The sequence below is a fragment of the Diabrotica undecimpunctata genome, chromosome 1, assembly GCF_040954645.1.
Source record: "Diabrotica undecimpunctata isolate CICGRU chromosome 1, icDiaUnde3, whole genome shotgun sequence".
Lineage (NCBI taxonomy): Eukaryota > Metazoa > Arthropoda > Insecta > Coleoptera > Chrysomelidae > Diabrotica > Diabrotica undecimpunctata.
This window is the reverse complement of record NC_092803.1, coordinates 137,362,432-137,833,514: the sequence shown is the minus strand read 5'-3', so window position 1 is coordinate 137,833,514 and position 471,083 is coordinate 137,362,432. Positions and strand designations below refer to the sequence as shown.

General features: G+C 33.6%; 9 protein-coding genes across 16 annotated transcripts; 4 read left to right on the top strand and 5 right to left on the bottom strand.

The window, feature by feature from the left end:
* Positions 1–467: 467 nt before the first annotated feature.
* On the bottom strand, positions 468–53,751 carry nes (lysophosphatidylcholine acyltransferase 3 protein nessy). Of its 2 annotated transcripts, XM_072520098.1 has the most exons (7): positions 53,469–53,749; positions 49,622–49,924; positions 37,764–37,841; positions 28,923–29,125; positions 26,366–26,600; positions 25,967–26,259; positions 468–8,597 (listed from the first exon to the last, which is right to left on the bottom strand). In XM_072520098.1, exons 1-7 carry the CDS (start codon positions 53,557–53,559, stop codon positions 8,325–8,327), a joined length of 1,476 nt encoding a protein of 491 aa, XP_072376199.1. In that variant the 5' UTR covers positions 53,560–53,749; the 3' UTR covers positions 468–8,324. The 2 variants fall into 2 exon arrangements, with proteins under 2 accessions (XP_072376199.1, XP_072376200.1); XM_072520099.1 differs by lacking the exon at positions 49,622–49,924 and having other exon boundaries at positions 53,469–53,751.
* Positions 53,752–79,216: 25,465 nt separating this feature from the next.
* Positions 79,217–257,154, top strand: ATPCL (ATP-citrate synthase). Of its 6 annotated transcripts, none has more exons than XM_072520092.1 (16): positions 79,217–79,365; positions 204,209–204,422; positions 213,876–214,168; positions 228,161–228,404; positions 231,553–231,732; positions 231,789–232,058; positions 232,363–232,571; positions 236,334–236,384; positions 247,428–247,475; positions 249,384–249,825; positions 250,316–250,529; positions 250,588–250,715; positions 251,007–251,150; positions 251,209–251,394; positions 252,001–252,291; positions 255,714–257,154. In XM_072520092.1, the coding sequence occupies exons 2-16, from the start codon at positions 204,218–204,220 to the stop codon at positions 256,166–256,168; spliced, it is 3,360 nt and encodes a 1,119-aa protein (XP_072376193.1). In that variant the 5' UTR covers positions 79,217–79,365; positions 204,209–204,217; the 3' UTR covers positions 256,169–257,154. The 6 variants fall into 6 exon arrangements, with proteins under 6 accessions (XP_072376193.1, XP_072376191.1, XP_072376197.1 ...); XM_072520090.1 differs by lacking the exon at positions 79,217–79,365 and adding an exon at positions 177,234–177,464; XM_072520094.1 differs by lacking the exon at positions 79,217–79,365 and adding an exon at positions 177,288–177,306.
* LOC140435422 (uncharacterized) lies at positions 151,615–151,938 on the bottom strand. The gene has a single exon (XM_072524164.1). The coding sequence runs from the start codon at positions 151,936–151,938 to the stop codon at positions 151,615–151,617; it is 324 nt and encodes a 107-aa protein (XP_072380265.1).
* An 11,561-nt stretch (positions 257,155–268,715) lies between the features above and the next one.
* Positions 268,716–350,043, bottom strand: LOC140432267 (nose resistant to fluoxetine protein 6-like). The gene is made up of 13 exons (XM_072520084.1): positions 349,744–350,043; positions 324,329–324,504; positions 317,054–317,286; positions 313,910–313,986; positions 308,519–308,727; positions 305,186–305,352; positions 299,853–300,021; positions 288,836–289,020; positions 279,215–279,335; positions 278,915–279,101; positions 277,274–277,416; positions 271,248–271,359; positions 268,716–268,871 (listed from the first exon to the last, which is right to left on the bottom strand). The coding sequence occupies exons 1-13, from the start codon at positions 349,964–349,966 to the stop codon at positions 268,801–268,803; spliced, it is 2,073 nt and encodes a 690-aa protein (XP_072376185.1). The 5' UTR covers positions 349,967–350,043; the 3' UTR covers positions 268,716–268,800.
* Positions 350,044–378,742: 28,699 nt separating this feature from the next.
* On the top strand, positions 378,743–420,599 carry Mnn1 (menin 1). Of its 2 annotated transcripts, XR_011949780.1 has the most exons (6): positions 378,743–379,542; positions 379,682–379,919; positions 381,430–381,697; positions 384,731–384,983; positions 397,330–397,708; positions 415,257–420,599. XR_011949780.1 is itself a non-coding variant. In XM_072520075.1 (5 exons), exons 1-5 carry the CDS (start codon positions 378,768–378,770, stop codon positions 397,647–397,649), a joined length of 1,854 nt encoding a protein of 617 aa, XP_072376176.1. In that variant the 5' UTR covers positions 378,743–378,767; the 3' UTR covers positions 397,650–401,864. The 2 variants fall into 2 exon arrangements, 1 of the variants encoding a protein (XP_072376176.1); XM_072520075.1 differs by lacking the exon at positions 415,257–420,599 and having other exon boundaries at positions 397,330–401,864.
* Positions 420,600–431,921: 11,322 nt separating this feature from the next.
* Positions 431,922–435,920, bottom strand: LOC140435406 (uncharacterized). Its single transcript, XM_072524163.1, has one exon. The coding sequence runs from the start codon at positions 435,918–435,920 to the stop codon at positions 431,922–431,924; it is 3,999 nt and encodes a 1,332-aa protein (XP_072380264.1).
* Positions 435,921–442,809: 6,889 nt separating this feature from the next.
* Positions 442,810–448,513, bottom strand: ND-B14.5B (NADH dehydrogenase (ubiquinone) B14.5 B subunit). Its single transcript, XM_072520068.1, has 3 exons — positions 448,313–448,513; positions 448,105–448,248; positions 442,810–442,917 (listed from the first exon to the last, which is right to left on the bottom strand). Exons 1-3 carry the CDS (start codon positions 448,473–448,475, stop codon positions 442,868–442,870), a joined length of 357 nt encoding a protein of 118 aa, XP_072376169.1. The 5' UTR covers positions 448,476–448,513; the 3' UTR covers positions 442,810–442,867.
* Positions 448,514–448,901: 388 nt separating this feature from the next.
* On the top strand, positions 448,902–449,728 carry LOC140440358 (coiled-coil domain-containing protein 134-like). Its single transcript, XM_072530813.1, has 2 exons — positions 448,902–449,066; positions 449,145–449,728. Exons 1-2 carry the CDS (start codon positions 448,946–448,948, stop codon positions 449,690–449,692), a joined length of 669 nt encoding a protein of 222 aa, XP_072386914.1. The 5' UTR covers positions 448,902–448,945; the 3' UTR covers positions 449,693–449,728.
* Positions 449,729–453,046: 3,318 nt separating this feature from the next.
* LOC140440348 (uncharacterized) lies at positions 453,047–462,332 on the top strand. The gene is made up of 5 exons (XM_072530801.1): positions 453,047–453,232; positions 453,321–453,463; positions 453,731–453,763; positions 454,241–454,342; positions 461,018–462,332. Exons 1-5 carry the CDS (start codon positions 453,191–453,193, stop codon positions 461,238–461,240), a joined length of 543 nt encoding a protein of 180 aa, XP_072386902.1. The 5' UTR covers positions 453,047–453,190; the 3' UTR covers positions 461,241–462,332.
* The last annotated feature ends 8,751 nt before the right edge of the window (positions 462,333–471,083 follow it).

Below are 471,083 nucleotides of genomic sequence, written 5' to 3'. Positions count from 1 at the left end.
ATTCTATTTTGTTAAGCTGAACTCTATTCGGGATTAAATTTGATGAATGACAGTAGTTATTTTTTAAAACTTCATTAACTTAGTTTTCTGACTAGAAAACTGTAAGCCAGTCAGTCAGACCAGACCATTCACTTAGTTGCTTAATACTCTCTTGGACAATGTTGCATGTAGTTTGCATATTTGACAGGGGGATTGATGAAAGACGCTATACCGTTTATGACAAAAATAAAGAGAATGGGACTCAGTACTGACTCCTAAGGGACTCCATCTTTTTGTAATTTTGATTTAGATATTTTCCCGTTGGCTAAACTTTTGAATGGTCTATTCGACAAGAAGCTTTTTATGAAATTATATATATTTGCAGATATATTATATTTGGTTAACTTACTTAGGACAACTGTACTAGATAGAGTATCGAACATTTATTATTTTTGAAACTTCCAGTTTTTTAGGAAAAAATAAACACATATCAGTAACAATTTATTAAATACAATATAAAAATCACCAGAACAATAATAACAAAGTCCTATTTTAAGCCGTTCCGCAATAAATAAGCCATAAATAAATTATGCTATTTTGTGTGATCACTTTGTGCATAGCTAAGTACAACAAAATATTACAATATAAAAAAACTGTATAAAAAGACACCATCGTACAATCTTGAATCACACATTATTGGTATGTTTAAATGTATAAAGCTGACACTGGCACTTATATACTTCTTTAAAGACTTAGTATTTATAATCCATACACGGGTCTGCACCTAGGCAAAATTAAGATAATATAAGGGGTATTAAAAAGACATACAAGAAGTTGATTATTAATTAGAGGTTCAGCTGTAATGGGAATGTAACACCTTAAAAAGAATGGAGCACTTCCCTACATTGTATACATAGAGAATAAGAGGATCCTGAAGTGAAACTCAGATCTGGGACTCCTTATTGGAATCTCGGACAAATCGCTGAGATGTAGAACTCTATAAACCTGTATTAATCCCACGACAATGAGCTGTTTTAAGCCCAACAGAACGCCTGAGACATGAGACATGATGTGTACCATTTTACCGTGCCTAATACTTGCGACAGCCACCTATTACCAAACGTGGGGCATGCGCCAACGAAATTATACAGAAGCGAGGCAGCTGTAATGACTGTGGATGTGCCTTAGAGAAAATTCAACTTAGTCTGGAATTGTGTACAGCAGATCAAGCAGCTCCGCACAAACAGATGTGGGTACCAAACCAAAAAGATAATTGAAGGACATGAGAAAGAACTAAAAGAACAGAATAATATATATATATATATATATATATATATATATATATATATATATATATATATATATATATATATATATATATATATATATAGGTTGGAACTTGTGAAATGACTATTTGCCAAAGGTTTTACGTCTCACCTAAGGACAAAATAAAACCAGGAATAGAATAGGATATCTCTCCAACACATATCAATCTACTATGGGTGAATAAGTTAAGCACCAATAACGAGATGATCTAAAGATTGCAGTCTAAAAGACGAGTCTGAGAAACAATATCAAAAAGTATGTACAGGTCAAAAAAGCCTTTGTAGTACAAAAAGTAGAAGAATGACCAAAACAACTAACAAACTCAGAGATATAAATCTATTAGTTTTAAATTAACGATCATGGAATCATAAACACGACAAGGAAAAAAGAAAGTTGTGTGATTAATGACTTCAAGCACATACTGGATTAAAATAGATAGAATTTGCTAAGGATACAGAGATATAAAAGAATTTACGGATGTTTATATATGAATCTGTACAGAAAATTATATAACATAATATTGTTAAAAGTAAAAATAATTATTCGATTCAATTTTTGGCTCGACTAAACTTTATAAAGCAATTTAGCAAAATTTATTTGGCAAGTTAAAATCGTCAAAGGTGTTCTATTTAAATAATGGCAAAGGTTACGAATTTTTTTATTGACAGCATTGGATCTAAATACGACAATTTGTCCGCTACTTACGTTTACATTAATCTGTAATCGTTTTTTTAAGCTTAAGTAATATGTTATTGGTTAAGCAATCTGAGCACTGTATGCAAACATGGTTATAATTCACAAAGTTCACTTAGTATGCTCTTGGGATATACGTTTCCTTCGTAGTAAAATTTTATATGTGGTTTATTAAATTATGAATTAACTAAAAAGTGGAATTAGGTTCAAAATATATATATATATATATATATATATATATATATATATATATATATATATATATATATATATATATATATATATATATATATATATATATTAAATGGATAAGTGAACGAGACGTTACCACGAGTAGGGTACCATCTATTCCTCTAGAACAAAGAACTGAAAATTAGTAGTTAAATGTTTATCTGAAATAAGTCGTTATTTTTCTTATTCTTGTTTTTTTTGTCTATCTTCAACAATTCATAGAGTTAACTTTTGGAGATAATTCTTGTATTGCATCAGCAATAAATATTTCCATATATATATAGGTAAAACAAATAAAATAAGACTTACTCACAATCAATTTCCATATATATCATCTGTTTATATTAAGTCGAATAAGTTCTAATCACTTTTCTACAAGTATTTTTTCTAAATATTAGTAAAAGAAACGTAACACAGGTATAAATTTTTCCTGTTCGTGTGTAGACTCAAAGCAAACACATCAAAAATATTACCAACGGAAATAATAAAAAATATCAGAATTTAAATTTTCTGTAGACGATTTTTTTGGGGAAAACGTTCGAACATAATTTCACTAATTCGGATGTAACCATTCATAATATTTTTTAGAATCCAAACCAGATTTTGATCCTTCGGGCCAGGAAATATGCTCCATAAAATGATGAAATGGTTGCCGATGTGAGTTCATCTAAATGATGCGGAAAGAAAAGTCTCTATTCACAGTAGTTTATGTTCATTTAAGTATGTCATCAAGCCTAAGATACTAACAAACGCAAAAAATAAAAATCATGTATTACCTATGTCTTAATATTAATGTCCATCGTTATTGTCGTATTGACTGATAAATGACTCTACAATACATCGGTTTTACCACACCCTGATGGAATATGTGCTCAGTACAGTAGGGTAATGTTATTAGAAATCTTATTGTTAGCAATTTGAAACATAAACTTAAACCTCCCGTCATAATCAAGCTAAGATTTTTGCCAACACACCACAGCAGTATTATACCTATAACAAAATTTTATTTTTAAATAATTACATATTTTGGCAAAAGATATTATATTTTAATTATTTTAATGTTAATTTTAACTTGTCTTATAAAAAGTGTTATTTGTCTAAGAAATAATTTTAACAATAATTCTAAAATTTCAACGTCTTTCTGGCACTAGTGGAGGCACCTCCAACTAATACCACTAATCAACAGGAGGTTAGAACACAAAAATTACATTCTTTAAAAATAAAAATATATACCTGGTCGTTGAAGGATTTTATGATAGATCAACTAACTGTAATGTAAGTATCTCTACATGTTACTTCCTTTTCTAATATCATTATTATACTGTACTGGCCACAAATTCCATCATACTCTGATAAAACCGATGTATCGTGGATTTATTTGTTAGTCGATATTACAATAGCCATGGAATATTAATATTAAGACATAGGTTATTACCTATGTATTGATGATGATAATGATTTTTATTTTCAGCCTTTCTTAGTTTCATAAGGCTGATGATGGAGTACTTATTGAAAACTCTAAAACCGGTCGAATAAACACAACATCATTTAATATTTTAAAAAACATAAAGGATTGTGAATAGAGACTTTTTCCACATCATGCTCCATAAATTTAATAAGAGACAGTTTTTAGTTAACAATCTACAAAGGTTAATTTACTGTCACCCGGGATAAAAGATTAGTGAACTAATCCTGCTAGTCAACTTTATTAGTCAACGCGGTACAATATTGTTGCGAAATTTGTTTCTTTCCTACAAAACCATCAGGTTGTTGCTGAACTTCGTGAAAAAAGTAAGGAAAAAGACCCGTATTGTGAAAATGGAAGTCGTGAGTTCCGCAACAAGAAAATGTAGCACTTAATTTCGCATTGTCTCTCAAAAAGTTTCTAGGGAGTGTTAATTCAAGCGGCTTCTTTGCTAGATTCTGCACCTTATAACTTCTATCATTTTCTAAGGTGAAATTTGGAATAAAAGGAACGATATATGAGTCCTTTGAAGCTGTAAAATAAAAAGCAGCACGCGCGCGCTAAGAATCTTGACCGTCTAGAAACCCCTTTACTTAATTTCGCATTGTCTCTCAAAAAGTGTCTAGGGAGTGTTAATTCAAGCGGCTTCTTTGCTAGATTCTGCACCTTATAACTTCTATCATTTTCTAAGGTGAAATTTGGAATAAAAGGAACGATATTTGAGTACTTTGAAGCTGTAAAATAAAAAGCAGCACGCGCGCGCTAAGAATCTTGACCGTCTAGAAACCCCTTTACTGTTTAGTCCAACATCTCCCAGTTCTTAATTGATGAACATTTTTTAAATTAATAAATATTCACGTTCTCACGAATATTTTATGTGAAATCACCTGCGCATTCATAGATTCCATCAAATTGTACAGTAAATACCATACTCCGATGATACAATATATTTCACAATATTTCAAAATAATCTATTCTATTTATTAGATTCTATTAACTCCTAGGCTTGCTTTCACGTTGTCTGCTTCAATGGATAAAAAGCGTATAATCAACAATTATTGCAGTTTTCGAAGCAACTTAACCAACATAAAGGGTGTCTCAAGACTCACGCTGTATTTGAATTTGCCGCCATTTATGCAGTTAAGTGTTGGAAACAAAAAAAAAACAAAAACTGTTTTGACTGCTGATAGTTTAGTCTTAGTACAAATGGATCGTTACACGAGAGAACAACGCATTTTCTTTTTTGAACAATTTTTTAAAAAATAATGATAGTTTGGCGGCGACGGTTTTTACAAAAATTTAGTACAAAATATGGTCGGAATATTGATTAAACTTTACTTTACAAGCATACTTGTAAAGTTCAATTGACACGTGAACTAAAGCCTAAGGACCATGCAGAGCGAAGAAAATTCGTTGAACGGATTATTGAACATCAACAAGTGGATGTCGACTTTTCGAGCAAAATCATCTTAAGCGATGAAGCACATTGTCACCTTGATGGCTTTGTTAATCATCAAAATTGTCCCATTTGGGGTTCTGAGAACCCACATGTGACTGTCGAAAAAAAATGCATCAACAACGTGTCACTGTTTGGTGCGGATTTTGGGTTGGAGTTTTTCTGCCTAAATTGGATAATATTGATGTGGTCGACATGTGGTTTTAACAAGACGGTGCCACATGCCAGACAGCCCGTGAAACAGTTCAATTTCTGTTGACATTTGCTGGTCGTGTACTCTCTCGTTTCGATGATCAGAACTAGCCCCCTAAATCGCCTGATTTAACACCATTGGATTTCTTTTTATGGGGTTATTTGGAGTCAAAGATCTATGCTAATAAGCCTACAACCACCCATGCATTGAAAGAGGACATTCAACAAAGCTGCATCAGCGAAATTCAGCCATATTTATGCAAAATAGTCGTGAAAAATTTCGACAAAAGAATGCGTATGTGCCAGTAAACCGTGGAGGTCATTTGCCTGATATGCTATTCCATACATAACCCTATCTTATATACTTTATGATTCAATAGCAAAATTACAATCTAAAAAGAAACAGAGTTGTCTATTTAATTCAAATCTTGCGTACATTTTGTGACACCCTATATTTATGAATAAGGCTCATAATTGTATTATTAATATATGCATATAGTGAAACATGAACATTTCACATTGTAACCTTCCCCATTTTTACTAAAATTATTTGTATCTCACTTATTTTTCTAAATATATCGTAAATTTTTTAAGATTTAATAAAAACTGTAATAAAAGTGACAGTTTTTAAAGCATAAATTTTAAGAAGTCTCTAGTGTTCCAGTCATTAAAGTACATTAGCAGCCAAAAAGTAAAATTACGCTGGACTTTTATTTCTAGAAAATTGCGGCTCTTATTATCAATCCAACTGGTAGATTTGTTTATTTTATATGTTAAATGGTCACGAAATAGCTTTGTAGAATCATTAATTTTAGCAAGAGGCAGAAAGAGTTTACGCAGGAAGTAAGCAATGAAAACAATTTGAAACAAAATACTACTTCATTCCAATTAGCCCTGAAAGTAGGTGAATCAATATAAAATTAAAAAAGTGGTACAATCAACAACACTAACAATACTGAGATTTTCAATAGACAGTTTAATTATCACTGGTTTCGTATTTTGAAAAAAAAACATACTGAAAATTTGAATTGTCTTTAACAGGTTTTGCTTTATCTCGTTAAGTTATTGTTCCGTATCTCTACGACCACTTTTAGTCTAGCAGAAAACTCAATAAAGTTTACAGTTCATTTTAATAACAAGGACTTACACTCAATTAACAAGAGTTTTATAATAAACTATGTATTAATATTGTATATTACAATCTTAGATAGCTTCTAAATATTTTTCTATAAAGTGAATGGCACTTTTATCGCCATTTTCATCTGCTGCACTGTGTACTAGGATGAAGTATATAACAGAATTCAATAGAAAGGAAAAATATCAAAAAATTAATCAACCAACACTCTAAAACACCACGCATCTTTAAGGATTATGTAGCGTTAAATAGTGAGCAAAAGGAAATGGTTTCATATTTGAAATGGAAGACTAAAACACAATTAAAAAAAGGAAATGAGTCCATATGCCAGATACTAAATAAGAAAGTACTATAGCTTTAGTTATTATACTTTGAGTATCTGCCTCACTACATACTTTTTTAAATGGACTAAACTATTTGGCAACTTATAATTTTGGCAATTTTAACCCAATCCTGAAAAATTAAAAGTTAGACAACTGGGTGGTTCAAAAAGTAGGCTTTTGGACACGTGACTAGTTATATATTTTCTAAAAATCTAAAAGCAATCACAGTTGATGTGAAACAATGAGTTTAACATTTTAGTAGATCCATTGTATTCGAAAGCTTTGATGTTAATATAATCGTGAATAGCTCAAAGTTACAAAACGTCGCTGCTACACTTTTCTTAAAAAGCGATATTATAACCTTCCACAGTAAACGAACCGTACTGAGCTTAAGATTTTAACAGCACTCTATTTTTAGCTTAAAAATTTTAGTTCTTCATTGTATGAAAAGCTTCACTTTTAATAAAATAAATCATGAGCTCAAATAGTGAAATAACAGCGTGAATCCAAGATTTTAGCAGCTTCAGTTTATACAATACTTTTACTTTTAATACAATATTGAAAAAAAGGTTGGGCAAACGGTTGAGCACTTTTTAAAACATTACTAGATGTAATGTTTTAGATGTAATGGATCAGATAACCGCACTTTTTCAAGATTTTAACAGCTAGAAGTTTAATATACCTCGAAAAAGGATAGCTGACCACGAAACTGCTCCCTGTGCAGATGTTTTAAAAACATTGCTATACAATCAAGTAACAGCGCAGGATTCGAGATTTTCACAATATCACTTTTTAACAGCTTCACGTTTAATATAGTTCACAAAAAAGAAGAACTGTGCACGAGGTTCTTTTCAAGGAAACCACTTTTGCGAGTCACACAGTTAACTGAAAGCAAAAGTTAATGATTTTAGCAACTTTAGCTTATTCATCAACTTCAGTGTTAATAAAATTTTGAACAAGGAAGAGTTGGGAGAGTATTTTTAAAAACGTTGCTATGTCTCTTACAACCAAGTCACAGCACACGTTCAAGATTTGAACATCAATTTATTGAATAGGTTCAATTTTTACATAATTCCCAAAAAAGGAGAGTTAGGCAAGAAGGTAATTTACTATTTAAAAAAAATATATTGTTATGACCTTTTTGGTAGTGAGTGATAACCAATTTCAAGACAAGAATCCTGTGGTCATATATGTGACTGTTATTTGTCGCAAAATTATACAGGGACAGCATAATGTAGTATTTTTTGAGTTTCAAAAAGAAAGCAAACAATAATTTTAAAAAATTCTGCAAAACACATTTGCCAACATGCTAAACTGATGAACGGAAGCCAAAGGAAGCACGAGAAACAGTTAAAAATTTACATTGTTCTGGAATCATTCTACTTTTAAATTTTCAAGCTATTTTGTGTCACATTTTATTTTGAGGGCTTTGAGCGATTAATTGTTCCTTAAACTATAAAAAAATTACTTTTCCTTTATCACAAACTTGTACAAACACACCACCTAAGTCTATATAAACCTACGTTACTCAGTCCTTTTGGTTCGCATCTTTTTAAGCACAAATCTAATTAGAGGTGAATATACAAAAGGCCACAATACGAATAATATTATGCCCACATAACTAGCGTTTGCCATAGCATGCCAGTACTTGTTAAACTTCAAAAGGCCAAACGGTATTAGACACCAGCCCATAAAGACGAATGTGTAGATCCTGAGGATTATCTCAAGAGGTAACTGAAGTTGTGGCAAAGCGAAGAAGTTCTTGAGGCTGTCGTTCGAATTCACTATTGATTTTATCTAAAATATAAAATATATTAGAAAATAAAAAAATAAGCCTAAAAAAATAGAGTTGGTGCGGGACTCTAGTATAGATCGCATAGCTATATAGCATCCTCTCTGCACTAAGATTTATCGGATCTTTTGTGTAAACTTTTGTGTGTGTTTGTGTGTGCATATGTGTATGTATGTGTGTATATAGTACCGAAAAGAATTAAACCTGAGTATTCAAACGTGGGTAACGGCATAGGATTATTAGGTCCCCAAAAAACCTTGCCGGAACTTGAATAGAGGAAGCAATTCGAGATGCGAGGTTCAATATTGTTGCCATACTTATTGTTTTTATTTTACCTATCGTCTTTTTAGCATTTGAAAAATGTGCTAAGATAATAAATTTAAGAAGCCACAATTTTACTTAAAAATAAGTTTATTTTATTTAATTTGCCTTTCGGAAATCAGTTCGGAAATCGAAATGACAAAATAAACTTATTTTAAAATAAAATTGTGGCTAATTTCAAAGTCAATTTGTGGCTTATTCCAAATAAAAATAGAAAATTGTGTTTCACTCTCTTAGTGGGACATTGGTTTGTAGGCGTGGTATTAGGTCATTTTCCACATAATATCTTTCAAACCATATTTTTGTTTGGATATTTTAGAAGTAGAGGGTGTGAATATAAAATTAGTTCTATAAAAATGAAATAAAATAAAAATTAATTCCAAAACTACTGCTTAAATTAAAAATGATTTCAAACAATTAAAAATTCTAAACCAAAACAAACAGAAATCAAATCTATTATACTACGAATTTCTCATGGGTTGAGTTTATTTTTGTTTTGGCTATGTTCGATTATCTTTTGTCCCAGATGCTCCAAGTTGGGGGATCGCTCGAATTCATGCCTATACAACGTGATCTTTACCATCATATAAATAAAAACCTAGAGGAAGTAAGTCGGGTGATCAAGAGGGCCATTTTATTGTACCTTGTGTACTAATCACACGTTCACGAAAAATAAAGCTAAAAAGTCTCTAACGGCCTGCGCATTATGTGAAGGCCAGCCGTCTTATTGAAAGCAAAATTCGTAAGTTGATTTTAAGATGTTGAAGTGCACGAATAATTTGATTTCGCAGTAATTCAAGATATTTTACTGCGTTTAGATTCCTTCCATGAAAAAAGGACCAATAATGTGATGTCCCAAAATTCCAATCCAAACAATCAACTTTTGAGGATACTGCCTATGCATAGACACACTCAAATGCTTATTTTCCTAAGACCAATAACGTACAACGAATGTATTATGTTTCTTGTGTATTGTGAAGGAGTACCTGTCTGTAAACAAAATATTCTTAAAAAAATTATTATTTGCATTGCATTTCTCCATCATTATTTGACAAAATTGCATCGTTAAAATGAACATCAGGAAATATTTCTTGGATGGTCTGCACTTTAAAACAATGGTAGTTGTTTCTTTTCAAAATATTCCCCACTTTTTTTCATTTAAGTCAACTTCATTGGCAATTTGTTTATTAAACACGGTGTCGCTTCTGCCAATGCACAGACCTGGGTTTCTCCAATTTCCCATTCTTAACTAATTTTCTTTTCCCGAGATTAATCTGATGGGAAGCAGTTTTTACATCTGCCACTAGTGCAGCCAAACTTTTCAAATGTATGAACAATGGACAATGCAGTTTTTCTACAAGTTATTTGGCCTATGTTCAAAATCTGTAATAAATAAGTTAATAGTTTCTTGTACAGAATGGCCCCCTAAAGTACCATTTTATTATTTGCACTCTTTTTGCAGTTGTGTAAACAGTCTGCATATTGAATTTTGATTATCACACCTTGCTACTTCTAAAATAAATGAGAGGTACACTTGAGGCTTGAAACGGTGTAATGGGATCAGAAACAATCGGTTTTAGGCATCGTAGGATGGGCGTTCATCCACAATGTGGAGGGGAGACTAGGGGAAATACGATTGTGATATTTGTCTATTAAATAAAAAGATAATGAAATATTTTTGTTAGATATGTCGCTGATATTTGTAATACCCAGCATAATTTTTTTCCGAACCTGTATATGTGCGCGTTTGTCTATATCATGGATGCACAGACCGCCGAATACTGGTGGCCCGCTGACAGCAAAAATAATACTCTTGTACATTCGAAAACTATTGAATTCTATTCCAGAATAAAACCAAAAAAAAATATGTTCGAAAAGTAATTTGAATCTCGCGAGCGCTATTTGAATCTAGTGCCCAAAAATGCTAAGTCAAGTAACATCGCTTGCTATAAAGTTTAAAATAGTAGAGAAATCAAGAATGTTCTAGCGCGGTGCGAGCAAGCGAGATAGCAGTAGTCCCGAATTCCCGATTGCTCGCGTAGGAATACGAAGCTTCCACAGTCGTATGCACAGAGTACAGTTACACGTCGATTTACTATTGCAGTGTTAACCCGTCAAGTGCCGTGTATAATTGTGTTGTGAAATCGTAAGTAAAACTCTGTTATTAATAAGTGTTTCCCTACCTATTTAATCAAATTTAGCTTTAATGTTGGCCAAATATTAAAATAAAACAAAGAAATTACTATTTTTATCAGAATTTCTCTAATTGTAATAATTACGTCATTATTTCAGATATAAAATCTGTATAAAAATCTTAAAATTTCTTAGGAATAATATTCAATCAATTATTTTTGATAATTTAAAAAAGGATGGGTAATTTAAGTAGGCCCTGTAATTGTTTTCAGGTGCTGTGTTAATCCTAGCCAGGATTAGAACGCAACATGTAGAAGCCAGGACCTAGTAAAAAACGTAAGGTTAAAGATGAAAATCGGCAGTTTCAAGAAATTTGGACTGAGAAATACTTTTTTGTATGGTCGCATAACAAAGTCGTTTGTTTAATTTGCAAGAATTCTGTTGCGATTACAAAGGAATATAATGTAAAAAGGCACTATGAAACGCAGCATCCTTCTTTTACCAAGTTTACAGGCGAATTAAGAAAGCAAAAAATGTTGTCTTTAAAACGGGAGTTTATTGGTCAGCAAGCTATGTTTACAAAACCCATTCAAGATTCAGAAACAGCTACAGAAGTTAGTTATGAAATTTCTCGAATGATACAAAGCGAAGTCGCCCCTTTAATGATGGCGATTTTGTAAAAGAATGCATAGAAAATGCCGCTAAGAAAATATGTCCAGAAGCATCAAAAAAGTTTGAGAAAATTCAACTGAATCGTATCCAAATGACTATCCAAAGACGAATAATATCTTTGTCAGGTAATATTGCGGAACAATTAATTGAAAAAACTAAGATCATTGAATTTTTTTCATTAGCACTCGACGAATCCACTGATATTAGTTCCACAGCTCAACTTCTCATATTCATACGAGGTGTTATTCAAGATTTTGAAGTCTTAGAAGAGTTATTAGGAATGTGTTCATTGAAAGGTCAAACCAAAGGAGTTGATATACTCAATGTTCTTTTGGATGAGTGTTCAAAAACTGATTTGGACTTAAAAATAAACGCTGAAGATCTTATGCAGTTTCACTGCATTATACACCAAGAAGCCCTCTGTTCTAAAAAAATTGAATTTCAAAATGTCATGAAAGTGGTAATTTCGATTGTAAATTTCATAAAATCACGAGGACTCAATCACAGAAAATTCAAACAATTTCTTGATGACATCGAAAGCGAATACGGAGATTTACTGTATTATACAGAAGTAAGGTGGCTAAGTCGTGGATTGACACTGGAACGATTTCTAAATTTAATACAAGAAATTGGAATATTTCTGGCGGAAAAGCAAAGGGATGTCCCGGAACTTAAAAATCCTGATTGGTTGTGTGATTTGGCTTTTTTAGTTGACAGTACAAATCATTTGAATGTCTTGAACACACGGCTTCAAGGTAAAAATCAACTGATATCCCAGCTATACGCTCATGTATCATCCTTTCAATGCAAGCTGACACTTTTCAGATCACAGTTGAATTCTGGAAATTACAATCATTTTCCGAATTATAAGAAAATGGCTGAAAAATTCAACAAAACTGCGATTAATTTCAGTTATGTAGAAAAGCTAGATATTTTGATTCAATCTTTTCAAGAAAGATTTTCGGAGTTTAAAAAAGTGAAACCTCTGTTGGACATATTCGGCAATCCTTTCACGATTTCAGTTGAAAATGCGCCAGAGTCAATGCAGTTAGAAATTATCGACATTCAAAACGACCAAGATTTACGCAACAAATTCAACGAAGGAGACTTGCTGAACTTTTACCGCTGCATTGATAAAAATATGTACGAAGAGTTGCGCATAAACGCTCTGAAATGTGCCAGCTTCTTTGGTTCTACCTATATATGTGAACAAACTTTTTCAATACTAAATAATAATAAAACAAAAAATCGAAACCGCCTTGCAAATGAAAGTTTGGAAGCAGTTTTACGTGTTGCTACAAGTAAATTTGAGCCAAATATAAAAAAGATTGTAAGCACTATGCAGTGCCACGCTTCAAATTAATAAATTATTTTTCAATTTTAATAAATTATTATCAATTCTTTATTGTCTTTAATTACCTATACTTCTGGCGGCCGGCCCGCCATCAATTCATGATTTGCCCGAGTGGCCCCTAGTCTTAATAAGTCTGTGCATCCCTGGTCTATATATTGGGTAAATGTTTTTTTTCTATGTAAACACCTGTTCAGTCTTCAAGTACTGATACAAAGGGGGCGAGATATAAATCACTAAACACCGTTCATTTCCAAAATAAGCTCGAGATCACACCCATCGCTAGTTATGTCCAAAGCTGCGACGACACTACAAAACCACCGATGGGTATGATCTCGATCTTGGGAATGAACAGAGTTTAGGTATACATCTGCACAACTGTGATGTGACAAATTGCTGGGAATACTAAAAACAACTGGATTAGACGATGTATTTTCAATTAAAATGGTGCTGTCTTTCCATTAAACATAGTAGATAACAGAAATGTTACGTTATGTTATGAAAAAATACTTTCAGAACCATAGTATCTATTTATTCTTTTCATTTGTTTCAACGTTTTGTTTTGTCTACAGTCATGATATCTGTTTTATTTTTGTCTTGTCCCCTAATACACAACATTTTGTTGTTTTAAACTACACAATACATATAACAATTAGGAAGAAGCTGGAAGAAAGCATAACTTGTAATTACAGTCAAATATTGCAACATACTTTTTACGTATAAAATTTAATTTTATTTCATATTTTAATCATAAAGTTTTTCCCCGAAATCAATAATTTTGGAGATACATGAGAAAATATTAGGAAAAACGTACATATTTTCCACCCCTTTCAATCCTATAAGGAGGGATGCACACAAAAAAATTATTTACCCCTTAATGACCGTTCTAGTCATTACGACATAATATAGATGTCATAGACTACGTCTATCAATAAAACCGCAAGTATGAATTATTTTCTTGTCTATTATTTAGAAAGCAAGTTTATATTATAGGTATCATTAAAATTTTAAAAATTTATTACTTTGGAAAATAGTTAAAGTTGTTTTTAAAACTTTTCGAAAGTATCAGTAAATACAATTTTTATGTGTATTATTAAATATAGGAGATAAAGTTAAATAAATAGTTTCGTAACTTTTGATGTTCTTTATGATGATATACGATAAGATAAAATTAACGACTATTACGGCTTGTCAAATTTAAGGTGATACTTGACAAATTTGTCCACTTGCGTAGAAAATTAAGTGAGAACGCATTCGGAGAAAAAAGATACATAATGCGCTCGGTCTCTTCGCCTCATCGGTACACTCCATACTACAAGTTTACAGAGAGTGACCTTATTTATTAATGGAACTTCTATTATATGTCTATATTGCATGTTATTTTGACGTTTCAATTTTTCCTTCGGAAATTTTTCTCAAAATACAAAATATTTTGTTTTTGTTACTTGCTAAAAAATTCTTTTAATAATTATATTTTATTTGACTCATTAATATTGACCATTCAGTCATGTTGAAGCGGCAGTTTTTTTGAACACTTCTATAAATGTCTCGTTCTGTAATTTTATAAGAGGAATATTGGCAGAGATGAAAGCTTTACATTTGCGTTACAGTAAACTGTATAAGAATAAAAGAACAGTAGTTAATCTTATACCTGGAACATACCGCCGAAACATTTATTACTTAATTTTTATACTAGAATTGTAATATTTTATATTATAGTCATATATTTTTATTCTTCGGATTTTTGGCATTTTAGCATTTTAGTAAGTCATAAATATTTAATCTGTTATAATAGAAAGAAAGAAATAATTCTTTACAATAGAATAATACCAGCCCCGTTGGGATGGCTGTCAACATCCGGTATTTAGGTACTAAACTGTATAACTTTATTAACTTTCCCGAATATTTTATTTTTGTAAGGAGATTTTGTAGAAATATATCGTATAAAATATATCTCAAATAGTGACTGAGTTGTTAATTTATAACTCACCGCAAAAGACACGATTAGAATTAAAGTTCGTCTTCTGTCTCCGAACTACTATTTTCTAGAGAATCCACATTATCAGTGTCACTATATGTCTGCAAATGTATTATTAAATCGTCTACAATTAAGTCTAGAGCTGGTTCCTTTTCCATATAATAACGCTCATAAGAAATAGCATGCTCGCAATATTTTTTCCACTCATCTTGGGAAAATTTGCAGAAAAACTCATCACAATATGTTTCAACATTTTAAATTTAAAATCTACATTTTTATTTGCCACATATTGTTTTAGAGCAGCCCACACTAACTCAATTTGATTTAAGTCCGGGTGGTAGGGAGGTAGTCTTAAGACAAGGTGACCTGCATTTTTCATAATTTGATCTATTTTATTTTATTTCTTGTGAATTTTTATTAGATTATATAATTCTGCTTTTATCATTTCGTCTAAAAAGGAAATGTTCTTTTGTCTTAACCATTTCTTCATTTGTCCAGACAAGACTTTGCCTTCTAATTTTGAATGAAAATCCATGTTTATAATTTAAAATACTTAACAATAATTATTTAAAAAGTCAAATCTATTGTAATACGATATTTCTTCAACACACAGTAACTTTAAACATAAGTAAAATAAAAAAAAAACTTTGTCGCAGACTATACAAGTATCTTGCACTTCGAAGAGCAAAGAAATAAGGACGAATTGTGTTGTGGTCGAATGCGCATCGTGGGTGGAGCCTAATTTTAAATCGGCCAAGTATCACGTTAAATTTGACAAGCAATACATAAAAACTATTTATCAACCAATTCCTCAAATACTGATGTGGGGTTATATACTGAATGTTTCGTTCTTTACAAAAAAAACTGGTACAGCAGGCGGTACTGTAGACTAGTGCGAAGCATCATTCTATGTTTTCTGTATTTTTAAAATTTAAATAATATTTTTAAAATTGAATAAAGTAATTTTATTATTTATTTAAATTTTTTATATATTTTTTTATTGATTTCTTATAGATTTTAATAAAATTGAAACAGTTTACATGTTGTATAATGGACTCTCTAGTCGCGTAAATGGACTCTTCCAACTGTTTACTGTGACTTCGAACCACGCAAGGAAATTTTTCTTCTTAAAGTGCCATATCAGAGTTATCTGACATTGGCGATCACCATTGCGAAGACTTCTCGATCTTCTGCCACATGGAATAATTTTCCTACATCTGATATCGTGAGTCTATTCATGAATGTTTTTAACCAAGAAAACCTGTTTTCTTCCTACACCTCTACGGCCTTCTATTTAAGGATCACTTGTAATATTCCATATCAATTTCCCCTCACTATATGTCCCAGATAAGACATTTTCCGGTGTTTCCCAGTCTTTAGCAATTCTCTATATTTGTTGACCTTCCTGACTACTTTTTTTTGCTGTTCAAGGTATCTTCAGCAGCCGATTCATATTTCAAGTGCTTCAATTCTGTTCATACTTGATACTTGTAGTGTAAACACTTCTGCTCCATACGAAAGTACAGACCAACTATAGCACTTAACCATTCTTTGCCGTTGACAAAGAATGAGATGATTTTTGCAAAGAAATGCCTTTATTTTCATAAAAGTAGTTTTAGTAATTGCTATTCTTCGTTTTATTTCCGTCTGTATCTAGTTGGTCCGTTATGACAGTACCCAAATATGTAATTTTGTGAACTTCTTCAACTTACACCCCATTTAATTAAAGCTCTGCATCTGGATGTGGGTAACGACTAAAGACTTGCGAACTACGAACCGCTATTTCCTTTCGTGGCGCTACTTTCGGGACGCTCGCCTCAGCATTTTGCTGTAGAGAAAAAGTAATAGAACGCCAGAATAGAAACTTCGCTTTAAAAAAAATGAGTAAAATTAGAATAATATCATCTCATTCAGTTTTATTTCATTTTTCAAGGTGTCTGTAAATAGTGTTGGTGATCGTGCTCAATTTGCTTGTCATTATTCTCACCGCGTTGGAAGCGGGCAAAAGGATTAATTACCAAGCTTAGGCTCAGTCACTCGCGGGTTAAAATTTTATAGGTTAAAAGGAGACAAGGATAAATCTTATTACCAATACTCTTTAACATATACTCCAAACATATATTTAAGACAGGAGGATTGAGTAAAAATCAACCATAGGATACTAAATGAGATCCACTACTCGAACGATACAGTTGTTAGACAGACAGTCCAGAAGTTCTTCAACGTCATTTTAATAAAATTGTAGACGCAAGCGATCAATTTAGCATGAAAACAAAGCAATTCGTCGACAGTCAAAAACAAAAGTCGTGGTACCGTTCGCGTCATAAAAAACTGGTACAACTCTTATTACCGAAAATCATGTTTTTCAAGTTGTGTAAGTTGATCTTGTCACATGTGTCATTCTAATTTCTAGGGCACTGTTGCCAGTTCAACGAAAATATTATATGAAATCAGCTAAAAGCAGGGCTGTGTGATAGACCGCCAGTTTTGAGTATTCTAAAAACTAAAACATCGAGCATTCTCGATCAGTCAGTCACATTAAATTTGTTTAAGCATGCATCCTAAAAAATTCTCATATTAATTTTGTAATTTTTCATTATCTCAATTAAGTACTCATACCTTGATTTGTGTTTTATTATGATTTATGAAAATATTGCAATTCAAATATAGTGATAGATAAAATCAATCTAGACATAACTTTAAATTATTATAATAAAACATTACAGCGATGTATTAGATTGTAACTGTCACTTTATAATCTACGTAGGATAAAGTATAATGTTAGTTTTTGTTAATGTTATCGTTCATATAATAAATAATAAATTAATCTTGGTAGTTGGCCTGTGACTAAACTTATTGATACAAAATACAGTTCGTGTTCGGTAGCTAATTGAAGTAAAAAATTAGGTACAGTAGATGCATTCCAATGTTCCCTGTGCCAATAATCTAGGTTTAAAGATTCTTCAAATATTTTGGATATTAGCTGAACCCTATCTCTGGTTATTAAATTTATTAAATACGGTTTTTTGTTGTTAATGATAAAAATAATACCTATCTAATAATAACTTTATTTTTTTTTAATTAGATTTAGTGCAATTCCGTTATCTGTGATGGCAACAGCGAATTAATTCACGAACCACTGTATCCAGTCTGAACCCAGGTTTACATTGGGAAAAAAAAGTGTACCAATTTTATATGACGGGAAGTGTACTAAGAAAACCACCACACCAATTATAACTACTATGGATCAAACGTGTACATGTAACCAAATATAACTCTATATATGAGTCGATATTAAAATATTCATGTATCTTGGTTATTAAATCACGAAAAATGTTTCATACTGATCTTGAATTTAGACCACAATTTATACAGAACAAAGCGATATTTAAAAAATGCAGAACTTATATGTAATTCGACTCTGGATTTAAACATAAGATACCGATTTGTTACAAAATGTATATACTAAATTCTGTTATTTGGACGTAGAAGCGTCGACTTTAAAACTAGGAATCATCAACAGACTTAAAAGATTTGGAAACGTTTAGAAGATCGCTAAAAATTCCATGGACACAACACGTAACAAATGAACAAGTTCTGAGTAAAACATGACGAGGAAGAGAACTTAACAATTAAAAGAAAAAGACAACATATCTGGGACATGCGTATCGTAACCGTAAGTATTAAGTATTCTCCTCTTCCTTTGTACCATCTCTACTAAGGCTGGCGACCAGTATTGCAGTCTTGTCTATTGCAGGCTTGGTGTATGAAAGCGTTTACTTCTATTTTGGTAGTCTCGTATATTCCTCAGTCATGATTTCTTCTTTCTTCCCATACCAACTTTTCCTTTAATTTTCCCCTCGATTTGTAGTTGGTCGTATTGCTTGTTGCGCATTATATGACATATAAGGTTTTCCTAACTCCTAAGATCTTCAACAGATGTTGGCAAGTATTCATCATTGACAACACTTCGTTGTTTGTTCATTTGGTCCAACTTATTTGCAACATTCTTCTGTACAGCCACATTTCAAATTCGCATAACTTGTTGATGTCGCCTTGTTTGAGTATCCATGTTTCGCAGTTGTACAGAAAGAGGGACCATATATAACATTTTGGTGTTCGCAGTCTTATTGGTATGGCCAATTTTGGGTTATATATATATATATATATATATATATATATATATATATATATATATATATATATATATATATACAGTAGAACCTGCTTAATTCGAACTTCGTTAATTCGAAATCTTCTTTAATTCGAATTTTTATTCTGGTCCCTAGCATTTCCTATATAAGTAATGTTAAAAAGTCGTGAATAATTCGAATTATATTTTGGATAATTCGAACTTTTCTACAAGTTAAAAAGTTAAAAATGCCAATTTCATGCTGGAAATTTCCGCTAAAAGAGGTAGTATTCTTTTCTGTTCTAACGTGCCACTTGTTTTCAAGGCATTCAAGGCCATTGTACATTGTACCCGTACCTGTCACCGAGGTTCTACCCCATCTGGCACGCCCCTTCAGTTGAGATGAGTTGGCGTTGCAATTGCAATCACCGCAAATCACGTCAAGTCACTTCGTATTGAGTAAAGATGTCGTCGCATGGTAATACGAAAACATACAAAACTTTAACGTTATCGGAAAAAATAGCGGCAATTAGAGAAGTAGAAAAGGGGACGAAGAAAAAATCTGAGATTGCCAGGGACTTTGGAATTCCTCCTAACACATTATCCACCTACTTGAAGAATAAAGAAAAAATTCTCAACAGTGAAAGTGAGTGCGGTAAAGATCGAAAAAGATTAAGGGAGCCAGAAAATCCAAATTTAGACAGTTGTGTGTTAAAATGGTTCAAACAAGCTAGGGATAAGAAGATTCCCGTGAGTGGTCCCCTTATAAGAAGCAAAGCTGAACAATTTGCTATTGAAATGGGGAAAAATAATTTTAAGGCGAGTACAGGGTGGCTCGACGGCTTTAAAGAACGCAACAAAATTTCTTTCAAATCCATTTGTGGAGAAAGTGGGACCGTTAATCAGCAAGAAGCCAACCAGTGGAAAAAAAATTTGGAAGAGATGATTCAGGGTATAGATGAAAGAGATATCTTTAATGTTGACGAGACGGGTCTCTTTTTTAAATGCACTCCTGACAAAACGCTAGCATTTAAAAACGAAAAATGTCACGGTGGAAAACTAAGTAAAGAAAGAGTAACTCTCCTAATTGGTGCAAACATGGACGGATCGGAAAGACTGCCTCTACTGATGATTGGCAAGTCGGCTAATCCGCGTTGTTTTAAGAACGTCAAGTCAAAACCAGTGGAATATGTGAGCAGCGCAAGAGCTTGGATGACTAGTGATCTTTTCGAGAACTGGCTGAAAAAATTAGACAAAAAGTTCATAAAAGAAAAAAGAAAAGTTATTTTGTTTATTGACAATTGTACGGCACACACCACTATCCCACTCATGGAAAATGTAAAAGTTATTTTTTTCCTGCTAACATGACTTCAGTTCTCCAGCCTATGGACCAGGGTGTAATAAAAAATTTTAAACATTTTTACAGACGTTTTTTGGTTGAAAACATATTGATGGAAGATTGCGACACCCTTAAAATAAAGTTAGACATTCTACAAGCATCTCGAATGTGTAAGAAAGCTTGGGACCAAGTAACACCTGAAACGATCAAACACTGTTTCAAAAGAGCTGGTTTTATAAAAAAGAAGGAGAACACAGACGACAATTTAACAGAAGAGCTGCTTTCAGTTGACTGCTGGGGGGACATCATTTCTGATCCTGCCATCTCTTATGAAGATTTTGTCAACGTGGATGAAGATGTTGTAGTATGTGGTGAAATAACCGATACAGAGATCATCGCTGAAGTGCTTAAGGACAATGATGAAAAACAAGAGAGTGATGAAGACGACGCATCATCAGTGGCGGGAGAAATACATGTTCCGAGTGCGGCCGAAGCAACACACCATATTACGCAACTTAAACGGTACTTGGAAAGTAAAAATGATGTAAGTCACTCTATTTTTAGTTCACTGAACATCTTAGAATCGTTTGTCATTACCGAGAAGTTAAATTCTAAAAAGCAGCTAAAAATTTCGGATTTCTTTGGAAAAAAGTAGTCTATTTTCATTAATTGTAACAAATATGTATTCTTATTTTCAATAAATTTTTTGAGACAAAATGTTTTATTGTTTTACTGATGCGTTCTCACTGGGAATTTTTTATCTGCCGATTGTTTCGGCCAAGATTTGGCCAAAAATACCAATGAGAAAACCTGCAAATGATAAAAATCGACAATAATTGACCATTTGTTATAGCTTGCAAATGCTTTAATTGGTATTCTGGCCGAATTTTGTTGGCCCATTTTTTTCGGTTGACAAAATTCGGGCAAAAATTGTAACGAAAACATCTGCAATCGATAAAAATGGTCAACTATTGTTGATTTTTATCGTTTGCAAATGTTTTTGTAGGCATCTGTGAATAGACTCTTTTCTGTGAATATATTCATTAGTATCTGGAGCTATTCATTATTTTCTGCTATGATCACCGTATCATCTGCATACCTTATAATTCAGTAATTCAGGGTAATAAGGCAAAATATACCCTGTTCGTGACACTCAAAAAGCCAGAACACTGAAGGGTTTTTTTGATCTATAATACTTATACAAACATATTCTAACTATTTCCTGCGTGAGATTTATTGATAATTTTTATTTATAAACAAATTAGTGTGAAAAAATGTATTTTTTGGCATGTTTATTTTATCATTAAAAAACAAGGTTTTAAGGTTTATTGGAGTAACCATCTTTTCTAGGATGCAAAAAGCTTAAAAACGATGATTTGTAAAAATGTCTATACTTATTTTCGTTGTTAGGTAAATGCGAACAAATAGCAAAATTTCCAAAAAAATTAATTGATTTATAACTTTCGCAAAAATTGTTCTAAGCCTTTGAAATTTTGCTCAAAGTTGGGTCTTGTAGTGTACAATTTCAAAGCGATTTGTTGAATTGTTTTAATTTAACTCCATTTGTTTATCCCAGAAAGCTATTTTTTGCAATATATTTTTAGATATTATTTAATCGTTTTCGTTCATGGTCACCAAAGTAGATTGCACCTCTGTACGCTAACCACTGCAGTGGTAAAGTTTTAGGAGACATTCGTTGAACTTTCCAAGTTTGAATTTGTATCAACCCGAGTGCCTGATGAAGCAGGGATGCTGAAATGAGTCATAACACTCTTTTAATGCCGATTCGAGCACGGGAAGTTTAACGAATTTGTCCTCCAAGACCTTATATTTGGCCATTTATTTCAACAAAGCGATAGCAGCTTTTGCTATATTCTTTTACCTATATACACCTATATTACCTATATACCTACATATATTACCTATATATATATATATATATATATATATATATATATATATATATATATATATATATATATATATATATGGTTGAAAGTTGTCCAAGGCTGAGAACAATATCTTATTCTTATAAAACAGGATATAATACTTTAACTTGGGGATGTAGAAAATTGGGGTTATATTGTACAAACTTGGCGTACAATGCACGCAAGAAACTTGCGATAATTGAGACGTAATTGACGATATTGAAGATGATCTTGAAGGTGTAGATGGATCAATAGAACAATTTTATTTTTTATTATTGTAAATGTGTCTTCTAAAAAAGACGAACATAATTAAATCCGTTAAAATATTTTAGTTTAGTTGAATATTTTTAGAAATGAATTAACAATTGTGTTGTTATATATAAAAAATAAAGTATTAATACAATAATATTAAGCATAATAACTTTTATCACATATTAAGCACTATAAGACCCAACTTTGAGCAAAATTTATAAAGCCTTAGAACTATTTCTGCAATAGTTAAAAATCAATTAATTTTTTCGAAATTTTGGTCTTTGTTGGCATTTATCTAAACAATAAATAGGTATAAAAATTTTACAAATCGTATTTTGAAGCTTTTTGCATGTTCTAAAAGATGGTTACCCCAATAAACCTTCAAAACCTTATGTTTTTCTATGATAAAATAATAACGTGAAAAACCCAAAAACACCAATTTATTTATAAATAAAAATTATCAGTACATCTCACACAAGAAAGAATTAGAATATGTTTGTATAAGTATTGTACATCAAAAAATCCTTTTTAAGTACCCTGAATTTTTAAGTGTCACGACAAAAACTTTATTGCCCTGGACTATTATGTTACTTATCACAATGCTATTGCTTTTTACACCCTCCGGGCGTTCTTCTAGCGAAGACCGAATTATATATTCAGCATATATACACTAAAAAGAATTGGGGACCGAACACGCCCTTGACGTACTCCCCGTTCAATGTTTACCAATTTAGTGTTACCATTGTTTGCTCGAGTGCATCCTCTGTGAGTCCAATACGTGTTACAAATGATAGTGATATCACATCCGTAAAATGTAATTTGTAGAATCTTTCGATTTGCTGTCAGTTATACCATGATTTTTTTCCAAAAATTTTGAAACAATTTTTCCGATAAGAAAAAAAATTTTGAAAAACTTTAAAAATTTCGTCATTTTTCTCACTCTCATTGATGGCATCACATTCGTCATCTTCGTCACTTTCACTTTCAGTAATATCACATTTATTATCTGCTTCATTTTCAATCACTACTTCTCCAACTGATTCTGTTTATATGTTTATGTTTCTGTTATATGTTTCATCTTCAATCTCCCAACCATGTTCTTCAACAATCAATTCTGTTGGTACTTTTTTATGAGCATTTGTCCAAATATTTGAAATATAATGAGCTCGCAGTATATGTTGGTGTAATTCATCTTGACATGGTGGTAAGCTTGAAGCATCGAAATATTTTAGTTTTTTTTTAAAAGGCTCGTTCACATCATGCAACTTATACTGCCGGTTAAATAGTGAAAATCTGACATCGTTTACTTTTCTTTTTGGAATTGTTATCTTCAATCCTGTTCCATATAAGTGACATATGAAAGTTTCTAAGGTTTCAAAAACTTCATTACAATCGAAGTCAGTTTCACCAAGTTGGATAAAAGCATCTTGATACTTATTACATTTAGCGCATGCGTCTAGAATTACTGATCTAAATGGAACGCGCATCATTATTATTTTAATATTTTAAAATAATAATGATGCAAAATTAATGTCCAATCAGAATTTGTAAAATTATAATTAACTAATGAAAAAAAATTCAATCAATTTGAAAGTTAAAAAAACATATTGAAAATATCTACAAAGTAAATTTCAAAACTCAAAAAATTGATAATTCCACTATTAAATTGATTTTTATTAATAATTATTTGTAAAATGTTAAAGGAATTCTACAAATTGAATTTTACCTATTGATAAATAGAAATAATATATTTTGTATTTGATTATTAATGTAATAATAAATCAAATTTTTCTTATATCTGAACAACCATTATTTATGCAATATAAATTTAAAAACCTTTTTATTGTAATAAAAAATAAGTAAAATTACTATTTGTTATACCGAAAATATTCAATAGTTAACATTATAAAATTACTTTCATTTAATAAAATTACTTAACCGGTTTCATAATTAATTTTTATCAATCATCAGATAATTTCAATTGATTATTATATTTTTTATTTATTATATTATATTTTTTTGTTTTTCATTCTAATATCAAACATTTATTCAATTAAAAATTAATTCGTAAAATATTTATATTTAAGAAAAAAATGTGATTTGTAAAGTAAATATGACTTTAGTTTGAAAAAAAAATTATCATAATATTATTTTAAAACTACAAAATATTCTATAAAAGATTCAGACGATGACGTAGAGTTTTATCAAATGTTTTAGAAAAGTTTTTTTAATTTTTTTTTTCTTATCGGAAAAATCGTTTGAAATTTTTTGGAAAAAAATCATGGTATAATTTACAGAAAATCGAAAGGATTCTTAAATTAGATTTTACCTCAAAAAATTACGAAAATTTTCATTTACGGAAATTTTTTTGGAAAATTTTGAGGAAAACTCTACTTGACGCTTGTCAGAATAGTAACAGAAGTGAGCATACAAATTTTCAAATCAATCGGTATAAAAATATCATAATAAAATCAGTTTGAAAATTGTTCTAACCACACAAAAATTGTTGTTTTTCTTTTCCTTGTTGTACTTTCTGCATAGCAATTTTCAACTGTTAATAGTAAGATTAAATTTTGTGTATACACAATCGCATCAATCGTGATCAATATGACATAATTCGTATACTATATAGTACTTACTTTAATCAGTTACATATTGTTGTAATCAATTATATTCAGATTCTAAAAGCTACGAAACATTTATGTGTAATCCAAATCCTAATAGGATTAAGGAGAAGAATATGGTGTAGATAGCATAAGCGATTTGGATCCCTTTTAGGACTCCAGTGAAAAGATGTTACATGACATGGTGATGGACATTTGATGATATGTTTTGTTGCTTACTGTCTAAAACTTTGAGGAAATCGTGTATACCTACTTAAATTTTATCTTAAGTTTTCTTAAGATTTACTTAAATTGCGATTTGAATTTTACTTGAATTTAACTTAAAATTTGATTAATGTTTTATCTAACAATAAAACAATGAAAACTTTTGTCTTCAAAACTTCCACAAAATTTATTATAATTTATTAGCACACTGCTGTTTCGGAAGAGTAAATTTCTCAAGTGCCTTTCGCAAGAGCTGTAGTGAAATAAATTATAATAAATTTTGTGGAAGGTTTGAAGACAAAAGTTTTCAATGTTTTATTGTTAGATAAAATAAAGTTCCATCAAGTAACGGTCGAATCCATCACTTGATTAATATTTTACTTAAATTTTTGAAATAAAAATTATTTTCCTCCTATCCAAATGTTAACAAATATACTTACATCTCTTTCCATATATATCACCATAAATTCGAAGAGGAAACAGATATAATATCCATCGTGGAAACCGTGCCAGACGGCTAAGAATACGAGTGAAGCCAACTGACTTAACTGTCTGTTTCCCAAGAATTTTAGTCTTTTATAAATATAGTGTGCGATCCAGTTATTGGTGTTTACATTGAAAGACTTGATGTAGTGGTTAAATTCAGTTGTGTTTTCAAAAATATTTAGTTTTATATTTTCTACTCCATCCCATTTGAGATGTCCTTTTTCGTCTTTTCCGTTGTATGCAATGCCTAAAAAAATATTATAAAACTGATGTCTTATATAAATTATAGATCTATATGTAGATATAAACCATATTAATTTAGCTCAATGTAATACGAGAAATAATAAACTTACCAAACAGAATACATGCTCCTTCTGTCAATACCCAGCAAGATATGTACTTGTAGAGGGTATATCTACCCCAGAGACCCAGTAAAAACATTCGTTTGAAAAAGCAAGTTTGTGCAAATTCGTCAGAGAGTAAATAATCATCCGACACGAAAGATCCAAGTGTTTGGAATATTATTAGATATGCAACTCCAGTAGCACCTCGCTTTATCGCAGGTAAGACGCTGTCTGGAGGTCCGTCCTGCAAGAACAATATATAAATTAACTATGCGACAATATTAATGTTCATCATAATAAAAGTTTATGAATGGGAATAAGCTATATGAAACAGCATAAAGATAGAAAATATGTGAATATTTTGTTCAATACCCTAGTCGCTAACCGGAGATTGTTTAAATTCGTGTAAAAATTGTCAGCTTTTGAAATATGAACAAATATTTCGTCTACGAGTAATACTTATGCTAATTGTTTATAAGTTAAATATAACAGTAACTTTGCAAATCGATTTTAGAGAATATCCGTAGAATTACCGTATATTCATTATTTTATGTATTATTTTATTACCTATCATAAAAATATGACATCTGCGATAAACAGTTTAAATGACTTTTAAACTAAATGATGGGCCGAAAATTTTGAGGGTTTGTTATGCACTACAAGACCCCGGTGAGAGCAATCACAAAACATAAGTTATTACAAACAATTAACGATTTCACCTTATTTTGCTGTTTTTGGAGCAACAAATTAATTTAAAAAGTTTTAGAATACGCCATTTTGAAGGTTTTTCTATCTCTCAACAGATATGTTTATATTTAATACATTTAGCGCCACGCTGTAATTGGGTATTCATTCCTTCATCATCATCCTCATCATCATCATCATCATCATCCTCATCATCATCATCATCCAGCCTTCATTTATCACGTCCACTGCTGGACATAGGCCTCCCTTAAACTCCTTCATTCTTTGCGATTTTGTGCTCTTTGTTGCTAATTTTTGGTGATACGCCTGATGTCGTCAGCCCAACGTGTAGGTGGTCTTCCTCTACTACGTTTGTCTGCTCTTGGCCTCCAATGTGTAATTTTGTTCGCCCATCGTGAGTCATGCATTCTCGCTACATGGCCTGCCCAATTCCATTTTAGTTCTTCTATGCGTTCCACAACATCAGCAATACTCGTTCTTCTTCACAGATCTTCGTTTCTTAATCGGTCCCGCAACGTCACTCCCAGCATAGACCGTTGCATTAGTCTCTGTGCCACTCTCAATTTCGACGCCGTAGTCTTGGTTGGAGCGATAATACGCATTGATCAAATAATTTTCCTTTGAGGCTAATTGGTATGTTGACCCTAAGTGTGTCTCGCAGTTTTCCAAAGGCTGCCCACGCTGAAGTAATTAATAGTTAAATGGTTATTGGAGACCATATTTGTCATGAACTTAGTTTTGGTCAAGTTCATTCTGAGGCCCACCTTCGAACATGCAAAGTCCAATTCATTTAACTTATCTGTGGCTTCTCCTAAATTATCTGTGATAAGGACAATGTCAATATTTTTACTCCTCTGTGGTCCCAATTGACCATCTTAAAGGCATACAATGTATCTCCTTGTCTTATCCCACTTTTTATTTTTGTTGGTCGGGTTTTATCGTGTGTCTTAACAGTCATCGTGGCATTTTAGTAAGTATTGTAAATAAGTTCACTATACCTATGGTCAATCCTGCTGTCATTAATTGCTTCTATAAGGCTGTCTATTTCGATCGTGTCGAACACTTTATTTTTGTTGTATTCTACAGATTTTTCAATGTATTTTTCTAATATATGAAATGCTTTTTTTTCTATAAATCTATTTTTTAAATATTTATTATTATATTTTAAACCACCCTTTTTGATGGTAATAGTATAATTTTTTTAGAGCCCACCGGTGGTCACGTGGTCCCAGGTTGTAATTTTACATTGTGGGACCAAATGTCCACCAGTGGTCACGCATTTGATTATTTTAATAATATTAATAATTTCATTATTTTATAACAATAATGACAGGAAGAGGTCGTACAAAAGAAGAATTGGTTCGGGAGTTAGAAAATTTGTCTGAGGTTGAAGCAGCAGACTATCGAGATTATTACTGATATGAAGGAAACTCCGATTCAAATGAGGATAGATTAGCTACATCTGATGTCGAGAACGAAGCTGCTGAAGTTATTCCTCTTGCCGATATTATACCCCAGACCAAGTGGGAAACTGTCGCAGGGGACAGATTGAAATTTAATTGTTTTGGTGCCCACACCGGTGTACCCGAAGATATAATCTAAAAACTCCATGAGGCATTTCCTATAAGTTACTTTGAACACTTGATAGAAGATGAGATTATCTAATTGTTTGTGGAAGAAACCAATATATTTGCTGCACAAAGAAATACTGAAAATGAAGCCGGCCCAGCAAGAAGTTGAATTTCTAGACTTAATAAATGGGTTGACACAGATCGTACAAGAATGCAGAAGTTTTTATATATAGAAGAATATAATAAATAAAATATTAAACTAACAAATATTGTTATTATAAGATACTCACCGTCACCTTGTTATTATAATCCCCGTCTACAAATTCTAAGTATCTCTTCATAGAAAACTGCGGTCCAATTAAAAATGCTGACGGAAAGAACGAATGACCAAATATTTCTAATATACTGGGTGTCTGTACTAGGGCAAGTTTCTTACTATCGGACGATAATGTTTCCTCTGGCTGGTGACCGTCGTATAAATCAAATGCAACCCCTAAAAAATATAGTAATATTATATATAAAAGATTTGAATAAACTGAATTCAATTTTAAAAAAGTCATACCACCTGAATGCGAAACAGCATTACGGGCTGTTACGAAAAGTTACATAATAATGGTAGAAATATATTCCTTCTGAAAATACCCTCTATAAAGTGATATAAAATGATTACCAGGTGCAAAATCAAATTTCTTTTCAGAAAAAAGTTATATCTTGTCTGCCGTTCAATCCCTGTATCGAAAAGGTTGGAAGAAAGTTTAAATGAGAACCGGTTAGCTGTTGCAATATAAAAATAAAATTTTAAAATTATCACAATTCTGTCACTTTCAGCCATCTCTTCCCCATAACTTACATCAACTTGATATGACGTCAAGTAAAGGGCATTAAAACATCCACAATTCTACATAATTGATATAAGCAGTAAACCGATTTTCTTACTCCTGTAAAATTTACTGTTTTTATTAAAAATAAGCCACAATTTTACTTTAAAATTAGTTTATTTATATATATAGTTTATTTATATATACATCATATATATGATAATCATCATTATCAACCTGTATGTGTCCACTGCTGGACATAGGTCTCCCTCAGCTCCTTCTATCTGTCTCTGTCTTGTGCGGCTTGCATCCAGTTATTGCTAACACGCTTCAGGTCGTCCATCCATCTAGTTGGTGGGCGTCCTCTCCATATTGCTGCTTGCCTTGATCTTCACTCTAAAATACGTTTTGTCCATCGGTTGTTTGATAATCTGGCGACGTGTCCTGTCCAATTCCATTTTAACGACGCGATTTTTTCGACAGCGTCTGTTGTTTTTGTTTTACGACGTATTTCTTCGTTTGGGATTCGATCTCTCAGAGAGATACCCAACATCTGGCGCTCCATAGCCATCTGAGGCACGCGAATCTTATTAACTACCTTTTTTGTGAGTGTTAATGTTTCCGCTCCATAAGTGAGTACAGGTAACACACATTGGTCAAAGATTTTCCTTTTGAGGCATATGGGTAAATCCGATTTAAATACATAGTTTAATTTACCAAACGCTGCCTAGGCTAATCCTATGCGACGTGAGAGCTCACATGTCTGGTTATCTCTGCCCAACCAAATTTCATGTCCTAGGTACTTATACGATGTAGTCTGTACAATATCCCTTCCATTAACAGCAATATTTCGATTTAGCACAAGATTAGTCATTATTTGTGTCTTGTTCATATTAATCTTTAGTTCGACCTCCAAGAAAGCGTGATATAATTTTTCAAACATTATTATTGCATCATCCATACGATCGGCTATAAGGACGATGTCATATACAAATCTCAAATGACAGATATCTCTCCATTTATGTTGATACCATGCTCGTTCTGATGTACCTTCTTACAAGTATGTTCTAGAAGCGTCGTGTATAGTTTTGGAGAAACTGTCTCCTTGCCGTACTCCTCGCTGTATACAGAATTACAAAACAGTAATAATTTAAACAAATTATGTTTTGGTCTGTAATATCCAATACCATCTGATTCTGAAAATAAAGATCCCGAAGCGATTAAAACTGCAACGGCGGTTGTCGAGGAAATTTATAGCATATGAGGTGAAGAGTCTGAGACTGGTTTTCCACTAGAGGTGGCAACAGATACGGCTAGAGCTCCTAGACCGAAAAATTACACTTCTGCTTATACATCTTCAACATGTCAACTAAACATAGACCCGTCTCTCCAGAAAACTTTACACATTCTTCTGAAGTACCAGACTTTATTCAAGACCTTAATAATTCAACCCCATATAAATTGATGGAGGAATTGAAGAGACACAACAACCCTACAGTAGGTACTGTCTCACCGAAATCTGTCTACTTTTAAGACTGATAAAAAACTGAATCGAGAAGAATATCAGTGTATTGGTAGCAGCAAAATAGAAGGATAAGAGAGCAGTACATATTCTTTTTAACTTCCACAACTCTGAGGGAGTCAGTGAAGTGTAGATTTTGGCCCTTTACAAGATGATGAACTTGTCTCAAAATAACATCAAAAGATTTTCGCCGTGCTGTTATTAATGGATTATTGGCAGTACAAATTGTATCTAAAAAGAGGCTATTTAATGGGATGCCACCAGACACAATACAAATCAAAATACCAAAGCTATTTGCTAGTCGCAAAGGTGCGACTACATACTTCAGAACATCAGCCACAGCGAAGTTTAAGAAGATGTCCTTTATGCAGCATCAAAGACAAACAAGTTAGGAGTGAATGGATTTGTTCTACGAGGGTGGATTGATATAAAACTAGCCTTTGATAGAAAAAACAAGTTTTTTGGAATTAAATCGATTTATTTCTCAACATAGTCCCCTTTTAGCTCGATACACTTAGTAAAACGATGTTCAAAATAGGCTGAAGTTTCATAGACGACTTCATCATTTCATCACTAGGGCATCTTTTGCATGGAAACTTTTTCTCCTCAACAAAGGAAGAGAATTTAACAATGATAACAGAGAGATAGTGAGGATTTGAGATAAATCTCCGATGAGCCGTAGAAGTAATGTACGTTCGAGAAAAAATAGTGATAACATAATATATTAAGAGCAACAAGAAAAAAACTGATAACAAAATCTAAGGATGCAAGAAGAAAAAGAGCTTGCGGTTCCAATACCATTGTTTATATTTTGAAATATGTCATAGCAATAGTACACTTTCTACCTTGTCTAATTGTGACTAACAGCAAAAATATTATCGCGCGACATTCACGTGTTTATGTGACTTGAAATAATACTATAACAGTCATTAGATTACATAACAAGTATGCTATGTAGATAATTAAGTAGTAAAGCGTGCCTACGCGCAAGTTTTCAGTAACGTGACTTCAGTTATTGTTTTCGTTTGCTGAAAGGTATTTAGTTTTTTACAAGAAATAGCTAACACTGACACTAATGACACGGTAATAATAGTGGATAATTTAAAAAATCTGGAAACATAATGAATGTAATATTAGGTAATATAGAAATTATGGACTCTCCCTCAACATCATTAGAAGTTCATTAAAACGAGTAAGAACAACAATACTAACAAAACTCGAACGGCAGGAGACCAGTAAATCTAAAGAGTAAAGAAGTACATGTACCTGAGAATTTTATCAGAAAAAATGACTTCTTATGGTGCCTTGTTCGGTTAATGAAAGTTTGCGATTACTTCAGCAAATTTTTCTCTATTATCTGCTGTTCTTATTAGTTCTTCATAATGTAAACCCGTCCAATGTATATTTCGGATCCAAGAGAGTTCTTTCCTCCTGACTAAGCGTTCTCCTTCAATTTTGGAGTTGAGGGAGGAAATATTTGTGATTCGTTAATAGGTATCCAAGGTATGAAGTATTGCAGACTTTGATGGCGTGGTGTAACTCTCTTTTTTTTTGCTTCAACGATCGAGAACCCGTCTATTAGTTATATAGTCAGTTCAGTGAATTTTGAATATTCTCTTGTAAGTCCACATATCAAATGCCCCTTATCTTGCTGATAATGGTTGGAATTGTGGGCGTCCATGATTCTGTTCCGTATTGCATAGTTGGACAGACATAGCATTGAAGTAGTCGTATCTTAAGTCCTAAGTTGATTGTGGGCTGCATAGTAGTCCTTTCATTAGTATGAATGTGCCCCTTGCTTGTTCAATTTAGCATTTAATCCCGAGATTCGGGTAAAGTTGGTTGTTTATCGGGTCCAGTTGGTTATTTATCCAGAAACACAGGTACTTTATTTTGTTTACTTGTTCCAAGATTTTACCATTCGATGTGATACGCGTTGGAATATTCTGAGATCGAGAAAAGGTCGCTACTTTGGTTTTATCACTGTTTATTTTGATATTTAATTCTGTTAGAGTAAGAGTGAGTCTATCGACAACCCTTTGAAGCACTATGTCTGAGTCTGTCATCAAAATTGTACCATCTGCATATATGATGGTTGATATGTTAATTCCATTCACGTTTATACCTTTGCTGAACATTCCTTCAGAGTATAAAATGAATAATACAGGCGACAACATACAGCCCTGTCGTAGTCCTCTATTACTAGGTATTTGTTCTGACAGATTTTTATCAATTCTGGTATTTTATGTTTGCTTCCAGTGGAGGCTTTAATTATTAGCCTTATGTCTTTATTGTCTAATCCTTTTAGTAGTTGTAAAAGTTTTTTTCGAGGCTGACTTTATCAAACGTCTTCTAAAAATCAATGAAACATATACGTATTAACATCTTTATTTTATGATGGCATTTTCACAATAGTATTTGTACTGTAAAAAGAGCTTCCCCGTGCCCAAGCCATTTCTGAAACCCAACTGATGTGCACTTAAATGTGATTCACACTTCTGAAATATTCGGTTATAAATTATTTTTAAAAGTATTTTGAGAGCGTGACTCATTAGACTTACCAATCTAAAATCCTTAACAATTGCGAGGATTGACTTTTTTAGGTAGTGGAATGAAGAAAAATTCCAGTCATTCTTGTGGGATCTCTCCCGTTTCATAAAGGAAATTGAAGACAATATAGATTTATTCAGTTATATATCTCTCTGTTTCTTTAAACGACCTACTCCTTGAGCACGGAGACAGTCATCAACGTAACCAAATTTTCTTGATCTGGTTCCCAGAATGTCCGCGATGTACAGGCTAAAGAGCAGAGGAGCTAGGACAGATCGCTGAGGTAGGTCATTCTTCAGTTTTCTTGGTGTGCTGATGTCGGTTCCCATTATGACTTGGAGCGTTCGGTCGTTCGACCTATTAGGTCTATATTTTAGGTTTGCTCTGAAATAAATCTGAGAAGTAAATGATCTCTGCGCAACATGCTCTTTTGCCGGAATCCTGCCTGTTTAAGTGACATTGCTTTAAGTAGTTTTGTGCTAATTCTATTCTATACGAGTCGTTCTAGTAACTTAAATGTCGATGATAGCAGGTACATTGCCCTTTAATTTTTAGGGTTGTCATCATTTGGCTTGCCAGGTTTTAATGTGGCAATTATTTTCGAGCTTTAAGTTGTGGTATCTTCGTGATATCTGTGAAAAAGTAAGCCATCCAGTTTCTTGCATATTTGCTGCTATTTATTAACAATTCGGACTAGATATTGTCAAAACCTGAAGCTTTTAATTCATCTTGATTGTCTTGTCTTTTGGTACTATAGATGACGATGTCAGATGTGATACGATGGTCTCTTCTTCTTCGTCTTTTTGTGTAGACATGACTCTGTCTGATTTTCAATGTGCCTGCAATAAGTTGTCGTTCCATCGTTTTCGTGGTCTTCCCACTGATGTCGTCCTATTGGGGAACCCTCCCTCGCCGTCTTTACTAGTCTATTTGTTGTCATTCGACTTATATAATCGTTTCATTCTACTCTTTTATCTTTTATCCAGTCCTTGATGTTTTCCACCTTGTATCTCCGTCTTATATATGTACTTCTAGCTCTATCCCATAGTGTCTTGCCATCGATTTTTCTAAGGGTTTTCATCTCTGGTGTTTCTAGCATTCTTTTTGTCCTCTCTGCGTCAGGTCGTGTTTCTGCCGCGTATCTCATTATTAGTCTGATGACTGTTTTGTTAATTCGGCTTTTCATATCTTTCCCGATATTTTTGTTTCTCCATATTGTTTTATTCATGCAAACTGCGGCTTTGTTAGCTCTATTCACTTGATCTTCCACTTTTTTTTCGAGCTCTCCGTAGCTAGATGGTCTGATGCCTACACATTTAAACTACATCACTTATTCTACATATTATTGTCTGACCTTCCAGCTCTAATTTAGATCTTAGTAGATTTGCTGTTATATCTATGCATTTTGTCTTTTTTGGGGGAAATTAACTTAAATGGTTAAATTTTCTAGCGGTTATCTTAAATTCGTACAACATACGTTGTAAATCATCTTTACTTTGAGAGATTAGTATTGCGTCGTCTGCATAGCAGATTATTTTAAGTTGTTTTTCTCCCATTTGGTATCATTTATTAGTCCTTACTTTTTTTATTTTTTTGTCCATGATCTGATTGAACAACAGAGGACTCAGAGAATCGCCCTGTCTTATCCAATAGCCAGCTTCAATTGGATCAGTTAGGTCTGCTTCTACTTTTACTTTTATTGTGTTGTTCTAGTAGTAATTTTGATCGTTTTGATTATTCCTAGAGTTATCTCTCGTGCGTACAATAAGTGGATACTTACTTACTTAATCAGTAGACCCATTTGTACCTTTCGGTGTTGGGCCCAAGTGGATAACGTCATTTAATTTGACCCTGTCAACTGCGTTCTTAAGGTCCACGAAATAGATATGCCGGTTTGTTTTATTCTAATGATTTCTCTTGCACTTGTCTCATTATAAATATAGCGTCGGTGCATGATCTTCCCCACCTAAAACCTTGTTCTTCTTCTAGTGTTATAATTCCATTCAATTATTTGTTATCACTTTGGTTGTTAATTTTAGAGTTGCGTTAATTAATTAATCTGTAATTCTCCGATTTGTCTCCCTTTTTGAAGAGAGGTATCAAGATGCTTGATGTCCATTCTTGTGGTATTCTGTTTTGTTCAATTATTTTTTGGATTAGCTTTAACGGTTATTTGGTGAAATCTGGTCCTCCGTACTTTAGGAATTGATTCGATATTTTATTATCTCCTGCCGTTTTTCTATTTTTTAATCTCCTTAATGCTTCCTTTACTTCTCGCTCTTCAATGTTTATTTCTTCGTTTGTCGTCACCTCTGATGTTGATAGTTCATTATCGTCACCTTTAGCAAATAGGGATCGAAAGTAGTCTGCCCATGTTTTCTTCTGATGATGTGTTTCGTTTTTATTAGTTCGTTAATCTCTTTTCTTTGTCCTCTGATCATTCTCCATATGTATTTTTATGTTCCGTAGAAGTCGTGTTCCATCTGTTTTGAGAAGCTCTGTCAATAATTCCTTTTTGTTTGTCTGAGTAAAGTATTCGTTTCATTTCTGATTCGTTTATAGTGATTTTATGCCTGTTTTATATACATATGTTGTGTTCTGTATTGTAAAAAAGCTTTCTTCTTTTCTTCATATTTTGTCTTCACTTCCTATCTAAACCATGCAGTTTTCTTGTTTAATACCTTAGTATTCGTTACTTTCCTATCTCAAGTGATGTTGCTGCGTTATTTATATTATTTTTGAGTTTTTTCCAGCTTTCCTGGATGTTATCGTTTATTTAGTCCTTCGACTCTGATTTTTGTTTGTTGGTGCCGCTTTCTTGGGTGTGAAGTATTTCATGATGATTCTTACGTCCATTATTTTTAATGGATGTATTGATCTCTGTTGGTTATAACATAATCTATCATAGATCTTTGTCTAGTGTTATTGAATGTATATTTGTAATGGTCTTTGTGGTCAAAAATGTGTTTATTCTCTTCGTTATTCGTGTAGAAGTTTATCATCAATTCTCCATTTTCGTTTGCAACCTTCTCGTTATGTTTTTACGATTCATAATATGGTGTTTGGGTCAATTGTTCTTTTGTTGCTTGTTATGGGAGTCCCGCTTCCTAATTTTCTTACTAACGTACATGCTTCTGGGCTTGATATTTGGAAGTTCCGATTTTTTAGCACTTCATTGATTTTTATAGTCTCGCTAAGAAAGATTTGGATAGTTCTTCACTGTTATGGGAGTGGCCAGGAATGTATTCTCTTCGATAGCGTCTTGGTATATACATAAGAACAACAGAACAACGACTGAAAAGTATTGTGATGCGGTGTTAGTGCCGGATAATAAAGATGGGCCGATAAAGTCACAAATATGTAACCGATGCGACTGATAGAGAAGAACCAGAAGTTGCATCCACTTGACTGGAAGAAAGCTCGAATATTTCGGCAACTTTATGAGAAGATAAAAATACATATTACATCATAATTCAATCAATTAATAAAATGGATAAAAGCAAGAATCCGGTTCGTAGACCAACAACATAGAAATAGGATGATTTTCTAAAATTAAACAAAAAAATATAATGTATCAAGAGATGAAAAAGTGGCTCTGCGTATAGTGTGTCACATACTCGAATGGTATTCAGTTGAAATGTCGTTTACACTGAAATTTTGATTATATAGGTTTAATCTCGAACCTCGTCCTTACATTAAAAATCGTTGTCAGAAAATGCAAATAAATACCTAAATATTTATGCTGTCTGTAGTTTCTGTTTTCCACTTGGTTGCAATGCATATCGTTATTATTAGTAATTTTAATGAGATTACTTCAGGTGTTTCTGAAGCGAATAACAATTGATTTTAAAATGCTCATATGAACAAATATATCCAGAACGTTTAAACGCATTAATTGGTATATTTTCTGAAAATGAATCAGAAAATATAGTATTTAAAACGGAAAATGCCCAAAAAATTTTAAAACCATTTTACAAGCATCAGTGTCAGTTTTAACTTGACTTTTACCGACTTTTTAAATAATTGATTACCTTTAATTTTATATAAAAATATTTAATCGAAATACAAACAATATGGGACAGCTAATGCTTCAATTTGAAAAGTTTACTGAAAAGAGAAAGAACCTAAGTCACACTCTACTAACCATAATCATATAATGTATAAAATAATTCAAATCTTAAATAATAAAAAATGTATTGTCGTTATTATAAGAATTATATTGATAATTTATAAAACATTACCTATTAGCCTCAAAGTTACAATACATTGCGGCATCGTCCAAGTTATATCATAACTTTCTGTAGTGGTGTAAAAGTAGCCTAAAAATGTTTTAAAGTTAAACGCAAAAAATATATATATAGATAGTAACAGTGGTACGATTCAATTCTAACTAAGTAGCGGCAATTAAAAATAAGTGAATGTTACAGTTATCCCATGATCTGCGCTACAAAGCATTTGTTGGAATTCTTCGCCACTTGATTAGAATTTGTACCTACATGATTGCAAGATGTTTTAGTCAATTGCCACAATTATTTAAAGACCTGGATAGTTATATATAAATGCAATATTTTTGACTTCGGCTTAAGTTGATTACATCAGTTCAGTTACAACAATATTTATAACAATATTCTAACCATTCGCACCTGAAAGAGTAAACTCAAAAGTATTTGAAGTACCACGGCAACTTAAGAGAATTGCAAATATATGGATCTTTTTTTTTTTTTGTTTTATTGGAGTGTCATAGAAACAGAAACAGTGAACTTAAGCCGCCATAAATTATTTGTGTTACCTTTGTGTTCGATTTATTAGGGTAACTATTTATTTATTAGCTAATGACGAGAAATAATATATTCTAATCCCGAAACTGACATTTAGTTATTGAAATCTGGCTAAAACCACGTCAAAGGAGTGATATGAAATATTTTTTAATGGATTTTATTTTTAGAATATGCCTGGTAAACCATTCAATTCTCAAGTACAATAACTTGTATAAAATATTTTGAAGTAATTCGAATTAGAAAAAGATAATTGAAGAACTTTGGCGCCATTGTCATCTGTTCAACAAGTAATATATTGGAATGTATGTATGTAATAACTGTTGAATTAAAAATATCACAACGGACAGTACGTATATTTCTAAAAAAGGAAAGAAAATAATCATATTCTTTCGAAGCCAGGCAAAAGTATTCGTCGTCTGAAAAATAAGACAACAGATCTGAGGGATCAAGAATGGCAGTACTGGATAATTGAACAATGAATTCCGAATTTAGAAGAGTCATCATTAACTGTGATGAATAATGATCCATATCACAGTGTTCTTTTAGAATAGGAACCTTCCACTGTTTCAACTAGAATGGAAATTATTATCTGGTTAACAACATCAACTATGGTGCAAAACTCACAAAACCTGAATTATTACAAATTTTCAAAACGATCAGAAAAGAGAATGTGTATATAATTGATGAGCTACTAACGGAAACCGGCCTTGAAGTAATGAGACTACCTCCTGATCACTGCGATTTCAACGCTATTGAATTAATTTTGACAATCTTCAAGACATATTTTAATCAGTATATTGGTAGACATGAACATTCTAATAGTGCTAGTGTTATAAACATGTGCAAAAAGGCTCTAAAATAATGAAACACAGAAATTTGGGGAATATATATTTCATACTCATGAAATTATTAAAAATTTTATATCCGAAAAAAAAATTGTTGACATTAACATTCAACCAATAATAATAGACACTGGTAATATGAGTAGCTCAGATTCTAACAGTGAAGAAATTGTAAATTTATAATTGTATAGGATGCTTAAATAAATATTGAAAATAAATTGTTTTTTTTTTATCCAGTTCAAAAGCTTTTCAACTTTTCAATTTATTATACATAGGTTTCTTTATTTGAATTTTGTTATTGTGTTCATTTTTGTAGTACATTTTTTTCAATTTAGTTTGATAACGTATGTAACCTGCATCTAGTTTTTTATGTTTATTGCAGTTTTAGTCATATTGATGAATAATACCATTAAGATGCTCAAAGTTCTTCGATCTTAAATCCATAAACACATTTTAACCCCACTCCATTAGAAATACAGACAATTGCAAGATAGCAAAAAAAAGTCTCTCTCTTGCCCGTTACCTATCGCTTGGTACAGACGTACGGCTCTCTTGCCTGTTGTCTATCGATGAGAACGGACGCTCTCTCTCCCCTGTTGACTGTCGTTTGGTGACAAGGGTTTTTCTCTCTTGATTGTTGACTGCCGCTAGGGACAGTCGTTCGCTCTTTCGTCTGCTGAGTCTCGCTAGGCAGCCGAATAATCTCTCTTGCCTGTTACCTATAGCTTGGTACAGACGTACCTCTCTTGCCTGTTGTCTATCGATGAGAACGGACGCTCTCTCTCCCCTGTTGACTGTCGTTTGGTGACAAGGGTGTTCTCTCTACTGATGACTGCCGCTAACTAATTATCTTTCTCCTGCTTTTAGTTACGCGAAAAATACCGCAAATACTGTTTTAAATCGTGTACAGACGCAAAATGTGCTCTATCTCGTGATCTCAGTGTTAGTACCGCGAAACACGTATTCAGAAACCGGTACCCGGACAGATTCCGCGTATGAAAAACAACCACGAGTCAATACCACGAGTTTGTGGAGCAAAAATATTGGTAAGACTTTGTATAAACTTAATTTGCTATAATCTGTATAACCTTTTACCACATATCCTAATTTATTTGAACCAGCCTTATGTAATACAGTCCTCATTAACTTAAATTATATTCATAATTTCACATATGTACACCCTTTTTGTACTAATTAATTCTGAAAACCATGGTTAACACTGAATAAATAGATCAAGATGATGGAGCCCTAAAGTAGATTTCCATTCAGTTTTTTTAAATCATAGGTCATCTATTTGCTTATGTGCAATGAAAACAGTTTTATTCCTGATTACAATCCGACAAGCGAAAGCTGGCGGGTTGCGCGTAGAAGAAATTGAAAAATGGAAGGGATTGCTCATTTCTAATGCTATCGGCTAGGACTTCACATAGTAGTGATTAGTGCTAGATTTCTGACAGTGTTGACAGTCAAGCATTTAAATTTTTTTTGGAGTAGCCCTATTCGCTCCGTGCGTGACTGACGCGACATATACCGCATTCATTTGATAGTTTTGGACCTCCCAATTTGAGGTTAAATGTTAAATAGATACGAAATTGACAAGTATTAATAATTAGTTTTTTAATTATACTTTTTTAGTTTATGTACAAGATCAATTTAGTATTAAAAACTGAGTTTATAAAAATTCATCAACTTTATCTTTTCAACCCCAAAACGGAAAAGAAAGGGAAAAATCTAGTACTGGCAAATCAAGTTTTTGCATGTGGAAGAGCATGTAATTAAAAACAATAATAGTAAAAATTATAATATAAAAGCTAAAGTCATCAGGCAGGCTGCAGTTAGCTTGAAGCCTTATGAAATATCATTTAAGGTAAATTATTTAAATTTTTCCTATTTCAATTGCATAAAAATGAAATTATGTAATATTTACTTTTTCATATTTAAATTTATATGTAATCTTTGGAAAACCATAAAAACTACACTCACTATTTTTGCTATTATTAGCACAATTAAATACGCAATATGTATTTGCACCCATTTTTAATCAAATTTATGCGTAAAAAGATCCAAAAGGTCCAATTTTGTCATATTTCGCCGCTACGCACGCTGGCATCGTTTCAAGGTACCCCTACCATGGTCACACACGGAGCGAATATTATAAACTATTATTTATATTTATTAAAATGGCAAGTGTATTGTTGTAGTGTACGATAAATATTACGGCGTATAAAACTGTAAATATTTTATTACTAATTCTTTTCTATTTCTAGTAATTTCGGCGCTCGGTTGAAAGACCTGTTTACCTGAATGATGATGAGTCACCCACGATTCGAAATTTCCAGAGGCAGGCCGAATAAAACTAGCATGGGTGACTTTCTCGGCTCTTCGATGGGGGATCGCCGCGATTCTCGAATAACGGGATTTTATATTTAAAGAGGAATTTTGTTGTAAACTGTTAGTTAGTTTTTGGACATCGCGCCGAGTTTTTAAAATGTAACACACGTAGATAAATTATATAATTATTAGTGTAAAATAAATTAGTTATATTGTACAAATAAAAACTTTAAATAAACTTATAAGTTTTATACGTGTAGAACCTTTAATAATAAATAAAAACATTAAATAAGAATTAATAAAAACATAACAGTATTAAAGGGCAAACCTTTGGGATCTCATGAGAAATAATTTTCAATGTTTTTAAGTTTACAACCGAAGAAGCTAATGCAGATAAAGTTTTAGTTGATTTAAAAGAGGTACAAGAACGTGTAGCTCACTTAACTGGTAATTACAATACTCATTTTCAAAATAAATTGTTTTCTGTCAGGCATAAACTTAAGATCAGTTCAACGAATAGTCAGGGAAGGTCGGGTAACAGATAAAGCCTGCACGAGCAGAAATCTGTTCAATTCACCGTCTACAAAAAGCACAGAGTTTCCAAACTAACAATGGATGTAGTTGACGAAGGCTTGTTACGTCGATTTATAATAAACTTCCATATTCAGGAGAAAATTCTACCGACAATTAAAAGATCGCATCAAAAAATTGTTGTAGAATTGCAGTACACCGGAAGCAGAGAAACTATTCCAAAAGAGATTCATAATTAAGGATTTGGAGAAGAACAAAAAATAATCGACATATTTTAATGGAAAAACATGAAATAAGGAAATTAAGACTAGATTATCTTAGAAAAATTAAACAATTTCGCAGCGAAAAGCGAACAATTGTTTTTACGGAAGGGACATACTTGCACTCCGATTATTTAAAAGAATATAATTGGAGTGGTAACTGTTCCGACGGTCTACAACAAACGAGAGGATAAACTTCCAACTTCGGCATCTCGAAAAGCAGATACGCAAATGTGGCTTAGAGAACGAAATATACCGTATACCGAGGATATGCTTCGGACACATCTCTACGAATCAATTAAATTACATATTGTTAAATATTTCATTGATTCTGTGATTAGAAGTTTTGGACACGAGGTATTAAGACTGTCACCGAATTATGCGATGAGTTTTTTGACAAATTTCCTGCAGAAGAATGGAAAAAAGTTTGTGATATAATTATTTCGATTGAGGATAATTTTGTGACAAAAGAACCACAATTCGATGTGGTTTTTGATCAAATAATAATCAACTTGGGTGAGGATTCTGACGACGATCCGATTGATTGCTCGGGCAATGATCTTTCGTGTGACGAACTATGTATCGACTAAGATCAATGACAGTAACATTTCGAAGGCAGGGGGGGATATGTGGTGTATCTGAGGAGTTTCGCGGACTGTATGTATGTGTGTGTGTGTGTGTGTGTGTGTGTGTGTGTGTGTGTGTGTGTGTGTGTGTGTGTGTGTGTGTGTGTGTGTGTGTGTGTGTGTGTGTGTGTGTGTGTGTGTGTGTGTGTGTGTGTGTGTGTGTGTGTGTGTGTGTGTGTGTGTGTGTGTGTGTGTGTGTGTGTGTGTGTGTGTGTGTGTGTGTGTGTGTGTGTGTGTGTGTGTGTGTGTGTGTGTGTGTGTGTGTGTGTGTGTGTGTGTGTGTGTGTGTGTGTGTGTGTGTGTGTGTGTGTGTGTGTGTGTGTGTGTGTGTGTGTGTGTGTGTGTGTGTGTGTGTGTGTGTGTGTGTGTGTGTGTGTGTGTGTGTGTGTGTGTGTGTGTGTGTGTGTGTGTGTGTGTGTGTGTGTGTGTGTGTGTGTGTGTGTGTGTGTGTGTGTGTGTGTGTGTGTGTGTGTGTGTGTGTGTGTGTGTGTGTGTGTGTGTGTGTGTGTGTGTGTGTGTGTGTGTGTGTGTGTGTGTGTGTGTGTGTGTGTGTGTGTGTGTGTGTGTGTGTGTGTGTGTGTGTGTGTGTGTGTGTGTGTGTGTGTGTGTGTGTGTGTGTGTGTGTGTGTGTGTGTGTGTGTGTGTGTGTGTGTGTGTGTGTGTGTGTGTGTGTGTGTGTGTGTGTGTGTGTGTGTGTGTGTGTGTGTGTGTGTGTGTGTGTGTGTGTGTGTGTGTGTGTGTGTGTGTGTGTGTGTGTGTGTGTGTGTGTGTGTGTGTGTGTGTGTGTGTGTGTGTGTGTGTGTGTGTGTGTGTGTGTGTGTGTGTGTGTGTGTGTGTGTGTGTGTGTGTGTGTGTGTGTGTGTGTGTGTGTGTGTGTGTGTGTGTGTGTGTGTGTGTGTGTGTGTGTGTGTGTGTGTGTGTGTGTGTGTGTGTGTGTGTGTGTGTGTGTGTGTGTGTGTGTGTGTGTGTGTGTGTGTGTGTGTGTGTGTGTGTGTGTGTGTGTGTGTGTGTGTGTGTGTGTGTGTGTGTGTGTGTGTGTGTGTGTGTGTGTGTGTGTGTGTGTGTGTGTGTGTGTGTGTGTGTGTGTGTGTGTGTGTGTGTGTGTGTGTGTGTGTGTGTGTGTGTGTGTGTGTGTGTGTGTGTGTGTGTGTGTGTGTGTGTGTGTGTGTGTGTGTGTGTGTGTGTGTGTGTGTGTGTGTGTGTGTGTGTGTGTGTGTGTGTGTGTGTGTGTGTGTGTGTGTGTGTGTGTGTGTGTGTGTGTGTGTGTGTGTGTGTGTGTGTGTGTGTGTGTGTGTGTGTGTGTGTGTGTGTGTGTGTGTGTGTGTGTGTGTGTGTGTGTGTGTGTGTGTGTGTGTGTGTGTGTGTGTGTGTGTGTGTGTGTGTGTGTGTGTGTGTGTCGACCTCGATTTCTATCACAAACTTGGAAAGTAGTTAGAGATTACAAAAACTTTATACCTGAAATTAACTGAACCTATTGGAAAATAACGAAATTTAATTCAAAGATTGGTCAAAACTATTGCATCAATAATCTAACATAATAATATGATAAGTATACAACGTATATCTACTAACGTAATTTTCAGATCCCAACTAAATTTTTGATACGGCAACTACGCATTTGTGACACCCGCGATTTAGTACCTCTCATATCTCTCTTAGAATAATTCCTTTTCTATTTTCGCGCAGCTCACCCGCCAGTTCTCGCTTGTCGGATTGTACTATGGTTTAAATATTTATTTACTGTAGATGTTATTGGACAATCTGTAGTTGTATTGTAGTTGTGTTATTGTAGCCATCGTAATATTAGCCATTTTCTAATTTTTATAACCTACATAAGTTTGGTTCACATGTTTTGGTTATTATTCGATTGACTGTCGGACGGTAAGCACGTGCGTGTGACTGAGTTCGGTAGTGAAGAGAATAAACCAGTATAGAAGCGGTAAGCCGTTCAGTTAATTAAATATAATTTATTAGTATTTATACTCATTGTTAATATAAAATAAAGAAACGATAACAACAGACGTTCAGAGCAGGTTTGTCTTCGAAGAGTAGATCTGGACAGATCTGCTATCGCAATGTTTGTTTTTGTTTTTTATCGCTTGTGCCATAAATAAAAATAAAATAGGCCAGGCCTTAAACAAAAATTATTAGACTATTTAAATTTATTTATTTATATTAGTTACATGGTGTCAGTCAGAAGAAAATGTTAAGACACTTAATATGGATAATCAACGGTTGAGTCAAATAATCGCCGATATGGAAAAGAGATTAGCGCAGCTGGAAAAAGCCGAACAACATACAGGGTTAACCGCAAGTGCTGATGAATCACAAAAGAAATTAAAAACAGATAAACTTGAATACTGCACCGTTGAAGAAGATTTAGTGTATGAAACGGGCTGTATAAGAACCGAAAACAGGAAAACTAACAAAAAACGTAAAATGGATACCTCATTATCTCCTCCCTCTCCGCAAGAATCAAGTGCAGAAACACAAATTGAAAAACCAATAAAAAAACCAAAATCACCACCTCCGGTTGTAGTAAAAGGTTTTCAAAGTGCTGTTGACGTAAGCAAGCTTCTGACTGAGGCTGGTATTACCTTCACTATGAAAATCATAAACAGTGAAGTTATAAAAATTAATACAGCCAATAGCGATCATTATAGAGCTTTAATAGACAAATTAAATACAAGTAACCTTCCGTACCACACTTATGAAAATAAGCAAGAGAGGCCAATTAGAGTTGTTGTTAAGAAATTACATCACACATGGCAGAGGAAATAGTAAAAGACCTACAAAAACGACAATATAAAGCCATTAAAGCTGACAAGAAATTCAAATGGAAAACTAAAAAACCACTAGATATGTTCATCCTAACATTTAGACAGAATGAAGATATAAATAGAATTTACGGCATAACAGACATACTTAGTACGAGAGTTGAAATCGAGCCATTAAGGAGTTCCAGATTAGTCCCACATTGTAAAAGATGCCAGGCTTACGGACACACGTGGAAATACTGTAAAAAGGAGCCAAGATGTGTAAAATGTATTGGTAAACACCTTATTAAAAATTGCCAAAAACCACCAGAAGATAAACCAAAATGTGTTCATTGTGGAGAAAACCATCCTGCAAAATACCGCTGATGTTATGTAGCTAAAAAATTACAAACAATAAAAAACGAGAGAACAAACAAAGACAATGTTATAAAAGCGCCCCATAGAGTTATTGAAAGCAAAAAACTAAAAACGGCAGAGGTCACTGAAAATAGAAGTTACAGCGATGTAACAAAAAATGCAAGGAGACATGCATCATCACAAGAAGAAAAAGAAACTGATATTACATTAAAAATGATATTGGAAAAGCTCACCAAGATTGATGACAAAATAACTCAAATCGATATCAGAGTTACCCGACTAGAGCATAGCGCTAAAGGAGCTATTCCGAAAATCAGAAATGGCTAAAGACCTCCGAATAATGGCGTGGAACGCAAATGGAATGTTACAACATCAGATCGAGTTGCAAGCAGTACTAGATATTGAGAAAATTGATCTGTGTCTCGTTTCTGAAACACACTTCACTAAACAGTCGTATGTAAAATTTAGGGTGTATAGAGTATATTCTACTGTACACCCAGATAATGCAGCTAAAGGAGGAAGCGCTATTATAATTAAATATAACATCTTGCATCTAGAGGAATTAAAATATGCAACTGAGCACATACAAGCTACAACAGTCTGTGTGAAGATGAAAACACATACCTTAAATATAAGTTCAATATATTGTCCTCCTAGACACTCCATTAAAAGAGAGCAATATAAAGAGTTTATGAACACTTTAGGAAAAAGATACATCATTGGTGGCGACTTTAATGCAAAAAATACCCACTGGAGCTCTAGGTTAACTACAACTAAAGGAAAAGAACTATTGTCAGCTGTTAAGGAACAAAAGGGTGAAGTAATCTCTAATGGTAGACCAACATACTGGCCTACAGATAGCAACAAAATTCCAGACCTGATAGATTTCTTTATTTACAAAAATATCTCAGCTAACTATCTGGATATCAATGACAGCTGGGACATGAACTCTGATCACTCACCGATAATTTTAACTATGAGTGATACAATGATTAAAAAAGAGTTTAATCCAATATTGACTAATAAAAAAACTGACTGGGAGAGCTTCAAAATAAACCTAGAGCACAAAATTAATCTTGCTGTGCCATTGAGAAACACGAGGCAACTTGATGACGAATTAGAAGTCTTTATAAAAAATATCCAACAGGCAGCTTGGGAAAATACCCCCACGATAACTACTAGAACAAAAGGGAACAACTATCCAAAAGAAATCCGAGAACTCATAGTAGAAAAAAGGAAGTTAAGGAAAAAATGGCAGCAATATAGAGCTCCACGAGACAAAACTAGTCTAAATAATGCTACACAAAAACTAAAAAGGGAGATACATAATATAAAAAATTCAACAATTAATTCTTTTTTAAGTAATTTAACAGCTGACCAGAACACAGATTATTCTTTATGGAAGGCAACAAAAATAATGAAGAGACCAATTATTCATTCTCCTCCTATCAAGTTGGAAAACGGCAACTGGGCTAGAAGTAACGAACAGAAAGCAGAACGATTTGCAGATCATTTAGAAAGCACGTTCAAACCCAACCACAATGATGGTGAAGAACTGAGATGGGAAGAACCATTTCAAACTGAAGAAAGAATAACGTTAACATCACTTAGAGAAGTATCAACAGAGATAAAAGAGAATATAAATCTTAAGAAAGCTCCAGGATATGATCTCATAACAGGCGAATTATTAAAAAATCTACCAAGAAAAGCCATAGTTAAGCTGACACACCTAATAAATGTAGCTTTTAGATTGAGATATGTTCCCAAACTCTGGAAAATAGCCGAAGTAATTATGATCGCCAAACCAGGTAAATCTCCTAATGAAGTGACATCCTATCGACCAATATCACTCCTTCCAGTTATGTCAAAACTATATGAAAAACTATTGAAAAGATTAAAACCAATAATAGAAAGAAAAAATCTTATACCAAATCATCAATTTGGTTTCAGAAATCAACATTCCACTATAGATCAAGTTCACAGAATAACGAATATAATAGAAAAAACATTAGAAGAAAATAAAGTCTGCTCTACAATCTTCTTGGATGTAGCACAGGCGTTTGATAAAGTCTGGCATGATGGTTTAAAATATAAACTAAGAACGTTCATGCCTAAACAGTATTCAGAAATCTTGAAATCATACATTGCGAATAGATATTTCAGAGTAAAACAAGAAGAAGTTTACACCGACTTAAGAGAGATCAAAGCTGGCGTGCACAAGGGAGTGTCTTAGGTCCGGTCCTGTACCTATTGTATACGTGTGACATTCAGAAAATGGCGAATAAAATTAAATGAGACTAAATCTGCACACGTTAACTTTACAAATAAAAAAATAGAAAATTTACCAGTTATAATAAATAATACTCAAATTCCTTATGCAACATCAGCAAAATACTTGGGCATCACCCTAGATGCGAAGCTGCGCTGGAAAGTCCATATCAAAAAGAAAAGAGGGGAGCTTGATATTAGATATAAGAAATTGTATTGGCTGATTGGAAAAAAATCAACATTATCAATTTATAATAAATTCTAAATATCTAAATTTATAATAAATCTACAAGCAAGTACTGTGACCAGTATGGGTATATGGGTGCCAACTCTGGGGCTGTACCAAAGCTAGTAATATACATATTATCCAGAGATTTCAAAACAAAGTTCTGAGAAACATTGTTGATGCTCCTTGGTATATCCGTAACAGCAACCTCCACCAGGATCTGGGTATGGAAACTGTGATCGAAATAATCAAGAGAACAGCAGCAAGTCACGAGCAGAGGCTGCATAGTCATGTGAATGTCGAGGCAATACAGTTCTTGACAACACTGAATTAAAGAGAAGACTCATAAGGACAAAACCATTTGAGCTAGTGTAAATGTGTAACAGTTTAGTGTAAAAAGCAGAGTATAGTGCTGTGAAATTATTGCATGTTAGTTATAGTGCATTAGTTAATAGATAAAATAAGAGTAAGCCATAGGGTAAGCCTTAGATTTAAGCACTTGCTGTTATTATGTTAGGCCAGAAAATAACTGATAATTGGTCATTTGTGACCAGATAGCAGTATACAAACACCGCACAGGTGTTAATAAAAAAAAACATGTTTTGGTTTAATTCCTATAATAGGAATGATGACAATGTGCAAAGATCCTGCAAACATTACATTGTAAGATTGTTGAGGTTTAATATGTAACTCAGAAGGCAGTGTTGTCATGCCATTTGTAGGTCACATATATATTATACTTGTTTAGTATATTTATAAACGTTGTAAATTGTTTTTAGTGATTTATATTAATGTTTTACCTATTGTACCCCATTTATGCAGCCTCAACTGGTGTAGGCTTGATCATGAGACGAAATAATTTCTATTTACTGTACTAAATAATAAAATGTGTATTGTAAAAATAAATTGCTGGGGACAAAATTGCTTCGGCAGGCAACACTAATGCATGCTCCTCTCTCAGCACCCGTTTGCTGATGTGTGATGCTAGTATACCTTGATGCATGGTCGTACATAGTCCATTTTGGCTTGGGACCTTTAACTGATTATAATTGCTTGGATTGCACCAACATCTCACAATAATCTATTACTAGTCTTTAACTTACCAATAAGAAGATATCCTATGTTAAAAAGAAATACAATTGCAACGCTAAGGCTTGTTCCTTTGAGAATACACAGTGTACAATGTGTAAAAAAGACAGCCAAAACACTATGGAAAATAGCACCTCCATAATTCCAGTAGCCTAATAGGAATCCTGCCGTTATAAAAAATAGATGTTGTTGATTTCTTTGAGTACTCCGGTAGTCTTTATTTAGAAATAAGAATACTGGCATTATTGACAAAACAGGAATAGGAATTCGATCATTTTTGTACAAATACTTTCTGTGAATTAAAGCTAGAGGATAACCTAAAAAAATGTTTAAAAACATTATTTATTAGAAAACTAAATAGAATTTTAAAATTTTAAAATTAAATCATCTTAACGCTTTCCCTGCTGTGAATGTCGCATGACGAGCATTTTGAAATGCATTTTTAACTGATAGTACTATCACTCATGTAATAAGCTATTTAAGGAAATATTTTCAAAGGGTATTGGTCAAATTTTGATCAAACCATATATTACATCACCGAATATATTTGTCAGTAGCAGTGGAAAAGTTTGTGGCAGGCAACAAATTCGTCAAACCTCTCAATAATTGCGATTCCTACTTATTTTCGGTTAACTTTAATAAATATCTGGTGTAATTTATCCTGCTTTGAAAGATAAAGACAAGTTCATTTTTTTCAAAAAATATACAATGCAGATTTTATTTTGCATCTTTTGATAGCGAGAACAGCGAGAAAAATAGTTTGAGCCATCGGGTGAAGACAGCAACCCAGAAAATGAGGTGATTAATGGAATAATTTAAAGTGAAAGTGAAATAGATGAAGCAGCTGTTTCTTTTTTTATTAAATAGATGGGATCACCCCATTACAGCATTATAATCACATTATATTTTTTAATATAATTTATCTTATAACTACACTCTAAAATACAATACTTAGAAATAATTCTAGAGTTTACTATAAATCATGGTTTTAAATTGATTTAAACTTAAATTAAAAGTATTGTTTACTTAAAAGTTCCGGACATTGAATTAAATTATTTAATAATTTATAAATAAATACAGAATCAAACTGAATTCGTCTGTTATAAAGTGTTGTTATCTAAAATTACTTTTTTGTCTAGGTATATTTGCAACTGGAATTCCCATTGTGTAATCACAATACCTAAGAAACTTATTCTGAACTTTCTCAATGGAATTGATATACTGGCCATGCATAGGAGACCAGACTAGCATGCCATATTCTAGTTGAGAGCGTACAAGAGAACAATACACAACTTTCGTTACATCAATTGAGAACTCACTACAGTTTCTTTGTAAATCCAAGAAATTTAAGACCTTTTAATGTAATATGTGAAATATGGTCATTGAAATTAATGCTTTGATTAAAAGTGATGCCTAGGTCTCTAACTTGATTTTTATATCTTAAGATAACATTATTCGTAAGATATATTCAAAGGTAAACAAAAAACTACTTTTTAAAAAAATGTATTAGTACAAAATGTAGTACAAGATAAAAGCATCAAAAAAACGTGAATAATGGGGGAGATCACCTATCCCCAAAAGGATATTCAAGAAAAAGATGCCACAACTGTAACCACAATAAACTTGAAACCAGATCAAATCAATTTGCATAGTATGTAATTAACTTCTATGTCTTCTTGCAATTTCATTCATAATAAATGTTTTGCTTAAAAATGAATACTTATTTTATTTGTCTCTTATTACTTACTAATTATACTATTGGGACAATACATCCCATTCAAAACTAGTATTGGGAGAAATGATCCCATAGGTATATCTTTTTTCAAAATTATTCAAAAACGATTTACCAATATTTCTGATATCACTACTATTATTGATTAATTTATGAAACACTTTCATTAATTTATAAAAGAAACAAATTCTTTGGTGAAAGGGTTCAAGAATTGTTTTAGTTCATTTTTTGATATTTCATTGTATCATTCAACTAATGACATATAAGTAATTTGGTGAAATTAAAACTGTTGGTTTTCTGTTGACAGACTTAGCACGAATTTCAATAAAAGAAGAGGCACTAACATGGATATAATTTTTGTTATTTCTTTTGTTTCCACATCTACACATTTTTGTGTTAAGTTATTTACTATCTTCAATGGGAATTAGCCTGAATTTCAGTTGAAAAGTTTCTTTTTGATGTTTCCAGTTGAAATTGTGGCTAATTCCGAGTAAAGATAGTAAATAATATTAAAAAACAATAGCTTCCAAACAATACTTGTCTTAAGTTGTTATAGATATTTTTTCTTGGTCATCTATTACATGCAGAAACCTGCAATATATTACATACTATTACATACTCCTTTTTACTATATTTTTTTTCATTCCATTGTTTTATTATATATACTAACTCTTGTATACTTTTCTAAATATCTGTATTAAGTATATCCCCTAAACATTTGTTATCAATATAATTTACTTATATTATTCTAGAAATATCTTTGATGTAATACTATATAGTATTGTCTATAATTACTGTATTGTATTTATATATATCTTTTGGAAGGGCATTAATATTATTTTAATGGGGAAATAATTAACTTTCATAATAATTTTTTACAGGTCTTTTCCTTAGTGTGTGTGTGTAGTGTTGGACTCCTTTGACTGTGGACTTAATCCATTAGCAGCTGTAGTCCTTAGTGGTAAATATATTTTATAATAGCTGTAAAAAAAGTACATACTTAAAGCTAGTGAAAGCAAATGTATGAACAAAAATACATAAAAAAATAAATAAACACACTTCAAATAATTGAAAACAGAAATATATCCCTAATAAGTAATAACCACTAAGGAAATTTACTACTAGGGAAAATATATTTTATTATTACTGTTGATTACTGTTGCCAATTAAGTATTTGAAGTGTGTTTATCTGGTTTTTTATTTATTTATTTTTTTTTTTTTCATACATTAGCTGTAACTACCATTATATACTTCTTTACTGCTATTATGTATTTGTTCTTGTATTTTATTATTAAATTTTATAAGAAAAAGATTAGTTTTCTTGAAAATTATAGTAACAGCTTCTCTAAGCTGGTGTATTTAGTCCTACTTGATTTTTCTGATTCAAGTCTCACCATTTTTTAGAATTGTATTAATATTCACTATACTTTCTCCCTTCTAACAAGCTCTGTATCTTTTTGTTGTATTCTTTTCATACTTTTATTAGAAGGTACTTAACGTATTATAAGATTTTCATGTGATTTTGGTTTTAACTACAAAGCATATACCAAAGAATATAGACACATATGCATCTATATTCTTTGCATATACCTTCAATATTGATCTAAGAATATAAATTCCAACTAAATAGGTCCATGAGTGTAGGATGATTTATAGTAAGATAAGCTGATTAGCATTTTATCTTAGATAAAAATATATTGAGAATTCAACATCCAAGTTATATTTTTTAATTCATAGATTACATCTGGTGAATGAGTAGTACTAGTAAAACACACAAAAATATAATATTTTATCTCTATGACTGCATGACAAATCAAATTTTATCAACAAGCAAATAAAATGATCAAAAACATAAATTGACACTTATATTTTAAACAATTACAAATGTCATTTATGTAATTATTTGTATTCTTAGAAAGAAATGTACATTGGATATTCAAAAATAGAGTATGATGTAAAGGTTAGAGATCCATGTAATATAAGTTTCATTAAAGCTCATTTTCAAAGTCATCAATTAAAATGTTAAAATATGTGAACCGCATGACGGTCCAGTATTAATGTTTATTGGACGTTAATAGAAACTTTACTTTTCTAATTTAATACTATTAATTAGAGTAAATCAAACTCACCAGCTAAAAGAGTTAATACTAATTTTAAAGCAGGTTCTGTAGTGCCTACTAGAGCACTTAATCCTGAAAGAATACCTCCAGATCCTTCCATTTTAAGACACTGTTAACAATAGGAGTACTTAAGGTGATCTGTGACTACCGATTCACTACCATTTAGAATTTAGAATACGACCTTATTTCAAAAATTTTACAGAAGTGTGTTGTGTTACCATAGAATTAGCATTCGCTTGAATTCAGAAATTGACAGTAATGACAGTACACAGCCTCGTATTCCTATATTTTGACACTTTGTGTTTATACGGCGCACTTTTCTAATGTGAGTTGCCAGCAGCACACTGACAGAAGTTTCTAAAATAATTTGCTTGCATAGTCCTCACTGAATATTTTTTATAGATGATTGATAAACAATAATTAATTGTACAATTAATTATTTTTTATAGATGATTGATAAACAATAATTAATTGTACAATTAATTATTATGATGAAAAAAAAATATTTTTCTTTTGACCTTACGATTTCCAATACGGAAATCGTTTTCAAATAATTCTCAAATAGAATTGAGAAAATTTATTTGTAACATAAAAGTTATTTATGATTGGTGGTGAAATATATAAATTTCATTACTATTAACAACAAATTTTCATTACAATTATTGTTCTTATTTTTGTTTACAATTTGAGTTATTGGTTATATGGCTGATTACCGTGTATTGTGTATTCTTGATATATAATAAATATATGGATTTGAGATTTGATAATTATTTTATTAAAAGTAAAGCATGAGGCGTTGCAAATTCTAGGAGATGAGAAAACGCAAATCTTTACGCAGTCTATCTTCATTATAAAGTGAATTGAAAGAAATTAAGAATAAGCTTTTACCACAGTATAGATAACAGTTGTTGTCTATACTGTGCTTTTACGATGTCCAACATGACAATATTTTCTTCATTGAGTTTTTTGCGAGAGATAGTTTTCTATTTAGGTACGTAAGTACAATTTGCGAAAAATTTATAATTTCTGACAGGTTCGAAAAATCGAAATGAGGGATATTGATATAATCTAAGAATTATTTACTATGTGAGATATACAGTCCATCTAATTTACAAACCGTTGGACGTCATCGGCGTCATAGCCCGTGACGTCACATGATACCAACACGAAATATTTAGGAGGTAGGTGTGTTCTTTTTTAGAATCATTTTGCCGACTACACTGGCATTACAGCCGCTAGACATATTTTATTATATACGCGTAGAACAAATATTTAAAGATTTCTATTAATGTTAACTTAAAGAAATAGACAACAATATGTTTAATTTAATTTGTATAAATGCATTATAAACGTTTTTATGAAGAACATTTGTTCGGAACACACTGTAACTGTAATCGAACGAAGGTGAAATTTTGGCATAAATTGGTAACACTTATTTGACAGTTGCGGTGTTGACACTTTTTGTACTTTATTATTTTAATGTTCGGTATGCCGAATATGTCGACCTAAATTGCTCTAAGCGCACGAAACATTTCTCACAGAACTCCCATTTTCAAAATACAACTTAATAATTTCTAGACGCTGTGCCGGGCTAAGTCTTTCCATCATGAAATGTCAAACAATACTGAACAAAAGCGAAATATCAGTTTGACAGTATTCATGCACAATCTCCAATCAAATCTCCACCAAAAAAGTACCTCTAAATGAATCACCCTTTATATGCGTCTACAGTCCATCTAATTTACAAACCGTTACACATCATTATCTACGTCAGAGATCGAAGTTGACATAGTTGCCAAAGTATAAAAAAATCCATTTTAAATAAAATGGGTCACATAATTATTATTATACTCTTTACAACGACTATTTAAATTCTTAGGTGACATTTTTGAAATAAAACACACTAATTTTTCTCTAAAAAGAACAGATTTTATTAAATAGGTGAAAATATTAAAACAAGAGGTACTCACTTTAAAATTCAAAATAAAGTACAAAAAGTGTCAACAACGCAACTGTCAAATAAGTGTTGCCAATTTATGCCAAAATTTCACCTTCGTTCGATTACAGTTACAGTGTGTTCCGAACAAATGTTCTTCATAAAAACGCTTTATAATGCATTTATACAAATTAAATTAAACATATTGTTGTCTATTTCTTTAAGTTAACATTAATAGAAATCTTTAAATATTAGTTCTACGCGTATATAATAAAATATGTCTAGCGGCTGTAATGCCAGTGTAGTCGGCAAAATGATTCTAAAAAAGAACACACCTACCGCCTAAATATTTCGTGTTGGTATCATGTGACGTCACGGGCTATGACGCCGATGACGTGTAACGGTTTGTAAATTAGATGGACTGTACATTATTTTGTATAGATTTCTGCTTTTGACAATCAAAAAAATATAGACAGTAGTTTATTTGAAACATTGTTAGATTACTGAATTATTACCCAAATTGGGAGCTATCAATTTTATTGTATTGAACATTTCCATTTCAGTGACTTTTTCTTCAGATAATAATGTTCTGGCATTGTAGGTACAGATAAAGAGTGTTAAAGGTTTTTTCGTCTTTCGCGTCGTCAGTGTTTTGTCCCCCCCTTCCTCTCCCAGAATCCTTGACAGACTGATAAATTAGTGTGAGACTTTCGATTTTTCGACATACTCACCTGGGGGTACATCCGTTTTTGTTTTAAATCTGACATTTTATTGGGAGGTATTTGCCTTAAAACACCACGCAGGCATGCTGGGTTGGTGAGTTTTTAATTAAGCCTCTCATTGTGAGTACTGACGCTGTTTGAAGCCGCCCGCTTTGGTGAACACAATAAGCTCTACTAGGAACACAGAAAACTGACCACAATGCGACGATCTTCTCTCTGAAATATTTAAATTAGGTGGCGAACCAAGCACTCATAAGCAGGATGTAGAATAAAGAAAAAGTTCTTAGTGATTGGAAAACGTGAAAAACCCTCTTGTACCCAGCTTATAAAATGTTTACACCCATCTTACAATATTATAGAGTAAGAGCAAACCGATTTTCGGTACGGAAGATCGACAATAAATCAGCTCTTTACTGTACAACAAATTTTAAATAACTCTTGGGATGGGAACACGATATTAATGTTCGTAGTATATTGGCTGGCTCCAAAATTGTTCGGTGTGGTCCTAGAATATTTCATAAAGCAGCTAAATGGGAAGAGCCAACATCCTAACAAACAAATCAATACAACTTGCCGCCTACGTGGACGACATTAACATCATGTCAGAGGATTGGAAGTAAAATAAACATACAAAAGATAAAAACATCCATGTGTGTAATGGTCCACTAAGTAGAATATCCACACTGACTTCCTAATTGCCTATTTTCCCAGCACCCCGCTTGTTTAGAGAACCCTTTAACCGTAAAAGTAAGTGATAAACAGTCTGTGTGCGGGGAAGTAAGTTATGTATATATATATATATATATATATATATATATATATATATATATATATATATATATATATATATATATATATATATATATATATATATATATATATATATATTATATATATAACAACCCGATAACTACCCACAGAATCTTGATACTAAACGAACATTCCTTCTAACCCCGAAAGAAGAAAACATTCGCTTTCCGCTCATTGGATAAACTCTGAGTAGGGTTGAAACGAACAGCTAGCGACCCATTTTTCAGAAAAAAAAAACAACATGCTAAAAGTTTTGATCAAGAGCGTCGAAAACCAGATTGAATAAAAGAGATGAATGGTACGAAAAAGGACGATGAGACTGGCCACATAAAGTATTCAATGTTTACAAGCAAACAGAGGTCATAAAAAAACTGAAACGATACAATATAGATATGTAAATATATATATATATATATATATATATATACATACATATATACATGTATATATATATATATATATATACATGTATATATATATATATATACCTATATATATATATATATATATATATATATATATATATATATATATATATATATATATATATATATAGCATCTTTTATGCAATTCAAGATTTACGACGTCAGAACCCCACAGCGTTGCCAAAACATCAGAATAGTTAGTAAGTGAGGAATTTTTAAAATGTCAACTATTTGTCAAACTATTATATTAACAGTAAATACACTTAGTTTTAAGACTACTACAACACACTAAAATCTATTAGAAAACATTTTAATACAAAATTATATATTCTAAATTTTAAACTTACCTCTTTTAGGGCTTTAATAGTAAAAACGTCCCTTCATTATTTCTTGTTCAAAATAATCTATCTTATATGAAAGATTATCAGCTTTCTACAGACTATTTATTTGTTTTGGCATAGTACAATCACAATACACAACAATAATTAGTTTTTAAAACTATTAATCTAAATTTAATATGTATTTATAAATACAATTTATTAATATATATTATATTATGATCAAATTGTGCAAGAAATCAAAACATAAACAAAATTCTTACTCTAAAAAAGCGGCAACACTTTATACAGTTTCGCCACACGCTGAACTGTCAATAAAACTTGAAGTATGAAGTATCAGTTGCGTACAATTGTCTAATCTATTTAATTAAAATTATTAATTTGTGGAATATTAGACTTAAAGACTTATTTCATAAAATTTTTATTATTAATAATAACAAATGTTGTTGGTTATTTAATCAATATAATTCTAAAATTTCCAATATAATGATGATTTTATTTTTCTGATTATTACACCATGTTGACGCCTATGAAAGATCGAGCAGTTCCGTAAGGGTTTGGTATTATTAGCTGTGTTAGGAAAATTTGAACTCTAAGGTTGACGTTCTGGAAATTTTAAATATAAGTGACGTCACTTTATATAAATTATGACGTGCAAGCATTTTTATATGAAAAATGCTATATATATATATATATATATATATATATATATATATATATATATATATATATATATATATATATATATATATATATATATATAAATTAAGGATCACTCGGAAGAGTGGTGGGTTTTTTTCGGTCAAAAGGTGGAGAAAAAAAGACAAAGTTGATGGCTACTTCATCTATTTATTGAAGACGTTTCGCTTTCTTAATCAGAAAGCATCATCAGTTCATCTAAAAAGAACACTATGAAAAACAAACCACACAAGCACACCATTTTCATATTGTTCTTTTTAGATGAACTGATGATGCTTTCTGATTAAGAAAGCGAAACGTCTTCAATAAATAGATGAAGTAGCCATCAACTTTGTCTTTTTTCTCCACCTTTTGACCGAAAAAAACCCACCACTCTTCCGAGTGATCCTTAATTTATATTGGATTGACGGTCGTACTCCTTTTCTCGATATATATATATATATATATATATATATATATATATATATATAAAAGGGGTTGAGGTTAATTGGGTATACAGCTGATTGAAAGCCAAGTGTACTCTGTTCAACAGTTCATTATATTTCGCCAATTTTCATTGGCATCATCAGATGAAAGCTACAATTATTTAAAACATGGTAAAATACAATTTAATAATAGTTTGTTGTTTATACTTACTTGATTGAGGTTAATGGCAGTGTGATTTATTTATATATATATATATATATATATATATATATATATATATATATATATATATATATATTATTGTGATCTACTTTGACTCTATTGATGTTTATAGATGTAATCTACTTCAATTAATTAATCAATTAATTATTTCATTAATTAATTAAATCAAAACATAAATAAAATATAAATCTCAGGGCTGAATGATCCTATCACTACTTACTTTTGTGGCTTCAAATATTTCTCAGTGGTTTCCTTATAGGGATAGATAAAAGAGAATCAAAATAATACACATAGGGATTTCAATTAGAAATTATAAAAATCGTTTATTTTATCAAAACGGAAGTCGATTTTCAATATTACAAATTTTTTTTATTCTCCTATCTTTATTATTTCGTATAAACATTTACAAAAAAAAAAATGTTATTTCTTTTTGTCTCCAAAAATTTTTTTTTAAATCAATAACTGTGAATCTCTCTACTTCTGCTTTACAGAATGTTCTCGATGTTCAATTTTCTTGATATATAAAAAAAATTTTATTTATCAGTATTGTTGTCTCTTGAAAAAAAAGTCAACTACAATGATTTATAATAAAAAAACTGATTGAAGTTTGATGATTTTATAATAGTGAAATATGTAGTTCCATATGCCCTGTGGTATTTAACACGAACAACAATACATTCATATCATAACAGGAAACGACTGACCTTTGCTGATGATTCTACCATGTCTTCACCCATAACACGTTTCCTTACTTGCTGATGTTGCGATCAAAGGAAAACTCGTCCACGTTTCCCCAGAATGTCTCTGCTCCTCTGCTAAATTTTGTTCTCCTTTCCTTTTACTGCTTCGTACCGTACTCGTTCCGGCTTTCTCCTGATGCAATTTTTCAACTCTTTTTGAATCACTTAACACAATACTGGATAATTTAGACTCAAGGATTTATATCATCTCTCGACTTGGCATATTACTCGTTCCACGATTTGTTTGATGATGCTTGTAATTTTTCAAACACAAACCGGCCTTTTCCTTTTTTTAGTACAATGCACTCCAAACTGGACTTCTCCTTTCGATCGAACAAAACACACTGCCACACTTTCCCCATTCATTCTCCGACTTCCAAATCGTTCCCCCACAATTAATTTTCCATCCAATCAAAACCAATCCCAAAACTACCTCTCTCTTTAATCTAAACAAATTTTCAAATTTACGTATCTTTTTGTCTTTATTGAGTTTCAAGAAAGAAATAAAATTCCATATCCTTATTATCATCATCATCATCACTGGCTCGACAACCCTTTTTGGGTCTTGGCCTGTTCCAGGATTCTTCTCCATTCTGATCTGTTTCGTGCTTTTTTTCTCCAGTTTTTTATTTTTAAGGTTGTTATATCATTTTCTATTTGTTCTAAGTATCTCAGTTTCGGTCTTCCTCTTGTTCTTTTTCCTACTGGCATCTGTTTGAATATTTTGTTTGATATTTCGCCTTCTTCAATTCTTTCTACATGTCCTATCCAACGCAGCCGTCCTATTTTAATGAATGTTATAATATCCGGATCATGGTATATTTTGTATAGTTCAGAGTTGTATCGTCTTCGCCATATTCCGTTTTCTTTTTTGCCCTTATATATGTGTCGCAAGATTTTTCTTTCGAAGGTGGCTAACAACGTTTCCTCTCTTTTAGTGAGCGTCCAGGCTTCTGAGCCATATGTGAGTACCGGTCTTATTAGCGTTTTATATATTTGGCATTTTGTCTTTCTTGCGACGTTATCTGATCTTAGGTGTCTAATTAAGCCATGGTAACATTTATTTGCAATAAATATTCGCCTCTTCACTTCCTCCGTAACGTTATTATCAGACGTGACTAGGGATCCCAAGTATATAAAGTTTTTTACCCCCTCTATGTTGTATTCTCCTATTGTTATATTTTGTGGCTGATTTATTTCTGCGTTTTTACTTACGTGCATATATTTTGTTTTGGTCTGATTGATTTTAAGACCACTATTTTGTGCAGCTCGTTCTATTTGGTTGTATGCCTCTATCATTTCTCTTCTTGATCTTACGATTATGTCAACATCATCTGCAAATGCTAGTATTTGCACGCTTTTATTAATGATTGTTTCTCGTGTATTGACTGTTGTGTCCCTCAGTATTTTCTCGAGTACGATGTTAAACAAGATGCATGATAGAGCGTCTCCCTGGCGTAGTCCCTTTTTCACATCTATTGTTTCCGTTAATTCATTTTGTATCCGGATTCTACTTTCTACTTTTAGAGATTCTTTTACCAGTTCTATTAGTTGTGTTTGTATATTAAATTCTTTCATTGTTTTTATTAAGAATTCTCTGTTTATATTGTCATATGCGCTTTCAAAGTCTATAAAGAGATGATGTGTGTCGATGTTATATTCACTTGTTTTTTCGAGGATCTGTCGCAGAACAAATATCTGGTCTATTGTTGATTTCTGTCTACAGAAGCCACTTTGGTATTTGCCAACTATTTTTTCAGCGTGTGGTCTAAGTCTTTCATAAATGACATTGGACATTATTTTGTATGCTGCATTCAGTAGCGTGATTCCACGGTAGTTTCCACATTCTAACTGATTTCCTTTTTTATATAATGGTACAATAATACCGCTATTCCACTCCGTTGGTAGCTGTTTATTCGACCATATCTTTGTTATCAATTCATGTATTGTTTTTTGTAGTGCGTCTCCTCCTTCCTTTAGTAACTCCGATGCTATTTGATCCGATCCCGGTGCTTTATTGTTCTTTAATTTTTCTACTGCTGCTCTAATCTCAGCTATTGTTGGTGGAGTCTTTTCTCTGTTGTCTGCTTGGTCTAATGGTATGTCAGGGGTCGTCTCTCTCCGATCTCCTTCAAACTTTTTCGTAAAATGTTCTGTCCATCTACTTAGTATCTCTTGCTGTTCTGCCAATATATTATCTTCCTTATCTCTACACATCGTTGTTCTCGGTTTGAAGTCTTTTCTGCTTTTGTTTAGTCTCTGATAAAATTTTCTTGTCTCTGTTGATTTACTTAGTTCTTGTAGCTCTTGAAGTTCTTTGTTCATATATTCTCTCTTTTTTCTTCGGTGAGTTTTCTTTTCTTCTTTGCGTAGTCGTTTATATTCTTCCTCTGCTTGTCGGGTTCTGTGCCCCTGTTGCATCAGTAAATATGCTCTGTTTTTTTTGTCTGTGATGATCTGACCTTCTTTGTCAAACCAGTCATTCGTTCTTGTTTTTCTTTCTCTATTCATGTGTTTTCTCTGTTTTCATGTGTTATTCTGTTTTCTAGTTTGTTGTTTATCTTTTCTTTATACTCTTTATTTTTGTTTGTTTCTTTGAGTCTTTCTACCTTGTATCGTTCATGTTTAGAGCCTATTTCCTTTTTGATGTTTGAAATTTTAGCCCTTACCCTACTTTCGACCAGGTAGTGATCAGAATCCGCATTTGCCCCTCTTCTGGTGCGGACGTTTATTATATCCTTATTATATTTTCTACAAATAATCAAATTCTTATCTATTTTTGAGAATCTTAATACAAAGGTAGATTTTAACTATCTACTATGTACCGTACGGGTTAATGAGTTTCCTACCCTCATATCTCGAAAACTTAATGGTCTTTCCTTTGTTTAACTAAAACATATTGTCCGTGGTTTTAATAAACATTTCGACAAACATTTTCTTCAACTATCAACCCTAATCGTTTTTAATTGTTTGCTTGAAATACATTGTTCATGGGGCTAGTAAACAATTCTCCGAAACACTCTCTTAAACCTAGCTATAATTCTTTTTACAAAATTTGTCATATACAGAGCGTTGAAAATTTATATGCTCGTGGTTGAGAAACATGAATTTTTTTTATTTTAATTTAAATTTTAAATAGGAATATAGTTTTTATTTCTCATGTCAAATAGGAATATAACAAATCCCCGCCTTTGCATTCGATAAAAATTATCTGCATCTGCAACTCATTTTTCTCGAGGCAAACCAATCTCCCTGTATATTGCCTTCTCTTAATCTACGTCTTATACTCTAGCTTACTATCTACTTTATGCAGTTCCGTCTTTTATTCGTGATATTTGTACACATCGTGAATATTGTAAATTCCTCGGATCTTTTCCGAGTCCATATACCTCAACGCATAACTGTTTATCCCATTTTCATTATTCACGATGTATGGGCCTTCAAAAACAGGCATTAACTTTGCGCAAATGCCACCAGGCAGATTTGATACTCGTAATGCCCTCACAAGTACTTTTTCACCCCTTTGGAAAGTCACTGGTCTTCGTTTTCTATTACGATCGTGTCTTTGGATATACTTCTCATTACTTCGCCGCAATCTTCTCTGTACTGTTTCAATTACCTGTTGATATTCTTTTGGCTCTGGGTCTTCCCATGGCCTTATTGGCATTACACCCTTCATGATGTATTCCGGGGTCTCTTTTGTTACTGTACTCGGAATGGTATTTATATACATTTCTATTTCCGCCATTTTCCTGTCCCATCGTCGATGTTGACCATCCGTTGCAATGCGAAGAAATTTCGTCACTTCCTGTATAAATCGCTCCGAAGGATTACTTTGGGGATGCCTGATGCTGACAAAATTTGTCTCTATTCCCCGTTCTCCAAGTTGTCCCTTGAACCGATCATTCCGGAAATACGTTGCATTGTCTAGTAGAATCTTTCTTGGTGTTCCTACTGTGGCTATAAAACTGTCGATTTTTCTTAATATTTCTTCCCCCTTTGTGGTGTGGCAACTGTATAATTTTACGTATTTTGAAAACACATCCACCATCACCAGAATATGTTTGTTTCTTTGAGTGGTCATAATTAGATTGCTTAACATATCTATTGCTACAATGTCCAGTTTGTTCCGGGATACAGTATTTTTTGCAATATTTTCGTTTTTGAAATTCCTACTTTTATATTTTTGACATACTTCGCACTTCTGGGTAATTTCCTTTGCAATGCGGTAATCTTGTCGGCTGATGTAATTTTCCCTAAAAACGAGCCACACCTTTCTGCTACCGATATGTCCATTGTCTTCATGTAATTTCTTTATGATCCTTTCTGCCAATGTCTGTGTCACTAAATATAGTTCCTTTCCGTCGATTCTCTTAAAAAATATGTCATTTTCTATCTCCGCTCTTCTTTTTTCTCTTTCCTCTAGGTCTTCCTGGTTTATCCTTATCTCATTTAACGAAAATACACATTCTTCTTGTGTTAATATATTTAGTCCCACATGTAAAGTAATTGCTTCCTTTTTTCCGGTGTCTTCATCCCGTGTTAGAGCGTCGGCTATGATCTTGTCTTTTCCTTTGATATACCGGAATTCAGAATCATACTCCTGTAATAATAAAATGCCTCTATATATTCGATTATTCACCAATCGATTCTTCATGATATGTACCAAAGCTGCATGATCCGTCTCGATTGTGAATTTAGCTCCCAATAGGTAAAACCTCAATTTGTTCACGCAAAATAGTACACTGGCAAACTCCAATTCTGTTACACTATATTTTCTCTCATGTGTTTTAGTCACTCGAGATATAAAACATATCGGCACTTCTTGGTCGTTTTGTATTTGTGACAAAACTCTGCAAATTTTTGTATGGATGCATCATTTCGGAGTATAAAAGGTAAATTATAAATGGAGTGATATATTTTCGTTCCTTTTGTGAATTCTTGTTTTAATATTTTGAAAGCTTCCTCCTGTTCTTCTTTCCAATTCCATTTTATCCCTTTCTTCAGCAATTTTATTAGAGGAATTTACTTTTGGCTTAAATCGGGAATTAGCTTTATAAAATAATTGATCGTGCCAAGAAAACCTCTCAATGTTTTCAAATTTGTTGGCCTTGGGTATTCATCTATAAGCTTGACTCTGTCTTCGGCTAAGCTTACTGTTTTGGTGTCCAATTTAAAACCCAAATAAATTACCTCCTTTTTAATTTTAAATAAATTTAAATTTTAATCCCGGGGTGTCCAATTCCTCCAGAATTATTTTTATGTGTTCCAAATGTCTCTGTGTATCTTGTGAAAAAATTAATAAATCATCGATGTAATGAACTATAAAATCCTCATGGCGATTTAAAATGGTATGTAGAGCTCGTACGAGTGCTGCACAAGCGCTCTGCAATCCAAATGGCACTACCTTAAACCGGTAGACAATACCATCAATTGAGAAAGCGGTATAGTTTCTACACTTTTCAGATAAAGGTATCAACCAAAAACTGTGCTTTAAATCAATTTTAGAAAATATGTGTGATCCCGTAATTCTTCCAAAAATGACCTCGATATTTAGAGGTGATTCATATTGTGATACAGTGTGCTGGTTAATATTCCTGGCATCTAAACATAATCTCAATTCTCCAAAGCTTTTCTTTACTATCACAATTGGGTTAACATACGGTGACTCACATCTTTCGATGATTTGATCTTTCAACATTTTATTAATTTCTTCTTTTACCTCTTGTCGATACTTATATGGAATCGGGTACGTCTTCGATCGAAAATTTCCCAAGTTTTTAACCTCAAATGAATGTTCGTACTTTTTAGCCACTCTGTTTTCCTCATTTATTAAAGTTTCATAGTCTCTTAACATCAAACGCACTTCATTTTCTTTTCCTTCTCCACATATCAATTTTCTGTCTTTTTCCTCAGATTCTTAACACATGTTTACCGTGCATTCTGCATCCTCGTTTTCATATACCTCCTCTTCAAATACCACTGTTTCAATTATATCCTTTTCGTTTTCATTTGTTAACTTTATTTCTTCTTCCTCTTTTGGGCTTATCTCTTCTGTTGAGGAATCCCAAGTTTCGTTTTCTTTTGTTGTTAATATTCTTCTCTCATTTGATCTTTAATTCTCATTTCTTGTTGTCCCATCTCGTTCTTCATCATTGTCAAACATCCTTTTCAAACATTTCCTTTTTATACTTTTCTATGCGTTCCTCCATTTTCTTGTTATTCTCTTCTATGGCTTGTTTTGTGTCTTGTTGATTTCTATCCATTTTATCCATTTTTTGTGATTGTATTTGCAACAGTTGTAATAATTTCTCTATTCCTGATTCTTCCTGTTTTTCTGTTTCCATGATTGTTGCTTCTAAAACGTCTTCTTGTTCTGAATGTTCTTCTTGTTCCAACTGTTCTTCCTGTTTTTTGTTTTCTTTGCTTCTGCTTCTTGTGATCGACATATTTTTAGACTTTTATCCCCGCCAAATATGAAATTCGACTAGTATGTTGCAAAGACGAAACTTTTCTCACCCAAATGTAATAAATTGTCCATAAAATATATGAAATGTAAATATCAATCAAATAAATACAATTATGGGAAATTTATAACTAAAGAGATCTAAAATTTTATGTCATCAAATGCAAATATCTCACTTTCAACCACGGGCCGATAAATTTTCAATTACCGGTTTTTTCTTTTTCTATCCTTCCAAATTTGCCACTAGAAATACTTTTCAATGCCTTTACACGTTGGGGGCCATGTTATTGTGATCTACTTTGACTCTATTGATGTTTATAGATGTAATCTACTTCAATTAATAAATCAATTAATTATTTCATTAATTAATTAAATCAAAACATAAATAAAATATAAATCTCAGGGCTAAATGATCCTATCACTTCTTACTTTTGTGGCTTCAAATATTTCTCAGTGGTTTCCTTATAGGGATAGATAAAAGAGAATCAAAATAATACACATAGGGATTTCAATTAGAAATTATAAAAATCGTTTATTTTATCAAAACGGAAATCAAACGGAATATATATATATATATATATATATAGTTATAGTCTTGCAGATTTCCCCAATATTTAAGAGTTTACTATATATATATATATATATATATATATATATATATATATATATATATATATATCCACATCATCATCATCATCATTCTGGCTTTACAACCCTGCGTGGGCCCTAGCCTCCTCAAGAATTTCTCTCCAGTCGTTCCTATCCATCGCCTTTCTCCGCCAAGCACGTATTCCCATATTTCTTATGTCTTCATCGATGTTATCAAGGAACCTTGTTCTGGGTCTTCCTTTTCTTCTCTGGCCAATGGGTCTATCAAGGAGCGTTTTTCTAGCTGGGTCATTTTGTTCCATCCGCATTACATGTCCTATCCACCTCAGACGTCCTATCTTAATATGTTTTACGATATTAGGTTCCTGGTATATCCTATAAAGTTCGAAGTTGTATCGTCTTCTCCACACTCCATTGTCATTCGCCTTAGTACTTTTCTTTCGAAACATCCTAACATGTTTTCATTATTTTTTGTTAGAGCCCAGGTCTCTTAACCATATGTTAGGACTGTGCATATTATGGTTTTGTAGAGTTTTATTTTTGTCGATATATTTCTCGATATAATTGTGGATTTAAGGGGGAGATTGAGCCCAAAATAGTATCTGTTGGCCGTGCAAATTCTGAGCTTTATCTCTGCGGTAGTATTATTTTCAGTGTTAAGGAGCGCTTCCAGGTATACAAATTCGTTCACTGCTTCGTAGGATTTGTGGTTGCGTGCTTATTTTCATATGCTTCGTTTTGTTAGTGTTTATTATTAAAGGATATTAAGAATAAGTTGGGTGGATAGAGTCACGAATCACGAGGTGTTGAGAAGAATGGAAACAGATAAAGAGGTTTTAAATACCATTTAAGTCAGAAAACTGCAATATCTGGGACATGTCATGAGGGGCGAGCGTTATAACTTGTTGCAATTAATAATGCAAGGAAGAATACAGGGTAGAAGGAGTCGCGGAAGAAGACGGATCTCCTGGTTAAACAATTTGAGAGCTTGGTTTAACTGCACTTCTGCTGACCTCTTTAGAGCAGCGGTATCGAAAGTGCGAATTGCCATGATAGTTGCCAACCTTCTTAGAGGAGATGGCACATGAGGAAGAAGATTATTAAACCCATTTTTGTAGCCGATTCTTCCGTGCTCCCAACAATATTGATATCATCAGCATAGGCCAGGATTTGCACTGATTTATTATATCTTGAATCAGTGGTTGTGATTTGTGGCATGCGTATTACTTTTTCTAGAGCCAGATTGAATAGTATACAGGAGAGAGGGTCTCCCTGGCGCAGCCCATAATTTGTTTTACAAGGTTCAGACAGTTCCCCCTGAATTCGTACCCTACATTCAACTTTTTCAAGAGTTAGTTTTGTTAAATTTACCAACTGATTTGGTATTCCTAGCTCTTTCATCGCTTTGAACATTTCTCTTCTATTCACAGAGTCGCAGGCTGCTTTGTAGTTTATAAATATGTGATGAGTATCAATGCCATATTCCAGTGGTTTTTCCAAAATTTGTTTCAGGGTTGCAATCTGATGAATTATAGATTTACAGTTGTTCTAGTTCGTCGGGTAAGCATCTTTCCGTAGGCTTAATTTTTTTCTTTTGCTGCGTTCATCGTCAAACCAATGATTTTTACGGGCACAAATTTCTGTTCCTATTTTATCTTTCGCTGCTGCTTCAATGTCTTCCTTTATTCTGGTCCAATAGGAATCTATATCTGTCTGGCCTTCTTCATTTACATTTTGATTCCTTGGCCTGTTGGTAGTTTTCCGAGTACCGTTCTACAATTGTTGCATCTCTCAGCTTTTACACATTCCATTTTTTTGTATCCATTTTATTTTCTTTACTGTTGTTTGAAATTCTAGCCCTCAATGTTGAGATCACTAGTCAATGATCTGACTCTATGTTTTTCTCCAAAGACACCAACAAATTGACAAATATGTTAAAAATGTACTAATATTGGAGAGAATGCTTCTCATTCTTGTTGTTATTACTAGAAAGCGGAATATATGCAACATGTTGAGTAAATACTTAATGTTTATTTAAGAAATTCCCTAATCAGCATATCGTCTCTCCGGCTGAGGGCTGGTGTTAGCCAATTAAATTTTACGACGTTTTCGTCTGAGAATGTAGGTAGTATCGAATATCATAAGAATATATACAATTGCGTATATATAGTTAGAGTTAGTCAGTCGAATTTGTACCACCGAAACAAACTGAATTAAATAAAACTTTAGTCACACTTGTGTATTTTAATACAAAAGTAATTTTTTTGTAATAGAAATTTAATTTTGTATTTTTTCGAACCAGGAGTCTCTTACGAAAATTAACCGTAGGACATTCCTAACGTAATGTTTGGCGACTGTGACAGGACTATGTGTTTTCGGTGCTGCTGTATGGGGTGGAGGCCTGGACCTTAAAGAAAGAGGTGAGCGATCGACTTGAAGTATTCGAGATGTGGACCTAACGAAAAATATTAAAAATAAGTTGAGTAGACCGAATAAGAAATGTTGAGGTGCTCAGAAAGATGACAAAGGAAATGGAAATCATAAATACGATTAATCTAAGAAAGTTACAATATTTCGGCCACGTTATAACAGGGGATAAATATGTGTTGCTACAAACCATAATGCAGGGAAAAATACAGTGAAGACGAAGTATTGGAAGAAGACGCATCTCCTGGCTCAACAATCTGAGAAAGTGGTATAATTGCAGTTCCGTACTTGTTCAGAGCTGCAATCTCAAAAGTGAAAATAGCTGTGATGATTACCAACCTCCTTAGAGGAGACGGTACCTAAAGAAGAAGAAGAACTGACAGGACTTATATACGGGTGTGCTTAAAAGTTAGTTATTGTCGCTTATTTTAGTGCAAACTTTTTTCCGGCGAATAATTTTGTTTTTGTCGTGAGGCTCGGCCAAAGTTAACCTCTTTAAGCGAAAAATGGAATCAGATAAAAAACGCAGAACGGTGCTCCGAAGTGCATTTACGAAAGTTGCTACTGTTTTGGACAGTTTGTTAGCTGAACCGGTAGACACTCGACCCTGGCAGAAAATTAGCGTAGAGTGTGAACTTTTACAAGTAAAGTACAATGAGCTTTGTGAAGTGGAAAGTGCGGTACTTAAAAGTATATTGGAAGAAGCTTCTGAAGAAGAGTTAATCAGTGAGATGGAGGCAAAAGATAAATATAGTGCAAGGTACTTTGAACTTAAGTACAAATATGATGACAGATCAGGTTCAGAAAGTTCAGAGTCATCAAGTATAAAAGGTCAGCGCAAGTTTAAATTACCTCCAATCGAGTTCAAGAAATTTAATGGAGACTTGAAAGATTAGCTTCCTTTTTGGTCACAGTTCAAAGTAGTGCATGACGATCCATTAATTAATTTGACTGATAAGATAGCGTATTTGAGACAAGCCACTGGAGAGGTTAGTAAGGCCAGACGATTAGTGGAGAGTTTTCCTGCAGTAGCCGACAATTACTCAAAAATTACGCAGAGTTTGCAGTCTAGGTTTGCAGAGAGGATCTCCAGATTGAAGTTTACATTAGAGAGCTCTTAAAGTTAATTTTGAGTCGAGTTTCTAGTAGTTCTTGTAATATTTCTGCCCTTTATGATATGATTGAGAGTCAACTTCGTTCACTTGAGACCTTAGGCATAACTGCTGACAAGTATGCGGCGATATTGTATCCTCTTATTGAGTCATGTTTGCCAGAAGATATGATTCGACTTTGGCATAGATCTTCACAGTTTTTAAGGCCTTATGTTTCCGTGTCCATGGAAAATATCGGAGAAACTGCAGTAGTTACAACTTTAGAAACAAGATTCAGTGGGTTAATGAGCTTTTTACATAGTGAAGTTCAAAATGAACAAAAAATTGAATTAGCAACTTGAAGGTTTTGGTTTACCGACTGAAAATAAATATAAATTCATTAGCCTCGTTGTCAAGAAAAATGTAAAATTACCTAAGCAAGGAACTGATTAGCCCTTAGGGATCGCTGCTGGGTTAGTAAATTATGAGTTTTACAGGTGTGTATTTTGTGAAGGGCAGCATGACAGTAAAAATTGTTTTAAAGCACAAAAATTTACTATGGAGCAGAAAACTTCAAACATTGTCAGAAAAGAAATATTTGTTTGGAGCTGATATTGTAGGCAAATTGTATACAGGGAAAAAAATATCAGTTACAGTGTGGTCTTTTAGCAGTTGAAACTTTGTTAGGTTGGACTCTTATGGGCAAGGTGCCGGCAGTTGCTTCTAATTTTAGTACAAGTGTGATTACATTTTCGTTGTTTGTTGATAATTCTTCTGTAGCGAAACTCTGGGAGGTTGATGTTATTGGGATAAACGACCCTGTAGAAAAAATGACAAGAACGGTGGTGGCCAAAGAGGCTAAGAATTTTTTCTATAAGACTGTACGATGTGACAGTGAAGGCAGGTATGAAAGTTATGTTATCTTGGTTGAACGAGCATGCTTTAATTTCAGATAATTTAGTTGTCGCTAGGAGAGGGTTAGATAATACTTTAAATAAGTTGAAAAGGTCTAATTTGTTTGAATCGTATAACTTTATATTCAATGAGTGGTTGAACGAGGGTGTGATTGAAATAGTGAATAATCCCGAAGAGAATAATTGCGTGCATTATTTACCACACAGGCCCGTTATTAGGTAGGGCCTAATCTTATTGAACTTATTCCTTCTGTTCTATTACAATTCAGACAACAAAAGATAGGAGTTGTGTCGGATATTCGAAAGGCTTTTCTTTAAATTTCTATATATTCAAAGGATAGAGATTTTTTGAGGTTCTTATAAGTAAACGATGAAGGAAAGGAATTTGTATTTCGACACAAGAGGATTGTTTTTGGAGTCAATTGTAGTCCATTTTTTCTGGGTGTCACTATAGAGTTTCATTTAACAAAGGCGCTGGAGAAATGTATTGATAATCCGTATTTTAAAAACACAATTGAAAAGCTTATGACTGGACATACCATAAGACAAAAATATGACAGATGGAATAAGATGATTATACACTGGAGACCATATAGTTACAAATGAAAAAGAGGAAGGCCACAAATGAGATGGTCAGATAACTTGAAGAAACACGCAGGCCCGAAGTGGATACAAACTGACTACAATAGAGAGACGTGGACGAAGGAAGAGGAGGCCTATGTCGAAAATTGGACAGCAAGGGCTGTATAGATAGATATATAGATGACTGGATTTTATGTGAGTAATTGTGTAACCAATGTGACTGATGAAAATAAGTTGAGAGTGTTTGTATCAGAAGCAACCGCCCTTATGAAGTAAGCTAAGATAGACAAGAGGGTGGGAGGCCTCTGGTAATACAAAAACAGTTGTCCCTGTTCTTGGTTTTCTCTGGGACTCTTCAAGAGACACTCTGAAAATAAAAATCTTTAAAATTCCAATCTGCAGAAACCGAATACTCTTGCCCTTTCACTTGCGAAGAAGTCACTATAGCTCTCTAGCTATAGTGACTTCTTCGATTGATTCTTAATTAACAGCGGCAAATATGCGAGAGAATGGATGGCTCACTTTTTCACAGATATTATGAAGACCGGTACCATACCACAGGAACTCAAACGCTCAAAGATTATTCATCATCATCATCATCCAGCCTCAAGAGTCCACTGCTGAACATAGGCCTCTTCCTCATGTTTCCGACCCCGTCTATCTTGCGCCGCTCTCATCCAGTTTTTATTGAGTCTTCTTAAATCGTCAGTCCATCTTGTAGGTGGTCGACCGACGCTTCTCTTGTCTTCCCTTGGCCTCCATTCCAATAACCTCTTTGTCCATCGCCCATCTGTCATTCTGGCTATGTGTCCTGCCCATCTCCATTTTAGTCTGGCTATCTTCTCGATGATGTAGTCACTCCGGTTCTTCTCCTGATGTCTTCGTTGGTTATTCTATCTCGCAGAGTTATTCCTAACATGGACCGTTCCATTCTTCTCTGCGTGACTCTCAGTTTGGTAGCTGCTGCTTTTGTTAAGATAAGTGTTTCTGCTCCGTACTTCAAGACTGGGAGGACGCACTGATCAAATACCTTTCTCTTTAGGCATGTGGGCAGCTCACTTTTAAAAGTTTCTGTCAATTTTCCAAATGCTGCCCACCCAAGGCCGATTCTTCTCTTCAGTTCATGAGTCTGGTTATCCCTGCCAATCATAATTTCATGTCCCAGGTATTTATATCTATCTACGAGTTCTATTTCTTTCCCACCAATACTGATGTTCTGGTTGGGTACCAAATTGGTCATGATTTTTTTTTATTGCCATATCATAATCAAAGATTATTGCCATATTAAAACCAGGGAAGCCAAATGATAACAACCCTAAGAACTACAGACCAATAGCCCTACTATCGGCAACGTTCAAGCTACTAGAACGACTTATCTATAACAGAATTAGTCCAAAGCTACTTGAATCAATACCGGTTGATCAGGCAGGTTTCCGACCGAAAAGAAGCTGCGCAGATCAGGTTCTTTCACTTACCACATTTATTGAGGCAGGGTTCCAGAGAAAACTTAAAACTGCTGCCGCATTCATAGATCTAACAGCGGCCTACGATATAGTCTGGAGAGAAGGCATGATATACAAGCTCCTCCGTACAATCTCCTGTAAATCCACCGCTCGAATAATCAACAGCATGCTAGCCGACCGAACGATTCAAGTAGTCATGGGAACCGACATCAGCACTCCAAGAAAACTGAAGAATGGACTGCCTCAGGGATCTGTCCTAGCTCCTCTTCTCTTTAGCCTGTATATCGCTGATATACCAGAAACCAGATCAAGGAAGTTTGGTTATGCCGACGACTGGGTACTTGCAACAAGGTGTAAGTCATTTGAACAAACAGAAGAAATCCTTACGGCAGACTTACACACAGTGGGAAAGTATTGGAGGCTCCAACCAAACGCTACCAAAACAGAGGTTTCCAGTTTTCATCTAAATAACAAGCTTGCAGGAACAACACTGAACATCCATTTCGAAAACACCACACTCGCTTACAATAAAACACCAAAGTACCTTGGGGTGACTCTTGACAGAACCCTATCTTTCAAGGAACATCTGTCAAAAACAGCGGAAAAACTTAAATCCAGAAACAACATCATCCAGAAGCTGTACGGCACAACATGGGGAGCATAGGCTTCCACCTTGCGATCATCTGCCCTGGGCCTTGTTTTCTCGACCGCAGAGTACTGCTCTTCAGCCTGGCTTAACAGCCAACATATACACAAAGTAGATGCCCAATTGAACAGTACAATGAGAATGATTGCTGGTGTTATCAAATCCACCCCTACACAATGGCTCTCAGTACTGAGCCACATTCCACCACCCAAACTACGACGCATACACTCCCTCACTAGTGAGTACAAAAAGATATTTAGTAACGAGATCCTGCCAATTCATCAAGATATAGATGCTGCCAACGGTAACCGTTTACGCTCCAGACGACCGCCAATAAAAACAGCACTGCTTGCTGTGGAAAATGAGTTCAACTTAACGACCACTTGGACTAGAGAATAGATGGAACAACAAAATAGCAGCTTACCCTGCATCATACAAAAACTACCAGGTTTTGACTTACCACGCAACACATGGACTATGCTGAACCGAATCAGAACCCAACACGGCAGATGCGGTTACATGATGCACAAATGGGGTAAACGACCACCTACACTCTATGACTGCGGACAACCCCAAACCATCTGTCACATTACAGAACAGTGTTCCACAAGATCCTATCAAGGCAGGTCAGAGGATTTCCTAATGGCGACTCCAGAGTCGATAGAATATATAAATAAGTTAGATGTTCGTTTGTAAACATATATGTAATGTTTTATACAAAATATATAATTAAATTTAAATGTAAATGTGTCAAGTGCCATACGATAAATAAATAAATCTGAAAATAAATAGTGAAACTTTTCAAGGAATGGAATTGAAACGTCCCATAACTAAGAGACTGATGCTTTCCATAGCTCAGAGTATATTTGACCCTGTTGGTTTTACCTGTCCAGTATTCCTATTCCCCAAACTGTTGCTACAGAAACTTTGGGAGATGCGCCTGGGATGGGATGCTCCAGTTGAGAATGATATGGCTGAAGAATTTTGTAATTGGGTTACTCATCTTCCTGAACTGTCCAGTATTGAGATTCCATGCTGGATTCAAGATGGACCCATGGAAGCTGATCATTGAAGCTTGCACATATTTTCAGATGCAAGTAAGAGCACTTATGCGGCTGTAGTATTTTTAAGAGTTGTTCGGAATAATGTTGTCTCAATTTTCCTTGTAGCAGCTAAGAGTCGTGTGGCCCCTTTGAAGAAGATTTCTGTACCCAGATTGGAACTGTTGGCAGCCACTATTGGTGTTAGACTTTATCAGTCAGTAAAAAGACAATTTTCTCAATATGTTGAGTCTTATTTTTGGAGTGATTCCACTACTGTTCTTTCTTGGATTCAACATAAGGATGACTGGTCTGTTTTTATTTTTAATAGAGTTCAGGAGATTAGAAATTTAGACAATCCTGAGTGTTGGAAATATGTACCTGGTTCTTTCAATACTGCCGATCTTCTATCAAGAGGCTATGCTGTCGGCAATTGTTCGACTCTCGATGGTGCGAGGGCCCGGAATGGTTGTACAGAAAAGAAAATTATTGGCCCCAACAAAAATTAGAAGTTGATGAAGAAGAAGTCTGTACCGAGAAAAAGAAAAATGCCAGTTCGTCACTATTGAATATGACGTCTGACGATTGGCATCTGCATTACTTTTCTCAGTACATAAAACTTTAAATAATGATAGCTTGGGCGCTAAGATTTTGTTATAATGCAAAAAATTCAAACGAAAAACGTACAGGTGAATTGGTCGGAAATCGATAAACTCGAAATATTTGTGCTGAAGCTAGTGCAGAACGAAGCGTTCGGTTCAGATACGAAACGAATTTCCTCGCTTAACACGTTTGTCGATGAATTTGGACTTATATGTTTAAAAACTCGCGTTACTAAGAGACTTGAGATTGAAGATTTTCGTCTGCCTATCTTACTTCCGGGTGAACATTTTATAGTGCTTAAGTTAATTTTAAGCCTACACAAAAGCTCTTGTCATGTAGGCACACAAGGACTACTTAGTTTGCTTCGCGAAAAATATTGAACTTTAGGGGGTAGATGGATTATGCGGTCCATTTTAAAAGAATGTGGTGTGTGCAAGAGACAAGAAGGGAAATCGTTCGAAGTATAAACACCTTCGTTGCCGGCTGATAAAGTTCGGGATACTACAGCTTTTGAAATTTTCGGAGTGAACTTAGCGGGACCTCTTTACTTGAAATCGGGTGAGAAAGCATGGATTTGCTTGTTCACTTGTGCCGTTTATCGTGCAGTTCATCTGAAACTCGTTACCTCGTTGTCAACAAATGCCTTTATTCAAGCATCTCGTCGCTTTGTTGTAAGGCGAGGACGACCGAGAATAGTTTATAGTGACAATGGAACAAATTTTACGGGATTCGAGAATGCGCTTAAGCAATTGGACTGGAATACTATCGCGGAATATAGTTCTACACAACATATTAAGTGGCGTTTCAACCCCACACATCCATGGTGGGGTGGATTTTGGGAGCGATTAGTAGGTATTGTAAAAGGACTTTTGCAAAAAGTTTTAGGTCGAGCGTCTCTCAATTATGAAGACTTATTGACATTATTGTGTAATTGTGAGAGTATAGTCAACTCGCGTCCGTTAACGTATCTTTCGGACGATCCTACTGAGTTAACCGCGTTAACCCCAAGAGAACGTTGGTCGACTCCAGGTTGAGGAAGAACCCAGTGAAAAGAGTGCGGGAGTGATTATAAACAGAGCACCCGACTTAAATGAAAGATATACGCGTTGTGGCCGGGTGGTGAAAACTCCTTTAAGATTTAAGTGATATTTTCATGACTTTTTCGTAACTCTCTGCATTTTTTGAGAAATTATGTAAAATTTCTCAAGGTGGGAGAGTGTCCAATAAATACTTAATGTTTATTTAAGAAATTCCCTAATCAGCGTATATATACAATTGCGTAGATTTAGTTAGAGTTAGTCAGTCGAATTTGTACCACCGAAACATACAGAATTAAATAAAACTTTAAGTCACATTTGTGTATTTTAATACAAATGTAATTTTTTTGTAATAGAAATTTAATTTTGTATTTTTTCGAACCAGGAGTCTCTTGCGAAAATTAACCGTAGGACATTCCTAACGTAATACAACACATCATTATCAAAAATATGCGCATACGTATGAATTACTTTTACCAAAAATATGCATAAGTGACACAAAAACTGGTACTATAAGTAAGCATCTAAAACATTATAGCATAACTTTATAATTAATTATTTTTTAAAATTTTCAACTATAATTTAAAGCTTTATAACTTATATATTATTACTTATATATTTATAGTTTACACCTTTAATTTTTTTATAAATTTGCACAAGTAAAGATGCTTTCAAAATTACTTTTTCAACGTTTGAAATTAATTTATTGACTAAATCAAATTTACTTCTAAGAACTTCTGCTACTCTGTTTATTCAATTTTATACCATGTAAAAGACAAGTGACGTGTACCATATTTCGATAAAATAGTTTCAAATTTTCTCCTACCTTTACCATATACGGAGCGGCATCTGATCAAAATATTAAAAAAATTTCATTTTTTATTTCTTTTGGCAAAAGGTTTGTCAAAGTTTTGGTCTGTAGGATTTGTATTGGAGTAATTAAGAGCAATTTGGGAGAGAGTAGAGTGCGTAACTGGATCGCCTTTCTGTTTCTTCCCTGTATATTTTTATTTGTACACTCAGAAGAGTGACTCATTTCCAAGTCATCTCTGGGCCATTTTTTTTTGTCTCTGTGTCTTGCTCCCATTCTTGTCGAAGTTGGGACAGAATGCTTATGGCCAGAATGGTGTTGATACAAGCATGCTATTTAGGGTGGCAGTGAATAAAATTAAGATAGGTCTGATGGTAACCAACGTTCTGAAAGGACATGGTACATGAAGAAGATTCACATGCGCTTGAAAAGAAAAATCTTCGATCAATTTGTACTTTCAGTTCTAACGCACGGAACATAAATATTGACCGTTAACAGAAAAGTAATCAATAAGTGGCACAGGGAGCAATGAAGAGGTCAATGTTGAATATATCGCTCAGAAACAGAGTTTCAGATCAAATAGTTAAAAGAAAAACTGCTGTTACGGACGCAGTTAAAAGAATTACAACGCTGAAAGGGAACCGGGCAGAAAATTTTAGAATGGAGACCTAGATACGATGCTTATCGTAATCGAGAACGTCCTCCAACAAGGTGGTCAGACGACATCAAGCGCATTCATCACAACTGGAGTCAGGGTGGTCAAGATCGGATGGAATTATTTACGGAAGGCCTATGTTCAGCAATGGACGCAAAACGGCTAATGAGTATGATGATGATAAAATGTACATGTACATTAAATATGACTGACGATTATATGATATGATTTTATTAAATAGCAGTTGCCGGTCAGAAGCCTAGATAAAGGAAAAGAATCCTTTGGATGATACTAGCAATCTGTCTAGAAGTAGAAAGACCCAAAGAATTAAAAATAAAGCCTCGGACGGGCTAATATTGGCAACAATGTATAAAATATTCTAATGAGAAATCTTCTACGCGTTAGGCAATTTAGTTTACAGATTTGTGAAACACAATAGCGCATATTATGAGTTTGGAATGTTTTTGGTACAAGTTTATATATTGGTTCATGAATATGCATTTGCATTTATCCATTAAATTTAAATATTCATTTTAACGACTTGTTAATTTATATCTTTGAATAGGTAATAGGTACGAAAATTTCGTAGTCTATACCACGTATTTTATTGGTAGATATTTTCAGCTAATATATTGCATATACCTATGTGATAATATTCGTCTTAAAGATTAATAATTATTTATATTTTATGGAAGGTCATTTAGCCTTGTACTTCCATATTTTCTAACTGTAAATATTCGATTTTAATTAAATCTAAGGAAAAAGAATTTATTAGGAACAAAAATGACATTTTTCCAATTATAGCATTTGAACTATTTGAATTTCATTATTACTTTTACCGAATAAATTTATTGTCTCTAAACTAAACTATGTAAGATATTTTTATTTTAAAATTTTAATTTTATAAATTAAAATTACTTTAAAATATAAAATATATTGGATTTTTGTATATTACATAAATAAAGTAAATTATTTATTTATTCAAAAATAGGCATTGCAATTTTGTTACAAGCTACCGCCATCTGCATGCGACACTCATAACTGTAATAGGGCCAAATAAAACATTTCCTACCATTGCAACGTCATAAAAGACAACATGTCATGTCAAAAATTTGTCAGCAGAAGAATCGTATGATTTGAAAGTGAACTCCGAAAGCAATTTATAGTTTTTATTGTAATAAAATAGTGAATTGTTATTAACTACCTTTAATTCCTATTCAGTCTCTTCTTATTTGTCAGCCCAGGTAAGTAATTTTATGTTAACATAATCATGTCGGCTTTTTCATCACAATACAAATTTATGACGTTAGGCTTTTAGTAATCTGCTGATTTTTCTTTCTAATTATGAAAAAATATGTAAGATTTAGTTTTGGTGAAACAATTAATGTAGCGTTTCTGTCACCCTATGGGATATTTATATATCGGTCCTAAAAGTCTCATCAATTGCAAGGAATATCAAAATGTACAGAAGTAGGTAATTACAAAAGTAAGATGAAATATTGTATATTGTATATTTTATTTAAATCTTAAATATTGTTTTATGTGGAATATATTTATAGTTTATGAAAGAGTTGTGAAGGTTTTACTAAAATATTTAGAAAAATGTTGACAGTATATGATAAAATATTTTTACTGGTGTACCACCAATATCAGTAACATTCTCTAGGTCTATCTAGCTTTTGAAAAATTTAAACATATGAAAGGACTTAAATATATATAAATTTAGATCAGATTCCAAAATAATCATCCAAACAACAATGCGAATGTAAGACTGCAATGAAAGGACCACATAATAAGATGATACATAAATTCATAACAATACTGAAGTAATACATGAAAACTTTATAATACTTCATCCAGGAAAATATCTGATAGTTCTGAAGGCAACTCAACTATACTTGAAAAATTGATAAAACATAAGTGTGAGCTCTAATGTAAAAAGAGTAGAATGTTTAGATTTATCCCTTTCTGCACTGTTAGAAACATTATGGAAGCTAATGTATAGATAGATAAAACACTTTTTTTCTTTGTATATGGTCACTAATTTTTATTTGAAAATCGTCACTTATTTTTTGATACTTTGTTTCTTTCATTTTATTTAATATTTAGACTCTTTATTATTATTAATATTTTAACATTTACATTAATAACATTTTTTATTTATATATAAAAAGATACATAAATCTTTAAAAAACTAATATGGTTAGGAAATTGTATTAAATAAATTTAGGCATAAGAAGTGAAGTGTAAAGTTATGTGAAGTGAAAAAGGGGATGTAAATTTAAGGTTTAACAGAACTTAGTTTAGTAGGAACCACATTTAGTTACTGTAAAGCATTAATTAGGTACTGTTAAGATATGTCAAAATATTATATGGCAAATATTTAATTTGATTGAATTTCTATGACTGACTGACAAAAATATACAGAAACAAAGAAGGTATTTACAAACTCCTGAGTACTAGAAAATACTGAATCTCTGGTAGAAAGTCCAAGATAGATTGACTAATTCCCTTAACAATGAAACATGAATTTAGATGAAATAAAGAATGTAAATATCCGAAAAACATAATGAGTGGTTTCAATTGCACCTTCCTAAATATTACATAACACCAAGTAACCATTTTTACCTAAAAGTAACAATTACATTACGAAAACTTCCAGAAAGTCAGTAAAATAACTTTGTTATTTTTTAATCGCATTTACAGTAATAATAAATAAAACAAAAGATTTCTAATCACTTAATAAACTTTTACTGCTAATTTTTTACATTTTCCTTACTTGGCCCCATTCTTACATACATTTTTGGTTTCATCTCTTATTGTTATTCTCAAGCATTCTTCTATTTTAATTTTTTTTAATAATAACTCTTTATATTTATTTATGTACCAAGGGCATTAAGTAGATGTTTATGCCTCAGGTGAAATGAATCATAGTAGAGTGAGCAATACTATCGTTAGGATAATGATCTCATATAATATGATCATAAATGAAAATCTGTGGCTGTCAAACCTAAAAAGTTAAAAAAATGTCAAATCTATCTATTACCGGATCTTCCCAGAATTGCCAGTTTTCTGTGAATTCTACTAAATAATGTTATGTACTTGGTTATAATAATTTAATTCCATATTTTGTAACTTTAATAATGAATATTATTAAGAAGTTATCAATTTTTTTTTGTCTTTATACCTTTGTGGGCTATAAAATACAGTTTATGCCCGCACAGGCATAAAGTATAGGTACTATTATGTAGTCGGTAACTAAGCATTAAAAACACAATAATGAACTACCATGCCCTAAAATAAAATAATATTGCTTTCTACATTTGGCAATACAATGAGAAAAAGAAACCTAACTGAAATAATAATAACTGAGATATCATGGACCGAACATGTAACAAACAACAAAGTCATGAGAATAGTCAACAAAAGAATGGAAATATTGGAAACTATCAAGACATGAAAGCCGCAATACCTAGAGCATGTTATGCATAATGAAAGATACAACATACTTCAATTAATTATACAAGGGAAAATCCAGGACAAGAGAAGTGTATGAAGGAGAAGCACATCAATCAAACGATTCAGAGCGGCAGCATCTAAGATCAGAATAGCCATGATGATTGCCAACCTCCGTTACAGAGATTGCATGTAAAGAAGATCTGAAATAAGACATTTTATTCAAAATTCTTATCAAAAATTAAAAATAAAATCACAAGGAAGATATCTTCTTCTTTAGGTGCCATATTAGGTCCCCTAACATTGACAATTACAGCGGAAAATTTTTTATGGTCTTCAGCTAATTGAAATATTTGTTTGGCAGTGCATATTCCCTTCCAATCGCGAATGTTCTTGAGCCATCACATCTTCCTTCCACTTCCTCTGTAGCCCTCGAATTTACCCTTATAAGATAACATTGTCCTACATAAGATAATACTGTCGTCAGCGTATCTAAGATTATTAATCAGTTCACCATTGATTTTCACACCAAAGCCTTTATATTGCAAGGCCTGTTTGAAAGTTATGTCTGAGTATATATTAAATAACATCAAAGATAGAATAGATCCATGTCTGACGCCCCTTTGAATATAACATTCCTTAGTTAGTCTCCCATCGCCTAGTATGACTGAATCCAGTGTAAGTTTTCTTTGATACAGAGATCTCTACCATCAATGTATTTGGCTCTTAATATGTTGGTAAACACTTGCATGATCGTTTTATCTAACTGACTAGGTACCACATTTAATCGCTTATTAGAAATATAATATTCTGCAAGCGATCTTCAGGCTTTTATATTCCACCGAAATATTATAGTTGTCAATTTTCACGTTTTTTTTTTAATTTTAAAATTTACGGTATGAACATGAGACATTACAGTATGAATTCATTTTAATATCACTGACTACAGCAATGGGTTTCTATATATTGCTGACAACAAAAACAAAATTAAAAGAACATACATTACAGTTAAGGGATTCCCCATAAAATATAATCAAAAAAGAACAAAATAACAATATTGTACAATATAATCGAGGGACTCCTTGTAAAACATAAATAAAAAGGATTGCCAATCTGGTAGATTTTAATTCCATTTTTTTATTTAAGTCAAAAAACAATGTTATGAAACACATTGTTCTAACCCACCTCCTATCCTTGTAATAAACGATAAAGTTTTAAAAGATCCCCTCCACCCAAATTGCGTTACACAATACTTAAATGGCCCTGATGAATAGAATTCAAATAAAGTAAATATGGTAAGAAAAGGAGAAGAAGGTTGGTTCTTAGTTAAGATAAAAAAGTTCAATTTTGATGGTAGAAAAAATAAGGCATCGAAAAGAAAAAAAGTAGTTCAGTAGTTGTTTTTTAATTGTAAAGGAACGGATTGTTTGTGATCCTTGGGGAAGTTATTTAATTTTGCATTTGGTCTCAATATCAAATAGAAATTTTGAGATTTTGAGCAAAAGCAGAACAGATTATCAGTAGTTGAAAAGTTTTAGAGGGTTTTAGTTTATGTTTTGATCAAATCATGTGAGGTCAGCAATAAATAAATGTATTTGTTGCATCTATTAAAATTGATCTCGCATTCTGTGGAATTTGACATGGTTTAAACAGTTTATTTTGCTTTAATTGAATCTAAGACACATCTAAGATAATATGGTATAACCTTTTGGGTGGGTGTTTGTTCTTGGATATTTTAAATCTATTCCAGCTCTTAAATATGCGTGTATTAAAATCAGCACTCATTGCTTCTTCATCTATGTTTAACTAAATAAAACACTTTTAATGTCAAAATGTTAAAGTAGATTACGTGAATTCTTTAATGATCAGTTTATCTGATTACCTTGTATATGTGCCCTATTTCTCTTTTAATTATGATTTTATTTTCATAAAATGTAAATAAACAGAAAACATAAAACAATAACAACTAAAAAAAAAACAGAAAATCATGACAATGTGTAATATTCTTTTTCCCTCATTCCTATTCCCCTCTCATTTCAAAGGTTTAGAATTTTGTCTCTGTTTTATTCAATTAGCGGTGATACCTGTATATATCATCAATTTCAGCTTTTCCATTGTTTTCTTGAGGCATTTCAATTAATTTACTATTTTGATTGGGAATTTACGATTTTAGTTTGAAATATGTTTATTTTGATGTTTCGATTTTCACTTTGGAATTCGTTCCGAAGTGGAAATTGAAAAAACAAAATAAACATATTTTAACCTAAAATGTTGAGGTTAATTCCTAATAAAAATAGTAATTGGTTGTAAATATAAATAGGTAATAGTTGGTCCCAGATTTGTAGGGTAGAGTGCTTCAAGAATGCGCACTTAAGGTTTAATCAAGTGTAAAATCCAAACCAATTGCGTTGAAAGTATATTTATTTTTATTTAAGCCTGTTGATACATAAACAACAAAATCAATTATAATTTGCGAACTAAACAGTATTACCTTAATAGAAAAAGTGAAACTAAAAAAAAGTGCTTTTGCGCACTCTTATAAATCCGCTTTTTAAAAGTACGCGTTTAGGATTGTAAGATTGCGCACGTAATTTTATGAACATATGTCACATTTATAAGATCCAAAACCTGCATAGGCACTGTACTTTTCATGCCACCATTCAGCACATGATATGCACTTAATCCAGTTTTCTGTGATAGGTTCTTTAAATGTTTCGTTGCACCCTGGACAGCTCCAAATTTTCTTAGGAGGCGTTGTTTTTGGCTTTGTGAAAATAGATTTTTCATTTGATGAATATTTTTCTTAGTAATGGAATTCTCAAGAACAATAGTTGGACTGTCAAGAACATTGGGAGTATTTTCAGAGGCTGATTCAGACATTTGATGTGATTGAATATCGATTTCAGACGTAGAGTTTTTAGCGACTTCTGATTGTACGTTAAACGCTTCTAGTTCCGTAGTTACTGCAGCTGTAGCAAGTTCTTCTCGTTCTGTGACAAAAGTGGTCATGAAGTCAGCGTCAGTAAATATGTCATTATTAAAGGGACATATCCCCGTCACTTTAAAACCTTCAATTGCATTCGTTATAGTAGCAGCTTTAAAGTATGCAGGAGCAAATATTGAAGCAATTTGGTAAACCGTAATTACCCGCCCTGGATGGTTCGTCAGCCATTTTTCACATTCGTTGGAATAAAGCTTTTTTAGCGGGCTAAAAAAATCTGTCAAGTGACTGCATACGGTGACTACTATGAGGAGAAAGTGTTTATGCGATAATGTTTTATTGTCGAAAAAAATGTATTGCAATGCTGCAATGAAACAATGGGAAGTGTGATTATCCATTATCAATAGGAATGGTTGTTCCTTTGTCAGCTTAGCGCGATCTCTAAAATGTGTAACATAATCAACAAACAGGTCCTAATTGATGAAACTACTGTCGGATACTATTCCAACTGATGATGGTGGAGCTCCATCCAAAAGTTCTGTCTTCATTCTTTTACGTGGATATATAAATGCGGGAGGAATATATTGTCCACCAGCACTCATTGTGCATACAACAGTAACATTGGTTCCCGGTTCTGCGCTACATGTTTTATTGACACACCTTTTTCCTTTTGTAGAGAAAACTTTAGGAGGCCTGTTTGGGACAGTGGAAAATCCGATTCATCCATATTGTAAATTGCATGTGGCGGAAATTTATATGCATTCATTAACTGCGAGAGATTTTCATAAAACCGCTTACACTGTGGTTCATTAAACCCAATAGCCCTGGCGACGCTAGTAGCGGTGGGTTGCCTCAAACTAACATCTTTGTGTCGTTTCAAAAATCCACGTAGCCAGCCCTTGCCTGCCATTTTTGAAGTTCTATCAAAACGATGTTCTAATTTATTTATTTCAGCGAACTCAAACGCTAGACTTCTTAGAGCTCTAGAAGTTAACCCATAAAACATGTCTATTGTTTTTATATAGTTGCCCAACTCTTCTTCCATTTCTGCTGTTAAAGTAATGTCGTATCTTCCCAGCTTTGTAGCTAAAGTTGTTCTTTTTAGCCTTTTTCTTAACGTACTTTCCGCCATTCCTATAGATTTTGCCACGCACCTCTTACCTTCTCCATTTTCAACCCTTTTTCTTGCTGGCTTCATAACCACCGGTGAGCATAATGCACGCTGAGAAGTTCGTTTTCTGCCAGACATGCTTAAACAAAAGAAAAAATACGGTTAATCCGTATAAAAAACCTGGTTTATGTGCGCGCGTACTCTTACAATATTAATGACTGCGCACTTTTAGAAAACGAGCATGTTTTAACAAATGCCAGTGCTGTCTCCATCTTGGTGCAAAATTGTAAACAACGGTATGATACATACGATTCTTCAAAGTTTATTGGTATTACTGGTATAAGTATTGTAAAATATTACCGCGAAATTCTTACAAACTACAGTTGTGTACAATATCAAAAATTTCAAAATATAAGAAAATAGATAAAACTAATTAAAGTTACCTAATAACGTTATTATCGGTGTTTATATGCCTAAAATGCTCAAGACACATACAAACACAAAGCTTAATCGGTACGAACTAAACTAAACTTTGTTCCTGTTTCCTGTCGACGACACACTCCGAAAATCGACGAGTGCGCACTCTTATTGACCGCGCCCTCTACCCTATTATTTTTTTAATGTTCTGATTTCTGATTTATTTTACATTGCTTTTGGATCCAGAGCTTTCAACATTTAAGCAGTGTTTTACTTACTGATAAGTTTGAAATCGCTAATGCCGGTTGTGTGCGTTTAAAGCATGTGTGGATAGACAATGTTACTGTAAATGCCACATAGACAGATCCAACATCGCGCATGTGTCGTGTGCCGACTGTATCCGAAGAGGTATACAGTGGCGTGATTATTCTTTTTATATAATTAATGGCACCAAATAGTTACCGTTACGTTACTGACAGTGTGGATAAATATGTAAACAAGGCGCTCGGATCGAATCGGTAGGAAAATAAGGATTTGCTCTGGATCATCGTAACTGGCGCCTACTGCATAATATACAGTTGTTACAGTATAAATCCCGATTCACATCATTATCTACGTCAGATTTTCAAATGTTAATCAATCTTTTTTCTTCGGCTTTATTTAAGTTTTACTTTTGTGATCGATATATTACTATTATTCATATGATGGTTTTATATAATTTGTGAACAATGTAAAAAAAGTGTGATGCTTAAAAGTTACACACTAGTACATGCTTCTTTTTACAGATTTTAGTCTTTCTTATACTTTTTTCATCCATCTTATGTTTTTTTAGTCCTCGCCTTGGATCATCTTTTAGCCATTTGAAACCAGTGTCTTTAGTACACCAGTGAATATTAGTACAATATTGAGTGATATACGACAACCACTAAACACTATTTTTCCTTCAATGGAATCCATAAAGAGTTCAAAGTGTTCCTCTGAAAAGAATTAAATTTGATTTCGTACTTCGCTTGTATTTATTATTGCAGTATTGGTAACTTTCTTAGGGCTAGTAGGTTTTTTGGTAGGTGTATTAGGTTTTACGGCCTGAGAGATAGAACTCACACTTGAAATATGTAAATTTAAAGCTGCAGCTACACGCTAAAACAAGAATGTTTATTTTAAGCATCTACATAAACATATAAAAAATACAATACATACGTCCCTAACAACAGTCAACGGTAGAATGGGACCGTTATTATCACGCTGCTGTTCAAAATAATGATTCAAAGAACTATTACTGACTATTTTAACTTCTTATGTGACATTTTGGAATTCACACTAATTTTGTCCTAAAAAGAACAGAGTTTAATTATTAATAAATAATAAACAAAAAAATAGAAGTGTCAAAACTGCAACTGTCAAATACGTGTTACCAATTTATGCCAAAATGTTATGATCCGTACAAGTTAAAGTAAATTGTAGTTAAAGTGTGATCCGTACAAGTGTGCTTCATTAAAATGCTACCTATCTTATATACTAAAACGCTAAGCCCTTTTCTTGTCCACCACTTTACTCAAAAACCATATTAGATAATTAAAATATTTTTTCGGAATATTATTAGTATTACGTATGAGATTGTCAAGATATACTTTTGGTACAAAAATTCACTTCCGGTTTTGAGATGACCGGAAGTTAAAATTTACTTAAGTTTTAGATCCCACAATGTATATATGGATCGAAAGGTCTCGTCGAGACGAATCTAAATATGTACTTCCGGTTGCGATCCGACACCGGAAGTGACCCGAAACGCGCATAAAACGTCAAGATAGAGCAAATCTTACACCGGATTCTTGATCAGCATGCAAAATTAACTGCTAAATGATATCCATGTCGACATTTGATGAACTAAAAATTGCATTCCGGTTTTGTGGTCGACTTCCGGTTTCGTTTTTATTAGTCAAATCAATAGAGAATTCAACGTAGAGTTCAAAAATGTAAGTTCACGAAATTATCATTTATAGTTTTTGAGTTATTGATAAAAATATTTTTACTTCCGGTCATTTTATATATTGCATATTTTTCTCGCAAAATAAAAATTTCATTTAAAAAACTCGATGTAGAGTTGGTCCGCTAGTATAATGTACTTATACAAATTAAATGAAACAAGTTATAGTGTATTTCTTTAAGTTTACATTAATAGAAATCTTCAAATAATGTTTTTACGTGTATATAATGAAATATGCTTAGTGGCTGTAATTCCAGTGTACTTGGCTAAAAGATTCTAAGAAGGAACATATCTACGACTTAAATATTTTTTGTTGGTAATATGTGACGTTACTTACTATGCCGCGGTTGACGTGTATCGGGATTTATACTGTACAAACTGCACATATTATCACTTGTCAAACGAGTGACGTTGCGCGCTAACTCCATTTTACTTTATCTTTCATTCTTCGCGTTTTTAACAGCTGGCAACCCTAATTTGCGATCATTTTTTCTCAGGCAACCTCAGATCATCATATTAAAAAAATAGCTTTAATTTGATATAAAAAACATGCATATACTTCATGAGCAACGTATTTTATTTAACAAATAAATGAACAAAATTAAAATTTTATTCAACAATTAATTGCTATTAATTACATTAAAAATATTTGTGGCCATTTTTGACTGGCAACCGATTGATTAATGTATTCTCATAATTTTAAATGCATAAAAAAATGTGAGTTTGAGTAACTACGTTAAGAACGTAGTGATCTTGCGGTGGGATCTTGTACTATGAGTATATTAAGAATTGAAGGCAAATTCAAGTTATATCACAGTATTCAATTTGTTTTTTAGAAATATAGTTTCTAGTTTTTGTTTAGTTGTGTTTGCATTATTTTAATGATCGAAATTAAATTATGGTTTGCATACTATTATTGTATTTTTTTGTTAAATAAGAACATCATATCTTTTAATGGGCTACAGCCCTTTCTGGGTCTTGGCCTGTTTGACAACGTTCTTCCATTCTGCCTTGTCCGATACTTTCCTTCGCCACTGCCTAATGTTAATGGTTTTAAGACCTTCCTCTACATCGTTTATCCACTTTCTACGGGACCTTCCTCTTGTCCTATTTCCTTGGGGTTTCCATCTCTGGATTACTTTGACAGCTCGATTATCTTGCATTCTTTCTTAATGGCCAAACCAGTTTAGTCTTTCCGACTTTACCAATCTAACGATATCTGCGCTCTGTGTTAATTCATCCAACACATAGTTCATTTTTATTCTCCACGAACCATCGCTACAATGGGTTGGTCCAAATATCTTTCTTAATATTTTGCGCCCAAATATTCTAATTTGATTTTCATCAGTTGTTGAGAGGGTACACGTTTCAGATCCATATGTGATCACTGGTCTAATTACTATTTTGTAGTCAAGAACATCATATAAATAAATAAAATCATTTTAACCGTTTTTAAACTAATTTTTTGTATATATTGTAAATTTACAGTAAATAGAGTTATCAGACTAACATTTTAAGCAAACGCTATGTTTATTCACTGTACCACAATTTGCATGTCTGTTTTTATTTAATAAAACTAATTTAATAATACGCCACCTTGGTGTGACATCACTAATTATTAAATTGCTTTTATTGCCTGTAAATAATAAGGTAGAATGGCAACCAGTACATACGATGCACATCAATTTTTAATGTTTACTTATAACATATAAATATATTTATTGAAATATTGTATCAAAGGACAAAATAGAATTCTTGGATTTAACATTAAGAGGATACATAATAAAGCTCCAAATTCTAATAGCAAGAAACAGGTTATGATGACTGATTACGGTGTAACAACGTTTTTTCGATCTTAGTATATTAAAGCCTGACTTATATAATAGTGTTAATCTCAATAAACCTACAGTTAAAACCTTCGAAATGGATGAAATTTTAACACAACATTGGCATGCGTTTTGCGATTACCTCCTTATCACCCAGACTTAAATCCAATTGAGTCAGTATGGGAATCAAAACACTATGTGACACAAAAAAATAGATATTTTAATATTAGAAATGTTGAACAGTTATGCCACAACCCTCTCGATGAATTTGGTGCTGATAAATGAAACACACGTGATCATCCAATAAACTAGAAAAATAAGTTTTTGGAAGCAGAATCTTTCATGACGCAATAACAGATAATTTTTTAATTAATTTAGGTGATGATTCTGAATCGGAAAATGAAGAGGAAATCGACGATATTGAAATAAATGTCATATAATATATTCTTCAGTATTATAGATAAGTCTCTTTAATAGTAGCAAATAATTTAAGTTGTCACAAATAAATAAAAAATTGTATTCTTATTGGCGAATATATGTGAAATTTAATAAAATCGTATTACAATATAACCAAGGATAACTGGTTATGCGTTAACACTTGTATCAATTTTCTATTGTTTGCTAACTTAGTTAATTAAAGCTTTAAAAAAGTGGTAATGTTCCTTTAGTAACTTGTGTACTCTTCGTTTATACGATATAACTAAGTAAAGTAAAAATTCTTGTTTGAGTGACAAAATGTAATTAATTGAAAATTTAATCTATAACCTACTTTAGTATATAACTTAAATGGTATGTCTACATTTTTATGGTCTATTAATATTCATATATGTTAATGAACGTATAGAAACATCTATGAAATGGTTGTAGTAAAAATTCCTTCAAACATACGTATCATATTCGTAATTACAGACAGGTAGTTTTGAAAAATTAAATACTAAAACAAATAAAGTTATCGACTTAAAAATAGGGACTTAAAATTGATATCATGTATGTCTGCGGAAATATCTTACAGTGGAAGATGTAGAAATTATTAAACATTGTGTACATATAAGTACTTCATTTTCTTCTTAGCCTTCTCTCGTTCATTTTTGGACATAGTCCTCTGCCAACTCCTTCCATCGATCTGTATCCTGAGCAACATACTTTCAATTTGTTCCGACTATTCTTTTAATGTCGTCCACCCAACTCATCTGTGGGCTTCCTCTTGGTCGTCTGCCTTTGTAAAGTCTCCAATGTTGTATTATGGCGTTCCAACGTTGGTCTTTTTGTCTAGCAGTGTGACCTGCGAAGCTCCATTTGAGTTTGGCAATTTTTGTTGTGATATCCCTCAACTTTTGTTTTTGATCTTACCCATTCGTTCCCCTTTTTATCTGACAGTCGTATACCTAACATTGCTCTTTCTGTTGTGACTAGTTTATTCATATTTGACTTGGTTAGGGTCCAGGTTTGACATCCATATGTCGTGATAGGAAGGATACATTGGTTGAAAACTTTGCTCCTCAAGTATTGAGGTATTTTGCGGTTCTTCAGTATCCAACAGAGTTTTCCAAATTCTGCCCATGCCAGTCTTGCTCTTCTAACACATAAGTTTACTTATGTGTAGACATAAGTACAGTATATCTACACGAAATTGAATTCAAAGACTTCGTCGCTTCCAATAAAAATATTTTATAATCAATCAACACATATAAGTGCACTCCATAACGTTTCATATACAATTCGTGAGTTTTGTCATTATCATAACATTTAACAGATATAGGTACATTTTACATTACGAATATCGTGCAAAGAATAATTTTTGTAGAAGCCGTATCTTTTTATTTCTTGTACATAAAGAGATCTAATAAACATGTACGCTATAAACGACAACATAGCTGACTATAAAGATAAATGGAGACAACATATTCACAGGATGAAAAATAAAAGACTATACAAAGAATAATTAATTACGATCCAAAAGAAGAGATGTACCAAGACCTCGAAAAAGGTAGTCATAGCCTTGTGAAGACGAAACAGACAAAGTCTAGTCCCTGTAGTGAAGATGAAAAGTTAAATTCTGATCAAGATTTTCTCGTTCTTCTTGCAATACATTACATAGTTTTTATAGGATCTCGGAATGAACAGGTACTTTCAGTCGTCTCTCTAATTGATCACACACATGTTATATTGAAATATGGATTTTACTAGACCATTATAAACGCTAAATTCCGACTCCCCCTAAATATTGAAGTAAACACATAGCTACAGCTGGCCTTGCATTAACAAGAAATATAGACGAATAAAATTGGCGTAATGACGACATAACTTTGGACAATGTTCCTCATGCAAGAGTTAATTTAACTTTCTTCCTTATTTATTATAAACAGGATAACCTGATTGGTGCTACCTTGGTTACCATTATGTCATCTATTTGGCTGATATGCTTGTTCCATTCTTTTTTTCTGTTTAACACCCATTCTTTTATAGTTTTGACGTCCCATAATTGTTCTGTCTTTACTCTTTTCCCTATCGATTAATTTTTTTTTTGCTATTCTCGCCTTGATTTCTGTTGTTTCCAGTATCTGTGTAGATCTTGATGTTTCGGCTCGTGCTTTCACTATGCATGTGCTGCTATTTAAGCACGTACTACTTATGTGGCTCTTGTGGTTTGTTTTCTCAGATCCTATTCAATATTGGTGCAGCAAATCTCAATACCTACATATCTGAACGTCATTTTTTGTATCTAAAATATTTCACAGTCCTTCAAAGTTCTAAATACTAAGTAGGCTTTTTTCTTTGCACATTTCTTTAATTTCTCTGCTGCTAAGCGTTTTATTTAGATTTAGCTTTGTTGACTTTTTTACTCGAGTATAGAAAGATACTCCTTCTAAAAAATACCACCCTTAATCATTACTGAACCAGTCGAAAACTTCCTGTGCTGAACAAAATTATCTGGAGCAATGTTTCATTTCGCCTTCTCCAAACTCTCTGGCGCGTTCATCAGGTTAACGTGGTTTAAATTTAGATTCATCCTAGAAAATAACTCACCTCCAATTATTTTCATTCCAAGCGTAGTGAGTTTGAGCAATGTGAAGTAGCAGTTGCCTGTTTCGCAGATTTAGCTAAGTACAATAGCGCTGTTCCTCCAATCGTCGTCTAACTATTTAAACAGTTTTGTTATTTCTTCTATTGTCTATTGTCACTAATAACAGATGCCAGTAAAATCTTGTTACTTATCATCCAAAACAGATTAAAAACTTGCCTACATCATCAAATACCGCAGTAACAAGCGGGGTTTGTAAAGGGAAAAGGTACACGTGAGAAAATCCTGAACCTGAAGCCTGGCGGTAAGAAAGGCTCTTTTCAATGTTAAGTAGCTAAGGGAGAATGAAACTCATCTTGTCTGATATAAACCCCAGCTTATTTTGTTCTCTAATTCTTTTCTTTTCAAATATCAAAATGTGTTCTTGCAATCACACACTGCAAAATCAAAATAGGAAGTGATAAATCACCAATCGGTAAAGGAGGTATCGGACGACCGCGCAAAAGATAAAGTGACAAACTGCCATAGAGTTATCAATTCTCCAATGAACAAACAGAATTGCTTGTAAAGAGGCAGAAGTTTTTCTTATGTCCAAATCTTGCACTTAACGTCAAATAACTTAGTTGTAATGAAAAAAGTACATCCTCTAGTAGCTATAACTGGAAAAGCTTTTTTCTACAGCATTAATTGCTTTAAATAAACTTTAAAATCAATTATACGTCATCGCTTTTTGTCTGATAGCAAGGAATGTACAACAGGAAAGATATTTGTTTTTTTTTCGTGTACTACCGATGTTCACGTGAATTGTATATAATTAGCAAAACAGTGAATTATAGCCATTGAAAGTACCACCGAATAGTTATGTCGACTTTACACTACATGATTTATCATGTGATTTGTCATATTATTTGGTCATAAAGTCAAATTTCCATGTTAACACTGTGTGATTTGTCATATGATTTTGTCATAAGCGCTGTCCGCATGATAAAATCATATGATTTTCGATAATAATACCGGTAATACCAACATATTTAAATATCGCGCTTTATTCTTATGTCAATTCAGCGACATTCACGCTGACATTCACTTACCGAGAGACAGCATCCTTTATTTATTTATTTTTTGTTTGTTGCATTGATATTGAACCTATTATCTAATGTGTGCTATTGCGTCGTATTTTTCTTTTATTATTTACCTATTTAGTTTATTTTATTCTTAGTTTAGTGGTTTATAGTCTTCTTAGTCATAATTTTAGTTTAGTTTCTTCATTCATTAATTATTTTTAATTTGGTATAATATCAACACTAAATTTGATATACCCTGTCCACGATTTCTTCGTAAGAGCCACCTATCTGATCTTTTTCTTCTTTAATAGTTTAAAAATCTAACAGTTGATACCTATACTGTGTCTAATATCTCTATGACCATAAACAAAAAGAAAAATCAATAAAACCTCACTCATTGTCACTCATATCATAAGTCATAACTTATCATGCAGTGTAAACACGATTTTTTAAAACATCATAGAAACGAGGAATCATAACAAATCTCATATGATATTGTCATGATAAAATCATGTAGTGTAAAGTCTACTTTAGAAAATCCTTCAGCCTATAAACTATCACCGTCCATTGTTAATACAACAGTTCTATCTTTCATCTAATCGTTAATAATCACAAATTCTTTCATAAACTCTGAAACTTCTATATCTTCTCGTTATTTCGAGTGCAAGTTAATGCTTAGATATTTGTGTCGCTCATTGTACAGCGCGTTCATAACGTTTAGCAACGGTCTATTACCTGATGAGTCTTAACAACTTTACAAGATATGACGTCATGGATATTCTTTTAAATACGAGGATAGATTGATATTAAATTAGCCTTTGATAGATGGCGCTACTTGATGCCGAATTGGTTTCGGTGTTGACATTTGCCATTCATGACATGACGTCTGTCAAAATTTTAAGTTTTAAAAACAATTAGTTTGGTTTTTACAGCCGTCACAAGCAAGCAAATTTTGTGTTTTCGGAGAAATGGACAAAGTCGAGTATCGTTCGGTGATTAAGTTCCTCCACAAAAAGGGTAAAACGAATGTGCAAATGAAAGCCGACCTGGACGAAGTTTATGGTGAGGTTGCACCTTAGCAACAGTAAAATTTTGGAAAGCTGAATTGGTTCGTGGTCGTACGAATGTTTTTGATGATGAGCGTCCCGGGAGGCCAAATGAAGTCACCACGCCGGAAATGATCAACAAAGTCCATGACATGATTATGGCAGATCGTCGAATTAAGCTCCGCGAGTTAATGGAGGTCCTAAACATTTTCTACGAACGCGTACACAACATAATTCACCATCATTTGGACATGAAAAAGCTATCCGCGCGATGGGTGCCACGTTTGCTGACAATCGATCAAATGCAAAAACGTGTGACCAATTCTGAGACGTTTTTGGCGATGATACGGCGCGATCCGAAGGATTTTTTTCGCCAATTTATCACCTTTGATGAAGCCTGGGTGCATTACTACACACCGGAAACCAAAGAACAGTCGAAATAGTGGCGCAAACGCGGCGAAGGGTCGCCGAAGAAGGCAAAGAGTGCACATTCGGCCGGCAAAGTGATGGCGACTGTTTTCTGGAATGCTTAGGGCATCATCCTCATCGACTACTTGGAAAAAGGAAAAACTATCAATGGTGAGTACTACGCAGCATTATTGGATCGATTCGATGCCGAATTGCGTCGAAAACGCCCCGGTTTGGAACGCAAAAAAATGCTCTTTCACCAATACAATGCACCGGCTCACCGATGGGCCGTCGCCATGACAAAATTACACGAATTGGGCTATGAATTGGTTGAACACCCACCTTATTCCCCAGATCTTGCCGCCCGAGATTTTTTCCTGTTTCCAATCTTAAAAAAATGGCTCGGAGGACGCCGTTTTGCAACAAATGATGAAGTCGTCGCTGAAACTTCGGCTCATTTTAAAGAGCTCGAGCAAAAGTACTATTCGGATGGGATAAAAAAATTGAAACGTCGTCTTACTAAGTGTATATCGAGCTAGAAGGGGACTATGTTGAGAAATAAATCGATTTAATTCCAAAAAACTTGTTTTTTCTATCAAAGGCTAGTTTTATATAAATCCACCCTCGTAGGAAGGATGTTTTTTGTATTAAATGTTAATAGCACATATTTTTTTGAATTTAGCTATATCTCATTTCCTTGGCATTAAAGGAGTTTACGATTGTATAGACACACTGATATTAAAAAAAATACTTAAGATAGATATCCCACCCAGAATTTACAATATAATATGCCAAATGTTAATGCATTCTTCTTCTTCTTCCCCAAATCAATCCAGTGTTTTCTATTTTGCGCCACTTGCTTCCAGTTGTGTCCTCCGATGTCATCAGTCCATCTCATTTGTGGTTTTCCTTTGCTTCTCTTTCCTAACCATGGACTTCATTATTGTATTTCGTGGTTCCATCTTTTATCCTTTAGTCGGGCATTGTTTTCTGTGAAGCTCCATTTTAATTGGCAGTATGTTCTCCTGCGTCTTCTACTTTGGTTTTGCTTCTAATCCATTTGTTTGTTTTTTTTGTCTATAAGTCGCACCCCGAGCATTGATCTTTCCATCGCTCTTTGTGCCTTTACTATTTTATCTATATTGGACTTGGTGAGTCTCCACGTCTGTGAACCATACGTGAGTATAGAGAGGATACACTGATCATAAATTCTGGTTTTCAAATATTGTTCTATTTTAGTGCTTTTCAAGCTCCAACTAAGTTTTCCAAATTCTGCCCACGCTAACCTTATTCTTCTGGTAATTTCTTCAGTTTGATTTTCGTTGTTAACTTTCATTATCTGTCCCAGGTAGATGTATTCGCTTAATGTTTCTAAATTTATGTCGTTCAACGTTATTTCTCTAATGTTCGGTGTATTTGTCATTATTTTTGTTTTTTTAAAGTTCATCTTGAGACCTACTTTCTCCGGAGCTTGAAATATTTGCGTCATCATGGTCTGTAGTTCTTCGAAACTTGTAGCGAATATTACAATGTCATCAGCTTATCTCAAATGACTCAGTTTTCTTCCATTAATATTTATTCCTTTATTTGCCCAGTTAATGTTTTTGTACACATCTTCCAGTCCAAGTGTGAATAGCTTTGGTGAGATGATATCTCCCTGGTGAACTCCTCTGTTGATTGGTATAGCTTTGGTTGATTGGTTCATGCATAGAAAAGTATATATATGATCTGTCAATAATTCGATAATAGGTCTCTGCCTATGTTCAGTGGGTTTACAACAGGGTTTAGATATTTCGCCTCTCCTTTTTAATATATATACCAGGGAAGTTCACGAAAAAAATAACAAATATAGTATCATACAATATGCATTGATATATTTTGGCATATATAGCATTGATAAAACTTTGAGAGCTGTACAATAAACTCAAGATTTAATATAAATTCTCTTATTTCTAATTTTAATTTAATTGGTTTTTCTTTATCACCAGAAACATCAAATATAGTATTTTTTTAAAGGCATATACCGCCTTTAGATAGTATTTTTGTCAATGAAATGCAATTTCCCATAACAAATATAGTAACATATCTTGGCATAACGCTGGACAAAAAGCTTAGTTGGAGACGATTCATCCATAAAATAGAAACATGTTATTAAACATTCTAAAACTTCGGAAATCTTGGTGGGCAGCAGTTTCATGTGTTGGCCAGTAATTAAATTTTAAAACGGTTAGAAGTGATACAAAACGCTGCTTTAAAACTATGTTTGAGAGCAATATGTTCTACCCCCTGTGGACATTTTCCTGTTGAAGCTTTGGAACCTCTCTTGGATCTTCGAAGCCAATTTTTATCTGAAAAGTTTATTCTGATATCCTATATAAAAGATCCCATTGTAGGTAATAAAAATTCTGTATTAAACTGCTTCTATTTAACAATAAAATATTGGTTTAAAAATCTTAATTTTTATCTGACTTGGCCTATTGTTAAGACCGGTCCGGAGCGATAAGCAAACGAGGTAGACAGAGTTGGTCTTTTAACAATTAACATTGACTAGACGGTACTCCTATAATAAAGCAAAGGATCCACAAAATTTACAATAATTCTTCTTCTTCACGTGCCATCTCCGCGACGGAGGTTGGCAATCATCATGGCTATTCTGATCTTAGATGCTGCTGCTCTGAATAGTTCAATTGATGTGCATCCGTACCATTCCCTCAAGTTACGCAACCATGAGATTCTTCTTCTTCCTACACTTCTCTTGCCCTGGATTTTCCCTTGTATAATCAATTGAAGTAGGTTGTATCCCTCATTACGCATAACATGCCCCAGGTATTGCAGCTTTCGTGTCTTGATGGTTTCCAATACTTCCATTCTTTTGTTGATTCTTCTCATGACTTCGTTGTTTGTTACATGCTCGGTCCATGATATCTTCAAGATTCTTCTATACACCCACATTTCAAATGCTTCCAACTTTTTAGCAGTCGACGCGTTAAGTGTCCATGCTTCTATCCCATAAAGCAGAGTCGAGAAAATATAGCACCTTGCCAGCCTAACTCTCAAGTCCAATTTTAGTTCTCTTGCACAAAGTACCTTTCTCATTTTATTGAAGTTTGTACGTGCTTTCTCTATTCGAACTTTGATTTCTTTGGAGTAATCGTTTGTGTGATTAATTATTGTGCCAAGATAGTGGTAGTTTTCAACTTGTTCTAGGGAGATGATTAACATGAAGCTACCTTTGAACGATCACGTAAGCCAAATGAAAATAACCATGAAAACTAAATGGCAAGAAAAAGACGAAAAATCCAACTCTGGGAAAAAGTTTAAATTGTTGCTTCCAAAATTAAACATAAAACCATGGTTTTTTAATGTACAAAATAGAAATTTTATAAAAACAATTTCACGAATCAGAAGTAACCATGCAATGTATCCGGAATATAAACACCGTTTAGGTATCCATAACGAAGATTATTGCGAATGCGGAAAACATGGTAGTTTAGAACATATTATATTAGAATGCCCTTCTATTCAACAAGAGATCTCTACACTACTTAGTAATCTATATAAATTAAAAATAGACACACCTTTTAACTTATCGAGCTTACTTGCAACTGAAGATATACGAGTATATGAGGTTATTTATGTACATACAGTTAAATGTAAATTTAAATTATAAGCACACTAACATAAATCCCACTCTGTTGTATCCATTCCAGGGGTCCCCTCCCCCGTGTTATAAAACCCCGCCGAGGCGACCCTTCGGCAAATTAGCGGCAAAAAAAAAAAATCAAAAACCAAACAATATAGTTAAAAAAAAAACAGTTACATTATAAGGATAATCAATAATCTAATTTTGAGTATTATGTATAATAGTATGTGTTGTTCATTAAATATAAGATAATATTAGATACGCATTAAGTGAAAATTAATACTTAACTGAAGAATTTTCCTTATAACTTTCACACATTTGTTCTGGCTAATTGGCTTAGTTCCAGTGCCATAAAACAAAACACACACACACACACACAACTTGTTCTAAAGCATTACCGTTAATTGTCAGGCTTTCACCATTATTTTGGGTTTTTGATATCCTCATAAATTTGGTTTTCTTGGTGTTTATTGATAATCCATATTCCTCTCCGTACTCAACTATCTTGTTCATTAGCTTTTGGAGGTGTCGGAGGTTGTCTGTTATTATGATAGTATCGTCCGCATATCTAATGTTGTTAATTGGTGTTCCATTGACCTTGATTCCTGCTGTTTCTCCCTCAAGAGCTCTTTTCATAATTTCTTCAGAGTATGCATTGAATAGTAGTGGTGACAATACACACCCCTGTCACACTCCTCTTTTAACTTCGAACTCTTCTGATGTGTGTTCATTAATGGGTACGTGTGCCTGCTGTTTATAATATAGATTTGTTATAATTCGAAGGTCATTGTGTTGTATTTGTTTTGCTTTGAGGATGTCCATTAGCTCTTTGTGGCGGACTTTGTCGAAAGCTTTGTTGTAGTCTATGAAACAGACGTACATATCTTGGTTCACATCCAAGCATCTCTGGATTAGTACGTTGAATGCAAATAGAGCTTCACGGGTACCTACGCCATTACGGAATCCAAATTGAGTTTCTTCAATATCCATATCAAGTGTTTTGTAAATGCGTTTATGAATGATCTTTAAAAACAATTTAAGTGAGTGAGACATCAGGCTTATGGTACGGTGGTCAGTGCATTCTCTAGCATTTTTCTTTTTTGGGAGACAAATGAATGTTGAGGTCAACCATTCGTTGGGTATGTCACCCGATTGATAAATTTTATTAAAAAGCTTTAAGAGGACATCAATGTACTCATTTTCTATTATTTTAAGGATATCAATAGGCAGTTGATCTGGCCCCGGGCTTTTTCCGTTTCTGGTGTTCTTTAGTGCATACATTATTTCTTCCTTTGTAATTTCTGCACTTGTTTCTCTGTCCTCAAAAGACAAGTCTTGTGGGTTTCCTCTTTCGTCGTCGAAGAGCTCTTCCATATACTCTTCCCATCGTTTTAGTTTTTCATTAGTCGTTATCAAAGTATTTCCATTTTTATCTAAAAGAGTTGTATTGTGGTTTCTTTTTTGCAGTCCTGCCATTTCTTTAACCTTTTTATGTATGTTGAATAGGTCGTATTTATTCTGAAGATCCTCTATCTCTTTACATTTTTCCTCATAGTAAGTTTGTTTTGTCTCTCTTATCTTTTTTCTGATTTCGTTGTTAATGATTTTGTAATTGTGACTGTCTTTGTTCTTGGCTTGTCTTCGTTGTTCCATCATGCCGAGTATCTCGTCGGTCATCCAATTGTCTTTCTTTCATGTCGGTTCTTTTAATATCTCTTTGCATGGAGCGAGGAGGCAGTTTTTTAGTGTTTCCCATTGTTCGTTTATCTCGTAAGGGTTAGTATCTAATAAATCTTACAATAATTACGACGACACAAACAAAAAAAACGGATGTAAAATATATTGCCTTGCCTTATATACCCTAAATTAATGTTTTCAAATGAATTTTAAAATAAATATATTTTAATTGCTAAGATTATAGCAAAACAAACATTAATAATAATTTGTGATTCTGAAAAGAACAGTTTTTTTAATCGTAACATTTGTAGATTTGTAGAACTTTGTTTGTAGAAAATTGTTTGTATGTAGAACATATGAATTTTCTTTACTTAATACGTGTCGGTCTGAATTTCTCCAACTACTTGGAAGAATATCATTGACACATTTATTAACTCTACAACAGCACTACTTAACGTTGGAGAAGACTTCAATTCGTGCCACATATGTTCTATGGGATTAAACATACAATAATAGGGTGAAGCCGCAGCACTGTATGTCCCATTTCCTCTACCAATGTATCACAAATATATACTTTTTTTTATAGAAAATGCCTTTAAAACTTATAAAAGCTCTTGTTTGATGTAACATTCTTCAAAATACATTTTATTCGTCTCCATGTAATTTTGAATTTCCAATTTAGTATTATTCGAGTTTGGAGCCTTACTTAGTTGGCGACTGTGATAGCTTGCATTGTCCATTACTATCACGCTATTCTGAGGAATGTTTGGCATAAGATTATTTTTGAACCATTCTTCAAAAAGTTCTGCCGTTGTATGTTCATGGTAGTCGACGCAGGAGTCTTTAATATTCTTTGCAGAAAGCCACAGGGCATTTGGAACCCAACTATTTTCTGATTCAGTATGTAAAATCGTTATTCTTTTCCCTTTATTTGACGGAGCTTTTGTCTTACATTTACCATAGGAATCGGCAAATCCTTTAGGTCGCGTTGAATGTGTGTCAAACCATCTCTCGTCGAGGTAAATTATCGGACGATTTTCAGAACGGAATTTTTTTATCGAAGTTATATACACATAACGCCATTTATGTAATCTATGAGATTCCATAATTACTTGTTTTTTGTCAATTATACGATTCAAAAGCGCATACTTTTCAAAATTTTCCGTAAGCTGGTGAGACTACAGCTTATTTGGGTTTCGTCAACATTGAGCCTTTGCTTCAGAGCTCTTAATGTAGGTATGCGTTGCTCTTCGTACATGGTATAGACTTTTCGACGTATCAAGTCCTTATCGGCTTCGTCCATACATTTGGTGGAACTGGAATCTTGTGCCGATGTGATTTATCTTGTTGCGATCTGTCTGTAATAAATCTTTAGTTTGGTTTCGACTGTGGTAGAGTAAGCTTGCGCTTAGTGATTTTTTTCTTAAATCTCGTGGGTTAAACGATGGATACTGGTGAATATAGCAAAAACATATGTAGTGTGGAGGGAGGAAGAAAACTACGTTCTTCTAAAAAAGCGCCAAAAAGCAACCGTTATAGTAAGGAGAAGTTAAGGGATGCTGATGTTGGCTGCAATCATGTTGACAGTAATAAAAGAGGAGTAGTTTGTCATGCGGGAGAATGAAGTAGGAATGATATCTTGGGTAATACTATTTTAAAGTTAGATAATTACATATTATGTAACAAAAATATTTTAGCTTTTAGAGAACTGATATACTCGCGTAACTGCAAAAAGATTGAACAAGATCAAATAATAGTAAAGTTTATGGAGATTTGTATTCCCAAACGAAGAGTGATGGTCGATGATTCTAACAAGAAGCGGAATAGAAAGGTTTCTGCCAAATATTATGTTAAAACTTCTAACGGAAACATTCCCGTTTGCGCACCCACTTTTCGAAAAGTTACTGGTAGGTTGTTAAGAGTTACATTATTTGTTATTAGACATAAATACTAAGCACATTTTAGGAGCAAGTAAGGATCGACTGGCTGGTATTTCAAAGAAGTTTTTATCGGGAGAGCTGTTAGTTGAAAAATGGGGCGGACGCATACACAAACAAATTGATAAAGACATAACAAATGCAATAAAAGAGCTTCTTCTTCAAGTGCCATCTTCGTTCCGAAGGTTGGCGATCATCAGGGCTATACGTATTTTCGAAACTGCTGACCGAAACAATTCGTTTTTAAAAGAGCACAAAGTCATTATTCTCGCGCTAAATGTAAAAGAAATTACTTACCTCCGGAAATAAATGTACAAACAATGTTTAATGCATTTATTGCTCACACAAATTTTAAGTGTTCTTTGTCAAAATATAAAAAAATCTTTTATGATTAATGTCACATTCTGACACAGGCTTTATTTGGAAAGAATTTTTGGTAAACACAAAAAAAACTAAGATATTAGAGCAAAAAAATGATTTACGCACAAGGTATAGACTCCACAAAATGAGGGCAAAAGCCTTTTTTAAACATTTAAACAACCACAAGGAACACAACACAACACAATAAAAGTTTGCTTTGATTGTCAACAGAATCAGCCATTGCCGAAAATGTCTGTTGGAGAAGTTTTCTACTCGCGACAAGTTTGGTTATACAATTTAGGCATCGTACGTCACCAACGTCAAAAACAAACTCATGAGAACATAAGCTTCTTTGTTTGGCTAGAAACACAGTCAGGACGTGGTTGCAATGAGGTATCTTCTGGACAGCTGCAGTATCTTTTTCAATTTGAAAAAAAAAAATGGCTGAAGAAGGCAAAAGCGGGTTAAATTTGGAGCTATTTTCCGACTCATGCAGTTCCCAAAACAAAAACAGCATCTTTTTTACCGTTCTTATTCATTTTTTGTAAAAATCAAAGGTTTTTAGTAACATTCAACACTTTTATCCCATAAGAGGTCATAGTTTCATGCCCGCTGACAGAGTTTTTGGCAGGGTAGAAAAGGAATATAGGAAAAAAGAAGAAATTAATCATAGTACCACGAGAGTACTATGAAATCCTGAACAAACATGGAAACGTTAATATTTTGGGCAAAGATTGGAAAGTTTTTGATTATAAATCTTCTTCACAACAGATAATAAAGAAAAAACTCCCATTCAAGATTTCTGAGGTTCGAGTGCTGGTCTATGAAAAAATAAACAACAAAGTAGTTTGTAAGGTACGTACTACCTATGCTGGTAGTGACGTATAAGTGAATGTTTTCAAAAACAATGTCACATATGCAAACATCATTGGAACTTCCGTTGAAGTACCAGCGATAAATCGTGCCAGCGATCTGAAGAAAAATTATGTGAAAAAACTACTGGGGGCTATCGATATGACAGACGAAGCAAGATTGTTTTATGAGGTTGTCATTGGTGGAGTTCTTAACAATGGCATTCTTGAAGAGTCCGTTGAAGAACATGATGATCCATGTGATGATACAGAGGTAGATCTTTGAGAACAGCTACATAATTACATATATATACATCTTTTATTTTATATTTATTAGAATTTTGTCTACCGAATATTAAAAGATATTTTTTGGTAAACTTAAGCTGTTGTTATCGAGTTTTGAAAAAAACTGCATTTTTCTTTTATTTCTTTTGGATTAATACAGAATGTTATTAAGTATGTTTTTGCGTGTATTTATTCTTGCTTATGCCCTTTTGCAACTTTTAATGTTAGTTTTCCATTTTAGCGATAAACGTTCTTCTGAAACAGAAAAAATGCTCTCCTGAAAAAAATGATTTTCGCAGATATCGAGTTTTAAAAAAACGGTCCTCAATTTGCTTTGCATCTACAGATAAATGTTACTTCTTTACCGGCACACTAGAAGAAGCCCCATTATTATTATCCCACAGACGCCACATAATTAAAGAAAACGTAATGAATAAAATGAGTAATCCTACTTAACACTTCTCGTGATACATAAAGACAAACAAATTTTATCAAGAACTCGTATTTAAATACTGGTTGGTGTTCAGTTTCATAAACTTATATAAATACCTGAAAACCACTTAAAAGGTGATTAGCAAACCCGTCGCGCACTATCATCGAAATTCAAATTCGATAAATCGAATTATCAATACAGTTTCGTCAATATAAGCGCTTTATCTGCATTAATGAAATTATAATGAGTTTGGATTGTAAGCAATTAAATTGTTACGTTCCAAATTTAAAGTAGAAAGTCCCACCTCTATTTTATCAAAATTTAAATAATTCAGGACGTGTAAGAGCGGTTGCCTATAATATATTATAAGCAAGGTGGCGAAAATAAAATTAGTAATTTTTAAATAGGGGTAATGTCTGGCAAATTGTGCTGAAGTTAAGGGAACACGTCCTCTTTTTTGTGAAGAAACTAATTTAGATCGTTCTTTCTAGAGTTATCTTGGAAGAATTGGGATCATAAAATTGAAATTTTTGAATCTCGGTATTATTCGGTGACCTCCGTGTGTCAAGTTGTCAAGTGTTCGGAAAGACGACGGAAAGAAAGTGATTCCAGATTTGACGGTGTTACTGAAAGGTTGGGCTAGATTAAAAACGGCATTTTGTTTTTTTGCTTTTGCTGCTGTTCCATGTGGGATCTGGACTAGTCCGAACCGTGTGGATATTCAAGGGGATTTGCTGCCTTCGTGGAAGGGTTTTTTTGGAATATCCACAATTTCGCTAAAAAAAGCGGATCTACAGTACACGTGAATACCGGGAGTCGTATTTAGATCAAGAAATTAGCCTTAATCACGAGTCCAAATAGCCGGCTACGCTTCGGTCCAATTTGGGATATTTCAAACCCCTAATCTGGCTAAGAAGGGTGAGTGTTAGAACATTTCGTTTTTAATTAATTAAAAAGTTGTAGTTATTTTTTTATCCCATCTCTAAAAAGCTATTCACATTTTTATCAGTTTTCATACATTCAAGTTCGGAGACAAGTTTTTTTTTGTATTGCTCCATTATCGCCAAAAGGCAGATAAACAAAGTGTTAAAATCAATATATTTATTTCCAAATAATTATTTTAGACACAGATGGTAATTAATGTTTTCTTGCTTCAGGGTTGGTTGGTTTGTTTGTTTTTTTCTGCTTCTTCTTCTTCGTATTTTTCCGTCTGGCTGTAATTTTTAACTTTTCAACATTGTCACACAAGTCTATGTACAGCGACAAGCGTATGGGATTTTGGATTGAAGACACGCTGAACTATAACTGGAATTCCACGCGGTGAAGTATATGAAAATTCGAGGTATGGATCGATAATTAATTTTCAACGGAAGATTTAAGCGCCGTCTAATTTGGTTTGCGGAATACAATAGTTTTTTTAAAGATTATTTGCTGTTAGTTTTTATTTTCATATTTACAAATACTTTACAGATTTTTTTTTAAAGATAATTTGCGGTTTATTTTATTAATTCAATATTTACACATACCTATTTTAATTTTGTAAACTGCGTCTAAGGGGGGGTTATATATTTGAGATTTATTTTTTTTATATTATTTTCTGCGCACGCACTTGAGCTCACGTGGTGTCCTATTTGCGTTAATTATTTTTTTTGGTTGGTATTGAACCGCACACCCCTTAGCGTCCGGTACTTTTGATACGTCTTACCTTTCATTTTGTTCTGTTAAATAGAAATAACTTATGAATTTTTGTTAGGCAAGTAGAAGCCGCATTTTTATATTATTTTTTTATTAAGCCTATGGTAAAGTTAAATAATATTGTAATATGTAGTATGTATGTATTTATTTTCAACTATTTTGGGAATCTATTTATTAAAATTGACTAAATTCTAATCTGACAATTTCATTTAATTTTTTTTTATTTATTCAGGTTGTATACTGTTACTTAGTATTTTAGTAGTAAACCTATTGGTAAGTTGGTGGTTTATTGAATAGTAACGTAGGGAAGGCTGTGGGCCAATTTACCTGGCGCCCCTGATATAACTTCGGATTTTTTTTGTTTTGTGGACCGCACGACCATCTCCACTGTTTTGTCTAGCCGCGAGCCATTCCCAGACTGTCACCGTATAGTACTTTTCTTTCCGGGTGTACGTCTGATTTATATTTGGTACATTTTATAATTTTTTTTATATAGATTCGGTTTTGTACGCCACATATTTTGGCGCCCAACGTGGGGCCCTTAATTAATTAACCGTTTTTTTGTCAACCCCTTGTGTAGATTCCTTTTAATTAGTTAACCTAACGTGTTTGGGCTTTAATTGACTAACTTTGATTTATTTACTTTACCACTGGTTTTGCACTTAGTAGTAGTCTTAGAACTTCGTGTTTAGTGGAAGTGTATGCCAAGAAGTGCTTACTAGTTTTTTTTTTGTGTGACGTGAAGTTGGAAGAAGCCAAAAATGGAACTTAAAAGAAGATACTTTGAAGTGGTGTTGTGGAACTTAGAAGAATTATGGATATATTAGGACTTTGAAATATTTCTATTTCAGTTGGAGTTCCAATTTATTTTTTTTGAGAAGTTGGACTTCGAAATTCTACATTGTGGTTTAACTTACTTATGTTAGGGAATGTAAAATCTTTTTTTGAGATTATGTTGTGACTTGTAATTTGTTCTGAAACAATGAAATTTTGAAAATCTTTTGTGAAATTTTATAGATTGAATAAAGCGACTATTACTTTTATTTTGCTTTTGGTTTGCTCCCATTAATAAAGTAAACTGTACCTGTGTGTTAATATTTTTACTTATATCTTGATTTTGTTTGAATATTTGCTCCTTTCGGTTGATACAGTTTTTTTTTTAAATTTTGAACTTTGACAAGATGGTGCGAAAACTTGTACCCAACTACTTAAGGAAAGAGGAACTGGAATATGAACTCAAAATTCGTGGAGTGTCTACTGGCACTGTTGAGTCTATGAGGTCTAGTCTGTCTGATGCACTTAGTCGTGAGGCAGCAAATGAAAGCTTTAGATATCCTGAGCACCCATTCACCTTTTCACAGGATAAAACTGCAATCGAGACTAAACTTGCGGAGCTGAATACGGCTGTTGGAAAGTTTGCCGGAACTCCTACTTGTGCTGAGTCCTTGAGATTGCGGACACAGATTAACCATGTCTTGGGGAGAATTGATCTTATGGTATTGCCAACAGGTGACGATGCAGACGCAGCCCAGGTTGTTAAGTCAGACTTTCTTGCTGAGATTTTGAAGTTGTCACAGGATTTACATGATAAGCAGCATCCAATCGGATCTGGTTCGGTACCAGTAGCGCTCGATGTGATTTCGGTTTTAAATCAGTCTTTTCAGGCAGGGGTAGGACAAGTTCATGCTTCTTCTCCTGGAGCGATGTCACAAGCTGGTAATAATGTTTTTTCAGGGTCTGTCTCTAGTTTTTCTTCTGGGATGATACTTCCTCATAAATGGGGAATAGAAAAGTTTTCAGGTTCTGCTAGGGGTATGTCTATTTCTGCATTTTTTGAGATGGTGAATGAATTGAGTCTCGCTCGTCATGTACCAGATAGTATACTTTTGGAATCAGGTATAGATTTATTTTCGGATAAAGCCTATCAGTTTTATAAAGATGTTCGTCTACGTGTAGGGAGTTGGGCTGAATTAGTTGAAGAGTTTCGTAGGGAGTACCTGTCAGCTCACCATGGGGAAGCGCTTTTTGAAGAGCTTCGGAGGAGAACTCAGCATTCGTCTGAGACTATTGGAGTTTACTTGGCAATAATGAATAGTTACTTTAATCGCTTGCGTTGTCATGTTCCAGAGGAAGTTAAATTGTCTATAGTTATTAGGAATTTGCATCCGTTCTATCAAGATAGATTACGTGATCCTTTGCCAGCTACCTTGGAGGAACTTCGTGTTCTATGTCGCAGTATGGAGGAAAGACGTGATTGTATTAGGAACTATGTTGAACCGAATAGTAGGAAAATGAATACTTTGGAAAAGGACCTAGCTTATATCAGTGTGGATGCTGAAAGTTGTAGTAGTGTTGGTGAGGGTCCTGTTGCTTCATCCGAATCGGAGTCCGCTAGAGGAAAGTTTAGGACTTTAGTCTGTTATCGTTGTAATCAGTCAGGCCATAAGGCAGTAGGGTGTTTAATGAAGAAGGAGGCTGTTCACTGTTTTAAGTGTAAGAAAGAAGGGTTTACAGTCAGAACTTGTCCTTCGTGTAATTCGGGAAACGGAAGGAAGCGCACCTAACTGGTCGAAGAGGTGTTGCCGACGTTGACTCGACCAACCTACGTCCTATTTTAGACTTTATTTTACATCATTCCGAAGGAGATGAACGTCCATATTTGAAAGTTAAAGTCTTAGGAAAGGAAATTTTGGGATTATTGGATTCTGGTGCTTCAAAGACCATTGTAGGAAGAACTGGTTGGAAATTTTTACAAAACTTGGGTTTAGAGTTGGATACTTCGAAGAAGACCGTTTGTAGAGTGGCGAATGGTCAGATGTGTGAATCGTTGGGGGAATGTTTAGTACCTTTCATGGTTAGGGATCGCTTGCGTGTCTTGCCAGTATTAGTTATTTTGGACGTACCGCACATTCTGATTTTAGGATCTGATTTTTGGCGTGTTATGGGTATCGTTCCAGATTTGAGGCATAACGAATGGTATTTTTCGGACGCTCCAGCAATGGTAGGTTCAGTGGATCATCTCCGAGGTCAAACTATTTTGACCGATGCAGAGAAGTCGCAATTGGAGGAAGTTATTAATAGAAGTCGTGAACTAATGGGCACTTCTCTTGGTTGTACTGATGTCACTGAGCATGTGATTGTTTGTAAATCTGCACCCATAAAACAACGTTACTATCCTGTATCCCCAGTAATCCAAAGCCATATTGATAAAGAGCTAGAAGATATGTTGGCGAAAGGAGTAGTGGAGCGATCGAATAGTGCTTGGTCGTCCCCGATTCTCTTGGTGAAAAAAAAGGTTCCAGAAGGTGAAGAACCAAAATGGAGGTTCTGCGTAGACTATCGAAAGCTTAATGCCGTAACAGAGAGGGATGGCTACCCATTACCGTACATCTCTAATATTTTAAATAAATTAAAGAACGCGCATTATCTTTCCACCATAGACATTAAGTCGGCGTATTGGCAGGTACCTGTTGCTAAGGCTTCCAGGCCTTATACTGCTTTTACGGTTCCTGGTCGAGGTCTTTTTCAGTTTTGCAGAATGCCTTTTGGATTACATAATGCCCCGGCTACATGGCAGAGGTTGATAGATCGTGTCCTCGGTCCGGAGTTGGAACCCTATGTTTTTACTTACTTGGATGACGTGGTCATCGTGACAAAGTCTATTGAAGAACATGTAAGGATCTTAGAGGAAGTCTTTAGACGCTTGAGAGAAGCTAAGTTAACCGTTAGCTGGGATAAATGTCAATTTTGTAGACCGGAACTAAAGTATTTGGGTCATGTGGTTGATAGGAATGGACTACATGTTGATGGTGATAAGGTCAAGGCTATGCTACGTATCCCAACACCCACATCCGTCAAGGAAGTTCGTAGCATCATAGGCACATTTTCCTGGTATCGAAGATTTATTCCTTCCTTTGCGACACTACTAGCTCCAATTACAGCGATATTGAAGAAAGGAAGAAAATTCAATTGGACCCCGAGTTGTGAAGAATCTTTTCAGAAAATAAAAGAATGTCTAGTTTCTGCTCCGATACTTAATTGTCCTGACTACAATTTGCCTTTTGTTGTCCAATGTGATGCCTCAGGATATGGAGTGGGCGCCGTGTTATTGCAGCCAGGCCCGGATGGTGACGAAGTAATTAGTTTCCTGAGCAGATCACTAACGCGTCAAGAAAGGAATTTTTCCACGACGGAACGGGAATGTTTAGCTGTGTTATGGGCAGTCGAAAAACTGCGTCCTTATTTGGAGGGTGTTCCGTTTACGGTCGTGACTGATCACGCATCCCTCGTATGGCTTCAAAATTTGAAGGATCCTACTGGAAGATTAGCTCGATGGGCGGTAAGATTGCAACAATATGACTTTAAGATTGTGCATCGGAAAGGAAAAGAACATGTTGTCCCCGATTTGTTATCTCGGTCAGTTCCCGTGCTTGATATGGTTGAAGAGGTTGTACCGCTTCCTAGTGGTGATAGTTGGTATGATAAACTTTGTAGAAAAATCGAGTCTAATCCCTTGAAGTATCCTCAGTGGAGAATGTCTGGTGGCAAACTTTATAAATACATCCGTCCCAGTCATGGATTTTTGGTCGAGGAAGTGGACAATTGGAAGGAAGTCGTTCCTAAGGGTCAACGATTGGAAGTGCTGAAGTTGTGTCATGATAGTCCTTTAGCAGGTCATATGGGGATCCTGAAAACTTATAAGCGTATTAACGAGAAGTATTTTTGGCCGAAACTGCGGAGTGATGTATCTCGTTACGTTGGACGTTGCTCACTGTGTGCCATGCATAAGGTGGAACAAGGTAAGCCCAAAGGCTTTATGACTCCTCAACCTAAAGCTACTCAACCATGGGAGATAGTAGCAACCGATCTTATGGGACCTTTCCCAAGATCAACTCAAGGCTATAAGTTTATCTTAGTGGTAATGGATGTGTTTAGTAAATTTTCTTTGGTATTTCCGTTGCGATCCTCAAAAGCCGTGCATGTCGTTAAGAAAATAGAAGAAGAAGTTTTTCTCGTATTTGGAGTTCCACGTCTGTTACTATGTGATAATGGTGTCCAGTATACTTCGGGTATTTTCAAGAAAATGATGGAAACCTATGGTGTCTCAGTTCGTTATAATGCGTTGTATCATCCACAGTGCAATCCATCTGAACGCTATAACCGAACCCTTAAAACAATGATGGCAACTTATATAGCTGACAACCATAGGAAGTGGGATGAAAATTTGGCCAAACTAGCATGTGCTACGCGCACTGCATACCACGAGTCGACTGGTCAAGATCCCTACTTCATAAATTTCGGTCGGAAGATGGTAGTGGATGGACGAGATTTTTCCCGAAAGGACAAACTCGGAGACCCGGAGGACGAAGTAGCTAAAATGGGATATAATCGATCGCGTGGACTCCAGGAATTATTTGTTGATGTTAGAAAACGTTTAGATAAAGCTTCGGCTAAGTGTGAGAAGACCTATAATCTACGGAGACGTCCAGAGGAATTTCAGCCCCATCAGTCAGTATGGCGGAGAAATTTTGTGTTGTCAGATGCCGCTAAATATTTCACGAAAAAGTTAGCTCCTAGATGGATAGGACCCTACTTCGTGAAGAAGAAAGTTTCCCCCTGGACATATAGTTTAGAGGATGAAAATGGCAAGGATCAAGGTATTTGGAATATTAAGGATTTAAGGATTAGTAACCCGACTGGTGATCCCGATAGGATTTAGGTCGGAGTAGAACGGACTAGCAAAAGTTTTGTCTAGTCTAAGTAAATTTAGTTAGTCTTTTGAAATTGGTTGTATTTATTTTTTTTGTTGTGTCCGTGAAGGATGACTGAGTGTTGGCTATGATCTGTTCTTAGGATGTATTTGGATGGTCAACCGATTCGTTTTTTTTTGTGTTAGGTAGCCAATACGAAGTCGTAGGGTTGCGGTAGCCTTAATTTCTTTTGATTTATGGAATTGAATGTCACTTAGGTTTGGTCAGAAATATGTTGTCTTCGATGATATGGCGTTGGGATTTGTTTTGATGTTAGTAAGCCATTCTATTTAATTGGGATTTTTTCGAAGCCACATAATTATGTTTTGGTGAATCTTGTTGGATAATAGCTTAGTTTTGGATGATTCACTAAATTTCGTTGTATACGGATTTAAATTCTGAAAGACCTATCTCATTTTTATTTTAATGAACAATTGGAATTACACTACTGTTTCGGTAGATGTTCCTCGCAGTATCAGTAAGAGTGGAATGGTGGAGAGTTTCTTATGGACTCATGTTATGCGAGGTATAGTGAAGTACTAGCGATGCCCCAGAGCTGGGAGGTCGCGAATAAGGGCAACATCCAGTAACCGACCTAATCAGTGTTGTCAGATTGACGTTGGAATTTGAAACTATTCTACTTGATCTCATACGATGAGAGATGACTGTTGTGTGGAAGTGGAGTAAGTGTTGTAAGTAAGTTGTTGCTTTGTGCGTGTGGTTTGAGATTGGTATGTCTTTCGTTGTCCAAGTACTTGCGCACGGTGAAGACGGTGTGGATGATGATTGTGTTGTGGACTTCGCTCGGAGTTTAGGTAGTGCGTCGCTAGCGCGAGGGAAAATTTTCTTCGTCTAGTTTTTCCTCGTAAATTTTCCTCTGGGAAAGGGAGGTGTTGTTACGTTCCAAATTTAAAGTAGAAAGTCCCACCTCTATTTTATCAAAATTTAAATAATTCAGGACGTGTAAGAGCGGTTGCCTATAATATATTATAAGCAAGGTGGCGAAAATAAAATTAGTAATTTTTAAATAGGGGTAATGTCTGGCAAATTGTGCTGAAGTTAAGGGAACACGTCCTCTTTTTTGTGAAGAAACTAATTTAGATCGTTCTTTCTAGAGTTATCTTGGAAGAATTGGGATCATAAAATTGAAATTTTTGAATCTCGGTATTATTCGGTGACCTCCGTGTGTCAAGTTGTCAAGTGTTCGGAAAGACGACGGAAAGAAAGTGATTCCAGATTTGACGGTGTTACTGAAAGGTTGGGCTAGATTAAAAACGGCATTTTGTTTTTTTGCTTTTGCTGCTGTTCCATGTGGGATCTGGACTAGTCCGAACCGTGTGGATATTCAAGGGGATTTGCTGCCTTCGTGGAAGGGTTTTTTTGGAATATCCACAATTTCGCTAAAAAAAGCGGATCTACAGTACACGTGAATACCGGGAGTCGTATTTAGATCAAGAAATTAGCCTTAATCACGAGTCCAAATAGCCGGCTACGCTTCGGTCCAATTTGGGATATTTCAAACCCCTAATCTGGCTAAGAAGGGTGAGTGTTAGAACATTTCGTTTTTAATTAATTAAAAAGTTGTAGTTATTTTTTTATCCCATCTCTAAAAAGCTATTCACATTTTTATCAGTTTTCATACATTCAAGTTCGGAGACAAGTTTTTTTTTGTATTGCTCCATTATCGCCAAAAGGCAGATAAACAAAGTGTTAAAATCAATATATTTATTTCCAAATAATTATTTTAGACACAGATGGTAATTAATGTTTTCTTGCTTCAGGGTTGGTTGGTTTGTTTGTTTTTTTTCTGCTTCTTCTTCTTCGTATTTTTCCGTCTGGCTGTAATTTTTAACTTTTCAACATTGTCACACAAGTCTATGTACAGCGACAAGCGTATGGGATTTTGGATTGAAGACACGCTGAACTATAACTGGAATTCCACGCGGTGAAGTATATGAAAATTCGAGGTATGGATCGATAATTAATTTTCAACGGAAGATTTAAGCGCCGTCTAATTTGGTTTGCGGAATACAATAGTTTTTTTAAAGATTATTTGCTGTTAGTTTTTATTTTCATATTTACAAATACTTTACAGATTTTTTTTAAAGATAATTTGCGGTTTATTTTATTAATTCAATATTTACACATACCTATTTTAATTTTGTAAACTGCGTCTAAGGGGGGGTTATATATTTGAGATTTATTTTTTTTATATTATTTTCTGCGCACGCACTTGAGCTCACGTGGTGTCCTATTTGCGTTAATTATTTTTTTTGGTTGGTATTGAACCGCACACCCCTTAGCGTCCGGTACTTTTGATACGTCTTACCTTTCATTTTGTTCTGTTAAATAGAAATAACTTATGAATTTTTGTTAGGCAAGTAGAAGCCGCATTTTTATATTATTTTTTTATTAAGCCTATGGTAAAGTTAAATAATATTGTAATATGTAGTATGTATGTATTTATTTTCAACTATTTTGGGAATCTATTTATTAAAATTGACTAAATTCTAATCTGACAATTTCATTTAATTTTTTTTTATTTATTCAGGTTGTATACTGTTACTTAGTATTTTAGTAGTAAACCTATTGGTAAGTTGGTGGTTTATTGAATAGTAACGTAGGGAAGGCTGTGGGCCAATTTACCTGGCGCCCCTGATATAACTTCGGATTTTTTTTTGTTTTGTGGACCGCACGACCATCTCCACTGTTTTGTCTAGCCGCGAGCCATTCCCAGACTGTCACCGTATAGTACTTTTCTTTCCGGGTGTACGTCTGATTTATATTTGGTACATTTTATAATTTTTTTTATATAGATTCGGTTTTGTACGCCACAAAATCAATATTAAGAAATGAAGATTGACAAATTTTACCAGGAAACATATTTAAATTTTACCTGAAACCGGGCCTTTTATACTATTATCGGTTAACCCAGGATGTTTATAGTCGGTACTAAATGAAGTCAAATATTTACTGCTAAACAAACTTTACCTACAGCTTTACAGTACTTGTAATATTAGTAAAATTATTAAAAAACCACCTCAATCGGACTTCTTTCAGTCTTTAGAAACATCGATAATTCAAACCCCCTCATATTCCGAACTTTTCACACTTCGCAAAACCATCCTTAATTATTATACCGTCAAATACCCTAATTAACTACAAATATATACCGATGCTTCAAAATAAAATAATGGTATGGGCTGTGCCTTTTATAATACCAACATTAGACGTTAAACAAAATCACATAAGTATCTTTTAATAATAATATTAGGCCGTCGTCCAGTTAGTTCTTTCAGGGAGTCACGTTTACTCCGGATTTTATGCACCTTTAAATCCAATGCAAACTATTAAGTTAATAACATCTACTACCGCCATCTGCTTGAACTTCTGATTTTTGTTTCAGTGACGTCATCGTTAAAAAATATAGATGGCCACCATCTTGTAATATTTTAAATGGGATCATATGGAAAGTAATACATCATTTGAAAGCTCCTTTTAGGTTGTTTCCAACGACAGCGCAAAATTCATGTTTCACTTGTGCAAGCTATGAGATATTTGTAACGAAATCTCAGCGTCTATCCCTATTATCTATTATGTCTTGCCGATATATTAGCTATTTGCTGTATCTTTTTTGCTCTTTAGTCTCTTGGTACACCGCTTATATTAAGTTATAATATCCAATTGGCGCTTGTTCTTTTCTATTCTTCTTTGTCTCATGTAAGGCACATAATATGTCAACGTTCTACGCTATGTTACGCTTTTTTTATATTTCCTGGTCTGTTATTTGATAATTTAATATTCCTTGTCCTTTTTTCGCCTCAATCTTATGCATAGTTTTCTTTAAGATCCGATGTTTTTGGCCTCGCGAGAACATGAGTGTTGTTTGACCTTCTCTGATCCAGTCTAGATGTTATTAAAAAATCCTAATTAGCAAATGTTTTAAATTATAATTTTGTACATTTATACTTAAATTGGCAAAAAAAGGAAATTGTCATCTATTATTATTATTAACTTTTAGTAAAATATCAATATAATTAAATATTTGTAATCGATAAACAAATTTAGTTGAATCAGCAATTTTTAATGTTTTAATTTTATGTATGAGTAATCAAAAATAGTTTTTTAATTTTCTAATAAAGAGTATTTTACAATCAAATGATCTTGCTGAAACGATAACTATAATAACGATAATTATAATCTTTATTTTATAGAAAATGTCATCTTCTGCACATTTTAATGATCAATTTTTTCTAATTTCTTTAGTTTATCTGTATTTTATTATATACAAATATTTTGTTTAGGAATAAATAAATTACGTACTCCGAATACTGAATAGCCGGTCCGAAGATCCCTTAGGGTGAAATACGTATAAGCGGATACACAGACGCACTATACGTGAAATCAAATCTTAACTGTCTTTTTTCTTTTTATTCCGATTTACTCTTTATGAGTACGAGAAACCAATTAGCTAAGGATTTTTGCTTAGTTGAGGAGATATGTTGTGGAATGTAATTTTAGATTCCCCATGTCTCTAATAACAATCAAAAATATTTTGGAAAAGCTACAGCTTCCATGGTACAGATGATCGAAGAATAGAATGACAAAGGATCTCTGAGATACAAGTTTTTCGTTGATAAATTTACTAGTACAAACTTGTTAAGTACTCTAAAAGCTAATGTGTTCGAGGTTACGGTTACTGTGAGGAATACAATTCCTAGAAATTGTCCACTTGTTTCCAAAAAGACGATGGAAAGGAGGGCACGACGGGAATATTGTTCGATATTGAATAAGGAAAATGGTATTCAATACGTTCGTTGTATTGACACAAAATTGTAACAGTCGCAAACACATGTTTTGTTGTTTAGCCGGTCAAAAATGTAGAAAGATATTCTAAAATAGATACCAAGACTATACAAGTACCTAGACCATATCTTCTTTCGCATTATAATAACAGCATGGAAGGAACTAATCTCATGGACAGTAAGATATCTTGGTACGAAATAAAGAGCAATATTTCTATAAATGAAAATATAGTCCGTCTAGAAAGTATCCGGAAAAAAGAAACCAGAATGATAATTTTACGGTATTTATTTCTATCATTTAAAATATAAAATTTCAACAAATAATGAATCTCATTTACTTATACAACCTCCATTTAAATCTAAACATTTAACTAAACGTCCAGGTACACCTGAAACTAGGTCAAGGCCATAATTTTCGATAATGGTGTTCCAGGCCTGTAAAACTAACCGAATCAAACCTTCTTTATCTCGTGGCGCTGCTCGTTCCACTTTAATCTTCATCAGTCCCCATATTTTTTTCAATGGGGCTAAGATCTGAAGATGCTGCTGGACACGGAATTGTTGCCAATTCGTGCATCCAAGCTTGAGTATAAGCAGAAGTATATCATCTTGCATTATCTTGCTGAAAACACCACCCCTTTGGATATAAAACATGAGCCGTGTCAAGAAGGAAACCATTTAGGATGTCACAATATTTCGCACTATCAATAGTACCATTAACTATACAGAGAGGTGTGGCACCATGCTGAGATATTGCTTCCGAAACCATTATTTTACTGGGAAATTTGGAAATTTGAACGGTCACATTTTCTCTTGATAGGACTTTTAGATGATTTGTACTAAGCTGGAAACAACTTTCATCAGATATAAAGACATTATTAAAATTCTTCAAATTATTTCTTCGTTGATTTCCAAATCCGTTCGCTAATTTTCGAAACCCTAGGCGCGAATTTTGTCGTCCTAAAGCCACTAGAGCATTTAAATTGTTTCTGCGAATCTTACGCAGTCTACCCGAAACTGGTCGATGTCTCATATCTATGCCATTTTTTATCTTCTTTTGCACTTTTGCACTTTTTCCGAGTTCAGTCAATTGCACTAATTTTTTAACGTTTCGGACACCCTTTCTATACAAATATTCCACCACTTTTCTTTTTTCTACTTGTGACATTATTTCACAAATCTTAAGTCTATTTACAAACAACAATATTTGACAGATGGTGTTGTCATGCGGTTTTATCCATAACCTACTATCGGCATAATCTACTTGATGCATTACTTTTGTCTTTAAATGTTACAAAAAGGAAATCTATTAAAATTAGGAAAAATATAAAATTCCGGATACTTTCTAGACGGACTATATATGGGTAATTTTTTTCAGTTATCGAGTCGGCATACGTTCCAAAAAATTGTTCCTTTCCAATATTTACGTAGGTACCTCATCGACGCAGCTCCCCAAAATGCTTGGACTTGGACAAAATGAAACGTTGAGCGTTGTATTTCATGTTTTTAACTATTTCATACAAATGAAACAAATTAAGGAACTTTTTCCATATTTGACCTTGTCAAACGCCTAGTGGCCCCATATGGGACCTCCTTTTTTCCAAAAAAAGAAAGATTTTTTTTTTATTTCGGCTTAAATTTAAGAAAAATAATTTTAAATAAAATTATTGCATATAAAAAGACTTTTCTTTTCTCGGTACTAATGGGTTAATAGTCTTTCTTTCTTGGTAATTTTTCGAATAATGCTTGCTTTTCGAGTTATTTGCAATTTTTGTTGAAAAATGCCTTAATTAATGATTTTCAGAATTTTTTCCTAAAAAACTACTAAATGAATTACAATTCTACAAAAAGCTTTATAATCTTTAAACCTACACGTACAAGTAACAATATTTTGACTAGAAGAAGTGGTTTCTATATTGTTAACATAGTTTTAAATTTAAACAAAGATTTCTAAGCGTCGCGTGCCTGTATCCCCGCAACCGTACACTCTTATTATCGTATAAAGTGATAGATTGCTCGAAATGCATATTCGATATATATTTGGTTGCCGTTTTAAGCAAGTTATAAACCATTTATTCTTGTCAAAATATTCTTTCTTGTAGATGAAGTTTTAAAGATTATAAAGCTTTTTATAGAATTGCAATTCATTCAGTAGCTTTTTAGAAAAATAATTCCAAAAATTACTAATTAAGGCATTTTTTCAACAAAAAATTGCAAATAATTCGAAAAGGTAGCATTTTTCGAAAAATTACCAAGAACTATCAAGAGAGAAAAAGTATACGCCTAAAATAATTTTACTCGAAGAGACTCGAAAAATTGTTTCTTTGTTAGTTATTTGTTAATAACGATTTCCGGCCCACTTGGAAAAATAAAAAAAAAATACATTTGAACTTAAAAAAATATATAGGATCGAACAAAAAAGGTTTGGTGCAGTAGAAATGCAAAAAATTAGTCGGTTTATACTCTGCTTATAGGGGTAAACTGTTCGCCTAATAGGCGATTATCCTTAAATCATTAACTTTTTCTTTCTGAGATGTTTCTCTATAAACATTTTTTGTTATCAAAATATTTATAACATATATTATAACCATCGGTATTGCACGTGAAAAGAACAAAAAATAATAGGTTGAAGAAAATTTAATTCCAAAGTTCAAAGTCGGTATACGTAAAAAAGTATTTTCTTTGCTTCCATTGAAGAGATTTTCTTCATTCGTTTTTTAATCCGATATAAATTGAATAGAGACCCCTAAAAATGCATCACCAAACCCCAAAGATGCTTTAGTATGTTTTTTTAAATAAATCAGTCGTCAGAGACGAAAATGCCATCAAAACTCTAAAAATAATACCAATGAGCTGCATTTTGCTGAGAATGTTAATCTATACCTCGTAGAAAAATATTTCAAATAAAAAATGTAGCTGAGATAATATTAAACAAAATTGTTTATTAGCACTTTTATTGTAACGTGAACCGTTCTCTCAGAAACAACGCTTAAAGCGACCGGGGAATGACCAACGCGCCCGAAATCAATTTTAATTAAATTTGTATCAATTCGACGGTAAAACCCCGATATATTTTGATCAGAGTGTCCTATCTGCAAAAGTCAAAAAAAACCTTTTAAAGGTGATGATGAGTGGAGCTTTTTTATGCAATTTTTGTATTTCGCCAAAATTGAAGTCGGTTTCTATAACAGTGTTAAATAAATAAACGATGCGCGATTTTTGCCACTTTTTAGAATTCTCATGAGATCATTAAAATTTATCACTTCCGTTAACCAGTCACTATAGAATTTCTATTGCTAAAGTAGAATCTTCAAGATCCATGGCATGAAATTGAGGTTTTGATTTTTGGCAACAAATGTGGCCTAAAAACGCATAATTTAAACTTTTACATTACAAACGATCTAAAACTGCTTCTTTTCGATTTCACAAGTACTTTTTTCTGAACTACACAACTTTAGCCACAAATTTCACCCAATAAAGTATTTTCCGTGACGTGCTTTCTTCTTAGGATGCCTGTCCGTTCCGAACGTTGGCGATCATCCTGGCTATGATGACTTTGTTGGTTGCTATACGAAATAGCTGTGTTAAGGTCTTTCTATACCATGCTCTCAGGTTAGCAAGCCAGGATATTCTTCTTCGTCCTGGGGCCCTTTTTCCTTCAATTTTACCTTGCAAAATGCATTGAAGTAGCTCGTATCTGCCTTGATTTCTCATTATATGTCCCAAGTACTGCAGCTTACGGCTCTTCACGATGTTGACCAAATCCGCAGTTGTGTTGATCCTCCGCAGTACTTCTTCATTGGTGACTTTGTCTGTCCATGGTATCTTCAGGATCCTTCTGTATGACCATAGCTCAAAAGCCTGAAGTTTTGATAGAGTTTCCGCCTTCAATGTCCACGTTTCTACTCCGTACAGAAGTACTGAGTACACATAACATTTAAGGAGCCTTATTTTTGTGTCTAGGGTGAGGTAATGGCTCTTGAACACAGAACTTATAGTCAAGAATGCACTTTTTGCCTTTCCGATGCGACATTTAATCTCTTGGGTATTGTCCCACGACTCATTAATTATAGTTCCCAAGTAGTCGTATTGTGAGACACGTTCAATTCTCATTTGGTTCACATACAGATTTGTTCCAGTTATGTTTTCCTTGCTGATGATCATTAGCTTGGTTTTGCTGGTGTTTATATCCAGTCCATATTTTCTACGTGTTTCCTTTATTTTGTTCATTATGTTTTGCAGCCCTTCTATGGTATTGGAAAGCACTATTGTATCATCTGCATACCGCAAGTTATTGAGCTTGACTCCGTTTATTGAGATGCCTTCATTAATATCTTTTAGAGCCTCTTCAAAAATGTGCTCCGAGTACAGATTGAATATCAGTGGTGAAATTATGCACCCCTGTCTCACTCCCCTTAAGATTTTGACCTGATCTGTATATTCTCCATCTATTCGGAGTAGGGCTGATTGATTCCAATACAGGTTAGCTATTATTTTTAAGTCTTTTCCGCCAATCCCAGTCCTCTTCAGCACTTCCATCATTTGTTCATGTCTGACTCTATCGAAAGCCTTCTTGTAGTCAATCAGGCATGCAAAAACATTACAGCTGACATCTCTACATTTCTGAAACAATACCTGCACGCTAAATAAAGCTTCCCTCGTACCAACAGCGTTCACAAATCCAAACTGATTGGGCGCAATTTGTTCCTCGCATTTCCGGTAAATTCTTTTGTGGATGACTTTTAAAAACAGCTTCAGCACATGGCTCATTAGGCTTATGGTCCTATAATCTTCACAAACTTTTGCTCCTGTTTTTTTGGGCAATGGTACGAACTCCGATTTGAGCCACTCTACTGGTATTTTCCTGCCTTGTATATTTCATTAAATATTTCAGTTATTATTTTTATTTGTTCTGCTTCAACAGTTCTGCAGGAATTTCAACAAGTCCCGGTGCCTTTCCATCTTTCATTTGTCTGACGGCTGCCGTTATTTCTTCTGGTAGGATTTCGGGACTTGAATTTTCTTCAATGATAAGCTCTTGTATTGTTCTAGGGTCATGGAAAAGCTTCTCCAAGTATTCTTCTCATACTTTCTTTTTATCTTCTTTGGTTATGGCAAAATTGCCTTCATCATCTGTTATTTTTCTGCTGTTGCGTTTTCGGAACTTTCCAGCTATTTCCTTCACCTTTCGATGAACATTGAAGTTATCATATCGACTCTGATGATCCTCTATTTCTTGGCATTGTTCTGTTTTTTGTTTCTCTTTGGCTTCTCTTATTTTTCTTCTGACGATGGTATGTATTCTCTTATATTCTTGGAGATTTTCTTTGTTTTTTTTTCTCTGATTCGTGACGTGCAATCGTTTATAATGTAAAAGTTTAAATTCTGTATGTTTTCGACATATTTCAATTGCCTCACATTTGTTGCCAAAAATCAAAACCTAAATTTCATGCCATAAATTTTTAAGATTTGACTTTAACAATAGAAATTCCATAGTGACCGGTTAACGGAAGTGATAAATTTTAATGAGCTGATGAGAATTCTAAAAAATGGTTTATTTATTTAACATTTTTATAGTAACTCGACTTCAATTGCGGTAAAAGGTAAAAATTGCATCAAAAAGCTGCACGCCTCACCTTTAAAACGTTTTTTGGCTTTTGTCGATAGGACACTCTGATCAAAAGATATCGAAGTTTTACGGTCGAATTGATAAAAATATTTAAAATTGATTTCGCGCGCGTAGCTGACATACGGGGTCGCTTCAACTTCTAGCGTTGTTTCTGACAGAACGGTTCATTTTACAACAAAGTTACTACTAAACAATGTTGTTTAAAATTATCTCAGCTACATTTTTTATTTAAAATATTTTTTTCTACGACGTATAGATTCTTGGTAAATCGATTTTTTCCGTTTTTCTATCCTAAGAGAAGTCGGGGGTAGTTGTAGTAACTTTTTTGCCTATTTTTGAGGTCCCAAAATTAACATTCTCGGCAAAGTTCCGCTCATTCGTATTATTTTTAGAGGTTCAGTGGCATTTTCGTTTCTGACGACTGGCTTATAAATAAATTAACTTATTTATAACAAAACTACAGCATCTTTGGGATTTGGTGATGCATTTTTAGTGTCTCTATTCAAGTTACAACGGATTAAAAAAAATTAAGAAAATCGCTTCATTGTAAGCTAAGAAAATACATTTTTTTTACGTATACCGATTTTAAACTTTGAAATTCAATTTTCTTCGACCTATTTTTTTTTTATATTTTTCACGCGCAATACCGATGGTTTTTATTATTATTATAATATATGTTATAAATATCCTGTCTCAAATTTGTCAAAATATTGCAAACAATATTGTAACTTTATAGTACAGAGAAATAAGATATTCCCGTGAGTTTGATCCGGCCGGGTATCATGACAATTTTTTTTTCAGTTTTATTGACTTCGCTAACCCAAACCTCTATGTTTCCTGCAGTGGATTCGGTGGACTTTTTAAATTATTAACAATTTAAAGCCGAACTAATTTGGATGTAATTATTATAATAAATATTTATATAATAAATAATTATTATTTAATAAAACGCATTTATTATTTAAAATTATTTAATAAATAATTAAAAAAAAACTTTATATTTAAAGTTTAAATGGCGATCTATTAATATTAATTTACTAATTTGTTGCTTACAAAACTATAAAAAACCTTAAAAGTATTCTTAATTTCCATGTTTATAACTATTATAAACTTTATTATATAATAGTTATAAACACAGTTTATAACTATTATATAATAAAGTTCATCAGGTGCAACAAATTCGATCCTCGCTTATTTTATAGAGAAGGCACATTTTTAGAAATTCTTATTCCTTCTGAACTATGTTTGGTTGTAACACAGTTTACTAACGGATTGCTTGAATAAAACAACGTTTTTGTTCTTCCTTCATACCTTATTGAAAGTATCTAATGAAAATAAACAATTTTCCTTTGATATACGAGTACTAAATATTGAAAAAAGGCAATTTTAATTTGATGTGCTTTTTGTTGAAACAAAATACTTTACACAAGTAACGAACGAGTATTTTCTCGTCTGGCAGTAATAACAGCTTGCAAACGACCAAACAAAAAAACTTTATATTTAAAGTTTAAAGCTTTAGTCCAGTCGTCAGAGAGTTGAACCCCAAAAATCAGACGAACAAGCTGAATTTTGACAAGAAGATTAATTTTGGAACCTCAAAATGATGCAAAAAAGTTTACCACTTTTACCTCCGACCTTCCCCCTAAAACCGCCCACGTAGGGGGGTAAGAACGCAACAAAATCGATTTACACAGAATCTGTACGCCGAAGAAAAAATGTTTCAGATAAAAAATGTAGCTAAGATAATTTTAAACAAAAATGTTTATTAGCACTTTTTGTGTCGACTAATCCGTTTTCTTAGAAACAACTCTGTCGATTTTAAATGTCAGTTACGTGCAGCTCGGCGGTAAAAATTCTATATCTTTTGATTAAAGTATCCTATCGACAAAAATCAAGATGCGTTTTAAAGGTAAAGAGTGAAGCTTTCGTATACAGTTTTTGTATTTTGCCGCGAATAAACTTAAATTTTATAAAGGTGTTAAATATATAAACGTGCTGCGATTTTTGCCATTTTTTACGATTTTCGTGAAATCAATAAAATTGATCACTTTCATTGACCAGTCGTAGTAAAATTTCCATTTTTAGATATCAATCTTTAAAAACTATGACATGAAATTTAAATTTTGAGTTGTGGCAACAAAGATGAGGCATTTGAAATATGAATAAAAAACGCAGAATTTAATGCTTTACATTTCAAAAGATCGCACGTTACGGAAAATACCTCAAAGAAGACAGTTTTGGGTGTAGTTTATAGCAAAAGTTTGGTTCTTTTGTTTTGTTTGTTCTCAAATTTGTTATGTGAAAGTTTAAATCCAGCGCTCTTTAACTCTTTCGGTCCTGATTTATTTTGCGGTATTACTATTTTTTCGTAAGTTTTTGAAGTTTTGTCCAAAAGCCTAAGTTTAATAGTTTTTAAGTTATGATGTGTGCACCACAGTGCACACGGGGATCCAACGGTACAATTGGTAACGGGTACATATTTGATCAAATATTTATATTTTTTTATTTTTTTGGGAAATAATAACACAAAAAACTTCTATTAAATATGATTTAATTTACAACAATTCTGGTCTTTACCAATACATAGGTGAACATTATCGATTATTATAGATTAATTCGCATAATATTCTGTCTCTCTGAAAACAAGTTTAGAAATTAGTTTTACGTTAATTCTCTCAATGGTTGTACGTTTAAAAAAATTAATTCTCGCAAACTTAACGCAATAATTGTATTACTCCAAGAAGAGGAGGAAGAAGAAGAGTTGATAACGTTAAATCTAAATAAAAGAAACAAAAATGTTAACGAAATTTTTTCATGTCTTAATACAAAAGGTGCTTTTAAATTAATAGTCGAAGAAACATTGTTTTAAAACGAGGAAAACTTTCGAGAATATTTTAGACTCCAGGGATTTATTTGAAACTGTCTTACAATTTGTACTAGATCCACTAGTCTTTTATCTTCCTCGGAAGAAAATTTAGTAGGCATCACTTAATTATTACAATAATAATAACTATATAAAAATACAATTATAATTTCGGTATAGATGTGTACGCTGTGAGCTCAGCTGAACGTTTGCGTCCAAATCAAATCGCAGTTGATTCCAGCGCATACCGTCGACGTACACGGCTATCGCTCTGCAGTGAAAGACAAGCGTCTATTCATACCTTGTTACAATTCGTCTTCGATGCTCGCGCATCCATGTAATGTCAAATATTTTATTAGGTTATACTTACCAGATTTGATTTGTTAATATTTTGAAATTACAGGCTACTTAATGATTTCATTCGTTTAAATCAGAGTTAGAACGATAATGATAGAAAATATGCGATTAAAAATATTGCCTAGATTTTACTAGAAAAGTTCAATTGCGATTTCCGCAATTTTTGATATTACATTTTTACGTTGTTTTTTTTTCTGAATGTTTCCTATGGTTTTGTGTTCGATTTTTTTTATCGCTGACTTGGGAAATCATGAAAATAAAATCGCAATTGTTCTAACATGAACTCGGCTTATTGTGCCCTCTGTACGGTACAAATATTTAAAATTTAAATTAAGACTGATTAGTACTATATTCTATCCCTTTGGTTAAAATTTTAAACTAAAATTCTAAACTAAATTCTTAACTTTAACAATAAAGTTTATTAAAATTAAACTTTAACAATAAATTTTAATTACAATAATTACAAAACACAAAAACGAATTAAATCATATATCAGAACCTTATCTAGGAATAAATCCTATGAACAACAAACCTCTGACAGGTATAACCTAATAAAATTTTTGACATTACATGGATGCGCGAGCATCGAAGGCGAATTGTAATAAGGTATGAATAGACGCTTGTCACTCTTGTCAGTGAAAGCAGCTCAGCAGAACCTATCAAACCGTTATCATAGAGAACCATTACTTTGATTTTGACGAACGTACGCGGCGTTCGACTGACTGTGAGTTATGCGTCGCTCACTGTTCTAACAAACCATAGCTTACGGGTGCTTGCTCTTGTCGTTCTCTGTTTGTGGACGGTGTACCAATGCTTTTAACCTATATTCAAGCCAGGCATTTGTATATGCATGATTCATAAATGTGCTTTTCACATTTATGAGTCAAAAGTTTCATAGTTTGGAGAGGATTATAATTTAACAAATTGTTGTCAAAAAATAATCTGCCGTTATTTTCTTTTATTCGCGCACACAAATTCAGAACTACTACAGCCCCCTGTCCGTAAGCATCTTTTTCTTGGGGATTGAGCTCTGTAGAAAAACCTTGGTATATCAAGAAGTCATACATTCTGCCACTGGGGCCACATAGCGCAAATATTTTTATCCCCCAAGGATATGATTCCTTCTTGACGTACTATTTCACGTCTAGACATCCTTTGAAAGAGACAATTTGTTCATCAACGCTTAATGTGTTTTCCAAAGGCAATTGTAGCATTTTGGAGCGAATAATACCGTACAGTGGCCGCACCTTCCAAAATATCTGTCTGTGCTATTGATCTGCTTCTCTTCTACGTTCACAAAATGTAAATTTTGTCGTAATTTGAAGAACCGGTCTCGAGTCATATTATCTGCTACCATCGGAATAAGCAACTCGAAGTAACATTTAATGCGTGGTCAGCTCAAATTTCTCATTATGATGAGCAAATCTACAAACTTTTCTAATTCTGTTATTGTTGTTGGCACAAATCGGGAATTTTGTTGGACTGCATAAAGATTAGTATTTTCTGCCATTATAGTAAAAAGTTCTTGAGTAAAATATTGTCTCATGAAATGCATAGGACTATTCAACTCAGTAAGGCACTCGCTCTCTGGTTCGAACCAATTTACGTTTGGAGGTTCATAGAGCATATTCTTTCGCCATGATATATTTTCTACATAATAGTCATCGAGAAGAGAGGCTTTACTACTTTTAATGTTTTTTTAAGAGACAGTAGAGGACACGGGTTGTTACTTCATTGATTACTTCAACATTTAGTACCTCTGAAGAATTTACTTGCTCGTCTTCATTTCCTTGTTCAGACTGCACTTCCTTTGACGTTATGGCAATTGTTTCGTCAGCGCTATCACGAACGTCTAAATATACAAAAATATTATAAATTAATTACATTACTGATATTGTCTTATAAACATTACCATTTTCTTTCTTGAAAATCTGTTACCCATGCATCATCTCCGTCATCACTAAGAAATTAAATGTCTGATAAGTCGTTTATTAATTCAACAAGTTCGTCGTGCGTCAACGGCTTTTTTCGATTCATTGGACGCATTGTTATCCACAAAAATATGTTTTTAAAAAAATTAACAAAAAGTGAGGCTAGACTTACCTAGTTCAATTTGACAGTTTAAACCCAGTGTACACCACAGTGCACGCGTTTTTAACTCACTCAAAGAACAAAACCAAGTCAAAATGCACTAAATCAACACTTTGTACACCACAAAGGCATCTTTATCTATAACAATGAAGATTTATAACCGGTTGGTAAAATCTGTAGTACAACAAAACAACGATTATTTAAAGTACTGCATTGCCAATAGAAGTCATTCATGTTTTCTATAAGATTTTATTTAATTTAATCTTTTTGGCGCTAGATCACAGCACCTGCTTATGATATATCTATGGTATGTTTGTACACTCACATGTACACCGGGACTATACGGCCAAATCAAACTAAAATTTTGGTTGGAATGTCTTGAAAATGTTGTACATTCTAGTGTACGCTGGGACCGAAAGGGTTAAGCATATTTCAAATGCCTCACATTTGTTGTGCTTTGCCTCACAAGCCATCGAAATATTGAGAAAACTGTATCGCTGAATTGGAAATCTTTTATTCTATTTGGAGGTAAAGACATCAAGCCAACTATGAGTAGGACTTGGAAGAGAAGAGATACAAGTGCCCCTGTTCTACAGTGTCAGACTGTTAGTTGAATTTGTTATGATTTTGGATGGGTAGTGGTATAGCTCATAAATAATGCTTTAATGTAAACTGCTGCGTTTTACGTTATTATAAACTACAGTGTTTTTAAGAAGAGTTCGTTTTGTTTCTTTGCGGAATACGAAGCCAGTGATAGAGGATTTTCTGCTAATGCTAATGCTAATTTTTTTTCTAAATAATCTAATATTCTGTTAGATGAAAATAGTAGAAATAAATTTATACGTCAAACCTTATTCTATCTGTTTTTGGACATACACCATATCTTTGTCTTTTCTACTGGCTGTAAGCCAGTGATGTAATTACAGTGAAAGCCAAATAAAGTTGCGGTCACGTCATCATTGTGAACATTTGCAGCGTTGTCAGATAGTTTATGAAGTATGAATATTAACAGAAAAGAACTGAAGTAAACAAAAAAAGTAAAGGTAGCAAATTTTACACTATATTAAATGTAATTTGAAAGTGAGTGTTTTTTTTTCATTTGTTTTTTGTTAATGTTTTGTTAAAGTGTTACGGTTATTACTGAGTTACTAAACAATAAACATAATCAAAATAAAACCACAAGCAATAAAATAAAATATTTTTGAATAATGAACGTAGACAAAACATGACATTAAAAAAAAACAACATCAACGAACTAAACATTTTCTGAATCTGATGCCACATTAGTGCCTCTCTCCACTATTAACATTTATTACTATTGGACTAATTTCTTGACGATCAAAATATTCTTTCTCCCTGATACCATTTAAATATTTCTCTTTCAGTATGATTGATAGAGTTTTTCCACATATCAGGAGTAATCATGTAAAGTGCCTCATGCCACATGTCTAGGCAGTTGTTAACGCTGTTACCATCTCTCACAATGTGCCTATTGTAATAATTTTTTGCTGTGCCCCAAATTAATTCAATAGGGTTAAAGATACAATGGTAAGGAGAAAGACGTAAAACTTTGTGTCCATACCGTTCTGCCATATCGTCCACTATATACTTGGTTTGTGGTTTATTTCTAAAAAAATGTTTAAAATAAATGACATTGTTATTAAGATTATATCTGTATATTTACTGAGAAACGATGCGCAACAGTTCTGTTTTGAACATTACATGGGAATAGGGAATGTTTTTTTCTGTCAACCACTCCTCAATAGCACTTTTTGACCATCCTGTATTCGGAGTTGTATGCAATAACATACTGTGATAAGGTGCATTATCAAGTACAATTAGAGAAGGATTCTCTAAGTTTTGCAGCAACTGATATTCAAACCATTTCAAGAAATTTGCCTGGTTCATTTCCCCATGATAATCACTAAGTTGGGTTTTTTTACAAAATATTGCTTCAGCACCCTCTATAAATCCGGTTTCATTTCCAGCATTGAGTATAATATATCTGCAATGATATTATTTACATGTTCATATAACAACCTATGTTAATAAAACAAACCTTTTGCCATCCGTTTTAGTGGTTTTAACACTCTTTATATTTTCATTTTGCCAAGAATGACCAATGATCCCATTTTAAAATATCCAAGTTTCATCGAGAAACGCGAATTGGTATATACCTTCATCCTTCGCTTCTTTATAAGTTCTCAAGAATTGTACTCTTTTATAAACAACGTTAGGTAAGTCCTCCAAACCCAAGTTCTTTGAGCAATCTTTTTAAAGAAGTGGTATTACCATTAAATAATTCTTTATCTTTCAGTTGGGACCACAATGATTGAACCGTTACGTGCTGTTCTAAAAGCATACAGAAATAAATTTATGTTAAATGTATATTTGTTATAATCATACTTACTTCTCTGGTACATATTGTAAATGGTATCACGAATAGAGCTTGTATTGATTGTTGTTGTACATATATGTTACTCGTTTATTAGGGCAACGCTTTTTCTTTGGTAACTCGAACTGTTCACCTTTTTTCTGCATTTGACATGTGCTGCTAACTGTTCTTACGCTGATTTTTAAAGCAGCAGCTACACGCTAAATTATACAAATTTTTGTATAGTAAAGTAATGATATTTTATTCGCATATTACCTCTTGCACAGCGTTTAAGGGTAACAAAGGGCCATTATTATTCATTTCTTCTTCAAAATAGTTGACTAATGAAGCCACAAGTTCTTTGCATCGACTATTCAGCTGTTTGGGCATTTTGACAAATTAATAAATGTTTTTCACAAGATAACCTCAAAAATAGACGATACCACGAGTACAAAAGTCACAGAACACTGATTGAAAACTCAACAAACGACGCGGCAACATGACAATATTTCTGGTAGTGACTAATACTCCGTCATTAATTGGTGGTTTCTTCATGAACATTTCAACACAAAATTTTACAATGAGGGACGTCTAAATCCAAAAAAGCTATATTGTATATACATTATTTGTTACAAAAGTTTTTTTATTGATCGGGTTATTTTTAGAAGAGATTGTTTAGCAAACTACAGTAACATACACTTTTCCATAGAAAAGTAGCCACACGTACAATATAATTGCGACCTTGGTGAAGTGCACGCAACTTTATTTGACTTTTACTGTATAAGATTTTTTTTCAAATTTTTTGATTATACACAGTAAATGGGTATTAAGTTATGCATGTGCTAGTGATTATCAGTTAAAATTAAATACGTGACCTAAAAGATTGCTATCACCAGACGCTTATATTTAGTTAAAAATATACTCAAAAGGTCGTGTTTTTGTTAGATTTGGGAAATTATGAATATTGATAGCAGCTGCTTTTGTTTTGCTAATATTGACGTCACATGTCGGAAATTTTAAACAAAATGTTAATAAGCTATTACATAAGAAAGTGAAGTAAATAAGAACATCTATTTTAGACTTATCGTCTTACAAATTTGTTATGATCACTTTCTGCATTAATACAAATATATTACTTTTACGATAGCGTTGTAATGGGATATTTTAACGCAAAAATTGTAAGAAATACCGTAGATTCTGAAAACAAGATTGTAAATTTCGGATTCGGTACAAGAAACTCAAGAGGAGGAAAACTTATGGAATTCCTGGAACGAGAAAACATGTATGCTATGAATACTTTTTACGAAAAGAAACCTAACAAATTTGACATGGATCGCGCCTAACGGAACTACCAAAAATGAAATAGACTATTTTCTCTCCAACAACAAAAGAATATTTGAAGATCTCACAACAATAAACAGCGTAATAACTGGTACTGGTAACAACTAACTATACTGATCGTATAGTTAGAGCGAAAATAAATATTAACATGAAAAGACAGAGAATACAGAAAAAGGATCTTTAAAAAAACAATGCCGATAGATGCCTTCAAAGTAAGAACAAATGGAGAGAAATTCCAGAAGGTCTTAGTAAGTATGTTCGAATTAAGTCCTTCACATAATCAACACCGAATTGACGATATTAACAAAAACATAAATAAAAACCTCGAAGTCGGACTACAGGTCGCAAAGAAGACTGGAACTAATGAAGACAAAATAAGCAATGAAACTAAACAATTAATGAAGGAAAGAAGACAACCACTAGTGGAAAGCAAACGTCATACTCAATCATACGTAGAACTTAATAAAATAATTAGAAGAGAACTAAGACGCGACATAAAAAGAAGCAACTGAGCAAGCCATTGAAATCAACAGACGCCTAAAATGTAAGACCAACACTGTGTGCCCAAAAAATTATCAAAAAAAAGGCACCAATAATAAGGAAGAGACAAATATAAAATATCAAATATAGTCGAAGACTTACGCAACACCTTGTATAGCTCGCAAAGCCAGCTGATTGAATTAACAAAAGAGATCGTCCAAAGGATAATAAAAAACGTGGGATCAGAGGTACTATCAAATATAGAGGATTTCGAAATATAGACAGCTTTAAAAAATAGCTAAAAAAAAGTTTCAGGACACGATGGTATAATTGTCGAGCTCTTGAAAACAAGCAAGACAGTAACAATCCCTATACTAACAGAGCTATATAATATATGTCTCCATAATCCATAATAGCAAAATCCCTAAGACTGGAACGAGAGTCTAGTAATACTCTTACACAAAAAAGGGGACAAGTGTGACCTAAAGAATTATAGACCTATATCATTGCTCAGTCAAGTATACAAACTATTTATGGGAGCTATTGACAATCGGTTGACTTGCAAAATGGATAATTACCAGCCGGTTGAACAGGCTGGCTTTCGCAAAGGATATAGTACATCAGACCATGGCAACGATGAGAACGCTGATAGAGAAGGCAAATGAGTACCAACTAACCGTATTTATTGCCTTCGTAGACTATGAAAAGGCATTTGATAGTATCGAGATGTGGGCCTTAGAACAAGCTATTAATAATAATTGTAGAATAGATTCGAGATATAGGCAACTAATACATAATATATATGAAAACGCAACTATGATAGTACAACTAGACGAAAAATCAAATCATATCCCCATTAAGAGAAGAGTTAGACAAGGCGACGTAATATCTTCAAAACTACAATATGGCATTAACGTTAACGGCAATAAGTTAAACCACCTCAGATTCGCTGACTATATCGTGATTATAGGGACCATATTCCAGGAACTACATCTTATGATGGAATAACTGGCAGACAGCTCCTAATACGTCGGCATAAAAATGAATATGACAAAAACAAAAAGAATGACAAACACAGACACGATCACAGACGTATAACTATAAATGGCAGTCAGATAGAAAAAGTCCAGGCATATATCTACCTACGCCAAATTCTGAAACTTTATAAAGAGAACCAAAGTGCGGAAATGACTAGATGAGCAAAATTGACATGGGCAGGACTTGGAAAATTCAGTTGGATACTTAAGAACAGTGAAATACCTCAATAATTGAGGAGCAAAAATTTTCAACCAGTATACTCTTCCTATCATGGCATATGGACGTCAAACCTGGACCCTAACCAAGGCACATATGAATAATCGAGCCATAATAGAAACTGCAATGGAAAGAGCAATGTTAGGTATACGACTGTCAGGAACGACTGGGTAAGATCAAAAACAAAAATCGGGGATATCGCAACAAAAATTTCCAAACTCAAATGGAGCTTCGCAGGTCACACTGTCAAACAAAAAACCCAATGTTGGAACGCCACAATACACCATTGAAGACCTTATAAAGGTAGACGACAAAAGAGTTGGGAGAGAGTATACGTAGATACTGACGAAAATATTAACAATGACGAAGCTATAACTAGTGAAGAGATACAAATAGCAATCAAGAAATTGGAAAAATATCACAATAACAGTATACAAAAAAGAATTAAAAACCGACCCACATAATTACAGAAAAATAACGATCCCCAGTCTACATCAAAATTGCTACAAAATGAGAAACTTAGCTTTGAGTATCCTCTGCTATGTGCATGATGCAGTAATCATGGCGGAAAATGAAGATGCCCCAGCTCCTACTTTTCAGATTCAACGTAACAGCACACTAGTCAAACAAACATTTCACGAAAAGTTCTAGCCAATAGTTATAGTCAAGGGACCCATCAGAAGTAAACTGGTGATTAACGAACACATAGTAGAACAAGTCATGAATTTCAACTACCTCAAAATAGATATATCGTATGGTAGATATACTGCAGAGGAAGTGAAAACAAGTCAACAAGGCAGCGAGAATATCGGGATACTGGAGGCATATAATATGGAAGAACAAATATGAGCCTAGAGAGCAAAATGCTGACATATAAAGCATTTTTAAGGCCAGTACTAACATACGCAGCGGAAACAAGAGCTGAAATACCGCTTACAAAAATATTGATGAGGACTACAGAAGTGAAGGTGTTAAGAACCATAAGAGAAATTTCTCTCAGAGATAGAATAAGGAATGAGGATACATTAAAAGAAACTGGAGTCCCGGATATGTTGAGATACGAGCACGAGGTCGCAAGTGGAGAGATCATGTCGACAGAATGAACCCAGGAATAATCACGAAATGAGCAAAAACACAAACCTAATACAAAAAGAACACTAGGAAGTCTCCCGAAAAGGTGGTATGACAGTTGGACATCATCACAAGAGCTAGGATGATAGAATAAACAGCACCATGTCCTACAATAAGAAGAAGAAGACAATAGAACAACTCTCTCAGATGAATCCTTACGTCAGTGCCCAGGGTGTGCGACAATCTTTAGCGAAGGCTTGCATTCTTGAGTGTCATGGGAGTCATGAAAACTGCTTCAACTTGTTACCTATGCAAGTATATGTGAAGGGGGAGGCTGGGTCTACAGTACATAGGCTGCTACATGGTCGTCGTTAGAAGCATAATGCAAGGATGAGCACGATTATATCAGCAAATAAAAGCGGATTTTTAAAATGCCAGAAGAATGGTTCCGAGATATAAATTTAACAACAATTTTAAAATTCCGGTCTTCCTCTTATGTGATATCTTTGTCAACTGTACAGTCAATAGTAATTAGTCGATGTAGATATATACGAGTAGTATTTCGCAAGTTAGCGTAGGTCGATGTATTCTTTATATGTTCCGGCTGGTACTGTAAACAGTCGTTCACCTATTTGTACAGAAATAAATAGTGTTAAATGGAAGTGGTGACAAATAGTTAATGAACCCTCTAACATCCTTTCGATTTCACATGACGACTTTTTTTGTAATACTTACCCGGGAAAGAGATATTACCCCACTGGTAGGACCCGAATCCTTCGTCGGAATTACGAACACACAAAAATGAGCGACCATTGGATAATATATTCGTGGGACTGTTTATTGAACATGGTAAGCTCAGAAAGCATTTTAGTCCTATGGGCTTTATAGAAGAGGCTTTTTCCCGGTTCTGTCTAAAGGATGATGAAACAGCGTTGCACGTTTTATGCTACTGCGAATGTCTTACAAGACTGCAGTACCATCAGGCTATATGCAGAAACCATTCTCAAGGCTGTGAAACCGCATCAAGGGGATCAGGCTAGATGAATAGCTTTAATGAGAAGTGTAAGCACAATAAATCTGCCAAGGTGGCAGTGAATTAGGTCCGTGCAACCTTTTTTTATATCTATTTGTAGACATATGATATAATGTATGGAAAATCATAACAGAAAATTCATCGGATATAACCAAAGTTGATATCCAGTTTTTTTCAGATAATCTGCACTTTATTGTAATGATTTCATTCATTCGTTTGTATTCTATTGGGTTTGTTTTACTCTTCTATCTTTGTTATTTTCGTTTTTAGAGCAGTCCAATTTACTTCAACGTCCGTATGTACCAAGTTATCTATCGTTTGCATTTCGTTCTCAACCTTGATACTTATTTCTTTTTTATTTTCAAGGTTCTTCGGTTGTGAGTTGTCTATTTTTCGTGTCAGGGTATGTTTTCTAGATTTTATGTATTTCTTGTTGTGATCGAGCAAAATGAAGCCAATTCTACTGAGGCCGTAAGCTTCTATGTTGTCTTCTTCAGCACCACGACCAATTTTGGCGTTAAAGTCATCCATAGTCATGGTTATCTCGCCTCTTTTTGTCAGTTGCATTATTTCATGTATGTTATAAAAATTTTCGATTTATTGCTCTGACTTGTCACTTGTTGGAGCATAGACCTGAATCATTTTTAGGCTTTTATGGGTTGTTCGTAATTTCAACACTCATCTAGCTTCTATAATTGGATGCTATTCACACATAAATAGGATCCAGTACTCATTATTGCACTGAGTATTCGTTTTAAGAAAATGCAGTAACGTTTTGCGATTTTTTAGAAGGCGAGGAACTTTAACCGGGCGCCTTTGTGTTAAAACCTACCTCTTTTAATAGTCTTCTTATGAATTTAGAACTAAAATAAACTTGTTTTAAATCGAGCACTTAATTATTGATATGCGAGGCTCTAGTAAAAGTTAGAATAAAAAAACAGTGCTCAATTCTTGACCTTCGAAGATTTACAACTTCACAGTCTCCTACTACAAAAACGGTCCCTTTTTTATCTGTCGAGTATAATGTAACGTTTTAATGCTTTTTATGAAGCATTCGTGAGGAAATTGGACTGCCGCCTATAATTTAATTAATAGTAGAGAAATTAACATATTGGCTTCCGACCAGCTTAATAGCCAACATTGTTGTTCAACATCTTATTTGTGTTTTTTACTTATTATCTTTTAATCAGACGTAATCATTCAGCTGTTCATCATATTCGTGATAATTGCCAAACTGAAGCTATTTACAGTGTATCAAAGGACAACGGTCCAGATTTATATTTTCCAACTATAAAAAATTTGTCTTTTGCGACGTTTTCAAGTAATTAACAAAGTTACAGCTTACTGTTTTCTTTGATTCGTTAGGTTATCAGATATCCTCCAAGATACATAGATCACGTACGTTTTTTCTCCTTGCCCTATTTCAAATTTTTCTGAAAATCACCATTTTTTATATAAAAATGTGGATGTAGAAAGAATGACTTGGTTTGCAATTTGATATGTAAAACAAGTACTGGACCCAATTGCATGAATATGGAGAACTATGAAGAAAATCAATTATATGATGTAGAAGATGAGGAAGAAATAAATTTGAATTGTACGATTTATTTGTTAACCACCTTTTTTTAATTTCCTAATATTTTTTTGTATTTATATTCAAGAAATCATATTTGAACTCTTATTTGATACCACACTTTTATAAAAACCTTAAATAACAAATTAACATAAAACTTCAGGAGACGAAGTCCACTCTGAGCACCTGATACCTTGAAGACCATCGCCGTCATAATATTTGTGTTCAACGACCTCGAAAATCCCCGACTAATGACTTTCGACTGATTTCGAATATAAATAATAACACTCCAGGAGACCAGGTCCACCCTTTGCACCAGGTAGTTTTAAGACCATTGTCGTTATCATATTAGTGTTCACCAACCTGGAAAATCACTCATTTCTCTCGATATTTTCCGAGTTGCAAATTTTTCATTTACTATGGTCTTTGAAAATGCATTTTCCTTATGCACAAGATGCAATTTTCATTTTACCACCACGTATTTTTTTCACAAACTTTCGTGGCATTTCCCGAATCAAATTCAATAGCAATTCATCTTGCTGCGGAAAATTTTTCATTCCATATGACGCACCAGCTTAAATGATAAATGAAAGTCATGAACTTTTGTACATTTTTGATTTTATATTGAAGATGTTAATATATTTTGGACAGTATAATTGAATTTAAAGTAAACAATATCATTAAAACATCCCTGTATGGATATATCTAATTTAGGTTTTTATTAAAATACACTATAATATTTATTGCTTCACGTGGGTGAATAAAATAATCGTATCAGAAAAGAACAATCAGCGAGACCCTTTTCGTTATCAATAGTTAATATTAAGAAGACTAATTATTATCCCCTCCCATATCGTGCCACAGACCTGGCCAATTGCAGGTACCGTTTATGGTGTTCCTCGACAATGGTACCACTTTCGAATCAGTTAGAATTCAGCGGCAGAGGCGGTTGACCTTATAATCTTGACCCAGTGATATTGACTCTTGAAATTCTGTTAGCGCAGATCAAAAAACTTATACGTTCGTATGAAGGTCATCTCGTGATTTTGTACTACTCTGAATGTCATGAAAGGTGCCTTCAATGACGTGTTCACGCTCACTACACGGCTTATCAGTTGCAAATAACCAACAGTATAATTAATTTTATCGTTTTTTTTTATATTGTCGTAGAAGCATACAGATAGCTCTATTGTAATTTAATTACATTTGATCGATTTAGTAGACTCAAGTTTCTTTTGAAGCTATATTTTGTATTATGATTATATTAATATCGTCTAAAATTTAGGATTTCTAGAACAACCGTTTGATCAATAATGATACCGGAAATGTGGAGGACTAAACAAATACTAGATACTGAAATCAAATGATTTCATTAAATAACTAGAAAAAAGTGAAGGAAAATACCCAATTGACAATATCATATACCACTTGATATATGGAAATTGAAATCATAATTTAGCAGGAAAAAAAGTAATAATGAGCTTATTAACAGACAAGGCGTAATGATGTAAGCAGGTCATGATCACAACTCTTATAAAGCATCCTACTGCTTGCTTTGGTACTATTACCGTGTAGAATGCTAAAAAATGACATTTATGAATTGAGAAAAAGAATGAGTATCTACCATGATTAAAACCAAAGATATCGTCAAAAAACGAAAAAACACGTTTAAATTTTTTTAGGTTATGTTTGGGTCTAAGGGTCTAAAAAATTTTTTGGCCAAGTACTTTTTGATGTAGAACAACATGGTAACTATCTTAACAGCTAGACCCTTTATATCAAATATAATGAAACATGAGAACTAAACTGTGCATATATGTATATATATATATATATATATATATATATATATATATATATATATATATATATATATATATATATATATGAAGGGAGTGAACATTTTGTATCCGTTTAGGATTGGATGATCCTCTTCGGGCTTGATTTGTATGTATTTTTGTGTGGCAGTACAAAGGCAAGACAGTCCTAGAACCCACTGGGGTTTAGCATAACTTATGTGGGAGCATCTTGGAGGCTGTTGAGATGGAGTCGCTATTTGAATCAGAGGCGAAAGGCTTGTCTGTATTTAGATGTTCTTTCCAAAGTAAATGTGTGTTCCAAAGTTGGGTCTCTAGTGACCATTGTTCCTGGGTTATTCCCGAGAATATACTCGTCCACGCAACCAGTGTATTGCACTGTAATTTTGTGCTCAGAAATAGAGGGATCCCGGTGATGAGGAGGCATCGGTAGCAGAAAGAGGACCCCTTTCACTGTTGCGTTAGAGTGTGTGTGATCTTTGTAAGTATGTTTGAGTGTTGAATGTGTGCGAGTCTGAGTCGGCAAGGACCATAAACCGTGTTCTCTAGTAACCATTGTTCCTGCAACCGTTTATGCGTTTGCAATCGACTTCAGAACTAGTGTAATGCACTAAAATTCTGTCATCGGTTGCTCTCGCTAACGGCCAGGCCTCGTCGGAGTTCGATAGATGGTTCCAGCAACTGTCGATTCAGGTGAGAAAATAGTTGCAGCTATTTTCTCAGGGACGGACAGGTATCTTTTAGTAGTGAGATTGGGAAACTGCAAAAAACCAATCTCCCTCTGTCCGGGGTAGGGAAAGAGGTATGTGCGGTAGGCTATTGGAGTAGCCTCGATGATGTCAGCGTAATCTACCGGAAGTTCGTCAATGCATGACTGCATTAGGACATACGAGATGTGAAGTTTTTTTATTTTTGGGCTTCCGGGATTTTACGTGGCCGCGGAAAGAGCAAGAACTTTTTAGGGTGTTTTGGGGGGCCGTTGATTGTTCTGAGAGTGAAATTTTTGTTGAGTATTAATTCTCTCAAATATTGGGGCGACGTTAGCTGTTTAATGGATTTCACGGGATGGGAAGTACCAAAGTTTTCTGCAAGCACTACGCAGAATTTTTCGCTCCGTAGTGATTAGCTTTTTCTTTTGATAATCTTTTAGAAGGCAATATAAGTTATTATCATAAGAAGACTTATACTCTATAACGGGTCGAATGAATGTTTTGTAGGTATGGATGAGAGTTTTTGTATTTGTTTTTCCGAATGTTCCTGTAAGTGGTACTAAGAGTCTGGCTCAGTTCCTGACCCTATCTAAAGTTGCCTTTAGAGCAGGTTCCCAGCTGAGTGTCCTAGTGAATAGGACGCCCAGATAGGAAGCTGTTGGGCTAGTAGCGAGCCTTTGTCCCATCAAGTACAGGGGAAATTGATAGTCGCCTTTTTTAATGACTCCGGTCTATGATGTTGGGCTGCGAAACACAATTGTTTGTGTTTTGGCAGCGTTTAAGGTAACTCTCCACTTATTACATCATTCTTCGACGCCGTTTAGTAGAGTTTGTGCTCTTCTAAAAGTTCTCTCGGGAAAATAGCCATCCGCTGTGAAACTAAATCAAGAAATATTCCTTTTTATAGAAATAAATAATCAAAGAGGGAGTTCTTTGCGTGTGGCCCTAAATCAGATGGTAACGTTAGGGTATATTTTTCGGTCAAACTTCTAAAGAATATTTACTTGCAAACAAAAAAGTGCCCGGACTGGATTAGCAGCGTTTAGAAAAACACTCGCAGAAAGGGCAATAAAGATTTAAACGTTACCAATCGGTACTTGAAGTACTACATCGGTAACTTACCTAACTGTTGTATTCGTAAAGATCATTTATAATATAATAATAAACAGGACAAAATTACGAACATTTAGAATTAAGAACGAATTACTGTGAGAGTTTTCTTACGGTGTTTTATTGGCACGGCCTAAAATATTTTCTTGGGAACTTTGATTGAATTTAAAATTCTGCACGGGGCGTTTTTTTGACACGTTACACTATGAGATAAACCACAAATACAAACAGATATCTGGTGATAAACACATGATATCTCTCTTAAAAATAGGAAGACTAAGATGGGCAGGACATCTAGCAAGATCACAGCAGAACTACCCTCCTAAACCCTCCTTATGTCACAAGGAGACTGGGAAGTAGATGGAGAGGCATGGAAGGATGACTGACGAAATAGACTTGAAAAAGTCGAGGCTCTACCATAATGCTGTAGCACCATTGATGATGATGATGATGATGATACAAAAGTTAGTAAAAACCTAACTTTTACAGTAAAATACTACTTAAAATTCCATAACAAGCAACATTTGGTTCATACAATTCTGACAGATATCAGATTTGTCTCGAATTGCATGCAATAATTTTCGAAATGACTAAAACACAACAATACGTTACGACTGAAAGAAAAACTACAAGAATTATATGCAACATTTGCATAAAATGTTCACTCTTCACTCATGAAATTGTCGTACTCTACTCTCGGCTCATGCTGTCAATTTTTGCATTCGTGAAAGTACTTTCTCACTGTTCGATTAATGTTAGTTCAAGTTCATATACTATAATAACATTTAAATAATGTAATGCATATTTTCCTTTCAGTAGAATGAAAACACTTTTATTTGTTTATTTTACATATACATCACTGCTGCTTGGAAACATTGGGTATTCTTTCCAAAACCATTTTTAAAGTTCTTTTATTTCTTACTAAAATACATGCATACTAAAATTGTTAATAAAAAGTTTTAATTGCTCTTTTATTATCTTCTAAAGCGATTATGATCTAATCGGCAAATTAGTAGGAATATTTTTCAACACCAAAAAGTAAAAATCTGAAAAGATTTATTTTTTTCATAGAAACGTCAAGACTTAAATAAAATCAAAAAAATATTGAAAACAGATGGTCACCTGGACGTAACTATCAACGCCCAACAAATACATAAACAAGAAATCTGCTTAAGCTGAAGACTGTAAGTAAAAATAATGTAGTAACAAAAATGGAATATAAAGATTTTTTTAGGGGTATAGAAATGTAAGTTGGTAACACTTTTTTAACTGTTGGCCATTTTAACAGCTGTCAAGTGATTTATGCTAAGTTTGGTTTGGCATTTCAGCATAAATAGACTGGACGCTGGAACAACGCTTTTAAATTGTACAAATTTATTTTGAAAATTGTCCATTTCATGGTCAACATAATAGTCCATCAGAGCAAGTAATTCGATTAACCATGGAACGTTTTTGCACGACAATTACTCTAAATGATAATATGCATCCACAGACACATCGTACAGTTCGTACAGAAGAAGTTGTTGCTGCTGTAGAGCGTAGCATACAGGAAGACCCGAATCAGTCTACCTGCCCGTGCACAGCGGTTGAATAGTGCCCATCGACTTTATGGAAGAGTTTGCGGAAATATCTTACTTTGCGTGCTTACAAAATCCAACTCATGCAAGAATTGAAGGTACTATTGAAGTTGAATAATAGTACTAATAGTACTAATTGAAGGTTGAATGGCTACGTCAACAAACAAAGCTACCCTATGTGGAGTTAAGATAACCCTCAAATGTATGTTAAGAAACCATTACATTCAGAAAAACTGACTGTTTGGTGTGCTTTATGGTCTGGTGGTTAAAGTGGTTAAAGTCAATGGTTACCGCTGTAGAGCCATGATGACTGCGTTTTTATTCCGCGATTGAACAACCATGATTTGCAGGAGCTGTCGTTTCAATCAGACGGCGCAACATGTCACACAGCTCGTGCTACAATTGTTTTATTGAAGGAAACGTTTGGTAACCGCATAGTTTCACGGTTCGAACGTGCGACTAGACTATTTTATGTAGGGATATGTAAACGTGCTAGTCTACGCCAATAAACATGAATCGATTGACCACTTGAAGGACAACATTCGCCGCGTTATTGTCGATATACGGCGACAAATATTGGAAAAAGTTATCAAAAATTGGACCTCCAGATTATACTACGTCAGAGCCAGCCATGAAGGTCATATGCAAGAAATCATCTTTAAATTATAATACCAAATGATCATCTTTCGAATAAAGTCAATTTAATGGCAATTGATAAAAATCATCTTTGTTTTATTCCATTTTCAAGTTCTATACCTCTAAAAAAAACACCCATTACAAACCATATTCTTCCATCTCACGGCAGCGAAACCTCAAAACAATCTTTTAGCGGCCTATCAAGCGTAAGATTAATAATCCTCCCTCTGAACTGAAGTTTACTGGTCAGTGGCAGACTAGATAGAGACTGCAGCTCCTTAGATCATTACATGAAAGTTTACATTGTCGCTTTGGCTCGGATTTTGTTTTGTAATCGTTGGTAAATTTTCATCGACTTGCTCTTTGAATTATCTCTTGGATATTTTAATATACCTAAAAAATAATTAGAATTAAAGTTTACAATACTTCTTCACCTTTACAAGGACATATTGCAATTTCCTTTCTTTTATTGTATTTTCCATTTCCCTCTCTCTCCTCTCCTTAACACTTCTGTATTCGTGACTCTATCTACCCATGGAATCCTTAACAATCTTCTTAATGTCCACATTTCAAACGCGTTAAGTCGATTTATTGTATTCTCGTTTAATGTCCATGATTCAGCTCCATAGTAGAGTACACTGTGTACATAGCATTTAATTAGCCTTATTCTGAGGGCCAATGTCAGATCTTTGCTGCATAAAATCGTTTTCTTTTTCACGAAGTTGGCACGTGCTTTTTCAATTCTGACTCTTATTTCTGCAGTATAATCGTTATTTTCTGTAATTATCGTTTCCAAGTAAGTATATCTTTTTACTCTTTCAATCTGCTGGCCGTCTACCGTTAATATTTAGTTTGTATTGTTGTTCTTGCTAATTTTCATGAATTTGGTTTTTTTGATGGTAAGAGAGAGTCCGTATTCTCCCCTATATCTTAATATTTTGTTCATTATTCTTACTAAGTCTTCCAAGTTGTCGGCTATTATGACTGTATCGTCGGCATGCCTAATGTTGTTAATTAAACTTCCGTTCACTTTTATGCCGACTGTCTCATTTACCAAAGCTCTTGTATGATTTCTTCAGAATAAGCATTAAACAATAACGGCGACAGTATGCAACCTTACCTGACCCCTTTCCTTATCTCCACTTCTTCTGACACTTCTCTTCCAATTTTCACATTTGATCGTTGGCTGTAGTATAAATTTGATATCAATGTTACATCCTTCACATCCAGATTCTTGTTTTTGAGTACTTCTATAAGTCGGTCATGTTTTACTTTATCGAATGCCTTGTTGTAGTCTATAAAGCATACATAAAGTGCCTCTCTTGTGCCCACTCCATTCCGAAATCCAAACTGGGAATCACTGATATCCATCTCCAGCTTAGCGTGTATTCTATTATGGATGATTTTTAGCAGGGTTTTTAAGGTATGTGACATTAGACTGATCGTTCAATAATCACTACATTATTTGGCATTTACTTTCTTTGGTTGACAAATAAATGTTGATGTCAGCATTTCACGTGGAATGATTCCTGTGGAATAGATTGTGTTCACTAGTTGGACTAAAAGATCTATGTTTTTTCATTGGCCAGTTTTAGCAATTCACTTGGTATTTCATCTGGACCAGCAGCTTTATTATTTTTCATGGACTTTCCTGTATGCATAACTTCTGACTTTATTTCAGGTCCCTCGTTTTTACCCTGATTATTTTCATATATATTTTCCTGGTTCTGATCATGGAATAATTACTCTATATATTCTTTCCATCTTCCTAATTTTTGTTCTGTCTCCACTAAAATGTTTCCTTGTTTGTCCAATAGTATGCTTGAGGTTTTTTGTTTTGCTACCCCAGCTAATTCTTTAACGTTCTTATGCAGATTGAAGTTATCATATTTGTTTTGTAAGTCTTCTATTTCTTGGCATTTTCCAGCGAAATAAGTCTCTTTAGCTTCTCTTATTTTCCTTCCTATGAGTTATGTTGATATTCTTTTGCTTTCTTCTGTCCTCCATCATTTCCAAGATTTCTTCTGTCATCCAATCTCCTTTCTTGCATCTGGTTGTTGTGCCTTCTCTGCGACTTGGTTCGATAATTGCATTTTTAAAGAATTGCCACTGTTGTTCTACATCTACATCACCATCAATTGATTCCGGTGTGGATTCTAGGTTTGCATTAATTTCTTGTTTCAGTTTTTCTTTTACGTCTTCTGATTCTAATTTTTGTATGTTTAGTTTATCACTTTTGTAGCTTTTTTGTATCTTTTTTAAGTGAAGTTGGAATTTTTCTACAAGAGGATTGTGGTCTGACGCCACGTCTGCACCTGGGTACGCTTTCACCGATTGTATTGCATTGCGTTTCGGTATCTGTGGTTTATTAAAATATAGTCAATTTGGTGTCTAACGATTTTATCGACCTTGTCAGCTGGCGATTTCCAAGTGTAAAGGCGTCGTTTAGGTAATTTGAAGAAAGTATTCATTACCGCAAGATTATGTTCTAGGCAGAATTCTATAAGACGTTCTCCTCTCTCATTTCGAACACCGAGTCCGTATGGTCCTATAGTACACTCACATCTTCCTTCTCCAACATTGGCTTTAAAATCACCCTTTACTACATCTCTAGATGTATTTTGTAGGGTTTTTTGAAGCTCATCTTAAAATTTTTCAATTTCTTCCTCTGTTTTATCGGCGCGGCGGTTGGCGCATAAATCTGAATAAGTCTTAATTTCCCATGTTTTGTCATCATTTATATTAGCATAATTCTTTCCGATATTGGTATAAAGCCTAACAACTGATTTTGCAACTTTTTTACTGACATTAATTGCTACTCCATACCGATGTTGGCTGTCGGTATTACTAGAGTAAAAAAGTCGACCATTGGTTGTATTTAGTTCGCCGGAGTGGAGCCATCTTGTGTCCCTTATTCCCAATATGTCGATCTTAAGTCGCATCATTTCTTGTTCTATGTTCCTTAGTTTACCAGACTCATACATGCTTCTAACATTCCATGTCGCTATTTTAAAAGTTGAATTTTGTATTTTTAGTACGCAGGGATTTCGTTGGTTAACGACCTGAGGAGCCCTGTCATCATTGTTATTTCTCCCCCTGCCGAATCTTGGCATCCGAGAACTATGATTAGTACGGTTATGCTTGTCACTAACTGCCATGACGATTTCTAGGGATACTATACGAGTCTTTAATTCAGTGGTTCTCCGTTGCCTTCCTTGGTTCATCCGCCTTCGAGATAGGTTTCTCTATCTCAGGACAAAAGAGTGGCCTTACATCTACCAGCTCCTCCGCCCGAAACCGTTGGCCAGTATTTGACTTGATTCTATATCAACCCTAAAATCGAGGGTTGCCATTTACGCCATCCGCACCGTACCGAAGTTTTGCTTCTTCGCCGTGGCTGCCGTTGTGGACTTCATCCGTAACCCTAGACAAGGCACCCTAAACAGGTACTAGTTTCCCGCGTCAGGAAACCCCCGGAATTGATTCATTTTCCCCGATAGGACTATTTTCAAGAATTTAAAGAGTTCCTACCCGCTACTTGACTAGTATGACTTGATACTACTTGTCCTTTTTCTCGGTGGTAAATAATATGCTTTTAATTGACCAGAAATAAATAATTAGTCAGAAATCAAAGTCGGTTTTTAAATTTGTTAGTCACCCTTCGAATTAAAGTTCATTCTGCTATATGTTTCGTCAGCATCCTCATTGGTACTACGGATCAAGTTAACCCTCGATCATCCTAAGCTTATTCCTCCATTCGATTGTATTCCCTGCAGTTTGATGTCAGTTGTCAACACCGATCTTTGTGGCACCTCATCTGCACAACTCCTCTCTCAAAATCTTCATCCCCTTTTACTTTTTTAAGCACATTATTAAAAAGGATGTACGCCAACGTCTCAGTAATATGTTTGTATGGAATTGCAAAATAACCCTTCTTCAGATTAGCTATTTTATATTTTTACTTTATATGTAACTTTTGAAGAAGCTTATCAGTTTGACACAAAGTCCGGAGTGTTTTAATCCGGAGTTTTTTCACAAATCTCTCTTAATACGAACATCTGGTGTGTTGTTTATCGTCCAGGTGTTAAGTTCTGTAGGGATTTTAAGAACAAGGTTGAATTGTACGGGAGAATCAACATTATCGTTATTAGTGCATATCATATCCTTGGAGTGCTCCATCTACTCCTAAGGATAGTCTCCTTCCTAACTACTGTGTTTCTTTCATTATCTTTACATAGATTTAATTTAAATTATTTCCTTGCCGCTGATATTTCTTTAAAATAATCTTGTTTTGTTTTGGTTCCTAGATTTCGTGTCCGGTGTATGTAGCTTTGGATTTTATAACAATGCTCCCAGGACGGGTTAAAAACGTTCTGACGTTCTCCGTTCACGACTTGGTACACACCTGATGGGAAATTCCCACGGGCTATGTACTTCGCATTTCGAGAAATATCTTCGCGCTAGACTAACTATTTGAGAATAACTACAAGTATAGTCCAAAATACCAAAGAGGCGCGAAGTACGCAGATAATAAAAAAGGAAGTACAAGACGGAGATGCACGTTTAGCAAAGTGAGAGCATAGTTACCAAGTCTTATCCGACAGTTTTTTATCTTATGTATGTTAGGTATGTTAACTATTTTATTTACAATGAGAATATAATTTCTGATTACTCATTATTATTTGTTATAGACTTTTAACTTTCAATGAACAAAGTACGTTGAACAAAAAGGACGGAATCAAAGTCAATTGGAAAATGAAAAAAATTCGATCTCGGATCGAATGGTCTTTTATTCCAATCTTTTTTTAACTTACCACTTTTCTGACGTAAAAATGCATTAAACAAAGTACCTAGCCTACCGAATTACACAACGACTAAAAATATTAAATTGCATTAATTAATATATAGTTTTGAATTATTCAACCAGTTTTATGTCTGTTTAAATTGTAAGAACTTCTTAATCACACTTAATAATATGAGTATTTACTGTTTCTTTTTAGCAAATATTTTTTTAGTTGAGACTTAAACCTTAAAATTAAATTAGGTTAAAAATATAATTATTCAGTGGTACCTACATAAATCCATTTTCTGCTTCATTTTTTGTAAATTTTAAAACGCTATAAATTACTTCTTCCGCTTGATGACTTAAAACTGGTCGTTTTCGCACATTTTCCATATTTATATCACAACGGTACATCACTGTACAAAAGTAACCAGAAAATTATACGAAGCTTTCCCCACTTTTTCGAATTTTGCCACAGCGCACCCAGAACTCGCGTCTCTTCACTGTCTTGGATACATTAATTACTTTTAACTGCTGTTTTTAACTGTATTTTTCGGATTTTTCGTAAAGTGTTGTCACTAAAAAATTGTGGCTTATCCAAAAGAATTATTAAATTGTAGATGCCCAGAGTACACTTTAAGCTGATACGGGTATTCCACTTTTGTATACAGCTTATACAACTTAAAATCGCATTTAAGTCTTTTGTTTTTACTGAGCTGTTTGAGTGATTTACGTCCTCTAAGTAGAATCAGTGTCTCATTTATGAAAACTTCACGTTTTGGTATATTATGCTTCTTTGATATATTCGATCAGTAATTATATAAGACGATTTAATTTATTCAATGGATGGTTGGTTATATTTTCATTATTATATATTATGTACATCAAGCACCCGAAAGGGTAACACAAAACGATTTCTCGAAATAAATAAAATTGTTGAAGTATTCATACTTTTTCAGTTTAATAAGTTTCATAATAATGAAACGTAAATGAACTAACTCACTTCCCCTTTTTTACCAATAATGTTTCCCCATCTGAAGAATTGATTTCTTTCTCAGGAAAAATTACCCATCAAGAACCACCTTCATAACATTCACTAGAACTATAAACATGAGCTATGTCTATATATGACTAATTCCTCTACAGAAAGTAATTCATTTCACCGATTTTTAATTTTTTGTCTTGCTCCGGTGTGTAGGTACTCATTTTTATGTCGGAAACTGCAAAATACGAGTTTATATTCTGAATGATTCTTAGAAAGAAATGTATTCCACATTTTTTTCTTGTGTACTATTTTCATGTCGAAAAATATGTCTAATACAAGTCCCTGTATACAGAAAGTACCAAACTTGAAAAATAGAGAGCCGCTCTGTGTACCACGGGGCGAAGAACTACGCAGATCTGATTTTAATTTAGCATATTTCATTTTGTGTATCTTTTTTTCTAAAAAAGTTGTCCGTTGACATCAAATTTCTAAATAGATTTCAAAGTTTTTAAGTTGTGACCAAAATAATGAGTTTGAGTTTGTCAAACCCGTCTATACAGTTATGACGAAATAAATCTTATTTTTTACCAACTTGATTGGTCTAATATTCAATTTGTATGTTAAAAATCTAATATTGTAGTAAAAAAACTGTTTTATAATAAAAGTAGAAAATTACTAAGTCCGACATATGTATATAGTATGTAGAAAAATGTATATAGGCCTGATCAACCCACAAAATTATTTCTTTTTGGTCGCTTAACGTGTTAATCGATTGTATTTGTGAGACAACTATAGACATAGCTCTGATAGAGGGGCTCTGTTATAGACAGAGATTACACAACTTTGTAAAACTAATAAGAGTTTATGGTTAATATTCAATACCTTTACATAAATAATATTTTGGACACATTCTAACCTTTGCCCTCTCGGAGAAATGTCCTTGAAAACGTTGTTGGTAATCTATTTAAATTACTTTTGTTTTGCTAATCATTGTCTAGGTGAAATTTAAAATCAAAATTTGCATTTGGGCGACGATATGTTCCACACATTTTAAGGTAAAACGTTTTTAACACCCATTGAAAATGTGTAAATTATGGCTCAATTACACGACGCTACTAAAACCGAATACTGACGCAAAATGATTTTCAAGACAGTTGAATTTATAGATTTTAGTAGGTCGAAATGTGACGAAAATGTTTAAAAAATATTCAAAAGAACTCAAAATTTTTATGTGAGAATAGAATATATAATCACCAACAGAATTCTCTTTGTTGCTTGAAAAAACGTTACCTGCTTAGATAAGTTACGATACGTATGCTTGTAAAGAATACTCGTAACGAAAAGTAAGTGCAATTAGCTTGTCTTCCTCCAACCTCTGCTTCTACTCATTTCTTTCACTCTTTCTTTCTCTTCTTACCTTTACCCTATCAGGGTGTCTGATTTGGGCTAGCTATTTTAATTTCCATTCACCCACCTCTTCCATTATTTTCTATTTCCTGCCATTATTTTCAATGTCTGTTATTATATTTAATTCTTCTAGTGATTTTTGTTTAACTTTTCCCGCCTTTACTACTTGCTGTATCCATTTTTTCCTTGGTTTTCTTTTTACAATGTTCTTTGCTTCGTGGACGTTTCTTGTAATTATGTTAAGTTGCATCCGCATCAGATGACCAGTTCATTTGTGTCTTTGCTATTTTATTCATTATTAGTTCTAGGTTGGCCATACTCGATACTTGTATTTATCCTGTACTGATGTTTTTCCAGAATTGTCCAGTTTTCACTTGCGCTTCTACTCATCAACACATATTTCAGGTATTATTATCAAATTCAAGTGTGACATTGTAATCAACTAGAGACCAAAAGACTCGAGTTGGAAGTTAATACACAACACATTGGAACTAATCCAGACTTTACTTCTACCTTCTCCTCAACACGATTGTCTGTCAAAAGAACTCAAAATTTTTATTTGAGAAGACATATATGTTTTGGGAGATGTGTTAATAAACTCTCCGAAGATTGTAGATAAAGAAGTGGCTTGCACAAAGAGGCGCTACAAGTTTATCTCTTATCAAGCAGCTTGCTGTAGAAGATGCTGAAGAATATACTAATTATATCACTCAGTACTTAGTTCCGGTCATGTCATCTCCAATATTTATAGCTCGGTCAAGTTAGCTCAAAGAATAGTGGTATGGTTACAAAAATTCACGTAGAGCTGAAAATTGGTACGAACGTTCGGAACAACATTATAAATGAAGAAAATAAATAAGAAGTCCCCAAAAAGTTGCAAATATGGGTTTTTGGCGTTTTTTAGCCAAACGGTAAGTTTTATCATAAAAATGGATTAGACAAAAATTGTAGATCATGCAATTATCTATAAAAATTGTCTCTACACTTTTTCTTCTAGGAAGCACCATTTCGGAGATATAATTATTAAATCTGTTGTTCATGATATGCCTAAGTGTGTAGCGTACATAAATCACTTTAGCTATAATACAAGCTATAATATAAGTAATATACAAGTAATAATATTTTATCGGACTGTATAAGTTATTATCGCCATCGCAGCTCGTTATGGGCCAAAGCCTTCTTCAGAACAATCCTCCATTCACCCCTGTTTCTGACATCTATTCTACATGCTCGAACTCACAATAGATTTTAAGTCGTCCTTTAGGTTGTCTTGATACTAAGTGTCGGTCTTTCTCTGGTTCGTTGTCCCATCGGCCATCTTCTGGCAAGCGCTCACTTAGTGGCAAGCATTATTCTTCTTTTAATTTCTTTGCTAACGTTATCCTTAGTCAACAGCGAGCCTAGGTATATGAAGGTGTCCACAAGTTCCAGCTCTAAATCGACAATCATTCTTATTCTAGGGGTCAGGTTGTTTGATCTTGTACAACACATATATTTGGTCTTGTGGGCATTTATTTTTTGCCCAATTCTCTTTGCAGATGTCCTTAACGACCAGAATGCATCGGTTAGAGACTGTGAACCTAGCTATGATGTCGATGTCATCTGAATATCCGACAACTTATACAGATTTGTACAGGTAGTGCCGTTTGTGTTAATTACAGTTAAATAGTGTTGTGATTTGAGTTCAGTTAGTTGAATAAGATGAACGGTATTTGGAATTCCACCATAGTCAGGAGAAGTTTATATCTATTAACAGTGTAGTATGCGGCTTTGGAATCCACGAATATGTGGTGAGTGTCGACTCCGAACTCTAGGGTTGTTTCAAAAATCTGCCTCACTGCAAAGATTTGGTCCATTGTTGATTTATTAGGCCAGAAGCCGTACTGATATCCTCCCACTATTTGTACGGTGTAGGGGAGCATTCTTTGGTACAACGCGTTGGCCAGTACTTTATATGCTATATTAAGTAAAGTGTTGCCTCTATAATTATCACACACCACCATGTCTTCCATTTTGTGAATTGGACACTTCTTCTTTTTCTTCAGCCTTAAGTAATCCAACTTTGGACATAGGCCTCCCCCAAATCAATCCAGTGTTTTCTATTTTGCACTACTTGCTTCTAGTTGTGTCCTCCGATCTTCTAATTTCATCAGCCCATCTCCTTTGTGGTCTTCCTCTGCTTATTTTCAGTCTGCGGGCGTTTCTTTCTATTGTCAGATTTCGGTTAATAATTGGTGCATATGTTTCAAAAGGATGTCGCGCCGTTTTTAAAAAGTTTGGCTAGGAAATTTTTCGAACCGGGGGCTTTGCCTTTTTTCATTTTTAAAATGACTTGTCTAGTTTCTTCTTAGGAGGGATGGGCTGCCGATCATTTTCATTAATTTGAATCACGGAAGCCCCCATCTCATGTGAGATATCATTAAGGTTTTCTTCAAAGTGATTCGTCCATCTGTTAAGTATCCACTCCTTGTCACTAATTAGAGAACCATCCCTATCTTTACATATTATTATTCTGGGTTTGAATTCCTTTCTACAGTTGTTTATCTGTTGGCAGAATCTCCGTGAGTTTTTTCTATTATGGTGGTTAACAATCTCGTTTAGAACGTTTTGGTATTGCTCTTTTCTTTTTTCTTCTAACCGTTCTTTTTTCGTCTCGTCGAAGGTTTTCATAATCTTCCAGTGTTAATCTCGTTCTGCGCTGTTGGAGCCTCTTATACGCTGAATTTTTGTTGTTGGTTCGATTATTTGTCGAACTTAGTTTTTTCTGGCCTTGTTACGTGACCACGTGGTCTTGTTAGATTTTAAAACGTCTTTAGCCGCTGTGTGCGTAGCTTCTTTACATTAGTCCAGTGTTCTTCTATGCTTAGGTTTTCTACGATTTTTGATAATGCTTCGTTTAAACTTTGCATTTAACTATCTCTAGCGGCTTCAGATTTTAACACCTCAGTATTATATTTCGTAGATTTTGTGTTGTGACCTTTTTTAGCATTAGATATACGTGATCTCAGTTTTGCTCTTACAAGGTAGTGGTCAGAGTCTATGTCCATTATCAATAAGTACATAGTCAATTTGGTTTTTTGACTGACCGTCTGGTGATGACCACGTGGCTTCATTAATTTTGTGGGGGAAACACGTACTTACTTACTACCACCATTCCCAATTATGCTGTGAGTTCAATCAAACGCAGATCATTTTGGTTAACCACAATTTTTATGTCGTTATTCTCACATTCCCTATAAGTGCTTTCCAGTTCCTCATAAAATAGGTCCTCCTCCTCGTTTTCTTTATCTTCAGTGGAAGCAAGGATATTGATGACACTATAGTTGATGAACCTGCCCCTTATTTGGATTCTACATATCCTTGAACTTATTGGGTCGAAAGCTATCACTATTGATTTCACACGTTTGATCAGCATGAAACTCACACAAAAAATATGATTGCTTTTATCTCCGCTATAGTATAAAGTGTAGCCCTTTTTCCAGGCTGCCACTACCTGTCCACCTGAATTCTTGAAGTGCTATGATATCTGCTGAGTATTCATTAGGCGTATTCATTTGGCATATTCATAAAGCGTACGAACATTCCAAGTAAATAAACCAATATCATTAACCCTATTTTGTTGCGACGACCAAGTCGTCGACAAAAAGACCGATCGGCTGGTTGCTCGGAAGTTTTCGTAACGGAATATTTTCTACGGGAGGGTTTATTAACCCACTGTCCAACCCCCAACTTGGAGTTTATTCCCTTAGCCGATTTGTTCCAGATTTAAGGCGCTGGAAAGTCGCCTTTTACTCTCTCTCTCCTCTGCTACATAACGCACACCCATTGTATGCCATGCAGCCAGTGGTTACGCGACGTGAGATAGGATTTGTTGGCAAAAGCTGAGGTCTATTTCTAGAACCTCTGATTCTTTCGTTGGAAACTGCAACCCATACTGCTAAAGTTCATTTACCAACCTCAGACCTTCTTCTTAAAGTGTCCTCTTCTCAATGGCAGTTGACTACTACAATTGCAAACTCTTCTTTGTCTTCAGCTGTTCTTATTAGCTGTTCAAAATTTAACCCTGGCCATTGCCGGATGTTTCTTAGCCACGATAGTCTTTTCCTTCCTAGTCCTTTGTTTTCCTCGATCTTTCCTTTTACTATTGGTTGAGCATAACCTTAGACCACCACTGTACAAGTTATACGTATTTAATATACGAAAGAAACACAATCCTCATTTTATACTCCAGAGTAACCTTGAGCAACATCTATCTGCTATAATCAATTGTACTCATGGTAAGAGTTGGTTACCTGCTCTTTTTTTAAAGTCCTCAAACGAAAGACCTTGAATCCTTCCAATAGGAAGTAATAGCCTTGACTATTACTTCCTATTGAAAACAGATGTTTATTAAAAATATTTCCTATCTTTGTTTGTGCTGTTTCTCGTTTAAAAAAATGTCGCAATTTTGTTTTATTTGTAGTGATCCTTTAACTCAAAGTGAAATAGTTTCTGTTAATAGTGGCATGGAGACATTATTTGATACAAGTACTAAAAAAGATGATGAATTTTCGGAGTGACAATTTATGTGCAGTGTCGTAAAATGTACACTCGAAAGAGTTGTAATGCTGCAGCTAAAAGACAATACGAAGAAGAAGAAGCCAGTAAATTTAAAATCAATCCTCCGTGTGTACGTGAATCAGCCTTTTTAAAAAATATTCTTTTTTTTTCGGCAATGAATCGAATGAAGAATCTATTCTGAAAGTAGCTTGGACTCGTTCCGATGATCTGAACAGTGCAGTTACCTCTCGAATTTAATTTAAATATGATTTAGTTGCTACTGGGGCTAAGTATCAATGATTGTTAGAATTATCTTGAGACCGACCACTGGATGTAAAGTCGTTCGTCATTAAGATGAAGCTACGAATCTTGGAACGAATAAAATATTTACATTTATTGAAAATAGCGATGACTATCAGTTTACATTAAACGAAATAAAAAATATTTGCAATCAAAAATACGGCAAGAGATAACAGGCCAATTAAGATACAATTAAAGCTAAGTTATGCCATTAAAATTATCATTACTGAAAAATCAGGAACATCAACATTCACATTTTCTGTAGACAATCATCATGATATTTTAAATCAAGCTAGGTACGAGAAAAAAATTAAATGAAAAATAGCAACGATTTAAGCAATCATCCAGCAAGAATCCGAGAAGATATTCAATCTGCATATTCGAAAATTCTAATTACCCTCCACTAGGTCCTATGTATGAAAACAGTGAAATTCCAGAGCAGCTGACGCATTTTTTGGAGAAAGTTATTTTAAAAGATTAAATATAAATCATTTAAAATTGATGGGCAAAATTGATTTTTAAAAAGGGTAACTTTACTCTAGATTATATAATCACCAACAGAATTCTCTTTGTTCTTGAAAAAAACGTTACCTGCTTAGATAAGTTACGATACGTATGCTTGTAAAGAATACTTATAACGAAAAACGAGTGCAATTAGCTTGTCTTCCTCCAACCTCTGCTTTTACTCATTTCTTTCACTCTTTCTTTTTCTTCTTACCTTTACCCTATCAGGGTGTCGGATTTGGGCTAGCTATTTTAATTTCCATTCACACACCTCTTCCATTATTTTCTATTTCCTGCCATTATTTTCAATTCCTGTCATTATATTTAATTCCTCTAGTGATTTTTGTTTAATTTTTCCCGCCTTACTTGCTGGATCCATTTTTTCCTTAGTTTTGCTTGGTTTTCTTTTTACAATGTTCTTTGCTTCGTGGACGTTTCTTGTAATTATGTTAAGTTGCATCCGCATCAGATGACCAGTTCATTTGTCTCTTTGCTATTTTATCCATTATTATTTCTTGGTTGGCCATACTCCTAATAGTCTTGTTGCTTAATCTATCTCATTTTGTCTTTCCAACTATCCTTTTTAGGTGTCTCATCACCATTGCATTTATCCTTTTCTGATGTTTTTCCAAAATTGTCCAGTTTTCACTTGCGCTTCTACTCATCAACACATATTTCGGGTATTATTATTAAATTCAAGTGTGACTTGGTAATCAACTAGAACCAAAAGACTCGAGTTGGGAGTTAATACACAACACATTGGAACCAATCCATACTTTACTTCCACCTTCTCCTCAACACGATTGTCTGTCATTGTAAAAACGGATGTACCTAAGGTAAAATGTGACTGCAAAGAATTGGATTGTTTTGCTGATCAGCGTGTACTAATAGTCAAGATTAGTTGTGCTGCAATGTCGAATAGCCATAAGACGAGGGTTCATACGATATCAGCGAGGAGACATCTGATAAATCGCTATTAGGACAATTTACTTGAATCCAGCAGGAAGAAGAGCAAGAAGAAGTCGCAGAAGTATTACATGAGTACGAATCAGGGGAATAATTTTCAAATTTCCCAAATTTTTTAGAATAACGCTTTCGTTATTTCCACTAGTACCGTTTGTTGTTACTGAATAGTTAAAACGTTAAAAAAAAAGAGCGTGGCACTTAATAAGTGCCGACAGAAGTGAATACGTCTTATAACGTGTTATTGCTATAAATGTAGGTTAATAAAATTCTTTGTCTGCTTTTTTTTTAATTTTGTTTCAGGACTAATCATTAAAAACTTTCCATTTGTAAATACTTATTTATAAACGACTATAAAATTTCTAATATAAAGCTTTGTTTATTTTAATTGATTTTTTTTAAATGACATTTTAATTAGTTGCCATCTAGAACCCAGTCAGCAGCAACCCCTAGTGGGAATCTTAAGGTGGGTACACATATGCGAGCCAAACGGTATACGTACCGTACGCGTACAGATCCTTGAAAAATCTTCTACATCGTACTGATCGCATACTTATCTCGATCCATGGAAAGCGACAAACCAACAACGAACACACATGTGCGAAATGATTCATTTTATTTATAATTTGGGTACTGATTTATGTTTCTGTTTTTGCTTGTTTAACAAAAATAAAAATATGTACAATAATCAGTTTACTGTTTTCTCACGTCTCTCTAGGAAGGAACACGTCATTCACACAATGTCGATTTGATGAGACAATAAAAATGTTCGCTGCGTCTAGTAAGCGCCGTCCAAACTGAAAGACGAGCTTCCTTTGAAGTCGTGGAATAAACCGCAACAATTTGGTTCGCGACGAGTCACGATGAAACAGTACGCAAGCGGTTTTTTCTGCCGTACACATTAACGAATATAGCGTTCGCATACCGTATGCATACCGTTTGGCTCGTATATGTGTACCGACCTTTACGTTACCATACAGGTTATCTTAGACATACTCAAACATCACAACATACTTTTAAATAAAATGTAAGACATTAAATTTTTGTACCATCTAAAGGGTTTTTGCAAAGGTAGTGGCTTGACTCATGTGCACCTAGTAACAAAACACTGACGAGAGGCTTTTACCCCGAAAACGTGCTGTGATGTAGCCCTAATGGAATTTTAAATTATATACCTTTTATAAATTTTATATAAACTTTTGTGATTGATGGTATACAACTAACTACAGGAATTTTATTTTCTTTGTGGATTTTAATTTTATTTATTTTTATTTAACTTTATTTACTTAATTTTATTTATTTTATTTAATGTTATTAAATTTTTTATTTTTTAAATTATAATAAATTTCAAAAATTTATTATAATTTTTTATGATTTTTATAATTTTTTTATAATTTTTTATAATTTTTAAAATTTTTTATCATTTTATTAAAATTTGTTGAATTTTATTTAATTTTATTTCATACAAATATTTAAAAAAAAATAGTCAAACCGATCCAGTCGTTCTCGATTTATAATATATAAACTTTTAATGAGTGTATCTGTAGGTATATGTAACTATATAATGTATATTACGGTACACCGCAAGGATACTACACCCGTCTCGATTTTTCGAGTCACGCTAAATAGGATTTCGGTCCTGTCAAAACATCATACCGAGTGATAAGAAATAAGTTCAGAAATACGCACAAGACTATCGCCTCACAAGTGGCTTGAAAACGTATCCATATTATGAAGAACAATGATTTTTCAACTTTTTTAATCATTATATCCCCGAAACAGTGAATCTTAGGAGAAAATGCATAAAAGACAATTGTTACAGATAATTGCTTGATCTTTAATTTTTGTTTGATTGTGTTTTCATGATAACATTTAATGGACTACCTAAGCTCTGAGGTCACAATGGATGGGGTTTTTAAAAACCTTTCCAAACATTGCATATGTCCCATAAGAAATTGGAAATATTGGTTTTTTAAATTATTTTAAGAATAAATAAGGACTTTTGGTTATGGTCATTCATTCTGTGCGATTGTTATGTTTTGTTGTGAATTTGTGAGGTAAGAATATCAAAGTATTAAGATATTTACTATGAATGTTTATATTTTTAGGTTATGTTATTGTTTGATTAAAACTTTAATTATTTTTTATTGTATTACAAGGTATTTTATTGTTGCTTTTATCGGACTTATTTCAAAATTAATCAATAAATCATTAAATTTATTTACGAAGGTAAAAAATATTTAAATTAATGTTTTATTCGTTTTTAAGTGCTGGTGATTTTATCCCCTAAAAGACTAAATATATTAGTTTTCTCTTAGTTAAATAGTTAATAGTAGTTTTGTTGTCATTACTGAAAAAATCAATAATACCGGATATCTTGAACACGTGCTAGCCTAACTAGCCATTATATGCCCAGATCTAAAAAATAAACTCAAAAACTATTAAAACATTCAAAAAACATTTTTTTAAACACTCGTTATGGAAATTGATAGAAAGGTTCCCACAGAATGTTATATTACATTAACTTCGTAAATAAATTCAATGATTTATTGATTTATTTTGAAATAACTCTGTTAAAAACAACAATGAAATACAGTAAAAAATAATATCAAACAACAACATAACCTTAAAATAAGAACATTCATAGTAAATATCTTAATACTTTGATATTCTTACCTCACAAATTCACAAATAATACCAATCGCACAGAATGAATGTTCATAACCAAAAATCCTTATTTATTTTTCAAACAATTAAAAAAACTAATATTTCCAACTTCTTAGGGAACAAATACACACAAACTAGAAATGCTTGGAAAGGTTTTTAAAACCCCCGCCCATTGTAATGTCAGACTTAGGTAGTCCATTATAGAACTTAAATTGACTATTTACAATTTTTGTAAGTGTGGGATTAATGGAGTCTTCTCACATTTCTAAAAATAATGATGTCCCTAACATGCGAGCCAATTTTGAATGAGTTTCTCTGAGTACTCTGAGTTTTATCAATTTTGTCAGTACACCTATGACAACAATGACTTCTTATGTTAAGATCGATGTAAATTTACCACCTACCATAATATAAAAACCATCACTATAATTGTTTTAGAATTTGGTTGTTTTATGTAACTGTATAATTAAGAAGTTTACTTCAACAATAGGCTAAGTGCTAAAAGAAATATTAATATAAAAGGCGATTCGTGTAACCTCTTGGTGGTCTGTTTTGAAATCGTCTACTTGGAAATCAGCTCTTTAGTTCATTTTAGAATTCTTTTCAATTTTCTGTTATTATATTCTCTATTACTACTATAGATCAATATACTGATAGTTCTTCGCGATTCATTCCTTCGCTTTGTATTGGTTGTTTCGTTATTTTGGATATTGCGATTCGAGATTCAGATCTACACGTGTTGTTTAGATAAATATAATCAATAAAAAAAATCCCCAGGAACTACTAACGGGAAAATAATAAGTGCCTAATTAAGGATTTTTAATGTCTTTAATAAAAAAGAAATTAGGCCACCAAACCTGTCTCATATTATTACTATAATGATCATTAAAGATTTGATATCCTACAATGTCTAATCAGCGTATTAAAAGTAGCACACCTTGCCTCCATAAGATTGATTTTTAATCGGAATATTTTTAAATATCACCTACTTATTCATCAGCCGCAAATTTTAAGATTCGAGTTATTGGTTATTTGGTCATTCCTTTCCTTACAGTTTTCTCTGCTTTCCAATATTTTTTGGCTTAACTGCCGTTTTAAAGTAAATTCTAAGGTTTTATAGGCGACATATTATACACCAGGAGAAAAATAATGTCTGTTGTTTCTATAATAAGAAACTTCCGAAACTGTTCACTACGCTTTTGGAATATATATGTAAAAGGGCAAAACTGACCGACAAGGGCATAAACATAAACGGAGAAAAGCTTAGCCATCTAAGGTTTGCAGATGATATTGTACTAATAGCTGATAGGATAGATGAGGCCAAAGAACTTTTAAATCAGCTCTACCTTTCCTCGCTAGAAGGGGGATTGAAAATAAATATATTTAAAACCCAGATGATGACAAATCTTGTAGTCAGCGAAGATATATGCGTAGGAACAAGATCCATAGACCAGGTAATGGCCTATAAATACCTAGGTCATGAGATTCGCATAGGAAAAGATAACCAAACCGTTGAGCTTCTCCGTCGTATAAGACTGACTTGGGCAGCCTTCGGCAAGCTGAACCATATTTTCAAATCGTCTGATATACCAATATGCCTTAAAAGAAAAACGTTTAATCAGTGTGTTTTGCCAGTGTTAACTTACGGTGCCGAAACGTTGACCATGACAAGGAGAACAGTTCAAAAGATCCGTGTGTGTCAAAGGGCGATGGAGCGTGCTATGTTGGGCGTTTCACTACGAGACAAGATCCCAAATCGCCAGCTACGACAAAGAACAGGAGTGGCTGATGCAGTAGAGAGAGTAGCAACACTAAAATGGAACTGGGCAGGTCACGTGGCTCGAATGACAGACAATAGATGGACAAAGCAGATACTGGAATGGAGACCAAGAGATGATGCCTACCGAAGTAGAGGTCGTCCACCAACACGTTGGACTGACGATCTAAAACGTTGTCATAGGAATTGGATGCAAGAGGCACAAGATCGAAATAGATGGAAAATTATGAGGGAGATCTATGTCCAGCAGTGGATAAGCGAAGATTGAATGATGATGATGATGTTTCTATAATAAAAATCTATTTTTTGTTCACACTACGTTTATCATAATTTAAATGAATCCAATTGAGTCGCAAATTTCTCCACAGACTGCAGTAGGATGTGATTACCCATGTCATTAAAAGAGGAAATTAATAGAAAGAAAATACCACCATCAGTAAGTCAACAACACATTAAGGATACATCATTTATGTTTTAAAATAACATACATATAAAACCAGAGCTTGGTATTAATATTGAGAATAAAATAAATTAAGACCAATTACTTACCATGTTGGAATAGTATCATGAGGTTTTTATCGGTTGTTTTTTCATGGTTTACTATGGGATCAGTAACAAGAGAATTTTACTGTCACCATTGCATGTGGTTGTCTTTTTAAAGATGGATCACCTGCGATGATTTTTTCTGACGAATATTCTTCTTAAGTTAAAGTTGATTTCATATAATCGAATGATATAAATATATGATATAACTATATACAATAAAGTCATCCCTGAACGCACCTCAGCAATATTAGAACCTCCGGACCATAAATAAAAAGTTGTTTAAGAACAAAATTTATTAACATTTTAAAGCGGTCGTTTGTTATTGCACATGAGTGTACAATAGATAATACACCTTACGAAAGAGGTAAGAAAGTATAAATATTTGGACATCCGGACAACCGAGACTCTAGACCAATCGGTGAAAGTTAAAGTACATTATTTCACAGCATTTCTTCATAGCAAAAATTTTTAACTTAAAGTTGTGGCTATAAAGTCACAACTTTAAGTTCATCAGATGCTAGACATTTTCAAATACGGTTTTATTTGTGCCTGCAAAGAGTTGTATAAGTAGGTTTTGGTGGTTTTCTATTTTTCTGTGGTATTTCTTATATTTGCGTAACATTAACTCATTCATAAAGCTAAACTTTTGTTGTGGTGAATTGGTTGAGTTCGATTAGTACAAAGGTGCTTTTGTGATCATGCATATTTTGGATTGGCTCATTTAAATATTAGATATGCTTGTATATCCCCGATTTTAACTCCATATACGTCGATTTAATTTGTTTTCCAATCTTTATACTAGTAGCATAAATCGTTGCACTTTTATGTCGATCTATTTTCTCTTTTGGGCTATGTATACTTTTCAAGTACGTTTGGAACGAAGTTCTATGTATTAGGGAGTTCCTCTAGTAGGGAGGAAGAATTCTGAGCTGAGCAGAGGTTCTTCAGCACTCCGAAAAGACAGACTGGGCAATCCTGACACGGCGTGTCCCAATGGCTGATCGGGAACGTCCTGTATATTATATACAGGACAGGTGCGGATAAGGTTAAACAAATAAGCACCCGCGGATGAACTGAGGAACTGGTATGCTGTTTTTCTCACAACTTTCTTCACTTCTTCTATTTTTATTCTGAAAAAGGTCTAAGTAATTCAAAGATAGATTGCAACAGGTCTCACTGATTATTGTTTAAAGTATTTATACCCCCATTTTCAGTACGATATGTAGTTAAACAACGTCTCAAATGAAGTAGAAGACTTTTTTAACATGTAGAAAGTGGAGATCCACCGTGTTTTTACATTTTGAATAATTTTTTTCTGGTCAATATTCAAATCTTGTTGTATATCCCTTAATTTGCTGCATGCTAAATACCAGAGATTGAAATTCTTTGAGAATTTATACTTTTATTGATTATTAATTTCAGTTTTTATGAAAAACGCCCATGACTGTTTATCTCTACTCTGCTTGTCAATGTTGCAATTTTGTCAGCGATTGCAAGTCCAGTATTACTTCCTGTAAATGTATCACAACACAAAAGTTGCAATTTTGTCAGCTATTGCAAGTTTGCTATGACTTCCTGTAAATTAATTACAACACAAAATAGCATTGCGTTTTCCAGTGGCCTGTCACACTTTCATTCGTATTTGAACATGTCCAAATATCTGATGTTAAAGTAATAGATACCGCTTTTTTTCAAGCTTCGGAAATTTTTTACCTAATCCTATTGTAAATGTCAGGGATTATTTTTCACATATATATTTTCTGGAGGGTGTTTTATATTGACGAACAATAGTATTTAGCAGTCTCTTAAACCCATCATTTTCTACCAAGGACAATAGTTGATTATCAATACAAATCTTTCTTTCTTTCTCCCCTTCCTTTTACCCTTACCGGGGATGTCGGATTTGGGCTAGCTATTTTAATTTCCATTTACCCACCTCTTCCATTCTTTTCTGTTTTCTGCCATTATTTTCAATGGCAGAAAGTGTGCATTCGAGTGATTTTTGTTTAAGTTTTCCTGCCTCTATTACTTGCTGTATCCATTTTTTTCTTGGTCTGCCTCTTTTTCTTTTTCCGATGTTTTTTGCTTCATAAATTTTTCTTGTTATTCTATTGGATTGCATCCTCATCAGATGCCCATACCAGTTCATTTGTCTCTTTGCTATTTTGTTCATTATCGGTTCCTGGTTGGCCATTCTCCTAATAGTCTCGTTGCTTAATCTATCCCATTTTGTCTTTCCAACTATCCTTCTTAGGTGTCTCATCTCCATTGCGTTTATCCTTCTCTTATGTTTTTCCAGAATTGTCCAGTTTTCACTTGCATAGAGCACAGTCGGTATCACTATTGTGTTATATATTTTTATTCTTGTTTCTCGTGCAAGTTCTCTTTTTCCCATTATTGGGGCTAACGCATAATATAACTTGTTTGATTTCTTTGCTCTATTTGTTATTTCCCAGTCTATTTTTCCGTCATTAGTTATTATACTTCCCAGCTATTCGTAAGTTGTTACTATTTCCAATTCTGAGTTTTTACATTTTATCTTTATTTGATTATCTTCCTAATCTCCATTTTTAGTTCTTCTATTTGTTCTACCCATATATCCATTAGTTTCTGCATTTTATTCTCGGAATCTGCTATTAGTACTATGTCGTCTGCATACATTAAGGACTCTATTGTTACCGGTTGTAATCTGTGGTAACCTATTATTGTCTGTAGTTGATTGGTTCTGACTCTAGTGTTTCTTATCAATTCGTTCATTACTATTATGAATAGCAAAGGGCTGAGACTATCTCCTTGTTTAATACCTCTCTTCCAATTAAATGCTTCCGATCTTTCCTCTGTTATTTGTACCCTTCCTTTTACCTCTTTGTAAGTACTTTCTATAATTTTTATCAATGCATTAGGTACGTTTATTTTTCTCAAGCATTTCCCTATAATATGTCTTTCTATCGTTTCAAATGCTGCTCTTAGGTCTATGAATGCTAATACTAGTTTTCCCCCGTATCTATGCTTCTTTCTATTAGGTTTCTAATGATATATATGTTGTCATTTGTTTGTCTTCCCGGTCTAAATGCCATTTGTTCTTCTCCCAATACCATTTCTACTTCTTGTCTCAGTCTTTTCTCTATCATTTTCGTATAAATTTTAAAGCATATCGATGACAGACATATTGCTCTATAGTTGTCGCAGTTTACATGTTCTCCTTTTTTGTATATTGGCACGATGATATTGTTCTGCCAGTCTTTAGGGATTGTTTGTTTTTCCCACGCCTCTTTATATATTTTCCATAGCCAGTTTATTCCTTCTTCTCCCATGCATTTTACCATTTCCGGTTCAATTTCGTCATCTCCACCTGCCTTGCCTATTTTTATATTTGATAATCCTTCTATTACTTCTTCTCTACTTATTTGCTCTGGCTCTGTGTTTTCTTCGCCTTCATTGATTATATTGACTTCCTTTATCACTTCGGTATCAAATTTTTTCTCATAATATTCTTTCCATACCCTAGCTACTTGTTCTGGGCTTATTTGTATTTGGTTTGAAGTATCTCTTACTGCGTTTATTTCCTTTCGTTTTCCCTGCTTTATGTGTCGTATTGTCATCCAAAAGTTTCTATTATTTGTTATATATTCTTCCTGAAGTTCTTCTCCAAATTCTTTCCATGTTTTTGCTTTTGCTTGTGTGACTGTCTTTTTTACCAATCGTCTCTGCCTATAGTATTTTTCTTTATCTTCTTCTAATCCCGGATGGAATGTCATGGAAAAAATACATTTCGATGTATTTTTTTAAATGCTATTTTCTTCTTTTTTATTTCTGTCTTCACTTCTTTATTCCACCATCTTGTCCTTTTCAACTGTTTATTATATTTTTTGATTCCACACACTTCAGTTGCTGCTGTCTTTAATACTTCACTGTATGTATTCCATCTTTCTTCCATTGTCCATGTTTCTTTTTGGCACTCTATTTGTCTCAGTCTTTTGTTAGTTTCCTCCGTGTAAAATTCTCGCACACTTTCTATCTTTAGTTTGTTTACATTTACTTTCTTAATTACTATTTAAATGGGAATAAGCCACAATTAAAGGTTAAAATACGTTTATTGACGTTTCAATTTCCACTTCGGAAATCGTTCTCAAAATACAAACATTAGTAAATTAAACAATTTTTTTTTTTTTGTTTAATTTACTAATGTTTGTATTTTGAGAACGATTTCCGAAGTGGAAATTGAAACGTCAATAAACGTATTTTAACCTTTAATTGTGGCTTATTCCCATTTAAATAGTAATTAATTTAAAATGCCACAAGAAAATAGCTTCAGAACAATATTTACTTTCTTGTACTCTTTTCTTTCCACTTCCTCAATTTTTTCATCCTCCAGTTTTGCAGTGACCATCCTGTGTTGTGTAGACAGTTCCGGTTCTTCCTTTTCCGTTAAGATGTTTTTTATATTTTGTTTTAGGTTTCTCGTATAGACTATATAGTCGATTAAGCTTTTCGCATTTCTCTTTTCAGCTCAATACAAATCATTTCCGCAATTTTATAATGAATTCTCTCCGGTACATCCCTATTAGTGAGTTCTTCTGGAACAGTTTTTATACCAGTAGAACCTTTCGTTAGATATTTCCGCGATATGAGAATTAACATTTGGTAGATACTTATATAATACGTTTTCTACAAATATAAAAAATGTTGATAATTAGTTTATTTTTCGCAATACTAGTTCTCATAAATTTACTGTCATTTTTCATCCTTTGATATAGACCGCTTAAATTAGATATGAAGTATTTAAAATTAGTGTTAAAATTATGCGATTCAAAATACAAAAAAAAATAGAAGAAAATATTGATGATTCTTAGATGGGCTATAGAAATGATCCCGGGTCACGAAGTACACTATATAAACTTAAAAGGTCTTTATGTGTCTTAGTAGTTTTGAAGTTTGGCCATCATCATAGCTATTTGATGTTCGATTATAACTGCATAAAATAGTTAATTGGAATTGTATTTAGAACGGTTTCATTTAGCGAGATCTAGAAGTTCTCTTTGGATATTAGCTCTTATTAGCACCTCTTCGTGGTCCACTCTTGGAATTTTAACAATCTTCTGAGACACTACATTTCAAAAGCTTCCACACGTTTCAGAAATCTTACTGTAAGTGACCAGATCTTTTTTTCGTTTATCAAGATGGGCCGTGTATAGCATTTTAAGACCCGGATTCGAAGGTTTAAAAGAACTAGCTGAAATGTATACATAGTTATTCTTCATCTACGTCCCAATCCCATTTGCTATTCAAAGTAGCACCACGGTACTTAAATTTTTCAACTTGTTCTATGGTTTGATTATTTTCAACTGAGCCCCAACATGTGGGGCTGCGTACTGATTATCATCAACTTGGTCTGTGCGATGTTGATATGAAGTATGTATTCCTCTTACACCCTATTAACGATACTTATCTCTTGTAGTTCATTCTGTTGTGCATACTGAAATATATGTTTTTTGCATAAATGCGGAACAAAAGTATACTGGGAGGACCCTGTCTCATGTCTTTGCTTAGTTCAGTTTGTTCTGTACACAGATCGTTGGCGATCTTTAGTTCTGCTTGTTGATTCCTGTATAGTTGACGTACCAGTCTAATGTCGTTGCCATAGAGCCCAATTTCGTCTATTCGGCTCGCGGAGATAAGAATACGGCCGAGGCAAGAAGGCCCTGCCTGTCGTAAGAGGCGACTAATGGGTAGGAATCGAGTGGTGGAGAGCCGCCGCTTGAGGTGTCGGGTTTGTAGAAACGCACTCGAGACGTTTAGGCGTCACGGTCACCGGTCTACACTCCTAGTATCCGAGACGAGACTCTCGGGGACCACTCTACTCTCATTCCAAGAGAACCAGGAGAGGTTGAACGAGCTGAGCCCGTACACACTTCTTTTGGCCTTACACCACCAATCGTGATGTCGGTGTCCCGGCACGTACCCGCCTGGAGATTTAAGAGTGGTAGAGAAGAGATCCTCGGCGGGGACCTGTCTACGTGCGAGGTGGAAATTCCTCTGCCTGCTTCTTCTGTCCGCCTGTGGGAGGGGATCACGGATAGGTGAGGTAATCACAACACAGGTACTACGGGGGAGGTGGAGCCCCACGACACGTGCCTTGTGTACGTGGCGTGCCACCTTCATTTTGATGTCAGACTCGTAGGGGCAGTAGTATCACTAATGGTCGTATGCCGAAAGGTAGGAAGACCGGGGTCCTGCCAAGTTTTATATTTGGAGGGCACAAAGCTTTAGCAATGTATCAATAGCTCATACCTAACATTGTCAAATGTCTTTAGTAATCAATGAAACAAATTAAAACATATTTCCTTTGATCATAACATTTTTGAATCAGCAGTTTCATTCAAAATAACCCCTCTAGTCTTCCCAAGCCGTTTTTGAATTTTTGAAAAAAATTTACTATATTTATTTATAAATAACATAAATATACATGGTATATTTAATCTCACTGTGACTTTTTTAGACCTTAGGTAGGAAGGAACAATTAATTTGAATAATTACATATTAATAACAGTAAGATACCGCTTGATGTGAGTACAAGGTCATAAATGGATCAGGAGGATAAATGAGGCAGCGGACAAGTGGCAAAAATAAGGAGATATTCACCTTTGTAACCCTGTAGAACTAACACTGTTGTGTAACTGACTGAAGTACCTAGAATGGATTATTCTTACACCCTCGGATATAAGGAAGAAGCGTCCTCGAAAGCTGGTTAAGTTTATAGAGTTTTAAAAGTGTTGAACTGAATAGCTAGACTTTCATTCTAATAGAAAAAAGAAAAAACGTTGTAGGGACGATAAGTTAGATAGTAAATGGCAACATTCGGATATATACATTAGGTGTTTACAAGTCACAATAAAAAATCTTGACATTTTAAACATTATCCGTTTACTTCCGGTATATATTTCTTGTGCCTGTCTTATAATTAGCTTCGGCAGGTGAATAATAGGAACAATACACGCATCAGTATAGTAAAACGTAAATTTAAACAATTACCTTTGACTTCTAAAGGTCATCACGTTTCTACCACTTTTTCTTATCATCATCGACATTATATCAACTTAACATTTTGAAGGTTGAATGATAATTTGGAGTATTTCTAAACAACTAGCGTCAGAAATTATTTACGACGTTGTTCAATCATACGTTTTTAGCGGAGAATTATTTGTAGTATCCTTTTTTATATTGGTTTATTTTTCGTTTAATGGTCTAGAACGCAATTTTAGGAGCAATATAGAAATTAAGTAGAATGTGATCGGTTGTCTAATTTTTTTGATGCCTTTTGACGTCAGATCTTCTCCCTATTAAGTAATAATTTTTCTTATTCATGAAGTGCTCCTTCCTCTATAATTTGCTGTAAATTTGCTTCCGTAACTAGACACTTTCTGTCTTTGATTTGTTATAATTTGCTTCCATTTATGACTGCGCTTTTTATGATTCTTTCTAAGCTTTTCCAATTTGTATAATAGAACATTTTATCACAAAATCAGTTCGGCTTTTTATCTAATAAATGTATCAGTGATGCTATGTTTTCTGTACTACATGAGGTGTATCAAGCACTAAACAATAATCTTAAAAAAGCCACTGTTTTTTGTGACTATGTCAAAGCTTTTGATTGTGTAAATCACGTCATTTTGATAAAAAAAAAACTACATTTCTATGAAATTCGAGGTATTTCTTTGAATTGGTTCCAATCTTACTTGAGGAATAGGAAACAACTAGTTAGAGCAAATGATATTTTCTCTAGTCACAAAAGCATTGTATGTGGAGTACCACAAGGTTCAGTATTGGGTCCTCTACTTTTCCTTATCATTATAAATGACATCACTAACTTAAAAATCGATGGAAAATTTTTTTTGCTGATGATACCAGTATCACCTGGAGGAACTCTAGTATTGCAACTCTTCATGCATCTATAACTTCTGATCTACTTAAAATAAAAACGTGGTCCGACCCTAATTTACTCTCTTTTAACGTGTATAAGACAGTAGCATTATCACCTGCATGTTTTTCCAGCCAGACCTAATCATGACTTCTCCACCAGAAATTCAACCTTTTATGTGTATTTACCGATCCCTTCCACTGAGTTAGTAAATAAATCTATATATTATATTCGGCAAAAAAATTATACAACCATCTCCCTTTGCAACTTAAATCTACAACTTTTTTCCTTAAGTTTCGTAAAATGACAAAAACCTATCAATCTGAAAGACCATATTATTCAGTGGAAGTGTTTCTTAATGAATAACTAAGAAATTACTATACCTTTAAGTATAAGTAACTAAAGTATTTTTATATGTATTTGGGTATCACATACAGCAACTTAAACTTACTGGTTCGTAAAGTTTCATTATGCAATTTGCAGTTTATTTAAATTTTGCGATGAATTGTGTATTTTATTAACTTTTATTTTGTGATATTGACGATTTATGTAATTTCAGTAAATTTTAAATTGTTATTGTTATTTTTCTGACTTGTAAGCTTTGTCCATAAAATTGTACGATTTTCAGTGACAATAAAGCATATTTCTATTCTAAAATATGAGAATCCCACAACGTAGTTACCAAAACTCTTCTGACAAAACCAGTTTTCCATTGCTCCAAGACTTTGTTTCCATTGCTTAGATTTTCCTTTGGTTTAAGGTAAATTTAATACTGTCGCATTCTGAGATAGACGCGAGATATTCCTCTCTCATTGGTCACTTTCAGAAATGCCACCTTTCAAATAAAAATTAATCGGTACATTAAAAAGAGAGTTCAGCTATGAACAGGAGTGAGGCAAAATTATCTTATCCCACCATGACTTTTTACATTAGCCCTAGAAAATATTTTCAGACAACCAGAAAAGGGGAGGGAAAAGCCCTTCATCGCCGAAAGCGTTTTCAATTACTTTCGGTAAGCAGATGGCATTGTTTTGATAAGTACAAACATACTGTGGGAATCCTTGATAAGCGAACTAAATGAAGTACCAAAGCATTAGTACTACAAATGTTGCAATGCCAATGTAAGTAAAATCAAAATATTAAGCAATTGTCCGAATAATACCATCGTTGACGATAGAAAATGTTGAATGTTGTTGGGCACGTTAAGTGAGGTAAGGAAATTCAGTGCTGAAGTTGTTCGGAGAGTTCAACGAACACCTTTGGTAAATAATTGACCTTTTGTCCAGGCGCGATCTGTTTTGAATTGGACATTTTCCATAGGAGTCTATTTTTTGCTAGAATCACTTCAGAGTGTACCTTGTATCAATAATCACGATATGCGGCAGTCGCAAACATGTGTGTTTAATTTTTTATTTGTGATATTCACGTTTTTTGTCACTAAAAAAAAAAATACGGACCAACCTTATTTTTGTCATAACTCACTTATGATTAGTGCTAGAGACTTTTATTATAAAAAAAATAAAAATAAAGATATTTTAAAGCACTATAAAAAAGGTTCTATGAGTTTTCCACGAATAATGCATTGGTTTCTTCATTTTTCACATTGAAACTTTTTACGTTTCACGAAGAAGAACCAACTTTCAATAAGCTATTTCGCCGCTTGCATTGACTCCATAAACCTACTATTCATTTTGTGTTTTTTATATAAGCTACATTTTTTATAATAATGATTCTTTGAAAAAATAAACACATCAATAATGTCTAAAAAACACAAAAGTTTTTTCTCATATATAAATCAATTTTGATTTAATTTTAAAAACTGACATGCCGTTAAAATTCTTGATAAGTCAGCAATGAATTCAGCTTAATTTTAGTGTAGTGTGATTTTTTTATGATGATATTATGATGATTTAATTATAAAAAATTTTTTAACACAAAAGTCAGTATAAAACATCAAAATCTAGAAAAAATGTGTTTAATAATCTGTGTTTCCTTCAGAAGCATTTAATTACAGTTTGACAGCTGCGTGGCATGCTTAAAATTAAATTATCAATTTCGTTTTGAGGCAATAGGACCCATTCCTCTTTACGAAGATCTTGAAGACCTTGTCTATTATATGTATATACATATATATATATATATATATATATATATATATATATATATATATATATATATATATATATATATATATATCCCCTTTATGTACCCTCGCGTTGCCCACTGTCCTGCCCGAAATAATTTTACAGCAGCATTTAAGGCAAATGATCATACAGCTATTACAGTGCTGCATCAGTGTACCATCTGACAGTTACCAAAGTTCGCATTATTTATTTAAAGTATCATCACCAGCAATTCGCTGATTGTGCCGGAAGTTTGTAAAGCAATTAATATCGTTTTAAAGGAACAATTTTAAATTTAAAGGCAAACCGCATCGGGTACATTGTGTTTTTTTTGTGGTCTTTATTGAAGAATGCCACAATAATCTCTTACTAGCATAAAGCTCTAAACACCTCAGCACTTGGTCATTGCTCCACTAAACCATAGTTAATGAAAAATTTACCAGACAATAAACAAATAAGTCCGTGCACCGACAAGACAGCGAGCAGCATGTAAACAGTCACTGTCACTCGCACTGCAAGTCCTTTGATTTCCGTTAAAAAACCGCCAACGAAGGGAGCGTACGTACACATGCCGGGCAGTGGCATGAATAATGGCAGCGCGAGCGACTTATTTACATAGTCAAGCTGCCAACTTTTCTGCTCAATTCCCTCCTTACTGCCGCGGAAGTAAGCTGCATGTAAAGGGGCATATGAGGAGCAATCTGTCTCTAAAGCATATCCCATACGTGCTCAATGGGATTAAGATCTGCCGATTGTCCTGGCCACGGTAAAAGTGTAATATTCTCATTACGAAACCAATCTCTTACTGTTGCTACAGTATGTGGCCTTGCATTATCCTGCATGTAACGCAAATTAGGACCTACAGCACTAGCAAATGAAAGGTCAACAGGTTCTAAGATACGATCAATATATTGAGATTGATTCAAAGCGCCTTCTGCAAAAACGGGAACAGTTCGATGTTGAAAAATTATTCCAGTCCACATCATAACTTGTAGATCACTAATTGGACGAACACCCTGTACATGCCTGAGTCTCTCTTTTCGACCAAGTCCTCTCCAAACTACCACTCTTCTTTAATAAGGTTAAAGACAAAACCAAGCTTCATCTGTGAATAACACTCCTTTCTTTTAAGCCTCACTGTACATGTTCTTATGCCCACCTTAATCTAAATCCACGATTTTCATGACGTAACATCGGAACTCTCGATAGGCGTCTGGCGTTCAGGTCAGTTTCATGTAATATATTCCTCAAAGTTTGGTCACATAGAGAAATGTTGTGAGTTCACGTGCAGTTATATGCACATTTCGAGCTAATCCTGCCACATATCGATCCAGTCGAGGAGTAGTTTCATGCTTCATGTTCAGTTTCATGTTGACGACCCCCATGTCTTTCAGCGCCATTACCAAATTGTTCATATCGCCGCTAAAATCGCGAAATCACGCTCTGAGACACGTCAAAATGACGTAAAACATCAGCTTGTGACAGACCAGCCTTAATCATATTCACAGCACTTACCATTTGAACATGTGACTATCTTTAAAATTTAAAGTACTACTTCTTTAAAATTTGAAGCAATTAATCGTACGAATTTGAGCGCTGTCACTTTTGCCTCGGCTTCTGCATCTGCCAGTGCAATTGGCAGATTAATTTACATTGCATATCGTGATTTGTAGAGAACAAGTTTTCAAATCGAATGGTATATATTAACAAAAAAGTTTTCAAGTTTTCATTGAAAAAAGTGGAATAATAATGGGATTCCTTAGACATGTTTGATTTGTGTACATACTTTTTGAGTAAAAAATTGACATTTTCACTTGCGAATAAGTCGAAAAGAACTTTCAGAAAAAAAATGTATAGGACAAAAGTTGCTTGCAATTGGTTAATATATTCATTCCCAATATTATTTTTAATAAAAAAAATGTTAACCCCGAAAAGGGGTGGCATACTCCCAGGTAAAAGCACCCTACGGCACAGGGTCAATTTAGAAGTAGAGAGTAAAGAGAACCTATAACCAAATTTTGATGTAAATCGGAGCAGGCTCAGATAATTATAAAATTACGTTGTATTTTACTTTCATTGACTGGTGTGTGTCAAAAGTGTGTCAGTAAATTATATCAATTGTAAATAACAATTCACATGGTGGCGGCTTAAATACGCAAAATCCATGTTTGGATATCGGCACTGATAAAAACTGGATTTTGTATATCGTTATTTTTAATTTCTGTATTCAGTTTTTGTTTTTTGTTGTGTATTTAGCCTTTTAGGTTGCTTAAAAAGTAGCAGCTTTTTACTAGAATTATCCTTTCTATGATTTATTTTTTGATAGAGATTTCATTGGTTACAAGTAAGCCTAAATACGTGAATTTGTCCAGTACTTTAGAGATAGAGGTGTCGGCAGTGAAACTATGATATATGAATGTGTACTAAGTATGCATTTCTTTTTTTAAACTGGTTTTTTATACTATAAATGGTATATTTATATAGTCCCGAGATTCCTAAAACGAACATAATAATTGCTTCCACGAAATGCCCCCAGCGAAGTTTATTGCTCTCTAGTGCTTTGATTTCCAGCCAGGATTTTCCCATTTTTTCGCTTCGTACAGTACTGTCTTTTTCGAAGTTTTTTAGGTCTGTATTTTCCGTCGACCCTGAAGATTCCAATCTAGCGCAGCCATCTCCATTGTCATCGCCTTCTTTGCTTTATGACATTTTCTTGCTTTGTTGGGTTCCATAAATTTTCATTCGAGATTCAATTCGGTCAAAATATTCGAAGAATTTTTCGCTCTATTGATAAAAACCTGTAATTTGTGTACTATGAGTGCTGATATCTTCCAAGTTTTTTGACAGCCATATAATAATACAGCTTTTACATTTGTTTTGAAGATTTTTAATTTCGTTTTAGTTGAGTAAATCCTTAATTTGCATGTTATTAAACATATTGTACGCATTACGATTCTTAGTGATTATTTCCTACACACCACGTTTTGTACCATCGTTACAGTCAATTATGCCGCCCAGGTATACAAATTCCACGACTCTCTCAATTTTCTGGTTGTTGATTACAATAGGCTGGTGGTTTCTGGTGCCAAATCGCATTTCTTTGGCTTTGTTGATATTTATTTTTAGACCATTCTTCTTTCATTCTTCTTGTAATCTATTTATTTTAAGTTGCATGTTCTATTTTGTATATGATAAGAGGCATATATTATCAGCGTAATCTAGATCTTCTCGTCTGTTCGTTAATCCCTAGTTAATTCCAGTACAATGTGAAATAGTAGAGGTAGATAAACCACAACCCTGTTTTACTCCGTTTAGCACAGCTATTGCGTCAGATGTTATGCCATTGTGTAGAACTAGGCTTTCTGTATCACTGTAGAGTTCTTCATTGAATTATTTTTTTTGGTATTACCATTTCCCTTATTGCTTTCCATATGCCCATATATGTGAGCGTGTCGAAGACTCTCTTGAAATTCACAAAGCACATGAATAGTGGAGAGTTGAATTTCTGCGACTGTTCTACGATTATTCTAAGTGAATTAATTTGATCTACTTATGTACGATCGGTTGGAATGAAACCGGCTTGTTCCTGCCTTAACATTGGTTTGTCAATCGTTTGTTTATAATTATTGCTGTTAATTTATTTATTGTATTCAGAACTGTGATTCCTCTCCAGTTTTAGCAATAGCTTTTGTCACCATTTTTTGGTATCTTTAAGTCCCGCTTTTCATTCTTTGGAATTTTTCCTCCAAGCTCTTTTTAAGGGTTTAACGACTCTGGTGAAATATTGTCAGGGTAGCCAGCTTTGTGCGCTTTCAGTTTTTCTATGGCCATTTCTATTTCTTGCGTTGTTGGTCCATCGGTGTTAATTCTTAGTTTGTTGATATTGGGTCTTCCACTTAGAGACTGAAATATTTGTATATCTTCGCCTGTATTACTTTTTACAATTGGTTGGTGGCATATCTATTGGTGGCTAATCTGAGAGACCGAATCCCAAACGAAGAAATACGTCGTAGAACAAAAACAACAGAGTCCATCAAAAAATCGCGTCGCTAAAATGGAATTGGGTAGGACACGTCACCAGATTATCAGACAACTGAGGGACAAAATGTATTGTCGAGAGGAGACCAAGACAAGAAGCAATACGGAGCAGAGGACGCCCACCAACTAGATGGACTGACCTGAAGAGTGTTAGCAATAACTGGATGCAATCCGCACAAGACAGAGACAGATGTAAATAGCTGAGAGAGACCTATGTCCAGCAGTGGATGCATACAGGTTGACGATGATGATGATTATATAATTGTCTCATGTTTTGATGTTCATCTGTGACACACGCTTCTTCAGCAAGATTTTCTTTCCACTTTTTTTTGCCTTTCTTTGCTGACTTCGTGACAACTTTATTCACTTCTCTGTAACTTTCTCTGATTCGTTTTTTCTCTGCTTGTCTTCTGGAATTTAGTAGTTCTAGATTAATTTGTTTGTGGCGTTCTATTTTGTACCATGTTTCTCTGGTGATCCACTCTTTCTTTAGGTATTTCTTTAGACCCAAAATGTTTTCATTTGTTTCCACAAGGGCAATTGCTAATGGTTTCCCCAATTTTTGTCAGGCCTTTCGCTTGTTTTGGCTCGTGGTTCTCGTACGAATTCTATTTTTGTCTCGTTGTTTTGTTTACCGTTAGGTCTGTTCGGTTCTTTCTTATTCCTAGCTGTCTTTAATCTAATTTCAACCAACATCAGGTAGTGAACACTGGCCGCATTTGCGCCTCTCCATGATGTTCTCCACTGCTTACTTATTGCGATGTGGTCGATTTGATTGAAAGTGCGGTGGCAGTTAAATATAAATTGTTATATATATTAGTGTTTCAAACGTATTCGAACGTTTGCCTGTATTTGTGCTTTCTAGATAGCTTTATGCATCACCAGTGTTAACAATTAAATGGGGGTGTTCCCGTTGCTTCCATTGCTTCATGCAATTTATTTTTTAAGCTATCTTGTTGCTGATATTACGAGTAATTATTTTTTCTAGTTTTTGACAGCACAAAAATTTGATCTTAATATATCAAAGGCAAAGTATATAAAATGGGGAATTACACAGCTTTTAGCATCCATTGCTAAAGATAGAAATCCACCACTCGTCTCCAATGCTTCCGATTTTGTTCCGTGTAAACTCCTTTCCGTGTAAAGGTTCTGCACCATAGTCAATATTGGGAGCACATATTGTTAAAACCTCTTTATTTAAGACATATCGGTATATTGGTTTTAAATACGGTACTTCCTAGTCTGTCGAAAACCATCCTGCTAATTTTATTCGTCTTTTAATTTCGCAGGTTGGTTATCTCGACCTATTCCTAGTTTGTGGCCAAAATATTTATAAGATATTACGTATTCGATGTATGCATCGTTAATGGATACGTTGCTGTTAGGGACTAAGTTTGTCATATACTGAGTCTTTTTAAAGTTAATTTTTAAACCTACCTCGGTTGATTCAGAGTTTAGTGTACTTTATAACTCTTGTGCTTCTTTGAAACTGTCTGAAATATCGTCTATATAGTCACCGTAGCGTAATAAATTTAATATATTTTATTTTCCGTGTAAAGTAAATATTTTATTTGTATTCCTATTGAGATTGAGCTTGTTCCTTTTGGACAAAATGAAGACTTACACCAAACCTTTTTCTTTATATTTAATAGACAGCAGAAATCTGTTCAAAATGTATTCGTAATAAACAGGAAAAATGTACATCAATTGCAGATAAACAAGTGAAGGAGGGTCCGATGCAGTACCTGTTAATGAACATATCGGGAATATACAAAATTTGATTCTAGTTCATCTAGGAGGTACATCTCGTAGGAGGTACCTTAATCTGACAACGTTGTGGAATTATTTCTGACCGCGGTTATCGAAAACACGTAAACAATTAGATGTTCACTCCATGTGCACTCTATCGCGTATGATATATTATCGGTGAAAACGAATTCCGAGTTCCACTTGGTGTACCGTTTTTGCGCGGTGACAGGACAGTCCTCTTGCGGCATTTACCAAGGTAGGTCCTACTCGATCGCTCCGTTCCTCGTTCAAACCGTTCGCTGCAGGCTGTGAAAGTTTTTTGACACACACATACACCTTTAGATTTTTACGCGTTCGAAAGTGCCATCGCATCGCGCTACATAAACTTTCTGTGATATCGTTAAAAAGTAGAAAGTAAGTGAAAACCAAAATTATACAAATAGTGATAATTATTTATTAGATATTTAATAAAATTGTTTAAGGTAAGGGATTGACACTGAAAATGATACTTATTAATATTTCAAACGGTTAAGAATATAATTACAAAGGAAAAGTGGGTTAAGCTATTTTATCTCTTTTGTGTCTGTTCCTATTATTATAGAAAAATACCTCTTGTTGTCGACTAAGCCATCATTTATGCTGTCTGAACCGGTGGAAGAACTTGAAGGTTATGGTCACTTTTGGCATTTAAAGTAAGCACCTTTTACTTCGGATATCAGTGAGAGTGTTAGTAACGAGGAATATTTAAAATGTTAAATATTTTGCAATGGTTAAATACTATGTTTATAAGGGATTAAGCCACAATTTGATTGTAGTTAAAATAACATTTTTAACTAATGCTTTACGTTTTCCAAAAAAATATTATTTTAAACAATTCTGCCAAAATTTATAACCAACAAAGTTCTTCTTATTCATCAGCTTTTCCTGTCCATCGTATCTTCTTCACCTAAACTTTCCCTTTTAAGTCTTTTGACACACAGTCCTTATATATTTTCCTCGGTTTTCCTCTACCTCTCTTTCCATTAACGTCTAACAGCTATATCCTTCGTCTCACATAATTTTCATTTCTACGTCTGACCAAACCCTGTCTGTCCCTTCTAGCTTTACTTAACACCCACCGTAACATTTTCATTTCAGCTACCTTCATCTTCTTTTCCTGAATCTTCTTTACGTTCCACACTTCACCGCCGTAAATCAACATAGGCCTCACGACACTATTATATATCTTTCCTGGCAGCTCTTCCCCTATTTTTCGATCGCAGAGTATCTCGCTCATTCGCTTTCAGTTAAATTAGCCAGCCTGTATCCTGTGAGCAATTTCTCGATATATTGTCCCTGTTCCTCCCAACGACATATACTCCGTTTTTACCTGCTAAAAGTCCTCCCTCTTCAATAGCCCGTCCTCAACACTTTGCTCTCCTCTACTAACACGATATTGTCAGCAAACAGCATTGACCAAGGAGCCATCCCCCTTACCTTCTGTGTCAGTACATCCATAACAAAATTGAACAGGTAGGGACTCAATGAAGATCCTTGATGCAAACCAACCGTCACTGAAAAACTTTTGGTCAATCCAACACAAGTCCTTACTTTGGTGTACGCTCCTTTATACATATTCTTCACGAGCCTTTTGTACTTCTCTACTTGTACTATGTGTACCAACAAAATAGTTAGCAGGTTATAAAAACTGTGTTGGTTATGCATTTTGGCAGAATTTTTAAAATAATCTTTTTTTGAAAACGACGGGAGTGGAAATCGAAACATCAAACATTAGTTAAAATTGCAATTTTTATTACGATCAAATTGTCACTTAATCCCATATAAACATAGTATTCAACTTGCCAGAAGAAAACACAGAACCGTTTTCAAATTGAAGACACAAAAATGGTATGCAATTTAAAAAATATCGTTGGGAAGAGTTTCTAGAAGTAGTTCGTTTATACGAAATTGATGCAAAACTTTAGCAGACAAAATGCAAGAAAATCTTTTTATTTGTTTTATTAAAAAAAACCCTCTTAAAACCTAATAAGGTTATTAGCAGAACGATAACAGTTAATTACACTTTGCTTAGTAAACTAAAGTCTTTTAAAAACAAAAGTAGGTTTTCCATAGTGTTTCTTGAGTTTAGCATGTCTAAGATTGTTTGGTAAATGGTATTTAACTTTGTGACGATTGAACTTTTCGCACTTTTCCACTAACACGTGTTTTAACGTAAGAGATGAACCGCACTCATCAAAATTGGTCGTTCTACTTTCTTAAACAGATGTTCATGAGAAAACTGGGTATGTCCAAGTCGTAAACGGGAAATAATTATCTGCTTTCGTCTAGATACCTCGGGTGGTTGTCATGGTCCAATCTTATTTTTTATCTCCTGAAGATTTGAAGGTGTAGATTTCCATTTATTGTTCCAGTTATCGAACAGGTGCTTTATGAAGTAGCTTTTTAGATCCGTACTTACAGATTGGGGTGATAATGGGGATATTGTTGTCGTGTATAGCTTCTTTGGCATTTTTGTCTGCTGCTTCGTTACCTGCTATTCCAACATGTGATGGGATGTGAAGAGCAGGGGATGCAATTTATCTAGTTATTCCTTTATTACTAAAGCTAATGGATGCTGCGTGTATATTTTCCTGATTATTTGTAGTGTTGACATAGAATCTGTCACGATTAATATTTTGTTTATCTTATTTCCATTTGCGTATTCATATATTCAGATACAACACAGAACCACAGTGTGGCGAAACATCTCATGTAAAAAAAAGTGCAGTATATTACTTAATATTTAGGATGACTAATAATTTATATGTTAGGTTAGGTTCTGTATGAAATTTAAACCTGACTTTAGAGACCTCCTTTAGCATTTTGTATATTCGGCAAGGCTATAATTTTTTTCTCCCTTTTGTTTTATATTTATTATTCTCTGTTAATAATGCCCTCAGCCAATTATCCTATTATCAAAGATTGTAGGAATAAGACACATTATTAAGTAAATTCTTTATTTCTGAACAATTGGAATTACCAGTATAAAGTATAGAACAATACACGTATAGTTAAGTACCTTTTTTCCGAACGGGGGGTACAATTGCACCTCACTGCCAGTACCCATGTAGCTAAGGTGAATGTACCATGGTGCAGAAAATGCAAAATAGAAAAAGAGACACATCCTATGCAATTGTAATGTGCTGAATGATATGAGGCGGGACTACACTGGTGATTTGAAGCTTAAACCAGAAGATATCCTTAAACTACCAATGAAAAAACTATTGACCTGGAGGGGGTCATAGGACGTATTGGAATTTAACGAAAAAAAAACAGGGTTTGGTACAAGGATCTTATGACTAGGTACCAGAGATTAAAGTGTCTCGCCAGAACTAAGAAGAAGAGAACGTATTTGAGAAATATTTATTATATGGGAGATGGTTGGAAGTTGCAAACGTCTATATCTACAGGTATGGATGGTTCAGGTAGTTTTTGATTACCTGATTTAAAAAGGTAAACAGAAACTCCTTCGTTTCGGTACCATCCTTCTAATGACAGTCAATAGTATTCGCTGTATTGTCGACAAAATCCTAGTAAACTCATTGAGATATAGCCCATGGCACGTCTTCCCATCCAGATGAGATTTTTTTCCTTAATTCAATAGCGCATGCAAATTTCTCCTTCGCTCAATGAAAACAATAATATAACATCTACTACGTTAATTGCACAATGTAAAGTAGATATCTCCGATTACTTCTGACAATAGGTTCTTAAATTATTAGCAACCCGTTTTTCTAACTGTTAACTGATCAACTGATCTAGATACCTTGATAATGTTGTTCTCTCGATTACACAGCTAGGACACTGCTGGTGTGCCCTTGTGGGAAGTGTTTTTGTTATGCTCGAATGTCTAGCAAAGCATGGAACATGCATCCGCTTTTAATGTATATATTAAACAATTTTCTTTTGTTATTAAGAAAATTTGTTTTGAAAGCAGTTTCCGGTAGGGAAACTGAAACATGAATTAAGCAATTTACTTTATGATTTGTGTTTTTTTCCATACGAGATATTTTATATTTGATAAAGACTCCTCAAGAAAGCAATTTTAGATATAATTTTCTTCAGAAAAGAAATCAACTACGCAATTTATTTGTTAGGGTAAATTATATCTGAATTTCATAAAATAAATTCGCAATTTGCGTAATTAGCAATTAACAAGAACAAACTAAAATAGAAAATAAATTAGTGGGTAACAATAATTGCAAATTAGTGATTGATTCAAATAGTGAAGTAACAACTGGAGAAGGTTGAAGACTGTTTAGCACTCTTCTATGAGTTCTTGATTAAAAAGTTTTTCAGTGGGCGTATAACAGACGTATAACATAAAAACACACTTAGGAAAGAGTATTATTTATTGCATTTGAAAGCGAATTTTCATTACAAACCAATCAAGGTCGAATGTTTATAGCTCATCCGAGATTAGACTAAAGTCTATTTAGTTTTCATTAACATTTTTCTTGGGCGATCTTTTAGGCATTAGTTTTTGAATTTTTTTATTTCTCATCTGAATTTTCATAACGAAGTGTTTAATATTTGTCCTTTGTTGTCATGTTGACTATTTTGACGTGCAATTGAACAATTGGGCAAAGGATTTTTATCACTGCTTTACTATTTATTTATTAAGCTCAACAGGCCTTGAAGGCCTAGGGCTGAAAGATTTAATTTTTCCTTACAATTAGGTACTATTACATATTATATATAGGTAATGCTATATCCTATACTACTATAATATATACAATATTACATGTGTTTATATAAAACACTTAATACTACACTTAATATTCCTTATAGTCTTTCCATACATTTCTTCACCACTCCCTTCCATTGTTTTCTGTCCAAAGCTTTTTCTTTCCAGTTTACAATATTACTTTTTTTTAGTCTTCATATAGGCTGTCCTTCCATCTCCTTCTTGGTCTTCCTATTCTTCTTTTTTGTATTGGTTTACATAATGGAACCATTTTTGGCATTCTCGCCTTTCCCATTCTTTCGATGTGTCCCAAGTATCGGATTCTCTGTGCTTTGATTGCCGTCGTTATTTTTGGTTCATTATATAGTTCTTCAAGTTCCGTATTATTTCTTCTTCTCCATTGTCCATCTATTTTCACGCCTCCATATATTGCTCGTTGCATTTTCCTCTCCCATCTTTCTAAAAGGTATATTTCTGATTTTTTAAGCACCCATGTTTCACATGCATATCTAGCTGTTGGTCTGATAACTGTTTTGTAGATTCTTATTTTTGTTTTTTTTTAGACATATTTGGATTTCATTAATGGACGCAATGCACCATACTTTTTGTTTGCTTTTGCTATTCTTGCTTTTATCTTCCCTTCCCCATGTCCCTTTGCATCTACTTTTACACCCAGGTAAGTAAATTCTGAAACTCTTTTAAACGCGCATATATTTTCTCCTTCTACATCCAATGTGGAATTGTCTTCTTTTTCTTTATCTGTTTCTCCCATTATCACGTATTTTGCCTTTTCCTTATTTATGAGAAGACCAAAAATTTTTGCTTCTTTTATTATATTATTCATTAATTTTTTAGCTCTTTCTTACTTGTTGTTAATAGTGTTAGATCATCTGCGAATGCTATACATTGATTGGCATTTTTAAAAATCGTTTCCTGTGTATTTATTTTACTTTTTCTAATTATTCCTTCCAGTATTACATTAAAAAGAGTCGGTGATAGTGGGTCTCCTTGTCTTAATCCTTCCTTTGTTTCAAAATTATTTGAGGCCCATTTCTTTCATTAGTGCGTACATCTGTTGCCGCTTTACCGTATCGTAGGCCTGTTTAAAGTCGACGAACACTGCTATTTTATGTGCGTACCACGTAGTCTGGATTTCTTTTAACGCAAATGTTTGGTCTGTCGTCGACCTATTACTTTTGAATCCTGCCTGATATTCGCCCAATATCTTTTCCGTGTATTGATTCAGCTTTTTTCTTATGATGTTTGTCAATATTTTGTACACGACTTCTGTAATACCTCTATAATTTTCACATCTCATTTTGTCACCTTTTTTATGTATAGGGCATATCCTTGCCCTGGCCCATTCTCCTGGCATTCTTTCTGTTTCCCATATACTTTTTATCAGGCTATGTATCTCCTTGTGTAGTCTTTTTCCTCCTGCCTTTATCATTTCCGCCGTTATTTCTGTTATTCCTGGGCTTTTATTGTTTTTTAGTCCTCTTATTTCATTTTCTATTTCTTCCCTCGTAGGTGTTTCTATTACTATACGATCATCTTCAATTTCCTGGATTGTTCCCCTTTCTTCTTCGTTTTTGTTTAAAAGTTGTGTAAAGTAAGTTTGCCAATTTCTCATTATTTCTTCAGGTTCATTTAATAATATTCCTTCCTCGAATTCGAACAACTTGCCCTATAATCAGCAGATAAAAAAGCTATGGTGCTGCCACAGCTATATAAACTAGACCTTTGGGATCAGGAAGTATGGAGGGATGAACTTACAAATTCCATTTTCTCTTAATACTAAGTTTCCTAAACCCTAAAATTCAGATTACAACGGAAATAGTGAATATCGAATAGATCGCATTTTTAGACGATTTTAGTTGAGCGAACACCCAACGTAGATTTTGGGCACAGAGTATACCACCGTTAGTTGAACTTCTTAGTATATCGAAATCTATTGGTCAATATTGTCAAATATCAGCGCTGTTTGTACTGGGTTCACCGCCTTTCTGAACAATTATTCTATGTTCGTTCCATACCATTGCCATGTTCTTCAGCCAAAACGTGCTACGACGATCATCACGCTTTTTATCATCAATATTACCTTGTATCATAAGCTGTTTAGTTGAACACAAATTTAAATATTTATCTTAGACAAAAGAAAGAGTCCTAAAAACATTAAAGAATAGTGCTACTCGAGTATATGAACGAAACAAGAGAAATGTACCAAAGGAGGCTAGCACAGAAGATACAGCTGAAACAAATAGACGACATCGAAGATATAAACGCGAGCTGGGGGTAAATTAAAAACAACATTGAAGAAGCAGCATCAGAAGCTCTAGGAAAACGCAAAGTCATACTGAATAAAAGACACAACAATACACCGTGGTTCAGAAAATAAATAAAAGGAAAATGTAAAGAGAAACGAGAGGCCTACACGAAATACAAAACATTTAATACTCCAGAATCCCGAGACACCTATAGAAGAATACGAAATGAAACAAAGCAGTTGGTAAGAAGAACAAAAAATGAACACTGGAACAGTTTAAAAAAAGGATGGAAAGCGACTTCTACGGTACGCAAAAAGAAATATGGAGATTCATAAGAAACCAACGGAAAGAAATGGCAGAATTGAAGGAATACAATAACATACCAGCAAACGAATAGTAAAAAATACCTGATGGAACTGTTTAAAGGAAAGGAAAATAATAATCAACACAATAACGTACCTGAATTAAGACACGAAATAGAAATCAATTCTCAAGAAGTAGAAATAGCCATAAATTCACTCAAAAATAGAAAGTCACCAGGACCAGACGGAATAACCAACGAGCTTCTAAAACACGGAGGAGAAAGTATAACCCTAGAGATGACAAAACTTATACAAAAACTAATATTGCACTGCAAGATACCAGACCCATGGAGAAACAGCATAATGATACCAATGTTCAAGAAAGGAGATAAAGAAGACCCCAACAATTATAGAGGTATAAATCTACTGAACACCGCACTTAAGCTTTCCACAAAAGTCCTAACCAACAAAATCAATAAACTAACAAAGCACGTGGTTTTAGTGTGTATTAAGGTATAAAAAATGCTTATTAAAAGCTTAAAAATTTTTTTATCTTAAAGAAGATCTTTTCGGAATTAAATCATTCCATCATCAGTTTACTAAAAGAGAGTAAAAATACCAATATTAAAAAACAAGTAAGTTAAAATTTAAATATATAGAAATAACACGTTGGTTTTTTACTACTTACATAAAAAGTTGTTAAAAACATTGTATGGCCACATAAAAACATTGGAAGGACATCCGTATTAAAAAATAATCCTCATGGTATTTATCAAGGTAAATGCAATAGACTGTTAACTTGTTGATTATTAAAAACTGAAAATGGGGGCATCTTACATTACCTCTGATCTGTTCTGGAGTCTTGGGCTAACTGATAGAAAGATGGTATGAAAAATCAGTTAGTACCCGTCAATGCCAAGTGGAATAATGTAGTAGAAGCAAAAGTCATTGTGCTTAAGTTTGTGAATAGGCAGTTTTTAGTGAAGAATTTTGTTTTGTGTGTAGTAGGATCAATAGCAATTTTTGGTATTTTAAAAAGGTGGTAGAATGTAAAACAATGAGTGACTGCGATGTAAAATAAATTTGGTATACTAGGGTAAGGCAAAATTTAAGTTAGGTAGTTATTGACTCCTTGTATGAAGTAAGTATAGATAAAAGTTGGTTTGAAATTTATGGAAGATGAATCGAGGAAAAAGAAATAAAAGAAAAAGAAAGAAAAGGAAATTGGAGATGAATGTAAAGATGTAAGCTGGGGATACTGAAACTGATTGTGATAAGAGATTGATAGATGTAAAGTGAGTATTTATAAGAAAACCTGTGTGATTAGTTAGATGGTAGTTATTGGAGAGGATGGGAAATTGGATATTGGAAAAGGGGATGTTAGTGTTTTAATGGTGACACGAATAGAGTTAAGTATGGCGGATTATATAAGGTGATATTAAGCTATGAGAAAATAGAAAGAAATGTAGAAGTAAGTAAAACTGGATGTGTAGTTAACAGAAAGAAAGTTAGATCAGGAGAATAATTGTCGATGAAGTGGAACAAAGTCTCTGTTGACTGTTTTTCTTTTCCTTGACTATTTCCAAATCCTCAAAAAGGTCAAGTTTGAGATAATCTCTACCTGGGATGTTATGAAGAAGAGAAATATCATCTGGTACCTTGATTGTGTGATTGTGATATTTGAGATGATGGGAAAAAGAAGAAGTGTTCTCTAACTTAGAATGTTCCATGGCCCTGGTTACTAGAGATCTACAAGTTCTACCAATATAAGTGGCATCACAGTCAGAACATTGAAGTTTATAAACTCCACTGCGTTTGCTGAAGTCAATAGAGTCCTTACTATTGCATAATGATCTACTCAATTTATTGTTAACTTTAAAGGAAATCTTAATATTTTCAACAGAATTCAGGATAGTGTTTTTGATTGATTCGGAGAGTGTTGGACAGTGAAATGGTAATGAGAAGTAAGATGGGGAATCTGAAGTAATGTTATGGTAAGCTGATTGTTGAAGCAATTTACGTTTCTTTTTATAAATGAGTTTATGGATGATATCAGGGTTGTAGCCATTATTGAAAGCAATCTGTTTGATTATGTTTAGTTCTTGGTTGTAGTTAATGTTGGATAATGGGATGGTTTCTAAACGATGAATGAAACTGTTGAATGCAGATAATTTGTGTGAAATGGGATGGTTAGAATTGAAATGTATGACATGATCTGTTTGTGTGGGTTTTCTGTAGATGCTATAATAAAAGACATTATTAATTCTATTGATGGAAAGGTCCAAGAAATTGATGGAGAAGTTGGATTCTAATTCCATAGTGAATTTAATATTGGGGTGAATATTATTGATAGTGTTTAGTAAGGAAGAAGCTGTATTTGAGTTACCTCTAATGAACACTAAGCAATCATCAACGTAACGGAACCAGTGTAGAATTGTATTGTTAGTCATGATTTGAGTGGATTCTAGATGATTCATGAAGAGGTCAGCTAAAAAGGGGGAAAGACAACTTCCCATGGCCAAGCCATCAGGTTGTTTATAAAAAATATTATTAAAAGAAAAATAATCTTGTGATAAACAAAAGGAAAGTATCTCTATTATTGGTGTGATGATTGAGGGATTAGTTTATGTAGATGTGAGAAGGTCGTGGACTAACTGAATAGTTTCAAGTTTAGGTACAGAAGTAAAGAGATTGCTAACGTCAAATGAAAGCATGGTCATATCTGGTAGGAGATTTATGTGATTGAGTTTGGATATTAGTTGTGATGAATTTTTGATGGAATAAGTGGGAGAAAAACCTGTTATGTCTTTGATTACCCTGAGTATGAATTTAGAAATTATGGAGACAGGGGTGTTGATGAAACTGACTACTGGACGGATTGGAATGCCCTCTTTGTGGATTTTTGGAAGACCATACAGTCTAGGAATTAAGGCTTTTTGTTTATTAATGAATCTGTTCAGTGGGTCATGTGGAAGTACTATGAAGCCATTATTATTCAAAAAGGTGGAAACTTTGTTGATGTATTCAGTGTGATCCAGAATTACTAAGCAATTTCCTTTGTCTGATTTGGATATTATTAGATTATGGTTTTTTATTTTCTTTTTTATTGAATTTAGAGTTTTTAAACTATTATGATGTGGATGATGAAAATGTGACTTGGAAGTTAAGTTTTTGTATGCAGCATGAAGTTTTTTGAAACAATTATTTCTAATGACATTTTTTTGTTGTAAAGAAGTTGAAAGTTTTTCTATAATTATGTCTATTTCTATGGAAAGTTCTTGTAGGTCTATTTCAGAGATGTCTGTGGGAATAGAAAATTGGAGGCCATGATTCAAGAGGTCTAATTCATCTTGTGAGAAATTTATATTGGATAAATTTTTGATTCTAGGGTGAAATTTGAAGTTAGAAAATTTGGATCTATTATTGGAAGAATTGGTGGACACTAAATGTGACTTCTGTTGAATGAGATTGTGAAGTTTATTATTAAGTTTGAAAAATTTTACTGAAGCACAATGGTTAACTTTGTCCTGTACATCATGCAAAAAAGAGGTTAAGTCTAGATTATCAAAATGTTGTAAAAGTCTATTTTACACTACCTTCATATTACAATTGATGTTATCTAACTTGGAATAATGTTTGCCTATTTCTTTCCTGAGGAGTTTGGTTTGTAGTTGATTAACATATGTACTGGGTACATTTTTTGATGTTTTAACTCTAGCGAATACAGGAACTACTTTATTATTAATACATTGGTGAATAAACCATATGTCCAACTCTAATTGTTTCCTCCTTGTAGCCAGACGAATGTATTGGTTAGCCCAAATGACCATATCGTCAATTTAAAATTAAAAGTGAAACTGGAACAAACCATGAAGTGGAGATATCCAGGAGTGGCTAGTATACCTGTTGAATACAAAGCACGTGGTGTTCGTGTGTATTAAGGTATAAAAAATGCTTATTAAAAGCTTAAAATTTTTTTTATTTTAAAGAAGATCTTTTCGGAATTAAATCATTCCATCATCAGTTTACTAAAAGAGAGAGTAAAAATACCAATATTAGAAAACAAGTAAGTTAAAATTTAAATATATAGAAATAACAGGTTGGTTTTTTACTACTTACATAAAAAGTTGTTAAAAACATTGTATGGCCACATAAAAACATTGGAAGGACATCCGTATTAAAAAATAATCCTCATGGTATTTATCAAGGTAAATGCAATAGACTGTTAACTTGTTGATTATTAAAATCTGAAAATGGGGGCATCTTACATGACCCCTTGTAGCTGGTGAGGTTTTATCGACTTACATTACCTCTGATCTGTTCTGGAGTCTTGGGCTAACTGATAGAAAGATGGTATGAAAAATCAGTTAGTACCCGTCAATGTCAAGTGGAATGATGTAGTAGGAGCAAAATAAACTAACAACTTTATCAGATGAACAACAACGGATTCAGATCCGGAAGATCCTGCGTAGACGCCGTATTTGTACTAAGACAAATCACAGAAAAGGCCATCGAGTACAATAAACCAGCATATCTATGTTTTATAGACCTGACAAAGGCTTTCGATCGCATCCAAGTCGAAGATGTCTTACACCTACTGTATAAAAGAAACATACCAATTAATATTATACAAACCATCGAAAACATCTACTTCCATAATCGAATACAGGCAAAGGTAAATGGAAAACTAACACAGTGTATACCAGTACAAAGCGGAGTCAGTCAGGGTGACTCGTTAAGCCCACTTCTCTTTAATATAATAATGGACGAAATAATACAACCAGTATGTAAAGGTCATGGCTACAGAATGAGGAACAAAGAAATCCAAATATTATGTTATGCAGACGACGCCGCATTAATCGTCGAGACAGAAGACGAACTCCAAAGATTAACAGACATCTTCAATACAACAGCCAAGAAATACAATATGATAATATCAGCAGAAAAAACCAAATGTATGACAACATCTAAATACCCACTACGATGTAAAATCGAAATTGATGGAAAAATAATAAAGCAGGAAGCAAGGTTTAGATATCTAGGAATAGATATAACTAGTTACGGAGATGTTGAAGAAGTACGACAACAAAGCTTAAAAGCAAGTAAAGCGGCGGGATCTCTTAATGACACAATCTGGAAGATCAAACACCTAAGACAAGACACAAAAACAAGAATCTATAAATCAGCAATTAGACCTATATTCACATACACGGCGTAGACAAGACCTGACACATCTAAAACGAGACGACTACTAGAAACAACAGAGATGAAAATACTTCGACGAATATCAGGGAAAAGGCTGTTGCATAGGGAGAGAAGCGAAAACATAAGAAGAGCATGCAATATAGAAGACGTAAATGGATGGGTGACAAAGCGGAAACAGGAGTGGAACGAACACATTGGTAGAATGGCAGAGGATAGGATAGTACGAATAGCACGAGATGAGTCACCAAATGGATGAAGAAGTATTGACAGACCAAAAAAAAGATGGTGCGATAATTTCAACAATTTAGGAGGCTAATATTGAAGAAGAAACAGGCTTTAAAGCCTACATACAAGAAGGAAGAAGAATAAGAGTACAAGAACCTAAATATTTAGATAAGGCATTGAAACATAAAGAAAAAACTCCCTCTATCTCTAGTGACTTATCATCGATCTGTATTGCTTGCTCGTGCCTCGAGTCTCCGCTGTGGGCTACTGGACTGAGTTTCGTCATGACCCAGCTGTATCCATAATCTCTCATCCTGAATGTAAGTCCCTCATGCCACACTCTGTTGAAGGCTTTGCTTGCATCCAAAAAGGCCGCTCTTGTACATTGCTTGTCGTTGAATTCAGCGGCCATGTAATCTGTAAGTATGAGTACTTGTAGTTCGCTGGAATGTTGAGCTCTGAATCCGAGTTGTGCTTCTGGGATTAACTCTAGCCTGTCTCTCTCTGATTGGAGTCTGGTTTGGATGACTCGCTATACTATCTTACTGACTGCTGGAAGTAACCCAATCGGCCTGTAATTTTACGGAAATGTGTAGTTCTTTCGGGGCTTTGATATCATGATTATATGGGCTTACTTCTATCGGTTTGGAAAAACCCTGTATCTTTGTATTGCGTTTGATATTTTTGTCAAGCTTACAACTGGCAATTATGGCATTAGAAAGAATATACTTTATATATTCGACATAGTAGCGCACATATTCGACAAGCATCCATCGTTAGAGGCAGATAGGTCCTACCATGGCCGTATCGTTTTTGATAATACCTGCCGTCACATACGAAATGTCAGGAAGAAATAATTCCATACCACGACCTATATGTAAGTCCTGAAAAACAATATATCATTAAAACAAATTAGGTATACCGTTTGCACTTTTATATTGAAACTTCGTTGTAATTATATTCTCACAATTATGCACAATATGTTAAAAATTGGTATTTCTATACTATTCGTATTTGCGATAAATATTGTAGCTATAATTACCATTTTTAATTAATGAGTTTGTTACAGACCTACATTTTAATCTGATAAAAGTGCATGGACCGATAACTAACTTCCTTTCTGGTCATTACTCCGCTATTTCGAATATACGAATTTAATTAAGGTATAGTTTTATTATACAACTTAAGGTTGACCTCCAAACATACATTTCGGTAAATGCGAAAGGAGAAAATCATTAACGATCGATAGAAAAAATATCTAACTTTGAAATTAGAATAGAATAAATTTTAAAATCATTTAAATGTAACTTTATTGCTTTTTGGGCCAGTTTTATTAGCTTAAATAATGAGGTGTGGCTATCCAATAACGGGGCTTATTTCATATCTGACGAAAATTTTCCCTTGTTCAAAACTGCACCGAAAGTTTTCTCTTAGCACATTAAAATTGCAGATCAATTTTGTTTAATGCAGATCCTCCCAAGGGATCAGAATAAGTTACGCGGCGTGAAATTTCTTGAAACACTGAATGAGCCGGCGCAGTGTCTTGGCGAAGAACCAATAGTTTACCTACCCTTTCATAATTTGACTCGTTTGTGATATTATTTTAACGCAGTTGAGCAAAATCATGAAGGTAGTAGCAATGTTGATAGTTTCATCTTTACAAACCTAGTGAAAGGTGCAATCATTGTTTTGAGTTTCTATTTTCCCGTTCAAACTCTTTTGGTTCTCAGTGAACTTGGGCACTTTCCATGCGTGGACTAGGGCTTCCTTTCAGAATCATACATAAAAAACTACGATTCTTCATATATTTTTGTTCTTCATCTTGTATCATGTGCTTTCAGAACGTTGGTTACCATCCTAGCTATCTTAATTTTATTCACTGCCACTCTAAATAGCATGCTTGCATCAATACCTACCATTCACAACAAGTAAGAGTTACTTTCAATGGTATTTAAAATCTTAGTATATTTTTGCGATCTGTTTAATATTTAATAGTGAGAATCTTAGGCACTATTTCTCTACACATTTTTTTATCAAATTTGTTATGTAAAATTTGGTGTACACATTTACAATAAATAAACCCGGCTAGAAATTTGACAGAAGAGGATTGATTCATGTGCTAGCTACAGACGAAATCAGCTAACCCTAATTCTCAATTCAATTCAAGTAAGTTCAATGTGTTTCAGGTCTTCTCTTTCATAATCGAAAAGTTCGTTTCTTTTCGTTCATTTTTCTTCAAAGTCTTTTTGTCTGCTTTATCATCTTCCTGATCTCGTGGTTAATCTCCCTTATTTATTGTTATCTTTTTTCTTACATTGTTTCTGGTGTTCCATCATATCGACTATCACGCCATTCATGCATTTCTCTTTTCTCCTTGCAGAAGATATTTCTTTACACAGTTCCACTCGACAATATTTTAATCAATCTTATTGTTCGTTAATGTCTTTGATATATATGTTCAGTTTGCTACAGTACATATGCAGTTCGTGTTGGAGGCATTTGTTTACGTTGGGTTCTTTAAGCTTGCTCTTGTCCATTGTAGTAATTCTCTGATGTGTTTTAATATTTTAAGTGTGAGTAATCCTGGCGATAAGTGAATTGTGATCTGAGGCCACGTCTGGTTCGGGATATGCTTTCACGGCTTTAACAGCATCTCGGTATCTTTAATTTATCATAATGTAGTCTATCTGGTTCCTAACTACTTTCTCTGATGAATCTGCTAACGATCGTCATGTATACAGTCGTTGGTAGGTTGAAAAATGAGTTTGTAAGAATCAATTTATGCTCTTGGCAAAATTGTAATTGACGGTCCCCTCTATCGTTGCGATTTCTCAGACCATAGTTTCCTACACACAGTCTTATTCTCTCGCCTCCGTTCTTCTGACAAAGAATTCGCTGATTAACGACCTGAGAGTCCTTGTCTTTTCCTCCCCTGCCGCATCTTGGCTTCCGAAGGCCATGATCAGTAACGCCGTTGTTTGTTTCTATCACCATGATGATTGTACTAGGGAAATCCATAGGGATATTTATTTAATGTAGTGGTTTCCCCTTGCCTTCTACATCTTTATGCCGTTGACCATGATTTTGGTTCATCCACCTTCGGGGCCGATTTCTCAACCTCACGACAAAAGGGTTCCCTACAGCTTTCCAACTCATCCACCCAAAGCCGTTGGTCAGTAAGTGGGGGAATGCATACACCGTCAATCATTCGGTGAATTACCTGTTGGTACCTTCTGTCCTACCCACCGGTAAACCGGGTTGGACATTTCCCTATCCGCCACCTGGGAACGCGCTCTCTAGGGGTTATAGGTTCCTTCGAGAGAGTTTCTTTATCAATCGGTTGTCATTAATTCTTCCTATATGTCCAGTTTATTTTTACTTTAAGATGATACTTTTTTGAATTACATGTTCCCTTTGATCTTAGTCTTGCCGTATTAGATATGTGATCTTGGCGGCTTGATGAGTATTCAGCGTTCCATGGCATGCTCAGTCATCTGAAGTTTGTAGATTATGCTATTATGATGATCTATGACACTATGTACTGATCGAAAGTTTTTGCCTTGAAAGTGTTTGGTATGTGCAATATGTTTTTAGTCGTTTAAATACTTTCTAGAATAAGAAATGTTTTAACAGTTCGATTTTTATCCTATATATAGTAGCTATCAAGCATTCATTGTGATTCAATTGTGTTTCATTGACTTTTTCTAACCATTCATGGAGTGAGTATGTTAACGATCATTTTTAATATTTGTGATATGCAATTTGTGTGTGTGTGTGTGTGAGAGATATTAATAAAAGTGTAAAATATTTTTAGTAATTTATAAAAGTGTGATCAACACTTCGTTGTGGAGCACCACCATTTATTGAATGAAGAGTTGAGTATTCTTCATAATATTTAACACTATATTGAGACCATTCAGGATAAGGTAGTAGGATTTTTTTAATGCATAATAAGTCATAGTGGCAATACTTTATCTAAAGTTTGGCTTATATTTAGTAACATAACATAGTAGTACTTTTTGTCTCCTATGGCTTACATTGGTTTATTGGTAACTCAAACAGAGGTTGTGGTTGGTACGGAGATTCGAGATACTCCTTTACATTACTTGCATCGTCATTGATATCTGATGGATTTGGTTGAAAAACTTTGACTAGATACTTTGAACATGCTTCAGTGTTTACTTTATTTTTTAAGCCCTGGCCCTCGCCAAAGCGCCTTGGCCTATTGATTAGTTGAAAGACGATCTGCGACATGACCATAATCATCGCAATTAATCAGATGCTCATGTCGCAGAGATAACTTTGCGAAAGGGCTATTCACTTCCGTATACATTTCTATACTTTAGAAACGTTTTAAAAACAATAATGGGCATATATGATATTAGGTAATCTATTAAAATTTTATTCTAATGAGCTTCCTATTTTTGTTCTACGAAAACTTCTAGATATATGTACTTGATTCTAAGAGTTTAATTATCAGATAATTTTCAAGAATAATTGTCTACTGAACTTTTATCTTTAAGCACTTATACGAAGTCCTTTAAAAGGTAAAAGAGGATATCGGCTTTGATCTAATGCTACGAATATATTTATTACTACGAACACAAATTAAATTAATAATATAACAATCGTCTTTTTGAATCATGTACACATGTCTACTGATATTTCGTCCTTGATACTACCGTTTTTGCAACTCATGATTTGAAATATAAGTGGTATTTTGTATTGTGTGTGCGAGTTTAACTTTGTTCCAGTTCATTTGGATAACGTTATATAAAAGTTATTGCTTCATGTGAGGGGTCAACTGTTTGCGTAAAAATTAAATTTTTGTACGTCCAAAATATACGGGTACAATAACATTATAAGTATCTATTATTACAAATAAATTCTACGTTTTCAAAAATATAAAGTAGGCTTTCACAAATTTTTACCAAGTTATATTAGACAAAATATACTTTTGAAATAATGACCATATTAGAGCAAATTAAAATGTCAATAGAAGCGTATTGAGCGGAACACTCTTGTGGACAAGGACACATAGAGAAAAGTTACAAGAACAACAAAGAAAAATCGAACAGAAACAAGATTAAAGTACACTCTTTTTACTTCTTTTCAAACTTTCTCTTGCAGGGCAAGGGGCATGTGCCCAACCCAAACAAGATGAGATTGATACCACAATTCTCTATCCTTCCCGAACTCTACACAAATCAGGAAAATGTTCTCTGGGCTAGTCGGCTTCATCGTCTAGTTCATCATCATCACATATGACTTTCTCGTCATATTCCGATTCCACAGTTTCACTTTCTTGAAATTTAATCTTCTTAACATGGGTTGATTTTTGATGTCTTTGCCAAACATTTTTCATTTTGTAGCAGCTACCTTCTTCTCGTTTCTCTCTTTCCTCTTCGAAAAAATCAGCTTCTTCGAAAATATTCTTTCATCTTCGTGGATGTCAGGATTTCAGAACTGTGTGGACTTTTGGTAGTGTAATACATCCGAAAAAGGCACATTGGTTTTTGATGCTCCAGGATCTATTTCAGAATTTACTTGTGGGACTACCTCTGGAGTAATGTTGCCGTTGATCGGTATCAGATGTTCTATGTTCTACTTCATTTTCTACAACTTGTAGAAACTGTTGAGCAGGCAAAAAATCTTCATCTTTAAATTTCTCTGGATCGAATGCATAAATACCAGCAGATCAAAAGGCAATCTATTTCTTCATTATAGCAACTTTTAGATAGGCTTTGTTAAAAATCTCAGCTAACTAAAAGTTACTTATTCTCTGATGTGGATATGTTCTGAGATATAATTCACATTCTACATTATAGGATTCCCTAAGAGAGCTAAAAAATGAAAGGTCGAGGGGCTGTAGCCTATGGGAAGTGTGCGGAGGATAGATATGAGGTGAATTGAATTAGCTTTACAAAATGAATATATCTCCAGTAAAATATGATTGGTGTGATTGTCAAGTATTAATAAAACAGGGGACTCTGGATTAGAATGGACATGATATTTAATGTGTTTTAACCACTCGTAAAACAGCTCGTTATTTATCCAGCCATTGTCGAAGCAGTGATATACTGCACCTATCGGGCCATTGTTTTCAACGTAAGCATTGATCCTTTTCCTGGGAAGATGAACATCTCTGAATGTATCCCAGATGTACTCATCCCACAAACTATTGAAAACAGTCTTTTCTTTTTCAAACGAGATTGAAGAACCTACTTGTTTCTGTCCCTTTAAGCTTAAAATTCTTGAAGGTCTTTGTACCGTCATTATGTCAATCTCGTTAACATTATACATTCGATCTGCAGGAAATTCAAATTCACCTGGTATTGAAGCAATATTTGAATAAAATCTCTTGACCTCGATTTTATTAAAGTCTATTATTCGATTAATTCTTGTCCCTTCTGGTTTTTTTAGACTTACTCTTTTGTTTCTCTTTAGGAACAAAGTTACCCAGAAAGTTTAGTCTCTTTACAACAATTGAGCCTGATTTCATTTGTATCTGCATATTTATATAATATATAATTGCATTAGTTCTCTTATAATGATATCATAAAACATTTTAGCTATCTCCAAGATATTTTTTGTGAATTGTTTCTCCTGTTTCTCCGTAAAGATGAACTTTCGACCTAGTTTAGACATTGATCTCTGATTCATCCTTATTTTGTAACGAAGAGTTGCTTCGGAGATGTTGAAACCGTCCAACTTCTCTAATTTTTCGGCCTGAGTTAATAGCAACTAGAGCTGTTTGAAGGACCTCATCTGCAATATTGCCACGAGTAGGCACTGCACGAAAATATGTTCTAGGCATCTGCAATTAAATAATCAGCCTTAGGTACTTATATCTACACTTGTTTTTTATTTTTGTAGCAAGCAAGACACTGACAGAATATAGGGTAATTTTACGTAGCGTAAAATTGCCCTCATTTTTGCGCAATATTACCCCATATGACAGTAACTACTTAATGTCATGAAATATTAGAAAGATCATTCTAATAACAAGCAAATTCCCAGTAAGAATCACGTTTTCATTTAATAAAATAAAAACGATAGTACAAGAAAAATTAACGCTTATCTTCTTACACTTTGCACGGCTATTTCTTATAGTAATCTATGTATTATCGTCTCAATAACAACTGAAATTCGTAAGTACTTGTAGCAATATCTCTACCCGCTTACTCATATGCTGTAGACATTTAGACGTGCTCACACGACACCAGCTACGACCGATAAATTTGAATCGACTTTGCGTATAATTACCCGCTTCGTAAAATTTCCCCAGCCTCTCTTATACAAACTACACTTGTTAAAACTTGAGATTGAATTGACAGCTGTCAAAGATATAGGTATTCTTAACCACAGTCTAAAACACAGATTACAGATAGTTAAAAAGTGAAAACCGTAAGAGATAATGAAATTGAAATGAATTTAGATATATTGAAATGGGCGTATGCATAAGATTTTTTTACATTTATAAATCTTAAGACTGTGTACAGATTGATACATACTTGACTTGTTACTAAATTTGTGAAATTTCCTAGAATACAGAAAAGAATCACAAGTTAGTCAAATAATAATTGTAAATCGATGTCATATCTGAAGGATCTATTTACTTCAGTAAAAAAACTTCATTGTAGAAGGAATAATTAACAATACTCCGTTGGAAAATTATTGATAGCACAGGTCCATTTGCATTTTGTTGGATTGTATTCGTAGTTTGTCGGGGTAGTCATACTATTTTTATAAATTCTTAAAGAGAGACAAGAAACTATCGATATTTTAAATTTTCATCTTTTTAACCGTTCTGTATAAAGACCGCTGTAATCTTCTGCCATAAAAACTGCTATCATGCATTTCCGAATTAAGTATATCAATTATTTCCAACATATAGCAACCTGTGCTTTATAACCACGGAGTCACTGTTACCGCATAGGGATGTGCTGAACATACTCTATAATTAAAACCGTAAATCATCGAACGAAACTTGTACATTTTGTAATAGTTTGACGTACTTAACTATTGACGGTTAATTTTATATTGCATTGTGGATCTTATACGTAAAGAACCCATTATTCTATTATAGTGACATTCCGTGTTCTATTCAATGCTACGACCAAGTACTTCATTGTATATGCTCGCCATTAACATACATAAAAATAAGTTGGTGAACTATAACTATAATACAGAGTGCTCCAATTTAACAACATCAATAAAATATTATTGAGCTTTTTACTATCTACATATTTTATTTTCTCAAATTGATAGAAAGTTTGTGGCACTTGGTGACCATGTGGTTGAAATATCTGAACATTATTACAAAAGCTCTTAGTGATTGCTTTCCAAAGGAAACTGTCCAATATGTTGAATATAGTGTACGCATTTCTTAATTTTACATTTATGCTATTTATTAATACGCTATCCCAGTAGCGACATTACTTATTCAGAAGGAGAACGATACAGAGTGATCCTCATAATTTTAAACATTCTAATTCCAAACTAGATAGATGTAAATATTTTCTAGATGTATCTATTGAATAAACAATCATCAGAGACAATCAGTTTGGATTCAGAGCCGGCATGGGAACGAAAGAAGCCCTGTTCAGAATTAGGATCGTTCCACGAACGATTAGGAACATTCCACGTCCGCAGAAGTAGAAAGTAGAGGAGAAATTAGGCAAGGATGTGTTTTGTCACCTTTGCTATTTAATCTTTATTCCGAGTTTCAACATATCAACAGCATCAGATACACCGATGATACGGTGTTGATTCAACGACTCATCGACAAACCAACTCGATGTGCGGGCAATTTGGCATGAAAATAACATCAAGAAAACCACAGCGATGTCAATCCGAAAAAACCAAAATGTACCTCAACCTTGTCAATAAAGGGGAACATTTTAGAACAGGTCAACAAGTTCAAATAGCTGGGATGTTGGATCAATAGCAGCCTAAATCCTCATCTAGAAATAAGATCGAGATTAAAACATATCTCGAAAAAATCACAAGACTGCTATGTGATTCTCGAATAAAACTCAAAATTCGGCTACGTTTATCAAAATGCTACGTCTGGTCGACTCTTCTCTAAGCAGTTGAAACGTGTACGCTTAAAACGGTAAATAAATTGGAGGTCTTTGAAATGTGGATATATCGGAGAATCCTCAAGATTTTATGGACATCGCATACCTCAAACAAAGATGTGCTGCAGAGAATAGGCAAGGAACTAGAAATTTTCAACACAGTGAAAGTTAGAAAAACACCATACCTCGGCCACATACTGAGAAATCATAAGTGTCAATATGCTCAACTAATATTGAAAGGAAAGATCGAGGGAAAAAGTGAACTAAGAAGGAAAAGACTATCGTTGCGTAACATCCGACAATCGACTGGCTAAATTTTGAACAGCTAATAAGAACAGCTGAAGACAGAGAAGAGTTTTGCAATTGTAGTAACCAACCTCCATTGAGGAGAAGGCACTTTAAGAAGAACAATTTTTTTGTACTTTTGATCTTAAAATAGCTTTAAAACATTGATTTTCAGTGTGCGTTATCTCCAAATGATACCTATATCATCAATGATACCTAATATCAGATTTTCTATGACAGATTGATGAAGTATAACGATTGCGACATATTCTGAAATTTACTTAATTTCTATAAAACATCTAACATTTTTTATTGGAGGTTTTTAACTGAAAGTCTAGCAAAGCTCGTTTAAGAAACCCTTTATCGGATGCCATAATATGTATTATTAGACTCATTAATTACTGTCATATTGGCACATGCTGATACAATATTTTAAACAGCATGCTCATTTAACTGTGAGTATGTGATGGTTGTGAGAGACTGATGAATTTTATGTAAAAATAGGATTGCATCAGACTTATTTATTTTCACACATAACAGAGTAACATTCTCCTTTTCTTAAGTGGGCGCTCATAACGAGGCGCCGACCATCGACCCTCGCTCCGACCATAGGATCGTGTCGATCGCCAGGTAAAATAAATGCAATATTTTAAATGCGAGCGTTCACTGTCAGTGCTATGATCTAGGCGAGGATACGATGCTATGGTCTCCGTTATGAACGTAGCTTAAGGAAAAGACTTAAATCTTCGTAGGACAAAAAAAGAGAATATTTAGAATGTTATAAATAGATATAAAGGTAAAGAAAATGATGGTAATGCACATTTAACAGTAGCATCTTCGTTTGTAAATAAAGCAAATTGTTTTATACTCAATATACAAAATAACTAAATTTAGATTTAATTAAATATTAATTTATTTAGTAAACAAAAGAACTAAATTTACATTTAGTTTTTTTAGTTGTGTTGTAATATTTGTGAGACTTGCGAGAATTGACATGCTTTTAATTTCTCAAATTAGGCGAAGCAATGAAGCAGTAAAAACCGAAAACCTACCAATTTTTTGCAATTGGATTTATCTCAATGAAACGTGTTGCATTCGATTCGTAAGAGCATTTCTTTTGTAAATTCGATACAAAATCAGTGCAAACTCGTTACTCGGAGGTTTTTGGGATCGTTAAAAACGAATATCATCCACAATGGTCTCAAAGACACCTGGTGCCAAGAACGAGCATCATCTTTAGGGGTTATGTGAAAATTCGATACCAAATCAGTGCAAAATCGTTACCCGGGGGGTTCTAGATCGCTAAACACGAATATCATCGGCGATGATTTTAAAAGCACCTAGTGTCAAGGACGAGTCTCGTCTTCAAAGGTTTTGTTAAAATTCGATACAAAATCATTGCAAAGTCGTTACTTATGGGGTTTTTTCGGTTGTTGAACACGAATATCAGGACGGAGATAGTCTTCGATGTACCTGATGACCAGGACGAACTAATTTTTGTATCTAATTTCCACAAAACTCCAGGCGACGAGTCCTGGTCCTGGTGTATCGGAGACCATTGCTGAAGTTCCGAGTACAGAGTTTGCACTGATTTTGTATCCATTTTCATAAAACTCCAGACGATATCCATACCGGGCACCAGGTGCCACGGAGACACTGGCCATCCTTTGGATACCGCAAAAGACAGACGTCTGGCCTTAAGATAATTCGCCAACGCACTATAGGTGCACGATACTATAAAGAAGAAGAATTTCCGAATTACAAATTTCATTTATCAATTTAATTATCATCATAAGACAAGTTTCATTTCGACATCATCATCAAGTTCACAAAATTTCCTAACGCTCGTACGAATCGAATGCAACATGTTTCATTATGATCTAACTAATATTCAGTCAGTACAATTGCCAAAATAATTGAGTAAATAAAATTCTTTAGTAAACTGTGCACACTTCTGATTTACTACCTGACGTTTCGCTCTGCCAAATATAACGAAATAAGTACGTTATAGATATTTGGCTTGAATATTATATCCTCAATTCTAGCAAATTTTAAGTCGTTATTGTTTATACTATTCTTCATACACCAGCGGGAAAAACGAAGATAACAGTATGTCTTCTTGAGAAATCAATACAAAATATTATGTTTTTATCGCCAATTGCCCATTTATTATAATGTACTTATATAATGTAAAATCTATAAAAAATATTGCCTTTGTTTTGCAAATATGTATATGATACGCTATCGTTGACACTGTATATTCAAGGTCTAGGGTTCCCTGCAGCATAAAATAAACAACTAAGATATGGGTTGAACAAGAATAACTGTACAACATAATTTATTTATCGATGCTGAAGAATGGAAACCTCATGTAAATTTTTACTACAATTCTGTTGTTGCATTATAATCAGTTAGCCATTCATCATGCTTCAAAATTTTAATTAACCAAAACCGCATTGCCTTTTAAAGTAAATATCGACAGGGGAGGTGTTTGAATCATGTAGAATGGCTAACTGATTATAACGTAACAAAAAACATAATTCCAGAAAAAAATTGGCGTAGGTTTCCATTCTTTACCATCGTTACAATGTCGAAATAATTTTGCAAATCAAATAAAGTTCGAGCAATTTCAAGTTCGAGCAACAGGAGAACAAAGTCCTCCTGTTAAATGTTAATTGTTCAAGGAAAGAACTGCTGCGGCTTGATGTTGGGTGGTCTCCTTCGCTTGATGTTTGTTGCTTGAGAAGGGGGTAATCACCTCGTTCGAAAGCTCCTTCGGCCTATTCTAGATGTCCGTGATTGCTCAAATAAAAAAGAGCCCTCGTGTATAGTTGAAGTATTAGACTTCCACTATTTTCATCAGTGAATTTGGAGTTAAAACCTCGATACTATAAAAAAAACTACAAGAAATATTGTTAAAATGTTAAAAAAATGTACTGGTGTAACATTGTTGATTTTGTGGTATTAGAGGTGAAATAGGCCAGTCAATTCCAGAATTAATAAGAAAAATACTATTTAGAAATGGGAACAAATGGTAGTAGAAGAGTTGGAAAAGAGAAAGAAAACTGATAAGATAAATAATAATATGTATCGTTTGTAACAACATTTTTCATACCCTCAAAGTTTTTCGCGCTTGTACTGTAACGATATATTTTGCCTACCACACGGCGCATTAATACAAGAGGTAGAAAATTGGGGGAAGAAACTACTGGGGGTGGAGAAGGGCAAGCAAAATAATCGAAACATATGCGAACGGCACTCAGATTTTGGTAGGAGAGCTGGGGTCGTGGATAAGTAAAAGACAAGGGGGTTGGATTGGGGCAACTACAAAAAAATGAAATAAAGAGGTAACAAATCTCTTGGGACAAACAAAACAGAAAGAAATTACCTCTAGTAATTTATATAGAGCGCCACTTCGAGGTGCCTAATTATAACCATCACAACAGCTAGTTGTAACTGGAGATATAATTATTAAACATAAAAACATATCTTTTTCAAATAAGACTCAAAAAGGGTTAGTTAAAAAGGAATAAACAAAATGTTAAAAAACAAAATTTTACATTTATTGTGTATTACCACAAACAGTTACAAAACATAGAGAACACAAGAATGCTCAAAAAAGACAATACAAAAATATTACCACAATAGTCACAAAATACAAAGAACTTACATGTCATCTACTGATTTACAAACTCAGGAGATGCTACAAAAACTTACAAAGTAGCATGCAGGTTAACCTTTTTTTAAAAATAAAACAAATAAAATCAAAATAATAATAAAACGAGCTGTCATAAGTTAACAATAAATTAAAAAAAAAAACGGAACACACAAATTGACAGCTAAATTCAAACTCTAAAATTTTACAATTAAAAAAAACAAAAATTTAAATTGTTACGAAAGCAATTATTTCTCTAAAAAATGTCTGTCTTTACTTGAAAATTAAACACAGAAAAAGTTACCTGAACCTCACTAAGCTTCATTCTGCATGTCTGGGGTCGAGAACTGGAAACATGCTGGAACTATACTGGGGCAGATCCGGGATGACGATCAGGGATAAGAAGATGATGGAGGAAGCCAGCACCGGCTGGATCACAACCTTGAAAACCCGACTCCTTCAAAGACAGGAATAGGCACAGCACAATGGCAACATGAGGCCATCTTCAAAAACTATCGTAAAACTGCTACTATCACTTCATGCTATATTTCCATGAAAAGGGGCCAAAAACAAGAAAACACAAATTCGACGGTGAATTTGTGGATCCATACTTGTGATCCACACAGCGAACCAAGTAAGAATTAATCTACACCTGCACCTACGGCGACCCAAGTACGAATGACGAATTTAAAAATTCGTTCATATAAGTTGAAAATACACAAACACTTGACAGGAAGTAAAACGCAGAAGATTCCATTTCTACGACGTACCAAAATTATAAGGCGACTTCGAATAAAACATTAAAAGAAAATGCTGAGAAAGTACACATTTTAAAATAATAAACAACTCTAAAATGATTTATATCACTTTTCGACGCTAAGAAAGAATTGAAAACATTTGGGTTCCAACACGTACGATATGAACAAAATTACATCAAAAACATTCTTAGATCTCTCAAACATATATGAGGGGACCTCAATATATCACATATACGAGGGGACTTCAATATAAAATGCTACAGTACAACAAGCAATTGATTTCGTACGAGTAACTGACATTTAAAATCGGCGGTGGCTTCAAGCGTTGTTTCTTAGAAAACGATTAATTCTACACAAAAAATGATAAATAACATTTTGTTTAAAATTATCTCAGCTACATTTCTTGTTTGAAAAAGTTTTTTCTACGGCTTACAGATTCTTGGTAAATCGATATCCCCCCCCCCCCCACGAGGGTGGGTTTTATTTAGGGGAAAGCCCGGGGATAGGAGTGGTAAACGTTTTGAATCTTTTTCGGGTTTCGAATTTATTTGAATAATGTTTAAAAAAGTGTAATTTGTTAAAAATAAGGAAAAATTTGTTATATTCTATTAATTTTATAAAATATATAAAAGTTTTCTTTTTTTTTTTTCAGTTTTAAAAAATGTCGGCAAAAGCTATACGAGAGGCGACGGGGAAACACCTCATTAACAAATACCTCGGCGGTAACACAGCGGCTGTGCAATGCAGATTTGCTTCAGTCGAGGCGGACACTAAATTCTCTGAATTAGTAAGCAACAACCCATGGTTGAAAACTGAAAAACTAGTCGTTAAACCTGATCAACTAATCAAAAGGAGAGGAAAATTAGGTAAGTCATATAATGATCATCAGTTCTCATCAAATTTTTTCTTTCCCTTTTTATCGGAAGTTCCGAGAAAGCGGATTTATGAGAAGCGAAAGTAAAAGTTTGATGACAATTGATCAGCATTGCAATACTAAAACATATAACAAACTCGGAACATATCAAACTACCAGTAACATTTAATTCTATGTATGGAACTATTACTGTGTAGAATGCTAAAAACTGACACATTTTCAACAATTGTTTTTGTATCTTGTCTATTGTAGATGGCAGCCAAACTTTTCTTGTCATCAGTATCAATCTTAGTACTACATATACCTAATATTTTTGTGGATACATAAATTTTGTTTCGATATATTTTTGTTTTGCTTTTTTATTCTTTTATTATCCTCTTGTTTTTTTGTTTTCTTTTCTTTTTTTTGTTTTTTTGCTTTTTTTCCTGTTTTTTGTATTTTTTTTATTTTTTGTTCTATTTCTATTTTCTTAATTCTTTTATGTTTTTTTTATTAATTTGTGGTATACACATTTTTGGTTTTTTTTTTCAAACCATATTAACAGATTATGCCTATTCGGACCGTGCAAGTTCGGAAGAGCGACACTTGGTGTCGTAAATTAGCAAAATTTACTGCGCTTTCATGTTAGATCGAGGTTACCGGATAAATGTCAAGGACGTAGCCCCAAAAAAGAATAAGAAGAAAAAGTAAGATTGAGGTTATGTCGGTATGTTATTAAAAGGTAAACGTTGTATGTAGTGTAAATACAAATAAATATATTATTAAATTACAGCATTACTGTTAATATGGATGCAATAATAAAAACTGGATTTGAGAAAATAAATCACCAAATAACTTTTCAACCAAGCACTGAGTCAAAGGGAAAAACTTTAGTAGTGGCAAATCATGTTAAGAATGTGGAAGAATTAAGAAAAAATGGACAAAGTTATGTAATACAAACAAGTGTAATTAGACAAACTTCAGTCACCTCTGAGCCATATAATTTTTGGGTTAAAGTGAACTCTAAGTGAGTGTTATGAAAATAAAAGTTACACTTAAAAGTGAACTTTTATTAATTATTTATGTCAAACTGACTTTAAAATCGGGCGCAAGAATAATGCATAATTTAGGTTATGTTACTTATGCTTTTTTATGATATAAATCCACTTTTCTCTTTGTAGTAATTTGTGCTTCGAAGTTGGAAACGAATAAAACTTAAATTGACAATTTTTTGTTGTATTTTTACAATTTATAACACAGCATTTACTAAATCCCATTTTCTTCAGTGACAGAAGGTGTAAATAAACAAACGAATATGAAATATGACAATTGACAATATGAATTTTTGAAATCTATGAAATGTGCAGTAAAAAATGCAAGATTTCTCCGCTACTCGCGCACGATCGTTTCTCGTATCACATCCAAGTACTTGCACGTCGCCAATATACTATTTACAACTTGTATTTACATATTTCAACATGTTTGTAAATGCAATGAAGAATTTCCATATTATTTGAAAATATTAAAAGATTTAGGTTTATTGGAAAACAACACTTAGAATTTATTAATTCCTTATAAAGTTCGTTTATATTATTAAGTTGTAAATCACATTCTAATATAATATTGTGTTAGATCGCCTATTTTGCCACAAGTACAATTGAGAGTATTTGATAAGCCGATTGCATGCATGTAAGATGGCGTAAGAGCATGATTTGCTCTCAGTCGATTAATGGTCTTTATAAAATGTCGATTAGATTCTGTGTAAAACCATCTTCTTGAGGGTATCCTAGAGTTACAATGATAAAACTTTTAGCCACTCTTACATTCTCTGTAATGTAAATGCCAATTATTTTTCTACTAACGTCTACTAACGGTGTCAATATCTGACGCTGGAATTAAATTTTTGTTTACTTTTTCTCCAAGCATATATGCTGATTTGGCCAAATTGTCAACGATTTTATTGTCTTTTATTACCGTATGGCCCTTGATCCATGTAATTATTACATTTAATCCTAATTGTATAGTTTCATACAGAATTTTAAGAATTTTCAGTTCAATGTGGTTTATGTGTTTGAATTTTAAATGTTGTTAAATCTGTCGACCACGCTTTTACTGCCAGTAAACATAACATAGTTTCGGATTCAGTACTATATACTGAAGAGAAAATATTGCCATCATTTCTGCTGTGTATATTGAGCATTCACTGGGTAAGCTATATTGGTAATGATAATTTTTGTTTTCGTGGAACATTGCACAGCCCGTTCCATTTGCATCTTTTGACCCAACAGTAAAAATGTACTGATAATTTGTTCATTTTTCTTTAATAATTATATCAAACATATTTGGGAGTAAATGTGAGTTTAATTATTTTTCCTGTATTTTAAGGATGGCATCAAAAATTTGGATATAGCTTTAAAATTAGGCATAAATCTAGGGGGATGTGTAAAAATCGGTTTATTGGATCAAATATTTCAATTCATTATTACCATTTCTTCAAACAGTCAGACTGGTTTTCTTTAGCTGGTGCTATTGGCGATTTGTCTCCAAATCTTCTTCACGTGCAATATCAAAATTATCAAACGTTGGCGATCACCATTGCGAAGGCTTCTCGCTTCTTGAATAATTGTCCTGCATTTGATATCTGAGTTCATTCACAAATGTTTTTTAACCAAGAAACCTGTTTTCTCTTCCAATTTGTTGTTCCTCAGTTATAGTATTTAAGAGTTCGCATGACAACCGGAATCACTACTGACATTTTGAACCAGTGTTGCCAAGTACAAAATTCCAATTCTCCTCGGTTTGAAATGTTGCTATATGATATAATTAACAAGATAATATTACAATTCAAATAACAAATTTTATTACTTATATTTATGAAAGTCTCAGTAGTCAGTACCTAAAGATTGATTCAAAATATTAGCTAAATTTTGCTCAGTTGATATATAATCCATTGATCCACTGATAAGATTGGTTAAGGCTACAATGCGTAAAGTTGTTTGCAAAGTCCAAATACAGGGCGAACAATCACAGGCATTTGAAACGCATGTTGGGCTGCGACAGGAAGATGCGCTGGCGTGTCTCCTTTTCAACATAGCTTTGGAAAAGGCGGTCAGGGATGCCCAAATAGACAGCAGAGGAAACATTTTTAATAAGTCATCCCAAATTTTGGCATATGCAGATGATGTTGATCTAGTTGCCCGCACAACTAGTGGACAAATTCACATACTTAGGCTCCCTGATCACCAAGGAGAACCAACCAAGGGTTATCCTTGGGCCCCAAATTTGGCTTACAGCCAACTTTCAGAGATTATTCTGTTAGTAGAATTTTAGCAGATGTGGAAAATATTTTGTCACATGCTGACAATTCTGACATTTTATCTCTTAGGTCTTCTTCCAATAATATTCTGTTGAACTTTTCTAATCGCCCTAGACAACCCATATCGGAGTTAGATAAGATTTACAGGGAGACGGTATCGTTTTTAAAAACTCACCCTAATCTTCTCGTCCTTACTAGTGATAAAGGGAATGCTACTGTCCTCATGGATAGAGATCAATATCTTAATCTCAGCCAATCGTTGTTAGATGATGATAGATACTATCAACCTCTCTCTACCAACCCTTGCTCTAAATTTACAAATAAAATAAATAAATTCATTACACACTTAAAAAATATTAAGATCATAGATCAACCACTTGCAAAATTTTTACATAATTATGATGGATATGCTCCCAGATTTTATTGTCTACCTAAAATACATAAGCCCACATTGAGCATGAGGCCAATTGTTTCCTCCATTAATTCACCAAATACTAATATTGCAAAATTTTTAACTGACATCTTATCTAAATCTTATAATTATAATAACAACTTTAATATTGTTGATTCTTTTCACTTTAGTGAATTTATTAATAATTTTGAACTTCCACAAGGCTACATTTTAGTGAGTTTTGATGTGGTATCTCTTTTCACTAATTTACCTCTTTCGAGCGTTATTACCTCCCTAAGAAATCACTGGAACTCCATCCAACCAAACTGTCCTGTATCCTGGGATGTTTTTGCAGAACTTTTACAATTAACATTTGACACTAATTTTTTGGTCTTCAACGACAAATATTACCTTCAAATTTTTGGGACACCTATGGGTTCCTCAATCTCTCCCATCCTAGTTAATTATGTACTGGATGATTTAGTATCTGACCGTCTGGGTCTTTTAGATTTCCAAATCCCTTTTATTAAACGGTATGTTGATGACTTATTACTAGCCTTACCTCCAGACAAGATTCAGGCCACCTTGTCTTTATTCAATGAGTTTGATCCTCATTTACAGTTCACTGTTGAACTTGAGGACTCCAACACAAATAGTATTCCCTTCTTAGACATGCGTGTCATTAGAATGGGAGATAACACCCTTACTACAAGTTGGTACAGGAAACCAATGGCCTCTAATAGGTTTCTCAACTACCATTCTTGTCATCCCTTTAAATACAAATTAAACCTTATTAAAGCTTTAAGCTGCAGGCTAAATAGACTGATACATCCGATTAATCGAAGGGAATCCTTTCAATTACTTAAAAATATTCTGGTTGAGAATTCCTATCCATCCTCCCTTATTAATAAATACCTTTTCGCTCAAAGCTATGGTTCTTCTTTAAATGATATACCCAATGGTGACCAACTTAGAATGATATCAAATAATTCAATTAATAACACTGTTCTGCCTAATACTGTACTTGGGAATCCAACTACCCATTACTCCTCTTTACCTTATTTTCCTCAAGTTACTGAGAAACTCGTTAAACTGTACAAACATAATAACGTACCTGTTAAAATTGCTATTAAGAATGCTAAGACTGTCAGGAATTTGTTCTCTAAAACTAAAACACCTCTGTCCCTTCTGGAACAAGTGAATGTAATATATCATATACCTTGTGCTGAGTGTGACTCATGTTACATCGGTCAGACTGGGAGATCACTGAGAGGGCGTCTTACGACACACCGCAGTGATATCAATTTATCTAAGCATACTTGTGCTCTTGCCCAACATGCCATTAACACTAAGCATGAAGTAAACTTTAATGAAGTTAAAATTCTTGGCACTGAACGCAATCTCGTTAAAAGACAGTTTTTAGAAATGTGTGCAATATTAAAACATCCTAATACTCTTAATAAGAGAACGGACATTAGTAATTTGAGCCAAATTTATCATGCATTAATTTTACAGAATTATGCTTGATATGTTGTTTACTTAAATTTTGTCCCATTTTGGGGTTTTCTTTATCACATTTTCTTATAATAAATTTAAATAAAAATAAAAATAAATATAAATAAATTATTCCTTCTTTAATTAAGATTTATCAACTCATTTTTTATTAATATTTGTCAATAACACTTTTACATAATTAAGTAATTGTTCTTTTTGATGAACTTGTTTGATAAAACTTTAAATTGAATCTGATTCATAGAATCCTTTTCATTATGGTCCTTAATATTTGAACCTTTGGACTGTGGAAATTTTTATTAATCTTCACCTGTTAGCTGGCTAACTAGTGACGTCATAATATTACAATATATGATATATTGGATTGACTTCTCTTGCTTTGTTCTTTGTTGACAGATCAATCACTGTAGGGTTAAATGGTGATTTTAACCACCTTTTCCTTTCACTGCTTGGTTTTTTAACGACAAGTTGTCAACCAAATTTATCACACTCTTTGAATATACCGCCTTATACATAGAGGTTGGTAGCCTGCCTTGCTGTTTATGTCATTGTGACTTCAAGGCCACTTCTACTCACGTTGTTGTGCGTGGTGTCAAAACTTTTAAATTCATTTACCAACGAGCCTCAGTAAGCTAAAGACTGGTAACTTCATTTTTTTTCTTTATTACTATTAATCTTTAATAACTTATAATGTTACCTAAAGTTAAAATTAAAATATAATTTTTAAATAAATTTGTTGGAAGTGCAATCTAATGATCTTTCTAGTTCTTTACACTTTAAAATAAACCTTAATGTTTTTTTACTAAGTTTTTATAAAATTTTTTTTTATATATACATGTATTTTTATCACATGTTCTTTTGCTGTGCTAATTTTGTCAAATTGCAAACTTTACCTAGTTTCAATTAATTGTTATATACAACGTTAACTCTGAATGTCCTGCTTTGTAAGCTTTTTCATATTTTTTACATCACTGACTGCTACATGTCTTTGTAAGGTAACACACTTTGGTTATAACTTCTCTATGGATGTTTGGTTTCATATTGTTCTTTTTAGATGAACTGATGATGCTTTCTGAGCAGAAAGCGAAACGTCTTCAATAAATAGATGAAGTAGCCATCGTCTTTGTCTTTTATTTCTCCACTTTGACCGATAAACCCACCACTCTTCGAGTGTACCTTAGTTTATATTGGATTGACGGTCGTACTCCTTTTCTCTCTATATATATATATATATATATATATATATATATATATATATATATATATATATATATATATATAAGGGGGTTGAGGTTAATTGGGTATACAGCTGATTGAAAGCCAAGTGTACTCTGTTCAACAGTTCATTATATTTCGCCAATTTTCATTGGCATCATCAGATGAGAGCTACAATTATTTAAAACATGGTAAAATACAATTTAATAATAGTTTGTTGTTTATATACTTACTTGATTGAGGTTAATGGCAGTGCGATTTATTTTAATAACATCAAGTAAAAGTTTTTTTGTTGGAACAATGTTGATTGTAGCTATCTTCGACATGTAACATTTAGTTGTATAATTTACGTTCACAAATTAAAATATAGGAAACAAACACAATTCAAATTAAAAATAAAACAGACACAACGTTTAGTTCGGTAACTGTCATTAAGTTTTATTAACGTTGTGTCTGTTTTATTTTTAATTTGAATTGTGTTTGTTACTTATATTTTAATTTGTGAACGTAAATTATACAACTAAATGTTACATGTCGAAGATAGCTACAATCAACATTGTTCCAACAAAAAAACTTTTACTTGATGTATACAAATACATTTAAAAACACAAAAATTAAAAAATTTCGCAAATAAAAACTGACATTGAAGTATTTGAAATATTGAATGTCAAGATTAAATTGTCTTAAGCACGTTCGTTACAGCAATACGATAAAAAATTAAAATTACTTCAAATGTAAAAATAACAATAAAAAAAACGTTAGAACATGATATTTCTTTGAATTATTAAGGTTTTTTTGTTCAGTATATTACATATGTTACTTAACTGTCCAGTGTCCGTTTTATAATTTAAAGTGTTTTTATTTTTGTTAATGTAATACATCTCAAGAATTAAATTAAATTGCATAAGACAATTTAATCTCTACAATCAATATTTCAAATACTTCAATGTCAGTTTTTATTTGCGAAATCTTTTAATTTCTGTGAGTGTTTTAAATGTATTTGTACGCCAAGATTTTCATTAGAGACCACTTTACCCGATAATTCCAACATATTTATAAATTAGTTTTTTGGTAGAAATAATCACTTCTAATATATATATATATATATATATATATATATATATATATATATATATATATATAACCTTTTTTGTTATTATAGAAACAACAATCATACATCGATCTTTCAAAAATATTTTGAGCAACAAATTCGTTGAATGTATTATTCCATACCTTTGACGATTCTTTTAAACCATATAAATATATAAAGCTCTATTCAGTTTGAATAGTCTTGACTTTTTTTGGTAAGTTCTTTTGATGCATAAATATAGATATCATTTTTAAGTACCCAATCCGTTTAAAAATGCAGTTGTGATATCCATTTATTTGATTTTTCAATTATTTTGTAATGCTATTGATAAAAATAGCTTAATTGTTTATGTTCTTGTTACTGGTGAGTAATTTGGTTCAAATTCACTCTCCTCCTTAATTGGAAAAGCTTTGTCTACTATTCTGGCTTTCTTAGTTCCATCATCCTTTATTCTAAAACCCATTTTGTTTGGATAGCTTTTTTATTTTTACGTAATACTAGTTCTATCCATTTATTTAGTTTTTCATGTGAGAGTACTTATTTCTTATAGATTCTACCTATTCTGGATCTTTTATGGCATCTTCATAGCATAAAGGATCATTTTCCTTTGTTAATATTAAACTATGGGCAGTATATGTTTCATATTTACTTAAATATTTTAGTGCTTTTATTTTTCTTTCTTTTTTGTTGTTTCTATCTTTGGCATGCATTCTTCATCATTTTCTGAACTTACCTATATTCTCTGTTTCATATATATTAGCTTCATTTAAAGCATCATCTTATCTTTCTAAATTTATTCCTCCTTGCAATTCATTTTCATGTAGTAGCAAGCAAGCAATTTAATTAACCCCAGCCTGTGAGAAATGTTCACCCCTAAGAATTACGTGGTGTAACAATTCATTGGAGCGAGGTGTGTTAACTCGAGTAAATACAGAAGTCACTCCACCGCGCTCCAAGGCTCCAGACCATCCCTTTCCCCCCTATAGCACTCTGATGCGTGATAGGGGCACAACTATCAGCAAAATGCTCTTCATGTGGAGGTCCTGGGTAATAGAACCTCAACATGGTTTCCTAACCGAATTCTAAACTCAGGACAGCGCATTGTCGCTATATTCCTTTTATCTTAATGTGGCTTATCCGCGAACTAAAATGGCTTACTTGGGCCTAAGTCTCCGCTCTGAGCTAGGGTCAGTTCGGCGACTTGGTGCTCAAGGGGTTGGGCCCTACATGCCCGGGTTTTTAATGGTTTTTGTTAATATTTTTTTGGCTTGCGCAGGTTTTTGTTAGTAGTTTTTTGATTTTTTTGGTGGCCGAAGCCGTTTTTTGTTGTTTTTTGGATTTTTTTTGTACGATGCCTGAAACATAAACTCAGAATTAGTGCATAAATTATCTACTTAAAATTAACTGGGTCCACGCTGTACGTTGCGATTCTCCACGAGTGTTATGAGCTACGAACTATCTTCATTGTGCGTTGTTCTTGTTTTTTGAAGTGTTTTCTCTCTGGTATTTTGTTTTCTCTCTGATGTGATTGTTGATTTTCTCTCTGGTATTATGATTTTATTGTACTATTTGTTATTTGGGTCTTTTGTGCTTCCATCTGTGGAAAGCGTCGTACCTCATTATCTCTCGCAGTATGTAACTTTCATATAGTATTTCCACGCATATTTTCACTCTACACCTCTACGGCCTTACATTTTGCCTTTGTCTCGAGATATTCTTACATTGTGTTATACGTCATTCTATTTTTCTTTATGGTACCCATGTGTTAATCGGATCCATTTTGCATTGTCTTTTAATCAAGCTTTGCTGTTTAACCCACATAAAATATTATTTAGCTTAAAACCTGACCCAAAAGAAGTTTCAGAACTTCTTTTCTCGTTAATTTTATAAAAGATATCAATTACGGAGATACTTATAATAATCATTATATTTTATTCTACAGGACTGATAGCCGTAAATAAAGATTTAAATACTGTCGTGGATTGGGTAAATGAACGCATGAACCAAAATCAAAAAGTCGGCAATGCCACAGGAAAACTACGGAACTTCATCATCGAACCTTTCATTCCACACAAGCAAGAAGAAGAGGCCTATGTCTGCATATACTCGCATCGTCACGCAGACACTATCCTCTTTTACCACGAAGGGGGTGTCGATATCGGTGATGTCGACAGCAAAGCTGTTAAATTAGATATTCCTGTGGGGGAGACTGTGGACGCAGGAACTATTTCTAAGGTAAAGTATTATTTTAAATTTAAATTAAAGTAGTTACACCAAAAAGGTTAGAGTATAAGCGTATAGGTAGTACCTTCTTAGTGCTTTTGAGAAATTTGCTTTTAAAGTTTGTTGCTGTTTTAAAATTCAGTAAATATGATCATATTACGACATTGTGTCTAAACTTTCTATTTACTAAACATTTTATGGCCAGAAACGGATAGTTTATGCTCACAAGTGTTTGACACATGAATACCAATCATTCAGACCTGACTTAAATTCAAATGAGAATGATTTAAAATCCTTTGACCATTAAAATTATGCAATATCTTGGAATTTTACGAGTATCTTTCCTCTATTTACTAGTGTTTAACTGTATTTTATTGATGTTCTCAAAGAAGAAAACATTTGTTTGATGATATTGTGAAGCATGAGTTTTTTAAAGCAATTTTATTTATGTTCGTCCCATTTCCAGATATAAAACTTTAGGGATTCTTCCTTTCCACTTTTACTTTCGGCCCAAAATCTCCATCGCATTCCTAGTACTTTCATTCCTACTAAGATTTGAAACAATTTAAAAATGTATTTGATTTTATTTTGGCCGCCATATGAATCACTTTGTGACACTAGATGGAGGAGATTCTATTTTTTGTCAACTCCCTGAAACCTAAACAGTTTCGTCTTAGTATGTACATATAAAGTGTACATAATGTACATCCAGCGCACAAATTTGTATCCGCTTACACGGATATATTCCTCTGTTTTGCTAAATATAATTTCCACATTGCTTAGTCCACACCAGTTAGTGTGTCTGGAAGCCGTAATTGCTATTTTTTGTGGCCTCTTTTGCGTTTTAGCATTCTTAATAGTTCATATGTTTTACCTTTCAGAATGTGAGGTATGAGACTTGGCGTTGTTTCATCGGATGGAGAAGTTCACGGTTAGTTTTTAGCTCAATGTAGTATTAGTTGGTTTGTGACGTAATATGTCCATTGACACTGTTGTCATCTAATCTAATTGTCATCTAATTGTCATTCGATACTGACACTGTTGTCAATGGTGGAAATCGTATTTGCAATTAAACTATTAAACTTGTCAAGAAATATAGTTCTTTTTTTGTCTTAATTAGATGACTTTGGTAAAGACCATTTAGCCAGTTCTATCGAATGATATTCGTTATATTTTTTCATTGCAGTTCCATTTTTATTCAATATACAACGTATATATTTTTTAACCCTGTTATTTTATGTCTTTTATTCTGTTAAAATTAAAAATAAAAAATAAATAACAGTATAGGAAGTCGAAGATGCAATAAAAACTGTAAAAAATCGAAAACATGTGGACCACAAGGTATACTAATCGAATTACTAAAACAACACACCATCATGATAGTCATTAACATCTTGACAGATGTGTCGTGGTTGGTTTATCATTGAGCTTTAGCTCCTCCACAGTTTAATTAATCATATTTCTCCATTGGTTTCAGTCAACTGTTATATGGTCATCTCAGTATACTGTTTGTTGAGAAGCATTTTTGTAATATCTGGCCATCGATGTGAAGATCGATCGCATTAGCGCTGACTCTGAGGACTCCCTTAGACCAAAAACCGCTTCATTTTGTAATCATGTGGATGGATCTTATCAAAGAACTTTAAAATTCCAGCGTAAACTGTACTAGAAAGACGTCGATTGGGTTTCATTTCATCTAGAACCTAGACATTCGTTCGGCGATTTTGGTTTTGTTGTAGTTAACCGTTTGTCCAAACTTTCTACCTCGACTTTTTTAGTAAGTTCTGGAGACGAGACTAGAAGTGTAGTGTCGTCTGTAAAACGCAAGTTAGATTATCTTGACACTGCCTAGATTTACTCCTCCCTCCCAACCATCCAAAACCTTGCGCATTATGAATTCTATATAGATGGTAAATAATAAAGGAGATAAAATGCATCCTTCATCATCATCATCATCATTCATCATTCATCATCATTCGTCCATTCGAATGTATGCCAGGATATCTTGATATATGACGTGATAAATATAGCATCGGATGCTTTATGTGCCATTGTACTTGCATGCAAAGTGTCATGAATATCGTCTTTTTCGTTACGAAGATATTCACTTGGTTCCACACTTTATACCAACACTGTATATATATATCATATATGTATATTCCATTGACACTAACATTAAGATGTGATGGGCTTGTAAGTCTCGGCTGAAAACTAACGTTGTTTTTATATTATGAATTTCCAACCCCATTGTGGTGCTATCTTTTGTGAGTATATGCATTAGTATCTGGAGCTATTGTTTATTTTCTTCTATGATCAACGTATCATAAACATTAAAAAGAATTGGGAAGAATTCCACTTGTTAGAGAATTTCTATTAATTTTTTATGTTTAAATCGATCACAAGCTTTGTTGTTATCAACTAAGCAGGTGCAGAGGTTTCTTTTCACTTCCAAATATCTTTAAACAATTAACGTGAGTCCCAGGATTGTATCTCTTATTTGCGTAGCCTTTTTGAAACCATATTGTGAGCAGTTTGGATATTCATCGCATTTGTTTTAAATACGGTTAAAGATGATCCTCATGAAAATTTTTGCTGCGTGATTCATCAGAGATATTGTTCTGTGGTCATTACATTTTCTGGCCTTATGCTTCTTAGATAGTGAGTATCCATATGTGCTTTTGAGTCAGTCTTAAGGTAGTGTCTAGTTTTATATACACGATTAAAGAAGCGTTGCAAATATCTGGTTGCAGCAGTATTTAAGTTTTTAAAGTGTTCAGCCGCCGTTGTCTGTTCACCGGGTGCCTTCTGTGCTTTTGTTTTAGTTATGGCTAATGTTACCTCTGAGAGAAGAATGGCGAGATCGTAGTCTAGATCAACACTTTGTTCTGGACTGTATCTCCAAATAATTCCGTAAGGTTTCTTTCCCAAATTTGTTTTTGTTTATCAGCATCTAACTGTTTCATTGTTTCCATCAATTAATTTTGACAGGTGTTTGGGTTTCCACATGCCTGAGACCTCTTTAATTTTCTTGTGCTATTATCTGTCTTTATGTTGAGGTGTTCTACTTCCTTACATCTATCGCCTAACGTATTATTCTGCTTCTTTAATTTGTTGGTCTATGTGCTTGTTTAATTGCTTGTATTTACTGATGTCTTTATTTTTGACCATGCGTCAGACCTATCAACTCTAGCATATCATAGATAATCCAGGGTTTCTTTTTTCTTAGATCTACTTCATCTATCGTATTTTCTTCTGCTACAACGATGGTGTTTTTAAGGCTTAAGTTGATTTTATTAATTTGTACATACGCTTAGAACTATTGTAAATAAGTACGATGGCATACCAAATGACATTACCAGTCTATATGTGATTAGAATATTGTCAAAAATACGCACAATCTTTATTTAATATGTATAAGCCTATGTAGCATAAACAGTTTGAACTTTGTTTCGAAGGTCACAAACTATTAGAAGCCTAAAACTACGATTATAAAAACGGTCTATTCAATTTTGCATAAAAACGTAAGATAAATATTTTTATGGCATATTTAACAATGTGTTTATGAAGCAATTAAATTTTTGGAACGCAAACTCCAGACTGCATAAATTCTTACATAATATTTTTTATTATTAATAAATTAGTAGTTTTTTCTGATACTCATATATTACACTACGGAAAGGAGACAATATGCCTTACAAATAAAGAGAGACAATGGTGAGCCAATTATTTTAAAAAACGAAATCCTCAGATGGTATTTAGGATTAGACTCCGAGAATGAGAAGTTAGACGATTGTCGTTAGATACTAATTCAGAATAAATTTATTAATCATTCAGATTAAAGTTACTGTTGGACACCAAAGTCCCAAAGGCGGAGCTCGAGGAGAAGATGAATTAATGAAAAAATATTTAAAATATTAGATTATTTCGGCATTAGAGGAACAGCCAAGATTATATAAGAGGTATTAAAAAGGTACACGTTGTAACTTAAAGCATAATGACTTATACTACTGCCCAAAAGTGTCGTTCTATAATAGTTTAGCTAGTGGAGTACTCTCGGGCACTTTTTATACTCGACCTACGAATGCTCCATTGATCTTGGGTCAATGAAAAAGTCCAAGAAGTGATCGACAATAACCAGAATGTATGAAAATAACACCCCGTAGGACGAATTGAGAACTTACGGGTTATCTTTTCATCACTTTTTCTTTTCTACTGTACAAGGTGGAATACAAAATTGGCTGAAAATGAAACAATTGCAATTTTATAAGGGCAATAAATTGCAATTTTGTTGACTAAAAAAAATTGTGATTCATAGAAAACTCTTGAGCTTTGTTTTGTAAAATTTGTAGAATCTACCCTAGCCTAATTTTTATTCGTGAAAATTTTATACTAGAAAAATAAAACAACAGTAGGTCGATATTAAAAACATTTTTAACTTGTTATTCTGAAATGCTCTACCAATATGAGGACAATTTTGTAATAATAGGTTATTATTTAAAATTTATTGTCAAATAAATTTATTATTATAAAGAAAATTTACACCACGATTAAAATTATTTACACTGTATTTAAACGTTTACAAAGTGAATGGTATTCTACAAACTATTGACGAACACCTATTCTAATTCTGACCTCTTCAAATAACTGGGCATAAACTTTTATTTGGGCAGTCTGATTCCAGTACAAGTTGACAATTAAAGTTAAATCATGATTATCCAGGCCAACCTATTTAATAGTATGCAGAGGTTTTTCGTGTTAGACACGCTAGAAAGCCTTTTCATAATCTATAAAACAAGAGTATATTAGCACTTATATATTCCTAGAAAGTTAAACTAGGACCGGAATACTAATTAAGGCTTCTCTTGTTCCGATACCTTCACGAAATCCAAAGTGCGTGCCACCCATAAAAGACTCACATTTTTTATAAATTCTACTATGAATTGCCTTAAACAATATTTTTAAAACAGGCTAATTAGCCGGTAATCCGAGCATTTCTTTGCCTTAGATTTTTATATTCAATAATGCTTGTTTTTCTATCTCCAGACATTTTCCAAATTTTCCTTTACTTTCCATATAGGTCTTGTTCCATGTCTTTGGTGAATTATGTGCAATAGTCTCTTTTTATGCTTCTTATTTTAGAATTGATGTTGTTTCTTATATCTTTGCATTATTGATAGGGTGCTTTGTTTTATTACTATTGTATTGTAGGTATGTTTTCCTCGTCTCCTATGGCAAATTTCTGATTTCGGTGTTGAACCATGGCTTTGATATTTTTGTTGTGTGAAGGTCTTTTTCCAGTCTCATATACTTTCATTTGTAGCGTGTTTTATGATACATTTGTTTGTCCACATCTCGTTTACATTTTCTCTCCTTACAAACATTTTGAATTTTGGTCTTTTAAAGAGTCTATGTTTAGTTTTGTAGAGTATTTGGGTGGATTGTTCCTGATTGGTGAAATTTTTAATAAGTTCACTTATGATGCTGAGAATTCATGTTCCAAAAGGTAGAAACTTGTATCTACCTATGTAAGGTAGTGCTATCGCACCAGGCATAATACTGGTTTAGATAATTACTAATGCCAAGACGGAAATTCGACAAACGAAGAAATAAATATTGAGGAGGAAAAGGTAAAGGAAGCATTAAGAAAATTAAAAAATAGAAAATCACGGGGAGAGGACATAATATCGAACGAACTCCTAAAGTACGGAGGACCAGATCTAACCAAACAACTCTTAAAAGTGATCCAAAAAATAATAGAACAAAACAGAATTCCTCAAGAATGGAGATCAAGCATCCTAATACCTCTCTTCAAAAAGGGAGACAAATCGGATTCGAAAAATTACAGAGGAATTAATTTATTAAACACAATACTACAAGTAACAACCAGAAGGTTTTACGTACGGGAAGATCATGCACCGACGCCATATTTATAATGAGGCAAGTTCAAGAGAAATCGTTAGAATACAACAAACTGGCATATCTATGTTTCGTGGACCTTAAGAAGGCATTTGACCGTGTCAAATTAAAGGACGTTATTCACTTATTGTACGCAAGAGAGATACCTCTAGGAATAATCAAAACGATCGAAAATATCTTCCAACACAACACAATAAAAGTAAAAGTGGAATAAGAAAAAACCGACCCTATTGAAGCTGGCAATGGAAAAAGACAGGGAGATTCCCTGACTCCTTTATTGTTTAACCTGATTATGGATTAAATAATAAAAAAGTAAGAACTAAAAAAGGATACCAAATGGGAGAAAAATAACTTAAAATAATCTGCTATGCAGACGGCGCAATACTACTCTCTCAAAGTGAATAGGATTTACAATGTATGCTGCACCAATTTAATATAACCGCCAGAAAATTTAACATGTTAATTTCCCCAAAAAGACAAAATGCATGGTTACAACAGCTAATTTACTAAGATGTAAACTGGAGCTGGAAGGTCAGATAATAGAACAAGTGATGGAGTTTAAATATCTAGGCATCACTTTATTTAGCTACGGAAAGCTCGAAACTGAAGTGGAAGATCAAGTGAATAGAGCAAATGAAAGAGAAATAAAAATGCCGGGAAAGAAACGAAAGGCAGAATTTACAAAACAGTCATCAGACCAATAATGACACACGTGGCAGAAACACGACCTTACATAGAGGCGACAAAAAGGATGTTAGAAACAGCAGAGATGAAAACAGAAAAAATAATGGCAAGACACTATGGGACAGAGATAGAAGTACAGATACACGACGTAGATGCAAGGTGAAGAACATCAAGAACTGAGTAAGAAATAGAAGATTAGAATGGAACGATCATATAAACCGAATGACAACAAATAGACTAGTAAAAGACGGCAAGAGACGGTTCCCCAATAGGAAGACGATCAGTAGGAAGACCACGAAAACGATGGAACGATAACTTACTGGAGGCACATTGAAAAACAGACAGTTATGCCTACATAAAAAGAAGAAGAAGAAGAGACGGGAATTCTTAAATTCTGGATGGAAACTTCACGAATACGAGCCAAACAATTTAAAAGCAAAATAGAGGGCAATCAAATACCTAATGCTGAAAACGAAAACTTTACTTTTACCTGTTGATTGGAATTGGAAGAGACTGCGACTGTCATACTAAAGACCGAAGATTACAACATTTAAATTAAAGAACTACTGGAGATCAACATGCACAACAAAGTGAAAAACGACTCCGCTAGGTTATTTCTGTTGAACAACAAATTAAGAAGAATGAGACAGAAACACTACCTCCTGGACTAATTAGCCAAAATTCATAAGCAAAATATTCCTTTGAGACCCATTATCAGTGCAATTGGCTCCTGTATATATGACTTTGCAAAATATCTAAAAATATTGTTAAAACCATCGATTGGTCAGTCTGAAACTTATGTCAGGGATTTTATACTCTCTTTCGAAAAAATAAATGATATCAGATTAAGACCGAGTGATATATTGTGAGTTTCGAGGTAGTTTCAGAGTTTACTACAGTGCTAGTTGTGAGACATTATACTCTGCCGACCACCTTCCACCAGTGGATAGGTATATGGTTGAGATTAATATTTCGGAAAATTTATATTGCAGATCTAATTAATGGAAAGAACAAATGTTATATCCTTTTAGAAATTACCCTATAATTCCTGGACACGCTATATGTTATTATTTTAAAAGTATCTGAAGTGTTGTTTAAATAGATGTTTCCAATGTAAAGCCTACTTAAATCTAATCTAATGTATTATAGTAAATCCGAAATAAACTTTTTTAATGTAAATAGTATGTTCAGGGATTCATTTATCTAAATAATCCTGCTGTCGGGATTATTTGACAAATAATGGTTTTGCTTTAACTTCCTGGTATTTGCCAATGTTCGCAACGGATTAATCTGAAATCGTGATTTTGTTTATACAAAAAGGACTTATGGACTAAGAAAGGAACTAATCCCACCTATTGTCGTAATAATATAGCAAATAAATATTGAAACACCTAATTAAAATCACTATCTACGTTAAATCAAACCTCAAATCAGGTACATTCATTTTCAGTGCAGTATAGTTCAACAGCTAACGGAAAACGGAAAGCACTTATTCTAATCAATCACTCGAGATAAAATTAAGGTAATCTAAAAGTGTCACAATGATTAAAAGCAATGATAAAAATACAAAAAACACTAATGCATTAGATAACGGGACATTTTGACTTTTATAGGAGCCTGTGAAAATTATTTCATCAGTTAAGAGTCCAATTCTATTCTATTCCAAAGTTCACTATTAAGTTTTAAATTAGAGATAATAAAAAGTGTTCAAGTAGAAGATATGCAATTGAGAATTGCATATACAATCCGGTGTCTTTAATGTGACTGTAATTGAATGACTGTAATGAATGTAATTAAAATAAAAAAAAAATGAACACAATCATTCCACAATAAGGAGGATGTATACCTGGCAAGTACTGCACCGGCCAAGTTCTCTACTAAGAACACATTGAAAGGGATTCGAAGAAATTTATAACGGAGGTTGCCTTCGTAGATCTGACGACAGCTTACGATAACGTAATGATTACCAGCTAGTTGGGGTCGTTCATTATTCGCTACAGAACAGACTTTTTTCGTCATGAAGGACAAAATGAGCAGGTCGAGAGATCGAAACAAGAGAAGCATTTTAGTAGCAATACTTTTTAAAATATAAATAAACGACTAATTCACTCCGGCTCATACCAAGCATTTTCTTTACACTGATGATTTTGCAATATGTACTCAAAAAAAGAGATTTAAGAAGAGAAAGAGAAACTTGTAAGTGTAGCACATTGTCCGCAACTACCGGTGAATTACACAAAACTTTCAAAGCAGTCGAAGAGGTTTATAGAGATAATTCAATTAAAGCGCAAATAAACGGTGAAGAGATATAAAATTGGGAATGCGGATGTGACAATACTTCGTTAAGCATTCGATTGGAGTCTGGATATGTCAACAAGAACTGAAAACAATAAAGTGTGTAGCTACTTCTTAAGAACCTATACGACATAAAGTCGTTGGTTAGCGCTGGTTTTTAATTTATTTTATTAAGAAGCACGCATGTTTCTGCGTTCTACGTAGTGTGTCTTAGCACGTAGTGGGTGGTCGCGCAATTTGCCATTTTACTCGTTTTATTGCTTTTCAGTTGTTTTATTTTGTCGTACCTCTGCGCGATCCACAGCTCCGTCCTTACCCCTCGATAAGAAAGCTTTGCTTCCAAAACTTAAGTGTACAAGGCAACAATTATGATGACCAGAGTAGAAATGTCCTGGCATAAGTTAATAATGGAAACAGCTGAGATGAAAACAAAGAAGGCGTTGCAAAATAGATTAGGAGAACTCATAATAGGTAAAAAAAAAATATAATGGAATAAACATATTAGTAGAATGGCGTAAAATAGAATAGTAAGAATATTTAGAGATAAATCGTAAATAGGGCGAAAAAGGATTGGACGACCTAAAAAATGCTGGATGATTGTAAAGAAGTTATCGAAGATTGAACACTCACTTGCCTATTGAGAATAACGAAGAAAAAGAAGCGATGAATCATTCAAGTGAAGAAAGCATCACTAAATATTTGTCATTCACACTAATGATTGATTTTTCGTCTTTTTAGTAATCTTGTTCCTTTAAAATGTCTAACTATTAATTTCATGATCTTTATCTTATCTACTGCTAGTGCATTGCATTGATTTTAAGGATTTTAATTTGTTTTTCGGTGAAGGTATAAAAGTATATGGTCCGGATCTTTTCCTTTTTTGGAATATGTCACTACTTTTCGATTTAATTTCCCATATCTAAACCACCATTATGATTGAGTTGTTAGTTATAAATGAATAACTTGAATAACTAAAAAACTAAAAGAATTTCATGGAAAAATCCTACTAAGTCCTCCTGAACTACAAAAATTAAAAAAATATGTTTGAAAACCTTTTACGATTTACAACAAGAACATATCCAAAAACATTCAGTGGACGTTTATATAACTATAGTCGGTTCAACATTTTTTGCTCTTTTATGATTTATAATTCTTTGATAGGGCGGGTTTGCAATGAATATTATTAAAACAGTTATAAAACACGCATTTGCTTAAAGCAAGAAACAAATGTAAATATTTGCTAATACAAGTCAATAAAATAACCTAATGAAACCAGTCTTTATTTTTATTTGTCATATATTGGATATAATATGCAATAAAACTTTTAACGACAAAAAATGTTTTTCCATACCGCGATATTACTTGTTTTAATTAATGTAAAAATTTATTTAAAACATCCGGTTTTATTATATTTTTTTAACATCTGTAATATATACAATGTATGGAAATAAAAAAAACGGAGTATGTAAATGGTTTGATTAAAAATCATACTTGTACAGAACGACCCAGTGACCCTCTTCCTCGCAAGAGTGTCCCCTGAACAAACATCGATGTGTTGAACATATCTCCAATGTTTAGAAACGCGCGCAGTTGAACAAAACATTTGTTTTACAGGTTTTTACTGATTTTCTTCTTAATTTGTACATTGGCTCTTATCAGAGTTTAATTCTGAAAATAAACTGGCTACTGGATATTAATTTTCTTTCTTTTACTTCTCCATTCTCTCTCTCTCTATCTCTCTCCCTCTCTTCAATCGTGACCTCCCGGAGGGTGTGTAGTGCAGTCGATCCATACATCATGTCTTCAAAATGCTCAAGATCAAGATGAATCAAACAAAGAAAAATGTTTGTTTAATGAAGACCTGTATAAAACTCTGTTCGCAGCAAACATTCTATTAACAACATTACAAATGCACATTTTGGGCAATTTTTGTAAAAAATATTTAAACTTTAATATTTCTAACGAGGCAACACTAAGAAACGGCAATCTGAATGCATTTTATATTGGAGTAATTGAAGTTTCTTTAAGTGATAACAACTTTTACGTAATTGTCGATGAAAGTACAGATGCATGTGGTTGATATATGGTGCATCTTATAATTGGCGCCTTAAAAGAGGATGAACCTGAAAAACCTTTCATACTGCAATTAATGCATTTAATACTGCAAAACAACTAGGTAAAATAAGTAATATGACTGTAAGACCTGTAATTCAGCAAACACTTTGCGCTTTCTTTTTGCCAAAAGAAATAAAATGTGAACATTTTTTAATATCAGATGGCATATTATATCATGGCATAAACAGAGTAATAAAAGTTCTTAGAAGTGAATTTGATTTAGTCAATAAATTCATTTCAAATGTTAAAAAAGTATTTTTAATAATTGAGGTTAATGTTCTCTAATGATCTTCCGTTTTTATAACAAGTGAAACACAATTATTTCTTCTACCAAATGTGACACCGATTGGCTACTAAATTTGGGACAGCAGAAAACTTCCCTTAAGTTGGTTTCCGATTAATTCAATAGGGTTGAAACAGTAATAAGGAGGTAATCGCAATATAATATGACCATCACATTTGGCTAATTCGCCTATAAGAAACTTTCTTTTTTTGTATATGTTTCTTTAAAGTACAAATCATTTTCATACAAAAAATCCAATATTTGTTTTTTCGTCGATCCTACACCGGGATTTTTCTAATTTGTTCGCAGGTTTACGTCGCATTATCTATTACAATGACAATTTTTGGAGGCAAATTGGGCAACACTTTCTTTTCAAACCATTCCTTAAACAAGCTACTCGTCATATTTTCATGGTAATCCAGCTTTTTATCTTTAATGTTTTTGCCGATAGTAAAATACTGTCTCCTTCAAGCCAGCCATTTTTGGATCACATGTTCGGAATAATTATTCGCTGACCTCTATTAATTGGGAGCACACTTGAGTGCACACTGTGCACACACAGTATCGTAGTTATCGAACCACATTTCATCCAGATAAAATACCGGTCTTGTTTCATCTCTAAATTTAGATATATAGCATCCAAGTATTCGTTTCTTCAGTTAATAAGGCGAGGGGAATCCATTATTGATGATCACTTATTAATTTTCTTGTATCGAAAACCAATGTGATTCCAAAGTCTTGATAAAGTTGAAGTCGAATACGTAATATCTTTCTATACTAATCCAAAGATTAGTATCTGTCGATACTAATCTTTGGAACTAGGTTCTTTGAATAGAAATTGTGAACTACTCTTCTAATTACCTCAGCGTCTTTTTCATTTACTGCTTTATATGTAGAAAAATCACTCCGCTTTTTGTGAGGTTAAATTCTATTTGTAACAATTTTCCACACTGTTGTATATGGCATTCTTGTCAATCGAGATGTTGTCTTGATGAGAAATCTACCGTCTTCTGGATTATCTTCTTTTACCGTTTGATAAGCATTCCTAATAATTTCTTTGGCATCATCAGATAAATGTAAACGTGTTTTACACTTATCACTAGCTTCAACGATTCCAGACATTTTACTTGACTAGTCATGACCTAACCACCGATCCAAATGAAAGAAAATGAAAGAAAAACTGCCGGAATGTGCAAATGTCAAACTTAAATATGTTTGCCTCTCTTTTGTAATGTTCATGTTTTCTAGATAAATAAATGATATCTAATTATACCTAAATGCTTATTAGCAGGAGATTTATAATGTGTAAAGCTATAGAATAATAATTACAGGTATATCTTATCTTTAACTAACGCATTTGCTAATGGTTTTTTAATTTTCTTTTATTTAAAGATAGAAAGCTTCATTATCGGAAGTTAATTTTGTTTAAAGTGAAAACGATATAATACAGATAATAATCTAACTTCATAAAATTCACGTAATGAGCGCATTGAACATGACAATTGTTTGTGATCGTTTATAATTGATTCCAAACAACTTAATTTTAGATCAAAAAACTAATTCGTCTACAGCAACAATTTTTTTATACAAAGCACTGTAATTTAATTTTAATAATTTATTTGCACTGGTAGTTAACGAGTCAGTTCTGTAATAAAGTCAGGTCCTAGTAAACTGTTCCAAAACGTACAAAGCGGTCAGATTAGTATTGCCGCCCGTCGCAAAAATAATTGAGGGATTAGTAACAGCAACAGGTGTAAATTTCTTATATGTTGACGGAAACTATAACTAGATAATAAAGTTCGTTTTTGTATCCGTATTTATCTTCAATATTTTTGTCCAAGTTTGAATCTTATTGAGGTCTTTTTAAAGGTTGCCAGATTTTCTGGTGGTGCCTTGGTCGCAAGCTAATATAGCGGTGTTTTCTGCGAAAATTTGATAATTCCTTATGGGTAGGCTTACAAATGCAGAAGTGTTAAGAAGGCTACAAAAAGATTGCGAGGTCATAAAGCACATCAAAATAAGAAAGCTGGAATACTTAGGCCGCATTAGAGTTGCGAAATATGAGATATTAAGACTCATAATACAAGGTAACATCAAGGGTAAAAGATCCATAGGAAGACGAAGAATTTCCTGGCTAAGAAACCTAAGAGAGTGGTATAGTTGCAGCTCAGTAGATCTCTTCAGAGCAGCTGCCAATAAGGTACGGATAGCTGTGATGATAGCCAACCTCCGATAGGAGAAGGAACTACAAGAAGAAGAATATGGGTAGGCAGCTGTAAAGGAAAGGTATAAAATTGGTCCCAAGCCGCTTTTTCGGCTGTTCTTGGTCTTAGGCGTGTGTATTTATTATTATACTTAACCAGGAAATGTCGATTGGTAATATATAATTTAAACTTTTGTAATAACAATAGGAAACTTAACAAGAAGGCAAGCTACACTCCGTGCGGCACTAATCTGTACACGCCTTCTTTTGTTTCTTGATTTATTCTGAAAAAAAAATTGGTGACTACATATTCATTCTCTTCATTTTTCTGCTTTGAATATGAGAACAATTTAAGTAATTTTCTATTTAGAAAAGTATCTAGTTTTGAAGACGTTCTTAAATATTGAAGTCAAATCCAATCAGAAGTTACTGAATAGCACATTAATATCTTGCATCAATTTATGTACTAGGGTGATAATGGCATTTTTAAAGTTACCATTATTTGTAGGTACTATTAGGAGAAGTTCCAGCAGCCAAAAAACAGATGGTAGCTGATTTTATAGCCAACCTTTACAAACTCTACGTGGACTTGTACTTCACATACTTAGAAATCAATCCGTTGGTTGTGACTGATAAGGAGATCTACATTTTGGACTTAGCCGCCAAATTAGATGCCACTGCCGATTTTATATGCAAGCCACAATGGGGCGAAATCGATTATCCTCCACCTTTCGGACGTGATGCATACCCAGGTAACGTTACAGATTTTATATATGTTTTAGAACATAAATATCAGAAAATATTTCTTGGCCGTACATAACCAAGGTTAAGCTAAAGGTAATGTTAAGTTATTACCATTAGGAAACAACTCAGATGGTCTCTTCAATAAGATAAGACTACTCCGAGCCTACATTCGGTTACATCGGTTTGCTCAGTACTAAATATCGAGATCGAGTAGATAATTTGTTTATTCAGACCATAGGATCTAAATAGTTGGAGTCGGACAGATATCCGAGCGAGCGAATTGCATTCACTTCACTGTGAATGACCTAGTTGTCGATGGTTTAGATCCTGGTTATAAAAAGGCTAAAGGAATAATTGACAATTCTGAATGGATCTGCTGCCTAGACTGCAATACGCTAGTGTATAGAATCGACTTGTGGCTGAGCAGTACGACAAGAGATGAGGACTTGCGTCTCGGTGTTACTCAATCCATAGATCCTTACCAGACGAGCGTGTACGCTTAAAAACCGGCATATAGATAAGAGCCAAATAAGAGGTATATCGGTTGTTGTCAGAGAGTTTATATTTAGCATATATAGCGAAGAATCGAGTATGTAAGAAATATGTACAATAAGCTAATTGGCTAAAGTCCGAACGGTGTAAAACAGTTCGGCTTTTAGAGAAGAGAAAAAAATACTGCAAAGGGCGATTTCCATATCCGTCTCACTGGGTTATGTATTCGGTAAGTTATTGTTCTGCACTTCGCTACTGATCTTCAATATTTTTCATAATCTAGTTTCTTATTAATATCGGTTTTCCTTTTCTGAGTTTCCAACATTTTATTTTGTGTAAAACTTTACCTTTGAACAAGCAAACCACTTAATCGAACAACTAATTGAGAACCCATTAAAATTATTTTAAATATAGTATTCTCTTATTCAAATATATAAATTGTTATTAACTTACCGGTTAATTGCAAGTAAAAACATTTTTCTCCATGTGTATGTAATTTTTTTCCTTTATTTCATTGTACAAGGCTAAATATATTAAAATTAAAGTTTCCAAAAGTAACAAATTATTCAAAAAAAATTGTTTAGTTATTATGTTATTTCATGTCTCTATACTTTTTTCTAATTTTATACGTGTCAGTGTATGTCATTTGTGTTCAATATTATTGATTATTGTTTTTTTGTTCCATAAATTTTATACCTCCTACTGATAAAAATTGTTATTAAAATTTGATGAAAAATACATTTAAATGAGACTGGTTGTCAATTCAGTTATTTCAAAAATCATAAATATCAGTAGTCATTTATGATTTTTTATTATAAAGGTTATTTGTAAACATCACGGTAGGTTATGAAATGTATAGTAGATAATACTTTAATACATTTTTAAGTAGCTGGAATAAGGTACATTATTTTTATGATAATTTTACCATTTAAAATTATTTTAAATATTATCCCAAGTATTATCTCATATTGTGTGATTCTATCCTACCGTTACAAAATAGCATTTATTAAATAGATAATACGTTTCAATGTGTGTTTCACCTAACCTAACCTTAACCCTAAAGGTCTCCAACATTTGAAAAGATTCTATAAAAATATTACACTTTACTTTTTTTAACAAACACTTTTGGGAGTATTAATCAAAAATGGTATTCAACACATCAATTATTATTAACGAATTTTAATTAATATAGATGTAAAAATAAACAGGTAGTTACAAAACAGAGTAAATTGCAAAATAGTAATCTATTATAGCTTAACAATACACAACCTGGGAAACAATTCAGTTTTTTTTCACGTAGAATAAATATAGAACTCGAATTAAAATTCCATCTCCAACTAGATTTTTAAGATTTAAACATGCAATGTTTTTGTATGTAACTTTTATTTATCATCAACTCATTGTTTTGTTTATTCAGAGAAGAGTTAACACTTTTGGGAGTATTAATCAAAAATGGTATTCAACACATCAATTATTATTAACGAATTTTAATTAATATAGATGTAAAAATAAACAGGTAGTTACAAAACAGAGTAAATTGCAAAATATTAATCTATTATAGCTTAACAACACACAACCTGGGAAACAATTCAGTTTTTTTTTCATGTAGAATAAATATAGAACTCGAATTAAAATTCCATTTCTAACTAGATTTTTAAGATTTAAACATGCAATGTTTTTGTATGTAACTTTTATTTATCATCAACTCATTGTTTTGTTTATTCAGAGAAGAGTTAATGTCTTTAGACTTAAATTAACGCAATTTTCAATAATTTTTGAAGTTGGAATATAATTTTGTCATTAAAAGAGGTACTTACTTATTTTTTAGAGTATCATACATATGTAACCATACACATTCTGGTAGGTGGCTGGACTCGCCAAAATATTATATACATTTTTTGTAACTTTTGGTCTACAAGTGATACTTTTTTTCTCATCTGTTCGACGGCCACGACCGATGAGAGCGGTCGCCTATCTACCCTACCCACCATCTGGGGCGCGCCCTAGGAAAAATAAACTACGCACGGGGCGAGTTAGACTGAGACGGCTGATTGACTATAATTTCAATATACTTTCTTTACTTTCCTATCTAATGGTGTCCTTTCTCTTTGTTTAGATATGCTTCAGTTATCCATTTGCTACTCTATATACAGTTTGCTGTCCTATACTTGCCTGAAATTTTTGTTCACGTATGAAATCATTTATTACAGCAACGTTTAGAAGAAATTAAACTCTTGGCATTAAGTAAAAAGCTCGATGCTTTTCCAGATACGACTCCATTGCTACTGAATCCTCACGAAATAGTGCATTGCGATCCCGGGCCTCCCCGTTACAAAATAATGACAAACAGAAAACCACTACTGTCTTTAATCACCTTGTACATCAGTTACAATATCTTATTTTTTTTCTTTTAATATACTTTGGTTTTTGTTTTTTTTTTGCTTCTTCGTTTGTCATTGTTTCGTTTTCTTACTTTTTATTTCAATTTTTATTTTAATTATTCCTTTCTAGCTGATATTTACGACATCAGTCGTACGTGGTGTGCAGACATTGCAGACGAATTGTAAAAAAAAGCCTGTGCTCTATAATTTTAATCTCTAATGTAGCTGTTTTTAAAATTGAATACTTCAACATTATTAACACATGTCAAATTTTATATTACAGAGGAAGCCTATATAGCCGACTTAGACTCAAAATCTGGAGCTAGTCTTAAACTGACAATTCTCAATAAATCCGGTAGAATATGGACAATGGTAGCTGGAGGTGGAGCTTCTGTTATTTACAGTGACACCATCTGTGATTTGGGAGGAGCTGGTGAACTCGCCAACTATGGGGAATACTCAGGTAAAACAGTGTCTAGAAAATCAATACATTTTTGCTAATTTCTAACTGATTTTTAGGTGCACCAACTGAACAACAAACTTACGAATATGCCAAAACTATCCTTTCCTTGATGACGCAAGAAAAGCATCCTAAAGGAAAAGTTTTGATTACCGGAGGAGGTATTGCCAATTTCACTAATGTAGCTGCCACTTTCCGTGGTATTATCACAGCTTTGGTAGAGTTCAGAGAAAGATTAATAGAACACAAAATCTCCATCTTCGTCAGAAGAGCTGGACCCAATTACCAGGAAGGTTTAAGGAGAATGAGAGAAGTCGGACAGACTTTGGGTATGTATTGACATTTAGCCAGTTGATTCGAAGATTTCTCATCCTATTATTGGAAAATGTTAATTTTTGAATCAAAATTGTATTTTTATGGAAGAATCTCTTTCGATCACATATTTCTTAATATTCGGAGAGAGATGAAACACAAAGGAAGCTAAATTAGGTAAACAGCAAACAAAAAAATCTTTCATAAATGAACCTTTGTGGATATTCTAAACTCATGGATCATGAGACATTTTCATCCTTTTGTTTAAGGAAATCAATTCCTTTGAATTATCTTATTATCTTAAAAATTTAATCCTTACAGGTATTCCTCTGTACGTATTCGGACCTGAAACTCACATGACTGCTATTTGTGGTATGGCTTTGGGAACTCGTACAATTCCACCAGAAAATCACGTAGAAACTGCCACAGCAAATTTCGCTCTTCCTAGCGGTGAAAAGGAACCCAACAAACAGCATCTAGCAAGCAAAGATGGCGCCAAACCAGCAGCTCCTCCAGCAAGAAATTTGGTGGTATGTTAATTTATCTTTTTCTTCCATTTGGAACCCAGTGCAATTATAATACTGATCACATTGGACCGTTGATTTTAAATAATGAAGTAAAAAATGATCTGTACGATTTTTTCCAAATTTAAAAGCACCTTTTCCGAAACATTGATCCCATAGGAATAAGTTTTTTTTCATTGATAGCTTGATTATTTTGTAAATTTACTGATCTTTCATTTTGTTCCTGGAAGATTTTTTTGTTTGAATACAGAGTATATTTTAGCATGTTTTTTTTTTAATTTGTGGGATACATAAGGCTACATGTATTCAAAATTTAAATCACATTACTCTCTCATCTTTTTTCAACCATTTTGTCTTAGAATTATCGTCATGTTTCTACGATTATAGTAAATATGTAATTTTATCTACAAAAAAGAAGATGATTATTTGTAATTTCAGACTATGTTGCTGTGTAAAAGCAGCAGATCTTATTTTGCGCGGGAAAAGAAAATCTTCAAATGACACCATCCTACCTATACGCATGGTAGTAGAATTTACCCACTAAAACATTCATCTGTCGAGAAGGAACATGCATGAGCTAGTACTTTACCATACTTCTTCCACTCCTTCATCCGCTCTCCATCGCAGCTACTCTACTACTCCATTCTAAAATTACAAAATTCTGAATATGTTCTTCCGCTCCCTCTTCAATCTCTCTTTCACCACCGTTGCAATTATACCATTCATGAGATTCCAATCTCTCTCGTCACTGAGCATTAGTTCAACCAGCACCTCCACTATAAGCCTCTTACCTAACTGGACCTCACACTTCCGTCTTTCATTTATCTATCCCTTGCATACAGATAATATTTATGCGCTCCTTTCGGTGTCCAGCGCCCTGACTTCGGAACACCTAGTTAGACTTAGCAATAATACTTTCGTTTAAGGTATCCGCACTGTCTTCACGCTTTTTTCCGCTGCAATACCACTCTCGATCTTAATAAAAAGGTATTTCTTGAACACCTTTGGCTTTTCCCATTTCTCTTGTGTTTTTCCACTTTTCCACCTTTTCACCTTTTCTTACCACCTTTGACGATATTCTACGACCTTTACACGTGCCCTGCACTCTTTTCCTCAATGACCGTGAACTTAGGTCCAACGGTGCCACCTTCTGAATGTTTTCCACTACATCATCTAATCATCTCTTGTGTGGCCTTCCTTTGGATTGTCGGTTAATGGGGGTAAGCAATTTTTTCTTTCCCTTGATTTTTCGGGTTTTGAGAAATAAATAATAGAATTAGGTCATCTAGCCAAATCTGGTCTTCAAGCTTATGGTAGTAAGTCTTTTTGGTGTCATTAATTCGGACATACGCACCAGAAGACCCAAACATTTTAACACTTTTGATGTCAACCACAATATTAGCTCCGATTCGGAATACCGAGCTCTTTTGTGCGTATCCGTCATTGCTCTTGCTGTCTTATTTCCCCGTATGATTTACTTTTCCATTTTTCAGATGTAAATCGAAGAAACTGTCTGGATTGTCTTAATCTTGAAACGATTTTCTTCAATGCCCTCAATGTTACGTCAATAACCCGAGGTTCCCTCGATACTTCTACATCTGATGTTTAAAAGCCTGATTGGTTTTATGCGCTTACATAAACATATTGCCAAGTTTCGAACATTCCATTAGTGCTTCTCTTTTTACAGGAGACTGTACTATTAATAATAATTTAATAGAGTCTGGTTGGTTTTTCGGATATGCTTCTATAAAGCAGACATATTATTCTTTGTATCTTCTATACAGGTTCTTAGTTTCTTTTTTTTTAATATACTTTTGTTCCATCATATCGTTGAACCATAGATATGAGAAATTTAGATAGTGAAAAAAAATCGAAATGTGATAACTTCGATTTTTATATATATAAAACAAAATACATACTTCCAATATTACGTGGCCTCTCCCTACGAACAGTGCGGACTGATCTTCCAGTGAGCAAGTCCCTTTTGTTGTTTAACTGTCACCAATCTGGAGCTATTTTAAGTTTTAACTCTATACATACTAAAACTTTTACAGTTCTGGTTATTGTGCATTACACCGCTGCTAAAACTTAAGATACCTACTGATAGGCAAGAAACAACATCGATAGCGACTTGGCTAGCGGGTAGATCGGTAAACGTATTACTATATTTGTACTCACAATACTTCAACAGAAAATGTTTGAGAAAAAAGTCTTGTTAAGTGAAATAGAAATCACAGTTTTCTGTTTGAACGCATTTGCACTTCATATGGTATAACAAACTATTGTAGAATGACGCATCAATATTACACGCGTAAAAAATAACACAGTAAAATTACAAAATAATCAATCGTGAAATAAAGCTAATTTCCAAATAAATTAGAAAATAAGTGGTGTTAAAATTTGGGAAAAATTTCGTCGTGTTTTTGTTTGTAAACAAACCTTTGGTTGAAATCCGGAAAAACTATGGAAAATTTGGCAATGGTTTCCAAATATAAGTTAGTTGCTTGCCGCTTTATTGTATTGTTTTAGTTTTTTGCTTTCTTAGAACACTTTAGTACTTTCTGTTTTAAGGATATACTATGCATTGTGTTTCTGTTTCTGTCATTGTATGTTTCTTAAAAGTCTCTATTTGATTTATTACCGTATTTGTTAGCTAAACTAGTTATTTTTATGTTTAACCATTTTCCATTAAATGCCCACATATTTAATCATTTTAACGTTAGATTACATATTTTGTAGCAAGTGCATTTGGGAAAATATTTCTTCGAGAAAAACTGCATCCTTCGAGTCATATTTTTTTAAGTTTGGCAACAGAAAACAATTCCACATATTATTTAATTACACAAATTATACTTGGCTAACAAGGTGAATGATCGATCAATTCGTATTCCAGTTAGTGTAATTTTGCCTATGCATTGACGGTCTTGTGGACGGGTGCGTTGTCTTGACGAAGGAGAATTTTTTACGATAGAGAGTTTTTGCCTAAAATCTGCGTCGAAACTGTCCAATAGAGTTGCATATTTATGAAACGCTAGGTATTTCATACACTGCTGTTTCTTCTTCTCCGGCGTGTAGAAATGGCCCTATGTTTCATCAAAAGTCATGTATCGGCGAAGAAATACTTCGATTTACATGTTATCATTGTCAAAAGAAGCCAGAGTCCAACGTACCTTTTTTTGACAGTGAGCAACTGCGTCATGATCTTATAATAGAGTTTATTCATAATTTCTGAGGCACTTGAACGTTCACCATCAAATACATGTACGACCATTGATAAATTCATCTTCCAAAATTTTACTGTTGCCAAAGACGGTGCAGATTCAAAGCATTAATTTCGACTTTAATTTTTTCGTTGTTCCCGTTCAAGGAAAGGTACTTAGTAACTAAACCCCGTTCATCCGTTTCCGTTTAAAAAGAAAACAAAATTTGCTGGTTTCTTATTATATATGATAACTGGTGTTTTTTATCCACCATACAACCTTTCCGCAAAATGATTCCCATATTGGCATCTCTTAACTTTTTACTGCTTGATCAATGATCAAAGTCGCTAAATGTTCTGTTTAATTGAGATTATCCTGGATTACCGTCTATTATATTGTTAACAATCATTTTTTCATATTATTTCACGTATTTTACATGTAGTTTCTTTTTCTTGAAATTATTACCAAACAAATAACGTCTTGTCTTAAAATTCCACTACAATTTCAAGTTAGAAGATGATAAAAAATGAGATTGAATGTGATTGTCAATATCTGTGTATTGCTTCAGATGGATCACATCTATTCAATATTGAAATTTGGTGCCAAAGATTCCAACCAGGTAAGTCACTTTCGGATGTGATTGAGATGTTTCATCGGGTGATGTTAACGGCTATTTTGTATCATTTGTTTTCGGAAAATTGCATATTTTGTTATATAAGATTTAATAACAATTTAATACGTAACAATTTAAGACCTTTAATTGATTTTTTTTAATTATGTTGTGAACTTCTTGTACATGAAATATTAATATTGAAGACAAGGATGTGGCTTATATTTTAACATCCAATTGATTGAGTTCTGTTCCAAATAGATAATTGATCCGATAATACTCTCCTTTATATGGGAACCAACTTCCAACTTCTGGTTGGAATCAAATGTGGTTTTATTTTAAACATGTTTAGGATCGTTTCTGACATCCTATCCTCTCGTAAATGACTTAATGACTCAAGTGTTTGAACTTTCTCCTTTTATAGAGAGTTTTATTCCTGATTTTTTGTCTCCCGTGTATCATTTTTTATTTGTCACGCTTTCAAACCATTTATTATCTGATGATAACACTAAATTTCGATTAATAAGAGATCGTGAGTTCCAATCTAGTGGAGACCAGACTGTTGTAGTTTTAAAGTCGAACGCAGATCTGTAAGCTCAAATTGTATCAAAATGGGGAACTACATAAAATAGATAGATAGATAAAAAGAATAAAATTAAAATAAACATTTTGGGTCCCACAAACAGGACTATTTTCAATAGCAGGGAACAGTGCATACTGTACGCGGATAAAAGTGTCAGAATTTGAATACTGAGGAGTAACCATAACCAACTCGAGAAAAGAAGAAAAAGAGATAGACAAAAGATTAATAAAGGGAAGCAGAGCAATAGGGTCACTAAATTCATTACTGAAATCAAAAAATGTGTCAAAAACAGCTAAACTGTGAGTCTACCAGACAGTAATCAGATCCACAATGATGTATGCCAGTGAAACGTGGATTATAAACCAGCAGGAAGAAAAGAAGGGAGAGATCTGGGAAAGAAAGGTGCTCAGAAAAATCTTCGGAGGAATAAAGATGGTAGAGAATATTTGGAGAAGACGATCAAATAAAGAAATAATGAGTATGTATGGAACACCAGCAATTATGGCAAAAATACGAGCCCAAAGAGCTAGATGTCTTGGTCACATTATACGAATGCCAGAGAATTGAAATGTTAAAACAGTACTGAAGGAGAGAGAAATGGGGAAAAAGAAGAGAGCGTCCAAAGAAGACATGGTTGGAAGCAGTAAAGCAAGACTTAAATAGGCGTGACAAATTGGAGAGAGAAAGCAAAATACCGAAAAAAAAGGAGGGAAATAACCAAGTTTTTAAAAGCCAGGGACCAACAATGTCTGTAGCCCTAATATATATATATATATATATATATATATATATATATATAAGATATTATATAAGAATTACTGGATATTAGTGACTGTCGATATAAACAAACAACACAGTTTATTAGGGTTGCAGTCGTCAGAAAATTGGCCGGGAGGTTAATGAATATATATATATATATATATATATATATATATATATATATATATATATATATATATCAAAAGGAGATAAACATAGTTTAATATCACTTAGATACAAGTGGGCTAAGGACATTTTCCATGCAAATTAAATAACTAATGTAACTGGAAAGTTAGAAGGGGGATTGAAAATAAATATATCTAAAACCCAGATGATGACAAAATCTTGTAGTCAGCGAAGATATATGCCTAGGACCAAGATCCATAGACCAGGTAATGGCCTATAAATACCTAGGTCATAAAATTTGCATAGGAAAAGATAACCAAACCGTTGAGCTTCTCCGTCGTATAAGACTGACTCGGGCAGCCTTCGGCAAGCTGAACCATATTTTCAAATCGTCTGATATACCAATATGCCTTAAAAGAAAAACGTTTAATCAGTGTGTTTTGCCAGTGTTAACTTACGGTGCGGAAACGTTGACCATGACAAGGAGAACAGTTCAAAAGATCCGTGTGTGTCAAAGGGCGATGGAGCGTGCTATGTTAGGCGTTTTACTACGAGACAAGATCCCAAATCGCCAGCTACGACAAAGAACAGGAGTGGCTGATGCAGTAGAGAGAGTAGCAACACTGAAATGGAACTTGGCAGGTCACGTGGCTCGAATGACAGATAATAGATGGACAAAACGGATACTGGAATGGAGACCAAGAGATGATGCCTACCGAAGCAGAGGTCGTCCACCAACACGTTGGACTGACGATCTAAAACGTTGTCATAGGAATTGGATGCAAGAGGCACAAGATCGAAATAGATGGAAAATTATGAGGGAGATCTATGTCCAGCAGTGGATAAGCGAAGATTGAATGATGATGATGATGTAACTGGAAAATCAGAAGAAGATATATAGACAGGGGTTTTATAAATACTAAAACATTTTGTCATATTTTATTTCCTGTAATCTAATCTTTATGACCTTTCAGGAATCAAATCAAACGAATATTATATTTTTTTTTCGTGAAACGATGTTAATTTATGATGAAGGTACGTGTCTTTAAGGGTATTCGGTGTTCTTGATACTGATTTTTATGGTATAGCTCTGACATAGAATATCAATGATTTTGATCATATTATTTAGATAATCTTTCTTCATTACTTATCTTTCGTTTCTCTCTGAGAAAAAAAAGCATATCAAAAGGTATCCTCCTATATACAGTTCCTAATTTGGCACATAAAAAGTTCACAAGAATAATTGCCTGGCACTGTTACATAAAGTTAAATTTGCAATTTTTATTCAGACTGCAATTTTCCGAAAATGCAATCGTGGTCCATTTTGTATAAAAACGACAATCATATGTGATCTATTTCAACCAATAACAGATAATACTGCTTTAGTTTTAAGTTGTATATAAATGTTGATGCTTTTACAGTGAAAAACAATAAGGGAAGGAATACAAGAATAATCTAAAATGAATCGATAAGTTTTGTCATTGTTTTCATGCTTTTGCACTAGTAATGAAAAACATTAAAATGTATATTATTCCTAAATGCGTAAATAATAACAATGATGACTAAAAGTACCAGGTTGGCATTATAATCAGCTGGATAAACATATACAGGGCCATTGTTTACAGTTACACATGCGCATTTAGTATCGTGAACCATTGATGCCAATCTGAGTGAAAACTTAAAAAAAAATCAGTAAAACCTATAGCAACCTCATATTACTCTATTTAAAAACAATTAGTCAAAGATTATTATTCTTGTATTTCTTGAATTTCCTTGATTTTTTTAATTATATATTACGGATTGTTTATGGTTTTTATTTGTATTTTATCATGTTTCCATAGTTGCATTTAATAATCTCTTGGATTTAAGTTGTTTTTTATATTTTCCAAAATATATTATACAACTAAAATTCAAACTCATTAATACACTAACCATTTCATCACTAACCGCACATTACGCTGTGGCTAAGCACACGTTACATTTGAATTTTTAGCACAATTCAAGCTTGAGTTTTTCTTTGTGTAACTAAATTTATAACACAGAGGGTTTCCAAATATAATATATTAAATTTATAAATAATATTTTATAAAATAACGACAAGTAAAACAATTGTCAGAGGCGCAGACTGGCTCATACCATGCAAAATCTTAAACACGGCGAAGATGTTGTCAGCAACATTATCTGTGGACAGCAATGACACTGCTTATGCACTGCTTATGACACACTCTACCTTCGGTGATAAAAACTGTCTCGTTGACAAATGTAGGTTACCTACCCTAACTCCAGCTATAGAAATACCTCCTTCCATTCATTGAAAACCAGTCTTATTATGTACATGTAATCACTATATAGGTTAAATAGTCTTGGGGATAACACATAACACTACCTTGTAAGTTTTTTGATTTTACACCGTGAGGAATAGATGTTTTTAAATTTCATGATTAGTTTGTTTTACTTGTACAAATTCGTACAGATATCTTGGGATGCTTCTTTGTCTGCTTGTGGTGCCTATCTGTTCCGGATGTTGCCCCGGAAAGACAATATCTTATCTTTTTCGGCCTATCTTACAAAAGACTTTCCCTTCCATAACTAACTGAAGTAAACCATAAATGTCATTATTTCTCATAATGTGTACAAAAGTTTTCGTCATATCTGTACTTTCTTATTGATCTGAGTAGATACACTGGACGTTATCGATTTTTTTAGACAAAAAAGGTTCTTATAGAGATCTTGTGAGTTATCAATGAGATTATTCTGTCATTGTCTCCATTTTATGGTTAGGTTAGGTTAGATTCGAGTGGGCGCCTAACCACCCTTCCACTCGACCTAAGAGGTCTATTGTGGTTCATCTCTACGTTATTGTCGCCCCTTCAGCTCAGTCTTTTTAACAGCGTGTATTATGACCTTAGGTGGCACTTTTACTAAGTTGTAGGGATCGAATTGATAATGCTCAAATGTATTGAGCCTTATCTTATCCAACCCTGGCAGTCATCAGCTGACAGAATCTGCAATTCGCACTTTCTGTCAGTCCTATTTTGCTGTGCTTCTTGCTATTCCAACGAAAGTTTATAGGCCTATGAATGTTTCGTTTGCCCCTCCCATGGCAATTAGATTCGGTTTTTTGTTCCCTTTAATGCTAGTGTGTCCAGCAGTCAGTTCATTCAATTCCGATTCGATTCCAGTGCTTTTCATTTCGCCTGGCTATCCGATCGGCTACAGTTTCTCTTCATTAGATCCTGTAGGAATATCTTTAGCATAAATTTCCGCTCGGAAGATAGTAGAGTGATTGTCTAGGCTTTCAGTAAAACAGCCTTGGTATCCCTCCTTTTACTCCAGTTCAACTCATTCATCGATTTTAGAGCCCTTTGTATACCAGCATTGATCTGCGATTATGAGATTCGTTTTATTCGACTCTCAGTTATCCCTTCCTGGAAGGAGGACGGTAAACGGCTTTTTGAAATTATATTTAGGTTGCATTGCACCTAGTACTATTTCCTTTCCAGTGGGTGATATTTAATTATCTCTCCAGATTTGATCTCGGTATCCTTTCGCCCTGCTTTGTGGAATCGTATCCTCCTTCTATATGCTCCTACCTTCTCCATCCATATACGTAATGGAGGGAGGTCAAGTATGACCTCCATGGAGGCCGTTGGGGTAGTCGACATCGCTCTTGTTATGACTAAGCATGCTTGTCGTTGAAGCTTATTAGCTTCTCTCTGGTGGTCTTTTGTTGGTATTTAGACCTTCATATTAGTGCACCATACATAATAAGTCTGACTAGTCAGTCATATATAGCCAGTACATCTGTTTGGAGTTCATACCCCATGTTTTCCGACGTATCCTTTGACGTGTCCAATGGGAAAGCTTTACTTTGTGGATAAAACCATGTTATAAAGAGAATATAGGAACATAAACATTCATATCTCCTTCATTTATTATCCTATTATATGAATTTTGAAATCTTTCTCTCATCAGACAATGCAATGTTCGAAGTTAAAAATCTAAATTAATTATTCGGACATTTTAGTGAAAATATTTGATACCATCTACTGACCTCAAGAGAAAAGCACAGAGACCGTCATTGTATAAATCCTGTTAAATAGTTAACATGATTTTTGATAACATTGGATCATTACCAGTGTTCGTAACTACCTATTGCTTATTTATTTTTCTACGTTAATATCTTAACAATCATGATCCATTGATTATATTGACAGTCCACATTATATATTTTTGAGATTTTGCACGGTCATGTCGGCCGTATTGAGCAGTCGGTTTCTTTTATTACGTGTACGCAACTTAATGTTAGAGTTATTTTAAAAAATTGGTTAAAGCTTTATTGTTAGCTTGATTTTGCTACTTTTATCTACGAATAAATCAAATAAAACGTGGTACAACACCCAGCGTCTATAACACTAATTGTTTCAGAAATGGTACTTTTATGTAACCATTTTTAAAACAGTTGAAGTACATTATAGCTTATATTTTCCTTTTTATAAATTATTTGTAACTCGTGTGTCATAATAATTCTAGACTTAACAAAATAAGTTAACAAAATTATTAATAATATTAAATATGTAGTAACAATAATGTAGAATAAACATGTTATCTTTGTTATTAACCGACTAAACTTTTATCTCTTTTTCAATTGCCAGGAAATGATATTTCAAATATAGGTATATAGTGTTTATAACTTCTGTCCCAGGTTGTACAAACGATTGCAAATAAATGTTAGCTGTCTATAAAAAATTACGCAAAATAAGAAACCATCATTAAGCATATCCAGGGTATATGACTAAATTTAAAGTATAACTGCGATACTATTATACATAAATTATATAAATATGTATATTATTAATTCACAACTAGTTTACTAGTTTATTGCACTTCCCACATTTTAATCTGAATCAAACTCATAGTAACACTCTGTGTTTGGATTAATAATAACGGATTTCGATAAAATGTTACAAACGTTGTCAACTTTTCACATAATTCTTCCAATTGTCTGTACTCGCGTGTCTTATGCCACTTGAAAGAGTTAGTTGACATCGTCTATTTTGAAAATAAAATTTTTTATGCCAACTTCCCTCAAACTTGAGACCAAATCAATAATCAGTTCTCTTGTTCTAAGTTCATATCTTTTTCCCGGTGACAGAATCGAACCTGTGGACTTTACCTTTAAGAAAACCCGTCCTCCGCATTTAATCGTTTTGTATCTGCATTTATCCAAGTTTTGTCTAGGTAATATATTTGTCTATTTTCTTTTGAGGCTTCTTCAGAAAAGTATTTCCTATTTATTCGTAGAGACTTTTTATACTTGTGTTTTTCATACTTGAAAACCACTTTTTTCAAAAGTTTCCATGCCATTGTAAAGAATTTCGAATAGTGTTCTTCAGCAGATGTCATAATTAAATAATTAAATAAAAATCTTATACTTTTGCTTTCTTATTCATAATTTATAAATTGGGGTTTTAGACACACATAGCATAGCATCAGTTATTTCTACAGTATCATCAACACTTCAGAATTGATTCCAGTTAATGTTGATACTCTCGTTTTTTTTTTTTTTGTTAGGATGGTTTCTATCTCCATATTATATAATCCGTTTACTTAGTTCTTATACAGTGGGTATAATAGTTTACACTATAATTAATTTAAGAATATTTCTTGCTGATGAGTTTTATTTTAAAATAATGTTCTTTATAACTGGACTGGTTGAAAACAGTGCTAAGCTTGAATTTATCTTTAGTCAAGATAACATATCACGTGTAAACTGTAAGGAAGTTGAAGCCAAAAGGGATTCAACTATTCTCTTCTGAAACGACAACCCCACCAAGGAACAGGTTGGATGATAGGTGATATCGCAAGGCGATTAATTTGAATATTCATCACAATATTAGGTTGTAGATGAAACAACCATGATTACGTATGAGGACATAAAATACTAATCATGCAAAATTAAGGAATCATTTGACACTAGAGAAACCTACGTGGTGAGTCAAGGTAATAGCAAGTTGGACGAAGGCACAGAAATGCTGAGATTTATTAATCTCACTTTTTATGAGTTAAACTAGCTTTAAAAAACAGCTATTTTAGTAATTTTAACAAAAATTACAATCAGGATAAGGTAAGAAATAAGCCACTGGATAAAATCGACAGATTTTATAGAATATAATTCGAATGCCCTTATGTCCAACTTCTCGTTGGACGATGTGAAATAATTTCTGAAGTCGTAGAGTAAATGTTTTATTGGTAGCTACTAAGTACACTCGAAGAAAATGACTTCTTTACGATATTACTATTCTAATTAGACTGCGTGCTAAAAAAAGTCTAACCCCATTTCATTCTTCTTCTTAGGGTACCTGTCTGTTCCGAACGTTGGCAATTATTCTGACTATGATGACTTTGTTGGTTGCTATACGGAATAGCTGTGTTGAGGTCTTTCTATACCATGCTCTCAAGTTAGCAAGCCAGGATATTCTTCTTCGTCCTGGGGCCCGTTTTCCTTCAATTTTGCCTTGCAAAACCCATTGGAGTAGCTCGTATCTGCCTTGATTTCTCATTATATGTCCCAAGTACTGCAGCTTACGGCCCTTCACGATGTTGACCAAATCCGCGGTTGTGTTATCCTCCGCAGTATTTCTTCATTGGTGACTTTGTCTGTCCATGGTATCTTCAGGATCCTTCTGTATAACTATAGCTCAAAAGCCTGGTGTTTTGATAGAGTTTCCGCCTTCAATGTCCACGTTTCTACTCCGTACAGAAGTACTGAGTACACGTAACATTTAAGGAGCCTTACTTTTGCTTCTAGGGTGAGGTCATGGCTCTTGAACACAGAGCTCATAGTCAAGAATGCACTTTTTGTCTTGTTGTACTGTGAGACACGTTCCATTCTCACTTGGTTCACATACAGATTTGCTCCAGTTATGTTTTCCTTGCCGATCATCATTAGCTTGGTTTTGCTGATCCAGTCCATATGTTCTACTTGTTTCCGTTATTTTGTTCATTAAGTTTTGTAGCCCTTCTATGGTATTGGAAAACACTATTGTATCATCTGCATACCGCAGGTTATTGAGCTTGACTCCGTTTATTGAGATGCCTTCATCAATATCTTTTAGAGCCTCTTCAAAAATGTGCTTCGAGTACAGATTGAATATCAGTGGTGAAATTATGCACCCCTGTCTCACTCCTCTTAAGATTTAGACCTGATTTGTATATTCCTAATCTATTCGGAGTACCGCTGATTGATTGCAATACAGGTTAGCTATTCTTTTTAAGTCTCTTCCGTCAATCCTTGTCCTTTTCAGCACTTCTATCATTTGTACATGCCTGTCTCTATCGAAGGCCTACTTGTAGTCAATCAGACATGCAAAACATTACAGCTGACATCTCTACATTTCTGAAACAATACCTGCACGTTAAATAAAGCTTCCCTCATATCAACAGCGTTCACAAATCCAAACTGATTGGACGCAATTTGTTCCTCGCATTTCCCGTAGATTCTTTTGTGGATGACTTTTAAAAAAAGCTCCAGCAGATGGCTCATTAGGCTTATGGTCCTATAGTCTTCACAAACTTTTGCTCCTGGTTTTTTGGGCAATGGTACGAACTCCGATTTGAGCCACTCTGCTGGTATTTTTCCTGCCTTGTATATTTCATTAAATATTTCAGTTATTATTTTTATTTGTTCTGCATCTAATAGCTTCAGCAGTTCTGTAGGAATTTCATCAAGTCCCGGTTTTCCATCCTTCATTTGTCTGACGGCTGCTGTTATTTCTTCTGGTAGGATTTCCAATTTTATAATCTCACAAATAAAGCGCCAATTCATCACAAAGTCCATTGCATTATACCTTGTAATTTGCAACTTCGTACTTTGTACAAGTATTTTCCGGACTAGGAAGTTTTGCAATAATTTAGCAACTTATCGAATTGTACCGGAAGGTGAATATCCTCGTAATTAAAGTATGTTATAGATTCTATTACTATATTCTATTATATACAGGGAAATTAGAAAGTTGATATTAATGTGAAATTACAAATTAAGGGTTTAATTTGTGATCGAACAGTCACATTGATTTGGACATGTCAAGAAAGTGGCTTTAACATTGGAAATAAATTCTTCAGCAAGTTAGTCATATGAGACTTATTTGACTTTGAACTCCTCGCTATGTTAGTGGGGACAGAGCAAAAACTTTTAGATGTGTAATCTGCCTCTCGCTATAGTTTTTAATCACTTACATGCATGGTGGAAGTAGCAAATAAGAGTTTTTTTAGACATATTAGCTTTTAACTAATTAAAATTAACATTTTTTCTACAAAATCCCCCCAATTTTTTTTTTCATGAAGTAGTGAATCATTTTTAAACTAAAATTCCTAAATAAAAGGAACCTTTAACCTTGTATTATATAAACTTCGAGATCAGTGGGAAGGGAAAGAAGACGAAATTCTTGAAGAATGAAAGAAGCCGACTACCACGAACAGTAAAGTAAGGTAAATTAATTGTAAAATTCTCGCTGAAAAGTGGGAAGTCAGAGAAATGACAAATTGTCTTAACAAGTAAAAGACAAAGAATTGGTGTTTGATATCAAAGTCTAATATCCGCTAAATTTGTAATAAATAGTCCAATTGGAATGGATGCTTTCGTTTAGGATCAAATTGGTAAAATCTTAGCATGACATGACGTCAATTATTAAACCAACGAAGTTGGTACAGAAAAATCTAAGATCTATGATCGGTCAACGGAACCGATAAAGATGGAGAATTATTAACTTCATTTATAGTCGTTGTGGAGTACTAGTACATAATATAACCAGTTTTATTTGAAAAACACAGATTTTTTCAGAAGCCGTTTGTTATTATAACCGGTTATATTGTAGCCAATTGGCTTATTTTACATCTTCCATTCGTCTGGCTCATGTTTTAGTGCTAACGACTACTTACCTATCACACTAATATTCACAAATTTTCAGAGATGCTAGCGAAATCTGACTTTAGGAAGAGAGTTTTCATCTAAATAGACTGTTGTGTCAGCGCTATGAAATACAAAACCTCTTTCCAGATGCACCAAAATTCCAATATCAATTCGAATAGTACTCGAAGTACTCGTTGAAGTTTATTAGTGAGGGAGAAAAAGTTGGGACCGTTGCCACAGTTGCACAGAAAAGTTCAGAAATAATTAGTCCTTTTGTGGGCCAAACCACGGACTATAAACTCCGAAAACAGTATACCATTACAATCTATTGTATCTTTTTTAATAAAATGGGCCTTGCTCAGTGCATATGTCACTGTGTTAGATGTTTCGTAAAACACGATATTGAGTGCCGCCCCCCCCCCCCATACTTTGGAAGTTTGGCTTTAAAATGTTTGCTACTTTCTGTCAACTTTTTAAAAAACATTTTGGGAAATACTGTATTTTAATTTTTGTCATATTGAGTTAATAACACTTGTTATTTAGCACGCAAGCTTAAAAAACAATTACTTACAAAAATAAAAATCTGGCTTTTAGTTTTTTTTTAACTTTCTTGTAAATAAAGCTATCGATATAATTGAAAAACATAAAGATATTTATATTTCGTTTGTTAAAGGAAAATGTATCAAACAACGTACACCTTTCATCACCATCATCGACAGAGGTAATCATCTGCATACTTTTTTTTTCAAATTGGTTTATTAGAAATGTATAGGCTAAATAAACTTGTTCTAGTGGTTTATTCTATTATATGAGTATTGTTTTATTGAGATAAATGGTAAAGAAAACGGTAGCGTATCAACTAGACCACCTAAATGTTATCTAATGTTATAGATGACTAGTTATGCCAAGCATTAGAGATTATTGGTTCATGGGTCATTTAACCTGAGTTTCCCATACACCCACATAAAGGATCTTTTGTGTATACTCTACATACATGTTTGTACATTTCGAATAGGCTTTAGGACCTGCTGTCAAGCCTCGTTTAAGTGGAGGACTTACTTCAAAAGGTACTTAAACCTTTTCCGTGCTGGGCCGCTCATGCTCGACTGTTGGACCTTTTTCGGTCCTTACCGAGTTTCATCATGCTTTTGTTTGTTTTATGTCTCACAAGAAACTAGGTTATGAATGGTCACTCCCGACAAAAAACCTCACTTTTCGTAATTAAAAAGCAAATAAAATGTGAAACAATTCGTTAAGTTTTCTTGTGGCATATCTAAGTTAAATATTATGTTTATACGAAATTAAGCCACAAATGATTATAATAAAAAAATAAACTCACCGTTTGGCCTCACGGACCAGAAGCATTGAATAAATGTCTGATGGACATCAATTGTAAAGAAGAATCAATTAGATTCACCATGGAACAAGAAAAGAAGAACTTACTTCTTTTTCTGGATATGTTAATCACAAAAGAGGATACAGAATGTGAAACCAAGGTGTACAGAAAACCAATCGGCACCAACAGAGATTTAAATTATCACTCAAACCACAATATAAACATCCTGCTCAAAGGACCTACTTGAATGAAGATAAATATTAGGAAGAAACCTGCTAACCAAGGTTTTAACAAAAAATTATTACCCATACTCATTTATAAACAAGAAATTTTACAAGATTGAAGAATGAAAACAACAAAACACCAGCAAATTACAGGTATGTAAACGGGCCTGTGACAATGAGCACAGAATACAATGGAAAGATGCATCAATAGCCATGAAAGAAATATATGTCAAAAAGAGAAAAATCAAAGAAGCAGCTCTCTTCTTACAGAACGAAGAAAAATGTGTAGCAAACCCATCAGGAATATTGTAGCAAGCTCTGGGTGCCAATACTAAAAGAAGTCAGCAACAAGAACATACCAACATTAAGGGATTAATAGAAAGTCTGAAACACATTATCTGCCATTATACATAATACTTATGCATCAAACAGTATGAAATACATATGTAACACACAATATACAAACAAATAATACATAAACATACATAACAATCAGAATTTGATATCATCCTGAGGGCACAAACTTCACCCTCAAAATTGTCAACAAAAAGCATGGCTGTATGTCTACAAGATCGAGCTGAAGTAAGTCAACCGTCAATTTGGAAAACAATAACCGCCAAACAACTTGATTATAATTTTAAAATTATCTTTTTTTAAAACAATTTCTTGAGTGGAAAAACTACTAGGTTTTAGCAGGAACGTCAGAAAAAAATAATTCCAGATCTTATAAACCTGAAAACAAATGTATCATTGCAATATACCGGCCGGGGAAGCCTACGCTCCTTGTTAATTTATTTTATTTTTGGTCTGTTAATTATGTCTGTATTTTTAAATCACGTGTAATATGTGTTACTTAGTTGTAATTCATGTACTCGTATACTTTCATGTACACGATTTAGTAATAAAGCATAAATTGTGAGAAAAATACTAGTAAAATTTGAAACTTTCACGTAGTTAATTCATTTAAATTTTGTTTATTTGCTTAAGCTCACCACTACAACATATTTGTTTAACCTATATATGTGGTTGTCTAGCGCACATATAAATTTACTTCAATTTTTTTTAACAGGGAGACTCAAAAGCCCTTCCAATGTTCACCAGCAACACTAAAGCCATAATTTGGGGAATGCAGAACCGTGCCATCCAGAGCATGCTCGACTTTGATTTCGTGTGCAACAGAAAAAGTCCCAGCGTTGTAGCAATAATCTATCCCTTCACTGGAGACCACAAGCAAAAATACTACTGGGGGCACAAAGAAATACTCATTCCGGTCTATAAACAAATGAAGGACGCGATGACGAAACATCCCGACGCTGACGTCCTTGTTAACTTCGCTTCATTACGTTCAGCTTATTCTAGTACCGTGGAAACCATGGAGTATCCACAAATCAGAACGATTGCCATCATTGCTGAAGGTATTCCAGAAAACTACACCAGAAAGTTGATCAAGTTGGCTGACGAAAAGAAGGTTTCTATTATTGGGCCTGCCACAGTTGGTGGAGTTAAACCAGGTATTTATAATTAATAATAGAAATAATATATTCTTAAAAACCTTATCTTTTCTTTCCGATATTCATTAAAAACTTCTTCAGAAGGTTAGAAGACATCTGTTGTCCATGAACGTGTTCTATTTTATTTAATTCGGACGCCAGCTCCTGAACTATTACAATTGGTATTTTCTTAGTCCGCCTATCCCATAATGGATATTGGTAATCAGATGTTCGAATCTGCCGCTTTCCCTATAATATGTATCTTCCTCTTCTTGTGGTGCCTATCCGTTACGGATGTTGGTTACTAGCATGGCAATTCTAACTTTATTGACCGCAGCTCGAAATAGTCCTGAAGTGGTCAAGGAGAACCATTTTCGTAAGTTCTGGAGCCAAGATATTCTTCTTCCTGGTCCCCTCTTTCCGTAGACGTAGACGTATAATATGTATAAGGTCCACATAATTATGCGATCCATTTTTACATAATTAATATAGTTATTAACACTCTTTATAGGTTGCTTTAAGATTGGTAACACTGGAGGTATGATGGACAACATCTTACACTCAAAATTGTACAGACCAGGTAGTGTAGCTTACGTCTCAAGATCTGGTGGTATGTCGAACGAATTAAACAACATCGTATCCAAAGCAACCGACGGTGTCTACGAAGGTGTAGCCATCGGTGGAGACAGATATCCTGGAACTACTTTTATGGATCACATTATGAGGTAAAGTCACTTTTACTCAATATCAGTTAAATATGAATTATAACATATACTTTTGTAGATATCAAGCTGATGATAATATTAAGATGATCATCCTTCTTGGCGAAGTAGGAGGTACTGAGGAATATCAAGTGTGTAAAGCATTGCAAACCAAACAAATTACAAAACCTTTGGTAGCTTGGTGTATAGGTATGTATTCAATAGTGTTTCTTATATAAAGGATTTTTTGTAGTTATATCACAGGTTTATTTATTCGTATTAATAATAGTGCTACAGTTAAATAATACGTACAATAATGCATGTACAATCATATTTGTAGACAAATATCTGTAAGGAAAAAACGTATCTTCCTCTTCTTATTATAAAGATAAGAGTTTTATTCGCCTTTTGAGATTCTTATATTATTTTTCTTTGTTAAAGTATTTATTAAGATTAACAGAATAAATGTGAATAGGAAAATGATTGTATGTATAATTTTAGGAACTTGCGCTGGAATGTTTACTTCAGAAGTCCAATTCGGCCATGCAGGATCTTGCGCTAACTCAAACCAAGAAACTGCCACAGCTAAGAATGAAGCTCTAAAGGCAGCCGGTGCCCACGTACCTGATTCTTTCGATTACTTAGGTAAATTTATTTAACATATAATAGGTTTCGTTATTACTAACATTTATTTAATCTTTAGGTGATATTGTTGGCAAAGTATACGAGCAGCTTGTAAAACAAGGCGTGATAGTACCAAAACCAGAAGTTCCTCCACCAACCGTGCCAATGGACTACAGTTGGGCTCGTGAGTTGGGACTTATTAGAAAACCCGCCAGCTTCATGACTTCCATCTGTGATGAAAGAGGACAGGAGCTCATATATGCAGGTATTTTATCATTTAATATTAGAATAAATATATTAGAACATAATAATATATAAAGGTACAGTAATCGTCTTATATGATAGGGCGCGCGAAATGACGCCCTTTCTGTCGTCATTAATGCAGTGGCATATCTGCGAGGTGTTTGCTACTGCTAAGTGCTAGTTAGTTTTACCTGGTAAATTCTGCCATTAAAATGGGACTTTTGAAGTCTGCGCGGCGAAAATTCACCATATTTCACTTGATCTAACGACACAATCGGTCTTGTTAGTTATGGAAGTTTTCTCAGAAACTTAGCTACTCTCATATGATTTTTTTAAAAAAGTGTTAGAGCCAGTATTACTTTGCAGTTCCAGAATAATCTCTAATAACAAAATCACAAATAGGATTTGTTACGATAAAGAAGCCATAATAAACTATTTTAGATTGCTTATCAGTTAGATTATCGAATATTGTACATATGTCTATATAATACTTACTTAGTAAGTATGTTCACAAATACAACTTGTAGGGAGATATTTTGTTTGATAATGAACGATGATACCAGGATATTTAGAAAGATAGACACATCCCAATATTTTTCGTTTATTGCATTTTTATTTTGCTTTCTAGGTATGCCCATTTCTGACGTCCTTCAAAAGAACGTAGGCATCGGCGGAGTCATATCGCTTTTGTGGTTCCAACGATGCTTACCTCCATACGTCTGCAAATTCTTCGAGATGTGTTTGATGGTGACAGCCGATCATGGACCTGCAGTATCAGGAGCTCACAACACTATAGTATGTGCCCGTGCTGGTAAAGATCTAGTTTCCAGTTTGGTATCCGGTCTTCTCACAATCGGTGACAGGTTCGGTGGAGCTTTGGACGGTGCAGCTAAGATGTTCAGTGAAGCGTATGACAAAGGTAAGTGATTATTGATACGATAGTTTTTTTACTTTTAGTTCAAATGTAAAAGCAATTGAACTACAAGTACTAGATAAAAACATGACAAATTTACTGTTGTTATTATTCTTTAAAGAGAGAAGTTACACATCTATTGTGCAGATCTATTGTGCCCTACTTTTCATGCCTTGGTTTATAAGTTATTGAATGAGCGCAAGCATTTATATTCCTCCCAGGAAGTTTTTAGTATATTGAATGGCTTGATTTTGGGTAAATCCTTCCATTCTCTCGGAATCTGCATTATGCGATGTCTACTACCTTAATTATCTTCAGGTGCCTTCTCAATCAACAATGCACTGTCGACTCTTGTTAAACTCTGAAGGTATTCCTGTTAAAATTATATACTCTTTTTTTTTGGTAAAACTAATAGAATCTTTAGGTGAGTAGGTGCAGGTTCTTTTCAATATTAGGTATGTAAGGGAGAATATTTCACAAAGTCTATATTTATTCTGATAGTGATAATTCACGAGATTGCTACTTTCGACTTTTACACTGATTGTAAGTAAGCTTGAAGTTTGACACGGATAAGTTAAAACACTTTTTTAACATTTCAAAATTCATTTACTATTTTTCAATATACTAGGCATCAAGACCATTTATTTTCCATGCATTCTAATTAACCTGTGAGCCACGTTTTTACTCAAATCTCAGAATAGTCACAATAGTCAATGTTGAATATTAGTTCCCCCACTACATACGTTTTTGATAAAAATGGATTTTGTAGGATATTCACAAAATTTGTGCTAAACTGATAAGTTTGAGCCAATCTTTACATACTAAAGACAGATGTGACGTACAAATGCGCATAAATAAAGATAAAAAAAGGAGAATCTAGACAGTTACAAAGTATGCTATTTCGGACTACTCGTAATATAAATGCAAACAAAAATATGTGAATCATCTGTTTGAGAATAAAGGAAGACGAATCAATATCTCAACGTTACTACTACTTGCATACAAAAAAAATATCAGTACTTGGGAACTTTGATCAATGAAACTAATGATCATATTGCAGAAATAAACAGGCAAATGGAGATTGTCAGATCAGAATTTATACGAATGAAGCCACTCCTAACGTGCAAAAATCTTTATTTACAAATCAGACTAAGTACTATTCGATGTTATATATTTTCAATATTATTATATGGAGCAGAGACGTACATTAAGAAATTGCAATTTAAAAAGAATGAGATTTTCGAACTCTGGTTATACCGCAGAGTATTAAAAATATCATGGACTGATAAAATTTCAGGGGAAAGGGGGAACAGACGAGAGGGAAGAGGAACCACCAACGATTCTTAAAGTTAAAGATACAATTAAAAAACTAGCCAGAAACAAATCATCCGGAATAGATATTCTATTCTAACTATATAAAAAAAGGGGGCCACGATGCCATAATGACATTATAACAGCTTATAAAAGAAATATGGACACAGAAATCCATCCTCTATGATTGGAATATTGAAATACTTTGCACCATACACAAAAAAGGAGATATCTTTGAATGCTCTAACCATAGAGGAATTACGCTTCTAAATGCAGCGTATAAAATATTTTCCACAGTATTATGCCACCGTATAGCACCATATGCAGAACGGATAGTAGGAAAATACCAGGCTGGTTTCAGAGGTGGTAAATCGACAATTCATCAGATTGCAACCCTAAAACAAATTGGGAAAGAACACTGGAATATGGAATTGATACTCATCACATATTTATAGACTACAAAGCCTGCGACTCTTTGAATAGAAGAGAAATGTTCAAGGTAATGAAAAAGCTAGGAATACCAAACCTTTTAAAACAAATAACGGGCTGCGCCAGGGAGACTCTCTCTTCTGTTTACTGTTCAATCTGGCTCTGGAAAAAGTAATATATCACGTTGATCCTAAGTCAAATATCACAACTCTTATTGGGAGAACGGAAAACGCTGTACGAGAGGCGGATGTAGCATTAAAAGAATCAGCTACAAAAATGGGTTTAATACTAAACATCAACAAAACTAAGTATATGAAAATAAGCACGCAACCACAAATCCTACGACCACTTGTTATAGAAAACGACTTCATCGAAGTAGTGAACGAATTTGTGTACCTGGGAGCGCTCCTTAACACTGAAAATAATACTACTGCAGAGATAAACCGCAGAATTTGTACGGCCAACAGATGGCTATTTTGGGCCCAATCTCCTCTTCAATCTATATCGAGAAATACAGAAATATAACTCTACAAAACAATAATACGCCCAGTAATAACATATGGTTCGGAGACCTGGACTCCAACAAAAAATAATGAAAACATGTTAGGATGTTTCGAAAGAAAAGTACTAAGGCAAATCTAAGGAGCAGTGAACGACAATGGAGTGTGGAGAAGACGATACATCTTCAAACTTTATAGAATATACCAGGAACCTGATATCGAAAAATATATTAAGATAGGACGTCTAAGGTAAATAGGGCACATAATGCGGATGGAACAAAATGACCCGGCTAGAAAAACGCTCCTTAATAGACCCATTGGTTAGGGAAGAAGAGGAAGACCCAGAACAAGATTACTTGATAATATCGATGAAGACATGAGGGGAATACGTTTGGCGGAGGAAGGCGATGGATAGGGACGACTGGAGCAGAATGATGATGATAAAATTACAAATAAAGAAGTACTGGAGAGGGTTGGTAAAGAAACAGAACTAATCACCACTATACAAACAAGAAAACTGAAATACCTAGGCCACGTGATGAAAGGATCAAAGTATGACTATATATGAGGAAAAGATTCAAGGAAGAAGATCTGTTGGCCGAAAGCAGAATTCTTGGTTGAAGAATATACGTTATTGGTATCAATGCAGATCGATTGATTTGTTTAGAGCAGCAAGTTCAAAAATAAAAATAGAAATTATGATTGCCAACCTTCTAAGAAGAAGACTGCATACAAACTACAAAAAGTTTAATCTTGTAATTTTTAAAATTATTGGAAGCTGGTCGAATTAAATTGGCGCGAAAAACATCAATGTTTGTATAGAATTAGATAAAGATACCCCACTATCAGTTGAAATTACTCACTATGTCACTACTATTTTTAAACAAATATACTGAAATTTAATTTATCTAAGACTTTTTTTCTTCTTTTATTAGGCCTTGTGTCTGTTCTTGTCCGATCTTAAGGCTTTAGTGGTATAATACATCTTATAGTATAGCTTCCAGTGCGTGACTTGCTGAAGAAAGCCAAAATAAAAACAAGAGTTTTTAATCAAAATTGTTTATTATAATTGTATTAAAATGTACTAATGAATACATAAATAATCTTTAAAAATAGGACGAAGTTCCTATGTTAAATTAACAATTCCAAGTTATATAAGACAATAATTAACACTAATTTTGTTTTCAGGTATGCATCCTGCCGAATTCGTTAACCACATGAGGAATAAAGGCCAGCTCATCATGGGTATTGGCCACAGAGTCAAATCTATCAACAACCCCGATCAGAGAGTAAAAATAGTCAAAGAGTTCGTCATGGCTAACTTCCCCGCCACTCCTTTACTTCAATACGCCCTAGAAGTAGAAAAAATCACCACCAGCAAGAAACCCAACCTCATCCTTAACGTCGACGGTGTCATTGCATGCTCGTTCGTAGATATGTTAAGGAACTGTGGTGTCTTCACAAGGGAAGAAGCCCAAGAATACATCGACATTGGTGCTATCAACTCATTATTCGTCCTTGGTAGATCCATCGGTTTCATCGGCCACTACATGGACCAAAAGAGACTCAAACAAGGATTGTACAGGCACCCATGGGATGACATTTCATACGTTCTACCTGAACAATACAACAATGATAATTAGAGAATAGCATTTAACTAGGTAAAATCTTGTAATTATTGACCGATAGAGGTCTAAGCACTTACCGTGGCACCTTTACGCAATCGGCTCAGTGTGTAAGATTTAGTTCTTTAGAATCCAAATGTTCGAGGAGATGAAACTAGTTATCACTTTATATAGTTAGCACTATATTGAAACATCAATATAGTGGTAACTAGGTTAATGTTAATATAGTTAACAATAATCTTATGTTTTTGTTACTTTGTTTATATTATTACAAAGCTGTTTGTGTATCTGTGGCATCGCAGCTGTATGATCGTCTATGAAAAGAATAATAAATAGGAAAAAACTATTAATGCTTCCGTCTTTTACATCGAAATTTATTGTGTATTATTCCCATATAGTGTTCTAAAGCTGTGATTGTAGGCTCAACTAATACCTCAAAAATATTTTGGTGCCTAAAAATTATTTTTTATACACTTAGTCTTTTTGTAAAAACAGTTTTAATTGATAAATCTGTACCAATGGTTACCGTTTGTCTTGATGTTAACAACACAGTTGCTGTTAACATTAGTACAAAATATATGCGTGTTTCATAATGCAAATAATGATTAGTATGCACCTATCGTAATTGAAATTGAATGGTAAATATATCTAGTAGATCCAACCGTCATTTGTATCAAGGTTACTTTTTTGCTTTTGCATTATGAACTAACTGCTTAGATTTTCGTCTTTATATATAATCGAGGCGGAATATCGTTGTTGACCATAACATTATCGTTTTCCATGTTATTTTAATAATAATTATTTTTAGATTTTTTATATTGTAGACGTTATTTATTTTTGAAAAATTATGTTGTAACATTATGATTTAAAATTTTGTAAATGGTAGGATTTTCTGATAAATATAAGTGTTTTATTTTTGTGAAAGTCATTCACATGGATCAATGTTTGACTATTTTGTTAACATGGCGGATTTGATCGTAAATATAATTTTATTTCATATATAAGAGTATTTTGTTTCTACTACCTTTATTTTTGTTCTCTGTTAATGTAAAAGTCACTCAGGCATCGAATGCAAGAAAATATGTTAAGGCAATAATGCTGAAAGGACCTTCTCTTCAACATTTTATTTTATTATTATAAACTACTAAGATCTTTATTAACATTACAATCTGATTAGCGTTGATCAATAAGCAATTTTTCTCTAACGTAAGTTACTACTAATCAACATTCTCACTAATATTCCTTAGGCGTTAACAATTCGTTACACAAATATGTACCATTTATTAATTAATTACCATCGCTGGACTTATATAGATAGGGGGAGTGACAGATAAGTAGATATACTGAATCTTGCAGTGCGCCGCATTCGCATTGAATATCTGAGTCGCCAGTTAACAGTTTTCGTTTCTCCTGCTTGGTTTTACTGGCGATTGAGAGTTTCCGCACTTGATAGTTCGAGGAAGTTCGAGTCCTTTCTGGTGGTAGTGTAAAAGTCTAAGGTCTTCAATTTGTGTTTTCGTTCCACATCTCTAGCAACTTCTCTTCGGATGTCAGATGGTGGGATACTAACGATAGGGTAGCGCGTAGTGATGGGTGTGGGTCACAGACATCCACTAATGATTTTTATTGACTCGTTGATAGCCACACCTATGTGTACTACTGCTGGCCATATTGATGTAACATATGTAGAGTAAAGGCGGAGTGCAATTGGGAATACTTTAAAGCTAAAAGGTTGTGTTATTTCTGGTTGTTTATTTCAGTGACTCTAACTTGCGATCCACGGTAATCCTAATGTATTTAGGGGAAACACAGGACTCAAGGGCTTCTCCATACCATTGAATATTCAGTTTTCTGGATGCGCCTCTAGTTATGAAGTTGGAAGTAGACTTGAGTTTTTGTGGGACTTCAGTTAGTGTTCACTTCGACAAAAGTTTTTGCTTGCACATGTGCGCTGTGTTTTCTGTATAGATAAAAATACTAGTATTTACTGGTACGCGTTGCTGGTTAGTTTACATGTTGTACAGTGTAGGTGCTATTACATTACCCTGAGCGAAGCCATTCCTCGTATATGTTCTACATATGTTATTCTTTCCATAAGAGGCAAAAAATCTTTTGTTCTTTAGACAAGACAAATTAGTTTACTCTCTTTCTCTTTTCTATGATTTCATACAGTTTTTGAAAGTTTTGTGGTTTACGGTATCGCAGGTAGAGGTAAAATCTACAATAATAACCCGGATACCTGGTATTTTTCGTACCCGCTTTTAATGTGTTTAATGAGATTTATTATTTGTGACGTAAAACGTATTTCCGGTTTGAAACCAGTTTGTCCTTATGCGGTTTTCGTTTCTTCTTGACGAAATTCTATTGAAGATCATGAGTTCAAGCAGTTTTAAGAAGTGACAGAACAAAGATACCGGCCTATAGCTTTTTCGGTCATTAGGATCTTTGCCAGGTTTAAACAAGGGAATGTTTGAGAACACAACACTGTTTTCAATTCATCTTCTTTATTAGCTCTATAAGCAGCTCGTAAATAACATGAACTTTGTTATGTTTCATTATGTGAAAGGCGGATCTAATTTAAACATCAACGAAAGTTTGTTCAGCTGATTGGTTCCATCCTCTTTCATTGTGAGTTTTTCTTTGTTTCTCCTTCCAGATGCTAACAATTTTATGTAGTTGGGAGGACACTTAGTTTAAGATATTTGGGAAATTGTTAGTTCTTTCAGTGGAGCCTTACCGAAAATTCTTCATTGGTTTCCAAGCAAGTCTACTATTCTGTGCCATGTTCAGGTGTTACAAAAGGTTGTACCAATTTCATTATCAATTTCTAAGGCGAATTTTTCCCGAGCATTTTGAAAATGAATCTCCTTTTAATATTGCGTTTTTAATGCATCTTTCAAAGTGCACATGATTTATTTGTGTTGGGTGCGAGGAATTGCATCTCCAATATCCTTTTTATATTGAGCTTCTATTTTATTTCATACAAAAATATCTGGATTGTATTCTCCCTTATTTTTAGCACTGGTAAAAGAGAAGGGAACTTTGGCAGGGGATATCAGTAGTAGTTGTCCTTTATCTTCCCACAGCTTCAGTCGTCCACTACTCTCACTAGCTAAAGTTTTTTTTTGCTTCTTAAAAGTGAAATCTTCATCGGAGGCTTTTATACAGAAGTCACAGAGAAATTTGCTGCAATTAATGAGAATTTATCGATTGAGTCACGATGGATAACGGAATGAAAACGGGGCCAATAAAAATCAACCGAGGAGTAAGACAGGGAGACACCATATCTCCAAAACTATTTACTGCCGCACTTGAAGACATCTTTAAATCACTAAAGTGGGAAACGAAGGGACTGTCGATAAACGGAAAGTATTTAAACCATCTAAGATATGCAGATGACGTAGTACTAATAGCCGACAGCTGGAAAGAACTGAAGACGATGATCGATGAGCTTCATACGGAATCCATAAAAAAAGGACTGAAAATGAATCTGAGTAAAACTAAGCTAATGTCGAATAAAGATGATCAACCGATGATAACCATCCAAGGAACAAAAGTGGAACATGTAGAAGAATACATATATCTGGGTCAGAATATCAAGGTAAACAAAGAAAACCAAACTACCGAAATAAGCAGACGAGTAAGAATGGGATGGGCCGCATTTGGAAAGCTCTCATACATACTGAAAGACAAAAAGATACCCCAAAACCTTCGAACCAAAGTGTTCGATTCTTGTATCCTTCCCGTTCTCACTTACGGAGCTCAAACCTGGACATTCACAAAAAAGAACATGGACAAGATTCGAAAAACTCAGCGAGCCATGGAACGACAGATGCTTGGTATCTCACTAATAGATCGGCAAACGAACGAAGCAATCCGGAACAAAACAAAAATAAAGGACGCCGCGAAACAAGCAGCTAAATTAAAATGGAAATGGGCTGGACACAACGAACGTCTCGAAGATGGTAGATGGAACAAAGAAGTCGGAAACTGGCGACCGTACGATGCGAAGAGACCAAGAGGAAGACCTCAAATGCGCTGGAGCGACGATATCAAAAGAGTCGCAGGACCAATGTGGAAACGCCTAGCACACAACAGGGATGAATGGCGAGAAATGGGAGAGGCCTTTATTCGACAATTCGGATAGAAAAAGGGCTAAAAAAAAAAAACAAAAAAAAAAAAAAAATGAGAATTTATATATTGAATTCAGTGAAAGCAGATGATAATATGTTCAATATGATGATAAGGTAGCAATTTATGATAAGGACGTTACGTACATAAATGTCAGGTAATAGAACTTCCTTATCGTCAGATATTCCCTAAATATTAATTAAGATCGTCAAAATGGTTGGCCCTGAAAACGACCGTTTTGCTACCACCATTTTAAGAGGTAGTCTAGAGGAAGTTGAGTGCAGGTATTCGCAATTTCTAAAAAGTAAATAGATCTCTAGAACTTATGAGTGCATTGCCTTATATTCTCCTTTTTAGTTACAGAACTTAACGAGTTCTACCCTTTTCTTGTTCTATACTAAAATCACAAACAAGATGTACTAGAAATAAACAAACCAAAACACTAGAATGTTACGAGGAACACTCCCGAATCATGATTTACAATGTACGTGTTGAAGAAGTCGTTGTTCGTGACAATCTTTATTCGAAATCGTTAAATCTAATACTTATGTGTACTTTCTGGGCAAAATCTTCTTTAATTTATATATAAGGACTTTGAGAAGTCATTTTTAACAGTTAGCGGCCATATTATTGAGCCTGTATCTGTCAAATTGGCCTGTAATTTATTTAGTCTGTTTTGTCAAATCACCAGATGTGCAAATGAGTTCACTGGTTAAGTAACCAATCAATCGACATCTGTATGTCCGACGGAATAAATGGCAGTGATATAGAACAAGTCCAGGAATGTATATACCTAGGCCAAATTCTGAAACTTGACAAAGAGCACTAAATTGCGGAAATTACTAAAAGAGCAAGACTGGCATGGGCAGGTATTTGAAAAACTCAGTTGGATACTTATGAACCGCAAAAAGCCTCAACACTTGAGAAGCAAAGTGTTCAACCAGTGCATACTTCCTATCATGACATATGGATATCAAACATGTATCCTAACCAAGACACGACACTTGACAAAAGTATGGTTTTAATAACAATCCAAATTTATTACAATTTTAGACATCAATACAGAAAATTCTGATGAGAAATTATATTACTTCCTCTCCTGTTGCTAATTTTATTGTATAGAATAATCTAAATAACAATAAAAATCAGGGAAATGTATTCCAAATAGATGGGAGAAGAACGAAAATAATGTTCTTTGCATGAAATAGAATCTGATATATTGTAAATCTTCTTCAGGAAGAGTTAAGCATTGTGTTGGTAGGAGATGAGAAATCTAAATTAAAGTATTGTATCCTTTTTATGTGTGGATTTATTATTAGGAAAATTGTTCCCAAACTGAAGTATTTATATTGTATTCAATGTTTATTTAAACTACAATCCGATGAATCGTATGCTTCTGTTGGGGAATTTAGCTGGTTAGTAAATTTAAAAAATAATGGTGCGTTAGTGATTCCCACAAAAGACACTTTTCAGGTTGTGGAAAACACAGAAAAAGCCTTCTTCTTGGCAACTGGTGGCGTCAAAAATTTTTGTGTATAAATGCTAAAAGAGTTAATGGCATTCTTCTAACTGTAGTAAATAACATTCTTCAGGCAATGTTTTGTCTTTATGTACTAAGTAGTAGAATTCAGTTGTCACCCTATCGAAGTCGTTAAGATGGTTAGCCATGAATACCTTAGGGTTAGACTCTATGCACGGGAAAAACAGAGGACTGAAAAAGTAAATGCTACCTCAAAAAGGCATGAACTAACTTAATATATCTTATTCAGTCACTCTTGAATTTGGTATAAAAAACAAAAACTTGGTATAATAAATATCCAAATCCAATAATCAACAATAGTTTAGTAGGTATTTTTGTAATTGTTGTGGCATAAAACAATCGTTTTGTTTGCTTATAAGTTTAAATAAAGCTAAAGTAAACGAGATCTTTTAAAATTTTCATATATGCAGTCAAGTGTAATTTTCAAATTCTTGCCCCTAATTTTTTTCCTCCGCCCTCTAGCTGGCTTCAATTCGGTCTTACTACGATCATAAGAAGTTCGAACTCTAAAATTTTAGGATTTTTAGAATCTTAAGGATATTTAACAGAACTCTGCGAGTCTACAATTTCGAGGCCATTAAGTGATAAAGCTGAGCTCTTGGCAGACAAAGCAGCGAAAACAGCACGAAGCTTGCGATTTCGATTTTCAAACATCGATTCCTCTCGAAGAATTCCATGGTATGGCAAGTAATAGTGTATCGCATGTGTATTTAATTTATTTACTTTGGTCATATGACCTAAAGCTTTGTATTCATGAATAAAATCAACACATTTTCAGGTAAATCCGAATTACGCTTAAGTATTCGTTCTAATGATAAAAATCTTCCGAATCGCTTAATTCATATGTAATAGTTTTAAACGGAATAGAAACTATAAATCTGCTGTTTCTATAACGCGTTTTGTAGTTTGAACAAAACGTTGCTCGCATAACGCCTCTTCTTTGGATATAGCAGGTTTTACAACGCATTCTTCTAATAACCAGAATCTCTCTAGTTAATTTTGAATATTACAATTTAAAGATAGATTGTAGTGAGATACACTTGAATTTTCTGCAATGTTTCCAGAAATTATCTCTCCCAAAGAAGTTTTTGTAAAACTGGTTGATCTGATCCTAGACGTATTTGACCAATTAACAATAATTTCCAAAATAAATTTGCTGCAATGAGCAAATCTATGGGACCTGGTTTGTGAAATTCTGGATCAGTAAGTACTATATTTTTTGGAATATTTAACCTATTGGTATCAATGACAGTATTTGGTTAGATTCCAGTAATTTCGTTAATGATTAAACATGATAATTTCACAGATTATGCACTATGTAGTGACTCCACAGAATTTTCACATTTTTTCTTTATCTGATATTTGCGATGATTGAGAGCTACCGCGGGCATGTTAATATTTTCTATTTAGTATATCGCATAATTCCGACGAAATAAAACTAGATTGAGAACCTGAATCTAGTAACGCTCATTCGGTGTGAGCTTTATTAAATTTATTAACTATAGAACATGGTAGATATGCATTTGAGTTCTCTGTTGTATTATTCTAGTGTCTACAGTATTCGTTTTCTATATTTTGTATATGTAACATCGTATTGTGTCTGTTATTACATTTCTTACAGTTACTTAATCTGCAAACCGTATTTATGTCGCTTGGCCGTAAAATCACTTTATACATACCTAACCTCAGTCTCTTTTCGCATGCATGTTTCTTTCTGCTGGGGAAAGTTTACAAAATTCTGCATAGTTTCGAATATAATGGTTTCGTTTGCATTGTTACCCGAACGATCTACTGTGTTATTGTTTTAAAGAAACATTTTCCGTATTCAAATGATTAAGATATTCTATTTTATAACTAGAGGTATTGCTTGAAGAGGTATCGTGTATAAATTCCATTGTTTCCATTAAATCAGCCTTTGATTTTAAAAATAATTTTAAATCTCCCACTGTTGGATATTGCATTTTTGATCTAAATTTTTCATACTCACGCACCGTTTTATTATCCAACTTAGAAGCTACTATATAGATTATCAAAGTACTTCAATGTTCAGTGGGTTGGTTTAATTGTTTCAATGCTTTTTAAATGTTTTGAAATGGAATTTATGTAGGTCAGTCAATGAACGTGAAATACGGCGATACCCTGTAATTTTTCGTGTCACTACCGAATTACATGGAAAATCGGATTTAGGTTCTAGTTACCCTCCACTTCACTTTTGGACTTGTGCCGTTGGTTGTTTTTTATTTGTTAGGGGTGAAAACTATCCCTATTAGAAAAAAATCGTATAATTGTAAATTAAAGCGGGTAATTCATTCAAATCATATTTTAATGAAGTGAATGAATGTCAGTTAACATTAAACAACATATTTTTTTAAGATTTTATAACATTTTAAACTCTAAATCTTACCCCGATCTAGTTATAATTAATACAATGTCATTGAATACCGCGTCTCTACTAATTTGTATGGAAATTTGAAATTAGTCAACTAATTAGTTGCTATCAACAAGTCCTCAGATACACTTCATCTAAGGGCTAGCAACCCCAGTTCATCATCATCATCAGTAGCTCGACAACCCTTTCTGGGTCCTGGCTTGTTCTAGGATTTTCCGCCATTCTGTTCTGTTCCTTGTTTCGTTTTTCCAGTTGGTAATCTTAAGTGTTTTCAGATCTTGTTCCACTTGTTCCATGTATCTAAGTTTGGGTCTTCCCTTTGACCTTCTTCCTACTGGTGTTTGTCTCATAATATGTTTTGGTGTTTCAGTCTCCAACATTCGTTCAACATGGCCCATCCAGCGCAGACGTCCGATCTTTATGGATGTTATGATCTCGGGTTCGTTGTATGCTGTGTACAGTTCAAAGTTATATCTTCTGCGCCATGTCATTTTCCTTTACCCCCTTATATATGTGTCTAAGGATTTTTCGTTCAAATGTGCCTAATAGGTTTTCATCGCTTTTCGATAGTGTCCATGTCTCTGATCCATATACAAGGACCGGTTTTATCAGGGTCTTGTATATTTTGCATTTGGTGTTTCTTGTGATGTTGTTAGATCTTAGATGTTTAATTAGTCCATTATATGTTTTATTAGCGATATGTATTCTTCTCTTAACTTCTTCACTGACATTGTTATCTGCGGTAACTAGTGAACCTAGGTATGTAAAATTTTTCACGCTTTCGATGTTATAGTCTCCTATTGTCAGATTCTGTAGGTTTCTTTGGCCTGTCGATTTACTGACCTTCATATATTTGGTTTTTGTTTCATTAATGTTTAGGCCACTGTTTTGTGCCGCTCTTTCTATCGTATTAAATGCTTCTATCATCTCTCTTTCGCTTCTGGCTATGATATCAACATTATCTGCAAATGCCAATATTTGTACACTTTTTGTTATTATTGTTCCTCTGGTGTTGACTTTTGACTCCCTAATTATTTTCTCTAATGTGATGTTGAATAGAATTCAGGATAGGGCATCTCTTTTGAATTTTGAATCTCAATAGAATTTTGCTTTGTACTTTAAGTGTTTCTTTTATGATATCAATGAGTTGAGTTGGAATATTAAACTCTTTCAGTGCATGAATCAGAAATTTTCGATGGATGCTATCATAGGCACTCTCAAAGTCAATGAAAAGATGATGTGTGTCTATATTAAATTCACTAGTCTTTTCCAAGATTTGCCTCAAGACGAAGATCTGATCTATTGTGGACTTCTGCCTGCGGAAACCACATTGATATCCCCCAACTATTTGTTCCGCATATGGTCTCAATCGGTCATACACAATATTTGACAGTATTTTATATGCCACAGTCAGTAGCGTTATTGCTCGGTAGTTTTTACATTGAAGCTGATCTCCCTTTTTATGTAGTGGAATAATTACTCCGGTATTCCAGTCTTGTGGCAGTTGTTTATTATTCCATATGTTCACTATTAGTTCGTGTATCGCATTCAATAGGGAGTCTCCACCTTCCTTTATTAATTCTGCGCTGATATTGTCTAATCCAGGTGACTTGTTGTTTTTCAGTCTGGTAACTGCTTCTTGCACTTCAGCCACTGAAGGTGGGGTTGTTTCTCTGGTATCCGTTTGATCCAGTATAATTCCATCATATAGTGGATCTTCGTTTTTTTCAAACTTTTCTTTGAAGAATTCTGTCCATCTTTGTAGTATTCACTCTGTTGAGTTACTATATCTCCTTCTTTGCCTCTACAGATCATTGTTCTTGGTTTAAATTCTTTTCTACTTTTGTTAAGTTTTTGGTAGAATTTTCTGGTTTCTGATGGTTTATTTAGTTCTTCCATTTCTTGGAGTTCTTTTTCTATGTGTTCTCTTTTCTTTCTGCGATGTATTTTCTTCTCTTCCCTCCTTAGCATTCTATATTTCTCCTCTGCCTTTCGTGTTCTATGTCGTTGTTGTAGTCGTTGATATGCATTATTTTTCCTCTCTGTTATGTTGCGACACTCTTCATCGAACCACTGTCCTTCAGTTGATTTGGGCTTTTTTTGTAGACCTAGGATCTCTTTGGCCGCGTCTTGTATGATGGTTTTACACGCTTCCCATTCTCTGTTTATTTCCTCGTGCTTTTGTCTGTTTTCTAGCCTTACTTTTATATATTCTTTGTATTTTGCCTTTTTGCTGTTGTCTGCTAAGTTTTTTATTTCATATTTTTCAATTTTGGATCCCTTTTCTTTTTTAATGTTTGAGATTCTGGCTCTTATTCTACTTTCCACTAGATAGTGATCCGAGTCTGCATTTGCCCCTCTTCTGCTGCATACGTTTATTACGTCTGAGTGATGTCTTGAGTCAATAATACCATGATCGATCATGTTTACTGTAACCCCATCTGGAGATCTCCACGTTCCCTTATGAATATTTTTTCGCTGGAAGCATGTGCTGGCAATGACCATGTTAAGGGAAGTTGCTAGATTTATTAGTCTGATGCCATTGTCATTGGATACCTCATGAAGGCTCTGCTTACCTATAGTTGGTAGGTATTGTAGTTCTTTTCCTATTTTTGCGTTGAGATCACCATAAATAATTTTAATGTCATTCTTTGGGCATGAATGGTACGCAGCTTCTAGTTCTTCATAGAATTTTTCTTTGACATCGTCTTCCTTTTCCTCTGTAGGGGCATGCACATTTAAGATGCTGCAATTAAAGAATGTTCCCCTTAGTCTCAGGATGCACATTCTAGGGTTCATAGCACGAAAGTCTCGTACGAGGTGCTTAACCTTTTTATTTACAATGAAGCCAGTACCTAGTGCGTGGTCTTTAGCGTCGCAACTATAGAATATAATGTGGTGTCTTTTGTCAATGGTGCCACTCCCGGTCCATCTCATTTCCTGCAGAGCTGTTATATCTATATCATATCTATTCAGTTCACCGAGCAGATTTTGAAGGGCTCCCGATCTGTATAGGGATCGGATATTCCATGTCACGATTCTTAAATCGTGTACCTTTTTCTCGCGCAGTCGTCGTCGTTTGATCAGTCCGGTTTTCATTCCTTGAACATTCGTAACATGTGTGTTTTCTAGGATAGGGTTGTTAGCCCTATGCCTAACCCCCTTTTCGGAGGACCATTTCTCCCTTTCTCGTCGGCCCTGACCCTACTTTCCACTGGGGTTGGTTACCCAATCTCCGGTAGGGTTGTTCAGGTTTGCCAGGGTCCACCCGTGTGATTAAGTCACACTTCTTGGAGGTGAGGATAGGAATTGAGTAGGAGTGGCTAGAGGTGTTATCAGGAAGCAACACCTTATATTGCGCATCACTACTCCTTTGAACCCCAATATCCTACGTTACCATGTACCTAATTTCGTTTATAACTTAATCATCCTAGTTTTTTTAACATAAAAAATGTAATTTAAAATTAATTTTAGCAATCATGTTGTCAGGCATTTGTATTATGTGTCCAGCCCATCTAAGTCGCTGTATTTAATGAATGTTACGACATCTGGTTCATTAAAAAGTTGGTTTAATTCGAAATTATATCTTTTGCACCACTGACCTTGATTGTTTGTAGCTCCAAATATTTTGCGGAGTATCTTACGCTCGAATATTCACAAAAGTCTTTCATCCTTCTGCGCAAGAGTCCATGTTTCCGCCCCATATGTGAGGACCGGCGTCAGCAGTGTTTTGTATATAATAATTTTAATTTTTCTTTGGATATTTCCTAAATGGAATTGTTTTTTGAGTCAATAGTATGCCCTATTTGTAAGGATTATTCGTCTTTTAATTTCTTCGCTTACTATGTTGGTAGTAGTCACTAGCGAGCCAAGGTATGTGAAGCTGTTAACACGGTCAAAGACATGACTTCCAAAGGCTGTTTCTCGTTCCTCATTTGCTATAGGGTCCTTAGTAACCTACATGTACTTGGTTTTGTTTTCGTTGATGGCTATACCGACCTGTTTCGTCGCCGTTTCCAATCATAGCTATGCTTTATTATGTCAATGTCATCAGCGTATACTAAGATTAGTATCGATCTATTGTAAATAGTAGCATCGTCTCTAATTCGTGTGTCTTGGATTGCCTTTTCCAAGGCAGTGTTAAATAGAAGGCAAGCCAGGACATCTCCTTGTCTGAGTCCATCCTTTATCTTAAAGGATCGAGAATTTTCTATCTGTATCCTAACACTTTCTTTTAAGTTAGACATGGTCATTCTCGTTTATCGGATAAGTTTTTCTGGTATACCAAACTCACGCATTGACTGGTATAGTACTGTTTTTCTGACACTGTCGTATGCAGCCTTGAAGTCGACGAATAGATGATGTGTTTCAATGTTAAATTCTAATGTTTTCTCAAGGATCCGTCTTATTGAATGAATCTGGACAATTGTTGATATATATGTTATTTTTAAATTGTCTATGGTGTAATTTTGTTGAATGGGTAGAAAGAAAAAAAATAACAACACTTTACCAAGTTTACATTTTTATATATAAACACTTCAACAATAAACTTTGTACTAATAATAATTTTTACCTAAAGTTTTATTTTGTCTACATAATTTCTTTTTTCTTCTTTAATGGCAATATTAGATCCATGTCTGATGATGAATGTGATGGTTTTCCTAGAAACAACAACATATCAAACATTACAAACTGAATTATAATTGTTTTCATTCTTGGTAAATTTTCTATTTATTTTCCAATAAAAAAGACCAAAGCAGACAACCGCAGTAGATAATTAGAAAAAAAAAATTTTCTTGGACCTTTGATCACTTCAGCCGATCGCAAAAGGAAAAATTGAGAAAAGAAACCCCAAAAAACATGACAAAAAAAACCAACAAATGTAACAAATAATAAGAAAGCAAAATAGGATTCTATATTACTAGCTCTTTCTTTGGGTATCGATAGGACCGAATAAGGTTCCTTGATAACATCGATGAAGACATGAGAAATATGGGAATACCTACGTGCTTGACGAAGGAAGGTGATGGATAGTGAGATTGTAAATCGAGAATGATGATGATATTTGGTTTTTTAAACGTTTTTAAGATAGTGGCAAGTGGAAGATTTAGGTATATATATCCAAAATCACACTAAAAGGATAGTTACAGATAGAGACTGCCAATAAAGAAAGAAATAATTCGACAAAATAATACAATTATGTAAGAACATTGAAAAAAGATCTGGTTAAGATATTTCAGATCACAGAGGGACCTAATCATTGTGGACGAGATAAGACGAACCTAAAGGATATAAAAAACGGGGAAAGCCACAGCACCTGGAAACATCTCCATTGAATTAATAAAACTCAGACCGTCAATACAAATAGAATTGTTAGAGGAAATTCTTAATAAATGTCTAATCAAACAAGAAAATATTCCAGAAAATTGGAGCTTCGCGTGTACAAGCTCCATTCGCAAAAAAAAAGACAAAAAGAAATGTAAAACTTACAGAGGTAATAAGCGTTATTAGCTCATTGGGGAGGCTGTACGGTCGATTGATAAAAGATCGAATTAAAAACCAATATGAAGAAAACGAAGATCACAGTGGATTCGGTGCTGGCAGATATTGTGTTAATAATATATTTTTTGTAATTCAACAAATTCTAGAGAAAAGAACGGCAAGAAATTTACCGACAAATTTAGTGTTCGTTAACTTAGAGAAGGCCTATTATACATTACCCTTAAAAATATTGTTTGAAATATTGACGAAGGCAGGCCTAAGTAATGCATACATCAACGCTGTAGCGAACATGTTCGTAAATGGAAAAAGTGTCATTAAAATGGAGAATAAAATTTCAGACGCATTTCCTGTCAGCAAAAGGCTTGAGGCAAGAATATTCTTTATCTTCAACACTATTCAAAATCTAGAATAGGATACGAATCAAGAATACGAAAATTGGGGAATCCCCATCAACATTAACAAAACGGACTATCTTAGAATAAAGGACGAAGAAAGAGACCCACAACTTTCGACTAGAGATATAAAAAAAAGGGAAAAATTTAAATACCTAGGGAGAGTGTATATATATATACCTAATACCTAAAGAGAAGAAAAAACTGGAAGTGGCAGAAATAGACTATCTAAGAAGAGCGTGTCGGATATCCAGACTCTGTCATATCCCAAATGAAGAACAAAAGGCATTTAAAATACAAACAACTTTTATGGCAAGAACATGTAGCGAGAACGGAAGACGATCGATGGCCAACACAGGCCTTAAACTATGTTCCATTGAATAGAAGAAGGAAAAAACCAGAAAATTAAAAACAGAATTAATGTAGTATGAAAGAGCTTTAGGGGAATTGGGAAAGAGGAACGACGTGACTCCTCGTGAACGTAAATACATCAGGGCATGAACGTGAGCAATGAAATGTGATCCCGAATCAGTACTTTCTTTTTTGTCGTATTATTAGAATGAAATCGAAAAGATAAATTAAAAAAGACTTGAGAAAAAATGTGCTGTATAAAAAAGGAGATATATTGTTATGTAAAAATTAAAATCATAAAAATGTAACTGTCTTGAACACAACATACAGAATATTTATTCTTCAATTCATTATAAAATCGTCTAAGTGCATACACAGGCCTAGAATATTCCAGATCTTCTGGATTTTACTCCTCTTTCTAGATTTTAAATCAACTTATGACAGCGTGCTACGATGTAAAATATATGAACCTAGAAAAAATATTCATATTAGCGGTTTTATTGTTGGATATCATCTATGACTAGGACACTAATAAGAATGTAATCTTCTAGCGAACTTTTTCCTTGTGCAACCTTTTTTAAAATGATAAACAAGTTATAAAAACTACTTGTTTCTCAACATTTTCCCACAAGTTATTAAAAAAAAATAAACAAAAACTACACCCAAAACAGACTAGGGAACGTTTTTTTCGGCAGATGAATATAATAGTTTTTTATCTGAATTGTATACTCTGGTAAAATAAAATAAAAAACAATAAAATCAATTATCATAATACTAGTAGTAACATCTTACCTTTTCTCTTACTCATCAGTTGACCAAGTGCAACGAAAGGTGATTCGAAAGCCAAGCACCAGAAGATTGATATGATAAATGTAAATATGGAATCTCCCATAAAGTCATGTATCTGAAAAATAATATTAAATTATCATTTACCGTATAAGCTTCAGAATTTTCTGAATAAATATGGGACGTTTGATGAACGAAATTTTCTTAATATATCAACGTTGCTGATAATTTTATATTTGTAAAAGTATAAAAATTAATGTATAAAGCAAAGAGCTAATCAAGGTCCTTAATAAAACTAACATATAGTTACTAACATATGGATACGCGTTTTGATAATAAGCTAGCTAACAATTTTAATTAATTTTATCCAAATGTAAATATTAATTTTATTTATTATTTATATTTTATTTATTTCAGTTATCACTATTTATAATTATATATATATATATATATATATATATATATATATATATATATATATACGTACATACGTAGGACAGACAAACCGACGAATCCATAACTGTATTTACGAACATTCTCTATCAGTCAAACATTCCGATACCACTTCAGCCCTAGCCCAACATCATAATCAGACAGGCCACAAAATAGATTTCGAAAAAGCAAAAACCATCGCTCCCATCCGCTCATTAAAAGCGAGAATCATTCGTGAAGCTATCGAAATCGACAAACGGCCTAACAGCTTGAACACGCGCGATGACGCGAAACGATTGCCGGCAACATGGCGACCCCTGCTTCAGCGACCCCCCGCCCACACCGCTCAGGCCACGTCAGTTCAGACCACGTCAGCGCATACCGTTCCCGCGCATACAGCGAGTATAAAAGCAGCCACACAGGGTAAGACCGGTTGTCACTCGACACTGAGGAGTAGTAGTCTTGCAATATAGAACACGATACTGGTACGTCTCGAGTGAGGGGAGTAGGCAGATTGAGACCCCGAACTCGAACCGAGCCGTATCCCTCTTGATAATGGCTCCAAAATGGGTGCCACAGAACACCCTGTATATTAGTATTGCATTTTGTAGAAAATATTACAACCTTTCTTTTAGTATTATCTATAATGCTCTTATAGCATGATTCGTTTTTTAGATATGTATTTAAACAAAAACTACCTATAGCTTTTAGGTTGTTGCGTATTTCTTATAAAATATTTTTTTTACAAAAATAATAATTATAATCTGATTTTAGAAACATACATTTAAATATCCAAGATTAAAATTAAAACTTAAATAAAGAATTTAATTCAAACGTGTGCTAGTACAACTTAGTTGAATTTAATAACTCATGTTACAAAATAATATTTATTATACTAATAAATGTAATCAATATACATAAATTATTTATTAAATTAAATAAACAACCAATTTTAAAATATACCCTAGTAATTTTTCTACCCTAGCAACTTTCCTGTACTAAATTTGTCATTAGTTAAATTATATTTATGAGCAAGATCAGTTACCTTTTTAATGTACCTAAATTCTAAGAATGACTGAAACAAATGGACGTTAAATTTATCTGTCAAAATATTTATTAAAATGAATAGTATATACTTGTGTCCCAAAAGCTAGTAACATTTTTGTATTTGCATTGTTTGTAATAAATTTTTGTATTTTAAATATGAATTTGTTAACTGAAGAATTGGTTGACATGATATTTGTGTTGAAAGAATATCTTAGAAACTGTTTACTACCTTCAAAAGTGTATAGTCAGAAATATCCGCATAAAAGACACGCTTCAAAAAGAGCCTTCGAAAAATTTTAAACACCTTTGTTCCTTTGGACAATGCGCAGTAAACCATTAATACCAACAAGGGTTTTGGCCAGTTAAAATAAATTTTGAGTTATGTAGTAGAGAATCCACAAAAAAGTACGCGCCAATTGAGAAATAATATAGAATTAAGTGCAATGGCAGTTCGAAGAATTATAAAGAAAAAAAATTCACTCATTTAAAATTCAGTTGCATAAGATTGAAAGTAAGTTATTGGACCGTGTTAGCAGATATTTCCTTGGGAATTATACGAAACATGTGGTTTAAACATGACGGAGCACTATCACATCGTACAAAAAGATGTTAGACGTGTGCTAAACAATAACTACAGTGATAGTTGGATTGGATACGGTGGTACTGTGGAACGGCCCTCAAGATCTCCAGGACTAACTCCACTGGACTATTTTTGACAAAATGCCTTTGCTAGCGTTGGTTCTGAAATACTACAAGACGTTCAACAGTCCTTTATTAACCATATACGACTGCATCTTGAACATAATGTGCAACATTTTGAACATTTATTAGCATAGTTAATAATGCATTTATAAATATAGGTTATCAGGTAAGTAAATATTATTTTGTAACTAATTTTTACTATTATAGCATACGTTTTATTTAATCTTTGATATTTTGATTTATGTTAGGTTAAGTTTGTAAAATTAGGTTATAATTTGTATAATTTTTGGTTTTGTGTAATATTAGTTGGTACAGTAGTTTGTTATATATAAATATATTAATAAAAAATCCGTAAAAACGTAAAATCTCTAATATACAAAACGAGCTAGGTATACACAACCTAATATCAAAAGAAAGGTTGTAATATTTTCTACAAAATACAATACTATACTAAAGTTTCAAAAATATAGGCAGTAAATTCTCAGAACTGTGAATGCGACAAAGCGACATCGTTGCCAGTTTGTGATGATAGATATTCTAGCAATTTATAATTTAATCATTGACATGCAGCAAAATTATCATATTAATGATCGTTTTGTATTTGTTAAGGTATCTAATAAAATGTATTTAATAACATCAATATTTATGTATAATATTATATTTATATACAATACTTATATATATATATATATATATATATATATATATATATATATATATATATATATATATATATAGAAAACATCTAAAGTACGATAATATTCTTTGTAAAAGTCATACATGACAACATCGTATTCTAGGACCGGTAGATATGAATAGTAGATCAACGTTGTCATAATATAGAGAGAGATAAATTGCTCATTGATTTCCTAGCTTAGCATTCAGTAGCGTATCGTTCACACTGTTGCAGTGAATTTTAAAAATTAATCTTAATATAATATGATAATATACTTCTTATCACAAAAAACTTCTCAAAAAACTACTTTCAAATTCCATAATTTTGTACAGAACATACTAGACAAAGAAACTTTCTATGACATTTAATGACAAACTAGTAACTTTTTTTAATGACATTTTTTGTTTGTTACAAAAATTAATTATCGAAAAGGCAGGTAGAGAGATTTACCCTGCTGTTATTTCAATGAAAGGTTTCTTTTCATTGGAATTACTTATATTTTAAATATACTAATTTACATAACTATTAAAATCCAATTCTGAACTTGCAAATTACATGAAGTGAACTTTTACTTTTATTGAACATATAAACACACACACACACATATATAATATAATAGTTTCCCGTTTTATACCGCTTCGCGGCTTTGGGAGTATAGCAGGGTAGTCTGCTATATCTAGGGCCTACGGTATACAAGGAAGGTAACATGGCTACATAATTATTAAAATCCAATTCTGAACTTGCAAATTACATGAAGTGCACTTTTACTTTTAGTGAACATATAAACACACACACATATATAATATAATAGTCTCCCGTTTTATACCGCTTCGCGGCTTTGGGAGTATAGCAGGGTAGTCTGCTATATCTGGGGCCTACGGTATACAAGGAAGGTAACATGGCGAGTGCTACGCTTCAACCGCCTATTATTACCCCTGGTTTTACCCAAGGTACCCATTTTATTCAGGCTGAGTCGACCTGGGGCCTATAGACATTTTTAAAAATGTCTAGTTGTTCTTGCCGGCGGTAGGATTCTAACTCCGGACCACCGGCATGCGAGGCAAGCATCCTACCGCTTGCGCTATGCAGGCCCGCACACACATGTATATTATAATTAAATAAAATAAATCGTATCGAATATACCTAATATATATAAGAAGCATTCTTTTTTTAAGAGCATTTTTAAGTATATTGGTGCAAAACGTATTTTAGTTTAAAAACTAGGTTAACAAAATAAACTTACATACGAAAGTAATCTTGATAAAATGGTTCGACCTCCACAGGAAGTCAAAATATTAATCATCGTATGAAGACGACTCGTCGACTGATGAAGAGCTATCCCGATCACTATTATTTACATTGATAATTAATGGTTCAACCGAAATGTCCACTCTTTTGTCTAAGTCCCACATTCTATCTTCTTCTTTTATAGTGTCTCTTATACAATTTTTCCAAGACTCAGGTGTGACATTTTGTATGGCAGTAGCTAACAAGCACTTCACCTCCTCCATTTTAAAACTCAAGTTTTCTCTTGCCCCTTGGTTTTTTATTTGAGCCCATATAAGCTCGATAGGGTTTAGCTCACAATGATAAGGAGGGAGGCGATGTACAATTATGTTGTTTGCACGAGCCATTTCATCGACTGCATATTTCTTGAAAACGGGTATATGTATCCTCGCGAGGTTTAATAACTGTATTTTCAACATGTTGTCATCGAATGGTATATTTTTTTGAGAGAGTCAGTTGATTATTTCACCTTTTCGCCAGGCTGCCAGGCAGTCGTTGGTGTTAGCTCCAACCGTCGACTGTGGTATGACGCATTGTCCATAACAACGACAGAATTTGCTTCAAGGTTTGGTAGAATATTTGAAAACCAACCTTCGAATCTTTGAGCGTTTATTTCCTCATGGTAATCGTTGGTTTTCTTGGATTCGAATAGTAACAAACCGTTGACACTGAACAACTGAATTCCTGAGTAGCCGACTTTCACCGACTATCGCGGTTTTAGGGAGGTATAACTATTACCTTCTAACCTAAAATTATTATTTATTGTAATTAACTCAAATTTATAAAACAATAATAGAAAGTATTGGGTTGTACGGCGTTGTATGGCGATGTAGTATGTCTTTTCTAAGTAAAAATATTAAGAGAATAAAAGTTTTGATTCTAAAAGTATGTCGAGTGGGAGATAAAAAAAATTAAACGTATTAAACGAGCACTGAAAGACGTATGTCCTACATCATTTTTAGTGGCGAATTTAGATTTCTCGTCCCAAAAAACTCCTGCTTATCAAATTTCGTGTTGTTATCCCATGCCTGTCACGAAATATTCAAAAATAAAAGTTTAACTTTGACTTTGACACCCTTTATTTTGGTTATTATCAACTTTCGTACTAAAGTAAGTTTATTTAATAAAAGTAGCTTTGTCGACTTGTCGTAACTTCTTATGACATTTTTCGTACGCCATTGGAAGACCTACAATAGCTATGAACCGTCACTATTACTTCTAAGAATTTACTGCCTACAAATTAGAAACTTTAGTATAATATAAGTTTCATTAAAAAAAAAATAAGAAAATGTTGTATGTATTTAAAAATAGCGATGCCACAGTATATTGTATGGCTACATGTCAAATATATTAAATTATTTAAAAATGACACTATACTGGAAAAACTTTGACATGTGATTTACATTCGAAAACTAATCCACAGCCTGTATATCTTACCATTTTCCTCAATAAAAGTGTAAATATTTTGAAAATTATTAAATTAGACCTATAAAACTTTATACAAACTCTTCGTATTTTTAATAAATATATTCAAAAATATACAGAGCGTTCCATTAAAAAATTAAAAAAAAAAACATACACACAACTTGGGTTCAATCCGTTATTCTGACTGACCCTGTATAATCGAAAATAATTGTAAATTATTCGTTATAATAGTTTCGTTATAAATGCACGTATTACAATCAAATGTTAATACATTAATTACGATACAATAAACAATATATAATTTAATTATTGAATCAATTTAACATTTATTGATGTCAATAATCTATTTACTTGCTTCGTAATAACTAAATTTGTTGTCAAGGTTTAAAATCTAAATGCACAGGGTTTCAAAACATGAAAAAAAACATATAAAAAAATATAATAAACATTTCTGAATACTTACGGTATTTACGTTAGTGTAAAAGACAGCACTCCTCTTTGATCCAACAAAGTACCATATAACTATCAAATGAGTCAAGTAAAAACTGTAGGATAGCCTTACCAATCTTTGGAAAATTGGCAACGATAGGACTTGATTCATTAAACCTATTTATTAAGAAATAAAAACTTTTATTAAATTAGTTTAAATTAGTCGATTGTGTTGAATTACTATCGACGACTAACTCATTAGTTAAATTTTCACAAGTTTGTTGTAAAATTTTTTGTCGATGTTGTTCACCAATACTTGTACAGCTCATTTTTTTTTTATCTAAGAATTAACCTCATCAGTCTTGAGGTGTTATTAACCTCACCAAATCATATAAAAAAAAAGGGTATTAAAAAAGTAAATCGAGCATACCCAAATTACTGCTGCCACATAGTCAGACGAACAGACGCCAGGGAACTATCGGTAGTAGAAGGAAAGGAGTAGGCCGAAGACCAAGAGGAAAATATCCAACAGGATGTACAGACTAAATGGAAACATTAGTGGAAAAATCTCTACATGAAGCCGACCATCTGACACAGGATGACAGCCAATGGAGACAGCAAGCTAACAATATTTAGAGTGTCACCACGCCCTGACATGGGCTCAAGGAATGCCGAGGAGGAGTAATCTGTTGAATTTTGCATCTAATCTTTCGAGTATACGATGTGACGTGATTATAGTAGTTAAACGCTAGCATCGGAAACATGCCTACTCCACAATTATAGACGATAGATCCGCTCATTCGCTTCCACTTAAACGATTCAGCTTGTGTCCAATTTCTTGATCTAATCTTCCAATTTCCCTTATGTTGGAGGTAGTGTATTTAAATTTTCCTACTCCTGTTATTTTTTTCCAAAGCAATTCGATATCTCCAACTATTCCTGTTCCTCTCAACCACATATACTTCGCTTTCTATCTGATAAACTGAAAGTCCTCCTTCTTCAATAGCCCTTCTCCAATCCGATAGTTACTCTTCCAACGTTTCTTTGCTGTTCTCCTTCTTCTTCTTCTTCATGTACCATATCCTTTCAGAATGCTGGTTACCATCATAGCTATATTAATTTTATTCACTTCCATCCTAAATAAATAGCATGTTTGTATCAATACCATACCAATGCAAGTTATTCAACCTTAAAGTTCTTCTTCGTCCTAGACTGTGTTTGCCTGCTATTTTCCTAAACATATGTTTAGGACCTCTCATTACATGGCCGAAGTACTCTAGCTTTCTCTTCTTGATGCTTTTTATAATTTTTATTACAAACAATTTTTTTATGGGACTGTTCCTTTTAGCACCATATTCTTGCTTTGTCAAATATTTTGGAGGTCCTGGAAATAATTTTGGAACAACACTTTCTTTCAGAGTAGAATAGGTCTTTTTCTTGGAAAGTTTTTAACACTCCATCAACAGAATGCATAATATAAACATAAACAGATATTTTCAAAGGCCTTCTACTCACTGTTAATAAATTTTTGTTATGGTCTGATGATTACGACTGTCATGATACGGCGAAACATACGTAAATATTTCCCCCTTCAAACTTAAGCACACTATTCATTTATTTAAACTCTTATGTAGACATTTATTGCAAATAAATAAAAATAAATAAAAAAGCTTACCATTTTTGTCTGTTATACAAAGAATAATGAAGCATCCTTGTGCAATTGCCCACAATTGCCGAGCACCACCGTTGAATAAGGCAGATCGGACTGGGCTATAGCTTGTTGCTCTTGTGTATACCAGATGTACCAAAATGAGTCCAAACATGGTACCTATAACGGCCACCCACGCTAGATATCTGATAGGCTAAAATCAATAAAATTATTTTCAAATGAGAAATGTATAAAAATAAAAGGTAAAATCGATAAAAGATTGATAATATCTTGCTTACGATATTTAAAAAATATGTCATTACTTACTCTGCGAAGTTTTATATTTTTGTATCTGTAAACGATGTATCCAAAAATAATACCAATAAAATATGGTGGTAATCGAGTTTTTGTCGGTAAGTACATTCCTTCGAAGTATCCCACGTTAACCCTGAAAAAATAAATATAAAACTGAATTTGGTATCTTATGCTACTATTTTAATATGCATGGTCATAGTACTCTCTAATAATATTAATATATTTGTCTAAGTAGGTAGTGTTTACACTATTCATATTTTTGTGTCAATGTAAGTGCCTAAAACGTTATCCCTGAAATAGTCTTTATTGTCAATTTGATCCTATAATAGGCTTGTAATCCTTCGCTTGATGTTGACGATCTCGTGCGTGAATCTGTGTCCGCCGTAATATTACTGCTTGAGCTCATGTGTAGAAGAATTTTGACTTTTACGAAAGATTTCTGTATATCTAATTATCGTATTATTTACGATCCAGAAATGTTTAAGTGAATTTGCAAATATCGTGTTGCGATTTTGTGCAGAACATTCATCGCTATAAAATATCTTTGATTTGTCCTTTTTTTGGACGTCTAACTCTTCGTTAAAAAAATTAATTACACGAGATGCAAAATAGTTGGCACCGATTTTACCCTCTACTACATGCCATGAATAAAAAATTACTTGTCATTTGCTAATTTATAGATAATGCAAAGATGCCTGGACATACCTGGCATACTGATACAAAGATACCTGGACGTCAATCAAGATATATACGCATGTTTTATTGACTATAATAAAGCATTCGATAAAGAACGACATGAAGAATTAATGAATGTCCTGAAATCAAAGAAGATTGACTACAAAGACCTCAGGATCATATCAAATTTATACTATAAACAGCGAGCAAAAGTACGTGTTAACGAACAGCTGTCAGAAGAAATTGAAATTAGACGTGGCGTAAGGCAGGGATGCGTATTGTCGCCAATTATGTTTAATGCCCACTCCGATGAGATCCTGAAAAAAACTCTTGAGTGTGAAACAGCTGGAATAAAGGTAAATGGAGTTCCCATTAATAACATTATATATGCGGACGACACTGTGATCTTAGCCGAAAATATTGAAGATCTTCAGAGACTGGTGACCAGAATAGCGGAGTATGGAAAAGAGTACGGTCTAACAATGAACGTCAGGAAGACGAAATTTATGAGAATATCGAAAACTCAAAGGAATAACGGGAATCTTCTAATAAACAGAACCAATGTCGAACAAGTGGACAAATATGCATATCTGGGAATAATGATTAACTCCACAAATGATTACATTCAGGAGATTAAAATCAGAATAAAAAAGGCTAGAGCAAATTTCAACAAAATGAGAAAAGTGTTATGTACATGGGATTTAAAATTGAAATTAAGAGTAAGGTTGGCGAGGTGCTATGTTTTTTCGACTTTGTTTTATGCAATGAAATCTTGGACCTTAAATGCGACATCAATGAAAAAACTGGAATCATTCGAGCTGTGGGTATATAGAAGAATTCTGAAAATATCGTGGACAGAACACGCCACAAACAAAGAAGTTCTGAAAAGGATGAATAAAGAAATAGAAATTTTAAATACAATTAAAACAAGAAAATTGGAATATCTCGAACATATTACACGTGGAGAGAAATACAACTGATTATGCAGGGAAAGATCCAAGGAAAGAGAAGCATAGGGAGGCGTAGAATGTCATGGCTGCGCAAACTGAGAGAGTGGTACGGATGTACCTCAAATGAACTTTTCAGAGCAGCCGTCTCAAAAGTCCGAATAGCTATGATGATTGCCGACCTCCGCCGCGGAGTTGGCACTTGAAGAAGAAGATAATGCAATTATGGCGTACTAGTTTTTGTTTAAAGTATACCATGCATGCTGGAACGATAGGAACAAGTTGGGCCGCCTGTACATCCATCGTAAATTCGCACACTTTTCCTTCCGACGCATCTTTTTTATCTTCGATTTTTTGATTTCTAAGTCCTGCTTTGTATGATATACATCAATGTTTGCATTTTTTATTTCCTTCAAAAAAATATCATCTTCGACAGCAGATTGTAGTTCACCTTTTTTGTATACGTCGTACACTCCTTATATGATTGAAAAATTGTTTCCAAATAAGGTTTGCTCGTTGCTGAATGCTTTAACTTTATTTCTGCGTTCAATATTACCAGGTTTAATCTTGGTAGGAAAACTAGTAGTAGTTACTTTTGTAATACCCGACACACAACAATTTTTTATTCAGTTTTAAACACTTCATTTACCCGATCAATGTATAGAGAAACATTTTCTTGCATAATACCGGAATTCTTCTTCACGTCTCATATCAGATTTGAGAAGGCTTCTCGATCTTCTTCCAGATGGAATAATTGTCTTGCATTTGATATTTGAGACCATTCACGATTGTTATTTAACCAAGAAACGTGTTTTCATCGTACACCTCTACGGCGTTCTATTTTGCCTTTAACGATTAGTTTTAGTATTTTAAATTGATTTCCTCTCACTGTATGTCCCAGATAAGACATTTTCCTGTGTTTAACAGTCTTTAACAATTCTCTATCCTTGGTACAGTATAGCCCAAAATAAACAGTACTGAACTTGTAATTATTTTATTGATTCAAGAAATACATATTAATGACACTTTATTACATGTTCTAAATGTACATTTCCTCGCTTAAGACAGACTTCATACCGATGTTCTAAGTTTCTCGTCTTGTTATAGAATAAGAGTTGTCTCATCCTTTAATTCATCGAAGGTTTGTGGTGGTCGTTTAAAAACGGCAGTTTTGCCATGCCCCAAATGTATGCGTCTGGAAATGTGAGGTCTGGAGAATGTTAAGAATAAGGGAGGTCAATAAATCGTGAAATGAATCTTCTTGGAAAATGTCCCTGAAAATATTGACGAATTGCGACAGCAGTATGGTAAGTGGTCCCGTCCTGATGAATAAATTGGTGCCAAAATGCCAAATTACGTACACGACAGAATTGACATAGATTAGAGATAAAGCGTGTTAAAATTTGTATCTACCTTTGTTAATTAAGTGTGACTTGCGTACTATTATCTCGATAAAGTATGGACCAATGATTCCGTGTTCAGAAACTTCACACCAGACACTCACGTTTGCACTATTTAAAGGAACTTCTTTAAGTTCATCTGATCTGGCAAAGCCCAGAAATCGATTTACATGATCCAGCAAATGAAAATGTGCTTTATTTGAAAACCATACAATTTTTAAAAAATCAAGATTTTCTTACTGTAACGCAAGAATTCTGGCGCAATATTCCACTTTACTGCGATAATTACAAGGATGTAATTGTTGATATACCTGAATCACATACGAAAATGCACCCAGCTCCTTCAGGATTCTTTTCAAGGAAGTTCTTTTTAAGCCAAGATGTAATGCTGTCCTTGTCTGGCTGGCTTTCGGATTTTACAAGATTCGCTCCAAAAAACGTTCATGGTTATTGTTGTTTTTAACTGTCCTGGGATGCCCCAAATTTCCTTTTCGTTGACACAATACATTACCCGGCATTACATACATTAGGCATTAAGGTGAACGGCATACCAATTAGCAACCTACGCTATGCGGACGACACAGTGATTATAACTGATAAATTGGAAGATCAGCAGTTATTACTTGATAGGGTGAATAGCATAGGTAAAAAATATGGCCTCAAAATCAACATTTTGAAAACGAAATATATGGTCATTAGAAGAAACCCTCCAGAAAACCCGATAATATGCATATAGGTGACGATCGCATAAAACGCGTGAAAACTTTTAAATACCTTGGCACCACAATCAATGACCAATCGGATCCACAACAAGAGATAAAAATCCGAATATAAATGGCAAGACAAGCTTTTGTGAAATTCAGACCGCTCCTATGTAATCAAAACCTACATTTCGAAATACGCTACAGAATGGTCAAGTGCTACATATGGTCCATCTTGCTTTATGGCATGAAATGCTTGATTTTTAAAAATGATGATTGAAATGATTTTTGAAAAAAACATCTATCAACAAACTTGAAGCATTTGAAATGTGGTCATTAAGAAGAATGATGCGCATACCTTGGGTGGATAGAGTTCGAAACGATGACGTCCTTAAGAGAGCCGGCGTGGAAAGAGAACTCTTTAAATTAATTAAAAAACGCAAGATTGGTTACCTTGGGCACATATTGAGAGGAGCAAAATATGAAATACCACAGTTAATCCTACAAGGGAAGATCGAAGGTAGGAGCCGGCCGCAAACAATTATCCTGGTTAAGAAATATTAAAGAATGGACAGGAATACACAATACAGGCGAGCTGTGTCACGCCGCCAAGAACAGAATTCTAGTAATGAGATAGTCACCTACGCACTTTGGTGTATGGCATGTTAAGAAGAAGAATACATTACCCGTATTTCTGAACTTTTCAGTAACCTTCAAAATAAGAGCATTACTTGGAGAACGTTTATTAAACCAATATGTGAATTGATCACATACGTATCGCAGACTTGCACCATTACGTCGGCCGATTTCGTATGCTCACTAATTAATTGCTTAAGGATCTCTTGACAGGTCTATACTAGTTAATTTGGGTATGAAAGCGCGCACAACGAGATACCTATGTTTCAGTTTCAGTACTGTTTATTTCAGACTATACTGTACTACCTCATTAGTTTTTCTATATATTATTTATCTTTAGCATTCAATTCTCATTTACAATGCTTCAATTCTGTTCATAGTTGATATTTTTAGTGTCACACTTTTCTGCTTTATATAAAGGTACAGACCAGCAATTAATATAGCATACCGGAATGACGTATCTATTTTCAAATGATAAAAAAATCGTCGTGATTTTCTTTGTCTCCTTTTATGCATTGTTGGATGTTTATGAATTAGCGTACAAACAAAAGTTTCGTTGATGCCGATCCATCTCAGGTCAAAACACGTAAAAAATCTTCCTTCGTTGTTCATCGATTTATCAATAATCACTTTCTTTATTCTTTTACCGCTAGACACTTTACTGAAGTATATTTTGATTTTATTTAAAAATCCTTTAGCACAAACAGAAGTGGCCCCTAGTTCCCGGCAGATCTTAGATGATCAAGAGGTGCGAAGAATCCCAGGGAGGAATAGCCTAAATATTTTAAATACAAACTTTAAGATTACAACATGGAACGTTAGAAGTCTGTTCGAAACAGGAAAACTAGCAAATGCATGCCACGAAATGAAACGTTTAGGGTTGCAGATATTGGGTTTGAGTGAAGTTAGATGGCCAGGTTCAGGAAAAGTTAAAACCATAAACAAAACTTTCTATTACTCGGGTAATAATGATCCGGTTCATCGTAACGGTTGGAGTAATTTTAGAAGACAAATATAACAATGCCGTCACAAACTTCAAACAAAGAAACAAAAACCTCAACACCAACTATTAGACATCCAATTATTGAAAAACGACACCATACATCAGACAGTAAATAAAGAATTAAACAAAAATTTAGGAAATATCGACCACAATAGAATTAGCGAGTACGATGACATAAACGTTCTGTGGAAAACTATTAAAGAACAAATGAACAATGTAACGGAAAAACATCTAAAAGTAACACCTAGAAATAACAAACAGGAATGGATGACAGAAGAGATTTTACAATTAATGAACAAACGAAGAGGATCTAAAGGAAAAAATGACAAGGACGGAGAATACAAAAGACTAAATAGAATAATTCGAAAAAAAAATAACCGAAGCAAAAGAGAAATGGCTGGAAACAAAATGCGTGGAAATAGAAGAACTACAACAAAGGCACGATTTTTTTAATTTACATAAAAAGGTAAAAGAGTTTACATCGACTACCAAGAGAACGACTTTTTACACCATGCTGAACACGGATGGCAAACTGCTAGAATCAACGGAAGATAAACTGAAAAAATGGGAAAACTACATTAAAATTCTTTTTCACGACATACGAGAAGAACCAAGATTGGAAAATAACAACGAAGGGCCAACAATTCTGAAATCTGAAATCATAAATGCAATTAATCATCTTAAAACAAATAAAAGCCCAGGTCCAGACGGAATATACCCAGAAACGTTAAAATTAATCAGCGAAGAAAATATCGAAATATTTGTCCTTTTATTCAATCGCATTTATGATACAGGTAAAATACCCCAAGATTGGCTGGAGTCAATATTCATCCCACTACCAAAAAAGCCAAACCCACAACACTGCAATGAGTTCCGTCTGATAAGCCTTATAAGTCATGCAGTAAAAGTCCTACTAAAAATCGTACATAATCGTATCTATAGAAAGTGCGAAACAATCATCGGAGACGATCAGTTTGGATTCAGAGCCGGCATGGGAACGAGAGAAGCCCTGTTCAGTTTACTAGTTCTCGCCCAAAAATGCTACGACCAACAGAAAGATATATTTATATGCTTTATAGACTTCGAAAAAGCATTTGATAGAGTAAGACACGACCTACTATTAGAACGTTTGCAAGAAGTCGGTTTAGATGGAAAAGACATCAAATTCTTAAAAAACTTGCACTGGAACCAAAACGCCAGAGTTAGGATCGAAGGTTCCACATCCGCAGAAGTAGAAATTAGGAGGGGAGTTAGACAAGGATGTGTTCTGTCGCCTCTGCTGTTTAATCTTTACTCCGAGTTTCTATTTAAAGAAGCATTGGAGGATTCCAAGGATGGAGTCAATGTGAATGGCGTAAATATCAACAGTATCAGATACGCCGATGATACAGTGTTAATTGCGGATTCCGACTTAGGTCTACAACGACTCATCGACAAGACCAACTCGACCTGTGAGCAATTTGGTATGAAAATAAACATAAAAAAAACCAAAGTGATGTCGATCCGAAAAAACCAAAACGTACCTCAACCTTGCACAATAAATGGGCACATTTTAGAACAGGTCAATAGATTTAAGTACCTGGGATGTTGGATCGATAGCAGCCTAAATCCTGATCTAGAAATAAGATCGAGAATAGAACAGGCCAGAAAATCTTTCGAAAAAATAAAAAAACTGCTTTGTGATTCTCGAATAAAACTCGAAATTCGACTACGTTTATCAAAATGCTACGTCTGGTCGACTCTTCTATATGCAGTTGAAACGTGGACCCTTAAAACATCAACCGTAAATAAATTGGAGGCCTTTGAAATGTGGATCTACCTGAGAATACTCAAAATTTCATGGACATCGCATACCTCAAACGAAGAAGTGCTGCATAGAATAGGCAAGGAAAGAGAACTTTTTAACACAGTAAAAGTTAGAAAAACATCATACCTAGGCCACATACTGAGAAATAATAAGTACCAATATGCCCAACTTATAGTGAAAGGAAAAATCGAGGGAAAGAGAGGCCTAGGAAGGAAAAGACTATCGTGGCTCAAAAACATCCGACAATGGACAGGCCTAATTTTGAACAGCTAATAAGAACAGCTGAAGATAGAGAAGAGTTTAAAATTGTAGTAGCCAACCTCCATTGAGGAGAGGGCACTTTAAGAAGAAGATATACTTAAAAAGACTCTTTCGTGCTACATCACAACAGAACGTTTTCGAACCTTCAAGTTTATGGTACAAAATGGTAAAATTTTTTTACTTATTACATCTTTGTTAATAAGTTGGTAGGATGTTAAAGTTGCCATGCAGGTTAAAAACTTTACCATCACTTGCCATGCATGGTATCTGTTAAAAACTTTACCATCACACCAACTTATTAACAAAGATGTAATAAATAACAAAATTTGTACCATTTTAAGGGTTTTTACCCACACATTTAGTGATTTGATTAATGTACACCTGGTAAATGCACTGATGCTGCACTTGTTGGTCCGAAAACGTTCTGTTGTGATGTAGCCCGAAAGGTTTTTTTAAATTATATACCTTTTATAAAAGATTTTTAAATAAAACTTTTGTAATTTATGGTATACAGCCAACTACAGGAATTTTATTTTCCTTGTGGATTTTGGTATTTCCCGCGAGTTTCTTTTTATAGTAATTATAGAAAATCCAAATTTTTTCTTCTTTTTTGCTCTGTATTTTTTATCATGCATTCATAAATATTTTTGTTTATTTCTTTCCGAAGTAGAAAAATTTGCTGTGCCTTTTTGCGACGCCTCTTTTTCTCATTTTTTTCTTCTCGTGTAGCATTCACCTTTTAAGATTTTTCTGTATTAAATTTCTTTCTCCTTCTTTCCTCTTTCTGATTTATCATCCATACTTCAAATGGGTATAATACTGTTCGATACTGATTGATTATTCTTTCATATATCCTATCCCACTGCTCTATTACTCTTTATTAGACTTTTATCTATCTCTTTCATATTCTTTATTTTTACTGTTACCCCTAAGTACTCCGCTACGTTTTTAAATTTATATTCTCTTTCATTATTTCTTAATATTATCCATTTCTTTTACTTGGTTTCCAATCGGACCATGCGTCCCAGCTTATTTTTGTAATTTTGCAAACATTTTATTAGCCTCTTTGCTAGAAATACCTAGTCCTCGGCGAAACATATCTTCTTCTTTGGGCGCTGTACACTCTGCAGCGTGCACGCATTTATGCTGGTTGTCGAATGTACAGAGATCCTTCTTCTGCTCTTATTATTATCGTACTGACATCAAGTATGCTACACCAGTTTCTTATGACTCTAAACCTTAAATGGTTTTTCGCCCAGAGCCTATTCGACCTTCAACTTTACTCACCAAGATGACATTTAGGAGATTATATTTGTTATTTCATAGAATTTAACCCAAGTATGAAACCTTTTGCTCTTAACGAGATCCAACAATTCTCTTTGAACATTAGCTCTTCTTAGGAATGCATAATTTGTTACATGGTGGTTACATTTCCATACATCAGGATAGGCCAGATGTAGCATTTTAAAACCTGGATTCTAAGGGTTAAGGAACTTCACGGCGAAGGGAATAAATTTAACGAAGACGTCTCTAGCCATCTTCACTTCCAGGTCACAGTTCCACTTGATGTTGGGTGTGTCGTCAGCATGTATTAGGTTTTAAATTTCTTACTTCTAGTGACATTGCCAGCTTCTTCTTTCGAATCCGACAAAGTATTTGGATAATAACTAAACTCCAATCCTAATAACTAGACCTAATATTAAGTTTTTACTTACGATAACTTTCTAATAACAGATATAAATCTCTAGCTTGCTCCAAAAATTTTAATATTTATACATTTTGCGAACACTTGTTGAGTTACGAGGTGTTGTTTACAGCATTTGAGATACGAGGTTTCTAGATTCGAGTGGCGCTGCGTCAATTTCACACGCTCTAATATAAGAGGTTTTGTTATCTATGCGGCTCGAATTACTAATGTGGCAACCCAAAAAATATAAAATCATCGAAAATTACAATATGAGGTTTTGGCATCTGAGCGACGATATGTCGTCTACATATCCTGATAAATTACATGTCGTTATCTGTTTAATACAACTTCTCTACATTTGGCTTCAATGCCTTCAAAATTGGGTACGATTTATTTCCATTTTCAAATTTTTTGGAGCTGCCAACTATTATTTACATATATAAAAAAGCTATGAATCTGTATATGTCGGGTTTATAACTTAATACGACATAATGTAAAATAATAAAATTTACTTACTCAAAGTAGTTAGCTCCGTGATTGTTTTGAATTGTTGAAATGTATGAATATATTCCAGATGTTAAACAAATAGCGACACATACCATGCATGCCCTTACTGGATTCCTCACCAAGATATATAAGAGAGGAGGAGAAATGAAGAAAAGCTGCATATCTACAGACAGGTACCACGATTGTTCTACACACTAAAATCGATTATAGATCATATTATTATTATACTGTATTATATAATCGATATAATATATATATATATATATATATATATATATATATATATATATATATATATATATATATATGTATATTAAACCTCTATTAGGCTAATATTAATACTATTACCTATTAATATTAAAGTCAACAGTCATCCGCGTTGAACCGCGTCGATTATCCTCTTTGATGTCTTCTTCAGTGCTTCCGAGGTCTCAGTCTCATCACGAACCAATACATTACTGCTACAGGAAACAGAGGACGGTTCATTTAAACCGTCGATTGTTACGTAGTTTGGGTGGAGGTTGGCGTAAGGGTTAGCATGGGGATTGGCGCGGGGATTGGTGCGGGAGTTAGCACAAACGTTTCTGACAGTAGGATTTTGATTGGCGGGTGAAGTGGACGATATTTTCTTTATAAGAGGTCTCCATGTTGAAGGTAATCATATGCCGTCATCTCTTTTATTAAGACCATTTGCCGTTTTTTCAATTTCTATGGCTTCTCGGATAATTCTTGATTTATAGAAGCGTATGGAAGCTATGGTTCTGGAGTTTTCAAAATTAATTTTGTGACCTGTATGAAGATGGTGTTTACCTAGAGCTCAAATTGAATCGGAATGTCGAACAGAAATGGAGTGTTCATAAATCCAATTTTGGATTCTACGATTTGTTTGGCCTATATAAAATCGGGGGCAGTCTACACAAGGAATTTCATAAACTTCGTGTTGTTCCTTTGGAATGTTGTCTATAATTGATTGGACAAGAGTTGAAAGTTTTTGTTGGGGGTTAAATATTGTCTTTATTCCTCTTGGTTTAAGAATTTTGTCGATTTTTTCAGTGACACCTATGATGTAAGGAAGAAAGGCTTTCGTATGATAATTAAAGCCAAAATGATCGCCAATATTCGAAACAAATAGGCACCAAAAGAAGAATTATGAGGGTCTGAGTCTTTTGGTTGAGATTGAGTAAAAGATTGATGTCTCTGGATGCTCCTTTTGATGTGATTTTCGTGGTAACCGGTTTGAATGAGGGCTTATTTTAAACTAGAGAGCTCAGCAAGTCTACTTGCATCATCGCAAAGGCGTATTGAACTGGAGACAAGGGAATTAATGACTGAAATAATTTGTGAAGGTGGATGATGAGAGTCGGCATGTAAGTAACAATTGGTATATGTGGGTTTTCCATAAAAAGGGTGATGAAAACCTTGGATTTGGTTTTTTTTATGATAATGTCGAGAAACTGTAGGATTGAATCAGTTTCCACCTCCATCATGAACTGGATACTAGAATGTATACGATTCAGATGGGGAAAAGACACCAAACCATCTCTGCCATGCGGCCAAAGACGAACGTATCAACATATCGTAGCCAACCTGTGGATTTGAGCATTGATGTGGATAGTGCTCGGGTCTCAAAGTTTTCCATAATGATATTAGCAATTACTGGTGATAGTGGCCTATTGGACTAGTGGAACGAGTAGCTTCACGGAGAAGCGCAAAACTGGTCTTTCTAAGAATTTGGGAGATACAAGAAGAAGAAGTATGGTGTTTGAGTTTTAAAAATTTAGAAATCACTTTATGGTATCGACAGGCTTTAACGACTGTTAAATCACAAAGAAAACGATTCTTACGTAGCAGCAGATTGGTGTATGATTTAGTGAGCTGGTAATATTCCTCCCCGTAGAGGCGAATAAAATGTTCCGAAAGATTGTCGCGGTTAGTATAATTAAACCTAAAGTTACGATTAATACTCTTACCAGAATTAGTATTAAAACACCCACAACGACCGTTAAGATCATTAACGACGTTAGATCCACTGAGCTCTCTAGTTTAAAACAAGCCCTCATCCAAAACGGTTACTGCGAAAATCACATCAAGAGGAGCGTCCTTACATTTTCTTCCTTAGGTGTCACTGACAAAATTGACAAAATTCTTAAATCAAGAGGAAGTAAGACAATATTTACCCTCTAACAACAACGTCATCTCTTGTCTGATCAATCAAAGACAACATTTTAAATGAACAACTCCAGTAGCAGTAATGCATTGATTAGTGATGAGTGTAGTGAATTACGATACATTAACCCCGATTGTCAGCAGTATTGCAGTTCAATAGTCCAGCCGATCAGCAGTTTCGACACATATTGCAGACAAGTTGTCATCAATTAATTTCATATAAATACTGTAAATTTTCATTTTAAAGTCAGTTGTAATTATATTAAATAAAGTGCTGTTACTCTATCAGTTGTACCTTTAAAAGGGCCTTTTTAAAAAGTACCTTCGGGAGTGACAACCCTTAAGTGGCGCAGTCAGTAGGATTAGTGGGAGAGTCTCCAGAAGATCCTCGTCGTTCTCAAACGTTTACCCGCTAAAGAACCCAAATCCAGGGAAAACTGCAGCTATTTAACCCACGGATTCCAGGCAAATTGGCACAGAAACATATTTATGAAGAAAGCTGAAAAGAAACTTAAAGAAGAAAAGAAACTTGTACCTAAAAGGAATGCATCCAAGCATCATCCTATTACTGTAAGCAAATTTCATCTTATTTCTAATTCTAATATCAATTCACAAGTATCATCCTTTAGAATAAGCGATTCTCTTTCAACAATTTTTGAATCTAATATAGAATCTAGTGAAAATATTAAACCAGATTTACATTTAGTTGATAATAATCATATTTTTAAGTCCACAAATTTGTTTGAAATACCTTCTATAATTATTACACCAGCATCCATTTCAAATAATTCTAATATGGCACCCATTTTTGATGTTAATAAAGACCTTTCTATCGTACCAGAGTACGACGGCAATCCAAATGAACTCCACAATTTTATTGATGTTATTTCCATGCTTCTAAACCATTTCTGGGATCATACAAATCCCGAAAATTTTCAAAATCATATGCTTACCCGGGGAATTATGAACAAAATTAAAGGAAGAGCCAGAGAAATTATTTCTGTATACGACTGTAAAGACTGGCCGTCAATAAAATCAATTCTTGTCCAAAATTTTGCAGACCAACGAAACGAAAACTCATTAACTAGAGATTTAGTTAACCTTCGGCAAGCTCCAAACGAAAACCCCCATCAATTTCATGAAAAAGTTATGAGTCTTTTAAATACCATTTCAAATCATATTGAATTACACACGGAAAACGAGGAAGTTAAAAGAAGTAAAAAAGAATTTTTCCAACAACAAGCTCTAACCACATTTTTGGCAGGCCTAAGAGAACCCCTAGGATCAACGATTCGATCCATGAGACCACCCAATCTCGCTCTTGCTATCCAATATATTCAGGAAGAAAATAACATTAGATATCTCCAAAAAACTCATAATTATTCCTTGCCATCTTCTAATAAACCATCTGCGACTTCACAAACACAGAGATCCAATTTAACTCATACACCTGCTCCTACACGATGGCAGCCTGAGGTGCCTAAGCCCCAATGGCCACAGCCATTCTTTAGACCAAATCAAATTCCTGTGCAACAACAATCATTCAATAATAGTCCAAGAGGGACATTTCAACCCCCTAGATTCCAACAAAATCATCAACTCACTCCATATGCACAAAATTCTAGGGCTAATCAACCCAATTTTCATAAACCAGTTCCATCTCAATCATATAAGCCAACACCTATGAGCGTATCTACACGCCAAACCGGCTTTAATAGACCCCAATCTCAAAGAAACTTCCGCTTTCAACAAACTGCCAGCCCCCGATTCACCGTAGAAGAACTCTTTAATATCGAACAAGAGGAAAATAATTACGATGAAGGTATAGTCAATGACACATACCCAGATTATACTTATTATGAGCAAGAAAGCCAAGAATATGAGGAAGATGTAAATTTTCAAACGTTTCAAGACGAAAAAGAAGAAAAGTAGTAGAATTGCATTCCTATGCCGACAAAAGAGAGCTTCCTTACATTAAAATTCAAAATCCCCCTCTTAAACTTCTTATTGATACAGGAGCCACTAAATCTTTCCTTAATCCTGATATAGCCAATAAATTCTACAAGAATAATATTAAATATGAACCATTTATCGTTACATCAATTTTTCAAAATCATTCACAGGATTATTGTGTAGAAATCCCAATTTTTCCCGAATTTAACTCCGATATTAACCTAAAATTTTATCTTTTCAAATTTCACAAGACATTTGACGGTCTTATCGGCCTCGATAATCTTAAACTTCTAAAAGCAAATCTCGATTTTACCCAAGCTACTCTTACTACAGAGCATTCTATTCTTCCTATTAATTACTACGTCACAAACAAAGCCCAATTCTATATAGTCCAGCTAGAGCCCCAATCAATTACCCAAGTCCGCTTACCAGTAAAGGAAACATCAGGTACAATCGTCATCCCAAGACAAGAAGTCGAAGATGCCATCCTAAGAGAAACTCTCACCATTGCCTGTAATCAACTCGCCTGGACCGAGCTAGTCAATAACACCGATGAATACATCCAAGTAGCATTAACTGATCCCATCAAAAGTCAACCCATAAATCTCGAGGAATATCATATATATACGTCAGATATCATACCTACCGAAGACAGTAATCTAAAAGATGTCGATCCTCTCCTTAGAACCGATCATCTTAATACCGAAGAAGAATCTCACCTAAGACGACTGTGCAGGAAGTTTGCAGAGATATTTCATCATCCAGACGATCCTTTAACATTTACTAACCAAATAAAGCACCATATACGAACCAAAGACGAAGTTCCAGTTTATACCAAGTCATATCGGTATCCACACATCCATAAAGAAGAAGTACGTAAGCAGATCACTTCGATGCTTGATCAAGGAATTATCAGACCGAGTCAATCACCCTGGTCATCTCCAATCTGGGTCGTTCCAAAGAAACCAGATGCCTCAGGAAAAATTAAATGGAGAATAGTTGTCGACTACCGGAAGGTGAACGAGAAAACCATCGATGACCGATATCCAATTCCAAATATAACAGACATTCTGGACAAACTAGGACGCTGCCAATACTTCTCAACCCTAGATCTAGCCAGCGGATTCCATCAAATTGAAATGGCCGAAGAAGATATCCAGAAGACTGCATTTAACGTTGATAATGGCCACTATGAATACATGAGAATGCCGTTCGGACTCAAAAATGCACCCTCAACATTCCAGAGAGTAATGGAGAACGTACTAAAAGGACTAATAGGAGAAATATGTCTGGTCTACATGGACGACATTATTGTATTTTCAACCTCTCTTCAAGAACATATGGTAAATCTTAAGAAAATTTTTGAAAGATTAAGAGAAACAAGATTTAAGATACAAGTTGACAAATGTGAATTCCTTAAGAAAGAAGTCGATTTTCTAGGTCACGTCGTAACCTGCGAGGGAATTAAACCAAACCCGACTAAGATTAAAGCCATCATAGACTATCCTGTACCAAAAACAACAAAAGAAATCCGAGGATTTTTAGGATTACTTGGCTACTATGGAAAATTCATAAAGGACTTTGTCAAAATTACAAAACCACTTACCATATGTCTTAAAAAGGATGCAAAAATTGAACACACCGAAGAATTCTTAAACTGTATCAAAACCTGTAAAAGCTTATTGATTAATGAACCACTTCTGCAATATCCAGACTTCACTAAACCCTTTAACCTCACGACTGATGCAAGCAACTTCGCTATAGGAGCCATACTATCACAAGGTCCAATAGGAAATGATAAACCTATCGCCTATGCATCCAGAACTTTAAATGAAACAGAACTGAAATATTCGACTATCGAAAAGGAGATGTTAGCAATTGTGTGGGCTACTAAATACTTCCGCCCATACCTTTTCGGACGAAAGTTCAAAATTTTATCTGACCATCGACCTCTACAATGGCTATTTTCACTTAAAGATCCAAACTCAAAGCTTGTCAGATGGAGATTAAAGCTGGAGGAATTTGATTACGAAGTAATATATAAAAAAGGCAAATCCAACACCAATGCAGATGCTTTATCCCGTGTCGAAATTCACACGAAAGAATTAAACAGTGTAGACGAGAATATGGAAGAAATAATGAAACTCCTCTCAAAAGATGACGATGATATCTCCATGATTAATCACCCCAGTTCCTTATCCGATCTGGAAGAATTTCTAACCGACCCAGCCGAAGAGTCTCAAAAAACTTTGAATCCGTCAACCCCTTTAGGTGACTTAGATAAAATCATCCAAAAAAATCAAACTGCAACGTTAACTCCCGAAGAAATAAAGATAATAGACGAAATCCTACATGAAGACAGCAAACAGCAAAAATCTAAAGCTCAGCCATCAAACTCCCAATACTTACAAGAAGATAACGATACAGATGTAACCAAACATTCCACGGCAGAAAATCCAATAATGGGAATTCCAATTAGCGAGAAACCACTAAATTGTTACAATAATCAAATAATTCTCAAGATAGTAAACTATAGCCCGGCGAAACCAATCATAGAGCAGTGTTTTGTAACAAAGAAGAGAATGTATGTCCAATTGGGAAAAAATGATCTTCACAACGACATTTTCCAGTTTTTCAAGAACTATATAGATCCGAAAAAGAAGTACGCCATTCTGTTCGAAAATGATGAACTCTACAAATCCCTATGCAATATTCTACGAGAAACTTTTAAAAATTCCGCATTCGATCTTGTCAAATGCAACAGCCTCCTAGAAGATATAAACAGCACAGAGAGACAGAAAGAAATTATAGAGAACTACCATCAAGGGAAGACTAACCACAGAGGAATTAACGAAACCGAAGCTCAAATAAGAAAACGCTACTACTGGCCTACGCTAAAGAAAGACATCGAAGAAGTTATCAACCTTTGTGATACGTGCCAAGTTAACAAGTATGACAGAAATCCAATTAAGCCGAAATTTATGGTAACACCAACTCCAACAAAACCGTTAGAAATCATTCATATGGACACATTCCAAGCTAACGGACAAAAATTCCTTACAATAATTGATGCATTCTCGAAATATGGCCAAGCATATCCCATAGAAGGATCCAACGCAATAAATGTCCTTAATGCCTTCATGCTATTTATAACCCACCATGGACTCCCACACATGATAATCGCAGATAGTGGAACCGAATTCAAAAACGGCCTTGTTCAGGAATTTGTCGATACACACAAAATTTCGATTCACTACACAACACCAGATAATCCACAATCGAACGTAATGATAGAACGTTTTCACTCTACAATTTTGGAACACCTAAGAATACTTAGAGAAAAAAGGAAGACTCTGGGTATTAAAGAACATATGTTGTATGCTATTTTAGGATACAACAATTCCATTCATTCATCAACTAAACAAAAGCCAATCGAAATTCTAAATGGCCATATCGATCCCCAGGATCCATTTGACATCGATATTAACAGAACTCTAATAAATAACTATACACAGAGCCACAGATTAAAGACAAAAGAAATCTACAGTGAAATAAACAAAAAGCTACAAGAAACCAAACAGAAAAATATTGAAAAAATAAATCAAAAAAGACAAACACCAATAACTTATAAACCCAGCACAAAAGTTTACACTAGAAAAACAGTAAAAAGAAATAAACTTCTTCCGAGATTTTCTTCCCGCATTGTGAAAAATAATAATCCCGTAACAATAGACACTCAAGATACGTCAATAAACAAAAAGAACATCAAACACCAGCCAAAGACTAATGCTAAAACTGCTTTACAGATGTACCTTAGTAGCAGCCCAACAAGTTCAAATTCAAAACCTGAAGGACAATCCAGGAATCCTCCCAGTTAAACTTGGACAAGCGAGGATACAGACCAGCACTCATGACTTCATCCACTATTTCCATCTAGAACCCATCTCAGAAGAGATTGAATCCATAGAATCTCAGTATATCACCACCAACAGAGCAATAGAAAATGGACTTAGTCAACCATATTTTGACAGCCTACAAAACTTTGATAAAACTGTACAGTACCTCCTCCAAACAGCAAAAGAGAAACTAGACACAATATATCCAAAATCCAGAAGCAAAAGAGGACTTATAAACGGATTGGGAAGTGTAATAAAATCTATTTCTGGTAATCTAGATCAAGAAGATGCTGAAAGATACAACGCTGCCATTAAATCACTTGAAAATAACCAACAGAACATTATTACTAACATCAATAGCCAACTCAGTCTCAATAAAAGAATAATGACAAATTTTAACCAAACAATATCATTACTTACACACAACCAAGAAATCATAGCTGAAGAGACAAGCAAAATTAGCTTAGAGATGAACCAATTCGTTTTCGATTTTAATGATTATATGCAAGTTCGAAATATCCTTGACCAGATAAATCTAAATTTACAAACAATTATACAAATACTGGATGATCTACAAACAGCAATTACATTTGCAAGAATCAAAACTTTACACAACGGTCTCATTAAACCTGAAGAAATAAAATGGACCGTGCAAAAGATGCTTGAACACCACCCTGCATCACAGATTCCCTATATTCAGGAAGAAGACTTAACCAAATACTATGAAATCATAGACATTGATGGTTACTACACGAATCACACCCTTGTTTTTATTTTACATTTTCCTATTCTTCATTCCAAGTCGTTCACATACTTCCATTTATACTCCCTTCCAACTAATAATCACACAATAATCATTCCACCTGGTCCATACCTAGTCCACAACTCAGACCTTTTTCAATATATGGATGTACCATGCAAAAGAAGCGAATCCAAATCATTCATCTGTCCTGAGAAATTTCCACAAGAGAATGACCAGACTAATGACTGCATCATCCAAATTCTCCAGTTAATCAATGATGCCGCCCAATGCCAAAGTGTTCCCGTCACTGTCACTACAACGATCATTCAAAAAGTATCCGATGCACACTACATTGCCGTTTTTCCAAAGGCTACGAAAGTATCTACCCATTGCACCACCACTGAAATAGAAGTACTCGAAGGGACCTATCTAATTGAGTTACCGCCAGGATGTGAACTACGAACCAATAATGAAGTTTACATAAATGCCAAAACAACAATTAAAGAAGAACCACTAACATTACCAAAAGTCAAGACCACCACTATTCTGAAGAACCACCCAATAGTCAAACCCCTAAAATTGGACAGAATTCCTTTAGACGAACTACACAAGTTATCACAGGAAGAAGAAAGGTTCCAATCCATCCTTCCAACACAAATGGACCACAGCTACATATGGACACCACCGATATATATACTGGTAGCAATCCTTTTAATTTTTGGTTTTCTCAAGCTACGCAAACTGAAAAAAGAAAAAGATGAGCAGAATCCAACCACAGCAGAAGACATCCCTGACCAAGGCCCAGAGTCCTCAGAAACAGTTCACAGAGTTTTGTTCATCCCTCACAAAACTTCCCCAGGGGATGGAGAAATTACGATACATTAACCCCGATTGTCAGCAGTATTGCAGTTCAATAGTCTAGCCGATCAGCAGTTTCGACACATATTGCAGAAAAGTTGTCATCAATTAATTTCATATAAATACTGTAAATTTTCATTTTAAAGTCAGTTGTAATTATATTAAATAAAGTGCTGTTACTCTGTCAGTTGTACCTTTAAAAGGGCCTTTTTAAAAAGTACCTTCGGGAGTGACAACCCTTAAGTAGTGGGAGACTTCGGAAGCCGTGAAGAAGTCATTAGAGAGGATGTCGAAAAGTCGGCGCAGTAACAATCGACGAGGTTCAACCCCGAAGCCTGTTGAGTTAAATATTAATTCTTGTAGTATTAATCTTAGCTTTGGTTTAATATATATATATATATATATATATATATATATATATATATATATATATATATATATATATATATATATATATATTTATTTAAAACAAATAGAAAAGGGTAATGCGAGTGCACAGTAAAAGTAATATGTAATAGCATGTCTCGCATTACATTTTACTGTTATTACTTACTCGCATTAACTTTTTCTATTTGTTATAAACGTTTTAACGTTTGGCATTCCTTTCATCAGGTAGCTGTAGCTTCCTCCGTGGTTATTTTTAGTTGTTGCCCTGGAAACCATCAGGGTCTTCTAACTCTAATGCCACAAATTGGTTGTAGTGATTCTTTCCCAAGTTAACATGCTCCTTTCCTAACTTTTCTGTACCTATTTGGGTATACCTATTTTGTTTTTTGTTTTCCTGTTTTGCGAGAAATGCCATTAAATTTTACTTTATTTATATATATATATATATATATATATATATATATATATATATATATATATATATATATATATATATATATATATATATGTACTGACTTTATATATTTCTATATTTCGCTTTGGCGGAGACTTGCTTTTATTTATCATTCTTTTGTCCAGATCTTCTTTAGCTGAGTCTAAGATCGTTGTTTCGTTGTTTTGCGTTCTGCAGATTTTCAACTTTTATATTTGTGGTTCTGATATTCTAATATTCTAATCTTACTTCTTAATCGTTTAGATTTAATTTAGTTACGTTCCGAGGGAACATTTGAATTGACTTTATATTGCATAATTCTGCCCTTACTACTATTTCAAATATTTAATTATATTTTTGGTGTACCATATCATTCTTTTATAATCCATATTATAAAAATTTGTTCGAAAATTGCGAGGAGTTGGGTTGAGCTAACAAATTAGATCTATACCAGAATGGTTTAGGTATTAATAGGTCTAAGGAAATTTTTTAACATCACATATTTAACGTAATTACCTATTTAATGACATCAACAACATGTTCATCGGGATTATTTAATAAAAACAATATAAATAAAAGACAAATACTTACTATAGCTGAAGGTTCTCCTATATTGTTGGTAAACGTTAAGGTTTTAAACCAATGTTCGTAACAATTACGAGAGGTAGTATTGGTCCAGATATTCCATACAGGTCCGTTGTAAATGTGTTTCACAATACTAATATAAAATAATATAATAGCAATTAGTGCTGGACATAACCTGAAAAACCACAAGTTTTAAGAGACTTCAAATACAAATCAATAGAAAACAAAACACGAAAAATCCAGTACAAACTATAAGTTTAATCTGGATTTTTGGCAGTAATTTACATTTGTCGATTTTAAAAGCATTTTATTAAAATATAATATGATATACACTTTTTTATCTCGATATACGTTAGAGTTAGCCCCTTTGTTAACTTTGATATTGGTGTAGGAACTGGACGAGATTTTGAATTTATGTCAAATTTATTGAATGTCGCCTTGATTGAACTCTGCTTAAATTTGTTATAACTAATTTTAGTAGATAAGCAACAACTTAAAAACTGATAAGTGAAGAAATAAGAAGATGCGACGAAAAGCAAACAGAGCTACAAATCCAGAAGTAAGAAGAGAAGCAAAACAACTAAACGGAAATGAGAAAACACCTTTAAGAATCTATTCCACCATTGCACTGAGAAAATTGGACAGTGTACACAAAAGCCAAAAGAAAATGCCGAAGCGATAAAAATTCTCTGGAACGACAATTCAAGCTAAACTACCATCAATATGAAGATATAGATTTCATATAAGAGGTAGAACGTAGCCACAGAAGATTATCAAAAAATCCAGCAGAACTAGAAATAACGATTCTGCTGCAAAAAAATAAGTAAATATCTAAAATAAAAAAAGCACTTGGACCAGAAGTATTCAGGAACAGGGCATTAAAAAATCTACCCATGAAGGAGGTCGTATACATCAGCTAAACCATAAATGCGATCCTCAGACTAAGAAGATTTTCTAAGAAATGGAAAGAAGCACAACTGATAATGGTTTGGAAAGCAGGAAAAAACGGAACATTCTCTCAAAACTACAGACCAATCAGCCTACTATCATTAATAGCAAGAGAGAGTAATATTAGCTAGGTTTAAAGCAATTTTTCAAAACAATAAGTGCGATATCAAAAGCATAATTTGATTTTAGAATTAAAGACTTTAGCGGGCTACAAGTATTAAGGTTTACCGAATACATGGCAGAAAGAAGGATTTATTTGGAAGTAATATACTGCAACTGCATTTGTTGACGTCAGTAAGTCATTTGACAAAGTAAAGCATGAAGAGTTCATTCACAAAATGAGCCACCTTGAACACATCAAGGCAATGACATGCCGTCTCTAGTTATACCTAACTAATAAAAATTTCAGGGTGCAAATAGGATACTTTTTATCTAAAGTCGGAATGAATTGAATGATTAAAGCTGGAGTACCGCTGGAGGGAGTACGTCACGTTTTTTGTATACCATATACACCGCAGACACACCAACCACAACGTAAACCACTCTTAGTCTATAAGATGACATAGCAATATCAGCAAGAAGTTTAAATTAAAACCTAGCGAGATATCTACAACATGCGCTAAATTAGTTTGATGCATATTGATACATTCAATGAAAAATTGCAGTAAACCCAGAGACGTCACAGGCAGTCATGTTCCAATAAAAATTCGGAAGATCAGATCGTCAAGTGATGTTTAACATAGATAGAATGGTCCAATTGGGCAAAATATATAGAAGTAATAATGGACAAAAGAATGGCATATACATCATATGTCGAGAGCGCTGTTACTAAGAGCAAGATATTAATAAGTACGCTTCTTCTTCTTCACATGCCATACACCAAAGTGTGTAGGCGACTATCTCATTACTAGAATTCTGTTCTTGGCGGCGTGACACAGCTCGCCTGTATTGTGTATTCCTGTCCATTCTTTAATATTTCTTAACCAGGATAATTGTTTGCGGCCGGCTCCTCTCCTACCTTCGATCTTCCCTTGTAGGATTAACTGAGGTATTTCATATTTTGCTCCTCTCAATATGTGCCCAAGGTAACCAATCTTGCGTTTTTTAATTAATTTAAAGAGTTTTCTTTCCACACCGGCTCTCTTAAGGACGTCATCGTTTCGAACTCTATCCACCCAAGGTATGCGCATCATTCTTCTTAATGACCACATTTCAAATGCTTCAAGTTTGTTGATAGATGTTTTTTTAAAAGTCCACGTTTCCATGCCATAAAGCAAGATGGACCATATGTAGCACTTGACCATTCTGTAGCGTATTTCGAAATGTAGGTTTTGATTACATAGAAGCGGTCTGAATTTCACAAAAGCTTGTCTTGCCATTTGTATTCGGGTTTTTATCTCTTGTTGTGGATCCGATTGGTCATTGATTGTGGTGCCAAGGTATTTAAAAGTTTTCACGCGTTTTAAGTACGCTAAGATCTCTTATTCGAAGAAATAGAATTTTCAAGCCTGAAAACGAAGTTAAGAATGGCAAACAGCATCATCATACCAGCCATAACACATGGATCAGTAGCTTGGGGCTAAACATGTAAAAACCAACAAAAACAAGATCGAAATAGTTCAGATCCATATTATAAGGGAGCCTATGAACATTCCCACATACGTATTCGAAAGCTTCATATATATAGAAACCAAAGAGGTAAGGATTTTAGATAAATTAAATAAAAAAGAGTATGAAATCTTCAATGAACTAAGAAACCATTCGAATGAAAGTCTAAGGAACTTGACTACTGAACTACGATGAAAACTAATCAGAAATCACAGTAGAGCCAGATACTAACTAGTACGGTATCAATCTGAAGAGTGACGATATACTCATAAAAAGCTAGTCAAATGATAGAAAACATGAAATAGGATAGGTAGGTTTAGGAAAAAAATCCAAAAACACATACATGAGGCATCTAAGGATGTTACACACCTGAAAATCATAGCACAACCCCTGAGTTAAGTACTACTACTTCACACCATTTAATCGACTTTTTTAGTTTTAGATTACCCAAAAGAGGACATAAATTTTTTGCACAGGTACCCCAGTTATAGCTACCGTAATTCCTGAACATTGAGGCCATGCATCGTGACGCACCGGCTTGGTTGTCTGACCCTCTGGCCGGGGAGGTAAACAAACATCGTTTGCCAAGTTGGCAGCCGATCGTCCGACAAACATAAAGGCGGGGAGCCAGTTACCAAGGTCAAAAACCAAAGTCACTGGCTCACCGCACAACACACAATTGGAGAATAGGCAATTCTAGAGGTTTTACAAACAGAAGGAAAATCCAGGAAGAAAGACATATAATGCTAGCTATACTTGGATACCTCATTTCCTAGAGCATCCAAAATCAAAAACAAGTAAAGCGTCCCCAACGTTATGTCTACGATTGGGGTGGAGTGAAGGTAGCTTAGGGATCAAGGAAGTATCAACCATAATTATCAACCTGTACATGTCCACTGCTAGACATAAGGTCTCCCTCAGCTCTTTCCACTTGTCTCTGTCTTGTGCTGCTTGAATCCAGTTAGTTAACACGCTTCAAGTCGCCAATCCATCGGGTTGGTGAGCGTCATCTGCTCCTTAGTTCGTCTTGTCTTGGTCTCCACTTGACACTACGTTAATAGTTTAATTTACCAAACGCTGCTTAGGCTAATCCTAGACGACGTGGAAGCTCACATGTCTAGCTATCGCTGTCCAATTTAATTTCATATCCTAAGTACTTATACGATGCAGTTTGCACAATATCCCTTCCACCAACAGCAATATTTCTATTTAGCACTAGATTAGTCATTATTTACGTCTCCTTCATGTTAATCTTCAGTCCGACCTCCAAGGAAGTGTGATATAATTTTTCCATTATTATTGCATCATCCATACAATCAGCTATAAGGTCGATGTCGTTTGCCAATCTCAAATGACTAAGCTTCCCTAAATTTATATTGATACCATACTCGTTTAGATATGCCTTCTTACAAGGATGTTCTAAAAGCGTCGTGAATAGCTCTCTTTGGAGAGACGGTGTCTCCTTACCGTACTCCTAGATGTATATAGAATTTATTTGTTTCTTCTTTAGACAGTCTTACGCTAGCCGTGGCATTTTGGTAGATATATTTGCTTATGTTAGTGTAGCTATGGTCTATTCGACATTAAGTCAATGCTTTTAACATTTTCTTCTGGCTTATGATTTCGAATGATTTCTCGAAGTCCGCAAATATCATTGCCAATGGTTTGTTGTATTCTGCAGACTTCTTTATCAGGTTCTTTATCACTAGTAAGTAGTCGTTACTGCTGTATCCCCATCTAAATCCAGCTTGTTCTCTAGGCTAATAGAAATCTAACTTAGCTTCCAGTCTTCTTTTGATCATTTTTGTAAAAATTTTATATATTTGTGATAGCAAACTGACAGGACGGTAGTTTTTAGATCTGTTATGTCTCTTTTCTTGTGTAATAAAACATTGACTGCATTGTTCCATTGAAAAGATGCATTCGGTGAAAAGTTTGGGCAATGTCTGGATAATTTTATTTCCACCTAGTTTAATCGCCTCGATCACTATTCCAACTATTCCATCATCGCAAGGGGATTTGTTATTTTTCATTTCTTAAAAATGTCGTTTTGACTTCGTATGATACTCTTGTATTAATTTTCATCCCGGTTTGTGATTTTGGGTAGGGGCTGATCTTTCCATTCGTTTGTGCTCTCATACATTTCGCAATAAAAGTATTCGACAACCTCGAGGATTGCGGTTATATGCATAGTAATTTTTCTATATTTGTTTTTTATTCTGTACAGTACATATTTTTGTTGCCTACATTGTTCGTATTTCGGCTCAAAACTTTTAAACTTTTCTTTTCTTGAATTATTTTAATTATTTTAGTCTTTTGACATAAGAACATCTTAATCCGGAAATCTTATGTCCCCTGTGTGGGATTTAATTTGTTGTATGTGTGTGTATTTATTTCAAGAAATGCGTGGAAAACAGCTTGTCTTATGTAATTAAATTGGTCCTTCGCGCCGTTTTTTGCCAAAATATTGTTCATATTTTTTTTTCAAATAGACATTTTTGGAAATCTTGTACTGAATACTATATGATCTAATACTTATTGTATTACGGGAAAAAATATAAAACTTTTTATTAATTGATGTTAAAAGTCTAACGTATAAAAAGAACTATTAAAATATCAGTTAATTTAATTTGACAGAAAATCGAAATTATTCACCTTGTAATGCAGGCTATGGATTTTTATATTTGATTTAGACTCATTTCATATTTAATAAAACCAATATAAGAAATGAGTGACTCTTTTGTTACGTGAATGTTACTTATATGACAACTTAGCATACTTACCTCCAAAGTCTATGAAAATAAAGAGAAAGAATTGGAAGGGCTTTGTTCTCCTTTAAATAGTAAAACTTAAGTATTCCCAGAGACATTAGCATTCCACTCATCGTCAAAAAACTGTCGACAGCAAATGGGCCAGAAATAACGAAACTGGTATAAATCTCTCGTCTCCACTGCAAAAATAAATCTTATTATTATTATATAAAAATATCTTTCTGACATCTCAATTTTTTAAAAATTTTTTAAGAACTAGCCACATATTGTAAAATAAATTCTTTATTCTTTTAAATATTTATAATAACTAAATGTGGATGACCAATGGTACAAGCCTTTATTTAATTTCAACTACTACTATGTAACCGCGATCATTCCTTCAATCTTCAAGTCTATATTTTTGTACGATATGGAGACATGGACGTTGAAAATATCCTCTATTACTAAGTTGGAAGCTTTTGAAAAATTTAGACCCTGCAAAGAATGTTTTGCATACCAGGGGGGGAAAGGGTGAGAAACGAGGAAGTCTTAAGAAGGTCAAATACTAAAAGAGAATTGTCCAACTTGATCGAACTACGAAAAATTAGAAACCTTGGCTATATCCCGAGAGAGAAAAGATATGTAATCCCTCAAATAATTATCCAAGGGAAGATTAAGGGCAATAGAGGCATAAATAACACTGGCTCTGTCAGGCCGCGAAGAAAAGATGTCTGGCGTTAAGATAATACGCCAACGCACTATAGGAGCACGGCACTATAAGAAGAAGAATGAGTAAATACAGAAATATGACATCATTGTAAGTAAGTGTATTGTTAAAAAATTAAAACAACTAATATATCTGGGATTAATCCTAATAATAGCGTGTAGGTATAAGATTGTGCTGGGAAGCTCTGAACTAAATCGTAGCTCTACATTATGCCAAGTATAGCAGGCTGGGTGAAGTCAAATTTGTTTATTGAAAATAATACACAGACGTACACACACATATACAAACGCAAAATATACATTCATGCACACCTCCACCAAGATCAATCAGCAAATTACCTGACAGCTACACGACAGCAAGTTCATCATATGATGGCATTTGTTCTGCGACTCCTTCGCTTCACAATCTTAAGATCTAATACCCATAATGGCTATGGGATGGATGTCACGGATGGAAAGGTATGAGAAAAGTGTTGTCTAAGCTGGTGGACTGTGGTGGTTTATAATCTTGGTACAGTATGGGTACACTACCTGGCAGAACTCTTGCGATTAAAATGGACACGGAGACAGAATGAAAAATAGATGCCTCAGAAGAGGACTCAAAAATAAGTAACTCTTTTGAGTCTACAATTAAAAATAGAAATGGAACAAGCAGAGAGAAAATACAAGTTGCAGATTACGTCTCTGCCTCAAAAAGGTCGCAATGACCTTAATTAGGGTCCTACGGGTAATGTTTTGCATATTTGGAAACATTATAATCTATGTATAATGAATACCCTTTTCAAACTACCTAAATGGAGATTGGACACGTGGAAATCTCCAGCCAGAAGATACTCCTCGTAATATCGTAAGATTTCAAATTGACTACATATGCATCAGTAGAAATTAAATAAAATCTGTAAAAACTTTTCCTGGTGCCAATGTTCCATCTGACCACAGTCTGTTGTTGGCCGAATTAAAATTAAAGCTTATCCGAATAAAGCAACAGCGAACATCTAACAAACTTGTTATGGATTTTATTAGGAACAACAGTCAGCTGATTGCAAACAATTTAGAGGGTAATTTTGAGTATAACGAATAACAAGAATCCATCAAGGGTCATTGGAACCAAATCAAAACGAATATAAACACCTTACCTCCAAACTTAAAAGAACAATCGAAAAAAGCAACGGTGGATCAACGATGAGATTTTAAATCAAATGGGCAAAAGACGCAAATTTATTAATAAAAACGTCGAAATATATAAATGAATTAATAAGGAGATAGGGCCTAAAATACGAGCTGCAACAGAAACATACTTCGAAAATAAATGTTTGAAAATTGAAGAGGTACAGAGAAAACATGATACATTTAATATGTATAAAAAAATATAAGAAGTAACAGATCAGTACAAAAAAAAAACAAATAACATCGTTGATATATACCAAAGAACCCAATTTCGCAGATTCTTGTTTAAGCTTCTTTAGTATATATTGTTGCTTATGAGTACTGTGTCATCGACAAATCTTAGATGTCTTAAAAATCTGCTATCGATTTTATCTCCCAGTAGTACACAATTTATCTTCTTGAAGGTATCTTCATAATTTTGGGCTCCATAAGTGAGTACAGGTAACAAACATTGCTCAAAGATTTTCCTTTTGAGGCATATGGGTAGATCCGATTTAAATACATAGTTTAATTTACCATACGCTGCCCACCAGGCTATATATATATATATATATATATATATATATATATATATATATATATATATATATATATATATATATATATATATATATATATATATATATATATATATATATATATATACATATATATGTGTGTGTGTGTGTGATATAGCCAAGCGGGTCAGTCGGCCGAATAGCGTTCACTTCATTGTGAAATGATCTAGTGTCCTCGATGGTTCAGTCCTGGCACTGGCCAGAAAATCATAAAATTTTATCATATCTTGCTTGACCAATGCTGAAATGTATTTTCTTCGTTACTTCCTGCTTTTAATGGTATTCGGACTCCCAAATATTTGAAGGTTTTAGGTAATTTTATAGTTTCCATTTCAATTTGTAGGATTTTTGGTTTTTTTCCTGCAAGTAAGTACTCGGATTTTGTATATTCATTGCAAGGTTTTATTTGTTGAACTCCTTTTCCAGTTTTTTAAGCATATAGTCTATATCACTCTAGTCTGTAGCTATAATGGTTTGGTCGTCAGCGAATTATATCCTGTATAATCTCTAGTCTTTGATTAATGATGCCCATTTTGCAGCACTTCCTTTGAAGAGTGTATGTGCTATGCAGCAGCCTTACTTTTGACTCACACTAATAGGAATTTATCTAGGTAATCTGTTACTAGTGTTAATGTTTGCCATCATATTTTTGTAAAGCGGTTGTACTGCTTTTATATTTTTTGTTTATTCCTTGTGTTTTCATTGCTGTACAAAGCATTGCATAAAAATTGTTTATTATTATTATTATATATATATATATATTATATATATATATATATATATATATATATATATATATATATATATATATATATATATATATATATATATATATATATATATTACATATATATATTATATATATATATATATATATATATATATATATTTAAATTTAAAAAAACTTTGTACTTACCACATTATACATAGGGATAGCATTTGTAATTCCAGTTAGAGTATTAGTTGCTACTCGGTGCCCATGAATAACTGATAACATACAAAATACTTTAATTCCACACATACAATCCACCTGAATGTCATCTTGGGACGATTCCTTTAATTTTAACAGCTTCTTGGCATTGGAGTAGAAAGAAAATGACACCAGAAAACTATTTGATTCATGTTCTAAAAATAAGGGATGAAAATTTAGAAACAGTAAACAAAAGTACATAATAGTAATTTACGTAATAAGTTTCGAAAGTGATATTTTACGGGACGAGTAGGAAGTTTTAAAGGCGAGCTGTAGGCGTAGGCGAGTCCTGGAATCCTGCGAGGCTCGTAAAATTACTTTTGGATCGTGTTACGTACAATATTTTTTCTGCAGCCGTTTTGTATGTTAAATAGAATATATAGAGAAACTTTACTTATGAACTTTTATTAAACACTTTACAGTTACTCTCGTGAATTCAACATTATTAGAAAAATCTACTTATGAATATTAGTAACACAATTATAACAATTATTTACATTGGTATTGTTAGGAATATTAACAGAAGTGGCAGTATTGAAATTAGTGTTAGACGTGTCAGTACTTTTACTATTTTTTGAGATATTAACTTGGTTGTGGCCATTTTTAATCTGTGAAGCGATGTGAATTTTATTTCTTAAAGAATTTTCTACGTGTACCTCTGCTGCATTAGTTTAGCAGTTTCCCTAATCTCATCTGGAATCAATTCGGCTTCACTTTCACTGCTGAAAAACGAAAAACTGGGCGAAAACACACGAATCTTAAATGACAAGGGTTGTCATAATGAAATACAAAGTTGATGTTATTGTCAAAGCCGTTACCTAGCTACCCAAAATCGTCCCGAAAGTAGCTACTTTCGGTACGAGTTGTGTAAAATGTTACTTTTGATTTAATAAATCATACCGAAAGTTTTCGAAAATAAAACAAAGAATATCAATGGTAAGAAAAAGAAAGCCGCCAAACAAAGAAAATGGAACACATATATGTTTAAAAATCCTAAAAAGAAGAATGAGTACCAGCAGAAAATAAAAGTAATATTAAATGAAAGAGGAGAACAAAACAACATTGAAGAAGAATGGAACGTCATCCAAACGACAATTACAAATATGGCAAAGGAAACATTTGAAACAACAGGTGAAACCTCAAGCAAAAAAAAACAAGGAATGGTTTGACCAAGATTGCCAACAAGTAATAAATAGCAAAAATATAGCTAGACAGAAATGTATACAAAGGGATTCCCGATTGAATAGAAGGGCATAGAACTCAGAAAAGATGCAAAGAAAATATGTAGAAAGAAAAAGAGAGAAATGTTGAATAGAAAAATACAACAAATTACAGATTATAATAACAGAAGAGAGACTAGAAAATTTTACAAGGAAACCAAGCAATACACCCAAGGATACATGACAAGATCAACAGTTTGCAAGGACAAAAATGGGGCAATTATCAGCGAGAAAGAGGAAATAATGAAAGGGTGGAAGGAGCATTTTCAAGAGCTGTTAAACCCAGAAAAAGAACAAAACGAAGATGAAGAAATAATTCACCACACAGCAGAGCAACTAGTTGAGCAACCAACATTGGAAGAAACGATAAACGTCATAAAACATCTAAAAAACAACAAAGCACCTGGCACAGATGGGATAACTGCAGAACTGATAAAGAATGGTGGACATGCGCTATGAAGGCGTATCCATAAACTAATCGACCGCATATGGATACTAGAAGTCATCCCAGAAGCTTGGAAAGTAGAAATCATACTTCCTATGTACAAAGGGGGAGACAAATGACTCTGCAAAAATTATAGGGGCATAACAACTCTACAAGATACTATCAGAAATTATATACAGCCGCCGGAGAATACAACATAGACGGGGTAAAAAACTTTATATACTTGGGATCCCTAGTCACGTCTGATAATAACGTTACGGAGGAAGTGAAGAGGCGAATATTTATTGCAAATAAATGTTACCATGGCTTAATTAGGCAACTAAGATCAGATAACGTCGCAAGAAAAACAAAATGCCAAATATATAAAACCCTAATAAGACCGGTACTCACATACGGCTCAGAAACCTGGACACTCACTAAAAGAGAGGAAACGTTGTTAGCCACCTTCGAAAGAAAAATCTTGCGACACATATATAAGGGCACAAAAGAAAACGGAATATGGCGAAGAAGATACAACTCTGAACTATACAAAATATTCCAGAATCCGGATATTATAACATTCATTAAAATAGGAGGGCTGCGTTGGATAGGACATGTAGAAAGAATGGAAGAAGGCGAAATACCAAACAAAATATTCAAACAGATGCCAGTAGGAAAAAGAACAAGAGGAAGACCGAAGCTGAGATACTTAGAACAAATAGAAAATGATATAACAACCTTAAAAATAAAAAACTGGAGAAAAAAAGCACGAAACAGATCAGAATGAAGAATAATCCTGGAACAGGCCAAGACCCAAAAAGGGTTGTTGAGCCAGTGATGATGATGATATATACAGCCGCCTGGAATCGTTTTCGGAGGAGATTATTGGTGAATACTAATGTGGCTTCAGACCAAAGAGGTCAACTATAGACCAAATACATATGTTAAGAGGTATACATGAAAAATGTGTTGAATATAACATACCTATTTACAACTTGTATATCGATTTAAAACAGGCGTTTGATGAAGTAGATCGACAAAAGATGTTAAAGCAACTATATGTGTTAGGGATACCCAATAAGTTGGTTAAACTTATACGAATGACTCTGGAGGGTTCCCAAGCTATGGTGAGAATAGATGGAGATATGACGCAGGCCTTTGATATTGAAAATGGAGTTAGACAAGGTGATGCCTTATCAACAACACTTTTAAATCTAACTTTAGAAGATGTTGTTAGAAAACTGGATATAAACGGCTGTATTAATACAAGATCAATGCAAATATGCGCATATGCGGATTATGTTGCCATAATAAGCCGCAACAAAAGGGTATTAAGCGAAAAAGTTATAGAACTGAAACGAGAAGCTGCTACGTTTGGTCTATATATAAATGAAAGCAAAACAAAATATATGGAGTGCACAAAATTGAATGAACATGAGAATCTGAAGGTAGACAACCATACCTACAAATATGCCTCCACTTTTCCCTACCTAGGCTCAATAATAAATGACAACAACAACATCAGTCAAGAAATACAAGCACGGATTCTTAGCGGTAATAAGTGCTTTTACGCATACAAAGACTTAATGAAAAGTAAGTTACTGAATCGTGAGTCTAAGCTTAAAATCTACAAAACAGTAATTAAACCAGTGGTCACATATGGATCTGAAACGTGGACCCTCTCAACCACTGATGAAAATCAACTGAGAATATTTGAGCGCAAAATACTAAGGAACATATTTGGACCAACCCAATGCAGCGATGGTTTCTTGGAGAATTAAAATGAACCACGAGCTGGATGAACTAATGCAGAGCGCAGATATTGTAAGATTTGTAAAGTCACAAAGACTAAACTGGCTTGGTCACCTAGAAAGAATGCCAGATAATCGAGCTGTAAAAGTAGTCCAGAGATGGAAACCCCAAGGAAACAGAACAAGAGGAAGGCGTAAAAGATGGATAGACGACGTAGAGAGGGATCTTAAAACCATGAACATCAGGCAGTGGTGAAGGAAAGTATCCGACAGGGCAGAATGGAAGAACATTGTTAAGCAGGCCAAGACTCACAAAGGGTTGTAGCGCCATTAGAAGAAGATGACCGAAAGTTTTATTTTCGGGACGGCTGCAGAAAAAATATATTATTTTCAGAATTCAGAAATAGCGAAATAGGTTATTAACAATCGAAAAGAAAAGGACGGCTAGGAAATTTCATTCAAGAGTTTCTTTTTCTTTTCCTTTCCTTGTCTCAAAATAAGTTGGCTTTCTGTACAGTTCTGAACGAAAATAATTAGATTTTCTTTTTAGAAGAAAAACACGACTTTGTACTGGTACCATTTGCAGTAGACTTTTAAAAAACGACAATAATCCGAATTAGCAACTTCTATAAGAGGTTGTTTAGATTAAAAAATTCTCGACAAGGCAATAAACATTTACAAAGAGTTTATATAATTTTTTTAAAGTACATATTACAGACATGAAAATAAACTATCTTCCACAACTCTGGAAAAAACCTAATGATATATATTACAAATATTTGATTACGGTTATTAAAAATAAGTTATATCTTCTAAACTAAGGGGGGTCCAATTAACATTACAGTACTTAAATCTTCTATTTATATACTTAAATAGAAGATTTAAGTACTGTAATGTTAATTGGACCCCCCTTAGTTTAGAAGATATAACAGATACGGACTAGCTCTTAACATAAAGAAAACCAAATTTATGACAATTAGTAAAAAACCAATACTAAACGCTCAACTTACAATCAACCAACAGAATATCGAAAGAGTCGAGCAATATACATATCTAGGCACCAATTTAAATAGCCAATGGGACCACTCAACAGAAATTAAACAGCGAATAATAAAAGCAAAAGCAGCATTCGTTAGAATGAGAACTATTTTCAACAGTCGAGACATATCATTAAAAACAAAATGCCGTCTATTGAACTGCTACATATTCACAGTTCTGCTCTACGGAATGGAAGCATGGACACTGACTGTTGCATCTATGAATCGGCTCGAAGCTTTCGAAATGTGGTGTTATAGGCGCATCTTACGTATATCCTGGGTTGACAGAGTTACTAATGTGGAGGTCCTGCGTAGAATGGGGAAAGCATGTGAAATTCTCATGACCGTCAAAACTAAAAAGTTGGAATATCTAGGTCATGTAATGAGAAATCAAGAACGTTACGGCCTTCTCCAGCTGATTCTCCAAGGGAAAGTAAATGGTAAGAGAGGACCGGGAAGAAGACGCATTTCCTGGCTTCAAAATTTGCGAAAGTGGTATAACACGACTACCACTGAACTGTTCCGCGCTGCAATAAGTAAAGTGAAGATAGCCGTGATGATCACCAACGTCCGGAACGGATAGGCACTTTAAGAAGAAAAGATATGCAAATTATATGAATTATAGAACTTTTTTATGGCACATGCTATGCTTGTGCTACGCATCTACTAAAAAATATATACGACGACGATTGTTGGTATGCTTCGAACATGGTGAGAACATCATTCTTTTGTAGGAATAAGCTCAGTTTGTTGTGTCTTAATATAATTGTCCGATAAATGATAACCTGACTAACGTTTAAAGCTTTAGACAATTAAAGAAATGTCTAAGGAATACGAATTACAATGTTGCGAATGTTAGTTCGCAAACGCTACTAAATAATTGTTGTGATAAACAAATTACTCACCTTGCCTAAATCTGTCAATGTATACATCATACCAGGTACAGAATGCAAGAAGAGCAATGTAGATTATGAAAAAAGCCCTGGAAAAAAACTTAAGTTATAAATGTGTTCATAGATTTACAAAATATCGGTTATTTACTATATAATACAAAGTCATCGAAAAAAATGTAATTAAGTACAATATCCCAAGATAGTGAATAGATGTGAGTTTCGGATGCGCAGTGGCAAAATTCGAATAAGTAGGAAAACATTTATACCTTTATACATTCGACTCGTATGTTTCAATGTAAAATAACCAAAAAATGAAGAACTTTTGGGGGAAAGCTCATCAAAACTCTCTTGAAGTGTTTAAAAAAACTTTATTTTTGTCTTTTTTTTAGTTTCTATCATCAAAACTAAGCGAGTTACGCTGAAAATAAAGTTGGTCCTTATTTATTTGGTAAAAAAATCGTGATAATCTAATAAGCACCCCAAATGAAATTAATCGTGGCCGCTTTACAATTTACTTTATTTATACATTGTTTACATAATCTGTAAGTTTGAAAGGTTTAAAGCTTATTTTTGAAAAAATTTAGTTTTAAAATAAAAAGAATTTTTTGAAATTTTGAAAAAAATGCCTTTTTTTCAAAATAACTTAAAAAGTATTAGAGACACGAAAAATCGCAAAGATTAAAATAAGATCGAAAAAAATATAGGTTTTATTTTGGCTTTTTGTTTTTCTATAAGACAAAATTGGTTAAGATATGTCTGTTCAAAGTTTACATCTTCTTCTTCTTCCTATGCCGTCCCAATTATCGGAGGTTGGCGACCACATTTCTAAAAGTTTCTCTGTCTTGTGCAACGTGGAATAAAGTTTACTTACACTCTTGATTATATTTAGTGACTCGTTCAAGCCCTTCAACTACAATCCTTTCAAAAATAAAGGTTTAAAAACATGAATTTAAATAATCTTATTGCCTTCTATTAAAAAAACGTACCAAACGGTTTTTTTATTACTTTAAGCTAACCGAGTTATGATATGAAATCAATCGAATATTTCAAATATCAGAACACGTATACTGGAGCATTGTAAAATACACATAAAGTTCTATTAAGGCACAGGAATACGTTCACCCATCCTTACAAATTAATAAAGGTTTTTTTAAGTTGAAATAAAATAAATTTATAACATTTTGATTAAAAAAATTATTATACTTATAGTTTAAAATTACAAATAAATATATTACAATTATACTCCAGTCCTCAGAGACGAAAATAACACCGAACCTCGAAAAATCATACAAACAGCTGAATTTTGCACAGAATATTACTTTTGGGACCCTAAAAAAGATGCAAAAAAGTTTACCACTTTTACCCCTGGGCTTCCTCCTAAAACCTCTCCCGCAGGGGGGTAAAAACGCAAAAAAATCGATTTATCAAGAATCTGTACACCGTAAAAAAAATGTTTTAAATAAAAAACGTAGCTGAGATAATTTTAAACAAAAATGTTTATAAGCATTTTTTGTGTATAATGAACCGTTCTCTTAGGAACAACGCTTGAAGCGACAGTAGATTTTGCATGTCGATTACGCGCGCGAGATCAATGTTCAATAAAATTTGTATCAGCTCAACGGTAAAAATTCAAGATCTTCTGATCCAAGTGACCTATCGACAAAAATCAAAGAACAGTACACTTTTCAAAAGAACAAAACTTCTGCAATCAACTATACCCAAAACCGTCTTCTTAAATGCATTTACCGTGACGTGTGATCGTTTGTAATGTAAAACATTAAATTCTGCGTTTTTTATTCACATTTCAAATGCCTCATATTTGTTACCACAACTCAAAATTGAAATTTCATGTCATAGGTTTTAAAGATTGATCTCTAAAATTGGAAATTTTACTACAACTGGTCAATGAAAGTGATCAATTTTAATAATCTCACGAAAATCGTAAAAAATGGCAAAAATCGCGATATTTTAATTTATTTAACACCTAAAACTGAGTTTATTTGCGGCAAAATACAAAAACTTCATACAAAAGCTGAACTCTTTACCTTTAAAACGCATTTTGATTTTTGACGAAAGGTTACTTGAATCAAAAGATATCGAATTTTTACCGTCAAGCTAATACAAATTTTATTTGACATTGATTTCGTGCGCGTAACTGACATTCAAAATCGACGGTCACTTCAAACTTTGTTTCTAAGAGAACGGTTCATTCTACACAAAACTTATAAACATTTTTGTTTAAAATTATCTCAGCTACATTTTTCATTTGAAACATTTTTTTCTACGATGTACAGATTCTTGGTAAATCGATTTTTTTGTGTCTTTATCCTCCTCACATGGGCTTAAGCCCCGGTGGTAAAAGTGGTAAACTTTTTTGCATCTTTTTTGGAGTCCCAAAATTAATATTATCTGCAAAATTCAGCTTGTTCGTATGATTTTTAGGGGTCAATTCTTTGACGACTGGACTATTATTCAAATTTCTTCGCAAGGGGTGATTTTTATTTATAAAAGTAGATGTTTATGTATAAAAGTATGTTTTAAAAAATTAAAATAGTGAAGAAATCTACGTTTAATGTCACTGTATAATTAAATAATTCTAAATTGCTTGAATTTACAGTTATATGATTTTTTTCTAATAGGGGTTGTTTTGATCACTAAAAAATAAAAAGCAGAAAACGGGACAAGTCAAATTTTTAAGTATAACATAAATCCAAATATCCATGCAAATCAGTGGAGAAAAGGTATTCAATGACATTGTTTTAATTATAACTATTCTAGGAGATGAGATTTAGGGGTTAAACTGTGATAAAATCTTAAATTATGTTGTTTAATGTTAATTGACATTCATTCACTTCATTTAAAGATGATTTGAATCAATTATTCGCTTTAGTTTACAATTATATAATTTTTTGCTAATAGGAGCAGTTTTCACCCCTAAAAAATAAAAAGCAGCCAACGGCACAAGTTCAAAAGTGAACGGAAAATTACGCGGTATCGCCGTATTTTACGTTCATTTACTGGCCTAATGGAATCAACACATTAACAGAATGAAAGGAGGACGAGTGGTAATAGTCGCTCGAAATAAATCACCAATACGCAATCGAAGAAAGAGGAAGAAAAAGAAATGAATATAAATATAAACAAATAAAAACTTACTGAATATAGCTGTCAATAGGAAACGGAGAAGGACTTCTGTCTAAACTAGTGCAGAGCCCATCCAGAAATTCCAAACTGACTGGTGGTTTAAATACTGTTTCTGCATGATCCCATATGTCTTGAAGTATATCTTCCCTGCAACTCGATGGAACGCATATTCCGAAAGGTAGTCTCATCGCTTGGTTGAGAACATTTTTCTGAAAATTTGTTTTCAAATTGAAGAAGTCAAGAACCTGAAATTTAAGAAAATATAGAAATATAAAATTTTGGTTACTGTTTTGGTTACCTGTATTACTGTCCATGGGGAAAAATCTTTAATATAACTACTAGTCGACAGTTCTAGCTTGGCCTTTGGATGCTCAGTTGCATATTCTTAGTGTTTACATCGCCCAAGTCAAATTTTGAGTTGTGTTTTTTATTATCTGGTAGGATATTTAATCATCTATTAGGATAATTACCGACATATCCAACATAATGCAACAGAAGCAGTAGCTGAAGAAATTACCCTTTTGTCTAGTAAAGGTAAGTTTTCAATTTAATTTTTTAAGGAATTAATACTTTATTAATTCAATAAAATATTTAAATTTTTATTTATTATTTATTTACTATATTTATATACAAGTTTTAATGGTATTTATTTTTAAAAATTTATACACGCATTGTGAGATAAATAGCCACAGAGGCAACTACAGTAGGAATATTCAAATAACGATAAAGCAATGAAACAAGTTGAAACGGATCATTCAACCTTCAATGAAAAGAGAATCAGCCAGAAAAGTTAAAACTTGTGTTGATAGCTAAAAGCACAGTTGAAAATGTATAAAAAATTCATATAAGTGATTAACTACGAAAGCTATACAAAAAACTCAGTACAACTCAGAGTAAAGTCATGTACAAAATTGATTTTTGATTGAGAAAATTTTCTAAATAAACTACTTTAAGCTGATTTTTTTACGTACGCTGAATTTCATTGACTTATTTTAAGCCGAAATTAAAGAAGACGTCTCGAAAAAAAAAAATTAGAAAAAAAGTTACTTTCAAAAATGTAGACTTCGACCCAACGCCTCTAAAACCAAAGTAACCTGCTTCCACCTAAACAACAATTTGGCTTTAAGAAGACTTAACGTTGACTTTGATTATACACGACTCAACCACAATAAACACCCAAAATACCTACTCGTGACTTTGTGCAGAACGTTAAGCTTTAAAGAACATTTAAGTACAGTTGCCGAGAAGCTAAAAACCAGAAATAAAATCATTCAGGAGCTCTGCGCCACAACATGTGGAACATTGACTTCCACACTTAGTTCTTTAGGCTTCATCATCATTATCAGCCCGTTGTAACTCCACTGCAGGTTAGTCCTTTCCTGTTTGTATCCAGAGTGCAGGGTCTTGAGCAGTATGGATTAAATTTTTCGTCATTTTTTGCAGATCATCTTGCAATCGTGTAGGTGGTCTACCTCTGTTTCGTTTATCTGTTCTTGGTCTCCATTTGGTTAATTTGCGTATCCAACTTCCATCCTTGATCCTTGTCACGTAGCCAGTCCATCTCTATTTCAATTTGGAAGCTCTCTCCACATCTGTAGCTCTGGTTCTATTTCGTAGGTCTTAGTTTGTGATCTTGTCTTTTATTGTTACTCCTATTATTGAACGCTCCATCCTTCTTTGTGCTATTTTTAGTTTTAAAACATTTTATTAGAAACAGTTTTTTCGCACCGTTGGGCATTACTGACAGAACACAATGATCGAAGACTTTTCGTTTTAGATTAATCGGTACGATGCCGTTTTTAAATACGTTTTAGGCTTAGCTCTTGTTTATTCTGTTGCTGAATATTGCGCCCTAATATGGATCAACAGTTAACAGTGCTCACGTTCAAAAAAACCATCAGAGTGATCGGTGGAGTAATCAAATCCACACCACACCATTGGCTACCAGTGCTAAGCGACATTCCACCACCATACCTTCACCCGACTCAATCTATTGATTAAAGTATATAAAAAGATCTTAAACTACACGGCGCTTCCGATACATAACTACACTCGCGATCATAAAATCCGGGTCACCTTGAAAATCACCGATATTTGATTTTTAACGAGCTTTATCGTAAATAATAACAACACAAATACAAACTAATGCATGTTTCTGAGAATTGTTGCGGTTTCCTTTGTAACAAAGAATTCCAATAGTGCCGATTTCGCAGTAAAGTGCACACTTCCCAAAATGAACGCTACCTGTAACTCCGCTTGTTTTAAATGTCTCGTTTGTACTTCGACTTTCTTTTAAAATGCAACGGACAAACGTTTATTATTGCCACCATTAGTGTTTATTAGTGCCATTATTAGTGTTTATTTTTTTGCCAAAAATGCCTTTGACTGTTGTTGAAACGGCACAAATTGTTGCACTTGTGGAAGACGGTCACACTCAACGGCAAGTCGCAAGAACTGTTGGCGTAAGCCTTTCTACGGTTCAACGAGTGCTTCAACGCTTTCAGGAGGCAAGTTTGCTAACCTGGCGACCTGGCTCTGGACGAAGAAGAACGACCAAGGCACTAGATGACCATTTCCTTGTGTATCAGGCTTTACGAAACCGGACCTCAACTGCGGTTATGCATCAAAATCGTCTAGAGGAAGTACGAAATCGCAATTTTAGTGTTGCAACAGTCAGAAGAAGACTTCGTTCTTCTTGACTATCTTCTCGGGTAATGGCTAGAGGACTGCCACTTCGCCGGGTGCCTCGAGTTGCACGACTAGCTTTTGCTCGACAATACGCGCATTGGGGAATTAACGATTGTAGCAAAGTGTTATTCTCAGATGAATCCCGTTTTTGCCTAACTGGATCCGATGGGCGTGTAAGAATTTAGAGGAGAACCGGTAAACGATTTTCACAAGCTTGCATTGCTCCAACAATGCCATTTGGTGGAGGCTCGGTCATGGCTTGGGGAGGTATATCTTCCGACTTCCACACAGAATTACCCTTCATCGAAAATGGGTCCCTAACTGCAAGAAGGTACATTACGGAGATTCCGGAAGAACATGTTATGCCCAACATGGCAGGGCTTGGAGAAAACGCCGTTTTTATGCAGGACAACGTGCGACCGCACGTTGCCAGGATCAGTATGTAATACTTGGACGAAGTTGGAATTACGAGGGTACCCTGGCCAGCTAGGTCTCCGGACCTGAATCCCATCCAACATCTCTGGGACGATTTGAAAAAACGTATTCAAACCCATACACCTCCTCCTAACAACGCACAGGAGCTTAAGGATCTGTTAGTGAGAGAGTGGAATAACATACCACAACATGTGATCCGGAGAAAAATTGAGAGTACGCCCCGTCGTCTGCAAGAGGTTATTAGAGCAAGGAGATGCAATACACGATATTGGTCATTGAAATTTCACTGATTTTTTACCACGTTCTGTATTTTCCATTTTTTTTCGTATGTCTGTTTTATCAACAATTTGATTTGTTTTCTGTTTTTTTCCATAAAAACAATAAAACACCATTTTTTTTTCTTTCAAAACAAACATTGATGGCAAATAAAAATACATTAGCCAAAAAAGGTTATTACTGCACCAGAGGCAAAAATATTTAAGAAACTTAAAATTTTCAAGATGACCCGGATTTTATGATCGCGAGGTGTATATAGAAGATGTAATCAAAAGTCGACTACGGTCCAGAAAATCCCATGCAAACCCCACAAACGACCGCAGTCATCGAGTGATTGGACCCATGAAAGGTCGGAAACTCAACTAAATACAATTTATACCTTGCGTCACATTGAGACTCCTGGATTTAACCTACCACGTATATGTTGCATAAGTGGGGTAAGCTACCATCCCCGTCATGCATCTGCGGCAAGGTCCAATCCATCAAGCATATAACTACATAAACAATATAGATGTTTTCCTATAAATCCTTTTTTTTCTTCTTCGGCCTATATTTGTCCACTGCTGGACATAGGCCTCTTCCATTTGCTTCCATTGATTTTTACTCTTGGCAATTCTCATCCACTGCTTGCCCGCGACTTGTTTCATCTGCCCACCTCTGTGGTCTGCCTACTCCTCGCCTATTCTCTCTTGGTCTCCGGTTTGTTAATCTCTGTGTCCATTTTTCGGGATTATCTCGGGCAACATCTCCGACCCACTTGAGCCTTGCTATACGTTCTGCGACATCAGTAATCTTTGTTCTTTCACGAATGTCGATATTTCGAATCCTGTCTCTCAAATTAATCCCTAGCATGGCCCTCTACATCGCTCTTTGGGTTGTACTGAGCTGCTCTACGGTTTTCTTTGTAAAGGCCATGGTCTGCAGTCCATATGTAGTTACAGGCAAGATACATTTGTCATAAACTCTACGTTTTAGACACATTGGTATATATTTATTCTTCAAGATAAAGCTTAACTTGCCGAAATCTATCCAAGACAATATTGTATGCGTCTTTTTATTTCGGCTATTTGGTTTTCTCTGCCGAATTACATGGTATGTCCAAGATATATATAGTGGTCTACATTTTCAAGACTGACGTTGTCAATAACAATATTAGTTTGTAAATTACTCATTATTTTTTGGTTTCTAAAGGTTTATTTTAAGACCTATTTTATTTGACTGCTGATTTAATCCCTCGAGAATTTGCTCCAGTTCCTTGATATCTGTACTAAATAATACTATGTCGTCCTCAAACCTCAAATAACTCAAACGTATACCATCAATGTTTAGACTTTTTGCTCCCAGTCGAGCTGTTTGAATACATTTTCCAATGCTAAGGTAAAAAGTTTTGGTGAAATAGTATCATCTTGTCTAATACCTTTACCAGGACGTATTTTTTCAGTTTTTTCATTTTAATTGATTTTGATGTGGAATGTGGCCTGTTCATAAATGTTTGTAATAAATGTAGTGTACCGTGAGTCTATTCGAGCATCCCTCAAGGCTGAAAAAAAGGACCAAGTTTCAATACTATCGAAAGCCTTGTGAAAATCAATAAATGCCATATGTAGAGGTACATTAAATTCTGTGGTTTTCTGTACCAGTGCTCTGATGGTTTGTAAGTGATCGTTAGTACCAAACCCTTTCCTAAATCTTAAGATTAAGTTTCTTTGTTACATTTTTCTTGTTTACATTCAATAACACCCGTGGACAAACATCTAAGATAGATCATGTTATAACCAACAGAGACATACATAAAAAATAATCGACGTAAGAGGACAACTCAGTAGATGTAGGTAGCGCCCATAGCCTAGTATTATGTAAAATAAGAATTATCATGAAATATTTCACACCCAAGAGAGTGACGCCAACACAAACAAAAAATCAGAGTCGAATAACTAAATACAAAATCCACGGAATACTTATACAGAAAAAGAATATCAGAGAAGATTGCTGGGAATGAAATATTAGTAAACGATAACATCGAGGAAAGTTGAGAAAAACTCAAAAATAACATATTAACGCTTAACAGACTCATAGAAATCTAACAGAAACACTTTGAAAAAAGAAAGTAACGAACATTAACATATCATAAAAGAAAACCCATGGTTTAGAGACGATGAGAAGACAAAATGTGAAGAAACGAAGAAATTTTTTTTTACAATACAGAACAAAACAAATACAAAAGGCATACAACCGCTATAAACTAATCAGAAATGAAACGAAGACTTTAGTTAGACAAATAAAAATTGAACACTGGCAGAGCTTCCCAAAACAGATAGAACACGACTTCTACGGAACACAAAAAGAAATATGTTCTCTATTGTCCAACCTGATTATGAATGAAAAAATAAAAAAAGTAAGAACTAAAAAAGGACACCAAATAGGAGAAAAACAACATAAAGTAATCTTCTATGCAGACGACGCAATACAACTCTCAAAATGAAGATGATTTACAATGTATGCTGCACCAATTTAGTATTACCGCCAGAAAATTTAACATGTTAATTTCATTAACATGTTAAATTAGCATTAAAGCATTAAAAATTGCAAGGTTGGTGTTTTTAGCCTGAATTTCATAAATCCAAATCAGTTTAAGAATTATCTTGTAAAGCTGCAGTTTATTATTCAATATTTTCTGTGAGTTCAGCCAGTGCATTTCCCTTAACTTAATACCATTATGTTTTGTTTAATAAATATGTGCTTCTACTACGTTGGTCGTCTATCTATAATTGATTGCAAAAACGCAATAGATACAGAAGAACTTAAAAAATCTTGCCAAGTAGGATTAAATTTTATGAAAACTATTTCCAGCAAAAACTGGGAGGCAGATCAAAATACACTATTACATGTATATAAATCTTTAGTCAGATCCAAACTCGACTATAGTGCGATAGTTTATTCATCAAGCAAAGTATCAGTATTGAAAACCTTAGAAACTGTTCAAAACACAACTCTACGAATAGCTAAAGGTGCGTTTCGAACGACACCAGTTGAAAGTTTACAATGCTTAACAGGAGAACTACCCCTAAGAACACCCTACTCATACCAATACGTTCACAGATCGATTTCAAGACACTTTCTCTACAACAAGACTAGATCCGCCATTTTACGAAAGAGTTAGAAGAAACCTTTATGACCTACATCTTGAATTTCCTGAAATTCTCCCAACACATTTCCTTACTTCTCTACCTTGGTTAATACCAATTCCCAAGATTAATACTAACCTTAGCATATATAAAAAACGTGAGACTGTAACAGACCTGATGAAACAATCATTCTAACAAAATAGAATGTATCCATATTTTTCTTTTACGCTTCTCCCGTTTCTGCTACAATTTTTATATAAATAACACGCTAGTATTATATATGTTTTTGCTTTGATAACACGATATAACATATACTGCGTGCACTTGTTACTTAAAAACTGTCGATATTTCGGAGATTCCATACTGACAACGGACGCGTATCCCATGAAATTTACGAACCGTTGACACGGGTACCCGTTTAGCATCGGCCCGTCATCCGTTGAAAAAAACGTTCGTTAACAAGAGCCCTCATTCGGTCACCGACTAGTGTACTAAGCCGCAGCATTCGACAACCAACATTCTCTTAATAACCTTTTTCCTAAATTTCAAAATTTCTTATAAATAAGTGTGACACGAGCTATATATTCAAAGAACTATTCTTTCTCTATCTCTGTTGCATAATAAGTCTTTCACTCTTTCTTCAACGGATCTTAAAGGCCAAGCTAGGATGGTCGACCTGTAATATAAGTATTTACAAAGCTTTATTTAAAGTCTTTTATTTTTACTTACACTCATATAAGAACCTATCTGTCATACTACTTACATTAGCCACTGTTATCTTTCCCTCTTTAGTTTTAGGTTGTAACAAGACGGGGCAGTATTCACCATGAATTGCAGTCTTATTAAAAATATTTACATTTACACATTGATCATATGCTCCCATCACAAAGATGTTTCCAGATAATATACCACTAGGAAACTTTGCCATGGCGTCTAACACTAAAAAACAAGTTTAATCAGCAAATTACAAAATTTCTACAATATATAATCTTTCAAAAACATAGTCGGTATTGGTCAACTTTCAGTACAAAGAAAGTGTGTTAATATTTAAATGTATAAAAGGATGATGACGGATGTCTAGACTTCTAAGCACCAATAAGTAAGTAAAATGTATATATACATACATATATATATATATATATATATATATATATATATATATATATATATATATATATATATATATATATATATATATATTAGAAGTGATTATTTTGACCAAAAAATAATTTATAAATACGTTCGAATTATCGGTTAAAGTGGTCTGTAATGAAAATCTTTCTTTTTTCTGAGATACTCAATATTTCGCTATTTATTAAATAACTTTCTTAGGAGTAAACTAAAACAATTTGAATATTACAATAAATGGCGTACAAATACATTTTAAAACACTCACAGAACTTAAAAGATTTCGCAAATAAAAACTGACTTTGAAGTATTCGAAATATTGAATGTCAAGATTAAATTGTCTTCAGCACGTTCGTTACAGCTATACGATAAAAAATTAAAATTATTTCAAATGTAAAAATAAAAAAAACAATAAAAGAAACGTTAGAAGAATGATATTTCTTTGATGAATTATTAAGTTTAGTTGTTATTAAGATGAATGTTGGCTACTTTGAATATTTATAAATTTTGTTCAATATGTTACAATATATGTACTTAACTGTCCAGTGTCCGTTTTATAATTTAAAGTGTTTTTATTTTTGTTAATGTAATACATCTCAAGAAATAATCTACTTTTGTAGTTATCAGTCTGAGCCAAAATGTGAGCTTTGTTATAGTCTAGCATATGACCAGTGTTTTTATAGTGCTCAACCACTGCGCAAGTATTTTTTTCCCAAGCGGCAATCACTTTTATGTTGTGTGATGCGTTGTTTTAGCCATTGTGATGTTTGACCAATGTAGCTATTTTGACATCCTAAACACGGTATTTCATAAACGACATTACTTTAATATAAGGTTGGTACTGGGTCTTTAATTTTTGAAAATAGTTGTTTGCTGTTCATGGTATTATATTTAGCTATACTAATATTAGGAACATTTTTGAATATGGATATGACAGAATGAGTTAGACCATTAATAAAGGGGAGTTTTTTATATTTGATTGATTTGTTGTTAGAATTATGGACGGGACCGTCATAGAAATTAGTGCGGTAAATCAGTTTTTTTAAATTTGTTTAGGATATCCGTTGTTACGAAAAATTTTGTATATTATGTCCAGATTTTTTTTTATATATTTTTACCATACCACCCGTCAAAAATATAATACCGTACTAGGTATGAAAAACAGGATAATGTCCATTGTTGATGACAACTTTTTACAAAAAAATCTGGACATAATATACAACATTTTTCGTAACAACGGATATCCTAAACAAATTTAAAAAAAACTGATTTACAGCACTAATTTCTATGACGGTCCCGTCCATGATTCGAACAACAAATCAATCAAATATAAAAAAAACTCCCCTTTATTAATGGTCTAACTCATTCTGTCATATCCGTATTCAAAAATGTTCCTAATATTAGTATAGCTAAATATAATACCATGAACAGCAAACAACTATTTTCAAAAATTAAAGACCCTGTACCAACCTTATATAAAAGTAATTATGTTTATGAAATACCGTGTTTAGGATGTCAAAATAGCTACATTGATCAAACATCACAATGGCTAAAACAACGCATCACATAACATAAAAGTGATTGCCGCTTGGGAAAAAATACTTGCGCAGTGGTTGAGCACTCTGAAACGCTGGTCATATGCTAGACAAACGGACACTGGACAGTTAAGTAACATAATTATAACATATTGAACAAAATTTATAAATATTCAAAATAGTCAACATTCATCTTAATAACAACTAACCTTTAATATAATTCATCAAAGAAATATCATTTTTCTAACGTTTCTTTTATTGTTATTTCTATTTTTACATTTGAAATAATTTTAATTTTTTATCGTATAGCTGTAACGAACGTGCTGAAGACAATTTAATCTTGACATTCAATATTTCGAATACTTCAATGTCAGTTTTTATTTGCGAAATCTTTTAAGTTCTGTGAGTGTTTTAAAATGTATTTGTACGCCATTTATTGTAATGTTCAAATTGTTTTAGTTTACTCTTGAGGAAGCTATTAAATAAATAGCGAAATATTGAATATCTCAGAAAAAAGAAAGATTTTCATTACAGACCACTTTACCCGATAATTCGAACGTATTTATATATAGATTAAATCTTTTAGCGAAAGCTGCTATCGCTTTATTGAATTAAATGGCCAAATATATGGCCTAGGAGGACAAATTCGATATATATATATATATATATATATATATATATATATATATATATATATATATATATATATATATATATATAAATGGGGGCTGCAGGGGCGGCCCGTCTCGTACAATCCTGCTAAAGTGGATCGGACAGCCGTCATGTAGAAATCATAAGTTTTGCCGAATATTTAAAGGCACATCATCTAATAAAAGTAAAATATTTGGGAGGAAATGTAAGTAAGCAGCACCATTTAAACGAGCAGGCAATTCCACAAGCCCAAGTAGATAATAGTTAACTACTACTATTCAAACGTTTATGCTAAACCTATGCTGATAATTAAATTCTTGAACAACGTGGGGATTGTCACCAACATACGAATTACATTGTACATTATGCACATTCAAAATTCGATTTTTTGTGAATTTAGCTTTGTCGAAAACAAAATGTACCTTCAAAAATTATCATTTTGATTTTTCTGATTTTGTAACCATCTAGCGAATTCTTCGCGAGTAGGAAAATTTCCTTGTAGCAGTACTTGTACCTTTGTAAAATGAAAAGGATATAAATTTTTGTTGTGTAAGATATTTCCTACGGAAGATTTTAAAATTGTGGGATACATGGCAGATAGTCTCCGAACGCCAATTTCTGGATTTTCCTCAACTTCCATTAAAATGACATCTTCATGTGCTGCTGTTACATAATCATGTCATTCTATTTCATTATTTTTTGGGACCACTGAACCTATTTCTCTTAATCGTTGATGAAGAGCTGTAAATATTGAGTGAGTGGGATCACGATTGAGAAATTTTTCATATTATTTACGTTGTGCTTCTCGAACGTTACACCTCTTTTCGCCATAAAATAAAGCATATTGTTGAATTGAAATTGTTATATTTGAATGCCACAAAGTAAAAGCTAAAAGATACAATTCGCGAACCGACCACAATTTGACAATGAACAGAGTAGTTTATATTTCTGTTGACAAGGCAAAGCCAACTATAGTTTTTACTTAGCCAACTTTTATTACTAAAAAACGAAAAATTTTCAAATCAATTTTTTTGTACAACGGTATATCCTATCGGCTTAGAGTAAGAGTACCCTTTAGTGCTAGAATACCTGAAAATTTAATAATCTAGTATTACGAATGCTTAAAAGGTAAATCCATAAAAGATATGCGTTAAAATAACCGTTGACCTACCCAAAATGGACGCCTATGATCGGTACCAGAAATTCGCAGTTTATGAAATCGATTGAACTCTAGAGGATAGATAATCGTACCAGTTTTGGAAGTATTTAAAAAAAACTAATTACAAGGCGCCATCTTCAATGAGCTCTAGCTCCCTTAGGAAGCATTTTCGGACTAGGTGAAGTGGATTAAATTGTCTTAAAATTATCTGAGGAATCTTCGGTCGTCGGCATCGTTTGTCAGGAGAGTTTCTGGATACTCCGTATATCTACAAGCTTTTTATGTTGAACCATATTAAAATCTGCCTTTTCAATATCTACGAAAGTGACGATGCAAGTAAAGTAAATCGGTAAAACACAAGAGAAAAAAAATAATACCACAACAGTATTTGAAAAATTTATAAAAAGAACAACAAAAGAGCATAATTGACGGAAAAAAAAGAAGAACAATTGCATCGACACTGCTAAAAGTACATTTTTATTTTTAATCTTAAACTCATCGTATTATTTTTTTTTGTAGAATTCATCCTAAATAGCCAATGTACTTTTTTGTTAACAAAATAATTTAATATTTTTATATTTTGCTATTCGTTTGAGCTAAACTAGGTTGACAAAGATAAAACTAGCATATATTTTCATTACTTTGAATAAAAATTACATAAGTAATATCTATGAACGTCAAATTTGGAATTATATTTGAAAATATTTAGTAACCGCGTCATGCCGGAACTTTTCACCTTCACCCAATCCATGATAATTTATGATTTCTTTAATTTTATTAATTCTTCTATTAGGTATATTTTAGAATATATGTAGTGGTTATGAATGTTGATATCTTTACAAGATACCTACTGCTTTTTTGACGCTGGCTCTCCTTGATTCTGGATTGCCAGTACCTACTACATTCGCGAAGTATGCAGTAGTTTTTCCATTATGTCAGTTCATCTGTGGAAATTTGCCTTTTATTCTCTTTCCCACTCGTTTTTCCTCAAACGATAGTCGCCTAACATTGTGCCACGCGATATGTTATCAAAAAATATTTAGTAAATATAAAGGTATAAAAGCGCCATGAGTTGTTAACTTCCTCAAGACTTTGTTTGTTCTTCTTTCTATCTAAATTATTATCTAACAACATATGTCAAATATCTTAATTTTTTCTTATTTGCTGTTTTAAGTCCAGGTTTTGGTTTTGAAGACATGAATATTGGGAAACGATTGATCTTAGTATGTTTCGTTATATCTCCATTTTTTCATGTTTTAGTGACATTGGACAAGGCTCTTCTGTCCATCCGAATATGTCATCAAATTTTCTGTTTATAGGTCCATTTGTTTTAAAGGTAATCCCCGATATATAAAATTATCGACTACTTCATATCCGGCAATGTTTTGAGTGCACATCCAGATGTTATTCTTACGTAAAAATATGAGTCATAGTTTTAACCTGTAAACATGTTTTTATTCACATGCTTATGTTTTAGATTTTACGAGAGGCTTCTATTTACCTGAACTGACCTTCCAGAAAAAGGTCGAACCGATGCGAGAATACCGTTTGCATTTGCCGTTATAATTTCGCCGCTAGTCGAGAAGGCTGTTCGATGGTTCTAGCGTAACGGCAATGGCATATATTAACAGGACATTTTATTTGGAGGGACGGTTAATTCTGAGGACGCGCTCGCGAATTTAATTGTTACGTACGGATATATATAAATTATTGTCAGATAAGTTAATATAAATAAAAAATAAATTAAATCCATAAGTGTTATAAATATTGAACCTTTTAATAAATTCACAACATTATCTTGGATTTACTAATTCTTAATCCATGTTATTAATAACACACAACGCTACCCTGTAACTTTTTTGATTTTAAACCAATGGATCTTTTCCACTTTCAAGGTTGCTTCGTTTTACTCGTACACACTTTTTCACTAAGTACAGGAAATAGCTTGTCTTTCTTGGCTTCTTTTGACAAGCTCTTTACTTTCACTAATAAACTGAAGTAAACCACATCGGTCATATTTCTCATAGTCATAGTCCAACATTTTTCGGCACACCCACGCTAATCATAATTAATCAGAGAAGATACCACTAGAAGTTACTGGACGATTTGCGCGCGTATTGACTTGTATACTGGTATACAATTTGTATACCTGGGACAATTAATACATAAATCTGGCTCCTTACTAGTAAAAATCAACAGAAGAATGAAAATGGCTTGGGAATCTTTTGGTAAAAATGCAATTAAAGTCAAATCCAGGATGCCATTTCACCTGAAGAAAAAAGCATTCGATCAGTGTATACTACCAATCACGATAAACGAAACTTGGACACTAAAGAAAGATATAATGGCAAAACTCTTAAAGTAACTCAGAGGTCAGTAAAACGATGCATGCATGCTAGGTATAACAAAGAAAGATCGAAAAAGTATAGAATGGATCAGACGGAAAACCAAGGTTACTTATGTAATCCACAGAATTAAATCTTTAAAATTGCAGTGGGCTGGACATTTAGCGAGAAGAACTGACACTAGATGGTCCACTAGACTTACACCGTGATATCCAAGAGGCGCCAAGAGACCAAGAAGACGTCCAAATTTAAGATGGGACTATGACATAAGGAAACAAGCCGGTAAAGCATGGTATAGAAAAGCAAATATTAGACAATCGTTGGCAGAAATGATGAACGATTCTGTAAGCGGGCTGTACCATAATCCGTAAAATAAGCTGAGAATGACGATGATGATGATATATAACCTGTACAGAATCTGAGAACAGTTTTTTAAATATCGTTTCACTACAAGCATTAAATAGAGCAACGGAAAAAGTACTGAAAAACCCCTCCAGGTCTGCCACCCCCGCTTATCAACTCTTATCTTAGTAGATTGATTGGACAAGATAATAAAAAGCGTAAATGAAACAACATTGGCTACAAAATGAGAATCCGAGATTTGGGTATCCTCTGCTATGCGGATGATGCAGTAATCATGCTATAAAACAAAATTGACCTTCATCGGCTACTTTACAGATTTAACATAACACCACTTCAGTTAAACATGTTACTATTTCACGAAAAGGTCCAGTCAATGATTATAGCCAAGAGCCCCATCACATGTAAACTAGTGATTAACGAAACCTCTAAATAGACATATCGTATGCTGGATATACTACAGAGGACGTGAAAAATTAAGTCAACAAGGCAGCCAGAATATCGCGATACTGGAGGCATAGGGTACAAGGAATAAATATATGAGTGTATAGAGCAAAATTCGGATATATAAAGCAAGTGTAAGGCCAATACTTAGCGGAAACAAGAGCAAAAACAATCATGAGAATTACAGAAATGAAAGTATTGAAAACTATAAGAGGAATTTCTATTAGAGACAGAATAAGAAATGAGGACCCACTAAGAGAAGTCGTGATTGTGGTCAGATGGACATAAGCACGATTCTGCAAATGAAGAGACTATGTCGACAGAATAGACCCAGAAAGAATCGCGAAATTGGCGAAAGCACATAAACCTAATACAAAAAGATCACTAGGAAGACTTCCGAAGAGGTGGTATGAGAGCTGGATATGAACATCACAAAAGCTGGGATGATAGAATAAACAGGATGATACAAGAAGAAGAAGACTGTCTATATGTTTGCTTTTTAATATGTCTACAAGCGTTTTATGTTCTCTATCAAATGTCTTCCCAAAGTCGACGAAACGCAAGTAATGTTATATTTTGCATGACCTATATTACTTCTTGTTGTAGTATTAGTCGTTCAGTAGCTTTCGTTATTTCTGATGACAGTTCTCATTTTGATTACTATATAGTTCTTCTTCTTCTTTTTTATGTAGACATGACTTTGTCTGTTTTTCAATGTGTCTCCAGTAAATTGTCGTTCCATCGTTTTCATGGTCTTTCTACTGATAGTTTTCCTATTATGGAACTGTTCCATTATACTCTAATATTTCTTACCCAGTCCTAGATGTTCTCTACCTTGCATCTCCGCCGTATGTATATGTACTTCTAGCTCTTTTCCATAGTGTCTTACCATCGATTTTTGTAAGGGTTTTCATCGCTGCTGTTTCTAGCATTCTTTTTGTCCTCTCTGTATCGGGTCTTATTTCTGCCTTGTATGTCATTATTGGTCTGAGTGTTTTGTAAATTCTACCTCTCATTCCTTTTCCGATAATTTTATTTCTTCATTATTTATTTCATTCAGGCAAACTACGGCTTTGTTTGCTCTATGCACTTGATCTTCCAATTATGTTTCAAGCTTTCACCACTCGTTCTATTATCTGACCTTCCAGCTCCAATTTACATCTTAGTAAATTTGCTGTTGTAACCATGCATTTTGTCTTTTTTGGGGAAATTAACATGTGAAATTTTCTGGCGATTATATTAAATTGGTGTAGCATACGTTGTAAATCATCTTCACTGTGAGGGAGTAGTATCTCGTCGTCTGCATATCAGATTATTTTAAGTTGTTTTTCTGTCATTTGGGATCCTTTTTTAGTTTTTACTCTTTTTTATTATTTCATCCATAATTAAATTGAACAATAGAGAACTCAGGGAATCTTCCTGTCTTATCCCATTGAAAGCTGCAATGGGTCAGTTAGTTCTTCTTCTACTTTCACTTTTATTGTGTTGTTTTTTTAGATATTTTTGATCGTTTTGATGATTTCTAGAGCTATCTTTTTTACGTATAATAAGTGGATAACGTCCTTTAATTTCTCCTGACAAATTCTCGCTCAGCGGTTACAAAAAGCTCTGCGGTTACCACAGCTGGTCCCAAGCACGGATAAAATGTGGAGGGTTATTGGCAAGGTTAGCAATCTACCAATCGTAAAAACAAATACAGTAGAAATAATGTACAACCCCTATGTAGTTATTCGCGTTAATTAATGCCAAATAATAGAGCATGAGTTAAGATGACTTAACACATTAAAGGACTTACGATTGATCCAAAATGGCGCAAAATAGAAAGATATGAAAAATGTAACTAATGCCACTCATTAGAAATAGCTGAAATAAACTTTTTTTGCAGACTTCTTTAATTTAAAAAAAGAAGAATAATTATAAATAATAGAAATTTTCTTCATTAATTTGAATTAAAAACGTTCCATTTGTAATACTAATATAAAAACGACTATAAAATTTCAAAAAGATACATTTAACCTTTTTTTTATTAAAAAAACTTACAATAAGGCAAAAACTTCTAGTGTAATTGGTATATTTGTAAAATTACTAAAATGATGGAAATATCCAAAAGGATTACAATTTTCAAAATGTTTTCGGTACTATTGGGCTCTAGAAATAGCAACATTATGTCGATTTAATTGTAATTTCTATAATATTTAAAATGTAATACAAAAGTTTTTATACCGTTCTAAAAATAGGTATTTGCAAGTAGTGTTAAACGTACTTTCAGGTTTCACTGATATTGCTCTGATAGGACCAAAAACGTTTTGAAAATTGTAATCGATATGGCACTTTTCATTATTTTAGTAATTTTACCCAATTACACTACAAGCTTTTCATTGTAAGTTTTTTTTAACTATGTTATACAGCCAAACATTGAAAATTTAGAATAATAAGGAAAAAGTTTAGGATAATGAACAAATGAACATAACCTAAGATTTATTTGGCATCTGTTTGCGCGTCTCAGTGTTGCCATATTGAAGAAACTTTTGAATTTATATAAAACAGCATTCATAAATACCGAAACTTCCACAGATTTGTTTCCGTCATACCTCCAAAAATTTATGTGGACGAAACGTATCAAATATAAAGATCAATTTGTGGAATTCTTAGTATGTTTCAGAAAAATATTGTTAGTTTAGTTTAAGGTAGTGTATTTTTTTTATCTCCATTTATTATCTTCATTTATCTTTTTTATTTATTAGTTTATCTTCATTTTTTAATAATTTTATTAAACTTTGATTTAAAAAGCATTAGCATTTATCCTAATATTTTACTATTTTCCTTTTTAAAACAGTAAACTGTCGTTTTCGCCATATTGCACGCACGAGATGCAGCCATTTTATGTAGCAGTATTTCCACCTCTAATTGGGTATTTTAATGGGGAAGTTTTTTTATGGCTTAAAACAAACCTTGGAAAAGTCGTAACTCTGTATAATATAGCTAGCTTGTTTGTAAAACCGTATCGAATAGCTGCCACACTTAAAGACGGACTTAGTGGATTCGAGACGACATGCATATGTCCTTTTAATGCGAACATATTCCCAAATTAAAAATTTAAACCATTGTGTATAACTAATCGACTTCTTCACTTTCAAGTTCTTTACCTATAAGGAAAAGAAAAATTCGTAATATATCTTCATAAGACAATTAACAGGAACGAGAAGTAAGGGGACGGGAATAACTGTATCTTCAGATGAGATAACCTTTTTGGAAACAGTTTGGGGGGATTATCAGAATATAAAACTTTATCCATTGCAGCTTCTAATCCGGCAGTTGTTGTTTCAAACGATAAAATTAACATTAGAAGCTGTGCAGTTGGTAATTCAATCCCAGTTTCTGAAGATAGCACTTAAGAATAAAAATGTGGAGTTAAAAGGAATAAAATTCCATTATAGCTGAAGGATACTTGTGTAATAACTTCATATGCTACATTCCCACTACCTCAGGCACCCTCTTTGACAAGGAGTTCACGGCCTTTGTAAGGATCAACTATTTTCACCTACACAACAATTTTTCTTTCGAGAAAAGAAAAACAAAAAACACCAAAGTCAATTTCACAGGCAGCTAGAAAAGCTGTGGGCCAAAAAGTGTTTAAAAAAAAGAAAGAAAATAAGAGATTTGATGATGATGAAGGCAACGCCGCCTGTATATTTTGCTCAGAACTATTCAGTACATCGCAAGAGAAGAAGGTTTGGATTAAGTGCACTTAATGATGACATTTATTGTGTAGCATTTGAAAATATTCTTTGCATATGTATTGAAATCCCTTCGTATAAGTATTAAATTTAAATCCCGTCATATATGTATTGAAATAACGAAGATTGTTTTCCTTGTATCTCTGTTCCTATCGTACAAGTTAAAATACCCGAAATATCTTCCAATTCATCTTAGCGTCGCCGAGTAATATAAACACATTTTTAGAGTTTGTTTATGTTGTACAGATGTGCACGTCCTCGGCATTCTGTTGCGTTTCATATTCTGCGTTTTAAATAAATATTTTCGTTAAGTGTTTTGTTATTCCAAATTATGTGAATGAATTTTAAAGATAATTTCGTCATTCTCACTTAGGTCGCTGTAAGAGACAGTCGGCTTAGATGTAGATAGAAATTTATTCGTCGAATTTTTAAAGTTTTCTGTTTTTGCCCTATTTCATGTAAAATAAGTTTAGTGGCAGTTAATTGTTTACTTTATTTAACAGTTACAATTAAAGTGAGGATTTGAAATATACCCACAATTTTCCAGTCTTTTTGAGAAGCAGAGCTCCAAAGTTTGTGTTCCATGCCCAATTTCCAATCTCAATTTTGTCTTGCCCTATCACGGTGGAGTTGAATTTGTTCGAGTGGAACAGAGTTTGAGTTCCAGCGAAGTTTAGTTTCTACCCCCAAAATTTTTGTGTAAAACCCCAGTGCAATCCAGGTAACTTTTTTGTGTTAAAATTTAAAGTAAAGACAGACATTTTTTTAATAATAATAATTTGCTTTCATAACAAAAAGAATTTGTATTTATTTATTTTATTTATCGTATGGCATACAATAAGAACACATATTTAAAAAGCAATATAAAACATTAAATGGAGTATTACAAACGAACATCTAATGCATTAATATAGTCTAAAACATTTTCGGTCGCATTCAGGAACTCGTCAAAAACTCCATGGAACCGCCTTCGGGGGGAATTCTTCAACAATGTGACGGACGGTCTGTCGTTACGCACCACAGTCACACTCCGGAGTAAGGGCTTTTCCCCATTTATGTAAGCTGTCAGCACATCTACCGCTTCTTGTTCTTATTCTGTTTAGCGTTGTCCATGTACTCCGGGTCAGTTCAAAGCCTGGCGGTTTCTGTTCGATACAGGCCATTTGCTGTGCTTCCTGTGGTGAGTCGCGCTCCCATTGTCTTCTCCAAGCGTTGGTGAGGTCGAAATGTTCCTGATGTAAGGAGGTGGCCCTTAACATGACAGGATATCTGGAGCGCAGTCTGTTCATTTCGATATCAACCTATCATGGTGGATGGGTAGTTGATGGTTAGACTGGATTTTTCGATATTCTCTGAGTGGAATGTGACTCAGGATGGGAAGCCAATAGTTGGGTGTTGGTCTAATTGTACCTGAAATCATTCGCATTGTCTGGTTTAATTCGGTGTCAATAATCTTCGTGTGTTTGCTATTGAGCCATACTGGGGAAGCATATTCAGCTGTCGAGTATACAAGTCCGATAGCAGATGATCTGAGTACGGAAGCTGAGGACCCCCATGTGGTACCACATAGCTTTTACAAGCTATGTGGTACCACACAGCACACTTCGGTTTTCGTCGCATTAGGCCGTAGCCTCCATTTGCGAAAGTATTCTCCCATAATGGCAAGGTCATCCGTTAGTATTGTTTCTGTAACTGCCATGTTATTATGTCTTACTGCAATGGCCCAGTCGTCAGCGTAGCCAAATTTCTGCGAATTTGTCCTAGGTAGGTCCGCGATGTATAAATTAAACAGTAAGGGTACCAAAAGAGATCCCTTTGGCAGTCCATTGCTGAGCTTCATTTGGACACTTTTTGAGTTGCCCATTGTGACTTGGAAAGGTCTGTCGGTGAGCATGCTATCAATGAGTCAAGTTATCTTTTGACACGGGATGGCACGGATTAGTTTGCAGATTAGTCCTTGTCTCCAGACGGTGTCGTATGCAGCTGATAGGTCAATGAAAGCAACGGATGTTTTTTGCTTTCTTTGAAAACCTGCTTCAATATGTGTTGTTAGGGATAGGATCTGATCTGTGCAGCTGCGGTTAGGTATGAACCCTGCTTGCTCAATAGGTACCAATTCAAATATGTTATTACTAATTCTTTTGTAGATTAATCGTTGCAACAGTTTATAGACACAGCTCAGCAGTGCAATCGGTCGGTAGTTTTGAGGCTGATCATTTGCCTTTCCCGGTTTTAATATGGCTATAATGGAGGCTCTTTTTAGTGAGTGGGGGATTTCCCCTGATTTTATCATATCTGTATAGAAATCAACCAGCCATTTACTAGCATATTTGCCACAGTGGAGTAAAAATTCTGGATGAATTTTATCGAAGCCGGGTGCCTTTCCAGACTTAACTTCTGATATTGCTGAGTTAATTTCTTCTAGAGTAAACGCTTCAGAGTATTGAGATGTAAGCGGGCATTCAGACTTCAGTATTTTTAGTTCTTGCTTTACTTTGGTGGTGTGGTCACGATCTCTAGGTGCTCTTGAGGTAGCTACAATGTGGGAGGCCACTCTGTTGGGAACTATTGGTACATTATCTCTAGTTGTGTGTCTGCTACTACCAAGTTTTCTAAGTAAGGACCATGCTTTTCTGCTTGATTTATTAAAGTCTGGTTTTTCCACAGTTTCCATCCATTTTTGTCATCTGGCTGCATCCAAACTGTGCAGTAGTTGAGACATACTCTTTACGATATCCCTGGATATAGTTTTCTTCGCTGTAGAGGTAACCGCGCCAACAAATCTCATGTAGTTTTCACGTGTTGGGGTTATCCATCCCAAACATTTGTCCAATCTCTCAGTAAAAGTTGTCCAGTCTGCTTTTTTAAAGTTCCACCTAGGTCGAGGAAAAGATGTTATTATTGGTATTTTGATGCCAACTTCTATTACAACTGGTCTATGTTGGCTATGTGGAAAATCTGGGAGTACTGTACGTGAAGTTGCCAGGGGTTGATTGTTTTTATTTGTGGAGACAAAGCATAGGTTTGGGTTGTATTCTCGTTTCCAGGCTGCAGATCGAAAAGTTCCCTGATCTTTAGCGTCAAAGACTAAAGTGTCAACCTCTTCGCTCCAGTTTAGCAAAGCCTCGCCGTTCCGCACCTCTCCAAAGAATTTGTAATAATTAGTATTGTACTATCTAATCATATTTGATATAAATTCATTTGTTTTGTTTTTAAAAAAGGTTAACCTTCATTGCAGTAACAATTTCTTTGTAAGTTTTTGTAGTATCTCCAACTCCTAGGGTTTGTAAAGGGCTAGGACACATGTAAGTTTTTTCTTTGTTATTTTGGTACTCTCTAACTATCTGATATAGTAATTTGTGTCATTTATTTTTGTAACTGTTTGTGGTGAGACACAATAAATTGTAATAAACCATTTTGTTTATTTTTTTAACTAACCCCCTTTTTTGAGTTTCATGTATAAAGATATGTTTTTCATTTTTAATAATTATTTCGATAGTTACAACTAGCTGTTGTAGTAGTTATAATTTGGCACCTCGAAGCGGTGTCCGTTTTAAATTGCTAGAGGTATTTTCTGTTTCCTTTTGTTTTGTTTGTTTCAAGAGATTCATGTAAGTACCTCTTTGTTTCATTTTTGTGGTTACCCCAATCCAATTCCCTTGCCATTTACTTATCCACGACCCCAGCTCTCCAAACAAACCCTGAGTGCCGTTCGCACAAGTATCGATTATTTTGCTTGCCCTATCTTCACCCCCAGTAGTTTCTGTCCCCAATTTTTTACCCCTTACAATAATACCCCATGTGGTAGGCAAAATATTTCGTACAATTGTGTGCGGGTGCAACTTGAAATCAGAAATTGTAATTTGCGATTTTTCTAAATAGAAATGTTTTATTACTTTTTCTATACAAAAGAACTGTAGAGATCATTTTACCTCATGGAATGGGTCATTTTACCCTAACCATGTTCTAAAATGGTCCCTTTAGAGCTTTTCAAAAATAATGTTATTTTTCTTTTATATGCATACTTAAATATACTTTTTTCACAGAAATATGTTCTGCTTTACCCCTTTTATTGTTTAATGAAATTTTACTTAATTATTTTGTTTTTTGTTATTTTTAATTGTAAAAAAATGTTACAGGACCATTTTACCTCACTCTCCCCTATATGTATTTTTTAAATGTAACTTTATGTAATGTGAGAGTATGAAATAATTGATGATATGGAAACATTAACATATTTTAAGCTTACATTTAATGCCAAAAAATCTTAGATTATGTTTATTGCTCTAATCTAATCATTGTTCGAAAATTTTCCCTTACAAGTTTTTTATTGTTTTAATTGATGCAGGTTTATTTTGTTTATAAACTATATATGAATATTTTTTACTTTTCAGTCATTTCAGTTATTTATATTGGCTATGAATTGTGTGCTTAATTGTACAGTTACTTACAATCACTTCCAATAGAAGTCAAAATTCCCGAATGGGTGATGATTTCTGAATATGTGACACCCAAATATAGGAATAAAGTACCCTGACCACGAGAGGAATGGGACATAGGAAACACTCGACCCAGACTGCGGGATTATACATGTTATACAGATGAGTCTAAAACTGTAAAAGGTTCAAGTGCAGAAATATGTCATAGTGGTGGAAATTTAAACATTTCTATTTCACTAGGAGAAAATATCTCTGTATTTCAGGCAGAAAGACGGCCAAACAGCCATGAAGAGCACCAGCTACAAAATATTTTGATCCAGAGTCAGTCGTGGGAGTGCCAATAAGCATCGTCCGCGAGCGGAACAAAGCCTAGATCCGAAGGCAATAGTAAATTAGTAAATTTACTAATGTTTTTATTTTGAGAACGATTTCCGAAGTGGATTGTTGAAACGTCAATAAACGTACTTTAACTTTTAATTGTGGCTTATTCCCATTTAAATAGTAATTACTCTAACATGCCACAAGAAAATAGCTTCAGAACAATATGCCAAAATATATATTGGAGGGATATGCTCTAATAAGCCTGAAGTGCCCTGCATACAATGGAACTGTTTTATGGAGACTATGAAGACTATGGAACTCAATAATATCTTTCATATGATTGCAAGGCACCAGAATCAAGAATATGTCAACAATACAGCGTCGAACTATTTGTTGACATCAGGAAAGATGTTTCCCGAGACAGAGGGTTTCTTGCTTGCCAATCAGGATCAGGTTATTATAACTAAAAATTACCTGAAATATATCGTCAAAGACCCTTAAGTTCAAAACGACAAATGCCGATATGGATGTTAAACTCAAGAAACTATCCAACATCTTACTGGGGGCTGCCAGGCGTTTGTAAGAACGCCATGCCTCAGTAGGAAAAATTCACCAGGAATTGGCCAACAAACTGGGACTTCTCCAAACCGACCATCTCCCTTATTATCAATATGTCCCTGACGGAATGCTTGAAAACGACAAATAAAAGCTATACTGGGACCGCTCTGTGCTCACAGACCAACAAGTGGCACATAATAGACCGGATCACATATTAGTTAATAAACTTACTAGGCAAACAACACTAATAGATGTGGCGATACCAAATAACAATAATCTGCGGGTTTAATACAACGAAAAGATCGCCAAGTATAGAGATCTATAAATACAAATAAGGATACAGTGGAAAATGAAAAGTACCCAAACAGTACTTATTATTTTATCTACTACTGGTATTGCAGAGCACCAAGTGAACACTACTACTATCGACGTCCAGATGCGTACGAAAATTGTTGGGAGATATCACGGAAAGAGTCCCACCAGAGCTCAATCCTTTTGATACCGTAGGTATCTGGAATGAGTGAATTTTTTCCTTCACATGAGTTTCGGACAGGTTTCGACGCCAATTGCATCTTAAACCTTGTTTCAATTAGCTAGTGTCGATGCACACTAGCCCAGGGAGACCAACGGCTTTACGTGCACTCCGAAATACGGTGAACGGCTCGTATCATTTTTTCGAAATAAAACTGTCGTTGTTGGTACCGAGACTCGTGCGATCTGCCTTCGAATACCCGTATCTTACCGCTAAGCCTTCCACAAGCTAGACTGGTACAAGCTAGTACAGGGTTCCAGAATTTTGGAGTAGCTATCATGAAGAAATTGAAGATGTATAAAAAGCCAACTGGCTACAGCACGACCAGTTTACAACAGACAGCTTCCATGAAAAAAAAAATGTATTTCTGATTGTTCTTTGTTGTATTAGAAATCTTTAACACATTCGCGACCAACCGTCACACATGTGTGACGGTGAAGTTTTCGTAAGGACTGCTGACACATATGTGTGACACCGAACTTACGTCACAAAATGCAAAATAATTTTACCACGGTTTATCACAGTGGGTCTAAAGTTGGCCACAGTCCACCTAAACAATCCTTCTTTCACACGCTATGGCTGGGTTGTGATTTGGACGTTTAAAAAAAGAAGAAATAACCTGTAAATTTATGGAACGTAAATTTATGGAACGTAAATTTATAGAATGTAAACGTCGAATACAAAAAGTATCGTAATTGTGTATAATTTAGAAAGGTAATATAAAAATGTAACTTATTTATATACCGTGTAATAACTTATTATTTATTTTAGACGTATTAACAATGTCAAAACGACATCTAAGTACACGAGACCTTCAATTAGAGGCCGAGATGGCTAGTAGGAAGTTAGTGAGTACAGAAATGCCGAAAATATTGAATATGGATTCGAGGAGGACCATAATGATGAAATGTTTTATTCTAGTGGAAGTGAATATTGTCCTTCTCATTCTGGAAGACAGACTGAGGATACTAGCAATGATGGGGGAGAGTCGAGCAATGACGGCGGTGAGTTGAGTAATGATGAGGGCGAAGCGAATGATGCAAATGAAAATGTGGTACAAAAAAATGATGAGGCGGACTGGACTGGCTTGATGTAGAGGAAAATATTGAAATACATCAGTTTACTGAACAAGAAAATATAAAAGTAGAAATTCCTGTTGATGCAACACCTATACAATATTTTTCATTACTATTTGATGAAGAGCTTTTGATAAAAATCGTAGAGGGGAAAAATCACAGAGCTGCTTCACGCAAAGAAAACCCTACTTTAAAAAAATATTCCTTTTTAAGGCGCTGGATGGATATAAATATTGACGACTTAAAAAAATTTTTGGGTCTCTGCATATTTATGGGAAACATTAAACTCCCCTCCTTACGTTTATACTGGAGCACAAATTTACTATATCACTTTTCAATATTTGGAAAAACTATTCCCAGATCAAAGTTTGAAGCTATTCTTCAAAATATTTGTTTTTACAAGCCGGAAGACGTAGAAGTTCAAGATCGACTTACAAAATTAAAAACGTTACAAGTCATATTATAAATAATATCTCTAAAGTTTACTATCCAGGAGAGAACTTAAGTCTTGACGAAGCCCTCTTACTGTGGAGAGGGCGGTTAATATTCCGACAGTATATGCAAAAAAAACTAGTAAATATGGAATAAAAATTTATGAGATTACTAGCTCTGATGGATTTTTACTAAATTTCCTAATCTACAGCGGCAAGGGGACACTAGTAAATGAAAATGGGCATGCGTTTGAAGTAGTTCACAGACTTGTTACTGAATATTTAGAGAAGGGGCACACTATCTACATGGACAATTATTACAACAGTTATGAGCTTGTAAAGTTTTTACATGAAAAGAAGACCTACGTTTGTGGAACATTAAGAAAAAATAGTAAAAGTAACCCAAAGAGTGTTATTACAAAAAAATTAAAGAAAGGAGAAGTCGTATGGTAAAGAAGAGGTCCAATCATAGTATTAAAATGGAAAGATAAGAGAAATGTAATAATGATTTCATCCAAGCATGGTTCCGAAATGGTTGAAGTTGAAAATTGTAGAGGCCAGAAAAAGTTGAAGCCAGTAATGATTCGTGACTACAATTCCTTTATGTCGGGAATTGACAGAGTTGACCAGATGACTTCATATTATGGCACACCAAGAAAAACTCTGAGATGGTACATGAAAGTTTTCTTTCACTTACTAGATATTTGCATGTGGAATGGCAACTGGTTGTTGAATAAAAATAGGAACACGTCAAAGAAAACAAGAATGTCGTACCTTCAGTTTAGAGAGGAAGTGAGCAAACATTTACTGGGACAAACAGAGTGGCCAAGCAGAAAAAAAGTTGTTGCAGCACACAACTTGAAAAAAGAAAATAAGCGGAAAAGATGTCGACAGTGCAGTGCAACCAAGAAAAGGGCTGTCACCTGGTACACATGCCAGGAATGTAAGGGGAGTGATGGACAGCCCATTGGGTTATGTGTTACACCCTGTTTTGCTGAATGGCACAGAAAAGACAATTAAACTTATACAATATGTTTTATTTTTTATTGGAAGTAATTTTTAGTTTTGTTAATATTTAATAAATAAATGTTTTTTTTTGAGTAGTAGCTAAAAATGTTTATGTCAGATATTTGTGACACTTGGGTTATGTTCAAATTTTTATTACTATAGACCAGTGTCACATATGTGTGACATTATGCAAAACATTTTTTTTATAATCCTTGTTCAATTATAATACTCCTCCCCAAAAATGGTGGATTTGGCATGTTTCTTTCATATTTAACCAAAATCAGTTTGACTGGACAGACCTAAAAATAGGTTGGTCGCGAATGTATTAATAAATTTTTACTATTGTGTCCCAGATTGAAGATTGAATATTGTAGATTGTAGGTAAAGAAGTTTTTTGACCTCATAAAGCGGTCCACACCTGAATTATCTTTTTTGTATATCCTACATCTGATGGCTATACGATAAGTTTTAGCACCTGCTGTCGTGCTTCTTTAAGTAGAGGCTTTGTTTCAACAGATACTTAAAATATTGTCGTTCTGTTAACTAATGTCAGAAATTCCTGTTAATCTGTTGTGTGTATTGTAGGGCTGTATTGTTATAAGCGTTGTTATTAGTTCCATGTACAAAAGTTGGTATTATCGTACAGTATTTGTAATTTAAAAAATAATTAATAAAATATAAAGTAATAAGTGTAAGAAAATTAAAATTAATCGAAAGAAAAACCAAACATTTCATTTTAAATACGTTGATAAAAATTAAGTAAAATAAAAACAAAATAAAAAATGAATAAAGTAAAAATGAGTACAGTCCTGAAGAAATATAATTTTTAAATATTTGATGATTCTAATTAACAAAAAGAAGTTAGTCTATTCGCCAGAAGGCGGGGAGGGGATGAGTATGTACTTGTATGTCTCCTCGGTACCTTGACGATTTCTTATGTTTTTTGGTGCTTCAATTCGTACCAGGCTGAAAACCCGTCAGATAATTTGTTATTAACAATAGTAACTTTCATAAGCCACTCATTTTAAAAATAATTGTTTCAGCTTTAAAATAAAGTTTGCAAAATTACTTTATCTTTATTTATACAAAAGTTATAACTATTAAACATTAAAAATTTCACTAAAAAGTTGCGAACTAATTTGTTTATAAGAGATTTAAACAAAACTAATCTATTTACTTTAAGAATCTAGTTAACGGAAGTTGTAGAACAACTTACAACGTATAGTTTAGGATTTGGTAAATGTTTTTATGTTAATTTTTGACCAAGATACGGAATTTTCAATAACGCGCTCTGAGGCGGACGGTCAGCTTACAGCGAATGCGGGCGCGCATAAACTGCGCGCGTAAATCAATTTTCAATATCTCGGTAAAAAATTAACATATATACATTTACTAAAGTTTAAAATGTTCGTTTTGAATTGTTCTACACTCACCGGCACAAAAAACAGAGCACTTACATTTTTAAAAGAAAAACTTAAAATTTTAATTCTCTTTAAACTTTAATTATTTAAATAATGTAAACACAAACGAAACAAACTGTTTTAAGAGATTTATTATTAATAAATATATAAAATTAAAATTTAATTTTTGAACAAAGAACTATTTCAGTAGATAACATTTTAAAAATTAAACGTAAGTAAATGTTGTAACAAAATGACGCTCAATTAATGAAAACTTAAGTTATGTGTCCGGACAAACTGATTTTAATAATGAATGTTTGTTCCACGTGCACAAATTATTACCTGAATTCTCCTTGGCATGCCTAAAATCAAATGAGAAATGTCCTGTGAAGAAATAAGTTCTCATAACAAAGTAAGTAAGTAAGTAAGTATAATTGAGCCCACTTGATAGCCTACATAAGGACTGAAGGTACATTTGCAAAACGCTTATGTAGTCTTCGCCATACTCTCTCCCGGTCATCTGAAGACCGCAAGGTAAACCTGGACTCATTGGTAAATAAAACGTGCCTCCAGTTATTTACAGTAAAATGAGCATGGTTTCTGGCCAGCTGAAGCCGCACAACTAGATGGCGCCTGAGAAGTTGTAGGCGTGTTGCAGATCTGCAACTGCTTAAATTAGCTTCTCCAAGCCTTTGTCTAATTGCTCGTTCACTTACGCTAGTATTCCGGACGTACTACGATCTCGTAGACATTGTAAGAGGATGAAGCGATCATCACGGGCAGTTCTTCGTTGGGGACCGGTTACAGATCGTCTAGTGTATGCTCCGGTTGCGAAAAATGTGTTAAAATATACACACTGTACTATTGGATATTCATCACAGTACTAACAAGAGAAAAATAATTTAATATGTCAATCTCATCTCAGACAACTAAAACAATAGTAGTCAGCAAAGAACCAACCAAACATAAAATAGAAATTGATGGCATCAGTATTGAACAAGTCCTGGAAATAAAATACCTGGGAATTACACTGTCCAGCTATGGAGACCTGGACAAAGAAATGAGATATCAAGTACAAAAAGCAAATAGACTGGCAGGATGCCTTAATAACACTATATGGCGAAACAGACACATTAACACTGAGATGAAATCAAGAATTTATAAGGCCAGTTTAAGACCAATAATGATATATGCCTCAGAAACAAGATCTGACACAGCCACAATGCAAAGGCTACTGGAAACGGCAGATATGAGAACACTAAGAAGAATTACAGGAAATACGCTGAGAGATCGAAAGAGAAGTGAAGACATTAGAAGAAAATGTAACGTATAATGTATAAATGAATGGATACAAAATAGAAAAAAAGAATGGAATAACCAGTTAAGCAGAATAGAGGATGCCCGTGTCGTTAAAATAGTAAGAGATTAGTCACCAATCGGCAGAAGAAGTATCAGACGACCGCGCAAAAGATGGAGTGACAACCTTCCATAGAGGTTCCAAGAGGAAGAAGAAGACTATTGGATATTTGATACTTTTGAGCTTGAGCAACATATTGCTCACTTCTCTCTTGAAGTAACGCAACAATAGTAGCCGCTGTTTCGGGATTTACCACCATAATTCTTGATCAACGCAATTCAACTTTAAATTTTGTTTGACACCTGATTCGACTTGACAGTTTACTCACATCAACAAGAACAAAATAACAATAAAATACCAACGGCTACCTTTACACTTAAACTAAAAGTGATAAGAATAGTGTCTTTCTTATTTCTGATTTTTTATGCATTTTTTTTTGATAAGCACTTAAGTTTTATTAGAAATTACTTCAAACATTGTGTTTCGTTTGTGTTTACGTTATTTAAATAATAAAAGTTAAAGAGAATTAAAATTTTAAGTATTTATTTTAAAAATGCAAGTGCTCCGTTTTTCGTGCCGGTGAGTGTATAACGTCCATTAACTAAACTGCCAACGTCTATGGCTCTATTTTGTATAAAACTCGTATAACCCTTAAGTACCATGGCGGGGTCAAAATTGACCCCCCGCGTTTTTAATGCCAAGTTTCGCTACCGAAACATAGATTGAGCATTGCGCGCTTTCTGCTAATCTTCGACCGGTAGGTGATTTATCGATCTACGAAAATTCCGTTAGTTTATCTGTTACCACTGCAGAGTTAGGCACGCATAGGGTCAATTTTGACCCGCTTATGGTATAAGTGTTTCTAGTGCAATTAACGAGTAATTTGAAATGGCGGGGTGTAGTCGCAATAAACGTCCTCTGGCACAGAAAGAACTTGAAGAGGAGGGACAAAAAATTATGGATAATGGACTAGATAGTGACAGTGAGTTTTTAAACCAGGCTAGTGAACACAGTGATCACGAAACAGACAGTGAAGAGGAATGGGACGATGATGACCAAAAAAATTGGCAAATTAATAATTCCGAAACTGGTAGTGAATATTCGGGTGAATAAAGTGATATAGCTGACTCAAGGGATGTGTTTTATGGCAAAAATAGGTACAAGTGGTCTAAAACTTCTCCCACCTTCTCTCGTACACGTAAGCATAATTTAATTAGTCAATTACCTGGTTTTATTGGAAAAGCTCGAGCTAGTATGCCAGAGAAACCAGTTGATGCTTGGGAATGTATTATTAGCCACGATATATTGCAAGAAATTCTTGAGAAAACCAATGAACGAATAACTAATATGGCTTCTAAATATAATTTACACAATTTATCGTGTCAATATACCAATTATCTTGACATAATTGAATTAAAGGCCTTCTTAGGCTTATTATATTTAGCTGGGGTATTTAAATCCAATAATGAAGATTTAAGGTCTTTATTTGCTACGAATGGTATTTGACCCAGCTACTAGACAAGAACTTATTGCGCACGGAGATAAACTGGCAGCTATATCCAATATTTTTAATATGTTTATAATTAATTGCCAGTCCAATTATAGCTGTGGTGAATATCTCACAATAGATGAAATGCTTATTGCATTTAGAGGAAGGTGCTAATTCAGGATGTATCTCAAAAATAAGCCAGACAAATACGGTCTGAAAATGCAGTGTTTAGTAGACACATTATTTGCTAAATGGTTTTATATATACTGGAAAAGATACACACAGAGCAAATCCAAAAAAGTTATCCATCCCCACTCTAGATGTTTTGACACTTATTCCACCAATTTCTGATACAAATAGAAACATAACAGCAGATCATTGGTTTTCGTCCATTGAGCTCATAAAAGAACTGAGAAGCCATAAAATTTCATATGTTGGAACTCTAAAAAGAAATAAAAGAGAGGTTCCTGCTGAATTTCAACCCCAAAAAACAGGCCACCTAATTCTGCCTTATTTGGTTTTACAGGAAGCGAGAGCCTTGTATCTTTTGTTCCTAAGAAAAATCGTGCAGTGTTGTTAGTGTCAACTATGCATCATTCCAATACAATGGTTAGTGGAAAGCCAGAGATTATAAATTTTTACAACGAGACAAAAGGTGGGGTGGATTCATTGGATAAGAAATGTGCATGCTATAAAACTGGCAGAAGAACTCGTAGATGGCCTCAAGTAATATGGTTTCGCATTTTGGACATTGCAGGATTAAATGCTAATGTAATTTTTAATGTAGTTCAGCAAAATCAAATAATGGAAAGAAGATTGTTTCTAACCACTTTAGGTCAAGAACTTATTAAGGCCCATTTAACTCGTAGAGCTCAGCAAACTTGTTTATCGAGAGAAATTCGTAGTGCCATTTTTAAAGTTTCCGGACTTCAGGAACCAATACCTGCCGCAAATCCATAGCCACAACGACGAAAAAAGAGGGGAAGGTGTAAAATATGTCCATATTCCAAAAACCAAAAGAAAGAAAGCTCATCGTGCGATAAATGTCGAGATTTTATTTGCAAAAATCATTCCCGCATACAGACGTTATGCATAAGCTGTGTTAAAAATTAAGGTAGAATCATGCTTGTCATTAATTTTTGGGATACGAAATCTAAATCGATTTTTTTTATTTTAGGTAGGAGCTATGATACCTAGATTTCACCATTGGATATAAAAAAACTGCACATTGTTATTATTTTTCTTATAATTCGAGAAAGTGCATAGCTATGTTAATTTGACTGAATACAAAAGTTTTTTTTTAAATAAAGTTATATCTAATTAACCAAATTCGTTTATTTTTATATAAATGTAAAAGTAGCTGTAAACAAAATAATTTAAAATAAAACAGGTTAAAAAAAGAATATTTTTTGATACAAAAAACAATGGAGAACAATAATCGCACGCATGAAAGATGAGTCATATTTGGAAAAGCCCCATCGAATAGTTTTTTAGGAAACTTGTTATAAGTCAGGTTTTAACAATCGAATCATATGCCATTTTGTTCATTTTTTCAAAAGGAACAATTTTCAATTTGACATAATTAAATATCTCTAATAGTTTATGAGATACAATCATTTAAACAATTAAATTGTTAATAACAAATTATCTGACGGGTTTTCAGCCTGGTATACTCGAAAAATCGAATCTAGGCACCAAAAAACATAAAAAACATCAACGTACCAAGAAGACATAAAAGTGCATACTCGACCCCCATCCTGGCGCCCAGAGTAAGTTTAAAAGAATTACTAGGAGAAATTTAAGTTGGAAATATAGCTATTTACAGATATAAAAAACGAAACTAAAAGATAGAAATTCAAATTGCCAGTAACAATAGAACGATACAATGGAGTATTGAAATACCCGACAGGATTCTTAAAAGTAATATATAAATATATAAAAATAAGATTCTTTCATACATCAAGAGATGTTTTTTCAAGAAAAAAGAACACAATAGATAAATAAACTACGAAAAAACTGAGATAGATAAACTTATCAACTACGTGCATAGAATATTGAAAACTTGCATTACGCTTCCGAAACACGGAAAACTGAAACAAATTAAAGGATAATATATAACCAGCACTAGGTCTTAGACTTTATATACATTAATAAAAGTTAGAACCTCATTTTAAACAGTGCTATAATTGGATATAAAGAAAAACTTACTTTCTATCGCCCATTTTTTCATTGCATAAATATCATTGATTACTTCCTTTAAGTCTTTAGCACATTGAGTTCCTCCTCCAGCGGTATCAAGAACTTCGATAGCTTGTTGTTTAAAATGCATCATTTTCTGGTGAAAATCTGGTGGGATATCAAAATTAAATCCCTTGTCACACAAAACTCCATTTGGAACAAGGAATAAAAGTAAAAAAATATACCGCGCCATCGTAGTAGTTGTGTCTTGAAGAGTGTCAGTGCATGGGCGAGCTGTAAGTGGCGCAAAAAGCTTCGTTCTTGCCTCTAACTACATATTATATTATCAGGAAGGTGATCATATGTATGCCTAAAAGTGATAAGAGTTATATACATGTGTACATATTCGTGAGTGTCATTACCATACAAATTTTTTTAAAATGTAAAAATATGCTTTCTGAAGAGTAAAAATATTCATGATAAATATGATAGATAGGCTTGAACATAGCGGGTTTAATAAGAGACTTTGCACTTCTGTACATTCAGTATTTTCCTAATAACAATTATGGAATTACTATTTAAATATAATCATGTAATCATGTATATATATATATATATATATATATATATATATATATATATATATATATATATATAACTGTTATGGATGGGTTGGTCAATAAAAGGGCTATTGGTAAACTATTTTTTATCTCGAGCTTTCAATTGTGTTTACAATTATTATCAAGAGCTGCTAAAAAAGACAAAATATCTTACAAAGTTGAACCAGAAAGAAAAAACAATTTTTGTTAACTCACCAAATAAAATTAGTTTAGTAAATAAAAATTGCTGCTAATACATCTTAAAACTAATTAATATAAAAATGTCCTAATCTAATAAATGCTTCTCTGAAATTTTTTTTAGTATAATTTTGAAAACATTTTTTTTTTTTAAACAAAAACAATTGAATTTATAAATAAGTTAAAATAGCAACCAATTACAAATAAATAATTTATTTATCTATCTATATATTTAAAAATTATCTATTTTAACTGTAATTTTTGAAAAAACAAAAATGTATGCTACTCAACTAGAATCTTGGATGATTTACGACAAATAATAGAGGATAAATGTTGACAATTAAATGCAAACGTATTAAGCAATGTCAGAGAAGAATTCAAAAATAAATTGTACTATTGTATGGAAGTGAATGGAAGTCATTTTGAACAATCATTGTAAAAATTTTTGGTAGTGAAATATTCATTCTAAATGTTTGTAATAAAATTGTTAGAAAAATATTTTTTTTTCAATGCAGTTTTCTTGCTTTTATATTATTTTTCTCATAAACTAATTACTTTAAGCATTATATGTTATACATTTTTGAAATCAGTACAAAGAGGAGAATCCAAATATCAAATAAAAAAGGTGGAAGTAATTTTAAAAAAGATAAGGGATAAAATGATGAATAATGTGTAAAAAATTAACAGAAAAAACCAAAAAAAATACTCAATGTATGAAAAAAGTTGAATCAATTTAATGCTTTCTGATAAAGAATATTTATATTTTTATTTTTTTTGCGTTGCGTAAATATACCTACAACGATAATGATTTTCCGGTGCGCGAATAATTCTCCATGCGCAAAACATGACAACTCCAAGTTAATTCCGCAAACTTCCAGCACTTGGCTTTGTGATTTCTTTATTTTCATTGCAAGAGCCAAACACACGAGACATTGTAAACGTTTAAAATCAAATGGTACGTTCGTTGGATTCATCGGTATACGCGAGATCAAGATATCCTCTCATTTGTATTTTTTCTTGATGATCGTTGCCTCAATGACATTATTTATAAGCCTTTTCACAGTCAGTCTCCTTTCATTGCACAGTCGTGGTTGATTAATGTTACGCAGCATAATGACAACTGATCCAACTTTTAATTGTGAATTGTTAGATCCAGACAATTCCAACGAATTCAAATACTCTGTAGGATAGTCGACTACGTCATCGTGATTTATAACTATGTCAACTGATTTGAACGACAACAATAACAACTCCTGGAAGAAAAATTAGAATCGTCACATTCAGATCATCGACACCTGTATTTTTTGCCGCCAATATTACTCGTCTCATTTATGATTTTTTAACTGGTGAGCTATGTCAGGAAAAACTCGCTGAATAAGTTCGGCCCAGTAAATTAATAATAAATTTACTTGAGAATTACACTGAGAAGATAAAATGATAATTTTTAACGTCACTACTACGCTCAATGTATAAACAATAATAATGCTATAAAACTGTGTAGTTTTCGGAGTAAGAGAAGGTCTATTGTGTAAGAAAGACATGAGACTGGTTAGGTTCTCATTCCTACTCCGTGCTGTTTACTGGGTGAGAAGTGAAACTAGTGGACACCTTTTTCTTTTTAGTGAATGCTTATTCGTGTTTTTCTTGCGGGAGCTTTTGGATATGGCAGCATCTCTTCTGGAGAAATAAATAAATCGTTTATAGTCATTCCAAGTACATTCCAAGGAGCTGTATTGTCTTTTTCTAATCGATTATCGATATAGTTCATCTGGTCTCTGCACATTTAAAACCAGATTTAATGTTGGATTGAGTTGCGGCTTGGTCCCAAGCATTGGCGTAAATTGTTCGTAAATCGTAAACAGTTAACGTCTGTCCAGAATGTCCAATGATCCAAGCGTCAATCTCTTGACTAAAAATTGTATTAAACAGTCTGAAAACAGACCTATCCAAAGTTTGTAGTCTATTTGATGTAAGAGGTGGTAAAGTCAATATGATTATTCCATTCTCTCTTGAATAATCTACGCCTTCTACAAACAAATGTGACTGATGATTGTCCATTATTAAAAGCATTTTTTTATTTTATTTGGAACCATGAACGTGGTGAATAATGTGTTCTAAAATTTTAATAAAATTCTCTGACATTATACATCCTAATCGATGTACTAAATCCAATGCTTTTTTTCGAGGGAACACCTCGCATCATTCCTAATGGATCAAACCTTTGTCTCGGGAATACCCACACAAATGAAAGAGAATTACCATTAGCAGCGATAATATTGACTTGTGTAGCTAATTCTTCTCGTTCCCTGGAAGCAGCTTCGCCCACCTGATGCCGTCCTTTAGTGCTTTTAACTTTCTGAACCTTTTGCACCGTAATTACGAAAACTGATATTTTTAAAGAACGTGCTGTAGCTTGTCTTGAAATTCTTTAAGATTGGTTGGATTGAAACTAGATATCCTAGCCAAACTGGTAGCTTCGGGGGTTCTTATGGATCGTTCTGGATTTCTATAATATAAAGCCAGTAAACCAGTCGGATTTAGCCATTTTATTGTCCTGCCATGACTTCGGATGGGTTATATTGTTTTTAGTAGCATACTTAAAGGCTATCATTCTTGTCGCCTTTCCATCGCTCTTTACATCAGAAAATTATCCTACAAATCTAATAGAGAGTTCACAGTAAGCATAATTAAACATCGTTCGTAAAAAGATATGTTTTTGGGCCACTTCTTCGATTCTTGTGCACTAACGACTTGTCAACAAACATAATGAAACGTCTTTTATTGATTTATAATTATTTATATTTGGTTGTGAATTCTTAATTTATAATGTCTTGTTCTTATCTTAATTCATTAAAAGGCTCAATAATTTATATCAATTTATTTAACGAATAATACACATAATTTATATAGGCGAGCGTAACAATTAAAGTCGCGGCCGCGGGTCTTCAGAATTAACTGTCCTCTTCAATCAAAGTTCGGTTATTTTATATGAAATCCTGATATTCGAGAACAGCGTCGTCTCGCATCGAAAGATCCAGAAGCTTAGCCGGGCTCATTCACCATAATTTGGTTCTAGATCCTTCGCCAAAATTTCTACAACAAAACAGAATTATTAGTCATCATATATTTACAGTTACTTTTAGGCCATGATATTTATCGTAACATTGCCCCCCTCTTAAAAGATGGTTCCTCCTGGTACCGTGTCGGGACTGGAACCAGAACTGTATGCTGGTATCGGCAACTGGACCCTCTTTTACAACTTCCAGTTGTATAAAAATGACAAGGGACGGTTTTCTCTTCGCACCAGTAACTATGCGGATTGCAACACCTGGACTTCGGTGTCTTTGAAGATCTCCTCCACCATATTTCGGATAACCCTCCAATCTAATTGGCGGCACTCCAACTTTGGCATAGCTAACTTTTGCACGTCGGACTCTAGTACGTGCTCTCTCAATTGAAGTAAGGCTTCCCATACATCTCGGTAGGTAGGTTGGTCACAGGCAGTGTCTTTTGTTACCAGGTAGAAAAGGTAACGTGATGCATCTTGGAGTTTCAGAGTTTTACCGGGAGCTGGCACTTGGCATTGAAGTTCTGCAACTCGACCAAACTTCCTTCGAAAAACGGATGCCAACCCTGGTGCGTCTTTGATACTGGCCGGGATGGTAAGGGCCAGCGAGTAGTTATCGGGGAGCGCGAGTAGATCTTGCTTTTCTTCAGTGGTAACACCATGTCTTGCTTTACCGGTACCTCCATAGGCATCCATGAATTCCTCAAACGTGAGGTCAGACACGTCTTGGACTTGGTTTACTTCCACTTCTTCATCTACGTCGTGGTCACCTTCGAAAGACGCCAGCCGGTTATGGTGTACTATCATCGGCTTTCCCCTCGGAATCTTGCTTATTCGGTAGATGACATCGTTGATCTTCTCCATAATGAGGTATGGACCTTCCCAAAACTGCTGCAATTTGGGAGACCAACCTTTTCGCTTCTTGGGATTATACAGCCATACTTTGTCGTTCTTCTTAAAGCAACCCTTTTCGGCTTGTGTATCGTACCGTTTCTTCATTCGGTCGCTAGCGATCTGAAGGTGGGAACGAACCAACTCATGTACATCGTCCATTCTTCTTCGTAATTCGATCACATAATCTTCACCTGCTACATCTTCTCCAGGTCGACATCCAAACTCCAGATCACAAGGTAGTCGCATTTCGCGTCCGAATAGGACTTTGGCTGGTGTCTGGCCTGTTGATTCGTTAACAGCAGATCTGTAGGCCATTGTGAAGAACGGAAGGTATTGGTCCCAGTCTCGCTGATGATCGGACACCATCTTTGTCAAATACTTGCCAACTGTCCTATTCATTCGTTCTACCATACCATCCGATTGCGGATGATACGCGGTAGTTCTTGTTTTCTTCATGCCTAGTCTATTACATATTCCTTGGAATAGATCGCTTTCGAAGTTCCTGCCTTGGTCACTATGTATCTCCAAAGGCACTCCAAATCGGCTGATATATTCTTGGATCAACTTATCTGCAACGGTGGCGGCCTTCTGGTCGGGAAGTGCGTAAATCTCGACCCACTTAGTAAAGTAATCCATTACTACCAACATGTAATTGCCTCCATTTTCACTTTCTGGAAATGGCCCAGCGATGTCCAAAGCTATTCTTTCAAACGGGCTTCCAACATTATATTGTCTCATAGGAGCTCTCCTTTTTCGGTAAGGCACGTTACTCGTGGCACAAATAGTACATTTCTTACACCAGTCCTTTACATCGTCGGAACTGTTCATCCAATAAAACCGTTCCCGAATTCGCTAAAGGGTTTTCTTTACACCAAAATGCCCTCCCGATGGACTGTCGTGTAACTGACGAAGTACTTCGGCTATTCTGCTCTTTGGGATCACCAACTGTCTTCTCTTCTCTGAACCGTCATCATTTTCCAGGACTCGTTTGAGCAAGCCATCTTCGATGATAAATGAGTCCCACTGGGCCCAATACGTCTTAACTACTGAGCATAGGTTTGATATTTCCTGCCAAGGTGGTCGACGGTTTTCCTCTTTCCATTTTCGAATTTTCTGTATAACTGGATCTCCTTCTTGTTCTTCTCTAATCTTAGTAGGCGTCTAGTCGTCGTTGACCATCGTTGTTCTTAGCACTGCTGCTTCCTTGGATTCCGTTTTGTTGCAGTGGGAACACTCTGCTGGGCATGGCCTTCTAGAAAGAGAATCAGCGTTTCTGTGGCTAACTCCGGCCCGGTGCTCAATCTTGAAATCGTATTCTTGGAGTCGTTCAATCCATCTGGCTATCTGACCCTCTGGATTCTTAAACTGCATCAACCACTTAAGGGCGGCATGGTCGGTTCGGATTAAAAACTTCCTTCCATAGAGGTATTGATAGAAGTGCTCTACTGATTTCACTACTGCCCGAAGTTCTCTTCTCGTGACGCAATAATTCCGCTCAGGTTTTGAAAGAACTTTACTAAAATATCGGAGGACTCGTTCCTGTCCTCCTTGAATCTGAGACAGCACTCCTCCAATTCCCACATTACTTGCATCTGTATCTAAGATGAACTCTCCTTCTGGCAGTGGATACCCTAAAATTGGTGCTGTTATTAAATGCTTTTTCAAGGTCTCAAAGGCATTTTGGCAGTCTGTATCCCAGCGGTAATCTCTTGCTTCCTCCGTAAGTCGCGTTAATGGCTTAGCGATATCTGCAAACTTCTTAATAAACCTCCGGTAGTAAGTACATAGTCCAAGAAAACTTCTCACTTGATGTTTGTCAGTTGGTTTTGGCCATTCCTTAATGGAATCGATTTTTCCCTTATCTACGGTCACTCCTTCTTTACTGACTATATGACCCAGATAATTGACTCTACCTTGAAATAGCTGGCACTTCTTGGGGTTTAGCATCAATTGGGCAGCTTTAAGTCGATTAAAAACGTTTTCTAAATTCCTCAAATGATCTGCGAATGTCTCCCCCAAGACGATTATGTCATCTAAATAAACCAGGCATGTTTTCCAAGATAACCCTCTCAACACATTTTCCATAAGCCTCTCAAATGTCGCAGGAGCATTACAGAGTCCAAATGGCATAACGTTGAATTGCCACAATCCAGATCCTGTGGTGAAGGCTGTCTTTTCTTTATCTACTGGGTCCATTTCTACCTGCCAGTATCCAGACTTCAAATCCAAAGTAGATAACAATTTACTTCCAGCCAATGTGTCCAATGTGTCATCGATCCGAGGCAGAGGATAACTATCTTTCTTGGTAACGTTGTTCAGCAAACGGTAATCCACACAGAACCTCGTCGTTCCGTCTTTCTTCTTAACCAGGACCACCGGAGAGACCCATGGGCTCGTAGAAGGTTCTATCATCCCGTCTTTCTTCATTTCCTGAACAATCGTTTCAGCTTGCTCTCTTTTCGCCTGTGGTAATCGTCGAGCTGTTTGACGAATTGGCTTAGCATTACCAGTATCAATTTTATGCTTAACAACGGTAGTTCTTCCCGTCTTTCCTCCTTTCGGTACGAAAATATCACGGTACTGTCGAAGAAATTCCCTTAATTTCCTTTTCTCCATCTGATTTAGAAACTGTCCTGCAACTGCAACCATTTGGTCGAATTTGTCGTTGGAATTATCAGATGTTGTCGCCTGACGGATTATGGATGTCACAGGTACACAAGTTCCTACCTTTGTCTCTTTCTTGATGGTCACTGGGTAGTCGTTGACATTGATAAGTCTCACAGGAATTTCTTTAGTCGAAGTCACCAATTCCTTTCCAATTATGATTCCACGGCCAACCTCATCGTCGTGGTTCCAAGGCTCCATCATAACAGGTGTCCCTTCCTCTACAATTCCCTGTAGTCGCGCTACTATGATCGTTTCGCTTCTCGCAGGCACGACTGTATCTTCTGTAATGGCTGCTTGCACAGTGTTGTCATTATGTGGATGAAGAAATACCTCCTCGTTGCCAACTTTGATTACCTTATTCTTAAAATCCAATTGGAATCCATGCATATTCATTACGTCCATTTCTAATATAACATCCTCTTCGATGTCAGCAACTATAACAGTATGGACGAACTTTTCTGCTCCAATTCCCAATTGTACCTGGATTTCTCCATGAATGTTGGCATTTTCACCTGTAGCGGTCCGAAGTCGTAACCTCGTTGGTAACAGTTTCTTTCGGCTGTTTATAACTGTCGGGCGTATAATGGTTCTGGTCGCTCCGGTATCCACCAACAACGTATGCTTTTTACCATTTATGTCTCCATCTACATATACACTATCTTCACGACATTTCAAAGAAGCTATTAGTATGAGAGGGTCTTTGGAAAAGTTCTGGGTCGAGGCTGCCCCCCTAAGGCTGACCCGTTCTAGTTTTCCTGATGGTGAGTTTCTTGATTTGCGTCGTACCTAGGGTGCTTACAGGAGCTTCGTACGTGTCCTATTTCACCACAATTCCAGCAACTGATGGTCTTCGTTTTCTTGTATGTCATGCTTTTTATCATATTAACGAGCTGGTCAAGTTTATCTTCATCTCCTTCCTCTTTTACAGTCCTAACTTTACTGTAACCGCCAGAGGCCTGCGTAGCTGACTCATATTCGAGGGCGGCGGATAAGACATCAACCAGCGTCTTGTGACGAGCTAATCGTAGTGTTCTCTGCATTTCATGATCACGAAGACCATCAATAAACGTTTGAACGGCCAACTTTTCCATCATGTCTTCGGGAGCTGTTGGATAAGCATATCGTACTAATCTGGCAATATCTACCTCATATTCTTGAAGAGCCTCATCTTTCTTTTGTCTTCGATTTTTAAGCTGCGACTGATATACATGCTCCAAATGTTCGTGGCCATATCGCATATTTAACCTCTTCTTCAGTTGTTCGAAATCATCCGTCTCCTCTACGGCTATGGTCTGAAGCACATCTAAGGCATCTCCTCGAAGAGCGATAGTCAGGTTTACAGCCTTTTCTTTTTCAGACCATCCTCTTGCGGCTGATTCGAACTGTTTCATGTAGTTGTTCCATGATGATTTTCCGTCGAAAGTTGGGACTTTAACATGAATAGAACCTCCACTTCCTTCAAATTTCGGCCGTGTTTCCAACTTACATTTCGTCTCGTCTTCTTTTATCTCTACTCTAATTGGATTGTTTCCTCTCTCTGCTGTCCCTGTTTCCTCCAGCTTCTTTTCCATCTCCTTCCATATCTTTTCTTCGAAGGCCAACATATCGGCAGCAACTGGGTTTTTTAACGACGACATTCTTTCGCCGAGGGCAGACATCTCAGAAGTGACTTTAGAGATTTCCAAAGAGATGTTAGCAGAAACTTTGCTTTCCAAAGAAGAAATCTCGTTAGAAACTTTGTTCTCCAATGATGCGATGTCACCAGAAACTTTGTTCTCTAATGATGCGATGTCATCAGAAACTTTGTTCTCTAATGATGCGATGTCACCAGAAACTTTGTTCTCTAATGATGCGATGTCACCAGAAACTTTGGCTACATCACCAGAAACTTTCGAAATCGACGAGAGGACAGCATCTTCAAATATATAAGTCTCTGGATCTAGTCCTTCTTCTAGCAAAGCGTTCTTTAGTCGTTGGACTAACTCAGCCTTTTTTCCGGTAGAAGCTAATTCTCTGTCTTCAAGATGTCTTCTTAAATTAGTCACTGTCAGCTCATAAATCGTAGCCATTTTCACAATTTATTTTATATTCACTTCGGAACAATACTTGTTATGATTACTATAAGTCTAATTTACTTTTATTTCACTTCCGACACCATTGAAACGTCTTTTATTTATTTATAATTATTTATATTTGGTTGTGAATTCTTAATTTATAATGTCTTGTTCTTATCTTAATTCATTAAAAGGCACAATAATTTATATCAATTTATTTAACGAATAATACACATTATTTATATAGGCGAGCGTAACAATTAAAGTCGCGGCCGCGGGTCTTCAGAATTAACTGTCCTCTTCAATCAAAGTTCGGTTATTTTATATGAAATCCTGATATTCAAGAACAGCGTCGTCTCGCATCGAAAGATCCAAAAGCTTAGCCGGGCTCATTCACCATAATTTGGTTCTAAATCCTTCGCCAAAATTTCTACAACAAAACAGAATTATTAGTCATCATATATTTACAGTTATTTTTAGGCCATGATATTTATCGTAACAATAAATACGAACTTTTGCTTTAAATATATCACAGCGTGCCAAAAATTATTGTTTGTGTACCTAATCAAGTTCCCCTGGACGTTGGAGATTAACATTGCAAAACTCTCTGCCTTGAGCCATTTTAAACAGTTCTACTTATCCCGGTCCATTCTCTGTTATTTTTTAACCAAGAAGCTTGCTTTATACTAATTTTGTTTCGTTTTTTGATTTTTTCGATTAATATCGAATATATTTCGATTATAATATTCTCCAGTTGGAGAATATTATAGCGACTTTTCCATAGTGTGGGTCGCTTGTTTATTATTTTTGGTATGGCCGCCAAGTCCGTGCCTATCTGTGTACGGCCTCAATACTCAGGAATCGCGATTGATCCATCTGAAGTATACAGGAAAAAAATTGATGCCCTTTTAGGTTATCTAAAACTCAGAACTCAGAAAACATCTGAACTTCTACGGGTTTATTGCGATTTGACATTGAATGCACTATCTTCTTATATTCTGCTTTTATATATAATTCTGCTTTTGTCATTGTATCTTCAAAGTATAGTTCCTTACAAATTAACCACGATGCAATTTCATTTTTCTACTATTGCGTAATTGGTAAACATTCAACTAATCTGGAGTGGTAACTTGCATTGGCCATCAAAATAGCTGAATGTGATTATTTGTTCGAAACATTCTTCAGACATATTTTCGTTCATATCTTCGTGTTAATCACAGGTTTTCTTTGATTCAAACAAAAGTAAACACTCCGGGAGAAATTAATTGACACTACCAATATGATTAACTATGGTCCGTCGATCCTTACCGGTTGGTTCCTTCAGGCCAGTTGAATATTCTTGTGGAAATGCTTCTTGAATATCTTCTTCTTCTTGTTCCTCTTTATAAGAAATTCTGCTTATTCATTGGCGCCATTAATACGTCTATTGAAGGTTGTCACTCCATCTTTTGCGTGGTCGTCCGATACTTCTTCTGTCGATTGGTGACTTATCTCTTGCTATTATAACGACATGGGTCTCTCCCATTCTGCTTATGTGGTTATTCCATTCCATTCCATTCGTTTTTTTATTTGGTGTCCATTCGTTTATATACTGTACAAATTTATCAATTTCATTTTCAGGTAACTAAGTTCTAGTCTTGTGTAAGAAGATCTTAGAGACATTAGCGAGTACAAACATTATGCTTATGAAGAATTAACTATTTTTGGAGCATATCTCATGCATGCCTGAAGTAGATAGATAGATTTAATAAGGTGGCATTAGGCCTATTCCACTGAGACCTTTTTAGATCGATCTACAGCGGTCCTCTAATCCTACATTACATTCTCCAGCCTGACCCTTTTTAGAAGCTCTAATATCTTCGAGACTGAACCTTTCATGTAGCTTTTTGTCGCTGGCTTTTCTAGGCTTAATATAAATTTGCCAGGCTATTACACTGGCACAAAATGTGCTCTGCTGTTTCTTCCTCTAGGTGACAGAATCTGCATAGATTATCATCTGTCGATCCCATCAGCTTTTACTACCTATTCAGCTTACAGTGCCATGTTAACAGACCTACTATGGCTTTGATTGTTTTCCTGTCTTTGCTTATTAGGTGTGCTGTATATTTTGGCGAATGTTCTAGAATAAACTGTTTCACCTATCTTTGTCCTGGTGAATTCCTCCACCATTCCAGAGATTTGTGTGCTACCCACTTTCTTGTAGCTGTCCTTGTTTTTTTTTTTTCATTGCACTATGACCCTCGTGCCTTAGTACCCGGGTTACCGTAACCTTGGTACGGTCTCCTAACAATTAACTCATACAGAATTAAATGCCTTAAGCACTGCCTGGCTATCTGTGAAGACGTTGCGTTCCTTTCTGCCAATTAAATGTTGCGTTCTTTTCTGCCTTTGCATTTCTTCCACGCTTGATGCATTGCCGTTATTTACACCTGGAAAATTGTGACATTCTTAGATAAACTTACTGGAAAATGTATTCCTGTCCTTACTATACCGGCTCCTACACCCTGAGATGTTTTTGAGCGATCAGTGTACCAGGTAACTTCTGCTTGTATGGGTACACCTTCCTTTCAGTCTTCCCTGCCTGGTATATAAATTTTATATACCTTTTATAAAGGATTTTTACTTAAATTTTTTGTGATACATGGTATACAGCCAGCTACAGGAACTTAGTTTCCTTGTGGATTATAAATTTTAAATTTATTGTCAATAGCTGCGCTCAGCACTGGTAATTTTAGGCCTTGTGATGCTGTCTTTTTTGTGAAGTTTATATTGTTTGAGCATTGACTGTCAGTCTCTCTTGTTTACACTAGTTATCAACTATATTTAGGGCTACTTGCATTTTCTCAGACACAACCTGTGCGAAAACCCCTGACTACGATTGCAATATCGTCAGCGTATCCTAGACAGAAAAGTTTTTGTGGATAGATTTTTGGGGCGGGCATGTTTTCAACGCTGAAGTACCTGAGGGTCTTAAAAGTACCCTTGTTTTGGACGCTGCCGGAAGGATTATCGCAGGTACCAGATATTAGATATAATTAGGGTTTAATGATGGTCATTGAAATTTACTTAGTTACTAGTTATTAGTTTGTCAGAGAATAGTGAAAAGTGAACATGGAAATTTTCAACGTTAGTAAGTAATCGTGGTAAAATTTTGCTCAAAGTGAACAGTTTTACTTTTTCTCAAGATAAAGTACTAAAATCGGGAAAAACGTATTGGAAGTGCGTAAAACGGTCATGTAAAGCGAAGATATTCACGAAAGGGCCAGAAAAGTTAGTGATCCGAAGTAATCTAGAACATAATCACGAGTGTGATATCAAGACGCTTAATAGACAGATTGTGCGTAGCAGTGCCAAAAGGAAGGCTAAGGATAATTTAACCGAAAGGCCGTCCAAAATCATACATAGTGCGTTGAAAGAAAATGTAGATTGCTTGAGCCACATGTCTGTTAAAGACGTTAATTTAATACGAAATCAAATATACAGTGAACGGCGAATGGCTCAACCGAAACTGCCCAAAAGTAAAGAAGAAACTATTGCTGTAAATATTATGAATATCAAAACACTTAAAGACGAGAATTTTATATTTGCGGTTGAACTAAGTTCTAACATTATCATCTTCTCGTGTAACACTAACATGCGTTTTCTGTGCGGCAGTAAAACGATTTATATGGACGGTACATTTAGTTACTGTGCTCAATATTTCAAGCAATTTTTTACCATACATGTATTTATCAATGGACATTATATACCATTTTGTTATTGTTTACTTCCCGACAAATCGGAACAAACCTATATAAAACTATTTAATGTTTTGAAACGCAAATGTGAAGTAACTGGTCTAAAATTCAATCCAAAAATCATTTTCTCCGATTTTGAAATTGCTATCCACAATGGTGCGCTTTTTTAATTTCCAAATGTGCACATTAAAGGGTGCCGTTTTCATCTTATGCAAGCTTGGTATCGTAATATCGGTGGTTGTGGCTTAATTTGGGAATATAAATTGGTAGACAGTCAAATATCTAAATGGCTGAAATATATTTTTGGGCTGCCATTTTTACCTCCCTCAGAAGTCGAAGAATCTTTCATATATGATTTTATGGCTATTCAACCAAAGGATTCAAAAATTGAAAAGTTTTCCGACTACTTATTGGACAACTACATTGGCGACCACGCAACATTTCCGTCGGAGATGTGGGCTGCGATGAGTGAGAGTTTACAATTAACAACTAATGCTTGTGAATCGTTCCACTCGCGTTTTAATGATAATTTGTAAATAAATGTAATAGTGAAAGTAATAGACTTAAAGATCCAAAGAGTAGAAAAAAATTATGTTCGTTAGAAATAGGATACATGAGTATCAAACTAACTGTATCGATCGATTCCATTTCGTAAAATGTATGTCGTATTTATTTCAAAGTGACAAATAAACCTTATCAAGCTTAATCTCTAGAATTTTATTACCTGACTTTCCATTTACATTTCAATTACACCCAGCGTCCAAATCATGTATGCAGAAACAGGTAATTTTATTTTTCAGTGTCGAATTTTAAATTTAGCGTCCAAATCATGCACGCCCGATTTTTGAGAAGATTATCTACCAATTTTGCTCAAAGTAGAGGTGACAGAACTCCTCCTTGTAGACAGCCTCCATCTGCTCTTGCTTTGATAGTTGCTTTACGCAGAGTGGATATTACTATTCTCCAGGGATGCCCTTATCAATTTGAATATTACCTCAGGTATTCCTGGTCATTGCTTTAACCAAAGAGTTGGTGGTAACATTATTAAATGCCACTTCAATATCTAAAAAGCGGCCATTGCTATCTCTTTGTGTTCTTTTAACTTTGAGATAAGCCTATTTAGATCTTCCAACGCTGAGTCCGTAGATTTACCAGGTTGGTATGAATATTGAGGATTATTTTAATCTTAGAGGATTATCTTCTAGCGCTTCGTCTCTTATGTTCCTAACCAAAAGTATTTCCAGATGCCTGAAGTAACTAAGGTCTGGAGAGTGTAATGATCATGACGCAATGGTAATTTCCTCATTATCAAACAAGCCACTTAGTGTTATCACAGTTTATGTCTTCGTTTTATCAAGCACATAACGTAAGTCAGGATCTGCAACGGTAATAAATACAGTTCGATGGTGAAAAATTATCCCAGCCAACATAACCTGTAGCCACCATATGGAAAACACACTGTACATAGCTGTGTCCGTTAAAGTGGGTAAAAATCAAAAATAGCTTCTAGGAATAACAAAGATCTCCATTCTTGTAGATCCAATACACATTTTGTTCCACCTCAATATTATCCACGATTTCTACGATGTCGCAAGGAAATCCACAATGGACGTATGACGTGAAAGACCATCATGTAGTGGTATATTTCTTATAATTTGATGACACCCGTTAAAGTTTTGGGTACATATTAAGGACCCGTGTATGCACAGCTTGCCTAAAGGTACGTGTGTATACGGGTAAGTGTACGAATTTAAAGATTTTTATAATTGATTTTTATTTGAAAAAGATTTATAATAGTCTTGTTCCATAGATATTTTTCATGTGTTTTCATTACTAGATATATTTAACTATGAATTGAAATATTTTGTTATAGCGTTGAAATACATGCGTAGCTTGCCTGATTTGTGAATTATTTATTATTTGTTTTAAATAATTTGAATTTATTTTAATGATAAAGATAACTTCGTCAACAGCTAGCGTAAGTAAAAATAATTAGACCAAAAAACAGTTGTGCACTTTATCAAATAAAGAGTAGATAAAAATAAATCTAATTAAAATAATGTTTTTACTTATTTTAATAATATTAAAAATGTAGTAAAAACTATTAAGATGGAATAGATTTTCAATCACATCAAAAGGTTAGGAGGAAAAATTCATCATCATTCTTTTTGGCTTTATCTGTGTACGGAATCGACTTTTCTTAGGCCTTCTTCTCGTATTCCTTTCGGTAACTTGCTACTCGGCGATTCTTCTGTTGGGTGGTTATTATTCGGCATTGAACGTGCCCTTACCTTCATAATTTTATCTTTTTTATCCCATAGCCTATCCATCTAAATATTTTCATTTTTGTAACACGCATCTATTGTTCATCGTCCTTGTTAGCTTCCCAAAATTCATTGCCGTACATCTCAGCATGTCTTATGGCAGTTTTTTACATTCTGCCTCTCAATTTCATTGAAATATTTCTGTCACGCGCTACATCACCCGCCACATGTGATAACCACATATTTAAATGAACAATATTTCTAAATACCCATGTATTTGTTCTACCTACTTTAAATTTCCTTAAGGGCTCCATTATTTTAGTTCGCTTTTCCTACTAGCATCACATCATCAATATACATTAAACATCAAACAATATCATCTTCCAGTTTTTAATCCAACTCTAAAGAGAATAAATAATTATTAAGCATTGAACCCTGAAAAAATTCGAACACTATTGTTACTCATTATTCACTTTCCTTAGTAACTGTCATCTGTATCTGTATCTGTAGAGTAGGGAGGGCGAGTTAAGTTTCACAGCACTTAGGCCACAATTGACCCATTGTGCATCCTCCCAGGGAGCTGTCACCCTTAGCTCATTGTCCATCCTGCCAATTCTAGGAAGGTGGACAAGTCACCAGGAGACATCTCTCTTATGTGGGCAGGTGTGGGCCAGGACTCGCCAAACGCGTACTCTCGTATTAACGATAACTCTGGGCATTCACATAGGACATGCTCTACAGTTTCGTCTTCTCGTTCACACTTCCTACATAGAGGTGTGTCTGCTAGCCCCAGTGTATGGAGGTGTTTTCTTAGTTGACAATGACCAGTTAAAAAACCAACTGCCAAACGTAGGTTTTTCCTGTTCATTCCCAAGTACTTCTTAGATGTTGACTCTTCAAGGTTACTTAGTGTTACCCTGGCAAGTTTACATCCTTTCCCTTCTTCCCATCTTTTTACGGTTTGCGCATGGGAGTGACATTTGACAATTTACGCGATTGTTGTAGTTGACCAACCAAAAAGATCCCTAGGTCCTAAGAGTCTTAGGCCTGCCGCCTTCCTAGCTAATTGGTCAGCAATGTGGTTGCCTTTATTCCTATTGTGTCCTTTAACCCACCTCAAGATGATGGTATTACCATCAGAAGCTTGGGTTAGTGACTTGTGACACTCCATTACTAAACCTGATGTGACACGTGGTCTATTCAAGGTTAGTAGCGCTTGTCTGCTATCTGTGCAGATGATTATAGTTTTACCTGCCATACCTTTTTGGGTTATCTCTTTTGCGGCTATGGAGATACCAGTCAGTTCTGTCTGAACTACGCTGGCATTTTTGCCCATACCCCACTTTATTCTTAGGTTCAGTGATCTAGAGTATATCCCGCATCCTGAGCCTTCTTTCATTTTGGAGCCATCGGTGTATATGCAATAGGCATTTGCCACGTTTGTCTCCATATACTGTCCTGTTTCAATTTTGTAGGGTTTGTTAAAGACAAACTTTGGTTCAATTGAGTCGCAGCCTGCCTGTAGAAGTGGTAACGCACCCAACTCTTCTCGCCAGAAACGAGTTCTCAATTGTCTCATTCCTACATCAAGGTTTGCACCAGCTGAGCGCAGTCGCATCATTGTCACTAGCGCCACCTCTTTGACATATATATCTAGAGGCGTGATGCCAATGATCAACTCCATTGCAGCAATTGGTGTTATTTTCATGGCACCTGTTATATTTATGCAAGCCATCCGCTGAATATGGTTTAGTTTGTTAATCGCTGTTGCCTGTAGCACTTTTGGTACCCAAGCAATAGCTCCGTAAGTTAGCATTGGCCTAATGACAGCGATGTAGACCCAGGCGATCACCCTGGGCGTGAGGCCCCAGGTGCGTCCGACCATTCGTCGACACTGCTCATAGGCAATATATGCTCTTTTAGCTCTACCATCTAAGTGTGAGTTCCATGTTAACTTCTTGTTAAGGGTAATACCAAGGTACTTCACCTCGTCAGAAAAATTTAGACTGTAGTTTAGAATCCTTGGGGGTATTAAGCCCGTGATTCTTCTTTTCCTGGTAAAGAGGACCATCTCTGTTTTCTTTGGATTTATAGATAGTGAGTGTTCCTTGCACCATGTTTCTATTAGTCGGAGAGCAACTTGTGATCTCTCACATAGTGTGTTCTCAAACTTACCGCTTTGCAGGACAGCAATATTGTCTGCATAGGCTATTGTGTAGAAACCGTTGCTGCTGAGTTGGTCAACCAGGGTATCTAGAACTATGTTCCAGAGTAGTGGTGATAGCACCCCTCCCTGTGGACAGCCCCTCGTAACCATGCCTCTAACAGAAACGTCTCTTACATTTATGCTTATTGCTCTATTAGAGAGCATACTGAATATCGCTTATGGCCAGGGGAACATTCCTGACGTTGAGCTGTTGGGTGATAGTTGGGAATGTGGTTTTATCAAACGCTCCCTCGATGTCCATGAATATACCTAGGGTGGATTCTTTATTATCCAGCGATCTTTCAATTCTTCCCACTACATGATGCAGTGCAGAATCGGTAGATCTTCCCGAAGTTTATGCATGTTGATTTTGGTGAAGTGGGTTATGGACCAGAACTTCATCCTTTATGTACCTCTCGCATAGCCTTTCCGTCGTTTTCAACAAAAAGGATGTTAGGCTAATTGGTCGAAAAGCCTTTGGTAGGGTGTAGTCCATCCTACCTGGTTTTGGTATGAAGTACTCTCCACTTCCTAGGAATATATCTCAGAACCAAAGAGGCTCTGAATATTTCCACGAGGTGCGGCAGAAGGATATCCAGTCCCCACCGTAGTAGGGCTGGATATATGCCGTCAGGCCCTGGTGATTTGAAAGGGGTGAAGCACAATATGGCCCATTTTACCTTTTACCTTAGTTTTTTAGTAACTGTCATTCTTGAAATTCAAGCAAGCAAGCAATAGAAATGAAGCTAGCCTGATGAGACTAGCACACCCCTAAAATGAAATTCGGGTATACAATTCATTGAAGTGAGGAGGATTGATCCTCCCCTCCCCATAGCACGCTGATGATGCGCTATGAAGGCTTCAATCGTCAAAATGCTTATCATGTGGAAGTTCCTGATACAAGGATTCCCGCATGACATCCTACCCTGAATAATGCGTGAGGAGCTATAGTCTCTATTGACTTATCATTGAACTGTGTAGCTTGCACGGGTGCCGAATACCCACTTCGAGCTAGGTCTAGTTTGATGACTCGGCGCTCGAGAGTGTGGGCCCCTCTTGTCCGTTTTTAAGGTTTTTTTGTTAGTAGTATTTTTTTTTCTTCTAAGCACACGACAAGCGTTTGTTTCTAGTTATGAATGTTATATGTCATAATCAAAGTTTCATATGTAGTTGATTTATCTTACATAAATCCAAATTTATTTTCGGTTATTTCGATTTTTTAACGTTCTCGTCTATCGATTACTCTCTTCCATATTTTTATGTGTTTTATATATAAACATATATTATTTTTTACAATATGTTATTAGTGCACTAGTATTTTACATTTGGCCATTTTATATATCCTCCTTCACCTACTCTAATATCCAGTTAATCATATAAATATTTATACGCTTCTGCTTTGCTACTACAACTTTCACTTCCTTTTTGGCGATCTTGTAATTTTAAAGATATTTCTAAAATCGGTTTGCTTACTAGAGGTAACAGATAATAGAGAATATAAAATAGAATAGAAGACGAAAGAAAACAGAAAAGAGAGGAGAAGAAAGAGCATAATAAGAGCACACAACAGAATGTTTACAACAATAAAAATTAAATGATAAAAACAGGAGAAGAGTCTCCGAAAGAGCATCATAAAATCATATGGCATACAAGCTTCATAAATTTTAAACAAGCTATGACAAAAAAAAAGAAATCAGCTAATTTCACGTTGCAAAAGATAGGGGAGGGTTTAAAGAAATAATCTCCAACCTTCGTTAGAAGATGGCACAATAAAAAGAAGAAGAAGAATAGTTCATTTTCTTTTGCCAGGTCTAATTTCTGCGGTTCATACGTGTTTTTTATTTCTTCATGCATATTGTGTCGTTCTTCATTGGTGTCGTACTACATTTCCTTTTCCGCGTCTTTAGCGCTTGTTCCAAATACATCTTAAACAAAGACGGGGACAGACAGCATCCTTGTTTGAGTCATTTGGCTATCACAAATTCTGTGGATATTTCTTGGCCTATCTTTATTTTACTCCTGTTGTTTTTATAAAGTTCTAGCACTGCTTTGATTAAAGTTACATTGATGTTTGTTTTTCTAAAGCTTCTCATAGTTATGGTTATGGTACATTGTCACATGTATGCTTTTTGAAGATCTACATATAGGAGGTGTAATGCTTGGTTACTTTGTGTTGTATTTAATCGTAACAAAATGGTCAATATTCGATCTACCTGCTCTAAAGCCAGCCTGTTCTTTGACCTCCATATCACTGTATTTTCCTTCTATTCTGTTTTTTATTGATTTTCCGTAAACTCTTGAGATAGTGCCTAATACTGCTAATATTCGGTAGCTATCACATGTCTTTAGTTCTTTTTTTTAGTATGGTTGATATAACTGAAGTTCTCCACTCTTTCGGTGTATTCTCTCCATTTATACATTTTTGATTCATGAGTAGAGCCGTCATGTAGTTGTTCTGGTTTATTTTGATGTTCTCATCATTCTGGCTTTACAACCCTTCGTGGGTCCTAGCCTATTCCCATATTTCTGATGTCTTCATCGATGTTATTAAGTAATCTTGTTCTGGGTCTTCCTCTTCTTCCCTGACCAATGGGTCTATTAACCCGTTTTTCTAGCCGGGTCATTTTGTTCCATCCGCATTATGTGTCCTATTTACCTTAGACGTCCTATCTTAATATATTTTACGATATCTGGTTCCTGGTATATTCTATAAAGTTTGAAGTTGTATCATCTTCTCCACACTCTATTGTAATTCACTGCTTCATAGATTCGCCTTAGTACTTTTCTTTCGAAGCATCCTAACATGTTTTCATTACTTTTTGTTAGAATCCAGGTCTGTGAACCATATGTTAAGATTGGGCGTATTATTGTTTTGTAGAGTTTTATTTTAGTATTTCTCGATATAATTGTGGATTTAAGGAGGAGATTGAGCCCAAAATAGCACCTCTGGCTGTGCAAATTTTGCGGTTTATCTCTGCGGTAATATTATTTTCAGTGTTAAGGAGCGCTCTCAGGTATACAAATTCGTCCACTACTTAGATGACGTGGTTTTCTATAACATGTGATCATAGGATTTGTGGTTGCGGGCTTATTTTCATATACTTCGTTTTTTGGTGTTTATTTTCAAATCCATTTTTGTAGCTGATTCTTTTAATGCTACATACGCCTCTCGCACAGCGTTTTCCGTTCTCCCAACAATATTGATATTATCAGCATAGGCAAGGATTTGCACTGATTTATTATATATTGAATCAATGGTTGTGATTTGTGGCATACGTATTACTTTTTCCAGCGCTAGAATAAACAATATACAGGAACCCTAGCGCTTTGTTTTAAAAGGTTTAGACAGTTCTTCCTGAATTCGTACTCATACATTCAACTTTTTTAATTAAATTTACGAACTGATTTAGTATTCCTAGCTCTTTTATTGCTTTGAATATTTCTCTTCCATTCACAGAATCGTAGGCTGCTTTGTAGTCTATAAATATGTGATGAGTATATGTACCATATTCCAGTGTTTGTTATTAAATCAAATATATATATTAAATAATTATTTTATTAATAAATTTAAATCAATTAGTAATTCTTTTTTTTTTTTCATTTTATGTTTCTCATTTTTTTTTGCCCGTATGTCTGCATCTATATTATATTTCGGAATTACAGGAGTCCTCTTTTGCTGTCATTTTCTGAGGAATCCCTCTGTAACCAGTAGATAATAGCTTAGTAGGCTGACTGGGTAAAAATAACACGGGTAAAAGAAATTGAGCTTTGCGCTTTTGAGATCGGGGTAAATTTGTCCATTTTTCAGATTTTTGACTATTACTCAAAAACTATGTATTTATAATAAATAGTTTATATAAGATTTAATGTAAAAAATTGAATTTTATATCAATAAATAGCTGTTAAAGTCCAAATTATTTTCTTTTTTTGACAAAATAGATCCAAAAGCAACTTTCGAATTTCGAATTTTGTTTTTTTTTTTTAATTTTGACTAAGTCAAGCAAAAGCATTACTTTGCATTGCTTTAGAAAAAATAATGCCTACGGAACTTTCGTTAAAATAGTAAAACTATTTCAAAAATTATCATAAAAAGCTAAATTTTCTCTAGCTGTTTTACCTCCTACTGCTAATACCAGTACACTGCATGGATTGAGGACGTACCATCAAATTCAAAAATGGAAGCAAAAATTTTTAAATCCACCTAATTAGTGTTGCCAAAAAATGTGTGGAAAAAAATTGAAAATATGCTGGTCAATATTTTGCAGGCATTATTTACAGGCGTTAATTGCGATAACGTATATGCCTCAGATTTTTGTGAAAAAGATATTATACCTGATATTGATGCAGATTAGATATCGCATTTGGAAATATTTCAACTTTACTTTAAAAATAAATTAAATATATAATCTTCTTTTAAATTTAAAGAAATATCATGCCAACTTTTGTTGTGATTTCACCCTTAAATCGCTCATAACTAGAGGGTACTTTTTGCAAAAAAAATGCCAAGTAGCAAAAAGTCTATTTTGCAATCAATTGTTAATAACAAATTATTACCTTTTACAATTAAAGGTTAAAACATTAGTGTTTGTATTTTGAGAACGATTTCCGAAGTGGAAATTTAAACGTCAATAAACGTATTTTAACCTTTAATTGTGGTTTGTTCCCATTTAAATATTAATTACTTTAAAATGCCACAAGAAAACAGCTTCAGAACAATATTAATAAATGGTGAGAAGCTCAGTCATTTGACATTTGCAGATGACATCGTCTTTATAACCGATTGTATGGATGATGCAATTATAATGTTTGAAAAATTATATCATGCTTCCTTGGAGGTCGTACTAAAGATTAATATGAACACGACGCAAATAATCACTAACCTGGTGCTAAATCGAAATATTGCTGTTTATGGAAGGAAAATTGTGTAGACTACATCGAATAAGTACTTAGGACATTAAATTCGGTTGGGCAGAGATTACCAGATATGTGAGCTCCTACGTCGCATAGGACTGGCTTGGGCAGCGTTTTGTAAATTAAACTATGTATTTAATTCGGATATACCCATATGCCTCAAAAAGAAAATCTTTGACCAATGTGTGTTACGTGTACTCACTTATGAAGCGGAAACATTAACACTCACAAAAAAGGTAGTGAATAAGATTCGCATGACTCAGAGGGATATGAACCACCAGATGTTGGGTGTTTCTCTGAGAGACCGAATCCCAAACGAAGAAATATGTCGTAGAACAAAAACAACAGATGTCATCGAAAAAATCGCGTCACTAAAATGGAATTGAGCAGAACACATCGCCAGATTATCAGACAGTCGATAGACAAAACGTATTTTAGAGTGGAGAACAAGGCAAGAAGCAATACGGAGCAGAGAACGCCTACCAACTAGATAAACTGACGACCTGAGGTGTGTTAGCAATGACTGGATGCAAGCCGCACAAGACAGAGACAGATAGAAATTTTGAGGGGATTATTTGGTTTTTTATACATCTTTTTGGGGGTGTGCTGCTCGCCTAATATGAATTGGACCAAAACCAATATGCAACACAATTTTATATTTCTGAATTGAATTTATTTAAATATTATAAATTAAACGCATACGATTAAGATTATTTAAAAATATGTGGTTTGGCCAATTAATGAACAATATCTAACACAAATTAATTTGGCCAAATATTTAATCAGCGTTACCTGTATGTGGAATCACCCTTACGTTCTATTACGTCATCAATCTTCTTTAGCACAGTGCCTACTAAGGTTTGGCAGTAATCTGGTTGAAATTTATTCCAAGTTTTCTGAACTGTACCAATTAATTTAAGAATTGTGCGAACTAGTATATTTCGAATTGCTTTTTTCATCTGATGGCAAAGAGTCTCGAAAGGGGATAGATCAGGACTGCTTGAAAGGCATTTTAAAACAGAAATATTAATTTCCTGCAACCAAGATCTTACGGATTTAGCTTTACGACAGGCTGTGCCATTATGTTGAAATATAAATCTCCCACCTGGCAGTTGAATTTTATTAATGGAAGGCAATCATTCTTTTTGTAAAATACTTTTTTACTTCGCAGCATTGACAGTACCATCAATAAAAAGGAAATGTCCAACTTCTAGAGAGAGCATACAGCTTCAGACCATCACAGTTGACGGGAACTTAACCTTTCTTTTGCAGCAATATTTGTGATCTTCCGCTATCATTCCATTAACTCTACTTCGTGTATCGTCAACACAGACCTCAAACTTACATTCACCACTCCAAATAACTGAACCTCCTTGACGTTTAACCCAGTTTCGATGCTCCGTTGCCTTTAAAAATCCGTTTGTTTGTTTTTTTTTTGTAAGAAATGATTTTTCCTTGGCTTAAAGTGATACAAGTTTGAATATTTAAGATGAGATAAGTTTTGCTTGTAAAAACTTATCATGTAGAATCCATATCCCATTTTGTCATTTTCCTCAAACAAGTATCTTTTAGGAATATTCTACCAACAGCATGGGTCTATTTTACAGCCAATCTTGTTTAAGAAGTGTCTGAAAAGGGCACTCATCTCTTTCGGTAATCTTTGAAGTCGTACCAGTTTTAATTTTTGTTTCCACATTTTCCGTTTTTTAAATTGTGAAATTATATTTCTCACAGTTTCTTGAAGAATAATTAAATTTTGAGTTATTTTATGTCCAAAAAGTCCTTTTTTATGGGCCTCGACAATGGAATTTCGTAAATCGTTAGATAAACACTTTCCTCGGACCATTTTGACAAGTAACTATATTTAATCACTCAACTAACGTCACAAATTATTTCTTCAACGCACATTTGAAAATATGATTTCCAGAAAATTGTAATTATACAAGAGATTTTATTGGATAAATAAATAGTTATCACTGAATGGATGATGATCCAATTAATCCGCATAAAGCATTACTTGTTCTTCATTTATTTTATAATTATTGTAGTTGATTAAATTAGTAGATAAAAGTATTAGATATTGTTGATTAATTGATAAAACCTCATAGTATCGAGTTAGCTTAATCATACTCGTTGAATTTATATAATAGGTAAATAAATTCTAATTCAGAAAAATAAAATTGTGTTGAATATTAGTTTTGGTCCAATTAATATGCGTCTGGACCCGTACATCAGTTAATTGTTAACTCAAAACTTTACAAACCACCATTTTAAGGAAAAAAATATAAGCTTTCTTTTCATGATCATATTCAAATTTTATATGTAAGCATAAAAACCTAGATGTTAAAGAAAAAGCTTAGAGGTTTTCAGGATATGAAACTAATTGCGTCAGTTAGCAAAAGGCAAGTTGAATGAGATTGATGGTGGAACGATGCATTTGTAAAAAACTAGCCTAGATATATAAGAGTACGTCTGCGACAAAAAAAAAACAACCAAGAGAACTAAACAGTTATAGCATCAATTCAAGAAATGCAACGTACTTTTCGGAAAGACTAGATCGGATGGTAAAAACTAGATCGATATGTATATTGTAGATAATATGAAATTATATAGCCTATTATACAGTACGTAAATCTTTCAGCTGGATATAGGTAATATACATTGAGGTAATTGTGGCAACTGCGCTTTCTTAAGTCCACTGCTGTGATCAAGGCCACCTATCGGAAAATCATACAATTCCAGCGGCGTGGTTATTTGATTATTTTTCTTTTTAGAATTTTGAATTATTTTATTACATATTAATTCTATCATTATGTCTCTAATACTGCCTTTGCCGTTCTGTGAATTTCGTAATTACCCGATGTTGCCTTACTATTATGGGAATATAGGTACGTGACTTCATACGAATAAAGCTTTTACCGGTTGAATTTCTTAATTTCACACATATCATTGAAAAATTATTCATGTTATCTAAAAATAGTACTACCATGAAATTCATACTTGTCATTGTATTACATTTTTGTTGATTATTGCAAATTAAATAGTCTGGATAATATTTTAGTGGGAATTGTATAACCGGTAAATGATCAATCAATTGGCAAAAATGTAATTTAAAATTAGCGAACAGTTTTTGCAATCAGTGTCTATCGTTATTTTTATAGTATCTGCTGTTAAATTTGTGTTCTATTGCTTTGTCTTAATAGTTTTCGTACTTATTCCGTTAATTAATTTTTAATTTTTATTTTAAAGTCAGACAAAATATTAGGTTAAAATAACACGATTTCCCGTATATTTCATCTGTTTTTCATAGAATAAAAATAGATATAACGAGTGGTATAAGTACATGACATCCACGTCATAGACCCGTCTCACAAGAGAAAAAACAAATTATCTGGACTAGATTAAGTCTAGTTTAGACTAAAAATCACTACCTTCAATGGAAGCTGTTAGTCGTTTTGAAAAACTGAATTTGAGCCGTTTGTAAAACAATGCTATGTTAAACACTCGAAAGAGTATACGTTCTACCAAAACATCTTCATTTTAGTAGAATCGAAAGTTCTTACCGTTGTCTTGTCCATTCTATTAACATTATACCTTAAATGTACCTTGATATATTTTTTGCTCATCTCGAAAAACCTCTATGAGTTTCCCGGGAATAGTTATACGAACCTTTCACGTTTCCCAATATTTGATGAATTAACTTAACCTATTGATATCGTAGTTCCGTAGTTGGTAGTATTCACATATAACCAAGATGTAATAGTTAAGTTCATTCATTAGAATTGTGCGAGACGATTAAGTTATAAAATTGGAAATTGAAGATATTAAACTGAACATGTACACCGTTAGAGTGCAAATACCAGGCACGAAATTATTTCAATTTCGATTTTTTTAAATCAATACTTCAATTAGGGTAAGTTTCGTAAAAGTTTATCTATTATGACAGTTATCGCAGTTCGTTTTCGTAAAAATCTATTATTAAAAATATATAATATTATCTGTTTATTAATATTTATGACTAACCCATATTTTTTGCAGAACACTTTAAATATTCAACTAGGTACAATGTTATCTTTATAGCCTTGAAGAAATATTTCACTTTTCATTTCATTAACCATTACATCAACCTGATTTTGGGTATTACTAATAATTTAAAACTCATATAATATTATTAATTATTTAAGTACAATAAATAATTAATTGTGGTTAATTTCCATTAAAGATAGTAAATAACCTAGAAAGTATTTAGACACTGAGTTAAATGTACATTAACTGGAGATTAATCATCACCTCAATACTACAACTGGGCAACTCAAATATCAATCTTTTGAGAAAAACGGATTCAAAGTTTTTTGCAAAATTTGAATTTCTCTGTAGCCTAAAACAGAATTTTAAGGGTTATTCAGTTTTTAACATTTTACCTTCTCTACTGAGCATGAGGACACATGAAGTTTAATAATAGACATATTTTTCAAGATTGAAAATGTCATCTTGTTAAATCTTTATAAATCTTGTTAAGGAAAATGGCATTATCATTGTTATTTTTCCACCATATTCATCCAATAAGCTACAGCCTTTGGATGTTGGTATTTTCAAGCCTTTCAGCTTGGCTTATAATGCTGCTATAGATAGCTGGCTAATGCATCATCCTGGAAAGCCAGTTGCTATTTATGAAGTTGCAGGTTCTGTGGACGAAGCGTACCAGAAGACAATGACTCCAGGAAATATTATTTCAGCCTTTAAAAAATGGACTATATCCATTCGACAGGGAAATATTCACAAACATCGACTTTTTGCCATGCTCCGTCACTGATAGACGTCAGTTGCCAAAGGATGGTAACCAAACCCCCCACGTGATCCAGTTCACGAGAAAGCTGGAGAAAAAAATAAATTTATAACTCCGGAAGAGACTCGTAGATATTTTAAGGCAGAACCTAGAAAAGAAACATCCAAAAGCCGAAGAAAGGGAAAAAGCATGATAGCTACTGACACTCCAGAGAAACTTAAGCTGGAAGAAAGGCAGAATAAAAAGCAAACAATATAGGGGCAATAGATTTGCAGAAAGCAAAAAGTGTTAAGCGAAAGATAAAAGAGAGTGATGAAGATGAAGTAGATGAAGAATGGCATTCCGATGCATCATCTGAACCTTTTGAACCGGAAGTAGACCCAACAGCTTTTGAAGATTTATCAAGAACTCCTAAAGTCGATGATTATGTTCTGGTAGAATTTAAACCAGAAAACCCTAAATCAAAACTAGTTTACTATATATGGGACTTTCTTGTGTGACAGATGCAAATAAGGTGGATGCCACTGTTATGAAGAAAAGTGAGAAGATTGATTCTAAATTTGACTTTCTTACAGCTTCAGATATTGCCACAATTTCAGTAAAAGACATTAAGATGATATTTCCAAGGCCTACTAAACGGCAAAATTCATTTTTCTCATTCGAGATAAATTTCAATTTAATAAATGTACGTTAATTCCGATCACTATTTTTTAATAAATAAGTATTTTATAGGTAACTTAATTTTGTTTTTTATTTGTTTTTTATATATAAATACATATATATTTTGTAACTTAATTTTTTTTTATGTTTTCTTTCATATAAACATTATACTCAGTCAGTGTTACCCATGCATGGGTACTACTGAGACAAACGACAACTTGACCTTATATGTCAAATAGGTACAAACTAAACAAACAGAGCAATTTTCAAATTTGAATTTTCGTTTGTAAAACGACTTATGGTTAAATAAAAAAAAAGTGTCTCACTGTTACCCAGTTTCCATAGATAAAATTACACCTGGTGGTAGTGTGCTAATAAGTGCTATGCCAGTTTTCCCTACCCGTTTAAGATGCTTTGAACGTAAAATCTTCCGGCATATCTATGGAGGAGTACAGGAGGGCGGATTGTGGCGTAGACCCTATAATTTCGAACTTTACCGCCTGTATGACAATCCTGATATTATTAGGTCCATCAAAATAAACCGGCTGCGGTGGTTAAGTCACATAGAGAGAATGAATAAGATGGAGCCGCAAAACATAATTATTACCAAAGAATAGATGGAGTGAGAAGGAGAGGCAGACCCAGAGCACGATTTAAGGATCAGGTGGAGGAAGACTTGAGAATGTTGGGAGTACGAAACTGGAAAGACAAGGCGAAGAATAGGAGAGAATGGAGACCTATCCTTGAGCAGGCCAAGACCCACCATGGGTTGTGGAGCCAATGGTGATGAATACCGAGTACATTCCACGCTTGTATTCAAATAGAAATTACATAAAATAAATAATTATTATTCTCTACAATTTGTATAATTGTTTGCCTATATTTAAGAAATCTTAATTCCTAGTATGTTGGAGAGACTGAATACAGGTAAACAAAACTGACATTGACATGTTGGCAGGTGCGCAAATCTGTTTGATGTCAAAAAACAAAGAAAGAAATGTAAATTACGACATGGCTGGTTTCCGGGATATAGACAAAGCATTATTTCCGATAAAAAGCATTAACACAGTGGTACAACTCTTCAGAAATCAATTAGAGGGCCTCTCGGATCCCGATCTTGCATTACTTTCAATTGTTGCGGGAATAATCGAAAATTCTTTAACAAGCCGGTCTAATGGCGCGCTTCAAGTATGTGAACCAGTGGAACAGAACAATCTACCGATTTTGGAACTGAAAGCGGTAGAACTTTTGTATAACAAGTTCAAAAGTATTATGACAAATGCTGTCGATCAAAATAAGTCCAAATCTTTTGCTACCAGAGAACTGGTGAAGAAAGTATCGGATGTTATCTGGAATTCCCTTACCAGGAGCTATTATAAAGACAGGGCTCATTTACAGAGCTTATATAGTTATTTAAGTGGTAGTAAGTTGGATTGTTTTGGTGTGGCATTCGCTGTTGTGGCAGGGTGCCAATGTTTGGGTTACAATGATGTACACCTGGCTCTATCAGAAGATCATGCCTGGGTAGTTTTTGGAGAAAATGGGACAGAAACTGCCGAAGTTACTTGGCATGGAAAAGGCAATGAAGATAAAAGGGGACAAGAGATTGGTAAAGGAGTGTCTGCAAGATCCTGGTTATATGTAAACAACAAACCTGTAGTATGTACAAGACACATGGAAGTGGCAGCTTTAGTTTCTGCTATAAATCCATCATTAAACTCGACACATGATGCGTATGAAGTTGCTTTGCTCCAACAAGAACTTCTATGGTTGTTGTATGATCTAGGTCAGTTTAAAAATAATAACTAATATGTTTTGTTAGAGTTTATAATAATAAACAATGATAACACCACAGTATCTTACCGAATACATTTAATATTTACCTATTGATGAGATTTCACATGTTATATTTGTTTCTGCTTTAGGGCACCTGAAAAAATATCCAATGGCTATTGGTAATCTAGGAGACTTGGAGGAAATCTCAGCCACAGAAGGCAAAGTGCCATGTAAATTACTTTTTGAGGAAGCTATATTCTCAGCAAGAACCTACTACAACAATCAACATGTGTATCCTTACACATATCAAGGAGGTTACTTTTACCGTAATAAACTATATGAAGAAGCTTTTGAGAGTTGGGCAAATGCAAGTGATGTTATTAGACTGTAAGTATTCTGTAATTTTGGTATTAAAATTTTGTGATCCAAGTAATTTTGGTATTAATATGGTGTGAATCAATATGAACACTATACTCTTACAAGAAATTAATGAGGGTGGCTAATAAATATAATATGATATACAAATGGTGCGAGGTGTAAATCAAATACGCTGTTTACTAATAATAAAATCCAAATAATTTAGGTTCACACTATTTTGATAGCTCTCTATACATTTTAATAGGTAATATATGGTCTTTTACAGTGAGCTTTTACTATGATATGAGTTACTATCTACATGCTGGATAATGTTCTCAAAGCATATGGAGTTTCTATATTCATGATATTCCCAGGTTTTCTTCTATATAAATACAAGGGCACCATTTTGTAGAAAACCAGTATCACTGCCAATATGGGCAACAATTAGAAGCTGGTCCTTACCTGACAGTGCTCGCAACCTGAGCCACAGGGTTGTAAAACCAGAACAATGATGATGACATACATTTTTAAACTAAAAAACACTTAGTGTATGTGTTATATGTTATTTTTGATTTTATGAATACACACATCCAATAATTGATCCATTTTGTTGCAATGCTAACTGACACATTTTCGATTCTCAGATTCACAATTGTTACATAAAATTCACTATAATAATAATGCATGCAAAAACACACCAAATAATTTGAAGGACAATTATAACAAATCTGACAGTAATCTAACCAGCCAGCAGGAGTAGGATATTGTAGCGGTATTGTCAGCAGTGATTTATAAACAAATTGGGACACATAGTGAGATATTTAAAATAACTAAGTCTTGCTTAAAATAATCTCACTTATGAGTTTATGCAACACTGATCTTCAGAGTTTTAGGATATAAATAAACATATTTTTGGAGATATCTCTGTGTATCACTGAAATTATAGCTAATGTTGGGCATATTAAAACAAAACTTAGAGAATATTCAATTTGTCAAGATATGTAACTGTTGTCTTGATTTAATGTTCTGCCTGAAAATATAAGAAACTTGCCTGAAAAGGAATTTGAAAATAAAATTAAAAAAATATTGATAAAAAATTCCTCTTATTCAATTCAGGAATATTTACAACATAATTTTAATTGAGGTTTTGTAAATATTTGACTTGTGTAAGATTTTATATTTTAAACATGAATAAACAGTATTGAGAATTGATGTAGGTAAATTGGATTTACTAATGTTTTATAAGAACAATATATATAGTTTTTCATATTAGTGCGATCAAAAATTGTTTATGTACAATCATCCATAATAATATTTTTGAAATCTTGGATTAAACAACAAGTACAGTGATCAAACATATTTTGCTTTTACCTAAAAATCACACTAAACTGTTTAGTGAGTATTATTAGCATCATATCAAATGTACATGCTACAATAAAACAGCTCAGTATATAAAAAGAAAACTAGATTTGGAATATAAATATAATGTAATCTAAAACCTTTTTACTGTGCATGTAAATGAATACTATTATAATTTCAGGTATAATTACTCAAGAGATGATGAAGAAATATACAAGGAATTTTTAGAAATTGCCAATGAGTTGATTCCTCATATAATGAAAATAGAAAGTTCAGGGTTCAGTGCTAACACTATCTTGAAAAAACCGAAATGTTTTGCTGACTTACTCCGCTTCTATGATGGTATTTGCCAATGGGAAGAAGGCAGTGCAACCCCAGTTTTACATATTGGATGGGCTAAACCATTGGTTCTTACCATATCTAAATTTGATGCAGATGTTAGAGCTCAGGTGAGTGAAATATAAATGCTTGTGGATAATTTTTAAATAGCCTAGTATCATTTTCTGTTTACCCTGTAAATCATAAAAATCGAAATAATAATTGTTTATAATTAACCAAGTACTGCTTCCAAGATGAATTATTAACTGTCTTGCTCTTCAATTCGTCTTTTCTCTGTTACACTTATAGATATTTTAAAATAAATGCTGATTCTCAAACCGGTTATCTACACATGGAATAAATAAAAATCCACTTAAGGAATTTCCGTTTCATACTCGTGGGAGAATGAATTTTTACATCGTGTCACTTTCCTTTGAGCAGCTGAGAAGGTAGGTTGACTTCAGATGGGGAGTCCAAATAAAAAATGGGGTTCATAGATCACAGCATTGTAGTACTTTGCCTGTAAAATGGGGACCATAATATCAGAGTTCTGATAGATACAAGCATTTCAGTACACATTAAGTGGTTTTATTTAAAGAAATGCAGTTTGGCAGCTAAACAGAAATGGAATTAATTGTTTAAAGTAGTGCTGATAGATGCAAATGAGCAGAATTCTTCATAAGTTTTTTTTAAACTAAATTTATAACCTATCAAAACAGATTGAAACACAATGCTGAATATTTTCTAATTGTGAAGTAAGGAAATATACCTGGCTGTATTTTCAATTCTTTTCATGTGTATTTAGTGCATGCACTGCTTCTTTTTTGTATGGGGTATGTTGCTTATTTTTTTATGTACAAGATAAAACTTGTATATAGTTTATAACAAGGACAAATTCTTATCACTGCATATCATGATATGATAATGACCAATTATTTGACCCAACCATTTTTAATAATGACCAAACGAATTTATTTACATTTTTAAGAAAATTTGGACAAGAATTGTATACAATTAAACAAAAGAACTTAATAAACAAATAAAACAAACAGGACATAATGAAAACTTAAGGTAAAAGTGATAACCAACTGTTCAGTTGGTTGATACCACTCATTGGATCAAGTCCTGGTTCGAGCTGGGAATTTGTATTTTCCCTTCAAAATGTAATTCTTCATCATCAACCTAGTGTCCTAATAATTACAATGATTACTACTTTAATTATGTAATTTAAGGGTCATCTGACTTTGTTATGTCTTGTTCCAATTCCTATATAGGGTAGTCGTTAAGTAATTGTACAAAAATAATCAGTAGATTCTCCACTTATACACATTACGATTTCAGCCAACTAGCTTTAATACAATGTTGATATTGAGAAAGAACAGGGTTTTTTTTGAACGATTTTTTTAAACAACGAAAATTTTATTTTTCGCTGTATATTTCACGTTTGTGGACAATTTTATATGAAAATTAATAACTGGGGGTTTTTTATTATGAGGAAATAAAATTTGATGCATACTTTGTAGCTGTTAGAGGGCGCCGCATATGCTGTATATGTGTCATACATTTGTTATTGAGTTATTGAGACTAATCGGAAAAGAAGACTTAGATAAAATAGTGGAAAAGCTAAAAATAAATCCCAATCAAGTAAAAGATTCTGATTTTTATACAGTTTCCGCAGTTGAAAAAGAACTTTATAACCGAAAAAAATCACGAGATAAAATGTATAGAGATTTTAGAAAAAAAAATGTCTGATTTATTATAAAAAGCAAAATACACTGGTAAAAGTGGAACTAAGTCAGTTGCTCCAACCACAAGTTCCTCATTAAAAAAACGTCCTGTGGATATGGCAGGAAATGAAGTAACTAAAAACAAAAATATTCAAAACATCTTAAAAAGTCCAGTACATCTTTTAGATGTAGATAAACAAAGCAAACCTTCTAATGAAATTAAAACAAAAAATATAGTAACTACAAAAGCCCCTTCCTCCAAAAATTTATCAAAAAAGCAGACTGAACATTCCACCTATCAAACAGTAGATCTTTCATCTAAAGAAAACGCCGTTGCATTAAACAAACATTCAGAAAAAACCAATACTGAGAGAGACAACAACACAAAATCTGATAATAATAAAAAAAAAACACTAAAGGGAAAGAAAACGAGAAAGAGTCACCTAAAGCTAGTTTAAATGATACAGCAGAAATATCTGAAAAGCCAACAAATTCTTCAAAATCATCAAATACATTTGTGCTTAATTTTTTAATATTCAAGTTAGCGCTATTTTTGTCAACAAATAATAAAGGTACATTATTTCAACAAAAAAGATATACCTGTTAATAACTTTAAAACTGAACAGTTTTCGAGCTAATTGCATTTTGTAGATCAGCTGCATAATAATTCTTAGTTGTGATATTTGTGCTCAAAGCACTGAATACTTGTTGATAAGCATAATTAATAGTTTATTCTTATATAAACAGCTCTAAGGTAGTTATGTAACAGCACAAAATGCTTTCTTACCGCTGCTAAATGTTTTATTTGATTGTATTTGATGTCATGGTCAGACAACCCCAATCCATTGACTTGTAAATATCTAGTTTATTTTGGTTTAATGAAGAAAAGCAGAAAATGCCCTGGCATAATAATTTTTCTAATATAGATATGACTGCTATTTATTGTGAGTGGTAGTTAGGACAATACCCAAATAGACTGCACACTAATCACCAAACCTTTAAACATACATTTCGGAATGTATGCCATGACAACGTGACAACTTAGGCCAACCAAAAATCAGTACACCTGATCAAAAAGGTAAAGTAACGGTTTGCGTTCACGATGATTCCCAAGTTCGCAAGTAAATACACGACGTTTATCTTCAGTGTTAGGAATCAGCTAAACTTCAGTTTTTAAAATCTGTGAGTATTTTACACCTGTGCAAAATCTACTCTCTGTAAATGATATCTGAAATAGGCAAAATCTTCACCACTTTTTCGTTAATAGATTATTATTTGATGAACAGATGAACAATCATTTTTGAAACATGAAATTACTCATGTTAAAAGTGAAAGGCATTTCCTACATTCATTACAGAGTAATTTAGTACAGTATATTTTTAAAGCTTTAGTTTAGTATATTTAATATATTTAAGACATTTAAATATGCATTTACAGGTAAATATTGTCTGTGATAAGTCTGAAGAAGACAAAATATTGAAGAAGAATGGTACATATTTTAATAACAATAATTACGAGAAAGAAAATGGATCTACAAATAACGATCACAGCATACCTTCAACCGCAAAACCAACTGCAGAAGTTGACAAATCACCATTTCATCCGAGTATTGAGGCCCTCACAGCAGCATGTTCAGAGAAAATTCTGAACCCAGAATATTTGTTGCAGGGAGATGGTTCACCATTTGTGGGTAAGTTTTATTTCGACCGAATTTAAATATCAGGTGCTTTTTTAATATATATAAAGCACAAGTATTAATGGTTCCACTCTCTCAAATAAAACAGATAGCAATATATTTTTAACTCAGTTGTTGGGACCTGGCTAGGATTTGCCTTATTACATGTAAAGTTTTATTCTTCTCTGAAATATTTTTAGTTGTCCTTTTATTGTCCATCAATTTAATTTTTTTATCAGGCATTGGTAAGCAGATATGTGTATAGTTTTTTATTTAAATATCTCTTTTGATTTACTGTCATTGGGGGCTATGATGTATCATTTACGTGAATAATTACATATAAGCGTAAAATTCAGAAAACATACATCAGATTACAGTCCTTAAAACATAATATATAAAAACGGTATGATGTATCATGTCCTGCGTTGCTATGTATAAAATGACCAAGCCACAGCAGAAAAAAAAACGGGTGTGGCAGTCCAGTGGGACTGCCGGTAGAAGTTATACTTTTCACTTTATCAAATTATTCAAATTTTCACTTTATTTTAAAATTTAGCATTTTAACGTATATTACATATATTTAATAAAATTAACGTGGGATTTTTAAATATTTCAAAAATAAAAAAGGAAATTCATATTGGGATTCGAACTCACAATCACCAGCGTGTGAACCAAACACGTAAAATATTTGCCAATTAGACATGACACAAACGTATTTCAAAATTGACAGTTCTCGGTCATACAGTGATTTATTGAGACTACTATTTTGAAATACAAAAGTCTAAAATAATTATGAACATTTAATAAATAATACAAAACATATCACATAAATAATAATACAGTATACTCCCTTTATAACGAACACGGTTATTACGAGGTTTCGCTTATAACGAGGTACATTAGATGTCCCGTGAAATTTCTATTGAACTATAACCCTTTATACCGAGGTAAATTTGCTTATAACGAGAGAAAATAAGATTGAAAAACGTGTTTTTTACGTTTTGGCCCGGCCGTAGCTATAAATAAATACCCTTTTTAACTGCGGGCCGCCCTCAATAAACTTCTTACAATTTATGATTCTTAGTCGGAAATGTAAAATTTATTATTCACAAGTGTCATTGTATTGGGTTGACCATTCACACCTAATAATATGGGTCCTAATAGACAAGATGTGGAAAGTGTTTTAAAGGTTGTCAGAAACTTTATCCAAGACAAAACGCAAATGAAGAAGCATAAAACTGTTTCACATCTTTAGAAAATATGATAGATAGAATACTGGACAATTTAAAGCAGTCAAAAATGACAAAATAACTTTATATGCTTTATATATATTTACAGAATACAGATTTTTTGTTTTAACATATATCATTGACAGTAAAAGTAAACAACTCTTGTTTGTTTTAATGCATTTCATTGACAATAAAAGTAAACAACTTTGTTTTAAAAACGCCATTCAAACAATATTTATTAGCATCTTATATTGCTCCGAATGGCTTCAATATAGAAAGTTAATGTTTTAGAAAACTACATATTCATATGTATGCACAATATTATTGTTGTTGGATATAACGAGATCCGCTTATAACGAGGTAATTAGTCTGCCATTTCAGTTCTCGATATAGAGGGAGTCTACTGTATTAATAAATATTATATATATATATATATATATATATATATATATATATATATATATATATATGTACAGTAGACTCCCTCTATAACGAGAACTGAAATGGCAGACTAATTACCTCGTTATAAGCGGATCTCGTTATATCCAACAACAATAATACTGTGCATACATATGAATATGTAGTTTTCTAAAACATTAACTTTCTATAGTGAAGCCATTCGGAGCAATATAAGATGCTAATAAATATTGTTTGAATGGCGTTTTTAAAACAAAGTTGTTTACTTTTATTGTCAATGAAATGCATTAAAACAAAAAGAGTTGTTTACTTTTACTGTCAATGATATACGTTAAAACAAAAAATCTGTATTCTGTAAATATGTATAATGTATAAAGCGTATAAAGTTATTTTGTCATTGTTGACTGCTTTAAATTGTCCAGTATTCTATCTATCATATTTTCTAAAGACGTGAAACAGTTTTATGCTTCTTCATTTGCGTTTTGTCCTTGGATAAAGTTTCTGTCCTTTAAACCTTTAAAACACTTTCCACATCTTGTCTATTAGGACCCATATTATTAGGTGTGAATGGTCAACCCAATACAATGACACTTGTGAATAATAAATTTTACATTTCCGACTAAGAATCATAAATTGTAAGAAGTTTATTGAGGGCGGCCCGCAGTTAAAAAGGGTATTTATTTATAGCTACGGCCGGGCCAAAACGTAAAAAACACGTTTTTCAATCTTATTTTCTCTCGTTATAAGCAAATTTACCTCGGTATAAAGGGTTATAGTTCAATAGAAATTTCACGGGACATCTAATGTACCTCGTTATAAGCGAAACCTCGTAATAACCGTGTTCGTTATAAAGGGAGTATACTGTATATATATATATATATATATATATATATATATATATATATATATATATATATATATATAAATATATAATATATATAATATTAAATATATATACCAAAGGAACATTTTTACTCTCGAGAGAGGAAGAGAGAGAAAATATATCTTCTGTCTCTCTCTTACTCATTATCTTACATATGTATACTCGATTCGCTTAGCTCGGGCATATTTTGACAGATTCATTGTCGTAAACCTACAACACAACAATTCCTACTTCTCAGTATTAATAGCTCAAGTATACTACAATTGCAGACTTCTTTCTTTAAAAAAAGAAGAATTATTCTAAATAATGGAAGTGTATACTAAACCCATCAAATTTTGGGTAGTATATATTTAAAAAATATATTTTAGTTGTTATAATATAACATAACTATTTATTATATGGTGCAGATAAATAAATATTGATTGTCAGTAATTCGCAAAGTTCTATTTTATTTAATATTTAGTTTGTTTACTATTAATATTGGCTATGAGTACGTGTGCTTGGTTGTATAGTAATTTCCAGCCACTTTTAATCTGTCAAAAAGTAACTAACTTCGCAAAAAAAGAATTACTAAATTCACTAGACAGTTCGGGCTGAGAATAGCGAACCGAGTATAATGATTTCACCGATTCACTCCCGTACAAATTTCCAACGTGGAGCGCGCGTATAGAAGTATAACTTCAATTACATAAAATGTTATTTACTGTTCTGTCATAACCTAAAGATCTGTCAGTTAATTTAAATTACCTAACTTTTGTCTTATTGTTTGTGTTCGAAAGAATGGATTTTGTAAATTTGTTTTTACTTTTATGGGATTTGGTGTACGGAATGGTGTAATTAGGGCTATTGATTGCACACATATTGCAATTATAACACCTGTTGATGATCCAATTAGACCTGGCCTGGCATACTTCAACAGAAATGGATTTTAAAGTATAAATGTGCAAGCAATTTGTGATGCCAATTCTAGATTTTTAAATTGTAATGCTTGCTTCCACACATGATTTAAGGGATTAGGAGTTAAGTGTAGTAAATTGATTTTTGAGAAGACAATTTGTGGCATATGAACTTAATAATGCCTATTTAATTGGAGATTCAGATTATCCATTACAATCATGGCTATTGACTCTTGTTTTAAATGAGAAAGTGTAGAAAGTACTGTAGAAGGAAGATTCAACCAAGCTCATATTGCAACCAGGAATGTGATTGAGAAAGCTTTCAGAATTTTTTAAATCCCGCTTTCGTTGTTTGCACAAGCACACAGTTTTACATTACATCCCCATTAATGCTGGAAACATTATATGTTCCTGTGTTGCATGACACAAAATGGTTAAGAAAGAACAGCTTCCTCCTTTAGATAATGAAAAACTTATGTGTAAAAATAAGAAGTATTATTGCTGCAAACTTTGTGTTATAAAATAAAAACATATTGTTAAATAAAAGTGTTTATAATCAGGTTATTTCATAATGATATAATTTTATAGTCAATATATTTATATAATGTTGAATAAAAATATTAATAATAAAATATGTTAAACACAAAACATGTATGTATGTTACAATTGTTACAAATTATGTTACAAAAAAAATAATAACACAAAGATCGAAACAAAACAAAAAAATATAAAGCATTACAAAAGTGACCCAAAAGTTTTAAAAAACTTTAGAGAATATAAAGATATATTGTTGCTGAAAACTTTGTATTATAAAATTTTTTAATAAAAATTCGTATGTTCGGTTTATTTCATAATAATTATGATATAATTTTATAATCAATATTTTTATATATTATTAAATAAAAAAAACATAAATCATGTATATTACAATTAATTACAAAAAAGTCAAAACAAAACAAATTTAAACTATTTACAAAGTAGCCCAAAAATTTTCAAAACGCTTGGAGAATGTGAAGAAATGTTATTGCTACAAACTTTGTGTTATAAAATTGTTAAATAAAAATGTTTATATTCAGTTTATTTCATAATTGAGATATACTTTTACTTATAAACAATTTATTTATAGAATGTTAAATAAAAATATTGCCTTTTGATTTTTCCAGGTTGATTTTCTTTTCATTCTGAAAAATGTTATACACTATAATAAACATAATACATCAATCATTAATAAAATTTATACCTTTAAAATCAAATGTATCTATAATCTGTGGCTCTCCAAGATGAATCTTTGAAATGAGTTGCAAAATCTTCCACTCATTGAACACCTAAAAATTAAGCATTTATTAAACTTTCAAAAATGAAGCCAAATGTTAACTTAGTATTTAATTACTACATAGTCTATTCAACTAAATAATCCTTTCATTATATATATATATATATATATATATATATATATATATATATATTATTATATATATATATATATATATATATATATATATATATATATATATATATATATATTGAACCTAGATACTACCATCATTTGTTAAAGTAAATGTTACAGAGATATTGTAAAACAAAAAAAGTAAAATAAAAATATATGAGAAATTATGAACGTTATAAGGTAAGATCTGAGAACTATCTCCTGCATAACTCCTCCCGCTATGACCTTTATCTTTACTGTCTTTCAGTCTGTGGAACAGAGATCACAACCAGTCTTCTGTGTTAAGGTCTTGATTTTCCCTCTTTAGACGGGTCCTGATGGTTTCTTCATCAAGCTCTTTCTCTGGGACGCGGGTGAGGACCATGGGGCGCTTGGGCATATTATTTGGATCAATTATATTTAAGTTTGCTCCCTCCCACAGGCTCTCAATAGTCTTCACCACTTCAGTCGTCCATTTTTTTCTATACCCGTTAACACAGTTCACCCAAAGGGTCCCTTTGCTAAACGATGTTTTATGGAACTGCAGAAGTTCATTTTGACCTCCTATAGGAGCCTCATCAAGTGCTTGCTCCAGTTTGTTAATGATTAAATTTGCTTGAGCCCGATCTAGTTGAGTATCAGGATGATGTCTGTGTGCTACCGCCATTCTGAATACTTTTGTCACGTTGCTTTATGACCTAGTCTGCTCGTTAGAGCTCCTTGGTTTCTTAGTAACTCTGTTACAAGGAGGGTGATGGTATTCTCCCAAAGTCTCCTTTTATCCTCGGATGTTGTTTATTTCGTTTTCTTGGGACTTGCTATGGTCCATGTCCCAGCAGCCATTTTTGCCTTTCATCTCCTCTTCTTTTATTGAGCTCTAGAGGAGCGTTATTTGAGACTTATTTTTTTAATTTAAAAATCCGAGATTATACTTCACAATTTCGAATTTTTAAATTGTAAAATATAATTCTTTGGTGTATATGCTAAAAATCAATTGTAGCATACTAAAAAGATCAGAAATTGTTTTTTGATCGGAGCATCTTACTATTTTTTGGGCTTTCTCTCCCGGTGATTGACTTTTAATTAATTTTATTTATAGTTTATAAAAAGAGTTTTAATTATATTATTTGTAGATCTATACATATTTAAATGAACAATTTGAATTATAATATTTTTCTAAAAAGATTCATTTGTTAAAAGTTAAAATAATATTTTTTTTCTTAAAAAAAATTTATGCCATTATACGACCAAGCGGCATCTACATATTATAAAAATATCTAAAGTTGCATTTGTTACCCCACTCTTTCTTATTTTAGAAGCAGTAATAGCGCTGACATGACCGCTCGCTAGTGGTACAAATAAGGAACTAAAATCTTGATCAACCTCTGATTCATGTGTATAACCTTTGCCGACGCTAAAAAATAACAGTGAAAGATCCTTCTATATGAGTCTATATTCTTTGATCATACCTGTTTAAATTTAAATATGGTTGTATAAATTAATCAATACATTTGTCCTCCCTGTATTCCTACGATCCCTATAAGTACCGCCATCGGGCTCGTGGAATGCGTCCCTTTAAGAGAGAAGAGCACCAGTCGTTGAAAAGAAAAGACGCAACCCGGCACGGGAACCCATGCACGCATATTGAATTGATTTCGTTCGTTGTTTTGTAGTGCAAACCCTGGTAATTAGACCCAGCGGTAAGTTTTACCTAAACCTATAAATTGTTTTTGATTGTTTATTGCAACCATTTAAATTTTAATAATTATTTGCACCAATGAGTTAAAAGTTCATTACATCTCGCCAGAGTTATCGAAGGAATAGTTCTGTTAATTAAGTACTATTAATTTGTAATAGTACATTTGTTTGTTAATACCCCACATTGGCCTATCTAGCCGGATTTGAACTCATTTATTGAAAAAATATTTTTTGTTATATTTAAATTTGAATGGTTGGTTTCGTCTCGTCGTATTTTTTATCGTTTTGAGGGTTCTTATCTTAAGTTTGCGTCTCTTGTCGTGGCTCGAGAATAATTTATGACCTTTTTGTAAAGTCGACCATATGGGACTTTTTAGAAGGGAATTATCGTCGTTTTAATAAAGTATCGAATTACAAATCGGTAATTTCGGGGTTTTAGACCACATTTTGTACATTTTCGTTTGTATAATATTATTGGAACTTGTTAGAAATTTAAAATGGAAAAACTTGAAGAAAAGAATAGGAAGCTCAAATTTTTAAGAAAAACTGCTTTAAATGATATTCAGTTAATTTTCGATTTAGGTTTTAAGGCCCTTTCAGACGTTTCTATTCGCCCTTTATTTAAAATTAGACTAGAGGATTTAGATTCGATTCGCGAAGAGTTCTTAAAACATCACACTAATATTATTAGTAATATTCTTTCTGTACCAGACGCGGATACGAGGGTTGAAGAAAATGTTCGGGAATTATTTTTGGAACAATTTTATAAAATAAAACTATTTAGTGCGGAATTATCTGAGCCACAATTTGAAACTCCAGAACCGTTTAGATCAGTAGTAGTTCCACAATCAAATATTCGCTTGCCTAAAATAGAGCTGCCTAAATTTAAGGGTGATTTTAAGGAGTTTAGTTCGTTTTTAGACTTATATAATTCGGTTGTACATAATAACGCAGGCCTAGCAGACGTAGAAAAGTTTAAGTATTTGAAAGGATGTTTAGAAGGGACTCCACTTAGTTTGATTCGTAATTTGTCAATAAATAGCGATAATTATCAAATTGCTTACGATCTAATTGTTAAACGGTACACAAATGTTCGTCGTTGTGCGACCGCGCATTGGGATGCGATCTTGGGCGTACAGAAAATATCGGTAGTTAATTCGAAAAATCTGGCTAAATTAGTAGATACGTTTTTAGAAAATTTAGCCGCATTGAAAACATTAGGTCTTCCGACAGAACATTGGGATTTTATTATGTTTAATTTACTTTTGTCGAAATTAGACGCGGATTCAGTAAAGTTATTTGAGTTAGAAAATAAATCGAATAAAATCCCGTCATTTCAAAAATTGGTAGAGTTTATTGAAACTCAGTACATTGCTTACGATAATTTGAATAGTAGCTTAAGTGAATCTAAGAAATCGTCGAGGGCTCCAACTTATACGGAGCCAAAGTGTAATTATAAACATTCCAATGAGTCAAGGCATAATAGTAGTTCATCCTTTGTTACAAATTCGTCGTCAATATGTTGTGCTTTATGTAAACAAAGTCATTTTCTTAACCATTGCTCGTTGTTTTTGAAAAAATCTCCAAAAGAAAGATACCAATTTTGTAAAGAATCTTCCTCGTGTTTTAGGTGTCTTAATCAGGCTAATCATTCTGTCAAGTCGTGTCCAAAGGCCTTTAAATGTAGTAAATGTAATAGTCACCTTCATAATAGTTTGTTGCACTTTGATAGAAATCTTTCCAATAATCAGTCGTCCACAGGAAATACTAATAATTCAGGAGCATCGGGAGTCGAACAAAATTCGCCTGAAATATCACATTGTGCTGCTAGTTTTATAGGGAAGAAAAACGAGACAAAAAAGGAAATTTTGCTCGGTACCGTTTTAGTTCACGCGATTGATAGTAAGGGGTGTAAACAGCCCTTGAGATGTCTGCTAGATTCAGGTTCAATGAGTTCGTTCATTAGTCGTAAAGCTGCCAGTAGATTAGGTTGGCCTAAAACTCCTTGTTTATTTGAAGTTAACGGACTCAATTCGATGCAAACGAAACTGAATCAAGGTCAAATAAGTTTTTCTATCCAACCTCGTCATCAGGAGTCACCGGTGTTTCACTTGGAGGCTATTATTACAGATCGGGTTTGCTCGGATTTGCCGAGCACCAAAATGGACATATCGACGTGGAATTATATTAAAAATTTGAAGTTAGCCGATCCCGAATTTAACTGTAGTCAATCTATAGATTTGTTAATTGGTTGTAGCATATTTTCGAAGGTGTTGTTAGAAGGTAAAATTGAAGGTAAAGCGGGACAACCAGATGCCCTAAATACCGTTTTTGGTTATATTTTGTTAGGACCTACTAGCACACCTAACCTTTCGTCGACTTCGCTTGTTTGTCTTTCAAATATTGAAGACCCACTAAATTCTTCGTTAACGAAATTTTGGGAACTGGAAAACGTACCGGAAAAGCCAGTTTCAGAACCAGAAGACGTTCTGTGTGAGAACATTTATCTGGAAACGCATAATCGGGACGTCTCTGGTAAATATGTTGTATCTTTGCCTTTTCGTGAATCGCCGCCTTGTTTGCAAGATAGCTATGATATTGCTTTAAATAGATTGCTATCATTAGAACGACGCTTATCTCGTCAACCAAGTTTGAAAAAAGAATATTCTTTTCATATGCAGGAGTATCTTGATTTAGGTCATATGCAGTTAGTCTCTAATGCCGAAAAGAATAGGGGAAAGTATTATATTCCACATCATTGCGTTGTGAAACCAGATAGTGTTTCAAGTAAAATTCGAGTTGTATATAATGCGTCTCAGAAAAGTCCCAGTCGCGGTAAATCTTTAAACGACTATTTACTGGTCGGTCCTAAGCTGCAACAGAACATAGTCTCGCTGTTGTTGAATTTTAGACTTAATCGTTTTGCGCTGTGTGCGGACATTCGTCAGATGTATCGTAATATTTTAGTCGCTCCTGAACACACGGATTATCAACGCGTGTTATGGAGATTTTCTAGCGCTGAGGAAATTCAGGAATATCGTTTATTAACTGTTACTTTTGGAATAGTATCTTCGCCGTATCTCGCTTTAAGAACTCTCCAACAATTAGCATTAGACGAAGGCTCTCGTTTTCCTAACGCCGTCTCGCTTATTCGTCACGCTTCGTATATTGATGATTTTGTTTTTGGTGCTTCGACTCTCGAAGAAGCACAAACTTTAGTTGACGAATTAGTCGCTTTGTTAAAGTTAGGAGGCTTTGAATTACGGAAATGGTGTTCGAATGAATCCAAATTGTTGTCGCAATTTCCTGAATCCCATATTAATCCTCACTCCATTAATTTTGATCCAGAAGCAAATGGTCCTTCATTAAAAATCCTTGGTTTGAAGTGGATTGCACAGTCCGACGTCTTTCAATTTTCAGTCAAATTGCAAGACGTCCCTTGTACTAAAAGATCGTTTTTGTCCGAATTAGCTCGAATTTATGATCCTTGTGGTTACTTAACACCTATTACCTTTTTTATTAAACATTTAATCCAACAACTTTGGGCAACCGGTCTTAAATGGGATGATCGTCCTCCTTCGGAAATAATTCGTGTATGGGAGCAATATAAGAGCGAACTATCTCTTATTTCACAGTTCAAAATTCCTCGTTTTTTGAATATTTCCTCATGTCCCATCTTAGAGCTTCATGGATTTGCCGATGCTAGTGAAAAGGGATATGCTTGTGTCGTTTATATTCGTAGTATTGATACTCGTAACCTAGTTCAAGTTAATTTACTGTGTGCCAAATCGAAAGTAGCTCCTATAAAACAGATTACTATACCTCGATTAGAATTGTTAGCTGCTGTTCATTTGGTAAAACTTATGTCGTTTGTGTTAGAGTCGTGGAAGCATATAATATTTCAAAATGTGTATGCTTGGTTAGATTCTCAAATCGTATTGCACTGGATTAAAAGCTCCCACTCGAGATTCAAAACTTTCGTCGCAAATCGCATTTCGTATATCCAGTCCCATAGTCAAAATTATTCTTGGCATTATATCGAATCTCGAAATAATGCAGCCGATGCGCCTTCGCGAGGCATGCTACCGGCCGCTTTTCTATCAAAATTAGACTGGTTAACAGGTCCTTCGTTTTTGTATAATATTCCATTAATTTTTCCAGAGGTTCCTCCCTCATTGCAGGAAAAATCCTCTTTGGAAGAGATAAAGAAAGCTTTTGTGTTTGTTTCCACTCGTGAGGAACATTTTCTGTCTTGTTTGCTGAAAAATAAATCGTCTTTTACCTCGATCCAAAGAATTTTGGCTTTTATGTTGCGATTCGCGCACAACTCTCGTTATAAAAGGTCGAAACGGTCAGGACCCTTGACTTTCGTAGAATTAGAAGACTCGTTAATTATTCTTGTCAGATTTACACAAGAAAAGTATTTTGAAGAACATCTTCAATCAAATTCTTTTCCAAAACCATTACGTAAGTTGGGAGTATTTTTAGATGATAGTACTCAGTGTTTAAGAGTAGGTGGTCGTCTATCTCAGTCTTCGTTATCGTATGAAGCAAAACACCCGTTTTTGTTACCAAAAAAATCTCGCCTTACTACTCTTCTAGTTCGTCATTATCATGAAAAGTATTTACATGCTGGATTTAAGAGTACTCAGTTTTTGGTTAGTCAAAGGTTTTGGATAATGTCTTCTAAACAAGCCGTTAATTCAGTATTGTCCAAATGTATTAGATGTTGGAAACAATCTCCTAAAAACTTGCAACCCCCTATGGGTAATTTGCCTAAATTTCGTCTCGGTGCCATTAAACCCTTTTCGATTTGTGGGTTAGATTATGGTGGACCGTTTTCGATAACCATGTCTCGTTACAGGGGAGTTAGAACTCAAAAGGCCTATTTGTGTCTATTTGTATGTTGCGCTACAAAGGCTTTAAATCTTGAATTAGCTAGTGATTTGACCGCGGAAGCTTTTTTGGCCGCTTTACAACGTTTTTATTAATTTTGTTTTGTTCGACTTTTGTCAATATAACCGCGACGAAACCACCATTTTAATTTTAATTTTTTTATTGTAGTTTAAGTTTTGAATTTTTGTGTAAGATTTGTATAGGAATTGTTTGTATTAATTATCGTTTTAGTTGTTTAAGTAATGATAGTATTTGGAATTCGTTTTGTTTTTTAAAGACCTTATGGCCTTTAAAGGGGGGGAGAATGTTTAAATTTAAATATGGTTGTATAAATTAATCAATACATTTGTCCTCCCTGTATTCCTACGATCCCTATAAGTACCGCCATCGGGCTCGTGGAATGCGTCCCTTTAAGAGAGAAGAGCACCAGTCGTTGAAAAGAAAAGACGCAACCCGGCACGGGAACCCATGCACGCATATTGAATTGATTTCGTTCGTTGTTTTGTAGTGCAAACCCTGGTAATTAGACCCAGCGGTAAGTTTTACCTAGTTTTACCTAAACCTATAAATTGTTTTTGATTGTTTATTGCAACCATTTAAATTTTAATAATTATTTGCACCAATGAGTTAAAAGTTCATTACATCTCGCCAGAGTTATCGAAGGAATAGTTCTGTTAATTAAGTACTATTAATTTGTAATAGTACATTTGTTTGTTAATACCCCACAATACCTATTTGAAAATTTTTACATAAATCTGTTAAAATTAGAGTTTACACCATGTAATTATTTCACATAAACGATACATCGTAACCCCCATTGTTTCCTTTTTTGTAATAATTTAAATGTAACTATATTTTCCGAAGACATATTTACCAGTTTGAATAAAATATATTTCATAATTTAAAAAATGTATAGGTGGTGATTATCCAGATCCTGCTCCAATTAATACACCGTCAGAATCCGAAGACAAAATAAATGGCCGACCAAGTACCTCAAAGCAAGATCCTCTCGGCAGCCCTTCCTCATCAACAGAAGAGCCCCCTCCCCAAGACACAAGGCCTACCATCATTCTCCACAGTCAAAAAATGAAACAGCTGAAAGACTTACTTCTGGCAGAAAAACTCAACACACAAGCTATATCTTTACATCTCACCGCACAGTCTCAGGTGCAGATTGGAAAGAAAGGTAGAGGAGATGGTGATAACATCAGGCCTAAGAGAGCAAGGCGAGAATAGATGAGAGGGATAGCACATACACAACTTTGGTACTTAATTCATTGTTGTAAATCTGACAGGTAAAATTAATTTGTTAATTTATTTTTGAGTCATTAGTGCGGGAAACTTTTGAGTCATTTTGATAAATTTTAATGATTGTGAATTATCGAAGTCCAGAAATAACACATAAACATGTAAAAATAATTTATATGAGAGGAGCAGGTCTTCTCCTGATATCATTTTTATATTTAATTTAATTATATTTGAATCTTAGCGGTCTTACATTTATACCTACTTTAAACATGTGTAATCAAAAATTTGATTTCAACTCTACTATTGGACAAAATTAAGACTATATTCATTTTTTTTTGTATATGTGTTTCTTGGCCAATTAAGTAAAGAACTGTGTTACATAATTTAAAATAAACTAATAAAAGGGTGATATTACATATTCTTTGTTTTTAGCATATACAGGGTGTGCCAAAATTTGAAAATTTGATGTCTTTATGACTTATTTTTTATTTTGAAAAATCAAGCTTTTTTAAAATTGTTATATATTTCTTGAGCTCGATAATTTACCCTCACAATTCTTGAACAAAAATAGACAAATATTTTGACTGCTACTTCATGATTTTATATTCCTTTTGTATTACTTTTTGTGAAAAAGTAGCAGTTCTTGTCTGTAGGTACAAACAACATAATGCAGGGCATTAGTGTTAAAAATATATATAACTAAGATTGTGAAATTTTACCTGAATGAAATTTTTGAATATATACAGAGTGTTTTTTATATAGAATCTTAGTATATATCTCTTTATATGGCAAAATGGTATTTATCGATAACAAAGGGAATGTTTGGTTAAAAATTTAATATAGAGAAGAGAGAAAATTGCTTTACACAAATTAGTCTATTATGCTAGTACGAGGGAGATTCAAAATTATGAAGACTAGGGTGTGAAAGACAGATATTTTAAGTTGAACCTGAGACATGTAGAATGGTTCCTAACTGTCAAAATAAGTCATCCTGTCCGCCTAACATATCAATTAGTTTGTTTTCCGTTTACTTGTCTACTAGTCTAGTGTGGGATTCCCTCATTTGGTTCCTGGGGCAAGGAATTGGTGATCAATACCCATAGCCAGTTCGTGAAAACCAATAATTAGAAGCAACGAATCTACAAAATGTGACAACAGTGGATTAAGTTATGAAAGAATGGTCGCATCAGCATCCACAACGAACAATGACATAGGGCATAGACTATCTGTCATTTCAGAAAAGTTTGTAAAACATGGTGAAAAAATAGTTGGCCGTGTGACTCCCCTCATACATGTGGTAAATTTCTGAAGTGGACAATGGTTCTCTTGGATCTTGGGCCAATCTTACTGTGTTTTATCGTCTTTGTCGGTCTGAAAATGTACTTGGCATCATATACTGCTAAGATTTTGTTGATTCGATCAATAGTATTTTTAATGAAAAAGCTTTACCTGTCGAGCGGGCCGGATAGCTCAAACGGTAGAAAATCTGACTATTATAAAAAAATCTTTTATTTTTAAAATATCTAAAGGCTCCAGGTTGAGTCAGTCTGAATAAAATGAGTACCTTTGATAAAACCAGTGCTAATAATAGGCGGTTGAAGCAAGGCACTGGCCCGTTACATTCCTTGAATACCGTTGCAGCATATCCGTTCTATCCCAACGATTTTTCTAGTTAATCTAGATGACAGCACTATTTATAATTTACGATTGTGACAGGTATCGATCATTTTCGATATTAATAGCTATCAATTTGGTCAACAGTTCAATCACAAATTAGTATCTCACATTAATCTTAATTTTCTGAATTTGTATAGTTTCACCGTGTATAATTGTGAAAAATATCGATTAGTAGCTTAATTACAGTTTGTTCAACTTCCTGCAAACTAAAGATTGCCTAATATTTATTGAGGAATTGTCTGAAATCATTTCCTCGGTTCAAATTTTATTTGCCAGCTTTCAAAAGTCAAAGGTTTTTGTTCTATGCAGAGGGCAATACACTTATTTGAAGAATCGTAGCATTTTAGGGAGAATATAAATATAGCTTCAGGACTACTTTGGGACGCAGTCTATTATAAATTTTTACCACAACAACAACTATAGTGTAATAATTCAGAAGCTGTCATTAAAACTATATTTTATTCCACGACTTCAACATTTTATTTTATCACCGTAGATCGAGAAGAAGCAAATCGGAAACAGGGAAGTAGAAAAAATTCGAACTTATAATTACATTCGAATTTGTCCACCAACTATAAAAGTGGTTGATAATGATCGATTGATACTGTTGTGCGATCTGTCGATGGTTCTCGATCATTAGATCTTTTGACATTTTTGTACTTGAAAATATTCATGATTTTCGATTTTTAAGGGCCATTCATACTATTCAATTATAAATGATATTGAAAATTTTGGATAGTAACAAATTTTTGATTATGGTAACTATAATATTTGTACATAGTTTTTGATTTTAAAATCTAGGCTTAATCTTAAAAAATTAGTAATTGCCAGATATTGATATATTTCGATTAAAACGGTATTATTACAGGGTATTATCTCATTGTAACGTAAAATATGATTTCCAACCATTGCCCTCTGATTGAGTGATAAAAACCATTAGTGCTATCTTCGAAGGTAAAATTTTGTATCTAAAAATTGATGTGATTGCACTTTTTAAATGTTTTTAACCTTGCCATCTTAGCTTTTAACGTCCACAGTGTAATTATTATTAATTTTTTTATTTTGATAATATGAACAGTATTATTATGATTTTAAAGAACTGACGAATTCTCTTATATTTATTTTTAAGTATGTTAGCATTTTACTACACCCCTCCATTAAATTTAGATACGTGTGCGACGGGTTTATACAGAAGAATAGTTTTATAGATATTTTCTTTTTCTACAAATCCCTTTGTACCTCATCAATGAGATTTCTATATCGTCACAGTACAACTGCATAGAATTTCCGTAGGTTAATATGTATTACAAAACTTGCACCACGAAGTTGTTTTAAGTTGCAAAATAGTTATATATATATATATATATATATATATATATATATATATATATACATTATCACATTATCATATGTCACATTACATATTATTGAACAATTTATAGTATTTACAGAGATGTGATAAATATATAGATTAAACGTAAAATATCTAGAGCCTTGAAATAGGCAAAAAGAGGTTTTGAGAATGTTGAAAACCTCTAATATGTTTAATGGTGAGTTGTCACTTGTCCTCTGAACATATTAATAACTTCACATTTCCATTATTTCTCATATATTCTAGTATCCGGTGAATATGGCAACGCTGTGCCGAAATATTAATGTCAAATTGGACAGTCAATAGGTGACGTACAACTGGTTTAGTAGAAAAAGACCAATAATAATAGTTAGATATTTTGTGCCATGCCTATGCATACATTGTTGACAGATCCGGTTAAAAGAGTCGGAACTTTATGTTTCCTGGTCTCATTTACCATGGTCAATGGGGTTCTCTAAGGACTGTATGTAGTTTCATGAAATAGGCACAACTTTTATACTAAGTTTTCGTTTACCCAACCCAGAGTAAGATTGTTGTAGGTTTTTGGCTCTTAGCTATATTTTGATACTCTATTGTATACTTTATATCTATTGTACATTGTGTATAATACTGTATCCTGATGTTAAATAGTCCAGTATTAGTTTTTCGCTAACAAAATAATATTTTAATCAAAACTTACCCGTTGCACATAATGTAAACAATGTCTGAATGTATATCGTAGAGCTAATAATTGCTGTTGTACTTTATGTTTGCAATAATTTTAAGTGACACTTTATTGATGTTAGATGACGGTATAAAAATCAAATAGGAAGTTAAAGTTTGGTTGTATAAGGAATAATTTCCTGAAAAAAGGTATTTATGATTGATATGTAGAGATGTGAATATCATTATTTTTTTATTGATAAATATTTAGCGTTAACTGTGTAATAAAGTACGGGTATGCTATTAACACATCTGACATTTGTAATAAGAATTCCAGGAATGAGGCATTAAAATTTATTGTTAACAATGTAATAGAGGGCGGTAGAAACGTAGTTAATAGGTGCATATATAAAGATAATAATATATAATATAACTGCGTGATATCAAGTAAAATGGATAATTATATATATATATATATATATATATATATATATATATATATATATATATATATATATATATTTATATATATTTATATATATATATATATATATATATATATATGTGTGTATATATATATATATATATATATATATATATATATATATTATATATATATATATATATATATATATATATATATATATATATATATATATATATAAGTTTTAAATTCTCAACGCGGTTCTTCCCGAGAACTCAGTAATTTTCATATATATATATATATATATATATATATATATATATATATATATATATATATATATATATATATATATATTCAAGATTAATTGCAAACATCTGTTGCAATCTGGCAACTGCTGATTTGACTATTGCCAAATCTATCCCCTAATCTCTCAAAATGTAATTGCTAAAAAAATTTCTAATAATTAACTGCAATTAATCTCCAAAGAAACAAACATTTACTCATTCTTGTTTTATATAAATCAAAAATTGCAGAATTCATGACGTAATATAATCAAAATATACTTTTCTAAAGCTTTATCTCTTTATGTTTGAAGCATACAGCATATACATTATAAAAACATGCTACCACTGCTAAATCGAAATTTTTTGTTCCATGTTTGACATTTGCGGCTATAATCAGCTTGTACTTTCGGTAAACTCAACCTATAGGTTTAATCAGCAACACAAACAAAGTATACTTACTCTGACAGAACTTATTAATAATAAAGAATGTTCATTTTGTTAGCAACTGAATATTGGGACATAAAACGAATATTAATTTTTAAAACGGAGTAGCATCACCCTTATACTGTATGGTCGCTCGAATTCGTTTGGGCATTTACTCCACTAAGGAATTAAGGATCTGCAGTTTTCAGACGTAAATTCTTTGCAAATCTGCTCTATTTTGGATTTAAGTTCGTGTAATGTTTGTTGTGTAGTATTCGTTAGTGTCTGTTTCATGTTGTGCTATACCATTTCAATGAAATTTAGGTCAGAATTGTTAGAAGGCCAAGAAATGACATTTATATTGTGGTTTCCAATCCAGTTATTTGTGGTTCTGGCAGTATGACAGGCCCTTGGTCTCGCTGAAAAATATAATTACCGCCAGCATTTAATTTCGCTCTCTCTCTCTCTCTCTCTCTCTCTCTCTCTCTCTCTCTCTCTCTCTCTCTCTCTCTCTCTTTCTCAGTGAAGTCAACACAAAGCAATGAAAACATAATAATTCTGATGTGCAAACTCTCCTGGTTCTCATTGCAAAACCCTTATTTATTTTGAATGTAAACTTATTCTTTAAAACAGGTGTTGGCAACTTGCGGCCCGCACAAGGAAGAGCCGTTCGACTATGACTGCATATTTCCACATTTTTTTAGGACACAAACCTCCTCCCATCTGGTCTTTCCCAAAACACATTGTTTATAATGCGATTGTCATTACAGCGAATCACATGTCTTGTCCATCTTAGTCTATTGACCTTTAGATATTTCGCTAGATTTTCCTTTCCGAAGAAAGACTCTAACCCGTTGTGTCTGCGCCATCTCTGTAAGCCATATGTTTGTCACGCCATAGATTACTCGAAGATATTATGTTCCCACACCAGCAATTTACAGTATACTCCCTCTATAACGAATACGGTTATTACGAGGTTTCGCTTATAACGAGATACATTAGATGTCCCGTGAAATTTCTATTGAACTATAACCGTCTATAGCGAGGCAAATTTGGTTATAACGAGAAAAAATAAGATCCAAAAACGTGTTTTTTACGTTTTTAGTCCGGTCGTGGCTATAAATAAATACCTTTTCAAACAGACCCTCAATAAACTTAACTGTAGCCCGCAATAAACTTCTTTACAATGAATAAATACAACTGTTTCACATCTTTAGAAAATATATGATAGAATGATACTGGACCATTTAAAGCAGTTAAAAATAAGAGAGTTCTTAAAATTGCAGGAGCAATAGTTTATGTTATCCTTAAAAATACGATTTATACATTATGTAGTTGGAAAAAAATATAAGTACAGCTTTTTTGTTTTAACGTATATCTTTGATAATAAAAGTAAACAACTCTTTTATGTTTTAATATATTTCATTGACAATAAAAGTAAATAACTTTTTTTCAAAAACGCCATTCATACAATATTTATTAGCATCTTATATTGATCCGAATGGCTTCACTATAGGAAGTTAATGGTTTAGAAAACCACAGATTCATATCTATGCACAGTATTATGATTGTCTGATATAACGAGATCGGCTTATAACGAGGTAATTAGTCTGTCATTTTAGTTCTCGTTAAGAGGGAGTCTACTGTATTTACTTATTTTTTTGCTAGCCTCAATGTTGCGCGACTACTGATCGTATTATAATTTTTTATATCTGGATTTTTCCACCTGGTGAGAGAAGTTTTGACGTCATGAGGTGTTGCATTGTAAAGAAAGATCTGTTTTCCTGATCCGATCTGATTTGAAGTATTCGTGTTTCAACTTTTCGTTCTATATTGTTGTCATTGGTGATTGATCATCGTTGAAAACGATTTTTGCTCCCCGAGCAGATATGTATTGTTTGATTTTCAGATACATTTTTCGCATGATATATTCTAATGGCAGGCTAAACAACATTGGAGACAGCGAATCTCTCTGTCTCAGTCCAAAATTTACGCAGAAAGTATGATGTTTTTCTTTGTATTCAAAGTTGTGCAAAAGAGTTAGTTACACAAATTTGCTTTACAGAAACCCCATATAAACATAATATTTAACTTGACATGCCACAAGAAAATAATTTCAGAACTTGTTTATTCTCGCGTTTCGATTATCACTTCGGAAATCGTTCTCAAAATAAAAAAAAATGTATTATTGTTGAGAAAATGCCTTATTACTTTAGTCTACTTCGTTTTCTTTACTAAGTGTCGCTTTTTTACATCCGAATGACTGCGATCACGAGGAAGATCCCTAACAAGATGGATCAACCCAATTTGCAGGAATATGCAAGACCTATGCATGAGTTAAAAGAAATGACTAGAGACGGACAATACACGACATCACAATGGCGACTACACTTCCTCTGATGGGAGGGGGAGGAGGGTCAGGACTGAAGAGAGAGACTGCGATCATGCATCAGAGTAGAGATACAACAGTCACAATAATTTCTTCTAATAGAAAAACTTGTGGACAACGAAGTACGATCCCAAGACCTTGTAACACTACTCTTAAAGTTCAAAAACACTCGAACTAGCTCAGCCTATATGTTGAAAATGATAAAATAACGATAATTTTGTCATTTTCACAACTGTAAACTATAATATTAATAAAATATGAATTTTAGTAAGTCCTTTTTAAAATATACTGCTTCTAATAGAACTGGCTAACTTCGCACACATAATCCACGTTAAAAATTTAATGAATATCTGTATCTCCACTGTATATATTATGGTAATAGCACCAAGTTACATCCAAACTTTAAAACCATTTGATCGTTATACGATTTGATTTTAATATTTCTACACTTTATACACACATTTTAATAGTTGTAAAGCTTTTTAAACCTTGCAATTGCACCTCGTTTTTTGTTGAAGGATGATATTTCTTCACTTTTAGTTGTTAAGTCATGTTTGTTATACATTCCGTATGCGATTAGATCGCATAGTATTCTTTAGGTTGTTAATGCATTTTGATGCATATAAATGTTTTATGGTGCCGTAAATATTTGAATGGAACTAATAGTTGTGTTATCTTAGTCAAGAAGAACATCTATTATTATATCTTTTTTAATTTTATTTATATACAAGAAGTTTTTGTATTATATCAATATTTATCAAATATATTTATTATCTTGACATTGGCAAGGCAATATTAAAAATGTAGTGCAAAGTTGCCTTTTGTACTCTTACCCATAGTATTGACAAGAAAAGTACTATGCTATTTGGTGAGTTGTGTTGTTTGCGCCAATAATATATGTATATTTTTTTCTTTTAACGTTAAAACTCGTTACATAAAATATTGCTCTAATTTGACAGATATTTCTTTTGCTATTGAACAAAGTATTGAAATTGACCGGGCAATAAGATTAGCAAAGACCAGAAAAGCGACGGGGCCGGATGAAGTACTGAGTGAAGCAATAAAGCTCTTCGAAAATTCAGGTAAAAGATATCGTAACATCTTTTTAATAAAATTTATGAAACGGTTATATACCAACGAATTGGCTGTTGTCGACTTTTGTGACGATACCTAAAAAAGCAAATGCGAAAGATGTAGTGACTACCGAAACATCAGTTTGATGAGCCATGTTTTAAACATATTTTTTCGAATTTGGCACTCAAGGATGTACCAAAAATACAAGAACAACTTAGTGACACCCAGTTTGAGTTCCGCAATAACCTTGGAACCAGAGAAACACTATTTAGTATTCAGGTTATGGTACAGAGATGTCAGCCATCCAGTTTATGTGTGTTTTATTGACTTTAAGAAGACCTTTGATCGAGTAAAACATACTGAAATGGTAGCTATTCGTCGGCAGGTAAGTATTGATGATAAAGGCCTACTTATCATTAAAAGTCTGTACTGGCATCAACGTGCAAAGATCAGGATAATTCTGAAGAGCTTCAAGTACAAAGAGGAGTAAGACAGGACTGAATTTTGTCCATACTAATATTTAACATCTATTCTGGGTACGTTTTCAATAAAGCATTGGATAGTGTTCAATGTGTTATCAAAATAATGGTACATTGATAATTTGAGGTACGCAGATGACACGGTACTAATTACAAATAGTTACGAAGAACTTCAACATCTGATTAATAGGATTACAACAAAGCGTGATGAATATGGACTGAAGCTAAACACCACAAAGATAAATGTGATGGCTGTCAGTAAAACTCCAATACAACCAGAAGTGCTAACAGCTTATGGAGAAAACCAACAGTATCACTTATCTTGATTATAATCTAAATGAAAACTGTGATATGAGCAAAGAAATAAGAATACATATAGAGAAGGTCAGAGCTGCATTTTTTAGATAAAGAAAATCTTATGTGGAAACAATATTACATTGAGACTGAAATTTAGGTTAGTAAGATGTTATGTGTTATATTCTTTTATATGGTGTCGAAGGTTGGACTGTAACGGATACACTTCTATAAGCCTTTGAAATCTGGGTGTGTCAGAGAATTCTACGAATAAGTTGGGTAGATAGAGTTCGTAACGAGGTTGGTTTGCAGCGGATGAAAAAAGTTATGGAAGTGGTCAGAACAGTTAAAAATCGAAAACTGGAATATTTTGGCAATGGTATGTGTCACCCATAGAGGTATAATATACTTCATTTAATAATACAATGCAAGATAGACGGAAGAAGCGGGCCAGGTCGGAGAAGGTCTGGCTTAGAAACTCAAGGGAATGGTTTAAAAGATCCTCCGCGTCTCTTTTCCGAGCTGCTGTCAACTAAATTAGTATAGTCAATTTAATAACCTACGTACGATAATCGAAGAGAGCACAGGAAGAAGGAAAATAATTAGAATACCATACTAAATCTTATTTGCTCTTCACCTCTTCGTGTTCTTACGCCGCATAACATGCATTTTGCAGAGATAAAAAAATATTTTGTGTTAGATATTATTGTTCATCTGGTCAACAATATATCAATTTAGAATATAAAGTATAGTTTCTTCAAAGATTGATTAGGATGTCATAATTGGGTCATAAAAACAATATAGCAATTTTATTTCTCTTTTTTTGAGGCGCATTATGGGTAAACAGGTAATTTATCTGTTTAAATATTATATGAAATAGTGTTTAATTAAAGAAGTAAAAAATATCGACCATAAATACTTATGATTTAGAGATTAAATAAAAAAAAACGCATAAACAGCACAAAATGTGATCATTAACTATTAAAATGATAGGTGAGGTTAGGTGACAGGGTAACACAACACAGCTGTCAACTTTATGTTGTTGCCACGTCTTTTAGAGATAATTTAGTTTAGCGTTGAATATATTTTTAACAAATTTCTTACAATTAAAAAAAATAAACTCATGCGGTAAAATTTAAATCACACATCTAATTTATGTGACCTTCTTCAACAGTGCTAGTTTAAGATTTTGAGCTTGTTTTCTTCTCATAGCAAATGATAACAAAATTATTAGTTTCAAAAACATTTTACTAATTGGTACATTGTGTATGAGAATCAAAAAATCGCTTCTTATGGATTACTTAAAATATAGTATTTTATGTTAACATCAATTTATGAGATCCTGTCTAGAAGGGATTTTTATGTATTCTACCATAAGTATTTCAGTGTTAAATCCAGTTCTAAAATAATGTGTTTGATCTTTGCTTTACTGCTATTTATTATTACTCTTACGTTAAGAATTTTTCAAAAGGAATGTTTTTCCTTTAAAGATATTTACAAAAAAAAGGAATATTGTTAGGATCTGATTTTTTAGATTTGAATTTAAATTTTAAACACTACTGATATACATATGTTTAATGTCCGATAACAATCACTTCAGTTGACTGTTTAATAGTGGTCAGATCTTAAAAGTTCTTCTGATTTTTTAGGGAATGAATTTTCTTAAATACTTCGTATAGTTATGTTATTATTGTTGTCTCGTATTGGAAATAAGTTGGTATCTGTCGTTAAGTTTTACTGCAATCAGCACCTTACCTCTAATTTTTATCATTTATAAAAATACAGTTAAACAGCTGCAAATTTTAGGCGTTGTATCAAAAGCAAGAAGCAAGTTAACCGTCTTTCTTTGTGTCATGTATTTTAAAATTTATATATATATTTAAAATATATATATATATTTAAATATATATATATATATATATATATATATATATATATATATATATATATATTATATCAGTGCTATTGTTAATATATTTCGAAACGAAAGAACTTTTGATTTAAGAAGTGATTTGTTTATTCAGGATATACTATTTTGTTTTGGTAAATATTATTGAAAATATTAAATATTTTGTGGAAATATAATATAAAAATCCGCTTTGTGCTCAGTATAGTTTGCCAGTGCAGTATGTGTACGTTCGCAGAATTGTATTTATACCAATGAATGCCGCTAAAATTTTGCGTTTGATATTATAAAAACTTAATTAAAGTAAAAAAATCTAAAAATAAGTATTGCAAATATACTATGTATTTTTGTTTTTATTCATCGGTGTATTAATTCAAAATGAAGTTTTACAAAATATTTTGTACTTTCTGTAATATTCACAATAAATGTACATATAAGTATCAAAACACAAATACATCACATAATAGTTGAATAATTAAGTCCTAAAGAAACAAATTAGGATAAAAATCGCTGTTACCTCATAAATGTTGTTTAGCAGTCACTCCAGTATGTTACAGCACTTTGTGTATAGATCCGTGCAATTTTTATTTGTAAAGACATAATGCTGATTGAAAGAGTGTGTTTTTACGTTTACTTGTCTGTCGATTACGTTTAGTTTTTAAACTTTTTTGTATTGGAACTGTAAACAAGCTTTAACAAGATTTACTTAAAACCATTGTACACTAATGCAATGCAATACAATTATTCTTCAGTAACAGAAAGCGTGCTCGGTGATAGCTGCGACGCCTGGAACTGTGTTGATTATGTGAAAAATGACAAAATTTTACAATTTATAAAAGCGTTAAAATCTATTGGTGTATTTCTCGTGCCAGTGTACATTCTATTATTTTCCATCTAATAGTACTTACGTGCCACGGCTGAAAGAACAATTAAAAATAAAATAAAACGGAAAAAAATACCTTAAGTATGAAGTGAAGCATTTAAAAAGAAATATTAGTGGGAAGAAAGGATTCCCAAAAGTTGGGTATTACTGTGGCAATATAAATATAAACCCAAGGGGAAGTTTCAGTCTTGGAATATAAGGTAGACGAAGATTTCCATATCTAAATACGTACACCATGCAACCGGCACTCAGGTGTTTTGAACGATACAACGGCGAGCTTTAGGACGTGGGTATATAAATCGCTAAACGAACAGTCATAAAGGTACAGCTTTCCTAATTAGCCGTAAACTAAGGGACAAGGTGATAGATTTTAAAGCTATATGTCGAAGAATATCTTATATCAGAATAAAGAACAAGCAATCTAATTTAACATTCATTAATGCATATGCTCCGACTGAGAATGCAAAAGAAGAAAACGAAAACGAGTTTTACGAGAAACAGTATATATATATATATATATATATATATATATATATATATATATATATATATATATATATATATATATATATATATATATATATATATATATATATATATATACTGTTTCTCGCAAATCTCGTAAGTTTTGATATATATACGAGAAGAAATATATCAAAACATACCCAAGAATGACGCATTAATTTTACTAGACGATTTCAACGCCATGATAGGAAAGGAAGACATAAATAAAGACGGACCTCGAAAGGAAACTCTCCACACAATTACGGACACCAACGGGAGAATGCTTTGTAACCTAGCCGCAGCAATGGACACATTTATGATGAGCACACACTTCAAACACAAAAAAGAGCATAAGGTAACATGGCCAATACCAGGATCAACTGAGGGTAACCAAATAGATCATAATTTGATTTCAAAAAAGTGGAGAACAATTCAAGATGTCAGGTCATATCGTAGTGCAAATGCAGATTCTGGCCACTTCCTGGTAGTAGGAAATATGGAAATGAAAATAATTAAGGACACAAAACAATACAAAAATAGAAAAAAATGAAAGGAAAACTAGAGTCAGATATTATTCAGAAAGATTATTCTAAAAAGTTGGAACAAGACAGAAATGCAACGAAAAATATACGACCTAATAATATGGATTTGGGAAGAAGAAAGAATACCCGAAGAGTGGAAAACAGGTGGATATTTCCTATTTTAAAGAAAGGAGACACCACACAATGTAACAACTATAGAGTAATAACATTTGTTAAACAGCTGCTTAGTATAAGAAGCTTCCTCAGAATACTCAACTGAAAATTTACAGAGCAGAAATTAGAGCAATATTCACATATGGTGTTGAGAAAAACAGGCCCACTGAACTTGGGTAATAATGAATTTAGAAAACTAATGAACTACGAAGTAAGAGAGCTTTTGAAAGGAGAAGACATCGTCAGATTTATCAAGGCACAGAGACTTCGATGGATGGGACATCTAGAAAGGAGAAATCCAGAAGCAGTTATCAAGAAAATCACCAAATGGAGACCAGTATCAGACAGACTACCACGACGAAGACCGAAGACGAGATGGGAGAACCATATTAGGGATCTTAACAAGATGGGAGTTAGATATTGAAAAACCATAAGCAAAAACAGGAAAAAATGGAGAAATATTGTAGAAGACGCCAAATAACAAAACCAATTTTAAAACCAAAATGTTAATGCGGACTGATTCCCCGCGACAAATGAATCGGAAGGGCCCAAGAGGGCGCCAATCACTCCGCTAGGAGTGTAGATGCCATGATGATGAAGTCAGAAAGAATAAAGAAAATGAGTCATACTAACTGAAAGAAAATAGACAAAAATTGAACAAAATAAAAAGGAAAAAGGGCGCCACCGTATATTTTCTTTGAGTTACCAGGATAACTCGGGAATCCTAGATATTAGAGGATTGGTTTAGGAAAGAAAAAAATATAACAAATATGCGATACTCTCTTTAAACCAATATACTCGTACATCTTATATATCCAAAAGACAAGAAACAATCACAATTACCTTACATGGTCATTCAGCAGTCTCGTTAGAATTTATTTATATTTTGTTGTATATAATTAAGAAAATTAAAAAATTACCTATATTTCTGGCTGGCGAACAGTCAAAGATTTACTTTGGTTGCTCGCCCAAGACCAAAAATTTAAACTTGACTCCCAAACGATATAAATGGAACTTTTTTCGCTATCTTATACAACCATATAACCATAGTACTTGCGTCGTCGTTACCAAATCTCCGGTACTGCCTCGCCAACTGGATGTCAACATTTGTTTACGGTACGGTAACAGTGCCTGGAAACGCTGGCGAAACGTTTGTGGGTAGAAAAGAATTAAGTGCCAAAAAAGACTGGATGATACCAGATATTATAAAGTTCATAGAAGAAAAACGAAAATACAGAAATACAAATAAATAAAAATATATGCAAATGAAGAAACTAGTAGAAACGTAGATCAAGGAAGCTAAAGAACGCTTGATGGATGAAAATGGCAAAGAAATAGAAGAATTTAATATGAAAATGACACACATAACCTACATAAGAAACTAAAAGAAATACGGGTAATATAGAGAGGAGAATACCACAAGTCATAAGAAACTCCAATGGAGATCTCCCATTATCAGAAGAAGAAAAACAACAAACTTGGGAGGAATACATCAAGAACTTATTTACCGATGATAATAGGGAAGAAATAAATGAAACATTACCAACTGATGAAAATATACAAATTCTAATATCAGACGGGAAACAGGCAATTAAAAACTCAAAAAGTGGTAAAGCGCCAGGTCCTGATGAAATTCCAGTAGATATTTTTTCTAAAAAGATAAATCTATCTTTTTACCCTTACCCAACAAAAATAATCCTAAATCTTGCGATGAATACCTATTAATTAGCCTCATGAGCCACACTTTAAAAATACTACTCAAGTTATTCAACAGAATGGGAACATGTTATAGATTTTTAAAAAGCGTTTGACAGAGTTCAACGTAGTAAACTCATACATCAATTGAAACATATACACCTAGATCCCAAGGATATTAATTTAATCAAAAATATGTACTATAATCAAACAGCGGTCGTAAGGGTGGAAGATAGTGAGACAAACCAAATAGAAATTCAATGAGGAGTCAGACAGGGATGTGTGCTGTCGCCACAATTATTTAATGTATACTCCCAACTAATATTTCAGTAGGCACTATGGGAAAGAACTGACGGTCTAAGGATTGGAGGGAGCATCACTAATAACATAAGATATGCAGACGATACCGTAATTATGACAAAAAATATAGAAGATTTACAAGTTCTTATAGAAATCATTAACAGAGAAAGTAAAAAGATGGGACTTACATTGAATATAGATAAAACCAAATACATGGTGATCTCGAAAAGTCCTGTTGACAACATACATCTGATATCAGAGGGTAATCCGTTAGAGAGGGTCGACAAGTATAAATACCTCGAAGCAATTATAAACTCACAGTTAAATCAAGATGAGGAGATAAAGGTCAGAATTGAAATAGCTCGAAAAGGATTTATAAAATAAGTTAATGCGTACAAATAAGAAATTGAGTATGGTTATCAGATTGAGGTTCGTCGAATGTTATAATGTTTGGTCACAACTGCTATATGGGATAGAAGCTTGGACTCTGAAAGCCCAATCCGTAAGAAAATTAGAGGCATTCGAAATGTCTGAAACGAGGAAGTGTTAAGACGAGTTGGACATGGCGGAAAGTTTATGAACACAATTAAAATAAGAAAAACATTGTATCTGTGCCACATACTTCGAAACAATAAATACTCTCTTCTGTACGTCACCATGCAAGGAAGAGTAGATGGAAGAAAGAAGAAATCTTGGCTGAGGAATATCAGACATTGGACTAACCTCAGTGTTAAAAGAGATATTTCAAGATGCAAAAGATAGGGAAGCGTTTAAAGAAGTGATTGCCAACCTTCGTTAGAAGACGGCACAATAAGATAAAGGAATCATTTGGTGGAAAACTCCAACCAAATGATTGGGTTCTTATACCCGTACTATAAACAAAAAATTTTTAATGTGTTGTTTGTGGCGTCCAATGTTCTGTCTTTTATGTATTTTTTCAAAGAAGTAACTTAACTTTTATAAAGGAAAATTGTGGATTTTCCACCAAATGGGATCTCTCTGTGAGTAATGGTGCTTTTTAAAACTTGACCATAGCTTCGAGGATGGCTTTGTAAACCGAAAGCGCTCAGCTAGGAAATAAATTTTACACACTTCAAAAATACTTTTCTTTTCCTTTCTTTGATTTGTCATAAGTGTGTACAAAAACATATCAGTCTGTTCATATTTTAATAAATGTCTTTTATCGTTTTATCATTGTAGTAGACCTATCCAAAACAGTAACCAATACACTATCAATTGTGTTTCTCAAATAATTGTTAGTTAATTTTATATATTTTTCAATCAGCATTGACAATCACAAATCTACAAATCAAAATGTACCTACATTGCTTATTTACAAAACGCAGTGGGCTAAAGTGTAAATTATAAAAATACACTTATATGATAGAAAATATACATTGTAAAAACAAGTAATTAAAGAAGACATTTTATTTCTACAGTATGAAGGTCAAAGTCGAGTTAACAAATATTTTTACTTGTTAGTCAAGACAGATTAGTCAAATTTTGATGATTTATTTTTGAAAATGGTTTATCTCATGTAGGATTTTAAATCAGAAGTCCTAGGAAGTTGCTTCTTTCACTTGTACCTAACTTTTTAATAGCTCTTTCATTTCCAGTTTTTTTTGTCATTTTTTGTTTGTGCATTGTTGCTTTTGATGTTTTAAACATATCTTAACGACTTTTGACTGCTCGCTTTTAACATGCGCTCGTTGCGTCGCCCTTTTCCTTAATAATATTGTTGAGAACGTTTTATTCGTATCTTTGGTAATTTAGGTTTCTCTAAACTAATATTTACAGTGCTATATCTTTTTTTACTCGACTAACTTTTAGTGGCAAATGTAGAAATAAAATGTTTTTATCTAAATAAGGTACACAGAATCTTTCAAAATTACAAAAAATATTAGATTTAAGGTAACAATTTAGTAAAAACGCTTCAAAGCTGATTTTATTTTTATATTCGGAGATTAGACAATATTACAATTGTTAATAAAACACATTGTAAAATTTGAAGTTGATTTTTAGACGGAACAGAATGGTTTAAAGTTTAATAAGGAATTTATATATTAGATAGTCAAAAAAATATTAATATATATCTTATATTTATTCTTGTTTGTGTTTTTCGTTTTCGGATAATTTTTTAAAGACACTCGCTAGTTCATCATTCTGTTAGATGCGGTGGAAAATAATGAATCCGTATGTAGTGTAGACTGTATCAATTGACTGACATTAACTTTTGCCATTCCAAGTTTTTAAAGATGTCTCCAAGGCAAAAGAAAACAACTTAATAGAAATGGTATCACCTTGGCGTGTTCTTCTGTATTGACAGATATTTGCGTCTATCATCAGTTGCGTCCTAACATTTTTATATATTTGCGCAAATTTAACGGCTTTCTGTAACTTACAAAACTCAGGTGCTGTGGTACATTGTATTCTGCACTTTCCTCAATTGGAGTTCGTATTTCTTGAAGTCAGTCAGAACTAAATACTTTTCCTGCCAGTTCTATTTACTGGCAGGGGTCCATTTTGTAAGTTAATGTTATTATTTTTGTAGGGAATTTATATAGATGCAACAGTGGGCTGATGGGGCAATATCTCGATGCTCTTTTTGTCTTCTTTTTTGTTCAGTAAGATGTTGAGAGATTGAAGTTGAAGATGTTATTTTCTGAAGATAAGGAAGATATTACTTAACATCAAGATGAAAGGTGCCTCTAAAAGTCTCGGACGACACCCATAACTTTATCATAATTCGATAAAAACTCAATAAATAGACCAATAACAAAGGAAAAAATCTAATTTTTTTAACAACCCGAAAATGGAGATTTTCCCAAAAAATATGTAAATACTAGTAGAGTAAGCAAATATAATGATCCTCATATTTACGTTTATGTGTACATTTGGGCTATATATATTGGCCTCAGGAACTCCCGAATGCTTTATATGAATTTTTTATTGTGATTGGAAAACATTTTCTAGTATTTGAATTATAAAATCAACCCTTGATGCAAAGTCTCATCAAAAGCAAGACTGATGTCTAGAAATAGAAGTCTACAATTGAACCTCGGTCACATCATGAGGAACAGCGAAAGATATGGGTTGCTGCAATTAATTCTACAAGGAAAATAGAAGGAAACGAGGACCAGGAAGGCGAAGGATTTCCTGGCCGAAAAGTCTACGTACGTGTTTCAAAACAACAACCACAAATGTTTTCAGAGGAGCTGTTTGCAAAATACACATTGCCATGATGATTGGCAATATCCTAAACGGATAGGCACTACAAGAAGAAGGCAATTTAACTTTACCGAATTCATAGTTTCAATACGTTAAAGGAGTTTTTAAACCATCAGCTAATAGTAGTCAGTATCAGCTAACGACATAATAATCTTACCTACTCACACAACAGATAATCAATATTGACTGGTACTGGTCCATAAGTTTATTAGAACTTTTTCAATACTTTGTTAGATAGAGGTGTGGTATTATTGTACATGGCTGTCAAACAAGCCTGTAGTGGCGAAAAATTTAATAAAAAAATTCTGATGAGTTATCATTGGACAATTTTCCAGGAGTTTTACACATAACTTGTATTTTATCGGTCATTTTCTTTGCCTTTATCTATGCGACTTTCATTACATTTCTACACACATTTGTGTCTTGGGTCATGGTCATACTAATGTCCCTCAACTCTTACAGAATATTCATAATTTATATCTATATAACTATTTTAAATTTTACATTTTTTTTTGTTAATCCACTCATCCATCAAACCATTTTATAAAGGCATACAATATTTGTTCTTTCGTTTTAAAACGATACAGAATTTATACGAGAATTACGGATTCCTAATACATTTTTCCACCAACTCACAAAAGAAAAAACTTCATATGTAATTACTGCAAAAAAAAATAGAAGTTATTGTAGTCTGTGATGAAATAAGGGTGACTAATGTATTTATTCATTATAAGTAGTATAGAGGTATTAGGTATTATTGACACATGTATTTTTCTAACAAAAAGGATATGAGAATCTTCCACTTTATTCCTAAAAGATCTTTGAAATAATTTTAGAGCTACAATGGAATAAACTTAAGAAAAGTTTTAGTCTATATCAAATATCAACAATTGCTAATGGCAATAACAGTCTTGAGAAACTGTAAAAGCTGAATTTTTAGATAAAAACGTCAGCAAATACAATATATAATTAAAAGAAAATTATAGTAATGAAGTATATATTAACATTATTTATAAATGTGGATAACAAAATTATTATTTCTGTAACGGTTTGTTTACAAATTTTACATTAAGCGCATGCGTGATGGTAAACTGTTCCCTGTCGGTTAGAAAACCGTCCTTGCTCTAACGAATCTAACTGTTCACAGCGGTATAACCAAATTTTAATTTTTATTTTCGTGTGTTTCCTTTTCATTTATACAATAAAAGCACGGCGCTAAAACAAAATTTACTTTCTGTTTCCATTCACTGTTTTATTGCAGAGTACTATAAGAAACAATAATTGGGAACATATTAGAGTCAACATAAATGGGAAGTTTCTGAACAACTTTAGGTTTACAGACGACATAGTCCTTATTGCAGACCGGGTAGATCATGCCTGCCAACTTCTTCAAGACCTTCAGAGCTTTTGTGCACGAGTTGGCCTTAAAATTAACTTTTCCAAAGCACAATGCATGACCAACTTTGTACTGGCCAAAAACATTTCAATGTATGGCACGTAAATTGAACAAGTGGCCCAAGTATCTGAGCCACGAGATTAAATTAGGAAGAACAAGCAAACAACTGAAACGGAAGAATAGGGCTTACACGGGCAGCTTACGGAAAAGGAAACTTAGATCAGATATTCCCAAGTGCTTAAAAAGGAAGTTCTTTGAACTCAAAGAAATATTGACCCTTCCAGCCTTACCCTTGACAGAGTTTCAAATCAAATAGTTATGAGAAAAACTGATATTACGGACTCAGTTAAAATAATTACAACTTTGAAATGGAACTGGGCATGTTGCCAGAGTCACGAAATGGAAGATGGACCAAGAAATTATTAGAAAGGAGACCTTAACACGATGCTTACCTTATTAGAGGGCCTTCTTCAACAAGAGGGAGAACCTTCTTCATCCAGCAGAACTGGATTCAAGGTGCTCAAGATCAGAAGCAATGGAATTTGCGGGAAGCGTTTGTTCAGTAGTAGACTCAAGACGGCTAAAGATGATGATGATGAAGACCAAAACTTCTCAATCAACTATTTAAAAGCATTTGAAATGTGAATTATCTATTAACTTGATTTTTTTAAATTAAATCCAGTAAAACAATAACCAGTACTTTGGAATTATGTTCAACTAAGATAGAAGGTATAAAATATTTAGTTGATACTTTTACGTGCATCTATAGAATCGGCCGTTACTTAATGAAATTTCATATTATCACTAGACATTGGTTTTACCGGAAGAAGGAAGTCGAACTGTGTGTACTCTTTCTTGAGAAAGAGCTAGGTTTATCACAACTTGTTAAGATAATATATACATACAGTGGAATTTACTAAAAGGGTTTGTTATATGTTCATACATTTTATTTTCACATAACAAAAGATTTAAAATATGGAAAACAGGTCCACATTTAAATTGCTATATTGACAAAAAATTACAAGGAAAATAATATTTATTGAATACTTATTTTATGTATTTGCAAGATGGCACATTACTATCATCTCTTCAAGTATCAGACAACCGACAAAAAACATAAATATGTGTTATATATTACATAATATACCTAATCATAGAGTATAAAAGCTGCAGGGATGAAAATATAGGTTGTTCAAAAAATTTTATTTAAAAATGGGAGCTACTAATAATTGTAAAAGAGAAATTAGCCTAGAAACGTCTCTGTTGTTCGTAAATTGTAGCAGTGTCTTTTGCTGTCGATATATAAAATTTTGACTGAGTGCACCAATGTATCGACAAGCTCCCAAGATTTAAATAATATAGCACATTGAACAATAAACTTTCTAATTTCCTTATTTGGCAAAATAAAAAATCTTACAATTTATTAGTTACTCGGTATGCACATAAAAATGTTTTTCAAATTTTGAAATTTGAAATATCCGCATTTCTGAAATTATAGATAGTTGTAGTAGACAGAAAATTGAATTGTTTCAACCGTCTGCTAAAACTTTTCTTTGGTTCGTGTATTTTGGAATAGAATATATACTTTTATAAAAACAAAAAAGTAGAAGCCTTATACATTTATTTGTTAATATGACCAAAATATAATACTATTATATTCATATATGTATGTATAGACCGTCGGATTGCAATACGAAGTTCAACCACGGTTTTATCACCTATGCCTTTTTGTGTACTGAAAATGACATATGAGATAAGCAAAAAAAAAGGAAATACAAAAATCGAATTAATCGCAACTTTTCCATGGTAAAATTTTTCTTTTTCACGGCCTGCCGTTATCAGCCATATCAACTTTTTTGCAGGTTCCTTGTCATAAAACCTAACAAACTTTCAAGTGGCATGAAGGAGAAAATCACGAATATTGACCTAATAAATTTGAATGTGAGAGGTGGCATTCGGATTCTTGCATAAAAAGTTAGGTGATAACTTCAGTTATACTAGTTGATTTATCCTTCTCAAATAGGTTGGGAACATTAATAAAAAAATTAAATTATTTAAAAATGACTAAAAACATCGATTTGGTCCAGAACAATCTTTAGTTGATATAAATGTATCAAAAATATACTGCACATACATAAATGCTGTAGCAAGAACTGCAAATTTTTGCAAGTCTACCAACTAACATTCCTACTTTACTGTATTAGCATAACCAGAGTAAGAAATCTTCAACATTTTAATCAAGTTTGATTTAGAAGCAAAAATAGATATTTAGCTTATATATGGTTGGATATATCTGTATGTGTATATGGCTATATATAGGTAATAAATTATTACAAACATTCTGTAATTAAAATGCTAACCTCTGTTTTACCCCATTTGTCGTTACCTCCCGCCCGTGACCCAGTCTAGGTTGTCTTAATAACAATTTCTTGATGGGTCCCTAGACGAGAAATGAATGTCCATGTTATCCTCGAGTGTTATCCCTATCTTATCCTTAATTAAAAAAAAATGCAAATATTCTGTGGCAAATAGACATGTTCTAATGCTATCCACTCTCTACACACACAGACACACATTTTTTCTTCTGTCCTTGCTTATAACTTTAATAAAACAATTAATTTTGGAGCAAACTCGTACTGAAATAAAATAGCGGCAATTGAATTTTCTATAAAATACGGCAGGTTAAAAATGTTTTAATTTATTGCCCTTGCTGCAAAATACAAAATAAATACAAAAAAAGAGGGAGAAATATCTAACATACTTTATGGAATTAAAATCGGAATTATTTGGACGGCCTCAAGAGTGTTTTAAAATTATAAACAATTTTTTGGCTTAGCATTTCTCGGTAACTATTAGCTTAAATTAAATCCAGAGACGAAAATGCCACTGATCCTGTAAAAATGATAAGAACAAGGCGAATTTTTCTGAGTGTTAATTTTAGGACCCCATCAAAATTGTCTCAGCAACATTTTTTATTTGAAATATTTTTTTCTATGGCGGGCAGATTCTTGGTAAATCGATTTTTCCGTTTTTTTCCTACGAGGGATAGGGAAGCCGGGGGGCAGGAATAGTAAACTTTTTTGCGTATTTTTGGGGTCCCAAAATTAACATTCTCAGAAAAATTCATCTTGTTCGTATGATTTTTACAGGTTCAGTGACATTTTCGTCTCTGATGACTGGAGTATAAATAAATTCATTTATTTATAACAAAACTAAGGCATCTCTGGGATTTAGTAATACGTTTTTTAGAGGGTTATATTCGATTTAGGTCGACGAAAAAAAAAAAATAAATTAAATTGCTTTATTGAAAGCCGAAAAAATACATTTTTTTACGTAAGTATACCGATTTTGATATTTGAAATTCAATTTCGTCGCAAATGCCGGTCAACTTTGGCCGTTTGTATCTAAAGAACCACTACTCGTTATTAAACTTTTGTTCTTTTGTAAGAAATGTCTTGCCAAATCTTTTCCAACGCCGTTTACTGAATTTAGTATAAACTAATAGTCACCGAGATATTCTATTTGTTTATAAGCCAAAAAATTGTTTATAATTTTAAAACACTTCTGAGGCCGTCCAAAGAATTCGATTTTAATTCCATAAAGTACGTTAGAAGTTCTAAGCAAGGAAAGTAGAAAAAAATCGGTATTTTTAGTAATTTTTAAATATTTTAATTTTTTATTAATGTTCTCGACCTATTTGAGAGGTAGGATAAGTCAATTAGTATTACTGACGTTAACATCTAACTATTTCTGCAAAAATCCGAATGCCACATCTCACATCCACCTCAAAACAGATCCGCGCTGGTCTATTATAATTAACACCCTTAGGGCACCACTAGCCCTTATGTCAGAATTTTTAAGAATAGAATCAATATTCCTCTCAATTTGTAAAATGGCATAAGGTAGAAAATTTTTTTACAAAGGAAAATTCAATTTTCACGCAAATGCCCCAGAAAACCCTACAGTTTTCACATATATTACTCTCCTTGATTTCATCTTTCAGTACCCTCAAAGGCATGAGGAATAAAATCGTGGTTGAACTTCTTCGGAAACCCGATGGTCTAGTAGTTGTAAAGTGAATTCAAAGATCGACATAATTTTATTTGTTAATGTTGAATTATGAGAAGTTTAACTTTGAAGTTTGGAAATGATTGTATAAGTATTGTTATATTTGGTAGGTTTCCCTTGGAAGAAAATAAATATGTACAACACTTTAGAATAATTATGATCATTTATTACGTGTATAATACAGGTAGAACTTTACATACATGTATTTTCGCCCACTATCAGTAATAAATAAGCGCATACAAACCGTGTTCAATTATTTACTTACCCAATTATTTGTTTACCACCTTCCTTCATTCCTGGATTAAGATATGGTAACTTTATATAATTCTGAGAAGACGAATACCAGAACAACGAAGCAGAAGAACAATAGGCTATTGATTATGTAAAAAAATTGGGGCTAAAATGAACCATAACGTTAAAGGGGTTTTATTGTTTAATATGGTAAGTGGATCCCCAAATATGAAATGAGCCTTTAAAGGGGTGCATTTCTGTGAATTCTGTGCACTTTTCGTACATATACATCTACAGAAAAGTTGTTCAAAATTAAATTTCCCGTTGAAATGTCACCTTTTAAAGTCAAAAATAATTTTTTTGACAAAAATATATTTAAAAGATAAAGCAAAAAAAATCGCGTGTAACACACGCGATTTTTCTTTTTTGCCCCATAACTTTTTTCCACGAGGGTATAGGTATAGGCATTGCTTAACAGAAAAAAAATTACCCTTCCTCTTCAAAATGACGTTTGGTAGAAGTCAAGGATTTACAGTGTTCCAGATACGATTTTTTATAATTTGCTACTCACACTATTTTTTCGCAAACATTATTCTATACACTTTTAGGTATATGCAGTTGAAAATGATCTATTGTAAAAGGTTCTAGGTCTAATTTTAAACAAGATATGGTTCTTCAAAATTTTATACTTTTAACGATTTATCTTTGCTATTTACTGCACAAAGCAAAAAATGCTTTTTTTTTCTCGTACATTTAGGTATATGCATTACTAAATTAAGCTTATTTTGTGTTCATTAAAATTGTCTATTGTAAATAGACAATAGACAAAAAAATACTTATAGGCTAGGCGGGATCTGTAGAAATTCAGACCGTAATGGACATTTTCCATAGGAAGCTATTTTTTTGCTGGAATCCCTTCAGGATGTGTCCAATATCGATAAATTTAACAAAATCTGAAAACAATTGAAAATTTCTCATTTTTTTGCTCCTATTTTCGTTTATAATTCGGATCCTAGAGAAAAAATTATAAGAAGTTAAAAGTTTCGTTATTCAATTTTACACAATATTTCGTTAGCTAGAAATTAAAAATTTAATGTTTATTGTTGAAAGAATAGCAATAATTGGAAAAAAAAAAGTACAAAAAAATGAAGTTAATTCTTTAAATGTTTTCGACTTTCTAAACTTGACTTACAGCTCCATATTTCGCCTAGAAAAACTTTTTAATATTTTTAAAGCGTGTGCCAAATTTTGTTAAAATCGGTCGGATAGTATTTGCATAATAATTTTGCAATCCAGCCTACTGGAAAAAAGTCGCAAATTTATACTAGGCCCTAAATAAGGCTCTCAGATAGTTGCAAATTTTTACATATAAAGGAAGGCTCAAACTTTCAAACCCTTTTTGTAAAATTCAAATTGGTTCACTAGGAGAGCCTAGAAAATTTTTAAAAGTTTTAAACATTTTTTAGGCTTATAAACAAATTGAATAACTTTACGAGCTTTAAACATATCAATTTCAAAATTTATACACTTAAAGAACATTAAAAGACGCTTCTTTAAAAAAAACGATACATTCGGCTTACTGGTTGCCGAGATATTGAAGGTCAAGGTCAGACCTGAAGATTCTTGTCCTTCCAAATAAAGAGACTTTAAAAAAAATTATTGAAGATTGGGTCAAAATAAAGTTTATTTATGAAAAAAAAAAAAATTTTCGTTCGTCTTTGTTTTAACAATTTAAATTATTTATTAAAAATTTATAAATACATATTTGTTTACTAAAAGTAACAATTTCCTTCAATGTATAAATTGCAAGCTCAAAAAAATGCAATTACTTGTTTAACATACAATAATTGTTTATTGCAAATTTCCCAATTTTGCAATTAAAAAAGGTATTTGAAAAAAGAGCAAAATTGGTTAACAAGAAGCCGAGATAATGCAATTTTTGAACTCGCCGATTCACATTTCGAGTGAATGTCCCCCACCACCACCTCTCATGCATTCCGAGCGACATTTTACGCGAAAACGGTTTTTTTATTTGTCTTTTTTATGGATGTTTCCATAAAGCGCATTACGTAAAACTTTTCATATAAAAAGTACTTGACAAGACGAGGGTACTTGTTTAAAAACGAGCCCTCTATCACTTATGGTTACACGGCAAATGTATGCCAACTTTGACCTTCAATATCTCGGCAACCAGTAAGCCCAATGTATCTTTTTTTTTAAGAAGTGTCTTTTAATGTTTTTTAAGTGTATAAATTTTGAAATTGATATGTTTAAAGCTAGTAAAGTTATTCAATTTGTTTATAAGCTTAATATATATAAAAAATGTTTAAAACTTTAAAAAATTTGCAACTATCTGGGGGCCTTATTTAGGGAATAATTAAAAAATTGAAAATTTGCGATTTTTTTCCAGTAGGTTGACAAAAATGGTAAGTGGTGAATTTTGAAAAGGCATGTCTCGGATATTGTGAATCCTAAAGACTTGTACCAAACGGCATTTTCAAGACGGATAGAAGTTTTTTTGTGCAAATGGGCCCATACCCATACTCCGTGAAAGAAAGTTATGGGACAAAAAAGAAAAATCGCGTATTTTCGTGTATTTTTTGCTTCGTTTTTGGAATATATTTTTGTCAAAAAAAGTTATTTTTAACTGTAAAGGTGACATTTAGATAGAAAATTTAATTTTGAACAACTGTAACCATCGACCAACCCATCAGAAACGGTGGGTGCCAATAGGTAACAATATAACTACCTCTGAAAGTTGGGAGCCAATTTAGAACAATAAAACACATCTTTCTTTGGGAGCCAATTATTAGACCTCGTCTAACTCAGTCTCTCAGTTGTGAGAACATCAGAAGTACATCTGAAAAATGAGTTTGGCTAGGACAAATAAATCAAGATATTAACTTCTAATCATATTTATTATACATAAAAATATTTAAAGTAGGATCGTTTTAGCCTGTCGCTAAAGTAATAAAAGTGTCTGTTCAGATTTGCCTCAGGTAGTCAGCGGTTCTCAAATTAAAACTGTACGGTTTTCTTAATTTGATAATACGACATTAGGGATTTTTTTAATAAAATAACTTTTTATTATGTTTTATAATAATTGACAAAACATTGAGTATGAAATATACAGGGTCATTCACGCAACATGTTGGTTAAAACTTTCAAAATTCTGGTCGTCACTGGTTTCTGCAAACTTGGAATAATGGGTTATGCAAAGCATTCTTCATTTTTTAAATATTTGCATTCTTCTAGCACTTCCGATTGTACCGGAAGTCGCCATTAAGTTTCTTATTTTAAATAGAAACTGTGCTTTTTGTTATTTTTTTTTTAGAATCTACATAAAATTCTGGATCGATTTTTATTGGGATACCATTCTCGAAAAAATAGCCGTTTTTGAGAAATTTAAAGTGTGATACGAAGCATTGTCTAAGACTATTAATGACGGATTTTCCAGATTTTTATTAATTTTCCTCAAACCAATGTTCAAAAATATCGGCATCCATATTTCCGTGGTAATCATCAGTTTTTTTTGTCGAAGCAAATATAAGACTAGCATTGGGTATAAAGCCTTCCTGCATGCAATATAATATATCTTTTGCCATTACTCGCACTAGTACTCGAATAGCATTTGGTAGAATCATCTTGCCAGGATGATTTGGTATTATTTCCTTTTGCAAAAATCCATGTTTCGTCAAGAAACACAAATTGTCTGGCAAATTCGGAATTCTTGTTTTTTAAATAGTTTCTTATAAATTTCCACCTTTTTCCAACAACATTGGACAACTCGCACAACACTTTACGATTATTGGTTTTTTGTATCTAAAACACATAGCTTTTAATACTTTTGATAAACTGGTTAAACCCATATCACAAAGTTCTCTGTCCTTTATTTTTTGAATAAGTGTCTTTCTTGTAACATGTTCTTTTGCTTTGTACATGTCATAAATGATATTTCCGATTGAGATTTTAATACCTTGTAGCAAGTCGAGGATTTTCGGATGCAAACGAATCCTTTTATTTTCCTTACCTACTTAATTCCTCCTCACTCATTTTGCGAACTCTTTGCAAGGTCCGTTCTGAAATTCCACAAGCTGCACTTGTCCTTTTTTAAACTGCCAGTACTGATGTAATTGGTCCCATGTTGATTTTTTCTAAAGTAAAATAATTTTCCACTTTCAACACAATTCGACGCTCACTCGGAGATAAAAACTTATATTTAGGTGTTCTATCGTTTTCTTGTACGTTAGCCATTGTCACTATTGAAAACGGCGATCGGTGAATACTAATAGCGAGATTTTTTGGAGCTCTCTGAATATATACACGAGGGGGCGGGGCCTCAGTGGCAGGGCGCGTCGGTCATTGGCCGATGAGTCCGGTCAATGGAGAGCCTCAACTCCGCAGACTGTTTACTATTTTTGCAAATATAACAACTAAAATTATCCAGTTATGCGACCGCAAGGAATGGATGTACTCCTCGAGACAATTTTATTTGAAATAAATATTTGAATAAAAAAATTTGGAATAAAGTTTTTTCAATAAATTATCACAAAGCATTCAATTTGCGTTTTTTCACGATTTATAAAAAAAAATTGTTTTGGTAGCGCTGATTTATCCTCAAGTACTACAGCCGACAAGTAGGAGGTTCGGTACCACAAAGCAGGTAGAAAAGGGAAAGCATAACAGAGTGGCTGTAACTAGAGTCATAAATTATTTTTCGGGCGTTAATCCGAAATACGACAGGGTAAAACGACTTCACTATAATATTAAATTAAAATCAAAGCAAATCTTGCCTACAGCTTTACAAAAAAGATTTTTAAACGATACTTATGGTTTCTGATGTTGTCTTCAAGTAGTAGACAGGATTGCAGAATGTAGTTGTTAGTTGCTAGTTCAAGTGTTTGATAATTTTATTAAACTCCAGGGATATGTTAATCCCAATGGTCGACCATGTGGTTCGGGAAGTCTTCACCCAAAAAGATGGAGAAAAATTGAATTAGGCCAAAAAATGTACATGTGTTGGAGGTTAGATATATAAACCTAAACTACTAAAAATAGAAATTATAAAAAGATTGATTAACTAGAAAAGTACTCACCCCAAAGAAAAATTTATTATATAAATGAATTGTGAATAGAGGCATACCTTTTTATACATAAACAACAACTCACTTCATTGTCGTTTTGTTCTGTCTGGTTGATTTATTTTTCTTTTGTGCGTTTGTTTGTCCTGTTTTAGGTGTCTTCACCTCTTCAGGACGTGGCTTGTTTTGTTTTGTGTAGGCTCTGGATCGCTGTGTTATATCTCACTGGTGGTTTGCATCGGTGGATGCTGTTCCTGCGGAGGAGGTAGGTGTCCAGGGTGGTCGGAAGTGAAATGAGATATAAAATGTAATGAGTCGCGGTGAGGGCAGCTGTGGCTGTTACGTCCCTAGAGACAGGTATAATTGTGCAATGAGATCGGGAAACCACAGAAAATTGATATCTCCCTGTCTGTAGCAAAGCTCGAAGTTAGCTATTGCTATAGTTAGCTATAGTTTTGATGATGTTTTGGGCTCTGAAGTTTTGGCCTCGAATGGTTTTGATCGTATAACTCCTGCTTAGGTCGGGTCGTTTGTAGTTTACTTTACGCAGGATTCTCATTTCCAACACCAGCAGTTGTTGTGTAAGGTCGCGACTGAACATGGCATATATATTAGCTCTATATTCAATCACGGGCCTGATGTATGTGTGTACGTGAATGTGTCCGTCCAAATCTACCACATAGAGCGTTGAGTAGACCAACCCTTCTCCTTACCCTATTACATGGTTGCGACTACATCAGACCTCCAGTGTAGTGTCTTTGTGAACACCACACCCAGGTAGTCGATCCGGTTACGGAGCTGGAGTCGATCCCCCCATAGTCTAAGGTCGATACTTTCGGCTACGTTGTGTATGATGTAACTGTTATTATTGGGATGTCTGAAGAGAATCATTTGTGTTTTATTTGGATTAGAAGTTACTCTCCATCTCTCGACCTGGCCAAGGTGATTTTCAGCAAACCTACAGGAGGTCATCTGTAACTCGAGATGTTTTTACAAGAGCAGTGTCGTCTGTGTTAAGTAAAGTAAGTGTGCAACACGGAACCTTATGGTACTCCTGCTGTAGGAGTAAATAAGGCTGAGAGGTGACCTCGAACCTTTACCATGATTTTACGTTGAGTGACATACGAATGCATAAGTCTAACGAATGGAAACGGCAAGCCGGTGTTCAGTATTTTCTTCACCACTCCAGCATGCCAGATTTAGCTTTTTGAATATCGAGAAAAATGCCTAAGGACATTTTGTGGTCGGTTAGACTTTGTAAAATATGTTGTGGTGGAATGACGCTCTGTAAAGCCAAATTGAAACGTAGGGATGATGTTGTGTTCTGTGGTAAAATCCACGAGTCTTTCGTTGACGTTCCTCTCGAAGACTTTAGCTAAGACATTTAGTAGAATTGTTTAGGTCGGTCTTGGATTTGCCCTTTTTTAAGAGCATTATTGTATTTGCTACCTTTCATGGTGATGGAAAAATCTGTAGTTATTAGGGGTGATAAGTAGGTATTTTGTAAATGGTTTTTGAAGGCATCGGCCTTCTGTTGATCGGAATTAATGATTTGATTATTCACCACAAGGTGAGAGGGGTTGCTGGTTCTCTGTTTAGTTTGGATTTTGAATTTTGACCAGAAAGCACCACCGTTACGATAATCAAGACGAGGTGGCAGCCCGACATTGGCTGGCTTGTATATTATTCACCTGCAGTTTGATTGATTACCGCCGATAGGCGGTTATATTGTTTTAATATGAGGGTTTCGAGTGCGTTGAAACTGACTCAGGAGTCGTCGCTTTTGTCGATTATATGGGGCGGAAGTGGTGGTTTTTTAGGGTTAATGACCCTATTAGGGACTGATATCTCAATTGCTTGATTTATCAGATCACGAATAACCGTGATACTATTATCGATATCATCAGTATAATTTAAATTACCTAACTGTAGAGTGTTGATAGACAGATGTTGTTTGAAGAGGTTCCAGTAGGCGTGTTCATAGTACAAGAGGGGATTTTGGGGTAAAGGATTTAGAATCTGTTCTTTTACTAAAATAGGGATGTGATCCGAAGTGATTGAATCGACTTGGATCTAGGGATCCCACCTTAAATTTTTACCTTTACCATGCGATCTGCGCGATGCTCCATTACGCATATTATGATTTTAAAATTTTGGCTTGTGATTTCAAGAAATAATAAATTGACAATTTATTTGAAAACTAGATTTAAGCTAGATATTTAATTAACCAATTATAATCTTTCATTTATGTAGTCTTATCGAAATTATGATTAAAATGATGACTAGCAAATCTCATAAATAAAAAACTTACAACTAATTCTTAATTTAAAAGAAAATTTTATCCTTCATATCATTCATAATATATTATCTTAATTTCCAAAATTCTTTCTTTCCTCTTTCAAAAAGCCTATTTCTTGTTTTATTTGACAAACATTGAGTACTTCTACTGGTTTTTTGTATGTTTCTTTACATTTTATTCCCACTAGTAAATAGCAAAATCTTTTACAATGAAACTTTTTAAAACTTCTTTTTTAATTTAAATATTATGTTTATATGGGATTAAGCCACAATTTATTGGTTGTAATGAAAATCACATTTTTTAACTAACCAAAGTTTGACGTTTTGAAATCGTTCTCAAAATATTTATAGAAATTTTGAACAACCTAAGAAAACGGCCAAGGATGGACCAAGGTTATTTTTATTGGCTATAATTATGATGAGCATTGATCTCCTTTTTTAATCGGTAAAAGATACAGGTTAGGTTAGGAGAAACAGAAATGTCAAAGTCTTAAAATCATCTGCGCAATGGTGCATAGCGCATCTCGCATGGTAAAGGTGAAAATTTAAGGTGGGATCCCTAGATCCTTGTATTGAATCGCCCATTATGCACTCGTCACCCAAATTATATGTGCATATGACGTTACCCACGGGCAGCATGCCGAGGCCATCCAAAAACGTCGACTTACGTTATTTATTCGGTGTAAATGGGGGTCGACTAGGAGGTTGCCTGCACGGTTTGTTACCGTGTCGCCAAATTGTATGTGCCTGGCGTTAAAGTATCCGATGATGATGGCCTTATTCAGGCTAGTGAGGTATTCAAGCAACGTTTGTGAGAGGGGTTGGAGGGGGGTTTGTAAGAGACTAGTGTGAGTGTAGTGTTGTTATCGAGGTGGATGTCCACTGCCAGAAAGGCTTCGTCATTTAGGATTATGTGTGGAGGAATTGTATGAGAGGAAAAAGGGATTCCGTGTTTAATCAGGATGCCGTTACCATGTCATATCTGGCAGCGGGACGATGGAGAGTGCTATAACCAGGAAAGGTAGGATCTGTTTTGGACAGGGTGTCAGTGAGGGCTACGATTTGTATGTGAAGGAACGAGACGGATGCCCTATTGTCGTGTCACTAGAGTGCTCCTGTGGCTAAACGTAAGGGAGGCTAAGGAATTTGTGAGGTCAAGTATGAGTTGCCATCTGTCAGGAAGAAGGTTAATAAGGAGAAGGGAGGTGAATTCCATTATGGCTTTCATGTCTGATGAAAGTTCGTATGGAAGGATGCGTTTTTCGGTGGTGATGGGTTATGCCTCCTGGGGGGTTTAAGGAGTTTCCTTTCTGTGTTGGCTGAATAAGTAACATGGTCGCCACCACAGTTACGACACTTAGGTGTTCGAGGTGTAGGACAGGCAGTGGATTGGTGGTCTTGGCCACAGGTAGGGCATTTGAATTGCTTTTACGGACACTCCAATATATTGTGTCCGTTCTGGCAACACGTGCCGCAATATTTGGGAGTGGGAGGAACGGGATTAGAATTTAATGGAAGCTCGACGTGTAAACGGAGCCCGTCTAGGAATATTCCTCATGTCAGCATCTCCAAGTATTTTATCACTCATAGCAGAGCTGAAAGTATCTTTAGTAAAAAGATAAAAAAGTATCTAAGATACTAAAAGTATCTTAGATACTTTTATTTAAGATAATTTTTGGTTCATTTAAAAGTTACTTTTACTTTAGATACTTCTTAAAAGTATCTAGTATCTTTTATCTATAAAAGTATCTTTAGATACTAAAAGTATCTTAGATACAAAAAAGTATCTTAGATACAAAAAAGTATCTTAGATACTCAGGACCTGAGAAATAGATACTTTTCATGATCCGACAAGCTTCGACCTGTCGCGCCGGCCGTAGCGGGAGAGACGACTTCTTTGAATTTGATATTAACTCCGAATACTCCGATCTTCAAACGCAAAACGAAAACACTGGCTATACTGATTTTGATTATAAACGACAAGCTGAGCTGCAACTGTAGGGGAAAGGATGAGGTAGCTGGTTCGATGATTTAAAAGTAAATATTTGAAACATTATAGTCCCACCTTCCTACATTTGGTAGATAAAAAATAAATAAAACCTCGAAGGACCAGCGACCATTAGGTCGCAAAATTGCGGATTAGTAATAATATAGTGGATAGTAAAGTTAAAAGTACAATAATTAAAATAAGAATTAAGCTAGAAGTATTTTTATTGTATTATTTACATGAATGAATAAGAGTATCGGGATTGCCAACAAATCACCCTTTTTAATAATAATAAAAACATAAATGTTAATATAAAATGTTCTTAAACCACACAACTGTTTATATTAATTGTTCTTAAAGCTAAATACATGCGATTTATAGAACAAGAAAGTTTATAGTTTGTTGAATATCCGGCAACCCTGTAATTTGTCGGACCGGCATTTATGAAATGTTGGCACACAAACTGTTGATTTTCTTCTGATAAAAGAATAATTTCAGGTACTTACATATTCGATGCACAGACACTGAATTTAATTAACTATTTAATAAAATAAGTTATTTGAAAACTGCTTCTATTTGAGAAGCGTGAGAATTATAACTTGCTTCTATTTGAGAAGCTGAAAAATAAGGTTGACTTACGTGCTTCTATTTGAGAAGGCAAAGACGAAGTGATGTTAAGGGTAGTTGGGTTTGAATATTTTGAATTTTAAGAACTGACAGGCGCAGAAGATACAATGCAGCAGAAAGAAGGCGTGTCATGCTGATTGAATGTCTTAAAATTAGTGAGATATATTAGTGAGAATAACAATCATTATTAATATTATTATAGACAAACTATTGTAGAAAATATAATTAATTTTCTACATACTGGGGGGCGGGGAAAATTTAAAATATATACAATGATCGAAACGACCGTTAAGAAAAGGTTTAATCAGAAATTGGAAGAGGTGCTAATTTTATTATGGGGCGAACATATTCACCTTCTGCTGTTTTTACACGTGCAGCGCGAACTTTACCATCCCTTCCAGTCAATAATTCCAATATTCTACCTAGTGGCCAATTTAAAGGAGGGCGATCTTCAGATTGTATAAGAACTAGCTGATTGATCGCCAAGTTCTGTTGGGGTAGTTGCCATTTGGGTCTATGCTGTAGACGGTGCAAATAATCCACAGACCATTTTCTCCAAAACTCTTGTTGGAGTTTGGAACACACTTTCCAATAAGAAAGCCGATTAGTAGGGGTCCTAGAAAGATCCCTTTCTGGGTAAGAAGTAAGGGGAGCTCCAATCAGAAAATGACCAGGAGTAAGAGGCAAGAGATCATTAGGATCGTTAGAAAGGGGATACAAGGGACGACTATTTAATATGGCTTCAATTTGCACTAATAAAGTTGAAAGTTCTTCAAAAGTTAGGCAAGTATTGCCGAGCAATTTGGTTAAATGAAATTTAGCACTCTTTACAGCTGCTTCCCAGAGTCCGCCCCAATGTGGAGACCTGGGAGGGATTAATTTCCAGGTAATTTCAGTGGAAGAAAGAAAATTCTGAATTTCGTGATTATTTTCTTTGGATTTCAGAAATAAAGATAAGTCTCGTAATTGATTACGAGCTCCAATAAAATTGGTGCCATTATCAGAGTAAATTATTTGAGGATTTCCTCGACGACTAATAAATCGTTTTAATGAAGCAATAAAAGCTTCCGTGGACAAATTGGAGACAAGTTCTATATGGATAGCCTTGGTTACCATACATATAAAAATGGCTATATAAGCCTTAGTGGTAGGGGCCTTCCTTAATCTAGAGGAGCGAATCATAATAGGACCTGCAAAATCTATTCCGGTCTTAGAAAATGGACGAGCCTGTTGAACTCGATCCAAAGGCAAAGGGGACATTATCTGTGATGCAAATTGAGCATTAAATCTATGGCAAATAACACACTTTTTAATAATAGTTTTAATTCTTCGTATACCATTTAACGGCCAATATCGAAGACGAAAATTTCCAAGGACATTTTGAGCTCCACTGTGTCCTAAACGCATATGTTCCCGATAAATTAGTAGATCGACAACATGGTCATTTTCAGGGAGTAAAATGGGAAATTTCTGAGAAAAACTTAATTCGGTATATTCAAGTCGACCTCCTACACGGAGTATGCTATTTTCATCAAGGAAGATATTAAAAGGAAGTAATTTGGGAGTTGAAATAGATTTTCCCTCCTGTAATAGTTTGATTTCATTGGAAAAAGAATAAGCTTGAACCTGTTTTATAATAAAATCATGGGCATTCTTAAGCTCTTCTACTGTTAAAGGACTGCCAGAAATGTTTATCTTTTTAAATTTGAGAATCACTTTAAAACTAAAAGCGATTCCTTTTTGCATGCTAGAAAATTTCGAAAATTTTAAAAATATAGATTTCCAGAATTCTTCTGGCGATTCAGTAATGGGAAATGATACTTGCATACATTCAGGTACTTCATTTAGAAGTTCAAAAGAATCAATGGAATCAAAATCATTGGTTTGAGATAAAAAGGGAGGGCCATGAAACCAGAATTGACGAACATCAGATGAAAAATTTCCACGCGACAAATGATCAGCGGGATTTAACGGAGATCTGATATGTCGCCATGTGGTATTCCTACTATTATCACGAACAGTAAGGACTCGTTTTTTAACAAAAGGAGATATCTCTAATTCAGACCTTTTAACCCATGTTAAGGCAACTAATGAATCGGACCATAAATTAATGGACTCAATTTTGATAGTATCATGCAAAATTTGTATAATCCGAGAAGATAGGATCGCAAGTAACTCCATAGAGCACAGCTCTAATTTAGGAATTGTAAGTTTGTTCTTTAATGGATTGACTCGGGACTTTGCGGCAATTAATCTTGAAGAGAAAGTATTATCATTATAGCTAACCACAAGGTACACACAGGCTCCATAGGCTAGTTGACTAGCATCACAAAAGCCATGTAAGGAAATGGAACATATGGTTTTGTTGTCAATTAGATATCTAGGTATAGACATATTGGAAATGTCAGATAACTCAGAAAGAAACTTTTTCCAACTTTGCAAAATAGAATCGTCAAAAATGGGCGTGTCCCAGGATATTTGGGATTGCCATAGTTTTTGCATAATAAGTTTTCCCTGCACGATTAGCGGATTGATCACACCCAGGGGGTCAAACACAGAAGAAATGAAAGATAAAATACTGCGTTTAGTTAAAACAGCAGGTTCTTGTATATTAGTAGTACGAATAAGTAAGAGGTCAGACAGAGGGTTCCATTTTAATCCTAGTATATTACTAGGGGAGCCATTAATATTAAAATCAATTTCGTAGGACGAAGTTTGTGATATCGTAGATAAAAATTCAGAAGAGTTGGATTGCCATTTATGAAGCTTAAATCCGTGTTTACCCAAAATAGTATTAAGCTCAGAATATATTGTTTCTAGAGATGAAAAATCGTTAGTACCTGACAAAATATCGTCCATATAGGTTTGTCTAAGTAGAGCATACCGAGCATTAGGGAAGTTAGGATATCTCTCAGCGATATCCTTTAAGACACGCGTAGCCAAATACGGTGCACAATTTTGCCCAAAACTAAGACTTGAAAGTTGAATACAGGTGAAGGGATCAGAAGAATTTTCTCTCCATAAAAAATTTTGGAAATGACGTTGTGATGGATTTATATCTATAAATCTATACATCATTTGAATATCAGCACAAAGGACAAATTTGAAACAACGGAACCTACATAATATGTCAAAGAGATTGTCCTGTACTTGGTAACCTTTTGAAGTTAGGTCATTTAAGGACACTCCGGTATCAGTACGGGCACTAAAGTCAAAAACTACTCTCACAGGCGTTGAACTGTGTTTCCGTATTACAGCTCTGTGGGGGATAAAATATTTAAATTCATTAGTAGGATGATTGTAAAAAGATAAAGGGATTACTTGAGCGTGATTTAAAGTAAGATATTCATATATAACATTCTTATAGTTTTGAAATAAAACTGAATCACAATTGAATTTTTTCTCAAGAGAGATAAATCTTTGGCGTGCCATGCAAAAAGACTGCCCCAATTTTGTGGGCATATTTTCAAGGAAGGGCATATCGACCTGGTAACGACCTGACGGTAAAATAATAGTGGTGTTTTGGAATATTTGTTCTGCAAGTTCTTTGCTAGAACAATGATTTTTTGATAGTGGAATAGTTTCTAATTCCCAGAAACTTTCCATACGACGTGTCAACTCATCTTCTCTTTCGAATTGAACATCATTAGTTGTAATAAAAGAATGAGAAACATTATTTTGGTTTGAGGAAAAATTTAAGCGGCTCCTAGGTATAGGACCGGCGATCAAGTAACCCAGATAAGTTTCAACTAAAGAGGGGGATCTAGATCCCATATTAATAATATTAGATTTAAATAAATTAAAATAAATATCAGCACCAAGAAGTAAATTTATAGGCCCAGTTTTAAAGAAAAATGGGTCGGCAAGTTCGGGTATTATATGTTCATGTAATTTTAGAACCTCAGGAGATATAGAAAATTGGGGGAGATTATTTGTTATTTTGTTTATAACAGAACAAGAAACGTTAAAACTAATTGATGGGTTAACAAGAGAACTAAATTGTATATCTAGCACTTCTCTACTTTTAGCACAATTGGTACTACCTAACCCAGAAATATTTACAAATTGTGTTCGAGAGGACAACTGCAAATTTTTTGCAAAGGCGCTTTCAATGAGACTCATTTGACTAGCAGAATCTAATAGTGCTCTTGCCACCTTTTGTTGACCATTAGAGCATCTGATATTTACAAGAGCTGTAGGTAAAAGAACTATGTTATCAGAAATAGATACAGTATGGAGTGAAGCTTGCTGAGATGAGGGATGAGCATATTCAATATATTCATTACTTACAGGGTTCATATTTGGAGACAAAGATTTATTTACAATATGTACATTAGATGGTTCTGTTCCATGATTGTTTCCTCTAAAACGAGAGGTCGTATTTATATTTGGAACGTGATTATGCGTCTGAGTACTAGGGGATGAGTTTGATTGACTATGAAAATGTAAATAAGTGTGGTGAGATTTCCCACAAGTGGAGCATCTTTTTAAGGATTTACATTGCGGTATTGCATGAGTGTTACTGAGGCAATTTATGCAATATTTCTTAGATTTGACAAATTGATATCTTTCTAGGGGTTTTAAAGTTAAAAATTTCGAACATCCATAAATAAGATGATTAGACTCTTTACAATAAAAACAATTAGCACGGAAGTTGTAAGATTGACGTTGAAGGTTATTTGCATTAGAAACTAATGAAACCTTATTTTTTCGGCTGTCAGTCTGTCTGGAATAAGATTTGGAAGAATTGGGTTCAAAAAGATTTAAATTTTCTAAAACTGATTGTCTTTTATTCAAAAATTCAAAAAATTCTTCCGCAGTAGGAATGATTCCTGTATCTCGCTCGCTCTCAAACGCTTTCCTAGAATTGAAGTCAAGTTTTTGTTCTAGCAAAAATATAATTAAACATTCAAATTTTATTTGAGGAGTATGACCTGTATTATTTATTAAATCGAAAGTTTTACGAGAGGTAATATAGAATTCCTTCAAATCACTTGCTGTGCTTTTTGATAAACTTTTTTGTTCTACCAAAGTTTGGTACAAAGAAATTAATAACTTAAAATTATCGTCATATGTCTTTTTTAAAATATTTAGAGCAACGTTTAAATTCTGATTAGTTAGGCTCAGACTGGAAATTAAATCTAAAGGAGGACCGCGCAGTAAGCTTTTTAGATAATAAAATTTTTCCCCGTCAGTTTTTAATTTAGAGTTATTCAGCACTACCGCTGAAAAAAGATCGAAAAATGAGGGCCATTCTTGAGCCAACCCTGTAAAAGGTTTAATGTTTATTTTTGGCAAAACAACATTAGAGGATTCAATAATATCACTATTGGATAATTTTTTCTTAATATTTTCAATATTGGATCCAAGTTGAGCAATAGCAATCTCGAAACGATCTGATACTAAATTTTCTGCATCTACTTCTACATCGCTAAAATCTTCAAGTGCAATTATATCACTTTGAAGATTTTTGTAACTTTCGTAGGTACTTAAAATATTTTGTAATTTTACATTTAATATGCAGATTTCCTCCGATCCATCAAGATTTTTGATATAGGATTCGATCCTAGACAATTGAATTTTACAACCTTTACGTTTATTTTTTATAGCGGTTAGATCCATTTTAAAATACGAAAGGATTAAAAGCCACTAATCAGAAAATAAGGAATGCGCTACGCAACAAATATATGTAAATATAATATAAGCAAACTGGTAAAATTCAAATTAATTATTAATAATCATTAAAAACCTAGAAAATAATAGACAGAAAATAAAATATTACCAGTTAAAATGATAATATCAATAATAATATCACGAAAATCACAATGCAGATATCGATTATAAAAATAAAACAATAACAAACAGTTCAAAATATATAAAACGAAATATAAATACTCAATATATTATGTAGATAAATACTCAAATTCAGGTATGATCGTAAAAATGACTTCTTAAAACTACAAATAATGTTCACGAAAACGTTTTAAAATAAACTTCAAACAAACATCAGGTAGTGTTTATTTACCAAACACCCCAAAGGTTCGTAAGTAGGCAGGTAAAGATCTTTCGGCAAGACTTATAAAATCAGTCACTAAATGCCGATAAAGCTAATGTTTTTAACACAAACACAACAGATGGTGTAGAGATAAAGGAACTGGACCGTTAGTTCTGTTACTATCGCGTACTTAGGGTTGATGCAGTTTCAACAGGGTTGCCGGTTCGCAAAAATTTCTGGAAACCGAACACTCCCGATAAAGTTTTAAAATTATTTTGTCCGTTATAAAATCACTGTCACTGTTTTGAGTTTTTCATAAAAGATTGTTCAGGTGCACTCGAAGGTGATTAGCGGCATAAGTTTAGAAATTGATAGAACAATTGTGAGCAAAAATTAATAGAATAATTATGATAAAAATGTCATTTTGACAAATAACGTGCAAGCTATTGAAAAGTAATAGAATTATTATTAGACGAATGTCATTCTGACAAGAAATCCGGCTCGATAATGACCAAAACAAATGTAGGGGAAAGGATGAGGTAGCTGGTTCGATGATTTAAAAGTAAATATTTGAAACATTATAGTCCCACCTTCCTACATTTGGTAGATAAAAAATAAATAAAACCTCGAAGGACCAGCGACCATTAGGTCGCAAAATTGCGGATTAGTAATAATATAGTGGATAGTAAAGTTAAAAGTACAATAATTAAAATAAGAATTAAGCTAGAAGTATTTTTATTGTATTATTTACATGAATGAATAAGAGTATCGGGATTGCCAACAAATCACCCTTTTTAATAATAATAAAAACATAAATGTTAATATAAAATGTTCTTAAACCACACAACTGTTTATATTAATTGTTCTTAAAGCTAAATACATGCGATTTATAGAACAAGAAAGTTTATAGTTTGTTGAATATCCGGCAACCCTGTAATTTGTCGGACCGGCATTTATGAAATGTTGGCACACAAACTGTTGATTTTCTTCTGATAAAAGAATAATTTCAGGTACTTACATATTCGATGCACAGACACTGAATTTAATTAACTATTTAATAAAATAAGTTATTTGAAAACTGCTTCTATTTGAGAAGCGTGAGAATTATAACTTGCTTCTATTTGAGAAGCTGAAAAATAAGGTTGACTTACGTGCTTCTATTTGAGAAGGCAAAGACGAAGTGATGTTAAGGGTAGTTGGGTTTGAATATTTTGAATTTTAAGAACTGACAGGCGCAGAAGATACAATGCAGCAGAAAGAAGGCGTGTCATGCTGATTGAATGTCTTAAAATTAGTGAGATATATTAGTGAGAATAACAATCATTATTAATATTATTATAGACAAACTATTGTAGAAAATATAATTAATTTTCTACAGCAACTATTACAATATTTGGCCGATTCTGAAACCAACATACGAATGTTAAAAAAATATAATATTATAGAACAATTATTTAAAAAGTTCAATACGCCATTACCTTCTTCTGCAGCTGTTGAAAGAATGTTTTCTTTTGCAACTTTTATTAATTCACTAAAAGCTAGTGGTTATACTAACTATACAGCGTTCCACGTTAAGAAAATAACATTGCGGAGATAGGCCCATGTATTTATTATGGACGATAGAAGCGCAGCGATGCCACGATGAACACAAGCACGATTCAGGGTTGTATAATTTGTATTTTCGTTTTCACAGACATGAATTAAGTAATTGTTGTTTAACGTAATTGACCAAAAGTGTCCATTCGAAACAAGAGATGAAAAGTAGGGAAAATGATTTTAATTAAATAAATAGTATTTACAAAAGATAATTTTATTTTATCTTATTTTAATTATAGTAACGACAGTTGATTTGTTTTTCGGTAAGAATATCATATACCATGAATCATAGAAATCAGTAGAAAATATTGCTTAGTTAAATCATGCACTTTAATGCGTATACCTAATTACTAATTGCAACTTAAAATAATACGGTGTGCGTATGTCAGCGATTTTATGTCGTTCTCTGAGACTACATAATGATAATAAGGCTTTGTGGTTCTTCAGTTGTTATTCTGACTTTACAGTTAACATGTTAATTGAAAATGGAAATTCGAAAAATATATCGACAATCTAGTAAACCGCATGCCTGAGAGTTTTGGCAACACTGATCTCCATAAGCCTAATGTTATTTTCTTAACGTGAAACGCTCTATAGTTATTAGCTACCAAAATGTTACTATTTTTTATATTTTATCCTATTCTGTTTAAAAATTTAATTATGTTGAATGTTCTGTTTTTAATGCATAATGCATCTTATGCTGTTTTTAACACACGAATTTATGTTTATTTGATCGTGTTTTGAAAATTTAATGTTGGATTTTTGTTTTCAATACATAGTTATTAGTTTGTAATAACTTAACGTCTTTTATTTCTTATCTACCCCAAAGCCCAAAGTATACCATTTCAAAGTACCTGCTGGCTTAAACTAAAATTGTATGATAATTTAAAGGGTTAAAATGATGTTTTTAAAACAAAAGTATCGACAATCTACTGTAGAGTAGTAGAGTACCGAGTACCTTTATATTATACCCTAAAAGTATCTTAGTTACTACAAAAGTATCTAAGTATCTTAGATACTAGAAAAGCATCTAAGTATCTTTGATACATAAAAGTATCTTACATACTTAAAAGTATCTTAGATACTTAAAAGTATCTTAGATACTCAAAAGTATCTTAGATACTTAAAAGTATCTAAGATATTTTTACTCTAAATACTTTTCCGGTATTTTGTATCTTTAGATACTTTCAGAAAAAAGTATCTTAGATACTTAGTATCTTAAGATACTTTTTGCCTTAAGTATCTTAAAAGTATCTAGATACTTTTAAAAAGTATCTTTTACAGCTCTGACTCATAGTGATAACTTTCACGAAGGAGGTGGGAGTGTTATATTTGGATATAATCCTCCATAGTCGGACTATGGGTATATCCATATCATTGAAGGTGGTGGTGAGTCGGCATCGGTGTAGTAGTGTGCTACTTCTTTGACGACGACCATGTAAGTAGAAGTGAATGGAAGGGTTTTAATTTTAGATTTTGGTCGGTGTTTAGGTGTGATTAGGGTACTAGAATCACCTAATACATCACGAAGCTTCTTTTGGAGCTCTACGTGGTTTATAAGGTGGATGATGGTGAGGTGAGCGACTTGAGTGGATAGGACTTATAGAGGCGATCTGGTCGAGGGTTTACGGGTGTTAATGATTCTGAAGAAATCACGTTGGGATGTGTTAAATGGTGTAGTCTAAGGGTTTTGGTGTAGAGGGTTGTTTTGATGTGAAAGGATGAGTAGAGGTGGAGGGAATATTGGTAGGTTGTGGTCTAGGTGAATAAATGGCAGTAGCATACGATATAGGTGTGGTTGTTTGTGTTTTAGAGGGTTGGTTAATTTGTATGGTGGATGTAGGTTGTATGTTGGTGGTTTGTGTAGTTGTTGTGGGATTAGAGGTGGATGCTTGTGTAGTTGTGGTTTGTGTAGGCTGCGAAGAAGTGCCAACAGATTCACGGGACATCTGCAAGGCAGCGATCAACCTGTCTATCTGGTCAACAGGAAGGGTGTTAATGAGGTCAGTAGCGAAGGAATCGATGTAAGTATTCATGATGGGTGTGGTAATGTCTTCAGGTATGGATGGGATTCTGGGTTGACCTTGTGAAACGGGTCGATCGGGGCATTTTGCTAGCTATATGGACCTAGAAGACACCTGTTTTCCTATGCAGTCCTTTTTGCCTTTTTTTTTATAATTTGTTTTCTGTCATTTTTGGCAAATTTTTGATAAATTGTTTTCTTTGTATTATTTTTCCCTGGTTTTGGTGTAGCCCTAGTAGCTATCATCTCCCGAATTTTTCTTCTGTTTCTGAGCAAGTATGATCCAAGGAACCACGCCCACATCTCTTCCGATTCTGAGCAACGCGTCCTCGTTCATTTTGTGTGCCTCAAACATCACCAATGTCTGTTACGCTACAATATTATATAATATACTAACATAAATGAAATTGAGAATAAATAAAAATAAAACGTTCTTCTTCTTCTTCAGGTACAATCTCCGCTACGGAGGTTGGCAATCATCATAGCTATTTTAATTTTTGAGGCAGTAGCTCTAAAAAGTTGTTTTGAGCTGCATCCAAACCATTCTCTCAGGTTCTTGAGCCATGAAATTCTTCTTCTTCCGATGCTTCTTCTGCCATCTATCTTTCCTTGCATTATGAGTCGCAGGATGCCATACTTCTCGCCCCGCATCACATGTCCGAGATACTGTAACTTTCTTTCTTTAATTGTAAGTTCAACTTCCTTCTCTTTACCTATTCTTCTCAGTACTTCATTGTTCGTAACTCTATCTACTCAGGAAACCCTCATAATTCTTCTATAGGTCCACATTTCAAAGGCGTTAAGTCGTCTCATTGTGTCCAGATTTAACGTCCTTGATTCCACTCCATAGTATAGTACACTGTATACGTAACATTTTGTTAGGCGTACTTTAAGAGCTTATGTTAAATCTTTGCCACATAGGACCTTTTTCATTTTCATAAAATTAGAACGTGCTTTTTCGATTCTGACTTTGATTTCTGCAGTGTAGTCATTATTTTCTGTTATAAGTGTTCCTAGGTAAGTGTACTTTTTTACTCTTTCGATCTGCTGGCCTTCTACTGTCAAGATTTCGTTAGTATTATGGTTGTTTTTACAAATTTTCATAAAACGTTCACAAATCTAAATACACCTTATTCTAGTTTTAAAACAATTTAAAACACTGAAAAGGTCATGTAAGTCATGAATTGCAACTGCGACGTCGACATGAGGGAGGCCTCGACTGTAAACGACGTTTTACAACAAAGGGAGGAAGGGTATTAAAAAGTCAAAACTTTTTACGACATAGTTTATGGATATTCCCTTGTCCCTTGAAGCTACTCATGCAGCCCTATTCTCTTAATGAGCTTCTACAGCCTTGAGATGGGTCCTTTCATATGGACTTATGCTTTTTGTTTTTCCTTAAAACTATCCCCACTAAAACAATACACGTTTGTAATTTTTTAACTTCCAGTTCCGCTTCTCCAGCTTACTTATCACTCACATTATAAAATTGATGTATATTGTTGAACAATATTGTTAATAAGATACATCCATTTCTTATCTATAACTGGGTTTCTTATGTAATACACCACAAATTCTTTAAATAATATATTTAAATTCACAATATATACTACATAAACTTATATCAAACTATTAACGAATAGGAATCCAAGCATCAAAGACGTCTTTGTATTGTTTTCTCTCTGAAAAATATACAAAAAAATTATCAATTGCATTAGTTGTCATTAGCGTTGTTATAAATGAGACTTTAGAAAACCTATTAAAGGAGATATAATTAACATGCATATTATGATCTTTTACAGCTAAAAATATTTTATGTTAAACAAACCATCATAATATCTCGATAATTATTTGAACTCAATTACATATATACGTGAACTGAGAATATTAAGAAAAAGACTTTGAGATACTGCATTTAATATGTATGTGAATTTACCATGGACGTATAAACATAGATGGACCCAGCAATAAGATACCTTAAACACACACTGTTTTGAAGCTTCGATATTCCTGGACAAGAGGGTAAAGGGGAGTAAAACGGGTATCGATAGACTGTGATACTTCCTCAATGAGCATAAGCGTGCTTGAATTTTTACTCGCGGGGATAATTATTCAGACGTTAATAATTGGAAGTAGTAATAATGTATAAAAACACGTTTTTATAGAAAAAATAAAATACAATTTTATTTGCTTTAAAATTAATACAATAAAATATAGTTGAGCTCAAGTTGATTTTTTAATAGGTATCAAATAATCCTACGATAAAAAAACAATTAAAAAATATACATTTGTCAACTTTAAGTACATACCTATATTTATTGGTAATGTGTTAAAACATATTTTTTCAAATTGTGACAAATTTGTTTTAATACAATATGAATAGATTCCTCGTAGTAAGGGTTTCTGCTACAAAATTATTTATTGATCATTCCAAAGCTCTTGCTGGCATTTGACATAAAATTATTTGCAAATATACCTACTTATTAAAAAGTAGGCGTGAAAATGTATAAATTATTGGAAAGCTATTTACCGAACAGAAATATTAAAGTAAAAATGGTAAATAGACATAATAGAAGATGTTGGTATAGAAATAAATTTTTATTGATTGCGAAATAAAACAGTCTTAGTAAGAACGCTTCTTATGCGCACGGTGTTAGCATCTAAAGTAGTCCTCGTTTCATGATGAATTCCAATTTTAAAATATTTTTCAAGAACCAATTTTAAAAGTTGCATAGAGTGACCATCGATTGCATTTTCATCATACAATGGTCACCAAAATGCTCATAGATTGATTTTGCGACAATTTTTATGGTTTTATTAATCAAAATATTCATAAGGTTTTTAACTCGTCTGTTGTAGATATTTATAGTTTTATTAAAAAATCTGAAATATTTTTCAGCTTCCTTACAAGTTTAAATAACCAAAAAGGATGCTTTTGAAAGGTTTTTATACTGTTTTCTCTGTTGAAGTTTAGAGTAAGTTTCATCATTAATCAATATTATTTGGAAACCTACATAGAAAAATAAATGAGTTTTATTCATTTCACTAATTTATTGTTAATTCATGAGAAATATTAAATTAAAAAGCTACTAAACAGATCTTTTTAATCAGATGATGTCTACTTACAATTTAAAAATATCTATACTAATTTCATGAACTAATATCTTGTTCAATACATTAATTGATATTAATTACTATTTAACTGGGAATAAGCCACAATTAAAGGTTAAAATACGTTTATTGACGTTTCAATTTCCACTTCGGAAATCGTTTTTTTTTCGAAAACGATTTCCGAAGTGGAAATTGAAACGTCAATAAACGTATTTTAACCTTTAATTGTGGCTTATTCCCAGTTAAATAGTAATTAATTTAAAATGCCACAAGAAAATAGCTTCAGAACAATATTAATTGATATGAATAAACCCAATGGTACGCCTATGAAAGACATATTTTAAAATGTAAACACACAGGCTTCCTCAGTTCGTCATCTTAAATAATGTAAACAAACAGTACCTACAAATTAAATGAGACATTGGGATGTTAACATTTCGTTTTTTTTGCAAATGCAAAACTGTAGCACCATTATTATAATTTATTTATTTCACTATTTACAAATATCACTTAAAATACAGCCAAAAAATATCGAAAAACAACTTTTCCTCATCTTGGGTAAAAAGTAAATAAACATGGACATGACATGGAACAGCATTTGAAGTTTGACGTAGAGCCATAAGACAGAGAAATGTAAACACCGTTGCCATTAATAAATAGGTTTCAGTGCTTCTACATATAAAATAATTGGTTGATATCTGTTATACGCTATTATTAAATGATATGCACACTATGTGCACACTTGATGTTTTAATTACAATTAAATATATTAATATAAGTAATAAATTATTATTTTGGTTTGATAGCACCTGTAGAGTATAAAATAAATAGTAATATTTTCAGCGATACGTGAATAAGATATTTTAATAAAAAAATGTGACAACATTTGAAGGTGCTGAGAATGTGACCTAGTCAAATAATTTTGGCTTCACATTTTTATGTAAATAACTGAGTCCATCTGTGTTTATACGTCCATGGAATTTACTAAAAAGTAATTTCATCTTCCATAAAAGACGTTGATGTATACATGCTGCCACTTAGGTTTGTAAAAGATATTTTGAAATTAATAAAAAGTTCTGTTACATGATCTCTGTTGATGTAGAATATATTATATTTATTTCAAGTTAAAATTAAAAAGTGAACGCACCTAGAGCATTGCTGGCATGTGATATAAAACAATGTTGTATACACTATCAATGCACTTGGCACCTTTGCATTCATTTGTTTTTAAAATATTCATATATATGTTTCCTGTGGTTGATTCCCGGACGGAAAATGTTAAGGGTCTTCATAGGAATTTTCGAGCTTTGACAGTTATTAGTGGCCTTATTGTTGAAACTACATCTGTCAAATTGATTGTCATTTATTAAGTTTTGCGATATCACCCTCTATGGATATAACATATACCATTTTCAAATGGTAAAATTGTTTTATCAAAAGGATTTTCTGTTCAGGAAACTTTCCATGTGATTGCGGTTGTGGCATAAAAACACACAGAGATTTCAATGCAAAACGTGATATTGGGGAAATATATTATTAAACACGAAAATGAAATTGTTAATATAATAGGTACAGTATATATTTACAAATATCCTACATTATATAAACAACGCAATTCGCATATTTAAAGCGAAAATGTAGATAGGCATAAATCAATTACCATCGCTGACAAAGTTTTGTAATGTAGTAAGCAACCCCACCTGGTTAACTTTATACATGTTAAGTTATACAATCCGTCTTTCTTTTGAAAAGTGAACATGGAAAATCAGTTGATCTAATGAAGCGGGAGCCAGACACAATATTGGTGGATAAATGTAAGTCAAATGGTTCAGTTAACCATCAACCAAGACCCATACAGCGATTAAATGCAATATCTGCTGAATACTTCGCCACTACCCATGAGAGTGGGAGAATCCAAGGGCAGTCGATTTTACGTCACTCACAAGAACTTGGCAATTCAAAAACCACAACTTGGCGAATTTTGCATCGAGACTTAAGCCAGATGAGATCCAAGAGCGCCCAGTGCATCCCGGAAAAGTCACTTTTGTTTTATTTACTGACATGTCCTGACCTAACCTTGCAAATAAATATAAATAGGGAATGTTATAGACAATGTTATTAAGCATATGTTTTTTGTTTTTTCCTTAATTTTTCCACCACCAAGGTGTTGCAAAATATAAATTAAGATTCTTGAGATATCATTAACAATTTATGCCTGGCAACAATTGATAAATAATTCAAAGTGATATAGGAAAATGTTATATTAACAAACAATAAATACACCATTCCCTAAATTTAGCATTAATACTGTACAAAAGTGATGTAGATATAGAGCTAACATAGCAAAAGAAACTTTAATTAGAGTATATCTAAGAAGAATACTATATTTAAAAGTACTAACAAACCATCAAATATGTTTTAAAATAAAAATATACAACCACATGTTATAATTAGAGAAATATGACCAAAGAAATTTTTAAAGCTGATATCCAATGGTCAGTATCAAATTAATATAAGAATGGTTTAGAAACCTAAACAAACTGTGTATGGATGACTTAAATGACCATCTCCTATGTATTTTAGGCTATAATAAAATAAAAAACCGAAAAGTGGCAGATAAGCTAACGAATTCAGCATTTATTTTGTGGAATAAATGGAAAGAAGAATACTGGTAGGAATAAAACAAAAATTCAAAAAATTAACTAGGTATCTAAAAACGAATCAAGAATTAGACCATTTAATAATCTACCTAACTATACTCAGAAATATATGTCTCTACTGGAACACAATAGATATGTACAGTAATACACGGAGCTTACACCATAGGTTGGACCAAGTGATAACCCTGTAAGTGAGTGTATAATTTCGTATATATATAAGCTATATAAATTTCCTCATAGCATGCTAATAATTTTTTAATTCCTTGCTTTGTAGAAGAAATATGCTCATCGCAGTAGTCTATATGTTTTCTAAAATTTGTAATTGCTTTTTAATTAAACTCAGGCCTTCATTTAAGTTTCCAACCATCATTTGATCCTCTGTTTCTCCGGTACTCCGCAAATGAAACTTAAAAAAACATACACACACATTCTGTAGACACAAGGCCATAGCTAAGATATACATAACACAAAATAAAATGTAGCTATATGTTGATCCGCAGAGAATAAAAATAATACTAGAAACTGCAGAGATGAAAACCCTTAGAAAAATCAAGAGTAAGAAACTATGGGATATAGCTATTAGTACAGATATAGAATGAAGATGCAAAGTGGAGAACAAAAGTAGAAGGGAAGCTATAAGCCAAATGACAACAAATAGAGTAGTAATGACAGTGAGAAATGGTTTCCCAATAGGAAGACAACTTACTGGAGACACATTGGAAAACAGATGGTCATGTCTACATAAAAAAAGGAAGACATCGGAATTTTTAACAAAATATATGTTTTGTTCCATCTGTTGTTTCTGCTTAGTACTGAATTTACAAAATTTGATGTCTCTAAGAAAATAAATCTCAGTGCACTGAATTACTACTTTATCTTGAAATTTCATTGAGTTTTCGGCACATTTCAAGCTTAAATTACTGCTTTAAAAACATAGGCCAGATGTGCCTTTTTTATCATAAAGCTACATATATGGGAGAATCATAATCCATGATTCCAATAATTGTTGTAGGGTAAATTTTATTTACTTTGTTTGAATCTCTTTCTTAAATTCGTAGACTTAAATAATATTGATCATCAATTTGCACAAGTATTTACCAAAAGGTGGAAAATCTTCAGGATGTAGTTCTATATAGTGACGAAGTACAGCATCTCTGTCCGCTAAGTATTTGTTCCTATAATCATCAACTATTTTCCCAATGCCACCGCAAACACCAGCAACTAAAATGTGTTTCTGGATACCTAAAAACTCACTAAATATAGTTATGTAATAGTTTTAATATTTTTGATTTGAGGTTATAGTTACCGCTGAAAAGGGGTTTCCTGGTTCCATAATTAGCTATAATCACACTAACGAATCCCATGGCACCTAATATTAGTGGATTCCATACTTTACTCAAAAGTGGTGGTTCTCTATATCCTTCAAATAACTCCAAAGGAGTTGTAGCAATTTTTGGACCAGTCGCCATTTTTGTTATTATGTTATGACACAAGACAAGAGACAAGACAAGATAAGCCAACCTCATTCCACTAAAGAGGGGGTTAGGATCACGGCAGAGAACTACGAACACGTAGTTCTCTGATCACGGTTCGTAGACTTTACTTTACTACCATCACAGAATACTAATCACAACTTTTTGTGTATTCTGTGGTAGCACAGAATACTACTTAGTATTCTGTGCTACGAACCGTTCAGATCATCAGGCATCAGGTAAATAAACTTTCTTCTTTTTATTGGCATATAATGTAAAAAACTATTATCACAGCAAAAATATTTTTATAAAAGTCGTTGTTACACCTAGCACCAATTATTACTTTTCAAACTTGTGACTACTTTATAATTAATATAATTCTTCAAAAAATATATTGTCTACATAAAATAAAAAAAGAAGTAAAATAAACTGGCCTCAGCTGATGGTGACAGTATCAACTACTCAAAATGTTGTTTGAGGTTATGTTGAAATCAAGAATATTTTTCTTTTTGTATATTATTTTTATTTTCTTACCTCTAATATATTCTGAAACACAAAATCAGGAATCAGAAGCCGCAGAAGAACTTTGTATCCTTTAGCAATGTAAAACATTCTTAATAATAATATTATTTCGTACTGTTTTACCACCTTAACACTTACACATAGATAAAAAATTATTTAAACAACAGCGACTAGAACAATTAAACGCAATAAAGAGCTTCGAAAAAACATCGAATTATGAAAAGCAATATGCTATGATTACTTTAATGGCTGAAAAGATATTTGATACTATTACTGAAAGTAGAGTCTTTGTAGAATCCTCATTTGTACCTGGAATTTCGGAGTTTCCTTTGGATAATGAAAGAAAAGCAGCTATATCCAGTATATTGGAGAATACTGTACTATTTTCCGAGATTGCATTAAGATTTCCAGAAATTTCTACTTCTTTATTAAAAAGAAATAAAAACTGGGATCTTGTACTTCAATGGGGTATTGCATTTACTTATCATATGAGGCATCTTTTAGATGACAATACCATACAGCTGCTGAGATTAGTGAGTCAGGAATTAAATCATGTTGAAAGACACCCAGATTATGTAAATCCTTATAGAAAGTCTCCAGAAGTACAAAAAGATATTGTACAACCAAAGCCCAAGAAGAAAAAGAAAATTATTAAGAAAGGACCAAAGTTATCTACTCGTTTTGAGTTGTAAAAACTTTTTAATGTCAATAAAAATGTTTTTAAATGACTTATTTTACTTTTTTTCCAAAATATATTAGGGGCAATTAACATTCAATACTTCTTGTTGAAGTTTGGTTAATCTGACATTATTGTTCCTTTATTGTAATCTTTATGATTCTGACTTTTATTTTCTAGCAAGGAAGGACCCAATAAGAAACTCAAATGTTAGTCAAACTGATTTAATTTCCTGGATTATATACCAATGTACCTAAGACAGGAAAAAGGAATACTTCTTATCCTTGATTGCAAGCCAAGCTTGCCACATTGTAGAAGAGTCATAAGTAAGTAAAGAATAGATAGTCCAGCAAAGCATGTTAAAGAGTATGTGTCAAGTTTGGATTCAAAAGACAGTATTTCTAAGTGAACACACTGTAAGACTCCATTTCTAGATGGACAACTTATTAATAGTCAGTCATAATGTAATTACTAAGCTCAGCATGCTTCAAGCCTGTTCCCTGTTGACTACCAACACATAAGTCATGTATCAAATGTCTGCAACAATTTATACTACCACTATATAAGTAAATAGAGAAATAGTAGCAGAATGATACCTACATTACAGTGCATATCTTTCTTTTTGCTAATAACTCTGTTTTATTCTGTATGAGTCTGTTATATCTTTATTCATATCTTCTCTGCTTTTGTTGGTGATATTCTCTTACATCTACAAGATCTGTATTTGATATCTCTTGCCTTTATGTAATACTTTTTGTGCATATGTTGTAAAACCACAGTATATGGCTAAAGAATTCTTTTAAGCAATAAACCAAGGAATATAGACACATATGCGTCTATATTCTTTGATTAAACTGTAGAAATACTCTGTCCATCTGCACATATAGGCTCTATACAGATTGACAGAGTAGCTTTGTGATTTCTGTCAAGTTTTATATGTTATAAAGTCTTCATCTCAACTTAAATGTACTTTTACTTAATTCATAGCTGGTTTCAATATGATATATGAATATAAGTCATACACAAGTATGGTTTCTCTTAGTCATCTAGACTAAACTACAGCTTTATTTATGTGATGTATTATTTCACCTACCTACGGAATCACGATTCACGCTAAAGATATATAGAACCGATAAACTAACGTTGCAGATCATCTTCTGTTCCGTTTGAGACATTATTAAGTCTTAATGTACTGTGTATGGCAGGTCCATATAAAAAAATATGCCTACACAGTTCCGTAACTTATATCCCAGGTTCAGCAAGCACTGTCTTCTATTAGATTATCTGTAGTTGGTTATCTACGAATGTACTGAGTTTGTCTTCTTGTCTAACCCCGTCTGGTGTTAGTATGTTTCCAGTAGTCCTGTTGTTTATTCTTAACACTGCAATATTGTGGGTGTTTAACGACATATTGTTTTAGCAATTGGTTCAGGTATTTGCTTTTAATTCAATAAAGCCAGTATTACTTTCAATAGAATAGTCCGACTTGACAGATTGTTCTTTAGTTGTCTAATTACAAACTTTGCCTATGGTGTAGATCTATTTAGTCAGAGTCTTTCTGTTTATTAACAGTTCTGTAAAAAAAACTTCATCATTGAGGAAAACAGTGTTAAATCTTTATCCTTTTCCGGTTTTATTTTTGGTCCTTCTTAAAGAGAGGCATAGTAATACTGTTATACATCGGGGGCTAACGACGAGTTTCGGATTTTTTAAAAATATTTAACAGTTGGTTAATTAGGTATGTCGTCTGGACCTGAGCACTTTCTGTTTTTCAAATACTTCAGTTCTTGTGTAATATACCTTTCTGCTTACAGCTTTCCTAGCTGCTTGCGAAGTTGAGTTTTTTTATTTTTCTTTTATCAAAAGATAATTTGATGTAGAGATGAAAACAATTGATCATTGCGAAGGTCTTGAACTCCTTGCCTGAGGTAGTGGAGATATATCATATGAAGTTACAAAAGTATCCTTTAGCGACGATGGAATTTCATTTCTTTTAATGCCACCTTTCTGTTCTAAACTGTTAACTTCGCAAATCGGGACTGAATTATCAACTGCAGAGCTTGTAATGTCAGCTTTGCGGTTTGAAGCAACAACTTGAGGATTTCAAGTACAGTGAATGACGTTTTCTTTTGCGATAATCCTCCCAAACTGTTTCCAAAGAAGCTGATATTATCTGAATTGCTTCCTATTCCTCTGCCTCGTATTCCTATACAAAAAAGGATATCTTTGTGGAGAAAGAGTTCTTTGTTCATGGAGGGGATCAACTGTTTCATTTTCCACTATAGTCGATCGTACACGATGGTTTAAATTTCCAATCTTAAACTAAAGTTTAAACTTCCTCATTAAAATACGCTGTTCAAGCTGAAAATACTGCTACAACCAATGGCTGTATCTCGTGCGTGCAATATAGAGGAAATGACAGCATTATAATATGTCTTTACCTCTGCAATATTTTATAGTTTGTACTGTGTATGTTTATTGAAAATTCATTAATAACAGAATGAGGCTGTCAGATTTCATGTGTCCTGATTCGTTGTAAAGAGAAAGTGTTCCATATGGGCGCCTTGAAATAATAATTCATTCCTTCGTTTATGAGGAAATGTTATTGCTGAAGGAATAATTAGATCCGCATCATTTACACAGAGAACAACGATGGAATTTTGTTCCCCGTTCAGTGCTTTTTAGGAAAGCAACCTGTTTCCTCCCTTTATGTGCTAAAATTTTGGACAACTTACAGTACCGTCGGGATTCTAGACTCATCCATATTATATAATATGCTCACAGGATTGATCTTATTTTTATTTTGTATTTCATCGAAAAGGGAAAAAACTTAACGACTGCCTCTTTATTAAAGCCTCTCGCTCTGGCAGCTGACGTAAACTCAGGAGTTCTAGAAGAAATCTTTGAATGTCTCTTATCAGGAATTCTAAAAGAAATCTTTGGATGTCTAACTTTATTTAGTAGGCTAAGCAAGGGTAAAATGACCCCCTGAGTCCTTTCGTCTCAACATGGAGGGACTCAAAATCGGATCAAATGTAAAAAAGAAATTTACATGAGCGACCTCTGATAAATAGAGAAATTGCAGAAACAGATATGAAATAAACAGAAAAAGTCCCTTTTAAACTCCATTAAAAAAAATTCTACTTGCTTCAATCAAAACGCCTAAAAACCATAAACATAATAATAGACTATAAGGTCTTACGTATAAGAATTACCTACCCTTACGACGGTTTTATGAAAATTATAGAACTATGTTAGAGGACCATTTTACCCAACTTTCCCCTAATATAAATTGATAATTTTGAAAACTCCCCCCGATAAGTTTAGTAAGATTAGGTCATTACCCAACAAAGGAGGACGAAGAAGAAGAAGTAAGATTAAGTTAGGTTATGTTGTGTTTGTGTATGTCTGGTTCGTTGTTATGGAAACAACATATTTAAAAAATATATACAAATATTACAACTTACCTTTTATTTTTTTATTTGTTTTTCTCAAATCTTACAAATAAATAAAGATGCTGCGAGATGACGATATAGATTTATTAGTAGGAAAGAAGGTAAATATATTATGTGTAATATCTATGCTGGTAAAATATTATTTTGATATTATGTTACAAATATTACCAAAATTACATTATGTTTTAGTCTGCCCCTAAACAAGGTAGAAGATCGGTTAAAAATGTTGAAGAACCAGAAATTGCTGAAGAATTATCTAAGGATATGGATGACCTGCACATAAGAGCTAGAAAAACGAGTTTGTGGAGTGATGAACCACCTAAATCATCAAGGTTTGTGTATACATGTATTTCATTTGTATAAATAAATAAATGCAAATAAACCCTCAGAAATAAGCTGAAGATATCGACTATGGTGAGGTTCATCATCAATAGAACAATGGTAGATCTCGGATATAACAAAACAAGAATAAGATGACCAAAACAAATCAGCACATTACTTTAGATTTATTTCACTAATAGGTTGTTATAAACTTAATTTAACTATGCACTATTAATATTAGTATGATTTGAGTATAATAATAGATATTTTTATTTTAGATCTGAGTCATCTGGGCGAAATATGATTGAACTGTAAGTACAATTACAAATAGGAATTAAATTAAGTGAAGGATGAAGTTGTATTAGTGTTAAATAATTAAATTCAATTTCTTATTATTAGAGGTAAAAAAGTCCATTCAAAAAGTTTTTCTTATAATATATTGGTAATAAAATCAACAAATATCTGCTTATTATGGATTAATTTATATTATGCATTTGTATTGCTTAACCAATCCAACAATTCAGTATGTAGTAATCTTATTTTTATTATTTAGGATTGGAAATTTTTATTTTCTTCCTGTTACGGAACTACCTATACCTTGTCTCCTGAAGCAAAACCTACTCTTCTGTCTCCCTGCTGGGTATAGCTAGGTAGAATTACAAAATTTAACAAAAAATAATAATACACATGATCTACTTTCAAAATCTTGATAATTCCATATCACTTTTACAATTTAATGTTAGAACTATACTTTCCAAGATTTATTCATTATTAATTATTCATTTAAGGGAAAGGTTTCAAAATGAAATAAAACTGGATGCAGATGATATTCCAATAATCCCAGATATAGAAGAGATTCAAGATGATACGTTTAAAGATGCCAAGTCCATGTAAGTTGAATGGTTTTTGTCACTCTTATGTTAATAGAAAAGAATGAACTAAAGTTGTGTTTTTTAAATGGAACTCCCTATATATTAAACCATTTTTGAATATATTTTTTAGAGTTTGTATAATGTTTTATAGACGTTATTAATTTTTGAAATATTTACACTTTTATTGAGTAGTAGAGTAGTTTAGTGTTATTTTTAAATAATTTAATATCTTTGATATCCAGTCATAATATACAGTGTGATCACTGTTTTCAAATACAAAATTTTCTCATTTTTTTTGTATAGAACACCCTGTACAATGGAACCTCTATTATCCATCAGGGCACCGGACCAAGGGTATGATGGATAATGGAAAAGACAGTTAACAGAACATTAAAAAAAAAATTAAAAATTCATAGTACAACTCTCAAATTTTATCTGTATGTTTTGTTTGACAATATAAAAGGGATTTGTGTTTGTACAATTAAATCAAATTGGTTTAAAATATTCTGAAATCTTTGTTTGTTTTACTGTTGCTTCACATCTTGCAACAGCTGAATTTCTTTATCAGCATAAGATCATACAATCTACTTATTGGCTTTTTCTTGTAGAGAATTACACTCCATGAATTGTTGAATGTGCGATGCATTTCTCTAGCTTTTTCACATAAATCTTTGTCAGTTGCAATAGCATCATCAACATCGCTACCGTCAAATTCCAAGTCTGTGTCAGCATTTGAATCTGTTTCGCCCGCCTGTTACCATTTTAACGATTTCATCATCTGTCATCAATCGATAGCCGTTTGCGTCCTCATCACAAATTAATCATTCGTTTATGTCATCTTTAGACAACGAAAAAAAAACAGTTGATTCAGTCAGCCGAACTTCATTTGTTACCGCATCAGGCTCTTATGTCACAGGGGCATTTTCATCTTCGGTTTATTCAGGCCATAATTTATTCCACGCTCTTTTCAGTGTTAATTCCGAAACATCAGCCCAAGCATTTGCAGCATTGTCGACTGCGTGTTTTAAATTATATCCTTTCCAGTATTCTTGCAAAGAATATTCCTCTTCCATAACGAGGTTTTGAATAATTTTTTTTCTGTATCGTCTTTTGAAAGTTTGAATGATGAATTGATCCATTGGTTGTATCAATGATCAATGATGCAGGCCGAAAAGAGCATGTGATATTTCCATTATACTCCATTCCACGAATATTCAACTGTTTTAAATTTGGTTTAAGGTGTCGATTTAAATGGTCCAATGTGCTGAATTGTACAATAGTAATTTATACCTATTTTTAAAATACTATTATGACAGATATAAACATAGATTTAAATATGAAGTCATGATATAAGTATAGAGTTGATAGTTTATAGAACAGTTGTAATTCAGATTTTGAAGTATATAATAACTATCATTGAGTTTTGTATTGTAAACAAGTTGATTTTTGAATTCAGTAATTTAAATGAAGTGTAACAATACTTAAGTGATTAAATAGTTTAATTTATTTAATCGAATATTCAATTAGTATTAAAAAAAACGTTAGTTTTGTTTTTAAAACTAAAATCAGTCGGCGATATATGAAACTGTATGTAAATTTTCGTTACTTTGTAATATCTGTAACGATTTGGTACTTTAACTATCAATAGCCGGTATGTTATACCCGTTACAATACTTTCAGAACTTTTAAGAGTACATCCAGTCAAAGCAAACAAATATTTAAAACTGACAAAGTGAAATATTAGATTCTTTTTCTGGTTTCTGAACCATCCTTCTGCCAATTTCTTTTCATTTATATTAAAAATAGTATATTTCTTTTTATTGCAGTTGTAGTACCTAATAAAGTAATAAAATAATGTAATATCAAAGAAACCCGTCACGCCTCTTTGGTGTTTACATTTCACTGAAACCCAACCCAAATGTCTGATGAACACATTCGGCTTCATAGACGTCATTGTATTTATTTGTAGGAGCGTTTGCGTAAAAATTGTTGTTATTTTCGGATTAAATTTCACAATAAATTTTGCGTCTATCTGAACATTTATTAACTGAAATAATTTTAGTTTAGATGTAATATCAACATAGATCCTTTTTATTGGAATAGTGATTAGATCAATTTACTTTTATACTTCTACTTGCACAGTAAAATATTCGTTGTCGCAATAATCCAAAAGTCATATATTTGTGGAATAACCTATATCACTTCGCAGTATACCGGCTTCAGGTTGGGCAGGTGCATTGTCCAAATTGAGAATCGCCTTTGGTGGCAAATTTTTTGATTGCAAGTATTGTCGTACGGTATAAAAACTTAAAAAAAAACAGGGTGTTAAAAAATAGATAAACAAATTTGAGTTTGCAATACATACCTTTTTGAACCTGTCAGCGAATATTTCTTGTGCGTAGTAGTTAACAAAAAGCGCGTTCATGTTTATCCCCTTGGAACAACGTGTTTTTTGCTGTACCAATCAATAATAAAAAAAGGCGATGGTAAGCACTTGCATTTGAACACATGGTAAATATTATTTTATTACATGATGAGTTTTGTGGGTGATGAACTGAACTAATGTTTACTAGCATACGTATTTTTAATCTTTGGTATTTTGATGTATGTTTGTTATATTTCAGTAAGAATACAAAATTAATTAAAAAAAAATCTGGAAAAAAATAATATCTACAGTTCTTCGCCAAATATCTAAACAACGAAACATGTTAGTTATGTAAAACCTGATACCAAAAGAAAGGTTGTGACGTTTTCTACAAAATACGATACTAAAATACAGGGTGTTCCATTAAAAAAAAATAAGAAAATGTATTTGAAAATAGTGATCACACATTATATTGTATGGCTGGATGTCAAAGATATTAAATTATTTAAAAATAACACGATACTAGAAAATCTTTTAATTAACTACATTTTTATTAGATACGTTGGAAACCTAATCCACAGCCCTTTTAAATATTACAGTTTTTCTCAATGAAAGTGAAATATTTCAAAAATTAATAACTTTAGACTTATAAAACCTTATAAGGATCAAGAAAAATGTTATCAGAAATTATTAAATCGATTGAACTAGGCGTTCAAATCCAAGAAGTCGAGTTGTTTGTCTATTGATATAATTGTTAGGATGAATGTGATATATTTAAATATTTAAAATTTGGAGGAAATACCACAGATCTGAGGCTTGAAAACGCAGTCATAAAAGGCTGCAACCAGTCTAAATATCTAGGAAGCATCATATCAGCAGATGGCAGAGTTAAGATAGATGTACAAAACCGAATAACCCAAGGGAAAAAATGCATCCGGATACTGAATTCATTACTGTGGTCTAATAAAATAAAGATGCATACCAAACTTCGCGTATACAGAGCAATTGTAGAACCAATTATCACATATGGTGCCGAATGTTGGACGATGACAAAGAATGAACGAGATAAAGTAGACGTTGTGGAAATGGATTATCTTAGAAGGTCATGTCGAGTATCGAGAATGGACAGAATCAGGAATGAGGAAATACGAATCCGTACAGGAATTAGAGATACTCTTTCAGATAGAATACAAGGAAGGCAATTACAATGGTATGGTCACGTGGTGAGAATGGAGGAGGAGCGGTGGCCAAAGAAAGCCTTAATGTATGTTCCGCCAGAAAGAAGGAAAAGGGGAAGACCACCAAATTCCTGGAGAAGGGAAATTACAAAAACAATGCAATCTAGAGGCTTAGAAGAGGGAGATTGGAGAGATAGGAAAAGATGGAGGCTGAAATGCGGGAAGCGGCAATCGCCGTAGGACCCCCGTTATATGATGATGATGATGAATGTGACTTTCGTCTGAAAACCATACATTTCTCAAGAAATCGGGATCTTCGTACACTAGCCTCAACACTCGTCCATAGTAAACTTCTCCTGCACGTTAAATCTTTGTCCAATTTGAAGTAAGAATAACCACCAAAAAATTGAACAGTCAATGGGTGGATGTTTCTCTGATATTCAGTTTATATAAACAAGTATGTCGAAGGCTTGGTTTTGGAGACTGTGAGATCTGGTCAAGAACGGGTCCTTGATTATTGTTCGCAACACACTACCAGTATTACGAAATTTCTCAACGATTGCTAATGCTACTGGGGGGCCTTGTTTAACACATTCATTTACGGATATACCATTTTTACAAAAATATAACGTCAACCAGTAAAAAGCATAAGTTGCTTTAAAAAAGCAGACCAAAATTAGAATTAAACTAAATTAAATTAGGAACTAAACTTATTAGGTAATCATACTCAAATCCTTAACAAATTTCTTAAATGATATTGTAGGTATTCCAAATAAACTATTGCTGTGCTCATTGGCCGCTCTTAGAATTTTTGTAATGGGTTCATTTTGACCATAGTTTGTAGTATGAAACGGATTGTTGAAAATTAGTATTACGAGTTCTTCTAGTATTAATATTAAAACCTAATAAACTGAGTAACTCTGGATATCCAACATAACCATTCATAATCTTATAGGAAGGAAACATAAATCTGCTTCACCTTTTATGATGTGACGAGATATTAAGTATTGAACGTATATCATCATATGTGTATTGCTGTCTAATAAAACTAATCTTGTAAGCACATAGCCTCAAAAATTTATTTTGAAGGAGAGCAAATGAGAGAGAGCATACTTCAAAATCGATCGAATTAAACTAAAGTACTTACAACATTTATAAAGTTTGTACTGAAAACTGATTAAAATTACTAAGAATAAATCCCAACATCTTTAAAAGCTTTAGTTGAAGTTTCATTAATATGATATTTAAAAGTTAATTTAAAATCAAAGAGAATATTATTACATGCATCTAAAGGTACATTATTTCTACAATAACAATCATTTCCTAATAAAACTCCCTTGATCTACCAAAAGTAGTTTAAAAACATTTTTTTATATTTAAGTATAGCTTATTTACCTCCCACTAACTAGCTAAGCTTTTAAGACCATTTTGTAACACAGAGGCATCAACTAGGTTATTAACTATTCGAAATATTTTAAGGTGTCAGCAAACAGAAAGTTACTACTTTTAATGACTGATAATATATCACCAACAAATATTAAATAAGAGAATGATTACTTTCTACGCATTGATGTCACTTTTAACAACAATTAACACACCTCCACCCCTAATTTTTCCGGTAGAAACAGAATTGCGGTCATTTCTAAACACATTATAACTAGTAAGTCCTAATTCCCCATCGCTATAATCATAAGTTAACCAAGTTTCCACCATTATTTTATAATTACATTGAACTATGGCAATTTCCAGAGTTCTTAGTTTAGTTCTGAACCTACCAACATTTTGATAATAAATTAATAATTATTAATAAAGGAGGTGAGAATATATCATTGTGTCTAGTTTTTTTGTGCGGTCGATACTTGTCGATATTTTTTTAGAAACTTGAGGCATACAGAATACTTTCGTATGAGGCGAAATAATGCTCTACTATACTTTCTCCTCAGTTGTGAGGATCATTTTTACGAAGATTTCAATAATAGAGCTTTGTTACTATGACATTTAATGCCAAAAAAACCCAATCAAATAAATACGTATTGCGTGCACATTTTTACAGCCATCTAAATGTCGATACTGTTTATTTTGACGAATACCGTACCTAAAGTATACATATTTTGGTACCGCCATTAAATTGCTTTATGTGATTGATTTAACCCTGGAAGATCACACCGATTTTTTTAACATATAGGTACCGCACATAAGGGTATCAGATACCCAATGCTTTTTTGTGAAGAAATAAAAAAAAGTAAATATTTTATGATTTCCAGAGACTGTCTAATCACTATTGAACACACAAGAATAATTAAATCAATCATTTTATTTTCTATCTCTTAGTAGTAGTAATAGCAAAGAAAAAAATATTAAAAATATTAACAAACATTTTCGAAAAAGCCAGAAATATTCAAAATATTTTATCTTAATTTAACAACAAAATGGTCTTTCTAGCTAAAAGCTAACAACTTTTGATTATAGAACTCATATTCATTATTAGCCAGGTATTTCAATTTCACTCATTTTACTTCATTCACAACAGTTTAGTTCTATGCTCTATGCAGTATGCTTTATGGCAAGCCTAGCATGCATGCTTCGTTTTTCTATCTTCTCCTTTGCAGAAATAACACCTAGTTTGCTTTACTAAACTTGTGCGATGTTGTGTTGGAAGGTCTTCAACTTGAAGAATGCCACACATTGTTTGCCTGAGTGATTTCTGTAAAGAAGGTATTTAGAGTCTCTCTAGCATTAGTGGTTCAATTAAAGCCATTCCCAAAGACTTCAGAAATGATCTTCTATTATTAGATGCATTTTCTTTCTAATGGGGATTTGCGAACAAATTATCGCAAACCTCACACATAACCTAGCGTTTATTCAATCAATTTTCGTGATTAGAAATATTGCTAGAACTACACATCCGTCCTTGGCAGACTATAGACTGAATTTACATGAAACGGCATTATCATTGAAATGCGGTTGCGCATGCTACATTCAGTTAAGTGTCTGGATGGGTATCTCACACCGAAGTGTGAGCTTCCATGGTTAATATTATGCATAATTTTATTACAAACTTCAGCTGTAGTGTTCGAAGTAGTAGGTTATTCTGTAACGTATAAATAATTTGGCTTACTTAATAAAATTAACATATATGATTTATTTTAGGTTATCTATGGAAGAATCTGTTAAGGACTTCAATAAACAAGTAAATACTATGAAAGTGGATCCAAATTTTATAGGAGCTAAATTTGGAGATGTTGATCTATCTTTTTTAATGACTACCTTGTATCCAGAAAAGGACATTCAAGATTGTGATGAAATATGGACATTGGAATCGTTATATAAGGACCTTTCCAGAGAAAGGGAAAAAATTGATATCAAATGTTAATTTACATATTGCACAAATGATTGCATTTATAGTATATTAGATTGTTAAAATCAATCAATGTCACTGCACATTTCAATCTCATGAAATGAATGATTCACATTTTCTTGCCTTATGCTTCTGGGGTAGTGGTGTATATGTGGTTGGGAGCCAGTCTTAAGGTAGTGCCCTAATTTCATATACACGATTAAAGAAGCGTGTTGCCTCTTCACAGGGTGCCTTCTGTGCTTTTGTTTCATTTATACCTAGTGTTACCTCTGAGGGGAAAATTGAGAAGGCATTTTTATACCAACTTATGGACTAATATTTGTTTTTATTTATCAGCATCTAACTCTATTTCATTGGTTTCATCAGTTATTTCCACATACCATAGCAGTGCATTATTATGTAAGATATTAATATTATTTGGGTTTCCGCAAATTATATAATATACAATATACATGATAGGTTGAATTTAGCGATAACAATTAAGTCGAATTGGCGTAAATCAGGTTGGAATTTATAAGACAATTGTTTATTATAACAATACAAACCGAAGTTATTTTGACATGAACGGCTTCGTAATCTAATCTAAAACCGTTATTTTTTATTCCTCTGATTCTACTGGATTCAGATAGTCAAGTTCTTCAATGCTTGTCTCAGGTGTTTATATTAGCGCATCAAGCATCAGTTTTTGTATGTTATCCCGAGCCACCTTTGAATATTATCTGGTAAGATCGATTACTTCTTTAATCGTGTCATGAACTGGATCACGTTCAACTTGAAATGTTTTGATGGATTCGTGATGTATAACATGATGGTTGTATTCATAGGAAAACTAATTTTTACTTTAGGGGAGTTACTTATGTATTGTAAATTAATAGCATCACTTTAAATGATATTTAAGGCTGAACACTATGTGTGTGTAGACAGAAATCGAGTTCAAAAACATAAGTCGGCCGAAGTCGTTTTTTATCTATTTTATTCAAATATCGTTAAGTGTGAATAATCACCATTATTTATTTATAATGAATATCAAAACTGTTATCATTTTACTGAAACTATAGTTTTAACATAGAAAATTGGTTATTGACAAATAAATCATAGAAAATGTGATGTTTATCTTTTTATTGGAAACGGCTTTCTTATTGGAAACATAACGAGCTACGGACGGAGCGGTGGATGGCACAGAGATGTCAAAAAAAAAATAAAAACCGACAGTAATAAATGTAACGACAGATCGCGCGACCACAGACTACGTGGAGTAGAAAACGCAGTCGTGTTTATTAATCAAATAAAACAAAATAAAATCGAATTAATGGAAATTAAAATGGAATCGATTGGAATATCATCATCACATCTACACTCCTAGCGTAGTGATTGCCGTCCTCTTTGGGCTCTTCTGATTCATTTGTCGCGGCGAATCAGTCCGCATTAATATTTTGGTTTTACAATTGGTTGTGTGACTTGGTGTCTTCTACAATATTTCTCCATTCTTTTCTGTTTTTGCTTATGGTTTTCCTATCTCTAACTCCCATCTTCTTAAGGTCCGCAATTATCTGGTTCTCCCATCTCGTCTTCGTGATTGGAGGCCTGATACTGGTCTTCATTTGTTGATTTTCTTGATAAATGCTTCTGGATTTCTCCTTTCTAGATGTCCCATCTACCTAAGTCGCTGTGCCTTGATAAATCTGACGATTTTTTTTCCTTTCAAAAGTTCTCGATGCCGTCATTGCGTGTCTTTAAGATTCTTAGGTTTTAGAGTTCTTCAGACTATCATGAAAATAAATTCCTAGAATCTCAGTATGCGGAATGTTGTTGCACTCTGCAAGTCTTAGTAAGGTACCATCATATGGCTACAACCCCTGAATTATGAATTTTAAACATTCAACTGTCTTGTATCACCACAAGACAACAGCATTCATCCTGGTCTAAACTGTAAGTTACTGAATTTAGATTTCATAGGTCTTTGAAACCATCTTCACTATTTTGTCAGGAACCATCTCTTTTATGGATACCAAATGTTCCCCTGAAGGAGAAGTCTCTGGATATGCTTGGGGCAGTATTACCACTATTTTGGCTTTTATCGCCCGTGCGTAACATGACTTATTTTCAGCGGTTCCAACACCTGTCTTTCTAGGTAACGCTAGTTTTTGTAGTATCCTTGTTAAACTTCGTTAGTGTTTTTGTGACTAGAGGAAATTTCCTCTTTGTGTTTGGTACTACGGCAGTTCTATCGTTTCTTATCGTATCGTTTTTATGTGTGATGTTACACCGTTTCTCTCTCTTATCTGTTTGGTTTAATTGTTCCCGGTCCATTTTTGTCCCACGAGAAGCTAGGGAATGAATGGAATTGTCCCGACAGAGCCACGCATGCCGGTAGAAAGCTAATGAGATCTAGATCTAGGTTAACACTTCCTCGTCAACTACCGATATACCGTTATGGGTAATAAATTTCTTAAGTGACAGGAAGAGTGTTGTTAAAATGAAAGAATCAAGCTCAGAACCATACACGACACATAAAGGAGTACCACAGGGATCCGTGCTGAGATTATTATTATTCCTAATTTTTATTAACGACCTACCAGATCACATAAGGGCACTTATAATATCAATGTTTGTTGATAATACCTCGTTAGTAGTCTCTGCATGTACACTCAAGGAATTAAAAATGACAATGAAGACTGTTTTTGACTGCTTTATACGCTGGTGTAATACCAACAGACTAATATTAAACGTTGACAAGACGGAAATTATTTATTTTCATTCATACAACTCATCTACCTATGACTATATCTTAACCATCCATGATAGAAACAAGATGTTATCTTCCTCTCACTCTACAAAGTTTTTTGGTGTGTTCATTGATTGTAATCTCAAATGGTCAGAGCAAGTGAATTCAGTGAACATGAAATTGAATAAAGCTTTTTATGCTATATCTAGAATTAAAAACACGGGATTAATGAACGTCTATTATAGCCTTGCTTACAGCCACATGTGCTATAATGTAATTTTGTGGAGGAACTCAGTAGATAATAACAAAGTGTTCATTACCCAAAAAAAAATTATCCGTAAAATTTTTAATTTGGATTATCAACAATCTTATAAACCAATTTTTATTAAACATCAAATTTTAACTTTCTACGGCCTATATATCTATAAATGTTTACTTTATGTAAAAGAGGGAATCAATACATTTCCAGTAAATTGAGACAATCACTATTACAATACAAGAAGTGCTGAATCTTTACAAGTTCCTAAACACAGAACATCCAATTTTCAGAATTGCTTCAGATATATGGGACTGACCTTATACAATCATTTGCCAAAAACTGAAAGAAATACCACTTTCCTCTGAATTAAAAAAAAATGTTAAAGATTTACTCTTAAGAAAAGCATATTATTCTATAAATAAATATCTTGAGGACAAACTGCAATAGCTTCATATTTTACTTGTAAAAATGTTATTTTATATATTTTATGTTTTGTCTATTTTTTTTACACTGTGAATATTGTATTATACACATTAATGTTTTTTTTTATACCAAATTCTGTAGTGACGTATCCTATACATTTATTTTGAATGTCTTAAAGGATCAATAAAGTATGACTATGACTACAGAAAGGTTCATGGCACTGAGATCCAGCAATCAACTCTTAATCTCGCCCATCTCTCTGTTATAGCCGTCCTCAGCTTCTATTTGGTTGTACTTACCTCACAGATTCAGTGACTATGACTGAGCATGTTAAGCCCCTTCACTCTGATAAATGGTGGAGGTGCTTTTGGAAAAGTTTTGAAGTGTTTTTTCGGCAGTGGAACCTGGCACACATCTTCAGATTCCATTTCACTGTGCTCGCCTTACAACAACTGCGATCAAGACATACCTGAGCCCCTCCTCCAAAGTCAAGTTCACATGGCTTCTTGGAGAGGAAGTTATACGGGCTTTACACCAACAATAAATTCATGAAGAAATTCATGAAGTCGCTTCAAGGTCAAATTTGACGTATGTAAAGCACAATTTGACATCCAATTTTGCCGTGAATAACTTCATGAATAAATTCGTGAAGAAATTGACGAAATAGAACATGTTCTATTTTTCACATTTATTGGACGTGAATTCAGTGTCACCAACCTGTGTAGATTTGGCGCGAAGTAGGGATAATAATTATTTTGCTTTTGATTATTGAACCAAATTGAACTTTGCATTTTTAAGTCGTGTCAAGTAATAGTTATGGAAATGAGGTAAGTTTAATATTCTATACTAAAAGACAGAAAATAATATTATGTATTTTTTTTAGAAAAAACATACAATTTCGAGACAGAAAACTCTAGTTTTATTAAAAAATTGTTTACTTTTCCCTTTCTTACATCTTTTTTTCAAATATTATTTATTTAATGCTTTGAGAATATATTATATTATATACATATTTTGGAAGATATTCCATTACAAATACGAAGAAACATGTTTTTCATGCATGATGGTGCTACACCACATTACACAAGAATTTGTAGAAGGTGGTTACATGAACATTTCCCTGATAGGTGGATAGGCCGGGGTGCGGATGCACCGATCATTGGCCTGCTCGTAGTTGTGATTTTAATCCAATGGACTTTACAGTATGGAGTTATTTGAAATCAAAAGTGTATAACACTCCAATTAATACAGTAAATGAGTTAAGAGACAAAATTGAACAAGTATTTACCGATTTACAAAACGATCCAGTAACATTAAATGGATTAATGCGTTCGCTAAATAAAAGAATTAGATTATGTATTCAACAAAATGGAGGACATTTTGAACAGTTGTTGTGAAATATTATTTTCGCCGTTAATTAAATGTTAAGTATTAATTAAGTTTTCCATTAATTTGTAATATTATTGCTAACACAAGTGTCAATTCCAAAGCATACTTGACGAATATTAAGAAATGTAACGATTACAATAAAATACATGTATACCTTCGAGTTTAAATAAATCGAAAACGGTGATATCTATCTATCAAAGACTACCCTGTGGTAGTATCAAAACTACCCTGTATTAATATAGGATGTGGTAGGTGGTGACATGAAATTAATTATCCTAATGTCTTATAATCACTCCCAAAATATGAACTCCGTATTCAAAACCGTTTGGAAGATATTTGAAAAAATAAGAATTTCAATTCACCCCTTAAAAGGGTTGTATCTCCCTTATTATTCAGTTTTATAAAAAAGTGTACATAAAGAAGTACCCTTATTTTTGGACGTACTATGAGCTCTAGAAATTAATGTACATAATTCTGGACCACCTTGTATATAGTACCTAAATATTTGTTAATAAAAGATTATATAATTCTACCTTTTTCTTCACTCCTATCTTTTACTTGGTCTAGTCATTAGGTAAATGTTTTTATCATCTTGAAAGTTTAAGGTGCTATTGATTTCTGAAACAGGAAAGGATGGTTTTCTTTGAAATGCCAAGTATTATAAGATTGCAAAATGAAAAGTATGGAGATAGTAGCTAGGTTTTCATATTTGGCTCATGATTCTCAAAAACAGCAACTTGCAAAAAAGAGTTATAAATCATTAATTATCCAAATAATATCAAGGATGTATCATGGAATTCTAAAAATTTACAATAAATGCTCTAAATACATCAAAGATTGATTTTAAATTCTGATACTCACTGGATATATTTTCTTTTTGAACCAGTATTGGATGGAACCGGTATGGATAATTCTGTATTATTGATAGGATTGTTAAATTAACTTTGCATCAAGTCCATTGATCTATTTTTTAGAACCAGATATGGATTATTCTATATTATTGATAAGATTTTAAATTCACATTCAGAAGTCGACTGAAACAATTCACTAAGACATCCTGAAATTTTGTATAATGAATTCCAGATATGTAACAAAATGTGTATGGAAGAAGAAAGTTTCTTATTTTAGTCAATGGAAGTGGCTGTACAGTTGAAATGATTCAATTGAAAAATCAAAGTAGAGACAATTTTGAAGATGAATTGCTAAATAAAGACATTATTGAACTTAAGTTGAAGATGTTTGAGGGCCCTATAAAATATTTTTGTTATGGGAAAACCTCAGAAGGATCATTAATATACATATAATTTTTTTTTTAATTTTTTATTAAATTTTTCTTTGCATAATCTAATTTTTAAACCTAATAAATCTTTTTCTTTTCAAATTATGTCCTCTGCCAGTTTCATTTCTCTGACATGTGTTCTCTTCTCCGCTTTTTCTACATGAAGACTTTGGCCTGCTACTAATTTTGTTCTTTCCTATTAATTCTTCTTACTCTTATACTTTATTATTCATAGTTTCCTTCCAAAGTTGACTATCTTTCTTTAAAAATGCAGGATTCCATATCCTAAGAATAAAATCTGTAAATACGATTTTTTATTTAGAAAAAAATAGTTGTTTGTGTATAACAAATATTAAAACTAGCTTTTATTCCTGTTATTATGATTCTTCATTTACCATTTAAATTATATTATATTTAAAAATGATTGTATTTTTATATATTTAGTTAAGTCCTACACTACCCTACTATTCAATAAAGCAAATTGTAATATGTTAGACAAATTATTAAAATTGTAAAGAATCAGCTCACAAACTAGTGGTAAAGTATTACTGGTTATTTCCATTTTTTATTTGTTTTTAAGTATTCATTTCTTTACAACTTCTCTTTTTGATTAGAATTGTACACATCTCAATATTCTAACAATAAACATACCCATTTATTTTTATTAGGTATCTCTTGAGAATATATTATGAATAGTGGTTAAAAGATTATAAAAAGTATTGTACCTTCCTTTCTTCTTTACTTCGACTTGGTGCAGGCAGGTATTGTATTTAAATAAAGGCTTTCATCATTCTAAAAGTCATAATGAATTGATTAACATTTCTGCTAACAGCAGTTAATTTTTAGTACAATTGTATGTAATGAATGCTAGATTTTCTTGTTCTATCATACAAAAAAAATAAAATTACTACTTTTTCTGTTTCTTTAGCTATGTTGTCCTTATTAAAGTTATTTGAAATTATCTTCTGTGTCCAAAATCAACAGTTTTCAGTAATTACATGTAATTTCCACTAATTTTTACCTCTTGTTCAAGCTCTTACTCTTTACAAAATTCAGCATAATGTTTTGTACAATCTTAATCACTATTTTCTTTTTAAAACGATATTGTTTTCTGATTATATTTCCAAATCCAAAATATCTTTATTCAAACAAACAACAATAAATAACATCCAATAATAAAACCATTGGTACTACTGAAATAATGACACTTGATGTAAAAATTTATTTGAAGTCAAAGAAACTTTTACATCCAAGAAATTCACGAATTTATTGACACAGAAATTGATGAATAAATTCATGAATTTCTTCGTGAATTTATTGTTGGTGTAAAGCCCGTATTACAGTTAAGGAAACATTATTTTTGTGTTCTTTTCAATGGTTGCCTCTAGAGAATAGCTTCAAATTATCTGAGATACATGAATGAAAAAGACTTCCCATCAAATGTTGGCAATTAGAATCTTATATCATGTGACTTTTTTTCCACTCTTCTTTCATTGTCATACCTAGATATTCTGTTTCCTTCTGCCTCAGTTGTTAAGACCCTATTAGTTCATCATCACCATAATTGTTTCTAGTAGTTCTATTTTCTCTTCTAAATCTCTACATTCTTTATGTATTCCTAGAAGTTTTTTATCATTTCAAAAGTTTCATCAAATTTCTCATCTGTTTTTCTAGAACACAGATGAGATTTCTGGATTTGCCTCATTCAAGGGAGACAGATTTCTGGAGACAGAAATTCAAAAGCCTTTGGGTTGTTTCCATTGTTGATAAGAACTCCCTTTAATTGTTTTTAATGGACCTTTTTGGCACCACTCCTGTTTCTCCAGCAGCAGGTCTTCATGGTAAGGATGGTTTAGCAGCATTTTATATCAAACACATGAAAATTTGAGAAATTTTTATTTCAAAGTCTTGAATGGTCTGTTTCAAAAACCAAACAACAAACACTAAATGATTTTTCATAAATATTTAAATACTTTCAAATAATAACACTTCAAATGTCTATTATTTTGATTAGTAAAAGTTTCTACCAATATTTATTTCTAGTTTATAAATTATTTAAAAAAATGGTCTAATGGCACTATTACAATATTAAAATCAAACACACAGTTCATTTATATACACAGAGAATGCACAAAAAAGTCATCTCTGTCCCTATTTATCCAATTCTCATTGTAGGAACATTCTTCTTCTTATTGTGCCATCTTCTAACAAAGGTTGGGGCTTACTTCTAAACACTTCCCTATCTTTTGCAATTTGAAATATCTATTCAACACTGAGATTAGTCCAATCTCTGATATTCCTCAGCCAAGATTTCTTTTTTCTTCCCTCTATTCTTCCTTGCATGATGAATGTGCAGAAGAGAGTATTTATCGTTTTGAAGTATGTGACCCAAATACAATGTTTTTCTTATTTTAATTGTGTTCATAAGCTTTCTATAATGTCCAACTAGTCTTAACACTTCCTCATTTGAGACTGTTGCAGTCCAAGGAATTTTTTTAGGAAAATATAATTTTTAAATTAAATAAATTAGTTATTACCCTGGAACCAAAACATACAACATAATTCTATCTCATGATTTAATCTTATATGACTCAATTACAAAGTTGAATATAAAAATATATATTTTCTTTATTAATTACATTTGCTACATGTGTTCCATATATTCCACTTAAATGATGTTTAGTATTTGTAAATGCTTTAACATTCCTCTATAAAGTTAGCATATAAAAATTAAATTTTTTTATGGTTCCAGTGATACAAATTTCTCTGAAATTTTTAAAGCTAAAGTTATTCTTCTATTCTATGCATTTCAAGCATAGAACATTTCATCTCAGTTTTATATATCATTTCCTGTTATTTGTCAAATATGGGTAAATATTTAAAATGGGTTTCTGCACAACAGGTAATACTTGAAGACTACAGGGGAAAAATGCTGTAAGTCAATTTTTATTGATTTTTTGATGAATACATTTTTCGATACTTGGATACACGTAGTAAGATCCACAAATATCAAACAAAATAAAAGTGCAATAAGTCAAATGGTACAAACGAATAATATAATGCTATACAATGGAAGAGCGCTGCAAGTCAAGGTTAAACTGGGCAACAATGCTGTAAGTCAGATTTAGGTGCTCAATGCACCTGTCCGTGGGGACAATTTACAACGGAAAATCACAGTCAGTGTTCAGCATTCATACAAGTTGTTAATTTTAGTATCATTATTATCATAATCACAGTTTGTTTTTTAATGTTTAGTAAGTTTGAACTATTGTTTATTAATATGGAAAGTGAGGACAGTGAAATTGAAGAGGCTTTACAGTCAAAAACTACAAGAAAACGAAAAAGTTTTGGGCAAATACAAGATGTAGCTAAAGCACTAAAAGTGCAAACTCACAAAACAGGTAATATAATGGTTGAACACAGAAATACAATTATTCGTAATTTTAATTCTATGCTGAATTGGATGAGCAAAGTGTGTATTTGGGTAGTGTAATACCCATACTTCCTCAAGAGAATATGAAGTCATAGCCATGGACTATAATAAAAACCTTCCAATGCCTAATATTACGAGTAACGATGTGTACTATAAAAGGCAGTTGTCTTTCTACTCCTTCTACTCTTTCTACTTAATGTCCATCGACTTAGTGATAATGATGTTGTTATGTATATAAAAAATTTTGTTCAGAAAAAGGAAGAATGTATTTTGATCAGATAAAAAAACATGACTTATTTTGTATCTTAAGAATTTTACAATGTTATTGATTCATTTAACAGATAATATTA

Bases quoted from the DNA above. Each gene is read 5' to 3' on its own strand.
- LOC140435406 (XM_072524163.1), bottom strand. From the start codon at position 435,920: ATGAACCCTGTAAGTAATGAATATATTGAATATGCTCATCCCTCATCT.
- ATPCL (XM_072520092.1), top strand. From the start codon at position 204,218: ATGTCGGCAAAAGCTATACGAGAGGCGACGGGGAAACACCTCATTAAC. The intron at 231,733-231,788 runs GTAAAACAGTGT...ACTGATTTTTAG, and splicing joins CAACTATGGGGAATACTCAG to GTGCACCAACTGAACAACAA. The intron at 232,059-232,362 runs GTATGTATTGAC...TAATCCTTACAG, and splicing joins AGAAGTCGGACAGACTTTGG to GTATTCCTCTGTACGTATTC.
- LOC140432267 (XM_072520084.1), bottom strand. From the start codon at position 349,966: ATGGCGCGGTATATTTTTTTACTTTTATTCCTTGTTCCAAATGGAGTT. The intron at 308,728-313,909 runs GTGAGTAATTTG...CCTTATTTTTAG, and splicing joins CATTGACAGATTTAGGCAAG to AACATGAATCAAATAGTTTT. The intron at 268,872-271,247 runs GTAAGATGTTAC...TGTTGTTTCTAG, and splicing joins ACTGATGAGTAAGAGAAAAG to GAAAACCATCACATTCATCA.
- nes (XM_072520098.1), bottom strand. From the start codon at position 53,559: ATGGAAGGATCTGGAGGTATTCTTTCAGGATTAAGTGCTCTAGTAGGC. The intron at 26,260-26,365 runs GTAAGTTTATTA...ATATTTTTTTAG, and splicing joins AGGAGCATGTATTCTGTTTG to GCATTGCATACAACGGAAAA. The intron at 8,598-25,966 runs GTAAGTATATTT...TTTATATTTTAG, and splicing joins TGATATATATGGAAAGAGAT to ATAAAATCAATAGTGAATTC.
- LOC140440348 (XM_072530801.1), top strand. From the start codon at position 453,191: ATGCTGCGAGATGACGATATAGATTTATTAGTAGGAAAGAAG. The intron at 453,233-453,320 runs GTAAATATATTA...ATTATGTTTTAG, and splicing joins ATTTATTAGTAGGAAAGAAG to TCTGCCCCTAAACAAGGTAG. The intron at 454,343-461,017 runs GTAAGTTGAATG...GATTTATTTTAG, and splicing joins TTTAAAGATGCCAAGTCCAT to GTTATCTATGGAAGAATCTG.
- ND-B14.5B (XM_072520068.1), bottom strand. From the start codon at position 448,475: ATGGCGACTGGTCCAAAAATTGCTACAACTCCTTTGGAGTTATTTGAA. The intron at 448,249-448,312 runs GTAACTATAACC...GTGAGTTTTTAG, and splicing joins CAGGAAACCCCTTTTCAGCG to GTATCCAGAAACACATTTTA. The intron at 442,918-448,104 runs GTAAATACTTGT...TATATTTTTCAG, and splicing joins TGAAGATTTTCCACCTTTTG to AGAGAAAACAATACAAAGAC.
- Mnn1 (XM_072520075.1), top strand. From the start codon at position 378,768: ATGGCTGGTTTCCGGGATATAGACAAAGCATTATTTCCGATAAAAAGC. The intron at 379,920-381,429 runs GTAAGTATTCTG...TTATAATTTCAG, and splicing joins GCAAGTGATGTTATTAGACT to GTATAATTACTCAAGAGATG. The intron at 381,698-384,730 runs GTGAGTGAAATA...ATGCATTTACAG, and splicing joins ATGCAGATGTTAGAGCTCAG to GTAAATATTGTCTGTGATAA.
- LOC140440358 (XM_072530813.1), top strand. From the start codon at position 448,946: ATGTTGTTTGAGGTTATGTTGAAATCAAGAATATTTTTCTTTTTGTAT. The intron at 449,067-449,144 runs GTATCCTTTAGC...ACTTACACATAG, and splicing joins AGAAGCCGCAGAAGAACTTT to ATAAAAAATTATTTAAACAA.
- LOC140435422 (XM_072524164.1), bottom strand. From the start codon at position 151,938: ATGGAAGACATGGTGGTGTGTGATAATTATAGAGGCAACACTTTACTT.